At 46.9% G+C, this 502,783-nt stretch overlaps 10 protein-coding genes across 15 annotated transcripts; 5 read left to right on the forward strand and 5 right to left on the reverse strand.

Moving 5' to 3' along the window:
* Positions 1 to 528: 528 nt before the first annotated feature.
* LOC135982958 (olfactory receptor 5J3-like) lies at positions 529 to 1,606 on the reverse strand. The gene has a single exon (XM_065591899.1). The coding sequence runs from the start codon at positions 1,483 to 1,485 to the stop codon at positions 529 to 531; it is 957 nt and encodes a 318-aa protein (XP_065447971.1). The 5' UTR covers positions 1,486 to 1,606.
* An 8,870-nt stretch (positions 1,607 to 10,476) lies between these two features.
* On the forward strand, positions 10,477 to 18,760 carry LOC135982959 (maestro heat-like repeat-containing protein family member 7). Its single transcript, XM_065591907.1, has 10 exons — positions 10,477 to 10,597; positions 10,982 to 11,061; positions 11,351 to 11,456; positions 11,957 to 12,052; positions 12,761 to 12,865; positions 13,217 to 13,352; positions 14,121 to 14,215; positions 14,691 to 14,843; positions 15,307 to 15,458; positions 15,969 to 18,760. The coding sequence occupies exons 2-9, from the start codon at positions 11,039 to 11,041 to the stop codon at positions 15,406 to 15,408; spliced, it is 816 nt and encodes a 271-aa protein (XP_065447979.1). The 5' UTR covers positions 10,477 to 10,597; positions 10,982 to 11,038; the 3' UTR covers positions 15,409 to 15,458; positions 15,969 to 18,760.
* A 1,902-nt stretch (positions 18,761 to 20,662) lies between these two features.
* Positions 20,663 to 21,755, reverse strand: LOC135982957 (olfactory receptor 5J3-like). Its single transcript, XM_065591898.1, has one exon. The coding sequence runs from the start codon at positions 21,740 to 21,742 to the stop codon at positions 20,756 to 20,758; it is 987 nt and encodes a 328-aa protein (XP_065447970.1). The 5' UTR covers positions 21,743 to 21,755; the 3' UTR covers positions 20,663 to 20,755.
* A 12,864-nt stretch (positions 21,756 to 34,619) lies between these two features.
* Positions 34,620 to 37,511, forward strand: LOC103307257 (olfactory receptor 5AP2-like). The gene has a single exon (XM_008177844.3). It carries the CDS (start codon positions 36,362 to 36,364, stop codon positions 37,298 to 37,300), a length of 939 nt encoding a protein of 312 aa, XP_008176066.2. The 5' UTR covers positions 34,620 to 36,361; the 3' UTR covers positions 37,301 to 37,511.
* Positions 37,512 to 48,875: 11,364 nt separating this feature from the next.
* On the reverse strand, positions 48,876 to 57,926 carry LOC135982954 (uncharacterized). Its single transcript, XM_065591895.1, has 2 exons — positions 56,461 to 57,926; positions 48,876 to 54,245 (listed from the first exon to the last, which is right to left on the reverse strand). The coding sequence occupies exon 2, from the start codon at positions 52,234 to 52,236 to the stop codon at positions 50,512 to 50,514; it is 1,725 nt and encodes a 574-aa protein (XP_065447967.1). The 5' UTR covers positions 52,237 to 54,245; positions 56,461 to 57,926; the 3' UTR covers positions 48,876 to 50,511.
* Positions 57,927 to 64,462: 6,536 nt separating this feature from the next.
* LOC112060899 (ribonuclease inhibitor-like) lies at positions 64,463 to 76,359 on the forward strand. The gene is made up of 4 exons (XM_065591025.1): positions 64,463 to 64,479; positions 65,008 to 65,178; positions 67,508 to 67,640; positions 74,844 to 76,359. The coding sequence occupies exons 1-4, from the start codon at positions 64,463 to 64,465 to the stop codon at positions 75,261 to 75,263; spliced, it is 741 nt and encodes a 246-aa protein (XP_065447097.1). The 3' UTR covers positions 75,264 to 76,359.
* A 30,114-nt stretch (positions 76,360 to 106,473) lies between these two features.
* Positions 106,474 to 111,400, forward strand: LOC135982955 (uncharacterized). Its single transcript, XM_065591896.1, has 2 exons — positions 106,474 to 109,601; positions 110,808 to 111,400. The coding sequence occupies exons 1-2, from the start codon at positions 109,055 to 109,057 to the stop codon at positions 111,398 to 111,400; spliced, it is 1,140 nt and encodes a 379-aa protein (XP_065447968.1). The 5' UTR covers positions 106,474 to 109,054.
* Positions 111,401 to 150,404: 39,004 nt separating this feature from the next.
* Positions 150,405 to 189,671, reverse strand: LOC135982953 (NACHT, LRR and PYD domains-containing protein 3-like). 2 transcript variants are annotated; one of them, XM_065591893.1, is made up of 13 exons: positions 189,410 to 189,671; positions 185,460 to 185,557; positions 184,594 to 184,893; positions 183,405 to 183,600; positions 180,384 to 180,524; positions 177,291 to 179,016; positions 172,468 to 172,557; positions 166,482 to 166,655; positions 164,056 to 164,226; positions 163,539 to 163,709; positions 158,499 to 158,611; positions 153,226 to 153,326; positions 150,405 to 152,622 (listed from the first exon to the last, which is right to left on the reverse strand). In XM_065591893.1, exons 4-12 carry the CDS (start codon positions 183,481 to 183,483, stop codon positions 153,244 to 153,246), a joined length of 2,748 nt encoding a protein of 915 aa, XP_065447965.1. In that variant the 5' UTR covers positions 183,484 to 183,600; positions 184,594 to 184,893; positions 185,460 to 185,557; positions 189,410 to 189,671; the 3' UTR covers positions 150,405 to 152,622; positions 153,226 to 153,243. The 2 variants fall into 2 exon arrangements, with proteins under 2 accessions (XP_065447965.1, XP_065447966.1); XM_065591894.1 differs by lacking the exons at positions 183,405 to 183,600; positions 184,594 to 184,893; positions 185,460 to 185,557; positions 189,410 to 189,671 and having other exon boundaries at positions 150,406 to 152,622; positions 180,384 to 180,789.
* Positions 189,672 to 226,815: 37,144 nt separating this feature from the next.
* On the forward strand, positions 226,816 to 462,456 carry LOC101941460 (NACHT, LRR and PYD domains-containing protein 3-like). Of its 5 annotated transcripts, XM_065591885.1 has the most exons (14): positions 226,816 to 226,958; positions 229,157 to 233,631; positions 260,228 to 260,539; positions 271,373 to 271,411; positions 272,204 to 273,923; positions 298,355 to 298,444; positions 329,867 to 330,037; positions 335,343 to 335,510; positions 343,134 to 343,322; positions 361,504 to 361,674; positions 386,880 to 387,050; positions 418,362 to 418,532; positions 453,767 to 453,952; positions 461,495 to 462,456. In XM_065591885.1, the coding sequence occupies exons 3-14, from the start codon at positions 260,248 to 260,250 to the stop codon at positions 461,589 to 461,591; spliced, it is 3,465 nt and encodes a 1,154-aa protein (XP_065447957.1). In that variant the 5' UTR covers positions 226,816 to 226,958; positions 229,157 to 233,631; positions 260,228 to 260,247; the 3' UTR covers positions 461,592 to 462,456. The 5 variants fall into 5 exon arrangements, with proteins under 5 accessions (XP_065447957.1, XP_065447956.1, XP_065447959.1 ...); XM_065591884.1 differs by lacking the exon at positions 229,157 to 233,631; XM_065591887.1 differs by lacking the exons at positions 229,157 to 233,631; positions 386,880 to 387,050 and having other exon boundaries at positions 461,495 to 462,455.
* On the reverse strand, positions 431,389 to 437,760 carry LOC135982952 (uncharacterized). The gene is made up of 4 exons (XM_065591883.1): positions 437,516 to 437,760; positions 437,321 to 437,386; positions 436,716 to 436,835; positions 431,389 to 436,589 (listed from the first exon to the last, which is right to left on the reverse strand). Exon 4 carries the CDS (start codon positions 435,982 to 435,984, stop codon positions 431,968 to 431,970), a length of 4,017 nt encoding a protein of 1,338 aa, XP_065447955.1. The 5' UTR covers positions 435,985 to 436,589; positions 436,716 to 436,835; positions 437,321 to 437,386; positions 437,516 to 437,760; the 3' UTR covers positions 431,389 to 431,967.
* Positions 462,457 to 502,783: the final 40,327 nt, after the last annotated feature.

Consider the following 502,783-nt stretch of genomic DNA (forward strand, 5'->3'; position numbering starts at 1 on the left):
CACACATAACCATCTCTCTATCTATCCCCATATACAAACATCTGTCTCTGTCTAGTGTCTAGCTATTTGTCCCCGAACATAACCATCTGTCTGACTATCTATCTATAAAAAACATCTCTCCGTGTACAGCTCCCTTTATTTAATTGTACAGTGATTTTAGGTGGGGGCTGTGGGAACTAAGCTAATAGCAGTGGCAAACAAAAACAATTACAGTATCCGAGTATCTCCTCTTTATATCATCTGCTGAACTAACCAATATAGTTCAAAGGTAGTGGAACAAGCAGGGGGAGATGCCTATATTGCAGAAATCACATGTCAGTGCATAAAGGAGAAGCTGTACCACTGTTACTGGACACTGTTTTTCAAGGGAAATGGCGCCTTTCTTCATTATCTGGCTCAAGTTTGATTTCCGTATTGTTTCCTCCTGTAAGTCACATGATGACAGAAATTTCTGCATAATGATTGAATGAGTGAGAACTAGCTCATATCTGCTCTGCAATACTGATCAGTAAAAAACAGTCCCCATAGTTACATACAGTGAGGAATAATTTTCTGGTGTATTGTCCTCCTCAGGGCGTCCTTCACCTCCTTGTTCCTCAGGCTGTAGATCAGGGGGTTCAGCAGGGGGATCACAAGGGTATAGAACACAGCCACCATTTTCTCCCATTCCACTGAGCTGCCAGACGAGGGTCGTAAATATGTAAAGATCAGGGTCCCATATAAGATGGAAACGACAGTCAGGTGGGAGGCACAGGTGGAGAAGGCTTTGTGCCTTCCTGCAGTGGAGTGGATCCTCAGGATGGCAAAGATGATGTAAGTGTAGGAGATGAGGATGATGAGAATGGTGCCTATTGTTTCTATGGCTGCAAAGATGAAATGCACTTGCTTATTGATACGAAAGTCAGAGCAGGAGATTTCTTGGAGTGGGCGAATATCGCAGAAGAAATGATTGAGGACATTGGTGTGGCCGAAGGACAGACTGAATACAGTACACGTATGCACAATGGCATTGATACAGGCGCATAGGTAAGAGCCAGCCACCAGCTGGAAGCAGACTCTCTTGGACATGATGACACTATAAAGCAATGGATTGCAGATGGCCACAAAGCGATCGTAGGCCATCACAGCCAGGAGGCAAAGCTCATTGTTGGCACAGAAGGAGAAGAGGAAAAACTGAACCACACACCCAGGGAAAGAAATGTCTTTACTCGTCACTAGGGAAATGACCATCGCCTTCGGGGCAATCACAGAGGAGTAGATAACATCTAAGAGTGACAAATTGCTGAGGAAAAAGTACATGGGGCTGTGGAGTTGGGAGTCAACCCTAATCAGCACAATCATCCCGACATTCCCCGCCAGGGTGCAGAAATAAATGGCAAAGAAGAACACAAAGAGGATGTTTTGCAGCTTTGGATTGTCAGTTATTCCCCGGAAAATGAAGCCAGTCACTGTGGTGCAGTTCCCTGGAGCCATTTCTCCTGTCATGCGCTCTGTGTCAAAGAAGAGATAGGGGAGGGGATAGAAGCAATGGATACCACAACAATAAATCTGTTGTACAGTGGAGACTCGTGTTATCTCTTTAAAGATGCCTAAACAACGGAAATTTAATTTAGTCATAGATTCCAAAGCCCAAAGGTACCATTTTGATTATCTAGACCAGTGGGTTTTTTTTCATTTGCGGACTAATCAAAAATTTTGAACGGAGATGGAAATCTTAGATATAATCTGTGGACCCCTAGGAATCCACAGACCACAGGTCAAAAACCAGTGTTCTATGGTAACAACAACCTTTTGAGAACCCCTTAGATGTAGTCTGTGGACCCAAAGGTGTTCACAGATGACAAATCCAAAACCCCTGATCTAGTGTAATTGCTTGTATAACACAGGTCATAATTGTTTTCCAATATTTTTCATTGTAAACTAGAGCATATCTTTAAAAAAATCATCCAATCTTGAATTAAAAATTGTCCATAAACTAAGTATTCACCATGACCCTTGGTAAATCGTTCCAATGGTTTTAATTACCATCACTGTTAATAGAGGCCTTTTATGTAGAGCTGGTCAAAATTCCCTCCTACACCTTTGGAAATTTTTGAGCTTTCAGGAACAAAACCTCAAATCCCCCCCCCCAAAATTTGGCGCTAGTTTATTTTGGCTGAAATCTGAAGTATTTTGGTTTTGCAAAGGAGCAACTGGGAGATATAGTCAAACCAACAAGACTGGCCTATAAAGGAGAATGGGACCATGAGGAACTTAAGCTAGACAGTTCAACATGTGGAATGCTCAGCATTGAAGGTGTTTGAGAATAGGTCGGAGAAACATCTATTGGGATGTTTACTTGGTGTTACTTGGTCTTGCCCCAGTACAGGGAGCCTGACTTGACTACATGAGGTCCCTTCCACCCTACCTTGCTAGGATTCCCGAATAACAATATTTGTATTTATTATTATTATTATTTTATTTTATTTTTTGTAAAAATGTTGACATTTCCATGGAAAAGTTAGATGAAAACTGCCCTCCTCCCGCAAACACAAACAAATCTCTTTTTCATTGATTTCCTAGGAATGTAGTGTTCCCACTCACTGTAGGAGGGTCTGATCCAAAACAGATTGACGCCAAGTGACGTTTTTCCATTTATTTCAGTGCACTTTGTATCAGGCTGTTTGGGAAGATGATGAAATCTGATATTAACAGCTCTCAGAGTGAGAAGCAAGGAAAGGTAGCATGCAGTGTATTTGAACCTTCTGCATTTCCTAATAGAGGATATCTTCCAGGAAAATGGATTAGTAAAGTTCACAAAGAATTATAAATGTATATGAACTCAAAGGGGAAAAAACACTACCTCTTTTATTTAACTATTAAATATGAGATTTCAAATGCATCAAAGTCAGGAAATTGAAAGCAGGGTCTAAAATCCCAAGATGTTTGTGACAGCTTTACCTGCCTATAACTGATGAGTAGAAACAACATCCATAACAAAATGGCCAACTCAGCCAATGCAAAATACAGCCAGACCCACCCAAACATATCTGTACTTGGGGTACTACCGGAAATCTCTTTAAAGATAAAGTTATGGAGACAGATCCTGACCTGGTATAAACTGGAATAGCTGGAGAACTTTTAAATCAAGCACTTTAATACTTTGAGATCATTTTTGTTTAAAGTCTTACAAATAAAAAATAAAAACATGGTGAACAATATAGTTACATGAATATTCAGTCATTTTCGTGAGAAATGCATCTTTTGCACAAACTGGTCTTCTTCGGTTGCTTTTATTACAGTTCCTATTTTTTTTTCCAGATTTGCCCACCCATGGTTATAAACAAGGTCACCAATAACAAAGTTCTTGCATTTCTCCATGAGACAAAGAAACACCAATGATAGGAACCAAAATTTCCATATGGAAATGGAAGCATAAAGTCACACTCATCTGGAAGCCCTCTTTCCTAGTAAGGTGGGTATTTTCGTACTAGATTTCTAGAATTCTTTACCTTGCAATGTGAAAAATTAAAATGTGTGTGCATGCACACACACACACACACAAACAAACAAACACACACACACACAAGTTTCAATTGTCCTGTTTGGACTAATCACATTTCACCATAATTGGAAACCACAAGGAAATGTAAAGGAAAAAAATTATATTAAACAGACCACTGAAAAATAAAGTATTTTTTCCACAAAATGTAATTTTAATGTATTATTATATCCTTTATCATTTCCAGGTTTCAGAACTGATCCTAAAACATCATAAACTCTTACCTTGTTATAACAACGCAATACCCAGAACACTTTCAAATGCTGTGTTCCCTCTTCACTGTGATGTAATGTGGGATAGAAAATAAAATAATTCAAGAATCATTTTCGGGTAAGAAAGAGCCAAAATTGCTAGTAAAGTAAAAAATTTAAATCTAATTTCTAAGTGAATCTAATAGCTACTAATACTGTAGCTATTTAGAGAAACGGAAGTGAAAGACAATGGCAGAGAAAAAGCATTACTTTAAAACGATGGATGTGAACATTTTGGAATTTCAAAAGTCTGCTTGCTCGGAAGCGATTTTAGAAATCCAAGTCAGCATTTTAGAAATGTCAACCACAAACAATGCAAAGTTGGCAATTGCAAATATAACTTTCTTATTATGAAACTAAAAGGCCAGGTGTCACGACAGCTGCCTGATCTATGGCAAGGAGGTGCTTGGAGTGGTAGATTTAAGCCTCTTATTAGCATTCTAGCACCTTTCCATAATTAAAACAGTTAGGAGCCATGCATTTATAATAAGTCAATTAAAACCACAAACTAGGAATAAACTCCGATTAAGTTCAATAAACAGCATTCTTGTTGAAATCAGTAAGATTATCTTCACAATGGTTCACTGTATATTAACCAAGGAGATATGAATGAACAGCAAAGTTAAGCAGCGGGAGCTGAATTAAAACTATGGATGAGACCCTCATGCCTTCTCTGGCTCCTTGCACAGCCTAAAACTGGAGTTCTGCAGGGGGGTAGCAGAGGCAGCAAGTGAGTTTGAGGAAAAGTTTCCACCTCAAGAGGAAAGGACCCTAATGAATACTAAGTAAAACATCTCTCTCTCTCCCGTACTCACATGCAGTATCTTATCATCCTGTACAATCTACGGCTACAAATCTCTATAATTTAACGTGAGTGAGTGGAGACAGTAGGAGGACCAGCCTGTCCTTCTCAGAAGATATTTCTTTAGCAGAGTCATAAAGCAGCTTCATAGAGAATACCCACTGATCTCCACCTAAAGGGCCACAATGAGACACTTTGGTAGTTGGAATTGCAAGTCAAACAGCATCAAGAAAGATGGTTCCCTTGGAAGCTAGGTGGGTCCAGATGTTCCTGTTCCTTCTTCCGCTTCAAACTAAGAAGAAAATGTAACTATGCAAGAGAGATTTCATTCCATTATCAGTGTGTATCCACCTGGGCCCCATGAGACCTTCCGTGGGGGCAGAGAATGGTGCGTTGGGGAAGCCAGTGCTGCCCATTCCGTACTGTTCTGTCTTTTTTCATAATCTTCTCTCTCCAGGGCTGTCGACTGGGAATATTTCACCAGCACAAAACCCACTCTGGGAAATTTTAAATGAAAATGTTTGATCTTCAAATAAATGAAACACACTTTTAGAGAGAGAAAAAAACCCTCCATTAAACAAGATTCTTTGAAACCAAGGGGTAATTTTAAACAGACTATTCTCATGTTCATTTGCAGTGTATGAAATCATTTAACTCAGTACAGCACAATGGACCAGACACTCAGTTGGTATAAATCACCGTAGCTCTGCTGATGCTGATGGAACCGTGACAACTGACACCAGGTGATGATCTATCCTGATATTCCCAAACACTGACATGCAGCGTTCAGGGTATGTTAGGCAGTTGGTCCCATTTCACTGCAAGTTATTTTGTGAGAGAAAATGAAGACAACATTTTGGGATAAAAAGCATTTTGAGAACAGAAAAACAAACTTCTCTTGGTAGACAGGATGGATTTTGGAGCTTTCCTCGGGTATTAGAACTGAAAGAAAAATAGACCACTCACCTTCGCCTTTGCCCCGTAATGTTAAAACTTGTTGCAAGAGAGAGATCTCTCTTTATTGAATTCAAATGGATTGTGTAGGGGGTAATTGGAGACGGGGTTTATTTGTTCTGCCGACACAAGGGGACAGAATTCCTCAGAGCTCTGAATCTCAGGTCAGGCACAAGTGTGTGTGTGTATGTGTGTGTGGGGGGGTCATTAAAATACCCAGTTACATCTCCCTGCAGCAGGAGATAGACACCACTATATGGTCTTCAAATGTTGTTGAAGTTCCTGGACATGTTGATGCTTCTCTTTATCTTTCCCTCTGTTTTATGCAGTCCATAAATCTGAAACCCCCCCCAGCAAGAAGCATGTCCAATCACAAATAAACGTAGAGGAGCACGGCAAGATTTTGATCACTATGTGCCAGGATTAGAGCTGTGAATACCATTTCTTTCAGAGCAGCAGGACTAGACATCTGTATGTCGCACAGCCAAAAGGCAATCAGCATTCTGCTGCTCAGTGTGGAGAGAGAAGGAAACATTTGAAGCAGCAGCATGAGAGGGTCCAGCACTCCAATAAAAAGTCAAGTATCAGGGGGTAGCTGTGTTAGTTTGTATCCGCAGAAACAACAAGGAGTCCAGTGGCACCTTAAAGACTAACAGATTTATTTGGGCATAAGCTTTGGTGAGTAAAAAACCCCACTTCTTCAGATGCATGGAGTGAAAGTTACAGATGGGCATTAAATAATGACACATGAAGAGAAGGGAGTTACCTCACCAGTGGAGAACCAGTGTTGACAGGGCCAATTCGATCAGGGTGGATGTAATCCACTCCCAATGATAGATGAGGAGGTGTCAATTCCAGAAGAGGAAAAGCTGCTTCTGTAATGAGCCAGCCACTCCCAGCCACTTGTAATGGCTCTTTCAAAACCAAAAATCCCAAAAAGGCATTTTTAAAAATTTAAAGTAGATTTTTAAAACGTACCTTTAAAAACAGTTTTATTTGTTTTAAAAACTAAACCTATCAGGGATAAAATTTGAAACTGTGACAAGCTATGTTAAGGCCTCTATAGTTGCTATAACCTATTAAACTAATTTAAATTAAATAAATATATGAAGTCCATGTTTGCTGCCAAGTTTCAGAGGAAGTCAAACCACTGAACTGTTGGAAGTCATGGCCTAAGCACCTGGGGGTCGAGAAGCTGTTGAAATACTCAGCCAGATTTCGGCAGCAATAACCTCTTCTGTGTGTGCAGAAAGAATATTTTCTGCATTTCAATTGTTGCAGCTACTTCGTTCAAATTTAAGAAATTGACTGGGAGTTGAAAAAGGATGAAGGCTTCTTTTCCTCTTGTAATATATGAATAAACGCTAGAGAGGAGGAGATGTGAGCTACTACTTCTAAAATCTGGAAGGAGGTTTATGACCAGGAACAATCAGTTCAATGCACGAACTAGAGATACTTCTTTACCTCAGTGTGTTTGAAATGAAAACAAAATGTTTCAGTCAACCCTTTTGTTTGTATGTATCCTGCAAAACCAGCAAATCCACATGTTTTAATGGTTATCTATTCATAGAATCATAGAAGACTAGGGCTGGAACAGACCCCTCAGGAGGTATCTAGTTCAACCCCCTGCTCAAAGCAGGGCCAACCCCAATTTAATCATCCCAGCCAGTGCTTTGTCAAGCTGAGCTTTAAAAACTTGTAAGGAAGGAGATTCTACCACCTCCCTAGGTAACCTATTCCTGTGCTTCACCACCCTCCTAGTGAAAAAGTTTTTCCTAATAGCCAACCTAAACCTCCCCCACTGCAACTTGAGACCATTGCTCCTTGTTCTGTCATCGGCCACCACTACAAATACAAAATATTTGGAATGAAATCAATCCACCCTGATCTGTAGTGTCTGGGGGTGTGGGCCTCTGAGGCTAGATGGAGACCCTCATTGGCTAGAACCACCCAGGGAGCCAGTAACAAATTCCAGTCCTGTTAGCATCCAAGCCTCCATAATCCAAGGAACACTTGGGGGCTGCGGGAGACAGAGGGGTGCTGAGAATTTCTAACTCATGATTGCCAACACAGAGATGTGATCTTGGCTTTGGGTAGGAGACAAGTAGCAAATACGTCGGGATTCTTGCCCCAAACAACAATCACCTATTGTCCTTTAGAGCACAAGGGCCCTAACACGCCTGATGTGCTCAAATCTCTCCCCTGCTGGGACTGGGAGAATTTTCTCCATCCCCATGATACAGAGGGAAAGAGAAAGGAAGTGACCTCTCTTTGGTCACACAGCAAAGTCATACCAGAGCTAGAAAGAGAAGCATAAGAAAAAAGTTGTATCAAAATGTTTTGCAATTAAAACTAACTGATTTCTTAAACTAAGGAAATTTGATGTGTGGTTATTGAACTGAAATGATACGTTCTGGTCTCAACGTGTTTCTAGATTTATGAACTAGTAGATCCATAGATTATCCATAGATTGAGGGAGGAAAACAAGTTTGCCTGTTTTGTGAACTCCCAATGGCTTTCTTGAATTTCAACGAACTAGTCGATTGAGCTGAACTATTTGAATAAACTGAAATGAAGACAATACTTTCTGCACCTTTCAAGGAAGTTATTGCTGTCCAAAGCTAGGCTAGCATTTCAGCTAACTTTGCTTCCAGGGCCTTAGCTACCACATCAGTGGTGCAACTGTCTGAAAAACTTGGCAGTGAACATATTCCACTTAATATACGTTTTTCTCTTCTATTTAAATTATTTAAAAGATTGTCATAAATTTCGCCCTTAACAAAAGGTTGTCAATTTCACATTTAATTGTAAGTAGATGATTTTTTTTTTTTGGTCAAGCTGGGCCTTACAAATCTCTAAGGATGAAGATTCCACCAGCTCCATAGGTCACACTCATCCCTGGCTGCTGGCCTGAGTTTATCCATCCCCTGGCAATAAAACATTGTCTTGTTTTCACAGCCACTTTCGATCTCCCCACTTCTACCCCCTGCCCTGCTGGCAGGGGATTCTGCAGCACCCCTTCTAGGCCACCTGGGTACAGAGGATCGAGGAGGAGGGTAAAGGAAGGACCAACAGCAAGCATCTGCCATCCAGCTCCATCCCATCTAGAGTAAGTAAGTGGAGTTCTCCAGAGCCATCCCCAGTGTGGTGGAAATATCCCACCAATAGGGCTCCCAGCCCGTCCCTTGGCAGAGTTTGTTCCCCAGGATGAGGGTTCCTGTGCCCTGGGGTGGGATGTATGGGGAGGAGGAATTGCCTCAGCGGAGGGGAGGTGGGCAGGGGAGCAGGCAGGCCCCATTAATGAGAGGCTGCCTTGAACCCCGACTCACGGCTGCTCCCCACTCAGTTCCAGGATGGAGCGGCTGAGGCAGATGCTCAGGAGGAAGGCCAGGCAGGTGGCTCCAGAGCCAGAGGGAAAGAACATCCGGCTTTCTGAGGAGGAGAGCGGCCCCTCTGGCCCCACGGGCGGGGAAGAGGCTGGTGGCCAGCATAAACAGAGGAGCTGCCTGGCATGCTGCAGGAAGTGGATGACACCAGCTCCCCTAGCTGACCCTGAGGCACCTTCTGGGCCCAAATGGAGGTGGCCCCGGGTACAGCTACGGAGGAGGGAGCCAGGAGAGGGCAGGAGCCGGGCAAGGCAGCTCTGGGGCTTCCTTCACAGGAAGCCAAGGAGCCAGGAGCTGCACCCCAGGGCCCAGCAGGAGCCACCCACCACCCTGGCAACTGTGGAGCCCTGCGCCAGCCCCACCCTGGCCACTGAGGAGCCCCCCGCCAGCCCCATCCTGGCCCCTGAGGAGCCCCGCGCCAGCCCCACCCTGGTCCCTGAGGAGCCCCCCGCCAGCCCCACCCTGGCCCCTGAGGAGCCCCCCGCCAGCCCCACCCTGGCCACTGAGGAGCCCCCTGCCAGCCCCACCCTGGTCCCTGAGGAGCCCTGCGCCAGCCCAGAGCAGGAGCTGAGCGACTCTGGGACAAACACCAGCAGCTTCTCGTACTCCCGAGGGGCCAGCAGCTCCTCTGCATGGTCTGACAGGCGTGCGGATGAATGCTCCCTCTTTGCAGGTGAGGGGAGACCCAGAGGAAAGGGAGGAGGACTGGGGCGGTGGGGGACTAGTAACCCCCTGTGCCCATCGGCTCGCCAAGGTGCCGGGACTGACCCATGTGAGCCCCACAAACACCAGTGGGGGGAGGCACAGCCACACCCCACGGCAGGGGATGCTGGGTGGAGTTGGGGATCTCCAGCCTCCCCTGATCATGTGGGGGGAGGGGGGATTGACTGCCATGGGGCCCTGAGGCTCATGGGGCTGAGGGCGTCTCTCGCAGGGGCAGGGTGGGGCCCGCGCTGCCATGGGGCTCCTTACAGAGAAGGGGGAAACATGGAGCCTTCTCTGTCCACTGCATCCCCCCAGCAGCAGAAGGGATTATACTTTCTCCTTCCCTCCCTGGTGCAGAGACCCCCCAGTGCCCATGAGGACGAGAAAGAGGAAGAGGAGGAGGAGGAAGATGTGTCCCTGGAACAAGACATCATCACAGAAATCCAGCAGTATCTCCAGGGCAGAGATAAGGTACAAAAACCCCCCAGCTGCACTGCCACCGAGTCCGTCCTGCCCCTTGTTCCATCCCCACCCAGGCGGTGGGTCTTGTCCCAGAGAATCCCTCACCCCCAATGGGGGGGCACGTCTCCTCTGTTCTCTGGCACCCCAAAGTGGGGACATTTGTCCCACACAGGCCAAGGTTTCCGCTTCCCGCAGACACTGTCCAAGTTACAACCCCGATCTGTGGCGGGCAACACTGGTTTCAGGAAGGGGCGGCTTTCCCTGTCCAACCCCATGGAGGTCCTGAGCCCTGGCGCTGGTTTGGGTTGGGCGGGGAGGTCCCTATGTAACAGGCTCTCTCTCTCTCCCCCCACCCCACTCCTAGCTGATGGGGAACAGGGCCCATCAGCTCCGCTTCCTCGACGCTGTGCTGAGTCTGTGTGTCTTTGCACAGCAGCAGGGGTGGGACACCCTGGAGCCCTATATTTCCAAAGCGGCCCTTGTGGAGAGCATTGCGGTGAGTGGGACCCCGTGCCCGGCCCCTGGGGCGAGGCAGCCAGACATGGGAGGAAGCGTTAGTTGGGTTGGAGGGGGAAGCAGAGGACAGGGGTTCCTGGGGCTGAGGGCTGGGGAGCAGGGAAGGGGATAATTGTGACACTGATCAGGAGCTGGCAGTGGGGAATTGTAAGCCCGGAGGGGAAAGGAGGGGAGGGGAGGGGGGAATTGGGTGGGAGAGGGGAAAGGAAGTTTGATGGATGGGAGGAATGGGGGGCCCAGCTGGTTGGGGGTAGGGGTGACACTGGCTGTTTCTGCAGAGCACTTTGGCCTCCTCCCTGGGAAGTGCCTGTGGGTCTGCGGGGCCTGGTCTCACACACGGTTTTGTTTCCTTGGGGTCTCCCAGGAGCTGATTGAAAATCTCCCTGTGGTGTCAGAGCCGAGCTCCATCATTTCCAGCTCCATGGACGTGGTTTGCAGCCTCAGGTACCAGGACCCTCCCGTCCAGCTGCCCTAACCCTGGTGCTGATCGGGCCCAGAGCTGGGAGTCACAGATCCTCCTCCGCCTAGGTTACCCCCAGCTGTGGCTGTTCCCATCCCCCAGCAGAGGAGGCGGGAACGTCCCCTCTTTCCTGGCTGGGGGGTGGATTTCACTCCAGGAACGTTACAGTAGCCGTGGGGTGGGGATCACTGTGGGGGAGGGGGTGATGTCCATGCCAGTGCCAGCACCATGCTGGTGCTGCAAAGTGTACGACAGGCTCCTCTCTTCTGCCAGCAAACTGAAGCCACCACTGTCCCTGGAGCTGGAATCTCGCCTCCTGAGCGCGCTTCTGCATCAGATCTTCACCATGGGCACTGGGAACGACACCACCCACTTCCGGGTAGGTCCTGATCCTACTTCTCTGTCCCCGGAGCAGGAGGCTCTGGTCCCTGCTCCCTCACTTTGATAGAGCTGCTGAGAATAGGGGAGGGGTGAGCAGAGCTGGGAACAGGCCCGCAAGAAACTGGCAGTGGGGGCCCCTTCCCTCCAGAGGGGATTGCATTACCCCTCCGTGGCTGATCCCAGCCTTCCCTCCTCTCCTCATTCTGTGCTCTGCTGCCTGGACTCTCCCGGGAATCCTACTTCCCACCCACTGCAGTTTGGCTGTTCCATAGTCTGCTGGGTACCAGGCGCTGTGCAGAGAACTGCTAAGAGCAAGGATTGAAGAGGCAGCAGGCATCCGGCCATGAACTTTTGCTTAGTCTCTCTGGAGTGATGTGAATGGGAGAGCCAGGATTTGCCTTTTGAGTCTTGCCAGGGCTCCTAGAGAATCCTCCTAATTGTCCCCTGACTGGTGTGGCCCCATGTCCCTTGACTGGCGGGTGCTCCCTCCTCTTGCAGGCTCTCCACAAGAGCTATTTGCAGAGCCTGGACAGCATGCTCAGGGGCCTGCTGAGCGAGACCCCCAGCTTGGAGAAGCTGCAGCACCTCTTGGAGGTGAGTAGAATGGGACGGTCTGGGGTGGAATTGCCCCTGAACCCCGTGGGAGGGCAGCAAACGAGAGATTAGAAGAGCCACATTTCCATTGTGTCCTTCCAGCTTGGACCCAGCCGGCCACACTTTCCCAGAGCTGCCAGTGCAGGGGGAAGGAGCTGGGACTGTCAGCCAGCGCTCTGCCCGATTGCATTAAGCACTAACAGTGAGCAGCAGGCCTGGCTGGGGACTGAGAGACTGAAACCCCTGTGAGATGCAGGACATGGGCCTCTGAGAAAAGTCTCTGGCTCCTTTCTAGGGAGACCCTGAGATACAGGAGGAGCCTCAGGGAATCAGCTCTTCTGTCCTAGGGACACTGCAGTTCCCGGAGGGATTGTCCTCACGGCCGTTCCATCCATCCTACCAAGGCCCTTGCAGCTGGGGTCTGGGGTCCAGGGCATGTGCCTTGATCCTGACGTGCTGTTCATGGATCAGGGGTTCAGGGCAAACGGACCAGCCCTAAGACTGACCATTGTCCCAGCCTGGAGAGACGATGAGCTTGTGCTCAGCAAGACGTGGGCAGTGTCATGGACCCCCTTTTCAAGCTCTGCGACCAGGGGTCAGCTGTTCCACCCTGAGTGCAAGGTGTAAGCCCCATGGGGACCGGGAGAGGCTCGTTTGTAGAGCATGTATGCCTGCCCACTGACCCTCCCCTGCCTCCTTCTCCCGCAGCACATCCATGTCTGGATCCAATCAAAAAGGGCCCTGGAGAGAGCTAGGGCCATACAGAGCAGCGCTGCCCTGCTCGAATTCGCCACCTCCCTGCCTGGATTTGACGTAAGTGACCTTTGACCCCAGCATCCTGCAGAGTCAGGGCTTGAGTCAAGTTCCTCATCCCGTGGCTAATTGGTCCCCCCTGGGTCCGCAAGGGACTGCGTTCCATAGGCCACGGGCTGGCAGATTTGTGCCTGGCCTCAGGGCCCTTGTTATTCTGGAGCAGGTAGGCAGTGAGTGCTCATAGAGGGCCTTTGCCCTGGTCCCTTTGCTCCAAGCTCCCTTGGGGGCAGAGAGCTCTCGCTCCTCTCGCCCAGCGCCTCCTACAGAGGGGTGGGAGCAGAGCTCTGGCCCAGGGGCGCTGGAGAGCTGAAGGGAGAAGGTTGATGGATTCCCCTCTCCTCCTTCCACCAGACCACCTCTGACTTCTCCATGGCAGGCGACTTTGTGCTGCAGCTGGGTCTCCATGTATCCCACCCAGCTGAGGACATCAGCCGGCAAGCCAGGGGTGGGATATATTGGCTGCACAGGCTCCTGGTGCAGAAGAGGGGTAAGAACCCAGCTGGGCAATGGGACCCCATGGAAACAAGCCTCTCGGAGACTAGCTCCAGCTGGCCATTGGGACGCCTAGAGGACTAAGGCCTCTCTGTTTAGACCCACTGTAGAAGGGCAGAGGGACCCCAATAGTAACAAGGCCCCTTCTTTGAGACTCCCTCTGCTGGGCAATAGAACCCTACAGAAAGAAGCCCCCTCCTCTGAGACCAATCCCACCTTAGATGATGACTCTTTCTCTTCCCCTCTCTCTGAATTAGGGAGATGAGTATGAAAGTGTCAGGGAAATTGGCTGCTTTATTTCAGAGCCCGGCTCTGTCCCCCAGCCCAGGGAAATAGCCCACCCACAGGGCAGCCAGCTCGTGAGGGGACAGGAACGGAGCTATTGAGAGACATGGAGGGAAAGAGCCCATCATGAGGGCAGGGGCAGGAGCAGGGACCACAGGGGATGGACACAAAGCTTGTAGGATGTCACCAGTTGGTAGTCAGGGACAGATCCTGACTTCAGTGGGTGTGGGGGGTTCTCAGTATTAGACACCACCATTAACAGGCACCCACTCCCAGAGCACAATGACTCTAAGGGTCACATGATTACTGTGATGACTAAAACAAATCCCCCTTCTGGTACTAAACCGCCTGGTATGGACCCTGCGATTCCATCGGGCTGTGGATGCCATGAGGACCCTGGCCAGTGTGCACCCAGACGGAAACCAGCAGTGAAAGCGGAATGCCAAACCTCCCCAATGGGTGTGTCTTTCTCCCCCAGGGCTCAACATCACCGAGGGAAGAGAGCTGTGGTGCCGGGACGGGCTCCAGGATACCGAGAGCATGGGGTACAAAAACCTGGCCAGGGTAGGAGAGGTAAGGACTCTCTGCCGGTGCATTGCAGCAGCTCAGGTGTGGAGCTGTCTCCCCTGCAGTGAGTGTGTCATGGACACAGGGCAAGAGCCTGCTACTTATTTCCAGCAGAGTATGTGAGGCTCCTGGGAATGTCAGTGGGGTGAGGCGTGGGAATGAACCAGATCTAAAAGACCCCTCACCTCTAGCGGGTGAGCTGCAGGAGATATCGCTGCTGGGAGCAGTAGAGTGTCTGGGTGAGCTGGTTTCAAAGTGCAGAGACACATTTCCAGCATCTCATGGCACCTGCGGTGAATCCAGCTCCAGAAAGAGCTATTGGAGGCCTCAGTGCCTGCAGCCTCTTACTGAAGGGGGTTCTTTGGTCCATGGGACCCCAAAGGTTGGCTGCCCCAGGACTCTTCTCCACCTTGTGAGCCACCAGAGGGATTTGGAGCCTGGTTCTGAGCCATTGCAAGGGCTCTGGTTCTGTTGGTTTTAGGTCTTTGGTGAGATATTCACTGAAGATCAGAAAAGAACTTTTCTCCAGGTGGCGCTGCAGGCCATACACCACCCCCTGCTCCATGTCAGCCAGGCTGGGCTGCTGCTCACCTACTCCATCATTGGGGAAGCCGGCCAGCTGCTAGGGGACGAGGTAACCAAAGAGGGATCAACTGGGGAGGGAACCCCAGGGCCTTTCTCCTCCAGGCCATTGACAGTCACTCCCATCCCATCCCCATGCGCTGACCTGGGAGCAAGGAGAGGATGAACCCAGGCAGGTGCCATTGGTAGGTGCCAGCTTGTCCCCTGAGCAGCTCAAAGCAGGGCAGACCCAGCTCTCCAGCAAGGCTATTTCCTTTATCCCCAGCTGGGTTGGGAGGTAGAACAGCTCTTGGGGGGACTGAGAGGAGTGGGGGCAGGAGTTCATTCCTCAATGGTGGGAGAGGGGATGGGAGTCACTGGAGAAGAGACGAGATTTTGTCTCGGGGGTTGGGTGGGGGAATCCGTCCCTCAGACATGGGGGTAGGGAGGAAATTTTGCTGGCTCCCGGTGCCGTGAATCCCCTTTGTTCTCGTGGGTGTCGGAGTCTCTGATTGATCCTTGTTCCCTGGCAACAGGGGGACATTAGAGCAAACGTGATGTACAAGCTCTTTGCTATCAGGAGATCTGGCCTGGTGCCCAAAGGACTGGAGGGGCTGTGCTCCACGTGGCAGACTTGAAGACCCACCCCCCGCTTCACATGACTAGAAGCCCCCAGCCCCTGCCACAGGTACTGCTCTGTCTCACTGTGCCTGGGGGGGAAGGGCTGGGGGAAGCAGCCATAGAGCCCACAGCACTGAGAGAAAGCCAGGCCGAGCACCTCGCTCTCACCACCCTGCCCCACCCCGACCCCTGGAGCTGGGGCCAGGCCAGATACTGTCCCTGCCCCCAGGCCCAGATGCCAGTTTCGGAAGAATCAGGCTGTCAGGGCCGTGGGGCTGGCCCAGAAATGAGAGCATCCTCAGAACCAGGGGTTATCCTCAGTAACCCATTGCAGTCTGGGAGGGGTGGCTCACACAATCCTGGGTGTAGATCTGGGAACTGGACTGGGTCCTAGGCTAATGCCTTTCCCCAGGGGCACCTTCACTTTCTGCCCTTTATTTTCCCCTCCAGCTAGGGGGTCTGTGAGTGTGAAATGAACAGGGAGGGTGATGGGGTCCTGGCACATAGCCTGGGTGGGAGCTCCCCTTGGCCTGGACCCCAGGTCTTTGTCATCCTGCTGTCCTTCTTTTATTCCTAGGAAGGGAGTCACACAATGAGGGGTCTCTAGCGCTCCAGGTGGGCAGTGCCTGGGAGCACCTGTAAGTGATCCAGGTTCCTGCCTGCATGCATCACCCTGCCCTGCCCGCCAGTTCCTCGCTATTGACTCAGGTTTGACTCTTGGCTCCGGTCTCTGGCTATGACTTTGGCATGACCCTTCTTGGCTCCAGATGTTCGTTACCAACCCTGGCTCAGTATTCTCCTTACCCTTCTCTAGCCTTGCTCCAGGCCGTCCACCCACGCGCTCCAGCATTGCCGCCTCCTGATATTCCCCAACCCCTCGGATTTTGACTACCCGGCTTTGTTCTTCAGCCTGTATCAGGACTCTAGCTTGACATGGACTTGGCTGATCTTTGGTCTCTGACCACCCGGCTTCGACCTCTGGCCTGGACTTGAACTCTGGCTCTGGTTCTGCTTTGTCAATGGACTCTGATCTCCGTTTTGATCCTGGTGTGTCCCTGGACCTTGATTCTAGCATCACTCTTAGCCTAGGTGCCATCCTGCACCTCACTGCGACCTACACTCCAACCACTGGACCTAATTATCAGATGCAGCATGTGACATCAGGTTGTGCAACTTTTTGCAGAAAAGCAGGCTCTCCGCAAGTAAGTGGCCAGATCACTCCAGGTGTGAACCATGGCCTCACTACATGAGCCTGGTCCGATTCTGCTCCTATTGGAGTTGTGCAATGGAAATGTAGGGGTTCCTTTAACCAACCTCCGTCCCTGGACCTACTCCACCATTCTTGACTTGGACACCCGGCATTCCTGATAAAAAACAGGATTACATGGATACCTTTGAAAGAAATGTGGACTCGTTGCCTATGCACCGGGACTAAGACTGCCCTAGTCACCTACAACCTTGGTTGAAAGTTGCCTTCGCCTGTATTTACGCGTTGTTGGAACCAGAATTAGTGGCTCTCCCTGCGTACAGTCATGAAAACCAGTCCTAAGAGTTTATGAGCAAATAAGCGTTTCCCACGGGTGACCAGGCCCTTTTTGGGAAGAACAAATGTGGGACTACGCCGCTCTTTAGACTATCGCCTCCTGAAAAAAGTGATAGTTTGGAACCCTTACCCCCTGCTGTGAATCCCCTGACCTTGCAACACTTCATCAGTGATGTATTTGGAGACATCGTGGATCCATACAGTGGCATCTATTCAGGTGACATACTTCTCTTTGTGCAGAACTGTCAGCAGCACGTGCACCACATCCGAACCCGGAGAGGTTTTGGCAGCATGGTCTCAACACAGAATTGGAAAAGCGGAACCTCCAGCCAACTCTCCACAGAGTTTTGGGGGTACATCCTCTCCCCAGGAGGTGTTACAATTGATGCAGATAAGGTGGAAGCCATTCATAAATGGGACAAAATTTGAAGTCCTCAAGAAGAGCAGCACTTCCTAGACTTCACCAGCTTTACTGCTGCGTCGGCCCAGGGTTCTCAGAGCCAATAACCCGCATGAGAGCTCTCCTCCACAAAATGGCCACATTCATTTGGTCATCTAAGTACGAACAAGCCCGCAAACAGCTCAGAATTCTCTTCACCACTGCATCTATTCTGACACACAGCATTTATCACGGAAGTAGACGATCTACTATGACTATCAGGGCCTGCTTTGTTTGGTGGTGCCAGATGTGCACTGAAATTCAGACTTAGCTTGACACACGTGACTTCTGCACTTTCACCAAGGCACCACGCACCTAACTTCTTGGCATCTCAGGCCTCTGAAGACCCTGCTCCGTCCATGGCAGCCATTGCCAAGAATTTCACTCATTCAAATGGCCACATGATGGAACTGACTCTCATAGATCACCTGACCAAGATGGCAAGCTTCATCCCTCTGTGCACGAGTACCTTCGGCTAAGAGGACAGATCAGCTCCAAATTTCCAAAGGCCAATGACACCTTTATTTTGCTAACTATAGGTTTCCCACTGATTTCATGCCACACTACGAATAGTCAGTCCGCACTTCCCAGCTATCGACCTGGGTCAACGAATCCACCACATTCAAAAAGAACGAAGGGAGCCCCTCGAGGACACTACGAAGGAGTCAGATATTATACGGACTGCTGATGACAAGAGGGAAGCCATTTGCTGAAGGGAGGTAGCAAGTCCCTGGCACTGACCGAATCCCTAAGCCCCGTCTGTTGCAGCAGTTCCTGACCCATCCCCCTTGGATGACCTTCTGATCCCATCCTCCTCCCCTGGCTCTAGGGAGCAAACTCTGGGTCCCTTCCCTCACTCTGGCACAATCCGTGCCTAGAGGGACCGAGCCCCTCACAGACAATGGGACTGTCCTACCTTCTCCTCCTTGTGGGGGGACTACTACCCCCATTTTACAGACAGGGAATGAAGGTGATGAAATGACCTCTCCAAAGTCACACCTGGAAATGTGGAGGAGATCTGGGAACTGGACTGGGTTTTACAGGAGTGCCCTCCCCACAGAGGCAGCTTCACTTTCTGCCCTTCGTTCTCTCCTCCCCTCTTGGCCCGTCTTCGATGGGGATCTCTGAACCGGGAATGAGCAGGGGCTTCCTCCTCCTCTGTCTTCCAATGTCTGGGATCTGTCCCCAGCAATGCAGCCTGCAGCTGGCCCAGCTTGGGGAGCCATCGCCTCATCCTGTGAAATCGAGACGTGCTGGCTCTCAGTCATGCTTCGACGGAAAACCACGCACCCCACACAGAGGTAGGAACCGCCCATTCCCAGGTTGTTCTGAGGAGCCAGGATTCCTCCAGGAGCTGGGGAAGGGCACAGTGAGCAGTCTGTCAGAGGTAGGGGAGGATCGTGTGAGGGGAGGGTCTAAGAGAGGAGGAGGGTGAGCTAGGCTCTGTATTTGGGCTTGGCAGGGATCAAGAGAAGGGACAGGGCGATTAGAGGCAATGCGAGGTGCAAGGGGTGTCAGAGATGGGGGCAAGGCCTGAAAAGTTCAGCTACTTTAGATGAGTTGTGCCAGAGAATCACCGGTTGAGGTGACTGAAAGCTCTGAACTGGGGCTGGCCACAAGCATCCTTCTCAGATGGGAACATCCCAAAAGTCTGCAGAAGCTCAGCCTCTGAGGTGAACGTTGTGGCCCAAACGTCTCTCTGCTCTGTACCTCGCAGGATTCCAGCCGGCTGTTCCAATCCAGGAGGAAAACTGTGCCACAGAAGATCAGGGTTATATTAACTTTCCTGCAGTCATCTGGTACAGAGGCTGATTTCAGGGATAGGTTACATACCACAGTTAGTAGTTGTGCAATTTTCATATTTGAGTTCCTTCAGAACTCATGCTTAAATGCCATCTGGTCCTGCAGTAAAAACTGATGCAAAAAATTCATTGAGATTCTTCCCTATGGCCTGATCTTCCTTGAGTGCTCCTTTAGCACCTCAATTATCCAGTGGCCCCATTCGTTGCTTAACAGGCTTCCTGCTGCTGAGGTACTTAAAACAACTTTCTGTTTTTGTGTCTTTTGCTAATAGCTCTTTAAATCCTTTTATGGACGGCCAGACTCTGTTTTTACACTTGGACTTTCTCTTAAGTTTGGTTTTCCTCTGCTAGCCTCAGGACTTGTTCATGCAAAACTCCAGGTGACTATGAAGTGCTACCTCGCTTTGAAAAGGCTGCCCCGGGTCACTGTAAACACTTGCTGGGTTGCATCACTCCATAGGAAGGTAAAATCTCCATGGGAGTCTGAACTAAGGTGGAGTTGCTATAGGAGCTCACAACGGGACACAGGGGGTGCTGGAGCTCCACCAGCCAGTCCCAGAGCAATTGAGGCTGTGTGTTCTGCCCTTGGGAAAAGTGGTGACCCAGAGCGAGGAGGCTCTGTAAGGAAACTTATGATCCGAGTCATTCTACAGAGAGCTAACTTAGAACAAGGTGGGGTGAGTTTTGCCTCTCTCACTTAAGGTATGTCTACACTGCACAGCACTGGTTGTGGTGTGTAGTGTATGTGTAGGTACATTGCAGTGAAAAGCAGATTTTGTCCACACTGTAGTGTGTAGCTAGATGTGGAAGTGAGAGTGGCAGTAACATAGAGTGATGCTATATTGCTAAAAATAGCAGTGTAGATGGAGATGGAGGAGGCAGTGGTTGAGCATGTAGAGAACCACGCAGGGTACATACCTTACGGGTTCAGTTGTGTCTTTACTCATCTAAGCAATGCCTCCTCATCTACACTGCTATTTATACCAGTGCTAGGAGGCAAGCTAGGTGAGGGGCTTTACATGCCACCAGAAGGAGTAGACATAGCCTTAGGGAGCAGCCTGCTTTGTCTCTCTCTGTTTCAAGGTTCTTGTATGTTATTGTTTTGAATTCTAAAGAAATAAAAGTGTTTATTATGTTGCAACCTTCCAAAAGTGTATTTTAGGCTTTCATCTAATGTCTCTATGTGTATGCTGTGAACATAACTCTGATTCCACCCAGTGGGGGTCAGAAGTATTGATACACCATCCAGTTCACCATGAGAGTGGGCTGAGCACTTGGGAAGGTGGGGGTTACATGAAAGGTGTTTTATTTATTTAGATTAAAAATTGAGCAGGCTGATACAATGCTGTTCTACTCAGGATCTGAGATCATAGAACTTTTAAGTGATATAGTGAATTTATATCATGCAATGCACATTGTGTGGTTTTGATAAACACCTTACACATCGGTGACCTGGAAGAGCCTTTACACTGTTTTTGGCAATGCTGCTGGCATGAAATTCTTGATTCCACCCCAGCACAGACCCCTTTTTCCTACCCCCCTTCCCCGTTAGTTACTCTGAAGGATGTTATGCTAGAATTTCACTGAGTAATAATCACTTTTCTACTTAGCACTTTCCTTACAGCACATTTCACATCCCTGTTCCTCAGGCTGTAGATCAGGGGGTTCAACATGGGGATCACTATGGTATAGAACACGGAGGCTATTTGATCTGTATCCAGTGAGTAGCTGGCACTGGGTCGCAAATACATGAAGAAAATGGTCCCATGGAACATAGTAACAGCTGTCAGGTGGGAGGCGCAGGTGGCAAACGCTTTACGCCTGCCCTGGACAGAACGAATCCTCAGCACAGCAATTACAATAAGAATGTACGAGATGATGATGATCAGAAACGTGCTCATTTCAAACAAACTGCCGCAGGTAAAGAGTAGCCTCTCGTTGACAGAGACATCACTGCAGGAGAGTTTCAGGAGAGAGGTGAGATCACAGTAAAAGTTATTGATGACGTTGGAGTCACAAAAGGATAATCTCTGTAAACTGCTTGTGTTTATCAAAGAGTTAATCAAGCCCGAGAAATACGACCCAACCACCAGCGTTATGCAGACCCTCTTGGTCATGGTGACTGTGTAGAGCAGTGGATTACAGATGGCCACATAACGATCATACGCCATCACAGCCAGGAGGAAGATCTCAGCGGTGACAAACACAACAAAGAAGCCATATTGTGTAATGCACCCGCTGTAAGAAATGGCTTTGCTCTCCACTAAGAAATTGACCAGCATATTGGGAGTAATGGTGGAGGAATAGCAGACATCTAGGAAAGACAAGTTGCTGAGGAAGAAGTACATGGGCGTGTGGAGTTGGGGCTCGATCTGAATTACCAAGATCATCCCTATATTCCCCAGCAGGGTGATGAGATAGATGAGAAAAAATGTGACAAAAAGAGGGACCTGCAGCTCCACACAATCTGTTAATCCAACGAGAATGAACTTGGTCACTGTGGTGTGATTGTCTCCAGTCATTCGTGTTAACTTCCTTGTTATCTGCAGGGAAAAATAATTAATCATAATGCTTGTAGCAACTGATTTCCATTTATACAGTGCTCTGTGCAGGCTCTGGGCTTTTGAGTGCCCCATCTCCCTGTGAGTGCGGGCAATAGCTGCAAGAACTTCAGAGAGCAGGCAGTGGACAAATTAAACCAGTCTGGAATGCATAGCGACGTATGACCTTAACGTACATAGTGTATCTGTAACCCACTGGTTAGCATGCGTTATGTGTGTCCCATTCACTGCCTGATGTACAGAGGATGTGTTTCTGTTATAGCCCATTGCTTCAATGGCTGGTTCTTTAGCCAAGCTGTAGACACTCCTGCTTTGCATTCTAGAGAGTTCCAGTTCAGTGCCTCTTGTTGGTTAACATAGTAACTGTCACTCAAATTAATTACTGGAACATCATCAATTGTATGATCATGATGCAGTCCTGAAATGGTATATTCTTATAAATAAATCTAAATCCTTCAATCGACAAGTTGTTAGACTCCATTGTGACTGCACAGTAGTTAATGCATTTACTCTCAAAATAACCCAGTGGTAGAGGGTGCAGAATTTGGCTTAGTGTCCCTTAAAACCATTCACATGAAAATGAGTATGTAGACAACATTCAGCACACAAAATATAACACCACAGAGTACTAATGAAAACGAGCTTGCATGGACAGTGATTTAGAAATAAATTACTATGTGAATTGTTTCAAAGACTATGACACTATCAATAGTGTTTTGTTAATACACTTTACTGCGAAGGGGACATTTTCAGTTAAGTAAAATAAAAAGGAAAAAGACCTAAAAAGTTCTTTTGAGAAACTAACCACTGCCCCAGATCCACCCAAGACTTTGGTAATTTCCATTGAAATAGGGAGGACCTGGGCTGGGTTATTTAGGGAGAAATAAATGGTTTGACACTGTGTTAATTTTTTAAAGGACATATTTTTTAATTAATTTTAACTCAGAAATGTATTAACAGATGCAATAGCAAATTCTCAGAAAATTCATTCTTTAGTTAGAGCATAGTGCTGTAAATACAAGGACGACATGGCTTAAATATGTCAAGAGGCAACAACTGGACAAAGACAGATTAATAGGGGAGTACAAGGAAATAAGGAGTTAATAAGATCAGCATGGAAGGCAGTGATCTCAGCACACCACAGTGAATCTCTGCTTAAGTGGAAGCAAACTCAGCCTTATCTGTGGCACTACCTCCACGCTATACACTGCATACTTTGTACCTGGAGCCACATGGACATTTTTTTCAGTGTTGCAGAAAAGTGAGTTTGTCATTTAGTGCTCCTTTACTGGTTAGAAATATATGATAATTTTCATGTCAGGTGCATATATATATCTATATTTTGTACTAAATCCTGATCTTATTAAAGACAAGTGGCAAAACTTCAATTGACTTAAAACTACCTGAACTCTTATAATGAATCTGCAGAAGGGGAAAGAATTAAGATGGCATCTGTATCTTTAACTTTGGGGTTTCCTAACTCTTCTGTAAAACTGTTTGTCATCTATGTAGCCCTTTGCTTTATTTAGGACCAGAATGTGATATATTGGTACCCATGTTGAGTGGAGGTGGTTGGATTTATTTAAAATGCATTTTTGCAGAAAATTTTCAGTGTAGTCTAACTTCCTCTGATGTGTCAGGGGAAAAAAAAAAGGAAAACAACCCCCAAATATTTGGGGTGGGACATTTTCAATGTGTTGTGAAATTTGGAACCTAAAACCCTACAGATTTTAATAACATTTTTTCAAACCCAAAATATTTACATAGAGAGGAGGGGCGCTGATGTTTTGTTTTTGTTTTTTTGTAAAAACTGCAATGGTGATGGGGAAGCTGCATGAAATTTCCCACAAAATTTAAAATTTAATTAATTATCATTAAAAATTATATAAATTAATTATAATTTAAAATCTCCAACCAGCTCTAATGCTGCCTAATGCTTTATCCCATGACTAACCAATGTAAATGAATGGTGCAATCTGAGGATTAAATTACTTCCCAACAAGAGAGATTTATCAGAATCTTGTCCATCATGAATAATTTCTGCACCATTTGCTTCCTATTATTTCAGCTTTCCGGCCTGCTAGCTACATTTCACTTTGACTAACCAATAAATAAGATAAAATAGGGTTACATTAAAAAGAAGATGCTTCTAGCTCAGGAAAATACAGTGGTTTACTCCATTATTTATCCCCGCTTGGTTCAAATATAGCCCCGTGAAACCTACCTGCTGATGAAAGCTGGCATTTACTGAAAGACTTCGAAGGATTTACATTAGTAAAAGGACGGAGTTTTAAGATGAAGTGTTTATTGCTAGCTTATAAAGCCAAGACAGATTCCCTGGAGTTTTCAGATTTCTTGATGACAGAATCGCACAATTAAGTAACTAGACTCGTGGTGCAGCCAGAGATTTTGGGTACAGAATAATTGCCCTCAGATATATTGTTCTGTTGGGAGCGGGGGTGCGAGAAGAGATTTTTACTCACATGCCCACTATTTCTATTCCTGTTTTCTTGCACAAGGATAATTGATCTTCCGCATTTGGGTGGAAGGAGGCCCAAAATAAAGCTCCAATTTCTGATTCTATTCTGTATAGATCAATATCACCATAATATCTGAGCACCGACCAGCAGTGTATTAAGCTAACATGTTAGCATCACACTGTTATTATGTTTATTATTATTATTATTTTCAGAGCAGCCAGCAATGTGCAAGGTGTTTCAAAACTAAATCAGAATCACATGTTCCCTGCCCCAAGGGGCGTACAATCTCAGTATTAGACAAGAACCAATAAAGGCATGCAACAGATAGTCTGGAAAATATTGCTGTAAAGCATATGATTCTTATCTAACTAGTGAATAAATGGCCAAAAGAAACCCTACATTAACACAGAGTTATGGTTGCCCGATGATGGCTCGTGCCATTCCAGAATGTTGAATTCAGCAAAACTCAAACTTGTGAATACCAGGAATTACAAAGTTCAGGGAAATGCCCACACAACGTAACTCTGCCCACTGGAGCTGGTAATAACCACTGGGAATGATTTGCTTGCACTCCAGCTGCATTGACTGTACTGTATGGTAGATGTACGGAATGGCAGAGGAATAAGTTGGAGCAGCTTGGAAGTGCTGTGATTGTGATATGTGGAGATCTGGGGATTCGTTTGAGAAGCATCCTAGCGCTGTGACTGAGATATGACAAGACATGGATCTCAGTCCTCCAGTGTGTGTGATCGAAGGAAAGGAGTCATATCAATCAATGGTTCTCAACCAGGGGTACGCGCAGCCCTGGGGGTACATCAACTCATCTAGATATTTTCCTAGTCTTACAACAGACTACATGAGAAGTGCTAACGAAGTCAGTACAAACTAAAATTATATACAGACAATGGCTTCTTTATACTGCTCTATGTACTATATCGGTGTTTCTCAATGGGAGGGTTGCAATCTATTTTATAATTATATGATTAAAAAGGAGAAAGTAAGCAATTTTTCAGTACTAGTGTGTTGCGACACTTGTATTTTTATGTCTGATTTTGTAAGCGAGTAGTTTTTAAGTGACATGAAACTTGGGTGTACATAAGACCAAATCCACCTCTGGAAAGGGGTCCAGTAGTCTGGAAAAGTTGAGAACTCCTGATATAAATCATAAAAATATAGCACTGGATAGGACCTCAATAGTTCATCTAGTCCAGTCCCCTTCACTGAGGCAGGACCAAGTATTATCTGGACCATCCCTGACAGGTGCAGGTGTCCCTTAAGGCTACATCATTTCAATACCAAATTGAGTAGGTTATGTCAGTAGCAGGGCAGCGGGTTTTTCTTGTCATGGGTATTGTCAATAGTGAGGCAGGAGACAAGAGCAGTCTGTAGATTTAATGTTGGGTAAGGAGAAGTATAGAATCTGTTAATTTTAAGAAAAGCTCTTTGGGGCTAGGGTATCTCTGGAACTCTGTGATCAAATGGCCCCAAATTTGGGTTTGTAGCAGAGCCCCATACCCCCATGAGGCACACCAAATTGTGAGACAATCTGAGTAACTGTGGTGTAGCTTTTAGAGCACTTAGAACAGTCAAGTTTTAAACAGAAGGCTGGTCTTAACTATAGCTGAGTTCTCATTCTGCTATAGTATTGGGTGTTTCAATTTTTGGGTGCCCAAGCTGAGACCTCTTAGAAAGGTTTTAGAGGGCAGGTGCTCAGTGCTGTCTGATAACCCAGTCCCGGGAAGTGGTCTCAGGTTGGGAACTGAAAAATGGAAGCATCCAAAATCAGTACTCACTTTTCAAATGTAGACCGGTAAGTATACAGCTAGATGGCTACTTTGGTGTAATACGTGATCTTATCTACTCTTATTGCTCCTTCAGTAGCCGCACATCTCACAATCTTCAATGTACTTACTCCCCTGTGAGATAGTCTCTCTGGGCCTGACTTCCCCAGCTGTAAAATGGGAATAAGAGCACGTCCCTAAGGCCTGTTCTACACTAGGAATTTTAATTAGAAAAATCCACTCCCCTGAGGGATATAGCTGTACCGACCCAACCCCCAGTGTAGACAGTGCTTGGTCAAGGAAGAATTCTTCTGTTGACCTAGCTATCGCCTCGCGGGGAGACTGATTATCTGCACCAACGGAAAACCCCTCCCGTAAGCATAGGTAGTGCTTACACTGTAGCACTTCAGGAATACAGCGGTGCCTCCATAGCATTTCACGTGTAGACAAGCCCTGCAACCAAGATTCTTAAAGGAATTTAGGCACCAAACCCACATTGAAAAAAATTGTTTTTCAGTGACCTAAGCAAGGTCACATGGCAGGAACTTGAACTCAGACCTCATTAGTCTTAGGTTGGCCAATGCATCATCCTTCCTCTTGCATGTGTGTGTGTACAATGATGTTTGTCTGTCTGTCTATCCACACATCGATCTGTCTAGCTACCCCATCCAGCCCTGTGCATAACCATCAATCTGTCAGTCTATCTACAAATATACCTCCACATATACACTGTACTTTATTTCCTTGTAAAGTGATGGTTGGTGTGGGATGTGGGTACTGAGGTGATAACATTGAATCTATCTCCCCTTGTAAGTATTCTCACACTTCTTATCAAACTGTCTGTACTGGGCTAGCTTGATTATCACTTCAAAAGTTTTTTTTCTCTTACTTAATTGGCCTCTCAGAGTTGGTAAGACAACTCCCACCTGTTTATGCTCTCTGTATGTGTGTATATATATCTCCTCAATATTTATTCCACTCTATATGCATCCAAAGAAGTGGGCTGTAGTCCACGAAAGCTTATGCTCTAATAAATGTGTTAGTCTCTAAGGTGCCACAAGTACTCCTGTTCTTTTTGCGGATACAGACTAACACGGCTGCTGTTCTGAAACCTGTCAAAAAAATTACATTCTTGATATCATCTCTTTGTGTCTCTTGATACACTAGCTGACACAGTTTGGTAGCAAATGAAACAAATGAGGAAGATACTTATCCTTGCAGACATCACATAACAATGCATAATGGAAAAGCTGTAACACTGTTACTGGACATTGTTATCAAGTGAAATTACGCCTTCCTGCATTATCTGGCTCAAGTTTCCATTTCTTTATTGTCTTCTCCTGTATATCAAATAATGAAGGATATTTCTGCATGTTGACTTAATGACTCAGAACTAGCTCATGCTTGTGCTCCAATACTGATCAGTAAAAAAGTCCCCATAGTTACATACAGCGAGGAATAATTTTCTGATATATTGTTCTCCTCAAGGCGTCCTTCACCTCCTTGTTCCTCAGGCTGTAGATCAGGGGGTTCAGTGTCTTTGGGGCAAACACAGAGGAGTAGCCAATATCTAAGAGAGACAAGCTGCTGAGGAAAAACTAAAATGATGTAAACATGGCACCAAAACACTAATGAATTGGCCCCTAGGTGCTGGACGTAGGGGTGCTGCTGCTGCACCCCCTGGCTTGAAGTGGTTTCCATCATGTACAGGGTTTACAGTTTGGTTCAACGGCTTCCAGCAGCCCCACTATAAAAACTGTTCCAGTGCCCCTGAATTGGCCGTCAGTAGATTGTGTTGAAGTGAGCTGCAGACCTTACAAAATCCTCTAGTGGTCCATATATGGACTGCAGGCCGTAGGCTGAGCACCCCGGGATCCGAACAATGGGAGATACAGTCCTGCCAGACACCCCGGCTCTTTGAGGAGAATTGCCACACGAGACACCCAAACAATAACTCCCCTAAGGCCACAGGACAAAGAGACATTTTTGATTTTCAGCCAAAAGTTTTAGGCTGAACATTTCTGGGTTTAATATTTTCTTTAAAAAAAACACAAATTTGCTGTGTAAAAACTCCCCTGTTTTGTGACAAGCACCAGTATTTCCATTGTTCAGGTCTGAATTTGCCAACTTTCCATTTCCCTGGGGAGAAGTTGTCATTCAGCTCTTCACAGTAACACCAGAGAATGTTTCACTGGCAGTTACTGACCTTAGAACACAGAATCATGCGTGAGCTGTTCAAATCCTTTGTCAACAGTAAATTTCACCTGCCACTGAGCTGCCCATTCCCACAACTTTCAGCTAGGTCCCTCTGAAGTTTTCACTCTCATTCCCCAGCCTGGACTCACCAAAGCAATTCCATGCCATCTGCAAACTTTGCCACCTCCCAGCCCGGTTAGGCAGACTCATTTTAGCTCCTCTAGAGCTAGTGTGCTAAAACTTGCCATTTAGACATTGCGGCACTGGCAGTGGCTCTAGTTAGCCACATGAGCTCAGACTCAGGGGTCGTGGAGGCCTGGAGACAGCCAGCTAGTTTGAGCTGCCACGGGTGCTGCAATGTCCACATGACTACGTGTAGCATGCTAGCTTGAGTGCACGCTCTGAGCGCCCGTACAGACACACCCACAGGTGCTGTAACAACGGGCTGCTTGGAAATTCTCTTGGTTCAACAGAGACCTAGCACTGAAAATATAATCCAGAGACGCAATCCGATGTTTAAGCATATAGAAGAGAGAACCTTTAACCAAAAAGTGCTGCTCAATATTAATTGTAATAATAATGGTCCCTTCTGACCTTAAAATCTGCAAATCTATCTTATCCCTTACGCAGTCTGACATGTTAGTTTTGCTTTCCTGACTAGCGCTGCACATAAGAACATAGGCCGTGATCCTCGATGGTATTTAGGCACCTAACTCCCAAGAATTTGGACCATAAGAAATTGTCTTAATGGACCAGATTACAGTGGTGCCCAACCCTATTATACAGGAGGGCCACAAGAACCAAACATTGGGGGGCAAGCAGATTCTACACATTTTAATAAGATTTAAAGTCACCTGTATTGCTTTATATTTTAAGTTCAGCTTGTTTCATGTGTCTTTGGGTTGTTTCTATTTACAGGATTGTCTATTTACACAGATGTGTAAACTAAAATGATGTAAACATAGCGCCAAAACACTAATGAATTGGCCTATAGGTGCTGGACCTAGGGGATTTCAGCACCCCCACTATAAAAATTGTTCCAGCACCCCTAAATTGGCCGTCAGTAGATTGTGTTGAAGTGGGCTGAAAACCTTAGAAAATGCTCTGGTGGTCCATATATGGACTGCAGGCCATAGGCTGGGCATCCCGGGATCCGAACAATGGGAGATACAGTCCTGCCAGACACCCCAGCTCTTTGAGGAGAATTGCCACATGAGACACCCAAACAATAATTCCCCTAAGACCACAGGGAATCATTTCCAAAAAGACATTTTTGGTTTTCAGACAAAAGTTTTAGGCTGAACTTTTCTGGGGTTTAATATTTTCTTAGAAAACAAAAACAAATTTGCTGTGTAAAACCTCCCCTGTTTTGTGACTAGCACCAGTATTTCCATGGTTCAGGTCTGAATTTGCCAACTTTCCATTTCCCTGGGGAGAAGTTGTCATTCAGCTCTTCACAGTAACACCAGAGAATGTTTCACTGGCAGTTACTGACCTTAGAACACAGAATTTTGCGTGAGCTGTTCAAATTCTTTGTCAACAATTAACTTCACCTGCCACTGAGCTGCCCATTCCCACAACTTTCAGCTAGGTCCCTCTGAAGTTTTCACTCTCATTCCCCTGCCTGGACTCACCAAAGCAATTCCATGCCATCTGCAAACTTTGCCACCTCCCAGCCCGGTTAGGCAGACTCACTTTAGCTCCTCTAGAGCTAATGTGTAAAACTTGCTGTTTAGACATTGCGTCACTGGCAGTGGCTCTAGTTAGCCACATGAGCTCAGACTCAGGGGTCGTGGAGGCCTGGAGACAGCCAGCTAGTTTGAGCTGCCACGGGTGCTGCAATGTCCACATGACTACGTGTAGCATGCTAGCTTGAGTGAACGCTCTGAGCGGCTGTACAGACACACCCACAGGTGCTGTAACAACGGGCTGCTTGGAAATTCTCTTGGTTCAACAGAGACCTAGCACAGAAAATATAATCCAGAGACGCAATCCGATGTTTAAGCATATAGAAGAGAGGACCTTTAAACAAAAAGTGCTGTTCAATATTAATTGTAATAATAATGGCCCCTTCTGGTCTTAAAATTTGCAAATCTATCTTATCCCTTACGCAGTCTGACATGTTAGTTTTGCTTTCCTGACTAGCGCTGCACATAGGAACACAGGCCCCGATCCTCAACAGCATTTAGGCACCTAACTCCCAAGAATTTGGGCCATAAGAAATTGTCTTAATGGATCAGATTACAGTGGTGCCCAACCCTATTACACAGGAGGGCCACATGAACCAAACAGTGGGGGGCAAGCAGATTCTACACATTTTAATAAGATTTAAAGTCACCTGTATTGCTTTATATTTTAAGTTCAGCTTGTTTCATGTGTCTTTGGGTTGTTTCTATGTACAGGATTGTCTATTTACACACTTGTGCAAACTAAAATGATGTAAACATAGCGTCTAAACACTAATGAATTGGCCCCTAGGTGTTGGACCTAGGGATGCTGCTGCTGCACCCCCTGGCTTGAAGTGGTTTCCATCCTGTACAGGGCTTACTGTTTGGTTCAATGGCTTCCAGCAGCCCCACTATAAAAATTGTTCCAGCGCCCCTGAATTGGCTGTCAGTAGATTGTGTTGAAGTGGGCTGCAGACCTTACAAAATGCTCTAGTTGTCCATATATGGACTGCAGGCCATAGGCTGGGCACCCCGGGATCAGAACAATGGGAGATAGAGTCCTGCCAGACACCCCAGCTCTTTGAGGGGAATTGCCATACAAGACACCCAAACAATAACTCCCCTAAGGCCACAGGGCAAAGAGACATTTTTGATTTTCAGCCAAAAGTTTTAGGCTGAAATTTCTGCGGTTTAATATTTTCTTTAAAAAAAACACAAATTTGCTGTGTAAAAACTCCCCTGTTTTGTGACAAGCACCAGTATTTCCATGTTTCAGGTCTGAATTTGCCAACTTTTCATTTCCCTGGGGAGAAGTTGTCATTCAGCTCTTCACAGTAACACCAGAGAATGTTTCACTGGCAGTTACTGACCTTAGAACACAGAATCATGCGTGAGCTGTTCAAATTCTTTGTCAACAATTAACTTCACCTGCCACTGAGCTGCCCATTCCCACAACTTTCAGCTAGGTCCCTCTGAAGTTTTCACTCTCATTCCCCAGCCTGGACTCACCAAAGCAATTCCATGTCATCTGCAAACTTTGCCACCTCCCAGCCCGGTTAGGCAGACTCACTTTAACTCCTCTAGAGCTAATGTGTAAAACTTGCTGTTTAGACATTGCGGCACTAGCAGTGGCTCTGGTTAGCTGCATGAGCTCAGACTCAGGGGTCGTACAGGCCTGGAGACAGCCAGCTAGTTTGAGCTGCCACGGGTGCAGCAATGTCCACATGACTACGTGTAGCATGCTAGCTTGAGTGAACGCTCTGAGCGGCCGTACAGACACACCCACAGGTGCTGTAACAACGGGCTGCTTGGAAATTCTCTTGGTTCAACAGAGACCTAGCACTGAAAATATAATCCAGAGATGCAATCCGATGTTTAAGCATATAGAAGAGAGAACCTTTAACCAAAAAGTGCTGCTCAATATTAATTGTAATAATAATGGTCCCTTCTGACCTTAAAATCTGCAAATCTATCTTATCCCTTACGCAGTCTGACATGTTAGTTTTGCTTTCCTGACTAGCGCTGCACATAGGAACACGGGCCCCGATCCTCAACAGTATTTAATTGTCTTAATGGATCAGATTACAACCCTATTACACAGGAGGGCCACATAAACCAAACAGTGGGGGGCAAGCAGATTCTACACATTTTAATAAGATTTAAAGTCACCTGTATTGCATTATATTTTAAGTTCAGCTTGTTTCATGTGTCTTTGGGTTGTTTCTATGTACAGGATTGTCTATTTACACACATGTGTAAACTAAAATGATGTAAACATAGCGCCTAAACAGTAATGAATTGGCCCCTAGGTTCTGGACCTAGGGGCTTTCAGCACCCCCACTATAAAAATTGTTCCAGCGCCCCTGAATTGGCCGTCAGTAGATTGTGTTGAAGTGGGCTTCAAACCTTAGAAAATGCTCTGGTGATCCATATATGGACTGCAGGCCATAGTCTGGGCACCCCAGGATCCGAACAATGGGAGATACAGTCCTGCCAGACACCCCAGCTCTTTAAGGAGAATTGCCACATGAGACACCCAAACAATAATTCCCCTAAGGCCACAGGGAATCATTTCCAAAGAGACATTTCTGGTTTTCAGCCAAAAGTTTTAGGCTGAACTTTTCTGGGGTTTAATATTTTCTTAGAAAACAAAAACAAATTTGCTGTGTAAAAACTCCCCTGTTTTGTGACTAACACCAGTATTTCCATGGTTCAGGTCTGAATTTGCCAACTTTCCATTTCCCTGGGGAGAAGATGTCATTCAGCTCTTCACAGTAACACCAGAGAATGTTTCACTGGCAGTTACTGACCTTAGAACACAGAATTTTGCGTGAGCTGTTCAAATTCTTTGTCAACAATTAACTTCACCTGCCACTGAGCTGCCCATTCCCACAACTTTCAGCTAGGTCCCTCTGAAGTTTTCACTCTCATTTCCCAGCCTGGACTCACCAAAACAATTCCATGCCATCTGCAAATGTTGCCACCTCACTGCTCGCTCCCCGTACCAGATCATTAATAAATATTTGACTGTTTATTCTACTCTTTGGCCCAGATGCTCAAAGGTAGGTAGACTCCTAACTTCGTTGAAATCAACGGATGTTAGGGGTCTAGACATCTCTGAGGATCTGGGCACTTGTTTTCTGTGGCGTAACCTGTTTCTCATTTATGGCAGCATTTTGCCTCATATTCCATGACTACCTAACTTCCTTAATAGCCTCATGTGAGGGGCTTTGTCAAAGAAAGTCCAAGTATACTATGTCAGATGGTTCCCCCCATATTCACTCTTTTGTCAACAAAATGAAAGAATTATAGTAGATAAATGAGGAATGATTTTCCATAGTAGAATCACAAGTCGTTAGTCCCTGTCATGACATGCTCATCCTGGTATTTTTTAATTCCATTTCATCATCACTACTAGAGAGACACACGCATTATCGCTTATATAGGGTGAGATATGCCCCAGCCATGCCCTTCATCCCATTACTCTATGCATCACTCTATGCTATTTCAGCCCTTTCTGAACCCTTGAGTCTGCCAGTGCCCCTTACCCTGATCTTCAGCCATTTTTTGCCACTCCAATCCCAGGTTTTTAGACATCTCTGAAGAAAAGAAAAAAGCATCTTAATCCCAATCCATTGCATTCTATCTGGAAACTGCTTATAAATTTCTATCTCTGGGCTCTCAAAAAACCAGTGTTAGGAATGACTCAATTCTAATTTTCTCTGCAACTACAAAATAATTAAATAACTGTAACAGAAAATGCATTTTCAATAAACTTTTCCACATTTACTCCTGACTGGAAGTAATTATTGCTAGGGGGAGGTTCAGATTTATGGAATGCATAAAACAGGGGAAAGGGATGGAGAGCAGCATCAACGCTTCAAAAAACTTGAACAAAGTTAGAAGCCGACAGATTGGCATCCCACTATCTATTGCTCCCATGTGACCTAAAGGGCATTTTAATGATGCCCTTTGTGCCAGACGTGAGATTGACAGCTCTAAGGGATTCTGTCTCCAAATGCCTGCAGACCAAATAAATACGCCCTGCCTCTAATTACACTTTTTGACTCAGAGAAAGAGAGATGTCTCTCTTGCAACAGGCAGCTTTAATATTACAGGACAAAGACTAATGTGAGTAAACAAAATGTTTTATTTTCTTCAGCTACCTGGTAAATACACCCAGATCCATTCTTTTCACTGAGAAACAGGGTGGTTGTTTTTTCTCTTCTGAAAATGGTGACTCTTTTACCACCAAAATGTTGTCTTGATTATCTCTCATTGTATTATGTGCAGTAAAATGGGATAAAAAGCCTAAACTACCCTGAATGCGGCATGTGATTTTTTTGGGGGGGAGTGTCATATATGGGGCTAGAGACCCTCAGCTGTTGTCGATTCTCATAGCACCATCGACCGCAATAGAGCTGTGATGATTTATACCAACTAAGGATCTGGCCCAATGTGCTTCAGTGAACTAAGTTATTGTATACGCTCCTCAAATGAAAAAAAAAAAAGGAAAAGGTAAGATAAAAATACCCCTTGTTTGCCAGGAATCAAGTTGCAAGGGATTTTTTTTTTTTTTTTTTGTAAATGCAGTTCATGCTTTTGAACAACAAATGTTTTCATTTTAAACTTCTTTGAGCAGGTTTTCTGCTAGTGAAATATTCTAGATTGGCAGCCCTAGAGAGAGATGGTGTCTCTCTGTAGAAAGAACGTTCTGTACAGAACGGGCAGCACTGGCTTCCCCCAACGCACTAGTCTCTGTTAGGGTTCAGGGTGGATACACAGAGATAACGGAACGAAAATAAAAAGCTCGTGTATATTTCAGATTTTCTCATTAGCTTGAAGTGGAAGAACAAGCACATTTGGACCCACTTGGATTCCAAGTAACCGTCTCCCTGGACTCTGTCTGACCAACACTCCCTGCTACTGGGGCATCTCATTGTGGAGTTCTAGGTGGCTATCGGGTGTGTATTCACTATGAAGCTGCTTAATGTTTCTGCTTTCAAAATATCTTCTGAGAAAGAAAGCACTGTTTCCACGCACTCTGGGTACACGAGCGAGATTAACAGAGCTTCAAAGTATGTCTACACTGCAGAAAGGAAAAATAACCCGTGGCAGAGAGTCTTAGAGGCCAGGTCAATTGATTCTGCCTTGTGTGGCTTGCGCTACAGGGCCAAAAACAGGTGAGGTGGGAGGGTGATATTGCCATAGTGAACGTGAGAGAGAGGAGAGAGAGAGAGATGTTTTAGTCGTATCACTGTTCAGTAGACTGGTTTTCTCTTGAATGGTGATCTTTGCCAAACCCACTTGTGTTGCTTCTGATTCCTCGCTGAGTTATGCCAGTTCCATGCTAGTGCCAGGGGCCAGAACGGGTGTGAGGGCTTCTTTCAACCATGGTTTAACTACAGCCTCCCTTTGTTGAACTCTGCAGTTCATTCATACCTCCTTTAGTTATGTGAACACCCCCTTTGTGAATATTAACTTGGTTATCTCCAAAAGAATTGTCTTTGTTGAATTTACTCTGGGACTTTATTCCAAAAGTGAGGTTTTGGCTGACTTGTCATAAATATATCCTGGTTCCTAACTGATGATTTAATTATGGAAGGGTGCTAGTGCTGTAATATAAGGCTGGTTTTCAAACACCTCATCCACCTTTCTGCTCTATATCAGGTTGTTGCAGAGTTCAGAGAATCATAGAACCATAGGGTTAGAAGGGACCACATGGGTCATGTTCTAGTCTAACCCCCAGCCAAGATGCAGTGTTTGTTGTGTCTGACCCACCCAAGATCGATGGCTATCCAGCTTCCTTTTGAAAACCTCCAGTGAAGGACCTTCCACAACCTCCCTTGGCAGGTCTGTTCCATTGCCCAAGTGTTCTGACAGTTAGGAAGCTTTTCCTGGGGTTTAATCTAAATCGGCTGTGCTGTAGTTTGAACCCACTGCTACTTGTCCTGCCCTCTGTGGCAAGAGAGAAAAACTTTTCTCCAATTTTTTTATGGCAGTGTTTCAAGTAGTTGAAGATGGCTATCATGTCCCTCCTTAATCTCCTCTTTTCCAAACTAAACATACCCAGTTCCTTCAGCCTTTGCTCGCATTCCATCCCTTTGATCACCTTTGTCACTCCTCTCCGGATCCTTCCTAGTGTCTCTACTTCCTTTCAAATGATGCCTAGCCATATAATACCATGAAGCTATATTTGCCAATGCCAGGGATGCAGACTTTGAAAATTCTGAAGCGATCTTTCTATTTTATTTTATAATCTCTTTTCTTTAAAAGGAGTAAAAATCTTGGCAATTATACAGACTCACATGACATGAGTTTAAGTTTGCAAATGTCACACAGCCGGACCAGCATAACGTGGCTTTTGTATCTTGGCTTTCTACTGTATTTCACAATGGTGGTATCCACCTCTCAGCCCCATGCAGTTCATCTTGAATCATACGCTTTACCTTGGCTGTGTTTCTTTCTTCTACCCAACAGCATCGATCGCACCTGGAATATATGGCGCATGGCAATCATACTGGAGTGTCCATGTTCATCCTTCTCGGATTCAAAGGCAGTCGATCGCTGCAAGCTGTCCTCTTTGGGATGTTTTTGCTTATCTACAGCATGAGCCTAGCGGGGAATCTCAGCATGATCTCTTTGATCAGGATCGAGACGCGGCTACACACCCCCATGTATTTTTTCCTCAGCAACTTGTCCCTTGTAGACCTCACTTACTCTTCCATTATTGCCCCTAAGGCACTGGTGAACTTCTTAGCAGAGAGTAAAGTCATTTCCTTTGCTGGGTGTGCCACGCAATTTTTTTTCCACTCCTTCTCTGTGAACTCTGAGGGTTTACTTCTGGCTGTGATGGCATATGATCGCTTCATAACTATATGCAAGCCGCTGATGTACACGCTCATTATGTCCAGGAAAGTCTGTGTCCAGTTAGTAGTGGCATCATACATTTATGCCTCCATTAATGCCATTGTGCATACAGGCTCTTTGTTCAGCCTGTCCTTCTGTGGCCCCAATATCATTGATCACTTTTTCTGTGACATCCCCCCACTCCAGAAACTCTCCTGCTCTGACACTCGCGTGGGTGACACAGTGCATTTCCTCTTTGCTGCTGTAGCTGCACTAAGTACTATCCTGGTCATCCTCATTTCCTATGTTTCTATCATGGTGGCCATCTTGCGGATCCGCTCCAACGAGGGCAGACGCAAAGCCTTCTCCACCTGCACCTCCCACCTGATGGCTGTGTCCATACTGTATGGGGCTCTGTTCTTTATGTACTTACGACCCACATCCAGCAACTCATCAGAGTACGACAAAGTGGTGTCCATGTTCTATACCCTTGTGATCCCCATGTTGAACCCCCTGATCTACAGCCTGAGGAACAAGGAGGTGAAGGACGCCTTGAGGAAGACAATATACCAGAAAATTATTCCTCGCTGAATCTAACTAAGAGGATGAGTTTCATCATTTAATAATAAACAGAAGCGAGAGGAGCTGGCCTGAAAATGGAATTTCTGTCCTATGGAAAATGTTGAGATTTCAAAACAAATAATCATCCTAACTCAGGACAAAAAGTTAAAATCTCAAAATACTTTGTGGGGGGGAAATTCTGAAAAATTCCATTTTGGGAAAACCAAAATGGATTTTTTTGGCTGACTGGCCACCCGCCTAGAAGGCTCTTCCCAATTTCATTTCCTCTCTGTTGGTAGAATATGAGATTGGCACGGACTTTCCAAGAAGGTAGCTGAGTCCTGTCCTTTCGACTTCTCCAATGGAAAAAAAAATCAGCAAAAATAAAAATTTCCTCCCTAAAATTTTGTGAGAAAGGTATGTTCTACCAGAAGATCATCCCAATGGAAAATTCCCAACTGGCTCTAGTGATGAGGGAAAAGTGAGATCTTGCTGCTGTTACCACTGTCACTGGGCCTTGCATGGTGAGAAAGAAGGCAGGAGCAACATAAGAGGGAGATGCCTTTTGGCTCCAACCCAGAGAAGTGCAGCCAATGTCCAGAGAGGGCCGAAGGAAGGTGGAGCAGCAGAGAGGCTTATGTCCTGACGTCTCCTTGCAGAACAGCTGGACCCTAATGGACAGTGAGAAGGGCCAGGGGAGTGAGGGATGCTCCCTGGCAAGGATGTGGGAGTGCCCACTAGGAAGTGGGGGGTTGCACCTGAGAAGGAAGGGTTGGACGGTGGGAGGGGAGGGGACTGTTCTGGCACAGGGAAGGAAGAGGACAGCTAAGGAGCTAAGCTGTGATGGAGGACACTGGGGTATGGGGAGAACAAGGACTGTATGCACAGGGATGATATGGAGTACTTCCCTGGAAGTCAGGGAGATCCCAGATGCTGGGTATTCAGGCAATCACCCCCACACCCACCCCCCGGCAGCACACCTGGCAGACAGCCTGGGGAACTGGCCCCCAGGATGATTACTGTTTGAGTAAGAGCCTGAAATGAAGAGCTTGGAGTTACCCAAAAGGGAAACTGAGACGAGGGGCCACTTGCAGGGCTGCCTCAAAGCCACAAAGAGACATTCGGGAGGAGGCCACACATTTACAGACTGAATTAAAATGCACCATGGGAAGCCTAGTCTTCTTGCCTGGTTTCCTACCAGGCCATGTGCATGCTTGCTGGCTGATGAGTGGGTGGGCAAGCAGCCCTGTTCCTCCAAGCTCTCAGGCTCCCCAGCCTACCTGGTCCCTGGGATCCCCATCTTCCTGGACAGCCAGTTGCCCAGGCTGCCTGCTTGCTGTGCTGATGGACTGGAGAATTTCCTGCATCCCCAGGATCTGAGACTTCCCTGACTTCTAGGATGCCCAGATTGTCCGCTTCCCTAGCCACTGGTTTTTCTATATTCAATCCACTTTATTTAGTTGGCTTTTTAAAATAATTTCTCTCTGAAGGACTTTATATATTTGAAGCTCTTCTTCATGAGGTGAAGACAGGCTGAAATCATTCCGATTCCGTGTTATTTTCCCCCAGAATTAGGTATTTGAGTGAGTATTTGAGGTAGTTGATCCCCACTTTAGTAGTCACTGTGATCAGGTATAAACGATAGCACAAGAAGCAAGGCAGGAGAGAATCAGAGTCAATAACGGCAACTTCCCCCCGCCCCCCCCCCCCCCCCCCCGTGCTGGCTGAGCAGCAGGCAAGGAATATAGCCATCGGAGGCAATGGCATATACCCCCATTCAACATCCTGTCAGCCAAGCACTCCATAAACATTGGTAGAGCTGTGTTAGACATAGACCTGGTCAGAAACCGCTATCCCTCTTCCTCAGAAAATTCCCACCTTTCATTCCAAATTGTAACAGAGAGCCACTATTCTGACATTTCCCACAAAAACCACAATTCGGAACAATTTCACTTTGGGACCATGAAGAAGTTTCATTCTGATAATGTCTACACATTTCATTTTAATAATGTTGAAACTGGTTTTTTGAGAAGGTAAAAATGTATCATTTCAATAAGGAAAAACGTTTTGGTTCAACCTTTTCATTTCTTTTTTTTTAATATATAAAATATAATATATTATACACCTAGAGCATAAAATCTGGCAAGTCAAGTGTAAAAGTCTAATTAGGCAGGTGAAAAAATAATTCGAAGAGCAACTAGCAAAAGACTCCAAAACTAACAGCATTTTTTTTAGGTACATCAGAAGCAGGAAGCCTGACAAAGAATGGGCGGGGGGGTGGACAGGGGCCACTAGATGATCGAGGTGCTAAAGGAGCCCTCAAAGAAGACAAGGCCATTGCAGAGAAGCTAAATGAATTCTTTGCATTGGTCTTGACTGCAGAGGATATGAGGGAGATTCCCACACCTGAACCATTCTTTTTAGGTAACGGATCTGAGGAACTGTCCCAGACTGAGGAGTCATACAACTAGCCACACAAAATGATGGGGTCTAGATTAGCTGTTACCACTCATGAGAGAGATCTTGGAGTCATTGTGAACAGTTCTCTGAAAACATCCAGTCTAGCTGCAGTAGCAGTCAAAAAGCTAACAGAATGATAAGAACCATTAGGAAAAGGATAAATAATAAGACAGTAAATATCATAAGGCCATTATATAAATCCATGGTACACTCACATCTAGAATACTGCATGCAGTTTTGGTCTGCCCATCTCAAAAATATATATTAGCAGTGGAAAAGATACAGGGAAGGGTGACAACAATGATCAGATTATGGAACAGCTTCCATATGAGGAAAGCTTAAAAGGACTGGGACAGTTCAGTTCGGAAAAGAGACAACTATGGGGGAATATGATCGAGGTCAATAAAATCATTAACGATATGGAGAAAGTGAATAAAGCAGTGTTATTTACCCCAAGAAATGCTATTTTCCCCTTCATAAAAAACAAGAATCAGAGATCAGCCAAAGAAATTAATAGGAAGCAGCTAATGACTTTTACCATGTTTACCAGAAGGTTACTTCTACTAGAGATATTTTGTTGCCTTCATGCTAGTTTCCTAATGGTCCAGCTTAATCAATGTATCTATTACATCATCCCAAGAACTCAGTGTAACTAGACTGTATTTAATCTCACTTTCTATGTCATATACAGTAGCCATACATAGTTATGGATCAACCCTCCCATCCTTCACATTGCAACAGGACTAAGAAATGGTGCCCAAATCCTTGCCTCCAGCCCAAACTTATGGTGTGTCTATACTTAAAATATTACCACCGCACAGGGTGCTGCATCTGTAGCACTTCAGTGTAGATGCTCATGACAGGGATAGGAGGGGTACTCCCATCTGTGTAGTTAATCCGCCTTCCCGAGAGGCTGTAGCTAGGTTGACAGAAGGATTCTTCCATGGACCTAGCACTGTGTATGCCATGGGGTTATGTTGGCATAGCTACGTCTCTCAGAGGGTGTGTGTGGATTTTTCACACTCCAGAGAGACGTAGCTATACTGACAGTTTTCAGTGCAGAACAGCCCTTATACAGGTAGGAATGGAATGAACGGATATGAAACAGTTAAAAAGCAAATCTCTAGTGAGGGTGGGGCAGTTGTCAGGTGCTGTTTGTGAGGCTCCGGCTGACATAGCCATGGGCCCGGCAGAAGGGCCTTCCTGATCTCCCCAGGGGTTCTTAAGCCTTAGGTGAGACACTCGTGCACCTAGACTGGTTTACTGTCAGAAAATCCTTTTGCTCCCATGCTGTGCTGTGTTTTTGTTGTTAAGATGAAACACAGGTTTTGGGGTTCTTTTTAAGAAAGCTGGTCACTGTGTTAATTACTCATCACAGCTCCTGAAGGGAAGACTTGCAGGCCCCATGCCCAGATGGACCCGATGAGAAGGCACTGTAGATACACAGGAGCTGATTGCCTGTCCTGGGAAGAAATCCCCGAATTCTCCCACTCTTAGGTTAAGGCAAGAGCCCAAACACGTGAGGGAGTGCACAAAATATTGTGAATACATGGAATAGCCAGTTCCAAAGAACACTGTGATGGCCACCAAGTGGAAGATGCAGGTGGAGAAGGCTTTGCAACAGTCCTCCATGGATTTGGCCAAAGAGGGTTCAAAGAGGCAGCTAGACCTTTAACTCTTGACATGTTTCACGTTGGCTACATTGCATTAGCCCAGAACGGCCTCACCGCAGAGGCAACTGTGATAAAGCAGTGGGGAAAATAATGTTCATAAGACTCCTGTGACATCCTTGGAGATCCTTCAGTGGATGAAATTTGCCAGACAAGTACATGGAAACCATAGCTATCAGTATCAAAATGGATCTTACCTAAGGGACAGATCAGCATTGAAGTGTATCCATCTTCCCATCACATGACATTTTAAAGCATCACTTTGAATAGTTTCCAAGGTATAAACAGAGGAACTATTAATGGCACAGATACCACCCCAAAATGGGACATGTAATGTCATGTTACCGAGAGAGGAAATGTCATTTTGCTGCATTTACTGGCCCAAGCTGAATTTAGCTCTTCAGATATTTGTGCAAGATGGGTAAATAAAAATCATTTGGAAAATGGACAAGCTCAGAGAATTCCCTCGCCTCACCCCCTTTAAAGTCTTGATTTGCACCAGTGAAATCAGTGAGAGTTGTCCATTTGGCTTTTAAGGCACACTGGGTCCAGCCCTAAATCATTACCACATGTTACAGGTTCGACTGAATTCAATAATGCCAAATGGCTAGGCTTAATCAACTTTTATGAATAAAAGATTCTTAGTAACAGATAAATGCAGCATAACAGAGAAAGGAAGACTACATATATTACCAACCCATCTGGATGGTAACAATGCAGAGGTCAGACTGCCTTAAAATCTGAGCTTCACTCTGCCTCTATCTACACTAGAGTTGAGGGGTTTTTTATCTCTTATCTTTGACATGTTTTTGAATGTTTTTGCTGGGCTGGCACAGACTGGAAAGTAAACAGGACAACATGTATAACTAGTTTATTATCTCTGTTTTGACCATTATATTTGAGAAGTTGGCAAAACCTTCGAAGCATCCTCTACCAGTAAAAACTTGTTATAAAGCATATGTTAGTGAGGCGTTAGCAAAATTATTTGTCTTGTCCTTGTTCTCTGAGATTACAATAGTTCACATCGCCTCTTGGTTTAATAGCATAACATAAGTAAAAATAATTTTGGAAGATCTTAAGATGAATACAATTCATACTTGTATAAACATACCTACTATTATAGATAATATTGTATATGAGATTGGCTAACACTATAAAACTTTTAGGTAGGTAGGTAGATAGATAGATAAGACAGAAGGTTGCAGAAGCTAAGCATAGGAGAATACCTAAAGGCTGTCAGGTTGAATGTGTTTCTCTAGCCATGTTGAATTCTCCTGCTGTATACAGAGCAAGTTCATGCACAGGTTACATCATCTACCAACAGTACAGTTTCAGCATGAATATAAAACATTCTAAATACAATGTACTGTATCTATTCACTACTTTCTTATTGTGGTTACATCACATCTCCTTTTTAATTGCACTTATAGCTGCAACAACAAACAAATTCCATGATTTAATTAATGTACGTTGCCTATGTGAGTTGAATGCATCTATTTTCTATTAGTTAGCAAAAGGCAATTTGCATTGCTGGTTCATGAGTCTGTTTGTTTGACAGGTTTTCCTAATATATTTCTGTGTTCTAAGAGCCAGCTGCACAAACCTTGACAAAGTCCCCCATTTCTTCCCTGATAACTATTCCTGATGCATTTAGTGATGTAAGAACTAGGAAAATCTACCTTCCTTTATTCCTTTTCATGGAAGGTGCACACATTGATTATTCACAGAAATCAAGCTAACAATACAGAGAAATCATTCCCCGCCTTTTCTTCCCTCTATTGAATTAAAGCCATACCCAGTTTTTACATTTACAGAGAAAAAACCTTCCTCTCTCTTATCCTCCTAAAGGCCTCTTTGACCTCTTTATTCCTCAGGCTGTAGATCAGGGGGTTCAGCATGGGGATCACAAGGGTATAAAAGACTGAGATGATTTTGTCCTGATCCATGGAAGACTTTGAACTAGGCCGTAAATACATGAAAGAGCCCGTTCCGTAGAAGATGGTGACGGCCATCAGGTGGGAGGCGCAGGTGGAGAAGGCTTTGCGTTGGTCCTTGGCAGAGTTGATCCTTAGGATAGTGACCACGATGTATATATAGGAGACGAGGATAATCAGGATGGTAGTTGTTACTAGCATTGTCGCACAGGTGAAATGAACAATGTCTGTGATGTGGGTGTCGGAGCAGGACAGCTTCACAATGGGGGGCACATCACAGAAGAAATGATTGATATAGGCATCACAGAATGACAAACCCCGATGAAAGACATCTTTCTTTCCTTGTAACAAACCCCGATGCCAACTCTGTTTATGCTCTCACCTGTTTATGCTCTCTGTATGTGTGTATATATATCTCCTCAATATATGTTCCATTCTATATGCATCCAAAGAAGTGGGCTGTAGTCCACGAAAGCTTATGCTCTAATAAATTTGTTAGTCTCTAAGGTGCCACAAGTACTCCTGTTCTTCTTTTTGTCCTCCGACAGTGTCCCTTTGTCCATTCACACCCCCTTTCGGGGGGGTAAACAACAGCCCCACACCAAACAAAGGGGGGGAAAAGGGGGGGGGGACTCAGGCCCACCCACTACTCTGAGTCCCGCTCCAGAGGCCCTCGGGCGACAGTCTTGCTGTCTTCCTTCTCCATGCAGTTACAATACCAGATGTTACTGTGCTGAGTGTGGACAAAATCACTACTGCACATATTCCAGAACAGATAAAGTGCACTGTAAACATTTCTGCCATACCCTCAGGCAAATCACACTCTATTCAGCTAATGTTGGACACTGGCTCAGCAGTATCTATACTACCTGATTCCATCTATTTGGATTCCTTTAAAGATGTGCCTCTTACTAAGCCCAAACTTCAGGTGGTATGCTATTTGAAAAACCATATTCCAGTATATGGCTGCCTGCCAGCAATAGTTACTTTTGGTGATTGCTGTGTAACTGCAGAGTTCTACATTGTCCACAAAGGCACTCCTATCCTTGGCAGAGTTTTATTGGCTGCTTTAAATCTCAGGCTAGTTATTGGACTAAATGATCTTCCTCAGCAAAGCACTCTTGCGGTACACACACCAGTTTAGGCTGGGACCCAACACCGGGTTGAGGAGAAACTCGGCTGTGCTTATGGGTTTCTGCATAAAGTTAAAATGTGGAAGAATGTGATGCCTTTAGGACAGAAATTACAGCGCTTACCATTTTCAGTCAGGGAAGCTGTTTCAGAGGAACTTAGAAAACTTGTTCAAAAGGACATTATTGAAGAGATTAACTCCTCGGAATGGGTTTCACCTATAGTGGTGAGGCAGAAGAAGGGTGGAGGCATTCGCCTTTGTGTGGACTTAAAGGAGCCTAATAAAGCTATTGTGATTAACAGCCATCGTCTTCCTCACATAGAAGAAGTATTTGCAGAACTCTGTGGAGCAAAGATGTTTTCTACTCTTGATTTGCAGAGCACATACCACCAGGTTATGTTGCATGAAGATAGCAGAGACCTCACAACATTTATTACACATGAGGGACTATTTCATTTTAAATGTGTTCCATATGGTCTCGCATCAGCCCCAAGTGACTTCCAAAAAATGTCATTCATTCTGAAGAATCAACATGGAGTTCAGTGCCATTTCGATGATATTATCGTGTTTGGAAATACTACTGAGGAGCATGACAATAACCTGCAGTCTGTACTAAACTGCATCAGCAAAGCAGGCCTCAAGCTCAATAGATCCAAATGCAAATATAGACAAACTGAACTCCCCTTTCTGGGGCATACAATTTCACAGGCTGGACTAAAACCTGATCCAGATCATATCCTGGCATTTTCAAAGGCTCCTCCTCCAACAGATTTGCAAACCTTATGTTCCTTCTTGGGTCTTACCTCCTGGTATGCAAAATTCATTCCCAATTATGCTTCTGTCATTGAATCGTTACAAGAATTACTACGTAGAAGTTCAACCTTAGTGTGGACAACGGATGCACAAGCTAGTTTTGAAACGGTGAAAGACTTGATTGTACATAGTCCAGTACTTGCACTATTCAGTCCCGCATTGTCCAAAATTGTAACTACTGATGCTTCTGATTTTGGACTTGGGGCTGTCCTCACACAACTTCATGAGGACAACACAGAGAGGACTGTTGCATTTGCTTCAAGGACACTAAGTAATGTTGAAAGAAAATATTCTACAGTCGAAAAAGAAGCTCTTGCTTGTGTTTGGGCTACTGAAAAATGGAGAACTTACCTGTGGGGCCGCACGTTCAAGATGCACACAGACCACAGCCCTTTGATGACTTTGCTCACCACGAAAGGACTGGAAAGAGCAGGATATCATATTGCTAGATGGTCTGCAAGACTACTCTATTTCAATTACGAACTGGAATATAAGCCTGGAAACAAAAATGTGGTAGCTGATTGCCTTTCTTGCCTGCCTTTGCCTTCACCAAATGGTCCACCGGAGGATGAGGATGTAGTAGTTGCGCTTATTATAAGCACTCTTACTGCAGTTACAAGAGAACAATTTCAAGCTTCTTGTTCAGCGTGTCCAATTCAACAAAAACTACGGGAATTTCTGACAAAGAGATGGCCCAGTAGCCCTAAAAACCTTGACCCAGTTTTGCTGCCTTATTTTAGAGTTCAGGATGAACTTTCTTTGCTCGATTGCTGTGTGCTATGAGGTACACACCGGCTACTTGTTCCAGAAGAATTACAGTCAAAACTCATACACCTGGCACACAATACTCATCAAGGAATTGTCAGAACCAAACAATAACTACAGGATCTGTATTGGTGGCCAGGGATGGACTCTCAAACTGAAGCACTCATAAGATCCTGTGTCACTTGCCAAATGCATGATAAGACAGCAGAGACATGTACCCCTCCATTACAGCCTGTTCCTCTTCCTGAATCTGCATGGGGAAAAGTGGCGATTGACATTTTAGGACCCTTTGATACTGCTCCAATTGACTGTCATTATGCCATCGCTTTAATAGACTATTTCAGTAAATGGCCTGAGGTAGTGTTTACAACGCAAATCTCTTCTGCTACAGTAATTAAGTTCCTTTCTTCAGTTTTTAGCCGGGAAGGTAACCCCAAAGAACTGGTTTCAGATAATGGTAGTCAATTTACTTCTCTGGAGTTTGAAACCTTTCTAGCAGAGAGGAACATTTTACACAGAAGGTCATCCCTATATTACCCTCAAGCCAATGGGGAAATCAAACGGTTTAACAGAAGTTTGAAAGAGAGTTTGCAAACAGCTAAACTGGAAGGGCAATTGTGGATACCCTTGACTACTGTGGAGGAAAAGACCCCCCTCCCGCCCCCCAATTGCCTAGGCCTTTGTTTGTTGACCTGGGCCTGCCTTGTAACTAACAGGCCCAAAGCGTGAACCAAACTGGCTGTGTCCCATGACTGCGGGGGCAGAGGGGGGGAGGGGGAAGGGAGGAACAATGGAAAGCCCCAGAAGCAGGAACTATTTGCAATATGTTCCTAATGCTTATAAAATGTAATAACTGCTTGTGTGAAATAATATTGTAACCAATAAGCGTGAAGCCTCTATAACTGTAACCCATGCCCTCCCCTACACCTGTTGTGTAACTACCCCCTGATGTTACTGTGCCCTGTGATGGACATTGTGTAATGGCACCCCATAAAAGGTATGGTCGCATGACCCTGGAAAGTACCGAAAAGGACCCTAACTCAAATTGCACCCATACTGGGCAAGGTTGCAGCAAGATGCTGGAAAGCACCGAAAAGACCCTAACCCTTGTCATGTGTTAATTCCAAATAAGGGCAAATATTACTCAAGTGTGTGATGTATTTGTGATTTTAAGCTTTAAATACTCATGTAATGCTTTGCATCGGGGAGCAGTTCCAATACTGCTGCCCCCAATGCATTGGTGTGTGTTCAATAAACGGGCCTTAGGCTTGAGTCTCTGGTCAAATTATTGCCTGGGTGGTTTTTTCCATGACAATTTCGGGGCTCGTCCAGGATACACGTCGCCCCACCAGACCGGAGGACCACGGACCGCTTCCACACCCATCCCAGGCGCCAGGTAAGAGACCGTGTCAAGGCTGCTTCCCCACTTTGAACTTTAGGGTACAAATGTGGGGGCCTGCATGAAAACTTCTAAGCTTAACTACCAGCTTAGATCTGGTCCGCTGCCACCACTCCCAAAGCTAATTCCCTTCCCTGGGTAGCCTTGAGAGACTCTACCAATTCCCTGGTGAATACAGATCCAAACCCCTTGGATCTTAAAAACAAGGAAAAATCAATCAGGTTCTTAAAAAGAAGGCTTTTAATTAAAGAAAAAGGTAAAATCATCTCTGTAAAATCAGGAGGGAAAATAAATTTACAGGGTAATCAAACTTAAAGAGCCCAGAGGAATCCCCTCTAGCCTTAGGTTCAAAGTTACAGCAAACAGAGATAAACACTCTAGCAAAAAGGTACATTTACAAGTTGAGAAAACAAAGATAAAAACTAACACGCCTTGCCTGGCTGTTTACTTACAAATTTGAAATATGAGAGACTTGTTCAGAAAGATTTGGAGAGCCTGGATTGATGTCTGGTCCCTCTCAGTCCCAAGAACGAACAACTCCCAAAACAAAGAGCATAAACAAAAGCCTTCCCCCCACCAAGATTTGAAAGTATCTTGTCCCCTTATTGGTCCTTTGGGTCAGGTGTCAGCCAGGTTACCTGAGCTTCTTAACCCTTTACAGGTAAAAGGATTTTGGAGTCTCTGGCCAGGAGGGATTTTATAGTAGTGTACACAGGAGGGCTGTTACCCTTCCCTTTATAGTTATGACACGCCCCCCAAATCACAGATAGTGTTGGACAGCCGGTTCCACACTGGCTGTGATTTCTTCCTGGAGCTCTAGGAGAAAACAGAGTTAATAAGACACATGCACCTTTAGACATACTACTGATTATATAAAAACTAACAATATGTTCCACATTCCAAGAACAATGTTTAACCAGTTGATTCTGGGAAACTTTCCCAGGAGAGTGCATCAGCCACTTTGTTAGACGCTCCTGAAATGTGTTGTATTTCAAAATCGAAATCTTGCAGAGCTAAACTCCACCGAAGAAGTTTTTTGTTATTCCCCTTGGCGGTATGAAGCCACTGTAGCGCAGCATGGTCTGTTTGTAGTTGGAAACGCCATCCCCAAACGTATGGGCGTAGCTTTTTCAGCACGTACACAATGGCGTAGCATTCCTTTTCGCTGATTGACCAGTGGCTTTCCCTCTCAGACAGTTTCTTGCTGAGAAACACAACAGGATGGAATTCTTGATCCAGTCCTTCCTGCATTAAAACTGCTCCCATGCCCCACTCAGACGCATCTGTGGTTACTAGGAACGGTTTGTCAAAGTCTGGGGCCCTTAGCACAGGGTCAGACATGAGTGTCGCTTTAAGCTGGTTAAAGGCCTTTTGACACTCATCAGTCCACTGAACTGCATTTGGCTGTTTCTTTCTGGTTAGGTCTGTCAGCGGGGTGGCAATTTGGCTGTATTGTGGTACAAATCGCCTATAATATCAGGCCAAACCTAAGAAGGATTGGACCTGTTTCTTTGACTTTGGAACCGGCCACTTTTGGATAGCATCCACTTTGGCCTGTAGGGGATTTATAGTTTCTTGACCCACCTGATGCCCCAGGTAAGTCACTCTGTTTTGGCCTATTTGACACTTTTTAGCCTTAACAGTTAGTCCTGCCTGCCTGATGCGCTCGAAGACTTTTCCCAGGTGCTCCAGGTGTTCTGCCCATGAATCAGAAAAAACGGCCACATCATCGAGGTAGGCAACTGCAGATTCTCCCAAACCTGCTAGGAGACCATCTACAAGTCTTTGGAAGTTGGCGGGTACATTTTGCAGCCCGAAAGGGAGTACATTGAATTCATACACCCCTGCCTGGGTGACGAAGGCTGACCTTTCCTTGGCGGGTTCATCTAGTGGTACTTGCCAGTACCCCTTGGTTAAGTCTAAGGTAGAGATGAATTGGCCATGTCCCAATTTTTCCAATAGCTCATCTGTGCGTGGCATTGGATAGTTGTCAGGACGAGTTACAGCATTTAGCTTATGGTAGTCCACGCAAAAGCATATTTCCCCATCTGCTTTGGGAACTAGAACCACTGGAGATGCCCATGCACTATTAGAGGGGCATATTATACCCATCTGTAGCATGTCCTGGATCTCCCTTTTTATAGCAGTTTGGGCATGAGGTGATTCCCGGTAGGGTGGGGTTCTAATTGGATGAGCATTACCTGTGTCAATGGAGTGGTATGCCCGTTCGGTCTGTCCTGGGGTGGCTGAGAACATTGGTGCAAAGCTAGTGCACAGCTCCTTGATTTCCTGCCGCTGCAGACGTCCAAGGGTCGCGGAGAGGTTCACCTCTTCCACGCCACCATTACTTTTTCCTTCGTAGAAGACACCTTCAGGCCACTCCGCGTCATCTGTTTCCTGGGTTGTAAACTGGGAAATCTTTAATTCTTTGGAATAAAAGGGCTTAAGAGAATTAACATGGTATACCTTAGGCTTTAGGTTGGAGGTGGGGGATGCTATGAGATAGTTAACAGCTCCTAGACGCTCCTGGACCGTGAATGGTCCTTCCCACGACGCTTCCATTTTATGGGCCTGGAGCGCCTTTAAGACCATGACTTGGTCTCCTACTTTGAAGGACCGTTCTCTGGAATGTTCATTATACCAGGCCTTTTGCTCTTCCTGAGCATCCTTTAAGTTTTCTTTAGCAAGGGCTAAAGAGTGTCGGAGGGTGCTTTGTAGGTTGCTTACAAAGTCTAGAATGTTAGTTCCTGGAGAAGGCGTAAACCCCTCCCATTGCTGCTTCACCAACTGTAATGGCCCCTTAACCTCGCGGCCATACACAAGTTCAAATGGTGAAAACCCTAAACTGGGATGTGGCCCTGTAGGCAAAAAGCAACTGCTGCAACACAGTCTTCCTCAAAGCCCACCAGAAAGAGTCTCCTTGTATAAAAGTCCTTGTTCTATCACAAACCGGGATCGGTTAGAAGAGCTGAGAGGCGGTGGGGTGCTCCGTGCCACCGCCCAAGCTTTCTGAAGGCTGTCATCTGCTTCCTGCTCGGGCTGGAACTGTTCCCTTGATGCTGGAGACATCAGTTCCTCCTTGGACTGTAGACTTGGGCTTGGTCCCTCTGGAAGTGATGCAGGTGCTGGGGCTGTTTCCGTTGACTGTGAACCGCTGTCCGCTGGTGCACTATGTTGTATTTCCGGCTCTGGCTGAGCCTCTTGGGTAGGGTTATCTGCTGCTTCTGCCAGTTCAGGCTCGCTAGTGCCCTCTGGCATTGGAGTTGTAGACGGGTTTGCAAGCCTGGACTCAGTGCTGGCACTGGTTCTGGTGCTGGTTGCGTTGCCAGTTCCATTTCTGGGACTGGCTTTGGCTGGGTCTCTGGGATTGGATCCACTATGGCTGTTGCAGTCGTTGGCAGGGGATCCGGTTCCACCACCTTTGTCTGGGTCTCTGGTAACACCGACGGGGCCCTGGGGGACGGCTCAGGAACAGGGATGGGGGTGAAAGCTTGCTTAGCCTGGCTGCGGGTGATTATTCCCACCCTCTTGGCTAGCTTCACATGGTTGGCCAAGTCTTCCCCCAGCAGCATGGGGATGGGATAATTGTCATAGACTGCAAAAGTCCACATTCCTGACCAGCCCTTGTACTGGATATGCAACTTGGCTGTAGGCAAGGTTACAGACTGTGAGATGAAGGACTGAATTGTCACTGGAGCCTCCGGGTTGATGAGTTTGGGGTCCACTAGGGATTGGTGGATAGTTGACACTTGTGCCCCAGTGTCCCTCCAAGCAATAACCTTCTTTCCGCTCACTCTCAAGGTTTCCCTTCGCTCCGAGGGTATGAGAGAGGCATCTGGGTCTGGGGATCTTTGGTGTGATTGTGGTGTAATGAACTGTAATCGGTTGGGGTTCTTGGGGCAGTGAGCCTTTATATGTCCCAGTTCATTACATTTAAAACATCGCCCTGCTAAGGTATCACCGGGGTGATGTTGGTTGGTGAAGACTGGTGTGGTGGGGTGAGAAGGCGTCTGGGGTTTCCCTTGGGATGTGGGTGGGGCCTTGGGTTGTCCCCGGTGGTAAGGTTTTGTTTCGGCTTGCCCCTTCTGATATTTGCTCCAACTGCTACTAGATTTTTTCTTTTCTGCCACCTCCACCCATTTGGCTCCAATCTCCCCCGCCTCGGTTACAGTTTTGGGCTTCCCATCTAGGATGTACCTTTCTATTTCCTCAGGAACACCCTCTAAAAACTGCTCCATTTGCATTAGGAAGGGCAACTCTTCCGTAGATTTAACATTTGCTCCTGATATCCAGGCATCCCAATTTTTCCCAATGTGGTAGGCATGTCGGGTAAATGACACATCGGGTTTCCACCTTAAGGCTCTGAACCGCCGACGGGCATGCTCAGCTGTTAGCCCCATTCTGATTCTGGCCTTGTTTTTAAAAAGTTCATAACTGTTCATGTGTTCCTTAGGCATTTCAGCCGCCACCTCTGCTAAGGGTCCACTGAGCTGCGGCCTCAGCTCTACCATGTACTGGTCTGTAGTGATGCTGTACCCAAGGCAGGCCCTTTCAAAATTTTCTAAGAAGGCCTCAGTATCATCACCTGCCTTGTAGGTGGGGAATTTTCTGGGATGGGAAGTGGTACCTGGAGAGGGGTTGCTAGGATTGGCTGGTATATCCGGCCTAGCCTGTGCTGATTCCAGTTCATGCTTCCTCTCTCTTTCTCTCTCCTCCATCTCTTTTTCTTTTAGCTCCATAGCTTTCTTGTGGGCCTCCTCTTTGGCTTTCTCTTCTCTTTCTCTTTCCTCCATCTCTTTTTTTTTTCAGCTCCATCCCTTTTTTTTTTAATTGGAGCAGTCTCTGATGTTTCCTTTCATTTTCTTCTGCTTCTAGTCTGGCCAGTTCTAGTTTGTTAGCTACGTCCCTGTACTCATTTTCCTGTTTTCTTGTGCTGGGTCACACCCCCTCTGCAGTTCACTGAAACTGGGATGCACTCAGCTCAGGTAACCGAGACTTTCTAACTAGCTATCCCTGAGAGGTAGAAAGAAAACAAAAACAATTCAGCTTGTAAATTCCTTTTGCCAGCTGTTTGCTCACTGCTCTTTGCTGGAAGGGGGATGTGCGGCGACCGCCTCTTCTTCCCTGACCCTTTCTGGTGTGAATGTTGGGATGAGGGCATGCAAGAAGGGCACACGGTAAATGTTGTACGTTCTGTCAACTGCGCTAGCCGATTTGTTAAGTGCTTTGTGCTGGCACACAGTAAATGTTATATGTTTTGTCCACCGTACTAGCCGGTTTGTTAAGTGTTTAGTGTTTAGTCCTTTGTGTATGCCTGTCCACCCGGCTGTGGTTGTCTAAGGTGTCCATAATGGGGGCAGGGGTGTCTGAGCAAATTCCCACGCCAAAGAAGGGCACTCCTGCTGCATACATGTACTCTGCTCCAGCACCGCCTATAGAAGCAGCTGCTGAGGCAGGTTGCCCAGACGAAACTTGGCAGGGAGCTGCTGCCCAGTCCCCACCGGCCCCAAGGGCAAGAAACATCAAGCGCCTTAAGTATCAAAAGCCCTTACATGTATCCCTCAGACAGTGCCAGGACATGCAGAAACCCCACAATAGCCGCCCATTGCGGAGGACAGGGGAAAGGCCAAACCAAGGTCCTCACTGTCCACCTCCCCGGGGATCCAGTAATGGCGCATGTCATTATTGTAAACAGATGGGCCATTGGAAAAGGGAATGTCCCTAAGTTTATTTAATGACCTTCCCGGAAGAAATTTGCTGTGTAAATTAAATTGTATAATCTGCTGTACCCCAAATGGTGTGTATCCGGATGTGTCTAATCCCGCTCACAATAAGGTCCTGGCAGTTTTGCAGAAGGAGACTCTAAAGGAGGAGACCGACCCCAGCCCTTCCTTGTTGCAACAGGAACTGCTGGCAAGGCCCCCACCTCTTATTGTGGGTTGATCATGCCAACCTGGTTGGGCACATTGAGTCTGCCCGACTAGCTGAAATTCACCTAACCCCAGTGAAACCCCTTCCCAAAGTGCAGTAAAACCCTCTCTCAAACTAAACCGAGGAAAAATTTAACCTGTAATTATCTAAAAAATAAGTGTGTGTATGTAGATAGGTGTGTATAAATAAATAAAGGGGGGTTAGTCAAAAGGCCCACCCTCCTTGCTTAATTGATCGTAAAACAATGCCTGTGCCCATGGAAAGAAATAGTTCAGTAAGAAAAAAGAATCGGGCCCAAACAAGCAGGCAACCGCAGTTTGAGGAATTTAAGAGAGAGAAAGTAAAAAGTTAACTCTGTAGTTACTGTTTAAGCAGTGAAATTATGTACAAATGTTAAAAGGTGTTATGAAAAGAAAATTCTTGGTTTCTTTGCAGCCATTCCTTTGGGCATGTCTGTAAATAATCCAGGCAAAAGGTTATTTAAGTAAAATCATTTGACTATAAAAAAGTCAGTCAAATTTGCTAAAGAACACTAGTGGTGTGTACAATCTTTGTTCTATAAGTTTAAAATAAATTGGTGTTGTTTAGGGTTGTAAAACTGAAAAAATACTTTTGCCAAACAAAAGAAACTAGTGTTGTTTGATTTTGGTATTTAGCATTTAATCTTTAAGGTAACGTAATGCTTTACGAAATTGTTTTTTTTTTTTAATAAAAAAAAAACAGAGTTGTGACTGCAGCAGGGCAGCCAAGGCCAGGAAAATGGTGAAGGTTCTTGGACGGGGTTTTACCACAGTTTTGGCAAAAGTGTTTCTTGGTTTGCCGGAGCTGTTGTGAAGCTTTGTTAGGAATTTTGTACCACGATCTGGCGTACCTGTAAGCAGCAACAGTGATTGTAAACCTAATTTTATTGGACAAATTATAACAAGTTATGTGCAGCTTTACAGATCCAACACAATCTCCACTGCCCCACCACCCGCAGTCTGCTGGGACAGTAAAACGTCAAAATGGGATTTTGAAAAATAAACTGGCCAAAGTCTGTGCTAAAACAAATTTAAAGTGGCCAAATGCCCTCCCATTAGCATTAATAAATTTGAAGGCTACTCCCAATCGAAAAACTGAACTCAGCCCTCATAACTTTCTAACAGGGCACCCGATGCAACAACTGGCAGTGCCCTGCTGGCCCTGGCTCAGATGGACACTCAGTTAATAAATAACACAATGCTTAATTATTGCCAGGCACTAATGAAATGTGTTAGGTCCTTTTATATACAACAGCTCTGCCACTCGCTGAAACCAGGAGACTGGGTCTACATGGAGGTCCATCAGCAAGGAACCGCCCTTATCAAGTCCTGTTAATTATCAACACCGCTGTGAAGTGCTAAGAATTGACTACCTGCCCATGTTTCTCACTGTAATGGCTCTCCGACTGATGATCAGTCTATCTTTCCTTCTGGCGTTGTTGCTTCTTCTGAACAGCAGAAGTAAAGAACAAGGTAAAGAGCTGATAACCTCTCCTTTGTCCGCTGATAGACTCACTGTGCCTTTGGATCTTGCTAAGAAAACAACCTCTACCCCTGAGAACATAATAAAGCCTCCAAGCAAGCAAGGTGATTGTGCTAGTAACCTCTCCCTTGCTGCCTCGCTGTCAGACAGCTAAGTGAACTGAGACTATGAAATCTTGAAAAATAGCTTGCAGAGGCTAGCCAAAACTACCTGAAGATAAAACTTTTAATAGTCTTCAGCCTCTCCTCCTTAACGAACTTAGGGTGGGAATGGAAAAGTAATATTTTTCTAAATCTTAGCCAATCAGTAGCCTCTAATTCAGCCTGTACCATCTTGTAATCTTATTACTAAAACACAGTTAACTCAGGTTCAGGCTGGAGTTGGTGAATTGCATGTTATTTCCGCCCTTAGTTCAATAACCCAAAAGTTGCTAACAAAAATGATATTAAATGTCACCGGTGCTGGGAAGGCATTGCAGTGGAACCTGGCATGTTTAAAAGTTCAAAATTTCCTAGATAACCAGCTAATGGCCATTTGAAGTAATCTCAAGCACCAGGCCTGGTCCACTGCCCTTACAGACACCTCGGGAGTACAATCTAATCTGTGGCCATAAAGGCACACGTAAAGGTGTGAACAGTCACAGTGCTCCTTCCAAGCATATAAACCAATTAAAGGGATGTGGGCTCCCAAATACCAAATCCTGCCGGATCCATGGAAAGGATGCATATAAAATTGGGTAATTCACCAAGATATTTGAAAAAAAAAATTACACCACCTGGTAGGCCTAACCAATTTATAGTCAGTGCTCCTAAAATAACACCTAATATCTGGATAAAAATAAAAAATCAGTAAACACTGGCCATTAAAGTCCCCACAGCTTCAGACCCCTTCCCCAGGCCCTACTCCTCCCCATCACCCAGCCCAAAGACAATGTGGCTAAACTCGAAAAAATCAGCACACACTGGAAGGTGAGACAAAGGCTGTAAGCACCCTCAGTGTCAGTACCGCTAGCGTTAATACCTTTGAGCGTGTCAGTACCAACCCCAATACTCCTAAATGGGCTAGCTTGCAGTCCACCTCAGTGTCCAGCAATAATTACTGTCCCATGCACCCCGTAGAAGCTGGCCTTAGTAAAATTGGCCTTAGTGATGGTGGTCTTAGTGATGCCTGAATGGCATCAAATGGGGGGATTGTGGAGGAAAAGACCCCCTCTCCCCCCAATTGCCTAGGCCTTTGTTTGTTGACCTGGGCCTGCCTTGTAACTAACAGGCCCAAATCCTGAACCAAACTGGCTGTGTCCCATGACTGCGGGGGGGGGGGGAGGGGGGGGGGGAAGGGGGGAACAATGGAAAGCCCCAGAAGCAGGAACTATTTGCAATATGTGCCTAATGCTTATAAAATGTAATAACTGCTTGTGTGAAATAATATTGTAACCAATAAGCGTGAAGCCTCTATAACTGTAACCCATGCCCTCCCCTACACCTGTTGTGTAACTACCCCCTGATGTCACTGTGCCCTGTGATGGACATTTGGTAAAGAGGTTTCCACTGTAAAAATAAAGTCCTGTTGAAGTTTGTTAGTACCTTGCCTGGTTGATACAACACACTGGAATGGTTTTACAGCAATCAAACACAGCTTGCACCAGAAAGCCCAAGACCAGACCTTGCTCTCTTCATGCTATGTGGTGGAGGATGCCCACAACCTTCAGAGCCTGGGGGAAACCCTTCACCCTGGGAACTGTTCTCAACTGGCTGTAAGAGATAAACAAACATTAATGATTCCTGCACATTCAGCTCTCATTCACATTTCAGGGGTAGGTTTGGCCTAAAGTTGAAGAGCCAGCAAAGATGCTGAAAACTCAGTTCCCCCCGTGATTGCCTTATGGAGACTGCAGAAGGTGGGGGTAAAGAATAGGCATGCTAGGATCATGATCAGCAGCGCCTAATCTTTCTAGGCATAAAACAAAACATGTTACCAGAAAAATCTCTACCCTGACATTCATACAACTTGACTGCATACGTTTGCTATCCCAGTTGCCATTCTTATAGCTCCAGTCCTGTGCACCTGTCCCCCCTTCTCCCCATCAGTTGTTTTGTAGATGATGCTAAGAACATGATATTGACTGCTGGGTATGAAGGAGGGTTCATCTGATTGCCCTTAGTTCCGATCAATGTATACATCTTGTCCGAGTCGGACCACACTCCCTTGGCTTCCAGACATGCAGGCTGGCATCTGTAGCAAACGCTAGCCTCGCTGGTGCCAACAATAGGAAATCCTCATAAAACCTCAGGGGATGAATCCACCAACTGGGTGTGGAAATTACTGATTATTTAGTTGAGATCTCTTCCTGATATGGTAAGAGGATTTTTGGAGTCCTTGTGTGGAATCAGGCTCAGTGCAAAGTGTGCATACAGGAGTCTGGTGTGTTGAGGATTTGGGTCAGGACTGGTGAATTAATGCGGAGATCATCCATTCCTCTTTGAAGGCCTTTTGTGGGATACAGCACCTCGGACATCAAGCTGTGGAACTACCTTGAAAAGCCATGTCCATTGTGGGGTGAATGACCATGTTTGCATGAGGATGAAATCATTGTCTTAGCCTGTATAAGGGAGGGCACCTCCTGACTTACCTCAGGGCTTGTCTGTATTGTGACTTAGTGCGTGGCAAGCCAGGGTGTGAATGTACAGTGCCCTAGCCTGGTGCATGCTAGCTGGCTGCATGGAACCAGCTGCCACACACTAAAGTTTTGTAGTGGGCTTAGACCGACTGCCGTTTGAATTTAAGAATGAAGTAGGTGAGCTGCTTGCAATAATATCAATTGCCCCAACATTGTTAACACAGAGTTAAGGTTGACTGGCAGCACCTTGTACCCTTCTAGAATGTCAAGTGCATCTGTACTCAACCCCCTGAAAATTGGGAAATGGAGAGAGAAGCTCATTCTTCAACCTTAACTCTGACCACTTTGAGCGCCAATCCACCCCTGAATCAAACATCATAGCATGCTGTCCTTCCAGAAGACATGGACCACAGTGGGGACAGAGAACATCAGTACTAAAGGAGAAACTATTAGCCTGTATTTTCCTCAAGGCAACAGCCAGGTTTAGGTTGGCCTCAGTGAAAAACAGGTAGCTGTGCCTGGCCTGCACTCAACCACTTAGCCTAATTTGCACAAACTACCTTAGTTTCCAGGAATTACCGCCCCTTCACCCTTGACCTAAGGATTCCCTCTGGGACATGACTTTCGCCTACCCCTTAGCAAGCCCTGTGATGTCCTGCCATGTACTGTACCAAATTGCTACAAATCCCCATGCCAAGAATATACCATTGTGGCCCTCTGCTCAAAAAAGCAGCACACCTCAGCACAGAGACGAGATCCCTCATCCTTGTGGCACATTGATACTTTCCTCGTATGACAGTGTGAATTTTGGCACCCAGTGTGCTGCAGCTAATCGCTCCACCATCCAATACAGCTACACGTAACACAGGGATGGGCAGTGCATGCAGGGGAATGAGCGAATACAGTTCTGTTGGACACAACGCACAATGGCAGATTTTGTTCATTATTCTTCAGGTCTGCTTGTTATGGGGCAGCCTTGGCTGCAACCTACTCACAGTATATCCCCAGTGACTATTGCAGCCTCGGGGGGTGCAGAGTTAAGGTTGCAGGGCAGAGCTTTTGTGGGCCTTGCCTCTGTATTTCTGGGATATCAGAGGGTTACGTAAAGGTGCAGTCAGCATTCTGCTATGATCAGTCAAACTTAACTATGTTAATGAAGTTTTTGGACAGTGAATTTCCCTTGTCTTTTGAGGAAGTGCTGGTAGGGAGAATGGCATGATTGTGGGGCACCTGCATGTGTGGGGGGCCTCAAGGAAGCTTCCTGGGAACACATCAGTGCCACTCAGCTACCAGCTTTGGTCTCTTCCTGGTCCCTTCATGCCCCCAATAGGGTTGATGGGGCCATTGTGGGAAGGAAGTTGATACCAATGGGCTGTGAGGAGCATGTCTACATGGCAGAAGGGAGTGAAGGGGAGTCCCAGCCTCCCTACTCCACTTTGCAGGCTATCCTAAGGGGAAGAGGCCCTGCAGCATAGGAAGATTCTTAACCTAGACTAGGGATGCTACTGCCCCACTATAATGCACTCTCTTTAAAAGCAGCTACTAGGCCACAGGACTGGAGATTAGTAAATATTGTACCTATATTTACAGACAATATGGAACAGAGGAATATGTTCAGGGCCAGGAGCCATGAATTCCTGCCATCTATGACCTGTTCTGCCAGTGACTGTCCTTAACAACCCTTTGCACTTTGGCATCACTTTACAAACCTAATTTAGTGCAATCCCCTCACTGCTCCTTTGAGGTTGGTCAGTGTTATTGCCCTCATTCCACTAATAGGAGAAGGTGAGGCACAGAGATTTTAATTGTGTTTCCCAAAATGTCACATTCTGTGGTCCAGACCCAGATTTCTTTCATATGTAGCAATTTAATAATGAGTTGAGTCACGGATGTTAACTACAAACTTCCCATAGTAATTCAATAGTGTGAGGAATACCCTCTCGTCATAGGCATTTTTGATTGTGGAGCCTGGAAAACTGCAATGAAGCGGTCATCATAGGGTTAACTGAGTTACCTAGCATACTAAAGAATGGAGTCCAGCCGTCCCTCACTTCCTGTTTTGGGAGGGAAAGTCCCCCCCCACACACTTAGTTTGCTGATCTGCAATTGGATAAAGTAGCAGGTTCCCCAGCTTGCAGTTCTGTGACTAAAGTGTTATTCTTGTAAGGCTGAATGGTCCCTTTACAAAACAAGTGGCATGCAGTTTATCTGAGGGGATAACTTGGACTCTGAGATCATGGTGTCCCAGCTAAGAAATTTATTAAAAGGAGCACTTGCTTGGATGCACTGTCAATCCCTTCATTTCACAAGCACTGTAAACCCCACCTCTAGCCTCTTGTAAGTGGGTCTGATACAGGGAGGGGAGGAAGGTCATTTCTCCCCCAGACCTAGTTCCTCTTGGAGTACGGAACCCAGTTGTGTTAAACAGATGAGCTAGGGTGGTGGTGGGGGTAGGCTTTCATCTGCAGTATTATGTAGCTGGGAGTCTGGCTGGGAGAGAAATAATGTAACTTGTCATCCAGTTTGGAAGAGTTTGGGCTCCCATAAACATGATTGATTAGTTTTTAGGCATTGAGAAATATTTTGGAGAAGGCAGGGTGTTACCCAGGATTTTCAGAACCCACAGCAGTGATAACGTCACTGTTTCACTCCAGGCGGAGTTCCAAGATCCTTTCACAATTTGGTTAGAATAACCATCCTTCATTCAAATCCTTTACCACCATCACAAAAACTAACTCTGCAACAAACATTAGCTGTCACAGTTCAGGGCTTGTTGCATCTTTGACCCCTCTTTGTCTGTCTGAGTGCACCCTTCCCAGTGAGAGGCCCGGCACGAGCAGGAGAGGAGGGCTCTAAACTAAGTTCACCGCGGAAGGAGACAAAAGCCCTGAGGTAAGTGGGGAAATAGGATACCGGGAGGAAGCCCGAGCAGGAGAGTGCAAGAGGGGAGGACTCCTGTCTCGGGGCTGGTCTTCACTACCCGCCCGGCTCAGCGGTAGAAAATCGATCTCTCGGGGATCGATTTATCCCTTCTCGTCGGGGCGCGATAATCGATTCCTGGATCGACGCGCGTACTCCACCAGCCCAGGTAGGAGTAAGCGCTGTTGACGGGGGAGCCGCGGCGGTCGATTTGCCGCCGTCCTCACAGCGGGGTAAGTCGGATCCGATATGTCGAATTCAGCTACGCTATTTGCGTAGCTGAATTTGCATATCTTAAATCGACCCCCCCCTTAGTGTAGACGTAGCCTCAGACTGAGAAATCGGGACAATCAGCGAGTTATCTTAAGTGCCTATACACAAATGCAAGAAGTCTAGGAAACAAGCAGGGAGAACTGGAAGTCCTGGCACAGTCAAGGAACTATGATGTGACTGGAATAACAGAGACTTGGTGGGAAAACTCACATGACTGGAGTACTGTCATGGATGGATATAAACTGTTCAGGAAGGACAGGCAGGGCAGAAAAGGTGGGGGAGTTGCATTGTGTGTAAGAGAGGAGTATGACTGCTCAGAGCTCCGGTATGAAACTGCAGAAAAACCTGAGTCTCTGGATTAAGTTTAGAAGTGTGAGCAACAAGGGTGATGTCGTGGTGGGAGTCTGCTATAGACCACCAGACCAGGGGGATGAGGTGGACGAGGCTTTCTTCCGGCAACTAGCAGAAGTTACTAGATCACAGGCCCTGGTTCTCATGGGAGACTTTAATCACCCTGATATCTGCTGGGAGAGCAATACAGCGGTGCACAGACAATCCAGGAAGATTTTGGAAAGTGTAGGGGACAATTTCCTGGTGCAAGTGCTGGAGGAACCAACTAGGGGCAGAGCTCTTCTAGACCTGCTGCTCACAAACCGGGAAGAATTAGTAGGGGAAGCAAAAGTGGATGGGAATCTGGGAGGCAGTGACCATGAGATGGTCGAGTTCAGGATCTTGACACAAGGAAGAAAGGAGAGCAGCAGAATACGGACCCTGGACTTCAGAAAAGCAGACTTTGAGTCTCTCAGGGAACTGATGGACAGGATCCCCTGGGAGAATAACATGAGGGGGAAAGGAGTCCAGGAGAGCTGGCTGTATTTTAAAGAATCCTTATTGAGGTTGCAGGAAAAAAAAAACATCCCGATGTGTAGAAAGAATAGTAAATATGGCAGGCGACCAGCTTGGCTTAATAGTGAAATCCTTGCTGATCTTAAACACAAAAAAGAAGCTTACAGGAAATGGAAGATTGGACAAATGACCAGGGAGGAGTATAAAAATACTGCTCAGGCATGCAAGAGTGAAATCAGGAAGGCCAAATCACACTTGGAGTTGCAGCTATCAAGAGACGTTTAGAGTAACAAGCAGGGTTTCTACAGGTATGTCAGCAGCAAGAAGAAAGTCAAGGAAAGTGTGGGACCCTTACTGAATGAGGGAGGCAAGCTAGTGACAGAGGATGTTGAAAAAGCTAATGTACTCAATGATTTTTTTGCCTCTGTCTTCACAAAAAAGGTCAGCTCCCAGACTACTGCACTGAGCTGCACAGTATGGGGAGAAGGTGACCAGTCCTCTGTGGAGAAAGAAGTGGTTCGGGACTATTTAGAAAAACTGGAGGAGCACAAGTCCATAGGGTCGGATGCACTGCATCCGAGGGTGCTAAAAGAGTTGGCGGATGTGATTGCAGAGCCATTGGCCATTATCTTTGAAAACTCATGGCGATTGGGGGAGGTCGCGGATGACTGGGAAAAGGCTAATGTAGTGCCCATCTTTAAAAAAGGGAAGAAGGAGGATCCGGAGAACTACAGGCCAGCCAGCCTCACCTCAGTCCCTGGAAAAATCATGGAGCAGGTCCTCACGGAATTAATTCTGAAGCACTTAGAGGAGAGGAAAGTGATCAGGAACAGTCAGCATGGATTCACCAAGGGCAAGTCATGCCTGACTAACCTAATTGCCTTCTATTAGGAGATAACTGGGTCTGTGGATGATGGGAAAGCAGTAGATGTGTTATTTCTTGACTTTAGCAAAGCTTTTGATATGGTCTCCCACAGTATTCTTGCCAGCAAGTTAAAGACGTATGGGCTGGATGAATGGACTATACGGTGGATAGAAAGCTGGCTAGATCGTTAAACTCAATGGCTATTGATCAACAGCACCATGTCTAGTTGGCAGCCCATTTCAAGCAGAGTGCCCCAAGGGTCAGTCCTGGGGCCGGTTTTGTACAATATCTTCATTAACGATCTGGAGGATGGCGTGGACTGCACTCTCAGCAAGTTTGCAGATGACACCAAACTGGGAGGAGTGGTAGATACGCTGGAGGGTAGGGACAGGATACAGAGGGACCTAGACAAATTGGAGGATTGGGCCAAAAGAAACCTGATGAGGTTCAACAAGGACAAGTGCAGAGTCCTGCACTTAGGATGGAAGAATCCCATTCACTGTTACAGACTAGGGACCGAATGGCTAGGAAGCAGTTCTGCAGAAAAGGACCTAGGGGTTACAGTGGATGAGAAGCTGGATATGAGTCAACAGTGTGCCCTTGTTGCCAAGAAGGCTAACGGCATTTTGGGCTGTATAAGTAGGGGCATTGCCAGCAGATCGAGGGATGTGATCATTCCCCTCTACTCGACATTGGTGAGGCCTCACCTGGAGTACTGTGTCCAGTTTTGGGTCCCACGCTACAAGAAGGATGTGGAAAAATTGGAAAGAGTCCAGCGGAGGGCAACAAAAATGATTAGGGGGCTGGAGCACATGACTTATGAGGAGAGGCTGAGGGAACAGGGATTGTTTAGACTGCAGAAGAGAAGAATGAGAGGGGATTTGATAGCAGCTTTCAACTACGATAGAACTAGACTGTTCTCCGTGGTACCGGATGACAGAACAAGGAGTAATGGTCTCAAGTTGCAGTGGGGGAGGTTTAGGTTGGATATTAGGAAAAACGTTTTCACTAGGAGGGTGGTGAAGCACTGGAATGCGTTACCTAGGAAGGTGGTGGAATCTCCTTCCTTGGAGGTTTTTAAGGTCAGGCGTGACAAAGCCCTGGCTGGGATGATTTAGTTGGGATTTGGTCCTGCTTTGAGCAGGGGGTTGGACTAGATGACCTCCTGAGGTCCCTTTCAACCCTGATATTCTATGATTCTATGATTTCTCTCAGGATGGAACGTTGTGGAGTCTTCCACTTTTAGACTGGGGGTCCAGGCTGCAGCACCCCTGTTTACCATCCATGATAACTTAGTAGATTTACTGTGTTTAGACACCTGTTAGATTTCCCTTCAGGAGCTGTGGCCAATGAGAACACAGTGACTTGTTCAAAACAAAATATTAGTTATTATATTAATATATATTCATCGGGTCTAGTTATTATTTAGTCCTGCCTTGAGTGCTGGGGACTGGACTAGATGACCTATTGAGGTCCCTTCCAGTCCTACACTTGAATGATTCAATGAATATTATAGCAGAGCACCAGCTCCGTTGTAGTTAAGAGTGAGATCTCCTGTCTGTTGAAAGGTCTAAGTGATCTACATGCCACGTGATTATTTGGATTCCCTTGAAATGTGGTGTGCTTCATGGGGACATGGAGTTAGATTAATGATCCAGATCTGGAGTCATTTGAGTGAGGGGTTGAGTAAGAGGCTTCCAGAAAAAAACCCAGTATTCATAAAAGTGAAGAATTCTGCAAACTTTTTTTTGTGCAGTTCTAGGGATCAAACCTTGGCTCTGATCATGGCTACATGATCTGAATACTTTGACCCAGACAGTGTATACGGCACTCATTGGCTCTTTGGAGGATCAGAATGAAAATGCTATTTAAGAAAGTTTAGTTCTCTAGCTAGGGACATTCCAAATATTATCATGTCAAATTGTGCATGTGCAGACACAGAGCCCAAGAGGCATTTTAGGGAGCAACTACATATAGGACATGAATAACTTAACGGCATATATTATGGCCATTGAACTGGAGAAACATCCAGGCGCTATAAGTTCAAATTCATTCTTGGGCAGAAATGGAGGAGGCGGGGAAGTAGGAAGTGGCTTGTCTCTGTGAATTTTTTTTTTAATTTTGAGGAAATGTAATCTGAGTATAGCAGAACATTCCAAAAGTGCTCAAACTCTTTTTGAAAAAGAAAAAATTACATCTGCAAATGCTTCTTGGGAAGGGGGAGTGGAGGAGTGGGGGGAATAGGGAGAGAGAGTTTGGCTGCAGCAAGGGGAAGGAGGATTATGGGGAGGGAGATAAATGTGGATGGGTGGTAGGGGAGGGTAGAAGGGTTGGGAGCTCAGGTCAGGGGAAGGGATTAGACTGGGAGTGGGATGGGAGAGGTGGAATGGGACACTGGGAGGGGTGACATGTCGGGAAGTGGGAAGGGTTAGGGGTGGGGAACATCTGTCAGCCCCACATCCTTCTCTCCCATATATGCTGGGATGGGATCTGGAGGGGCCCAACCCTTCTGAGGGTGTCTGAGACTCTCTCTCTGCCCCCCTATAAACACAGACAATGGGGCATAAATAAATAGTCATTTCCCTCTCTGTATGTTTCTGTCTCCTGCAGGTTGTCTGACTGTGATCTCACAGCTGCTTGTTGTGGGGCTCTCCCCTCTGTTCTCAGCACCAGCCAGACCCTGACAGAGCTGAACCTGTGGAAAAACAAGCTAGGAGATTCAGGCGTGCAGCTGCTGTGTGAGGGACTGAAACATCCAAACTGCAAACTGCAGAAAATACAGTAAGAGCTGATTTCCTTTAGACTGAGCCTGTTAACGTTATACTATTGCGATTTCAGCTCTTCCTCCTGAGATCACAGTACCAGTGTGAATGCACCAACAACCCTTGAAAAGCACCACGGCCCAGATTTTAAAAGGTATTTCGGCATTGTGGCACTCAGTGTTGCAATGTCTAAATGACTGTCAGTGGGATTTAGGCTCTGAAGCTGAAACGTCTAAATACCTTTAAAAATCTGTGTCCCACTGTCTTCCAAAGGAGTGGGAAAGAAGACCCCCTGCCATGTAAATGGATCATATTGTACTAGATAAGAAGTTAGATCACACAGTGGCTCTTCAGATACCGGAAATGCAGTATATGTTAGAGTAGAAACTCAGGTTATTTTACTCACTAAGTGTGAAGGAGAACACAGTTATAGGTGATTTTCACAATTTGATTAAAATAACCCTCTTTCATTCAAATCCTTTACCACCATCACAAGAGCTGATCCTGGGACATATCTAACACAGAGACAAAGAAACAGAAAGAGGGAAAAAAGAAATGGAAAAGGGCAAAAAGAGAGTGATTCAGCAAGGGACTACCTCTGGGGGCAGGTATCTGTTGGTAAGTACTTTGTGCTTCACCCCCTCTTCCTCGGCCTGCCCGTCCCTCCAGGCAGCAGCTCTCACAGGTATTGGCAACACTGGCACGTCCAGTTAGCTCTGCAGGTCTAATTGGCTGGTCAGGAACAATCCCAGGCAGCTGTAAATGATTGTGAAGCTCTTTAGTTGATAAAACCCCTAGAGTATGAGTATGAGTGCTATTTCAGTCCAAAAGACACCTGGCTCAGTGTTTAAATCCACCGCTCGGAGAGAATGGTGTCAAATCTCTGGGTTGCAGCCTGGCTTCCTCATCAATGGAGAATGGAAAGGAAAAGAAACAAAGCATGAGGAGGGAAGATGAGATGGATGCGAGTGAATGGTAGTGAGTTCTGTGGTATTTTGGGCTAGTTTAACAAGGTGGCTTTCCCCTTAAGGACTGGAGACCTGAGCCAGCCAGCCCTTACTAGGCACACCTGAGCAGGGATCACCTGATCACCTTATCAAGGGCAGCAGGAAGTCATAAGTAGGGGTAGGGGAATGTCTCTCCTCGAGCAATCAGTAACAGGGTCCCATACAGGCAGCTTTTCTGTTATTTGGAGTTTAGCACTTTACCATTGTAGGCTCGGAAATCACTTGTTCCTGAATTGTTATAAATGTATTTTCTTTGGTGCTTGACACAAACATGGTGGCCATGTCCCTTCCTTTAGAACTGCAGCATCCCCAGCACTGGAGACTGGCTTCCACTAACCCAAACACGCTGGGAAGAAACTAATAATGTCGTTCAAGAAACTGCTGTAAAAAGCAAATAAAATAAATGTTAGTGTTTCCCCCAGGAAGGACTTGACCTTCTCCCTTGCTCTCCTCCCTTGCTCTCAGATGGTCCTTTGGGCCAAACCTACAGCACCACAATAGCTGAGAAACTCAGACCCTTCAAGCAAGCTGTTACTGGGAGCCTGGTGATGAGGCAGTGTAAAAAACATATGGTAGAACCTTGGTTTTAGCAATGAGAGATACAATCCTGCTACTGCCATGTAGGTATTGTATTCACATAGAGGATATTACAATAGTCCATCTAGGAAAGCCCTAGGGCCTATGGGGCTGTGCTACTCTCAATCAGTCCCTCACACTCAGAATGCACTAGACTAAGGCTCTGTCTGCAGTACAGAATTAAGTTGACCTAACTTACATCTGCATACAGCTGCCACAGTAATCACATCACTTGTGCGTGTCTGCACTTTGCTCCGTGTGTCTGCCATGAGCCTTCTCACCAGGAGCGCTTGTATCGATTGTACTGTCGGTGTGGGGCATTGTGGGAAGGCTTCTGAAAGTCAGGAACAGGTGACATAAGTAAGGCAGCATCTACACTGACATTGCATCGACCTAGCTAACCTTGATTCTACGCTGCTCATGGAGGGGGAGTTAAGTTGGTGTAGCTAGGCAGTTACATCAGTGGGAGTGAAATTTAAGTGTAGACACTTCCATAGTTAGGTTGACCTAAGCTGCCTTACATTGACCTGACTCTAGGATAGACCAGATGTAATTTAGACTCCTCAGCACACATTTTCACTTAGTGCCCAATTGTGTAAGGGAGTCTGAGCTGATTGCTTAAAACCAAGGAGCCAGAAGAAGGTGTAAGAATGTGTAAGTTCAGGTAAAGGGAGGGCTACTTTGACTTACACCATTTTACTTTTCAGAAGAGAATGGGACATAAACAAGTGATCATTTCCCTCTCTATATGTCTGTCTCCTGCAGGTTGTCCGATTGTGCTCTCACAGCTGCTTGTGGTGGGCATCTCTCCTCTGCCCTCAGCATCACCCTGAGCCTGACAGAGCTGATCCTGTGGAAGATCAGCTGGGGGATTCCGGAGGGCAGCTGCTGTGTGAGGGACTGAAACATCCAAATTGCAAACTGGAGAAACTATCATAAGTAACAGTTGGTTCCCTTTAGTCTGTGCCTGTTAACACTGTGGTGTTGTGTGTTGTACTCTACCAGGATCACAATATCCTAGAGTGCATGGAACCTACTCACGGAGCAGCCCCACACTGCTCCTGAGGAAAAGACAGAGATCCACTCATGTGTACATTGGTTTTATTTTATTAATTAACAATTGAATAAACCCTCAACCCTTGGGCCATATTCATCAGAGCAAAGCAGCTAGTGGGCAGCTGCCCTGAAGGGGTAGCCAAGGATCTCCCTGACTTAGCACAGTGTGTATGGAGGGGCATGGAGACATATGTTGGGGCAGGAGGGGGTGGGGCAGAGTTCATGGTGCAGTGTCAGATCCTAGGCTGGCACAGCCACTGGGGTAACAGAAGTCTGAGGACCCTCTAAGGACAGGTTGACACTTAAAATGCTGCAGTGGCACTGCTGTAGCACTTGAGTGGAGACACTATCTATGCTGATGTGAGGGCTTCTCCCATCAACATAGGTACTCCACCTCCCTGAGAGGCAGTTGCTATGTCGACAGGAGAAGGGGGTGGGAGGTCATAGTGGCTCACAAGTTAAATATGAGTCAACAGTGTAACACTGTTACAAGAAAGGTAAACATCATTCTGGGATGTATTAGCAGGAGTGTTGTAAGCAAGACACGAGAAGTAATTCTCCCGCTCTACTCTACCTCATCTGGAGTATTGTGTCCAGTTCTGGGTGCCACATATCATGAAAGATGTGGACAAATTGGAGAAAGTCCAGATGAGAGCAACAAAAATGATTAAAGGTCTAGAAAACATGAGCTATGAGGGAAAATTGAAAAAAACGGGTTTGCTTAGTTTGGAGAAAAGAAGACAGAGAGGCATGATAACAGTTTTCAAGTACATAAAAGGTTGTTACAAGGAGGAGAGAGAAAAATTGTTCTCCTTAGCCTCTGAGGATTGGACAAGAAGCAATGGGCTTAAATTGCAGCAAGAGAGGTTTAGGTTGGACATTAGGAAAAACTCCCTAACTGTCAGAGTGGTTAGGCACTGGAATAAATTGCCGAGGGAGGTTGCGGAATCTCCATCATTGGAGATTTTTAAGAGCAGCTCAGACAAACACCTGTCAAGGATGGTCTAAATAACAGTCCTGCCTTGAGGGCAGGGGACTGGACTAGCTGACCTATTGAGGTCTCTTCCAGTCCTATGATTTGATATCTGACCCAGTATCAGGAGAGTGGAAAGGTGACTTAGAGCCGGTTTCCTCACCTACAAGTCTAGTCAGTTGTGTTGAGGTCAACTGGGTGAAGCTGAGGACACATTCCAGTGGCTTTTAGCAAACCCTAAATGCAGCATATTTTGATGTTAGAAACCCAATAACAACATTCCCCATCCCCCAGCCTGGAGCCATCACTCCAGCTTTCCCAAAAGGTCTGGAAAGAGAAGAAAATTAAACACTTATCTGTTCTCCCAAACTAGCTGTAAACAACGCATAGGAATAAATAACATCAGTATTAATGTGTTACCGCAAAGGGGCTTGGATCCCTGCTCATCACCCGTCATTTCAGGCTAAACCTGCAGTGTCACTCAGCTCCTGATAACACAGCTCAGCCAGCAAGTGTCACTGAGAACCGGCTGTGGGCTGCCCACGGTGCCGTTCCAGCCCATCCTTCTCATGGCAGATAATTAAGGGCTGGTCTGTGGCCCCACTGGCCAGAGCTCAGTCCTGTCATCTCTGATCTCCTCAGGATCCCTCTGCATTTGCCTCCTGTCACCCAGCCTTAACAATTGTCTCTTGCTCCTTGAAGGGTTAAAATCCATGTGCATGTTATATAACAACCTGGTATATATGGATTGTGCCAGCTCTTTTTCAGACCCGAAGTCCAGAGTTTGGTCTGGAGACCAGAGGCCTAACTAATAGTGATCAGCTAAGAGAAAGCTGGGGTAAACAAAATAACATTGCCTTTACTAAGATCTGCTTGGTCAGTAGAAATGCCAGATGTTGAAGCAATAACTGAATAATTATGTTTCATCCAATGTTTCAAATTGAACAAAGGATCCCTGTTCCTATTGTGTTTCTCCTGAAGGGAAAACAGTCTTCCCACAGATCCAACCTTGAGTTTATGAAATATTGGCACATGTCACTATAATGATATGGCACCCTTCCACCTCCCTTCCAAGGGACCAATGCCCTGCCTTAAGACATAAAGGAGACAATCTCTATTTTCATATGCTTTCACTGTTTCTTTGCTTTATCCCCTAGACATGTACCTGTCGGACAATCAAAGGAGTTACTCCATTCCTATGGACCCCAAATCAGAATTCAACATATATATTTTATACTAATAACATTTTATCAAAGTATTAATCAAATGTTAATTTGTTAACTTGAGACCATGGGCGGAGACATTGTGTAACCTTTTAACCATTGGCTATTGTGCTATCTTGTCTTGCTGCAAAACCTATCCCGGGGTGTGGAACTGCCTACCCCGTCACTTTCCCCCGCCCATGGAAAATCTATATATTTCATTGTAATCAATTAATTGACAGTGTCTCTGAGCCTAATAAGCCAGGTGACACTCCACCAGCGCTGTGTGTAATAAACCCCTATGCTTTGACCTCTACACGGTGTGGATTTATGTCCTTCACTCCTGCTTGCAGGTTCCTCCTCATGTGTCCTGCTGCTCCCAGCTCTCCAGCCACAGCCGGCTTCCCTGATCAGCTCTCATCTTTCCGCCTGCCTCTTTCTCCTGGCTCTCAGGATGCTGCTACCCAGCCTTCTCCCCTTGCTGCCTGCAGCCTGCTGCTCACCCTCACACACACTGGCCAGCTCTATCTCTGTCTGATCTGCCCTGTGCCCAGGATGTCACTTCTCTTTCCTTGTCATTCTGGTTAACACAGCGCCCCCTACTGGTGAGATGCTGATCTGGGTCCCTGCCTCTCCCAGGTTAACCTGGGGCTCAATCATAGAATCATAGACTATTAGGGTTGGAAGAGACCTCAGAGAGGTCATCCAGTCCAACCTCCTGCTGAAAGCAGGACCAACCCCAAAGCAGCTTTTTCCTTTCACCCCATTCTAGGTGGTGGAGTGCCCAGAACAGAACCAGTTCTGGCAATTTTTTTTGACAAATAGATTTCTTACCAGGCATATTAATACAGAACTTTGTGAAATTCATTTAAATGACAATACAGAACTGTATTTACTGTATCTGTCAGAAGCAGTGCAAAGGCTTGGGGGAGCCAGGGGTAATGGAGGAGCTGAGGGAGAGGGAAAGAACCTAGGAGTGAACCTGGCAGGTGTTGGGTGTGGCTGGGAGGTTTTCCTCTGGGGGGGGTTGGGGGAATTGTTTGGGTGTTGGAAGTCTCCCCCATGCAGACCCTGGCTGACCCCAAGCCTTTCCCATTCAGTCAGGCACATCTGCCCCTGTCCCCACACCCTTCATCCCCATGGGTCCCTGCAGCCCCCCACCCCTGTCCCCAGGCTCAGCTCTGTCACCCCACTAGATCCTGAGCCCATGTTCCAGTCTGTCCCCCCCCCAGCCATTCTGAAGCCCAATCTGTGACCCCCCCAGCAGCTCTGTGTGCCCCACTCTGTCCTAACCTGGCTCCATGGGCAGTTTGCTGTGATGGACTTGTACTGAGTCCTGGGGGAATTCTGCAGCACCGGGCATAGAATTTTATATTTTCCTGCATAAAAAACATTTTGCCTAAGTGCTGCAGTTCCATCTTCTGCCCACCGATGGCCGCTATCGAGCTAGAACAGCCGGCACGAATGCAGCTGTCTGTTCTGTTGCCAGAGCGGCCTCTGATGGGGAAAAAGTGGAACTGCATCACTTTTTACCCAAAATGTTTTTTATGCTGGAAAATACAAAATTATTCAAGACAAATTAATTCTGAACGACTGCAGACGCACAGAATTTCCCCAGGTGTAACAGTAACTGATACAACAGGTGCACATGGAAAGGAATACCCTCCGGGACCTGTGGTGCCAATTGGAGCGTTGTGATCTATCTGTGCATGTCCAGAGTGAAGAATCTCCTTTTAGACACCACTGACATTAGTGTTTGGGGAAAAAATATTGTGACAAAATTCTTCCTCTATCTTGGTGGGTCTACGCTTATTGACGAATTTTCTTGCCTCAGAGATTCACCATGTGTGTTGGGGAGCAGCCCAGAGACCTTCCCCTCTGGAAGAACCCACAGTCCAGGTCAACTGGGAGGTTTGGGGGGAACCCGGGCCCGCCCTCTACTCCAGGTTCCAGCCCAGGGCCCTGTGGACTGCAGCTGTCTATAGGGCCTCCTGTAACAGATGCATGACAGCTACAACTCCCTGGACTACTTCCCCATGGCCTCCTCCAAACACCTTCCTTATTCTCACCCCAGGACCTTCCTCCTGGTGTCTAATAACACTTGTGCTCCTCAGTCCTCTAGCAACACTCACTCCCAAGTCCTCACACTCACACCACAAACTGAAGTGAGTTCCTTTGTAAAGCCCAGGTGCCCTGATTAGCCTGCCTTAATTGATTCTAGCAGCTTCTTCTTAACTGGCTCCAGGTGTCCTAATTAGCCTGCCTGCCTTAACTGGTTCTAGCAGGTTTCAGATTACTCTAGTGCAGGCCTGCTCTGGTCACTCAGGGAACAGAAACCCTATCTGACCTGGCAATCATAGATCACTCTCCTGTAGCCCTCTGGCCTGGAGGGAGGTAGGGGACTGCTCCTCCTCTTTCTCTGCTACCTGCTTGCTAGCTGCTAGACCCACCCACACCCTTGGGTGCTGCTGTTCCAGCTACAGCCCCTTGGGGGGGGCTACTGGCCCACTCCCCAGAGAAGAGGAGGGAGAGACCCCAACCATTGCTCCTGCTGCTGGGAATGCCACCACCACCTCCACCTGAGAAGGGTCCTTCCTGCTGGCCACCAGACTGCCGCCTGGAGCTGCTACGTTTGCTGCTGGGGAGCCGCTGGAGCCCTGAGGAGAAGAAGAGGACCATCTGCCAGTGGGGGAGCGCGTAGGAATTCTACAGACCACTGTGGAGGGGGCCCTCCCGGACTGAGTAACTTTTGAACTGTGCTCTTGTGGTGGGGATCTAGACTGTGTTTGTGGAGACACAGGGGGTGTGGCATGGAGCCTGCCCCCTGGTCCATCTGTGTCTCCCCCAACCCCCACCACCACCATCATCATCGTTGCCCCCTCCACCACCCCCACTGACTACTCACCATCTGCCTTGGGCTCCTGCCTCTGGGACTCAGCTGCTCCCCAAGGCTTGCCACGCCCTGTTGCCACGATTGGGCCTGATACAGCAGCCAGCTTACAAGGACTTCCTTTTTTGTTGCAAGCGCACGTGGGTGCACGTGCCCCCCCTCCTTTGGACTGACCCCCTACCCCCTACAGCAAGCCCCCAGCTTTGCCCCTGCTACCTACCCATTTGCCCCTTGCAGCCTTTTGCCCCTTTCCCTTGCCCCAGCCCCTTGCCAGCTCCAGTCTCTTTGCCTGCCATGCCCTTTCCCTCTACAACCTTTGTCTGTTTGACCCGCCCCAGCCTCTGAAGCTAGCCTCATGGTTCCTCTGCCCCACTCCCAGCCTGATTGTTCCCCTTCCCCTGCGGTCCCCTTGCATTGATTAGCCTCTCCCTTCATGCGCCCATGTCCCCTCCCTTGCGCTTGTGCCCCTCCCCATTTTAGTTTGACCTTGTTTCACTGCACCCCCCAATGCTGTTATATTCCCCTTCCTTGGTGCGACTAGAGGAGCCGGAAACCCTCCCTGAGTCGGTGACTGACCCCTAGCCTTGACAGCCCCCCCATCAACCCCCCCTTTTTTTCGCGCCCTCCTCCCCTGCCTACAGCCTAGCGGGGAGGAGTGGTCGAACTGCTTCCCCTTTCCCTACCCCACCTCCAGTGTTTGCTCTCCCCCTGTCCTCATTATGACAGGGGATGAAGAGAGTGAGACCCCTCAGGCAGACCCTGCTGCCCCTCCTCCACCCGCCCCACCATCATCCCCCCTAGCCTCTACCTCAACCGCCGCTGCCAAGCCACCTACTACCATCCCTGCTGGAGCGCCGGCAGCGGTGAGTAACGAGGTGACCTCCGCTGCTGCCATGTCCCTTGCCCCCTCTGACTCTGGGGGAGTCCCCCCAGTCGGCAGGAAGGGCCAGGGTACGAAGAAGGGTAAAGGCCCCGCTAAAAAGGCCAGGCCCTCCATGGCAGGGGGTGCCCCCACTGCCGCAGCCCCGCAACAAGCCGCGGCGTCCCTCCCTGCTGTTCCCTCCACCAGCTCTATGGGTGTCCCACCCCCAGCTCCCAAGGCATACGCCCAGGTGGCGGCGACCCCCCCACCTGCCGCTACGTCATCTCCCCCATCCACCGCCTCTGCTACCATCTATAGCAGCCGGGGCCCCTTCCCCACCTTGACCAGGAAGCACGGCGTCCGTTGCCTCCTGGTACCTGCCTCGCCCCACGTGGAGACCTACACCATCTGCAGCCGGTTCTGTTCCGGACCGCGCCAAGGAAACATCTATATACGCTCGTGCTCCATGTTCTTCATGTCCTCACCCTCGCGTCCCGCCCCGATACGAAGTGGCGGGACCTTCTGCCACCTCTGGAGGGTGAGGAGCCCCGGTGGGCCAGCCTTTATTCTGCTCTGATCCCGAAGCCCACCGGGGACATCAGTTGGCGGCTCCTTCACGGAGCCGTGAGCACGGGCGTGTACTTGGCGCGGTTTACCCCTATCCTAGACACCTGCTCTTTTTGCGGCGTGAGGGAGACCCTGGCACATGTTTACCTGGAGTGCGCCAGGCTGCAGCCCCTATCCTGGCTCCTCACGGATATTTTGTTAAGATTTTGGTTGCACTTTTCTCCTCACCTTTTTATTTATGCACTCCCTATCCGTCGCTCCACAAAGTCGCGGGACCTCCTGGTCAACCTCCTTCTGGCCCTAGCGAAACTGGCCATCTATAAAACCAGAGTAAGGAGGTTGGCCGATGGAGTTTCCTGTGACTGTGGGGCGTATTTCAGGTCCTCCGTTCATTCACGTGTCCGGGCAGAGTTCCTCTGGGCGGCGTCCACTGGCTCCCTTGACGCCTTCGAGGAGCAGTGGGCGCTGTCCGGGGTTCTCTGCTCAGTGTCCCCGTCTGGTTTGCTTCGTTTGACCCTTTGACCTCACTCCTGTCCCTGTTCTTTTATTAGTTGTCCCCTGTAATTTTTTGGTCTCCAGGTCCTGTGGACTCCCCCTTAGGCTGGGGGGAGAGGGGGATCCCAATAGGTCTGGTCACTCAGGGAACAGAAAACTACTCATCCAGTGACCAGTATATTTGCCCTCTACCAGACTCCTGTACCCCACTGGTCTGGGTCTGTCACAATATGCATGGTTTCCTCTTTGTATCTCTGGCCTATGCAGATTGGCGGATTGTGATTTTTACAGCTGCTTGTTGCAGGGAGCTCTCCTCTGCTCTCAGCACCAACCAGACCTTGAGGGAGCTGAATCTGCAGGAGAAAAAAATGGGACACTGTGGCATGAAGCTGCTGTGTGAGGGACTGAAACATCCCACCTGCAAACTGCAGAAATTGTGGCAAGTTACAGCTGGGTTCCTTTTAATTATATTGTGATGAAGCTGTTTTCACTAGAATCACAGTGTTATTGTCCAAGCCCCAACCAAGAACTGGCTCTCATTCTTATCCCACTGCTGTGCTGATAGGTTTCATGTTAGAAGTTTAAAACTTGAGTAATGTAGTGCAGTAGTTCTTGACCAGGGATCTGGGGGCCACTTGGGGGCCTCGAGCAGGTTTCAGGAGGGCCTCCAAGCAGAGCCAGCATTAGACTCGCTGGGGCCTAGGGCAGAAAGTCAAACCCCCACTGCATGGGGCTGAAGCCCAGGTCCCTGAGCCCCCCTCCCCTGACCTGGGGGCGGAAGCCTGAGCAATGTAGTTTCATGGGGGGCCCTGTGGTGTGGGGCCCCAGGTAATTGCCCTGCTTGCTCCCCCCAAACGCCAGCCCTGGCTTTTATATGCGGAAAACCAGTTGTTGTGGCCCAGGTGGGCTGTGGAGTTTTTTATACCATGTTGGGGGGGCTCAGAAAGAAAAAGGTTGAGAACCTCTGATGTAGCAGCTTTAGTGCCCTCTGAAGGCAGCTACTTTTATATCAGAACCTCATGTTATTTTATTCAGTAAACAAGACTGAAAGCACAAGTTTAGGATCCTTCCACAATTTAATTAAAGGACCCTTCTTCATTCACATTTACCACCCATGTCATAGGTAATCCTGGGACAAAGACTAACAGACAAATAGAGAAACAGAAAGGTAGAGTGGAAGGGCACACAGAATAGCATTAGGTTAAGTACCATTCATGACCCACACAACCACCCAGCCAAGTGTTTTAAATCTACAGAGAGAAGTGAAGGTGGTAAAGTCACTAGGCCATAAAGCTGAGAGGGAAATGGAAAACTGTTTAAAAATCTTCATAGAGACTGAGAAGGACAAAAGAGAAAAGACTAGGGGAGACGAAAGCCAGATGGGAGGAAATGGAAGCAAGTTCTGTGGAGCTTTGGGATTGTAAATGTATTTAATAAGTGCCCAGTTCTGTGCACAGTCCTAGATAACCCCCAGACAGGGCTTTGGTTCTGGGATGTTACAGTCAGTCTCCTTCAGAGACACAGCAAGGCAGCCTTCTGAATGATTTAGATTTTGAAGCTAACTTTTTTAATGATGACCCAGAAGTAAGTTATTTCCCAAATGTCTGTTCATTCTGGCCTGACATAAATTTGACAAGGCTAGTGTAAAGTTCCCCCACTTCGGAGGGTCATTGGAAGTGGGGATAGAACCTAGAACCTCTGAATCTAAAAGTACAAGTTTGTATTGCATGAGTGTAAGGTTGTCGTTGACTCAAACCTCTGTGGTTGCGCTACTAGAGGGGGGCAAAGAGCCTCATGGGGTAAGGGTGGGTTACACTAGCACATCCCTTTCCTTAGACCGGCACCATGCTCTGAACTGGAGCAATAGCTCCTCCTCTCTCACATTTGATCTAAACACACAAGCCCCATTCTCCTGACCTGGCTGTAAAAATTAAGACAAAGTCAGTGACACAACAATGTCTTCCAGTCAGGGTGGATTTTTGAGCTCGCACCTGCATTTCAGTAGTTTCAGGCTATGTCTGCAGCCCCACAACAGCTGCTGAAAACTCTTCCCCCTTCAAGGACTCTGTTACTGAAGCCTGTTGGGAGGGGGCGTGAGGATCCCGTGCGGCAATGAGAGCTGAGATCTTGCTGCTTCCATGGAGAGATTCTGTGAGCTGGATTTTTCAGCCCCGGCTCCCTGTGAGCACTGAGTAGCTCCAGGGGCACCTACAGAAATGTTTCCATGGTAGGCACTCGGGGAGTGGGGGGGTGTTGGTGCTGCCCCCTAGGGGTGGTAGGCACTGGGGAGCGTTGGGTGCTGCCCTAAGAGAGTGGCAGAGCCCACCCCGCATTCACCCTGCAGTGGTGGCTCCAGCAGCTCTGGTCCCGTGGAGCTGGCTGGGGTTGTCTCCTTTCTCCTGGTGTTGCAACCTCTGGGGTTGCAGCCCCATTCCGGCTTGGCCCAGCCACTCCTCCATCATAATGATGGGCTTGGCCAGGCCAAATTTGTGTGAATGACGGTGTGATTTGGCGCATGGGGTTGCAGCACCACTGACACAAATTTTGCCTGGCTACTGCCTCCCCCACCCCTGGTCAGGGGAGCAGGGCCAAACCTGAGCAGCGCTGAGACCACTGAGGTCACAACGCCTGGATCGGGAGCCGAGCCCAGCCAGCCCCACAGGACCAGAGTCGCAGGAGCTGTTGCTGTGGTGTGCTATGTGTACTGTCCGTGTCAGTAAGCGCTCACTACCCTGAGCAAGGACTGCACAATCCAGCACTTTGTGCAGAAAGGACATTGCTGTCCCTGCCAGAGCTCACAGGGTGAGTGGGGTGTGGGGGGAGCAGGCCAGGCTCCAGACTGCACCAGTGCTTCTCCTCCCCTCCCCCAAGTGAGAGGCACCTGCTGGCAGTGAGCTCAGGGAGGGGTGGGGGCATCGTTGACACAGATCCGGGGGGGCTCTGGCAAGCAGCTGGGACTGTGAGCTCTTTGGGGCAGGGACCGTCTTTGTGTTCTGTGGCTGTGCAGCGCCCAGCACAATGGCATCCTGGCCCATGATGGGGGCTCCTAGACACCATCACCACCACAATACAAGGAATAATAATACTAAACCCAGTGGTGGGCAGCGTGCTGGGCCTCAGAGGGACTGAGGAATCAGACGTTGGGCCTGCAGAGAATTAACATGTTCCCCCCCCCTTGTTTCCCCTGCAGCTTGTCCCAGCACAGTGTTAATGAAGAAACAAGGCCAGAGCTGTATGCGGTGATAAAATCTGATCTGGTCCTAGAGATATGGTAGGGTTTGAGTGGAAGCCAGTGCAACTCTGGCCTGGCTGCCCTGCCACTAGCTGGGACAGCAGTCAGCCAGTGGGGGGACCTGCCCCTTTTTAGAGGGACCCCTGCAACCTCCAGAGTCTCCAGGAGCATATTATAGCATCTATGGCAGGGGGCTGGGTAAAGATTGTCTGGGCCAACCCTCCTGCCCGGGGGCAAGAGACTCAGGAGCAGGAGCTGGGTTTGATCTGTGCTTGGACTGACCTTGGAGGGGGTAATGGGGTGGGGTGGGAGGGAAGGGGGTCAGGGCCTAGGGGAGGGACAGATGTGGGATCGTGAGAGGAGGCGTCTGGTAGCCATCCCCTTCAGTGTCTGTCAGTGCAGGGGAGAGACTCAAGAACCATTCTTAGAACAGAATGAAAATTCCCCTCTGGATCCAACAGTTCATTCATTTGGATATTTACAAGGGTTTTGTAGTTTTACAAAATTCCATAGTTATTAAATTGACATTTTTTGTATATGTTTCCAACACTTGTTTTTCCTGGATGTACATTTCTGTGTCAGTTTTGATGAGTTCAATAAATATCATGAAGCAAGAAATAATGCTGCACTTTAGAGTTTGTTTCTTGTTATAGTTTGTGCTAATGCCCAAGAGTTCTCCCATGCTTCAGGGGCATGAGAGTTCTCTGAGATTGTTCCCAGACATCTTTTCATGGTCCCAGTTTCTTATCCATTATGGTCAACACTTGCAGAAGCTAGAGCAGTCAGAAATGACAGCATTTTTACACTTTTCTGGGCGCTTCTGGCTTTTTCAGAAAGGTGATGTGGGTGAGCACCAATAGGCCCTGAATGTGCAGGTGTAAGAGACGAACAAAGGAGCAGGACAGAGAAATAGTTAATGACATGGCTCATCACCTGGTATTTTCAAAGGCTCTAACAGGAGTCCCATGTGCCCAGAGAGATGCTGCTTCTCTGGTTAAAGCTGTTGCATGACTAACTGAGGAGGCTGGAGAAAACTCACTCTGCTCAGGGCCACTGACTTGCTCACACAGATACGACACACCTGCAGACCCCGTTCAGGGGCGGTTCTATAGAATCATAGAATATCAGAGTTGGAAGGGACCTCAAGAGGTCATCTAGTCCAACCCCCTGCTCAAAGCAGGACCAATTCCCAGCTAAATCATCCCAGCCAGGGCTTTGTCAAGCCGGGCCTTAAAAACCTCCAAGGAAGGAGACTCCACCACCTCCCTAGGTAACGCATTCCAGTGTTTCACCACCCTCCTAGTGAAATAGTTTTTCCTGATATCCAACCTGGACCTCCCCCACCGCAACTTGAGACCATTGCTCCTTGTTCTGTCAAAAAAATAAATAAAAAACTATCTCCTAGAACTGGAAGGGACCTTGAAAGGTCATTGAGTCCAGCCCCCTGCCTTGACTAGGAGGACCAAGTACTGATTTTTGCCCCAGATCCCTAAGTGGCCCCCTCAAGGATTGAACTCACAACCCTGGGTTTAGCAGGCCAATGGTCAAACCACTGAGCTATCCCTCCCCCCTATGTATTTTGCTGCCCCAAGCACGGCAGTCAGGCGCCTTTTGGCGGCGCGCCTGTGGGAGGTCCGCTGGTAACGCGGATTCGGCAGCATGCCTGCGGGAGGTCCGCCAGTCCCGCAGCTTCGGTGGCAGGCGGACCTCCCGCAGGCATGCCGCTGAAGGCAGCCTGACTGCCGCACTGACGGCGACCGGTAGGCCGCCCCCCGTGGCTTGCCGCCCTACGCACGCGCTTGGAGCACTGATGCCTGGAGCTGCCCCTGGCCCCATTACACAACAATTAAAATACCCCAAAACACACAGTGTTTGGGTTTGAGTGAGACAAACGGGGTGTGTATTTGTTTGTGGGCTTGGCCTGGGCAGGAGGAGGACTGGGCTTTCCCTAGCTCTGTGCTAAAAAGTGTTAATTATTGCATTTTAAAAGAAGGTTGTTCATGAGTCCAAATTTAAACCACAAACTCTACCCTGGACCTTCTACTGGTCTAGCAATTTTCAGGCTTTGCTAATTACACAAGTGGATTTTAAAGCACTTTGAAAGCTCAGCTGTTCTGCAACTGCAAGAGAACCCCACCCCATAATTGAAAGGTGGCCTCGGGGAGAGTCCTAAACTAGTTAACGTACTGACTATAGATGAAGATCCATTATACTCTGAGTGGTGGCTTGTACAGTTTTCTCATGCAATACAGTCTTATAAAAAGAGAGGAAATTCCTGAAAATAACACAGGGGGGCAAGATGTTTTAGGGAGAACCCCAGGACTACTGGAAAAGATATTGGACATAAAATTTGAGCTTCCAATGCATGTGGTGGTGGATTTTGATAGGCCCTGTCTGCCTCCAGGTGCTTGGAGTGACTAGTAACACCTGGCTGAGGTGTGACATGGGGCTAGTCTACACTAGAAGTGCTGTAGCTGCCCTGATGCAGCTGCGCGGCTGTAGCCCGGCTAGTGAAGATGCTCTGCGCGGGAGAGAGCTCCCCCATCGGCATAATAAAAACACCTCCATGAGAGGCGGCAGCTATGTCAGCAGGAGAAACTCTCCCGCCAACATAGCACTGTCCACACCAGTGCTTAGGTCGGTGTGACTGGTGTCGTTCGGGGGTGGCTTTTTTTACACCTCTGAGGGACATAAGTTATACTGACATAAATGCTAGTGTGCACAAGCCCTAACAATGAGAATGCAGAGAACGTGTCACCTGCCTGTTTCTAAATGCTCCTCGTCTCTCCGTGCTCTCTGGGGAACGTGACGTGCAACTTACTTTTGAATATAAAATGTTTCTGCTCTCTGAAGAAGCAAATATTTGTTTCCCTCCGTACTCAGGGCTGCTTAGCTCAGGAGATTGAAAAATCCAATTCATATGTGTATGTTTATAGCAATTGGAGCAGGCCATGTGTAGTTTATCCTGCTAACAGTGGATTATTTGATATGGTACATCCCCTCTTACAGAACTAGGATGTACCTAATAGATCGGTGGGTCACAAGAGCCAAATTCTACCCTCAGTTACATCCGTGCAGCTCCATTGACCCATAGAAGTTACATGTGGACAAGACCCAAGATCTTCCTGCCAGCACAGGATGTTTCCTGCAGAAGCCAAAGGGGCTGCACAGGGGGTAACTCAAGGTGGAATTTGACCCTAACAAACTCTGAGTGATTCTCCCCTGCACAGCCCCATGTTCAGACAGCTGCATCTGAGCAAAGCTGAGGAGAAGAGCGTATTAAACCTCATTAGGGAATTTCACCCACTCTAGGCCTAACACTGCTGCCATTGCAGTCACTCCAACACTCCCATTGACTGCAGAGGGGCAGGAATGGGCTGTGATGGGGGGTGGAAACCTCACACTGGCCAGGAAAGGGTAACAAGCTGCTGTGGGCTTGACTAGCCCTGCCTTGCTACACCTGCTGAAGGGGTGCGGCTTGGAGGGAAGGGTTAAAAGGGGATTGCCCAGCTGAGGCATGAGCTGGCTAGGACGGAGTCTAGACCCCCTTGCTCTCAGAGCGAGAGAAGTCTGGCTGGGGCCAGGACCTGACTAGAGACAGCTGTCTGCCAGAGCCTCCCTGTTACCAGTGACTTTCCTGTGGGTGTTGAGCAGGCTGCAGGTGCCCCCCCCCCCATGGGTGTGACAGCTGAACACAGAGCTGACTAGGGACCCAACAGTGCTTTGTAGCAAGACCTGGAGCAACCGGGTCACCCAGGCTTCGTAGGTGTGATCCAAAGTCAAAGGGAGTCTTTCCATTGATGTTAATGGGAGCTGGATTCAGCCATATGTGAAAAAGGTACTTCAGGAGTAACCTCCATGTCATACCAGCATTGGTCTCTTCGTAGGATGTGACTGGGCTGGTTGGGCGCTTATTCTAAAGATGGTGTTTTCCTCAGACTCTAAAGCAGAAGCCAGGGTGAGTCGGGGTGTGATGGTCTCGTTCTCAGGCTGAGTTAGAACATCCCCATCCCCAGGGTGCCCCATGTTCTATGCAGTCTGGCAGGGTGAAGTAGGGTTACCATTCGTCCGGATTTACCCGGACATGTCCTCCTTTTGTGTGCTAAAAATAGCGTCCGGGGGGAATTTGTAAAGCACTCACAATGTCCGTGATTTCCCCCTCCTCCGGCAGGGCAGAGCGAGCGGCTGGGAGGGCTGCAGGAAAGTCCCGGGCTGGACTCCAGAGCAGCTTCCTCCTCCCACCCCCACCCCCCTGCATTCTGAGCCGGCCGGCAGCTCCTCCTCCTGCAGCCCGCTCCGGCAACCCTGTGCAGGGCCAGGGACCGGGTTTTGTGTTGTGCAGGGGAGCTCAGCCATGTGTCCGGCTGGCACAGAGCCCAACACCCTGTTCTGAGCAGCAGGGTAAGGGGGGGCAGGAGAAGGGACAGGGAGGTTCTGGAGGGGGCAGTCAAGAAACGGGGGGGGGCTTTTGGAGGGGAGTGGAGAAAGTTTTGGGCAGTCAGGGTACAGGTAGGGGGTAGGGTCCTGGGGGGCAGTTGGTGGGGGGTCTTAGGAGGGGGCAGTTAGGGGACAAGGAACAGGGAGTCTTAGGTAGGGGGTGGGGTTCTGGAGGGCAGTTAGGAGCAGGGGTCCCAGGAGGGGGCAGTCAGGGGACAAGGAGCGGGGGGTAGGGGGCTGGGAGTTCTGGGGGGGAGCTGTCAGGGGGCAGGAGTGGGGAGAGGGATCGGAGCAGTCAGGGGACAGGGAGCAGAGGGGTTTAGATGGGTTGGGAGTTCTGGGGGGGCTGTCAGGGGGTGGGGAGTGGTTGGATGGGGCGTGGGAGTCCCAGGGGTCTGTCTGGGGGTGGGGGTGTGGATAAGGGTTGGGGCAGTCAGGGGACAAGAGGCAAGGAGGCTTAGATAGGGAGTGGAGTCCCGGGGGGCAGTTAGGGGCAGGGGTCCCAGGAGGGGGCAGTCAGGGGACAAGGAACGGGGGGAGGGTTGGGGGTTCTGGGGGGGCGGGAAGTGGGAGGGGCAGGGGCGGGGCTAGGGCGGGGCTCCTCCCGTCCTCTTTTTTGCTTGTTGAAATATGGTAACCCTAGGTGAAGACTCCTCTTCGAAACTGCCATCAGAGCATCTGGCAACACCAGAAGATGGGAGGCCGAAGCTGCATTTTGGAATGGGTAGAGAGTGCGCCCTGCTCCATCGCGGTCCCTCTCCCTGTGCACCCTGCTGAGTTCTGTGTCCCTTTTCATGCTCTCCCCCTGATCCTCCCCCAGTGGCCTTTTTTTGTGAAAGATTATTGCCTGGCATGTGGTCATGGCAATGGGAACATCCTTGCCATTGTGTGATATGGCAGGTCACCCCGGGATTGTGTTTGATTGCAGTCAGCATGTGACAATCACTGAGTGGTACAGACAGGAGACATGGAGAGAGCAAAGAATGGCTAATGCAGCTGAATGGATTAACTGGTGAAGTGGGAATGAAAAGGGAATGAACAGAGGGGAGTGTGGGGTGTTTGCAGGGCCCATGTCTTTGGCTCTTTCGGTTCCCCAAAGGTGCTTCTGTCTGCACTTGTGCATTTCTGGTGTGTAACCTGCGAGAGAATCAGGATGGCACAATTTAGGGCCTTGTCTCCATGTGATAGTTCTACAAGGTTAATTTAAACCAGATTCCAGAGAGGCTGGAATGCAGGGCAATGGGTAAGTTTGGTGATGAAGGGACTGGACTGAGACTTGAGACTGTTGGGTTCAATTCCCTCCTCTACCAGAGCTACCTTGGTCAAGTCACTTAGGCCCAGATCCACAAAGATATTTAGGATCCAAATTTCTATGGTGATCAATGGATCTGGGTATTAGTCCATCTGTGCTTCAGTTCCCGATTTGTAAAAGGAGGCACCTACTGCACTACCTCACAGGGGTGTTGGATGAGAAACCAATTAAAAAATATTGTGAGTTGCTCAGATACTAGGTGGACCTGCCAACATTTGCAAGCAGAGAGCCAGTAGATTTTATTTATAGATACGTGCTTAAATATGTATCAGTTGTCTCTGTCTGTCTGTCTTACAGCCAGCTGGTGCGTCCATTCCACCTGTCTCACCCAGCATTCATTGCACTCCCACTTTCACGCCATCCTGTTCTGCCCACACGCTCATTCCACACAAACTCTGTCCTTAGTCCCAGCTTTCTGCAGCACCTACCCCTGGATACAGACAGAGCCCCTCACTCTGCACCCCCACCAGTTCTACAGGCAGCCAGGCCCTCTGCACACACCCCTTCTAGATGTAGGTCCCATCCCCCTCTGGGGCAGCTCAGCAAGTGCCTCTACCACACCAGCCCCCAAGCTGCACAAGGGAGGGAAAGCACAGCCACAGGCCCCACCTTTACAGGCAGAGCCCAAGGCAAGGAGGGGGTTCCTATGTGTTATGGGGAAGTCTCAGCCTGCCCAGTGAGCACCCCAGACCCATAGTTTCACCTTTATGTGGGCAAGAAACTGACACTGCCCTAGTCCTCACACTGCCAGCTCCCTCAGTATCTGGTCTCCCAATTTTAATGTCTGGATCCCCTTTCACTGGCAAGAAACCCCCCATCTCCCTACTATATCCCCTAGCCAAGGGGTTGGCTCAGCCTGGATCCCCCCAGGTCCCCAGCACCCACATCCCCCCTCTACCTGAACAGCTCCCTCTCTCAGGCAGCAGCTCCCGTCTCTACCACCTGGAGGGTGCTGAACTTTGCCAAAGAAGCCCCTGGGGCAGGGGTGGGCAAACTTTTTGGCTTGAGGGCCACATCTGGGAATAGAAATTGTATGGTGGGCTGTGAATGCTCACAAAATTGGGGTTGGGGTGTAGGAGGGGGTGAGGGCTCTGGTTGGGGGTGTGGGTTCTGGGGTGGGGCCAGAAATGAGGAGTTCAGGGTGCAGAAGGGGGCTCCAGGCTGGGACGGGGAGGAGGGTGTGGGGGGGGTGAGGGCTCTGGCTGAGGGTGCGGGCTCTGGGGTGGGGCTGGGGGTGAGAGGTGTGGGGTGCAGGAGGGTGCTCCAGGCTGGGATTGAGGGGTCCAGAGGGCAGGAGGGGGATCAGGACTGGGGCAGGTGGTTGGGGCGTGGGGAGAGGTTCAGGAGTGCAAGCTCTGGGCAGCGCTTACCTCAAACGGCTCCCGGAAGCAGCGGCACGTTCCTTCCCCAGCTCCTACATGGAGGCGCAGCCAGGAGGCTCTATACGCTGCCGCACCCACAGGTACCGCCCCTGCAGCTCCCATTGGAGCACCATAGGGGGCCATTGGAGCGCGTAGGAGCCAGATCTGGCCCACTGGTGGTAGTTTGTCCACCCCTGCCCTGGAGTCCTCAACCCCTCCCCAAGGTGACTTCCAGGGCCTCACGACCTGCAGCTCCCGCCGTGTGCCTCTCACCCTTCAGCGGGGCTGGCTCCAATTTTTTGCTGCCCCAAGCAAAACAAATTTTCCCTTCCCCTTTTTTTTCCCCACTGCCCCGCCCCAACTCCACCCCTTCCCTGCCCAATTCCAACCCCTTCCCCAAATCCTCAGCCCCACCTCCTCCCCCGGGCGCGCCGCATTTTCCCTCCTACCCCTCCCTCCCAGGCTTGCATGGGAGGGAGGGGGGAGAAGCGGAGCGGCGGCACGCTCAGGGGAGCAGGCAGCGGTGGAGCAGAGGTGAGCTGGAGCGGAGAGTGGTTCCTGTGCCCCCCCAGCGTTACTTCCTGCACCCCCCCCAGCTCACCTCAGCTCTACCACCGCCTGCTCCCCTGAGCGTGCTGCTGCTCCACTTCTCCCCCCTCCCTGGGGCCAGCTCTAGGCACCAGCATAGGAAGCACATTCCTGGGGTGGCATATTTGAAGGGGTGGCACATTTCAAGGTTTTTTGTTTTTGCTTCAGCGTCACCCACTGGCAGCTCCCCGTGCCCCCCACCCCCACCCCAGCTCACCTCCGCCTCCACTCTGCCTGCTCCCCTGAGCGCGCCACTGACGCTCTGTTTCTCCCCCCTCCCTCCCAGGCTCACTGCAAAACAGTTGATTTGCATGTGAGTTTTCCTCACTCTCTAAGACAGACTGCAGGGTGAGGAGAGAGGGAGCCAGCGCTGCTGGTTCGGAGTCCTGAGATGTGGATCTTTTGCACAAACTGGTCTCTTATGGTTGCTTTTTATTACAGCTCCTAGTTTTTTTTTTTTCAGATTTGCCCACCTGTGGTTATGAACAAGATCACCAATAACAAAGTTCTTGCATTTCTCCATGAGACAAAGAAACACCAAAGATAGGAATCAAATTTTCCAGCTGGAAATGGAAGCATAAAATCACACTCATCGGGAAGCCCTATTTCCTAGTAATGTGACTATTTTGGTTCTAGATTTCTAGAATTCTTTACCTTATCAATGTGAAAAATTAAAACATGCTTGCGCACACACACATTTCAATTGTTCTCTTTGGACTAATCACATTTCACCATAATAGGAAACCACAAGAAAATGTCAAGAGAAAAAATATATATATTAAACAGACCTTTGAAAAATAAAGTATTTTTTCCACAAAATGTAATTTAATGTATTATTATGTCCTTTATCGTTTCCAGGTTTTAGAACTTGATCCTAAAACATCATCAACTCTTACCTTGTTATAACAACGCAATATCCAGAACACTTTCAAATGCTGTGTTCCCTCTTAACTGTGATGTAATGTGAGACAGAAAATAAACTAATTCAAGAATCATTTTCAGGTAGAAAGAGCCAAAATTGCTAGTAAAGTAAAAAAAAAAAATCCAATTTCTAAGTGAATCACACTGATACTGTAGCTATTTAGAGAAACTGAACTGAAAGCCAATGGCAGAGAAAAAGCATTACTTTAAAAAGAAGGAGGTGAGCATTTTGGAATTTCAAAAGTCTGCTTCCTCGGAAGTGATTGACAATTGCAAGTGTTTCCCCCCCCCCCCCCCCCGCCCCAAAGTCAGTATTTTTGAAATGTCAACCACAAACAATGCAAGTAAACTAAGTAAAACATCTCTCTCCCCCGTGCTCACCATGCAGTATCTTATCATGTATAACATAGGGCTACAAATCTCTATAATTTACCGTGAGTGATTGGAGACTGTGGGAGGACCAGCCTGTCCTTCTCAGAAGATATTTCTTTAGCAGAGTCATAAAGCAGCTTCATAGAGAATACCCACCAATCTCCACCTAAAGGGCCACAATGAGACATTCTGGTAGTTGGAATTGCAGGTCAAACAGCATCAAGAAAGATGGGTCCCTTGGAAACTAGGTGGGTACAGATGTCCCTGTTCCTTCTTCCGCTTCAAACTAAGAAGAAAACTGAACTATGCAAGAGATATTTCATTACATTATTAGTGTGTATCCACCCAGAACCCATGAGACCTTCCATGGGGGCAGAGAATGGTGCATTGGGGAAGCCAGTGCTGCCCATTCCATACTGTACTGTCTTTTTTAACAATCTTCTCTCTCCAGGGCTGTCGAGTGGGAATATTTCACCAGCACAAAACCCACTCTGGGAAATTTTAAATGAAAATGTTTGATAGTCAAATAAATGAAGCACATTTTTAGAAAAAAAAAAAAAACAACTTCCATTAAACAAGATTATTTGAAACCAAGGGGTAATTTTAAACAGACTATTTTCATCTTCCTTTGCACAGTGTATGAAAAGCATAGTGTATGAAATGGACTTTTAATGAGGTTAATGTTTTACCTCATTAAAGCACAATGGGCCAGATACTCGGTTGGTATAAATCACCATAGCTCTGATGATGCTGATGGATCCGTGACAACTGACGCCAGGTGATGATTTATCCTGATATTCCCAAACTCTGACATGCAGCGTTCAGGATAGTTCAGGCAGTCAGTCCCATTTCACTGCAAGTTATTTTGTGAGAGAAAATGAAAACAACATTTTGGGGTCCAAAGCATCAGCATGTTGAGTACAGAAAAACAATCTTTTCTCTTGGTCGACAGAATGGATTTTGGAGCTTTCCCCAGGTATTAGAACTGAAAGAAAAAGAGATGACTCACCTTAGTCTTTGTTAAAACTTATTGCAGGAGAGAGATCTCTCTTTCTTGAATTCAAATGGATTGTATAAGGGGTAATTAGAGGCACGGATTATTTGTTCTGCCGACACGAGGGGACAGAATTCCTAAGAGCTCTGAATCTCAGGTCAGGCACAAGTGTGTGTGGGGGGGTCATGAAAATACCAGTTACATCTCCCGGCAGCAGGAGATAGTTAGACACCAATATATGGTCTTCAAATGTTGTTCAAGTTCCTGGACATGTTGATGTTTCTCTTTATCTTTCCCTCTGTTCTATGCAGTCCATAAATCTGAAAATCCCCCCTAGCAAGAAGCACGTCCAATCACAAATACACTTAGAGAATCACAGCAAGATCATAATCAACATCTTCCAGGATTATAGCTGTGAATACAGTTTCTTTCAGAGCAGCAGGACTAGACATCTGTATGTCACACAGCCAAACGGCAATGAGCATTCTTGCGTTCAGCACTGAGAGAGAAGGAAACATTTGAAGCAGCAGCACAAGAGAGTCCAGAACTCCAGTAAAAAGTCAGGAAATGCACCGGCACGTGCCCGTCCGATTCAGATCTAGATTGGGTGCTGCCAAGGGCCCTCAGCAAAGAGCCTGTCATGACACATGCCATTTAGATGAACCCTGGCGGAAGCCTTATCAGGCAGGATAACTAGGGTGATGCTGCAGCTGGGAAGAATGAAGATCCTGCCAACGTCCCTGAAGGCCAGGATGTGACCTTAGATTATATCAGGAGGACCAGTTTGGAGACGATATCAGTGAAAACCCTGGAGAGGGGGATGTGCCTGGCCAGAGACTGGAAGTCCAGGCTGGTTACTGCAAGTCTCCATCGACTCCCTCCCATTGTTTTCTGGATAAATTGTACTTTCAACACTGAGGACTTTGTAAGTTATGGCCAAATAATTTACTGTCCTGGATAATATGCCCTGCATTGCTGTGTGTGTGTCTGTGGTGTAGTGCAGACACCATGACATTTGCACAGCCTCCTCTACCTTCCCCTCCCCTCCACCAGCCTCTTCCGGGCACAACCAAAAGTGGATGCAGTGCACTGGGGGAAAAGGTTTCTGAAAAGCCAACTTTGCTGTTCATCTAAGAGTTCAGAGTATGGGCTGTACGGCTTGTGCTGAAGCCCAGGGTCTCTAGCAAGTTCACAAATAGAACTTCGGTGCCTCTCTGTCCATTTCTCCGCAGGCAGTCAGGTGGGGGTGGAGGGGTTCAAACACCACTTGGATCAATGCTCTCCAGCCTAGCTCAGGCTTTGGTTGGTTTCCTTCATTTCCCCCCAATCCTGGTAGCTTATCCTGGGAAATTTCTCAGGCAGCATGAATTCTCAATGGTCTTTCAGGAGAACTGGGAGTGCAAACCTGCTAGGGCCTCCATAATAGCTAGGGCCCTACCAAATTCATGGCTCACTTTGACTAATTTAAAAACCCTCTGGTCTTGAAATTGACCAATGTCACAATTTCAGATGTTTCCGTCTGAAATTTCATGGTATTGTAGCCATAGGGGCCCCACTCTCACTTCTGTGCTGCCTTCAGATCTTGGCCAATTTGGGGGCATCCAGAAAAATGGACACCTGAGCCCCAGGAGGAACTGCAAGTGAAGCCCTGAGCCCCAGCTGCAGATGCCGGGCAGAAGCCCCAAGCCCGGGCAATGAGAGCACCAGCAGGAATAGGGAGGGGCATGAAAGCCCTGAGCCTAGCACCCCAGCCCTGGCTGCAGCCACAGGGGCCAGAAGCCCTGAGCCCGGGCACCCAGAGACATGGCTGGAGCAGGACCCTTGTCAGAAGCTGCCAGGGCCAAATCCCTGAGCCCAACGCCAGGCTGCTGCAGTGCACTCGCTTCTGCAGTGCCTCTGGAGGTGCATCTGATATCCCCACGGAGAGCAGCCGTGCAGGGGAAGTCCTGTCCCCAGCCCAGTGGACTAACAGCTAGGAGGCCCTGTCAGGGCTGGATCCCCACTTTGAACTTTAGGGTACAAATGTAGGGGCCTGCATGAAAAACTTCTAAGCTTAACTACCAGCTTAGCTCTGGTTCGGCTGCCACCATTTCAATGGATTCCCCTCCTGGGAAGCCTTGAAAAACCTTCACCCATTCCCTGGTGAAAACAAATCCAAACCCCTTGGATCTAAAACAAGGAGAAATTAACCATCCCCCCTCCTTCCTCCCACCAACTCCTGGTGAAACAAGATCCAACCCCCTTGGATCTTAAAACAAGGAGAAATTAACCATCCTCCCTCCTTCCTCCCACCAACTCCTGGTGAAACAAGATCCAAACCCCTTGGATCTTAAAACAAGGAGAAATTAACCATTCCCCTCCTTCCTCTCACCAACTCCTGGTGAATCAAAATCCAAACCCCTTGGATCTTGAACAAGGAAAAATCAATCAGCTTCTTAAAAAGAAGACTTTTAATTAAAGAAAAAGATAAAAATCATCTCTGTAAAATCAGTATGGAAATTAACCTTACAGGGTAATCAAACTTAAAGAGCTCAGAGGACTCCCCTCTAGTCTCAGGTTCAAAGTACAGCAAACAAAGATAAACACTCTAGTAAAAGGTACATTTACAAGTTGAGAAAAACAAAGGAAAACTAATACGCCTTGCCTGGCTATTTACTTACAAGTTTGAAATAGGAGAGACTTGCTTAGAAAGATGTGGAGAACCTGGATTGATGTCTGGTCCCTCTCAGTCCCGAGAACGAACACACTCCCAAACAAAGAACACAAACAACAGCCTTCCCCCCCCAAGATTTGAAAGTATCTTGTCCCCTTATTGGTCCTTTAGGTCAGATGCCAGCCAGGTTACCTGAGCTTCTTAACCCTTTACAGGGAAAAGGATTTTGGAGTCTCTGGCCAGGAGGGGTTTTATAGTACTGTACACAGGACAGCTATTACCCTTCCCTTTATAGTTATGACAGGCCCCTAATGGGGGGCTCCTGGATGGGGGGGTCCCAGCAGGACGGGGAGATCAGATTTCACAGGGCAGGGCTAATTTACAATCTGTGACACGTTGTTCGCTGCTGTGACATTGGTAGGGCCCTAGCTATAGAAGATCGAGAGGTGACATGGTTACAGTGTAGAAGTCACTTCATGAAGAGAAAAACATGAATACCAAAGTGCTCTACAATCTAGCCAAGAAAGACACAACAAGAACCAAAGGCTGTCAGCTGAAGCCAGAGAAATTCAAATGAGAAGTAAGGCACAAATTTTTGACAGTGAGGGAGACTAACCACTGGAACAAATTACCCAGGGAAGAGGCGGATTCTCTGTTTCCTGGTGTCCTCACATCACAACTGGTTGTCATTCTGGAAGGTGCTTTTTAGTGAATTACAAGCTATTGGGCTTAATATGGTGGTAAGTGTGTGAAATTTCATTGCTGGTGAAATAGAGGCCGGATTAGGAGATCGAATTGTTTCACACCCTATGTCTCTATGAAAAACTCAATGTGGGGTGAGGAACAGACTCTGCTGTTTTACTGGGTAGCCTGCTTGCTCCCCAGAACCAATAATGAGCAATTGGAGTGTTGGTGTCACTAGGCATAGCTACCAGGTAACTCGGGGGAGTGGAAGGCCATAAGTGCTGATGAAACTCCCTTGCTCTGGGTCTAAGTGAACCACAGAACTCCATCTTGTGAAATTTCACCTACTTCTATGCTAACTGCTTACATGCTGAAGCAGAAATGTACTGGTCAGCTTTTCTAGCAGACAACTGCAGTTTCGCTCATAAATGCTGTAGTGATAAGAGCGGGGGAAAGAGGGAGGGGGAAGTTCACATGCGTCTAAGGCACAAGGCCACAGATAAACAGATGAACAAGAACTTTTCTCACATACCAATGTAGTGCCTATTGTAACTGTTGTCTGGGAGGGAGGGGTAGGGGGAGAAACAGACAAAGCCTGCACAGAAACAGCTTGGAATATAAAATGGGACACTTGCTTGTATTTGCTGCGCTTGATTTGAGACATGCTGGTCTCCTAGTGCCTATTCAGAGCTCTTGAATAAAGTTGGATTGCTTCTCCACCTCGGTGTGTTCATTAGTACGAAGCACACCGGGGAACGAACCCCGCTGTTGACCCCCTCGGGCCCTTTGGGCCGGCAACAGGAGCAATCCAGGGTGCAGCTCAAAAATCCAACTGGGCTGGCCAGGGGAAGACATCAGGCCTGCAAGGGAAAGGTGAGTGTGGCAGTGACTTCCCAAAGGCCTTTGGCAGGAACTCAGCCTATTGGGCAAAGGCGGTGAGGCGACTGTGACCTCATAGAGCGATCTTGACATCAGCCAGGCAGGACAGTGATGTGGGGCAGGGGGAACCTCAGAGACCCCTGTAGTCTTGCTGCAGCAAGCCTCCATCTTGCGGTCTCTCTGTGAGGCCAAGAGAGGATTGGTGTGGAGGAGAATCTTTGGGAGTTTTCGCATTTCTGTGTGGATTTTGTTGAAAGAAGTCATCATCTGTGTAGAAGGTAAGAAAAATATAGGCTATATATACACAAGTTGGGGGACTCTATCCTGGAAAGCAGTGACCCTGAAAAAGACTTGGGATCATGGGGGATAATCAGCTGACCATGAGCTTCTAGTGGGATGCTATGGCCAAAGGGGCAAATGTGACCCTTGGAGCCATACATAGCAGAATCTCAAGTAAAAGTAGAGAGGTTCTATATTTCTGTACTGGGCACTGGTGCAACCACTCCTGGAAGATTGTGTCCATTTCTGGTGTCTACAATTTGAGACAGATGCTTATAAAATTGGAGAGGGTTCACGGAAGAGTGACATGAATGATGAAAGGATTAGAAAACATGCCTTGTGGTGACAGGCTACAGGAGCTCAAAGAGAAGGTTAAGGGATGAGCCTAAGGGAATAAATACTGTATTTACTAATGGGCTCTCACTTTAGCCGATAAAGGTTATAAGCAGACAATGGCTGTAAATGAAGCTAGACCAATTCACACTGGAAATAAGGCAAGCATTTGTAACAGTCAGGGTTTGGAGCAATTCACCAAGGGTTGTGCTGGCCTTTTTTAAAATCAAGATTCGGTGTTTTTTCTAAAAAAAATCCACTCTAATTCCTATGGGAATTATTCTGAGGGAAGTTCTATGGCCGATGTGAAACAGAAAGTCAGACCAGAGTGGTTCCTTCTGGGCTTGGAATTTATGAATCTGTGACTCGCTGGGGGCATTTGAAACGTGTCCCTTTTTGCTTCCTTCTTCCCTCTTGTCTCTTGTCTCTTCTTCTCTTTTTTCTGCTGCTCTTCTTCCTGAGGAGGGTGGGGCTGTGCTCCAGCTGTCATTGTAGGAGGGCTTCACAAAGAGATGGGGCTGGAATTGTGCGCTGATGGTGATCTCCACTAGAGTGATCTCCTGTGGTGACTAGTGCTGGCTTTTGCCCATCTGTAGAGAATGCTCAGCCTCCAGGCCCTGAGAGTCTCAACACTGATTGGCCAAGTGTGGGGCTATTGCTGAGTCAATAGGGAGGAGGCTCAGGCCCTGTTGGCTGAGTGCAGTGAGGCCTAAGGCTCAATTCAATGGCATTTCTTTGTCTGTCTGTAACACAATAATTTTTGAAGACTGTGTCCAATTGATTCCAAAATTTCAGGGAATTTCTAGGCATCGGTGGGAAGAACCTTGTTGATTTTAGTGATAACTGGAAAACAACACTGCCAGAAAAGCCTGATTTCCACCCTGTGCCCCTTAAATTGGTGCTGTAAGCTGAAGGGCATTGTGACTTGAGAGTGAATTCAGCCAGTCAATGCTAACTCTCCACAGGTGATTTGCATAAGTCAGCAAATGAACCTGTAGGTTTCCGTGGGAGCGATGCCCAAGGCAGGGCGCAGACTTAGGGTTCATGCTCAGGGTTCGTGGAGTGAGTGAGCGACAGGTGGCTGAGTTACCTCTGGTGTCACAGTGTTACTGCTCAGGCTCCTCTGCCTGAAGCACCACTTGGGCAGTGAGTGTCAAGTGGAAGGTTTTGTTGATTTGAAACTTATAAACCAGGAAGCGCAGAAGAGGAATGGCTTAGACGATTTGGCAATCAAAGGTAGGTTTTGTGGCAGCATCCTGTGCAATTGCTACTGGCTCAGGGACAGAAACAGCGTTCCTGCCCTTCCCACCACCTCTTAGCTGGGCCTACATAAACCAACAAGTGTCTGAAACTTTAGTTAGTCTCTTTTTAGACTGAGCAAATAATCCACAATAAATTATTGATATGATGAATTTTGCTGCCTCCTCTCCTTTAATAGAATACGAGCAGTTTATGATTCTCTTGAATGAAGTAGTTCTTCTAAAATCAACTTGAATACAAATTAATGGCTGGTTCAAAACCAAAAATCCCAAAAAGGCATTTTTAAAAATGTAAATTGGATTTTTAAAATGTAAATGTAAAAACAGTTTTATTTGTTTTAAAAACCAAATCTATCAGGGATAAAATTTGAAACTATGACAAGCTATGTTAAGGCCTATAGTTGCTATAACCTATTAAACTAATTTAAATTAAATAAATATATGGAGAAGTCCATGTTTGCTGCCAAGTTTCAGAGGAAGTCAGACCACTGAACTGTTGGAAGTCATTGCCTAAGCACCTGGGTCCAGAGTTTGTTGAAATATTGAGCCAGATTTTGGCAGCAATAACCTCTTCTATGGGTGCAGAAAGAATATTTTCTTCATTTCAGTTGATGGAGCTACTTCATTCAAATTTAAGAAACTGATTGGGAGTTGAAAAAAAGGATGAAAGCTTCTTTTCCTCTTGTAAATATATGAATAAATGCTAGGTAGGAGGAGATGTGAGCTACTACTTCTAAAATCTTGAAGGACATTATAACCAGTTCAGTTCACTAACTAGAGATACTTCTTTACCTCAGTTTGTTTTAAATGAAAAAAGAAAAGTTTCAAGCAACCTTTTTGCTTGTATATATCCTGCAAAACCAGCAAGAAGTTCCTATAACCACTATGGTTAAGAAAGCCTATCACCTTTATTTTGGCTGCAAAATTGGAGATCAGGACAAGAGTTGGGACCCACACATATGCTGCAACACTTGTGCAACAAATCTTCGCCAGTGATTGAACAGGAAAAGGAAATCTATGCCTTTTGCAGTGCCAATGATTTGGAGAGAGCCAACAGATCACACCAGCAATTGTTACTTCTGCATGGTGCCTCCAGTTGGAAAAGGTGTGTCAAAGAAGAAAAAGTGGACTGTGCATTATCCAAACATTCCATCAGCTATACGCCCAATACCCCACGGAGAAGGACTGCCGGTTGCTGATGCACCAGAATCATTCTCACTTGAGTCAGACGAGGAAGAGGATGAAACTTCTGGTCCTGAACCATCAAGGGCACAAGACCCACATTTTCTCCCATCGTCCTCCTCTGAACCACACCTCATAACACAAGGTGAACTGAATGACCTTGTCAGGGATTTGGAACTACCCAAGAGTAAGGCAGAGCTGTTGGGCTCCAGACTACAGCAGTGGAATCTCCTGGCAGGTGATGTTAGGGTTTCCATGTTCCGTGACCGTCAAAGGATCTTGTTCCATTCTTCTTCATGGAAGGTGATCTTGTAGCCTGCAACAACATCGATGGTGTGATGGCAGCCCTCAACATCGTTCACGATCCAGATGAGTGGAGACTGTTCATTGATTCATCGAAGACGAGTCTTAAAGCTGTTTTACTGCATAATGGCAATGTTTTGCCATCAATTCCAATTGGTCATGCAGGCCATATGAAGGAAACCTATGACAACGTGAAACAACTTTTGAGGTGCATAAACTATGACCAACATCAGTGGCAGCTTTGTGGCGATTTGAAGGTTGTTGCTCTCTTGCTTGGTCTGCAGACTGGATATACAAAGTACTGCTGTTTTCTCTGCGAATGGGATAGTCGTGCAAGAGATTCCCACTACATCAAGAAAGATTGGCCACTCTGACAGTCATTGGAGCCTGGGAGGAAAAGTGTTCAGCATCCACCACTTGTTGAATCAAGGAAGATTTTGTTACCACCCTTACAAATCAAGCTGGGTCTGATGAAGAACTTTGTCAAGGCCATTGACAAAACACAAGCAGCTTTCAAGTACCTCCGTGGAAAATTTCCAAGGTTAAGTGAAGCTAAGATAAAGGAAGGTCTCTTTGTTGGTCCTCAGATTCGTGAACTTCTTCGAGATGATGCATTTGACCATGCATTGTGTGGCAAAGAAAAGACGGCATGGAAAGCCTTCCAGATAGTGACAATAAATTTTCTTGGAAACAACAAGGCAGACAACTACAGGTTGTTGGTGGAAAACCTCCTCAAGGCATACAAAAGCCTTGGTTGCAACATGTCACTAAAAGTACATTTTTTGCACTCTCATCTCGATTTTTTTCCACCGAACTGCGGAGCAGTGAGCGACAAGCACGGCGAGCAATTTCACCAGGACATTGCAACAATGGAGAAACGCTATCAGGGCAAATGGAGCCCATCAATGCTTGCAGATTATTGCTGGACAGTGACAAGAGATGCTCCATTTAATGAATACAGGAGACAAGCCAAGAAGCGCTGAGTAGACACTGAATAGGACTAAACTATATACATAATAGTCTTTTGCCTTTTGTTTCATAATAAATTTTATTTATATAACCCTTTTGCTGATTTTTAAAGTGTTACATAAACAGGACAGGTGAAATATTATCATGTAAAGCAACCATAAACACATGAAAAGACCTAGGTTTACAATTTATGATTAAAACTCTACTATCTACACAATATACATAGACATAAATGTAAAAACTTAAATATCTTAGAAACAGTAGCCAATATTTGAATTCAGCACATCAAAATACATAATAAATAGCACATTTTTATCTCTGAAGCAGACGACGTCTCAAAAATTGTAGACCAGTGTTAATTGTGATTCATCGCAGTTTCAATCGCACTGTTAAACAATACACTACCAATTGAAATTTATTAAATATTTTGGGATGTTTTTCTACATTTTCAAATATATTGATTTCAATTACAACAAGAATACCAAGTGTACAGTGCTCACTTTTTATTTTTATTAGAAATATTTGAACTGTAAAAATGTAACTTACAAAGGTAGATTTGTTACATAACTGCACTCAAAAATAAAACAAATGTAAAACTTTAGAGCCTACAAGTCCACTCAGTCCTATTTCTTGTTCAGTCATTCGCTCAGACAAACAAGTTTGTTTATGTTTGCAGGAGATAATGCTGCCTGCTTCTTGTTCACAGTGTCATCTGAAAGTGAGAACAGGCATTCTCATGGCACTGTTGTAGCCGGCGTCACAAGATATTTACATACCGAATGGTGGTCCCTTCATGCTTCAACCACCATTCCAGAGGACATACATCCATGTTGATGACGGGTTCTGCTCAATAACAATCCAAAGCAGTGCGGACCGATGCATGTTCGTTTTCATCCTCTGAGTCAGGTGCCACCAGCAGAACGTTGATTTTCTTTTTTAGTGGTTCGGGTTCTGTTGTTTCCATATCAGAGTATTGCTCTTTTAAGACTTCTGAAAGCATGCTTCACACCTCTTCTCTCTCAGATTTTGGAAGGCACTTCAGATTCTTAAACCTTGGGTAGAGTGCTGTAGCTATCTTTAGAAATCTCACCTTGGTATATTCTTCGCGTTTTGTCAAATCTGCAGTAAAAGTGTTCTTAAAATGAACAACATGCTGAGTCATCATCCGAGACTTCTATAACATGAAATACATGGTGGAATGCAGGTAAAACAGAGCCGGAGACATACAATTCTCCCCCAAGGAGTTCAGTCACAAATTTAATTAACATGTTATTTTTTTTAACAAGTGTAATCAGCATGGAAGTATGTCCTCTGGAATGGTGGCCGAAGCATGAAGGGGCATAGGAATGTATAGCATATCTGGCATGTAAATACCTTGCAATGCCAGCTAAAAAGGTGCCATACGAATGCCTGTTCTCACTTTCTAGTGACGTTGTAAATAAGAAGCGGGCAGCATTATCTCCCATAAATGTAAACAAACTTTGTCTTAGCGATTGGCTGAACAAGAAGTAGGACTGAGTGGTTTTTGTACATCATTCTACATTTGTAAGTTCAACTTTCACAATAAAGAGATTGCACTACAGTATTTGTATGAGGTGAATTGAAAAATACTATTTCTTTTGCTTTTTACAGGGCACATATTTGTAATCAGAAATAAATATAAAGTGAGTACTGTACACTGTGTTCTGTGTTGTAATTGAAATCAATATATTTGAAAATGTAGAAAACATCCAGAAATATTTAATAAATTTTAATTGGTAGTCTAATTTATAGTAGTGCTGTGATCCTAGTAGAAAGAGCTGAAGTCACTATAGTACAATGTTAACAGGCACAGACTGAAGGAAACAAGCTATTACTTACCCTAGTTTCTATAGTTTGCAGGTTGGATATTTCAGTCCCTCACACAGCAGTTGCACTCTAGAATTTCCCAGTTTGTTATACCCCAGGTCCAGCTTTGTCAGGGTCTGGTTGATAAAGAGAACAGAAGAGAGAGCCCAACAACTAGCAGCTGAGAGACCACAATCCCACATCCTACATGAGACAGCAACAGAGAGAGGGAAATGATCACTCGTTTCCTCCCTGTTTGTGGCAATTCTCTCGCTGATGTCAGCACCTGTGTGGAAGGGGATGGTTCATTCAGAAGAGATCAGTCACAGGGCTCTAGCAGGAGGCTGTGGGACTATTGGTACCAAAGGCCCCTGTGTGATTCCTGCCCCTGCTCTGTCAGTCACCCTGTGTTCCACAAGGGAATGTTCAGATAAGCTGAAGGGAGGGAAGCAGAGTGTGTGTGTGTGTGTGTGAGGGGGGGTTGTAATGAACTGGAGAATCCTAACACCAGGCACTGAGGAACAGTGCAAACCCTGTCCCAGTGCTGGTACTCTGCTTCCTTTCTGCTTATGCAAATGAAATCTAAAGCTTCTGTAAAAGCCCCTCTGCCTTCCCCAAACCATTCCCCAGTGTTTAGAACTATCAGCCATGCCTGTGGGAGCCAAACCCCTTCCAAACTGAAAGACCGGTTACATTATGTTTCCCACAGTCTGCAAATGACAGAATAAACACACCCACAGCCCATCTGTTCAGCAGAACTGGGCTCCCTACTCCCAGAGAGACTTTCTAGATGTGTGAGAAATGATCTTCCTCCGCCCCTCCCTGTATTAGACCCATTAACAATGTCTAAGGCGGGGTCTACAATGCTTGTAAAATGAAGGGATTCACAATGAATCCCGCCTAGTGCTCCTTTGTACAGCAACGTGTTTTGTACCTGGGACATGTGATCTCAGCCTTCTCAAGGACCAAGTTATCCCCAGATAAACTGCCTGCTGTTGTACAGGCTCCGCAACAGAAAACGCCTCTGTTTATAAAGCTGCTACACAGGAAGGAAGTCTGGGTGTGGACCACAGAATGTGTTACTGTGACATCTTGGGGACAATCAAAATCTGAGTCTCAACTTCCCTCACCTGTAAAATGAGGTAATAACACTGACCTACTCTGGCTAATATGGAGAACCCTTTAATAGTTTATTAACACTGTATGTTGGCCTTGATAATGTTTTCTGTATTTTGCTTCAAGTATTTCTCAGTAGGGATCTGACTGGCAAGAAACAATTAATGGCTGAAGATGGTCAGCTCTGGAACTCTGGCTTGTCTCCTGCCAGCCTACCAAACTGCCTTGGCCGAGAGGGGCAGAAGCCCATCTACACTGCTGACAAAGACTCCTGGCAGCTTTTAAAAGCACTCTTGCTTGAGGAGAGTAGGTGGAAATAAGACTCTGATACAGGAACCCGCTGATGGTGGTGGAGAAGCTAGACCTACCTACGTCACCATTACAGCCTGGCAGGACATGAAGTAAGATAGACATGGTTGTTTGTTAGTTTCAAAGTTCTTTTACTCTAATGCTTTGTTCCTATTGCTAAAGAAAAATACTTCATTTTACGAAGGCTGTTGGTCACCATCGCTGGTCAGAGGTAGCTGCAGGGAAGCAAAGGAAGTGCCTGAACCCATTTGGGCCTGCAGAATGAAAAGTGTTTGGTACACACAGGGGAGCATCACCACTATTCCAGGGATAGACAGAGATGCTACCTCTCCTTGAGCTAGCATGCTAAAAATAGCAATGTGGCCATGGTGGCACAGGCAGCAGCATTGGCTAGCTGCCAAAGTACAACCCTGCCTGACCCCTGAGAACTGTTCTCAGGCAGCTAATCCAAGCCGCTGCCTGTGCCGCTGCAGCCACACTGCTATTTTAGCATGCTAGCTCAAGGACAGCGAGCATGTGTCTGTCTACCTGCAGTGGCAAGCACTTTTCCAGCAACTGGGTAGACATACCCGGAGTGATCACTTTGCACCACAACCCCTACCTCAAAGGGCTGGTGTGGGGATTACACTGAGTTATGTTTGCAAAGTGTCACCTAAGGGCAAAGCATTGTGAAGGGTATTGGAGTTGCACCAATCACACAAGGAAAATTACTGGAGGTACCCAGTTGTGGTAATTAAGGATCCCATCAAACACTCTTTTTCAAATGCATGTGTCCTGGCCAAACTTATTTGGGTGAGAAGAATGTAACTTCACAAAACTCCCACAACAGTTTCAGTTGCATATGAGAGTCTCCTCCTCTTTGTGCCATTCCCCTATTCCCACCTCCCCATTCTTCTACCCCTTCCCTCTCCCCCGCCCCTCCTTCTTAGCAGGACTAACTATACTGCTGAACACACCCCTAGTCCCACCCCTTACAACTTTTGGTCATGTTCTGTTTTGCGGGGTTGTGAGTCTGGGGTCTACATCCCACCCCTTCTGTATCCCATGGGAGGGGTAAGGAGTGAGGTCGTGTTCTGGCCAAGGCCAGGCTTTCCTTTGGCTTTTAGTGTTTCTTATCCCTGCCCCCCCCCCCCTTGCCCCTCCTAACCAGTTGCTTGACCTTGGCTTGAGAGAGAAGCCAGGCAGCCTTCCAGTGTATGTTCATATATTACACTCCCACCATTCCCTGTAGCACTTTAGGTCTGTCCCTTATCTCTTCCCATTATGCCACCCGTAGGTCTGTCACTGAATGACCAGACAGGTTAAAGTGTTCTCCCACTGGTTTTTGAGTATTTTGATTCCTGATGTCAGATTTGTGTCCATTAATTCTTTTGTCTTACCAACTCTGAGAGGCCAATTAATTAAGAGAAAAAAAACTTTTGAAGTGATAATCAAGCTAGCCCAGTACAGACAGTTTGATAATAAGTGTGAGAGTACTTACAAGGGGAGATAGAGTCAATGTTTGTAATGGCTCAGCCATTCCCAGTCCTTATTCAAACCGGAGTTGATTGTGTCTAGTTTGCATATCAATTCTAGCTCAGCAGTCTCTCTTTGGAGTCTGTTTTTGGAGTTTTTCTGTTGTAATATAGCCACCCGCAGGTCTGTCACTGAATGACCAGACAGGTTAAAGTGTTCTCCCACTGGTTTTTGAGTATTTTGATTCCTGATGTCAGATTTGTGTCCATTAATTCTTTTGCGTAGAGACGGTCCGGTTTGGCCAATGTACATGGCAGAGGGGCATTGCTGGCACATGATGGCATATATCACATTGGTAGATTTGCAGGTGAACGAGACCCTGATGGTATGGCTGATGTGATTAGGTCCTATGATGATGTTACTTGAATAGACATGTGGACAGAGTTGGCATCGGGGTTTGTTACAAGGATAGGTTCCTGGGTTAGTGGTTTTGTTCAGTGATGTGTGGTTGCTGGTGAGTATTTGCTTTAGGTTGGGGGGTTGTCTGTAAGCCACCTGGATTCAGGGGCTGCCCTTTCTACTGTTACCGTCAAGCCAAAGAGAGGAAGCCTCACGGATAAGAGCATTCCGGTAAAGGGTATAGGCGGAAAGCCATTTGATTGTTCTGTATTACAGGAGGCTGCTGTAGAAATCTCTGGTGTCTCCCCCTCCCATGCCTTTCTGCTAGCTCCGGATTCCCCAGTTAACCTCTTAGGCAGAGATCTGTTGTGTAAACTACGTGCTCAGATTTTCTTTTCAGATGACAAAATCATTCTTCGGTTGCCTCAAACCCAACTTCCCCAGCTGTGTGCTGTTCTGACCCAAGTTTCAAAGGACTCGAGCGAAATGCGTCAACAATCCCTTAATAGTCAGACAAACAGGGTTTCACTCCTTTCTCCGTGCACTCATTCCTGGGTTGGGGGTAGCTGAGCTAGAAAAAAGCAGTGGTAAATATTTCTGCAGAACTAGAAAAAACAGCTAATGCATCAATAGACGCTTTCCAGAAGTTGAAACGGGAGATTGATGAGGTGGCAGAAATAGCTTTGCAAAATAGGCGTGTGTTAGATGCCATGAATGCTGAATTAGGGGGGGCTTGTGCTTGCATCGGGGAAAAATGTTGTTTCTTTGTTAATCATTCCAGCTTAATTGAGCAGGATTTACAAGCCATTAAAATGCTGCTGTTGTTTTCCATGCTGTATCTCTTGATCACACCTTCAGTTTTGAGGACCTCCTTCCAGACCTTGGGTCATAGTTTATGGGGCTCTTTTGAACAATTGTTAAATGGATTCTTTTCTTTCTTTTCTTTCTATGTGTTATTTGGATAATGATACAATGTGCCAAATGCCTGTGTAATGCTATGATCAAAAGCTCTGCTGTCCACAAGAAAACCCAGTATCTGTCCCTCCAGCTTGATCGCAAATTGCGTAACGGGCCTGACAATTTTTGAGTTTGTCCGGCCCGAAGGGGGGACTGTGAAAGTTACTAGTGACCCCCCCCTTAACAGCCAGCAGCCTTTATGTCATCCAGTGGCCATTAGGGGGAAGCAGATACCTCACTACACAGTAGCCTGAACTTTTGAACTGTCTTCTCTCCTCTGCCTTGAGGCAGAGGGAACTAGCCCCAAGCTGGTTTTCATTGACCAGATAGCAGAAGCACGGGTCTGGCAACCACCAATCAAGTGTTAACACGGCAAGGGCCTTTGTCTGAATGTGTATAAAGGATCTGTAAAATGTGTGTAAGACAGAGTTTTTGTACCAAGGTGCAAAGCTCTCCTTTCTTCTGCAGAATAAAGCAACTCTTCCTTATCCCTGTCTGGCTGTTATTGGCTCTCAGCTAGGTGGACCCGATATTTTGATGACATAGGAAACAGGTCCTGTTTGAGTGATGATCGTGGCAGGGACCCATTTAGCTCCAGAAGTATAATTCTGAGCTAAAACTGGCTGTCCCGAGCTAAAGGTTTGGTCTTTTGCTTTGGGTGCCCATCTGATGACTTGATATTGCTGCTGACATTGCACAATTTGTCAGGGTTCAGAAGAGGTTTCATCAGATCAAAGCAAGTGCGCAGCTGTCGTCCCATCATTAGAAAGGCCGGGGATGCCTTGGTCATAGCATGAGGTGTGTTTCTGTAGGAAAATAAGAAGGTGTCCAGACGCTTTTGAATGGATAATTGTCCCCTTGCCGATTTCAAACTTGTTTCATTGTCTGCACAAATCTTTCAGCTAATCCATTGGTGGATGGATGATATGGTGCTGAAGTGATGTGGTGTATCCCATTTGCCTTCATAAAATTTTGAAACTCCTGAGAGACGAACTGTGGTCCATTGTTGCTCACAAGTTGTTCTGGCAGACCGAAACAACTAAAGAGTCCCTGTAGTTTTTGGATAGTACTCTCTGCAGTAGTGGACTGCATTATAGAGACTTCTGGCCATTTAGAACGGGCATCTACCACCACCAAGAACATGCTTCCTTCAAGGGGGCCAGCGAAGTCAACGTGAATACATTGCCATGAGTTTTCAGGCCAGTCCCATGGGTGTAGGGGTGCCCACTGGGGTGCATTCCTCACACCCTGACATGACATACAAGCTTTTGCCTTCTCTTCAATAGCACTGTCCAATCCAGGCCACCAAAAGTAGCTTCATGCAATTTCCTTCATGTGCACTATTCCACAGTGACCGGAATGGAGCTGTCCTAACATCTGTGATCTCAGTGGTGGTGGGATAATGACACGTCTCCCCCACAACAAACAACCAGATTGGATTGATAACTCCGTCCTCCTGGACATGTAGGTAACAAGGTCGGGTGAGACCGGAGAGGTTTGTCAAGATTTTCCATGCATCACGAGGTCCATAACTTGGGACAATACTAGGTCAACACGAGTTGCCTTCTTTATCTGAGTAGCAGTGATGGGTGTATTCTCTACCTGTTCAAAGTAGAAGATTTCCTTTTTGGGCAGTATCTTGATGTTTCACCGGCAAAGGCAACCTTGAGAGGCCATCTGCATTGCCCTGCAGAGTTGATTTCCGATATTTGATTTCATATGTGTGCGCTGAAAGTAACAGTGTCCAATGTTGCATACGACTAGCAGCTAATGGGGGAATGCCTGTGTAGGGTCCAAAAATTGACGTCAGAGGTCTATGGTCTGCAAGAAGAGTAAACTTCCGCCCAAACAAGTACTGATGAAACTTCTGAATTCCAAAAACGATTCCCATGCCTCACATTCAATTTGGGCATAGTTAGTTTCTGCTTTGCTTAGAGTGCGTGAAGCAAAAGCAATAGGTCTCTCTTCTCCCGAAGGCATAATGTGTGACACGACTGCTCTCACTCCATAAGGGGAGGCATCGCAGGCCAATTGTAGGGGTAAGGATGGATCAAAATGCGTTAGAACTTCCAAATTTAGCAATGATCCTTAGCTTTGTTAAATGCAACATTACAGGCTTCAGTCCACTTCCAGGTCTTGTTCTGCCCAAGGAGTTCGTGAGGTGGTTTTAACAGTCTGGTTAACTGTGAGATGAACTTTCCATAATAGTTCAATTTAGTCCTAGAAACGAGCGAAGCTTGGCTAACATTTTGAGGTGGGGGAGCCTCCACAATAGCCTTAACTTTTGCAGGGGCCTTATGAAGACCCGCAGCATCAATGATGTGTCCCAAATATTCAACAGAGGACTGGAAGAATTCACACTTGTCTTTGCGGACTCGCAGTCCATACTCTTCCAGTCTTTTGTAGGGTAGCCTCTAAATTCTTTAAGTGATCCTTTTCATTCCTTCCAGTGACCAGGATGTCATCCAGATAGCACTGAATTCCTGGCAAGCTACACAAGATCTGGTCCATAGCCCTCTGGAACAGGGTGGGAGCAGACGTTATTCCGAAGGGTAGGCAACAGTATCGATAAAGCCCCTTATGAGTCACAATAGTCAACAGCTCTTGGGACTTTTCATTGACGTGCATCTGTAAATACGCTTGACTCAGATCAATCTTACTGAACTTTTCTCCCCCAGCCAGGCCTGCGAAGAGGTCATCAATGCGGGGAAGTGGGTATTGCTCTGCACACAACACTGGGTTGACAGTGACTTTAAAATCACCGCAAATCCGGAGGAAGCCATCTTTCTTCACTATTCAAATGATAGGAATGGCCCATGGGCTATGGGTAACTGGTATTAGGACTCCATTGGTGACCAGGCGCTCCAGGTCCGCTTCAACTTTTGGCCTGATGGCATATGGCACAGTTCGGGCTTTCAGATATTTTGGTGGACTGTCAGGTTTAATGTTCAATGTCGCAGTGATTCCCTTCATACTTCCCAGATCCTCTCCAAAAACAGCAGCAGGTTTCCTTAGTATAAGGGTCAGACTGGTTTCTTCTTTAGTCATTCACTTTTGCCCAGTTCAGCTGAATCTTCCCAAGCCAAGACCTACCCATTAAGGCTGGGTAATTACCTCTCACCACAAACAGTGGCAATTTAGCAGCCTATCCATTGAGCTCCACCTTAACATCAATAGTGCCCAACATGGGCACAGCTTCTCCCGTATACGTCTTCAGAACAGTTTTTGTTTGTTTGTTTGTTTGTTTTTTCTTTACCTTGACTTCTACTTCCTTCTTTTGCTGGGGCAGCACAGGAATCCCATCCTCGTCGCTACTTTGTCATATCCTTGGGTGCAGCAGGTTTAGGAAGAAATCACTTGAGACCAGACAGCAGCAAGCTTACAAAGCAACCATTTATTTACAGACACTGAGGTGACCTAACCAGCCAAAACTGGCTGGGCTATCCCCTAATAATCTAACTCAGTTGCCATAGGAACAAAAACCACGACCACCAAATACACAACAATTAGATTAAACAATTAAAAGGTCCATCTAGAGGACAACTCTACCCTAGTGGAGGGGATGGGCTAGATGGCTCAGGAAATCCTCTCCAACCCAAGGGATCTAAGCCAGGCACTGAGGGTTGGCAGAGGGAAATTTTTATTTGGGACAATTATAATCAAGATGGAGGCACTGGGGTGGATTAAGGGGGCCTTTCCCCAATCCCAAACTTGTTATTATATTAAATGTTTATATTATGCTCATTGCCCAGCTCAATTAGATGCTGCTTTACAAAAAACATAGCTGTATGGACAACAAGAATAGTCTGTATAGTGTTTTTGTTACTTTTGCCAAGCATCTGTTAATAACTAAGGGGAATAAAGTACTCTCTCCCCACATCTGAAAGATAAAGACCTACATTTTTCATTGTTTGTGTGCTGGGAGGAGATAGAGCCCCAGCCAGCGATCAGGGCCCCATACTAGTCCCTATACATGTGTATAACAGAAAGACTATCTGCCTGAAAGAGCTCACAGCTTAAAACAAATAAATCCCCCTGCCTTGCTCACTGGAGGCTGCTAAACTCTCTCCTTGGGGGACTGTCCAGGGGAGTGACTTCCAAAGCCTCTAGGGAGAGTCCCACTGCCAGCCCTGGAGCTTCCATCCCAGGAACCCCGGGCAGGGCTAACCCAGCTGAGCTCCACTGTCACTGTGGGGAACAGGGGAGAGGAACAGGAATGACTGTAAAAGGGTTTGAGTTTAGTTCCATTACAGATCACAGGGACTCTAACACTGCCTGACTTGAGTGGCTCCCCATAGGCAGTGGATCTTACACTTTGAGACACTGAAAAGCAACCTGGGGCCTTAGGAACTGCAGCTCTCCGGGTTTGCTGGCTCCTTGGCTGTTTCTTTTGCACTGAATTTGTTTTTTTATCTCCAAAGCTATTTTTAATTAAAGGTCTCATGGGGCCAGTCAGCTGTTTGGGGATAACATCCTGGGCCAGCCTCTCTGCTGTGATCTGCTTTTTGTTATAGATCCTTGATTCTGTCCCAGCCCTGATACAGGCTAGAGCAGCCTGGGGGTTGTTCTAACTTGTGCCAGTTGCCGCTGGCTCCCAAAGAATGGTGCTGCAGCTGGGGATGCACTCCAGTCACTCCTCTTCCTCCCCACCTCTCTCTGTCCATGGCACTCTGCACCACTATGTTGGCTCTACAACCACAGGGGACTCCCCCACACTGGGGATATCCTCAGATGGAGAATTACAGGCTGACTCTGCTCCTCTTGTTCCAGCTGAGTGGTGAAAAGGGAGTGGAGCAAGTGAGAGAATCTGACCCACTCTGGGCATCGCTGCTCTGAGTCCCCCGGGCTTCCTGCTGGGATTCAGAATTTGTCATTCCTGCCATCAGCCTGTTTCTCCTTCTGCTCCTGCGGCTGCTGCCCAGGGGGAGACGCTCAGGTTTTCAGTAACTTTTGGTTTCTTACCTTTTTCTCTGTCTTCTCTGAGTTTAGCAGCAGAATCTCTGAGACTGATCTGAGTGAAAATGTCTATAGTTACATTCACTGCAGTGTCTCTACCATAGAATTTAGTATCTAGCTTGTCTGCATTTTCAAGCAGACCCAGGGGATGTTATATTTCCCCTCAAAGTCAGAGTATGATAGTTTATCTTTAAATCTTTTCAAGTCTTCCTGAGAAAGGTCACTGAGTATCAGGAAACAAAACTAAAATACAAAGTAATTTGCTGTTAATAATTAATATGGAATAATCACAATATAGCAGTGATATCAGCAGGGGGTGGGGCTTCAGTCCCTTTCACTCTGTTTTTTCTGTGAGGGGGGTAGAATCACTGTTTTAATTTAAAAGTAATGAAAAGAGGTTTTTTAAGTAAAGCATGAAGGAAGCAGAAGTGGATTTTCATGGACCAGGAATTTCATAAGCTTTCAAAGTGACCACGAAACAGCTTTACAAGTCTCTTTTACAGTTACTCAGGAGGAAGTTGCTGCTTGATAAGTCGCAGAAGGGAGGAGGCGTTTCTGACACACTCCTGTGAGATTCTTTATTGCCATTGTCTTTCTAGGGCAAGCTCCTTTAGTCCCTTGAAGATTTGCTCCTCTTTGGGTGCAAAGCCCCCAGTGCTGGCTCACACCCTGGCATCATTTGGGGCTTTGTGTTCTCATTTTGGTTTCAGTTACAATAAAAATGTATCACATTTGTTGTCTTCTTCTGCAGCTCTCAGAAACTCCTGTCCCCACTGAGAAGTGGAAATAGGACGTTTGTCATTTGTTTCAGCAGAGAAATAAGAAAAATGGTGATAAGGAATCCATGGGTCCCACTCCGCTTAGGAGGGCCACAGAATGGGGGGTTTCAGCCTGGTTTGACAGCTGGGGTCCAATCCTCCCCTGGGGTAAGTCAGCACAGCTCTGCTGACATCAATGGAGACACCCTCATTTCCACCAGCTGAGGATCTGGCCAAGAGACTGTTTGTGACCTTAAAGGGATGGAGGGGCTGGGAAGAACGCCAGGTGGTTGCCGGTACATGGGTCCCTACATGAGGGGCCTGGATTGATTTGTATCAAACCTCCACTTAGGCCTGGTCTACACTACGACTTTAATTCGGATTTATCAGCTTTAATTCGAATTAACCCTGCAACCGTCCACACAACGACGCCATTTAATTCGATGTAAATGGCCCTTTAAATCGATTTCTGTACTCCACCCCGACGAGCGGAGTAGTGCCAAAATCGATTTTAGCAATTCGAATTAGGGTTAGTGTGGCCGCAATTCGATGGTATTGGCCTCCGGGAGCTATCCCACAGTGCATCATTGTGACCGCTCTGGACAGCAATCTGAACTCGGATGCACTGGCCAGGTAGACAGGAAAAGCCCCGCGAACATTTGAATTTCATTTCCTGTTTGCCCAGCGTGGAGAGCACAGGTGACCACAGATAGCTCATCAGCACAGGTAACCATGCAGGCTGATAATCGAAAAAGAGCACCAGCATGGACCGTGAGGGAGGTACTGGATCTGATCGCTGTATGGGGAGAGGATTCAGTGCTTGCAGAACTTCGTTCTAAAAGACGAAATGCAAAAACTTTTGAAAAAATCTCCAAGGGCATGATGGAGAGAGGCCACAATAGGGACTCTGAGCAGTGCCGCGTGAAATTCAAGGAGCTCAGACAAGCCTATCAAAAAACAAAGGATGCAAACGGTCGCTCCGGGTCAGAGCCGCGGACATGCCGCTTCTACGCCGAGCTGCATGCAATTCTAGGGGGGGCTGCCACCACTACCCCACCTGTGTTCGTGGATTCTGGGTCGGGGATAGTCTCATCAGCGACGCCTGAGGATTCTGCCGATGGGGGAGAGGAGGAGGATGAGGATGAGGATGAGCTTGCAGAGAGCACACAGCACTCCATTCTCCCCAACAGCCAGGATCTTTTTATCACCCTGACTGAAGTACCCTCCCAAGCCTCCCAAGCCAGTACCCAAGACTCTGACCCCATGGAAGGGACCTCAGGTGAGTTTACCTTTTAAAATATAAAACTTGTTTTAAAAGCAAACGGTTTTTAATGATTACTTAAAACTTGTTTTAAAAGCAAACGGTTTTTAATGATTACTTTGCCTGACTTTGCATTCGCGGTCAGTTCAGCTACTGGAAAAGTCTGTAGCTACTGGAAAAGTCTGTTAACGTGTCTGGGGATGGAGCGGAAATCCTCCAGGGACATCTCCATGAAGCTCTCCTGGAGGTACTCCGAAAGCCTTGCCAGAAGGTTTCTGGGCAGTGCATCCTTATTCCCTCCTCCATGGTAGGACACTTGACCACGCCATGCTTGCAGCAAGTAATCTGGTATAATTGCCTGACAAAGCCTGGCAGCGTATGGTCCCGGTGTTTGCTGGCATTCAAGCAACATCCGTTCTTTATCTTGTTGTGTAATCCTCAGGAGAGTGATATCACTCCTGGTAACCTGGTTGAAATACGGGAACTTAATTAAGGGGACAGAGGTGGCCGTTCCTACTGGGCTCTTTGCCTGTGGCGGAAAATAAATCCTTCCCTGCAGTTAGCCAAGCGCAGATGGGAAATTGGCCCTGAGTTTTTCGCGTTTGGCTAGCAGGGATCTTCCCTGTTACCAGCCACGCGGTGGGGGGAGGGGTACCGTGATCATCCCAGAGAATTCATGGCGGGAGGGGGGCGGCGGCGGGGGAGGGGGGTTAGTTTGGTGCCTGCAGGGATCTTCCCTGATACCAGCCATGCGGTGGGGGGGAGGGGTACAGCGATCATCCCAGAGAATTCATGGCGAGGGGGGGGGGGGGTTAGTTTGTTTTCTGCTGCTGCTGCTGAATGTTAACAGAAAAACCGCAGCACTCTACTTGCCTGAAGGGGCCCAGACAAGCCCCCCCACACTGCCCCCCCCCCAACTGGCTGAGATTGGCCAGGCTTCTGCAGCACTCTACAAGCTATGCTTGGTATGTGGGAAAGGAGGGCGCAGAAGCTGTAAAACAATGGCTTACCATGGCCGCATGCAAGCCGAATTCTGTTGCCCAGACCTGTGATCTCTAGCAGCAAAGCCACAGGCACTCAGCATTAAGAGGCAAAATGCGACCTTGCACAGAAATCACATGTGCTATGTAATGTGAACAGTGTTGGTCACCGTGAAAGAGTATAAGCATTGTTCTGCAAAATGTAGCTTTTAAAACAATTCTCTCTTTTTTCCCCTCCCTACAGCAGCTGCAAATTCCTCAAGCCTCCCTCCTCCATCCCGAAGGTTATCACAGATAAGCCGTCGTAAGAAGAGAACGCGAGACGAGATGTTTTCGGAAATTATGGAATCCAGCCGCAGTGACAGAGCTCATGTGAATGAGTGGAAGGAAACAGTTTCAAAGTATAGGAAAGAAGTCAGTGAACGTGAGGACAGGAGGGACCAACGTGAGGAGAGGAGGGACCAACGTGAGGAGAGGAGGGACGCTCGAGATGAGAGGTGGCGGCAGGAAGACCAGAGGATGAAGGATGCAACGCTGGGGCTGCTCCGGCGTCTGGTGGAGGTTCAGGAACGGCTGCTGGAAAACAGACTGCCGCTTCAGCCCCTGTTCCACCCTCCCCCCTCCCCATGTTCCGTATCCTCTTCACCCAGACGTGTAAGAACGCGGGGGGGGGAGGCTCCGTACACCTTCCCATTCCACCCCAGTAGACAGCCCAAGCAAAAGGCTGTCATTTTTTTAACCTTTTCTTTGTGGCTTTTTCCTTCCCAGCAATCCTCCTCCCAAATACCACCCGGGTTCCCTCCCTCTTTTTCTAATCTATTAATAAAAAATAAATGATTTTTAAATGATAGTGACTTTATTTGGTTTGAAAGAAAGCTGGGGGAAGGGGCAGGGTGGGTTCCTTACAGAAAATCAGTCAATAAAGGGGGCGGGTTTTCATGAAGGAGAAACAAACAGATATTTCACACTGTAGCCTGACCAGCCATGAAACTGGTTTTTAAAGCTTCTCTGATGCACAGCGCTTCATGGTGTGCTCTTCTAATCGCCCTGGTGTCTGGCTGCGCGTAATCAGCAGCCAGGCGATTTGCCTCAGCCTCCCACCCCGCCATAAAGGTCTCCCCCTTACTTTCACAGAGATTGTGGAGCACACAGCAAGCAGAAATAACAATGGGGAGATTTCTTTGGCTGAGGTCAGAGCGAGTCAATAATGATCTCCAGCGACCTTTTAAACGGCCAAATGCACATTCTACCACCATTCTGCACTTGCTCAGCCTGTAGTTAAACAGCTCCTGACTCCTGTCCAGGCTGCCTGTGTATGGCTTCATAAGCCATGGCATTAAGGGGTAGGCTGGGTCCCCAAGAATAACTATGGGCATTTCAACATCCCCAACGGTTATTTTCTGGTCCGGAAAGTAAGTCCCTTGCTGCAGCCCTTTAAACAGAGTAGTGTTCCTGAAGACGCGAGCGTCATGAACCCTTCCCGCCCAGCCCGCGTTGATGTTGGTGAAACGTCCCTTGTGATCCACAAGTGCTTGCAGCACCATTGAAAAGTACCCCTTGCGGTTTATGTACTCGGTGGCTTGGTGCTCCGGTGCCAAGATAGGGATATGGGTTCCGTCTATTGCCCCACCACAGTTAGGGAATCCCATTGCAGCAAAACCATCCACTATAGCCTGCACATTTCCCAGAGTCACAAACTTTCGTAGCAGCACCTGAGTGATTGCTTTGGCTACTTGCATCACAGCAGCCCCCACAGTAGATTTGCCCACTCCAAATTGATTCCCGACTGACCGGTAGCTGTCTGGCGTTGCAAGCTTCCACAGGGCTATCGCCACGCGCTTCTCAACTGTGAGGGCTGCTCTCATCTTGGTATTCTGGCGTTTCAGGGCAGGGGACAGCAAGTCACAAAGTTCCATGAAAGTGCCCTTACGCATGCGAAAGTTCTGCAGCCACTGGGAATCGTCCCAGACCTGCAACACTATGCGGTCCCACCAGTCTGTGCTTGTTTCCCTTGCCCAGAATCGGCGTTCCATGGATAGAATCTGCCCCATTAACAACATGATCTCCAAAGCACCGGGGCCCGTGGTTTCTGTATCCGTGTCCGTGTCCATGTCCTCATCATGCTTGTCGCTGCGCTGCCGCCGCCGCTGCCTCCTCGCCTCGTTTTTCTGGTCCTGGCTGAGCATAAACTCCACGAGAACGCGCGAGGTGTTTACAATATTCATGACTGCTGTCTTGAGCTCAGCGGGCTCCATGCTTGCCGTGGTATGGAGTCTGCAGTGTTCACCCACCCAGGAAAAAAGGCGCGAAAATGGTTGTCTGCCGTCCGTTGCTTTCATGCAGGGAGGGAGGGAGGGAGGAGGTGAGGCTGTACCCAGAACCACCTGCGACGATGTTTTTTGTCCCATCAGGCACTGGGATCTTAACCCACAATCCCAATGGGCGCGGGAGACTGCGGGAACTATGGGATAGCTATGGAATTGCTACCCACAGTGCAACAGTGCAGAAATCGACGCTAGCCCCGGTACTTGGACGCACACCACCGAATTAATGTGCTTAGTGTGGCCGCATTCATTTCGACTTTATACAACCTGTTTTTCAAATCCGAATTATCTAAATTCGGATTAATCCCGTAGTGTAGACATACCCATAGAGTGGCTAAGGTAACAGATGAGTTCTCTGCAGCAGTGGTTGAGATTGGTGATGTGGGTGCGATGGCTCCTCTCTCTGCTTGGTATCCTATTGTGTCCATTAGCCTGTGCTCACGCCTCCAGCCCAGACAGACTCCCCAAGACACCTCCTTCAGGAACAGCTCTTATACACATACAGCATACTCTCATTTATCCAAAACCCTGTCGTCTGAACCACCGCATGATCCCAGTCCCTGCCTTATCCCCCAGCTTGAGACACGCCCTCTCTGCAGCATGTATCTCAGGCTAGTGGACAAGGAAGGGAGTCGGATAATGCAGAGGTTCGGGTAACAGAGCAGAGACCTTGCACCTGCAGGGATCCGGTGTCACCAGCCCTGTGGCAGCACAGGGAATGGAGCGACACAGTCACAAGAGTGAGTGAGCGAGGCCACGACAGCGTAGGCCTGCAGAGGGCTCCCGTGCTGCCACAGGGCCATTGACACCTGATCCCTCAAGGTGCAGAAGGGAGGCTGCAGTCCTAGGGGGGCAGCACAGAGACCCCCTGGCCAGGACTCTGCTCTGCCCCGCCAGGACTGCAGCCTTCCCTGCACCTTGTGCCTGCAGGTAGCAGATGTCACTGGGCCTGCTGCAGATCAGGGAACCCTCTGCAGTCCCACTGTCCCGGGAGTGAGTGAGCGGGGTCATGCCCCTGCCTCTCAGTTATCCAAACTCCTGGTGACTCAAATAATATCTGTGTTATCCCCATTCTACAGCGGAGGAACTGAAGCACAGAAATTAAGGCTGAAATTTTCAAAAGTGTCCTCTCATTTTGAGAGCTCAACTTGGGTTACCTGGGGCCTGAATTTCCAGAGTATTTACCATTTTAAAGCACATTATATGTTCAAACTATGGCTCCAATTGACTTCAGTTGCAGTTGTAACACCAACAGATGTTGGCGAGCAGGATCAAACCTGGGACCTTAGTGCATGAGCTTCTACCACATGGCTCTTAGCTAAGGCTGTAGCAGCCTCATTAATCTCTAAGTGCCACTCGAGGGGACAGAGCACCACACCCATGAGGCGTGTGGGTTACATACTTCCCCTAGCTGAGGAAGCATGTCCCAAGTTTCCGAGACTTCCCAGTTGATATCCTAGACAAGCACCCTCTTGTAACGCTGCCAGACTCTAGTCGTCAGCAGGCAGGATTGAACCTGGGACCTTAGTGCCTGAGCCTCTACTGCATGAGCTAAAAGCCACATAGTCCTTAGTTAAGGCTGTAGCAGACTCATTCATCTCTAAGTGATCTTGGTGCCACTCGAGGGGCAAAAACACCATACCCAGGAGGTGTGTGGGTTACACAGTCATGAGCACTCAGCACTTCTGCATGTCTGGCTCCAGGTGTCTCACACATCGGGCACCCAGAAAATGAGGAACACGCAATTAGTGGCCAGTTGTGAACACTTTGGTTTAAGTGATTGTCCAGCATCACATGGATATTCCGTGGCAGAGGCAGGGATAGAATCCAGTTCTCTGGGGCAGCATTCACCTGTCTTTATTGTGAAACCATCCTTTTCTCTTCCTGCAGTCCCCTGTCTCATCCACTACATACCTTTCAGCTTCTGCCACAAACAAGGCAGGGGTTCTATAGGCAACAGCCTCCTTCACTACACAGACCTGATTTGTTCCCAGAGGAGGTCCATGCTATGCACTGAATGAAGTATGGTCTTGTGGCAAAACACAGTATGTAATCATATAATTAACTACAGCATAATAATGCATATTCACAAGGAGGCTGAATTAAGATTGCACAGACAACCTTCATTTTGGCATTTAACTTTTGAGTGCTTGATTTTACAACCTTAATGTTCTTTTAAAATAATTTTTTTTGGATGAATTATATTTATAGGTGTGACAGTTCAGGACCCCTGGGTCGTCACCACTGAGCCCGGCTTCGCTGCCAGCCTGGGCCCCCTTTTACCGGGTCTTGCTGAGCCAGGCACTAAAGCCTCGTCTAGCAAAGCTTACAGACAGGGCCGCCGCCAGCTGCAGATACAGACTCTGAGAACAGCCCTGGGAACACTCAGCTTAAGGGACTTGCTACAGCAGCCAGATGATCACCCACCACCCCTTGGGGTACAAAAGTTATATGAAGTTCGCCTCCTTCCTCAATGTGAAGAAAGGTATGCACAGCCTCTTCCCCCACCCCCCATCCCAAGTTAGAAATTACATAAACTGGGTTACATTATAAACCAGAAATAAGTTTATTAACTAGAAAAAAGGTGTAATGTAAGTGGTCAAAGAAGTAGCAAACAGAACAAAGCAGATTACTAAGAAAATAATACAAAACATGCAATCTAAGCGAGATACACTAAAGAAACTTGTTACATGTAAGTTCTCATCCTAAATGTGGTTCTAATAATCTTCTTCCCAGGCCAGATGCCCTTCCAGCACGGGCCCAGTTCCTTCCCCCAGTTTCGTTGTTTCCAGCAGTCACGTTGGGTGGGGTAGCTGGGGAGAACGGACGACCTGGATTACCTCACTCCCCACCCTTAAATAGGATTTGCATAAGGCAGGAGTCCTTTGTTTCCAGTTTGACACACAAACCCCAGCTTCTCGTGGAAAAGTACAGAATTCAAGATGGGTTCCAGTATCAGGTGGCATGGTCACATGTCTCCGTAGGGCCTCTGTAGCCATTCTTCACAAGCTGACCTACACGTTCACAGGAAGACTAAGCTCCTTTACACCCCATTGTCTCTTGCTGATGGGCCATCAGCATTGTAAGGCTTTTTTCATTGTTTTACCTGAAGGACCAGTAGTAGGCTTCACCCAGCATGAGCACATTGGTAATATAAATCTACAGTCCATATTCCTAACTCTAGATAAAGAAATGATACATGCATACAAATAGGATAATCATATTCAGTAAATCATAACCTTTCCAATGATACCTTACATGAGCCATCTTGCATAAAGTATATCTCAATTATGTCCTATTCATATTATAAGCATATTTCCATAAAGCATATGGAATGCCACATCACAATAGGTTCAGTTCAAATGGGAAGCAATTAACCCCCCACAAAAGAGTGTATCTACATTTCTGGAATGAAAGAGTAATAAGCAACTATCTAGACAGCAATGTTAAATGTCTTAGATTTGGATGTCATGATGCACGAGCAGTAAGATTTTTGTCAGACTTGTGTGACTACAACCAAATTGTTGTACACATTCGGGGCCATATTCTGCCATCTCTTCTCATGTTGATTTCAGTGGGATTACTTGTGGGTAAGGTGACTCCAGGTAAGTAAGGAGTCAGGGGACAGGGGTTGTGGACTCCAGTCCCAACAAATTAAACAATGATTCATCCTCAAACCTCTAAAAACTTCCACTACATGTATAGACAAACGAAAGTAAATAAAGTTGGACAGGTTCCTGAAAAGCCTCTTACAGAAAGTGACAAATGCTCAGCTAAATAAAAAAGATCCCCATGCACCTAATTACATCCATCTACTAGCTACAGACTTAGGGTACAGGGTCAGAAACAGAATCCATTTTTCTACCTGTAATCAGCTGCAGGTGCAATTTTGTGTGGGCAAATCATTGTAGGCACAACAGGTGTCAGGCCTGGAGCCTGCAAAGGGACAGATGGACCCACACTTACTCATGCAGAGAGATTCCTTTGCAGGATTGTGGCCTTAGATGACTGACTAACTGATGGTGCCCCATATCTGAACGACATCTAAATGCCATCACTGGAGCCCAGGATTATTTGCACACCCAAAACTCAGCCCCCTCTGCCTGACACTTGCGTCTCCCACACAGCAGGAGAACACCCTAGTCTATGGGATATTCTGATGTGGGCCTCAGGCTGTGTCTACACTGCCACTTTCAGCGCTAAACTTCAGTCATTCAGGGGTGTGAAAAAACAGCCACTGGAGCAACAAAAGCTTTAACGCTGAAAAGCGCCAGTATAGACAGCGCTCCTGGTGATAAAACTACCATCACTCATTCGGGGTGAGTTTTTTATCGCTTGGAGAGCTCTCCCCCGGCGATAAAGCGTGACTACACTGCCTGTGGCCATGCTGTAATGTGGCCAGTGTAGACAGACCCTCAGTCTCTCCTGTTGAAGCTGTTCTGCTTTGTATAAATAGTCCCTGGGCCAGAGAGTGTAAGTGAGAATGACTTGATAGACTGGTATTTAGGGCACTCACCCGGCAGGACTGGGAAGGGAGAGGATTTATACACAGCACAGAGAGCAGGCTATGCCCCCTGGATGAAAACACATTTGGAGACACTGCACTTAGTTACATGCTGATCTATGTCCATGTATTGATAACACTCTTTGCTTAAACAAAAAGCAGCCAAACCTGAAGAACAGGTCTGTATTTCCTGTAGGAGAGTAAGAAGAGACTATTTAGGCAACACCATTAACTGAATCACAACAGACTTGAGTATCAGGGATATAGACAAACCAGCAGTAAAAATCAGACCACGGCCAAATTGTTCTACACATGAGGGGCCATGTACTGCCTACCCATAATCATGTTGAGTTTAATCAGCTTAAATGGGACTACTTGCAGACTAAGGAGAACTGACTGACTATGAGTAAAGAATGCAGAATGCAGCCCTGACAATTTCTAGTGTACAGTGAAATCCCAAAAGACCTGCTGCTACATGTACAGTCAAAGGAAAGGAAAGCACGACTGAGCACTAAATTATGTCACATGCCTTTCAGAATAAGAATTATCTCCATACACCTGATGACATAAACCAGCTAGATACTCAGGGCCACACTTTTAAAACCAGACCCCAATTTAGTAACTGCAGCCAGTTGCAGATGTAAGTTTGTGACTACACATCACTGCAGGCAAATCTGATGTCATTTGGAGCCCAAGCCTGCACAGGGATCCTTGTGGACAAAACTTTGAGGAATCTGCATAAACAGACAATGTGGGGATGATGCCTCCTAGACCTTTCCCCATTCGGCTTATCCAGAACAGCTTGTCCAGTTCTGGGAGAACACATCATACAGGTCTCTGGGATCCTGAACATGCAGTTTGACTCTGGATTTTCATCACTCAGGTTCCTTTATTTGGCATGCAACCAGGGCCGGCTCTAGGCACCAGCGCGCCAAGCTGGGGCGGCACTTCTCAAGGGGCAGCACTCGGGGCGGCACCTTTGATTTGGCGGTGGCACTCTGGCGTTTTTTTGTTTTTGTTTTGCTTTGGCAGCAGCACTCCGGCTCTTTTTTGCTTGGGGCAGCAAAAAAACAAGAGCCGGCCCTGCATGCAACAAAACTACACTGAGTTGATCAGACTCAAGCAGAGGGGGTAGGGATAGGGCATCCCACACATCCAAACTTACACAGACATCCTCTTCCTTATTATACATTTACACATTGCACTGCATTCGCTATACATTACACCACACATTTTGGATTGGATTGGCTACTTTGCAGGAACCAATCCCTATAAGCATGCTCTGTCCATGTGCTATTCATGTGGAACTTGATCTATACATTCCAGGTTTATCTTGTCCATAGCCCCTAGCATCTAGGTGTTGCTTCTTATCTTAGGCTATGTCTACACTTGCAGAGTTTTCGCACTGTCGGTTTCAAGGGTGATAGTGAACCGGTGAAAGCAAAGCGCTGGTTTGTGTATTCACTTACTTCCACAGGCATCAGAGAGTGGTTACATTTGCAGCACTTCCATCCCCGATGAGAGCAGCACACTGAAGGCAGCTATCCCATAGTGCAGCTCTCTCCATTTTAACAATGGATCTTGTGGGGAGGGTGATCGTGGGGCATCCTGGGTCCCTGCACAGCCTCCTCTCCCCAAACACTGATCAGCTCCAGTAGCTCAGCATTGCTCCAAGCAGGGGATCGTTTGCTCCGTGGAGCAGGCATTATCACCTGGCCAGATGATAAGTGAGCACTTGCCAAGAAAACAGGAAGGGGGGTTTCAAAGTTCACGGGGCTTTACAGGGGGAAGGGTGGATGTCTGTTTATCTGGCGTCAGAGCAGCTGAGCTGCTGGTCAGAGTGGTCACCTAGGCACTGTGGGATATCCTGCGGAGGCTAAAAGCTCTGTAAACAGAAAGAATGTTTCACTTTCTAAGTGTAATCCCTGCCCATCTCTCCGCACTGAATTTACCTCATTTCCCCTCCCCTTGTCCAGTTAAAGAAAATACTGACACACACAAGAAACAGAGTTTTCTTAAACTTAAGAAAAGAAATGCCTAGTAAATGGCCAGGAATACACAGTTTCAGTAGCAATATTGATGAACACACTTTACAGAGATCAACAAGTTCTGTAGTGAGCTATAAAATACTCTGGTCTCGTTTATTTACCATCCTCACATATTTCAACCAAAATGTTCAAACACGGATGCTAAAAAGTTAGGATTTGTCCTATACCCCCTTCTGTAACAAGCCATGAGCACCCAGAGAAAAATAAACACCCTCCTTCAGCTGGCCAACCTGTCATTTTCCCTGCACAAGCTTCTGGAATTGTTGACTAATAGATAAGAAACTGGGAATATGAAAAAATGTCCAGGAAATATCCATCAGGACTCCCCTAGCCCTAGAGAACAGGAGGATTCTTGTGCATTAGCGCAAACCATGGCAAGAAATACAATCTTTAAAGTGCAACATTATTTCTTGATTCTGATCTTTATGGGACTCCAGCAAAACTGATGCAAACGTACATCCAGGATAAACAAATCTTGGAAATAGTTACACAAAATGCAAACGTAACAGCTGTGGATTTGTACAAAACCCTTGTAAATATACAAATGATAGTGACAGCTACTGGAACAGAATGAAAATTCTCTTCTGGATCCAAGGATGGCCTCTTGAGTCTCCCTCCTACACTGACAATGAGGTGACCAGGCCCCTCCCTCCAACCCACATCTCTCCCTCCCTTAGAACCCCAGCCCTCTCTCCCGCCCATAAACTAACGACATCCTCCAAAGTCAGAACAAGAGTGGAGCAAATCCCCCTCCTGCTCTCGAGTCTCTCACTCAAAGTTCATGTCAGGTTATTGAATTGAATGAGCCCTTCTGTCAGTTCAGGCTCACACTTGTACATGATTTTAGGGCTTTTGTTTCCCAGGCCTCCTGAAACAGGTAAAACCAGCCACTGACCCTTTCCCCAGCGAGCGAAGCTTCAGTGTCTGGACACCTGCATAACCAGTCTTGGGATTTTGCTTTATTCACCCCTAGTGACTCCAGATTCTCCGGGAAATCCAGCCAGTGAGCCAGGAACCCACAAATACCCACAAATATAACACGTATTGATACAACAGCCTATGAATAAGCCCATCTCCCCTGGCCCATCTCAGTGTAAATCTTTCAAGTTTTCCAGCTTCCAAGGTCTGGCTCATAAACATGTAGATAATATAAAGTCTCAAAGACATGCCTGTGTTCATCTGTCACAAGGCTCACCAGCCTGTAACTCCCAGGATCACCTCAACACTTAGAGACAGATTCAGTGTTTGCTATGTCCCAGGTCTCAGCTACAGGAGCTGATTTCAATGGTTAGCAGCTTTACTTCATTATTAAATTTCTCCAGCACTCTTCGGTGTAACCATCTGGTTATAACTGGTTTATTCCAACAATTCTACTTTTTGACAGTGACTCATCTCCGCTACCTGAATCCTCACTGCAGAGATTCTGTTTCAGTATTAATAGATTTACATCAGCATAAACCCTCAATGGCTCTGGGGAATTAACCCCTTTGTACTCTGTCTCTCATTGACACCTATGGTGTATCTCAAACTTGCTCTTTAGAAGGGGCTGAATTTCCTTGTTAAATTATGGTCCTTGGGTCAGGAAATAAATGTCAGACTCCACACTCCCCTTGGTCCACAGCAGAGCTCCCACTGATGGCAATGGGAGGTTGGCTCAGAGCTCCAGGGTAGAACGTGGCCTTTACATAGCAATGATACCAACCACTGAAAAGTTCTGTTGTTTATTATTTGATCTGTGTTTTCCTGTCACATTCAGTATCAGTCACTGGGTAAATCTCCTCTCCTTTAGGACTAGTTCTTATTTTTTCCCTTTGTTTATCTCCCCTCTTCACTGTCTGTGTGTCTCTTCTGGTTTTCCTTCCCTGTTAACTCCCATCTTCCCACCCGTATGGACCTGCTTCCCACCCTCTTCCCCATTCCATCCCCTAAACTGATCAGCAATGACATAGTTCATGTTGACATTGAATTGGGGATTTAGAACTAGCACCCTAGGGAGATTACGGAGGGGCAGGGTTTGCATTAGCATTCACACTTCCCAGGGCCTTCAGGCCATCTGCATGCAGACTCAGCCAGACATCGCTGCTTCAGTGACACTCATTTCATATACAGGAAATTTTCTTCACAACTATGAGGCCAAAAAAGTTACTTTTAAAAAGTCAATAAAGAAAAGCTTCTACTCTGCAGAATCTGAGTATGTGATACAGCAACAAAAATACATCACATGGGCCAGGTATTTGACACGCCAGCTTTAAAGGGAAAGCAATTCCCAGTTCAAATCTCTTGTGCTACTGTGATTCCTTAAAGGAAGTCAAAAACTGTCTCAAGATTTGTAAATTCTCTATACAACCTTCCATTTCAGATACTTAAATATACATCAGCCAGAGAAGCCAATATGTAGCAATGCTTAACAGCAGAACGAGTCCAACCTCCCGACAGTGCATCACAAAAATATTCCACATTAGTTCTGCACTCCGAGACATTAGTCTGCAGATGAATGTATGACACTGAGATAAAAGACATTCCATCCTCCTTGTCTTTGTACCTGGGTTCTGATGGCTGGATGCTGCATTATGCACAATTGACAAACCAGGTTTTATCTTCTGCAAAACTTCCAATTCTTTGGTTGTTATTTCATCTATGTTGATTTCTGACAAACTGTGAAAACAAAAATGAACCATGACAAACAACTATCAACCTAAGTTCAAGCTTGTAAATATTTATCAACTTCTTAATGGAAATGAAGCTTAATAGAGCATTGCAATTTTAACCACAGATGCCACAAAAGTCACTCTTAAAGTTACAATAAGACAAGACAGCTTTAGAAAGTATAGAAATGCAGAATTAAGGTCCCCCAACAACACTAACCCTGCCCTCCTAACCCCTGCCATCCTGTGCACCCTCCATGTCAGGCAGATGTGTGTCTAAAAGCATCACAGAGTAATGTGTTAAATCTCAGACAACTTGGCAGTTCTACCAGGAATATCTCAAACCCCACACAGGGCCGGCTCTGGCTTTTTGGCCGCCCCAAGCAAAAAAAACAAACAAACCCGGAGCCAGGGTGCAGGGGGACTCCCTGCGCTTCAGATGTGCCCCGGCTAGTGGGGGGCGGGGGAGGGAGCGGGGGGAAAGAGAGAGAAGGGGTGGCGGCCAGGGCTTCAGCGGGGCGCTGCCTCGCGGCCCGTCCCGCCGCGCCGCCTGCCGGGCCGGCTCTGCGCCGCTCCGGTCGGCTGGGAGGGAAGGACCAGGACTGTCCTGCCGGGCTTGTTGCAGGGCGCTCCTGTCCTCCACGCCGCCGCCCCCTACAGGGCAGCCAGAGCAGAACAACAACAACAAAAAAGCAGCTGTGGAGTTTTGTCTGCAGGCATCTTAAACCCTAGCTAACACACGTCATGAAGAAAAGTTTCAGAGTAGCAGCCGTGTTAGTCTGTATCCGCAAAAAGAAGAACAGGAGGACTTGTGGCACCTTAGAGACTAACAAATTTATTAGAGCATAAGCTTTCGTGGACTACAGCCCACTTCTTCGGATGCATATAGAATGGAACATATATTGAGGAGATATATATACACACATACAGAGAGCATAAACAGGTGGGAGTTGTCTTACCACCTCTGAGAGGCCAATTAATTAAGAGAAAACAAACTTTTGAAGTGATAATGCAAACTATGATATGCAAACTAGACACAATCAACTCCGGTTTAAATAAGGACTGGGAATGGCTGAGCCATTACAAACATTGAATCTATCTCCCCTTGTAAGTATTCTCACACTTGTTATCTAACTGTCTGTACTGAGCTAGCTCGATTATCACTTCAAAAGTTTGTTTTCTCTTAATTAATTGGCCTCTCAGAGGTGGTAAGACAACTCCCACCTGTTTATGCTCTCTGTATGTGTGTATATATATCTCCTCAATATATGTTCCATTCTATATGCATCCGAAGAAGTGGGCTGTAGTCCACGAAAGCTTATGCTCTAATAAATTTGTTAGTCTCTAAGGTGCCACACGTCATGAAGCTGAATGTACCTAACCGACCGGTAAGGGAAGAAGAGATGTAAGATGTTCACTACTGTGAGGAGCTGGATCACTGTGAAGAGTGAATGGTCAAAACAGTTATCAGATATCCAGGGGCTGACAGGAGGAATTTGTATCAGGGAGTGGAGGGACTCGGAGAGACCTTTAGTGGGTATAGGAAGAATCAAGCTACTGCTTCGCTTTTCCATTTAAGGCTCTTGACTTACTCCACAAACATGAATGAATTTAGCCGCCAGCACACCTGTGAGATAATCCCATTTAACAGACAAGGTAACTGAGGCACTAAGAGATGACATTTTCCAAAGCCTGTGCAGCCAAACCTGGCAGGCTGGGCAGATACAAGGGTTTCTTTTTTGCTCCTCTGGAAGCTCAGAGTGTTATGTAAAAGAAGGGGGGGCGTTAGTCATACATCGGGGTCTGGGAGGAGTATGGAACAAAAGGAGAGAACAGGGTGTGGTTAAGGGCACAGCGGCTCATTCTGAATTTTCAAAGCCCTCGCAGGGGTCCCATGTTCTCAGGCAGGCACTGGTCTCATCACAAGATACATGGAACTAGCTCACAAGACGCAAGTTCACACCCTCAGCTCCTGGCCAGGCATTAGTTCTGACAAGATGGTCCACACCCAGAGACCCCCCCCACTGACACTGATGACCCAGGGCCAAAACAAACTTCACAATCACAGCTGCACAAGGAGTCAGGGCACTATGGAGAACAACACAGATAGAGCAGCTCTGGATTCATGGAGGAGCACTGGGGAGAATAGGGGGTGAGGGGCCAGAGAGGAGCGACGCACATCCCTGGGGTTGAAGGGATACAAGGGGAGAGGGAGAGAGAGCGAGGAGGGGCCTTTGAGGAAAGTCTCTTCCCCGGGGGGCTGCTGGAGGGACAAGCAACATTGCGGTGAAGTAACTCATATAGCAACCCCCATGGCTTTAACAAGGCCATGGAGACTGAGAGAGGGAAGGGGAAGTAGAACACAGGACCTGGGCAGATCAAACAGTGGTTCCCAGTCCAGGACCACAAGAGGTTGCTGGGGAATGCAGCTGGGAGCACCATGGGGTGCTGTCTCTGGTCCTGTGTCCAGACGTGGGCCCTGGAGGGTTGCAGATACTGGGAGGAAGATTGGGAAGCAGAGGAGGCCCCTGAAGCAGCCCACCATGCTGCCAGAAGTGACAGGAACAGGAACAAGGGGATCCATCAGCACTAATACCAGAGGTGGAGAGGTGCAGGGGAGAGGTGCAGTGGCAAACACAAGCCAAAGTTTGCCCACAGTAGCAGCAGCAAAGTGGTGCCACATGTTACCAGTGGGTGGGGCAAGCTCACAACGTGGCTCTTGAGTGATTTCTCTCCAACAGCAGAAGTATGATCTGCTGCGTGTCCATCAGGAGGTCCTGGAAGCCCATCAGCAAGTGGAGGCAGATCGGGAGGTGCTGATCAAGGACTTCCAGCAACGAGCTAAGGGCCAGCACTTATTTCAAGACCATTCCCCATAATCAGTATTAAAGGTAGAAATGTAATTGTATGTACCACAGAGACAGCCATGGGCACAAGCCAAAGCCTTCAAATGGCAGCTGGGAACCACCATGCACTCATGTGTTTCTACACAAAATCATTAAAGATATCTGGGAAGCTGAGGAAATTCCTCAGGACTTCAAAGATACCATAGTTACATTTGTACAAAAATGAAGGGAACAAATCTGACAGTGGTAATTATCAGGGTATCTCCCTGCTATCTGTAGGTGGCAAAATCCTAGCCCACATTTTGCTCAATTGGGTTTTCAGAACAGTATCAGAGAAGTTTCTACCAGAGACCCAGTGTGAATTTAGACCAGGTTGGAACACCACAGACATGATTTACTTTTGTGAGACAGATTCCAGAAAAATGCATTCAACAAAACATGGGACTATGTGGTCATCATTGATCTTAAAGTAAGTTTGAAACTGATCAGAAATGGCCTCTGGAAAATTCAAGAAAAAAGTTTGGCTGCTCCACCAAATTAATTATCATCATACGTCAATTCCATGAAGACATGTCTGGTCAAGTACCCTCAGATAGTGGCTTCTCTAAATCACTCCCCATATCTAATGGGGTGAAACAAGGCTGCAAACTGGCACTAGCCCTTTTTGGTTTCTTTTTTTGCAGCCATTCTGATTTATGCAACCTTCAAGAGGGCATATACATAAGGTACAATCTCCAAAGGGTTACTGCAAAGACAAACGTTCTTGAGAAACTCATGCATGAAGCCATTTTTGCAGATGAATGTGCTCTGTTTAATCAGAGTAAAACATGATCTACAACTTATCCCTGATAGGTTCTCAGAGGCCACTGTAGTAGAGAGAGAGAGAGAGCCTGGTGCAAGATCTGAGGCCTGAACCAGAGGCTATGAACCAACGTCAGGCTATGAATTAAAGCAGATGCTTTACAAGCTCACCGTGCAGTACATGAACATGGCAATGTTCCTGCTAGCATTGCTAAAAGTACCAAGCACTAGATATTTATATAAATACATTCCAGAAGGCCAGTATAAATACACCCCAATCTAGCACAAAATAAGATACTTTGACAGAATAATGAATAGGGATGTTTTGTTCAAGATATCAGAAATAAGAACAGCCATACTGGGTCAGACCAAGGTCCATCTAGCCCAGTATCCTGTCTTCTGACAGTGGCCAATGCCAGGTGCCCCAGAGGGAACGAAAAGAACAAGTAATCATCAAGTGATCAATCCCCTGTCACCCATTCCCAGCTTCTGGCAAACAGAGGCTAGGGACACCATCCCTGAATAAGGCACAAGAGGAGGTAACAAACAGATGTCATGAAATACGTAAGGTGGTAGGTAAGTTGTGTATCCCAGTTGTTTGTCTCAGTCTATAAATGTTGGGGTACCTCACCTTAACCCTTTGTGTGGCCAAGGGGACAGCGGAGACTCCCACTCCTGACTGAGCCGCTTCTTGCTGCAGGGCACCCATGTGTTAATGTACTTGTGCAAGTTTTGCGAGTTGTTAGGACTGTGCCTTGAGGGCAATAAACCTGGCCAAGTGCCTTTGTCATTCAACCATGCCTGTGGTCCTTCTCTCTGAGTAACATTGAGGTTTGCTGAATTAGCAAGCTGCACTATCTGCTAGTGCTGATAACATCAGAGTTCCAAGGACTTAAGCACTGAGCAGCTGTAACAGCTTAGCAGCCTTGACAGCATCAGCAACAACACTCCACCCTTCAGCAACTAAACAATTTAGACTCACCATCATCCTGGAAAAAGCTGAAGTCCTCTTTCACACAGTTCCGTCTACTACAACTATTGAGCAAAACATCACCATTGATGATGCAGAACTAACAAGCATCAATCACTTTACATGCTTGAGTAGCACCATCTCAAATTATGGTTCCCTGGATAAAGAAATACCAGAATACAAAAGGCCAGCCAGACCCTCAGAAGACTTTGCCTTTGGATACTCAACCAGCACACCATCAGACAACGGAACTGATTATGGATAATGCAGCAGTGATAGTGTTCCTTTCATATAGATGTGAAACATGGACAGGTTACCACAGATACATTAAGCAACTTTAAAAATTACACTTGCTGTCTCCACTCCATTCAAAAAGTCAACTGGCAAGACAAAGTCTCAAACACTAACGTCCTTGAAAGAGCAAAAAGCAACAGCACTGAGGCAATGATCATCCAAGCTCAGTTTAGATGGCAGGTCCTGTTATCAGAATGGGCAACAACAGACTCCCAAAGAAAATTCCCTATGGTGAGCTGAAACTCAGAAAGCTCCGGAGGGAGAGGCAAAGAAAATGTTTCAAAAACACCCTTAAGCAGAATCTGACCTTATGTGACATAAATATTGATAACTTTGAAAACATAGTCAAGGATAGACATGAAGGGAGAGCTACTGTCAATAATGGTTGTGAACAGTTTGATGAAGACAGACAAGAAAAACAGATTGAAAAAAAGGGCCAAGCATCATACAAAGTCTTCCGTGGGAGCCTGCATGTTTGTGTGTGACTTGTTTGTGGTCTTGCTCCTCATAGGTCAGGCTATACAGCCACATGAGTACACGTGCAATGCTGTGACTTCATAATCAGATATGATGGCTAGCCATGCATGTGTTCCTAAGAGATTTAGCAATGATTGATTGGTTTGGCGTTAGGAAGGAAATAACATTGCTACTATGTGCAGTTCACAATGGGGATTGGGGGAGGATAACCAAATTGCGCCCTTGTATTATGTGGTGAATAGTTCAGAAATCCAGATAAATGTGTTTTTTAATTATTTTGTAAAGGCTTCACTAGCCAAAAATTGACAAATTTGACATATTGGCTGAGAACATTATAACTAGAGCAGAAAATGTTTCCCTCCCTCCATTCCCTCACCCCCAAAATATTCACTTTTTAATGGGGGGGACCCCAAAAAACGTTTTGGTTTTCAGCTGAAAGTTTTTGAGTTTTGAGTGTTCTGTTTTCTAAAGAAAAACTGAGAATTTGAGAGGAAAGCAGATATTTCTAAACTCAATTTTCTGTCAAATGACCATTTTGGGGAAAAATTGTGTGTGTGAATGTGTTTGACTAGTGGAAGTGTTGTGTGTGTTTGTGCTTGGGTACATTGAGAGGGAAAAGGTTGAAAGAAGAGAGTGAGAGAGTTTAAAGATGAAAAAAGAAAGTTTGAATAAGGTTTAGAGAAAAAAAGGAAATTTGAAAGAAGAGAGGTACGTTATTCAAGAAAGGAGAGAGGATGGTAAAGGTTTAGTTTAAAAAAAAAGCTTTTAAAAACATTAATAACTAGGTTTAAAAAGGGCATCTACTAAGGCAAATCCTATTTGGTAAGCACATGGCAAAAAAGTGAATAAAAAAGCATTTAAACTATTCAATAACAGTGTAGGTTAAGAAAAAGGAGAGGTTAAAAGAAAGAACAGTGCAAGAAAAGGGAAAAGAAAGCCCCCTTTGCAAAGGGCAAAGATAGAGATCACATGGTTGAATCAGAGAGCGAGAGAAAGAGAGAATACTTACCTTTCCAGTCTTTCTGTAGAATGAGGCAACTTTCCTGGTTTAGAACCTCTCAGACTTGTTATCACCACCTTTGGATCAGACCAATCAGAGTTTGTTCTACAACAGTGTCCTAGAATTCATTTTCCTGAACCAATCCTAGAGTCCCAAGATTTTAAACAAGAGCCATTTTCCTCCTCTTTCCCACCCTTCCTCCCCCCCCCCCCTTTAACTGTCTTATTCTTATCTAAAGAAACAGACTCCCAGCATATTTCCTGCCATGTAGCCATTTTACATAGGGGTTTTTATAAAAGTTAAAACCATGAGCTTTTAGTAACACACAATTTTAAAAGTTTTTTCGTAGGTTTTAGACTAATGTGTTATTTTTTAGTAAGCACAATATGAAACAACAGGCTTTTGCAGCAAAACTCCTGTTAGCAAAGCAGCCTCTGTGAGTCAGTAGATCACAGAGGAGTTTGCTTCTTTACCTGCTTTTTAACAAACACATGTTAAAGTTACATTAAGTTTTGCAAAGGAATAAAGCTTTGCTTTATAATGACTTGAAAAGACACAGCCCTTTTGTATGTGTTGTAATAAAAAAAAAGCAGGCAAAAGCACCCCAGGGTTAAACCCTGAATAAGAAAAAGTTTTCCCCCAAGGTTTTTAGTGAGAAAAACTTGAAACAGCCTTTTGAAGGTAGTGAATTGGAAAAGAAGAAAACCCCTTTGAAAAACAAGGCTATCTGAAGACACATTCCTTTATTTAACCCCCTTGGTGTAGGTATTTCAATAACATGTGACCTTCAAAAACAACCCAGGGTTATAAAAGTAATGTATACCGATAAAAATGTTTTCCCCCTAAGTTTTAAACTTGCACTGGGCATTTTTTAGTAAGCACAATTTGAAACAATAGGCTTCCACAGCAAAGCCATTGTTAGCAAAAACAGCCTAGGTGATCAGAGATAAGAAGGCCAGAACATAACAAGAAAGCCCTAGGCCTGCTTTTAAAACAAAATGATACCAAAATCTTGTATTAGAAAAAATAATAACTTTAACTGTAAATATGCTTGCTATGTAAAATAAAAACTTTTTACAATGAAAGTTTAAAAAAGCTAAAGTATGTAGTCAGAGACCCTCCCGCCTTTTTCCCCAGAAAAAAAACAAGTAAGGGCCCCCCTGCTCTGCTCTTATCTAAACAACCAGGACCTTCTTGGTTTTTTTCCACTCTGTAACAAAAGCTGGCCAACACATAATATAAACCATTTTAATATGTGTTTTTAAAGTAATAACAATGTAAAATAATAAAAAGATAACCAAAAACAACCCTCATGGCCTGTAAATTGTGCAAAAAGCTTTAAAAGCCAGGGTTCAGTTACAACCCATGCCAACTGTGACTTTTTAAAAAAGGGTTAGAGCATAATATGAAAAAAAAATTAAAACCCACAGTAAAACACAAAACACAGCAACTTTTTTAACAATGTAAAATAAGACTTGTAGGGGTTTTTAGTAATAAGTTTAACAGGGATTATTTTTAAATGAGCAAACTTGTTTTAAAAAGCCAAGGACATAAAATGAATTAAAGAATACAGGTTGCAGCTTTTAAAGACTTCTGGTTACAGAGATGTTAATGGGTATATTACCATTTACAGTGTATTTTTATTAACTGTTTAAACACATTCGCTATAGAAAATAAGAATTTTTTAACCATTAAAGTTTAAAGAAGCTAAAGTATATAGCCACATGCCCCCCTCCCCCAACACACACACCTACCCACCTTTTTTCCTAGAAAAAATGACCTTTACACACCCTGGTTTTTCAAAGAAACTCCTTTTTAAATATTAATTTTTAGGGGGCCCCAAGACCTTTTTTTTCAACAGGTTTAAACCTATAACAAGGGACAGAAAACTGGACAATGCTGTCAAAGAAATATTGCTGATACAAGACTTCTACCATTATGGGGAGCCACGACATGGTAAGAAAAGTTACTTTGGTGTGTATCTGTCTCTGTGTGTGCTACCATGGTGTTATACCTGCCTTGTGCTTAGTTAAAAGGTAATATTTTTTCTTTTAAATAGGATGAGGCCTTTTTTCTTGACCTATCAGATTCTGCACTAGAATGTTTAAATTTTGGTAAGCTAATTAATATGCTACACAATTATGGTTTATTTTTAAAAGAAATGGTTTTAAGGATTTAATTTTTTAAATTTAGAACAAGATGGAAGTCAAAACCAGCAGATAGGTTTTCCAGAGATTACAGAAGATGGTATGAACTGTTTTTTAAATACGTGTTTGAAATAACTGTTATTGGAAATAGTGTACATTTTTTAGGGGTTGTGCATTACTACAGGTATTGGGGTTTATGTTTGTTGTTGTTAGTAAAAGAAAGAGGTTGCCTTTGCCCCAAAGGTTTTACTGTAAAAAAAAAAAAAAAAAGTTTTACTGGACTTGTTGAAAATTTGGTGCTGTAATGCCCCCGTGTGGCGTAAGCGAGAAAAGTGCTTTATTTTTTTACATTGTATTTAAACACAGTTTTTTAGACCCCCTTACAATAAGAACAGTAGTACCGGGTCAGACCAAAGGTCCATCTAGCCCAGTATCCTGTCTACCGACAGTGGCCAATGTCAGGTGCCCCAGAGGGAGTGAACCTAACAGGCAATGATCAAGTGATCTCTCTCCTGCCATCCATCTCCATCCTCTGACAAACAGAGGCTAGGGACACCATTCCTAACCCACCCTGGCTAATATAGCCATTAATGGACTTAACCACCATGAATTTATCCAGTTCTCTTTTAAATGCTGTTATAGTCCTAGCCTTCACAACCTCCTCAGGTAAAGAGTTCCACAAGTTGACTGTGCACTGCGTGAAGAAGAACTTCCTTTAATTTGTTTTAAACCTGCTGCCTATTAAAGAAAGAAGTGTTTTAGCGGGGTTACATGTAAATGTTTTTGAAATATATATATGGGGGACATATTTGTTGTTGTTAGTAAAAAAGAAGCTGCCTTTGCATCAAAGGTTTTATTGTAAAAAAAAAAGTTTTGCTGGCAGTTGTTAAAAATTTTGGAGCTGTACTGCCCCCGTGTGGCGTACGCAAAAATAGCACTTTATTTTTTTACATTGTATTTAAACACAGTTTTTTAGACACCCCCTCCCCTTACAATAAAGAAGTGTTTTAGCGGGGTTATGTGTAAATGTTTTTAAAATATATATATGGGGGATATGGTTGTTGTTGTTAGTAAAAAAGAACATACAGGCTTATGTGCTAAAAACATTTTATGTGTATTGGCAGACTTATCAAGTGTTATCCCTCAAGAAGAAATGTTGAAGGAGAGCTCGCTTAAAGGGGCCAAAAAAATTTCCCTCTGAATTAGCTAAAGTTGGAAACAAGGGAATCAAACCCCTCAATTTTGAACAACCCTGCACAACCAAATCCCTTATTACACAGAGCCAGCTACCTTTAAAGAAGGGCAAAAAATTTCCCTCTGAGGCAGCTGCAGTTGGAAACAAGGGTGTTAGACCCACTGATTTCAAACAGCCCTGCACATCCAAATCCCTCATTACACAGAGCCAGCTGGTCTTAAAAAGGGACAAAAAATCTCCCTCTGAAAGAGCGACAGTTTCCTGGGGTGGGGAAAAGGAGATCAGACCCCCTGATTTTGAACTGTCCTGCACCTCCAAAGCTAAGAAATCTACCTCTACAGCTTCCAGGAACATTGGTAAGTGATGCAAAGGGGTCAAAGCCCCTAGTTCTCAACAACCCTATGCCTTCCCAGCCCAGAAGGAATTAGCTTTTAAAAAGGTAAAGGCAAACAATCCTGTAGCAGCAACCATGTCCATGGGTGGGTTAGGGCAGGGTGAAGGGGTCAGCCCCCCTGCTTCTGGGCCCCGCAGAACCCTTGCTACAAATAACAATCTCCCCGTAGGGCTTGCTGCATCAGTTGTTGTTAGTAATGAGCTGTTTAGTGTTTGTACATCTCTTAAGCATTTAATAGATACAAAGTTTTCGAAGCTAATTCTTGAGGTGTTTCAAAAGCAAAATTTTCCAGAAGAAAGGGTGGTTTTAGACCAAAAAATAACAGAGACCCAGGCACTGATTGAAAAGGTGGAAAGCGTGTTGAAGGGGGAAGGGAAGGGGTGACTAAACATGAAACCTAAAAATGTAAAGAGGGGTTGGGGGAAAAATGGAAAAAAGCTAAAAAATTGAGAAGGCTTTTGGCCAAAAAAATTTTAAAAGCCAGAGCTATTTTTAAAAAAATCAACCCCCCAACCAAGAAAGGGAAATAGACATAGACCCTCCGACCTCCTCTTCGGAAGTCAGATTCTCCCGCTCCTAATACACCTCCTCAGGTATATTTGAAACATTTGAGACACTGGATAAGACCCCAAAGAGAGTTTAATGCTTATGAATATTTTCAAGAATTTTGGTTAACTAATTTGGACAGAGTAACGGGGTTCACAGAGGCCATGGCGGCCATTGACACCGCTATTCAAAATTTGCTGGATGATATTAATAATCAGGTGGGCCCTGAAGATTTTGTACAGCTACGCTTAGATGCCCCGGGGCTAAATCACCAGCTCTTTTCTTTACGGAGGCCCTTGGGAAGATTTAAACACCGTAGATTTTTTAAATAACATCATCACGGTGTTGCAAAGTAACGCAGAGATCGTGGGGTCCGGAACTCTAAGACCGGTTGTTACGATTATTAGAAACAGGGCTGGTGGAGGTGGGTCTGTAAGACCCTTAAAGACTATCACATACAGTAGAATCATTGGAAAAAAAAGAAAACATTTAATTGATTTAAATAACCAGGGTAACAATCTTTGTTTTCCTGGTAGTGTGCTGGGTCTCTTATGAGATGAAAAACTTACAGATGCCCAACTGTTAAAGGGGGCCAGACATCTCCATCAGGAGTTGGGGCTTTCGGACCAAAAAAATGATTAGCTTCACAGACGTGAGCTCTTTTGAACAGCGCTTAAGCGTGGCTATCACCGTCATGTATCATGAAAATGGAAATTGGCGCTTTTTTACAATGGATGGTGTACACCGCCCCAAAACTATTTTTGTTCTGTTACATGACAAACATTATTATGGCATCCTAAATATTAAAGCCTTTATAGGAGCACCGTATTTGTGCAACTACTGTTACACCACGTACAGCCACAAAACACCAGCACGCTTGTATAAAACCACTGCCGTACGTCTAATAGCGCTGAGTACCTTGAAGTGGTCAATGAAAAAAAGAGATGCCCCAGTTGTAAGCTATTTTGCAGGTCCAAGGCCTGTTTAGAAAGGCACAGCGCCCTGGCAAAAGATGGTAAAGTTGATTGTAAAAACAGAAATCTTTGCAATAAGTGCGGCTTTTACGAAGTTAAAAATCACAAGGGGAAAAGCAAAAAATGTCCCCAGTGTTATCAGAAAACCGACACCATAGACGGTCATCAGTGTTATATGTGTAATATCTGGTCTCCAGAAGAGGGGAAGGATTATGTGTTTTATGATTTTGAATGTATGCAAGAAACGGGGGTACACGTGCCAAATTATGTTTATGCCATGCATTTAGATAAAGAAACTAGCTGGGAATTTAAGGGGGACGAATGCATTAGCGAATTTGTTCGAACCTTTGTAGACAAGCGCTTTAAGGGATACACTTTTATTGCTCATAACACTAAAGGTTACAACTGTTATTTTATCCTTAGACAGTTGATTAAAGAAAAAAATGGCTGTTAGCCCCATAACGCAAGGTGGAAAACGTATGTAATGTAATGGTGGTGGACTTAGACATCAGATTTATAGATTCTTTAAATTTTCTTCCCATGTAATTCAGCAAGTTACCCAAAGCTATGGAGTTTGAGGAAGTTAAGGGATACTTTCCCCACTTTATTAACACCATTGAAATCAGAACTATGTGGGGCCTATGCCCGGGATAGAGTACTTTGGAGTAGAATACATGATGCCTGAAGAAAAAAAGGAATTTCTGAACTGGTATCAACACAATCGCCAAAGCGAATTTGATCTCCAGAAAGAACTGCGCTATTATTGTCAAAAAGATGTTGAAATTTTGTGAGAGGCTTGCAACCGGTTCAGAAATGAAGTCATAAAAATGACAGAGAAGCAGATTGTTAAAAACCCAGGACAGGATAATGAGGAGTTGGTTACTAAATGTATAGACCCCTTTCAGTACCTTACATTAGCCTCGATTTGCATGGCCATGTACCGGATTAATTTTTTAAAACTGCAAACCATAGCCCTTCTTCCATTAGACAATTACCACAAGCAGCAGAAGAGATATTCCACCCCGGCCATTCAATGGTCGATGTACGTAGCCCACACTGAGACCATTTACATCCAACACGCTTTGCAGGGTGGGGAGTTTAAAGCAGGGTCCTATTTTTTGGATGGTTATGCCGTCATAGCAGGTAAACCTACGGCCTTTGAATTTAACGGCTGTTTTTTTCATGGCTGCCCCATCTGCTATTGTGAAAATGATTTCAATCCGTTGCTTAATGCGCCCTACGGGCAACTGTACAACCGAACCATGATTAAGGCTGAATTTCTAAAAAGACAGGGCGTTGAGGTAAGGACCATGTGGGAACACGAGTGGCAGGCTATGGTAGCTAACAATAACCGGGTGGGAGATTTTTTACGAGGAAAAAAGCTGCCACAGCCTTTGGTTCCTAGAGACGCCCTTTATGGTGGTAGAACAAACACCATCTGCCTTTATTACAAACCGCAGCCCGGGGAGCAGGTTCATTACTATGATTTTACCAGCCTCTACCCTTTTGTTAACAAAACTAAACAATACCCTATGGGGCACCCCGTTATTGTGTATGAGGGTTTTGAGGATATCAGACAGTACTTTGGCATCGCCAAGGTTAAAATGTACCCTCCGAGAGGTCTGTATTTCCCCGTATTACCATACAGGGTCGATGGTAAACTAATGTTCCCCCTGTGCGCCCTTTGTGCAGAAACAAGACAAAAGGATCCCTGCATGCACGTCAGGAGGAGAGGGCTTTAACAGGGACTTTGTGCACAATAGAGTTGGTGGAGGCTTTAAACAAAGGGTACAGGATCGCTGAAATTTATGAAGTCTGGCATTTTAACCACTCTTCAGATGCCCTGTTTTCAGACTACATTAAAACACACTTGAGACAGAAGCAAGAGGCCTCGGGGTTCCCTCACTGGTGTATGGACAAGTTAAAAAAAAACACAGTACACTATAGAGTACTATGAAAGAGAAGGCGTGTGTCTGTATCTAAACAAGATAAAGATAAACCCCGCAAAAAGGCAATGCCCAGACATGTTTCAATATGTCCAGCCTTGTTTGTCTTGTCGTGAGTTTAAGGAGGTGCATCAATAAAGCACATGTTGAATTTTGTTTACGTCTTTTATTTTACACAGTTAACCATTCGATTTTTCGTTTTTTAACAGGACATTTTTAAAAGGATGATGCTACTTATGGCCTTGACAGGCTCTAGCCCTGTTTTTAGACATTCTAAAAACTGTTTATTGGTAACATCCTACAATGGACGTAGGCACATTCAGCTCCGCCAAGGCTTTCATAAAAACATTCCACCCTTTAGGAGTCCTCTTGTTAGCGAAAGAATAAGAGCTGGTTACCCCTGCCCCTGACTAAATCGAGCATGTGAGACCCCATCAACCGCTTCCCCCCGGTAAACAAAACTGCCATTATTGGCCCAAGAAGAAACATCTTTATGCTGTCTGAGTTTATTTAACAATATTTCAGCTTTTTTTTATAGCGAGGATTTACCCCCTCCAACACCTCCCAAATGACAAAGTCTACCAGGTACTTAGCACTGGTGGTCATTAGAGCTTCAGTGTACCCCAAACGGACCCCCAGGGTCACTTTTACCCATTTTACAAACAGTGACGCTGAAACCAATGTGAACTTTATAATTCTGGTTGGCATTCCCACTCATGAGGCAAAAAACATCTTTGCTACGCGTCAGTTTAATTTTCAAGTCCACGCCGTTCAGCAATAGGTTTTTCTTGAAAAAACAAATCGCTGTGTAGAGGCCCCAACAGATCCAGCTTCCTGCTGCCGGCCGTGGTCTGGCCCTGTGTATAAACCCCTCATTAGCCGTGCGACCAAAAAGGGTGCTTTCATGGGCCCCCGCATGTCTTTATGAAACCCTCCTGTCGAAAACTGCGTAGCAAGGGTGTCATGGCTGTAGTTCAAAATTAGCTCTATCAAGGCTCTGTAAGGGTAACAATTGTTGCTCTGGCTGAAAAGACGGTTGCCTAAAGTGACATCCAGCTGGTTAAAAAGGGTGGTGATGGGGTAGTTTGTTAGAGCCACCCTGGCGTCATCATCAAGGTCTGACCCATCTTCTTTACCACCTTGCAGCACACATATAGCAGCATGTTGTTAAGGTCCAAGTAATGATCCCCATGTCCCGAAATACAAAATTCGAGAGGGGCATTCACCGTTAAAGCGGCCAAAGGCAGCACCTCTACATAAAAGCTATTCTCAATACTGGTTGTGTGGGGGCTATGTGGTGCTATTTACCACGGGTGACGCATCACTTCCTCTTCTTAGGGCGCCTTTTAGGTTTATGGCTAAGGCGTCTTCTGACAGCTTTTTTTTTTAAAAGGCCTAGGAGGGCCCTTTAAACGGCTGGCGCAACGCTGCTCTTTTCTCCTCATCACCACTAAACCGGAACATTCCTGTGGTGTGGCGTGCTCCTATTTTGTTTATAACGGCGCTAGAGACATGGTATACTACGTCTCTGGTTATATTTTTTGCAGGTGTTTTCATATGGGGTTTCATAATTTCAAAACCCCTTCTCAAAAGCGGCACGGCTTTTCTAAAAAGACTGCGAAATATCCCTCCTAAACCAGCCCTGTACATAACGTATGAACGTATCCTTTAAAAGTATACTTGATAAACCCTGTAAGCCATAACCAGCCTGGGCCTTGTAGTAGTTCCTATACAAAAAGGGGTCCCCGTAGTTTTTCATAGTTACCATTCTTCAACTTTTTCTGGGGCACAAACGTAGTTCAACAATCACCTTCCCAAAACTAAATGAAACATGTTCATTCTTATCTGTCTTTATTTCAACAATAATGTTCCCGATATGCTGCTTACTCACGGGGACGTAATGCGGTTTGTCATACGTGATGGTAATAAATTCGTTGTTGCTATCGCAGATGGGAACGCAGCGCAACAGCGGCACGTAGTAGTCCCCCACTAACTGATGTTCCACTTATGTCTGTGTACACATATAAAGAGTTAAATCCGCCCGTAATGTCTGAACGGTACGGCGCTATCCTACACGGATAATCCGGAAGCATTCCAATATTGTTGCCAATTTTCCCCGTTAGGAAAAAAAGTAATTTTCATCGTTTGCTTTTAACCAAACCCTTCTAGTCACTAAGCTGTAACTGACGCTGACCTTTGGTTTTTCAGTATCTTTGTCGATATTCTTGTTGATGTTCTCTATTAAATGGTGAATGCTTGAATAATAGCTGGCGTCTATGTTGTAGGTTCGGATTTCTTTTTTCGACACTAACATAAATGGTATATCGTAAAAGAGTGTGTTCCACGAGTGACAATAATGAATTTCCGATAAAGCGACATCCCACTGACCTATCAAATTTAAAGGCTTGGCTAGTTGTATTGTAAAATTGGAACTAGTATTTTGAGGAAAAGCCCCCACAGAGGAGTTGCTTGGTAAGCTAATGAAAAACTCTGTTCAGTCATTTTTTCCCCGCTTTATTAAAGGTCTTGCACTTGAGACACTTTAACCCAACTGTTAAATTTTTTAGGCCAACCTTTCCATTTCACAAAAAAATATTCGTTCCTTCCCCAGCCTTTTTTCACTAAAATCTTTTCTACCCTGTAAACGCGGCCCTGGTTAGGGTTTACTTTTTGTAATTCTTCAGGGTAAAAAGAGCCTGCGACTTCCTCCTCTCCGTAATCTTGTAATGCGTACACAGGCCTCTGTCCTCGTAATAAAACGCCTGACACGATAAATATTTCATCAGTAAAGCTTTGCTGATATCTCTTTTCAAAAGTACCATTCGTTTTAGATACCCTTACATGATCCCCTTTCTTAAAAATCACACGCGGCACCTTTATTTTAAAACTATCTCCGTATACGGTTTTTCACATGCTCAGCGCATTAATATGTGTCACATCAATCGGGCGTCTTCTAATAGTTCTGTGATAACTTCTGTTGTAGCCATCTATGAAGGCCTGCAGCACATCGATGTAGCGAAAGGTGCTATGGGCAGTAAAATACCTCCACATCTTTGATTTTAAAGTTCTGTTAAACCTCTCCACAACCCCGGCTTTGACTTCATTATTGGTAACAAAATGGTGTACCCCATGTTGCTTAAACAAAGTCTTTAAAGCTTTGTTTAAAAACTCTTTTCCTCGGTCTGTTTGTAATTTTTGAGGCACACGGCCTTGTGTAAAAATAGCTTCAAACGCCTTTGCCACCTCTTCCCCGGTCTTATTCTTTAGGGTTACTGCCCAGGCGTATTTAGACAAAATATCTATCGCCGTCAAAATATATTTACGACCATCGTTGTGGTTAGAATAGGAGGCCATGTCAACCAAATCCGCCTGCCATTGCGCGTCCACATCAGACACAACCATTTTATTTCTTTTAAATTTAAGCCTTGCCAGTTTATGTAAAGTGTCAGCATCTTGATCCGCAAGCCAAGTGGCAACCTGCTTTCTGTTTAAAGTTTTATGGTGTCTTTTAGCGGCCTGAAAGAAGGGTGTTACACCCCCAAAACTCCCAACTTCTCTGGGAGAGTAATAAATTTTCTTTAGCAACCTCACCATGTCTAGCCCGTCTTGCTTTAAAAAACACAAGATCCAGTTTTTGCTTTTGTTTTTATTTAATACAGAAGCGTCTATACACGTCTTACTTTAAAAAAAAAAAAAGACAAGCTTTTAATGCAGCAGCAAAGTAATATACGGTACAACTAAATACATTTATTTAATGCATAAACAAAATAATATAGAAAATAGTAATACACACTTTTTTTATTTTATTTTACAATACATCTTAATCAATATATTTTTTTAAGCCTTTAGGGTAAGAAGATGGCATGTAAAAAGTTTTATAATCCATTTTATGAACCCTGCTACACGATCGGCCAATATTGGCTGCCACCTCGTTTGACAGGTCTCTACAACCTCCCTAAGAATTTTAACAACTTCAGTTATAGTTTCAGTGGTTATGTTAAGCTTTTTCAGTTTGTAGCCTTCGGCTATAATTATATTTAGGAGCTGGGCCATATTCAGTTTAGAAGAAATAAGTCTAATCTGATGAAATACTTCTGAGCGACCCCAAGAGATACAAGGGTGACTAAAAGGGTTGGGATCGTTTACCGTGCAGGCTGCACAGTTTTCCAAAAGTTGTTTTTTCTAACAGTGGTAAATGGCTGTTACTACAACGGCCCTAATAATATCGGCCATAACATCATCTTTGCAGCTCTGTTGGTCACCCTCCTTACTTTTTACAGACTTTTTAAAAAAAATCTTGCTTCATGCAAAAACAACCGGTGCATATCACGGTTATTCTGCTCAAAGGCCGCCTCTCTTTATCCTCTTCATCCTCTGAAGATGTCTGTCAAAAACAAAGTAAAAACATGTTTTAAATTCTTTGTTGCAAACCTTTAAAAATAAAAAAGACCTACACTTTATTCGTGCTACCTCAATCGTACCCTCATCTGATTCTGAATTATCATCATTATCATCCCTGGCTGACGCACCGTCGGGCCCCGTGGCACCTTCCTGTTATTAAACACAAACATATAGCTTTGTTTAACCTCCCTTATATAAGTTTATGTTTATATGTCTTTCAAGATTTTCTAAGTAACTTTTACCTCATCATGTTCTTTTGGTTCTACAGTTGACAACCGCTCGCTGCACACCCTGTTTGTATCATTTGTTTATGAATCACCACTGGTGGGGGCTCCATCGATCATTGTTTCAGCAACCTATTATTAGCACAACCGTATAGTAACGTTTAACCAGTGGCTTACATAGATATATTTCTTTTCTTTCAAATAATTTAAGATGTTTTTACCTCATCATGTGCTTCTGGCTCTGCACTTGTTGACCACTCATCACATACCAGAGCAGTAATCTTGTACGGACCCGGCTTGGTTATCTGTCCAAAAAACAAAAAAATCATTTTTAAGCACGTAAATGTAATAATTTTTTTCACAACTGGTAAAGCTTTTGCTTGCTTTTACCGTAACAATGTCGCCGTCTTTCCATGACTCGGGGTCTATCGGGTGATTCTTGACATCGCTATCCTCCAATGGTCCCTCAGTTGCCATGTCCTCGTATACAGGCTCTTCTTCCATTCCTACCTATTAAAAAAACAAAAAAATATTTAACCATCAATATTTATAAAACGTTTGTAATATTTCATTAATTTGTTATAAAAACAGTCTTACCTTTGCCTTCGAGTCAGCTTTCTCCAAATCCGAAAACAATTTATTTCCGCACTTTATCCTTTTTCTCTTTTACAAATGGCCATGGCTCCATAAAGTCTTCCTCTTTCTTGGGTTCAATTTCATGATGAAACACAGGGTTCGGCAACGAGCCTTTCTCATTAGCAAAATAAGCATAAAGAGGCCTTCTCTTCTGAACACGTACTGGTGCATCCAGGGGCAATTCCGGCTCCTTGGCTTCTGTAGGCGTCTTGTACATGGACATGTCTTTGTGTCTAGGCTCCCAGTTTTAAAACCCCACTCGCAAAAATACGTGTTTTTATATACACTTGGCCAAATGTTCATTGGTTAGAGTTTTTCAAATAACCCACCATGCAGTAGTTCATTTCTAAAAGGCTCTTGTTTAAAATCTTGGTACTACAGGATTGGTTTAACAAGTGCATTCTGTGACCTAGCTGTAAAACAACCACTGATTGGTCCACTGAAAGGAGGGGCTAGCTCGCTAGGCTCACCACCCAGAACAGCTATCATTTCACTACCGACAGTCGCTGGGGTAGGATGTTTCGCTCTGCATGTGTTCAGTAACACAGATTCTCTTACTGCTTTATTTTCTCCTCTCTTTCTATTCTTGAATAACCTGCCTTTACCATCCTCTCTCCTTTCTTGAATAACTTACCTCTCTTCTTTCAAATTTACTTTTTTTCTCTAAACTTTACTCAAACTTTCTTTTTTCATCTTTAAACTCTCTCACTCTCTTCTTTCAACCTTTTTCTCTCACTTTACCCAAGCACAAACACACACAACACTTCCCCTAGTCAAACACACACACACACACATTTTTTTTTCAAAATGCCTGACGGCGCCAAACTTTGGCGCCAACAGAAACGGTGTGGGAAGGCCGGATATAAACCCTAAACGGGGCGTGGAAACCTGTCAAAAAATGCATGGTGATGAATGCTATTGAGTGGCATACTACTGGTACTAGCTCAAGCAAGGCTAGCACATATCTGACTACCCATGTTGGGAATTATACTTCCCAGCTGTAGTATAGACTTGCCCAAAATGTGTTTCTTTTCGGCTAGTTGTACACCTTTGGTCGCTAACTTAAGCTTTTGTGCTTTCAGTTCAGTGACGCGGTGCAGTCAGACAGTGTGAGCTGCTGTGCTAGTGAAAAAGGACCAGGGAGAGTGAAAAAAGAGAAGCGCAAAACTGCAACGGTTGACCCTGACTTGGCCAGGGTATGGTCTTAAATGTGCCAAATGCCTTCAAACACAAACAGGAAGTGGGCCAAGCACCTGCCTGCATCATCTCTCAGACTCATAGACTTTGAGGGCAGAAGGGGCCATTATAATCATCTAGTCTGATCTGCACATCGCAGGCCACAGAACCTCACCCACCCACTCCTATCATAGACCCCTAACCTCTGGCTGAGTTACTGAAGTCCTCAAATCATGATATAAAGACTTCAAGTTAAATAGAACCCACCATTTACATTAGTTTAAACCTGAAAGTGACCTGAAGCAGGAATGAATGTTACAAAGCCATTCAGTGTGGTGTGCACACAATGTTTGCGTGGGGAATGGAGGGAGTAGAAACAGGTTTGAAAAAGTATAGAACATGGCAGCTTGTTATAGTTTGCCATAGACACACAGCAGTGACAAACAGCACTAGAGAGCCAGCATTCCAGATGGAGGCACACTACGGCCCTTGTTCTGAACAGTCTTACTTATAGTTTGAATATAAGCATCAGGTGGAAGCTGAGAGCAGAGCTTATTTAGACACCAATCCTGTAAAGGTTTATGTACATACTTAACTTTATGCTGTGTAAGTAGTGCCATCAATGGGGCTACTGTTGGAATAATTTTTATTTATGCAGGATATTACCACGACACTAATTTAACCATAAATTCCTTTATTAAATACAAAGGTTGAATGGTATTGATACAATTTCTCTCATCATGCCTCAAAAGCCTAAATAATAAGCAATTTATGGCATCCAAACAGTAAACAAAACATTTATAAGCATTTGATCAAGATACTTACAAATGGGCTAAACCCAGAGTGCTTAACCCATATTGGTCTGCTCCAACTTGCTTAGGCAGGTATTAGCAATGAACCCTTTAAGAGTTTAAATTTTTATATCCTTTAACCAGTGATGTCATTGCCTTAGCTAAGGGCAGATGAAGGAATTTCTTATCTAGTCACTTATTTACTGCACCTGTTAATCATGTTTTATTTCTATGGCTTCGTCTCAAACCATAAATAAAGAAAATGCTGGTATTTGAAAAAGTCACTACAAGTTTAACACAACAACTCTTCTTTCTCATGATCCCATTCTTTTTGGTAATATGCTGGGCCTATGGCTATGCTAATATTCCAGCTTAATTTAAAACCATAGTTCACCCTAATCTAACGCTGGCCTATATTCCTACATTTACTTACAATGCCTCAAGTTAAAGCATGCATGTAAGTCTTTGCGGGACTGGGCCTAAGAGAGCTCTGCTTTCAGCTTCCAACAGATAATTGTATTTAAGATTATTTTTTGTTCTAATGGAAATGTCGTTCCACCATATATACACCTTGTATAATATAATAAATACTGTATAGTATCATAATATAATATATTCTTTACAAGTTGCTTGGTTATAGAAATGGAACCAGGTTACCATTCTGTAGACATGGCTGCTCAGTAGAGAATTCTGCCAGCCCCTTATGCTGTATGAAGGTTCTAGGTGAAAGTCTCTGAAAGGCAGGACCCGAAAAAGTTTGATGTTGGCAGCAAGAAAACACTTCACAGTGTGTTACTGGAACATACTCAATAAACATAAAAGATCTCACAGATCATGAGGGAGATGGACAGGTATGGATTTGAAATCCTGGGCATCAGTGAGAGCAGACTGACTGGTTTGGATGAGAAGCACTTCCAGCAAGACAAGAAACATCTAATCTATTCAGGTAGTAGTGACAATGTACACTCAGAGGGACTAGCACTCATTATGACAGATTCTATGGAAAAAGCACTTAAGAACTGGGAACCTGTCAACCAATGTATCATATATGTCAGATTCCAAACCAAATTCCCAAAGATGTCTATCATACAGTGCAATGCTCTGACAGAGGAACCTAGTGACAAAAATAAAGATAAGTTCTACAACTGCCTCCTAAGTTTTTCTTCCAAATCAGGAAGACTAGGTGGAAGAGACATTTATACAATAAATAACAAATAAAAGAAGTATCCAAAACAAAAGGCCTGATAGAAATGGGGGACTTAAATTACCCAGACATCTGTTGGAAAAGTAATATGGTAAAACACAAAATTTCCAGTAATTTCTTGGAATGTATTGGGGACAAGTTTTTGTTTCAGAGAGTGGAGAAAGTAACCAGGAGGGCAGCCATTTGAGACTTGGTTCTGACCAACAGGGTGGAACTGTTAGCGAATCTAAAGGTGGAAAGGGCAATTTTGGTGAAATGATAGATTTCATGTCTGTTAGAAAAGGAAAGGACAACAGCAGCAGAATAAAGAGAATAGACTTTAAAAAAGCAGACTTTAACCAACTCAGAGAACTGGTAGTTAAGGTCTTATGGAGAGACAGTCTAAGGGAAAAGTTTTCCAGGAGAGCTGTCAGTTTCTGAAAGACACATTATTAAAGGCACAACTGCATATTATCCCACTGTAAAGAAAGATAGGTAGAATAGTAGGAGGTCAATATGGCTCCATTAGGAGCTCATTAATGACCTGAAAATCAAAAAAGAATCCTACAAAAAGTGGAAAGATGGACAAATTGCTAAGGAGGAGTACAGAAGAATAGCAGAAGCATGTAGGGACAAAATCTAAGGCTAAAGCATAAAATGAGTGACACCTAGCAAGTGATATAGAAGACAAGAAGAAGTGATTCTATAAATACATTAAGATCAAGAGAAAGATGAAGGAAAGTGCAGGTCCTCTACTTAGCAGGGAAGGACAGCTAATAACTGATGACGTGAAGAAGACTAAGATGTTTAATGCTTATTTTGCTTCAGTCTTCACTAAAAAGGTTAATGGTGAGCAGATACTCAACACAATTAATATTAACAACAAGGAGGAAGGAAAATAAGCCAAAATAGGGAAAGAACAGGTTAAAGGATGTTCAGATCTGTTAGATGTATTCAAGTCAGCAGGGCCTGATGAAATTCATCCTAATGTACTTAACAAACTAGCTGATCCAAACTTGAAACGGTTAGCAATTATCTTCAACTCAAGGAGGACAGTTGAGGTCCTAGCAGGGCCGGCTTCAGGCACCAGCCAAGCAAGCTCGTGCTTGGGGCGGCAGATTGTACGAGGCGGCATTCTGCCCAATCCTAGGGCGGCACGACCGCATTTTTTTGTTGTTGTTCCACTCCGGCTGCCCTGTAGGGGGCGGTGGCACGGAGGACGGGATATCCCTGCAGCAAGCCCGGCAGGGCAGTCCTCGTCCTTCCCTCCCAGCCAACTGGAGCGGCGTGGAGCCCACGCAGCAGGTGGCGCGGCGGGAGGGGCCACGTGGCAGCGCCCCGCTGAAGCCCTGGCCTCCCTCCTTCTCTCTCCTCCCTCCTCCCCCCCAGTAGCCGGGGCACATCTGCAGCACTGCAGGGTTTTTTTTTTTGCTTTGCCGTTCTGGCCGCACCGTTTTTTTGTTTGGCTGGGTTTTTTTTGCTTGGGGCAGCAAAAAAGCCAGAGCCCGCCCTGGGTCCCAGATGACAGGAGAAGGAACACACAGTACCTGTCTTTAAAAGGGGGAACAAAGATGACCCAGGGAATAATAGACCATTCCACCTAACTTCAATACCTGAAAAGATATTAGAACAAATTATGAAAGAATCAATATGTAAGCACCTGAGAGATGATAGGGTTAAAGGTAATACCCAACATGGATTTGTCAAGCAGAAATCATGTCAAACCAATCTAATTTCCTTCTTTGATGGGTTACTGGTCATGGGGATGGGGAGAAGCAGTAGACAGGATATATCTTGATTTTAGTAAGGCTTTTGACTCAGTCCCATATGACATTCTCATAAGCAAATTACAGAAATATGATCTAGATGAAATTACTTACAGGTGGGCGCATAACTGATTGAAAGCCTACATTTAAAGAGTAGTTATCAATGGTTGGCTATCAAATGTGAAGGGCATTCTAGTGGGGTTCCACATAAATAAATCGTGGGTCCAGGACTGTTCAATATTTTCATTATGACTTGGATAATGGAGTGGAGAGTCCCCTTATAAAATGTGCATATGACACCAAGCTGGGTGGGGATGCCAGCACACTGGAGGACAGGATTAGAATTCAAAACTATCTTGACAAATCGGTCTGAATTCATCAAGATGAAATTCAATAAAGATAAATCCAAACTACTTTGTTTTGGAAGGTATCAAATGCACAACTACAAAATGAGGAATAACTGGCTAAGTAGCAGTACTACTGAAAAGGATCTGGTGGTTATAGTGGATCACAAACTGAAAAGCACTGAAAGGAAATCTGAATGCTAAGACCAAGGAAATAGTGGAGAAAAAAAAATAGAACAAGAAGGCAGACAAAGCAGCGAAAAGCAATGCAAGGAAAGATTAATGGAGATGTGCTGCAGACCAGGCAGCTGAAGCTGAAGCTTAAGCTTCTGCTCTTCTAGGAAACCAAAGAGTCAGTAAAGTCAGTAAAATAGTGTGTGGAAATCTCAAAACAGGAAATGGGCCAATAAAAATCCAAGATTGAGAAATGCTTACAACTGAGGTAGGAAAAAAGAAACAGATTGGCATAGCATTTCAAAGACAGACCTACATGCAAATCTGATCAACTTGATATTAACATTGGTCCAATAGAGATGTCAGAAGCACAAGCTGCAATCAAGAAGCTGAAAAACAAAAAGTGGTGGGAGATAATCAAACCACAGCACAAATGCCCATGGGCCATGTCTCCTGGCTGCAGTACAGATGCTCCCCGGGTTACGCAAGACCCGAGTTACACAAATCCGCACTTATGGAAAAAGTTGGAGGGTGGTTGTGGGGTTGGTTTTTTTTTTTTTTTTTTTGCGTAATGGCGGGTATACATTTCCAACTTATGCAAGACGTTCCAGAATGGAACGATTGCATTAGTCGGGGAGTCTCTGTACTCCAACCCCCTCCCCTACCCCCACCGGGAGATATAAAATACTGTTGAGGACCTTCCTTTTGAGGGACCCAAGTCGTTTGCTGGAAGTTAGCTAATGTAACGCCAATATTTAAAAAGGGCTCTAGAGGTGATCCCGGCAATTACAGACCGGTAAGTCTAACGTCGGTACTGGGCAAATTAGTCGAAACAATAGTAAAGAATAAAATTGTCAGACACATAGAAGAACATAAACTGTTGAGCAATAGTCAACATGGTTTCTGTAAAGGGAAATCGTGTCTTACTAATCTATTAGAGTTCTTTGAAGGGGTCAACAAACATGTGGACAAGGGGGATCCAGTGGACATAGTGTACTTAGATTTCCAGAAAGCCTTTGACAAGGTCCCTCACCAAAGGCTCTTACTTAAATTAAGTTGTCAAGGGATAAAAGGGAAGGTCCTTTTATGGATTGAGAACTGGTTAAAAGACCAGGAACCTTTGTAGGAATTAATGGTAAATTCTCAGAATGGAGAGGGGTAACTAGTGGTGTTCCCCAAGGGTCAGTCCTCGGACCAATCCTATTCAACTTATTTATAAATGATCTGTAGAAAGGGGTAAACAGTGAGGTGGCAAAGTTTGCAGATGATACTAAACTGCTCAAGATAGTTAAGACCAAAGCAGACTGTGATGAACTTCAAAAAGATCTCACAAAACTAAGTGATTGGGCAACAAAATGGCAAATGAAATTTAATGTGGATAAATATAAAGTAATGCACATTGGAAAAAATAACCCCAACTATACATACAATATGATGGGGGCTAATTTAGCTACAATGAGTCAGGAAAAAGATCTTGGAGACATCGTGGATAGTTCTCTGATGATGTCCGCGCAGTGTGCAGAGGCAGTCAAAAAAGCAAACAGGATGTTAGGGATCACTAAAAAGGGGATAGAGAATAAGACTGAGAATATATTATTGCCCTTATATAAATCGATGGTACGCCCACATCTCGAATACTGCGTACAGATGTGGTCTCCTCATCTAAAAAAAGATATACTGGCATTAGAAAAGGTTCAGAAAAGGGCAACCAAAATGATTAGGGATTTGGAATGGGTCCCATATGAGGAGAGATTAAAGAGGCTAGGACTCTTCAGCTTGGAAAAGAGGAGACTAAGGGGGGATATGATAGAGGTATATAAAATCATGAGTGATGTGGAGAAAGTGGATAAGGAAAAGTTATTTACTTATTCCCATAATACAAGAACTAGGGGTCACCAAATGAAATTAATAGGCAGCAGGTTTAAAACAAATACAAGGAAGTTCTTCTTCACGCAGCGCACAGTCAACTTGTGGAACTCCTTACCTGAGGAGGTTGTGAAGGCTAGGACTATAACAGCATTTAAAAGAGAACTGGATACATTCATGGTGGTTAAGTCCATTAATGGCTATTAGCCAGGATGGGTAAGGAATGGTGTCCCTAGCCTCTGTCTGTCAGAGGATGGAGATGGATGGCAGGAGAGAGATCACTTGATCATTGCCTGTTGGTACACTCCCTCTGGGACACCTGGCATTGGCCACTGTTGGTAGACAGGATACCGGGCTAGATGGACCTTTGGTCTGACCCGGTATGGCTGTTCTTATGTTCTTATGTTTAGTTCTCTCCAAGACACTACAATCTCTGGGCAGTTATACACCTGAAGCAAAAGGAAAATACAGAAGGTTGCAGATGGCTCAATGATCTCTTCTGGTCCACTACAAGCTGTGCCACCAGGAGAAAACCCAGACTCCCTAAGAAAGGATCCATCTCTTCAGGAACCTCACAACCACCAACAGCCTCAAAATGTCAATTTTGACCCCCTGGTCAAGGGTCACAAACTACCTGCTCCAGATCTTATGTTGTACCAGTGCCCTGCTTTCATCTGTATGAAGATCGTCTTTCCCATTTTCTACCTTCCTAGGAGCCCATCACCTCAGACAGATGGTTCCTGACGCTGTTTTCCACAGGCTATTCCATCCAATTCAGCTCTTACCACCCCCTCAACCTCCTCCCTGTCCCTCTTCAGGGACCCTTCTCACAAGGATCTCTTGAAACAGGAGGTACAATCCCTCCTAACACTGAGGTGATTGAACCCGTTCTACTGGACTTCATCCGAAAAGGGTGCTATTCTTGTTACTTCTTGGTCCCTAAGAAAAATGGGGGGAGAGAAAGAGGGGAAGACCAATTCTGGACCTCAGGACTTTAAACACTTTTGTCCGCTCTCACCAGTTCAGAATGGTCACCCTAGCAACAATAATTCCCTCTCAGATCCAGGAGATTGGTTTGTTTCCCTCGAACTTCAGGATGCTTATTTTCACGTTGCCAATCATTCTCTGGGTCTCCACCTCAGTGTGGGAAAGTCTACCCTAAAACTCTCACAATGTATAGATTTTATCACGGCCACACTAGATTCCTCTTCCATCAGAGTGTACTTACCCAGGGACAGATTTACCACTTTTTACTTATTAATTAACCCAAAGTATGTATTAATACCTGGGGGGGGGGCAAACAGCTGTGCATATCTCTCTATCAGTGTTATAGAGGGCGAACAATTTATGAGTTTATCCTGTATATGCTTTATACAGAGTACAACAGATTTATTTGGGGTTTGGACCCCACTGGGAACTGGGTACCTAGGTGTTGGAGACAGGAACACTTCTTAAGCTGTTTTCAGTTAAGGCTACAGCTTTTAGGGGACATGGTTCAGACCTGGGTCTGTGTTTGCAGCAGGCAAGCGTGTCTGGCTCAAACAAGGCTGTTACCAGCTTTGCCCATTACTTTGGGGTATGCTCATTTATTTGGGTTACTCTTCTGGGGGGAGGCCAGGGTGTTCTGTAATTCTATCAATGTACTGCTTGTGTCACTTGTGTTTTTATGTGGAGCTCTACTTCTCCCTTCTGCAAGTCCCCTCCCAATGGAGCTATCCTGCAGGACCTAGGTTCCCTCGGGCTGGGTTCCTCCAGCCCCAGAACCGGATGAACACAACCACACCCACATACATTAACAGAGCAAGTCTGAGCGGACTGGGTCAATCAGCACTGTCAAGCTGACCCCTTATATGTCTTTGGACTCACTGGGCTGGAGGAAGCAGCACTTTCAAGCTGCCTCTCCTTATATGCCCTTGGGCTCCATGGACTGGGTCAAGCAGCACTTTCAAGCTGTTACCCTTACGCGTCCAAGATTCAGCACGTCCCTATCCCCACTCTCACATCACAATTGTACTGGCAGTAACCTACTTGATGAGCAAACCCCACAGTATTTTGGGCACTGCAGGGATCTTTAGCTTAGGTAAAAGAAGTGTTGCTGTATAGTGAATGGGGGAAGCTAAAAACACAAAAGAATAGAGTTCAGCAAGCGAGAGGGAAGCAACCAACTTAACCATAGAAGTTATTTATTGAATAATAGTGATAACTACACAAGGAGGGCTAAACCAACAAAACATACATTATTAAAGGTTAATACCTAAGGTAGAAAGGAAAACAGAGAGAGAGAGAGAGAGAGAGAGAGAGAAGGGGATCTCACCACTCCCTGAAGCTTGAACTGGTCGGGGTTCCCAGGTTATGGTGGTAGCTGAGGGCAGGAGACAGGCAGAGTCCCCAGCATGATCAATGTCTCCATGTCCCATCTTTCATGCAGATGAGGCTAGGGGAGTTGTCTCTGTTCTTCATTCTGTATGCTAATGGAGATGTCTTAATCTTGTCACGCTTGTCAGGAGGGGTCTAGGTGTGTCTCCCAATGCCCTTCACTGTTCTCTGCAAATTTTTTCCTCTGATGGGTTTTGGTTTAAGCAGAGGCTGGGCGGAGGGGGTCTTTCATGAGTCAGGCTGGTTACTGCACCCTGGTTCCCCAAGAACACAGAGCTGACTGGTATCAAGGCAAGGTACTGGAGTCCCAAGCTGGCAGGGAAAATGGGCTTAGGGGTAGTCTCAGCACATCAGTTGGCAGTCCCAAGGGGGTTTCTGTGATCCAACCCATCACAGCGTGACAAAGCATCACTCTTAATATGAGACATACATGGACCAGGATATAAAAAACAATATTCTGTGGTTAATATTTTCAATTCTTCACGCACAAAATGTAAAAAGGACAATCTCTTCTTCAAATTTATGATTAGAAGGGATGATTGAGGCTGGCTATCCTAGAGGGAAAGAATCAACATTGCCTGGGCCAGCCTGTGCTTTCCCATAATTTCTATTTGATGCTTTTTAAAGTGGAATTTTAACTTTGAATTTTTATGTTGTCAAAAATTTGTCAGGGGGGGTGGCTTCTTTTAAAGAAGAAGTTGCTGGTATATTTGCAGACTCTTAAATATGTCTTACAGATGTCTCTTTCCTTGCAATATGAAGCAATTTTACATAAGATGCACACCAAATATTTTTCTAAATGTTAATTACGTTTTCCAGTATTACAGTACATTTCACCAAGTTGCAGGTGAAGGGTTTGCTTGTGTTCATTTTGGATAAAATGTGGTTTGCAGGGTGCTTATGCATAGGGAAGCATGCTGTGGCTCACCACCCTAGGAACATTCTAGAGAGGTCAGGGGGAGGGGGTGAGCTCAACATGTGGAGTGAAGAAGTATAAGCATGTGATGAACAAATCCATATATAGAAATGTTAAATCTGATTGGTTAGAGGTTTGTGTTATGGAACTTGTTATGTAAGTGCCATGTGCTATAAAATAGCAATGGGAGGGGCTCCTTGCTGGAGGGACTCTGCCTGATTTTTGTACCAGGGGCGCTCTCTTTGTGCACATTGAATAAAGCCTTGTTGAATTGAATCGCATCGCATCGAATCGCATCACATCGAATCGAAGTCCCTTTATTCTGCCCAGCATCTGACTCATTGGGAACCACAAAATCCCAACACAGGACAAAACATAAGATCTTGGTAGACTTTTTGTCTCCAGGATCTCAGCTGGAAATATTTTCCAAGAGAGAGACTGAGATTATAAAAAGGAGGAATAAACACCACAAGCCATGTCCACCCCCTCTCCATGCCCATCACATTCACCGCACCTGAAGCGACAAGACAAAGGAAGCATTTGCTGGATTCTTGGGAGAAGGGGTCCTGACCTAAGAAGTCTGGTCAGTGAGACTGCTGAAGCATGTGGTGAGAGGACTTGACTTTGAATCTAATGTAGCTTCTTAAGTAAGGCAACAGTAAACATTTTATCTCTATTTTTCTTGTAACCATTTCTGACTTTTATGCCTCATTACTCGTAGTCATTTAAAATCTTCTTTTATTGTTCTATCTAATCCAGTGTATTTAAATTGAAGTGTTTGGGAAATTCCACTTGGACTGGCAAGATATGAGCATATTATTAATGATTAAGTATTAATTATTATTATTCTACATAATTATTTCTGTGGGAACTTTAGAATTATTCAACAGCTAAAGTGAATTTTAAGCTACTCCATGAATAGGGAGATTTCCTAGAATGGATGAAGCTGAAAGAAATCTGAGCTAGCTCTATTACTGCCATAATACAATGAACTTGTACAGTTCGGTGACTGCTTTGAGATTCAGAAATGTGCCGATCTGCAGCCTGCCCAGGTGCCCGAAGGATTCATTTCTGTCTTTCAAAAGGAGCAGAGACCTGAAAAGAGAAATGTGTCACTTTTAAGAATAAAGAGTTTCAAATTTGGTGTTCGATTGCCACTGGTCAACAATAATTTGCTAATACTGCAAAACCTGGGTGAAAATCATTGTGCTGTGCTCGTTACACTCCCAATGCCAGTATGGCACAGCGTCAAGAGTGTGCATGGCCCCGTGATATTAGCACTTGTGCAACAAACAGACCCGGGAATTGAAGAGGAATTAGATAACTTCATTTCTGTGAATAAGGTATGTCCCAGTTTCAGAGAAAACTGCAACTTTGATCCCCGTCCTGGTCTTCTTTGAGGGCACCCACTTAAGGTCCAGGCTCCTAGCCATCACCTCCCTCAGGAAGAGACCTGTGTCTCTCTCCCACCAAACTGAGGTTAGGTATTTCAGTGCCACTGCTCTTCACTTGATTTCCCCAGCAGGTCTGCCTGGAATCCAGCACTTGTGGTTAACCTTTTTCGAGGGGCAACTACGATATATACCTGTTACCAACCAGTCTTCCAAAAGCAAAGCACATTTGTTCCTAGGGTGAAAGCATTACAGAGGAAACATATACAAAACAATAACAGTCCCGATACACATGCTAAAAGCTTACCAGAGGTCATCCTCAGTCTTATGGGGTCCTAGTAAGCCCAACTCTTTCCAGCCCTTCTGCAAGGGTCAGTGCCCCCTTGGGCAGAAAGCCCTGTCCATTTGCTGGATCAAAAGAGGACAAAAGAAGGCTGGATTAGTTCAGATTCAGCCTTTTGATGCCAAAAGCCCTTTCCTTGTCTGTTGGTCTCTGGAAAACCCAGTTGGTGACAGCACATTCAGACCTCCCCAGGGGGTGGGACCTCTCTGGATGTTTTTACAGCCTGAGTGATTCACCTCAATGACCCCCAACTGATTATAGTTCCTGGAGCAGCTGAGGTGACCCCTCCCCTCGGAGTTGCAGACAATCCTTGGCCCACAGTGATACATAAACCATTCACAACCTTAATACAATATGGTCCCCAAACATGCTGCATCCATTTGCAATGTCTGTCAAGGTGACGACTGATACTAATAAATGATTTGTTTCCCAACCCTACAAACATTTAGGATTAAGGCCTTAATCCCTCTGCAATGTCTTTGTACTCTTGAATCACTCCCGTTACTCCTGGCAAGTCCAGGGGCTCACTAATTCCAGCGCAGGTGTCCTGCTTTCCCTATACTGAAGGAGCATCTCTCTTTGGCTAACTGCTCTTTAATGTCTCTCGAAACCTTCTAAATGCCTGTTGTTACATTCAGCTGCCATACTTTATGTTCCTTTCCATTGACTTCATTGGAGTTGGAAGTCAGCTTGTTTAGTTTGAAAAACCTCTTGATTCTTGCCATTTAACCCTTCCTACTTCCTTTCTGGTTTAGGGCTATGCACGCCTTCTGCACTCTGTGGTATAGGTGACTAACCTCCATGCTGAATCTAAGGATTGTAATTCCCTCACTTTTGGCTGTAGGGTCTTTACTGTGAGCTTCCCCATTTTTAACAACCTCACTCCCTCCAAATGTCAGTGTCATCAGGATAGTTCTGGCAGAATCTCTTCCCTAAAGATGTTACATGCAGTGTTGTAGTCACTGAACCAACTTCTTTCAGTCAGCTAGGACTAAATTGAGAACAGCCTCTCCACTCATGTCTCCTGGAACTGGCATTTAAGGTTACAGAAATGTCCAATCCCCTTGTGTTGTTTTTATGATTATATTACAATAGCACCTAGAAGCCTCAACCAGGTTGGACCCTCACCATTCTCTCTGGGACTCTAAGCAAGGACTTGCTATAATGAGCTTCGTATCTCTCTGGTCATTTTAAGTTTAGCTGAGCAAAGAAGAAGCTTTCAGCAAGAGTTGCTTTAACTGATAAATAGAGTCCTCAATGTACAGAACAGAGATTCTGTTTCAGCATAGCCCCCCCATGGATTGGGGGAATTAACCCTTCGTCTCTCATTGACACCTATGGTGTGTCTCAAACTCACTCTTTAGAAGGGGCTGAATTTCCTTGTTAAATTATGGTCCTTGGGTCAGGAAATAAATGTCAGACTCCACACTCCCCTCGCTCCACAGCAGAGCTCCCACTGATGGCAATAGGAGGTTGGCACAGAGATCCAGGGTAGATGGTGGCCTTTAAGTAGATACCAACCAATGAAAAGTTCTGTTATTATTTCTTCAGTATCTTCCTGTCACATTCAGTATCACTACTGGGTAAATCTCCTCTCCTTTAGGACTAGTTCTTATTTCTGTCCTTTGTTTAGCTCCCCCCTTCACTGTCTGTGCGTCTCCTCTTTTTTAACTTGTATATTTCTTTCCCTGTATTAACTTCCTGTGACACTCTGTACCTCAAAATAGCACCCTGGAACCCCTGTATGCACAACTGTGATATGATTATGCTATACTTTGTACAAAGTATGCTTTGTGAGGTATCATTTAAAAAGTATTGATCTGTTGAGCATTACTATCCTGTTAAAGGTATGTACTATCATTGCATGCATAGAAAACTCATGCCTCCTGATACTGTGTGGGCACAATGTAAAGGGGAGGACATATGACCACTCTATATGTCTCCTGTGGGAGGACCTTCCAGCCCTCCCTGGGCAATTCCTGGGGTCACAGGAGCAGGGAGCATGTGCCTCTGGCCCCAGCTAGGCAGAAGCCTGGGAACCTGCTTCCAGCACCTTCCCCAGCAACCTCCCAGCATGCGACCAGCCGGGGACTGCTGCTCTCTCCCCACCCCACTAGAGTTACCTACAGGGAGGGGTCTCTGTCCTGCTCCCACTATGCCTCCCCTGAGCACATTTGGCACATTGAATAAAGCCTTGTTGAATTGAATTGCATCAAATTGAATCGCATCACATCGAATCGAAGTCCCTTGATTCTGCCCAGCATCTGACTCATTGGGAACCACAAAATCCCAACACAGGACAAAACATAAGATCTTGGTAGACTTTTTGTCTCCAGGATCTCAGCTGGAAATATTTTCCAAGAGAGAGACTGATATTATAAAAAGGAGGAATAAACACCACAAGCCATGTCCACCCCCTCTCCATGCCCATCACATTCACTGCACCTGAAGCGACAAGACAAAGGAAGCATTTGCTGGATTCTTGGGAGAAGGGGTCCTGACCTAAGAAGTCTGGTCAGTGAGACTGCTGAAGCATGTGGTGAGAAGACTTGACTTTGAATCTAATGTAGCTTCATTTTGCTTGTTCCCAGCAAACAGGCCCAGGCTGGAAGCACAGAGCACTGGAGCGGCTGGCATGAAAAGTGGCTGGTCCTGCCCCTTCTACTCCCTGCCATCCCCACTGCCAGGGGCCAAGCATGCTGGGGGGCAGGCAGAGCCCCTCTCCCTACCTCCCCAGCACACCAAGCAGAAATCTGAGGGGCACTTGACCCTGCATGCCCCTTGTACACATCATCTATGAAATTTGTATGAGAAGTTATGAAGTATTGCTATATGTTTGTTACTGAAATATGTGGTAAGTGGAAAATGCCCACAGCCAGCCTTCCAGTGGCAACAAAGGAGCAACTAACACTGACAAGACAGATTTACATCTAGATTGGCCAGACAGGAGTTGATGGCCCATCAAGAAGAATCCACTCTCCCAGGGACTCCTCAGAGATGGCACGTATGCAATGGGGGCGGCCCAACCTCCATGTCACAGCCAGGATCTTTCTAGCACTTGGAGAGAAAGGCTAAATGAGGGTTGATGACATCACTGCTTGGCCTCTCTCCTCCCCCATGTCAACACCTGGGAGGTTGTTTGGAAGACAAAGACTTTGAACTGGGGAGATTGGTCCCAGGCTGAGAAGGGAATTCAGCCTGTCTGTTAAGAACTGTAAACTGCCTGGAACAGCCAGTGAGGTGAGAAAAGCTGTTTGCTGCAAATCTTGTTTAGTTTAATAAAGTTTAGGATTTAGCCTGCAATTCTATATTTATTTCTTATGTAAGCAACTTTGACCTCTGTGTCTAACACTTAGAAAGATTTGAAGTGTTTATTTCTGTAGCTAAAAAACTTTTTTTTAATGTTTTAACCTTACTAATGAGTTTGTCTAAAGTGCTTGGGGAATCTGTTCAGATTACAAAGACTGGTATGTGTCCACTTTCCTTTAATGAAGTGGTGAACTAATTAATGTGCTTGCACTGTTCAAGAGAAGGTCTTGAGCAGTATAAGATGGTATATCACCAGAGTGCAACGCAGGTGGGGCTGGAGAGATTGGCTGGGATCTCTCTGTGTATAATTCATGAGTGGCTTAGAGAAAATTCATGCAACTCAGCTGGGTGTTGACGTCCACGTGTTGATGGCTGAGTGATCACAGCACTTGGAGGGGTTTGCGGCTTATCACTAGCACAGCATGATAAGAAATAGAGCAGGTTAAAGAGATTAAGGGGACTCAGTGGTCCCACAGTTCCAGATTGTGCCCTGGGGGGATGTCACTCACCCCTGCCACACATATAAGCCTGCTTTCAGTGGTGCAAGTAGGGCGGTCCGGTCAGGTACACCGCATACCAGTAACCTATTTATACCCAGTACGACATACCGGAAAGACACAGGAGGAGCTGCCCATGCTGGCACTCCTCCAGCATGGCTGTACCACCCCCAGCCCTACCACAAAGCTGCGGGCCTGCGCCTTTTGTCTGGGGTCTGTACAGCAGTCCAACCAGAGGACAGGGCTGGGAGGGGCGGAGCTGGGGGTGGTAAAGCCGCACTGGAGCAGCTGCCAGCGTGGAGCTGCCTGGGAACCACAATAGCAAAAAGAGCAGAACCCCACGCCGGCAGCTCCTCCGGCACAGCCATACCAACCCAGCTCCGTCCCCAGCCCTGTCCTCTTGCGGGGCTGCTGTACAGACCCTGGACAGGACTCAGCAGATGCAGCTGTCTGGAAGGGCTGGGGCTGGGGGCGGGGCTGGGGCGCTACAGCCACTCCAGAGAAGCTGCCGGTGTGGGGCTCGGTTGCCAGCATGTCTGAAAAAAATATTCTCTGCTGTCAGAGGGAGCTGGTTTGAAGCTCTTCTGCTGGCAATTCCCAAAGCAGGTGTGACTGTGACCCGGCTATTGTTCAGACAGCAAGCCCTCCTCTCCTCTTACCAGCCCACACAGCAGCTGTGCCATGTCCACCGACTGGGAACGCTCCCCACTCCCCCCAGGGGTCACTTGAGGCAGCCACATACCGCCCCCTCCTTTAGCTGGTGCAGCGTACCAGTAAGAAATAATTTCTACTTGCATCACTGCCTGCTTCCCACCTGTTTCCCCATTTCATCCCCTAAAATGATCAGCAATGAAATAGTTCACGTTGACATTGAATTGGGGATTAAGAACTAACACCCCAGAGAGATTAATGAGGGGGAGGGTTAGCATTAGTATTCACACCTCCCAAGGTCCGACCTCAGGCCATCTGCAGACTTAATCAGACATCACTGCTTCAGTGACACTAGTTTCACATACAGGAAATTCTTGGCCTCACAGTTATGAAGAAAATGTTATTTTTAAAAAGTCAATAAAGAAAAGCTAAGATACCATAGAATCTGAGTATGTGATGCAGCAACAAAAATACATCACATGGGCCAGGAGTTTAACACCCCAGCTTTAAAAGGGAAATCAATTCCCCCTTAAAATCTTTTACACCATTAAGATTCCTTTACGGGAATCAAAAACTGTCTCAAGATTTGTTAATCCTCTATATGGCCTTTTATCAATCACTGAAGCCAATATGTAGCAATGATTAACAGCAGAACAAGTCCAACCTCCTGACAGTGCATCACAAAAATATTCCACATCATTTCTGAACTCAAAGACGTTAGTCTACAGATGAATGTATGACACTGAGATAGAAGACATTGCATCCTCCTTGTCTTTGTACCTGGGTTCTGATGGCTGGATGCTGCATTATGCACAATTGACAAACCAGGTTTTATCTGCAGCAAAACTTCCAATTCTTTGGTTGTTTTTTCATCTATATAGATTTCTGACAAGCTGTGAAAACAAAAATGAACCATGACAAACAACTATCAACCTAAGTTCAAGCTTGTAAATATTTATCAACAACTTAATGGAAATGAAGCTTAATAGAGTATTGCAATTTTAACCACAGATGCCACAAAAGTCAGTGTTAAAGTTACAATAAGACAAGACAGCTTTAGAAAGTATAGAAATGCAGAATTAAGGTCCCCCAACAACACTAACTCTGTCCTCCTAACCCCTGCCATCCTGTGCACCCTCCATGTCAGGGAGATGTGTGTCTAAAAGCATCACAGAGTAATGTGTTAAATCTCAGACAGCTCAGCAGTTCAACCAGAAATATCTCAAACCCCACGTTACTGTGGAGTTTTCTCCGCAGGCATCTTAAAGGAATCTGACTTTATGTGGCATAAATATTGATAACTTTGAAGACATAGCCAAGGATAGACATGAACGGAGAGCTACTGTCAATAACGGTTGTGAACAGTTTAAGGAAGACAGACAAGAAAAACTGATTGAAAAAAGGGCCAAGCATCATGCAAAGTCTTCCATGGGAGCCTGCATGTTTGTGTGTGACGTGTTTGCGGTCTTGCTCCTCATGGGTCATGCTATACAACCACTTGAGTACACGTGCAATGCTGCGACATCATCGGATAGGACAGACAGCCATACATGAGTTCCTAATATATTTAGCAACAATTGACTAGTTTGGCGTTAGGAAGGAGATAACATTGCTACTGGGTGCAGTACTCTTTGGAGGGGTGGGGGAAGGGCAACCCAATTACACCCTTGTATTATTTGGTGAATAGTTTAGAAATCTAGATAAATAGGGTTTTTAATTGTTTTGTAACGGGTTCACTAGCCAAATATTGACCAAAATTCTACAAATTGGCAGAGAATACTTCAACTAGAACTGGTTAGAAAATGTTTCCCTCCATCCATCCCCTCATCCTCCAAATGTTCACCTGTTAAGTTGGGGGAAGAAACCCTGAAAAAAACAAAACAAAAATATTTTGGTTTTCAGCTGAAAGTTCTTGAGTTTTGAGTGTGCTGTTTCCTGAAGGAAGGTTGAGAATTTGATAAGAAAGCAGATACTATATGTGAAAATTTCCATTTAGTTCTAAACTCAATTTTCTGTCAAATGAACTTTTGACAAAAAAATTTCAACCAGCCCTAATTTCAACCAGTTCTGCTGCTGACTTCTACTTGTTAAGCAGGGAACTTGCCCACAGGAGCCGCTGTGTCTCTTGGAAAGCTCCTGCCTCCTTTTGCCCTGCTGGGGTGGGCGCCATGGCCTGACTGTCTCCCATGATGCACCACAGTCTCTTCCTGTGACTGAGCTCTGCAGTGCAGGCCCATCATGGGGGACATCTGCTGGAAGGGAAATGCAGCTGATAAGTGAAAATAGGGGGATGAGGGACCCAAACTACAATTCCCATGGGGCACTACAGCAGTTCAGATAGACACAAAGATTAATGTCGACCTCCCTGAAATGAAATGTTTTTTAACCAAAAAAAAAAAAAAAAAAAAAGTTGAAAATAAGTTGAAAGAGCTTGAAAAAGACCAACATTTTCCCATGGAAAATTTCATTTCTGAAGAAACCAAAATTTTCTGTCGAAAAAATACCTGTGGGAACTTCCAGACCAGCTCTACTAGCTGTTGTACAAACACTTGGGGAGACACTATCCCTACCCTGAAAATCACACACACGGGGGAGAATTCTCCCTCCTTCTACAGCCCCTGCACATTGCTGCAGCAGCATACCGGGCAGTAACTGCCCCTTAGCTGGTGTTCATGTGTATGTGGAGGGGAAATTCCCCCAGTACTAGCACTGTGCCGGACAGTCACAGGCTGCTTTGTGCAAGCCCTGGTGTAGGAGGTTGGAGGATTCAACATCGATTCACCAAGGGCAAGTCATGCCTTATCCAGGGCCGGCTCTAGGTTTTTTGCTGCCCCAAGCAAAAAAATTTTTGGCTGCCCCCCACCCCAGCCATGGGCTCTCCCCCTCCCTCCCACAACTGCACCCTCCTGCGGCCCCAGCCCTGGGTCACTGGTAACTCGCTCCCAGGGCGGGTCATTCAGCAGGAATTTTGGATGTGCACAGAACACAGACAGGATTGGTTCCCATATGATTACAGAACTGCAGTAAAGTGGAACAATTTTCAGCCTGTGTGACTGGAGGATATCTGGATGCATATTATAAGACTGTCCTACATAAATGAGAAAAAGTTGAGGTGCCTTTATTATTCTTTCGTTCCATTCTTTGTTTCTATGGGGAATGCACTATCACGGTCTTCCTTTTAAACAAATAAAACTAAAACTTAAAAAAGCAATGGCTGTTGAAAATAGCAATTCCAGTCCTAATAACCACTGGGAAGCTTTTCTTGCTCAATTTATTCTACGTTTTCTACAGCAAGTTACAGTGGATCAGTATATTTGATTTGGGGGCAATGAAGTAACAGCTGCCCAAATTGAGCTTGAGCACTCCTGAATTTTGAGGGTGTTCAAATCTGGAAGGCAGGTGCTAGATTCCCTTTCTGAATATTAGCTATATCTGGAAAGGAAAAGTCATTTTCTGCTTCCATGGCTCAGAAGTGGAAATCCTCCTAAGTGCCTGGTACTGTATCTAAAGCTGCCCAGGTCCAGAGCCTCCCCTCCCTTACTTTTTATTTTAAATTCTAGTGGGATACACATACCTCCCTTGCTAGGCTTCAGATAGAGAGGTGCACCGTCCATTTAGTCCCCCCCAATTCCTTCTTTGGGGGAGAGCCCAGGGCTGGGGCGGCAGGAGGTGCGGGTGGGGCGGGGGAAGAGCCAAGGGCTGGGGCGGCAGGGGGTGCGGGTGGGGGCCAAAGGCTAAGGTGGCAGGGAGTGCGGGGGTGGGGGGGGGGAGAGCCCAGGACTGGGGCAGCAGGAGGTGCGAGTGGGGGGAGAGCCCAGGGCTGGGGGAGCAGCGGAGTGCAGGTGGGGGCCAGAGCTGGGGCAGCAGGGGGTGCGGGGGGGAAGAGCCCACGGCTGGGGCAGCAGGAGGTGCGGGTGGGAGGAGAGCCCAGGGCTGGGGCAGCAGGAGGGTGCAGGTGGGAGCCAGAGCTGGGGCGGCAGGGGGTGCGGGCGGGGGAGAGTCCAGGGGTGCGGGGGGAGCCCAGGGCGGCAAAAAACCTAGAGCTGGCTCTGTTCCTACCATTCACAGCAAGCTGCAGATTTTACTTCCATACTCCTTCCCCCACCCTTTCCTGTTGCTAGTGGCCAAGGGAATGCTGGGAAATGTAGTTCTTTCCCTGCTCCAGGGCTGGCTCTATAGGCAGGGAGCTAACCAAGGAACTACAGCTCCCAGGGCCCCCTGTTGGTTCTCAGCTCCCATGCTGGATTCTTGTGCCCCTTGCAAATCTGCCGCCCCAAGCAACTGCTTGCTTTGCTGGTGCCTAGAGCCGGCCCTGGCCTGATCAACCTAATTGCCTTCTATGATGAGATAACTGGCCTGTTGATATGGGGAAAGCGGTGGATGTGATATAACTTGATTTTAGCAAAGCTTTTGATATGGTCTCACACAGTATTCTTGCCAGCAAGTTAAAAAAGTATGAATTGGATGAATGGACTATAAGGTGGATAGAAAGCTGGCTAGATTGTCGGGCTCAATGGGTAGTGATCAACGTCTCAATGTCTAGTTGGCAGATGGTATCAAGCAGAGTGTCCCAGGGATCGGTCCTGGGGCCGGTTTTGTTCAACACCTTTATTAATGATTGGGGTGACGGGATTAATTGCACCCTCAGCAAGTTCGCAGATGACACTAAGAAGAGGGGAGAGGCAGATACAATGGAGTGTAGGGATAGGGTCCAGAGTGACCTAGACAAATTGGAGGATTGGGCCAAAAAAAATCTGACAAGGTTCAACAAGGAAAAGTGCAGAGTCCTGCATATAGGACAGAAGAATCCCATGCACCGCTACAGGCTGGGGACCAAATGGCTAAACAGCAGCTCTGCAGAAAAGGATCTGAGGATTACAGTGGATGAGAATCTGGATATGAGTCAGCAGTGTGCCCTTGTTGCCAAGAAGGCCAATGGCATATTGGATTGCGTTAGTAGGAGCGTTGCCAGCAGATCAAGGGAAGTAATTATTCCTCTCTATTCAGCACTGGTGAGGCCACACCTGGAGTACTGCGTCCAGTTTTGGTCCTCCCACTACAGAAGGGATGTGGACAAATTGGATAGAGTCCAGTGGAGGGCAGCAAAAATGATTAGGGGCTGGGGCACATTACTTATGAGGAGAGCCTGAGGGAACTGGGGTTATTTAGTCTGCAGAAGAGAAGAGTGAGGGGGGATTTGATAACAGCCTTCAACTACCTGAAGGGGGATTCCAAAAAGGATGGAGCTCGGCTGTTCTCAGTGGTGGCAGATGACAGAACAAGAAGCAATGGTCTCAAGTTGCAGTGGGGGAGGTCTAGGTTGGATATTCGGAAACACTGTTTCACTAGGAGGGTGGTGAAGCACTGGAATGGGTTACCTAGGGAGGTGGTGGAATCTCCATCCTTAGAGGTTTTTAAGGCCTGGCTCAACATAGCCCTGGCTCGAATGTTTTAGCTGGTGTTGGTCCTGCTTTGAGCAGAGGATTGGACTAGATGACCTCCTGAGGTCTCTTCCAAACCTAATATTCTATGATTCTATGATTCTAGGAGGCAGGTTGCCTAAGTTACATTGTTGGCTGTTTGAGGCCCTGACCAGCCTGGAGTCAGAATGGCACAAAGGAAGGTTAAAGCCACTTTGGGCCGCTCCTCTGTGTTGCACTTGTGTGCGCAGCGCCTCCTGGAGGCACAGAACACACTCAGCCCATACAGATCAGCCCAATTCACCTCATTGGGCCATACAGTCCATACACAGCTAGGTGACTGGAAGCCCAGCACACACTGCAACACGTTCTTTTCATATAGAAAGCAGAAGTCACTTACTCAAGCTTCTCTAACTTGCAGTTTGGATGTTTCAGTCCTTCACACAAAAGCTTCACTCCTGAATAACTCAGCTTATTACCACTCAGGTTCAATTCTCTCAGGGACTGGTTTGAGCTGAGAAGAGAGGAGAGATCTCCACAGCAAGCATCAGTCAGATGGCAATCCCAAACCCTGCAGAGATGGAGATGGGCACAGTGAACAGACAGTAGGCTGATCAGATGTCCTGATTTTATAGGGACAGGCCCAATATTTGAGGCGTGGACCAGTAGAAAATGGATTTTCATGTGGCTATTATGAACGTTTGTGTACAACCAAAAGATGTAATGTACAAAACCCACATTTACCTGCCCAAATGTCTGTGCACACAATTTAGTAATTGTATATCCAGGTGCTCCTGCAAATGCAGGTGATTTCGTAAGTGAAAATAGGACCTCAAAAAATTATCAGTGCAAAATTCAGCACTTTTGCAAAGGCTGGTGTAACAAGGAAAGTATCAAGGAACCGAGCAATGACTTACACTAATTTCTGCAGTTTACAGCTGGGATGTTTCAGTCCTTCACACAGAAGTTTAATTCCTGAATCTCCTAGTTTATTCCCACTCAGCTCCAGCTCGGTCAGGGACTGGTTTGTACTGAGGGCAGCAGAGAGATCCCCACAGCAAGCAGCTGTGAGACGGCACTGCCACAACCTGCAAAGTGAACAGAGAGAACAATAATCATCTCCTTAAATAAAGGGGTCAGTATTTGCTTCTCTTAGTGCAGTGACACTTCCTTCTTTCCAGTAACTTGGTAGTTCCAGTGTCTATAAAGCCTGTATGCATGTCATCCAATGCATTTTAATTATTAAAATTCATTACATGATGAATTCTTGACTCATATTTTATTTGTGCACAATGCAAGAAGATTTTCAGAATATTTCAGATAGCGTCTGGCTCATCATCCGAGACTGCTATAACACCAAATATATGGCAGAATGTGGATAAAACACAGAGCAGGGGACATACAATTCTCCCTCAAGGAGTTCAGTCACAAATTTAATTAACGCATTATTTTTAATGAGCGTCATCAGCATGGAAGCATGTCCTCTGGAATGGTGGCCAAAACATGAAGGGGCATATGAAGGTTTAGCACATCTGGCATGTAAATACCTTGCAATGCCAGCTACAACAGTGCCATGCAAATGTCTGTTCTCACTTTCAGGTGACATTGTAAATAAAACGTGAGCAGCATTATCTCCAGTAAATGTAAACAAACTTGTTTCTCTGAGCGATTGGCTGAATAAGAAGTAGGACTGAGTAGACTTATAGGCTCTAAAGTTTTTCATTGTTACAATGTACATTTGTAAGTTGTGCTTTCACAATAAAGAGATTGCACTATGGTACTTGTATGAGGTGAATTGAAAACTACTATATTTTAATCATTTTTACAGTGCAAATATTTGTAATAATAATAATAATAATAATATAAAGTGAGTATTGTACACTTTGTATTCTGTGTTGTCATTGAAATCAACATATTTGAAAATGTAGAAAAACATCCAAAAATATTTAATAAATGTCAATTGGGATTCTATTGTTTAACAGTTTGATTAAAACTGCGATTAATTTTTTTAAGCGTGATTTTTTTTTGAGTTAATCACGTGAGTTAACTGCGATTAATCGACAGCCTACCATCAAGCACGTTTACACCTGTATGACTGCGTCCACCCTTGGGGGAAATGTGTCTGTCTTGGTAAGGTGGAGAGTGACCTGGGGACAAGCAGGGAGAGGGAGGAGGCAGGTCACACTGGATTTTAAGGAAGGGTGACAAGGCGCCTGAGTTTGTGGTTATGGGATTACATGAGAACGGAGAAGTCGAGCCGCTTGGTTAAGATGATGGCAGAACTGAAGGACGTCAGCACAGTGGCAGGACTCCCACCACAGATGCTCAGTGAAGGATCCATCAACACCACTTCCTGCCCTGCATGTGCTGACACATTCTTCTCCTGCTGAGTTTGCAAGACTGGTTGGATCTCAGCACATGGTATTTATTACTGATTAATAAATATTTGCATTGCAGTAACATGTAGAGCAGGGGCAGGCAAACTTTTTGGCCTGAGGGCCACACCAGGTTTCCAAAATTGTATGGAGGGCCGGTTAGGGGAGGCTGTGCCTCCCCAATCAGTCAGGCTTGGCCCGGCCCCCACCCCCTATCCGACCCCTCCTGCTTCTTGCCCCCTGGGATTCCTGTCCCATCCAACCCCCCCTGTTCCCTGTCCCCTGCAGCCCCCGGAACCCCTCCCCCTGACTGCCCCCTGCTGCCCCATCCAACCTCTCCTCTCCTTCCTGGATGCCCCCTGGAAACCCCTACCCCCATTCAATCCCCCTGTTCCCCACCCTCTGACTGCCCTGAACCCTATCCACACCCCCGCCCCATGACCACCACTCCAAACTCCCCTGCCCTCTATCCAACTCCCCTGCTCCCTGCCCCCTTACCGCGCTGACTGGGGCACCGGTGGCTGGCGGCACTACAGCTACGCTGCCCAGAGCACCAGGACAGGCAGCTGCGCCGCCAGCCACGCCACCGTGCAGTACAGAGCACCGGGTCAGGCCATGGCTCTGCAGCTGTGCTGCCTGGCAAGAGCTCGCAGCCCCACCGCCCAGAGCATTGCGCCGGCAGCGGGACAAGCTGAGGCTGCGGGGGAGGGGGAACAGCAGGGGAGGGACAGAGGCTAGCCTCCCAGGGCAGGCCCTCAGGGGCCAGGCAGGAGGGTCCCGCAGGCCATAGTTTGCCCACCTCTGATGTACAGGCTTCAACCAGGTCTAGGCCCCAGTGTCCCAGGTGCTGTACAAAAATATGACAATCTCTGCCTCAGAGAACTATTAGGACAAAGCAGGTGGGTGAAACAACACAGAGATTAGCGAAAAAGTCATGTACTAACAAAATACAGCACTGGGTCACTTACAGCAGTATCTGCAGTTTACAGTGTGGATGTTTCAGTCCCTCACACAGATGTTTCAGTCCTGAGTCTCCCAGTGTGTTAGCACTCAGATCCAGCTTTTCCAGGGACTGGTTTGTAAAGAGAGTCTTAGGGGAGAGGTCCTCAGGGAAAGCAGATGAGAGTTTGCAGCTGGACAAGCTGAAGGGAAGAAATGAACAGATCAAAGTTACCTCTGCACTGTAGGAAACAGTTACTAACCTTGCATGGTGGGTGAACTCTGCATTCGGAGAGGCTAGCCCTCTGCCCCACCTGAGGCCTGCGCCTACCTCACCCCACCAGAGCCAGAGTAGCCCCGAGCCCCTCATTGCAGCTTGAGCCCCCCCATTCCCCCATTGCAGCCTAAGCCCCTTTCCCCCCCTTCCAAACCGCATCCCCGTCTGCCTGGGTCCCGAGCCGCTGGCCAGCCCAGGCACGAAGCTCTGGGCCACTGGCCCGAGCCAAGCCCACACCGGCTTCAGGGGAGAGGCGGAGCAAGGGCGGGGCCTCAGGGCACAGCGTGGGTGGAGCCACGTCCTGGGTTTAGGGAGGCTTAGCCTCCCCTGGTCTATTATATCTGCCATCCATGTTACTAACGGTTCTGTAACTGTTGTTCTTCAAGGTGTATTGCACATGCCTCTTCCACGTTAGAAACATTTGCAGGCCCAGTGCACAATTGTCAGAGATTTTTCCATCAGCAGGGCCAGTGCATGTGTCCTCCACTGGCACGCGCTGCCATGTGATGGTATAAAGGCTGGAGCTGCCCCCGACCCTTCTGAGTTCCTTCTAACCAAAAAGACTCAATATGGAGAGATAGAAGGGTGGGATGTGGAATAGACACATGCAACACATCTTGCAGAACAGTTACAGAACAGGTTAGTAATTTTTCTTCTTCTTCTTCTTCGAAATAAAGTGGAAACCTAAAGTGGAACGCACATGTGCTGTCGCTTGAAGAAGAAATGCTGGATGATGGATTCCATCATTTCATAGGGTTTAAGGCCAGAAGGGACCACCCGATCATCTACTCTGATCTCCTGTAGATCAGAAACCACTACACAGCACCAGGTCACCCCTATATTAAAACCAAAGACTTTAGTTAGCCCAAAACATTTCAGTCCTCAGGAAACTAAACTGTTGTGCACCAGCAGCAGAGAACAAGAGAGACTGAGGTGCCACCAATGGCTGAGGTCCCTGCAAAGGCAGGGAAGTGATTTGGTGAGATACACACAGATAATATCAGCAGGAGATCTGAGCCCCACACTGCAGAAGATGACAACCTTCCCCCCCCCCCCCCCCCAAGTCCCTGCCAATCTGACATGGGGGAAATTCCTTCCCAACCCCAAATCTGGAGATCAGTGTATGACTGAGCATGTGAGCAAGACACCCCAGCCAGGCATCTTAGACAGATGGGTTATCTGTACCATCTCAGAGCACTGGTCCACTCCATCCAGTGTCCCATCTCCAGCTCTGCCTAATCTGATGCTACAGAGGAAGGCAGAATAACTCCAGACTATGCCAAACCAGTTGTGCATTGAGAAAAAATTCCCTCTTGCCCCCTGCAGCATGAGATTTGATTTGATTATCGTCGATATAAACTGTTCAGGAAGGACAGGCAGGGCAGAAAAGGCGGGGGAGTTGCTTTGTATGTAAGAGAGGAGTATGACTGCTCAGAGCTCCGGTATGAAACTGCAGAAAAACCTGAGACTCTCTGGATAAAGTTGAGAAGTGTGAGCAACAAGGGTGATGTCATGGTCGGAGTCTGCTATAGACCACCAGACCGGGGGGATGAGGTGGACGAGGCTTTCTTCCGGCAACTAACAGAAGTTGCTAGATCGCAGGCCCTGGTTCTCATGGGAGACTTTAATCACCCTGATATCTGCTGGGAGAGCAATACAGCGGTGCACACACAATCCAGGAAGTTTTTGGAAAGTGTAGGGGACAATTTCCTGGTGCAAGTGCTAGAGGAACCAACTAGGGGCAGAGCTTTTCTTGACCTGCTGCTCACAAACAGGGAAGAATTAGTAGGGGAAGCAAAAGTGGATGGGAACCTGGGAGGCAGTGACCATGAGATGGTCGAGTTCAGGATCCTGACACAAGGAAGAAAGGAGAGGAGCAGAATACGGACCCTGGACTTTAGAAAAGCAGACTTTGACTTCCTCAGGGAACAGATGGGCAGGATCCCCTGGGAGAATAACATGAAGGGCAAAGGGGTCCAGGAGAGCTGGCTGTATTTTAAAGAATCCTTATTGCGGTTGCAGGAACAAACCATCCCGATGTGTAGAAAGAATAGTAAATATGGCAGGCGACCAGCTTGGCTAAACAGTGAAATCCTTGCTGATCTTAAACGCAAAAAAGAAGCTTACAAGAAGTGGAAGATTGGATAAATGACCAGGGAGGAGTACAAAAATATTGCTCACGCATGTAGGAGTGAAATCAGGAAGGCCAAATCACACTTGGAGTTGCAGCTAGCAAGAGATGTTAAAAGTAACAAGAAGGGTTTCTTCAGGTATGTTAGCAACAAGAAGAAAGTCAAGGAAAGTGTGGGCCCCTTACTGAATGAGGGAGGCAACCTAGTGACCGAGGATGTGGAAAAAGCTAATGTACTCAATGATTTTTTTGCCTCTGTCTTCATGAACAAGGTCAGCTCCCAGACTGCTGCACTGGGTAGCACAGTATGGGGAGAAGGTGACCAGCCCTCTGTGGAGAAAGAAGTGGTTCGGGACTATTTAGAAAAACTGGACGTGCACAAGTCCATGGGGCCGGATGCGCTGCATCCAAGGGTGCTAAAAGAGTTGGCGGATGAGATTGCAGAGCCATTGGCCATTATTTTTGAAAACTCATGGTGATCAGGGGAGGTCCCGGATGACTGGAAAAAGGCTAATGTAGTGCCCATCTTTAAAAAAGGGAAGAAGGAGGATCCGGGGAACTACAGGCCAGTCAGCCTCACCTCAGTCCCTGGAAAAATCATGGAACAGGTCCGCAAGGAATCAATTATGAAACACTTAGAGGAGAGGAAAGTGATCAGGAACAATCAGCATGGATTCACCAAGGGGAAGTCATGCCTGACTAACCTAATTGCCTTCTATGATGAGATAACTGGCTCTGTGGATGAGGGGAAAGCAGTGGATGTGTTATTCCTTGACTTTAGCAAAGCTTTTGATACGGTTTCCCACAGTATTCTTGCCGCCAAGTTAAAGAAGTATGGCTGGATGAATGGACTGTAAGGTGGATAGAAAGCTGGCTAAATCGTCGGGCTCAACGGGTAGTGATCAATGGCTCCATGTCTAGTTGGCAGCCGGTTTCAAGCGGAGTGCCCCAAGGGTCGGTCCTGGGGCCGGTTTTGTTTAATATCTTTATTAATGATCTGGAGGATAGTGTGGACTGCACTCTCAGCAAGTTTGCAGATGACACTAAACTGGGAGGCATGGTAGATACACTGGAGCGTAGGGATCGGATATAGAGGGACCTAGACAAATTAGAGGATTGGGCCAAAAAAAACTGATGAGGTTCAACAAGGACAAGTGCAGAGTCCTGCACTTAGGACGGAAGAATCCTATGCACTGCTACAGACTAGGGACCGAATGGCTAGGTAGCAGTTCTGCAGAAAAGGACCTAGGGGTCACAGTGGACGAGAAGCTGGATATGAGTCAACAGTGTGCTCTTGTTGCCAAGAAGGCTAACAACATTTTGGGCTGTATAAGTAGGGACATTGCCAGCAGATCGAGGAACGTTATCGTTCCCCTTTATTCAACATTGGTGAGGCCTCATCTGGAGTACAGTGTCCAGTTTTGGGCCCCACACTACAAGAAGGATGTGGAAAAATTGGAAAGAGTCCAGCGGAGGGCAACAAAAATGATTAGGGGTCTGGAGCACATGACTTATGAGGAGAGGCTGAGGGAACTGGGATTGTTTAGTCTCCAGAAGAGAAGAATGAGGGGGGATTTGATAGCTGCTTTCAACTACCTGAAGAGGGGTTCCAAAGAGGATGGAGCTTGGCTGTTCTCAGTGGTGGCAGATGACAGAACAAGGAGCAATGGTCTCACGTTGCAGTGGGGGAAGTCTATGTTGGATATTAGGAAACACTATTTCACTAGGAGGGTGGTGAAGCACTGGAATGCGTTACCTAGGGAGGTGATGGAATCTCCTTCCTTGGAGGTTTTTAAGGCTCGGCTCGACAAAGCCCTGGCTGGGATGATTTAGCTGGGAATTGGTCCTGCTTTGAGCAGGGGGTTGGACTAGATGACCTCCTGAGGTCCCTTACAACCCTGATATTCTATGATTCTATGATATCTGAATGCAGAGCTGCAAGCAGCATTATGGGCATGTTGAGGCAATACAGGCACAGAATCAGTGAAGCATGTGATCTGGTCTGGAGGAGCTCTGACCATCTGGTCAATCCAGAGGTTTACAGCTGAGGCAGCCAGACCCCCCAGAGATTTCTTTTGATGCACCCATCCCAAGCCTATCAGAGAGCAGGAGCCTTCTCCCACTTCTAGGGAGCCTAACATTTAATTCTGGAGGACTAAAAACTATGGATAAAACTTCACAGTACAGTTACACTAGGGAGACAGGACAGTTTAACAACACTTCAGGAAATACAGGCCTGCTAACAGGGGCCTGATCCTGCCTCACACAAATAGCCCTTCCTACTAAATAATTAATTACTAAGTAAAGCTGTGTCCCCTTTACTTCCCGGAGACTAATCACATGACGACAGTATTACAGGATCAGATTCTAGCAGCATTCTCACACCAGAATTCATAAAAGAATAATCTTGATGATTTACAGTGTTTTGCCTAGAAAACAATATACCCTTCCTACAAAATACTTGTCTACCTTACCTTCAGAAACATGAAAAATATGGACATGATTGATTAGTAATTGTGACTGTAATTTATCCTTCTCCTCTCTTTCCCGCCCCCTTCCCTTTCTGTTCCCCTACCCGCGATCTGTTTGTTATGCCCACTTGTAGTGCCTTGTCTTCTCCTAGGTCACTGTTCCCTTGGCACACAGTAGGATGTTCAGGGGAATGGGGCGGAAGGGTGTCAAGTGGCTTAGAAGGACGCACAGCTGGGCTGGTCCTGAGAGAGGACAGAACAGACAGAGGTGGGGATGAAATGAAAAGCAAAAACAGAGCAAGTGTGATTAACTTTTGTTCAGTAAAGGACAAAACACGTATCACATTGGAAAGACATTAAAATAAATAACAGGACAATCTTGAGTGGGAGGGTCAAAGTGTGCTAAGGAAATTTAGTGTGCAGCAGCAGGTCCCACACAGCCAGTTGGGTGCTCGGTTCCCCAACTCACTGTACATTAAGCCCTAAGTAAGAACTGTAGCATTTGTAGTACCTGCACAGAGCCATAGTTTAGACAGGCTACTAGGGGGCCATACGTGAGCTGCATACAAGTTCTCAGCTAGCAGGAAATGAAGGTCACTAGGTCACTTACCCTAGTGTCCCAAGTCTCTGCACATTCAACAATCACCCCACTGTCCCCAGGAGACAATTTAAGGAAGAGAACATTTGGGCAAATCCAGCACCTTTCTCAATGGCCACAGAGCAACCCTTTATTCCTCTGTGCAGGGGTAGTGAGATGTGTGAGATGCTCTGCAGAGGGTGGGTCTCTCTCTCTCTCTCTCTCTCTCTCTCTCTCACCATTAGCATTAGGATGAATTAGTTTCTGTGAAGAAATTCCACCGTCGCTCTCTGCCCTGGGTGAGGAGGAGTCCTCCACCTTGTGCATCAGCCCAGCACCTGGCCTACTTACTGGGTGGGGGCAGAGACAAGGGTTTGCCACACGGTTAGTTTAGTGTTTTCATGGAGTTGATTCTTTAGATGTTTACTATGATTTGCAGCTCAGAGATACATTTCAAACAGAATATAGAGTTTACCAGGCAATGTGCAGAAATGCATTGCTGCCAAACTCCTGGTATAGCAGCAGTAACAAAAGGGCTGTAAGAGAGGAGTTTGCTTACGATATGGTCTTTAGTTTACAGTTTGGATCCTTCAGTCCTTGCAACAATGCGTATGCAGCTGAAGTTCTTGGATCTTTCATCAGTGGGTTCCTAGAAGAGAGAATGCGAGTTTTAAATATCATTTCCTAAATGCAGATTTCCCATCGCTTTTCCCGAAGATGATGGGGTAGGTTTTATTCCACAGCAGACATTTATTATCCTCTTTAAAAAGAAAACAAAGGGAAGCATATGAAGACTCCACAGTCCATTGTTCTGGTGTCATGTTAGTTATTCATGCCTAAGAGTGGCGTAACCCACAATAATCCTGTGTAGCATTTGCTCCATCTAGTGGCCCGACCATATAAAAGAGGGTTATGGGTGAGCTGCTTCTTTCAGTGAAAATCCTGCTATGCCTTTTCAGTTTGGCAAGGGAGAAGGAATATATCCCAGAAGAATGGGAAAGAGGGTTCTTAATCAAACCCCCTTACAAAGAAGATTTGAGTGATTGTGACAAATGGCACAAGAATACACTTCTTTCAGGCCCAGGGAAAGTTTTCTGTGCAATCATCCTAAATCAGAATTAACTAAAAGTGTGAATTTGAAGTGGCTAAATTAAACCACATTAAATCCCTGTGTGGACACTGTTATTCAGAATTTAAATGGCTTTTGGAAGTGAATTAAACTAAACCTAATTAAGGCCACTTTAATTCTGCATAGCAGCATCCCCGCAGGGATTTAACATAGTATAATTAATCCACTTCAAATTTATGTCTTTAGTTCATTCAAATTAACTTTCCTGGATGTCTTCCTGTAGACAAGCTTTAAAAGCCATATATAGCAGATTTAGAGAACGGTAAGCTGGTTTTTGGCCAGGTAGAAATTGTGTAGACCGTAGAACAGGGGTGGCCAACCTGTGGCTCCGGAGCCACATGCGGCTCTTCAGAAGTTAATATGAGGCTCCTTGTATAGGCACCGACTCTGGGGCTGGAGCTTCAGATGCCAACTTTCCAATGTGCAGGGGGGTGCTCACTGCTCAACCCCTGGCTCTGCCACAATCTCTGCCCCCACTCCATCCCTTCCCCTGAGCCTACTGTGACCTCGCTCCTCCCCCTCTGAGCCTCCTGCACGCCACAAAACAGCTGATTGGGAGGTGTGGGGAGGGAGGGGGAGGCGCTAATTGGAGGGGCTGCCAGTGGGCGGGAGGCACTGGGAGCAGGGGGTGAGGGTGATGGAGGGCTGCTGACATATTACTGTAGCTTTTTGGCAATGTACATTGGTAAATTCTGGCCCCTTCTCAGGCTCAGGTTGGCCACCCCTGCTTTAGAACCAAATAATAAATGGCAGTTGCCATTAGGCTTGAGTATTGTTCCCAAAAGACATTTGACAGTGTAAATAGGGAACCCAAGTGGCAGACAAAATCATTCAAATTATTATAAATTTGTGTCAGAATGCTCTGTGCACAATAAAGATAAACCAAGAGTTAGCAGACTGGTTTAATGTTAATTCTGGTGTCAGGCAAGGTTGTATCTTGTGCCTCTTTTTTTTTTTGGAGTTGCTATTGACTTTGACTGACTGTCAGTACGGAAATGGGCAGTGTGTGGATACATGGGGAGCTTGGAGACCTTGACTTTGCAGGTGACATTTTTCTTATAAATAAATGAGTTGAAGATATGCAGTGAAAGACAGGTCTTGCAAATTCTGCCAAGCAATTAGGTCTTATTATTAATCAGTTAAAAACAGAAGTTATCAAAATAAATGTATGTACCAATAGTTTTATCTATTTGAGAAATGAAGCCTTGAAAAACGGAATAAATGTACTTATCTTGGCAGCCTCATTCATGATAATGGTGATTGTGTTTCATGTAAAGCCCAGAATAGGTGAAGCGAGTGCTGTATTTCCATCAATACCAACAATATGGAAGTCCAATGTGATTAGCAAAATTATCAAAACTGAAATCCATCAATATGGAAGTCCATTCAATGGAAATTAAACAGAGTTCATTGCTAGTGTCTGAATAGACTATTCAACATAAAAGAGATGGACAGAATAAGTAGTGAACAGGTCCTAGAATGGGCACAGCTACCTACTGTACAACAATACAATATGGAAAAAGAGACACACTTGGGGCTTCTTTTAAGAATGTTCATAGGAGGCTTCCAAAATAAGCCTCTCTTTGTCGACTCCAGGGCAAGTGACAGAGAGACTGACCTAGAGGCACATTCTGTAGCTCAATAAAGACTGAAGTGGAATTATTACAGCTGAATATAAAAGACATGGAAAAGAAGCCCAGCACAGGGAGGATTGGCATTGTTCAATGTCTGCCTTCTGCCCTGATGGCATGGGAAGAATCATGAAGATGATGCTGATGCTTTCAGGCTAATGGACCTAATTTGGAGTCAAGGGGACTCATCTCTAGTGGCACAGAGATTTTGCAATCCCCTTCCACACACACAGCTGTTACCAGTAGCACTGGATGAAAAAAAAGGGTAGACCTTTCCATGGAAAATTTCACTTTTTCAGACAATTTTTCGCCCCAAATCAGGATAAAACATCAAAACAACAGGCCTGTCCATCCCCCAAAGCTAGGTGAGAGGTGGGGATGCATTGCAGGTCTCTGCCCCAGAGCTAGGGGGTGGCAGAACAACCCTGCACACTGCCAAAGCAGCCCTCTGGGAAAGCTTTTGTTGATTTCACTAACAGAAAATGAAACTCACAAGAGCCTTTCAGGGAGGCAGCCACTTTATATTTCCTCAAAATAAAATCTTTTTTTTTTTTTTTGACAAAACTAAAATCCCCATGGAAAATTTCAGTTTTACAAACAGAGCATTTTTCATCAGAAAAAAAACTTTTCTTCCAGATCTAGTTACCAGGACCCAGTGGGTGGGACACAGATTCCCATATACTACACTGATCCTTGTCTGTAGTTTTGGCCTCTTGGATCCATTAGCAGCTGGAGTGAGTTAATGCGCTATTTGGTGGATCTTTGGATCCTCAGGTCAGAGCAGCACTGGAAAGACCCTAAAGCTTTGTAGTAGTGACAGCAGCCTGTGAATTGCTCATTGCTGCCAGCACCTGCCCTGACTCAGGAGTAGGATCTATGCAGGAGGAGACTATCCCAAATAATGCCCCTTTCCCATTGTCCCATAACTAAGATGAGGGAAGGGAGTGGGCAGGAGACATCTCGCAGTTGCGTGCTGCACACATTACAGAGAAGGAATTAAGGATACTGCCCAGCAGAGCCCATACACAGAGCGATTTCTCTCCTCTCCAGGAGGGAGAATGCAGAAGCACTACTGCCATCAGCAGCAAGGTGGAGCTGTATTGTAAGATGTTGACTAATGGCTGGGGAACACCCGTGACATGGCCAGTAACTGGGCAGTGCAGGAAACAGCATGGCTTGGCTTGTAGCCTTCGGGAAGATGCTAAGGCTAGTGGAGAGGGAACAAGGGTTGATTGCTTAAGGGCTTCAGGGAGCTAGCTTGGTGCCAGTGCAGAGTCCAGGAGCAGCAGGAGCTGAGCTACAGTCAGCTTCCATTTGAGAATCTTCTGAATTGTTTGTGGCTGTGAGGGACTGGGACGTAGGTGGTCTGGCCTAGTGGTCACAGCTGGGCTGAGATCTGCTCTCTAGGGACAGTAGTTGCTAGGCAGGAGTTGGATGAATCACAAGAGCCAGGTTCTGTAGGCAAGGGTCAGGGTCAGAATCAGGCTAGAGTCAGAGGCCAGAGATCAGGAGACCAAGCAAAGTCTGGCACTGCAGCAGGCCAAATTCTGTGTGGCAGCCCAGACAGCTTCCTGGGGCAACCCCTGGGGTTAAATAGTGCACTTGGCCAATCAGAGGGCCACACGGTACCTCACTCTGGATCTCTTGGGCAGTACTTCCTGCAGCACCTATTCTCCATAGAACTGAGCCTCTGCATGGCCTCCTGATGGCACTGTGGGAATATCAGTTGTCCCAGGCTCTGCAGACCCAGCTTCCAGCCCTTATACCTTTTCCTATTCAGGTGCTCAAGGACCTGGGCAGGTCTAACTCATTTGCTACTGTGACTAGGCTGTAGGACAGGACAGGTCACTTATATTGAGCTCTCTGGATCTCTAGGTAAACTGGTCCACACAAACACCATGCCTTTTGACAGGTCAAATGGAAGGAGTAAAGAATATGGGCATACTTATAATATGGAACTGTAGTTTTGAAAGCAGTGACTCTGAAAAGGACTTGGAGTTATGATGGAGAACCAATTGACCATGATCTCCCAGTGCAATGCTGCGGCTGAAAGGGCTAATGGGATCATTGGATGTATAAACAGGAGTATATATAATAGGAACAAGGAGGTTACATTTCTCCTCTATACAGCACTGGTAAAACTGGCAAAGCTAAAATGTTTGCTCCAGTTCTGGTGTCCAGCTCCTTCAATGCAGACAGGTACTTAGCTAAACACTCCAGCCCAGAGCAGCTAACTTCCTCATCCATCTATCTGATCCAAGCTAGTTTCCCAGGAAGCTAATTGGTCCCAGCTGTTTCTGGGTCCTTCTGCTTAACCCTCGCTTCCCTATTCCTGCCTAACCTTCAATCCTGAGGTTTTCTGACTCAGCTACCTCGACCCGACCAGGCCCAGAGGGACAGTTTAACCTCATTTTACAGGAAAAGACCAAGACAAATCTGCAAATATCTTATAATCCATTGAAAAAATGGGGCATTATAATGGTGATACGATGAGATGTCACTCTAAGGATTTACTGATTAATATTAAATAAAGGTGCCACAAATACTCCTGTTCTTTTTGCGGATACAGACTAACACGGCTGCTACTCTGAAACCTGTCATTAAATAAACTGTGATACTTACAGAGGAAATAACCATTTCCGTAGCTTTGCTATCCATCCTTCTTCTCGTTCTCCAATCCCAAGAGTACAATTACACAGGTAAAGTGACTGCTTACTACAACAGTTCTTTACACAAAATGAAAGAGCAATTTCATCCATTGTTGTAAGCCTGATGTGTTCCAATCTAATTTCTTGGAAATTATCCATTGCGCTTTTCACAAACTCTTCTTCCTGACTCTCATACAAACAGTGAAACAACTCAAACTGGTCACGTAGTTCCCCATAGGTCTTGTAAGGCAGAAGGGAGATGTTTTTAGCTTCTGCTTCAAACCACTTCAACAAATCCAGCTTTATTTTAGATGTTTTAAAATTTAACATTTTCTCTATGTCATTTCGTCTCTCTTTATTTAAGAGACCAAACAAGAAACGTACTGTTAACATCAAATAATTATTTTTAGATGGTCCATAAATTTTTAGCAAGTTGTTCACATCTTTCTTAGAAGACAAAGATTGTGTCATTGTCTCTTCATCTTCCTCTAGCACATAGAAGAGAGCTGCAAAAAACTCTTGGAAACTCAAGTGAATGAAGCTGTAGACACTTTCACATTCTGTATCTTTCTGAAAAATATTTTTATTCAGAAAGAGAGACTGAATCTTAGACAAAGATAAATTGTGTTTCTTCAGGTCACCTTCTTCAAACAGTATTTTTCGTTCTAAAATTCCATCTGCAGCCAACGAGCAAAGGTTCCACAGAGTAGTTTTAGGCTGCTGTATTGAGTCAACAAAATGATCAGTTAGCAGAGTGGACAGAAAGAGCAAATATACTGAGGTGGTTGTTTTTGAAGTTTGTGAAAGATCTTCCCTTTTTTCCATCTGTTGCTTCATAACCGTGCAGATGATCCAACACACAATGGGGACAAAGCACATGGTGAAGAGCATTTCATTTTCTTTGACAAAATTAAAGGCTTGTGTTGCTTTCTTTTCATCACAAAAGAATTTATAGAAATATTCTTTCCTTTCTTCTCCAGAAAATCCCATTATCTCTGCATAACATGGAAATTTCAAATTCTCCTTTAGTTTCTCCAGAGCAGTTGGTCTTGTAGTGATCAGTAAGAAGGATTTTTGAAGAACTTTCTTTCTCAATAAGCTGCGCAGTACAGTTTTCACTGGCTTCTTCTCAAATGGGTCAGTGCACAGTCTAACTTCAATGTCTAGCAAAGAACTCAATTCATCAAAACCATCTATTAGAAATAGGAGTTTTTCTGGCTTCTCAAAGATTTCTTTAATTGGTCCTTCTCCATTAGGACAATTGTCTAAAACCAAATCAGCAACACTTTGCTCTTCAGTAACATGATTTATCTTTCTACAATTTATATAGAAAACATAATCAAACTTTTTCTGATAGAGTTTTCCAGCTGCCCAGTCCAACATGATCTTTCTTGCGGTCATTGTTTTCCCAATTCCAGCAGCTCCCTGCAGCACAACAGTTTTTGGGTTTTGTTGATTTCTACTAGGGTCAAATAAAACATTAATCTTAGTGAGACTGGTCTGGTGAGCCATCAGTTCTGTGTGTTTCCTTCCTCTGGTGATTATTTCATGTTCTTTCTCCTCCCGCTGCCGATGTTCCTTTACAATAAGCAGTTCTGTGTATCTTTTGTCTAGACTTACATGTTCACCCATGCGAGCATTCTTATCTTCTATTACTTGGTATTCTTCTTGTATATGTTCTCTATATTTTTTCTGATAATCTAATTCAATGAAAATGGCATGAAGCATTAGACATACTGAGTACAGTTGTTCAAACAAAGGTCATTTGAACTGCCATTCATCGGTTATATCCAAAGGTTGGACAGGACAAGATATTGGTGACATTCTATTCTTTCTGGTCTCCCAGCATTCCCACCATCATGTGACTTGACATTTTGCTTGAATTTTACATATTAAAATTAGTCTCTTGTCTTTTATCGTTTAATTATTTTGTACATGATCATCTCTCACCTTGGTTCTGATTCAGCAATTCCCTTAAGCACAGATTGAAGTCCCCTTACAATAAATGAAATTTGAGCATGCGCTTAAAGTTAAGAATTTGCTCAAGTGCTTTTCTGAATAAGGATAATTTAGCTCATTCTTTTGTTGTTGTTGTTCCTTCTGATTTTTTCTTTTAGTTTTGTCTGATTTTTTCTATTCTCCTCCCTTTCTCCCCAGTAAGTACCGTTTGTCTTCTTTTGTTATTTCTAACTACTTCTCTTCTTGCTTCCTGGTTATGTTTTCTCTTCTCTCCTGTTTGCTAGCTCTTTTAATCCCTTTCTGTTTTTCTCACCTCTAGATACCCTTCTCTGCTTCACCCCCATTCCTTGATACTGCCACTCCAACCACTGAAGGACAGGATTTGGACACTGGTATTTAGTTGGGGCCCCCATCTCTAATCCTGAGTAGTGCAGTATGGGAAGTAGAGTGCCAGTGTTTCAGTGGACAGCTGACTTGCTTATGAAGGCCCTTTCTCCTCTATGGTCCAAGAACCCTAGCTTGACTTCATCATGGGAGATGTAGTCCAGAAAGGGAGCCTGGCCCATAGAGAAGAAAGGGGTCATTAGGCACATGAACTATGACTCAAATAGAGCATTCCAGCAGCATTTCAGAATGCTATGTTAAGAGTGTTAAAACATCCTTTAAAATGTTTTAAACCATGGGCACTATTAAACCAGTTTACAGGCTGCGTGCATAAGGCCAGACCATATGAGCACACTTCAGAAAAACAAAAATGTGTTCGAGCCTGAGTACAAGCAAATAGACCAACCAAAATGCATTAAATGATTTATCAGTGGACCATTTCTACAAATGGTCATCAGACATAATTCTTAATACAGTGCAAATTGACCCAATAAGTGCACAGCAAATGGCTTCTTCATAGGAAGGAGTCCTGCCTGTGTCAGTGTGGGATTTGTCCCTCTTTAATATTTTGGCCATAACAGTTGTGTACTTGTTCTTTCTTTGTAGCTCAGTACAGTCCTTTAATTACATTTATTGTTGTTCTCTGAGTTCCCCTTGTTTGAGATGTATCTTTCTATCATAATTGGACTAAGAGGTGGTTGCAGTATTCTAAGTACAGTCTTACCAAAGCCTTTCAGAGACAAATTATCAACTCCCTGCTCCTTGGCGTGATGTATCTCTGCACAGGGTCCCAGATCCCCTTGTCTGTCATTCCCTCTTGTTTCTTCTTCAATTTTTGATGTTTTCACCTTTTCCTGTGGCGAAACTAACAAAGGAGATTAATTGCAATAATACCATCGCGTTTAAGGCCAGAAGGGAACCACCTGACCTCCATTCAATACCCCCCAGCCCCTGAACACTAAACCCAACAACCAAAATGAGACCAAAGTATTACAGTCCACAGGAGACTAGATTATTATGTGTCCCAGGCAGAGGATAGGAGGGACCGAGATGCACCAGTGCCTGAGCCCCTCCACAATGGCAGGGAAATGATTAAGTGAGATCTACCCAGATAATCCTGGCTAGCAACCTTCACCCACACACTGCAAAGGAAAGGAGAGAAAAAACCCAAGTCACTGCCAATCTGCCCTGCTGCTTTACATGCACAAGTTAGAAAATCCTATCCAGGGGTTTATCGTGGAATTACCACCTCACCCGTAACTACAGTGTCACTTACGCTATTGTTATAACAGGGCTAGATTGTACCTGCTGTTTATGGAGATGTGGAGGGAGAAAACATGGTTCTAATTGCACACCCTTGTAATTCCCACACAAGAATTGGGGATAATTGCAGTATCTGCTCTCAGAGGAGCATGGGAACTGTATCCTTGGGGAAACCCAGCACCCCAAAGGGGCAGTGAGAAGCAGAGAGGAGGTAGAGCCCTGACCCTGTTCCCCTCCACATCAGACTGCTGAGCAGGAGCAGCACACATGGGAGAATATTAGAGCTGGTTAGAAATTCTCCCTCCCCTGGGAAATTGTTGAGTTTTTGGTAGAAAAAACAAAACAAAACAAAACCTTGAAAGCCAAAAAGTTTCGGCTGAAAACCAAAATTTTGATTAAAAAAATGCTGCTGCAATGTGTTATGGGAATTGTGGTTTGTTCCCCCATGCTCCCATTCTCTTCTAGGGGCCAAGATCCCTAGCTTGACTTCATCTTCCATGATGCACCACGGTTTTCTCTCTTGCCGAGCTACCATGGAGCATCATCAGAGATACAGTCCAGAGAGGGAGCCCTGCCCATACAGAAGAAAGGGGTCATGAGACACCTGAACTATGACTCCCATACAGCACTCCAGCAGCATTTCACAACCAATTTTTTTCTGTTTTCATATGAAAAGTTTTTTCCCATAGAAAGCAGATAATTTTCACCAAAAAAAGAAAAAACCCTGTTTGACAAAAACCCAATTTTCTATTGACAATTTGCTGTACTCTGTTGGTCACACTTCCCATGCATGCCAGGGAGCTCATGAAGATTGTGGTTGCTGGGAATAAAGGACTGAATGTCTCTCTGATCATTGCTGGCCAGGAGCAAGGCTGACAAAAGTTTTCTGAGCCTAAAAGCATTTGTTCCAGTCTCTCCAAAGCATTTCTTTGATTCAAGAATTCACAAAACATTGGATATTCAAATGCCATTGTCACCTAATTTATCTATTACGTTTTTTCAATATTTTTGTTGTTACAATGATGTAAAAGGTCAAAGCTTCACAAATGTAAGCAATAGTTAATATTTGTCCCTTAGCAGTTTCCCTCTTCCAGCAAAATCAGAGTTCTCTGCTGCTGCTGCTGTCACCGCAAAGAATTCCTGTATCTCCATTCAAGAGGTGTCATGCTGGCCCAAGGAGGCCCAATGATGATGATGTTGCAAAAATCTCTCTGAGACGTGCCCTGTGCCCTCCCACCCTGTCCTGCCCCCCCATTCCCTGGCAGCACAGCTCCAATGGAGTCACATTGTCCCAGGGTTCCCCCTGCATGGACAGGGCTAGATTGGACCTGGCATTTATGCAGGTGTGGAGGGAGGAGGCAGGGTCCTAATTGCTCTAATAAACAGCCCATACAGCCCCAGGTCAGTTAGTGACGTGTCCAATTGGACTTGGTGGGGAAAACACATTCCCTTCCACATCCCACCCTGGCCTTGCTCTGGCCTTACTCCTACTCCTCAGCTTTCTGCCCTAGCTCATCTCCCCCTCTCCATGGATCCCATGCCCACCACAAATGCAGCAGCATGCACAGAGCTGACCTTCGGGCTATGGGAAGGGTTAGCCTGTAGGTACATCTCAAACAGATCCATGTAATTCTGTTGTTAAAGCACACTGGGTGTATTAAGGTCCCTTCAGCCTCTTGCTACAGAAATGCTGACAGCTGCTTCATCCTTTCACCCCTCGTGATGGGTTTGAGGTTTAAAGGCTGTCCTCACGGGAAAAAGTTTTAGAAACTACAACTAACAGGAACAAAAAGACACGAGATCTCACTTTAGGGGCAGGTGCTTTGCTGTGCATCATATCTGCAGCCATAGCAGTTTCTGGCTGTTCTCCTCTCCCTCCCCTGAGATTGCAGCTCCCTGATTCTGAGGCTGGGGCTAGTTCTCAAATGGTCTGAGCTTGAGGGTTTTTCTAAATTACACCAGCCAGCTGTGATCCCGAGGGGTCAGTAGAGCTGCAGGAATTGTGCTCGTTCCACACCTGCTGTGCTAGGGACTGCACGAGATGGTGACACAGGAGCAGCCTCTGTGCTAGCTGGGGATTCCCCTTCCGCTTTCTGCTACACTTCTTGTGCCATCGCACCAGGCAAAGGAGTAGAACACAGAGGAGTCTGGTCCTGTACTGCCAGTGCCCCAGATCACTTGCTCTCACCCCCATTTCTCATTCTCAGTTTCTCCACTAAGATCCAATCTAAAACCAGTATCCATATAGCAACTTGTATGTTTCCAGAACATCTAATTTCACATGCACACTCGGAAAATCCTGTGGGCCTGCTTTGAATCACTCTGGCTCTCACTGGCTTTCCCTTGTGTCTTGGAACCTACTCGGTACTATTAACCGACTGCAGCTGTTCCTGCTTCTGCTGTATCTTTGTAGGGGGGTTGGTGGGAGGGGGAATACTGAAGAAGAGCTTCCCAGGAGTCATGGCAACTTTAGATTCTTTACCCGTCTTTGTTTCCTCCATGACCTTAGCAGCAGACTGTCTCAGGTCGATCTGATTGAGGATTTCTGGGGTTACATCCATCACATGTTCCTCACAGCATTCTAACAGGTTTGAGGCACATCTAACACATTGTCTTTCTCTAGCTCACCACGGGGGATGTTAGGTTTTCCATCATCATCAGATTGTGAGATTAAAAGACTTAAATACAAACTGAGAGATTGCCCAGTCACTTCACAAGGACGTGCCTTCTTAACAGAGCTCATAGTCAACAACAAATAAATGCTGCCTGCATTGTGCTCTGGGGGATACTAAACTCATACCCTGGGGGACTGTCCAGGGCAGTGAATGCCAAAGGACTCTAGGGAGAGCCCCACTGCCAGCCCTGGAGCGTTCCATCCCAGGGACCCCGGGCAGAACCAACCCAGCTGAGCTCCACTGTCACTGTGGGTGAGAGGAACAGGAGAGCATATGGGGTCTAACTAAAGAATGGATCCCCATAGGCACTGGCTCTTACACTCATGTGGGACACTGAAAAGCAGCTGAGGGACTTTGGAACTGCAGCTCTCCAGGTTTGCTGGTCCTTGGCTGTTTGTATTGCACTGGATTTGTTTTGCTTGTTTTCAGTGAAAAATAACCTCGAAGATAAAGTTCCTGCTTGGAATTCCAGAAGGGTCTCCTGGGGCCAGTCAGCTGTTTGGTGAGAATCTACTGGGCCAGACTCTCTGCTGTGATCAGTTTCCAATTACTCATCCTTGATTCTATGTCCCAGGTGCAGCACAGGTTACAGCAGCCTGGGACCTGTTCTAACTTGCCAGCTCCCAATGGTCCCCAAAGGACAGTCCCCCAGCTGGGGATGCACTCTAGTTACTCCTCCTCCCCACCTCTCTGTCCATGACACTCCCTCTGCACCGCTTTGTTGGATCTACACCCACTGGGGATGCCCCCCAACTGAGGATTTCCTCAGATGGAGAGTTACAGGCTGACTCTGCTCCCCTTGTGCCAGCTGAGTGGTGAAAAGGGAGGGGTTCAGGTCAGAAAATCTGCTGTGGGCATCTCGGCTTTGAGTCCCCCTCATTTCCAGCTGGGATTCACAATTTGTCATTCCTGCCATCATCCTGTTTTTCCTTCTGCTCCCGTTGCTGCTGCCCTGGGGGAGACTCCCAGGTTTTAGAGTAACATTAGATTTCTTACCTTTCTCTCTGTCTTTTTTGAGGTTAGCAGCAGACCCTCTGACATTGATCTTAGCTAAAATTTCTATGGTTACATCAACTGCAGCATCTCCACCATAGACTGCCATCAGAATGTTCTTAGTATCTATCCTGTCAGCCTTCTCCAGCCGACCTCGGGGGATGGTACCTTTTCCCTTAAAGCCAGAATGTGATAGTTTGTCTTTAAATCTTTTGAAGTCTTCCTCAAGAAGATTGTCAAGTGCACTTTGAAGCAGGTCACTGATTCTGCTTTGGTTTTCCATCACCAGTATCAGGGGAAAAACTAAAATACAGTGTAAAGTCTCATTATTAATAGTTAATATGGAATAACAACTCTTATTCCTATCTAGAAGGAAGAAGGGTAGCCTAGTGGTGAGAGCAGGTCACTGGGGCTTATAACTCCTCAGTGCTTTTCCTCACAAGTAACTCACTGGATAGCTCGTTTTGTCTTCCTGTGCCTCAGTTTCCCTATCTGTAAAATGGGGACAATTGTGCTCCTCTAACTCACAGGGGTGTCATGCAGCTTAGTTACCGTTTGTAAAGCCAGCTGGCGTTTTAGGATGAAATGTGCTAGAATAGTATTTATCATCTGAATGGATTTCCAAACACTGGGGTGGGGATACCTAATTCAGAAAATATCCTAGCACAATCTGGAATCTGTGCATCAGAGTCCTGGAGTAAATGTGTCCTGAGAACCAGTGCTAGCTTGAAAAGCCTCAGGGGTATTTTGAACATTTATGACATACTGATCAGCCCCCATAAATCGAATGGATAAACTATAATGACATCAGATTGTAATTAGCCCATCTGAAGGCAAAATGCACAAAATGCAGAGAGTGATGAACTTACCATTAGCCAGAAAGCTACAAAGTAGATCTGGAGGCCTTTGTTTGATTTATTTCTCTCAGTTTTCTCAGTGCTCAAACACAGATGCACAAAACAAAAATCTAAGAGGAAGAACAGAAAAGCTTTGAGCAAATGGCTATTTCCTCAGCAAAGAAACTAAAACATCTCCAATTAAAACTGATCTTCAATGCTTCCTTGATTTTTATAACAGCCCTCATACTACAGCATATTGCCCAGTCACTGCACAAGGACGTCAGTCAGCAACTTCCCTCCACTCATCATGGGATATTAGGAAGGATCTCAAATGGCAAATTAGAGGATTTAAGCTAAGATGGGGATCATTTATTTTATTTTTTCTGTGTTGAAAAATTAATAGCATGCGTAGCCCTGTAGGGCACAGAGAGCAGCCACAGCCCCATGCACCTACTGGTATCATAAAGTTGCAGGAACAGCTATAAGGAAACATCCAGTAATTACACAAACAAATAATATTCTCATGTAACTGGTTAAATGGGGTCTGTTCAGAAGATTGCACAATCTCAGGACTGTAGGCCACAAAGAGGAAGGAGCTGCGGGAACTCTACAAATATTGTAACCAGAGGTGAGGTTTCCAGGGGCCCTCTCCCGTAAAAGTTTGAAATACCATGGGCAAAAGCCTGTGTTTTAGGTGATTTTAAGGCAAGGCCAAGTCTCATGTCACCTCTGGACATGTCTGCCCCACTCACACACTCTCTCTCTCTCTGTCCATCTCTCAGGTGCATTGTGGAGAGATTGGATTTAGAGTAGCAGCCGTGTTAGTCTGTATCCACAAAAAGAACAGGATACAGCATCAGACACCATCAGATCAGGATTAAACAAAGACTGTGAATGGCTAGCTAACTACAAAAGCAGTTTCTCCTCCCTTGGTGTTCATACCTCAACTGCTAGCAGAGGACCTCACCCTCCCTGATTGAACTAACCTCATTACCTCCAGACTGATTCTTGCCTGCATATTTATACCTGCCTCTGGAAATTTCCATTACATGCGTTTGATGAAGTGGGTATTCACCCATGAAAGCTTATGCTCCAATACATCTGTCAGTCTTAAAGGTGCCACAGGACTCTCTGTTGCTTTTTACAGATCCAGACTAACATGGCTACCCCTCTGATAAAAAGAACAGGAGTACTTGTAGCACCTTAAAGACTAACAAATTTATTTGAGCATAAGCTTTCGTGGGCTACAGCCCACTTCATCGGATGCATAGAATGGAACATATATTGAGGAGATATATATACACATACAGAGAACATGAAAAGGTGGGAGTTCCCCTACCAACTCTAAGAGGCTAATTACTTAAGATGAGCTATTGTCAGCAGGAGAAAAAAAAATCTTTTGTAGTGATAATCAAGTTAGCCCATTTAAGACACTTTGACAAGAAGGTGTGAGCTTACTTAATATGGGGAAATAGATTCAATGTGTGTAATGGCTCAGCCATTCCCAGTCTTTATTTAAGCCTAAATTGAAAGTATCTAGTTTGCATATTAATTCACGTTCAACAGTTTCTCATTGGAGTCTGTTTTTGAAGCCTTTCTGTTGCAAAATTGCCACCTTTAAATCTGTTACTGAGTGGCCAGAGAGGTTGAAGTATTCTCCTACTGGTTTTTGAATGTTATGATTCCTGATCTCAGATTTGTGTCCATTTATTCTTTTGCGTAGAGACTGTCTGGTTTGGCCAATGTACATGGCAGAGGGGCATTGCTGGCACATGACGGCATATATCACATTGGTAGATGTGCAGGTGAATGAGCCCCTGATGGCGTGGCTGATGTGATTAGGACCAGATTTAAAGGTGGCAATTTTGCAACAGAAAAGCTTCAAAAACAGACTCCAACGAGAAACTGCTGAACTTTAATTAATATGCAAACTAGATACTGTAAACTTAGGCTTAAATAAAGACTGGGAATGGCTGAGCCATTACACACATTGAATCTATTTCCCCATGTTAAGTATCCTCACACCTTCTTGTCAAACTGTCTTAAATGGGCTATCATGATTATCACTACAAAGGTTTTTTTTCTCCTGCTGACAATAGCTCATCTTAATTAATTAGCCTCTTAGAGTTGGTAGGGGAACTCCCACCTTTTCATGTTCTCTGTATGTATATATATATATATATCCTCACTATATGTTCCATTCTATGCATCCGATGAAGTGGGCTGTAGCCCACAAAAGCTTATGCTCAAATAAATTTGTTAGTCTCTAAGGTGCCACAAGTACTCCTGTTCTTTTTGTGGAGAGATTCTGTCCCCTCTTGCATCCCTGACATGCTGCTCAGACTCTCACCACCACAGAAAAGGAGAGAAAACAAACAAATGGAGTGCTTATACGTAATAAGGAAACTGGCCACATTAGTGGAGGGGAGCAATAGACAAAGGATAGGGAGCAGGGGGAAACTGGGGAGGGAACGGTGCCTGCCTAGGGTTTAAAACAGGGGGAAGGGACTGGCTGAGTGTCTTGAGAGCAGAGCTGGCAGAGAGCAGAGCTAAATAAACCCCAGGGCTGATGAAAATCATCTCAGCGCTGTGTAAATCTTTACACTTCTGGGGGAGAAAGTGTTAACTGACGTCCAGACTTTCTGGGCTGACACGCAAAGCTTTTTAGACAAGTTTTCACATCAAACACCAGCAAGAGGCAGGTTCAGGTTGTGTCCTTTGCACTTTACCCATCAGTGATAATACGGAGCAGCCACATGGGCACCGTCGGTTCCAAATAATGGTTCTGATCCAGGGGCTAACTTGAAAAAAAAAATGTTATTTTTGGAGGAGTGTGTGAAAGAGAGCAGTTTGGTCACTGGCAGGTAGCCCTGTCAGAAATCAAGCAAGCCCCGGCCATTACCGCCTCTGTGGCACTCCACAGTCGCCATTATGAGCACTGGTGCAGTGAAGTGCCTCGGCTGAGTTGGAACAAACCCTTGTATCCCAGAAGGGCGGCTGCTGCTGAGAGGTTATTCACCAGCCTTTGCTGGAACATACATTTTCAGTTATGATCAACAATGGGAAATAAACTTTAAAATGCCTTTTTTAAAACATTGAAATTGACCTAGGTCTGAGAGATTGCTGTAAATGTGTGAGCGAGTTGGGCGTTTGTGGCATCTGCAATTCGTTAGCCAGAGAGGTAAAACAAAAGTTGGGTCAAAACTTCCACAAGAAGCTTTTTAAAATGTTTCCCCTGAACACGTTACTAAAGAGTTTATGGTGCAGAGGGGATTATAGAACACTCCAATTGCTTAGGGAAAGTCACTGAGTTTTGTTTGGAGAGGGAATTCAAACAATAAAGTGCACAGCAAAGGGACTAAAGTCCTCCTTTAAGTGATTTTTCTCAATGCCAACTTCCTCCATCTGAAGAAGTGGTTTTTTTACCCATGAAAGCTTATGCCCAAATAAATCAGTTAGTCTTTAAGGTGCCACTGGACTCCTTGTTGTTTTTGTGGATACAGACTAACACAGCTACCCCCTGATACTTAACTTCCTCCATATGTTTACATTAGAACTACAATGTTCTCTATGTTCTCTTTCCATATGTAGATCTGCAAAGATGTCTGCAAACTACAGCAAAAAATTTCTTCCTTAAAGTTTAACTACAAGACGTACCTGGAGATTAAATAAAGACACAATTATGAGATTACAGCCACTCTATTTCTAGGAGAAAAACAAACAACTCAGACCTCCTCTTCTCTCCTAATAAGAGATTTAGAATCTCTTCATAAAGCTGTATCTAATATGATTTAGTTCAATTGAAATATAACTCAGTCTGTGCTTACCTTGCATTGCTGAAGAGAGCTGGTTTAGGTTGAATTAGGCTTTTAAAATTCACCCCAAAAAAGGAAGCTCACAATTGTTGCAATGGAAACCACATTCACATTTACAAGCTGCCCCTGTTTCCTGTCTGCTCATTCACCTTGAAATAAACTCACCTCATTTTTTATCGATAAGCTGTGAAAGGAGAAAACATCTTACAGTGTTCTGTTCCTCTTCTGTGTTTTCTATAAGGTGCTCCTTCTGCACTGGGGTGAATTTCACTGCCAAGATCCTTTTGGACTGTGCTCGTGGAGGGAAACTAAGGGAGGGTGGGGGTAATTAGCTTGTGATACAGGATGTGTCAACACGGCAGCTGGGGACATGCTTCCCAATGCAGGTAAACAGACAGCACAAGCTCTGCTCAAGCTAGCGTGCTAAAATAGCCATGTGGCCGTGGTAACATAGACAGCAGCTTGGGCTAGTCACACAAATATGTACCCAGGTTCTTGGGCAGGACTGTACTGGGGTACTAGCTCAAGCAGAGCTAGCACATGTCTGAATACCCACGTGGGGAATGACACCTCCCAGCTGCTGTGTAGACATGCCCAAAGTGTGTTTCTTTTGGGCTAGTTATACACGTTGACCCCACTTCCCTCCCAGAGCCGGGATAGAACCCAGGAGTTCTGGCTGTCAGCGCCCACCCCCAGCCATACCTACAACAGTCCCATCCTCCTGGCTCTGTCTGCAGAGCTCCGAGCTCTGGGCAGGAGGAGCTGGACTTGGGATGATAGCGGTGGGAGGGGTTGGGCTGTGATCGGCAATAGGACCCATCACCCAGTGGGCTCCGCCCCCCACCCCAACACAAACAAGGGACCCTGCCTCCCAGGCCAGCCAGCCAATGGGAGCGCTGCTTTCATTTCACCGTATATGGACTGGCACAGCACGTGGTGGGGGAAGGGACAAGGGCCAGAGCAGGATGGTGGAGGGGGTCATGGGGTGCAGGGAGAGTGGGGGAAATGGCGCAGCTGGGGGCAGGGGGTAGGGATGGCTGGGCTAGATTGGAAGAATGAGGGCGCACAGTGGGGATGAGAATACAGGGAGGAAGGGATGTGGGGGTTCACACAGTGGGGATGGGGACACAGGAGTCAGGGGGTGCGCACAGGGAGGATGTGGGGCTGCACACAGTGGAGATGAGGGAAGGGGTGGAGAGTTATGGGCTGCACACAGCAGTCAGCAGGGATAGGAGCATGGGAGATGTGTGTGTGGGGGTGCACACAGCAGGGATGGATCCATAGGGGAGAAGGGATGGGGGGGGATATGTGGGGTGCACACAACGGGAATGGAGGCATGGGGGGGAAGGGTGGAGGGTTGTGCGGGTCACACAGCAGCAATGGGCACACGGGGGGTGTGCACATAGGGAGGAAGGAATGGGGGAGGGGGAGCACACACAGCAGGGATGGGAGCACAGGGGGGAAGGGATGGATGATATGGGGGGGCGTACAAAGCAGGGGTGGAGACATGGGCGTACACAGCAAGGATTGGCCCACAGAGAGGAAGGGATCATAGAAGATTAGGGTTGGAAGAGACCTCAAGAGGTCATCTAGTCCAATCCCCTGCTCAAAGCAGGACCAACACCAACTAAATCATCCCAGCCAGGGCTTTGTCAAGCCGGGCCTTACAAACTTCTAAGGATGGAGATTCCACCACCTCCCTAGGTAACCCATTCCAGTGCTTCACCACCCTCCTAGTGAAACAGTGTTTCCTAATATCCAACCTAGACCTCCCCCAGTGCAACTTGAGACCATTGCTCCTTGTTCTTTCATCTGCCACCACTGAGAACAGCCGAGCTCCATCCTCTTTGGAACCTCCCATCAAGTAGTTGAAGGCTGGTATCAAATCCCTGCTCACTCTTTACTTCTGCAGATTAAATAACCCCAGTTTCCTCAGCCTCTCCTCGTAAGTCATCTGCCTCAGCCCCCTAATCATTTCTGTTGCCCTCCACTGGACTCTCCAATTTATCCACATCCTTTCTGTAGTGGGGGGCCCACAATTGGACGCAATACTCCAGATGTGGCCTCACCAGTGCTGAAGAGAGGGGAATAATCACTTCCCTCAATCTGCTGGTAATGCTCCTACTAATGCAGCTCAATATGCTGTTAGCCTTGTTGGCACTGTTGACTCATATCCAGCTTCTCGTCCACTGTAATCCCCAGGTCCTTTTCTGCAGAACTGCTGCTTAGCCAGTCAGTCCCCAGCCAGTAGCAGTGCATGGGATTCTTCCATCCTAAGTGCAAGACTCTGCACTTGTCCTTGCACTTGTCCTTGTTTAACCTCATCAGATTTCTTTTGGCCCAATCCTCCAATTTCTCTTGCTCACTCTGGACCTTATCCCTACTGTGATGAGTTCAGTCACAGAGATCCCCTTGAGACTGTCACCCGATGAGCTGAAATTACCTCTGAGCCCATTTTCCCTGCCAGCTTGGGCCTCCAGAACCTTGTCTTGTTGAGTCAGACACGCTAGCCTGCTGCAGCACAGACCCAAGGTCTGAGCCATGCCCCCAAAGCTGCAGACTAACTGAAAACAGCTTAGCAGGTTACCTGTCTCCAGCACTCACACACTCAGCTCCCAATGGGATCTAAACCTCAAATGAATCCGTTTTACTCCATATAAAGCTCATACAGGGTAAATTCATAAATTGTCCGCCCTCTATATCACTGATAGATATGCACAGCTGTTTGCCCCCCTTCCCCCAGTGGTAATCACTTACTTTGGGTTTATTAATAAACAAAAGTGAATGTATGAAGCATGAAAAGTAGGATTTAAGCGGTTTCAAGTAATAAAAGACAGAACAAAGTAAATCACAAAGCAAAATTAAACAAAACATGCAAGTCTAAGCCTAATACATTAAGAAACTGATTACAGGAAATATCTCACCCTCAAAGATGTTCCAATAAGCTTCTTTCACAGACTAGACTCCTTCCTAGTTTGGGCCCAATCCTTTCCTCTGGTACAATCCTTGTTAGTTCCAGCAGACATCTCAGGTGGTAAACAGGGGTTCTCTCATGACTGGCCAACTCCTTTGTCCTGCTCCACCCTCTTTTATAGCTTTGGCACAAGGCTGGAGTCTTTTGTCTGTGCTTGGTCCCCACCCCTCCTTCTAAATGGAAAAGTACAAGGATTAAGATGGATTCCAGTATCCTGTGACATGGTCATATGTCACTGTAAAACCCTAGTCTACATTCTTTCTGGGTTGGCCCACACATACACAGGAAGGTTTGCAAGTAAACAGAGCCATTTACAGTTCATTGATTCTGAAGCACCCTTAATGGATTCCACTTAATATAGTTACATCAGTAATACAAGTTTATATCTTATTCTCCTAATGCCAGACATAGAAATAATACATGCAAACAAATAGTATGAACACACTTAGTAGATTATAAGCTAATATGTTACAAGAGATCTTTTGCATAAAGCATATTCCAGTTTCATCATATTCACATTAATAAGCATATTTTCATAAAGCACATGAAGTGCAACGTCACACCTACCCTCCAGCGTATCTACTTCTCCCCCGCTGCTTAATGTCATCTGCAAACTTGCTGAGGGTGAAATCCAACCCATCATCCAGATCATTAATGAAGATGTTGAACGAAACTGGCCCCAGCACTGACCCCTGGGGCACTCCACTTGATACAGTCTGCCAACTAGACATCGAGCCGTTTATCACTACTCGTGTTGAGCCCGATGATCTAGCCAGCTTTCTATCCACCTTATAGTCCATTCATCCAATCCATACTACTTTAACTTGCTGGCAAGAATACTGTGGAAGACCATATCAAAAGCTTTGCTAAAGTCAAGATATATCATGTCCACTGCTTTCCCCATATCCACAGACAGTTATCTCATCATAGAAGGCAATCATGTTGGTCAAGCATGACTTGCCCTTGGTGAATCCATGTTGACTATTCCTGATCACCTTCCTCTCCTCCAAGAGCTTCAAAATAGATTCCTTGAGGACCTGCTCCATGATTTTTCCAGGGACGAGGTGAGTCTGACCAGTCTGTAGTTCCCCGGATTCTCCTTCTTCCTTTTTTTAAAGGTGGGCACTATATTTGCCTTTTTCCAATCATCTGGGACCTCCCCTGATCACCATGAGTTTTCAAAGGTAATGGCCAATGGCTCTGCAATCATATCAGGCAAATTTCTCAGCACCCTCAGATGCATTAGATCTGGCCCCATGGACTTGTGCGTGTCCAGCTTTTCTAAATAGTTCTTAACCTGTTCTTTCACCACTGAGGGGCACTCACCTCATCCCCATACTGTGCTGCCCAGTGCAGCAATCTGGGAGCTGACCTTGTCTGTGAAGACTGAGGCAAAAACAAGCAATTGAGTACTTCAGCTTTTTCCACATCTGTCACTAGGTTGCCTCTCCCATTCAGTAAGGGTCCCCCACTTTCCCTGACCTTCTTATTGTTGCTAATATGCCTGTAGAAACCCTTCTTGTTACCCTTCACATCCCTTTCTAGCTGCAACCCCAATTGTGCTTTAGCCTTCCTGATTACACCCCTGCATGCTCGAGCAATATTTTTATACTCCTCCATAGTCATCTGTCCAAGTTTCCTCTTCTTGTAAGCTTCCTTTTTTATTTAAGCTCACCAAAGATTTCTCTGTTAAGCCAAGCTGGTCACCTGCCATATTTGCTATTCTTTCTGCACATCATGATGGTTTGTTCCTGTGCCCTCAATAAGTCTTCTTTAAAAATACAGCCAGCTCTCCTGAACTACTTTCCCCCTCATATTAGCCTCTCGGAGAATCCTGCCCATCAGTTCCCTAAGGGAGTCTAAGTCTTCTTTTCTGAAGTCCAGGGTCCGTATTTTGCTGCTCTCCTTTCTTCCTTTTGTCAGGATCCTGAATTCAACCATCTCATGGTCACTGCTGTCCAGGTTGCCACCCACTTCTACTTCCACTACCAATTCTTCCCTGTTTGTGAGGAGCAGGTCAAGAGGAGCATGGCCCCTAGTTGGTTCCTCCAACACTTGCACCAAGAAGTTGTCCACAACCCACTCCAAAAACTTCCTGGATTGTCTGCACTGCTGTATTGCTGAGATGTCAGGGTGAGTGAAGTTCTCCATGAGAACCAGGGCCTGTGATCTGGAAAACTTCTGTTAGTTGTCTGAAGAAAGCCTCATCTACCTCATCCTCCTGGTCTGGTGGTGTATAGCACACACCCACCATGACATCATCCTTGTTGCTCTCGCCTCTAATCTTAACCCAAAGACTCTCAACAGGCTTTTCTCCAGGTCTTCCAAATCTTCCTGCTTGTTTCCCAGTTTTCCTGCATTCATGTACAGGCACCTAACATAAATAGCTGATTGCTCTCCTTTCTCAGTATGAATCAGGAGGCCTCCCCTGTTGCACCCTCTTCCTTGTGTTTCCTCCCAGTATCCCACTTACCTCAGGGCTTAGGTTTCCATCCCCCAGCAAACCTAGTTTAAAGCCCTCCTCACTAGCTTTGCAAGCCTGCCTGTGAAGATGCTCTTTCCTCTCTTTGTTAGGTGGATCTTATCTCTTCCTAGCAATCCTTCTTCCTGGAAGAACATCCCATGGTCGAGGAATCAAAAGCCCTCTCTCTGACACCACCTGTGTATCCATGCATTTACCTCCACAATTCGACAGTCCCTTCATTGTCTTTTTCCTTCAATGGGGAAGATGGACAAGAACACAACGTGCACCTCAAACTCCTTATTCCTTCTTCCCAGAGCCATGTAGTCTCGTTTGATCACTAACACAAGCTTTTGTGCTTTCAGTTCAGTGAAGCGTGTCATCTGCTGTGCAAGAGCCAGAGAGGGTGAAAAAAGAGAAGGGCCAAACTTCCATGGTTGCCCCTGACTTGGCCAGGATCTGGTCTTAAATGAGCCAAATATATTCAACCACAAACAGGAAGTCTGCCAAGCCCCTGCCTGCATCATCTTTAAGGCCAGAAGGGACCATCATGATCATCCAGTCTGACCTCCTGCAGATTACAGGCCAGAGAATCTCATCCACCCTCTCCTGTCGAAGACCCCAAACTGAAGTTACTGAAGTCCTCAAATCATCATTTAAAGATGTCAAGTTACAGAGAACCCACCATTTACACTAGTTTAAACCTGCAAGTGCCTGGACACTGGGATGAGTGTTACAAAGCCGTCAGCGTGATGTGCACACAATGTTCGTGTGGGGAACAGGGGGAGTAGAAACAGGTTTGAAAAATTATAGAAAATGGCAGCTTGTCATAATTTGCCATAAACACACAGCACTGACAAGCAGCACTAGAAAGCCACCGTTCCTGACGGAGGCACACTACAGCCCTGGTTCTGCGAAGTCTTATTTATATTTTAAATATAAGCATCAGGTGGAAGCTGAGAGCAGAGCTCATTTAGACCCCAATCCTGCAAAGATTTATGTACATCCTTAACTTTAGGCACTATAAGTAGTGCCAGCAATGGGGCTACTGTTGGAATAATTATTATATATGCAGGGTATTACCATGACACTAATTTAACCATAAATTCCTTTACTGAATCCAAAGGCTGAATTGTATTTATACAATTACTCTAATCATGTCTCAAAAGCTTAAAAAATAAGCAATTTGCTACATCCAAATAGTAAACAAAACATTTATAAGAATTTGATCAAGATACTTACAAACAGGCTAAACCCAGAGTGCTTAACCCACATTTGTCAGCTCCAACTTGCTTAGGCAGGTGTTAGCAAAGAACCCATTCAGAGTTTACTTTTTTATACCCTTTAACCAGTGATGTCATTGCTAATTATTAGACATTAGCTAAGCCCAGATGAAGGAGTTTCTTATCTAGCCAATTATTTCCTGCACCTGGTTCCCAGTTAACCGAGTTTTATTTCTCTGACTTCAGCCCAAACCATAAAGATAACATTTGTATTTCAAAAGGTCACTGCAAGTTTAACACAACAACTCTTCTTTCTCATTATCTTATTCTTTTTGGTCACATGCTTTGGGCCTATGACTCATGCTAATACCCCAGCTCAATTTAAAACCATAGTTCACCCAAATGTAAAGTGGGCCTATATTTTGGCTACTTACAGTGCCTAACGTTAAAGCCTGCCTGTAGGTCTTTGCAGGACTGGGCCTAAGAAAGCTCTGTTTTCAGCTTCCACCAGATAATTGTATTATAAATTATTTTTCGTTCTAATGGAAATATCACTCCATGGCTCTACGTGCTTTTCCAAATGTAAAATATACCATATGAAATAATTTACCCTATACACACCTTGTATAATGTAATAAATATTGTGTAATGTCATAATAGAATGTATTCTTTAAAAGTTCCTTGGCTATAGAAATGGAGCCTGGCTACCGTTCTGGCAGACATTGCTGCTCAGTGGAGAACTCTGCTGACCCCTTATGCTGCATGGAGGTTCTAGGTGAATGCCTCTGGAAGACAGGACCCGAAAAAGCTTGATGTTGGCAGCAAGAAAACACTTCAGAGTCTGTTACTGGAACATAAGCGATAAACATAAAAGATCTCGCAGATGATGAGGGAGATGGACAAGTATGGACTTGAAATCCTGGGCATCGGTGAGAGCAGACTGACTTGTGCGGAATTGCGGATAAGAACAGGTCCACCGAATGGTGGGGAGGGGGACAAAGGAGGCAATTGCCCAGGGGCCCGGGAGATTTCAGAGGGACCAGGGCCTCCAGCCACCGCTGTTGCCATGGTAGTGGTGGCAGCAGCTGGGAACCCTGGGCCCTTTGAAATTGCCCAAGCAGGCTGCAGGGCTCCTAGGCACACACCCTGGATGTGTGGAGTGACAGATTAGGGGAAGGAGAAATCCCGGATGCTGACAGGAGCTGCACTGGGTGGGGTCAGAGGGAAGGAAAAGCTCTGGACCCTGACAGAAACTGAGTTGGGCTGCAGGGGAGCCTTGGACCCTGGCAGGAGCCATACTGGGCAGGAGGAGCCCCAGGCCCCAGCAGAAGATGTGGGGCTGAAGCTCAGACCCTCCTTTGTGCAGAGCTGGCCTGAGTCCTTCTGTCTCCCATGCCCTGTGCATGGAGCTGGCTCTCACTCTCAGGCTATGAAGAAATTCAGCCCAAATCTATCCACCTTGGTAGCTCCATTTCCCACATCATCACACAGCTATGAATGGATTTAGCCTAGGAGGCAGGGTCAGTATTAGCCCCATTTGGCAGGTTGGATCTAGGGCACACAGAGGTGAAGTGACTTTCCCAAGGCTAAGCAAGGAATCTGTGGCAGAGCAGAAAATCAAACCCAGCACATCTGAGCCCCAGACCTGTGTCTTAACCACTAAGCTACCCTCCTATCCGAGGAGGGGGAGCCTCCTCTGCTCCTTTGAGTATGGGGTGGGAGCAGGCACTAGACCGAGCCACCAGGAAGTGGGGAGCAGAGAGAGATGGGGAAAAGGACATGGGTGGGAAACAACAAGAGGGAAACATCAGGAAGGGGAGCAAGGACTTAGAAAAGAAAAGAGAGAGGGAAAGGGGCAGGGAGAATGATAGGAAGTGAGAGGAGAAAGAGGAAGGGACAGGGGAAAGACTCCCCACTGCCTGTCCCTCCCATCCACCTTCTTCCCACAGCCATCAGTGGCCATCAGCTCCCAAACAGGCCCTAAGCAGGGTTGAAGCCAAGGCCGTCCCTAGAGGGGCGTGTGGGGCCTGGGACATAGGTGCAGTTTCTAATCTGCCGGGGGGTGCTCCCCCGGCTCCGCCCGGGCCTTGCCCCCCTGCATCCCTTCCCTCAAAGACCCACCCTCACCCCACATCTTCCCACCCCCCATCCCACCCCTACCCCATCTCTTCCCAGCCCAGTTCTGCCCCCTCTCCTGAGCACACTGCAGCCTCGCTCCTCTCCTCTCCCCCGAGCGCCTCCTGACACTGCAAAACAGCTGATCCGCAGCAAGTGGTAGGTGCTGGGAGGGAGGGGGAGGCACTGATTGGCAGGGCCTGCTGGTGGGCAGGAGGCTTTGGCGGGAGGGGGAGGTTCTGGGAGGGGGGCTGCCGCTGGGTGCTCCAGTCCCAGAGCGTGGGGCCTCCCAAAGCCCGGGGCCCGGGACGGTCACCCTGATTTGCCGTACCCACGGGACAGCTCTGGGTGAAGCACAGTGAACACAATGTCTTTAAACTGGGATGTTAGTGAAGAGAGCTTGTAGTGGAGTGTAATGATTTTAATATACTGTATTTCATGATTATGTAATGATGAAGTTCATTACTATTTTAATAATGATTACATTGTTATGATACCAATGACAGACACACATTCAATAACTAGAATATGAACAAAGTGTATAAATATGCTGAACATTGTCAGTTCTGGAGGGAGGCTGAGCCTTAAGGCAGGAGGATACAGAAAGGAGTGAGCAGTGGGAAGGAGGCACTCAGGGAAGGGGATCTAGGGGGAGGGGGAAGAGCAGGGGCAGGAAGAGGTGGAGTGGGGGCAAAGTGGGGGCTTGGCCTTGGGGAAAGGGGCGGAGCTGGGATGGGGCACCCACTGGCAAAACCAAAGTGAGCACCTATGGCAGTTGGGGTGGTACTAATGACGGCAAAGGCAGCCGGGCAGGCATGTAGAAGCCCTAGCCATGCTGAAAGAGTGCACCCAGCAGCGTAGCCAGCAGTTCACTGGGCATCAGCCAGCACAGGCGCAGCACTGCCCAAATGTCAGGCGGACTGTGTTCGCACGGGTATGGCTTGTGCGTGCGTGCACCACCGGGGCCCACTGCCTGTTCTGCCCTGGGGCCCAGAATTGCTGTTGGTGGGTCTGGATAAGAAGCAATTCCAGCAAGAGAAGAAACATCTAATCTATTCAGGTCATAGTGACAATGTACTCTCAGACGGAGTACTGCCCATTATGATAAATTCTGCAGAAAAAGAACTTATCAGCTGGGAATCTATCGACCAATGTCGATATATGTCAGATTCCAAATCAAATTCCTAAAGATGTCAATCATACAGTGAACTGCTCTGACAGAGGAACATAGTGACAAGGATAAAGATACATTCTACAATTGCCTCCAAAGTTTTTCTTCCAAATCAGGAAGACTAAGTGGAAGAGGCATTTCTACAATAAATAACAAATAAAAGAATTATCCAAAAGAAAAGGCCTGGTAGTAATAGGAGACTTTAACTACCCAGACATCTCTTGGAAAAGTAATATGGTAAAACACAAAATTTCCAGTTAATTTCTTGGAATGTATTGGGGACAACTTTTTATTTCAGAAAGTGGAGAAAGTAACCATGGAGAGAACTATTTTAGACTTGGTTCTGACCAACAGGGAGGAATTGGTAGCGAATCTGAAGGTGGAAGGCAATTTTGGTGAAAGTAAGCATGAAATAATACATTTTCTGTTTCTAAGGAAAGGACAGAATGACAGCAGCAGAATAAGGAGAATAGACTTCAAAAAAGCAGACCTTAACCAACTCAGAGAACTGGTAGCTAAGGTCTTATGGGGAGACAATCTAAGGGGAAAAGATTTTCCAGGACAGCTGTCCGTTTCTCAAAGAGACAATATTAAAGGCACAACTTCATATTATCCCGATGTGAAAGAAAGATAGGAAGAACAGTAACAGGCCAATATGGCTCTATCAGCAGCTCTTTAATGACCTGAAAAATCAAAAAGGAATCCTACAAACAGTGGAAAGATCGACAAATTGCAACGGAGGAGTACAGACGTATAGCACAAGCATATAGGGACAAAATCAGAAAGCCTAAGGCATAAAATGAGTGACACCTAGTAAGGGACATAAAAGACAATAAGAAGTGATTCTATAAAAATATTAGGAGCAAAAGAAAGATGAAGGAAAGGACAGTCCTCTACTTAGTGGGGAAGGAGAGCTAATAATCGGTGACATTAAGAAGGCTTAGATGTTTAATGCCTATTTTGCTTCAGTCTTCACTAAAAAGGTTAACGGGGACCAGGTACTCAACACAATTAATATTTAACAACAAGGAGAAAGGAACATAAGCCAAAATAGAGAAAGAACAGGCTAAATAATGTTTAGACCTGTTAGATGTATCCAAGTGGGCAGGGCTTGATGAAATCCATCATAGGGTACTTAAACTACCTGACCCAATCTCGAAACAGTTAGCAATTCTCTTCAAGAACTCATGGAGGACAGGTGAAGTCCCAGAGGACAGGAGAAGTGAAACACAGTACCTGTCTTTAAAAAGGGAAACAAAGATAACCCATGGAATTATAGACCATTCAGCCTTACTTCAGTACCTCAAAAGATACTGGAACAAATTATTAAATAATCAATAGGTAAGCACCTGAGAGATAATAGGATAATAACTGATAGCAAGTGTCATAAACAGACAGTTAAGGGTTAAGAAGTTCCCATAGCCTAGCTGACACCTGACCAGAGGAACCAATGCGGGGGACAAGATGTTTCAAGAGGAAGGAGGGAAGTTCTTCCTTTGGTTTTGTTTTTTAAGTGTGTGTGCCAGAGTGAAAAGATCCAGGAATCAACCAGGGTAGTGAGTATTAGAGAAGGAATGTACTAGATTATGTTTATTTTCTTTTGTGACTTCGTTTTGCATAAGAGGGCGAATTAAATTGGGGTTTTCTTTTGTGTAACTTTAAGTTTTTGCCCAGGGGGGACTCCTCTGTGTTTTGAATCTGTTCTCTGTGAGATTTCCTTGCATGTTAATCTCACAGAGGTTTTCATTTCACTTTTCTTTTTCTTTAATTAAAAGTCTTTTTTAAAGAACCTGATTGATTTTTTCCTTGTTTTAAGATCCAAGGGGTTTGGATCTAGACCAGGGGTCGGCAACCTCTGGCACGCGGCTCGCCAGGGTAAGCTCCCTGGCGGGCCGGGCCAGTTTATTTACCTGCCGACATGGCAGGTTCAGCCGATCGCAGCCCCCACTGGCCGCGGTTCGCCATCCCAGGCCAATGGGGGCGGCAGGAAGCTGCGGCCAGCACATCCCTCGGCCCGCGCCGCTTCCAGCCGCTCCCATTGGCCTGGGACAGCAAACCGCAGCCAGTGGGGGCCTTGATCGGCCGAACCTGCCACATCAGCAGGTGAATAAACTGGCCCAGCCCACCAGGGTGCTTACCCTGGTGAGCCGCGTGCCAGAGGTTGCCAACCCCTGATCTAGACTCACCAGGAATGGTGGGGGGAGATAAATCAGTCCTAATACTGCCAGGAAAGGGGGGGGGGTAAAGACTGGGGAAATATTTGGGGGAAGACAGAGTTTCCAAATGACTCATAAATGTTTGTTTAAACCATTTGGTGGTGGCAGCAACCAGATCTAAGCTGGTAATTAAGCTTAGGGGTTCTCATGCAGGTCCCCACATCTATATCCTAAAGTTCAGAATGGGGGTGAAACCTATGACTGCAAGCATGGATTTGTCAAGCAAAAATCATGCTAAACCAACCTAATTTCCTTCTTTGACTGCCCTAGGGAATAGGGGAGAAGCAGTGGACATGATATATCTTGATTTTAGTAAGGCTTTTGATTCAGTCCCACATGATACTCTCATAAGCAAACTACAGAACTATGGTCTAGATGAAATCACTAAAAGGTGGGTGTGTAACTGGTTTAAAGAGCATTCAAAGTCTCATTCAAAGAGTAGTTATCAATTGTTGGCTGTCAAATGGGAAGGGCATTCTAGTGGGGTCCCACAGGCATAAGTCCTGCATCTAGTAGTATTCAATATTTTCAGTATGACTTGGATAATGGAATGGAGAGTATGCTTATAAAATGTGCAGATGACACCAAGCTGGGTGGGGCTGCCAGTACACTGGAGGACAAAATTATAATTCAAAACTACCTTGACAAATTGAAGAACTGGTCTGAATTCATCAAGATGAAATTCAGTAAAGATAAGTCCAAAGTACTTTACTTAGGAAGGAAAAAAAATCAAAATGCACAGCTACAAAATGGGGAATAACTGGCTAGGTGGCAGTAGGGTTCTGGTGGTTCTAGTGGATCACAAATTGAATAGGCATCAACAATGGGATGAAGTTGCGGAAAAGGTTAATCTCATTCTGGGGTGCATTAACAGGAATGTCGTATGTAAGATACAGGAGGTGATTGTCTCATTCTACTCAGCACTGGCGAGGCGTCAGCTGGAGCACTGTGTCCCAATCTGGGTGCCATGCTTTAGGAGAGATGTGGACAAATTGGAGAGGGTCCAGGGGAGAGCAACAAAAATGATAAAAGGTTTAGAAAACCTGAGCAATGAAGAAAGGTTAAAAAAAATAACATGTTTAGTCTTGAGAAAAGAAGACTCTGAACTCTGCTCCCTCCCACATCTTGGCCCCCTCTTCTCTGTTCCATGCAGTAAAAATGCCCCTTTCCCATGCCCCCCCAAGGAAAGGGAACCCAGCAGCAACATTTGCCTGACCCCTCACCTGTTCCCAGGACACCATCCTATGGCATAACCTGTGAAAGGAGGTTATCTCCAGCCCAGGGGCACAGACGCCTAGGCTTTCCACAAACCTGACCAAACAATAGCTCTGTTCTCTAGCTACTCCCTCCCCAATGCCTCCTGGGCCAACCTGGAATTTTGGAGGGGAAAGGGAGTGAAAGCCCCCCCCCCTAGTTTGTGGGGGAAAGGAATCTAGCTCAGGGTTTGACCCACCTCAACTCAGCCTCATGTGGAGCCTGTTTCCTACCCTGGATGATTATTAAACCCCACGTAAAAACAGTCACCCAAAACATAAGCAGAGACATGGTGGACCATGTATCCTGGGCTGTTCTGGCAAAGGTGGGCAATCTGCCTACATAGCAGGGATCGGGGTTGATGTTCATTAAAAGGAGGAAGAGAAAGAGAAATGTGTCATACCTGCGATGCAAAGGTCCTCTGAAATTCTTCAAAGAAGGGCTTTGAGACACAGGGCCAGCCATAAGTGAAAGACCAAGAGGAAGCCTGAAAGATTATCTTTTAATCACCATGGCTTTTGTCCATGCAGGTCTGAAGACTGCACCAAATCCGAGCTGGACTTGTTCCAAATAGCCCCTATGCACACCAACATTGAGAAAAGCATCTACATCAAGGTACTGGTTCTATTGACTATTACAGAGGCTGCCCCCAATGACTTTTTTATAGCAGGGAATGACATAGATTATAGGAATTAAAACAACACACTGCTGTACCTGTGTTGGAAGATTGTAAAAGACGACAGAACCTCGCTCAGAGAGTCTAAGGTGGGCCTTGTGAGTTACCCCGTGGTGTCTATTTTCAGTCATTTGGATGTCACTCCGTGAGGCTGCCTCATAATCCAAAGCAACAGCTGTTACTTTTACAAGGCTTTGATAGAATCGGTGCTCAATTACAGCAACCTGCCCTCACCACACAATTTTCTACTGGCCTGTTTTACAGACACTCCCAGACAACACGAAGCAACGGAGCTGTATGGCAATAATCAAGGGTTTGTGAGGTGGGCAAACCTGACGATCCAGAGCAGGACAATAGGGTTGTTGGGTCACCTACACAGGGATCTGTTTTTTCAAGAGAAACTTTTGTTGTGAAAATTAAGCTGACATACCGTAACGACACTTTCTGCTTAATGGGTGATGTGAATGAAGGCTTTAAACTGTGGATTATCTCAGTCCCTTTTTTGTGAAGCAAGTATTAGAGCCCCTACAGACTAAGGTAAATTCTTTCCAAAATTGGCCTGTCCCTAAGTCAAAGAAGGTCCAATCCTTCTTGGGCTTGACCGGGTATTACCAACAATTTGTACCGCACTACAACCAAATTGCCACCCCACTGAGAGACCTAACCAGAAAATAACAGCCAAATGCAGTTCAGTGGACTGAGAAGTGTCAGAAAGCCTTGAACCAATTTAAGCGGCCCTTACATCTGATCCTGTACTAAGGGCCCCAAACTTTGACCAACCTTTCGTCGTAACCACAGATGTGTCCGAGTGTGGTTTAGGAGCAGTTTTAATGCACGAAGGACCAGATCAACTATTCCATCCTGTCGTGTTTCTCAGCAAAAAAACTTTCTGAGAAAGCCACTGATCAGTCTCAGAAAAAAAAATGTTACGCCATTCTGTATGCTCTGGAGAAGCTACGCCCATACATTTGGGGACAGTGTTTCCAACTGCAGACTGACTGTGCCACACTGAAGTGGCTTCACACAGTCAAAGAGACTAACAAAAAACTTCTTCGGTGGAGTTTAGCTCTTCAAGACTTTGACTTTGAGATACAACACATTTCAGACTAACAGACGTATTGGAGCATAAGCTTTCGTGGGTGAATACCCACTTCATCAGACACATTCACCCACGAAAGCTTATGCTCCAATACATCTGTTAGTCTTAAAGGTGCCACAGGACTCTCTGTTGCTTTTTACAGATCCAGACTAACACGGCTACCCCTCTGATACTTAACACATTTCAGGAGCCTCTAACAAAGTGGCTGATGCACTCTCCCAGGAAGGTTTCCCAGAATCAGCTGGGTGAAAATGTCCCTATATTCTAAGTCATTTTAGTCCTTAAAATGTGGAAAATACTGTTTAGTTCTTCATGTAATTAGTAGTAAAATTATAGGTGCATGTATCTTATTAACTCCGTGTTCTTAAACCTCCAGGAAGAAATCCCAGCCAGTGTGGACCCAATCTAAACCAGGCTGGCCAGCACCGGCTGTAATTTGGGGGGCATGTGATAAATGAGGGGGAGGGGGTGGCTCCCTTGTGTAACTCCCCAACCATTCAGTTAGCTGTAGAATCCTCCTTAGCAGCTGTACCTTAACTGCCTTACCTGTAAAGGGTTAAGAGGTAAGTTTAAAATGAGTTGGCACCTGACCTGGGGAAACAATAGGAAGCTGTACCTTTTCAAATTGGGAAAAACTGCTGGGTGTCTGTGTCTGTTCTCTCAGACACAGAGGGACAAGACAGCAAGGTATGTTGTAAAGCTCAAGACAGGTATGAGAAATCAACTATATCATACCTAGAAAATACTCATTTGAAACCCCAGATATGTTAGTAAACTAGGAAATGTTAGAAAAACATGATCAGGGATTTTTTTGTTGTTGTTGGTAGATTCCTCTGTGCTAACCCCAAGTGCTTTTGCTTTGCTTGTAACCTTTAAACTGAACCCCAAGAAAGTTATTTTTGGTGTTTAATCCCTAAAAGCCTGAGTTTTCAGATATTTTCTTTCTTTTTCCAATAAAATTTACCTTTTTTAAGAATCTGATTGGATTTCTGTGCCTTAGGAGGTTTGCGCCCATGTTTTTTAGTTATATGGTGGCAACAGCTGATTTTTTTTTCTTTTCCTTCTCAGCTCTTCCCTGGGGCGGGGTGTGTGTGTGTGTGTGAAAGGGCTTGAGAGTACCCCCACAGGAAGGAATTCCCAAGTGTGCCTTCCTGGGCTCTCAAAGGGGTTCTGCACTTGTGTGGTGGCAGCGTCTACCAATCCAAGGTCAGAGAAAAGCTGAACCTTGGGAGTTTAACACAAGCCTGGAGTGGCCAGTATTAATTTTGAAAGTCCTTGTGGGCCCCCACATTCTGCACTCGGAGTGCCAGAGTGGGGAAATCAGCCTATGACAGAGGGCTTTCAGATTTATGATGCACTGTGTTCAATTCTGTACTGAACTGTACTACAAATCAAAGAAATCCAATTTTTCTTTCCTCGTCTTTCTTTGTGACAAGGATAGGTTCCTGGGTTAGTGGTTTTGTTCAGTGATGTGTGGTTGCTAGTGAGTATTTGCTTTAGGTTGGGGGGTTGTCTGTAAGCGAGGACAGGTCTGTCTCCCAAGATCTGTGAGAGTAAAGGATCATCTTTCAGGATAGGTTGTAGATCTCTGATGATGCGCTGGAGAGGTTTTAGTTGGGGGCTGAAGGTGACAGCTAGTGGTGTTCTGTTATTTTCTTTGTTGGGCCTGTCTTGTAGGAGGTGACTTCTGGGTAAAACCACTAACCCAGGAACCTATCCTTGTAACAAACCCCGATGCCAACTCTGTCCACATATCTATTCAAGTGACATCATCATAGGACCTAATCACATCAGCCATACCATCAGGGGCTCGTTCACCTGCACATCTACCAATGTGATATATGCCATCATGTGCCAGCAATGCCCCTCTGCCATGTACATTGGCCAAACCGGACAGTCTCTACGCAAAAGAATTAATGGACACAAATCTGACATCAGGAATCAAAATACTCAAAAACCAGTGGGAGAACACTTTAATCTGTCTGGTCATTCAGTGACAGACCTGCGGGTGGCTATATTACAACAGAAAAACTTCAAAAACAGACTCCAACGAGAGACTGCTGTGCTAGAATTGATATGCAAACTAGACACAATCAACTCCGGTTTGAATAAGGACTGGGAATGGCTGAGCCATTACAAACATTGATTCTATCTCCCCTTGTAAGTATGCTCACACTTCTTATCAAACTGTCTGTACTGGGCTATCTTGATTATCACTTCAAAAGTTTTTTTTCTCTTAATTAATTGGCCTCTCAGAGTTGGTAAGACAACTCCCACCTGTTTATGCTCTCTGTATGTGTGTATATATATCTCCTCAATATATGTTCCATTCTATATGCATCCAAAGAAGTGGGCTGTAGTCCACGAAAGCTTATGCTCTAATAAATTTGTTAGTCTCTAAGGTGCCACAAGTACTCCTGTTCTTCTTTTTGTGGATACAGACTAACACGGCTGCTACTCTGAAACCTGTTGGAGGACAGTGTTCTAGAAGAGGACGCCGACGTTGGGAGCAACGCAAATCCGTGCACCCCACAAAGGCGAGACGACAGGCGGGACGCCACCCAAAGAGGGCGCTCTACTGGCGGAAACTAATTCCCCGAGACGACCAGGAGGGGGCGCCACAGCGGTGAGCAACCAACCCTGTCACACATGGTGGAGAATGCGGGTATAGCGGTCCGCCCCTGATACGAGGGGCCAGCTCCAAGACTGCGGACTATTGCCCAGAGCAGTGCCTTGCGCAGACAGACGGTCGACCCAGATTGTGGGTGCAGACCCGGACCCACCAAAGGGGTCCAGAGTGTGGGGGTTGAATCGGGAGTAACCCGCTGAACCCCAACATGGAGGCTGAGAAGTTATTAAAATGGATGCTAGAGAAGCAGCAGGAGCAGTCGGCCCAGCAGCACCAGCAGCAGGTGCAAATGCTGCAGCAAATGACCACTCAGCAGCAGCTGCTGATGACCCAGCACCAAGAGAATCAGCAGCAGCTCCTCCGGGAGTTGGCCACCCAGCAGCGGGTGCAGCAGGAACATTTGGTGCAACAGATGGCCGTGCTATTCCGCCCGGCGGGAGGCACCCCTGCCGCCCCCTTGGGGACCGGACTGGGGGATACCCCAGGGGCACTACTGGTACGCCTCCCCAAGATGGGGCCTGAGGACGACCCAGAGGCCTATCTGGTGACGTTTGAACGGGTGGCGACTGCTGCCCGGTGGCCTTCAGAACATTGGGCCACGTTACTAGCCCCTTATTTGACGGGGCAGGCTCAGGCCGCATATCGGAGCCTCGACCCCCGGGAAGCGCTCGAGTACGCCTGAGTGAAGGCGGCCATCCTAGACCATACCGGCATTAGCCCAGAGACCTACCGACAGCGTCTCCGTAAGGAACAATATCCTCCGGGGGCCCAACCCCGCGCTGTGGCCCAACGCATCCGAGACCACTGCTGGAGGTGGTTGAACCCAGAGGGCCTGACGGGACCCCAGGTGGCGTAGATGGTAGCCTTAGAGCAGTTCACCCAGATCCTACCCCCGGGAGGGAGGGCCTGGGTGCGACGGCATCGCCCGGCCACCCTCTCCACAGCAGTGGCCTTAATGGAGGATTACTTATTGGCCGAGGGGGTGGAGGCGCCACCCCAAGCGGCCGGAAGCCTTGGTCGCAAGGGCAGCGCAGAGAAGGGGAACTCTCATGGGGCGGGAGCCTCCGAACCACTGGCAGGCAACCCTGAACCCCGACCCAAGTTACTACCGGTGACGACTCGGAGGGAGCGACAGCCCCCGGAGCGAACAGGCCCCCCCGGAGGAGGCACAAGCCCGGCCGAGACCCGAGAGAGGTGCTGGGGCTGTGGTCAAGAAGGACATTTCCAGCGAGATTGCCCTTTTATGGACTGCAGCTACGGGCAGGCCTGGATGGCCGGACAACGGGCACGGAAGAGAGGGGCAGGAAAGTTGATAGTCCCGGTCCGGGTTGAAGGGAACCCCACCAACGCCCTCGTAGATTCGGGGTGTAGTCAGACCCTCATACGAGAGGGGCTGGTCCCGAATCTCAATCTTTCAGGGCCCCTGATCTACCTACAGTGTGTGCATGGAGACATCCACCAGTATCCCACAGCCTGGGTCAAGATGGGAGTAGGCTGCTGAGAGGAGGGTCTCTGGGTAGGAGTGGCCCCTAGGCTGGCCTACCCGGTGGTGTTGGGACGAGATTGGCCTGGCTTTGGAGAGGTCCTCCTGAGATATCAGCCGCCCAAGCCCCGACCAGACAGGACTATAGCACCGGGAACGGGGCTGCTCGGGCGCAGAACAAGGGGTGACCCCGGCGAGGGGACCTCCTCGACGGCAGAGACCCCCGTGAATTGTCCTGGAGGCAGGCCCCGTTCGGTGGAGGACGCCCAGGTAGAGTTAGAGCGTGACGGGGACTTCTTACGGGAGCAACGGGAAGACCCAACCCTAAGCCGAGCCTGGGAACAAGCTACCAACCCTGCTATTGAGGGGGACGGGACGCTACGGACTCCGCAGGGCCCCCGCTTTGAGGTATGGCAGGATCGCCTGTACCGAATAGCGCAGGAACCCCAGACCCGGGAGACGTTCTGCCAGCTGTTGGTCCCCCGGAGACTGCGAGCCGGCCTCCTCCATTTAGCCCACGCAAACCCTTGGGCTGGACACCTGGGACGCGAGAAGACCCTGCAGAGGGTGGCCCGCCGGTTTTTCTGGCCAGGCATCCACCGGGAAGTGGCAGACTTTTGCGCCTCGTGCCCAGAATGCCAGCGAGCCGGACCGAAAGGGGTAGCCCCTACACCCCTGGTACCCATGCCAGTCGTGGGGGTACCCTTTGAACGGATCGGGATGGACCTCGTCGGCCCCCTTGAGCGAAGTAAGACAGGGAACCGCTTTATACTAGTAGTTGTGGACTACGCAACACGCTATCCCGAAGCCGTTCCCCTAAAGACAGCGACGGCACTGACCATTGCGGGTGAATTGGTAAAGATTTTCGCCCAGTTTGGGATACCCGGGGAAATATTGACGGACCTGGGCACCAATGTGTCCTCCAAGTTAATAGCCGAGCTATGTCGCATCCTCCATATCCGGACCCTCCGGACATCGGTGTACCACCCGCAGACCGATGGCTTGGTAGAGCGGTTCAATGGTACGCTAAAAGCCATGTTGCGGAAGTTTGTGGAGGAGGACCCCTCGCATTGGGACACCTTATTGCCGGCCCTGCTGTTTGCAATAAGAGAGGTACCACAGGCCTCGACGGGGTTCTCACCTTTCGAGCTCTTATATGGCAGGCAGCGCAGGGGAATACTGGATCTCCTGAAGGAGGAGTGAGAAACACAGGAAACACGGGTCCTTGGGACCACACAATACGTGCTACAACTCCGGGAGCGACTCCAAACGTTAGGGGCCTTCGCCCGTGAAAACCTGGAATGGGCCCAGGCATGCCAGGAGCGCCTCTATAATCAAGGGACTAGAGGGAGGAAGTTCACCCCAGGTGATCGGGTGCTGCTTTTACTGCCCTCTGCCGAGTCGAAGCTCCTAGCCAAATGGCAGGGTCCCTATGAAGTGATCCGATGAGTGGGGCCGGTCGATTACGAGGTCAGACTACCTAATCGACGTAAAGAGACGCGCATTTATCACATTAACCTTCTAAAGGCCTGGAAAACCCGGGAAGCCATGTTCATTGGCCCGTCCACCCCAGATTCGGAACTTGGACCCCTAGCAGGGGACCTTCCCGACCCCGGACCGGCCACGCTGGGGTCAGGCCTCAGCCCCAGACAAAGGGGGCAACTACAACGGGTGGTAGAGAAGTTTCCAGACGTTTTATCGGCCCGCCCGGGCCGGACGACTTTAATGAGTCATCATATCGCCACTGACCCCGGGAAGAGGGTGACAGATAACCACCAGCCGTTGCCCAAGAAAATGTGGGATACAGTTCGACGGGAGGTAGAGACGATGTTAGAGATGGGAGTGGTAGAGGAGTCGACGAGCGAGTGGCGGAGCCCTATTGTCCTAGTTCCAAAACCAGACGGGACGACTCGGTTTTGCATCGATTTCAGGAATGTCAACGCTATCTCCCGTTTTGATGCCTATCCAATGCCGAGAGTGGATGAACTGTTAGAGCCCCTTGGGGGAGCCAAGTATCTGTCAACCTTAGATTTGACTAAAGGATATTGGCAGATCCCACTGACGCCAAACTCCCGGGCGAAGACGGCCTTCCCTACGCCTTTCGGCCTCTTCCAGTTCGTAACCATGCCGTTCGGGTTACACGGAGCGGCGGCCACGTTTCAACGCCTGATGAACAAGGTCCTCCAACCCCACGACCACTACGCGGCGGCGTACATAGATGATATCATGGTTTACAGCCTCGACTGGGAGAGCCATTTACACCACCTGGCAGCAGTGTTACAAGCCCTCAGGGCGGCCGGCCTAACAGCTAACCTGGCGAAATGTCACTTAGGCCAAGAAGAAGTGACCTACCTGGGATACACGGTAGGAGGGGGAAAACTAACACCCCTGATTAGCAAAGTACAAGCCCTCAGGGACATACCCACCCCCACGACGAAGAAACAAGTACGTCAGTTTTTAGGACTAGCTGGGTACTATCATCGCTTTGTGCCAGACTTCGCGTCTATAGCCGCCCCCTTGTCAGACCTAACGAAGAACTCCCAACCCCGACAGGTACAGTGGACTACACAATGCGAGCGAGCCTTTAACACGCTCAAGGAACGGCTCACTCAAGAACCAGTACTACGACACCCCGACTTCGCGAAAGAGTTTATACTACAAACAGACGCTTCGGAAGTCGGCCTGGGCGCAGTACTCTCCCAGGAAGTAGATGGGGAGGAACATCCCGTACTGTATCTAAGTCGGAAGCTGTTCCCCCGGGAAAGACATTTCTCAACGATAGAGAAAGAGGCCCTGGCGGTACGGTGGGCTATCGACGCCCTACGTTACTACCTGCTAGGGAACAGTTTTAAGTTAATCACAGATCACGCCCCTTTGCGATGGATCCACAGCATGAAAGACACGAATGCTAGAATTATGCGGTGGTACCTCGCCCTCCAGCCTTACGACTTCCAGGTGCTCCACCGACTGGGTAAGGCCCATACTAACGCCGATTTCTTCTCCAGGCTAGGGGAGGAGGGCGAAGAAACGGATCAAGGAGGGGGATCCTTAGCACAGGGGGTGGTCTGCAAGGGGGCAGCCGAGGCCCTAGACAGTTAGCCCTGACGGCAGAGGATCCATCACGCTCGTACGGGGTGTGTCCCAAATGCACAGAGAGTGCGAGAGGAGGGAGCATACCCCAGCCTAGGCAGACGGTCGTGGGAGAAGAAACCTTGCGGGAAGCCCCGGTGGAGGACCAGCCCACACTCCTGGAACCGCCGAGGACTGTGACTTCTCCAGGTCGAGAGGGAGCCTCACTGTGGGAGGGACCAGCAGAGGCGGTGGACCACGAGACCCGTGGAGAATCAGGGGACCCATGGGACACTCCAGCAGCTGAACGGATAGGAGGCAGTTTAAGGGAATCGGCGGACTGGTACGTCGGACCCGGTAAGCCTCAGCGTGTTTCGGTGGGACCCCCCCCCTGAGACGGTGGATAAGCCGGGTTGCCCAGTGGCAAAGACTAATTTCCAGGACCTTGGGGCCAGTAGGCCATAGGGCCCAGTGACAAGAGCTAAGTTCCTAGACTTCGAGCCGGTAAGCCGAGCCACTGTGGGACGAAGGCTAAGTTCTGAGCTCTTGACCATTAGGCCGATTAGGATACCCCCCCCCCCCCGGGAACGTTCTTAAGGGGGAGGGTGTGTGGTGGGGCGATTGCCCCACGCCCAGAGAGGGTGGGCTGCAGCTGGCCTAGGCGCCTGCGCAGATGCATAGCCAATCAGGAGGCAGATTGGAGCCAGCCAATCAGGGCCCGGCTTAGCCATATAAAAGACTGCCCAGAGCAGGAGCAGTGAGTCTGTCCCAGGCCTTCAGAGGGGAAGGTCTGTCTCCAGAGCTGGGAGGCCAGCACCACGGACAGCGCAGTGCAGGCCAGCCTGAGAGAGTGGGAGAAGGCCCTACTCCATAGCCTGCTAAGCGGCAGGCCTGGGAGGAGGAGGCCTAGCATAGCGAAGGGCTATTGGGGAAGCGGTCCAGAGGGATAGTCAGAGGAGGAAGGAGAAGGAAGACAGCAAGACTGTCGTCCAAGGGCCTCTGGACCGGGACTCAGAGTAGTGGGCGGGCCTGAGTCCCCCCCCCTCTTGTTCCCCCCTTTGTTTGCTGTGCTGCCCTACGCACAGCCACAGGCCGCAGGGAGCAGCTGGCCAGAAGCACACCAGGTCCTGGACTGTGAGGATCGGACTCGAAGGTGTGGGGCTGTTGTTTACCCCCCCCGAAAGGGGGTGTGAATGGACAAAGGGACACTGTCGGAGGACAGTGTTCTAGAAGAGGACGCCGACGTCGGGAGCAACGCAAGTCCGTGCACCCCACAAAGGCGAGACGACAGGTGGGACGCCACCCAAAGAGGGCGCTCTACTGGTGCAAACTAATTCCCCGAGACGACCAGGAGGGGGCGCCACAGTGGTGAGCAACCGACCCTGTCACACAGCCCAAGACCAGCGCACACAAACAAGCTCTCTGCTGTCAAAACAGCCAGGAGCCTGTGTCTCAACCCTGGCCAGCCGTAAGAAAGGAGAACTGAGCCAGACAGAACTGAATGGGTGCAAAACTTGTAAGACTACGAAGGTCAGTGAGTTGAAAAACAACAGTCTCACGACCCTGAGACCGGTGTGTTTTGGGGAAACTAAGGGAGCCACGGAAGGCCAGTTCGGACTGGTACCGAGAGCATGGGGGACAAGGGGTCGCTGGACGAAAACACCCCCGGAAGAACCCAGGGCTTAAAACACTCCCGAGAGCTAAAGCAAGTCAGAGATTTACAGCGGACCCCAGATGACCTGTGCACAGGACAGAACTCTTGCCTACCCTTCCCCCTCTTCTTCTTACGTTACACCCAGGCTTGGCCAGCCTTGGGTTGTGCATTTGTGAGTATGGAAGTGGGTTAGGGCTCAGGCACTAACACTTTATTCCTCCCTCTGAGTGATGTGGGGCATGCCCAGCACTCACTGCTGTTATTTGGTTCATAAAGCTTTAAATTTCCTCACTTGGTGTGCTCCTTCATCTCCTCCCCTAAAGATCCTGTGGCCTCAGCCTGATCACCTGAAGCCCCAGGCAGATTGGTAACATAAATCTGTCACAGGAGGGGGAAGAAACATACAAGGAAGAGTGACTGAGCTATTGGGACTGAATGAAAATTCCCCACTGGATCCAAGCATGGTTCTTGGATCTCCCCCTGCACTGACAGAGACTGAAAGGGAGGTTACCAGACCCCTTCATCCACAGTCACACACCTCTCCCTTCCCTGGGCACTGACCCCCTTCCTCCCTCCTCCTCCACCCTCCTCCCCCAAACCAACCTCACCCTCCAAGGTCAGGCCAAGCATGGAGCAAATCCATGCTCCTACCCCTGAGTCTCTTGCCCTCAGACAGGAGGGTTTGGCCTGACAATATCTACCCAGGCCCCTGCAACAGATGCTGAAATTTGATGTTGAAGTCCCTGGGGAAGGTGGGATCCCTGTTAAGTGAGCCAGGTCCTCAGCTGTCTCTGGCTGCTGACCCAGCTAGTGGCAGGGCAGCCAGGCCAGAGCCATGTTGGTGCAGTGGCTCCCACTCAGTCCTTTATTTCCACAGCATACAGTTCTGCCTGCATTTCTGGAGTTAAGTGGTCATCGCCCAACCTGTGGAGAAAATAAGAGAGAAATGGATGTTAGTTCTCTCTGCAGACATAATGCCTGAACCCACAGTCCCTGTAACTAAGCTGCCTACCACTGGGGTCTTTCCCAGCTGCCTGTCAGAGCCCACAGGATCCATGTCACTGTCACTGCCCTGCCTGCTGATCCCACTGCCAGTTGGTGCCTTTCCCTTGAGGGAAGGGAGGAGAAGCACTGATATAATCTGTAGCCAGGTCTGCTCCCCCCACACCCCACTCACCAAGTGAGCTCTGGGCAGGGACAGCAATGTCCTTTCTGCACGTAAAGGGCTGGATTGTGCCGCCCTTGCTCAGGGCGGGGAGCACTTAGTGACATGGACAGTCCCATTGATCGCTGTGGGGCTACTCAGTGCTCACAGGGAGCAGGGGCTGCAAAATCCCCCTCACAGAATCTCCCCATGGAAGCAACATGATCTCAGCTCTCAGTGCTGCAGTGGCTCCTCTCACCCCCTTCCCACTGGGTTTCAGTAACACAGATTTTGAAGGGGGAGAGTTTTTAGCAGTTGTTGTGGGGCTGCAGACTTGGCCTGACACTGCTGAAATGCAGGTGGGAGCACGAACTCCACCCCAGCTGCAGGAAGACAAGAACATGACACTTACTCTTATATTTACTGTTACAACCAGTTCCGGAGATGGGGTTTGTCTGTCTGCAGTGAGTTCGGTAGAGCAGGAGCCAGTGCTCCAATTCAGAGCATGGTGCATGTGATGCTGATAAACCAAGGGCCAGCTCTGGCCAAGGCCGTAGGCATCAGCTAAGAACTGACAAACTCATAGCTGGAAGCCAGACCAGCTGACTGGTATTTTAGTATCGTTCAAAGGAGATGTTAAATGTATAAGAATGTGTTTAGTGTTTAATATGCATATCTGTAACTCATCAATCCTGAAGCCTAGTATAAGTTCTATGTGCGCATATGAATCATGATTGATTAATTAGGTCAGCGGTTCTCAAACTATTTACAATCCAGTCCTCTTTTATCAAATGATGAAAGAGAGAAAGAAAAGACAGTAATAGGAAAGGGGATAGAAGTGCCTCTATATTACGGGTAGGAGAGATTAAGTGGAGTCTCCCTGTGAGCAGCCAGGGAGTACACATGCATTTTTGTGTTAATTAAATATTGATTTTTCAGCGTGATATTATCTCACACACGTTGGCTAAGGAGTAGAGGGGAGTTTTCAGAAGACAGACTAAGAAAACCCACAATTATATTTTTTTTTAAATTCTCATGATTTAGGGGGTGTCTAACTCATGATTTTTGATCTCTTGATGTTAGCAATACTGGGGGCTTTTATTGTCTTAAGGTAATTGTGTCTGTAACACCAAATTAAGCTGCATCTGGCTTGGGATTTGGTAAAAACTACCAGACTCCATCCTCAGCTGCACCAAGTTCACACTCAGCACTGATGAGGAGACTGAAGAAGCTGGTTATAATCCACCTCTGCACTCCCCTTATCCTGGGCCAGGTGGGGGACAAAATGGCCTCTGGTCTAACACAGAGGAACCTCAGGGCTGCCCTAAGTTACTCCAGATGCTGTGCCAGCCTAGGATAGTTGGAGCACCATGAACTCTGCCCCGACGTACTCCATGCTCCTCCACACCTCCTACATGGAGGCAGGGAGATGCAGGTGATAGGTGTACAGTGTTGGCTATACCTGCTTCTCCCACCCGAGGATTACTCTGTGCCAGGTAGCTAATGTAAAGCTAATTTTTTAAAAGGGCTCTAGAGGCAATCATAGACCAATTTGGTACAAACAATAGTAAAGAATGATTTGCTGGGGAAGAGTCAACATGGCTTTTGTAAATGGAAGTCAGGCCTCACCAATGTATTAGAATTCTCTGAGGAGTCAACAAGCATGTGGATAAGGGTGATCCAGTAGATATTGTGTATTTGGATTTTCAGAAACCCTTTGACAAGGTCCCTCACCAAATGCTCTTAAGGAAACTAAATAGCCCTGGGCTAAGAGTGAAGGTGCTTTCATAGATCAGTAACTGGTTGAAAGATAGGAGACAAAGGGTAGGAATAAATGATCAGTTTTCACAATGGAGACAGGCGAACAGCAGGGTCTCTCAAGGATCTGTACTGAGAATTGTGCTGTTCAACATATTCATTAATAATCTGGAAAAGGAGATGAACAGTAAAGTGGCAAAGTTTCCAGACAATACAAAATTATTCAAGCTAGTTAAGTCAAAAGCAGACTGCCAGGAGTTAAGAGGGATCTCACAAAACTGAGTGACTGGGCAACAAAATGGTAGATGAAATTCAACACTGACAAGTGCAAAGTAATGCACATGGGAAAAATAATCCCAACTATACATATACAATGATGGGTTCTAAATGAGCTCTTACCACCCAAGAAAGATCGTGAAGCCACCGTAGATAGTTCTCTGAAAACTTCCACTCAATGTACATTGGCAGTCATAAGAACATCAATGGCTATTAGCCAGAATGGGCAGGGATGGTGTGCCTAGCCTCTGTTTGTCAGTAGCTGGGAATGGGTGATAGGGGACGGATCACTTAATGATCACCTGTTCTGTTGATTCCCTCTGGGACACCTAGCATTGGTCATTGTCGGAAGACAGGATACTGGACCTTTGCTCTGACCCAGTATAGCCATTCTTATGTACCACCTCCTTGCTGGTCTGGCCTCTTCAGCTCCTCCTCATTCCAATCCTGCTGCATCAGCTCCTCTTCCTGTCTCTGATCCCCTGCCTTCTGGAGCCCACACCCTGCTCCCTGCCCCATGTGCACTGGCTCCCTGGCATCACTTCCCTCTGGGTCTGTATCTATATTCACACACCTGCATGTGCTGCTTGAAACATTTCCCCTTTCCCCCTCCCCTTCTCAGTACTCACTCCATCCCCCTCCCCCATTTCCACTCGCAGCTGCCACTGATTTCCCTTCTCTGTGACATTGTTCAGGAAGGAGTAAATTCAAGTCCCTTGTGGGGTAAGGCTGTGAGTAGTGGCTGAATCCTACTGCCAGCCCTCAACACACAGCAGGTGGGGACTCCAGCACTGAAATTTAATCATGTGCTACTTGTGATGTAATGATGCATGAGAACCCTGTGCACAGGAATGGCCTCTTCCTTATCAGGCAGGGTAAGAACTCGCTCCTGGTACTGAGCAGTGCTGATCTTTCCAGGAAACCCCACCCCTTCTCTTCACTCCTATGGTTTATTATGAACAACTCAGGATGTGGAATTTGATCCTTGTTTGCAAGAGGTGGAACAGAGAGCCCCAGCCCTTTCTCCTGGTCTCCTTGGGACCCAGCTCTTGTTCCCCAGCCTATTTACAGAGCAGGGAGCCCTCCCAGCCTCTATTCTCTAAACCCATCACACCCCTCCACTGCTAGAGACCTCAGGCCCAGATCCTCTGCTCTGGCCAAGCTGCACTTGGTACAGGGACAGAGTGTAGGGGAGAGGGTGGAAGGTTCACACATGGCTGTCAGCTACCTGTATGTTCCCTCACCGTGGGGCCTGGCGTGACTTAGAGAACCTGCAATGTTCCTGGATAGGCACCTTAATGTGATGTGGAGAAGCTCTTCCTTGCCCCACACCTCCTGAAATATGCAGAAAGGAGACAGCTACTATGCATCTCCTCAGGGCTCATGGGCCTGGCCAGTCTCAGCACATTTCCGCTGGCCCTCTTCCAGCCCTGATGGGCTCAGCCTCCTCTCTCTGTTCCCAGTCCAGGAGTCCCCTCCTTCCAGCCACTCATCCTATATCATCTTCACCAACAGCCCCTCCTCCATGCTTTGTCTTTGGTCCCAGGTAAACAGGCCGCCTGAGCCTCTTCTCCTCTCTTCCGTCCTTTGTTCCCCCACCGGCTGGAACCAGCTGGTCAGGTCTCCAGGGTCTTCTCTCCTCAGCCCATTTTTCTCTCACTGGCCAGAACCAGCTGACTTCCAAGCTTGGGGGGCTTCCCGGGCACCAGGTCACCAGTTGCGAAGGGACCCAATTTCCAGGCTATTGTCTGGGGTCCGGACTTCTACGCAAGGTCACCCCTGGTCCTCTGCAACAACAACCCCCCTCTCCCACAACCTCATTAAACACACAGCATACACGAGAAACTGAAACACACTCACACACAGTGTTCATGCAAGACACTAAGAAAATTCCCCACTTCAGTCAGAACAAAGAGGTTGATTAGTCAGCTGGAACACGTGGCAAATTGCCGACACTACTATGATGGGTCTCACGCTTTCTCTTCTTGGGGGGGGGGGTTTCAGGGCACCATTTCTTGCCCCACTAGTGTCCTAGAGGAGGGGAGTGGAGAGTGAGGGACCCGGCCCACCCTCTACTCCGGGTCCCAGCCCAGGAGCCCTAGGGATAGTGGTAAACCACTTGAACTAGCAGTTACTTCCCCTGGGCTACTTCCCTCTCCTGCCCTTCAGCTTGTGGGGGGGCTTCCTGCCCTCCCTCTGCACAAGCCAGGTGTCTCTTTACCTAGGGTCTTGGTCTTCTTAGCTCACCACAGCACTTCTCCAAACTTTCCTCTCCTTCCCTCCAAACTGTTCTCTGCTCCAACAACAGTCCTCTCTGATCCAATACCTTCCCCTGTCTGATTGAAGCAGGGTTTTTTTATCAGGTGACTGGACTTCAGGTGCTCTAATTGGCTTCAGGTGCTCTAATTAATCTATAGCAAACTTTCTTCCCTCTACAAGGAATAAGGCTCCCTTCTAACCCTCTCCTGCTGCCCTCTGGCCATGCTGTATCACACACAGCATAGGAAGTCCTTGGTTAGCACAGAAATGAAGGTTAAAACATTGTCCATTCTGGGTAGCCAGCACCCAGCCCAGCTATAGTGAACCCCACAGGTCAAGCTCTGTCTTCCAGTCTCTGACCAAGGAGGTCAGACTCCTGGGTGTGCCCTTGACTCATTCCAGCAGTCAAGTAATAACTCCTCCACCTCACTCCCCGTCAGTTCTTTGTTTGCCATCTGGGCGAACGCTGCTTGGCTTCCCGCAGAAAAATGGTCGTTGGTTGCTAGGTACCAAAGTACCAAATGGAGTTGCCATTGTCCTCACAGATTCCCCATTGATATGGGGTCTATTTCAGCCAGTCCTCCTCCAATGACTCATTCCAGTTTCAGACAGGTAGGCAGCATTCACACTTATGTCTCTTATCCCACCCTGAGAACAAACTGTCCTTTTTCACCCAGTGGTAAGAATGCAACACACCAGGGAAACTAAGACACACATAAGGGTCATACAAATATTAGAGAAAATCCCACTTTGTCATAGTTGGTTAATATGTTCCCAGTTAATGAGTGATTTTTCCTTGCAGACTCTGTTATAATGCGCACTGCTCTCTCTTGCTTGTCACTATGACCTGAATAAATGCAATATTTCTTCTCTTGCTGGAAGTGCTTCTTTATCTGCACCTGGCAGTCTCCTCTCACTGATGCCCAGAATTCCAAGTCTATAGTTATCGGTCTCCCTAATGATCTGCGAGATTCTCATACTCCAGTAACCAAATGTGAAGTGTTTCCTTACTGTCAGCATCAAACGTCCCAGGGTCCTGGCTTCCAGAGACTGTTTTTTACCAGGAGCCTTCATGCAGCACGAGGGGTCTACAGGGCTCTCTGTTGAGCAGCCATTTTTACAGGACCGGTAGCCTGGTTCCATTTCTGTAACCAGTAGGGTTTTTACAAGGGTGAATGGCTACCCTTGAGCTCAACCCTCCCCATTTTATCCAGGCTTTGGACCAATAGCTACATCAAGGTGCAGCAGATGGGGTTAAGGGTGAACAATCAGACAACAGACTGGTGCAACATGGATTCTCCATACCTCTGAAGAAGTGGGTCATAGCCCACAAAAGCTTATGCTCTAATAAATTTGTTAGTCTTTAAGGTGCCACAAGACTCCTCGTTTTTAAGGATGCTGGTGTGAAACAAGGCTGCATTATATCTCCACTGTTGTTTGGCATTGTCGTAGACTGGATAATTAAGAAGTGTATTCGCAACACAAATACTGGTATGGCATGGGTAGATGGTAAATGCCTAGAAGTTATCCTGGTGACCCCATCTACACAGCCGTGCATGCACATCCAGGATGCATCTGTCTCTACCCTACCCTTTGCCAGAAGGACTAAAGGGAGTACCACCTGTGTCACCAACTCCTTCACTTACTCCCAGAGCCTGGTAGTAACTTCTGATGGGTTCAAGGTCATACCTCGCAGTATCATTAGTGACCACATGGATGAGTAGCATGGGGTAGTAGTCAGAGGGCCGGATGATCCTCAACAATCCCTTCATAACATCTCAGATACAGGTCCCGGCAGGCCTCACGGCTCCTGAAATGCCACATCAGACTGACAGATCGATGCCTCCATCCCTCTCTGAAGGAAGTCACCGACCAGCACTACCTTACATTTCCTATTGGGAGTGGTGGCCATGATCCTCCCAGCCTTGGGGGTACAGATCTTCTCTTCCACCTTTGGGGGTGATTCCTCATCCCTCATTGCCAGAGTTCTTCATCACTATGGAGCAGGGGTGGAGCACTGCCTGCTGCCAAAAGTAACAAGCAGCCAGTGTCCACCCTCTGACTGAGTTGTATCCTCCTCCCCCCATTGTGTGACATCAATCCTTTCTAGGTGGACAGCTTCCTCAGCCTTGGAGGTCTCCTTATGAATACCTTTTGTGTGCATGGATGCTCCTCAGCCTAGCCACCTCCTCCTGTAGCTCTCCCATCTGCTTCCTGAGAGATTTCACCAGCAGCCACATTTCATGCTGGACAGGCTCCCTAGCTTGGCTTTCTATGAAAGGAAAACATTTCACTCTAGTCAGTTTGGTGTTGATGTGTCTTCCTTGATGGGCAGGACACAAACCCTTCTGTTGGAGACCAACCTCCATCTGGCAAGTGGACCTGTAGACATATCGGGAGATGATTTGCCCCTCACACATTGGATTCTTCTCCGACAACTGTCAAGCACCATTGACTGACTGACGTCTCCGTGTTTCCATTCATCTGTTAAGATATTGGATGGCCATAAGAGGTTTACAATGCAAACGTTCAAATATTAACTTACAATATAGGATACAGATGTTATAAGTGAGATTATGTGAGTTGCTGCATGCATTGACATCTAAACCCATGGTTATAATTCTAACAGTTTTAACAATACCAACAGAGAGATGAGCTAGGCAAATATACCTATATATACATGCCTAATAGAGCTTATTTAGGTCTATCTTTGGATAGTGGGGAAGAACAGGTTAAACCAGACCAGGGACCCTTAGATAAAGTCCACGCCTCCTAGCAAGAACACTTGTCATCCCCCATCTCCCAGGGTGCTGGTATCCGAGCCCGTGGCTTAAGGAGCTCCTTTCAGCTGAGGATGACCTCCTTGTTTGGGACAGGTTAAGCACAGTTCTGCTCCCCTTTACTCATACAATAAAGACAACAACACTGGTAACAACATATCACTACTCCTGCATTCAGTACTAAAGTGATTTGTAACCCAACATCAGCCAAAGTTGATCACTTGGAACTACACAGATTAAACGTGTTCATGTAAATAGAGTTTGCTTCTGAAGTTTCTCCCCCTCCCCAACTAACTGTCAGAGGAGAGTTCATTCAGACCCTGCTTACAATAATTTAAATTGAATGAACTCTCTTCAGTGCTGCCTGATGAGTGAAACACAAAATACTGTACTTGGCTAACAGCAGGTCAGATCAGGAATTTTGCTTGTTAAAGGACAGTCATGTCTCAGCTTAGGAGTGAAGGATTTGGGGGAGGCACAGCTCTCTAGTGCTACAGTTTTCGAGCTATGAGGTGGGACTTCCAAGAAAGGTGCAGGAATGTGTCACGGGAGGGGTGAACTACATGTGTGTGTGGGGGTATTTTTATTTTTTAAAAGCTCTGAGCCCTGGGTGACTGGGGCTCGTGCAGAAGGTCTGTGCACACCTGAAAGGTAGGGATAAAGGGGATAGCCTGAACACCCGAGCTTGGACTCTCCTTCCCACATGTCCTCCATCCTCAATCCCTCACCGAGGGGCAGCCCGGGCTCAGGCTCTCCTCCCTGCACCAATTCCTCACCTGTAGGCAAAGGGACTCTGGCTTTCAGCCCTGGGATGGCAGCAGCAGCACAGAAGTAAGGGTGGTGATGGAGCGCTGAGTGTGCTGTGAAAAGTGATATTCACATTGCCTCCCTTACTTCTGTGCTGATGCTGGCATGGCACAGCCTTCAGAGCAGGGTGGTGGTATATGTACTTTTGGAGGGGGAGAGGTAAACGACTACAGACACAATGGAGGGGAGCCTGATCAAATAAGTTTGAGAACCACGGCTCTAGTGAGTTCTCCATTGTCTCCTGAAGCAGAGCAGATCTGAGCCCAGGACTGTATCTGCGGTAATCTGTATCTACATACACAGATATCTAACCTGGAAAGGAGAGGAATGTTCTACCCTTTTCTCTAGTTCCCAGATGTTGCAGCAGCTCTGGGTGTGAGTGAGGGGAGGGAGGAAGAGCGAGCATGAGCCTACATGCAGGAACATTGAGTGCAGGTTGAGTCCACGGTATCGGGGGTTGAATCCTGAGAGCCGTGATTCTGAAATGGATTTTGGAGTCATAGCGAACGAGCAACTAAGCATGAACCCCAACGTGATGCTGTGGCAAAAAGGGCTAAAGCAGGGGTCTCAAACTCCGGGCCCGTGGGCCATCTGCAGCCCGTGAGCCTCCTCAATGCTGGGCTCCAGCAGTTTTGGGGCTGGGTCTCTCCCTTGGCCCCACCTGCCGCCCCCGGATGATCCCCTGCCAGGGACCCTGGCAGCGCAGTGGAGCTGAGTGGCTTCTGCCTGCTCACTCCAGTGGCTGCCGGCCCCTCTCTGCGGCCCTGGGGCAGGGCGGGGCTGCACCTCTGTGTGCTACCCCTGCCCCGAGCACCCCTGTGGCCAATGGGAAGCTGTGGGGGCATAGGATGACCAGACTGCAAATGTGAAAAATCGGGACAGGGTATGGGGGGTAATAGGAGCCTAGATAAGAAAAAGACCCCAAAATCGGGACTGTCTCTATAAAATTGGGACATCTGGTCACCCTACGGGGGCGGTGCCTGAGGGTAGCAGCAAGCGGAGGCCCCCCAGCCTTGGTGCCACAGGTAAGCACCGCACCCCCGACCCCATCCCAGAGCCTGCACCCCCACCCTCTTCCCACATACCCCCTCCCACCCCAAACTCCCTCCCAGAGCCTGCACCCCCTCCCTATATACTCCCATCCCCCAAACTCCCTTCCAGAGCCTGCACCCCTCCCTCCCTCCCAGAGCCTGCAACCCCACCCTCTGTCCCTGCACCCCCACACCCTGCCCCAGCCCAGAGCCTGCACCCAGCACCCATACTCCATCCCAGAGCCTGCACCCCAGATCCCCTCCCCCACCCAAACGCCCTCCCAGAGGCGAGCCTGCACCCCAATCCCCTACCCCAGACCTTCTCCCCCACCCAAACTCCCTCCCAGAGCCTTAGGCAGGTGGGGGCAGAGTTTTGGGGGGGTGGGTTCTGGGCAGTGTGAGTGACGTTATTGGCCCGCTGGGAGGATTTGAGGACTGGCACTGGCCCTAAGGTAAATTGAATTTGAGACCCCTGGGCTAAAGGAATCCTTCTGAAGTGTGAACAGGAGATAGTGAGTAGGGGTAGGGAGATGATTTTATCTCTGTGTACACAGGTGCTGGCTTCTCATTTTCCCCAGGGTGCTCAGCCCCTGCTCAGACACAGGTACCACACTCACTCCACCCCTCCCCCAAGTCCCCAGCCCCACCCCATCTCTTCCCACCCCCACTCCACCCCTTCCCCCAAGTTCTCATCCCTGCCCCACCTCTTTCCACCTTCTCCGCCAAGCGTGCCCTGTCCCTGCTCCTCCTCCTCCCTCCCAGTGCCTCCTGCATGCCATTGAACAGCTGTTTCATGGCACACAGGAGGCACTGGGAGGGAGGGGGAGGAGTTGATCAGCAGGACCGGAGGTGGGTGGGAGTGGGGGTTGGGTGGAGTGAGTGAGTAATTTTTCCCTGTGGGTGCTCCGTGGGAGTTCCCGCCATGGAGTCAGTGCCTAGGTCTGTGTATATGGTATTGGTATTTAGTGAGACCAATACTAGAATACTGAGTTCAGTTCTAGTGTCCACATCTTAACAATGACAATGAAAAATTGGAGAGCCACAGTTCTGTGTGAGGGCTGAAGAAAAATATCTTACAGTGCAATTTAAAGAGCTCAGGGATTACAAGTCCCCCTGCTACTGCAGAGACTGGGAATGAACAGAGGAGGGGGCAGAGAGGGGGCTGCAGGGCCCAGATCTTTGGCTTCACCTGTTCCCCACAGAATCTTCTGTTTGCACTTCTGCATTTCTCGTCTGAAACCTGCTGGAAAATCATGATGGAAGTTGCACAAGTTTAATTTAAATGAGCTTTTACAGAGGAAGGATGGTGCAGGGTCAATGCGCTGGCCTGGGCATTGGGCACTTGGTTTCAATTCTCTTCTCTGCAAGAGACTCCCTGTATGACTTTGGGCAAGTCACTCTGTACCTCAGTTTCCCCATCTGTAAAAAAGGGATATCAGCACCACCCTACCTCAAATGGGGGTTGAGAGGAGAAATACGTTAAAAATATTGAGTTGCTCAGATACTGTGTTGACCTGCCAACATTTGCAAACAAAAATAGATATTTACATAAATCTACATAGATTGACATATTTCCTATTCCATATTTCCATCCATCTCACTGAGCATTCATTGCACACCCACTTTCATTCCGTCCTGTTCTTCCACCCACACACTCATTACACACAAACTCTCCAGACACCACTTACTGCCCCCCCCTTCATTCCACACTGAGTGCACACACACCCTGGACACAGACAGAGCCACTCACTGTGCATACCCACCCCACCTGTTCTATAGCCATCTGTGCCCCCTGCACACACCCATTCATGCTCCATTCAGCGCACACATCGCCCCACTCGTTTCATGCACACGTCACCCAATACACATCACCCCCATTCATTCTGTGCACATGTCCCATCACCTCCAGGTGCCTCCACGGCTCCACCAAACCAACCCCCAAGAGCGGGAGAGCACAGCCAGAGGCCTGGCCCTTTATAAGCAGATCGATGGAGAAGGAGAGGTTTCCATGTGTTCAGTGCAAATCTTATCCTTCCCTGTGAGCACCCCAGCCCCTGACTCCCACCTCTATCCCCGTCTTCCAATTCCCTGGGCAAGAAACTGCCACAGGCCTAGTCCCCCATGCAGGCCATGGGCTCCCCCCCAGTATCTGGCCTCCCAAGTTTAATGCCTGGTTCCCCTGTCTCTGGCCAGAAAATTTCCCACTCCAGTGCCCCTTTATATCCCCCAACTAAGGAGTCACTGAGCCTGTTTTCCCCCCAAACCCCTAGTCCCCACATCCCCACTTTCCCGGAGCTCCTAGCTACCTGCTCCACCCCCTCTGGTGTGAGCTCGACTTTGCCAGTGAGGCCCCCAGAATCCTCAAACCCCCCCACCTGAGGTGACGGCCAGGGGACTCCCAACCCCCGACCCACTCTGTGTGGTGTGCGCCTCTGACCTTTCTGTCTGCCCATCTGCCATCCCATGTGGCTCTGACCAACAGCTCTCATGTACCTGTGACACCTCATGTGTCTCTTCTGCCCCCTCCTCTCCCCCTGTGTCTGCACAGCATTGTGCTGTGGTGTAGAGCAACACTGCCCCAGGACACGGTCAAGGAGCACCGCACCTGCTACCCCCTTCAAGGTGTGTTACATGCCCCCCCGATGTGTGCCAGTCCTGCTCTGCAGGCTGGTGCCTCAGCCCCACCTCTCCTGTTTCCTGCCCCCCATTGGGTGATGTGGAGGGAGCAGTCTCTGCACTGACCTGAGCACAGCTCAGGCAAATCACAGGCTGCTGCTGAGAGCAGGAGTGCCTGCAGTCCTCCTCTCCCCCGTAACCCAAACCACAAACCCCCCTGCACCTAGTGCTATGTGGTGGCTGGGGTAGTGCCATATGGTGGCGGCAGGGGGGCTGAACTGAAAGCAAGGCAGGGAGCCAGCAAGCACCAGGCACACACAGCTGAGTCAAGCCACCCAAAAGGTGAAAGGAAAAATCCATCCCAAAGGCAGCAGCCTTTTAAGCTTTTGGGGGAGGGATAGCTCAGTGGTTTGAGCATTGGCCTCCTAAATCTAGGGTTGTGAGTTCAATCCTCAAGGGGGTCAAAATCAGTACTTGGTCCTGCTAGTGAAAGCAGGGGGCTGGACTCAATGACCTTTCAGGGTCCCTTTCACTTCTATGAGATAGGTATATTGCCATATATTATTATTTTTCTGTGCCCTCACGCAGACAAGAATATTGTGAAACTAAGAGCCAATCAAATGGGGTGGGTAAAAAAAAAGCCCCAAACAACAACAACAAAGCAGAAGCCACCCTCCACCCCTCAAAAAAAAGCCCCCAAACACACAACAGGTTGTGCAAGTTGTGTCCCTCCCCCTCTGTGCTCCGTGTAACAGCCAGGCTCAGCTGAGCCCCAGGAGGACAGGGCAGCTCTGAGGTGAGTGAAGGGTTAACTCTGTGAGTGGGTTGCTCTGAGTTTCACTTTCACAGCTGAGTTTCTTCACTCAGTGCAGACTCTGCACGGTGGGGTGAGAGGGAGCCAGCGCTGCTGGTTCTGGGTCCTTCTTGCCTCTGTATCTGGTGGGTCTAAATAGTGAGAAAACGGAGGCAGAGAAAGGAAGCTGGATACTAAGTTCTGCCTGGACTCTCCCTCTCTCACAGTAAGTGCATCACGCTCTGTGTTCCTGTAACGCAGCTCAATACAGCTTTGTAGGGGTCAGTGGGGAATTAGCTCGTCCTGCCTGGCCTTTGTCATCACAAATGTCTGGCTGCATTAAAGAAGAATCTTTTATCTGAATTCTCTAACATCCTGCATCTTCCTGCTTCCCTGACATCTCTGCATGCGACAGAGATTAGGGAGCCATTAGCCCTGTTCTGAGCACTGCTGCTGTCCTGTGATGTGGCAGCTGGAAGTGAGTTACAGGATGTCTATACAGGAAAAATAAATCAATAAATAATAATTAAAAAAAACCCCACAGGCTGGCCCCAGTCAGCTGAATTTGGCTTGTGGGACTTGGGCTCTAGGGCTGAAAATCTGTTGTATTAGATGTTCAGGCTGGAGCCTGGATGTAGGACCCAGAGCTTTGGCCACAGCCTGAGCCTGAACCTCTATTAACTGCAATTAAACAAGGCCTCATAAGCCTATGTCTACACTGCACGGTTAACCCAGGTGATTGGGACTTCAATAGCTCAGACATAGGCTAGGGGTTTGTTAGAGGAGTGGGTGGGTGAGATTCTGTGGCCTGTGTTGTGCAGGAGGTCAGACTAGATGATCATAATGGTCCCTTCTGACCTTAAAGTCTATGATTCTGTGATTGGCACCCGCATCTGAGTACTTGGGTTAGCCTAGCCTAGCCTGGGTGTGAGTGTCCCCACAATAAAGCCCTACCGGTGTTACTGTGCTCTCACTGTTTCTGCGCTCCCATTCAGGAAGGTTCAATCTGTATTTTCCTACTTAATTTCAGCCCATTACTCCTAGTTGTATTCTTCTCGGCCAGGCTAAACAAACCCTCTCTTTGGAGTGTTCCTTTCTGATACAGTGTTTCCAGAGAGTGATCATGTTCTCCTTTAGTTCAGGTTTAGTCATGCTCCACAGCTGAGCCATATTCTTGTGTCCAGCTGAGTTCCAGTTGTCATAGTATTCAGAGGGGTGCCAAAGAGAGCTGTATGCTGTGTTTCTGTCCCACTTCTAACCAGGGATTATTGGAGCACAACAATGCTCCAGATGCGCCTTCTTTTCCTAGCCATATGTCCTATATCGGGGCTGGGGCGGTGGTAGTGTAGAGCCCTGTCCTGAGAAACCCACCTGGCCAAGGCAATCCTGAGATGGCCACCTGTGCTGGTTTTACAGTGCCCATGGAAATGATGGATTCACCATCTCTTACAGTCTTCAATACTGCGTGCCATTCTGGAAGATCTACTTTAATCAAATGTAAGCTTTGGTCTCAGTACAGGGGAAACTGGGTGAAATTCAATGGTCTGGGCTATACAGGAGATCAGACAAGATGAAGTAATGGTCTTTTCTGGATTGAAAATCTCCGAATCCATGTGTGGTTCAGTTTTCTCGCCACTTTTCTTAACTGTTACTGTCCCTATTGTATCATTTACTTCTTTCTCATTTTGATCCTGGCTTCTTTGTGCTGGTGGTTGAAATATGGATTGTTTTGTAGTTCTGTGCAGAATTCTATTTAAGGGCAAAAATGCCTAAGCTGCCTCTGCCTGCTCTGGGCAGTGCTATTGTTGTGAGGTCTCATCCCCTGTATGGCTGGGTATTCTCAGGGCTGTGTAGCCAGAGGGAGTTTGTGACTCAGGGGAAGCTTGATGTAAAACAGCTTTGTGGGTGTAGGGGGAAGCCAGGCAAAGCCAGAAAACCAGCAAAGGAGGCTGGTTTGGCCCTGTGTGATGTCATCTTGTTAAAATATGACCATGTAGATCATTGTTGCTACCACTGTTATATAATTGCAACAAAGCTTATATGACGTGTGTCAAGTAAGGTGTCTATGGAAAGGTTATGATTTGCTCAATATGATTATGCTATTTGTATGCATGTATCATGTTTGTATCTGAAGTTATGAGTATTGGCTCTATACCTGTATTTCTAATGTGTTTGCTTCTGGGAAGCACCCACAAGTTATTTAGCCTGCAAATCTCAAAGGGACTATTCAAGTTAAATGGCTTATTAAGGAACACTTAACTCACAGTGGACCATGGCAGATGCCTATCTACACTTAATGGAATTTCATGAGAACAACTAGTGTATGGGTAATGGCTTCTGCTGTGACTGAGCAAAATCATGCATGGACATGTGACTTGCCCATGTGACCCCAAACACCATCTTGTTCCTTGTAATTTTCCACAGGGAGAACAATGGGATTCCCTTCACTTGGCAGAGGCTATAAAAGGCGCTGGAAACCTCTCCATCTTTCCTCTTTCCTGCTCAAACCTCTGGACTATGAACTTATACTAATGGGACCATTCTAACCAAGGGACTAAGGACCTTCCAATGATTTGGAAGCAACCAGAGACTTGATTTAAGCCAGAAGTTTATTCCATCACTGCTACAAGCCTGAGCCAAGAACGTTGCCGTTATTGTATGGTAACTTTAGCACCCTCGTGGCCAAGATGGAGTCTGCTCTGCAGACAGCTTTGGCCAAGAGATGGCATACACAGGAATGCAGCAGGAGAAATCCCTTCCACCCCAGGGGCACTTGTTCCAAACCCCCCAGAGTGAATACACCCACCCACAGGAAAAGTACAATGGATATAACAAAGGGAAATATTTATTTACAGAGGGATGAGAGGAGAACTGGCACATGAAATTGCAAGCCCATTAGCAAGAATTTTTAATGAATCAGTAAACTCAGGGGTTGTACTGTATGACTGGAGAATTGTTAACATAGTTCCTATTTTTAAGAAAGGAAAAAAAAGTGATCCGAGTAACTATAGGACGGTTAGTTTGACATCTGTAGTATGCAAGGTCTTGGAAAATTTTTTGAAAGAGAAAGTAGTTAAGGACATTGAGGTCAATGGTAATTGGGACAAAATACAACATGGTTTTACAAAAGGTAGAGCGTGCCAAACCAACCTGATCTCCTTCTTTGAGAAGGTAACAGATTTTTTAGACAAAGGAAATTAGATCCACTGCGTTTATCTCAATTTCAGTAAGGCGTTTGATATGGTTCCACATGGGGAATTATTAGCTAAATTGGAAAAGATGGGGATCAATATAAAAACTGAAAGGTGGATAAGGAACTGGTTAAAGGGGAGACTACAATGGGTCGTACTGAAAGGTGAACTGTCAGGCTGGAAGGAGGTTACTAGTGGAGTTCCTCAGGAATCAGTTTTGGGACCAATCTTATTTAATTTTTTTATTACTGACCTTGGCACAAAAAGTGGGAATGTGCTAATAAAGTTTGCAGATGACACAAAGCTGGGAGGTATTGCTAATACAGAGAAGGACCAGGATATCATACAGGAAGATCTGGATGACCTTGTAAACTGGAGTAATAGTAATAGGATGAAATTTAATACTGAAAAGTGCAAGGTCATGCATTTAGGGATTAATAACAAGAATTTTGGTTATAAATTAGGGATGCATCAGTTGGAAGTAACAGAGGGGTAGAAGGACCTCGGAGTATTGGTTGATCACAGGATGACTATGAGCTGCCAATGTGATATGGCCATTAAAAAAGCTAATGCAGTCTTGGGATGCATCAGGCAAGGTATTTCCAGTAAAGATAAGGAGGTGTTAGTACCATTATACAAGGCACTGGTGAGACCTCATCTGGAATATTGTGTGCAGTTCTGGTCTCCCATGTTTAAGAAGGATGAATTCAAACTGGAACAGGTACAGAGAAGGGCTACTAGGATGATCCGAGGAATGGAAAATCTGTCTTATGAAAGGAGACTCAAAGAGCTTGGCTTGTTTAGCCTAACCAAAAGAAGGCTGAGGGGAGATATGATTGCTCTTTATAAATATATCAGAGGGATAAATATCAGGGAGGGAGAGGAATAATTTAAGCTCAGTACCAATGTGGACACAAGAACAAATGGATATAAACTGGACATTAGGAAGTTTAGACTTGAAATTAGACGAAGGTTTCTAACCAATAGAGGAGTGAAGTTCTGGAACAGCCTTCCAAGGGGAGTAGTGGGGGCAAAAAAGATATCTGGCTTCAAGACTAAGCTTGATAAGTTTATGGAGAGGATGGTATGATGGGATAGCCCAATTTTGGCAATTAGTTGATCTTTGATTATTAGCAGGAAAATATGCCCAATGGTCTGTGATGCGATGTTAGATGGGGTGGGATCTGAGTTACTACAGATAATTCTTTTCTGGGTGCTGGCTGGTGAGTCTTGCCCACATGCTCAGGGTTTAACTGATCGCCATATTTGGGGTCGGGAAGGAATTTTCCTCCAGGGCAGATTGGCAGAGGCCCTGGAAGTTTTTCGCCTTCCTCTGCAACGTGGGGCATGGGTCACTTGCTGGAGGATTCTCTGTACCTTGAGGTCTTTAAACCACGATTTGAGGATTTCAATAACTCAGGCATTTGTTACAGGAGTGGGTGGGTGAGATTCTATGGCCAGCATTGTGCAGGAGGTCAGACTAGATGATCATAATGGTCCCTTCTGACCTTAAAGTCTATGAGAAAAATAATAAGGGGAAATATAGGGGAGCGGTAAAACAGGGTTGCATCCAAACCAGTAGTAGCACAGTCTGGAAGGGCAGATACTGAGCAATGTGTCTGCACAAAGAGTTCAGGAGTCCTGAGCAAAGTTCCAGTCCAGTGGTGAGTCTTGGGTGCTCCTGGTTGTCTTCGGCGCCAGTGAACTCTTCCCAGCAAACCCCTCCGGTGCCCTCTTCTGCCGCTCTCTGCAAAGCCACACAGAGCGACCACCTCCCCACTTAACTAGCTACAGCCTCCCTCCTTGTTCCCAATGCAGAGTCCCAAGCCCCAGTACTCACAGCCCCATGCAGCTCTGCGCAGCTGTGATACTGGGTCCAGATCTGGCCTGTCCTTCTTGGGTAATTCCTCCCTGGCACAGTGCTGCTCCTGTCCTGGGGTGTCCCCTATTGGCCCTATCCTTCCCAGGCTTCCGGCAGGTTCTCTGCTGCTCCCTTTGGGAGCGTCTGCAGGCTGCTCTCCCTTTCCCTCTCAGCTCCAGCGCCACCCCCTGGTGTTTCCCTCCTTTTTTCTTACTCTCCCCCTCCCCCTTAGGAAAAAGATTTAAAGGGGCCATGCTGTCTAAACCCCAAAGGGGTTACATATGCATATTGACCTGGGTATGTAACTGGTCCTTTGGGATCAGAAGAATCCTTTTGTTTGATTAAGTTGGTTTTAAATAACAACTCACCATTAAGTCTAGTGATTTTGGCGGTGATACAAGGACTGGGATCCCTAAGGAGGCTGCTTTTCTGACTTCTTGTTAGCCAGTGTGGTGAAACAGAAGTTTACTTTTGTCGCTGGTTTGGTATATCTTATGGAAGAACACCCCAAAACTGGTGCTTATATCTGTCTTATTTCTCTGCAGTTTGTCCTAAATTTGGTATTCTCAGTTGTGACCCACCGAGGCATGGTGACACCCTGTTCTAAGGGAGAAGCTGGGATTGTGATTGGCTGCAGCTGTCTGAGGACCCCTAGCAGGAGAAGTCTGTGGGAGAAGTTTGAAGTAGCCCTGGGCCCCATAAAGCAGAACATTTGGAGTTTGAGGGTGGGCAGCTGCTGTATAACATGTGGTCCCACAGCTGGAGCCTGCAGCAGAGGGAGGGCTTAGGCACCAACTAGAGGGGCAACCGAGGGCTGAAGAACTTTGCCCTTATGCCCGGGCTCAAGGTACCTCTGCAATCAAGGTGTGTAGGTCTTGGGGAACCCCCAACAGAAAGTGTTAAGGTTTGTGGAAGTTGTGTGTTGAAGGATTGCCCCTCTCATAAGGGGTGTGTGGAAGCCTGAGTGTTTATGGGAACCCATGGAGGGCTTGAGCCTGGAGGGCCTAGTGCCTGGAGCACTGACAGCACTGGCCTGGAGCATGTTTGGTATGAGAGGAGATGGAGCACTTGTAAATCAGGAAGAGAAGGAAGCAACATGCTGGGGAAGGGGCTGCTGCAGGCAGCCATAGGGGGAAGTACTACAGGGGTCTCGGAGCAGGGATGAGAAGGGGAAAGGGGAGGTTCATAGAATCATAGAATAGAATAATAGAATATCAGGCTTGGAAGGGACCTCACGAGGTCATCTAGTCCAACCCCCTGCTCAAAGCAGGACCAATCCCCAACTAAATAAAAAAAATGGAGAGGAAAGCTACAGGGAGGGCTTGTCCGGGATATGAAGCCAGGATCTCTCGCACCCAAAGCGAGAATCCTACCCCAAGACAGCTATAAACACCTTTACACAGATATAAAAACCTTTATAGCTTATTTCAGTAAATTTAGCTAAACCAATAGAATTAAATTGGTATAGACGCTGGGTGTAGATCTGCCCTATACAACAGAAAGAGAAAGTATACAGGTTCCATTTTCAGTGCCAGGATTTGATCCCCAGTGTTTAATGTGGACATTAATTAGGGTTACCATCCGTCCGTATTTCCCCGGACATGTCCAGCTTTTTCGTCTTTAAATAGCCGTCCGGGAGAAATTGGTAACAAGGTTAAAATGTCTGGGATTTTCCCCCCTCCCCCCCATGCAGAGTGCGGCGTGGCTGATTGGGCAGCTGGGCCTGATTGAGCCGCTCCCATTGGCCTCCAGCAGCCAGAGCCCCTCCCCTGCTCCCCCCCGCTGCCTGCAGCCCGGCAGCGTGTTTTGCCTCCACATGGAGCCAGCATCTGACCGGCATGGGCATGGTAAGGGGAGTCCCGGGGGGCAGTCAGGGAGCAGGGGGAGGGTTGGATGGGTCGGGAGTTCTGGGAGTGGGGGTGTGAATATGGGGTGGGGGGCAGTGGGTTATTCTTTTATGGTGCCCGAGCTCCAGCAATATCCAGGGCTGGGGGCCCTGCTCCAGCAATATTTGGAGCTGGGTCTCTCCCCCGGCCCTGCCTGGAATGAGCCCCGGCCTCCACCTGCCACCACCCCCCGCGCGTCCCCCCCGCGGGTTCTCCCCCCGTCTCTGCCAGAAAGAAAGCAGCGCGCCTCTCTGATGCCTGCTTGTGCTGCCGACCGCAACTGCTGTCTGCTGCCCCAGGGTCCTAGTGCCCCACATCCACTAATGGCAAGGCAGACTGCCCTTACCCTGCCCTTCCACCCTAGCCCTGAGCCTCTCCAATGCCCCAAACCCCTCAACCCCAGCCCTCATCCCCCCGCACCCTAATCCTCTGCCCCAGCCCTGAGCCTCCTCCTGCATCATGAACCTCTCATCCTCAGTCAGAGCTGTCATTCCCCGCACCCTAATCCTCTGCCCCAGCCCTGAGCACCCCCTCCTGCATCATGAACCCCTCAGCCCCAACCCTCATCCCCCCGCACCTTAATCCTCTGCTCCATCCCTGAGCCCCCTCCTGCATCATGAACTCCTCATCCTCAGACCCACAGCCCTCACCCCTGCACCCCCTCCTATCCCCAAATGCCCTCCCAACCCCCCTACCCCTTCCCACACATACCCTCCTGCCCTCAAACTCTCTCCCAAAGCCTGCACCCCCTTCCTTTGCACCACCTCCCACCCCCAAAATCCATCCCAGAGCCTGCACCCCTCATCCCCTCCTGCACACCCACCCCCTGCCCCATCCCGGAGCCTGCACCCAGCACCAAACTCCATCTCAGAGCCTGCACCCTGCACCCTAATCCCCAGCCCAGGACCTGCACCCCAGATCTCCTCCCCCCTCCCAACCCCCCTCCCAGAGCCTTAGGCAGGTGTGGGGGGCAGGTTCTGGGCACCACCAAAATTTCTACAAACCTGCCACCCATAAGGGTTGGGGCAGTCAGGGGACAGGTAGTGTCCTAGGGGGTCAGTTAGGGTGGGGGGTTCTCAGGAGGGGGCAATCAGGGGACAAGAAGTGGGGAGTTGGGGGTTCTGAGGGGAGCAGTCAGGGGGTGGGAAATGGGAGGGAGTGGATGGGGGCGGGGCGGGGCTAGAACGAGGCTCCCCCCCCCAGTGTCCTCTTTTTTGATTGTGGAAATATGGTAACCCTACATTAATAAAAGCAGGTGAAGTCACCCAATGTTGTAAACTCTTCCTTGCTTTTTAATTTTTGAAATCTATCTATCAGACTCGCAGGGCCCCCTCTCCCAGTATCTGAGCCACTGAGTCTTTAATGTCATTATCCTCACACCATCCAAGTGAGGTGATTAAGTGCTGTTATCCCCATTGCGGTGATGGGGACCTGAGGCACAGAGACATGATGGGACTTGCCTCACACATAGAGGGGTCTGTAACAGAGGAGAGAATTCAACTCAAATGTCATGAACCTGACCACTGGACTGTGCTTCCTCTCATTTTCAATTGCTATAACAGGCAGGATTTGGGGGTATTCCATGAGGATTTTCTAGCCATGCCAGGGCATTTGCCACAGGTGTAGTGGGAGGAGTGAGAACTTGGAATGTCACCAGGGCCGGTGCAAGGATATTTTGCGCCCTAGACGAAATTTCCACCTTGCACCCCCTCCCTCCCCCCAACATCAAAAACTGACAGTAGATACCTGGGAGTTGGCAAATGCCTGTTAAATGGCTCTTTAACAGTTTCAGTGTTGTGCTAATAGGTCTGGCAGGCTGGAGACTGTTTCTCTTTTAACTACTAGATCCCCTTCCCAGGAAGACTCAGAGCCTGCAGGAAGGGTCAGAACAGGGATAGGAAAACCAGTTGGGTGGACTCTAAGACCCAGTGGTGCCCCAAATTTTCAGGTGCCCTACCCAGCTGCCTATGCCTGAGGACAGCCCAGGGCGCCCCCAACCACTTGCACCCCTAGGCCACTGCCTAGTTCGCCTAGTGGTTGCACGGGCCCTGAATGTCACTGTAGGGTTCTGAGAATATTTTGCATGTGGAACAGTGTCACCTTGAAGAGTTTGTCACTGAAAGTATGTTGGAGGGTTTTGCATCTGAAAAAGGATCAAGATATTCGCTCCTGAGGGGCCCTGGTGCAGGAGGATTAGTAATTCGGAAGGTAGGGAAGGTACATGTCACTTTCAGAGGCTGCAAGGTTTTTGGCAAACAGATGCAGTATCACACCTGCATGTGCCACATTTTATAATGACTATGCTCTAAAGTTGTTGCATACGCAAGTTAAAGTCTGTAAACAGGACATACCTGTTTTGAACAAAAAATAGGATGCAGGGTTTAACTCTCTATCCTGTAGCTTGGTAAAATTGCAGGGTGTGCTTCTGCACATTCTGATGCATCAGAGAAACTCTAGTTCAGTGTGGGTAGCAGAGGCCATAAAAAAGATGTGACATTCCACATACTGAAAATACAGAAACAGGAAATGAAAGAAAAACTATCTTTCACTATGCACATGCACCCACACACCCCCTTACAGATTTTGCCAGTGCTGCAGATAGAGACAGGAAGGGAAAGAGAGAGAAACTAGTCTGAGTGTAGGAGACAGAGAGAGACCTGCAGCTGCTGCTGGGAACAGAAACCTCAGCAGAGTGTTGTTGGTGACCACAATTATTCAGAGATGCACACATAACAGATACAAACACAGGAAGGGAAAGAGAAATTAGCACAGTGTTATAACCAAAACGCCTCAGTTGTCACATTGCAGATACAGACAGGAAAGAGAGACTTGACCATGAACATACTCAACTATATTTCATTTGTGTCAGGTTGGTGGCAGCTGTCCTGCAAATGAGTTAATGTGCGACATTCTGATGCATATGGCAGAGTGTGAGATGGAAGGAAAATGTGTGGTTTCACTCAAGATGGATAATTCTAGGCAGGCAGGTGTAATTAGTAATTGCAGAGAGCCCAGCACAAATGATCCTTCAAAGAAAAATAAAGCATTAGGTATATTCAGATCCATCCAAACAGTAATTTCAGAGTGGGACTGTATGTGATCATCATTGTTTTATTAACAGCAATGGAAGTGTCACCTGACACAGATCCTTGATGACTCCATAGCAAGAATGATCTGGTGCAAAATCATCCCCTGAGGTAGAAATCGGTGTGTGAAGAATAGTTAGTAGAGAATAAAATATTCTGTAACATCCACTCCGTCACCATTTCTTTTGGTTCTAATTTAGCCTAAAAGGTGGGGAAGTAGAACTAATTACACAGCACCATCATTGATTTCTGATTAAACAGATGGTACCATGTGGTGCTTACGCACAACTCTAATTTATAAATTTTGCAGAAGAACTTAGGGTTTATGGACAGTAGGAATATGGATGGAGGGGCTTTACATGTACCAAATATCCCCTGTAACTCTAAACATAATATTTTCTTTTCCTCCTTTAAAAAAATTATTGCCCTGTTTCTAATACTAAAAGGGGAATAAAACGCACAAAATACCATAATCAATATTGCAGCAACTTATATAGAAGCACACAGCCTGCAATACCCAATATAGCATGAAGCACATAGTAAATTCATATAATAGCAGGCCATACACCAGTCTTCACTTTCCAAAACGACATATAAAATGTGTAACTGGGAAACCTTACAAGGATTAGCATCTAAGAATCTGGACGCTTAACCTCCAGAGGCTCCCAATTGGCAGTGTGACCATCTCCATGATGTCCTGTTATCCCCATTACTGGGTGGGATTTTGGGGGTAGGAGAAGTTGTTTGTTACCCACTGTCTTCTCGTTCCCTTAGAAGATAGCGGGCCTATGGCCTCTATTAAAGGTATCTCTTCTCTCATCTATCAATAGGCTCCCTTGGTCATACGCACAGACCAGATGTAATCCACTCTAGGTCCTTCCATTGCCCTACCCCACAGGATCTTCTCTTCCCATCCACAGCCATGTACCTTCCAAACAAAACCTCTTCAGTGGTTCTCTTCCGCTTTCAGGCCTTGACATAATTTAATGATATAACACAACAGATACTGTGCAGGAGTACTATTCAATGTAACCCACCACTAGCAAGCCAGGCAAATTATAAACTCAAACCCCTACCCAGTAATTTCCTATTCTTGCAGTTCCCCTATTCAGATGCCCCAGGCAAAAGCTAAGTTTTGCTATGTACCCTGAAGAACATCAAATTTGGGTTATTTTGAACCAAGGGACGGGGAGAAAATTACAAAGTTGTGAGGCCCTCACAGAGAATGCCCTGCTAGCAGCCCCTTGTTTATACCAGCAGAGCTTCAGCATCTCTGCTGATCTCAGCTGAGGTACTGTGGCATGAGGAGAGATGGGGGTGGAGGTGTCTCATAGATAGGTAGCTCCTAAACCATCTAGGACTAATGTTAAAATTCCCATCCCACTGTTTTAAGGTTCTTTCATGATTTCACCTTGCTGTGAGGCAGATCAGTATTATTGTCTCCACTTCACAGTGAGCCAGTGACAGAGCCAAGAATAGAACCCCGAACTCCGGGCTCACAGGCCTGTGCATTAGTCACAAAATCATCCATCCCCTAATTTATCCCTGCTGGATTTCTTTCCCCCTTTTTCCCTGTCTTGATCCCAGTCTCTGTCTTTCAATCTCATCACAGTATCGCTGTCTTTGACAAGGCTGAAGTTGGTTCCTTATTCCCTGTTCCTTATTTGTGGTTCCCTTATTTAAAAAAAACCAAAATTTCCTAAATATTGAATGTAAAATTAAATTTTAAAAGATGTGAATGAATAATAGATGTGAATGAATTTTATAATAATTGATATTGGTGATTAATAAATTAATAATTTAAATAAAAAACTGGGTTTTGACTGGTTATGACAAAATATTTCTCAGGTCACCGCAAGTGACATGTCGCTACAACCATTAGACTGTTCTGACGTAGCTGAGATATGTCATTTCCCAGCCTGAAGCTTTATTCCTGACCAATATGCTGTCTAGGGCTTCTTTTTTTCAGGGTTTATTAATTTCATTAGGGGCGGGGTATTTTTTAGCAATTTTTGAGTCTTACATAGATGTCAAAAAATCAGAGGGTTCCAGTGTTCATTTGTTTTTAGTATATACAGTAATGAGTCGTGTATATTATATAGTATTATACAGTCGGATATACTGTAATGAGTAATCTCCTTATAATGTTCCCTACTGCATTTTAACAAAGTACTGTTTCAAACCTTTAGCGTCCACCAGCCAGGGCCAGCCCACAACATTTTGACACCTGAGGCGGGGAGCTCAAATGATGCCTCCATGCCCCCTCGCTTGGGCCAAAACTTTGAAAGGCTCACCGTGAACATTTGTGTCTATGTATCTCAGGAGAGCTCCTTCCTGCTTAGATAGAAAAGCTTCCTTTGCTAGCTTTCTTTTTCTGAATGCTGCCCAGAGGGGCGTTTTCTTCTTTCACTCATGACTGCTGTTCTGTGCCAGCTATAGTGGCTCTCAACACTCAATGGAAGGGAACAAACAAGCAGGCTGGTAGCAGGGCCTGAGTGAGGGAAGATGTCAGCATCTTATGGGCCTAACTGGCTCCTATTACTTCAGTTAACTGCCTGTTCTCCTCAAGTGGGTTCAGGGAAGCAGCAGGAAACAAGAAGCTCCCTGAGAACCTGGTGTGAATCAGTCCAGGCTCCTGGGGGTGCTAGAGAGGTACAGAAGAGGCTGCTTACTCCTCTCTCTCCCTGTAGCTCCTGCTGCTTTCTGTTATTCCCTCTCACCTTTTCTCCTGCCTGCCTGTTATGTCTCTTGTGCCCTCCTTCCTCCAGCACAGCACTCTACCATTTCTGTGCATCTAGAGCAGAGAGAATACATATGCACCAGCAGCAGACACAATTTTCTACACTCTGGGTCCTAGTGGTGCCCCCTCCTCCCACCCCCAGTCTGGCACCTTAGGCGGCCACCTCAGTTTGCCTCATGGTAAGGCCAGCCCTGCCACCAGCAGGACCTACACAGACCCTGCTGATGCACAACATCTTGGTGTGCTTTAGAAATTGCACGCCTGTAGTCCGTATTACTGCTCTGTGTACACAAGCCCCTAAATACAAGCAATACTATCCGTTGTTTTGTCTGATGTTTATTGGATAAACATCAGTTTCATTTTTTTGTATTGGGGGTATTATAAATTATGAAGTCTGTAAGAACCCTGGTTTGTTCTTAGATAAATTAAAAACAGGAAAATTGCTAAATTTATCAAAACTTGTTTGTTACAAATATAAAAATATTTGTTATGATTAGTATTGTATCTTTTGTTCATTACACAGCAAACAGAATATGAAGAAACTCCATGGGCTCAGCTGGCTCTCAAAGAACTATGTTTATTAACTATATACAGGCATACAGGGCCAAGGTTAATACACACTGTTCCTCTGACTGGTTACTCATGGCTTCTAAAACAGAACAGTGATCACCACTAGACAGCTTACATTCTACTTAAAGGGGTATTACTCTATTTCTGTATACTACAATTAGCTGAAACATTCGTTAGTGTTGCTGTGAGTCTCATCCAGCAGCAGTGTGGCGTGGAACACTTTCCTTTTCAAGGAATTGAGAGAGCTCTTCACCTGTGGCCGGAATATCTCCACTTTCTTTCCTTTTTAATTCCAAAATTCCATAAAGAAACATCAGCTCTCAGTTTGGCTAAGATTGTGGTGTGATATTGGTAGACCGGTGCCAGCTCGCACTAAGGCTGAAAGTGTCACCTGAGCACTGACAAATTCGTAGCTGGAAACCAGTCCAGCTCTCATGCATGTTAGTATTGTAAAAATAGATCTGAAGATTATATGAATGTGTTCAGCGTTTACACTACCTGAAAAGCTAGTAGGCTGTTGCATGGATTGTTCTCACTCAGTTATACCCTATGTCATAAAGTCTTAGCAAATATTTGCATAGGAAACCTCTGTGACTATGTAACTCATCAAACAAGGAAAAGGCCTGTGTAATGCAAATAACAGGCCATTGTGTGAGATCAAATATCAAAGACATTAAAGTGCATTCTTCTTTCCCCTCCCCCACCAGGATGAGACCAGCCTGTGAACTGTTGCTATCAGCTTGATTTCTGAGAAGTGAAGGTATAAAAATGCCTCACAAAGAAAAGCCAAGGTCTCGCTCTGCTTTTTGGACTCTGACAGGGCCAGATATATTAAGACTGAAGCAGAGGCCCCTAGAGTTATCTCTGGGTTTGCCCTGAAGGACATTTTGAATGAACAAATCTCTACAACTTGGTTAGTCTGGTGGTTAGCTAGTAGTAGTGTATATGCCTGCTTGCTTTAACCTGCAAATAACTCTGTCATTTCTTTTCTGAGTTAATAAATGTGTAGTAATTTTACTATAGAATTGGCTGCCAATGTTGTCTGTGGTGTGCGGTCTAAGGTGTGACTTGCCCTGAGATAAGTGACTGGTCCTTAGGGACTGGAACAACTTGTATATTTTGTGATTTTTTGGAGTAAAGCAGCCATTGATGACATAAGCTGAGTTGACCAGGTTGGCAAGATAGACTGGAAGGACCAAAGAGACTGTGACTTCATGGTAAGTCAGTTATAGTGCTCAGAAGTTCACATTTGTTAAAAGGTTGGTGAAATCTAATCACAGAACACAAGTACCCTAGGAGGTTTCAGAAGCTAGGATTCCCACACTGTGCAGAAGCCATAGATGGCACCCATGTGAGCATAATCTGTCCCAAAGAAGAGCAGATAGGTACACTGGCAGAAAGGGATATTCCCTAGGGTTGCAAGCTTTGGAGGACCATCGAGGAAGATGCATTAACATACATATTGATCAAGTGAATGAAACCAGAGCGTTTAGAAACTTGAGACTCCTTGACAGTGGAGTTTTAGGACATTTCTACAGAATAAGGACATCAAAATAGTCACTGTTTCCGCTATGATTCTGGGGGTCTTGGCCTACTCACTGTTCTCCTAGGTTCTTCTTTGCGTGATGTTCCCATGGGTGCTCCACTGTAGGTGCAGCAGCGCCTTCACCTTTCGAGTCGGAGATCTCAATAGCAGTGCCCGTTGGACTGCACATGCACACCTCCCCTCCCCGCACTATATATAGCGCTGTGCAGTCTGACCAGCCTTGGTTCCTCCTATCCCACCTGCGGTCTGCAATGGAACACTTAGCAGAGCCCAAGTTGCTCTGTAGATAGTAACTTCCCTGTTTTCTTCTCATAGTTGTTAGTTTCCCTTTTCTCTTTCTTCCTCCTAAAACAAAACAACAAAATTAGTTCTCTATAACAGACAGCCATGCAAAGTGTATCCTCTGTCTAGGAGAGGGCTGAGGGTAAGAAGAGGCTGGCTTCTTCCTCAGTTTCTGAGGCACAAACAATAAGAGTGCCATCCCCGACTCGGCTGTGGCTTCAACGGCTTCTGACAAGGGGCACAGATCTGCTTCCAGACTGACTCCCTCAGTCCCTCAGTCTAAGGAAGGAAATAGGGGGAAACAGTATCGGGGTCACTTTATGTTATTGGCAAACAAAGCAGGTTTTTTACTTCTTTGCAGCTCCAGGACCGTTTCTGGCACTGAGAAAGGCACTGGCACTGACACCAGCACCAGCAAAAACAGCCAGCTCCAGAGAAGTCCTTGGCCCCGATGCTGCCCCATGACACCGAAGCCCTACCCAGACAAATCCTCATCACTGAAAAAGCCATTGCACCCTTGCAAATGCCAACTAAATCTGGCTCCAAAAAGCTCTCTTGCGCCATCTGCTGACTGTTGTCCGTATCACACCTCAGCACTGTACTCCACACCTGTATTGATGAGAGCTTACCCACAGGAATTCACACATCTGTCAGACCTCACTATATCTGACACACCAGATTCTCCACTCCTCAGACAGGAGCTATCCCAACTCAGCTATCCACTTCACGATCAAGACACTTTTCACACTCTCCCACAGGGATGGCACCTACTTTCCCTAGTAATGTTGAGGATGACGAGGATGAATATTAAGAATCTCTTGCACCATCAACATATGGGCAATTGACATCAACTTGCAGACTTGCCCTGCTGCAGTTCAGGGCACCCAGCCTTTTCAGGAGCCCCCATGGATGCAACCATATATTCTCTTTGCCCCTAATTGGCCATATTGGGACTCCTGGGCCATGTATAGGGCACAATTTAGTTATTTCCCACCGCTGCAAACACGCCAGCCTCCATCCATCCCCTCAACAATCTCTTGACCTCCAGAACCACAGCCTGTGCAAATACCCACCACTGGAGGAGGAACTGGAAGGAGAGCAGGATGAGGAGGTACCTCTAGTCCTCCATTTTTCTTCATCCTCACCTGATGATGCCATCATTTCACCAACTCCCACAGCGGCTGATGATTTTCGCCACTTTCAGGAGTTATTTCATAGAGTGGCTGACTCCCTAAACAGCCCACTCCCTGTGGTCAAGGAACAACACCACAAACTGATTGACATTCTTCATGCCTGCCCAACAACAAAAATTGCCCTACTTATTAATGGTGCACTACTCGAACCTGCAAACTTTCTTTGGCAGACCACAGCGTCTGTCCCCCCTACATGCAAAGGGGCTGATAGGACATATTATGTAACTGCAAAAAAAAAATGGGGAGTTTTTATTTTCACATCCTGCCTCGAATTTTCTCATAGTGAATGCAGTACAGGTGAAGGGCCGCTAATATCAATCGCGAACTGGCCATCCTGACCAAGACTGGAAATGTTGAATAGGATTTTCTGCCTAGAAGATCTAGTCTGCTACCCTTCAATTTTGAATTTCCAACTGTGAGGCCCTTATAGCCAAATACAATTATAGAAATTATTCTAAGTTGGAGGGACTTTGCCAGGATCTGCCAGAGGAAAAAATGGAACAATTCCTGCCCCTCATTTTGGAAGGTCACTTAATAGCCCACACGGCCCTGCAGGCCTCCCTGAACTCAGTTGACACAGCTGCCTGATCCATTGCTACCACGGAAGTAATGTGACGTGCATGATGGCTGCACCTTTCAGGAATCCCTAAGGAGGTGCAAAATACGGTCAAGGATCTCCCGTTCAAGGGACAAAAACTCTTTTCTGAGTGCGCGGACAACTCCTTACAGTCAAAGAAAGACTCCTGAGCCACTCTAAAATCCTTTGGTATATACACACCACAGCCAAAACGGAGATGGGGAAAATATCAGCTCCCTCCTCAATCTTGACCTCAGCCACACTACCCACAGCAGCAGTTTGACAACCAACGCCGTCATCACTGACCTCTCAAGAGGCGCAGACAATCGCCTGCAGGCTCAGTTTGGGGGGTATAGGCCTGGGTAGACATAAGTAACTTGCCTCATTTCTTAGTGGGTGTAATTGGGAAGGTGAATGGAAGGTTAAGTTGTAAATAGGGGCTTGACAAACACTACACTGGAGTCAAGATATCTGTGCTAGCTAAGATAAGTAGCAACACCTTGATGCTAGGGACTATGGACAAGATAAACCTGGAATGTAAATCACTGGTTCCACATGAGAAGCACGTGGACAGAGCATGCTTTATAGGGATGGGTTTCTGCAAAGTAACCAAGCCAATCCAAAAATGTGTGGTGTAATATATAGCGAATGCAATGCAACGTGTAAATGTATATAAAGGAAGAGGTGGTCTTTGTAACTTTTGGATGTGTGGAATGCCCTACACCCACCCACTACGCTTGAGTCTGATCAACTCAGCATAGCTTTGCTGCATACCAAATAAAGGAACCTGAGTGACAAAATCCAGAGTCAAAGGGAGTGTTCTGGATCCCAGAGAACAGGATGAAGTGTTCTCCCAGGACTGGATAAGCTGTTCTGGATAAGCTAAGTAGAAATAGTCCCACTTAAACTGAAGAAACTCAACTTGTGTATGGTGTGGGCAGCATATGTCCCCTCATGTGTAGAACAATTTGGCTGTGGTCTGATTTTTTTACTCCTGGTTCATCCATATCCCTGATACTCAAATGTGTTGTGATTTAGTTAATGGTGTTGCCTAAATAGTCTGTTCTTACTCTCCTACAGGAAATACAGGGGCATTCTGTTCTTGAGGTTTAGCTGCTTTTTGTTTAAACAGAGAGTGTTGTTAACAATATACGAACACGGAGAACAGCTTCAGCAGGAGAGATTGGGGCCCACATCAGAATAGCCCATAGCCCAGTGGCGAGGGCACTCTCCTTCTGTGAGACACAAGTGCAAATCCCTTCTTGTTAGATAGAGCGGCCCAGTTTTGGGAGTGTAAATTATCCTGGGCTCCAAAGATGGCATTTTAGACTTCTGTCTGATTTGGGGGCACCATCAGTTAGTCAGTCATCTAAGGCCAAATCCTGTGTGTGTGAGTATGGGTGAGCCCATCTGTCCCTTTGCAGGCTCAGGGCCTGACACCTGTTGTGCCTAAAATGATTTGCCCCCACAACATTGCACTTGCTGCTGGTTACAGGGAGAAAAATGGATTCTGTTTCTGACCCTGTGCCCTAAGTCTGTAGCTGGTAGATGGGTGTAATTAGGTGCATGGGATAATTTTTATTTAGCTGAGCAATGGTCACATTTTCTGTGAACGGCTTTTCAGGGATCTGTCCAACTTTATTTACTTTCGTTTGTCTATAAATGTAGTGGAAGTTTTTAGAAGTTTGGGGGAGTATCAACAGAGGGAAAATTATTTTTTGTAGTGACCCAGCCACTCCCAGTCTTTATTCAGGCCTAATTTGATGGTCTCAAGTTTGCAAATTAATTCCAGTTCTGCAGTTTCTCGTTGAAGTCTGTTTTTGAAGTTTTTTTGTTGAAGGATGACCACTTTTAAGTCTGTTATTGAGTGTCCAGGGATATTGAAGTGCACTCCTACTGGTTTTTTAATGTTACAATTCTTGATGTCTGATTTGTGTCCGTGCAGAACTGGAATTAATTTGCAAACTTGACACCTTCTTGTCAACTGTTGGGAATGGGCCACATCCACCTAATTGAATTGGCCTCGTTAGCACTGACCCCCCACTTGGTAAGGCAACTCCCATCTTTTCATGTGCTGTATATGTATACCTGAGACTGTATTTTTCATTCCATGCGTCTGATGAAGTGGGTTTTAGCCCACAAAAGCTTATGCCCAGATAAATCTGTTAGCCTCTAAGGTGTCACAAGGACTCCTCATTGTTTCTCCTTCCTCAGTTTCTGAGGCACAAACAACATGAGTACCATCCACGACTCGGCTGTGGCTTCAACAGATTCTGACAAGGGGCACAGATCTTCAACTAGACTGACTCCCTCAGTCCATCAGTCTAAGGAAGGAAATAGGTGGAAACAGCTATCGGCGTTACCTTCTGTTGTTGGCGACTAAAGCAGGTCCTCTACTTCATTGCAGCTCCAGAATCATTTCTGGCTCCGAGAAAGCCATTGGCACTGGCACCGGCAAAACAGCCGGCTCCAGTGAAGCCCTCGGCCCCGATGCTGACCAAAGCCCTATTCACAAAATCTTCGGTACTGAAAAAGCACTGTTGCAAACGCCAACTAAATCTGGCTCCAAAAAGCTCTCTCGCGCCATCTGCTGACTCTTTTCCATATAACACCTCAGCACTGTACTCCACACCTGTATTGATGAGAGCTTCCCCCAGGAATTCACACATCTGTCTGACATCACTATACCTGACACTCTGGATTCTCCACTCCTCAGACAGGAGCTATCCCAAGTCTGACCCACTTCACGATCAAGACACTATTCACACTCTCCCACAGGAATGGCACCTCTTTTCCTTAGCGATGTCGAAATCAGGGCAATTGACATCGACTTACAGCCTTGCGCTGCTGCAGTTCAGGACACCCAGCCTTTTCAGGGGCCCCAGTGGATGCAACCATATATACTGTTTCCCCCTAATTGGCCATATTGGGACCCCGGGCCATGTATAGGGCACAATTCGGTTATTCCCCACTGCTGCAAACACACCATCCATCCATCCCCTCAACAATCGCTTGACCTCCAGGACCACAGCCTGCGCAAATATCACCACTGGAGGAAGTGGAAGGCAAGCAGGATGAGGAGGTACCTCTGGTCCTCCATTTTTCTTCATCTTCACCTGATGACGCCATTAAGCCATCACCTCCCACAGCAGCTGATGATTTTCACCACTTTCAGGAGTTGTTTTGTAGAGTGTCTGACTCCCTAAACATCCTTACACTCAATGAAAGACTTCTGAGTCACTCTAAAGTCCCTTGGTATATACACACCACAGCCAAAACTGAGATCGGGAAAATACCAGCTCCCTCCATGATCTCGTCCTGAGGAATACCACCCACAGCGGCAGTTTGGCAACCAACATCGTCGTCCCTGACCTTCCAACAGTATCAGACAATTGCCTGTATGAGGGACACCATCTCAAACACCCTCTAATAAGCAGTAAATGTGAAGGTTTGGTCAAGGTCCAGAGAACCTTCTGCCTGCTCCAGTTGCCCCCACTATCTGTAATGCCATCTACACACTGACAGTTTGGCAAACGCCTCGCTCCATTTTTATCATCTTGGATGCTCATTACCTCGGACAGATGGGTCCTGGAAATAGTAAAGGAAGGTTACTCCATCCCCTTCCTAGCTATACCATCCTGCCAATCCCCTCCCTGTTCCTCTTCAGGGATCCCTCTCACAAGCCCATCCTGGAGTGGGAGGTGAGACATCTACAACTGGGAGCTATAGAACTGGTCCCTCCACAGCACAGAGGACACGGTTTCTACTCCTATTACTTCCTGGTACAAAAGAGGTCTGGCAGTTGGCACCACATCCTAGATCTTTGACAAACTTGTTGAGATTGCAAACTACAATGATTCAAGATGGTCACCGTATCCACCATCATCCCAGCACTGGAACAGGGGAATTGGTTCTTAGCCCTTGACCTACAGGATGTACACTTTCATATTCCAGTACACCCTGCTCACAGATATTTCCTGTGCTTCATCATTGGCCACAGTCACTACTTGTACAGAGTACGACCCTTCAGACTATCCACAGCTCCGGGAGTTTTTTCCAAGTTACTTGCAGTGGTCGTGGCCTTCCTCCATAAACAAGGAATCACCATTTCCCCATATATAGATGACTGTCTTCTGAAAACGCGATCCGAGACTGAAGCACTCCGAGCGATCCACATTACAACGACTCTCTTTACAAAACTGGGCCTCTTTATCAATTTCAAAAAGTCCGCACTAACCCCAGTGTGAACACTGGAATTCAGTGGCACTCTACTCGATGCCAAGCAGGCAAGAGTCTTTTTATCACCTCACAGATTCACAGTGATAACAGAACTAGTCTTAAAGGCCTAAGCATGCCCCAAATCCCAGCACATATATGCTCCCAATCTCTGGGACATATGGCTGCGGCTACTTTTGTGGTCTAACATGTGAGGTTGCACATGTGGTATATTCAGGGCTGTCTCTGTACGGTATATCTTCCTCACAAACACAGCATGCAAAAACTGTCCATGCCAACCCAGGTCAAGGACTCACTACTGTGGTGGACGTGCCCCGACAATGTCTGTGCAGGGGTTCCTTTTCTTCAACCTCCACCTACCATGATACTTACCAACAGTGCCTCCCTCCTTGGCTGGGGAGTGCATCTATGCGAGCACACTATACAAGGCAGATGGACACCCACTGAGTCCATGTTACACATCAACCTCCTGGAACTGAGGGTGGTCTGCAATGCCTGCCGACATTTCCTACTAGACTGTACAAGTAATGATGGACAACCTTGCTTACATGTATTACATCAACAGGCAAGGAGGTGCCAGGTCCCATTCCCTATGCTCAGAAGCGATCAAGCTATGGAATTGGTGTGTCCACAATGACATCTCCATCTCTGCTGCATCTCTCCTTAGACATCAGAACACAATGGCAGATATGCTGAGCAGAATCTTGTCACACGAACATGAATGGCAGCTCGACATGAGAACACTGTGACCCATATTCTGTCGATGGGGTCACCCCACCCTAGACCTTTTTGCCACTCACAAGAACATCCACTGTCCTCAGTGTTGCTCCAGAGCAGGCCTGGGAAGGAATTCACAAGGGGATGAATTCCTTATGAACTGGAATGTGCCACTTCTCTATGCCTTCCCTCCCTAATCCCTCCTGTTCCGAGTCATATGCAAGATACAGGAAAATCAAGCTCTGGATATACTAATAGCACCAACATGGCCACGACAAGTCTGGTACATGTGCCTGCTTCGCATGATGCTCTCTCAACCTATAAACCTTCCCCCAGCATTGTGGTTCCTCTCTCAGGACAGGGGATGCATTCATCGTCCCAATCCACAGCTGCTCCATGTGAAAGCTTGGCTCCTTCGTGGATCTGGGATTTGGAAATAACCTAATCAGATTCAGTAAAACACATCTTGATAAATAGCAGGTGTGATTCTGCCAGACACACCTATTCCCACAAGTGGAACTGGTTCCAACTTCGGTGTGCCGACAGACAGTTTGATGCAGCCTGCGCTTCATTACCGCTCACATTGGACTACCTCCTTCAACTCAAACAGCATGGATTGGCTTTTAGTTCTCTTAGATTGCACCTGGCTGCAATTACCACATTCCACTGCCATGTTGAGGGATATTCAGTATTTGCACACCCCCTTGTCAAATGTATTCTTAAGGGTGTTCAAAAGCTATACCCTAATATACATCTCCCCACCCCACCCTGGGACTCCATCCTAATCCTACACTCTCTGGCTAGATCTCCATTTGAGCCAATGGCAACCGGCTCACTCCTTCATTTAGCAATGAAAACGGCCTTCCTCATCACCATTACATCAGCACAACACCTGGGAGAAATATCAGCCCTCATGGCACACCCACCATATACAATGTTTTATAGGGACACAGTGATCCTCCATCCCCACCCAAAGTTCCTGCCGAAGGTTATAACATCCTTCCATCTAAACAAGCCTGTAGACCTCCCTTCCTTCTTTCCCAAACCATGCAACAATTACCAAGAAGCAGCTCTGCACACCTTAGATCTGAGATGCACATTATCCTTCTACTTGGATAGAATCAAACCATTCAGAAAATTGCCATGCTTGTTCATATCCATCACCAAATGTTCTAAAGGCTCCACTATAACTAAACAACGCCTCTCTAAGTGGATTTCACAGTGCATAGGCCTGTCTTATGAACTTTACAATAAGCAACTACCTGCATCTATAAGGAGACATTCCACACAAGCGCTCTCAACCTCCATTGCATTCCTCAATGTTCCCATAATAGATATATGCAGGGCTGCCACATGGGTGTCCTCTGATACATTCACCCAACATTATGCCATCTTGCAGGATTCCTCTGCAGACACCATTCTCAGATGTACAATCCTATCATCTGTGATACCAGCTGCTCCGAAGACCCAACCTTCCAGCTAGGGGCTCTGCTTTATAGTCCCCTACAGTGGAGCATCCATGGAGACATCACTCGAAGAAGAAGAGAGGGTTACTCACCTTGTGCAGTAACTGAGGTTCTTGGAGATGTGTGTGCCCATGGGTGCTCCACTACCTGCCCTCCTCCCCTCTGCTTTGGAGCATAACGTTAGGGCTCTGTGGCAGAGAAGGAACTGAGGGCAGTCAGACCTCACAGCTCTATACTGTATATACAACCTGCACACAGCACAGGGGAGGAAAGGCGCACGTGTGCGGCCCGACAGCAACTGATATTGAAAATCTCTGACTCCAGATGCAAAGGTGCTGCCGCACTTACAGTGGAGGACCATGCGGGGAGGACAACACATCTTGAAGAACCTCAATTACTGCACAAGCTGAGTAACCCTCTTATGAAAGTTTACCCCAATAGAAGGCAGCCAGGCAGAAGATGGTGATTACACCCTCATCAGATGCAGGATGGTGGTGGAGTGTGCCTTTGGAAGGCTGAATGCTAGTTGAGATGCTTGCTCACTCACAATGACTGCTCAGTACCCTCCCCAGTGTTGCTTCTGTCACTGGTACCTGTTGCATTCTCCATAACATTTGTGTAAACAAAGGAGAGAGAATTAATCCTGCCTGGGCAGCGGGGATAGAACCTTTGCAAGGTGCTTTATGCTAGCCTGAAACCAGAGCATGGGGTCCCAGGTCTGGAAATGGGCAAGCACTGCAAATTAAAAATATGCTGGGCTCTCATATGCTGGATTTATATGAGGAGTGATTTGTACACTAATCACTTGCAATGTGGCAGGAGGAGAAGCCTGTGATGGGCCCAGATACCCCACCCAACCAGATATACCCTGCCAGCTGAGGGAAGTACTGGAGGGTTCCTCTGATGCTGCTTTTGCTTTTCTGAGGGGTAGAGGGGATCCCTGAGCAGGGAAAGCAGAGTCCCCTGCTGATACCCCTTCTAGTCATGAGGAGGGAAGCCTAAGCTTGCCATGGAGGACGGGTGACAGCCCCTTCAGCAGATAACTCTAGTGTGGATAGCCCTGGGGGGTCAGGGCCACAGCATATGGATGGAGCCATGGTCCAGGGTTGGGACCAAGGCAGAAAGGGTCAATGTCATGGTGTGCCGACTTCCCTAGATTGCCCTAACCTGGCCTTGTCTGCTGCTTCTGTCAGGAAAATTACCGGACCTTCAGCAGCCTACGCCATACTCAGTATTGACAGCTCTCGCAATTTTTTTTTGTGAATCACAGGGATTTCAGCTGGGGCTGGAGCCCGGCTGGTGATGACAGGAGAAACTCCAGCCCTATAATTAATTTTATTTATTTAATTAATAAATTAATTAATTTGCATTGAGTAGTCTCATTGAAGTCAATGGAAGTACTCACAGTGCATAAGGTTAAGTACAAACATAAATCTTTGCAAGATTAGGGCCTTACAGTGTTTAGATAGTTTTCAGCTACAGAATCTAGTGTTTAATTTAGTGTGTTGTTTTCACTTTGTTCTGTGCATTTGAGGATTACATGCTTTATTTACAAACTTGCTAGATCTTATTTGTTTCATGATTCTAGAAGACTTGTTGCTATTTATATTCCAAAATGCAAAACAGAGAAGGTACTTAAATCTTTTCTAGATAGGCTCGGTCTTGTCTTTCTAAATCTCATAAGAGACTTTTTGTCTGTAGAGGCTTTCAGCACACCAGTAACTCCTGTTAATGCTCGTGGGAACTACATACACACATCCTCTGCATGAATGGAAGAACAGACTGTTGGGTTTTACCTTTAAGTGTAGAAGCTTATAAATAACTGCAGAAATAGTTTGTTGTGGGTTTTTTTAAGTTTACATAAAATGCTTTTGTTTAAGTTATAACTTTAAAATAGATAAAGCCGCAAGATGATACATGGACAATACTTTGGCAAATTTATTCTTGATTGTAGGAAAAATCCAAAGCTTATTTACTAAGTGTGATGGATTTTGATTTACCTGCTTATTTTCCCCCATATTGCTACTCACACCTTCTTGTCAACTGTTGGAAATGGGCCATCCTAATTATCATTACAAAAGGTTTTTTTTCTCCTGCTGATAATACCTCACCTTAATTGATCACTCTCGTTATAGTGTTGTGAATAATGTGCATAAGCCTTGTCAAGTAGTGTCACGCTAAGTACTGTTAGGCCTCAAACTTCTGGAAGTTGTAAGAAGCGAGTACAGTAAAATCCTGCAAGCATAAGTATAATCTATCTAGGAAGCTTTATAGACTAAGAAGAAAACTCTGTAAAGATTGATACAAGCTTGTGGTTACTATGCTCTGCAACCAGACACCTCTTTCAGCTGATTTGAGCATTTTTGAGTCTAGCAAATTAACCACAATTAACTGCATAAAGAAGAAATGAGCTGGGCCTAGGTGTACAGTTAATTAGTTCAAAACAACCGTAAATGCCACCCTGGAATATTTGGCCACCTTAATTGGTTAACTTGTTTTAAAGCACGGCCAGCAAAAACTGTATAAATAAAATGCAAAGGCGCAAGTGTGTGTGTGTGTGTGTGTGTGTGTGTGTGTGTGTTGACCTAAAAAAAATTGCTCTTTGTCAGGCTCACATACACCCCCTAAACCAAAGAAACTTGTGCTTCACTAACTATCTGTGCCTGGCCAGTGCAAAAAATGGTCAACTAAAGGTAATGTATCATCTTTAAACAAAGGCAGGGTAAAATTTTAAAAAGGTCTGGTTATGCTCAAACTGGTTAATCTTAAGTCTGTATTAATACTATAGGTTACGTTTATTAGTAAATTGTTTAAGTTGTTTAAAAATAGTAGTAGTCAATAGTTAATCATTATATAGTAACAGTATATGTTTTGTGCCTTGCTGAAAACAAATACAGTGTTGGTAAAGTTTTATAAATCATAGTAGTTTTGCAAGTCACTGTGTCAGTCTTCAGTATAAGTTACCATCAAGTTATCATAAAGGTCAATACAAATTTATAATTTAATTAAATAAAGTTATAAATAGGTTAAGGTTAGTAAAATATAGTTAATCAATGTATTAGTATTACATGTAAAATTGTATTTTGTTAAAATTGGTTACAGTACATGTAGGATTGTTGGGCAATCAAAATTAACAGCATTGCATGTTCTTGTAACTGTTTTCAATATTAATTGCCTTTTACATATGTACTTATAGAAATAAGTAGTTAATGCATAATATTACTTATACTTGTACTTGCCTCCAGTATAACTTGCCATTTGTATTAATCCTCACTCAGTGCTGGTCTTTAATTCTGTTTCTCTTATTTTGTCTGCGTTGCCTTTATAGTCGTAAGTCATTAAAAGCCTTTCTTAAGAAATAATTAGTTGTTAGTTTCTCTTTTGCGAACACTGCTCAACCTCATTACATCTGTGTTGGGTGGTGAAAAGTAGCAATCACCCAGAGCCCCACTAAGGCCCTAATAGGAGCCCCCCTAGGGCTCTGATGTGTGCCTCCTCCTTCCATTAATCTCCACATGGCGTAGTCGGCAGGATTTCCGGGATATTCCAGGAATTCCAAGAATTTTTAGATTATAGTTTTGGGATGAGGGGACGCAGTCAGACACTTAAATCGTCTGCCCTGAGACCCATGAGCCTCTAAAGCCTCTGCGTTATAGTTTTATAAAGGAGTAAAAGACTCTACTGATACACACTACTTAATAAAGGGATGTGCAATAAACAAAAGTATACATTATGAAAGAACTTAAACTGTGCAATTAATGTTTTCAAACGTATACTCACCTCTGCCAGCGTTCCTTCTTGTTGTTGAATTATCAGTTTTGGATTCTCGGGTCACTGTTAGTGAAATTTTTGTGTCTTTGCCTCCCACTTTCTACCCAATGGTACCTTCTTGCTATAATTTTACTTTTTTGCTAATGTAATCTTACGAGGAATTTTATCCCTTAGTGGCAGCTAGTTTGTCAAATGACTTCATGGTCTGATCCCGGAGTCATTGCTGCCTGGGTTTTCTCTGGGTTTTGTTTCTTGTTTGTCATTGGAGTTTTTTGTTGCCTTCTCAAACATTACGTGTGTCCCTGGGACCAGGCATATTTCCCTAGGCAATTTAATAATCCAGGTACCCCACTGATAGAACTTCCCTCAGAAGCCCCCGTTCCTGTCATAGGAACAACGGCAGTGTAAACGTCGACAGATCATTAACGTCACAGTATATCGTAATACTTATAAGTGATCAAAAGTAGGAAACCACCCTATATTAGAATATATTGAAGGGTATTTCTGGGAACTCCCACCCCCAGGGCCAGACAGGGATCAAATCGTGGACTACATAAATTCCCCTGATCCAGTACCTCTAGTACAGGTTAGGTACCTATTTGCCTACCAACTTGGGTGTTTATTTTCCACCCAAAGGATCCAGTTCTACCGTAAAGATACAATAGTTTTCTTTTCATAGGCGCCTGAAATAATCGGGTTCTTCCATTAATAAAACTGCCATCAGAAGCCCTAATCCCTGTCACTAAAGAAATAACAGTGTAAATGTCGGTAAATCATTGCCTAATAACCTTATTTCGTAATACTGGGAAACGAAAAGCAGGAGACTCCCTCCCCGTACTTGAGTACATCACAGGATACTGCTGGGCACTTCCCCTTCCAGGACCCCAAAGGGAGCTAGCCCCGGATTACATAGAGGCCCCCGGTCCAGTGCCATTATCACGTGTTAGATACATATTTCCTCACCAATTTAAAAGGTTACATTCCATACAAAGGGCCGACTTTAATCATAAAAGTATATTAATTTTTTTTCATTAAAAATGGCTAAATCTGAGGTGCAAGATGTATTGTTGGTCCCAAAAGACCCTAACGGGGAATGCCCGTATATGGAGGTCCGGGCAGGCCCTGCCAGGGAATGCCCCTATAAAAACAGGACTGATATGAATACGACAAACACCCCAATTGGGCACTTAGTGGAACATATTGCGTTCCAACACAATGAAAAGTTTGGGAATATACAAATAAATGTTCAAATTGATTATAATTTTGACCTTCTAGAAGCACCCCCAGAGAAAGTGGCGATGGAGGGTCGAACTTCTCATATGGGGTTTTGTTGATTACATAATACTGGAACCTTGTCTCACCGAGCAGTGAGTGACTTTAATTCCTGGGAGATAAATCGGTCGACCACATCAGTTAATTTTAATAAACAAGGTAAAATCCCTGTTAATAGTCCCTCCCACTTGTTATTGGAGGGACTAGAAAAGGTCTGCAAAGTAAAAACCACTGTCCCTAAAAATTTTCAATGTATGAACCGGCCTATTCAGTCATTGGTCCTAAAAAAGTTGCTGTGGGAAAAAAATAAAATACATAAAAAGGCGTTATGTCAGTCAGTATTGGATTGTTTGGCGTGTCTAAGTTCTACTATACTTAAACAGAGAAAAACAATCCACTTGTTACTTCAGCCACATAGTTCCCCTCCCTCCCTTCCTGACAAAATTGAGGAACAACTACCTCCTCCGTATAATTCACAGGAGGCCGTTCCCTCTGTTCCAACCTTGCCCTTATACCCTATAACTGCTGTAAAATCTAAAAATTATGGTCAACAAACTACTACCATCACAGAATGTAGGAATTTCACCCCTGCTGAGTTCCGAGCTTTGCAACCCAGGGTATCTAGAAAAGACAGTAAACCTGTCTGAAAATGGCTAATGCAATTATATAGGGAACATATTAATAATTTTCTTTCTAGTCTGGATGCACCCCAGTGTTAACCTATCAGGCCACTGGAGGGCTTTCTGGAGGAGACTGGAGAACAAAAATAGGTCAAAAATTTGCCGCAGTTCCCTCCGTAGCCTTGACAATGGCTCAGACTAATACTCATGGGAAAAAAATCAAGCCCACTCCTGATGAAATCCGAGATTGAGAGTCAATGTATGCTTACATTTTTTTAAATACACTTCTTAATGTACCGGACAATGTTGATGGTACCGCCAAATGGCGAAATGATACCATTATACAGACACAAGCCAGGAGAGTAAGTGCAGCTACTGTTTGGCATGTAGCTAACTATCTTTCAGACGACATTAAGCACAAAAATCCGTGGTTGGAATCTATTGTTTTGGGATTGGTGGACTTACATTGGAAGCTCTTTCCACACAAAAAATTCAGTGGGACCAGGAAAATGTAGCTAATGACCCCAAGCCGTTAAAATCAAACCTCTTGGGAAATCCTAGGAAGGAACATTCCGGGGTTGCACGGGCTGCTTTTGCTTTCTTACAAAATCAAAACAAATTACCAGAAGCCCAACTCTCAGATCCTGAGATAGTAAAATTTGCTGAACGCCATGGATTTGTTGCACAAGGAAAAATAAAAAAGAATAGGGAAACGGCGGCTTGAGCAGGGAGATGAGCAAAGTCATTTCCATAAACCTTAACAAAAGTTTCCCTGTTTTACAATTAAATACTCATGAAAAGCAGGAAAATTGGTTACTTGATACAGGTGCGGAAAAGTCAGTTTACTTTGTAAAATCTATTAAAAAGGGAAATCTCCCTGAAGTTTGGTTAAAGGGAATCGGGGGAACGAAAAGGGGATTTGTTTCTAACCTTGCAATAGAAAGCGTTAATTGTTCTGTTATCTTGGTACCTATGGAAGGTAACTCCTTTCATATTTTGGAAAATGATAACATTGAAAAAATTCCCTGTGTCAAATCTTTTTTAACCACCTATATTACCCTCCCTTTGCAGGAGCAGATTCCTTTTATGGTCCAATTAAAACCAAACATACAGGTGGGGCCCCAAAAGCAGTACCCATTATCTTGTGAACAAATTGCCTTGGGAAATGAATTGATTAACCAAGCATTAACTAATGGATGGATTGAGGAAACAGTCTCACCTCATGCATCATCTGTTTGGATTGTAGCCAAAAAGGAACCCGGTAGAGGGCGGCTGGTAATAAACTACAGACGAATTAGTGCTGCAGTCCAAGTAGAAAAGGGGGTTATTGCTAACCAAACCAAAATTCAATTTAATCTTGCTAAATTAAAGGATAATCCTTGAAAAGCAGTTATTGACATTAAAAATATGTTTTTCCAAATTCCAATTTTAGACCCTCAAGGATTGACTGCTTTCCTGTGGAATGGGAAAAAAGTATAAATTCCGAGTTGCCCCTCAGGAATTCTGTAATTCCCCTGCTTGGGCAACACAAATGATGACACAATCAATGGCTTCATTCAATCATAAAAATTGGGTCAGTTACTTAGATAATATTTTAATCTTTGATTCTTCTAAAAAAAATTGTAATACTGTCTTAAATGCCTTGCTTCAGCACCTCACAAACCAGAGTTGGGAAATCAAAAAGGAAAAGGTAAAAGAGCCTGCCCTTAGAGAAACATTTCTGGGGTGGAGATGGGGTGCCATAAATATTACACTAAATTCAGATGTAATAAAAGCAATAAACAAACTTACTTCTATCCGTTCCTTAAAGGATTTCCAAAGGGCTGCAGGATTAGCGGTCCAAACCAGTCTTTGGTCTTCCTCCTGGAATACCTTTTTCAAACAAGCCTACCTTCTCAGTAAAGGAAAAAACCCCAATTGGTTGCTTGTGAAGACAATAGGGCAAAAATGGAAGGCCCACTTCTTTAAGGAACCCTCTCTTACCTACATAGATGTCTCTAAAAGGGTGGATGTGTATGTAAACGCCGGGCATGAGCATTGGTGGGTAGAATTCAAACACAAAAAATCACTCTTCCTTTACCAGTGGGGGCCTCCTGGTATCATTTCTACCGATGGTGGTCCTCCTTGGAATAGCCGTAAGTGGGAACACTGGTGTTCAGTCCAGTTAATAGCTCCCATCCTACATCTGGCATACCACCCACAAAGCAATGGGGTAGTGGGAAAAAAATCCAAAATCTTAAACCTAAACTAAAAAAATGAGCAAGGTGATTGGAAAGGATGGAAAAATAAATTGCCTGCTGTTCTCTGGGGTATAAATTCTAAAAAATGTCAATATGCATATCGCCTAAAGCCATTCGTTGAGGCTGACCCCTGGAAGCCTTTGTATTAAAAAGACCAGTTGGTCTGGCTTGTACTGCCTCAAACGCATGAACTCCTGGAAAAAAAAATAACAAAAATTCTACCCCATCCTTTCACGTACTTAATTTCTACTAACAGTGGTAATATTTGTGCTAACCAAGCCTGGATAACCCCTCGGGCCACTAAAACAGTACAGTAAGCCGCAGTATATTTTTTTTCCTTGTTACAGGAATGTGGCTCTTCTACATTTCCATGTTTGCATGGCGAATTCGGTGGCAGTTAATTTGTGCGTCGGAAATGGCACCCTCTTCTTTCCTGTGAACTCATTCTTTCCTGGATGCACCTTTAACGAAACTGTTTGCAACATCAGCAATCCCTGGTGTCCAGTAAAAGCTGTCAATCTAACTCCTATAAAAAAGCCTTGGCTTAAAAACCGATCTATCTTTACTTATGTTTACTTTCTTCAACCGCCTTTTGAATGTATACTCCCTATAAATAATACACTTTGGTTTTTTGGCTGTGCATACTATAACTCTTCCTGTTTCACATATGGTAAAGGACCTGTGTATGCTTGTCAAACGAAAGTAAAATGGGATGTGGGCGCTTCGGAAAAACTGTTGGGGACTAAACCAATAAGAATATATTATCCCATTGAACCGCAAAGCAGTAATTGGACTTTTGAGCAAGTTCTCCCATATGGTATATCTCTTACCACCTACACCAGCGCAATAAAAACGTTGTTCATGATCGGCACAGTCTCCAGGCAGTAATCCAGCAGCACAACAAGATCAATCGCCAGCAATGGGAAGAGGACTCCCTTCAAAATCAGGCACTCCAGGATAGCCTTCAAGGACAAACTCTTCTTTTTCAAAGTATTGAACTGGTCTTGTCTCTTGCTGTTAATAAATCAAACCCTTGTAAAAATGCTTCTGCTTGGGAGGAGGATTATAAAACGGGGCCTTTATTCGGTACCATTTGTGGCCCCGTAAGTATTAGAAAATATTGTACTGCTCAAGTAAAGTGTATGATGCGTGAGGGGTGGCTTCACCTTAAATAATCCTTAATCAATAACACATACTCTAAAAAAGTGTTAGTGGAAAATAAATGTGTAGGTATACCCCAAAAATTCACAAAGACCTCATTTTTGTTATTATCCCCCACATGTTCCCTGCGTAGTCAGTCGGTGGTATTTCAACCAGCTAAAAGTATAGCTTGCATTACTCGGTCCTACTGTTATCATTAACTGTACTTGGGTTCACGGTGCACTTGATTCTGTTAAACTCCAGGTGCACCTACCCACACCTCTATGGGTGTCAAAATTGAAATAAATTGTCCAAAAATTCTCTAAGATTGACCTAGCAATAATTCGGCTGTGCAATGTTATTTCTGTCCTTCTTAATGTCTCGCAAAATCGCTACCAGAAACTAACCCTGGTAATTCCTCCCTCTTCTCAGTCCGAAAGTGCAGTAATAATCCGCTGGTTAGAGGAAATAGAAAAATTTGTCTGTTCAATCAAACAAAACATAAAAGAAACAACTCATCAGGTAATTAAAATTCCTAAAAGACTGCTACATATAGTAAAAAAGTGGGAACCACACATCCTTCTGGAATTGGTTATCTGCCTTACCATTCTTATAGCTAAAGCTTTGCTGTTTGCATGCATTCGTTATTTGCCCCCTGTTATTGCTAAATATACTCAAATAAATATTGTTGTTGCTAAGTCTGAAGTTTAGGCCTCGGGGGAATGGAATCCTTCCATTAATCTCCACAAGTGTGTATGGCAATACCCATTTTTTCATGTTCTCTGTGTGTATATATATATATCTTCCTACTGTATTTTCCACTGCATTCATCTGATGAAGTGGGTTTTAGCCCACGAAAGCTTGTGCTCAAATAAATTTGTTAATCTCTAAGGTGCCACAAGTAGTCCTCGTTCTTTATTCAGGAGATAGAAATACAGGCTACAGTATAACTTGTGACTTTGTTGTTTCTCTGTGCAGATAGAGAGATTTTTTCCATTTAGGACATTAGTACACCTAAGGTGTGTCTGAACTGAATTGCCATCTCAACAATGCTATGATATTCATAAATAATTGACTTTTAATTCTCCACTTATTTTTCAGATTATTGGTAATATCCTGCAATGACTACAGAGATAAATATGAAAGAAATCCTTCTAGATATACTGGACAATCTCTCAGGGGAAAAGGAAGGCGATCTTGAAAGATTTAAATTCAGCTTAGCAAATGCTAGCTATGGAGAAAAAGCACCGATCCCCAAAGGTCGGCTGCAGAAAGCTGACACTCGGATCAAACTTGTAGACCTCTTGTGTGAATACTACAAGGAACATGGTGCAGTGAATGTAGCTATATTGGTCCTTGAAAGGATCAATCTCAGAGATTCTGCTGATAAACTCAAGGAGGCAACAAAGAAAGGTAAGAAAACCTAATGTTCCTGCAACTTCTGAATCTTATAATCTAAATAACAACATAACAAATGGTGTCTTGTCCTGGTGGTGATAGGAAACAAGGGCTCTAGGGGAGGAAAGGGTTACGGTTAACTAATAAATGCTACAACATTAATAATACAATACATTCCCCGCCTTCTGCCATTCACTACTGCACCACAACCCCCAGCTCCCTCCTGGCTCCCTACCCAGAGATTAGTGTAGTAGTGCTGCAAACATTGACCAGCTTAAAGAAAACAAAAGGGGACCTCTTACAGTGTTTTCACTCCTATGTGGGGCAGGGCCCTCTCCTGGCACCTTGGTTTGGAGTCTGTGGAGGCTTCAGTTGGCCAGCACCAGCTTGGTTCTATGCCTCCACAGGACTGAAACTGTCTGACCATGTGCTGCATTCCATAGCAGTACAGAGACCCGCTTTGTCTGGAGTGGGAGTTAATCAGAGACTCCCTGAGCTGTCCGGCTTCTCCCCCAGCTCCTAACTCAAACAGCCCAAACTTGAAGCTAAAACTAGTCCCTTTGTCTCTGAGTCAGGCTGTCCCTTCCCACTGAGGTACTGAGTAATCCTGGCTCATTACTGGCCCAGGAAATTGCCTCTATAAATCACTCCATACATCTCAGAACAGACCGAAAGGAATTTTACTGGACTATTCAGAAACATTCATCATTGTGGTGAGAATAAAGTGCAGCCTCTAGAATATACATTTTCCTGCAAGTGGCCTGTGGCTGTTCTCGCTTGGCTTGTGGGATCTAGATGCCTTTGCTGCAAGCTCTTGGAGTCTGCAAGAGAGCAGTTTCTGGAGCCACTCACCCCTCTCTCCATGCAGGATTCTCAGAATATTTTGGAAGGGCTGCTTGTATTCCCATAGTTATGGTTAAGTTAGTTTTGTACTTAAAGTAGGGATGCAATCTCTGTTACATATGAAGAATACAGACTGTCCTCCCCAAAATTACAGCATTCACACTTTGACTACAGGATGAATCTTCTGAAAACTTACAAATAAGTCAGTTAATTCATTTGAGGTCAAATTAATTTTCTGAAAACTTACAAATAAGTCAGTTAATTCATTTGAGGTCAAATTAATTTTAAATGAGCTCTTTAATAAATGTAGCACTTGGAGTCACATCATTGGTTTGTACCTAATGTTCTAAATAATGGAATAACACAGATACTTCAAACTACTCATATAGTCAAAACTCAATAAAACCTTGTGTGTAGGCTAGATGTGAGGACTTTTAGGACTAGAGGTATTTTCCCTATTATTCTAAATAACTAGAAATTTCTTCTTTATCTGAGGCTAAATTCTAGGGATCACTGCTTCGTAGCTTGCATGGGCCAAGCTTATTGCACACTCCAGGGGCTCCTTGCATCCCTCCATTCCTCCCACAAGCTTCCTGTGTTCCTCCCTCCCATCCCCCTCTATTTCAGGGACTTCCTGCAACTTCCCCCAATCTCCCACTGTGCCAGGTTTCTGTGTACCCCCATTTCCCCTTCCTCCCATTCCAGGGTCACCCATTCTCCCCCACATGCCAACGACTCTGTGTGCCCCCATTCACACTTCCCCTGATGCCTTCCAGTCCCTGTTTCCCCATGACAGGGGCTCTGTGTGCCCCCACCATTCCCACTTTACTTCTCATGCCAAGGACTCTGTATGTTCCCCTCCTCCATACTAGGGTCCCCCAATCTCCCACTCCTATTGTTCTCCCCCATCTTCTCCCATTCCAGGAGCCATGTTCATGCCCCCTTTGACCCTTCCCCTTACCAGCATTATTATCTATCTGGGGGATAGGTCATTCAGGGTGTAAACAGGTTACACTCAATAGGGAGTATGAGTAGAGAAGAAATAGGGTGTTGCTATGCTGGAAGGCATTAATGGGTGTTATCAACTGATTGTTTGCTCTAGAGACAACTGCAGAGGTTCTTCAAGCTGTTGCTGTGCTAAATAGATGGCAGGAACTTCATGTGTTTCCCCTTCTTGGGTTTCCAGTTTCCCCAGAAATCAATAGGGTTCCTGCCATTGATGCCAAGAGCATTCTCTGAAATTTTGGGATTGGCTGCCATGTTCAAAAATTATCACATTGCATACACATAAACCGACAAACAGAGAAATGCCTTTGAATTGAGTGTAAGGCTTTCGCAAGCTCGACTAATAATATTCTACTACTGAGAAGTCCACTAAGACCTGCTCTTTTTCAAAATGGCTGCCATCTCCATCAGGACTGAAGTCCAAGCCCACGGTCAGGTTGCTATTTTGAGAAGGGCAACTATTTCCCGTTGTTCTCAGTGCGACTGAAACCTCAGGCTGCTTTTAACAAATATGGGTGTTGGCTTCACTCTCATTGGAAAGTGGGTTTTTTGGCAGCGCTGCCACAGCAGCACTTTAATGCCTCAAGTGCAGACAAAGCCATAGAGAAGAACGTTATGCACCAGCCTCTGCTGGCAGAAACTTTCAGTTATGAAAAAAGAAAAAAGGAAAAAAATCCAGATTATTTATTTTAAAATATTACTTATTGCATTAGATTTACTCAACAGAGGAGAGAGTAAGGGGAAAACAGAGCTGTGTGGGGAAGGATACAAGAGGGGAAAGTGAGTGTGTGTGTGTGTGTGAGAGAGAGAGAGAGAGAGAAGGGAACTGTGGGGTGCAGGAGGGAGGGTGAAACTGGAGAAAGTATGTGCAAGGGACTATGGAGGACAGAAAGGAAGAGGGATTTGGAGTATGCGTGAAGTGGATGTAGGGAGGTGAAAGAGGCATTGAACTTTTGACATAGTTTTGTGTGAACCTGGTGATGTAAAGCATCTGCTAACCCAGTCTAACCGGACCATGTGCTCTGAGTTTGGGGTTGAGCAGGCAGAGTATGCCATTGAACCTGGCCTTAAAAATTAAATGAAAAAAGAATGTAAGGTTGATACTTCCTATCTTCAGATTGGAGGGAGAGGCTGGGAGGGATGAAGACACTAGTGCACCATGAGAGCAGAGAGGGTGACAACAGTGGGAGGGAAGGGGAGGCTATTTTTTTTAAAAGAAATTCCATGACATGCCACCCCCAAACTTGGGCCAGTAGCAGGATTTGAACTCTGTCTCTATAAATCCCCAGCTCAGCTCAGACCTCATCATTTGATCTATAGTCAGAAATAGTTGTTAGCTTTTGTCAAGGCTGAATCCCCACTCTGTCACTCAAAGTGCAGAAGGTGGGGTCCCACAAGGATTTTAAAAATTAATACTGGCCACTCCCACATATTAAACTCCCAAGGTTACAGCTTTTCTCTGACCTTCGCTTGGTAAATGCTGCCACTATCCAAATGCAAAAGAAAACAAAACAAAACAAAAGAATCCCTTGGAGCCTGGAAGGAGCACTTGGGAATTCCTCCTTGTGGGCTACCCTCAAGCCCTTTCACACACACCCCCCACCCCCCAGGGAAGAGCTGAGAAAGAAAACAAAGAAAATTAGCTGTTGCCACCAGCTAATCAAATAGCATATGCACAAACCTCTTAGGACACCAAAAATCCAATTCTGTTTTTAAAAAAACAGGTAAATTGTATTAAAAACAAAAAGGAAGAAAATACATCTGGAATTTAGGCTTTTGCTACATTTTAAAAGAGCAATTCCAAAAATTAAGCACCCAAAAGAGCTTTATTGGGGGTTAGCTTAAAGGCTACAAGCAAACAAAAGCATCTGGAGTTAGCACAGAGGAGTCCACAAGCCTTAAAAAATATACAGAAATAAACCTAATCACATCTTCCCAAACATTTCTAATTTACTTACATATCTGGGTTGTTAAAAGTAGTTCTGGATATGATCTTAGAAAAGTTAGATGCCTGCAAGTCACCAGGGCCTGATGAAATGCATCCTAGAATACTCAAGGAGCTAATAGAGGAGGTATCTGAGTCTCTAGCTATTATCTTTGGAAAATCATGGGAGACAGGAGAGATTCCAGAAGACTGGAAAAGGGCAAATATAGTACCCATCTATAAAAAGGGAAATAAAAACAACCCAGGAAACTACAGACCAGTTAGTTTAACTTCTGTGCCAGGGAATATAATGGAGCAAGTAATTAAGGAAATCATCTGCAAACACTTGGAAGGTAGTAAGGTGATAGGGAATAGCCAGCATGGATTTGTAAAGAACAAATCATGTCAAACCAATCTGATAGCTTTCTTTGATAGGATAACGAGTCTTGTGGACAAGGGAGAAGTGGTTGGTGTGGTATACCTAGACTTTAGTAAGGCATTTGATGTGGTCTCGCATGATATTCTTATCGATAAACTAGGCAAATACAACTTAGATGGGGCTACTATAAGGTGGGTGCATAACTGCTGGATAACCCTACTCAGAGAGCAGTTATTAATGGTTCCCAATCCTGCTGGAAAGGTATAACGAGTGGGGTTCCTCAGGGGTCTGTTTTGGGACCGGCTCTGTTCAATATCTTCATCAACAACTTAGATATTGGCATAGAAAGTGTGCTTATTAAGTTTGCAGATGATACCAAACTGGGAGGGATTGCAACAGCTTTGGAGGATAGGGTCATAATTCAAAATGATCTGGACAAATTGGAGAAATGGTCTGAGGTAAACAGGATGATGTTTAACAAAGACAAATGCAAAGTGCTCCACTTAGGAAGGAACAATCAGTTTCACACATACAGAATGGGAAGAGACTGTCTAGGAAGGAGTACGGCAGAAAGGGATCTAGGGGTTATAGTGGACCACAAGCTAAATATGAGTCAAGAGTGTGACGCTGTTGCAAAAAAAGCAAACATGATTCTGGGATGCATTAACAGATGTGTTGTGAGCAAGACATCAGAAGTCATTCTTCTGCTCTACTCTGCGCGGGTTAGGCCTCAACTGGAGTATTGTGTCCAGTTCTGGGCACCGCATTTCAAGAAAGATGTGGAGAAATTGGAGAGGGTCCAGAGAAGAGCAACAGGAATGATTAAAGGTCTTCAGAACATGACCTATGAAGGAAGGTTGAAAGAATTGGGTTTGTTTAGTTTGGAAAAGAGAAGACTGAGAGGGGACATGATAGCAGTTTTCAGGTATCTAAAAGTGTGTCATAAGAAGGAAGGAGAAAACTTGTTCACCTTAGCCTCTAAGGATAGAACAAGAAGCAATGGGCTTAAACTGGAACAAGGGAGGTTTAGGTTGGACATTAGGAAAAAGTTCCTAACTGTCAGGGTGGTTAAACACTGGAATAAATTGCCTAGGGAGGTTGTGGAATCTCCATCTCTGGGGATATTTAAGAGTAGGTTAGATAAATGTTTATCAGGGATGGTCTAGACAGTATTTGGTCCTGCCATGAGGGCAGGGGACTGAACTCGATGGACTCTCGAGGTCCCTTGCAGTCCTAGAATCTATGAATCTGATGGTTTTCATATCTGGTTCAAACTTTACACAGCATTCCTGTTTATAGCATTGCTGCTCTGTGTCTCCTTCTCCAGAGAACAACAGACAAAGGGAAAGTTTATTTCCCAATTTTAAAAAGTTCTACCTTCCCATTGGCTCTTTTGGTCAGGTGCCCACTTCCTTTTCTTTACCTGGGGAACTTTTAACCCTTTACAGGTAAAGCAAGCAAAGAACATCTACCAAGAGGGATTTTACAGCTGTCTGGCTGGGTGTTCATCAAAGGCAGCTAACCCTCCCCCTCCCCCCCCCATACTTCATTTATCACAGCTTTGCTGAGGACCAGCCTGTAGGAGGAGACTTGACACTGTTTCCCACTGTGTTACATGACTATTTCCTGGACGACTGTAGAAAACTTGAGATCAGGAATCCTAGATTCTGTTTCTGGTTTCAGGAGGTAAGTGTGGTGTACTGGCTAGGGATAGGACAACCAAAACAAATATATATGTGAAACAGTTTGTCTGAAAAGAAGTGTGACTGAATGGCTAAGATTTGGGTGTAACATATTAGAGCCTGCGTTCTGAACCCAGCTGTGCCTGCAGTGACTTTGTGTGACCTCTCTGTTCATTTATTTATAAAGCGGGGTTGTGACAGCTCCTATTTAATTTCATTCTAGGGTTGGGGTCAGAGCTGTCATCAGTAAAAAGTGTGGTGAAGTGTATGGAAATACTCTGCAGTAAGTAGAGGTGATATTTGAATATATGGTTTCCTAGGTCCCAGCTAAGGGAACTGTCCCCAGAATTGCAGGAATATTTAGCAGGAGGAAGTCTTGCCCTCTCTCTATCTGAAGCTCTATACATGCCTGAGGCAGTTATTTCCCTTCAACTGAAACCTGATTTGGAAGAGCAAGGTTGTAGTCATTACTAATAATCTGAATCTGAGCCCCAGAGCTGCTCTATGCAATGTAGTTGTAGCCTCGCCCACCTTTTCTCATCCAGAGCTGCTGTTCATTGTGGCAGTTCTGCAATCTTTGTTCAACGGGAACTCTTCAGCCCCCCTTCCTGGGGTTGTACTGCTTGCTAAATGTGCAGAAGTGGGGATATGCAGAGGCACCCTGAAGAAGGAGAAGTTACCTATCGGTAACTGTGGTTCTGCATGAGAGTTCCCTCTACAAAATCTCACTCCCCACCCACCTCGCTTCTTTAGAGTCTTGTATTCCTGAATTAGTGGAAGAAAGGTGGGGGACACTCCCCACTTTATGCCCTGGGAACCCTGCTTGAGGGGAAGGAGGCGAGGAGTGGCCCCAATGAACATTGCTTTTTAGAGGATTTTGGAAGCTCACAGCACAGTTCCTTTGCGAGAATCAAGTTTGAATATGCAGGGGCAACGCTCTTGAACAACCCCGTTACTGTTCAAAACTTCTCTTTTGAACACCTGAAAACAGGGGCTAAGGATGAAAATTCTATCGCATCCAGAAATAACAGTATTGTGTTAGCCACATAACATTCCAGGGTGGTGTGTTGTTAGGAGCACACTAATGGGCCTGATTCTAAATTGCTTTATACTTTGTGTAGCCATTAATCTGTGTAAAATGAGCACTCAGTGGATGTCCAATGCTACATTCAGTATAAGCTGAGTGGAGATTTCTGATTTGGTAGCTTTTTGCAGCCCCTTTGCACTCACTGGGCTCAATCCTTAGCTGTGCGAGACCAGCACCCGGTGCAGCCGATGGCGGGAAGACAAAGGTGGTTTTACAATAGCCCATTCTGGCAGCAGAGCCATAAGGGTCCTTTCAGGCAGCTGGCAAGACACACACTCTTTCCCCAGACATGCCCCCAACACAGCTCCTATGCTGATGTCCACAAGGTGCAGTGGGTACTGCTGGTTACATTGGCTTCCCTGTCCCTCTCCCCAAGGATGGCCCCACACAGTGGAAATCCCCAGGAGGCTGCTTAGGATGGCTATTTGGCCCTCCTGTATCATCAAAGAGGCACAAATGGGCCATACCAAGACTGATGATGTGGTGCGCTTTGCACAGGTGCAAATGGCTACACAAGGTGCAGGGCAGTGGAGAATCAGGCTCCCTGTTTTCAGGTGTTTATAAATTCTATAAAATATTATTTGGGGATTAAATTCCTCATGCCGTGTGACAGCCCAAAATAAGATTTGGGAAGTATCATCATATGTTTACTCTCTTGAGCTGCTTATCTGTGGGGGGGAAATGGTCTGTTTAAAAAAAATTCTGTCTTGCTTTATTATATATAAGGAAGGCTTGAGTGTTTAAAGTGTTTTTTGTTCAACTCAAGCTTTTGATATACAGTTGTGAGAAAAGATATCTTCAAAACATCTGCCCCTTTAATTATAGGGCTGAGAAAGCTTCCACTGGGCTTGCAGTGAGACTCCTGCCACAACCGGGGATGACTAAATGCAGCAGTACTGACATTTCTAGTTTTTGCGGGTTTTTTTTAAGATGAAGAACCCCACTTGGTTAACATTTTTTGTTTTGTTCTTTGGTGGTTTGCTTCCAACCCTTTCAGATTGTTTGTTTGTTTTTTATAATAATACCCAGCTCTAATATAGTGTTTTTCATTAGCATATCTTAGTGCTCACATATCATAAAGAAAGACACTATGGTTATGTCTACACAGAAACATAAGCCTAAGGTTAGAGGGACTTGATGTCAGGGAACCCTGGGTTTGAGCATCTACACTTCATTTTAACCCCATATTAAGGATTTTCTGACCTGTGCTTGAACCTAGGGCTCTAGCCTCCACACTGAGGTGCACAGACCTGAGTCAAAGTGACCCTATCCCAGAGTGTCTAATATCCCTCCATCCCAGTGTCAACACTCTAGTCCTACAACTACATTGCATTGTGGGAAAAATCTAATGTCCACCCTGTTTCTTAACTGTAAGGGTGCTGTTGATGGGATTCAGGTGCCCAAAAAGAGCACATGAGTACAGAAACTGCATAATTAGCTCCTTTGGTGGCTGTCTCAGTAGAATGACTGCAGTTTGTGAAGGCTTTATACTGGACTACCACCTAATCTGAGAGTTGGGCTCTCCATCTCTAGGCTGAGTCACAGTGGCAGGAAAATGCCCATGTGCTCCTATTCGGTGGATAATTAGGACGTCAGTCTCCAGGGCTGTCAAACTATTAAATGAAACTTTGTACTTCTTATTTTTTTTTTTAAATGGGATGTTCAATGAAGCTGTTTTTATTTATTTATTTATTTATTTTTCTGTTTTGAAGTTTGAGATAAAATGACAGTATCAGAGGAAAAACACTCTCCCACCCCAGGCTGGCTGTTGCCTGCACAGAGCATTACAGTGTTTCCCCAGGGCTTGGGGTGCAGTGTGCTCCAGCACCCCCCAAGGATCCCTTATCCTTTCCCCCACCACACCCTGGGAGGCAGAGATAAAGGATCCCTGGAGTCTGTGCAGATGTTTTGGAGCTGCTCCCTCTCATTGCCCTCACAATGCACGCTGCCCAGGCAGCTCTATACACGCAGCCCCAGGGAGGGCAGTAGGGGCCAGAGAGTAGAGTGGGACCAAGTGGCTGCCCTGCAGGGATCAGAGAGCAGCAGAATTCCTGGCTCAGCATGGCCAGAGCAGGGATGACTCTGAACATCCTGGCAGCTGGGAGCCGTCTCCCACCTCTCAGCTTTGCTCCCTGCTCTGGGCAAGCTCTGCACAGCAGCAAGGAGGAGCTGGAGCCAAAGCCACCACCACCATAAGAGTGTGATTGGGTGGACTAGGCCCAGAGGCCCCCTGCTGAAGGCCTCAGTGTTCTGCCACTCTTGTCCCAGGAAAGGAGTAGTAGAGGAGTCCTCCAAGCAGCCTAGAGTGGCTGCAGGGGAAGCAGCCAATCAGGGCCCAGGAAGATCATATAAAAAGGAGCTGCAAAGCCAGTGACAGGCAGTTTCTGGTCGGAGTCAGAGGAATGCAGGTGGTTCTCCTGGCTGGCTAAAGGGAACTGCAGCACCATGGACAGCTCAGTGCCAGCAGGGACTGTGGGAGCGAGAGAGCTCCTGGCTGACTGCTGGGCCTGAACATAGAAGAGCCCTGAGCTAAGGAGGAAGCACTGGTGAAGGCTGGGGCTGTGGGGAAGTGACTTAGGGAACTGAAAGCAGCTTAGTTAGAAGGACATAGCGGTGTGTAGCTGCTATTCTTAAGGTCCCTGGGCTGGGACTTGGAATAGTGAGTGAGGCTAGGTCCCCACATAGGCCACTGGCAAAGTGGCCTACAATTTGGACAGCAATAACTCCCAAGAAGGGGATCTGATCCACTTAGTGGCCCAGCTGGGGCCAGAAGGGCCCAGAGAGGATGTATCTATTGCCGCCAGGGAGGAAGCCCTGGGGCTATGGCCTGATACCAGGGCTAGAGCTATTTAAAGACTGAAGATGCACCTGACCAGAAGGGGCACTAGTGAGAGGTGGATGCCACGCTGTCACAAGGAGGCTGGTTTGTGGCTGGTTCTCACTTGCCACCCTGACAGTGCAGGCAGTCCAGGCACTCCTGCACACGAGGCCTCAGGGGGCCCGAGAGCAAGGGCCAGTGAGCAAAGTGGGGACAAGCAACTGCCATGCAGCAAGGCAGAGCTGGAGTTACGACCACTGAAGGAGGCTGTGGGGGAATTTTTGGGACTCACTCCCTTGACAGTGCATGCAGCCCATGCAGCCCCAGAGGGGGCAAGGACCAGAGATTGGAGTAGGGACCAAGCGGCTGCCCTGCAGGGAGGGAGAGCAGCAGGGCTCCCAACTCAGCATGGCCAGGAGAAGGATGACTCCCAAACTTGCAGTGGCTGTGAGCTGCCTCCAGTTTGGCAGCTTTGCTCCTTGGTTCGGGGAAGCTCTGTGCAGCAGTGAGGAGGAGCCAGAGCAGGAGCTGCTGCCACTGGGAGAGGAGCAGGAACAGGGATCGTGTTTGGCCAGGCAGTAATGGTGCTTCTGGCTGCTGGGCTGGCTGCCTGCAGCACTGCTCCTCTGCCACCTGGATCTCTGGGATACACCCAGAGGGCTTCCAGGACCCAAGTCAAGCCAGGGCTATGTGCACACAGGAAAGCAATAGGGCTTGGATCCTATGTCCCAGCTTAACATGGGCTCAGACCCTCCAGCCCTGCAAGGTCTTGGGACCCTAGATCTGAGCCCTAGGTTAGCAGAATTGATTTGTGGACCCAAAGGGGATTAGACTTGAGCCCAGTCTTGCCTTGTTGTGTAGACATACCGTAAGTGGCTACTCTAGTGGGTTTTTTTTCTTTTTTTAGAGTATTGCTTCTGATGTCCATTTTTAACAGATCACTGAACTAGTGTCTCCAAAGAAATTCTCTCTGCCTGCCTCAGCCGTGGGTTTTCTAGGGAGATTTTTACTGCAGAGAACCCTGAATGAATGACTTGTACCAATGTCCTGAACTGCCCGATACTCTGTGATTTTTGTTGCACTAACATTCATGTGAAATTTCTCTTTCAGCTTTGGGCCCTCAGCAAACACCTGACAGATCAGCAAATGGTATGTGTCACTCCAATAGGGAATTGCTTAATTACCAGTGATTACCAGCATTAGAATAGATCAGCCAGACTTTGGGTTTACTAGTAGAAATAATAAGTAACACCTCAGAGTGCAGTCTCATCAGATCACACAGGTTAAGCAGGGTTGGATGGGAGATCTCCAGGAAAGAATCAGGTGCTGCAGAACATGGTGCTGGAAGTAGGCGGAGCTCTTGTCTCAGGCAGTACTAAACCAGTGCAGCAGCATGATGCTGGAAGACACTGTCCTGCTAGGAACACCATCTTTTAAATGAGGCAAAATAACTAGAGGTCAACATTTGTGGTCACTGATGGTGCTATGGCACTTTTTAAACCTTTGGGCCCTGGACAAATTTTAGGTTATATTTAGTTATATTATTTGCACCTAAATTCCCATTATTGTTTCAGTTATACCTGTCATTCTCCAACACTTCATGCCCTACTTTGTTAGAGTGCCATTGTGCACTGTTAAACACCAAACAGGTTTCACCCTAGAGGTGGCCGCATTTCAGTAACTGATGAAGTGATTCTTTTTTTATTTATTTTTTATAATGCATAAAAATATGCACAGAAGGTCTGAGCCTACACTTTTCTCTCACATCATTGATTTCAATGGGAGCACTCAAAATTAGTAAGTACTAGGAAAATTAGTTAATTTATGTGGTGACACTTTATGATGCAAGGAGCACTATAAACTTACAGTACCAGTATTACTGTTTAAATAGCTTTATTGTAACATTACAATAACATCTAATGCTTCTTGTCACTAACTCAGCTTACAGAGTGAAGTACAGAGAACATATAAAAAACAAATACAGCACAATAAAAGACATGAATGCTCGTCTTGGTGAGAATGTGACGCTAAACAGCAGGTACACAAAGCTGATCATTGTAAATGAACATCGTCACAAAAAGCAGAGAGAACATGAAATAATGGCCCTGGGACGGAGACATGCAGAAATCCTGACTAAGCACGCTAGTCCTATCACCATAGGCGATTTATTTGAATCTGATAGAGATGGACAATTACCACAAATCGTCGTGCTGCAGGGAGCTGCAGGGATTGGAAAAACACTGACAGCAAAAAAGATCATGTTGGACTGGGCAAATGAAGAACTGTATCAGAGCAGGTTTGATTATGTTTTCTACATAAATTGTAGGAAAATTAACTTTGTCAGAGAGCAGAGAAGTGTTGAAGATTTAATTTTAGAAAATTGTCCTGATCAAAATGCACCAACTAAAGAGATTCTGATGAATCCAGAAAAACTCCTGTTCATAATTGATGGTTTTGATGAACTGAGATTTTCCTTTAATCAACCAACAAGTAATCAGTGCTCTGATCCCTGTGAGAAGCAGCCAGTGGAAATCATACTGAGCAGTTTATTTAGGAAAGAAGTGCTTCTCAAATCTTACTTAATAATTACTACAAGACCAATTGCCCTGGAGAAACTTGAGCAGTGTTTGAAAGATGAACGTTATGCAGAGATCCTGGGATTTTCTGAAAATGAGAGAGAAGAATATTTCTACAAGTTCTTTGAGAATGAAGAACAAGCAAGAAAAGCCTTTAACTTTGTAGAAGACAATGAAATGCTCTTCACCATGTGCTTTGTTCCCCTTGTGTGTTGGATCATCTGCACAGTTCTGAAACAACAGATGGAAGCAGGTGAAGATCTTGCACAAACTTCCAGTACAATCACTGGAGTGTACATGAACTATCTCTTCAGCTTATTAAAGGGTCACAGCAGCAATTCAGAGAAACAGGTACAAGGTAACTTAAATGGACTTTGCTCCTTGGCTGCAGATGGAATCTGGAGGAAGAATATACTGTTTGAGGAAGAAGATGTCAAGAAACACGGCTTAGATAAACCTGATTCCCTCTTTCTGAATGAGAACATGTTTCAAAAAGGCATTGACTGTGAGTTTGTTTACAGCTTCATTCACTTGAGTTTTCAAGAGTTTTTTGCAGCTTTGTTTTATGTGTTGGAGAAAGAAGAAACAGTGGAAAATTCAGAAACTGCTATACAAGCTCTGGAAAAATTGTTCGAAGAGTGTGGAAAATCTAGGAATTATTTAATGTTGACAATGCGATTCCTGTTTGGTCTCTTAAATAAAAAGAGAATGGAGGAGATGGAGAAAAAACTTAGCTGCAAAATTTCACCCAAAATTAAAAATCATTTACTAACATGGGTTAAAGAAAAACTCTCTTTGTCATTGCTCAACTATGATGAGTTGTCTTCTTTGGAGATGACGATTTTCTATTTTGAGTATTTTCACTGTTTCTACGAAATTCAAGAAACAGAATTTGTGCAGAGTGCAATGGATCATTTCACTGAGCTAAAATTAAATGGTCGTACCTTTACCAAAATGGATCAAATTGTTCTTCAATTCTGTATAAAGAATTGTTGTAAATTGGAGTCAGTTTATCTAGATACGTGTCTGTCTCTAACTGAAGACCTGAATGAAGATTCCCCAGGACCAAGCAAGCGGCCACGTTGGTGAGTGTTATCTGAGTTCTAAAAATGCCTACATAATTTATTATTTTTTAATCTTTGATTTTTTTTTCCTCCTGGGTTTTCATAGCTCACAAATGGTCAAATGACCCAGCATAAAAGTGACTCAATTTAGTGACAGACATTTAAGCCTGGGAAGAACCATGCCCCATCCACCCCAAACCTTAAAAGCATGGAAATAAGAAGTTATGGGGAAAGAGTTGTGCACTCCTTTCTATCTTCATGTTGCCTAAACATTGTCAGTAACACTGCAGTGTTCCATTTGGCTTTCACTTCCATCTCCAGTAGCTACTAAAAGCAATATGTACCCCAACTTCATCACACTTACACTCCAGTGCAAAACCCTATGAACTGCTAGAGTGTGGAGCTGGGAGGAATGAGATATGAAAAGGTTGTGGGTGGCTGAAATCTTTATAGAGACAGAGTGGGTGTTCTGGAGGCAGCAAGAGAAGTGCGGGGGGAGGGGAGGGAAAGAGAGGGGTGGGCATGAGGTTAGGAAGGATGGCAGCAGAGGGGCCAAGGTGGGGGAGTGAGGGAGGGCGGCAGGGAGGGTGAGGATTGAGGGAGGGCCTAGGTTAGGGCAGATATCATCAGAGGTTAGGAGGCAGTTATGTATATGAGACCTATAGCTATTTGGGCTGGTGGGAGGAATAGGGAGATTGGGATGGAGTCGGTAGAGCAGGTGGGAACTGTAGCCGGGTGAGGGAACATAAGAAAGGAGAAATGAGGCCACTGGAGGGAGAGGAGGACAGCTGCTGTGATGAAGAAATGGGGATGTGATGAGAACCGTGGGTGATTGACAAGATTACAAACAGCAGCAACAACAAAATCTCAGAAGAAATTTAGCTACAAAGCTCTAACAAGTCCCTACAGAGTTTGTGCACATTGAGTTTTTTCAAAGGCTTATAACTTGGCCATAGTTGGATGGATTTTCATGGGAACAGCAAAAGGTATGGCCCTGACACAAACACCACCCCAACCCTTGCCAAATTTCAAGTCCCTGCTCCAAAACATGGGGGAGCTAGAACTTCTGAAAGAAAAGATTGCACGTTTTTTTTTTTTTTTAACATGGATAAAACAACCTAATTCTCAGAAATGGCTGAACCAAATGCTAATAACTTTGCCAAATTAAACCAACTGAAAACAGGGACATGTCCAGGAATCTTAATAACAGGAGTCACTACTAGTTCTGCATATAATAGTTTTTGTATAAGCTCTGTCTGTTATAATGTGTAGAAACGGTGCCTTGCACACTGGGACCCTAATCCTGGCTGGGCCCTCCAGGGGCTATTGTACTACAAATAATAAATGATAGCAACTTTGGTTCTGTGCACTAGATCCCAGCTAGGGGAATCCACTGAACTGTTTTAACTTTACTCCCTTTTGTTGTTTTACTAGAAAGTGGCAAAAAAAAAATACTTTTTGACCTAGGGTGAAGATCTCTATTTTTAGAGTGTCCTAATCCAGGAACCTCTTGGCCAATTCACTTCAAATTTGATAGAAAAATTCAATCTCCACCACAAACCTAACTGGACTACTCATCCAGTGTTTGGCATCCACTTCCCCTTTGGGGAAGGAATATTTAAGTTTGTTCAGGGTAAATGTTGGATCTCCAATGTGCCAGAGAAAGTAATTTGCACATATGCAATTGGTCTGGGGCTCTTTGCAAACCAGAGTGTTTGCAGGCAGCCTGATGTGTAGCTCAATTTTGTATTTCCTAGTTTTCAGATTGTGCTGGGGCATATAGGCCCCATGCTGACAAGGAGGAGATTAATGAGGGCCTGTGGACCCAGTTAGCTCCACCCTATGACAGCTGCGGCAGATGTCAGGTGTGAAGTGGGCAGTTAAAAGGAGACAACCTAGCTCTGTTGGGTGCTGTCCAGAAGGGGTACAAGACAGAGCTGGGCAACCTTAACACAAAGTTTTTGGGCAGCTAATATCAGTTATACATAGGAACTGTTTGTGGAGCATTTCATACCATTTTAATCATAAGAATAAATCTGTGCACCAAGCCAAATGTGCCAATGTATCTGCCACTGCCCAAATGCCAACACTCAGTCTGAGGGATTTTCTTACCAAATGCCATTATAGTATTGGGCAAACATCCTAAGACTGGAAAACAGGATCCCAGGAGTTCAAACCTCACCTCTTCTAAGTGCTGCTTATATTATATTCTCAAGCAATTCATTAGCCTTTTCATTGACTAAGGCCATGATCCCTAACCTTAGAAGGGAGTTCCCAAAGACCTGTTGAACACACCCCATTGTTTGAAGAAACTGGCAGAGAGATTATGCAGGGTCACTACGGGGGCAGACCCCAGCTCTCTAAAGTATCAAACCCCAATTCCATCCACTGAAACATACTGTCTTTCATGTTCGCTACACCAGTTTTGCTTATCCTCTCTCTAACCACTACAAACCACATTCCTCACCCTGAGCGAGGGATAGAATCCAGGATTCCTGAACAACCATATTCTACTGCTGATTAGTAAATACTTGAGTAACCCTCTGTGAAAATGTTTATCAAGATTTCGTCCAGTGGCTGGTCTACAAGATGGCTAGTAGTTACTCCTGCGTAAGGACCTGGTGTGAGCAGTCAGGCCTAGTGGTTGGAGTTAGGAGCCAGGAACTGGAGCCAGGTCTCAGAGCTGGAGTCAGGCGATGAGCCAAGGGTTGAAGCCAGAATCAAGGATATGGCAGAGTAGCAGGGACTTGGAGTGAGGCAGGAAAGTAGGAGCAGGGAGTGGAGGAGGTTCTGGGATAAAGCAGGCAGGAACAGGCTGGGAGGCAGGAACAGGAAGAAAGGTGTGTGGGCATGGTCCAAAGTGGTAGCCAGCCAGGGATCCAGCCAGGGATCCACCCTAGTTGCTCAGACAACTTTCTGTGCCTCCTTCTGGCTTAAGTGATGCATTGGGCCGGATGTGTCCCCCAATCAAGAGGTTCATGGTTGGAATCCTTAGTAAGCTAGAGCTCCTCTAGCTCCCTTCTTCACCAATTCTGGTGATCTGCTGGGTGGTGGTCATGGTCTGAACACTGCTTGGGAATGACAGGCTATGGTTTGGGAATGATGACCCCTCAAATCACCCACTCCCCTAGCATGCCCCACCCCAGGCATTAGTGGTCTGGGTTTTCCAGGGTGGTTTTTGTGGAAGTTGTTTACCAGGTCAATGGTGTGAACATCTTGCACCAGTTCCCAGAAGTATATGGAAAACCAGGTGTATTCAGAATGAAAAGGTTAAGTCAACTTGAAAGATGAATGGGTTTATTTGCCAGGGCCTTTGATGTCCCTGGCAGTCCAATTACGAGTTGGCCTGTCCATGTGTGGGTATTTTGTTGAGAGCCGTAACCTTTGGCCTACCAAAAGGAGGGGCCCCTCCAGTCATTGATGGTCAGCATAATGTTTGTAGCTCTCCTTGGTATTTTCCAGGTGAACTTTAGGTCATCTTGGGTTTGGTGTAGCTGTTGTAGCCAGTCAAGGGCTGCTGGGTTGTGGGAAGCTGTGGATTGCTCAGGAAGAACCCAGGATAGAACCCTGAGTCTGAGAAAAAAGGGGCTTTGCCCCATAGAGGTATGTTCTACATAATTGTAGATGAACTCTGCCTGAGGTAGCAGCAAGGACCAGTCGTTCCGGTAGAATTTTATGTAGCATTGAAGGTACATGTGGTTGGTTCTTCGCATTTGATCTTTTGTCTGGGAGGTGGTAGGTGAAGGAGAGCCAGCAGCAGATGTCCAGAATCCAGAGAGCTCCTCGTTGGAAGTGGGAGATAAATTACACACTGTGGATGGATGATGTGCTCCAGGAGGACATGGTGGTGGACGATTTGATCCACCCAGAGCCAGGCATTTTCCTGGGAGGAGGTTGGGCCAGTGCAGGTGATGAAGAGTGCCACCTTTGTGAGGAGGTCCACTACTGTCAGAATGGTCATGAACCCATTGGACTCAGGTAATCCTACTACAAAATCCAGGACAACTATCCAGAGGCCGGATGAAGTCTCGAGGGATTGCAGGAGTCTGAAGGGTTTATTGTGCAGTACCCTGGAGCGGGCCCATGCATTTCAAGAGACCCATAGGCCTGTGCTCTGGCCTGCTTGCAAGGCTACCAGAAGAGACAAGAGACTGGGCAGAAAATGTCCTGCCAGTGGGGAGTCGTGACATACTTGTAGATTTGTAGTTCTTGGGCGGGGGGAGAGGGGGCAGGGAAGACCCTTTCATGTAGATGCCCTGCCTTATGGCTTCTGCTCATCAGGAGGGATCCCATGGCCTGTATGAGGGTGAGCAGGTCTTGGTGGGAAGCCATGCCCAGAAAGTTATGAGGTTTTGAGGATGCAGGAGAATTTTGGGTTTGAGTCCTTCAGATAAGCATAATATTTTCCTCTTGTGGGACACAGCATCAGCCATGCTATTTTTTGTTCCTGGATGATAAGAGAAATCAAAATCCAAAAAGAATGAGGCCTACCTAAGTTGTCATTGATTGTGGACTTTGGACCTATGCAGATATTCTAGGTTCTAATGATGATGTATGCCTGGATGGGGTATCAGGCCCCTTCTAGATAGTGATGTCACTATAGCGATTCCTATATAAAGAAATACAAACCAATTTAAATCCATATTTTATGTAAATTTAGATAATACAGCAATATATTCCCAATCCCAAACCTTGAGCTATCAGTTATGAAGCTTTGACACAGATATCAGAAGTAGAAGTTAGTGTACAAAGTATCTATCTTTAGTAGAGATAAATAAATTCTGATTACTTTCTCTATTTAACAGACACATTCTGTGTTACTGCCATTATCTACTCTATTTTAGTCAATTGTTTTTCACTCCACTAAGAATGTATTTATTTAGTTTTAACATACATGATTAAACCTTTTTCTCTTTTATTAAGAAGGGGAATTTATTTTTCTAATTATTTTGGCATTTGTTTACCAATCCCAATCATATACATGACTCACTAACATTTGAGTCCATCATTACTATTAGTATCAGATTTGGAACCACATTTATTTTTAAACAGATTAAGTTATTTTACAGATATAACTAAAGATACAATTTGAAAACAAGCGACCTTCATCTGCACAGTGTCTAAAGTTATGTGTATAGCTATTTTTTTAAGTGGCACTGCTAAGGTGAGCCACTCTGCCAGTGCTTAATTTGTGCCAGGGCTGAGCTCTGGCAGCTCTTTCAGTACAAATTAAACACTGGGGGAGGCATTGGGGCCCAGAGATGATGGGGGTGGTTGGGGAGCCTGTGGGGGCCAGGGGTGATGGGTTTTTCCCCCCCCAAAAATACAAGTTTGCCCAGGGCACCATTTTCCCTAAGGCCGACCCTGCTTCCCTGGGGCGCAACTTGGCACTGGGGTACCACTGGACCCCCTGTCTCACCAGCCTGGACTGCCTTTCACGCTGTGCTGCTATGACAAGCTGCAAACCCTTCCAGGTCCTGCACTCACACAGCCTTACACAAATAGGGATACACCCAGCTGCAGTTCCATGAATGCTTCTCCTAGCCACTCATGAACTAACAAGAGAGAGGTTCTAGCCAACTCTCCAGCCTAGGACCCTAAAGCTGAACCATCCAGCCCTGGTTAGATGCCTGACCAGTGTAAGTTGTTATCCAGTCCGCCCCTCTCTCCTTGTGGCGTGGACAATGCACCAGCCCTTGTTCCTGAGCAGATTTCCCTTTGCTCTTCAAATAACACACTGTTTTAACACACTTTAGGTAAAAATATAAAACAGATGTATTAACTACAGAAAGATAGATTTTAAGTGATTATAAGCAATGGCATGCAGATCAAAGTAAATTGCCATATGAAATAAAACAAAAACGCCATCTAAGCTCTATAAACTGGATAGGATTTGTCTCAAGCAGTGTCTCACCCAGGTTACAGCTTTTTCATACAGTGGGTGAAATTCTCCAGTCCCGCCTGGGACCCCCTTCTCCCCATTCAGTCTTTATTCCTGAGGCATTTTGAAGTGTTATGTTGTTGTAGGGGAAGTAAGGCCCAGTGCTGATGTCACTTCCACCTTTAATAGCTTCTTCCATGTGGAGGGAACTTCATTGTTCCAAACAAAGTTAGTGGAAAAATACAGGCACAAAATGGAGTCCAATATCACATGGTTTAGTCACATGCCCCTGCATGGTTTGATGAGTCATGGCAACCATTATCAGTTATATCTGTTATGGCATAACAGTTATATCTGTTATGGCTGAAGCATCCATAGGAAAGCCTATCAGGTGAGACTAAGTTTTTCTCGTGGCCCACTGTTTTACTGATAGGCAATTAGCTTTGATAGCCCTTCACAATGTGCTGGCTAGACTGGATGTAAATTAACTTATGGGACTTACCCAGGAGCAAGCACATTTGAAATACAGATGCATACTCAATATTTATAATTCCAGATACAAAAAATGATACCTGCATATAAGTAGGATAATCATATTCAGCAAACCATAACTTTTTCATTGACACCTCACATGACATATTTTATATAAGATGCATCATAATTATATCATAATCAGATCACTGTGGTGAATATGGGGTGCAGAGTGTTACAACTGGGTACACAGGCCGGGGGAGAGGGACACCCTGACATCAGTCCCCACCTGGCTCTGTGCAACAGATCAGGACACAGGTTCCCAGTCCAGAGCAGTTTGGTCAGTGGCAGCTCCATGGTGGTGGTGTGTGTGGGGGGATGGACAGGGGCAGTGCCATGGCTGCAGACGGCAGGGCAGCTTGGGAGGGGGGAGAAGGGTCAGCATCTTCTCTCCTGCTGCAAACTTCAACCAAATATACAAAACTCAGGGTGGGGGAAGGTGCACCCCCACCCATCCTAAATGGTGCACCATGTCAATGAAGGCCCATTGTGGGGGAGTGGTTGGGGATGCCCTGGGATCTGTAATTCACCTGGCACTTGTAAGTATGGTGCCAGTTAAGTAGAACTGACATGCGTTCCAGTCAGGACCTCAGTTCAGGACTCAGGGAGATGTTTTGTCAAGATGCCCAGGCTAGCCCCCTTCTTTGAGCCTGGGCTGGCTTGTTTCCCAGATTTCTTTGGAATGGGAGCCTCATGGGACAACTGGAGAGAACATAGCCCAGCTCACAGCAGACCAGGTCTACCTGCATTGGCTTAATGGACAGAGAAGAATTTGTTAGTGGGGTCACTGTTGTGATGCCTCTCTTCTTTTTCCCCCCATCATTCACTTAGACTATTGTCAATCCAAATAACAAGATCTGCGAAGGTGTCCAGACCCTTTGGGGTCTCAACTCAGGCCAGTTCATCCTTGACCTTGTCCTGGAAGCCCCATCAAAACTGAAACCACTGGGCTGCCTCATTCCATTCTGTATCCAATATGAGACAATGGAAGGGAGCCGCATAGGATCCTTGTTGGAGTTTCTGCGAGCCATCTTAGTGGAGTGGACATGGTTGGGTCATCCAAAATGGTTGATAATGCCCACTGAAAAGCATCCCAGTTGGATAGCACCCGATTTCAGGGTTCTAACAGGGGAGAGGCCTGTCTGACGCCTGCCCAGTCGTCAGGCTGACTACCAGCCCTACCGTGGCCTGGTCAGAAGAGTTTGTCTGTGGTAGAAGCAAGACCAAGAGGCAGCGCTGATTCATGAAGGCTCAGAACTTGGGCCTGTTCCCATCAAAGTGTCTGGGCAGTGGGATAGCAGGTCCAAGTTCAGGGGACAGTGCAGCTGGACGGGCCCAGAGCACAGCATTTTCTGCGTGAAGTTGATGGGCTTCTCCAGCAACGCCTGATTCTCAGCAGCTGGCTGCACCTTTTGTGCTTGCAATACGCAGTTGTCTGCCTAGAAATGGATCACCTGCTTGTGCAGTGCCGATCCCCCCCTGAGGTACAGGGGACTCTGCTGGGTCCATCCTAGGCTGGGCCCACCCAGAGGAGTTGGAGTGGTGTGAGCAAGCTTTAAGGACTAGGACATGGGTGGCCATGCCTAATGGTTGGAGTCAGGAGCCAGGGGTTGGACATGGAGATGGAGTGAGGATCCAAGCCAAGGGTCAAAGCTGGAGTCAGAATCACAAGTCAAGCCAAGGGTTGAAGCTGGAATCAGAGTGAGGGGATGAGCCAGGGGTGAAACTGGAATCAGAATCAGGCATCAAGCCAAGGATCGAAGCCAGTGTCAGGGATAGAGCAGTGTTACCAGATTTGCCCGTTACTTTGGGGTAAGCTCATTTATTAGGGTTACTCTTCGCGGGGGGGGAAGGGGTGTTCTGTAATTCTATCAATGTACTGCTTGTGTCACTTGTGTTTTTTATATGGAGCTCTACTTCTCCCTTCTGTAAGTCCCCTTCCAATGGAGCTATCCTGCAGGACCTAGTTTCCCCAGGGCTGGGTTCCTCCAGCCCCAGAACCAGATGAAAACACACACACACACACACACACACACACACACACACACAGAGCAAGTCTGAGTGGACGAGGTCAATCAGCACTCTCAAGCTGACCCCTTATATGTCCCTGGACTCAGTGGACTGGGTCAAGCAGGATTTCCAAGCTTCCACCCTTATATGCCCCGGGCTCAATAGGCTGGGCCAAGCAGCATTTCCAAGCTGTCACTCTTATATGCCACAGGTACCGCACCAGAATAGAGTAAGCCTGAGCAGGCTGGGTCAAACAGCAATTCCAGGCTGCCACCCTTATATGCCTCTGGACTCAGTGGACGGGGTCAAGCAGCACTTCCAAGCTGCCACCCTCAATGTCACAGGTTCAGGACGTCCCTATCCCTGCTTTCACATTACAATTGTTCTGGTAGTAACCCACTTGATGAGCAAACCCCACAGTATTTTTGGCTGCTACAGGGATCTTTAGCTTACATAAGAGGAGTGTTGCTGCAGAGTAAATGGGGAAGCCAAAACCACAAAAGAGTGAAGTTCAGAGAGGGAAGGAGGGAAGCAACCAGCTTAACCATAAAAGTTATTTATTGAATAATAGTGATAACCACACAAGGAGAGCCTAAACAAACATAACATACATTATAAAAAATTACAAAAGTCATATATAGAAAACTATACCTGATCAAACAAGTCAGGGTTAAAAAGTTATACCTGAGGTAGAAAAGAAAACAGACAGAGAGAGAGCTGGGGTCTCACCACTCCATGTAGCTTGAACTGGTCGGGGTTCCCAGGCGACGGTGGTAGCTCAGGGGCCTGAGTGCTGGAGACAAGCAGAGCCCCCAGCACGATCAGTCAGGAGAAGATGAAGTCCTAGTGGAACTGATGCAGAGTTTGGATCCAGGCATTAGAGCACTTACTTGAGCGTGGGTAGGGGTTTTTGTAGGGAAACAACAATGGTTCAAGGGAGAACACTAGATTTGTTTATGGGTAAACTGATGACTCAGGGGTTTTCTTTAGGCTAGCCAATAGGAACTGATCATTCCTGGCTATGGGTGGTGTTTCTTCAAGGGAGCTCACAATGCAATTAGGCAGCTTCAGTATTTTGGATATCAATCAAGGATTTATTACTAGAATTGGTCTGATAACTGTTGAGCTGGGTGTGTGCAGGTGTAGGTTCATTAACATCTGGAGAAGAGATCCCCACATCAGGCAGTGCTTCCCTGCTTTTCTGGTTCCAGCGTTCAGTGCGGTTCTTGCCTTGGAATTTCTGTTCTCCATTCCGCTAATAGAGATGCCTCCCTGTCCCATCTTTGATGCAAATGAGGCATGGGGAGTTTCCTTAATCCTATCACCCTTGTCAGGAGGGGTTTAGGTGTGTCTCCCACCGCCTTTTCAATGCTTTCTGTAAGTCTTTCTTCTGACTGGTTTTGGTTCAAGCAGAGGTTGTGGGGGGGGGTCCTTCATGAGTCAGACAGGCTGGATACTGCACCCTGGTTCCCCAAGAACACAGAGCTGACTGGTATCAGCAGAGGATCAGGAACTTAGTGTTGATATTTCAACATGGACAACTGGTCAGGCTAGCCACTCAAGTTCAAGCCTGCCCCAACCCCTGGGTGCAAACACAGGTGGCTACTTCGAGCCACCACCCATGCTGCAATGTCCACATTGCTATTTTTAGCACACTTGTTTGAGCAGAGCTAGTACAAGTCTGTCTTCCCAGGCTCGGAATCACACCTCCCAGTTGCAGTGCAGACATAGCCTTTGGCATTTATAAGCCAAAACTAGCTTCTTAAATTCAAATCAGAAACCATTAGGTAACCAGTGGGGATTGTGGAGCACCAGTGATGTGCTGCCACTAGGAAGCACTACTTAAGAGGCAGACCACTGCATTGTACACTAGCCTAAGTTTCTGGATTGACCTAAGATGTAGCCCATAGGCACCAATTGTGTGGGTGCTCGAGGGCTAGAGCACCCAGGGAAAATAATTAGTGGGTGCTTAGCACCCAACAGCAATATTCTTGTGATGTTATTTCACTAGTTCTCCTATCAGAGGGGTTATTCTGTATCCACAAAAACAACAAGGAGTCTGGTGGCACCTTAAAGACTAACAGATTTATTTGGGCATAAGCTTACTTGCATAAAAAACCCACTTCTTCAGATGCATTGAGTGAAAATTACAGATGCAGGCATAAATATACTGACACATGAAGAGAAGAGAGTTACCTTACAAGTGGAGAACTAGTGTTGACAGGGCCAATTCAATCAGGGTGGATGTGGTCCACTCCGAATAGTTGATGAGGAGGTGTCAATACCAAGAAAGGGAAAATTGCTTTTGTAGTGAGCCAGTCACTCCCAGTCCCTATTCAAACGCAAATTAATGGTGTTAAATTTGCAAATGAATTGTAACTGCAGTTTCTCTTTGAAGTCTGTTTTTGAAGTTTTTTTGTTGAAGTATGGTTACTTTTAAATCTGTTATAGAATGTCCAGAGAGATTGAAGTGTTCTCCTACTGGCTTTTGTATGTTACCATTCCTGATGTCTGATTTGTGTCGATGTATTCTTTTACATAGAGACTGTCCGGTTTGGCCAATGTACATGGCAGAGGGGCATTGCTGGCACATGATGGCATATATCACATTAGTAGATGTGCAGGTGAACGAGTCCCTGATGGCGTGGCTGATGTAATTAGGTCCTAAGATGGTGTCACTTGAATAGATATGTGGACAGAGTAGGCAACAGGGTTTGTTACAGGGATTGGGTTCTGGGTTGGTGTTTCTGTTCTGTGGTGTGTAGTTGCTGGTGAGTATTTGCTTCAGGTTGGGGGGCTGTCTGTAAGCAAGGACTGGCCTGCCTCCCAAGGTCTGTGAGAGTGAGGGATCGTTTTCCAGAATAGGTTGTAGATCGTTGATGATGTGCTGGAGAGGTTTTAGCTGGGGGTTGTACGTTATGGCCAGTGGTGTTCTGTTATTTTCCTTGTTGGGCCTGTCCTGTAGTAGGTGATTTCTGGGTTACTGGGTGACTATTTCACTCTGTCAATTTGTTTCCTCACATCCCCAGGTGGGTATTGTAGTTTTAAGAATGCTTGATAAAGATCTTGTAGGTGTTTGTCTCTGTTTGACGGATTGGAGCAAATTTGGTTGTATCTTAGGGCTTGTAGACAATGGATTGTGTGATGTGGTCTGGATGAAAGCTGGAGGCATGTTGGTAAGTATAGCAGTCAGTAGGTTTCTGATATAGGATGGTGTTTATGTGACCATCACTTATTTGCACTGTAGTGTCCAGGAAGTGGATCTCTCGTGTTGACTGGTCCAGGCTGAGGTTGATGGTGGGGTGGAAATTATTGAAATCTAGGTGGGATTTTTCAAGGGCCTCCTTCCCTTGGGTCCATATGCTGAAGATGTCATCAATGTAGCACAAGTAGAGTAGGGGCGTTAGGGGACGGGAGCTGAGGAAGTGTTGTTCTAAGTCAGCCATAAAAATGTTGGCATACTGTGGTGCCATGCAGGTACCCATAGCAGTGCTGTTGACTTGAAGGATTAAGATATCCCCAAATCTGAAATGGTTGTGGGTGAGGACAAAGTTATAAAGTTCAGCCACCAGGTGTGCCGTGTCCTCATCAGAGATACTGTTCCTGACAGCTTGTAGTCCATCCTCATGTGGAATATTGGTATAAAGAGCTTCTACATCCATAGTGACCAGGATGGTGTTTTCAGGAAGATCACCAATGCATTGTAGTTTCCTCAGGAAGTCAGTGGTGTCTCGAAGATAGCTAAGGGTGCTGGTAGCATAGGGTCTGAGGAGAGAGTTCAAATAGCCAGATAATCCTGCTGTAAGAGTGCCAATGACTGAGATGATGGGGTGTCCAGGATTTCCAGGTTTATGGATCTTGGGTAGCAGATAGAATACCCCTGGTCGGGGTGCTAGGGGTGTGTCTGTGTAGATTTGTTCCCGTGCTATAGCAGGGAGCTCCTTGAGCAGATGGTGTAGTTTTTTTTGGTAATCCTTAGTGGGATCGGAGGAGCGTGGTCTGCAGAATGTGGTGTTGGAGAGTTGCCAGGCAGCCTTCTATTCATAATTTGACCTGTTCATTATGACTACAGCACCTCCTTTGTCAGCCCCTTTGATTATAATGTCAGAGTTGTTTCTGAGGCTTTGGATGGTGTTGCGTTCTGTACGGCTGAGGTTATAGGGCAATTGATGCTGTTTGTTCACAATTTCAGCCTCTGCACAGCTGCGGAAGCACCCTACATAGAAGTCTGGACTAGCATTTTTCCTCCTGTTGTAATTGATTGCCAATTGCTTTTTAAGTGACTGTAAATGCTAATCTAGATGCAAACATTTGAAAAGTATCAGGACATGGTAGCTCAGCCTCAGGCCTGGTCTACCCTGCAGGGTGGATCAATCTAAGTTATGCAACTTAATAACAAGTCGATGTACTTAGATCTACTCACCGGGGTGTCTTCACTGTGGTGAGTCGACTGCTGACGCTCCCCCGTCGAGTCTGCCTGCGCCTCTTGCTCCGGTGGAGTACTGGAGTCTTGACATCTGACAGCCCCCCAACCTGAAGCAAATACTCACCAGCAACTACACACCACACAACAAAAACAATAACCCAGGAACATATCCTTGCAACAAAGCCTGTTGCCAACTCTGTCCACATATCTATTCAGGGGACACCATCATAGGACCTAATCACATCAGCCACACTATCAGATGCTCGTTCACCTGCACATCTACCAATGTGATATATGCCATCATGTGCCAGCAATGCACCTCTGACATGTACGTTGGCCAAACCGGACATTCTCTACGTAAAAGAATAAATGGACACAAATCAGATGTCAAGAATTATAACTTTCAAAAAACAGTTGGAGAACGCTTCAGTCTCCCTGATCACTTGATTACAGACCTAAAAGTCACAATATTACAACAAAAACACTTCAAAAACAGACTCCAACGAGAGACTGCTGAATTGGAATTAATTTGCAAACTGGACACCATTAAATTAGGCTTGAATAAAGACTGGGAGTGGATGGGGCATTACACAAAGTAAAACTATTTCCCCGTGCTTATTCTCCTCCCCTCCCCCCCTCCCGTTACTCAAACGTTCTTGTCAACTGTTGGAAATGGGACAGCCTGATTATCACTACAAAAGTTTTTTTTTTCTCCTACTGATAATAGCTCACCTTAATTGATCACTCTCGTTACAGTGTGTATGGCAACACCCATTTTTCATGTTCTCCGTGTATATATATATTTTCCTACTGTATTTTCCATTGCATGCATCCAATGAAGTGGGATTTAGCCTTCAGGATTCCAACCCTGGTGAAGACCTTCATTAACTTGCCCACTATAGTGGGCACCTTTGTTGCATACAATGGAATGGCCTCAGGATACTGGGTTGCATAGTCTACAATCACCAGTATATACCGGAACCTAGACCCACTTTTCTTCAGGAATCCCACCAGGTCCATTCCTACCCTCTCAAATGGTACTCCCATTATGGGATTTGGGATCAGGGATACCATGGGTATCCCGTTTGGTCCTGTCAGATGGTACCCAGGGCTTGAGGCACAGAAATCACACAGAAACTTGTGGATGCCTAGCCAAAAAAACCTGAGGGCTACCCTTTGCAGTGTCTTCTCTCTCCCTAGATGTCCGGCATATGGCACCGAGTGGGCCAGGCGTAATAGCCCCTGCCAGAACATCTGCGGAACTAACAGCTGCTGCAGCGTCTTCTGGGTTTGGGGGTCTTTTGTTACTGGTACAGTCTCTTGTTGTGGCTTTCAAAATGGGGTCCCTGTGATGTACAAGATCCCCACTCCCCTCCCCATCAGGGGTAACTATCTGGTCCCAGGCATGACTTAAGGTCTGGTCTTCTCTCTGCTCCTGCACAAAGTCTCCGTTGTTCATCAAGCATTCTTGGCCTGTCTCTTCCAATACCTCCACATCTGTGGAGCATGACACTGGTGTCTCTGCCTGGTCTGAGGGACTCTCATCTGACTCCTCCATCTCCTTTCGGCCCATGAACCCCCTCACGTTTGGGACTGGGTTTGTTTCTGTGGGGCAGTTGCTGCTCCATTGCTTCAGGATCGCCATCGCTTCAGGAAACCACCTCTAGTCCCATTCCAAGATTACAGGTTAGGCAAAGGTAGTCACTAGGCTGACCCAGCAGGTTTCCTTATGGCCTTTTACTTTGAGCTGTACCTTGGTTGCCGAGTAGGGCTGTACGTCCCCATGGATGCACTGGAGATAGATGGGGGCCTGCACTGTGACAGGGGATCCCACCAGACTGGTCTGGACAATAGTCTGGTTGCACCCGGAGTCCTCAGGTCAGTTACCTGGGTGTTGTTGACCCACACTGGAGCAGTAAATTGGGTGGGCCCCTCTTCTGAGCTTGGGGGCCTGTGGCCCATGCCTCGACAGAGCTAGAATCCATAAAGGGGCACTCCCACCTGAAATGCCCCTCCTGTCTGCATTCGAAGCATTGGCCCTTCGGGACTCCAGCCAGCATACTCCTTTCTAGGATGATGTGTCCCCTTCTCTCCAGAGTTTTTGGTCTCCCCTGTGTAGCATATCAATGCTCATGTTCTTCCCTCTGGCTGAGGGTACCTTTTGCAGGGTTGGTCAGGTCAGTGGTCCCTGTTCTTCACACCTCACCTGGCCTCTATTCGGGTCCTTACTTTCACAGCTTCCTGGTCTCGGGGCCGAAGGGACCAATTCCTTGGCAGCCATGTAATCTTTGATGAACGGGACCACTTTGGATAGGGTTGATGGCCAGTAGTGCTTCACCCAGTTCCTACTATCAGCTGGGAGAATTTGGGTGAATTGCTCTATCACGATCCTCTCCACTGTCTGCACCCCAGTCTCTCTCTCTGGGTTTAGCCAGCACCAGCAGTAGTTCTGCAGACATTGGGCCACCACATGGGGTCGGACCTCAGTGGGGATTTCTCCTGACGAAACCTCCGTTGGAACATTTCTGGACTAATTCCCAAGTGGTAGGTATGGCTCTCTTTACCTTGGTATAGTCCAGCACTTCTGTAGAGTCTAGGTTCTGATATGTCGCCTGTGTGAGGTCAGTTAAGTAGGGGGCCACCAAGGTAGCCCAGTGTTCTGGTGGCCAGCATGTGGCGGCGGCCACCTATTTGAAGGTGACCAGGAAGGCCTCAGGGTCATCCACAGGGCCCATCTTTGTGCGCTGGTAGGGGCAGCCTGATGGGGGTGTTGTCTCCCACCGGCCCAGGCATGACAGCATTGGGTTCCCCTTGCGGATATAGTAGTGCAGACATCTGTTGGATCAAACATTCTTGCTGCAGCTGGTGCTAGACCGCCAACTCATGCATCAGCTGTTGCTGCTCTTCTTGTTGATGGGCCATCCGTTGGTGCTGTTGGGCCACAATGTGTTCTAGCAGCTGCCCCTGATGCTGTTGGGCCACCCACTGCTGCTGTCTCTCCAACAACCACTTCAACAGCTTTTCTATGTCCATGGTTTCCTTGCCACATAGTCCCCTTAACACTCTTTCTTGGCCTTTCTAACAGGACCTGGTCGTTGCCCAGGTTCTCCACCATGTGCTGGGGCATTGGCTGTGTGTTCTGGGCCAACAGTACTGATAAATGTGATACTCCAAAGTGTAACGCCTAGCTGTGAGAGTCCAAGGGTCAATTTCCTTGGCAGTTACAGTTTGGGGTAGTGTTGCCTACTGGCAAGAGTTCAAAGGCCACCAAGCCTAGCAGCTATAGCTCAGGCTAGTGTCGCTCACTGATGAGAATCCAAAGAATGTTTTGTCTAGCGGCTGTAGTTCAAGGTAGTGTTGTCTACTGGCAAGAGGCGGGTGGTAGGGAACACAGGCCCACCTTACTCCACCAGGTTCTGACCTAGGGCCCTTCAAAATAGTGGTCCTTGCACAGGGCTCAGGGACTGATACCCCTTAATGTGCTCCCTGGGTCACTTCCTACCCTTGTTCCAGTCCTTCCTATGTCATCATGGGTTGGACTTGGGGTCCCTCCTGTGTTTCCCTCTGATCCATCTCTTGAGTCACTTCCACTGGCCTCAGTGAGTCATCACCCTTGGCTCCTGGAGTCAATTGGCTTCCAACAGCTCGGCTATGAGGCTTGGTCCTGGTGGCGCAGAGACCTGGTGGCTTCCCTACAGGAGGCTGCTGCACCTGACTGCTCTCCTCCTCTGTCAGCCCAGACTGAGGTGAGTAACTCCGTTTTAAATGCTTCTTCCACTTGGAGCATACCCAGCAGAGGTGAGGGGTCCAGAGCAGCTCTTTAACCCTTGCTTAACCAGTGCGGTGTTAGTACACCCTGTCACAGGGTCACTGTGGCAGTTGGAGGGGTTTGAGGAGAACAGCAGACAAGAAATTTCTGTGTCAGCTGCTGAGGAGAGGGAGGGAGTGTGGTAGGAGGGCCGTCACGCCGTGTGAGGTGTGGTATCTTGTTAATTATTTATTTGAAGAATTTAGTGACATACTGTGCAAAGGATATTGAGGTTGGAGGAGGGAAGAGGAAGTCAAAGGTGATGAATAAGTGTCTGGGATTCAATTAAGTTGGAGAAGTAGATTTGTTTAGGCAGGAAGATGGCAGAACTGAAAGAGGAGAGAACAAATCTGTAGTGGAGGAAGTCAGGTTGGTCACAGGATTTCCACCAGAGAGACTCAGCTGTGCTAGAGCAGGAGCAGAGTAAGTGGATATTGGGAGTGAGCCAGGAATGGGATGTGTGGACCTTGTGATGGGGGAGAGGAGTAAAGAAGCCAAGGGTGGAGAGTGGAGAGAATAAAGGACCATGTCAGTTGAAGAAAGGGAGCAGAGGGCTGAGAGAAGAGAAGTAATCTACATTGATGGACTCAAAGTCACAGAATGACCGGGTGGCAAGACCTTATGGAGTGACAGATGCGGATGGTGAAAGAGACCAGGGGATGGTCAGGGAGGGGGAACTCAGTAATGGGGAAAGTAGTATTTGGTGAAATGGGCCTTTTGGGGAGTGGAAGTGTTGAGCTGGGTTTGCAGGTTGAATGAAGAAATGAGAGTGAGGAGATGGGTGGCTAAGGGGTCAGATGGATCAATAACATAGAAGTTGAAGTTACTTATGATGAGTGTGGGAGATTGTGAGGAGAGGAAGAAAGAGCCAGGAGTCAAAATCAGAGGAAGACTGACAGGGAGGAGCGGGGTGGGTGATAGATGGCAGCAATGCAGACAGGAAAGAACAGCCAGATACATGGCTCTTCAAAAGAGGAGTGGGAGTGGAAAGGAGCCACATGATGTTTCCAGAAAGAGATTTGCTCCCCAGACTGGCAGCTGCTGAGTGAAATTGACAGTTTTGACATTCCATTTTACTTAACAGTGCCAGGGTTCCCAGGGTCTGGGAGTCTGAGGCAGTCCTGCCATGTAGCCTGTCCCAAGGTCAGGGACACCAGGACTTTGACTCCTGGGCCAGCCTGAAGTCCACAACCCCAGAGCCATGGATCCTGGGGCAGTCTGCATGGCAGGTGTGACCCAGAGCCAGGGGGCAGTGAGCCTACAAGTCCCTTGAGACCTGATGCTAGTCAGCACACCGGGCCTGGCAGGCACCCTACTGAGGAGCTATGGGCCCTGGAACACTGGCAGAAGTTTAGTAGAATCTGTAACACATTCAGGAAAATGTTTTAGTCCAGCAAATCAACATTACTGAAATAACCTAAGTTTCATCAGAAAATTTCTGACCAGCTCTGCTTTCCAGGGCAGCCCTTATAAATGGTCCTTCCTCTCCATTCAAGCAACATCTCTAAGTGGGTCGATATGGATAAATACCAGTCCAGTGAATGTGCCTGGTTGGCTCTTTGCCCCCTGGAATAGAGCCAATCTCTATCTTTTGGGAATATACCTGAGGGTGATAGCCTCTGAAGTTAGCAAAGAGGTAACTGGAGATACTAAATGCATCCCTTTAAGCCATTCTGTCGTATCTGTCCTTGTGGAGTGGTGCCGTATCACTGGAGAATAGCCAACGTTGCACTTATATTTAAGGGAGGCGGGAGACTAGTGATCTGGACAACTACAGGTCCATTAGTCTGACCTCAATAATGTTCAAGGTTTTAGAACAAATTTTGAAAGAAAACAGAGGTAAACATGGAGGTAAACAGAAAGGGGGATGTAATAGAACATGGATTTACTAAAGGTAGATTGTGCCAGACTAAACTGATATTTTTTTTAGCGGATAACTATTTTTTAGATAAGGGAAATGCAGTAGATCTAATATATTTGGACCCCAGTTTAGCATTTGACATGGGAAATTATTAATTACATTAGAGAAGATGGGGATTAGTATAAGAATCGTAAGGTGGGTAAGGAACTGGCTAAAGAGGAGATGACAATGGGTTATGCTGAAAGGTGAACTAGTGGCTGGAGGGAGGTTACTATTGGAGTTCCTCAAGGATCAGTCTTGGGACTGATCTTATTTAATATTTTCATTAATGTCCTTGGCACAAAGGCTGCATCTACACTTGGAGTTAAGGGTGCGATTCCCAGCCCATATAGACATATTCACTCTAGCTCAATGAGAGGTAGTGCGAGTATGTCTATGTGATCTGGGAATCGAACCCCCAGCTCCAAGCATAGATGTAACCCGACTATGCATGTAGAAGCCAGAAAGGAAGATGTAGGTGTCTCATGACCGGGCTTGACACTTCTGGGAGAAGTCTGACTCATGTTATTAGTGCTTATTGAGTTTTGCACAATATATGTGAGAGCAAGGCCAAGAGACTCTCAGATGGGTTGGAGGGAGAGTGGGGAGACTTTTGGCTTGTTATGAACACCCAGAGAGCTTCCTCTAACCAGTGTCTCCATCACCAGGGGACCCAGAGTCAGGGATGCCTTGTGCACATGTTTTGAAAGCAGAGACCTGGGCAGTTAAATGTGGAAGGATTAACAGCATCCCCAAAGCATGTATTTGCAAGCATATGGATTCTGAGGCCATTGCCTCCCATGCTGAGGTCTTGGACTTCCTTTCTGTCTGGAAAGAGGAGCATGTCCAGTTTCATCTCTGTAGTAGTCACCAGGATGCCAAAAGTTACCAGCAGCTAGTGCAGCAAATGTGGGAAAAGGATAATGCTGGGTTGAGTTCCAGTCCCATGACAAAGCCAAAGAGCTGTAGCAGAACCATACAGGTACCAAGAAGAACAAGGGCCAGTGTACCAAGTGCACATACATAGTATGAGAAGCTAGGCAAGATTTTTGCCCACGATGAAGAGCCTGAACAGAAGGAGCACACCCTTGACAGATATGTGCTTTCTGGGGAGATAATCTATGTTCTACACAATAGAGCACATTCACTGCATCCCCCCTGTCATAAATATAAAGGGAAGGGTAACAACCTTTATGTATGCAGTAACATAAAATCCCTCCTGGCCAGAGGTACAGAATCCCTTTACCTGCAAGAGGTTAAGAAGCTCAAATAACCTGGTTGGCACCTGACCAAAAGGACCAATAAGAAAAGAAGATACTTTCAAATCTCGGGGGGGAGGTGTTGTTTGTGCTCTCTTTGTTTGTTTCCTCACTGGGTGGAGAGAGGGACCAGGCAGGAAAAAACATCTCCTAAAAAAATACCTGAAATGAACATCTAAAATTACAGAAATTGCAAGTAAGGCAAGAAAATGTTAGATTATCCTTTTGTTTTAGCTTGTGAATTTTCCCTATGCTAAGCGGGAGTTTTATTCGTGTTTTTTTGTAACTTTGAAGCTAAGCCTAGAGGGGAATCCTCTGTGTTTTAAATCTTTTTATTTACCCTGTAAAGTTACCTTCCATCCTGATTTTGCAGGTGTGATTCTTTTATTTTTTTAAAAAATAAAATTATTCTTTTAAGAACCTGATCAATTATCAGTGTCCTAAAAACCCAGGAATTTGTTCTGTTCTCACTTTGTAACCAATTGGTTAGCATATTATTCTCAAGCCTCCCCAGGAAAGGGGGTGAAGGGGCTTGCGGAAATATTTTGGGGGAAACAGGGACTCCAAGTGGCCCTTTTTCTGGATTTTTGTTGCAATCACTTAGTGGTGGCAGCAATACTGTCGAAGGACAAGGAAAGCATCCTTGGGGAAGTTTTAACCTAAGCTGGTAGAAATAAGTTTAGGGGGTCTTTCATGCAGGTCCCCACATCTGTACCCCAGAGTTCAGAGTGGGGAGAGAACTCTGACACCTCCCAACTCATGTGCTCCCCTGGAAGTAGTGAAAGTACCCAAGTCCCATTGCCAAGGGATTGTGGATGAAAATGGGATGCTTTAAAGTGTTGAGTGCCCACTGATTTTTTTAAAATCATACTCTATGGAAATGTCTTATATAGTTCCATAATAAAGGTTGAGAAAACATATCTGTAATTTAGGGTAAACTACATAACAGGGATGTTGAAATTATGCCCAAAACAAACTTTATCAAACCCAGGAACTTTAGAGTTAAGGTTAAACTTAGCATGTTCGAATTTATTTTAAGACATAGAAAGGCATAGTTAGGGGACCCAGGGAACCTCAACTCTGCCCTGTAGTAACACCATACAATAACCATGTGATTATGACTTAAAGCTCTTGTAATCACAGTGTATGGGGTTCACAGTTTAGGGAGTGCAATCCAGACCAGTGAGGGGTTGTGTCACGTAACAATGCCTTGCTGCTGTAGCTCCCAATCTGGGCTGCTCACAGCCATCATACATGAGCGTGCAGCCTGTCAGCACCACACCAGTCACATTCTGGATTCCATGAGCATTGGTGACAGCCAGCAAGATGACCCTAACACTCTCCCAGTCATGAATAGCCTCAAAACCGCGTGCCCTGTGTCACTGTCTGAGGAGTTGGAGCAAATGTGGTTGTATCTTAGTGCTTGGCTGTAGACAATGGATCGTGTGGTGTGGTCTGGATGAAAGCTGGAGGCATGTAGGTATGTATAGTGGTCAGTAGGTTTCTGGTATAGGGTGGTGTTTATGTGACCATCGTTTATTTGCACTGTAGTGTCCAGGAAGTGGATCTCTCATGTTGGCTGGTCCAGGCTGAGGTTGATGGTGGGGTGGAAATTATTGAAATCTAGGTGGAATTCTTCAAGACCCTCCTTCCCTTGGGTCCATATGCTGAAGATGTCATCAATGTAGCACAAGTAGAGTAGGGGCGTTAGGGGACGGGAGCTGAGGAAGTGTTGTTCTAAGCCAGCCATAAAAATGTTGGCATATTGTGGTGCCATGCAGGTACCCATAGCAGTGCTGCTGACTTGAAGGTATACTTTGTCCCCAAATGTGAAATAGTTGTGGGTGAGGACAAAGTCAAAGTTCAGCCACCAGGTTTGTCGTTTCAGAGTAGCAGCCGTGTTAGACTGTATCCGCAAAAAAAAACCAAAACCAAAAACAAAAAAAACAGGAGTACTTGTGGCACCTTAGAGACTAACAAATGTATCTGAGCATAAGAGACATTATCGGGGATACTGTTCCTGATGGCTTGTAGTCCATCTTTGTGTGGAATGTTGGTGTAGAGAGCTTCTACATCCATAGTGGCCAGGATGGTGTTTTCTGGAAGATCACCAATGGATTGTAGTTTCCTCAGGAAGTCAGTGGTGTCTCGAAGATAGCTGGGAGTACTGGTAGCTTAGGGCCTGAGGAGAGAGTCCACATAGCCGGACAATCCTGCTGTCAGGGTGCCAATGCCTGAGATGATGGGACGTCCAGGTTTCCAAGGTTTATGGATCTTGGGTAGCAGATAGAATACCTCCAGTCGGGGCTCTAGGGGTGTGTGTGTGTGTGTGTGTAGATTTGTTCCTGTGCTGCTTCAGGGGGTTTCCTGAGCAGATTGTGTAGTTTCTTTTAGTAACCCTCAGTGGGATCAGAGGATAATGGCCTGTAGAATGTGGTGTCAGAGTTTTGCCTAGCAGCCTCTCGTTCATATTCCGACATATTGATGTTACAATGTCATTTTAATATCCCATTAAAATTATTTTAGGAATAGTTTTAATTTTAATCCTTTGGCAGTGCTTTGGCAAAAAAAATCAATTTATACTTCTGCATCTGAAGAAGTGAGGTTGCATCTGAAGAAGTGAGGTTCTTACCCACGAAAGCTTATGCTCCCAGTACTTCTGTTAGTCTCAAAGGTGCCACAGGACCCTCTGTTGCTTTTTACAGATTCAGACTAACACGGCTACCCCTCTGATACTTGACAATTTATGCTTGAGGCTCATGACATTCTTTTGTAGAATGGTGTTGGTTTGTTTGTTTTTGCTCATTTCTTTGATGTTGCTGCTGGCCTGTGGATGTGTTAGCTCAAAGGTGTGAGATGCAGTGATGTGGTTGTGAGTGCTGAAGTAAAGAGATGGGAGCTAAGACAGATAGTGGGTGAAATCCTGGCTTCAATGACAATTGCTCCCATTGAGTTCAGTGGGGCCAGAATTTCAACCAGAGTGTCTCCTTTCTGCACGGGGGGGACCCAGCTGGCAAACCCTGGCAGAAATCTGGGGGTGGGATATATAACCCACATGCCCCCTCCCCATGAGTCACCTCTGGAGTTGGCCAGAAGGGATCATTAGCTCATCTAATCTGACCTCCTATATAACATAACCTGTAGAATTTCACTTACCCCTGTGCTGAGTCTAATAGGTTGTATTTGATTAAAGCATTTCTTACAGAAAAGCATCCAGTCTGGATTTGAAACCATCAAGAAATGGAGAATCCACCACTTCCCTTGGTTGTTTGTTCCAATGGTTAACCGCCCTCACTGTTCGTTTGTTTTTTTAAAGCATGCCTTATGTCTAATTTGAATTTGTCTGGCATTAACTTCAAGCCATTGGGTCTTGTTATGCCTTTCTCCACTAGATTAAAGAGCCCATTAGTACTTGCTATTTCCTCCCCATGAAGGTACTTAGACACCGTAATGAAGTCACATCTTGATCTTACTTTCTCTAAACTAAAAAAAAAGCTCCTTCAGTCACTCACTGGCATTTTCTCCAGCCCTCAAATCATTTTTGTGGCTCCTTTCCAATGTTTTCAACAACCTTTTAAAAATGTTGACATCAGAACTGGACACAGCATCCCAGTATCAGTCTAATCAATTTACATTCATAAAAACACCACTGAGGAAGGCTGAAGAGGGGTGGATTGACATTTTTGATTCTTGTTGTCTTTGTCGGTTGCTCCTTATTAAGTGGCAGGACAAGCTCAACGATGGTTTGGTTTCAGCAGCTTTCTTGGCACCAACACATTATTAGGATGGAAGATTTGTGAACTACAAAATGTGTTTACCAAGGAATGCTACTCAATGGTCGGTGGTTACATGGGTGCCAAAAGCTTTGGTGACGCAATGAGAATGCCAGTAATGTACATAGATTGAGAATCCAGCCAGACCATCCTAAAATCCCAGGTAGAGATTGATCTGGGTGGTGCTTGATCTGCCAGGAGGCTATGTCCATTTGGGATTTGCCATGATGCTGATAATCCCAGCACTATTTGTTATACAGATGCTGCCTTTAAATTAATTTGCCCTGTTATGCTCTTTGGTGTCAGGATCTAATAAGCCACCATTTCTGGTTAGTTATGGGGATGTAATTTCAGAAAGTGCAACACCAATTACACATTGCTGAGTGATAGTTGTCATACTTTAAATTGTAAGCAAATACTCATCATTTTGGTTTTTACTTCAGTGGGTAAATTAAAGTCAACTCTCTTGGTCAGAGAAACACAATCATTCCTATTGTATCTCCAGAACTGATTTGAAAAATGACTGAGCAACACAAAAGCATCAAACCACTGGAGACATTCCCATTGGTGTGAGTTCTTAGAACTACATGTGAATGCTCAGAGTACCCACAAGTTCAAAAAATGAATAGGTTACACTTAGCAGAACCTATTCTATTAGACTCTGTGTATTTAAATACATCTTAATGTACTGGATATATTTTTGGTTTGGAGGATTTAGGTATGAATGTAATGCATTGAAACAGCAGAATATCTCATTCATAGTGCATGATCATGCCATATAAGAGCCTATTTTACTGTTCAGGAAATAAATTTAAAATTTGTGTCCAGAGAACAACATAGAACATGTCTATTCTCTCTTTTCAGGGCAGAACATCAGCAAGAGCTGTATCCTTCACCTATTTACTCGCTCTGTGAAGCACTGGAGGATCCAAACTGTAAAATAAAGAAACTAAGGTAAGAAATTGTTCCTTTCTTTTTTTAAATCCCCCTTTTACTGCTGTTATCCCAGAAATTCTAGAGCCGGGCAACTCTTCACCATGGCTGCTCAGGAATTTGTTTAACTGTCCAGTCAATGGAGCAGATACTCAGTTGACATAAACTGTCATGGCTCCATTGACGTTAAGTTTCACCAGCTGAGTATTTGCTGGAATACATGTGGTTTGGCTTATATGGCAGCCTAGCGGTTCAATTACATTTACCCCAGTTCCCATAGCAACAGGTGAGCAGGAGAGACAGACCTAATCAGTGTGACTGTGGGTGATTTAAGGTCAGGAAAGACTCGGGAGGTTGGAGGAAGATTTTAGGTATTTTAATCTTAGGTATTTCTAAGATGCCCGTCACCGTGGTGTCTAAACCCTGTGCAAGTCTGTTTGTTTACCATTCATGTATCCTCGTTTGATCTCATTTCTCCCTGATTCAAAGGTGGAGTTTGGTGGGGAGTAGGGGGTGGTTTCTCTCTCTCTCTCTCTTCCACTGTGATGGTTCTTGGGGCACCCAGGACTGAGAGTCACTTCATTACCTCCCCCCCCCCCGAGTCACTGAAGTTCTCAAATCATGGTTTAAAGACTTCAAGTTACAGAGGATCCACCATTTACACTAGTTTAAACCTGAAAGTGAAAAGATAAATTATTTATTAGACAAAGGAAATGCAGTAGATCTAATCTACCTAGATTTCAGTAAGGCATCTGATACAGTTCCACTTGGGAAATAATTGAATTGGAGAAGATGGGGAATAGTATGAGAATTGAAAGGTGGATAAGGAAGTGGTTAAAGGGGTGACCACAACAGGTCATACTGAAAGGTGAACTGTCAGGCTTGGGGGAGATTACTAATGGAGTTCCTCAAGGATCAGTTTTGGGACCGATCTTATTTAATATTTTTATTACTGACCTTAGCACAAAAAGTGCTAATAAAATTTACGGTGACACAAAGTTGGGAGGTAGTGCCAATATGGAGGAGGACCAGAATATCCTACAAGAAGGTGTGGATGACCTTGTAAACTAGAATAGTAGAAATGGGATGAAATTTAATTATTCAAAATGCAATGTTGGGCATTTAGGGATTAACAACAAGAATTTTTGCTATAAGCTGGGGATTTATCAGTCGGAAGTGACAGAGGAGGAAAAAGACCTGGTGTATTGGTTGATCACAGGATGACTATGAGTCGTCAATGTGATGTGACTGTGAAAAAGGCTAATGCAGTCCTAGGATGCATCCGGTGAGGTATTTCCAGTAGAGATGGACCACCCCAGCTCACCTCCACTCCACCTCCTCGCCTGAGCGGGCTTTTAGGCGCCCCCAACCACTAGGAGCCCTAGGCGGCCACCTAGTTTGCCTAAATGGTTGCACCGGCCCTGTCTGAGGGAATTCTGCGTGACTGCACACCTGCAGAAAACAGGCCCCCTGCAGAATGCCTGTGCTTCCCTGCAGAAAATGGCAGGGAAGCCGCTTGGGAATGAGGGGATGACCATGAGCACAGTTTGGGGGGGATTGCACCTCCAAACAGCAGCAAGGCATGGGGGCACACACGGGGTTACCTGCTACTGCCCCCTCCTCCCCTCATTTCTGCGAGCACAGAGCTTCCCTGTCTCAGCTCTGTTGACTCTGCAGCTGAACACCGCCTCCTGGGTCCAAGTGCCAGTTATGCTCCCCCTCTGTGTGCTGGGAACCTTCCTGTTGTCTGTGCAACAGTGAGTGCCCATGGTAGGGCTGGGTAATGGGAGGCAGGGGAAATGAGGGAAGGGATGAGGGGTTGGGAGAAGAGGCAGTGGGAAAAGAAGGGGTTGAATAGGACAGGGAAATGTGGGAGTGAGAGGGGGGAATGGGGCAGCAGTGGGGGAGGGAGGTGAGATGGGGAAGAAAAAGGGATAGGGGAATCGAGGGGAGAAGCAGGAGCTTGGCAGCAGCTGAGGCTCCCCCATTAAGCAGGCCTATCTAACCCTCACCAGCCCTACCCCGCTACACCTGGATCACTCCGATGAGCCCCACACACCCAGACCCCCACCCCACTCATCCCCAACAGCTGCACCTGGACCCCTATACCATCAATCCCTACTCCCCAGCACCCAGACCCCCCTGCTGAGCCCCAACCACCTTCACCTGGATCCCTTGCAGAGTCCCATTGCTCTGAACCTGGAACCCCCCAATAAGCCACTGTGCATACAGAACTCCCACTGAGCCACCCGCACCCAGATTGCCCCACACAGAAACCTCTCACCCCACACCTGGATCCCCTCCACACTCAGATCCTGCTGGGCTGAGCCTGCCCACCCACACCTGGTGCACCTGGTGCTGAGGGGCAGGGCCTTGGGGTGTTTCTGGGTTAGGCCTGGCCCTTGCACTGTGTCAGGGTCAGGTGCAGCCTCACTGCCGAGTCCCTGACCTGAGGCAGGTGGGAGCTTCAGGGTGATCTCCCATTTCAATTCAGCCAGTGCCTGTGCTCCTCACTGCCATGGCAGAGCCGCATTTATTTATTGACAGACAAAATGTGCAGAATTGTAAAATATTGTGTGCAGAATTTTTAATTTTTTGGCGCAGAATTCTGTCAGGAGTAGAATATGGTGCCTGCTAGTTGAAGTGTTTGGTATGAAAGAGACAAGTTTAAAATATCAAAAGCAATTGCATAAAGCTGTATTTTGAGGTTGTCTTTGGCCAATATACTGAGGCTTAAAAAGGAGAAACATGCATATAGCCTTATTTAGTAAAAATCCATAACATGGTTACTTGAGATTTTATTAACAAGAGGGTACATGCAACAAGATATAGTTCAGTTTCATAAATATACATAAAGAACACAAAGAGAAATACAATCTCTGAAAATAATTCTCTCTGCTTCTTCTTCTCAGTCCTGGTAACCCTAGGACGGGGAGAGTTGGTCTGTGGGGCTGGTCAAGTGCCTGGTAGTGCTTCTCAGTCCTGCAGCTTCTTCAATGTGTTCAGCAACTCTGGGGTCCCACACAGTGACCTCAGTCTTATATACCCTGATTGCAGGGCTCATTGACCAGGACTACTCTCTGATTTTCTATTGAACACTTGACCCGTCAGGGCTCAGAGAGAATGGCAAGTGTGGATCTCCAGTAGGTGGTGTTGATGTACAGCTAATCTCTCCGAAGCTTTTCTTAGTCAGAGGGATCTTATATTTCATTCATTTCACAGATTGTATTTCATTATTAGCCCAGACTCTCAATTGAAATTTCTCCCCTTTAAGGAATTTCTGGTTAGGTGCTTTTCTCCTCCATTTCTACCACTTCTGTAGTATAATAATAGTTTAGAAAGGAAACAACATTCTGTGGTTATATCTAATACCTTTCATGTCACATCTTTCAGGACATACAGTAAAATATGAGGCATGACATGGGAGGAACAAGACAGATTAGTGAGAGATGGACGTATCTGATTCCTAGGGTACATAAATGTTGAGCATCTAATTCAGGGTGAAAGAGACAGTGAAGGAACAAAACAAATTATCTATGGTATGTTTGATTTATATGGGAGATAAATGTGCATCTTATAATTGGGATGAAAATATGTGAATTGGACTTCTTTGAGGAATCAACAGATTTGACCCATATATACATTCATCTGTTTTCTGGGTTCACAGCAGGTTATTTCTATTTAATTTAACCCAGTCGATTCTTGACCATCTCTTGATCTTGATTCACTCTCAGTCTATAATGGACCCATTTCCATTATAGGAAAGCAGGGTGTTACTCTGCATGGCAGCATTTGGGGATTCTTTTTAGCTAGGTTGGGAGGGGGAGAGAAGTTTTATCCATATGTAAATCATGCGAGATTCTTGCGTAGGTGCTTGTAGCAAGTAGGCAGCCCCTTACATGGAATAGGGCCCAGCTCTCCTGTTCCACTCCAGGTGTGCCCTAGTTTGGTGTAATGAGGAGGAGGGGACTACCCCTGGACATTATCAATGAGTTCAGAATCCTGAGAGGGAGGAGTCCAGAACCCAGAGCGGGAGCCCAGAAGCAGAACTGGGGAGAGAGCTCTGTGACGGGTTGGCTCACAGAACCCCGCTTGGGAGCTGCCACCTAATATACCAAGACTACTTCTATCCCTGTTTTCCCTGCCAGCTCAGGACTTCAGCACCCTGTCTTGCTGAGCCAGACACTTCCGTCTGCTCCAACAAAGACCAGGATCCGAATTACTTGCCCCAAAGCTGCAGGTTTGCCTGAAAACAGCTCACAGAAGGGTGCTTGTCTTTAGCACTCAGATGCCCAACTCCCAATGGAGTCTAAACCCAAATAAAATCCATTTTACCCTGTATAAAGCTTATGCAGAGTAAACTCATAAATTGTTCACCCTCTATAACACTGATAGAGAGATATGCACAGTTGTTTGCTCCCCCAGGTATTAATACATACTCTGGGTTAATTAATAAGTAAAAAAGTGATTTTATTAAATACAGAAAGTAGGATTTAAGTGGTTCCAAGTAGTAACAGGCAGAACAAAGTAAGTCACCAAGCAAAATAAAATAAAATGCGCAAATCTATGTTTAATCAAACTGAATACAGATAATCTTACCCTCAGAGATGCTTCAGTAAGTTTTTTTTCTCAGACTGGACACCTTCCAGGCCTGGGCACAATTCTTTCCCCTGGTACAGCTCTTGTTCCAGCTCAGGTGGTAACTAGGGGATTCTTCATGATGGCTCCTCTCTTCTCTCTCTTGTTCTGTTCCACCCCTTTATATATCTTTTGCATAAGGTGTGAATCCTTTGTTCCTCTGGGTTTCCAGCCCCCCCCCCCCCACCTCCCGGAAAAGCACCAGGTTAAAGATGGATTCCAGTTCAGGTGACATGATCACATGTCACTGCAAGACTTTATTACCCAGTTGCCAGCACACAGGTATACAGGAAGACTTACAGGTAAAACACAGCCATTTGCAGACAATGGCCCTAGTTAATGGGAGTCATCAAAATTCCAAACCACCATTAATGGCCCACACTTTACACAATTACAATAGGCCCTCAGAGTTATATTTTATATTTTTAGTTTTAGGTACAAAAGTGGTACATTTATACAAATAGGATGATCACACTCAGTAAATTATAAGCTTTGTAATGATACCTTACAAGAAACCTTTTGCATGAAGCATATTTTAGTTACATTTTTATAAAACCATATAGACTACACAATGTCACAAGCTCCAGAGAGGGGGTGCCCTGGATGGGGGAAATGGGGAAGCATTCCCCAGTGGAGCAGTGGAGCTAGAGCAGGCTGGTGAAAGCTGAAGGCAGTTGGGGATTCACCTGCAAACTTCCCCAGGCCAGAGAGCCATGGCTGGAGAGGGCTGAATGTGGACAGCAGCAGAGGGAGAGATCTGCTGGCTCTCTGAGCTGGAGAACTGCAACCAGAGAGGGTTGAAGGCTGGGGAAGGATGTCGAGGTGAGCCCACTGATGTTGCCAGTCAAGACCAGGAACCACACCTGGGAAAGAAACAGGGCAAAGAACCAACCCACCTAGAGGGCCTGGGATGAGGTGTGGTGAGAGACTCCAGACCTGTACTTGGTGTTCAACTCTTGCGGCAATTGGACTGCTTGGACTGTGCTGGGGGGATTCTGGTTTTTATGGTAGCAGGACCTCTGGTAATAAATCAGTTTTGAGGAAAGACTATTTCCATAGTCTATGAGTTGTACTGAGTTTGTTTGAAGATCTAAGAGAGAAACTGAGGTGTGGGACTGGCCAGACAGGAGGATCTGCTTCTAATCAGAAGAAGGAAGAAGCCTTAATGAATAGCTTCTGAAATAAAAAATATGGATCATTGTTTTAATTATGTGGGTTTTCATTTTTGCTCACTGCATAAGCTGCCCAACTAGTAAACAATTTTCAAGTAGTGACAAAACTTAAATAAACTCCTAGCCCAATTGCAGAAGAAGGAGGCAGCTGGGCTTCAATGTAACTTCACACTTTAAAAAAATGGCTCTTATATGGATTCTAAGCCTTTAAATGCAGGTGATGGCACTTGAAGGGACTCTGCTCTGAGAATCCAAGATCTTCAAAGCTGACAAAGTATTGACCTCTAGTGCAGGGCTGGGTTTCTTTAGAATACAGGGAAGCTTTGGTGTTGACCAAACATGGTCAGTCACGTTTCAGGTCTGTAAAATACAGGAGTGGTTTGAACTTTGGATTCCCGGAGTTTAGGCAAAGAGGCGCATTTTGTGCTCTATTATTCATTGGCTGCCTCTGGCCCAGAGGGGCTCCTTCAGAAGATGGAGAGTGCCAGAGCTTGGGGGTGCTCCAGCTACACCCTATTCCTCTGTCCCCCATTCCTATGGTGGCATGTGGGAGTGGAGGCCTGGTGCAGGAACCACTATTGGGTAGAGCTGCCATCATGTGCCTCTGGACAGAAAGAAGCCTTCTGTGGCCATGGAAGCTCACTTTAGGATTGCTTTGCATTGCTGGTCTATCAAATATTTTTTTTTGTCTACTCAGTTTTGATCTTCTCAGAAAACCTTCCTGACAAGGGGAAGTGTAATAACTTCCATACAAAAAGACATAAGATTTAAAGTCATAAATGCCTCTCAATGAAGTTGTAACACTATTAGAACACTGGTAGTATGTAGTTACGCTGGAAGGTGTTAATGGCTGCCCTCAGTCACAGGACAGGTTAAAGCTGGTGGATCTGCCAACCAGCCTTCATTCAGGCTGAAGAGGAAGACCAGTTAAATGGCCTTTTGTATAGTGATAGCAGAAACAATAGGAACCACCGCCTGAAACAATGGGCCACATGGAAAGGCAAATGGGAAGCTTAGCCATGGAGCGTGAGCAGTTTTTCTCAAGTCTGGTGGAAATGCAGGGGGTAGGAGACTTGTTTGGTGGCAGCTGAGTCTGTATGTGTTAGAACCAGTAAGTGACATAAGCCATGCGAAAGTGATCAGAAGATGAGAGAAGCAGTGGGGAGTTGGGCCCTGAGAAGGAGCCTAGAAACAGAGCTCCTTGAGCACTGCAGTAGCTGGAAAGGCAGGCTTGGGGATTTCTGAGCCCAGAATTTTTTTTAAAAAAGTGTTCAAATATTTCCTTTATAGCTGGAAGACAAATCAAGCTGTCAATATTACAATCTCCACTGAGCCCACTGTTATTCATAACCCAGCTGTTGTGCCCTTTAAGAAAATACAGTGTTCTTCCTCTTTCTTCATTTGGTCTTTAATCTGAAAGGGCATGTATTTAGCGAATATTACAGCCCCTCCTCTTTTTGTTTGTTCTGCTAAAAAAGAAAAAAACTCTGCAGAAACTAATTACCTCACATGCCCATAATTTCACACCCCCCCCTCCGCCCGCCAATCAGTCTCTTGAAGTAGAATGTTCTGGGAGTGGGGGCTTTTTTTTTCTTTTCTTTTTTCTTTGATTTCTGCCAGTTCCTTTGACATTCAAGATGTTGTTTTAAAGGGCAGAACTATTGATAATAATGGTTTAGTTTTTTGAAGATTTTATAAAGTGTGTGTGTGTGTGTGTTTGACATACCATTGTACAATACAGACTAATGAGCAGCTGTGTCACCCCTGAGCTGCAACTTTCAGTGCCTTACAATGCCTTGCTGAAGTAGCTCCCACCTGTGTCCATTACAGTCCGCTTTCCACCATTCAAGCCACATGAGTGTCTGTGTATAACTGCAGCCTGCCAGCCACACCTGCGTTACACTCTGGCTCTCACTAGTCTTGGTTATATTTCAGGGTGACCCCCAAAATACCCCCATTCCCAGATTTTTGCCCCCAAAAATGCATCTTCTGTACTGCCCAACCGTCTTCTGGACAGTACAAATTATATAAAGTGTGTCATTTCCTTAATAGAAGTCATATGCCAGTTTAATATTTCAACTAGTCCTTCAGACACTTCAATATAAACACACTGGATTAGATAAAACAGTAAAACAAGTTTATGAACCTCAAAGAGAGATTTTAAGTGAGTACAAGTAATGAGGCATAAAAGTCAAAAATGGTTACTAGAAAAATAAAGATAAAACATTTACTAATGCCTAACTTAATAAGCTACATTAGACTGAAAGCAAAGTTTTTCCCCACCATATGCTTCAGCAGATGACTGACCAAACTCTTAGGTCAGAAACCCGCCCCCAGTCCAAGGCCTCTTCCTTTGTCTTTCAGGTGCCATGACTGCAGTGAGGTGTCTTCCCCTTCTTTTTATAGTTCGGTCCCCCCCTTTGAGAAGCATTTCCAGCTGGTATTCAGGAGACAAAGTCTATGGGGAAGGATGTGCCCTGCTGCTATTCCCTCACCTGTCTGACCCTCCTTTATCTCCCCTTCCTGCTTGATGACTGTTTCCTGCTTGAATGCAAATTGAGCAGAACACACATTCCTGTGTTTGAGGATGACCTGTCTGCCAACCTCAGATTGGAACATATGTTAGTAACATTACACAGTGGAATCTCGTAATTTCACCACAATGTTGCGACACATTTTCCCAGGATGTTGTGGGTCATGCAAGCCACGTCTCCTTTTGGAACAGGGCACAGGTCATTATGGGCCTGCAGGCAAGTCTGCGCTAACTCCTCTGGGACGTGGAATAATGTGGCCTCACAGCCAAAGTCAATCTGCCTGCCCTCCCTATCAGAGTTGGGCAACCTCGTGGCCAGAGTCCAAAGAGTGGCCCTCGCAAGCAGGGCTGGGCGGCTTCGTGGCCAGGGTCGGTAGGGCTGGTGCAGCGGGCTGCTACTCTAGGGCTGGCGGTGGCCTGGATAGTAGGATCTGGGCTCTCCCTCTCCACCGGATCCCACCTCAGGGCCCTGTTGGTGGCAGGGTTGTCCGCTACCAGCTTGGCCAGGATCCGTCCGAAACACACTGAGCCAGTCTCTGGGTCTCCAACCGGCTCCCTGCAAAGCCTGCCTGGGTTACTTCCTAACCACCTCTCTGCAGCCTGTGGTCTCATGGTTCCCCTGATCTCTCCTCCCTTTGAGGTGTCTGCAGCCTGGGGATCTTGGGTCACTGCTATCTGGCTAGCCTTCGCCCCGTGAAGTGTCAGCGGTCCCTCAGCAGGAGCCTGCAGCTCACCTCCTTCCTCTCTGGCAGTCAGCCCCAACTGAACTGGGTTGCTCTTTTTTATACCTGGCCTCCTGCCAGAGCATGCCCAGCAGGGTCGAGGGGGCATGGCCTCCTCAGCCCAAAGAGAGAAATTAAGCCCTGCAGTCCCAATGCAGGGCATGCATGACCTGTCACACAAGACAGTAATGATCAGCAAATCATGAGTTCTCAAATGATACCCCTCACAAGACATACTTTGGACAAAGATTATTACAATAGAGTGTAATTTGTGGACACATGTGAAGGGGGGGTTGTTTTTGTTTTTCCCCTTTCTTATCACTAAAGATTGCAATCCAGATAGCCTTTTCCTCTCTTTTATGACTGAGGATTGTCTGCAGAGAGGCTGTGTGATGATTTGAACCATTGTGTGGGAAATGTCTTTCCCATTTCTAATTATATTGAATTAAAATGGTGTGCCTAGATATGGCTTGATTTGTGTGTGTAGACTTCCATGGCTATCTCCTTTATTATTTTCCCTACCTGCTCCTGCATTCCCCTTCATTTAAATCCAAAAGTAAAATACCAAAATATCATATAAATCTGTCCCCAAATGACTCTACTTTCCTGAATGCTACACACTGTACTCTCCCAATAATACTTGGACTGAAAAAGAAACAATCCAAGGGGAGTACATTCGCTATATATGAGACCTCAACCCTCACCTCAGGGATAAACTACCATCTGATCATTTGAGTTATGGGTGGGAGGATTTACACAGGATTCCAGAGGGCCTGTCTGATTCCCTCTGTCTTTTCTCCAATCTCCTCCATTTCTGAGACCTCCCTCTTTGCACTCCTCCTTCATATCCTTTATTTTCTCTATTTTTTAACACAGAACACAGCTACCACAGACTTTTGCCCACTTCTATTAAACCAAACTTCAGAGCATTTGGTTTACAGTGTTGAGATTGTTACTGTTCATCTGCTTGTTCTGGACAACTCCCAATAAATCCCTTCTGGTTAATCTTTAGATTACTCCTCAGGTGTCTGGGTTCTCATGTTCTGTTTCACTTCTGCCATTGCCAGTATGTTTTCTGTACCATACATCTCTAATGTCTTTCATCTCTTCTTATTTTCCTTTTCTTGGGTTTCACCATTTGTTAGGATTTTCTTCAGTGGCCTAGTATTAGTTTCTACCTCTGTACTGTCTTGTATTGTCTCAGATTAGAATCATACTACCCAAAGTGACTGGAGTGGCATTTTTCCTTGTTTAAACTCTCTCATTGTGTAATTCTGATTTTAGTAGTAAATCATAGTTTAATTAGGAATTGCCAGTTTGCTCAGAATCTTCACACATTCTGCCTAGATGAGGACCTAGCCATATTGTTCAATCCTTTCCAGCTGAATATAAAAACAATGCCTACATTCCAGATAGTACAAGAGGGACTGTCCACCCCTTCCATGATTTATGCCACTATGACCACATCAAGTCAATACTCCAGTCCCCTCACTGGCTCCCCGTCAGTTTCTGCTGCCAGTTTAATGCCATGGTCTTAATCCTCCATGAAATTCTTGGAAAGAGCCAGGCCTGGGCTCAGAGAGACTCCCTGGCAGTGGGAGCAGACACAGAAGCAGCCTCAGCAGGGAGCCATGGACAGTGATGTCATCAGACTGCCTACTGTCTGTGCTGATTGGCTGTTTGTTGCAACTCCTCCTTCCCCTTCCCTCCCTGTATCTTCACCTCAGTCTCTCTCCATCTGCCCTCCATTCTCCCCTCATTCCTTCCCTCCCTTGTACCCTTTCCCTTCCTCTGACTTTCCATTAAGCTAATCTCCACCTAACAAACCCCAACAAAGAATAAAAAAATGCCCCCAAGCAAAATAATAAACAAAATGAGACTTACAAACAATTCTGCCATTCATTCTGTTTTTGTGTTCTGTCCTTTCCATTTGTCTGTTTTGTCTAATTACATTGTAAACTCCTCGGGGGAGGGACTTGATAGGAAAACGCTGTACAGTACCTACCACAATGGGGCCCTGCTCTTGGTTTCTCTTCAGGCACTACTGTAATGCTGATATAAAAACCTAGTGGCAAGAGCCTTAGCGACATAAGAGATCAAATTTTGATCAATGAACTGTTGAGATTGCTGTGCTGCTCTGGGACAAAGCAGATCACAAAGCCTAGAATGAAACATGTGAGAGCTGGAAGCGAAGCACTCTCAACCTCAGCAGTGCCATTGCCATTCTATTCTGTGTCCTGGCCTAAAACCCAGCTGGTTATTACCAACTGATGGGGTGCGATGGATGATGCAGTTATTCAGTAGCTCTTGAATAGATTGGTCGGAACTGGGAGACAAGATGATACCGGGTGGTGAGTCAGTTGTAACTGGCTGTTACGTTGTGCAGAGGCTCCTGTTAAGCAATGCAGATCAGTTATAATTCAGACAGTGAAAGTAGCAGAGCTCTGTCAGACTGCCTGGCTCTGCGTGATCAGTGAACAGCACAGGAGGTAGCTTGTAGGTCAGGCTACATGAAACAATGGATTCGTAAGTACTGGCCAGTGCTCAATAGTTGGATGGGTTAGATTTCCCTCCTCAAAACCCCATGGTGACAATAGTTGTTAGTAGGTGTTCTAAGTGCTCTTACTCTCTTTCACCAGCCAACAAGATTAAGGATCAGAGTCAGAGTAACCGGGTGGATTGGATTTAAATCTCTAGTCAGGAAGACTCAATTTAATCATGGATTTCTACATAAATGTGTATTCTTGTTGGTTGTTATAACCTTAATTCATATTCTTCACAACTCAGAGATAGATGTAGGTTTCATTTTTAGAAGGTACACACTATACATTTTTTAAATGATTTAGTTTGAAAACTTTTCAGATTATTTTTACGGCTATATCAGAAAATGAATGATTGGTTATTTCATTTACCAAAGGTAATTGAAGCAGATATTTATGAAGTCACTGGGAGGTGAACGATCTCCAATTCAACAGGTTAATCATGAATATTTGGAGGATTTTCTTGCCATGCTGTATTAGGAGGAGAACATCACCTGACAGACAAGACGGTTACTCACCGTTGTAACTGTTGTTCTTCGAGATGTGTTGCTCATATCCATTCCAATTAGGTGTGTGCGCGCCGCGTGCACGATCGTCGGAGAATTTTCTACCCTAGCAACACCCGGTGGGTCGGCTGTGGAGCCCCCTGGAGTGGCACCTTCATGGCACTGGATATATACCCCAGCCGACCCAGCGCCCCCTCAGTTCCTTCTTGCTGGCTACTCCGACAGTGGGGAAGGGGGGCGGGTTTGGAATGGATATGAGCAACACATCTCGAAGAACAACAGTTACAACGGTGAGTAACCGCCTTTTCTTCTTCGAGTGCTTGCTCATATCAATTCCAATTAGGTGACTCCCAAGCCTTACCTAGGTGGTGGGGTCGGAGTGAGACATTGCTGTGTGCAAAACCGCTGACCCGAATGCAGCATCGTCCTTGGACTGCTGCACTAGTGCATAGTGAGCAGCGAAGGTGTGGACTGACGACCAAACTGCAGCTCTACAAATGTCCTGGATCGGGACTTGAGCCAGGAAGGCAGTCGAGGAGGCCTGGGCCCTCGTGGAGTGAGCGGTGAGGCGCGGCGTCGGGACACCGGCCAGGTCGTAGCAAGCACGAATGCAGGACATGATCCAAGAGGACAAGCATTGTGAGGAGACCGGTAAGCCTTTCATCCGGTCGGCCACTGCAACGAAGAGTTGTCGTCTTTCTAAACGGCTTTGTGCAGTCAATATAGAAAGCCAGGGCCCTGCGTACGTCCAAAGAATGCAAACGCTGGTCTTGGCGAGTAGCGTGTGGCTTAGGATGGAAGACCGGGAGAAATATATCCTGGTTCACGTGAAACGGTGAGACCACCTTGGGAAGAAAGGCAGGATGTGGGCAAAGCTGCACCTTGTCCTTACGGAAAACCGTGTATGGGGGCTCGGACGTAAGCGCCCTGAGTTCAGAAACACGCCTTGCTGAGGTGATGGCTACAAGGAAGGCTGTCTTCCAGGATAGGTACAGGAGTGAACAGGTAGCCAATGGCTCGAACGGAGGCCCTGTGAGCTTGGAGAGAACCAGGTTGAGATCCCACATCGGAACGGGCTGGCGTTGCTGTGGGTACATCCGGTCTAAGCCCTTGAGGAATCTAACGACCATCGGGTTAGAGAATACCGAGGAAGCGAGTTCTCCTGGGTGGAAGGCCGAAATAGCAGCGAGGTGAATTCTGATTGAAGATATCACCGAGCCCTGCTGTTTTAGGGATAGGAGATATTCCAGTATGAGAGGAATAGGCGCCTGTAACAGGGATGTGGCTCGCTGCTCGCACCAACAGGAGAACCGCTTCTACTTGGCTAAGTAAATGGTCCATGTCGAGGGCTTCCTACTGCCCAGCAGAATCTGCTGGACAGACTGCGAGCATTGCCGCTCTGCCTGGTTCAGCCATGGAGCAACCACGCCGTGAGGTGGAGCGATTGTAGGTCGGGGTGACATAGTCGGCAGTGGTCCTGAGAGACACAACGGAAGTGGGATCGGTGTTTGAACCGAGAGCTCCAACAGTGTGGTGTACCAGTGCTGCCTCGGCCAAGCTGGAGCGACTAGAATTACTCGTGCCTGGTCTCTGCGCAGTTTGAGCAGTACCTTGTGGACCAGAGGAAATGGAGGGAAAGCGTAAAACAGGTGGTCTTTCCAGGGTAGAAGAAACGCGTCCGACAGAGAGCCCAGAGTTCGCCCTTGTAGGGAGCAGAACGCGTGGCACTTCCTGTTGGCTCGAGATGCAAACAGGTCGACCTGGGGAAATCCCCACCTCAGGAAAACTGAATAGATGATGTCTGGGCGAATTGACCACTCATGCGTCTGGAAGGACCCGCTGAGGCGGTCCGCTAGCGTGTTCTGGACTCCAGGAAGAAACGATGCAGTGAGATGTATCGAGTGGGCGATGCAGAAGTCCCACAGGCGAATGGCCTCTTGGCATAGAAGCGACGAGCGTGCTCCTCCTTGCTTGTTGATGTAAAACATGGCCGTGGTGTTGTCGGTGAGAACTAACACACAACGGCCATGTAGGAGATTGAGAAATGCCTGGCAAGCCAGGCGCACCGCCATCAGCTCTCGAACATTGATGTGCAGGGCTAGTTGGGGTGCGGTCCACGGGCCCTGGGTATGGTGTTCCCCGAGATGGGCACCCCAACCTAGAGATGAAGCGTCTGTGACCAGGTGCAGAGAGGGTTGTGGGGCGTGAAACGGCACTCCCTCGCAAACCACACTGTGATCCAGCCACCAGGTGAGGGAGGTCAAGACCGAGCTCGGAACAGTGACCACCATGTTCAGGTTGTCCTGATAAGGACGGTATACCGATGATACCCAGGCCTGAAGTGGGCGAAGCCTGGCATGCCTGGTTACGTACATGCAAGAGGCCATGTGACCCAACAGGGCGAGGCACGTCCTCATTGTGGTAATCGGGAAGGCCCTGAGCCCTCGAATGAGGCTTGTGACGGTATGAAAGCGATTGTCTGGTAGAATAGCTCGTGCACGTCTGGAGTCTAGGACTGCCCCAATAAATTCTATCCTCTGGGTTGGCTCTAGAGTGGATTTCTCTTTGTTAAGTAGAATGCCCAACTCGTGTGCTATTATGTGGAAGTGAGCTTGAACTTGCTCCCTGGTGCGGCCGCGTACCAGCCAGTCTTCTAAATACGGGAACACCTGTATCCCTTGTCGATGAAGGTATGCTGCCACGACAGCCATACATTTTGTGAACACTCTTGGGGCCGAGGATAAGCCGAAGGGAAGGACTGCAAATTGGTAGTGCACCTTGATTACCACAAATCGCAGGAAGCGCCTGTGAGGCAGGTAGATTGCTACATGAAAATATGCGTCTTTCATGTCGAGGGCAGCGAACCAGTCTCCAGGATCCAGGGAAGGGATAATGGTCCCCAATGATACCATGCGGAACTTCAACTTTACTATGAATTTGTTGAGTCCGCGTAAGTCTAAGATGGGTCGCAGACCCCCTTTGGACTTGGGGATCAGGAAGTAGTGGGAATAAAACCCACTGCCCCGTAATTCTGGTGGAACCTCCTCTATGGCCCCCATAGACAGGAGCGTAAAAACCTCCTGTGTAAGAAGTTGCTCGTGAGAAGGGTCCCTGAAGAGGGACGGGGAGGGGGGCTGGAAGGGAGGGAACGAAGAAAACTGGAGAGCGTATCCCCTCTCCACCGTGCGAAGGACCCAACGGTCCGAGGTTATAAGGGACCAAGCACGGTGGAAATGGGAGAGGCGATCCCGAAAGGAGGGAGCTGGATCCTGGGTGGTGACTGGGGCGCCGTCCTCGACCGCACCTTCAAAAGTTCTGCCTAGGGCCTGAAGGTGGCCTAGGCGGCCCCTGGTTCTGACCGGGTTGAGGGCCGGTCGACCTTCTCCTACCACCTCGTCCCCGCCTTCTGGCGGAGTCCTGTCTCGGACGAGGCAGGGGGGGTAGAGCCTTTGAGGCTGGGGCCTAAAGGGTCTGCGCTGGGGTCCTGGAATATGCATCCCCAGGGAGCGCATGATTGTTCTCGAGTCCTTGAGGCTCTGCAGCCGAGAGTCCGTCTTGTCCGAGAACAACCCGTGTCCCTCAAAGGGTAAATCCTGCAGGGTCTGCTGCAGTTCCGGCGGCAAGCCCGAGACCTGGAGCCAGGAGACTCGCCGCATGGCGATACCTGAGGCCAGCGTCCTCGCAGCCGAGTCTGCTATGTCCAAGGAGGCCTGTAAGGAGGTCCGTGCCACCTTCTTACCCTCCTCCACTAAGGCCCCGAACTCTTCCCTTGAATCTTGGGGGACCAACTTCTTAAACTTCCCCATAGAGTTCCAGGAATTAAAGTTATAGTGGCTCAAGAGCGCCTGCTGGTTAGCCGCTCTAAGTTGCAGCCCTCCGGCTGAATATACCTTACGCCCAAACAAATCGAAGCGCTTAGCGCCCTTCGATTTGTGCGCTGCAGCCTGCTGACCGTGGCGCTCCCTTGCGTTCACCGATGACACCACTAGTGAACACGGTTGGGGATGAGTATATAAGTACTCATAGTCTTTGGAGGGGACGAAGTACTTTCTTTCCACCCCTCTGGCTGTGGGTGGAATAGAGGCAGGAGTTTGCCATATTGCAGTGGCATTAGCCTGAATCGTGCGAATCAAAGGCAATGCCACCCTGGATGGGGCATCCGCGGAGAGGATGCTCACGATCGGGTCCTGTACCTCCACTATCTCCTCTGCCTGGAGGTCCATATTACGTGCCACCCTACGTAATAGGTTCTGGTGTGCCCGAAGATCTATCGGGGGCGGACCTGTGGCTGTTGTGCCCGCCACCGCCTCATCTGGGGAAGATGAGGAGGATGCCTCAGGTGGCAAGGGGTCTAATGGCGGGTCCTGCTCCAAGGGTCCCTGAAGCGGAGTATCGCCTGCCCCTGGGTCCAGGGCCTCAGGTGGTGCAGGCACGGGAACCTCCATGCCCCCTCGGGGAGGGCGGGAGATGGTGGCCTCCGGAGCCCTGTGCTCAGAGCGTGCCGAACGAGAGGCTGATGGTGGACCCCCCTGCGCCTGGTGATACGCCCACAGGGTCCAGAACGACCAGTGCGTAGGTCCCGGTGCGGGGTCCTCCGCCACCTCCTGCCAGTGGCCCAAGTCAGCCTCAGCAGCCTGCCCCTGAGGGGGGTATGCCGATCTCGAGGCCCCATCGGAGGAGCGAGACGCCGATCTCGAGGGCCAAGGCAGTGCTGATTGCACCAAAATCGGTTCCGGATGATACGGTGCCGCTCGGTGCCGGTCCGGAGATGATCGGTCCCTGTGCGGTGCCTGTGAGCGGTATCGGGATCGGTGCCGATGACCACGTCGGTGCTGAGATCCTGATCTGGACTTGGATGAGGATGACCGCGAGTAGACACGGTACCGGGAGCGGCCCCTCGAAGTTGAGCGTCGCTCGTACCGGTGCCGGGAACTACGCCTGGAGTTCAATCGGTACCAATGATCGTAACTGTGCCGAGACGTAGAGCGGTGCCGCGACGAGGAACTTGGCCACGAGTACGACCGGTGCTGAGGTGATAGTCGGCGCCAGGACTGCGAGCGGCGTCAGGACCTGCTCCGAGACCTGGAGCGGTGCCGTGAGTCCACGCCCTGAGATGGCGGATGCACCAGGGCAGGCTTGCCCCTGGATTGTAACGCGTGAGGAGCCAATGGTGCCGGTGGTTGGAGCGGTGCCGGTTCCGTGAGACCAATAAGGTCTCTCGCCGTCGCGAAGGTCTCTGGGGTGGACGGAAGACAAGGCTCCACCACCGACCGAGGTGGTGATCCTGTCCGCACCAGACTCAACGGCCGCGGAGCCGGAGTCGACGGCGTAGCAGGCACTTGCTTTTGGTGGTCCAAAGGTGGACGTGGCTCCACCCCGGGTCCCGGGGGAGCCGGCGTCTTCCGGACAGCAATCTCCTGCGCCTTGCGGGATTTCTTATGTCCCGGAAACAAGGATCGGCACCAAGGCCCCTGTGGCGGGTGCAGTGCCGAAGGCGGCCGGTGCCGTGAGGCCTTGTCCGACTCTGCCCGCGGTGCAGTACCGGTTGGTGCCGCAGGGGCGCTGCGCACCGAGGCACTCGGTGCCGGGGCCGGATGCGCCGATGGAGGGTCCGGGCTAAGTGCCGCCTCCATGAGGAGTTGCCTAAGCCGAAAGTCCCGCTCCTTTTTGGTTCTCGGTCTGAAGGCCTTACAGATTTTACACTTATCTGTCTGATGGGACTCTCCTAGACACTTCAGACACGAGTCGTGCGGATCACTCGTGGGCATAGGCTTAGCGCAGGATGCGCACGGCTTAAAGCCGGGATCCTTGGGCATGAGCCCGGCTATGCGCCGGGGGGGAAAGAGGGGAGAACAACCCCCTTAACCCCCGCTAACTATTTACAACTATTAAAAAGTAAAATGAATAACTATCTAACACTAGACAACAACTATAACTACAACTATCTACAGACTAACAGGATAAGCTAGGGAGAGTGGAGAACAGCTATGCCGCGCTCCACAGTTCCAACGACCATCAGGGGCGGTAAGAAGGAACTGAGGGGGCGCTGGGTCGGCTGGGGTATATATCCAGCGCCATGAAGGCGCCACTCGAGGGGGCTCCACAGCCGACCTACCGGGTGTTGCTAGGGTAGAAAATTCTCCGACGATCGTGCACGCAGCGCGCGCACACCTAATTGGAATCGATATGAGCAAGCACTCGAAGAAGAAATTTAACTTGTTTTATTTAACTAAAACAACAACGTTATGTATTCTGGATTTTTTTTCCTCAACAGCAAACATATAATATTTTAACAAAACAAGCATATGAATTTTTGAATTTAGTTAAACATTCAGGTTTTTTTTAAATCAGGTTTTAAAATTGTTTTTAACTAAAATAGTTAAATGAAATATTTAAAAAAAAAAACAAAAATTAAATCAACTGTGTCAGCCAGGTCAACATGAGAAACTTAAAATATTGGCTTCTGCAGCTAACTCAGTCGTCTTCACCTTCATTTTCCTGTTTATTCATAATCTGGAAAAGAAACAAGCTTTCCTGCTTTTTCAGGTCCCAAACAATTTCTCAATTGGAATGAATTAGTCCAAAGGAAGAAAATATTCTTTCTACACTGGCAGAAGAAGCTACTGCTGTTAAAAGTGAGATTATCACTTCAACAGTCTCTGAATCCAAGTGTCTAAGTGACTTCCACCAGTTCACTGGTGTGACTTTCTTTAAAACATCATCAGCAAACATTTATTTTTTGAATGGTTCACCCTTAGCTCTGAAGTTTATTATAGTTGGCATTATGGAGGGATGATTGCTGGATGTCCATGTCATAGCCAACTCCTCTTCTTCAGCAGCTAAGGTTTGACCCTGGTACCGAGTATTGAGAATATTTGCAAGAAAATGAGCTGGAGATAGTGCTTGTCACATTCGTTTTTTTAATGCTTGTAATTTAACTCAGTGATTGCATATATCTCTTTTTTAAGATCTCACTCAGTTCCTTCCAAATTTCAACAGCATCTGCAATAAAACAGCTATTTCCCTGCATTTTGTTCAAGGCTACAGAAATAGGCTTCAGGGTACTCCGCATATGTTCAACATTTCTCTTAAGTCCAATGTTGGGAACTTTGGCTGTGACAGTGCCATTTATTTTTTCACAACTTTGTTCACAAACTCTCATCAGATTAGGCCAGTTCTTGATAGTGCTCAAAACAGTCCACTACTGAGTTCCATCTCATATCTTGTTGGAGAGTTAGCTTGGTTCCTCCCACTTTTTTCAGAGCAGCTGCTGCAAAGTGGTTGTTACGGAAGTATTTTGCAATTTCAACAATATTAGCCTTTATTTCTGGAACACTGAAGTCTTTGGCTAGGAGGTGCATCAAATAAGCACTGCTACTGTATGTTATTAGTTTGGGACTCTCTTCACTCTCTTCTAAATTTTAGCTTTCTAGCTATGTACTAGACATTTGAATTTTTTCCCCACAGTTTGTTATAGCTTTTACTGCTACTTCTGTAAGTATTCTGCTGTGTGTGCATTTCCTGATATATCGAATGTTTCTGTAAAGAAGGCACTCCCTTCTTCTGTTGTCACACAAGCACCTACAACAGGATCATTGTGGACATTGCTCCATCCATCAAGACTCATGTTAACAATTTCATCCTCTAGACTTTTGCACACTGCTCAATTTTTCTTTCATAATGTAGCAGTGCAACGACTCACCCGGCAGAGCCTCCTGCTGGCCGTCTGGGAATTAGTTCTTTTTCCAGATGAAGCACCCTCTGCAGGCCGGCATCTCACCTTCCATGGCCCCCATGGCCCTCCCGGACCCCGGTGCCACTTATCCAGGGGTGCTTCCCCCTGGCAATACCCCCACACTCTCTCTGTGGGTCTCCCCTCCCCAGGGAACCCCCAACCCACTATCCCCACCTTGCCTCAGTCCGTGGCTACTGCCAGTCAGCATCGAACCCCCACTCCCTGGGGCAGACTGCAGTGTAAAAGCCAGTCATCATAGGCAAGGGGGTTTTGGACCTGCTGCCTTTCCCTGCAGCCCAGTACCCTTTTAGGCCTTCCTAGCAGGCTGCAGCCTGGGAGGTCGCCAGGCCTGAGCTCCCCAGCTCAGCTCAGCTCAGCCTGCCCCTGCCCCTTCCCTAGCACTGCTCCACCCGCCGTACCCTTAGCTCTCAGGCAGCTAGGTCCATCTCCCTCCTTAGCTAGAGGGAGACTGGCCTAGCTCCAAACTAGCAGCCCTTTTATAAGGGCCTGCTGCGGCCTGATTGGGGCATGGCCCACCTGTGGCTGCTTCCCCAATCAGCCCAGACTTGCTGTTTTCCCCAGCCACAGCCCTCTGCAGGGCTGTTTTAACCCCTTCAGGGCTGGAGCGGGTGACCACCCTGCTACATATACACTTTATCCAGCAATTTGTCTGTGACATCTGCTCTGTTGGGTGGACTGTATCCTGTTCTCAATGACTGAATCATGAAGTGTGGGTTCTCAATCATACAGAAAGGAGAGTTTGTTGCATAAACAAATCAGGCAATTTTTTCATCAATTACCTCTTTTTGTAATCTGCTGGTTCTTATCACAAATTTATCTATGTCTGTTTCTGGATGATGGAGATTTTTTTTCTTTTTGCTACAGGTGATATACTGTGGCTATGTGACATGCATGATGTGACTGAAACACTATAATTGGCAGATAACTGAAACTATAGAAAATGATGGTGATCTTGAAGGTGGATAGTCTTCAGAATCCTGTATGTTGAGGATGGATTCTCCTAAACAAAATAAGTCAATGCAGTTATTTAATTATTATTACCATACTGCTCATTTACTATTACTCATTGCATTCACTGACACTCAGTACTACGATGCTGGTTCTGGCGGGACCCAACTGAGTGTGCCAATTCAGGACAAGTTGCTCAAACAGGGCAGTTATAGCCCAATGCTGGGGTTTTTCCACCTCTAAGGCAAACCAAACCAGCCAGACAAAGAAGACGTTGGTCTCACCCCACTGGCTAACCAAAAGTCACACAAGCAATTCCCTTAGACACTCCAGTTTCCCAGTATCACCACCAGTGCCACTCGTCATGCGGATGAATGGTTATGAAAACCAATACCCCAATAAAAGAAAAAGGTTCTCTCGATCCCAAAGAATCAAGCCCCAGACCCAGGTCAATATACAAATCAGATCTTACCCACAAATCACGCTGTTGCCAATCCTTTAGAATCTAAAATCTGAAGGTTTATTCATAAAAGGAAAAAGATATAGAGGCGAGCTAGAATTGGTTAAATGGAATCAATTACATACAGTAATGGCAAAGCTCTTGGTTCAGGCTTGTAGCAGTGATAGAATAAACTGCAGGTTCAAATCAAGTCTCTGGAGAACATCCCCAGCTGGGATGGGTCATTCAGTCCTTTGTTCAGAGCTTCAGTTTGTAGAAAAGTCCCTCCAGAGGTAAGAAGCAGGATTGAAGACAAGATAGAGATGAGGCATCAGCCTTTTGTAGTCTTTTCCAGGTGTAAGAACACCTCTTTGTTCTTACTGTGGAAAATTACAGCAAAATGGAGTCTGGAGTCACATGGGCAAGTTCCTGCAAACTTTGCTGAGTTACAAGGCCTATCTGCCTTCTCTTAATTGGTCAATTGTATAGCTGATGGTCCTTAATGGGCCATCAAGCAGGCTAGGCAAAGCTAACACCAACTTGTCTGGGATGTCACCCAGAAGCACAGCACAAATTTGAAATACAGACAGTACAGAGCCAATATTCATAACTTCAACTACAAAATGATACATACATATAGACAGCATAATCATAACCAGCAACCCATAACCTGGTCTTAGACACCTTATATGACCCCCTTTACATAAGATTTGGTGCCACTACAGGACCTTGGTTGCAACCATGTTCTATATGGTCCCAGATCATATCAATAACGTCACAACTACTTTAAAGGTGAAATTGTAAAAGGAAGATCTGCCTATTTCAGCTATTTATTTTTTATCACAACTGCATCTAAAATGATAGATGACATAGAGTAACAACTATATTTTTTTCCTCAAACATGAGAATTCAAGAATAGTCCAGAAGGAAGACAGGCAGTCCTTAAGAAAGAAGTATGAAATAAAAAAGTTTACCAACCTGAAGATCCTGCATGTGCAGACATGTTCCTTTCATCTTCTTCAATGCAGCTTCCTCCTGAGAAGGAACACTTCTCATGAAGTTGTTTCATCCGGGCAACCAGGCCTTGCATTTCTTTGTTGCACTGTTTGCATTTTGCATGCATGCCTGTCTTACCTACAGGTAGAGGAACTTCATTAAAATATTCCCAAATTGGGTCTCATTTACAGCCTGCTGCCATTCTAGGTTTTCCCTTCTAGTGAGAAAATGGTATAGTAGATATCAAATCAATGAAGGCTACACTCAGAAAGACCTCAAGACTTCTGGAATATGCTGCTCAAACAGTTTCACTTTTGTTTCTACTACCTGTCCCTTCCTTCTCACATTTATATATAATTGATACATGAATATATTGTCTCATACTACAGAATTAGAATTTCTAATCCCTATTCCATGATGAGATATTTGAGCTATAATGTAACTTAATTAAAACTATCCTTAGATAGGTTTTTTCCTCAAAAAGCATTTTATCAACAAATAAAAGAAATCTGATTTATTTATTTATTTATTTATTAAAAAATAATAATTGATTTTTATCTACCCTGCACAGTAATAAGTGGAGGCTTAAATTTCCTCTAGTATTTCTAGGATTCCTCTTTTGTGAATGGGCAGAATTCTGAGAAAAAGGATGTCATGTTATCCCTGATGGCCGCAGAGCTCAACAGGTAATATCAAAAAGCATCATATAAATAGGGGGTAGGCATCTTCTTGTCTGCATATTATCATAAAAAATAGGATACACAAAAACTGTTCTTAAATCAGTCCAGTCTACAAATAATGACTTTTTTTTTTGTATTTCATGGTACAAACAAGTTCACACTGGTCTATGATTACAGACTTTTGCTTTAACCAAAGGTAAAAAAGTGTGGGAAAATGCATACAATATATCATGTGGGTCTAAGTATTTCCCAAACGTTCAAAAACAATACTATTTTGAGTACATAGTTGCATTATCAGTCATATGTAAAAAAATTCTGCTACTTTTGGTGAAAATTAAGCACAGTTTTTTATCAGCCATTTGTGTGATTTTCTAATTTTTTAAAATTTGATGTCCAATAATGTTTAATCATTAGAGAAAAACCGCACCCATTTCCCACATCTATGTCCACCCTGGAAATGACCACTAGCTATGTGGATAACATGGTAGCAATGAAATGAAGCTGATGTTTTATCCCCTAGTGTCCTAAATGGGTCCAGGCTGGTAGACTAGTGAAAATAAAGCGTTTTCAGTCCTGTTTCAAGTGTAAATCTGCATTTAAACTTAAGCATGCAGCTGCTAATGCCCCTGCATACATTCCCATCTCCCCTGAGTTGATACTTACTTTTAGACTGCTTGTTTATGCATCTGCTGGGAAATAATCAAATCTATTTGAGGGTCATGTGGTTTTCATGTATGTACATCTCTTAACAGTACATCATAATATGAGATACTAGCCAGGCATCCTAGTTCAGAATTTCAGATGAAAACCATGAATGCTCTTGTAATTTTGAATAGAATTTTGCTATTGAAATGCATTGCAAATTTCTAAAATACTGGAAATGGCACCAGATATTTCAAAAACATCTGGGTCGGTCCAACCTTCCATCTCCACCCAAACTCTATCCTCCGGTCTAAGGGTATGTCTACACTACGAGAGTAGTTCGATTTTACTTAAATCGAATATGTGGAATCGATATTACAAAGTCGAACGTGTGTGTCCACACTAAGGACAGTAATTTGACTTTGTGAGTCCACACTAACGGGGCAAGCGTCGACATTGGAAGCGGTGCACTGTGGGCAGCTATCCCACAGTTCCCGCAGTCCCCGCTGCCCATTGGAATTCTGGGTCGAGCCCCCAATGCCTGCTGGGGAAAAAAATGTGTCGAGGGTGGTTTTGGGTAACTGTCGTCATCCAACCATCACTCCAGCCCTCCCTCCCTGAAAGCGCCGGCGGGAAATCAGTTCACGCACTTTTCTGGTCAGTGACAGCGTGGACGCCACAGCACTGCGAGCATGGAGCCCGCTGCGACCATCGCTGCAGTTATGGCCGTTATCAACCCCTCGCACCTTATCATCCACCTTTCCCAGAGGCAGATGCTGAGAAATCGGGCGAGGAGGCTATGGCAGCGCGGTGAGGACTTGAAGTCTGAGAGTGGCACAGACCTGTCACAAAGCACAGGACCCCGCGCCGAGGACATCATGGTGGCAATGGGTCATGTTGATGTTGTGGAACGGCGATTCTGGGCCCGGGAAACAAGCACGGATTGGTGGGACCGCATAGTGCTACAGGTCTGGGATGAATCACGGTGGCTGCGAAACTTTCACATGCGGAAGGGGACTTTCCTGGAACTTTGTGAGTTGCTGTCCCCTGCCCTGAAGTGCAAGGACACCTGGATGCGAGCAGCCCTGAGTGTCCAGAAGCGAGTTGCCATAGCCCTCTGGAAGCTTGCAACGCCGGACAGCTACCGGTCAGTTGCGAACCACTTTGGCGTGGGCAAATCTACCGTGGGGGTTGTTGTGATGCAAGTAGCCAAGGCAATCGTTGATGTACTGCTGTCAAAGGTAGTGACCCTGGGAAACGTGGAGGCGATCATAGATGGCTTCGCAGCGATGGGATTCCCAAACTGCAGTGGGGCTATAGATGGAACTCACATCCCTATCCTGGGACCGGACCACCAGGCCAGCCAGTACATTAACCGAAAGGGCTACTTTTCAATGTTGCTGCAAGCACTGGTGGACCATAGGGGACGTTTTACCAACATCAACGTCGGATGGCCGGGCAAGGTTCATGACGCTCGTGTTTTCAGGAACTCTGGTCTGTTTAGACGGCTGCAGGAAGGTATTTACTTCCCGGACCACAAAATAACTGTTGGGGATGTGGAGATGCCTATAGTCATCCTCGGGTACCCAGCCTACCCACTAATGCCCTGACTCATGAAGCCCTATACAGGCGCCCTGGACACTGAAAAAGAACTCTTCAACTACCGGTTGAGCAAGTGAAGAATGGAGGTGGAGTGTGCTTTTGGACGTCTCAAGGGGAGATGGAGAACCTTACTGACTCGCTCTGATCTCAGTGAAACCAATATCCCCATTGTTATTGCAGCTTGCTGTGTGCTCCACAATCTGTGTGAGAGCAAGGGGGAGACCTTTATGGCGGGGTGGGAGGTTGAGGCAAATAGCCTGGCTGCTGATTACGCCCAGCCAGACAGCCAGGCGATTAGAAGAGCCCAGCGGGATGCGCTGTGCATCCGGGAGGCTTTGAAAGCTAGGTTCCTGAGGGCTTGTCTATACTTACGCGCTGGTTCGGCGGCAGGCAATCGAACTTCTGGGTTCGATTTATCGCGTCTAGTCTGGACGCGATAAATCGAACTCAGAAGTGCTCCCCGTCGACTCCGGTAATCCTGCTCGCCGCGAGGAGTACGCGGAGTCGACGGGGGAGCCCTGCCTGCCGGGTGTGGACCGCGGTAAGTTCGAACTAAGGTACGTCGACTTCAGCTACGTTATTCACGTAGCTGAAGTTGCGTACCATAGTTCGATTTGGGGGTTTAGTGTAGACCAAGCCTGAGTGAGCAGGGTAACCTGTGACTATTAAGTTTGTTTACAGAGAAGCTGAACCTGCCCCCGTTTCTTTACCCAGTAAATGTTCACTATCCTCTCCAGTTACATACCCCGTTCACCCCGTTCCCCCCTTCCAACACACATTTAAAAATAAAATCACTTGAAATTTGTTAATGAACACCGTTTTCTTTATTACTGTTTTTGCGGGAAAGTGTTGAACCTGGGACGCAGACTGTGGTGGGGAGCGGGTGTAGTGTAGTGATGCAAAGGACGCTTCTAAACTCCAGGAATGACAGGCTCCGCACTGGTGGACTGGTTGTTTCAACGGAGCCTGACACCCCTCCTGTTCGGGACTCTGTGTGTGGGGGCTATGTGACTTTGTGGCAGGGGGAGGACGGTTACAGATCCCCTGCTGCGTGGCTCTGTGATCCAGGATAAGGACCGCTGCATAAGATCTCTAACCGCCCTCCCCGCCACAAAGTCACATAGCCCCCCCCCCCACACACACACACACAGAACATGAAAACCACCTCCCAGACTGACCAGGGTAACTAGTGAATGCAATGTGTGTGTGCCCTGCTGCTGAACCTGCCCCCGCGTCCGTACCCTGGTAAAGATGACTGTCCTCTCCAATTACCAACCCCTTCCCCCCCTTCAAACAGACTCTCCTGTAAAAGAACATGATGGAAACAGTAATTAACAGAAACGTATTTTTTTATTAACAACTACACATGAAACTGGGGGATGAAACTGGGACGGGGGCTTGGGTGAGGCGGGAAGGAAAGGACTTATCAAATTTTGGGGAATGAGAGCCTTCTGGTACTTGAGCAGTCTGCAGGGGTGGAGTGAGAGTTTTTACGGACTCTGCCGCCCCTCCTTCTTGGGACTTTGGGTGAGGGGGGTATGGGACTTTGTGTCGTGGGAGGGCGGTTAGAGATAGACTGCAGCGGGGCTCTGTCCTCCTGCCTCCGGTCCTGCAGAACATCCACAAGGCGCCGGAGCGTGTCCGTTTGCTCCCTCATTAGTCCAAGCAGCGTTTGAGTCGCCTGCTGGTCTTCCTGCCGCCACCTCTCCTCCCGTTCCATGTGTGATCGGTGCATATGGGACAAGTTCTCCCTCCACTGGGTCTGCTGGGCTGCCTGGGCTCGGGAGCAGCCCATAAGTTCCGAGAACATGTCCTCCCATGTCCTCTTCTTCCTACGCCTAATCTGCGCTAGCCTCTGGGAGTGTGATGCCAGGGTAGTTCGGGAGACAGTCGCAGCTGTGGGATGGGGAAAAGGGAGTGAATTCCTCAGAAAGATAAATTTTTGGGTGAACAAAGAAAATAGTCTTTCTCTGTGAACAAGACCATGCACAGCACCTATCACATGCGCACTCAGGACAAGGTCAAATTTTCGGCCTTCGCATTCAGTGCCTGGGGTCTTGCAGTGCAGATCAGACAAGCGGGACAGGACAGCGGAATTTGGGTAACAGGCTGACATGGTAAGCCGTAGACTTGTGGCTGCTTAAAACTTTAATAATAGCACTGGCCTCCTTTCACGTTCAAAGCAATGCCAGTCCCTGCTGCCAGCAATCCGGCAAGCATGAACTCTGCCCCTGTCCCACCCCCTCGCGGCTGTCCCAGGGAAAGATCCCTGTATGCTGCTCCTCTCCCGCCTCCACCGCGTGGCTCTAAACCGCCGGTTACAGTTCTGTAAAGGAACAGGCAAGCAGTCCCAATACTAACATTCCCCTACCTAATTCAAAGCAGGTCACCATGAGCGACATCACTCTGATGAGGATTTCAGAGACGGAGAAAGAACGGATGCTTCGGGAAAGCCTGCAAAGACCAGGGCCGTATGCCGCCATGCTCTGCAAGGCAATGATACCCGAGTACTTGATTGTCTCCTGGCGCGGAAACGTTTCCTACCACGGAGGACCCAATAAGGCCGCTCTCCCCAGGAACCTGATGCAAAGGCTTTCCAATTACCTCCAGGAGAGCTTCGTGGAGATGTCCCAGGAGGATTTCTGCTCTATCCCCAGACATATAGACCGGATTTTACTGTAGCTGCACTGGCAGGGACTACACAGTAGAGCGCCTAGGGCAAAACAATCATGCTAAACCGGACATTGTTAGATTTTTTTTCAGTAGTTGCACTGCCAAGGACTGAAACGTTAAGCGCCTAGGGCAAAGTAATCATGCAAAACCCATTGTTAATAATGTTAATATACCTATTCTGTTAAAAATAAATGTTTACATGTTTAAAACACTTACTGACTGATCCTTCCCCTGATTCTGTGTCCGGGTTAACGCCTGGGGACGGTTGGTAGGGGATCTCTGTAAGGGTGATGAAGAGATCCTGGCTGTCGGGGAAATCAGCGTTGTAAGCGCTGTCGACTGCCTCGTCCTCCTCATCTCCTTCCTCATCTTCCCCGTCCGCTAACATGTCCGAGGAACCAGCCGTCGACAATATCCAATCCTCAGAGTCCACGGTCAGTGGTGGGGTAGTGGTGGCAGCCGCACCTAGGATGGAATGCAGTGCCTCGTAGAAACGGGATGTCTGGGGCTGGGATCCGGAGCGTCCGTTTGCCTCTTTGGTCTTCTGGTAGCCTTGTCTCAGCTCCTTGATTTTCACGCGGCACTGCGTTGCATCCCGGCTGTATCCTCTCTCTGCCATGGCTTTAGAGATCTTCTCATAGATCTTTGCATTCCGTCTTTTCGATCGCAGCTCGGAAAGCATGGACTCATCGCCCCACACAGCGATCAGATCCAAGACTTCCCGATCAGTCCATGCTGGGGCCCTCTTTCTATTCTGAGATTGCATGGCCATCTCTGCTGGAGAGCTCTGCATCGTTGCCAGTGCTGCTGAGCTCGCCACGATGTCCAAAGAGGAAATGAGATTCAAACTGCCCAGACAGGAAAAGGAATTCAAATTTTCCCAGGGCTTTTCCTGTGTGGCTGGTCAGAGTATCCGAGCTCGGACTGCTGTCCAGAGCATCAACAGAGTGGTGCACTGTGGGATAGCTCCCGGAGCTATTACCGTCGATTTCCATGGCCATGTCGAATTTAGCGCTACTCCCCTCATTGGGGAGGAGTACAGAAGTCGAATTTAAGAGACCTCTATGTCGAACTAAATAGCTTCGTGGTGTGGACGGGTGCAGAGTTAATCCGATGTAACAGTGCTAAATTCGACATAAACTCCTAGTGTAGACCAGGCCTAAGGAACCCTTTTTGAATTTTTGTTTTTCCTTCCAACAGCTCTTCAAATGTTTGCTTGTGTCTGGTCTGGTCAGTAGTTAGATCTTTTTGAATTCTTCTAACACGCTTTAGCAAATCAGTGAGTATCATGGTCAGAAGCCTCATCAGTAACTCAGGCACTAGTGTTCAATACCTGATGGGTGAGTAGCTCTTCCTTCAGAGCCACAAACATGACAAAAAAGTGGGGGAAAGAGTCATGTTGGTTAAAAAAATGGGGCACTTCTGAAACTGAGAAACACGAGGGACTAAGCACAGCTCTATGAAAGGATGGTCGTGTAATTAAATTGCTGGATTAAAACTCAGACTCTCTGTGTAGCCTTGGACAAGTCATTCAGTCTCTTATGGGTCTCAATTCTCTATTTGAAAAATGACATTTCCCTACTTTTTGTCTGTCTGGTGTATTTAGACTGTAAGTTGCTCAGGGCAGGGACTGTCTGTGTGTATTGTTGCTCCTTCTTCTAGCACCAGTGTCCTGTTCTGACACCAGCTTTACCCTCAGCCAAGGGGGCAGGTGTCCTACATGTAGCAGATCGGAGGAGAAATCGGTGACAGGGGGTCTGAGTGCACTCTAAGTGAAACTTGTCATATTTATATTAATTCACCTCTTTTGGAATGAGATGGTCACACAGCTCACAGGGTGGACAACTTGTCCAGATATCTCAGCCCAGCACCAAATTCCCAAGGTGAAACTCTGGCTAACGAATGGGATCTAGTCAGAGCCCCAGGCAGAGAACAAACTCCTACTGTTGGCACAGATACCTCCTTCCCAAAGCTTACCCCCAACACTACTCCTCATCTGGGGGTGTCTTTCCTTTTTATCCCAGTTGCAGTCTTTCTTTCCCGTTATGTGTTCTCTCCCAACTTTGGAGTCTCTTTCTCCTCAACTTCTCACTTGTATTCCCTCCTTTCTTACCTCTAAATCTTGTGGAGCTCTTGTTGTTGCTTCATCAAAAACATCAAGTTAAGGCTCATCTCCCCAGTTTCCTGCATACACCCAGGGTTTTGTGTCTTCCCCTGTTCAACACAAATTTAGAGTCTCTCATCCCACTGGGTGCCTCCCTTACTGCCTTCAAAATATCTCAGGGGCTCTACCAAGCCTCACTGAACCTGGGGGGTCCTCAGGGAGTGCGGGCTTCTCTCCCTCATACAAATTCAGGGCTCTTTTTCTCTCCCAAACATTGGGACTCCCATCCCCATTCGGCAGAGTGACCATATTTTCAAGGCAACTGTAGTGAAGGAGAAGGCCATGAAGGTGACAGTTCTGGTGGGTGGGTTGTCTCTACATGTGTGCAAGATTTAGCAGCTTTTGGGGAGCAGAGGGCTCCCTGTGAGCCATGGAGGGAGGACAGAGTGGCAGTATGTGACAGCCATGCTGGGGACTGGTCACTGAGATGCACATGGTCATAGCCAGGCTGCTGCCATAGTTCCACTCTCCGCTGGTTGGCTGCTCCCCCAGGAGCCCAGACTCTGCAAGGAGGATGCAGAAATGAGCAGAACATTTTGTTGTAATAACCCCACCAGTTTCTGGAACAAGCCCTGCCAAGAGGGACACATGGTCACCCTCCTCTCAGGACTTCCCCCCCCCCAAACTTTGGGGATCCCCCTTGTTGTGGGGCTTTTCTCCTCTTTGTCTTCAAATCCTCCCTCCCCCACCCTTTGGTCCCTGGTCTCAGAGGAAGGTGGGTCTGATGCTGCCAGTGCTGGGCCTTGCAGCTGCCTCCCCTCCCCAGGCCTGATGGTCAGAGTTGGGAGCTGGTGGGCTGGGGGCAGAGACAGAGACATGAGAGGGCTGCTCCCTGCAGGGCAGCAGCAGAGCGAGTGCTGGGGGCGTGGAGGGGCAGGATCTCCCAGCTCCTCCTGCTCTGAGCCTGGCCCAGCTGCCTGGGGAGAGTTTTCCCCCTACAGCCTCCCTGTAGCGATGGGCCTGTTCTGATTGGGTTGCACCATCCCAGGGCTGATCAGTGCCAAGTCCAGCCTGAATGGCTGAGAGTTGAGTAGGTGGGACTTAGGGTGACCAGACGGCTGCCCCTTAAATTCTGGCTGGTCAGTGGAAAGGCTGAGGGGCGGAGCTTAGTGATGAAGTCTTACCCCAAACCTTAATCCTTATTGGTCAATGGCAGAGGTTTAAGGATTGGGGTGTCTGGGCCATTCACAGTGCTCATTGGTCAAGAATGAAGTGCCAGGGCTCGGGTTTAGGCAGGAAGTCCCACCCAACACCAGTTCCTCATTGGGCAAAGGGTAGGGCTTGGGAAAGAGGGTGCAGTGGGGGTCCTGGCTCACTCCGGGTGCTGATTGGTCAGGGAGAGGGACTGGTGGGCAGGGCCGCCTGTCAGAACAACTGTGATGAGCCCTATTCATAGCATGATCCCTCTTCTCTGTGTTTCTCTCCTCTGTAGCTTGAAGTCGTGTGAAATCACAGACGCTGCCTGTGAGAATCTTGCCACCGTTCTCAGAACCAACCAGAGCTTGACAGAGCTGGAAGTGAGGTTTGGAGATTTGGACGATACCATAGTGCAACTGCTGTGCAAGGGGCTGACACACCCGAACTGCAAACTTCAGAGACTGAGGTAAGTAACGTTTGGCCGCCTCTGTGTATTCACAGGTGTCCTCTATGTAAAGCACTTGACAGGTTGAGAGATGGTGGAGGGGACAAAAGGGCTTTTCTCTCTCTCTGCCCCAGTCTGATGGTTCTCAGGGACTGAGAGTCACCTCGCTGCCCCCTGCCTACAGCAAGAGGGAGTCTGACTAGTAGTAGCTGAGCACCAGTTGCCTAACACCACCAACCCCAGCTTTGCCTTACAGGCTGACAAGTGGGCACCCTAATCAGAGTCCCTTTGAATAGTTATCCTGTGATACCCAGCCCCTGACTCTGGCTACTCACAGAAGTACCAGATACTCTGCACTCAAAGGTTGCCGTGTACCCCAGTTTACCAGATTTACATTAAATCACCGCTCTGGTACACCACACAGCACTTGTGAACTTTTGTAATAAAACAAAAGTAGGTTTATTTAAGAAAGAATAAAGATTTATCTAGAAATGAGAGAAAGTGATGGAAACAACTGGTTACAACAGAAAACAAAATCATAAATCCATGAACCCAGGTCTACACCAGTAAGTAGTTACCTTTCCCAGCTAATAAAGTAGGTTTTCCCAAAAAAGTTTAGTGTGTTGCAGAACTAGCTGGTTTCATAAGAACCAGGATCCAAACATTCAGGACACCCTCCACAACTCCTCAAGCGGTTTCCTTAGTGAATGAATACAGAGTGCCTTTCTCCACACTCTGTTATACTGAGAACCGTCATCTGCTGTATTCATAGCCATGGCAATCCCCTGCCTGTTGTAAGGTTCTTTTTCATCTCCAAGCTTTGATCATTTACCATTGTCTTTCGTTGTTTTCTATTGGCTGTTCTGGGATGTGGCAAGGGTAGACAACACAGCTCTCTGTCGAAATGTTACACGTTATACTTGATGGATAAATATCCTATAAGATGTGTTTGGTGTATTATGTTTGTCAGATCTGAGGTGAGAGCTGTTTGCAAAGAACAAGGGACCTTTTGCCAAGGGCTCTCTGTGTCACACCCATCCCATTTTCTTTTCTCTTATTCTTTATCTTTCCTCTTATTACACCAACTCCATCTCATGCTGACCCTCATGTTGTTCTTGGCAAAGGCTTTAGTAAAGAGGTGATCTTGCAGTTTGCTTTGAAGATGGCCAGTCCAAGACTCAGTCTGATCCCCTCTAAGAACAAGTTCTACAGCTGTTGAGTTCTAGCTGTTGAGAACCCACTGTTCCAGTGCTAAAGAGTACGATCCTGGGCTTCTCCAGTGGGATTGTCCCTGAGAAGCACAGTTGTGCGGCAAGGTGCTGGATGGATAAATCAATCCCTGAGACTTTGGCCTGGGCATCAACAGCTCAGCTCCCCACCAGATCTGTAGCACCACACAACCACACACAAACGTCTGTACAGCAGTGCACAAGGGATCCCATCACCTTTGGTGTTTAACCTGCTCAGAGGAAATGCAATCACATATTTTCCACCTCCATGTCCCTCTGCGCTGTTTCAGCACAAGCACTGGCAGAGAAGCTGCTGTCGTGCAATGAGTCTTTTCCCATTGCAGTTCCACATTACCCCTGCCCATCCTTCTGTGGCCACTTTGATAACTCAGAATCACTTGGCTCAACACAGGGGTATGTGGGTGAAATGTAACGGCCTGTGATGTGCAGGAGGGCAGACTAGATGAGCTAATGGTCTCTTCTGGCCGTAAACTCGATGAAGTTGATCCTATCACCTGTCAAGTTGCTCACTGGAGTTAGTTGGAAAATGTCATAATTTTGATGAAAAAAATTGATGGAGTATTAAGCAAAATATTCGAGAGAAATTTGTTTCCATTTTTCAGTGAGCTCTGCCACTTGTATCCCTGCTTCATGCCAGCCCCAGAGCAGCTGATGGGAGAAGGGCTGGTCTCTGCTCGGACCAGCCCACAAACACTCCCCCTTAGAATAACAAAGACAAAATGAACAAGAATTACAACATTATAACATCAGAACTTCAAACACGTGTCAACTTTAAAAAAAAATGTTTGGTCCATTGGGAATTCTTGTGGAAAAACATAATACCATTAAACCACAGGTTAGTGAGCATGGCCATGGTGCATGGGCATGGACACAGACACCCCCCAATGCACAATGGCTCTCTGTTGACAGGCTCAGCAGCAATTTCCGCACTGCTGAGATCAGCTAAAGAGAACACAGAGCATGGTAATACTTAACAAATTAACATCCGCATGAACCCTACCCTCTGCACTCCCACACTTCAACTAAATCCTCTTGCTTTTCCATGGTTCTCCATCACCCTCTGATTGCTCCTATCCTTCCATCCCAAGGGATTCCAGTATAGCAGGTGGGAGAGAAATTCGGTGAGCATGGGGTGCGTGAAGGACTCCAAAGGATATTCTTCCTGTGGGCCCAGAGCACTGTCATCTCCTAAAGGAAAACACAGGATAGAGAGAAACTGAGCTCAGCTACTAAACAAATCATGAAACAGAAAAACTACTGAAAAAATAACAAAATTTAAACAAACTTTGTCTAAGAGACTCACAAACATGATTGAAGAAATGAATTAAAAGAAAAAAAATCCAACTTCTCACCTGCATGAGCACAGGCACCTAAAGCTACTGGTGTCCTTTATGATCCATTGTGGGCCGCCAGGCCCAGAAACTGTATGGGAGTAGGAGAAGTGGCAGTAGGAGCTGCTGACCCTCTGTCATAGCATCTACAAATGTCAGGGTGTTGCTGCTAACAATGCAGGATACAACCATTTAAATCAGGCAATGCAGCAAACCAAAAATAGTGACTAAGTGCACACATATGCTATAATTTGTAGACTCTATGCACCTGCTCCAGAAAGCAGCACTAGGAAATGTAGGGTAGGTACAACAATCCACAGGCCCTGCAACATTTGCTGAGTGTCCTTGTGACGGGTTGGATCACAGAAACCGCCTTGGGAACTGCCAACTGATGTGCCAAGACTACTTCTGCCGCTGCTTTCCTACCCTTTCCAGCTTGGGACTCTAGAGCCCTGCCTGCTTTGAGCGAGACCCACTAGCCTGCACCAAACCCAGACCTAGGTCTGAACCACGTCCCCTAACAGTTGTAGGCTTTCCTGGAAGCAGCTTAAGAAGTGTTCCTGTCTTTAACACTCAGATGCTCAACTCCCAATGGGGTCCAAACCCTAAATAAATCCGTTTTACCCTGTATAAAGCATATACAGGGTAAACTCATAGATTGTTTGCCTTCTATAACACTGAGAGATATGCACAGCTGTTTGCCCCTCCCACCCCCCCCGGTACTAACACGTACTCCAGGTTAATTAATAAGTAAAAAGTGATTTTATTAAGTACAGAAAGTCGATTTAAGTACAGAAAGTGGATTTAAGTGGTTCCAAGTAGTAACAGACAGAACGAAGTGAATTACCAAGTAAAATAAAACAAAACATGCAAAACTATATCTAAGGAGGGGCTAGCTCCCAGGCTCACCGCCCAGAACAGCTATCATTTCACTACCAACAGTCGCGGGGGTAGGATGTTTCGCTCTGCATGTGTTCAGTAACACAGACTCTCTTACTGCTTTATTTTTTCCTCTCTTTCTATTCTTGAATAACCTACCAAACTAGGTCTTTACCATCCTCTTTCCTTACTCAACCTCCCCAAATAATCTTTCTTTCCTTTTTTCTCTAAACCTTACTCAAACTTTCTTTTTTTCATCTTTAAACTCTCTCACTCTATTCTTTAAACCTTTTTCTCTATGTACCCAAGCACAAACACACACAACACTTCCCCTAGTCAAACATAACATTTTTTCAAAATGGCCGACGGTGCCAAACTTCGGTGCCAACGGAAATGGGGTGGGAAGGCGGGATATAAGCCCTAAATGGGGCATGGAAACCTGTCAAAAAATGCATGGTGATGGAATACTATTGAGGGATATACTACTTGAGTTCAAATGTAAACAGTATGTGAGAGTTCATAAGATGTTACAACAACCACGAAAAATAGGCCAAGCTGTTTACGATGTTGAATCTTTCCAGAGTTGCAAGAAAACCAGATAGAGAAAACAGATTAATTTAAACCAAAAAGGCCATGTTGATATAATCCAAGGACTGTTGAAATTATACTTGTGAAAAACAGATGATGTGGGGCCAGAAATTGGTGTGACGGATATTAGCCCTAATTGTTGGACAAAATGATAAGAGAGATGAACTATGATGCCCGCTTTTCCCACTTTTGAGTTCCTTAAAAAGAGACTTTGGGAAAAAATATTCAGATCACTTCAGATAAGCTCCCCCTCTCATCTTCCATCCCACCTTGCATCACAGCTCATCTTCCAAACTGCCAGCACTGCAACTCACCTCGGCTCAGCTAAAGGACTTTCTTCCTGAGAGGAAGGATGGCTGGCCTTAAACTTCTTCGAGGAACTTTGTTTTCACCTGTGAGTGCTGAAGGTCATCGCATTATCATGACATCCAATCCTCAGTCCAGCTGTGGGGTATCAAACTGCCAGCACTGAAGAAGCACATAAGATGCTGCATTGTTTTCCCTTCCCTTGTTGTATTATTTTCTGTCCCCCTTTCCTTTCCTTCTCTTCTCTCTCTTACTTTTTTGGCTTTTCATGAAATCCTGAAGTCAGCTATGCTGTATTCATCCAAGCCTGCCTTGTCTAAGAAGAAAAGATTCACTCAGTTAACATCCCTGACCAGATCGTAAACCAGGGTCCAAGCAGCAGGTGTAGTGGTCGACTTGCCAGCAAAAAAGCATCCACACATAAATAACCGGCAATACAGTGTTCCAAAAACATCAACAAAACCCATCTTTCATCCATCTTTTCTATCCTGTCTCTCTGCCTGGGGAGGGAGCTCCTCCTACAGCCTCCCTGTAGCGATGGGCCTGCTCTGATTGGGCCATACCATCCTGGGGCTGTGGTTGGTTGAGAGCTGAGTGGGCAGGACTTAAGGGATCTAGTTCCCATCCTGAATTCTGGTTGTTCAGTAGAAAGGACTGGACGGCTGCATGGGGAAGAAGCCTTAAAGCAAATCTTATTCCTCATTGGTCAATGGCAGAGTTTTGGGGATTGACATATCTGGGCCATTCTCAATGCTGATTGGTTATCTCTCAAGGGGAAGCAGTGGGGCTTAAACAGGAAGATCCACCCAACACTGGTTACTCATTGGCTAAGGGGTAGAAATTGAGACAGGGCCCAGGGCAGAATTTCTGGCCCATTCTCAATGCTGATTGGGCAGGGCTGCCTGTCAGAACAGCTTTAATGAGCCCTCTTCACTCTGTGATCCCCCTTCTCTGTGTTTCTCTCTCCTGCAGCTTGACTTTTGGTGATCTCACAGACGCTTGCTGTGGGGATCTTGCTGCTTTTCTCAGAACCACCCAGAACCTGACAGAGCTGGAACTGGGTCAACGTAAACTGGGAGATGCCGGTGTGAAGCTGCTATGTGAGGGACTGAAACAAAACCGCACATTACAGAGTCTGAAGTAAGTAATGTTTGGCTTCCTCTGTGTATTTACAGATGTCCTCTATGTAAAGAGCTTGACAGGGTGCGTAGCTGGTGTCTGCTCCCTGCAGCTACATGGAGAAGATGAGAGTTCAGTGTCTCCAGCACGTGTGTCAGTGGCTCACAAAACATGCACCCAGCCTGCCCTGTTTGGAAAATGAAGACTAAGTAAAGCTGAGCCCACACCAAAAAATTAGATCCTCAGCCCCTGGTGTTTGGGGAATATATATGTAAATATATACAACTTTTAATAAAATGTATTTATTAAAAAGGGGTCACTGTTACTCTTCAGCTAACAGCCTATTTTATAGATCATTCTAATAATTTTTGACACCTTGAATGTTCATATATATAACTAATAAAAACAAAAGAGACCCCAAGACTCTGAGGATTCTCAACCTCCCCATCTGAGCAGAAATACTCAATTTGGATTTATGCTTCAGCCCCAGCCATGGTGGCTTCTCACTTTGATGTTCCCAGGGCTGGGGCTGAACGTTCTCCCAGCTGAGAGCTAGCACCAGTTTGAAGAAACACCCTTTGAAGTGCAGCCTGCTGGGGATGGGGATATGTGTTTACAGTTATAAACAGGGCAGGTGAGAGCAGGTGCCAGGTTGGACTCGTTATAAAAAAACCAAACCCTTTGGGGAAAGCTGTGGCTCTTCCGTTTTCAGTACATTTCTGCTCTTTTTTCTCTGCTTTCAAGATAGAAGACTCATCCCAGGTCTCTGAGATTCTGGGGGAAAAAATTGACACCTCATCTTTTTGTCACGCTTTGGGATGAAAAAAAATGTTAAAATAATTGGAATTTCCTTGCTCGATGGAAAATCTGACTTTTGTTCAGCTCTGCTGTTGAATGAGTTTGATCATTGAGTTCTTTACTTTCAAAACACTTTGGATCTGACTCTTAAATGAGGACTCACTTCCTGTGAGTGCAGTGTTCACTTTCAAAAAACATAGAAATCAGCATGAAAGGCTTTTTCTTCTTTTACTTCAAGCTGTGACTAAAGTGACTTTTACTTTAAATGGTCACCGAAGACTCCACTTTGATCCCTGACTAACTTAACAAAACAACTTTTAGCTACATTATTTTTCTTTTAACTTTCTTTCAGGTTTTCTTTTAAACATGTCTCTGGGTTTTAAAACTTGTTTTTGTTATAATAATATGTAGCCCCTCTTCCCTTTTCTCTCCCAGGCGCTTATTTTGGGTATTTTCTTTCCACTCCTCGCACAGGTCAGGTTCTGGGTTCTTTATCTTTTTTGACTCCTGGTGTCTCCACTCAAAGAGACTCTGCACTGTGCCCAATGCACAGGCTGGCTATCCTTTGATAGAGCCATGATAATACTTCAAACTGGAAAGAAGCGTAAAGCCCAGTGTACAGGGGAGAATAGAGTAAATAAAATAAACCTCAGCAAATTAATGACAGACCAAAAATAACACTATAACAGAAAGGTGAACTGTATTGGTCACAGGAAAATAGGATCAGGGGCAGGAAGGGATTAAGATGATCAAATACTTAAGAAACATTATTAACCCAATTTCCTGCATCCTAATGCTCACAAACTCCTCTAAGCCAACCTCCCACCTGGCACCTTCCCAAGGTGGATGGTGCTGCTGAGGTCGCATGTCCTGAGATGGAGTGTTGCAGTGCTATGGTGGTGACTGACTAAAACAAAAGTCACCTTTTAATTGATGCCTCAGTAGGGCAGGCTCCTCTTCTGACTCCATCCAGGTTCATTAGAATTCCTTGGAATCTCAGCTGGCTCTTGGTAACCTATGCCGGGTAAGATCTCTCTCTCTCTCTCTCTCTCTCTCTGGATTCTGATCATTGCAGTGCTGGAGTCACCATATCCCTGAAGCCACAGTCTAAGAGTAATGCAAACTCCTGGACACCCTGGTGCAATGATCTGAGCCCTGGTTTGATCGCTTTCTGTGGGTGTGTCCACACTGCAATTAGAAACTCGCTGCTGACTTGTGTCAGTTGACTTGATCTTGAGAGGGCTGTTTAATTGCACTGTAGATTTCCGGGCTCTGACTGGAGTCCGGGCTCTAGGACTTTCAAGGTCGGAGGATCCCAGAGATCAGGTTGGCAGCCAGAGCCCAGAAGTCTACACTGCAATTAAAGGCCAAATCAGAGCCCGGAGCCCAAACCAGCAGGCACAGGCCAACCTGCAGTGTAGACATACCCTGTGAGCACAAAAAGGCTGCTGAAATCTGCCATCTTTAAGAAAAGCTGTTATTTCCCTTGGGATGGTCAAACATCTAAAAGTTTGGAACACATACAGAATCCCAGGCACTCATGAGACTCACCAACTTTCAAGGCAATCTGAGTAACCCTGTGGATTTTAGAACAGTTAGAAGAATTGAATTTTAAACAGAAACCTGGTCTAAACCTTAACTATAGCATCACCCTGCTATAAGAGACCAGAAAGACGAAGGATGGGGGAAGGAAATATAATTATTCCCATTTTTAGATTGAAAATTGAGACCCATAAGGGTAGAGTGACTTGCCCAAAGTCACATGGGGGAGTCTGTGGTAGAGCCAGGGCTTTAACTACAAGATCCTCCTTTCTCCTGCAGACAGCTGTGCCCATTCTCTTGTGGTTTTTGGCCTCAGAAATGTGCCTTTTGGATTGGACACAGCCTCTCTTTTATATGGTTATGGTTTTTAAACAATAACAAACTTAACAATCAGCATTTAAAAATTAGAACCAGTACTACTGCTGAATTTTTTGACCACGATTTGTTGAAGTGTGTCAGAAAAATTCAAAAAGCTGTGTCTACTGACCAGACCAGACCAAACAAACATCTGAAAGTTATGAAGCAGCAAAACAAAATGCAGGTGGGGTTGCCTGGAGGTGAAGGGTGGCCATCTCCCAAACATTTTTGAAATGTCAGAAGCCATTCGCAGTATATTTGAAAGTCTATGCAATTAGAATAATAAGAGCATTCATGGTGTTCATCTGGAGTTCTGCACTAGGAAAACTTTCTAGTGTCTCAAATTACATATTGTTAATATAGAAGTGCATCAAAACCACAAGACCCTAAATAAATACAATTAATTGCCAACAGATACATACACAACTATATTCTAAAACCCAGCATCAACTTGAGTTGGTTTTTAAGACAGTCACATGATTATGCTCCATTTAAGACACTTTGCAGCCTGACTCGTGATTTTTGAACACTTGGCAACATATAGGGAGCGTGTATCTTAGTGCAATATTTTGGCATCAAACTTACTATAAAATATTTTAAAAAATCAAAGTGCCACTCTGTCTCCCTTTTTAAAAATCTTTTATTTGTTCTGTTGTTTCGCTCTTTGCTCAGATATTAAATTTCAGATATCAAATTTAGCCATTTTCTTTTTCCTGCCATTCTCCCCTCACTCCATCTTCTCTGTTTTCCATCTGCTGCTCCCTAGAGACTCCCTCCATGCTTCATTAATTCTTTCTGTCTTGCTCCCTGTATCCTTATTAATTCTCCTCTGTTCCCCATATTACTTTCTAGGGGATTCCCCTATTTCCTTTACAGTTTTCCCCCTTTCAGTGCTCTTCTTTGGAGGTCTGCCTTCCTCTGCACCGTGGTGGGTATTTCCTTACCCCGCCTTAGCCTTATCTCTTCCATCAAAGATATCAGGGTGTGGGAGTGTGGGGGGGTGTCTTTCCTTACTCCCTTCAGGACTCCCTTCACTACCCTTCACAGGTTGCACCCTGTGGATCCCTTCACACCTCCCCATTGGGCAGAGTAACAATATTTTTAAGGCAAAGGTGGTCTCCTTTTAATACCAAGTGAGGCCCATTCCCCTCACATGTCCTCCCTACACTTTGGGGTTTCTTTCTTCTCACTTTCTCAGGTGTCTTCTGTCTCTATCTCTCTTTTAGCCTTTAAATCTCGCGGTGTTCTTCTCTTCTGCTTCAACTTGAATGCCTTCTTCTCTTCACCGCTTCCCAAATGAGGGTTTATCCCCTCAGATTCCCACATACACCTTTGGGGTTTTTTCTTCCTCTGTTCAACCCAATCTTAGAATCTGTCCTCCCATTGCAGGCTCCTCTTTTCATACCTCCAGAATACCTTGGGGGTTCTACAAACCCTTACAGACTCCAGGGGCTCCCAGAGGCATGGGGGCTTCTCTCCCTTGTACAAATTCAGGGGCTTTTTCCTCTCCCAAATGTTGAGGTTCCCCTCCTGTGACACTCTGCACCCTGGGGTAGCGCCCTGTAACCCCTATATTCATTATGTGTATATAATTGTGATATTACATATAAAGCAGGCCATGAAAGGTATCTTGGGAAAGGTTATGATCTGCTGAAACCCACTGTTCTATCTAAATTTTTATATCATTAATGCATATGAAGTTATAAAAATTGTGTTGTATGGTCACTAAAATATGCTGTGGGTTTGGGAAACGCCCAAATACTAGGTCCCCAAAGACAATAACAATTAACAGACATTATCCAGCAAGGGAGTTACAATTCAATGACTCACTTGCACAAAGCCACATCAGGGGAATTGCTCAACTTTGCCTGGTGACTCAGCAGTGCCCACCAGAGATGCCTGGACTTATGTTTTCCAAGCATATGGACTAAGGGTATAAAACAGAACACAGTGGCCCCATGCTTCACCTTTTCTCCTCCCCCCACCTACGATGCAAGCAACAACGATGCTCAGAAGACTGAAGACTCTAACAGAGGAGACTGGCCCACGTTTCAAGGGTGTAACCCATGTATTATGAACTCTAACATCCAGTGGGGTGAGAAAACTGCTTTCTCTAAATACTGCCTAGTGTTTTAAGGTTAAAGATTTAGATTGTTCTACTAACTCTGACTTTTGGCCTATCACTTATAATCACTTAAAATCTATCTTTTATAATCAATAAACTTAGTTTAATGTTTATCCTTACCAGTGAGCTTGACTGAAGTGCTGGGTAAATCTGCTCAGGTTACAAAGGCTGGTGGATGTCCACATTCCATTGATGAAGTGGTGAATCAGTTAATAAACTTGCATTTCTCAAGAAAGGGTCTTGAGCAGTGCAAGACGGTATATACTAGGGATGTAAAAGATTAACCGGTAAGCATTAGGCTTACCAGTTAACCCACATTAACCATTAATGCCCTAACCCCGACCGGACCCCAGCCCTGACCCCAGCCCCAGACGCACTGGCCGCACCCTGGCCCCAGCCACGTTGGTCCCTGGCTGGCCCCCGGCCCCAGTGCCAGCCGCATTAGACCCCGGACATACCCCAGCCATGCTATGCCAGCCGAACCCTGGCCCCAGCCTCTGCAATGCCTGGCTGGTCAGAGTGATCCCAGCCCCTCTCCATTTAACCAGTTAACCATTTAAATGATATAATTTTTATCGTTTAAATGCTTAACTTTTTAAACAGTATTTACATCCCTAGTATATTCCTATGTACGAGTCTGGGAGCTGGGGGGATTTGGCTGGTGCCTTTCTCTGTGTGATTCATGAGTGGCTCTGGGAGAATTCATGCAATCTAGCTGGCTGGGGGGGGCTCCACATGCGGTTGTCCTGAGTGATAACGGAACCTGGAGGGGTTTGCTACTTGCTACCAGTAAGGCATTGTGAGAAACAACCCAAAATAGTCAGTAAAGGGGACACAGCGGTCCCACACTCATGGGTTGCACCCTGGGGGTCCGGTCACACCTCCTCATTGGGCAGAGTAACAATATTTTAAGGTAAATGAGGTGATGAAGAAGGCTGTGCAGGTGACAGTTCTGCTGGAAGGGGTGTCTCGATATATGTGCACGATTTAGCAGCTATTAGGGCTGAGGGGGCTCATGTAGCATGAGGAGGGCTGAGGGGACCCACTGTGAGGCTTTGGGGGACAAAGACAGTCATACTTGTGGGTGGTCCTTGAAGTACACATGGTCATAACCAGACTGCTGCCATGGTTACCCATTTTCTCCCCCTATTCAACCCAATCTTAAAATCTCTCCTATCACACCCACTGCAGGCTCCTCTCTTCCTACTTCCAAAATATCTTGGGGGCTCTAGAAACCCTTACAGACTCCGTGGGCTCCCCAAGGAGTGTGGGCTTCTCTCCCTTGTACAAATTCAGGGGCTTTTTTTCTCTCCCAAATGTTGGAGTTCCCCTCTCTGTTTGGCAAAGTAGCAATATTTTTAAGAAAAAACAAGGAATCCTGTGGCACCTTAAAGACTAAGAAATGTGTTTGGGCATGAGCTTTTGTGGGCTGGAACCCACTTCGTGAGATGCATGAAGATGCATAAGCCCATGAAAGCTTATGCCCAAGTACATTTGTTAGTCTTTAAGTTGCCACAGGATTCCTTGTTTTTGCTGACTAACACGGCTACACCTCTGAATATTTTAAGGCAAATGAGGTGATGAAGGAGACCATGCAAGTGACAGACACACCCAGTGAGGGGTGTCTCGACATGTGGACAAGATTTAGCAGCTTTTGAGGGTGGGGAGGGCTCATACTTGGGTGTGCAGGGGGCTCCCTGTGAAGCCTTGACAGATGGCAAAGACAGCTATGCTTGTGGGTAGTCCTTCACATGCACATGATTATAACCAGTCTGCTGCCACGGTTACCCACTCAACTGGCTGGCAGCTCCATTAGGAGCCCAGGTTCTGCAGGGAGGGTTACAGAAAACAACAGAACTTCTCCTTTAATAACCCCATCAGAGACTCTGGAACAGGCCCTGCCAACAGGGTCACACAGTCACCATCCTTTCAGGGGCTCTTCCCTCCCCAAACCCTGGGGAAGCCCCTGCCAGGGGGATCTTCTTCCCACTTTGATCCCTGGTCTCAGTGGAAGGTGGGTGTGATGCTGCCAGTGCTGGGCCTCGCAGCTGCCTCCCCTCACCAGGCCTGAGGCTCAGAGCTGGGGGCAGAGACAGGAGATGGCTGTGTCCTGCAAGACAGCAGCAGAGCTAGTGCCAGGGTCGCAGAGGGGCAGGATCTCCCAGCTCCTCCTGCTCTGAGCCTGGCCCAGCTGCCTGGGGAGGGGGATCCCCCTACAGCCTCCCTGTAGCGATGGGGCTGCTCTGATTGGGTCACACCATCCTGGGGCTGATCAGTGTGGAGTGGGCAGGACTTAAAGGGCAACTTTTTACCCTTTCTGAATTCTGGTTGGTCAATGGAAAGGGTGAGGGGGCGGTGCTTAGGAAGGAAGTTTTACCCCCAAACCTTATTCCTCATTGGTCAGTGGCAGAGGTTCGAGGTATCTAGGCCATTCTCCCTGTTGATTGGTGAAGGGCAAAGGGCAAGGGGTGGAGTTTAGACAGGAAGTCCCACACACTACTTGTTTCTCACTGGACAAGGGGTAGGGCTTGGGACAGAATCTGTAGCAGGATTTCTGACTCATTCTGGATGCTGATTAGGGTGACCAGATGTCCCGATTTTATAGGGACAGTCCCGATTTTTGGGTCTTTTTCTTATATAGGTTTCTATTACCCCCCCACACACACACACCACCTGTCCCGATTTTTCACACTTGCTGTCTGGTCACCCTAATGCTGATTGGTCAGTCAGAGGGGCTGGTGGGTGGGGCCACCTGTCAGAACAGCTGTGAAGAGCCTGATTAACACCATGATCCCCTTTGTCTGCCTTTCTCTCTCCTGCAGGTTGTGGCTGTCCTCTAGGTATGGGTGCAGTATCACAGCTACTGGCTGTGGGGATCTCGCCGCTTTTCTCAAAACCAGCCAGAGCCTGACAGAGCTGGACCTGAATTGTAATCAATCTCTGGGAGATGCTGGAGTGCGGCTGCTGTGTGAGGGGCTGACACACCCAAACTGCAAATTAGAGACTCTGGTGTAAGTAACATTTGGCCTTCTTTATGCATTTACGGGTGTCCTTGTTGTAAAGTGCTCGACAGGGTGCGTAGCTGGTCTCTGCTCTGCAGTTACAAGGAGTATCTGAAAATTTAATGTCTCTCCAGCACTCTAGGAAGGACTCACAATATGTACCCAGCCTACCAGGTTTGAAAATGTAAATATAAATGTAAAAATACCCTTTGAAGTGCAGCCTGCTGGGGATGGGATTGTGTGTTTACGGTTACAAACAGGGCAGGTGAGAGCAGATGCCAATGCTGGTCTCATTCTAAAAAACCCCAAAACTCTCTGGGGAAATCTGTTTTTTTTTTCTGTTTCAATGCATTTCTGTGTGTTTCTTCTTCTCTCAAGGCAGAAAGGCCCACCTCCATATGTGTGAGAACCTGGGAAACTCTAGGGACTTGAGGTCAGATATTCAGAGCTCAATACTTAGCAGCCCCCACTATAACACTTTTGCCCAAATTTTCAAAAAACTCCACCCTGGAAGCTGAGTTCTCTTGAAAATCTGCCCCAGAAGCACCAGCAGAATGAACAGCAAAATCAACCTCCTTTTGCAGGAGTTGTTCACCACTGGGATTAATGCCACTAACCTCTAATGTCCACACCCCCCATTCTCTCCCAAGAACATCAGATTTGTTGCCTGGAAGGCTGAGGTGCTTCTGCTGCCATCTATCCCCACCACAAACAAAGCTTCGAAGCTCTGCCTGGCAGCATGTAGATGGATACAATTCATCTCAGGGTTAGTAGTTTTCTTCTTTTATTCCCACCATCAGTGTTGTTTAGCCTCTTCCTTCTCTCTTGGTGATGAGCAGGTGCCACTCCCCATTACACACCCTCCAGAGAAGAGAAGTTCCCAGCAGCACTCAAATACCCCCTGTGTCAATGATTTCCCTTCTCAGAGCAACCACCACCATATCCACTTTCCTTTCCTCCCCCTTGCTCTATGAGTCCCCACTGGACTACACTTCCCCTGCTCAGTGTGACTGTAGCTTCCTATCCCTTCCTGAGGAGTGAGACCTACAGCTCACTGGTTCCTCACTGCAATAGGTGACAGGAGATGTAGCCGTTCCAGGACCCTTCAGTGGCAATCGGTGACTGGTGGTTTCTCTCCCCATCCCACGTTCCTGCAGAAAATCTTATAGTGATGGTGGTTCCTCTCCCTTGTGGTAGCTGCCCCTTCTCTCCCTCATATGTTGTAGGAGGGTGGGGGATAAGTAACTCACTGTTGGTGAGAGGGAAAGGGAAGACACACCACTGAAGAGTGTCTGCTTCACTTCTGTGTTGCTCTGACAGATCTGCTGTGAGATCTAATATCCCATTAAATAGTCTCCACATGAAACTGATGGAATCTTGATCACTTGGGACATCTTCATTCTTCACTAGACAACACACATTGTAGAGAGCAATCCTGCACCTGAAGAGGGAGGTACTAGGTTAACTAATAGGGGTGGCATGTGAGCCTGGTTCAGTGCCCCTTCCTACCCCTCCCCCCTGCATTTTGGCTGTAATGTATGGCAGAGACGGTTGGTCATTGCAGAAAGTGGTAGTGACAGCTCACTCCCCACCATCACTCACCAACCCTTGATTGACAACAGCCACAAAAAGACATATGAGGTCTGCAAATCACCGACCAGGCAAGTTGCTGGTTATGAGAAGCAGGTGATGTACTGTCCTAAGGTTAATTTTAGATTGGAGTTGGCAGACAAAATTGTGTGTGAAGTGGGGGAGGGGAAACTTGATGTACTTACAGAAAGGTCTGTATCCTGTAGCAAGACTGTGGGTGGGGAGAAGAGAATGAGAGGAAGGAAAGAGGGATGGAGAAATGAGGATGTAGTGTGAGGGAAGAGAGAGAGCTCACACACAGATCAGAGACCAGAATGGGTTATGGACAGTTGGACAGCTTTGCCCAGCCAGGAGCGAGAAGACAGAACTTCTTACAGATGTGACATAGACATAATGTATTGTTTTCAAGTTAAACCCTAAAATCCTATGTCCTATGTAACCCAAAGATGTTTAGCTTGGTGAGCTGGGAATTTGCATAGTTCCGGGCCCATCCAATTGATAAAAGATAAGCTGAGTTTGGGGCAGTTGAGATAACACCACATTCCTGAGCTGTCAGAGCATTTGGGATCAGTGCAGCTCCCTACACTGGGCTTGTGAGATCTACTATCCCAGCTCCTACCCCTTCCTTCTTCCTTACACCATAGAGGAAATTCAAGAGGGTATTGTGCTTATCTGCTGTTAAGGTGTCACCCCACTCTGAACTTTAGGGTACAGATGTGGGGACCTGCATGAAATACTCCTTTAAGCTTATTTACCAGTTTAGGTCTAGTTGCTGCCACCACCAAATGATTTAAACAATAAACAGGGAAAGGACCATTTGGAGTTCCTCTTCCCCCAAATATTTCCCCAGTCTTTATCCCCCTTTCCTGGCAGGATTGAGACTGATTCACCTCCCATCAATTTCTGGTGCATCCAGATCCAAACCCCTTGGATCTTAAAACAAGGAAAAATTAATCAGGATTTTAAAAGAAGACTTTTTTAATTAAAGAGAAAGGGTGAAAGGGATACCTCTGTGAGATTAGCATGCAAGATAATCTCACAGACAACAGATTCAAAACACAGAGGATGTCCCTCTGGGCAAAACCTTAATTATCCAAAAGAAACCCAATTTGATTCTCCCTCTTATGCAAAAATAAGTCACAAAAGAAAATAAAAGTAATTTAATACAATCCTTCTCTAATACTTACTACCCTGTTAGGACACAAATCAGGTCCTAACAAATTAGGCTGATTCCTGGATCTTTCACTCCAGCACAAACTTACAGAACAGACAAAGACTGATTTCCCTCCTCCCTCTTTTAAAATATCTTATTTTCTTATTGGTCCTTCTGGTCAGGTGTCAGCTAGGTTATGTGAGCTTCTTAACCCTTTAGAGGTAAAAGAGGAGTTAACCCTTAACTGTCTGTTTATGACACCTGCGTTACAGAATAAATTACAGAAGGCAAAAGATCCCCTGAGGACCGGGTCTGCAACAGCCAATCTCTATGGCATTTTGGAGGGGGTCTAGATTTTGGGGGTCTTATCCTGGAACAATGGGACCAGCACAGTGAGTCTCTCCACAGAACTGGTTTGGAGAAGAACAGGACATGTAGGAACCAGCTGCTTATTCTGCTGCAGCTTGAAGGTTCCCATCTTGGGTTATTCTTACAGAAGCACTTGTGACTCCTGTGCAATGTGCATTTGGGTCCTGTCTCCTTGTGCACTAGCCAGGGAATAGGTCTCAACCCTTTGCACATTATCCTGTCCAAGGGGGAAAAACAAAACAAAACAGGCCTCACTGGTTTATCATTCTCTTCCCCCATGGAAGGAGGCACCCATGGCTTGGACAATTATCCAAATGCTCAATTTACACATCAGAATAGCCCGGTGTGCACAGCTGCCCAAAACACTGATCCTGGGTTCTCCCCTCTCCCCAAATCTGTACCTTTCTGTGAAGCTGTAAAAACACATTTACATCTTCTGATACTTACCAGCAGGGGCATCATTTGCTATGGGGCAGTTGCCTCTGCTCCCTGCCAGACTTTCCATAGGTCTATAGGCTCCATTATGTCATCTACTCCCTGCCTCTGTAGGATACAATATAACCACATATAATGTTGTATATGCTGACACAACTTTGCCCCCCAACCCCTGAATGTTTCTGAGATGAGGCCCCTGCTGACTAGCCCTGCTCTGTAAGTTCCCACAAGGACTATCTCAGACTTTCCACAACACACTAAGGGGTTAGTTATCCTGTTTGATAAAGGGTGGCCTGTGTTTTCAGGGAGTGCCTGATGACAAACTGTTGCATGAACTGGAAAAAATAAGGGAAGAGCAAAGCTGTGAGAATGGCTTTTTTTGATTATGTCCTCCAGACTAATAACCTCTGGACAGTTTAAGAATGTAATTTAAGATCTAATCTGTCAACATACATAGATTCTGCTCTATGTGCACTCATAGACTCATAGACTCATAGACTTTAAGGTCAGAAGGGACCATTATGATCATCTGGTCTGACCCCCTGCATGCTGCAGGCCATAAAACCGTCCTTACCCCTTCCCTGGACTCTGCTGTTGAAGTCCCCAATCCTGTTTTTAGTGACTGCAATCGGCAGAGACCCTCCTGCTAGAGATCCCTGCCCCATGCTGCGGAGGAAGGCGAAAAACCTCCAGAGGCTCAGCCAATCTGCCCTGGAGGAAAATTCCTTCCCGACCCCAAATGTGGCGATCAGTAAGACCCCGAGCATATAGGCAAGAGTCTCCAGCCCGACCCCGTTAGCCATTATACTATTTACCCACCATTGCTTGGCTTTCCTTGACTACTATGTTTTACCATTAAACCATTCCTTCCATAAACTTATCTAACTTTATCTTAAAAGTATCTGGAGTAGGGTAATTTGATTTTAGCTGCAAGAAGTGACTCCACATCCAAATTGGTAATATGCTCATCTAGACTACCATGTGGAACTCCATACCAGCAGTATAGGCTTAACTACACCAATATGTGCTGTTTTCTACTTCTCAACAACACTGGCATAAGTGCCTCTGGAATGACAACCTAGCAGTGAGCAATCGTTATCAACCAAGCATTCTCTGCACCTCTGCCAAGAAAGGTTCACCTGTGGCTTGGGGAATAGCTAAGGCTGCCTAGAAGATGAGCTTCTAGAGTCTACTCTGACTGTTATCTCAGTGCAGTACTTAGGTAAAGCTCATCAAACACACTATGTTTCCTGCTTGCTTTACCCCAGGACAACCTGGACAATGTATCTTCCCCCCTAAGAGACAGCCCTGACTCAAATGCACATTCGCATTGGTGTGCTCCTAAAAGCAAATCCCCCCTCTGGAGCCCTGCTGTCATCAAGAGGCACTCTCTGGATTTAGGATCCAGTAGTTTTAGAAGGGTTCTCTGTGACTAAACCCAATCTCTGCCTGTAGTGGGATTGAAAACATTTGGTCACTACAGACTGTGGATAGAGCCTGGGCTTCCTTCTCAAATGCAGTCCTGATTTGTGTCCATGAGTCACAATTTAAGATCCTAGGATTTTAGGGTTTAACTTGAAAACACCCAACTTCCCTCCCTCCCCTGTCTCTCCCACCCAACACATACTTGCATATTTTATAATTAAGGTTAAACTTTGTAAAATCTGAAGACCTGAGTAAGAAAATTAAATTACTCTAATTTTAAGTAACAAATAATTACAACGTACTGCAAATATGTCTTCTCTGTAATCCACTAGTTTGGAGACTGAGGGATGGGAAGTATCAGGCAGCCTATGCAAAAAAAAAAAAAAAAAAAAAAGCGGGGGGAGGGAAACCCGAATGAAATGAGGAGACAGATCAAGGAAGAACAGCAGACTGAAAGGTCTGGAGACTAAAGACAGCATCTGGTGAAGATGTATCTACTTGTAGTGTCTGGTCATAAGAGACAGAGATTGTCAGGCGCTCACTCTATAGACCTCTTTTATCTGCGGAGATTTAGAGACAGATCTTATTGAACATGTTCTGAGGTTTGACAGCAGTGTCTTTCGAGCCTTCCTGTAGGCTTCTAGATTAGCAAATTTGACCCATCTTTCCTTAGAAGTTTTTTGAGACCTTTATTCTTTCCAACGCAGGAGAGGAACAAGGCGTCAGATTTTGTCCTGCACAGGGAGAATCTGATGGCCCTGTAGGTATGCAGACATATCAGACAGAGCCAGCTGCACTCTGTAGAATGGTAGGGTTAGGAGAGAGGTGTTTTGATAGAAATGACAAGGAGAACTCCATTAGGCAGGAATTCTGGAATAGTTCTGAGTGCCACATTGTCTGGTAAAAGCTGAAGAAAAGCGGATTTATTAGATAACACAGTTAACTCAGTGATCCTTCTGGTGGAATTGATTGGAATTGTCTCAGTTCAGGGAACTGCACTGTTATTTCCCCTCAGTGATCCATCAAGGACACTCCCTCTTAGGCTTCCAACTTCCCTGGCCATTGCCTTTCCTGGGCGGAGACCCATGTCCCTCTCCTTTCTGAGTGGGGTATTTTCAGGCTGCACAGTTCCCTGCCATCACTGTGTTATTCCCAGCAAACAACAGTCTGCCTAAGCAGGTCTGCTTCACTTCTCTCCTCAGAGATGATACACAGCGTAATGGCCCCAGTTATAAGTTACCATGCAGTTCTGTCTGAGCAAGCATATTTTATTCTGAAGTTAAAAGCACTATAGAGAAAACATATTACAAATAATTAAAGAACTTACATGCATGCTAATAAGTGTAAGAGAGATCACCCCCTCCAATATGGGCTCCGGCAGGAGCAGTCCTTCAAAACCCCATCCGGGGTTTTCCTGTGCTCTCAAGTTTACCACTCCCTTTTTGTTCTGAATGAGAACTCAGTCTTTTGGGGCTTCAGTAGGCCAAGTCTTTCCAACCTTCCCTAAGGATTGAGACCCTCCATGGACCAGAGGTCCTATCCATTTGGTGGATCAGAAAGAAGGCCCTGAATCAGTTTAAACACAAATTATGTATCCCAAAATCCTTTCTTTGTCTATGGATCCCTGGAGAATCCAGTTTGAACTAGAAAATGCAAACCTCTGCAGGCTTCAAACAGCTGCTGACCGGAGGAATTATATTAGCATACCCCGTCCTCCTAGCAAAGTTATATGCCATCATCACAGTAACACAAACAATTACACTTTAATACAATGGACCCCAAAGGTATTAAATTTAATTCAGTAAAGTTTATCTTCATTCAGTAAGGTTTGTCCATGGTATTACAGAACTGTCGCTACTGTAAAAAGCAACATATCTTGAATGGAAGTATAGGGATGAGGTAGCCACTGATACAAAGAGCTGTTCCATTAGATGTTGCAGAACCAAGTTAAGTGTCTAGCTGCTGATAGGAGCTTCCAACTGGATAAGAAAGTTTACACAGCCTTTTGAGATCTGGCAATGTGAAGGTGAAATACCAAACTATCTTTACTAGGAGAAACCCTTCAAACTCACAAGGAGCTACTTGTACTCAAAAGGTGCTGAGGCTAAAATCTTGGATGGAAACCACTAAACAAAAGCCTGTGAGAGTTTTTGAAAAGTCCTGATTTGGAATTCTAATAGCGTTGAACTCCTCAGCATCAAAAGACTTTCCACATACAGTAATAGACTCTGCAGGAGGAGTCTTTTCTGGTGTAAGGATGAAAATCCACCTACTGATAAAAGAAGTCAAACTGCTGCTGTTTCACCCTCTCTAACTGCAAACAGACTAGCAAACCAAAGTCTCCATGGTGTCGGAGAAAACCAGAGTTCTCACTCCCTTGGTTGGGTGCAGCAAGTCAGATACTTTATTATCTCTAGCAATTGCATGGAAGGAGAGAGCTAAACAAGTTTCTCCTCTGACAAACAATTACAGCAAGCATGTATACCTTTTGTTACAAACAATAATGGGCAACAGTTGCATTTTGTTTATACATAGGTCATCCTGATATCTAATTTTTCTCACCAATTTAAACTATAGTCTACATTCCATACTTATCTAACTCAAGGTTGCAACAACTTCTCACACAGTTCTTTCCCACTCGCCTCACACAATCCTCGCTTCTACAAATCTTGCATTATTATGGTTACAGCTTAGCCTGACAGTTGCTCACAGAGGGAACTGTTTGCATTGAAATCCCCTTCAGATCCCTGTCAGTTCTTTCTCTACTTCCACATCCCCCCCTCTTTTGTTCTTCTAGCACAACTAACATCCTTAAACCTTGGATTTCAGATTCTACATCAAATGCTTCAACCTTAGGGGTTTTGATTGGCTGCAATGACAATGCATGATTAGCATGGACATGAAAGGTATTACTATTATCATGTCCTTTACAACAACAATAACATAATCCTAAACTAAATAACAACAAGACAAGCAGTAACATTCCCATGGTAATAATATGATGGGGTTGTTGTACAATTGTAGTCACAAAGCACAGTACATCATACTTGATACATAAAGTAGACACTCTATACGCTGTATGAAAGGCATTCTTTTCACCTTGATATATATTTTGAAGCATATGAATTTGCCCTTGTAATTCAGGGATTCTTTGAATCTCTGGTAACAGTGAAAGCAAATTTTGAAATCGATCAGGTACTAAGCTAGTCCAGTTGAAGGGTATCTGAAACCTAAGGGCTACTTGTAAAATTCTATCTGCAGGCCAGTAAATAATATGATTGCCTGCAGCAGTAGTGAGATTAAAATGTATATCACTCAATGTGGTGGCTTCAACATATACACAGCTGTTATTAGCTTGAAAAAGTAAGTGTCCTGTCAGGGTAGTTCCTTGTCCCCTACCCTCCCAGCAAATGTAGTCATGAGCAGTGACAACTTCCCCTGGCTTCAGTTTACATAGACACTGAAGCTGTGGAGGTTCTAACGGCCAAAATGTCCATTGACTCCCTAACCCCATCCAAATGTCAGGTGTTATCCCAGGAGCACTGACTATAAATCAATTAGGCATACCAGGTAGTCTAATTTCCCAAATGTCTCGGTGAATTATCCAATCCCACATGCATCCTCCCCACGGACCTTGCAGGATTCGGTATGTGAGAGCCCAAACCCCTCCAACCTGTCCGTATGCTTGGAAGGAGCACTGTGAATGTGCACATCTCCACCCAGAAAATCTCCAAGTATGTCTCCATGGCCACAGATCAGATGGCACTCCTGAAGTGTCTGTAAGGGCAGTGGGCCATGCCTGGTGCTCGAGATCACCCTGAATGGCCATTAGCTGGTCATTCAGGAAATCCTGGATTTCTGAGTAAGCCAGATCCCACTGCAATGCCTTCCCAGCCTCAGTGATATTCAGTACCATCTCTGTCAACAGCTTCTGGGTCATTTCAGTACAAGTAAAATTTCCAGTGGCAGAACACACTCTCTGAGTATGACTCTGATTATTTACTAATTGGGTAACCAAAACAATAAGGACCCCTTCTCCCTGACATACTACAGACCCCTGGAATGGCCATTATATCAATCCCATTATAAAACCTTAATTTCAAATTCTTGAAGCTCAATTGTAATGATGTCATATACTTCTATCTCCTCTGACCAGTCTTTTCCCACTCAATTGTTCGCTTATATGGAATATCCTGAATCTTAAAAATATTTTTTTCCAAACAATATTTAAATAAATCACTAAAGTGTGAAGGCCTTGGCTATTGGATTTTGTCAGATATATGGCATTGTCTGTATTTGTATGTGTTACAGGGGTAATAGTGTAATGGAGGAAATGGTGGGGCAGTGGCAACAAGGTGCCTTTGGTATTTGTCATTTAAAATCCAGTTAGGGAGGGCAATACATGGTGAAGGTACTCATCCAAAAACACAGGGCACAGCCTGTAGAATAAACCCCAAAATCCAATCAATACCACATTCCCAAGCATGGGTCCCACAAGTTTCTTCCTGCCAGTGTATAATTCTTTGTTTCTTCACCAGGGTCAGTTCTTAATGTCTTTTGTAGTCAGGAATTCCTGGACTTTGGCAATTTCAGCAGAATGAGTATTTTCTTCTTCTTTCCTGAAGCAATCATGGCTCATCATCATACAGGGGAGAGGTTACTAGCATATCACCCTGTAGTGCTTTGGTTTCTGTAGCAAATACTGAATGCAGGTTAGCTCTGTCAGTGGACAAGGGAGAGGTTACGACCATATCACCTTGTCCTTTTCTCCTGCTGTCCAGAAGGAGGAAAAGAAATACCAAAAGAAAAGACAGGCTGATCAACAGTAGGAGTGGAATTATCTCGAGGTGGAGGGGCTTTCTTGCAGTGAGAAGTCTGGGTCCAGGCAGTCAGTCCTTGACACTTTACAGCGGTGTTGGTAGTTAGCAGGACTTAGTAAAGGCCTTTCCTGTGTGGAGTCAGAGCAGTCTTTCGTTGATGGACCTTACGTAGACTCAGTCTCCTGGTTTCAATAAATGTCAGGGCTGCTAGGGTCTTTAGGTAACGTTTCTTTTACCTGTGAGAAAAGAAACCTGACACATTTCATTAATGCCTGGCAGTGTTTGCAGATTTTACAGCTGCTTGGGCACATTCAAGCCCCACCCTCTTTTGTTGGCTCAAGCCAAGTCCCAGTCGTGAGCAATGTCCTTGAACGGGGCCAGCATCTTATCTCTGGACAGTTCTGTTCTTTTTCCTTCTCCCCTTCTTGGCTTCCTTAACCTACAAAGGAAACTTCCACTCTCCACTCACACACCTGTTTCCCACAATGAACACATACATATTGCCATTAAACAGTTTTTTAGTCTTATTATTCAATGTATGCCACATACACCCTTCCAGTAAAATAACTTTATTAAAGAGCTTTGGTGCAACAAGCCATGATAAGCACACCCACTTTTGAGGAGTCCACTCCGTACAACCTCTGGTGTCCAATAGCTTTCCTCCCTCCCCAGCCCTCTGACTGGAAATCTGAGGTAGCTAGAAGGATCCCATGTGCAATATGGAGAGTGGCTTAACCTTTCATGTCCTTGCTTCAAAGACTGTTGGTATGCAAAATTTTAACAACAATTTTTCAATTAAATGATCTGGCCAATGAAGTCTCTTTTCTTACTTAAGCAAATGTATTAGATTTTAGTATATCATATTTTCCTGATATTATCCAAACACTTTGTATTCCACATTGAATAAAACAATTATCTGCATTTTGATTTAACCCTTCTATTTAATTTTGAACTAGACTGTCCTATGAAAATATTAAACACAACAATTCTGGCCACAAGACAAATACCACAAGACAGGACATAGAACACAGAACATAATTCCTATTGTGCCAGTAAATGCATGGTATGTTGATTGCTTTTCAGCTGGCATCAGTTTTCTCTGTTTTTCTGAAAGACAAAAAGAACATAGGTCTACCCCTTCTGGGGCAGTCAGTCATTGCTTAAAATATTTCCTTTTTATACAAATACCCTTATTAATTGCAGGCAAAACAGAGGAATTATCCATATTTCTTGTATTTGTTTCATAGGCAGCCCAGGTTTCAATGGCTTCTCTCTTTATCATTTAGATAATTTGCATTAACACAGACATTCTCGGCTTGCTTTTGGATCAAAGTTATCAGCCGCTTAGAGACTCTGTCTCAAAAGGACACAATTAACTTTTAACTCCTGTTTTCAAAAACACAGAGATCTGAAAAAGACAACACAACCTATTGTGGTTCCCTTTGGAGTTCTAATATGATTTTAATTAAATAGCATGGTAGGTTTGCATTTCTTTTACCCCTGCTACAATATACACTGCACATGTTCTGGGGAAAATGCACATTTCCTCCATAATTCAACTTCCACAACACTAGTCACATTAATTTCTACACAAGGTGTAACTGTTTCTTTTTTGCTTACAAAATCTCCATGCACCCCTAGTAAAGTGACAGCTCGACCACACAGAGCCAGGGGCACTGTCCTTCTCTCTCTTTACCAGATTTTTTATCTGCTATTTTGTTACCCAAAAACAAATTAAAATATTTTATTTTCCTGGCTTTGATTACCCTGCTGCAGCCACTACCTTTGATCTTTATTTAAAACATTTTAAATCTTGTAAAGCATTAAGTCACCTTAAGGATTAAATGCTAAATACCATATTAAACAACACTAGTTTCCTGTGTCTGGCAAAAGTATTCTTGGTTTTGCAAATTAAAACAATACCAATTCATCTCAAACTTATAAAACACAGATTGTACACGGCAGGAGTGTTCTTCAGCAAATTCGACCAACTTATTCATAGTTGAATAATTCCACTTAAATAACCTCTTGCCTGGATTACTTACAGACATTCCTACCAAGTTTCACTGCTTGATTTTCTCCAGCAACTACAGAGTTAACTTCTTTCCCTGTTGCCTGCCTGCTTTCTGGGTCCAGTCCTTTTTTCTTGTTGAACCATTTCTTCCCATGGGCTCAGGCTTGTTTCATTACCAATTTAGCAAGGAGGGTGGGCTTCTAGACTAGCCCCTGCCCTTCCTGGTCTCTTTTCTTAACAATATCACTCACATGGGTCACCCGAATCATTCCCCGTGAGGCTTGGCATCTAGACAGAACGCACAGCCAATTGGCATTTAACTGTTCAATTTTCTCTCTAGCTGTCACGTACACATTTCTTCCCTTATTCCCCAACTCCTCTATTTCCCAATCCTGATACGACTGGGGGTAGATCCACCTGCCACCCTTCCCCGTCAACTGGGGTGGAGAGAGGACTGCTAAACCCCTCTCCGGTTCCTAGACCTACTGCGGCTGAGAGAACACACCTTTAATCATGCAATTCTTAACATATAATACCAACAATACCAAGCAAAGCAAACATAAGATAACAAGGGCAAAACAAATAGATGGTGTGCGTTCTGCAGGGCTCCCCCCTTTCTCAATTTTCCACCAAAACTGTGACAGATTCTGTTACCAATCTATCCCTCATGTCAGGTGAGCAGGCTGACACCGCAGGATCATTGGAGGAAGATGAAGAAAACACACCATATGACTGAATTTTAAAGTTTCATTAATAAAATAATAAAACAACAACAGAGAGTGTTGGGAACTGTCCCACATCACTCAGGGGAAGAAAAATGTTAATGCCCCAAGCCCTAAGCCACGTTCATACTCTCACACGTACGTCCAGACTGGTCACGTCTGTGTATAACATCCAGAGAAGGCGCTGTGCAATCTCCAACTTGCTTCCGCTCTTGGGAGGACTGTTCTTTTATGCCCTGGGGTCTCCTGGGGCGTCTCTTTCAGAGACCCTTAGCTCGGTATTCCAGTCCAGGCTGGCTGACTGTGGCTTCTTCAGCATCCCCAAATGACATCAGCTCCAGGGTCGCAAAGGCAGACTGTTGGGTCTCATTGGGCAGCCAAGCTTTGCAAATGTAATTTCAGTCCTGTAACTTGTATTGCCTTTGGTTTACCTCTGTCTCTATTTTTCTTTGTACTTGGCATGGTCTGTGTTGATTCTTGACCTTGAACGCAGAGCAACTTTCTCTTTCTCTCTGGGCCAAGCTGAATTTTCAAATTAAACCATTCCTTTCCCTCCTCGCTTTCAGCCTTACCTTACTTGGGGATATAAAGAAGCCGAGGGAGTTAATAAAATGGTTTGGGTAGGGAGGCATCCAGATGCTATAGACAAATTGCTCCCACTGTGTGTCAGAGGCTTTTGGCGATGTAAGGGTTCCTCTGAGGTATGTGAATTTATCTAAATCAAAAGTACCCTCTAGTGGGAATTGTTTAGATGGATTATCACACGTGCAAAAATTCCAATTTTCTAAATACCTGCAGGTTCTGGGACCATAATATACATACATGTAATATACTGGGGTACCCTTAGGGGGTGAGAGGGAATGCTTCAACTGTCCCTCACCCATTTTCCAATCACACAGGGAGGGCATCCTGTCTGCTAGCAGCTCATAAACTAAGTGTCTCATCCCACAGGGCACTCACACAGGAAAGATTAATGAGGATGGCCACGACCCTCCTACTCCTTTCAGCAAAGAGCATCGGCTAGTCTCAAAGAGATGGCGCCGCTTACTCTCATTGCTTCCAGTGAGATGGTCAGATCTGTCAGTGGCTCATGCAGAGAGGAAAGGGGGAGGGAAGATGGGTTCACACAATCCTAGACCCAGGCAGGCCCCTCGCCGGACGATGCCAGGCAGAGACAGCCCACCTTGGGTCGGATCTTTTACTGATCTACTAGGTGGAGTCACCGGACTTGCGTTAGAGTATTTCTGGTCACAAGCCTATGACTTCGCAGAATACTCTGGGCGTCTTCCAGTGACTCTCATTCACACTGGTGTACACACACATTCACTAAGGCCTGTGTTTCTAAATACCACGATGCATCTGTACCTTATGTCCGGACTCAATACACTTTTCCCTTATCTGAGGCGGTCAAAACTCCTCTTGAGGTGGTAAAAACTGCTCAGCACCGGTGCATTAACCTAAAGCATTTCCCTTATGCATTAACCCTGTTGGGGGTGGCAAAACTAAGTCCCCAGCGCCACAACAAACTAACCTTACTGGGGGCGGCAAAACAGTTCCCCAGCACAGCTCTGCATCTGATCTTGCTGCACAGTCAATAAGTTCAGATGGCATAAGCCCAACAGGGACAGACGGCCCCACGGACAGTCCTCTTCTGACACCCCAATAGAGATTTCAGAAGGTCTCTTACCTCTATTGTGGCGCCATGGGGTTCGAAGGGGAACAATCTGCAGCAGCTGCCGTTGTCTCAGTAGGCGTTGTCATCCCAGACGAGCCCCCAAATTGTCAGAGAAAAACAGAGCTCTCACTCCTTTGGTTGTGTGCAGCAAGTCAGATACTTTATTATCTCTAGCAATTGCATGGAGGGAGAGAGCTAAACAGGTTTCTCCTCTGACAAACAATTACAGCAAGCACTTATACCTTTTGTCACAAACAATAATGGGCAACAGCTGCATTTTGTTTATACATAGGTCATCCTGATATCTAATTTTTCTCACCAATTTAAACTATAGTCTACATTCCATACTTATCTAACTCAAGGTTGCAACAACTTCTCACACAGTTCTTTCCCACTCGCCTCACACAATCCTCGCTTCTACAAATCTCGCGGTATTATGGTTACAGTTTAACCCAGGGGATGGCAACGTTTGGCACGCGGCTCGCCAGGGTAAGCACCCTGGCGGGCTGGGCCAGTTTTATTTACCTGCTGACGCGGCAGGTTCGGCCAATTGCGGCCCCCACTGGCCGCGGTTCGCCGTCCCGGGCCAATGGGGGCGGCCAGAAGCCACAGCCAGCACATCGCTCACCCGCACCACTTCCCGCCGCCCCTATTGGCCCGGGACGGCGAACCGCGGCCAGTGGGGGCCGCGATCGGCCAAACCTGCCGTGTCAGCAGGTAAATAAAACTGGCCCGGCCCGCCAGGGTGCTTACCCTGGCGAGCCGCGTGCCAAACATTGCCGACCCCTGGTTTAGCCTGACAATTGCTCACAGAGGGGACTGTTTACATTGAAATCCCCTTCAAATCCCTGTCAGTTCTTTCTCTACTTCCACAGTAGCAGCATGCCAGGAAACAACGAGATATCAGAGGAAAGTGCTTCTATTTCTTAAATGCTTATTCCTTTTTAAGGAAAATCTTCTAGTCCTGGGAACCCCTGCAAATTGTCCCCTGGAATCCCAAACTTCCTGTTTAATTTAAAGATGAGGGAGTAAACATCTAAGCCATAATCACTAGACCTGGTGAAAGAAAAAAGAGCCATGAGAGGAATCAGAAGACAAGGAGAACAGTCCCTCATCCTTGGGAAATAAAAAATCAGAAGAGGTTAGTCTCACCTAAGAACATGCACAGTAATACAACACACATCATGTGCTTCACAATCACTATAATGCAATTATTTACTGTGATCTCAGGAATGTGTATCTGCTAGACATCCATGTTCAGGTGAACTACATGCTGTGCTATTTACCCCATGGGGAAGTAAGAGGTCAGAGTTAAGGGTTGCATTATAGCGTGACTAGGAGGAATATGGTGTGAGTGTATTGGGTTATTCATAGTGGTATGAATGACTATTAATTAATGACAGTGAATAGTGAGTGGGCCAGAGGAAGACAGGGAGAATGATTCTACTGCCTAAGGGATGGTTGGGGCACTCAGGATGTAGGGGACATAAGTTCAATTCCCTGCTCCACTAGCTATTTAATTATTTATAAAAAGTGGAACTTCAACAGGAGAGATTGAGAGAGCCCCACACCAGAATATCCCATATTCCCAAATTCAAATCTATTCTCCTTTGTGGGTGAGGAAACTGCATCTGGGGCTTGCAGATCACACTGGACTAGCACTTATCAAAGAGGGCACCATCAGCACTTCTGCCACCATTTTGTGAATCTACTACTCCCCTGCTATTGTTAAAAGTGCCTGGAATCAAAATGAAAAATTTTGAGTCGGGTGAAAATGAAATGTTTCCACCTGAATTTTTTTTCTGACTTTTTAACTCACTGAAAATTTTGAAAAGTTTCATTTTCAACTAACCAAAACTTTATTTTAATTTTTTGAAGTTGCCAGCAAACTGAAAAATCCATTCTTTGCCCTAGCCTGCACAACAGCCTGCATTTACCTGGGGGGATAATTTGGACGCTGAGATCATGTGTCCCAGCTCTGAAACATATTAAAAGGAGCACTCTCTGGGATTCACTGTGAATCCCTTCATTTTACAAGCACTCTAAACCCACCTCTTGCCATGGCAGATGGGTCTGATACAGGGAAGCGAGGAAGATCATTTCACATATCCAGAAAGCCCCTCTGGGAGTGGGTAATCCAGTTGTGCTAAACAGACAGGCTGGGAGGGGCACATTCTATCATCAGCAATACACATAGCTGGGAATTTGACTCCGAGGGTATGTCTGTGCTGTATTTTGGAGTCTGTGCAGACAGCTCTTTGAAGTTGGGACTCGAGCTCTGAAGCCTGGGGTTTTTTACATGCAACACTGGATCCTACTCCCAAAGAGACTGGGAAGAAAAAATAACATCATTCTCCAGAACCAGCTGTAAAAATAAATAATAAATTGGCAAATAGAGAAAATATTAGTGTGTTTCCGACAGGAAGGGCTCGATCTCCTCACCTGCTCACTGATGGACCTTCAGGCAAAACCTGCAGCACCAACACAGCTGAGAAACTCAGTCCTTGCAAGGAATCTGTTATTGAGAGCCAGGCAGTGTTGGAAACGTGGGGTAGAACCTTGGTCCTAGCACTGAGAGATACAATCCTGCTGCTACCTGGGAGATATTCTTCTCATAAAGAAAGGAAATTACTAATCAATGACATGGGTTCAAACTGGTGTGTTCGTGGGGACAGGGGAGGAAATGGCCTGTCCTACTATTTGGGCTTGTGTAATGAAAGAGGCTGTTGTCTGTAGAACCCTGGCTCATTTGTTGAAGAAGTTGGAAGCTGTGTACATATGACTGGGATGAGTGGGCCTAGATCTGCCCAAAACTAAAGTTCCACCCCTTCAATCAAGAGGGAGAGACCACAGAGCCCAAAAGGAAGTGAATACAGGGGACACCGAATGAAAAACAGGGACAGGAGTAAGGGTCATATGGACAAAATGAGGGGTCCAGAAGGGAATACAGCAGAGAAACCGAGACAGTGCTCACCACTCCTCAAAGGAGTCCAAGGAGCCAGTGGATGCTGTTCAGAGGAACTGCCCAGAGATGTGAGGCAACATGGGACCGGAAACAAGCCTCACAGTCTCAGTGCACTTCCTTGTCAAGCTTCCTCCTCCTGGTCTGAGGAGGGCCATCTTAGCCAGTGCCAGGAGAAGGCTAACAAAGAGATCTCCCTTTGTGGCACCATGGATGGGATGTGCAAATACAGGGGGGGAGGGGTCAAAGTGCAGGAGGAGACAGAAGAGAGGCTGCAGCCTGAGGCATTCGGTGTAGATGTGTGCCAGGGTCTCTCTCTTGTGGCAAAAGAGTCAAGTGTCCCCTCTGAACCACGCCAACCACCCACCATGCTCACAGCTCCATGGAGGAGCCACTAACTGAGATCTCTGGTGGGCTGTGGCACTGGGGTGAAGTACAGGCTGGCCCATCGGGGCTCCCTGCCCCCCATAGGTGGCAGCTGGCCCCACCACTTGGTGTCAAGGAGGGACATAAGAGCAAGGTGTGGAGCATGAGCATGTAGAGATGTTCACGGGGCACAGTTCAGAGATGGAGTCACTGGATCGTGTTCAGCCTGCTCAGAAACCATCTGGGGGCAACCGGGGAGGCTCTTGGGGGAGGGGCCTGATGACAAGCTCTGGAGGGGCTGGAGTGGGTTGGGGGTGCCCTCCTGCACTTGAGATACTTGAGAGAATCAGGGGCAAGCAACCCTCACCTCCTGGAGCACACAATGGGGAATGCTCAGGGTGGACAACCCCATGCGCTGGCCAAGCACCACAAGGTCCACCCAGTCTCTTTGACCAGAGTGAAAGAGGTTTATATTAGTATATCGTAAGGGTCTACAACTTTCAGTGGGCCTCTTTTATGATTATTTCAATCAAAATAAATAGATAACATTATTCCTAGCCACTGTCTATATGGAGATACACATGGGTATCAGTGAGGGGAAATGCAGAGAATGGAGCATACACAAGTCATTTTACTCTGTATATATCTGTCTCCTGCAGGCTGACGGGTTGTGGTCTCACGGCTGCATGTTGTGAGGATCTCTCCTCGGTTCTCATCACCAGCCAGACCCTGACATTCCTAAATCTAGGGCTGAACAGTCTGGAGGATTCAGGAGTGCAGCTGCTGTGTGAGGGGCTGAAACATCCAAACTGCAAACTACAGACACTAAAGTAAGTAACAGCTGGCTCCCTTTAGTCAGTGCCTGGAAACACTGTGATGTTGTGAGTTAAGCTCAGTGTACCCAGATCACAATGTCCTACAGTACATGGAACCCAGCCATGGACCAGCCCCACTCTGCTCCTCAGGCAAAGAACAGAGACCCACTGATATGTTCACTGCTTGTATTTTACTGGTTAAACAATTGAACAATGTAGTGGGCTCATGCCTAAGCCTCTGTTGAGCAGCTGGAAAGCAGCTGAGCAACTGCCCTAAAGGGGCAGCCAAGGATCCCCCTGATTCAGGGTAATCCTCAGGTTATAGAAAGCAGGTATTGGAAGTGTGGAGGAGCATGGAGGTGTATGTCGGGGCAGAGTGCCTGGCGCTCAACCTCTCCTAGGCCAGCCCAGCGTCTGGGGTAAGTTAGGGCAGCCCGGAGGTTCCTCTCTGTTAGACCACAGGCCATTTTGTCCCCCACCTGGCCCAGGATCAGGAGAGTGCAGAGGTGGCTTATAACTAGTTTCTTCAGTCTCCTCATCAGCGCTGAATGTGAACTTGGTGCAGTTGAGGACAGTGTCCAGTGGCTTTTAGCAAATCCCGGATGCAGCATATTTTGATGTTACAAACACTATTATTTTAAGACAATAAAAACTACAGCCCAGTATTGCCAACTTTAAGAGAGCAAAAATCATGAGTTAGACCACTGAAAATCATGAGATTACAAAAAAATCTAATTGTGTTTTTTTTAGTGTCTTTTGACTTTTTAACTCCCTTCTACTCCTTTGTCAAATGTAGTCAGATATTTGGCTGTGTGTGTGTTCCCTCTGTGTGCTGTCTCAGCTCTGTGCGGGTAGTTGGCACAGCAGACCTCGATCGAACCGCCCAGTGAGACCACAAGACCAGTTTCAGTTTTGAAGGCACCCAGCCAGGTTTATTGCCAATGAAGCATGGTCCTAGCTCCCCAGATCAATGTCTACAGTTACACTAGCACATGTATGCCTGTGATAATGGATGCAGCTCAGTGAATGGTGGGACTTTCCATTCTCCTCTTGGCGGGCCAACGACACTCCCTCTGAGACTTCATTTTATACATCGATACAAACAAGTTATGTATTGCCCCTCTGACATGTCTAGGTGCCACCCATGACCTTGTACATGTTGGTTCGATCCAAACATCTCTATTCACCATACTGTCATCCTGATCATATCTTTAAGATGGGTCAACATATTCCTGTTATCTTTGGGGAATGTGTTGGTATTGAGGTGTTCTGGTATCACCCTTCTGAAATGTGTTTGTATGTGTGTTTGGTGCCTAGCACTTCTTAGGAATGTGTATTTCTGCAATATCAGCCCTGTTCTTGCCAGATTCTGTGAGCAGGGCCTGCCTCCAATTCACAGCCTCACTTTGCTTTATATTAGCAAAGCTTTGACCACTACTTTAGCCCAAGCCTCAGGCCTCTAATACAAGGGCTTATGTCTCAAGTTTTTTTCCTACTACACCAAAGTGAGTGAAATGACATCAGTTTGAAAAATCAATATTCAGTGTACACAAAAATGCATGCCTCTCCCTGGTTGCTCAGACAGAGCCTGCATTTAATGTCTCCTCACCCATAATACAGAAGAACTTCTATCCCTTTCCTATCACTGCCTTTACTTTCTCTCCTCCAAGTTTATTTTCTTAGATAAAAGAAGGGCTGGATTGTGAATAGTTTGAGAACCACTGACCTAATTAATGAATCATGATTCACACTCGCACATAGAACTTATACTACTTTTTAGGGTTGATGAGTTTCAGATATGCATATTAAAGAACTTGAAACTTATTCAAATAAGGGTATAAGCAACAAAGTCACAGTAAACATACTATGGGATTGGTTTAGCCTTTTCTAAGAAGCAGCACTTCCCTGATCTCCCTGTGATGGGTTGGATCACAGAAAACCCCTTGGGAACTGTCAACTGATGTGCTGAGACTACCTCTGAGCCTCTTTCCCCTGGCAGCTTGGGACTTCAGTGGCCTGCCTGGTTTGAGGCAGACACACTAGCCTGCTGCCAACCCAGACCCAGGTCTGAACCACATCCCCTAACAGCTGCAGGCTTAACTGAAAACAGCTTAAGAAGTGTTCCTGTCTCGAACACTCAGATGCCCAATGTCCAATGGGGTCCAAACCCCAAATAAATCCATTTTACCCTGTATAAAGCTTATGCAGGGTAAACTCATAAATTGTTCGCCCTCTATAGCACTAATAGAGAGAAATGCACAGATGTTTGCCCCTCCCCCCAGTTATCAATACACACTCTGGGTTAATTAATAAGTAAAAAGTGATTTTATTAAATACAAAAAGTAGGATTTAAGTGGTTCCAAGTAATGACAGACAGAATAAAGTAAATTACCAAACAAAATAAAATAAAACACGCAAGTCTATGCCTAATACAGTAAGAAAGTGATTACAGATGAAATCTCAACCTCAGAAATGTTCCAGTAAGCTTCTTTTACAGACTAGCCTCCTTCTAGTCTGGGTCCAGCAATCACTCCCACCCCTGTGGTTACTGTTCTTTGTTCCAGTCTCTTTCAGGTAACCTTTGGGGGTGGAGAGGCTATCTCTTGAGGAAGCTGTAGACAAAATGGAGGGTTTTCCAGGGGCTTAAATAGACTTCCTCTTGTGGGTGGACACCCCTCCCTCTCCCTGTGTAGAATCCCAGCTACAAGATGGAGTTTTGGAGTCACATGGGCAAGTCACATGTCCATGCCTGACATAGTTCTTTACAAGTGGCAGCTATTGTTTACATGGTACCTTGAACATCCACAGGTAGACTTCTCATGTGGATTGAAGTCTTCCAAGATCCATTGTCCTTTAAGTGTTTCTTGATTGGGCACTTAACTTGCAAATTCCTTTCTAAAGGAGCTGACCAAATGCCTTACTAAGGTTACTTAAAATCAAACAAGTACCTAGCCAATAATCATAACTTCGAAAATAAAAATGATACATGCATACAAATAGGATGAATATATTCAGTAGATTATAGCCTTTGCAGAGATATGTTACATGGCATATGTAGCATAAAACATATTCCAGTTATGTCATATTTACATTTAGAAGCATATTTCCATAAAGCATTATGGGGTGCAACATCACATCCCCAACCACCACGTATCTGCCAGAGACTAGATAGCGCCCCCCAAATACTCCTCCTCTTTTTCCAGACACCCCCTGCAATCCGCTCCCTCCTGTCCCCCACATTGCCCTGCAGCCCATTTTCCTTCACCCCTTAAATCTGCCTCCTTCTCCCTCCTCCCATTGCCCTGCTCCCCCTCACTCGCTCCCTCTACTTTTAGCACTGTCATTGGAGATCCTCACAGTCCTTATGTCCTGTCTAGCCCCCTGAACCAGAGTGGCAGCCATTTTGCCTGTGGGCATGGCTTCCATCTCATTGAAAACAGTGGGAGGTGGCAGCCAACTTTATCCATGGCAGCCTCACTTCCACGTGCAGATGGACTGTAGGGAAATGGCAGCCATATTGCTGGCTTCAGCCTCATTGGCAGTAATAGGAGATGGTGGCCATGTTTTATAAGGGAAAAAGCACCACACGGTCAACCCAGTCTCTCTGACCAGAGTCAAGGAAGTTTCCAGTTCTGGTGACACCAGCCTGGACCATCCTCTAGTGCACCAAGGGAGATTCCACTACCTAAGGTTTTCCCCCTCGGTGGCTGCTATGTACCAGGTCGCTGAAAATAACTCCCAGGTCCTGCTTGGACAAGCAACTAGGAGAAGTTTCTAGGGAGACTTCTTGGATGGATATAAAAGAGCTTCCAGTCATATCGGAGCCCTCAGAGGCGGCAAAGGAATGCATGCACCAGCACACTTCATGCCGGACTACAAGCACCATAAAGGAGTCTCTGGAGAGCCTGGAAGTGGAATATGTGGTCCTGCCTGTGGATGAAAACAAGGCCCTGCCTGTCCTCTTCCGGTGGGATGCTCAGACACCCACAGAGACCCAGTGCTTTCCTGGCCAGAAGAACTCCAGGACCGTTGGAAGCTGGCCAGGGCTCTAGGGAAAGGTGCCAGAGCATGGATAGAACTAATTAGTTGGTCAGCAGTGCCTTCTCCTGAAGCGGAAGGCTCTGGAGCAGCCTCATCCATCTCCACAGCTGGTCAGACACCCTGGCCTCCAGATCAATTCAATTCTCCAGTGCAGAGCGATCGGTGTGTCAGGTGGGGGATTCCCAGAGTTGGGAAAGGGGTCCCAGGTCCCAGCCATGTGCCTCTGCACAAATACCATCCTTCCCTCCTAGGGGGTCAGAGTTAGCCCCTGGATCAAGCACCACACTTAAGAATGAAACACCACTTTTATCTTAGTCAGGAAAAGCCAGGAATACACCCTGGTCTGGTTCTGTAGCAGGAGTTACACAGACTCCCTTGCCTTTGGCACAGCATATAACACACAGCCCTCCCTTATGCCTGGCTAGACACACACAGACTCTATCCCGTGCCAATGCAACACCCTCCCCGCTCGGGTCAGTCCAACCTGTCCGTGCACTCTGATGCTGGCATGCACTCTTATCTCATAATGGTGGGTCTTGCTGTGTAAGCTTAGCTGTCCTGTTGGCTCCAAGCTGTGTGTCTGTAAGAGTCCCCTTTTGCAAACACCAGTGCAGCACCTGGCTCTTTTCAAAGCAGCTCCTGGTTCTGACTCTGTATTTCCCCAGCTCAGGGCTGCTGCTTCTGCTGCTGCTCAGGTCTTTCTTTGTTATCTCTCCAAATCTTCCCAGGCTTGTTCCCCATCCTACCCCTTGTGTGTTCATCAGCTCAAGTCCTCCCAGGTGGTCTGTAGTTAATTCTGTGTTCTGGTTTTGGAGTGGCACCCGGTCTCCACCCAATCAAGTTTGCACAGCATAGCAGGGAGTGGCCAGAGGAAGGGGCTCTCTACCCAGTCCCACAAGTGGCAGAGAGGTAAACACAGAGATAGAGCAGCAGACCTGCTCCCCACTGGATGGGATGGAGCCACCTGCCACATCTCCCTATCTGGTCACAGGAGTTGACCTGAGCAGAGGAGGCCTCCTAATACATGGCTTTGCAAGCTTCCTCCTACACCAGGTCTCCCAGCTCCTGGCCACAAGGAGTATGTCATCAGCATATGCCAACAGAACCATCCATGGGCCCAGCTTGTGGAGATGGAGAATGTCCTGGACCAGCTAGATGTTGCTGAGGATGGTCTGGCCCTCGACAATGTAGGTCTGATCAGGGTTGGTCACATTCACCAGCTCAGACTTCAGCTGCAGTGCGATGGCCTTTGCTATGACCTTATATTCCGTGCTGAGCAGGAAAACTGGACGCCAATTCCTCAGATCATGGAGGCCTCCATTCTTCTGCAGCAGAGCGAGCAGGGCCTCCTGCATGCATCCTGGGACTTGGCCCAGATGATAGCAAGGTCCAGGCCAAAGACGTCTCAGAACATTCAGTAGAACTCCAAGGTCAGCCTGTTGATGGCTGGAGATTGGTTGGTCGGCATCAGAGGGAGGGTTTTTGAGCACTTGGCCAGAGTAAGAGAAAGCTCCAGCTGATCCTGGTTGCCCACGCTGACCACTTCAGGGCTGGTTACTGGAATGTGAGAACAATGTTTCATAAATCAAAGATCTTGCAGATCATTAGACCGATGGACAACTGTAGACTTGAAGTCCTGGGCATCGGTGAGAGCAGACTGAGAGATGGGGATAAGAAGTGCTTCAGGCAAGAGAAGAAACATCTGATTTATTCGGGGCATAATGACAACAAGGATTCAGTGGGAGTAGTTCTCATTATGACAGATTCTGCAGAAAAATCACTCATCAATTGGGGAACCTACTAACCAACGCAACATATACGCCAGACTCCAAACCAGATTCCTAAAAATGTCAGTTATACAGTGCTGTGCTCCAATGGAGGAGAGGAACACAGCGATGAGGATAAAGATGAGTTCTACTACTGTAATACAAATAAAAATAAAAATATGAATCTGACCCCAGTAACGTGAAGGACCAAATTATGATCTGTGAACTGCTGAGATTGCTGGGCTCTTCTGGGACACTGCGGTTCACAAAGCCCAGGACCAAGTATGTGAGAGCTGGGAACGAAGCACTCTTGGCCTCATCAGAGCCATCTCTGTTCTGGGTCCAGGCTTAAACCCAGCTGGATATTGCAATGGACAGGTGAAGCTGGATGCAGTTATTCAGTAGTTTCCTGATCAGGCTGCTCAGAAATGGGAAACAAGAGGATGATGTTCTGTGCTGCTGTGTGTCTGTGCTGCTCCTAGGCAGTTTGTGGAGCTCCAGTGTTAACTGCACCAGCATAGTTTGTAGCCTCATGATTCAGCAGATCTCAGTGTTAATCATAAAGAAAGACCATGGGCTCGGTTCTCTGGCGAAGACTCGATCAGGTTCATTGTCAACAAGGCACGGTATCATATTACACCCCAGATGTTGTTAGTTACCATCCTTGTACCGGATAGCTCGAACAAAACATTCTCATCCATTCTCCTGTCATTCTCTCCTTATCTCACGTGGGATCTCTGGGTTCCTGTATCATCCTCGCAGGTCAGGAATAAGCTTACTTAGTTATCTGATACCTAGTGTTACTATTTTGACCTGGCCTTCTTTGGTCCACAGCCTTACTTTGGTTCATACTTTTAGCCATACCTAGAACTCCAGCAAGGCCTCCAGATGATACTGGGTGGTGAGCCAGTTGGAACTGGCTGTTATGATGTGCAGAGGCTCATATTAAGCAATGATGATCAGTTAGAATTCATACACTGAATGAAGCAGACCTCTGTCAGACTGCCTGACTCTGTGTGATCATTGAGCAGCACAGGAGGTTACTTGTAAGGTGAGTTGCATCAATCAGTGGATTCTTAAGTATAGCCAGAGTACTGCATGCTCAAAATTGGGGGATAGATTTCCCTCCTCAAAAGCAGATGTTGCGAATACTAGCTAGTAGCGGTCCTAGATGCTCTTACTGTCTTTTACCAGCCAAGATCAGGAATCAGAATCATTGGTCAAGGATCAGATATTTTCTAGTGAGTCCTTTTTTGTGAATAGTTAGAATTCTGAGAGGGAGGCTGTCATTTTATCCCTGATGGCCACAGCGGCCATCCCGGATGTGGAAGAGCTTCTCTATGAAGTGGGTACCCAGTTCCTTTCAGTGAGAGGTGCTGGGCTCTGGAGATGAGAGGACACAGCTAGATTGATAAAGTTATTAACAGTGAGGTGTAACTTAGTGGTTGCTATGGCAGAGAAATGCAAAAATTCTTTGTACAGATGTTTATTTCTTCTTGGTTTTCCCAACACTGACACTTGGGTTTTCATCGCTCCTTCTTCATCTGGCACATGTGGGAGAAACCACAGAGCTCTGTGAAGGCCAAAGAGGGGAGGAGGTGCTTAGAACCCAGTGTTGAGGGCTCTGGTCAGTTAGTGATTATCATGTCTCACTGGCTCATCTAGTCCTTTTCTGCTGGGCTAGGGTACCAATGTTTTCTAACAGTAACTCGCTCCTTGAGCTCTCTGAGGCAGACCACGAAAGTAAGGTGTAGATCAGGTGGAAAGTCAGAGTTTCCATTTTGCAGCACATTCTGAAAAAAAAATCCATTTTCAGAATGAAAAGTAGGAATTTTGAAGTTTTCCCCTGGAATGGAAAAAAATGAAAGAACCATTTTTTAAATAATGAAAACATTTTGTTTCAACAATATGTAAAAGATATTAAGCCTGGGCGACCAAGCGCCGTGTCTCCCAGCTCAGCCAGGGCTCCCAGGTCTTCTAGGCTCCCAGCTCCCCATCAGTCTGCTAGAAGCCCTGGAGGCAACGACTGACCCAGGAGCCTTGGAACTCGGAAGTCAGAGCTTCAAGGCTCCCAACTCTGTGGCGGGGAGTAAGGAGCTGAAGCCCTGCTCAAATTGCAGTTCTTAGGGCTGGCAGGCTCCCTACATCGGAGCCTGAAGCCAAGCCCCAGCTAGAGCCAGTGTTCCTAGGGCTTCCAGATGCTTAGCCAGTGACTTACACCAATTCAGTGGTTTCACTTTCTGTTAAAACGTCAGCAGCGAACACGGACTGCTTGGATCTTGTCTTTTAATTTATTGTAAATGATGTATGTAGATTATAGTAAATTTAGCCCTTAACATAGGATGTCTTCATTTCAAATTTAATTTTAAATACATTTTTCTTTTTAAATATAAACCTATATAATTTATATACTACTCTGATATAAATGAAAGCTGACTTAAGGAATTTTTTTTAATACAATATTTTTTTCTCCACCCTACTTACTTGCAATGTCAAGTTTGAGGCAAAAGCAGAACATGACAATAAGCTTATTTCACCCACGATCCCTTTGGGGAAAATCAAATTAAAATGTTATTTCAGAAAGAGTTTACGTTGCCGCTTTGAAGTCAAGACTAAAAACAATGTTTTAAGTTTGTGGAAAGGGGGATTTTTTTAGCTTACATTATAAAATATTTTCATTAGTGGATCTTGTTTCACCAACTCTGACTGGAAGCCAAATACTCTGGCCATTGAGCTACCAAATTTGGCCCTTTTACAGAAACTCTTCCACAATTTTAGGCCCACTTTGCCAGTTAATGGGCTCCTTGCATCTCACTGTTCACCACCAGATACAGCATTGATTTGGTCAACAGAACCTCCAAGTGCTTGTTCCTTAATCATGGTTTGTGGCCCAGCAGTTCAATGTGTGGTGGTGAGCTGTCTTGTTTGGGTTCCAGTGTTTCAACCAAAAGTGTCTCCAATGAGCTTCACTTGTCACCAAGTGAACTATCTCCAGTTTATTCTTTCCTGTGCAGACAATGGACCTGAGGTGATAGTCGAATAAATTCCACATTTTGTTTAGGGTTGTTGTATTTTTGATTACAGTAAAGCGACAGCTCTGCTATAGTTAAGGTTCAGACCAGCTTCCTGTTTAAAGCTAGCTAGATGCCTGAGAGGTCTAAAATCTACACGGATAGTCAGAGTGCCTTGAATTTGGCGTGCCTCATGGGTGCAAAGAGTTCTGTTAGTGACCCAACATTGGGGTCATTTGATCAAGGGGTTCCTGCGATACAGCCCTCCCACCCAAAAAAACCCAGTTTTTTTTTAAGTTGACAAATTCCGGCAACCTATTTATGCTCATAGATAAAGATCAATCTAGGGCTCAGCTCATCACAACAGGGTCTCAAATGCTCGAGGGTTCCCCAACAGAGGGCCTGACACCCACAAGCCCTTTGGAGGAAATCAAATTAAAATATTTGTTCAGAAAGTGTTTGCATCTCCAGTTAGGCAGTTCAGAAGTCTTGTGCACCTATTTATGTGCCTAATGGATTAAACTGGGCATGTACAGAGAGAGAGGCTACTATCTGGAAAACCATCTATCCCAGGACCTGGGTGGCTCTGTGGATGTGTTACGGTAATTGCATCAGAGTACCACCCTGGCACTGTGAGTCCAAATCCAATCCGGGTCAGAAATCTGAGGTAAAAAAAGCAGGGATATGGCTCCAATCTGCCTGTATTACAGGGGGCTTTTAATTTGGGGAAAATAGAATCTGAGTATGGCAGAATATGCAGAAGGTGCTGAAACTATTGTTTGAAAAAAACCTACACAAGCCAATGCTCACTGGGAGTGGAGGGTGATTGGGGTGAAAGAGTTGGTGGGAAGAGGGTTAAGGCTCAGGTAATGGGGGTCTAGGGGCACAGGGGGAGAATGGTTTGCGTGTTCCACAATCTGGGTTTCCCCCAATTCATCTACAGGGACGTGACCTCCCCCTTCCCTGCTCCCCTCATGTGAGCCAGGTTCTGCGGGGCTTGCTTTTCAAGGGAGGTCTGAGCCCCTCTCCCTGTTCTCTATGTAACTGGGGATCTGGGGGTTCCTTGTCCCCCTGGTGGTGTCTGAACTCTTCTCCATGCTCCTGTGTGAGTGCGAGGCTCTAGGAGGACCCCGATCACTGCCCCCTCATGTGAGTCAGGTTCTGGAGGGGGCTTGCCTTTCTGGGGTGTCTGAGCCCCTCTCCCTAACCCCTCCATGTAATCTGGAAATCACTTCCAGTTTAGGGGTGTCTTAGCCCCGCTCCATCCCTTGCCTCCCCATGTGTGCTTGTCTCTCAGAGCAGCTGTCAATCTATGGGAGTCTGATGCTCATCCCTTCCCCCCCCTCAAGTGAGGACACTCTTCAAGCTAATCCCTAGATCTCCTCGTATCACAATCACAGCTCTTCCAAGCCGCTTCAACTTATTCCTCCACCATTCAATACAGTTACACTTAACACAGTGAATGCATCTGGAGGGCATGCACTTAATTCCGAGTGGCTATTGCCAGCTTCAGGGGGCAGAGTTAAGGTTGTGTGGGTGTTTACCTTCACTCTCTTTTTCCTGGTTTTCTGAAGTGTGACAAGGGCATAAGCTATCACCGGGCAACTTAACTCTGAATTAAACAAGATTTTTGTCATTTAATTATTAGTGTATTACAGTATTGCGTAGTGCCCCAGCTGCGATCAGGGTCTTAGTGTGTTAAGCACTGGACATATTGTAATGGCAGGTGTCACCAGGCGGTTCTGTTTTAGTCTTCAAAGTTCTTTTTTAGCTCGTAAGGAAGGTTTTAATTTGGGGCGACATGTTAGTTTTATTGAGTTTTGTGAGATTTGGTGGAGATGCAGTTTTGGGAAGGAGGGAGCTGTGCAAGCAGCCAGAGAGTTTGCTGTCTGCCTTGTGCTCTGACTACAGTCTATTCTGGAGGCAGGTTTCTGCTTGGGAATTTCTGCTTGGGAGTTTGGTGTTGGGCTGAGATCCCTGAAAGAGGAGACAGCCCTTTATGCTGTGTGACCGTCTCATTCCAGGACAGACAAAGGGAAGGGGAAGGAAATATTACAATTACCATTTTTCAGATGAAAAAGGTCGCACAAGTGGTTTTTGGTAGAGCCAGTAACTGAACACAGATCTCCCGAGTTCTGATCCAGGGCTTTAACTGCACAACCAGGCTGTCTCATGCAGAGAGCTGTGCTCATTTTTGTGTTTCTCGGTTTCAGAAATGTGCTTTTTTAAAATGGATATCGTCTCTCTGTTCAATGGTTAAGGTTTTTAAGGCAGAGCTACTTAATAATCAGAGCACCTCTTGGGCTTTGCTTTGGACTACAGCCGCCAGAAGCCCTCATTCATGGAAGAAACCAAGACCACAGAGCTGGGCCTGGCAGCTCCTCTGAATGGACAGTGCCCCCTGTGACAGCATGTTAACATGCCTCAGCTAATTCAGCCTTAACTTGTCGCAATTGAGTGTTCTACTCAGAATGCTGCTAGAGGGCACTAGAGGATGTCGCTGGGATGACAGACAAGAGAAAATCTTTAGGGAATTTTAAAAAATGTTGTCATGGGGCATTGGTACTGAATTACTTTGAGATTAACAAAGAGCCTAAAATTGCAGTTGCTTGGTTATGGGTGGGGGTTCTCCTCACGGACATATGCTTCAAAAGCCTGAGTGAAACACGACACAACTCTGCACATTGAGAGACAAATGCTGGCGGTTGTGTCTGGGGTGTATTCTAGCTCTATTAATTTCTGACCATAACATGTTTATGAAATTTAAGAGTTGTAAACCAGATTACAGAATCCACTTTGCAAAGAACCACCTAGCGTTGCTAATTCTTGCCATTTTATTGCGAGGTTTACAGTACTTGGTGGGGTTTTTATTCAGCCTTAGCTTCAGGAGTCATGTGACTATTTGAGAATTTCAGCTTAAATTTTTATTTAGAATTATGTTTCTAGACCCTTGTGATTGTGGAGAACAGATAAAATATGTGACCCATGTGTAACTTACACACTCAGGAACTAGAAGGCTAAGAAAATAAAGCACAAAAGCATTAATTTTAATCATGATTTTGGAGGCCTTTTGAAAATCTGGTTTTTATTAATGTGTAAGAAAGGCCCAGAAAGGAGCTTCTTAAAGCAGCCATGCTTTCAAGAGCATCTATTAGTGAAATCAGTGAATTGCATGAGAAAGAGTTTGGCTCCAATACTACGCATTTCCAAGGCCTTGGCTACACTTACCGGCAAGTTCGACGGCTGGAAATCGAACTTCTGGGTTCGACTTATCGCGTCTAGTCTGGACGCGATAAGTCGAACCCGGAAGTGCTCGCCGTCGACTGCGGTACTCCAGCTCGCCGAGAGGAGTACCGCGGAGTCGACGGGGGAGCCTGCCTGCCGAGTGTGGACCAAGGTAAGTTTGAACTAATTCGAAATAAGGTACTTCGAACTTCAGCTACGTTATTCACGTAGCTGAAGTTGCGTACCTTAGTTCGAATTAGGGGGGGTAGTGTAGACCAAGCCCAAAACCAACTTTTATAAGGTCAGACAAAAAACAAAAAATGACCAACCTTAGACAAAGTAATTGCAGATGGCCGGCCAAAGGAAAAATTCCTGATGTACCGACTATAGAACCATATTGGTACAACATATAGTGAAGCATCAGGGGTATTGGAAAGAATGAGGTGAGACCATGTTATCTAAAATCTAAAAAACTATAATATCCTGAGAGCACTAACACAGCAGTGCCTGCTTCCCCTGGAACGGGTGATGGGCAGCACCACCAACCATGAGCACACTTTGTTTCAATTTACCATTCCCTCAGGCTCTGTCTCTCACCACAAACCCCTGCAGCCCAGGCACTGAGGGAGAAGCTCATTACAATTTAATTAATATTAATAATAGAGATTAAATTGCTGCACGTCATGGGATGCTGTACAAAGTACACTGGCCTAATACCACACACTATGTCATCAGAAGTGCCAAGCATACCCACAGCTGTATATGTAAATGCAGGGCTATTTTATGAATTTCCAGGAGTCCGATTAGATTTTAAATCTGAAATCTAACAAATAGTTTAGCCAATTTGATAAGTGTTGTAGCCAATGTTGGAATGGAATTTAAACAAGAGAACCTCTTTTTTTTTAGTCCAGGGAGCATTAGCAGACTAATTTTAATGCTAGATTCATTTCAGGTCAGCTTTTACCTTGAACAGTATTTCTCAGATCAGGACAGGTGGGGCTCTTAACTGACCAGCAGTTTATTAATACTCCCTGAACCACTTATGTATATACGCAACACTTCATCAATCAGGTATGGATACACAAATACTCTAGGCATGTACTGAACACAAAGAATACATGTAGTCTTGCATGTGGTTAACATAGACCAGGATTGGGGTCCAGCAACTATACCAAGGAAAAAAACAAATCACCAACATTTCTTATTACATCTATTTATAATCATTAGTTATCAATTCTTTATTCCCACTAAAACATTTATCCCACTTTAAGTAATTCTAGTAATTCTCCAAGGAATAAGCATTCAATTGTCTTAAAGCACTTTTACTAATATGGTGCCTGCTAGTGCTATTTAAGTGTATTTAAAGTATGATAGGGACGGGTTTAAAATCTCAAAATCAGTCGCTTAAAGCTATATTTTGAGGTTCTCTTTGGCCAATATACTTGGGCTTAAAAAGGAGAAACATGCAGATAACATTATTTAGTTAAAATCCATAAATTGGTTACTTGAGGTCTTACTAAAAAGAGTGTACATGCAGCACGATAACATTGAGTTTATATATAGAACACAAAGAGAAATAAAAAAGACAGTCTCTGAAATTAAATCTCTCCGCTTCTTCTTCTCAGTCCTGGTAGCCCTAGGACGGGGAGAGTTGGTCTGTGGGGCTGGTCAATTGTCCAGTAGTGCTTCTTAGTCCTGCAGCTTCTTCAATGGATTTAGCAACTCTGGGGTCCCACACAGTGACCTCAGTCATATACCTTGATTGCAGGACACATTGGCCAGGGCTAGCCTCTGATTTTCTATTGGACACTTGACCTGTCCGTGCTCAGAGAGAATGGCAAGTGTGGATCTCCAGTAGGTGGTGTCAATGTACAGCAGATCTCTCAGAAGCTTTTCTTAGTCAGAGGGATCTTATGTTTCTTTCATTTCAAATACTGTATTTCATTATTATCTCAGACTCAACTGAAATTACCCCCTCTTTGAGGAATTTATTTTAATGTTCCAAAGTTATACCCTGATTAGGTACTTATCTCTTTCAATATTCCTTTGTCCCTTGTTCACATCACTTCTATAGTGCAGCAATCATTTAGAAAGGAAACAAAAATCCCTTGTAGTTCCTAGTCTGCACATTCTTTGGTTACATCGAATACCTTCCATTTCACATCTTTCAGGGCTTATAGTAGAACACAAGGCATTACCTGAGAGGAACAACATATACATACACATTGTGACAAAGTTCCTCCTCTATCTTGGTGGGTCCTGCGCTTATTGGCGGATTTTCTTGCCTCAGAGATTCACCATGTGGGTTGGGGAACAGCCCAGAGACCTTCCCCTCTGGAAGAACCCACAGTCCAGGTCAATTGGGAGGTTTGGGGGGAACCCGGGCCCGCCCTCTACTCCGGGTTCCAGTCCAGGGCCCTGTGGACTGCAGCTGTCTATAGTGCCTCCTGTAACAGCTGCATGACAGCTACAACTCCCTGGGCTACTTCCCCATGGCCTCCTCCAAACACCTTCCTTATTCTCACCACAGGACCTTCCTCCTGGTGTCTGATAACGCTTGTGCTCCTCAGTCCTCCAGCAGCACACCCTCTCACTCTCAGCTCCTTGCACCTCTTGCTCCCAGCTCCTCACACTCGCACCACAAACTGAAGTGAGCTCCTTTTAAAACCCAGGTGCCCTGATTAGCCTGCCTTAATTGATTCTAGCAGCTTCTTCTTAATTGGCTCCAGGTGTCCTAATTAGTCTGCCTGCCTTAACTGGTTCTAGCAGGTTCCTGATTACTCTAGTGCAGCCACTGCTCTGGTCACTCAGGGAACAGAAAACTACTCATCCAGTGACCAGTATATTTGCCCTCTACCAGACTCCTGTACCCCACTGGTCTGGGTCTGTCACATGTACAAATGTAGAGCTTCTAATTCAGGGTGAAAGACACATTGAAGGAACAAATTACACTGCTCTACAGCCAAAATGCTTCTGAAATAAATGTAGTCAAACTTTACTAAGTCTGGGTCACTGAGAATAAAAATGACGCTTAAAATTGTTGATTGGCTCTAGTTTTCAAGATATGCTATTGGGTCAGTACATACGACCCTTGACTTGGGAATGGCGGAGGATAAGTGAGTTATAAAGGGAAGGGATCTCAATTTAAACCAGAAATGACTAAAATACATCTTTGACTGGATCTATGAATAAATCTATGACTGGGTTTGGACAGTACTTGCTTTTTAGGCAAAACAATGAATGATGCAATCTGAAGCTGGTATTGCATCATGCATGATATGAATTGCATCATGTTATTCCTAGAAGTCATGGATGATGCAATCATAACGAAGCTTACATCACTCTGCAGAACAAATTGCCCTATATCAGCTCTAGAAATCATACAGTGTGGTGCTCTCTTATTTGTCAGTGTTTGATTTTGCAAAGGGACACATTTCTGTTTAGCCAAAGTGAGCAGAGATGCCTCGTACTTGTGTGAACAGTGCAGATAACTTCTGCTATGTTTGTGGTGAAGTGACTTTTGCATCACAAAAGCTCAGTATAACCACTATGGTTAAGAAAGCCTGTCATCTTTATTTTGGCTGCAAAATTGGAGATCAGGACAAGAGGTGGGCCCCCACATATGCTGCAACACTTGTGCAACAAATCTTCACCAGTGGTTGAACAGGAAAAGGAAATCTATGCCTTTTGCAGTGCCAATGATTTGGAGAGAGCCAACAGATCATACCAGCAATTGTTACTTCTGCATGGTGCCTCCAGTTGGGAAAGGTGTGTCAAAGAAGAAAAAGTGGACTGTGCATTATCCAAACATTCCATCAGCTATACGCCCAGTACCCCACGGAGAAGGACTGCCGTGATGCACCAGAATCATTCTCGCTTGAGTCAGACGATGAAGAGGAAGAGGATGAAACTTCTGGTCCTGAACCATCAATGTCACAGGACCCACATTTTCTCCCATCCTCCTCCTCTGAACCACACCTCATAACACAAGGTGAACTGAATGACCTTGTCAGGGATTTGGAACTACCCAAGAGTAAGGCAGAGCTGTTGGGCTCCAGACTACAGCAGTGGAATCTCCTGGCAGGTGATGTTAGGGTTTCCATGTTCCGTGACAGTCAAAAGGATCTTGTCCCATTCTTCTTCATGGAAGGTGATCTTGTAGCCTGCAACAACATCGATGGTGTGATGGCAGCCCTCAACATCGTTCACGATCCAGATGAGTGGAGACTGTTCATTGATTCATCGAAGACGAGTCTTAAAGCTGTTTTACTGCATAATGGCAATGTTTTGCCATCAATTCCAGTTGGTCATGCAGTCCATATGAAGGAAACCTATGACAACACGAAACAACTTTTGAGGTGCATAAACTATGACCAACAGCAGTGGCAGCTTTGTGGCGATTTGAAGGTTGTTGCTCTCTTGCTTGGTCTGCAGACTGGATACACAAAGTACTGCTGTTTTCTCTGCGAATGGGATAGTCGTGCAAGAGATTCCCACTACATCAAGAAAGATTGGCCACTCCGACAGTCATTGGAGCCTGGGAGGAAAAGTGTTCAGCATCCACCACTTGTTGAATCAAGGAAGATTTTGTTACCACCCTTACACATCAAGCTGGGTCTGATGAAGAACTTTGTCAAGGCCATTGACAAAACACAAGCAGCTTTCAAGTATCTCCGTGGAAAATTTCCAAGGTTAAGTGAAGCTAAGATAAAGGAAGGTGTCTTTGTTGGTCCTCAGATTCGTGAACTTCTTCAAGATGATGCATTTGACCATGCACTGCGTGGCAAGGAAAAGACGGCATGGAAAGCCTTCCAGTTAGTGGCAATAAATTTTCTCGGAAACAACAAGGCAGACAACTACAGGTTGTTGGTGGAAAACCTCCTCAAGGCATACAGAAGCCTTGGTTGCAACATGTCACTAAAGATACATTTTTTGCACTCTCATCTAGATTTTTTTCCACCGAACTGCGGAGCAGTGAGCGACGAGCACGGCGAGCGATTTCACCAGGACATTGCAACAATGGAGAAACGCTATCAGGGCAAATGGAGCCCATCAATGCTTGCAGGCTATTGCTGGACAGTGACAAGAGATGCTCCATTTAATGAATACAAGAGACAAGCCAAGAAGCACTGAGTAGACACTGAATAGGACTAAACTATGTACATAATAGTTTTTTGCCTTTTGTTTCATAATAAATTTTATTTATATAACCCTTTTGCTGATTTTTAAAGTGTTACATAAACAGGACGGGTGAACTATAATCATGTAAAGCAACCATAAACACGTGAAAAGACCTAGGTTTACAATTTATGATTAAAACTCTACTATCTACACAATATACATAGACATAAAATGTAAAAACTTCAATATCTTAGAAACAGTAGCCAATCAGTTGTTTTAATTGTCATGTTTGAATTCAGCACATCAAAATACATAATAAATAGCACATTTTATCTCTGAAGCAGACGACTTCTCAAATATTGTTGACCAGTGTTATTTATGGTATGTTTATACGGGAGAGAAATGTGAAGCTTACAATTTGGGATGAAAATACACCTCTACCCCTATATAACGCTGTCCTCGGGAGCCAAAAAATCTTACCACATTATAGGTGAAACTGCATTATATCGAACTTGCTTTGATTCACTGGAGTGCGCAGCCCCGCCCCCGCAGAGCCCTGCATTACCACGTTATATCCGAATTCGTGTTATATTGGGTCACGTTATATCTGGGTAGAGGTGTATGTAAATTGGACTTCTTTGAGGAATCAAGAGATTTGACCCATGTATACATCCTGAGCTCTGGTGCAGGGCTGGGTTTATTTAGAATACAGGGTACCTTTGGTGTTGAACAAACATGTCAGTCATGTTTCAGGTCTATAAAATACGGGTGTGGGTTGAACTTTGGATTCCTGGCGTTTATGCAGAGAGGCTCAGTTTGTGCTCTATTATTCACTGGCTGCCTCTGGGCCAAAGGGACTCCTCCAGAAGCTGGGGAGTGCCAGAGTTTAGGGATGCTCCAGCTAAACCCCATTCCCCTGGCCACTGTCCCTCTGCTGGTATGTGGGACTCGGGGCATGGTGGAGGAACCACTATTGGGTAGAGCTGCCATCAGAGGCTTCTGTACAGAGAGAATCCTGTGGCCATGGAAGCGTAGTTTAGGATTGCTGTGCACTCTTGGTCCATCACGTATTATTTTCTTTCATCTACTCACTTTTGACCTTCTAAGAAAACCTTCCATACCAGGGGAATTGTAACAACTTCCTTACAAAAAGGCATAATAAGATTTAAAGTTATAAATGCCTCTCAGTGAACTTGTAACACTATTAGAACACTGGTGGAATGTTGTTATGCTGGAAGGTGTTTATGGCTGTGTAGCGGGGTGGATACCCGCTCCTGCCCTGTGGGGCTTGAAACAGCCCAGGAGGGGCTGTGGCTGGGGCAAGAAGCCTGGGCTGATTGGGGAAAGTAGGCTCAGCTGTGCCCATGCCCCAATCAGGCCCAGCTGGCCCCTGTATAAGAGGCTGGGAGCCAGGAGCTCAGCTGGCTGCAGGGAGCTAGAGACAGGGTACCTGAGTGGAGCAGGGCTGGGGGAAGGCCAGAGGAGCTGGGGAGCTCCGGCCTGGAAACCCCCCAGACTGCAGGCCTAGTATAAGGCCAAATAGGTACTGGGGGTTGTAGAGGGCAGCCCAGGGATAGGCAAAGGCAGCAGGTCCAAACCCCTTTGCCAGTGATGAATGGCATACACTGCAGTCTGCCCCAGTGAGCGGGGGCTAGATGGTGACTGGCAGTAGCCATATTCTGAGGCGAAGTGGGGATAGTGGGTGGGGGTTCCCCTGGAAGGGGGAGACCTAGTTAAAGGGGCATCGGGGTCCTGGGAGGATATAACGTGGTAATGCAGGGCTCGGGGGGGGGGGGGGGCTGCGCACTCCAGCGAATCAAAGCAAGTTTGATATAATCAGCAGATTACCCGCCAAATTCATGGGTCAGAACCCCTCCTCCAGTCCAGTGCTGCTTCCTTTGTTTTCCAGCTGCCATGAATTCAATGGGCAGAGAGAGAGAGGTGTATCCCTGGAATGTGTGCCACTTCTTTTATAATCCTGTCCCCCTTTGAGAAACATTTCCAGTTGGGGTTCAGGAGACAAAAAGTCTATGGGGAAGTAGTTTATTATTAGTTTCTACCTCTGCAGTGTCTTCTTTTGTGTCTGAGATTAGGATCATACTATCCCAAGCTATCTGAGTGTCATTTTTTCCTTGCTTAAAGTCTCTCATTGTATAATTCTGATTTTAAAAGTAAATGATAGTTTAATTAGGAATTTCCAGTTTGCTCAGAAACTTCACACATTCTGCCCAAATGAGGACCTAGCCATATGTAAAAGCAAAGCCTACATTCCAGATAGTACAAGAAGAACTGTCCACCCCTTCCATGGTTTATGTCACTATGAAAATATCAAGTCAGTGCTCCAGACCCCCCAACTGGCTCCCCATGAGCTCTAATGCCACTTTAATGCCATGGTCTTAATCCTCCATGAAATTCCCAGGAGGAGCCAGGCCTGGGCTCAGAGAGACTCCCAGCCACTAGGAGCAGACACAGAAGCAGCCTCAGCATGGACCAATGAAAGCTGATGTTATCAGACTGCCTGCTGCATAGGGTTGCCAACTCTCTAGTCACACAAACCCGATCACCCTTCCACTGCACCTGCCTTGCCCCTCCTCTGAGGCCCTGCCCCTTCTCCAAGGCCCCACCCTCGCTCACTCCATCTCCCCTCCCTCTGTTGCTCGATCTCCACACTCTCACTGGCTCATTTTCACCAGTATGGGTCAGGGGTTGGAGTGCGGGAGGATGTGAGGGCTCTGGCAAGAGGTGTGGGCTCTGGGGTGGGGCTGGGGATGAGGGGTTTGGGATACAGGAGGGTGCTGTGGGCTGGGAATGAGGAGTTAGAGGGTGGGAGTGGGATCAGGGCTGGGGCAGGGGGTACAGGCACAGGAGGGGTTCAGGGGTGCAGGCTCCAGGTGGCACTTACCTCAAGCAGTTTCCAGCAGCAGCAGTATGTCCCCCCTGTGGCTCCTATGCGGAGGCATGACCAGGCTGCCCCGTCTGAAGGCACTGGCCTCCTAGTTCCCATTGGACGCGTTCCTGGCCAATGGGAGCTGTGAAGCCAGTGCTTGGGGCAGAAGCAGCGTGCGGAGTCCCATGGCTGCCCTATACCTAGGAGCCAGAGGAGGGACATGCCGCTACTTCTGGGAGCTCTGTGGAGTCACAGCAGGCAGGGAGCCTGCCACAGCCCCACTGTGCTGCTGATCAGACTTTTAATGTCCCGGTCAGCGGTGCTGACTGGAACTGCTAGTGTCCCCTTTTAAAAACTGGACACCTGGCAACCCTACTGCTACACTGTGTTACACTTGACATTCTCACCCTGTGCTGATACAAATGTCCTCTCCCCACTTTGGGGTCTTTTTCTCCTCAATTTCTCATTTGTTTTCCCTCCTTTCTTACCTTTAAATCTTGTGGAGATATTCTCTGTTGCTTCATCAAGAACACCGTATCCTCACATCCCCTGGCTAGGGCTTATCTTCATAGTTTCACACACACACCCATGAGTTTCATCCCTGGTCTCAGAGGAAGGTGGGTGTGATGCTGCCTGTGCTGGGCCTTGCAGCTGCCTCCCGTCCCCAGGCCTGAGGGTCAGAGCTGGGGGCAGACACAGGAAACGGCTGCATCCTGCAGGGGAGCAGCTGAGCTAGTGCTGGGGGTGTGGAGGGGCAGGATCTCCCAGCTCCTACTGCTCTGAGCCTGGCCCAGCTGCCTGAGGTGGAGGCTCCCCCTACAGCCTCCCTGTAGGGGTGGGTCTGCTCTGATTGGGTCGCACCATTCCGGGGCTGATCAGTGGCAAGTCCTATCTTATTGGCTGAGAGCTGGGTAGGTGGGACTTAGGGTGGCCAGACGGTTGCCCCTTAAATTCTGGTTGGTCAGTGGAAAGGGTGAGGGGCGGTGCTTAGTGAGGAAATTTTACCCAGAACCTTAATCCTTATTGGTCAGTGGAAGTGTTCAGCCCAATAGGGGCTTGTGGTTCTTTAAGGGTTCTCGGTGAAGGACTGTGTTGAATGACCCAGGACGAGGAGAAATGGATACAACTCAATTTTATTATATGATGATGATGATTATAATAAGATGTTAATTTTATGAATTCTTAATAGCTTACTACAATACTACGTAACTAATTTTAAGCAACCATAATTACTATGTAACTAAATTTGAAACACTTACAATTATTATGTAACTAACTTTAAAAACACTTACAAGATAAAGGAAAGGAAGCACATTAACAATTAAAGCCTTTTTCCAGTCTAACCACAGTATGGGGTAACAAGCAAAGTAACCACAAGCAAAGCAATGATAGTTAACTAATTATTTACAACCATTCAGATAACAGCCAGATGGGAGAGCATATACATAATGAGTTTGAGTCGGCTACATGACACACGCTGAGGCTGGATTTGGGAGCGGGAGGGTCAAGCCCAAGTTGATCAGACCTGGACTGGTAGTGACGTAGATTCGTTTTCGGGACACCTCTAATTGCTATACAGGGGCGACTAAGTATATAGTTTTTGGAAGTGAATGTGGCACGCGTTGATTGGTTTTTTAGTGCCCCACTGTCTTCCCCTTATTAGGAAGAACAATACAATGCAGAAACTGCAGAAACGGCTTTTTTGTGTGGTAACACTATGGATACATCCCTCATAAGTTTCCTGTGATAAGCACTATGCCCTAATAAGGTCGTGCAGTCTATTGGGCCTCTGTCCTGGCTTTGGGTCCGCTGTGGGATTGCGAAGCGGCCTGGCCAAAACGAATGGTGGGGGGGGGTAGGCTGTATTAACATGCCCCCGTGGCCAGGTCGCTGCCTAAACCTCTGCCTCGGAGTCAAGTCCACCCCTTATTAGGGGCTCCGTCTCGGAGGCTGAGGCCATGAAGGCCGACGTTACCGTCCTGCGAACCAGGGCTTTAAGACATGCACACCCAAGGCACAGCATAACGCAGCCCACCACCAAGGAGATCAGAAAGGACATAATTTGATTCTTATCCGCTCCTAGTCCCAACCAGTTTAGGAATGACCAAAAGGCATACCTTTCCCGACTTTCCCGAATGATAACACTTAAGGATTCTAATTTTTTTGCCGCTGAGCTTAGATTAAGTGAAATTGAATTTACACGTACACAACATTTTCCCTTAAGCATGGGGTACACTTCATCAAACTTAGTGCAAAAATTGCAGTAAATAATCATTAAGCAGTTTTGCGAGATATAGGTGGTTACTTCATCAGATTGAGTAGCTAGAAGCTTAAACCCCTCAGAGGTACGGTTAGCCAATGATTCAAGAGTCAGGGACTGAAACATAACTTGGTCTCGTGGCAGCATGTTACCGATGGGGTTAAAGGTAAGAATAGCTGACCCTAGGTTTGCGCTGGCTGATTTTACACTTTCCCAAAAGGTCCAAAAGGATCGACGTTGGAGGGGATTATAAAAGCGAGGTCTTTGGGTATAATATATTCCTCCTCCATGCAGCCTAAGGCGGCCCACCGTACAGACTCCGTGTGGATTGAGAGGGAGACTGGAATGTGCACGGTCCCCACAAATCCAAAAATGCCCTGGGCGTAACTGTGGAAGGGAGGTGTCTGAGGAGAAATATGCTTCGGGTCCAAATTATTGACAATTCATAGTTATGAAGGCGAACCAGGTGACATACCAACCTGGGTGGTGTGATGTTTCGCTATAAGGGGGCTGTGTGATGGTGTAACTATTTGTATAATTACACCACCCGGTACAGTTATTAGGGACAACATGTATACGACAGCTGGTTTGATTTCCTACGAACACCGGTGGACCTAAACTTGGGGAATGATCGGGTGCATGAAACACATAACAAACACCTTTGGGAACAGAAGCATTTACCACCACAGATACACTTTTAAACATAGGCCCTCGATAAGAGGCATTAAGGGCCCCGAACAGTTCCGGAAAGTCTGTTGAACACTGGTCCCACCAGGTTTGGTTTCCAAGATCGGCATAGAGGTGCGAACAGGTTAGACCAGGAGACATAAACATGTCCTTTACGGCAGAGATGTTATAAAATTCCGGGATGAACAAAAACGGTGAGTTGTTGACATCGGTGACCGGCAGGGAGCAGACGAGACAATGTGGGGGAAGATTGGCGTCGGCTTGCTCCTGGAGCCAATAGGCAGTGAACCAGGCTTCAAAGTCGGATGATTGACCGAGCCGCCCGAGGGCAAGGGACGCCTAAAACGACAAGATAACGACAAAAGATGCTTTGGGGTTGGTTAATACAGTACTAGTTTTTGGGGTGTCCTTTTTTTTTTAGCTGGGACCGTAACTGCCCAAACTGTATTATCTAGTAACCTATAACCGGGAAACCCCCTTGCCCAGCTAGGTGACCGGGCGAGCAATACACCTTCCTTCCGATCTACGAGCTCCTGTCCATGCTCCATAGCTAAGCGCCCTAACCAAACTAGGGGTGGTTCCCCCTCACGCCTTTGTGTATCTTTCATAAAATCCTTCATTTCGGCCTTCGTGCGAGATCGATATTTGGTGACCTGAGTGGTGGCCCCTTGTTGGTCGACCTGGGTCTTGGTGACAGCGCCTGGAAATGCCTCCAAGACTGGATTATTACCTGGAGGGTTAATTACTGGGTCGGGAGGGGCCAATGGCTGCGAAGGCAGATCGGGATAAACCCGGGGCGATGAAACACCAGGTTGCTGAGGCCGTTTTGGTTCCTCATACGGAAGCGGAGTTATTAATACGGGATCCCTCTAGATCTAAGCCTCCAGCGACACCCACCGTCCTCCAATTCCGAGAATCCTGTTCATGACGCCATGTTCAGCCCAATAGGGGCTTGTGGTTCTTTAAGGGTTCTCGGTGAAGGACTGAGTTGAATGACCCAGGACGAGGAGAAATGGATACAACTCAATTTTATTATATGATGATGATGATTATAATAAGATGTTAATTTTATGAATTCTTAATAGCTTACTACAATACTACGTAACTAATTTTAAGCAACCATAATTACTATGTAACTAAATTTGAAACACTTACAATTATTATGTAACTAACTTTAAAAACACTTACAAGATAAAGGAAAGGAAGCACATTAACAATTAAAGCCTTTTTCCAGTCTAACCACAGTATGGGGTAACAAGCAAAGTAACCACAAGCAAAGCAATGATAGTTAACTAATTATTTACAACCATTCAGATAACAGCCAGATGGGAGAGCATATACATAATGAGTTCGAGTCGGCTACACGACACACGCTCAGTCTGGATTCGGGAGCGGGAGGGTCAAGCCCAAGTTGATCAGACCTGGACTGGTAGTGACGTAGATTCATTTTCGGGACACCCCTAATTGCTATACAGGGGCGACTAAGTATATAGTTTTTAGAAGTGAATGTGGCACACATTGATTGGTTTTTTAGTGCCCCACTGTCTTCCCCTTATTAGGAAGAACAATACAATGCAGAAACTGCAGAAACGGCTTTTTTGTGTGGTAACACTATGGATACATCCCTCATAAGTTTCCTGTGATAAGCACTATGCCCTAATAAGGTCGTGCAGTCTATTGGGCCTCTTTCCTGGCTTTGGGTCTGCTGCGGGATTGCGAAGCGGCCTGGCCAAAACAAATGGGGGGGTAGGCTGTATTAACAGGCAAAGGTTTAAGGATTGGGTTGTCTGGGCCATTCACAGTCCTGATTGGTCAAGAGTCATAGAATATCAGGGTTGGAAGGGACCTCAGGAGGTCATCTAGTCCAACCTCCTGCTGAAAGCAGGACCAATCCCCAGACAGATTTTTGCCCCAGATCCCTAAATGGCCCACTCAAAGATTTAACTCTCAACCCTGGACTTAGCAGGCCAATGCTCAAATCACTGAGCTATCCCTTCCCCCAAGTGCAAGGGGTGGGGCTTAGGCAGGAAGTTCCACCCAACACTGCTTCCTCATTGGAATAGGGTGGAGGTTGGGACAGGCAGTGGAGCAGGGCTTGTACTTCATTCTTCACATGGATTGGTCAGGAAGAGGGGCTGGTGGGCGGGGCTGCCTGTCAGAACAGCTGTGATGAGCCTCCTTCACACTGTGATCCCCCTTCTCTGTGTTTCTCTCTCCTGCAGCTTGTGGAAGTGTAATCTCACAGACGCTGTCTGTGGGGATCTTGCCGCTGTTCTCAGAACCAACCAGAGCCTGACAAAGCTGGTCCTGAATCAGAATAAATTGGGAGATGCCAGAGTGCGGCTGCTGTGTGAGGGACTGACACACCCGAACTGCAAAGTGCAGACACTGGAGTAAGTAATATTTGGCCTCCTCTGTGTATTTACAGGTGTCCTCTGTGTAAAGTGCTTGACAAAGTGAGAGATGGTGGCAGGAAGGAGAAGATTTATTTTTTTCTCTGTTCCACTCTGATGGTGTTTGGGGACTGAGAGTCACCTCGTTACCCCCCGGCCTATAGCCAGAGGGAGTCTTACTAGTAGTAGCTGGGTGTCAGCCTCCTGGCACCACCAACCCTTCACTCACTCAAGCACTCTCCTTTGGGCTTATGCCAGCCCCAGCTTTGCCTTCCAGGCTGACATGAGGGGCACCCTAATCACTGAATCCCTGATTCATTCTCCTATGATGTCCAGCCCCTGACTCTGGCTACTAAGAGAAGTACCAGAATCTCTGCACCAAAAGATGTAGTGTACCCCAATTTACCAGAGTTACCTTTAACCACTGCTCCTATAAGCCACACAGCACTTGTGAACACTTACAATAAAAGACAGTGGGTTTATTTAAGAAAGAATAAAGATTTATCCAGGAAAGAGAGAAGGTGATAGGAACAACTGGATGTAATGGAAAACAAAATCCTAAAGTATGAACCTGGGTCTATACTTGTCAATAGTTACCTGTTCTTTATAATGAACTAGGTTTTCTCCACAAAGTTCAGTCAGTTGCAGAACTAGCTGGTTCCATAAGAACCAGGATCCAAATATTCAGGACAGCTCCCTGAACTACTCAAAGGCTTTGCTTAGTAAATACAAAAACAACAAGGAGTCTGGTGGCACCTTAAAGACTAACAGATTTATTTGGGCATAAGCTTTCGTGAGTAAAAACCTCACTTCTTCAGATGCATTAGTAAATACAGGGTGCCTTTGCCTACACTCTCTTATACTGAAAACCACCATTTGTTATATTCATAGCCAGGGTGATCCCCTGCGTGCTGTGATGTTCCTTTTCACCTCCAAGTGGTTTTGATCATTTGCCATCGTCTTTGGTGATTTTCCATTGACTATTCTGGGATGTGGCAAAGGTAAACAACACAGCTTTGTGTAGATAGATTACATGTTATACTTGATGGATAAATACCCTAAAAGATGTGTTTGTTGCACTGAGTTTGTGGGGATCCTTTGCCAAGGGCGCTCTGTGTCCCACCAACACAATTCTCTTTTCTCTTATTACACCAACTCCATCTCATGCTGACCCTGGTGTTCTTTCTGGCAAAGGCTTTAGTAAAGAGGTGATCTTGCATTTTGCTTGGAAGATAGCCAGGCCAGGGCTCAGTCTGATCCCCTCTCAGAAGCACGTCTACAGCTGAGTTGTAGCTGCTGAGAACACTCTGCTCCCATGCCCAAGAGTCTGAACCTGGGCATCTCCAGTGGGATTGTCCCTGTGGAGAACAGTTGAGACTGTCTACTATGGGCCGTTGGCCTTGGCAGCAACAGCACAACTCTGTACCATACTTGTAACACTGCACAGCCGCACACAACCATGCGTACAGCAGTGCACAAAGGATCCCATCACTTCTGGTGTTTAACCTGCTCAGAGGAAATAAAATCACATATTTTTCACAACCACATCCCTCTGCACTGTTTTAGGACAAGGACTGGCAAAGCAGCTACAGTCGTGCAATGAGTTTTCTCCCAGTGAAGTTCAACACTGCCCCTGCCCAGCCTTCCACAAGCCCTTTGATAATTCAGAATCACTGGGCTCAACACAGGAGTCCTTTAGGGGAAATGTAACGGCCTGTGATGTGCAGGAGGGCAGACTAGATGAGCTAATGGGCTCTTGTGGTCTTAAACTCTATGAAGCTGATTCTGTCACCTGACAAGCCGCTCACTGGAGTTAGTTGGAAAAATGCATAATTTTGTTTCAAAAGGGATGAAGTATTAAGCAAAAGTATTCCAAAGAGAATTGTTTCCATTTTTCAGCAAGCTGTGCCACTCGTATTCCTGCTGCATGCCAGCCCCAGAGCAGGTGAGGGAGACTCGTTGGTCTCTTCTCGGCCTGGCCCCAAACACCCACCCCCCATATTAGCAAAGACACAATGAACGAGAAATACAATGTTATAGCATTAGAACTTCAAACAAGTGTCAACTTAAAAAAAAGTGTTTGGTGCATTGGGAATTCTTATGCAAAAACATAAAATGCTACACCATGGCAGTGCTGTCTAACCCCTGATTTATGTGCATGAACACAGACACCCCCAATGAACAACAGCTGCTTGTTGAGAGCATCTGCAGCAATTTCCACACTCCTGAGATGTGCTGAAGAGAACATAGAGCAGGGTAATTAACACCTGGACGAACTCTGCCCTCTGCACTACTCCACCCCAGCTAAGTCCTCTTTTTCATGGTTCTCCATCACCCTCTGATTGCTCCCATCCTTCCAGCCCCAAAGGACTCCACTAAAGCAAGTGGGGAAGAACTTTGGTGAGCATTTTCTGGGCTCCATGGAGGACCTCCAAGGATATTCTTCCTTTGGGCCCAGATAGGGTTACCATACGTCCGGATTTCCCCAGACATGTCCTCCTTTTGTGTGCTAAAAATAGCGTCCGGGGGGAATTTGTAAATCACTCACAATGTCCGGGATTAGCAGAGAGTGGCTGGGAGGGCTGCAGGGAAGTCCCGGGCTGGACTCAGGAGCAGCTGTAGAGGAGCCGGATCCGCCCTGCATTCTGAGCCAGCAGCTCCCTTGCAGTCCAGTCCAGCAACACTGTGCAGGGCCAGACCGGGTTTTGTTGTGCAGGGCCAGACCGGGTTTTGTTGTGCAGGGGAGCTCAGCCATGTGTCCGGCTCGGCTGCACAGAGCCCAACACTCTGTTCTGAGCAGCAGGGTAAGGAGGTCAGGGGGCAGGAAGGTTCTGGAGGTGGAGGTCAAGAAACGGGGGGGGCTTTTTGGGGGGAGTGGAGAAAGTTTTGGGCAGTCAGGGTACAGGTAGGGGGTAGGGTCCTGGGGGGCAGTTGGGGGGGGGGTCTTAGGAGGGGGCAGTTAGGGGACAAGGAGCGGGGGGGGGTAGGGGGCTGGGAGTTCTGGGGGGGAGCTGTCAGGGGGCAGGAGTGGAGAGAGGGATCGGAGCAGTCAGGGGACAGGGAGCAGAGGGGTTTAGATGGGTTGGGAGTTCTGGGGGGGCTGTCAGGGGGCAGGAGTGCGGAGAGGGATCGGAGCAGTCAGGGGACAGGGAGCAGAGGGGTTTAGATGGGTTGGGAGTTCTGGGGGGGGGCTGTCAGTGGGTGGGGAGTGGTTGGATGGGGCGTGGGAGTCCCAGGGGTCTGTCTGGGGGTGGGGGTGTGGATAAAGGTTGGGGCAGTCAGGGGACAAGAGGCAGGGAGGCTTAGATAGTCCTGGGGGGCAGTTAGGGGCAGGGGTCCCAGGAGGGGGTAGTCAGGGGACAAGGAACGGGGGGAGGGTTGGGAGGTCAGGGGGGGGCGGGAAGTGGGAGGGGCAGGGGCGGGGCTAGGGCGGGGCTCCTCCCGTCCTCTTTTTTGCTCGCTGAAATATGGTAACCCTAGGCCCAGAGCACTCTCCTCTCTAGCTTCTAAAGGAAAATACAGGATAGAGAGAAACTGAGTTTAGCTACTAAACAAACAAAACTGCTGAAAAAATAACAAAAATTAAAGAAGCAAACTCTGTCCAAAAAACTAACAAACATGATTGAAGAAATGAATTAAAGAAATACCATTCCAGCACCGACACCCAAAGCTGCTGGTGCTCTTTATGATCCACTCTGGACTTCCAGGCCCAGAAACTGTTGGGGGTGGAGGGAGAGGCAGTAGGAGCTGCTGACTCTCTGTCATGGTGTCTACAAGTGTCAGGGTGTTGCTGCTCACAACACATGTGCAGATCCTTGTGCAGCACACAACCATTTAAAGCAGGCAATGCAGCAAACCAAAAAGAGTCATTAAGTGCACACAAACCCTATAAGCCGTAAACTTTAGCACCTGCTCCAGGAAACAGCGTGAGGAAATGCAGAGTAAGTGTTACAACCCACAGGCCCTGCAACATTTGCAGAGTGCACTCGTAGTGGATGTAGTACATTGTGTGCACCCAAGATAAAATGGCTAGTGTGGATGCACTGCATCATTGCAGCTTCCAGTTAGTCACACTGATGCAAGTTGCAATGTGGAGTTCTCTAGTGTACACATCAGATCATAACCTATTTAGTGCCTTGACAATTAGTACAAGGACTTTGAATTCAGTCTGGAAGGGAAGGGGTTACAATTGAGTTTGTGGAGCATCAGAGAGAGGGGCTCGCATCAGCCACTGTTGCTTAAAAAAGGAGCTGCTGTCATCTGAATGTGTTACTTATCCCCCCCCACAGGCAGAGTGACTTGTGTCAGTCTAACACTATTCACTGAGGTCTAGCCAATTGCTTGGCAACACTTGTGGTTCAATATTAAAAGTATTTAAGAGACCAAATAACCCATCTTAGCTTAGTTTATTAATAAGGGACAAAGCTATATAATATGAAAAGGAGGCGTACATACACTCCTGGGAAGCAACAAGTTCACCTCAAACAGAAGTTGTGCTTCAAAATTTGCACCCAGGATAGCACAGTTATTGACAAGTTAGAAAGCACTGAATATGTCACCCAGGACTTGAATTCACCAGTCAACTCTTTACCTTTTCTTCTTATATCATGGGGTACCTTTCTCTTTCTTTTAAATACTACATTACAAGAGCTACGAAGGCACTATCAAACCTATACTAGGAAGTAAACAGGATTTATTGTGTCTTTGATAGGTTTTATGTTTTTCTTTGTGCAGTACATATATTTTAAGTGAAGCTGCTGGAAGTGCTACCTGCTGTTATAGTAGCCTGACACTTCCAGCAGTAGACCCTGTTTTCTATTGCTTATAACTTTGCCAACCTTAAGCATTTTGACTTAAATTTTCCATGCCGGGTGTCTGCTTCAAGCTGGATATTTTTGTGAAATTTCAGCCTAAATGGTTCATCCATTTTCATCCATAGGCCAGGGAAGCACACTGTTTCCCCCAAGTAATTCTGGTGAACTTTTCAGTGAGAAGTTCTATCCCCGCACCATGCTTCGGAGCAGGAACTTGAAATTCAACAGGGGGGAGCATTTTTGCCAGAGATGTGCCTATTTCTGTTCCTATGAACATCTGCCCCAATTTTCAAAGTTATAAGTGTTTGAAAAATCTCGATGCTGATGCTCAGTGGAGACTTATTTCAACTGCATTCTCCAGAGGTCCCTTCTTCACTGAGAACGCTCTGCCCTGGGGCTCCAGAGGGCTGTGCCGGCCCTGACTGCGCCTGGGAAATCCGGATTGGATCGGGGGATCCTGACTTCCATCTTGAGGGGTGGGGTATGTGGTGGGACAGATTCCCACCCCATCAGGAAGGGGTTAAAGAGCTCCTCCGGGCACATTGAGGCCAAACCTGGCACTCCTGTGAGGTCTATTGCACCTGGAGAGGGGTGGCTTCTTGAAAGGGAGGATTGAAGCCCAGTACAGGGTGGCATTCAAGGAATCAGAACTAGAGCTCTTTAGACCTGCAGAGCAGGGGCTGCTCACCAGGGAAGCTACAGAAGAGATTGTGCTGCCTGAACCCTCTGGAAAGGCAGAGGAACCATCTTTACTCTGCTTTGCTTTTCATTAGAGCCCAGGCGCTCAGTCTGGATCTCTCAGACACTCAGAGTGTTAGGAACCCAGCCCCCTTCTCAGAGACTATTTACTTGTTACCTTGTGAGGAACAGCGGGGTGAGCCCAGACTGTTTTGTGGGTTGCAGGATTATTTTCTTTGCTTTTTTCTGTCTTGGACTGTGGCCATGCCTTAAAGGAGGAGAAGCCGCTTCCCAAAGATTAACAACGAGTCTGGTGGCACCTTAAAGACTAACAGATTTATTGGGGCATAAGCTTTCGTGGGTAAAAATCTCACTTCTTCAGATACACAGAGTGAAAGTTACAGATGCAGGCATTCTATACTGACACATGGAGAGCAGGGAGTTACTTCGCAAATGGAGAACCAGTGTTGACAGGGCCAATTCAATCAGGGTGGATGTAGTCCACTACCAATAATAGATGAGGAGGTGTCAATTCCAGGAGAGGAAAAGCTGCTTCTGTAATGAGCCAGCCACTCCCAGTCCCTATTCAAGCCAAGATTAATGGTGTTAAATTTGCAAATGAATTTTAGTTCTGCTGTTTCTCTTTGAAGTCTGTGTCTGAAGTTTTTTTGTTCAATGATAGTGACTTAAATCTGTAATAGAATGACCAGGGAGATTGAAGTGTTCACTTACTGGCTTTTGTATGTTACCATTCCTGATGTCCGATTTGTGTCCATTTATTCTTTTGCGGAGGGACTGTCCGGTTTGGCCAATGTACATGGCAGAGGGGCATTGCTGGCACATGATGGCATAGATAACATTAGTGGATGTGCAGGTGAATGAGCCCTTGATGGTGTGGCTGATGTGGTTGGGTCCTCTGTTGGTGTCGCCAGAGTAGATATGGGGACAGAGTAGGCAACGAGGTTTGCTACAGGGATTGGTTCCTGGGTTGGTGTTTCTGTGGTGTGGTGTGTAGTTGCTGGTGAGTATTTGCTTCAGGTTGGGGGGTTGTCTGTAAGCGAGGACTGGCCTGCCTCCCAAGGTCTGTGAGAGTGAGGGATCATTTTCCAGGATAGGTTGTAGATCGTGGATAATGCACTGGAGAGGTTTTAGCTGGGGGCTGTATGTGATGGCCAGTGGTGTTCTGTTATTGTCCTTGTTGGGCCTGTCCTGTAGTAGGTGATTTCTGGGTACCCGTCTTGCTCTGTCAATCTGTTTCCTCACTTCCCCAGGTGGGTATTGTAGTTTTACAAATGCTTGATAAAGATCTTGTAGGTGTTTGTCTCTGTCTGAGGGGTTGGAGCAAATTCGGTTGTATCTTAGGACTTGGCTGTAGACAATGGATCGTGTGATGCGTCTTGGATGGAAGCTGGAGGCATGTAAGTACGTATAGCGGTCGGTAGGTTTCCGGTATAGGGTGATGTTTATGTGACCATCACTTATTTGCACTGTAGTGTCCAGGAAGTGGATCTCTTGTGTGGACTGGTCCAGGCTGAGGTTGATGGTGGAGTGGAAATTGTTGAAGTCCCGGTGGAATTCTTCAAAGGCCTCCTTTCCGTGGGTCCATATGATGAAGATGTCATCAATGTAGTGCAAGTAGAGGAGGGGCACTAGGGGACGAGAGCTGAGGAAGCGTTGTTCTAAGTCAGCCATAAAAATGTTGGCATATTGTGGGGCCATGCGGGTATGATTGACAGTCAGGAGACCGCACCCTGCACTCCAAACCTGTACTATATCAACACCTGCAGCCTAAAAGGGACCTTAGGGATGAGAGAGGCACCCACCCTCACCCCACAGGGGTGCCCTAGCGGTACGACCTATGACAGAGTTTTAATAGGATTCACCGGTTTGCTCAGAAACTTTACATTTTCCGCCCAGAGAAGGACTTAGCCAAATAGTTCAATCTACTTCTCATCTCCAGCCTGGATTATTGTAATTCATTGCATCTAACACTCAGTCTAACACTGCATATGTTCCAGTCGCTAGAAGAGAGCTCTCCACCTCTTCCATGGTTTATGCTACTATGACCACATCAAGTCAATGCTCCAATCTCTCCATTGGCTCTCAGTACATTGTGTGCACCCAAGATAAAATTGCTAGTGTGGATTTATCGTGCCTTTGATAGGTTTTATGTTTGGGATGTGCCTATTTCTGTTCCTGTGAACATCTGCCCCAAGTTATAAATGTTTGAAAAATCTCAGTACCGATGCTCAGTGGAGACTTATTTCAACTTTGTAGCTACAATCTCCAAAGGTCCCTTCTTCGCTGAGAATGCTCTGCCCTGGGGCTCCAGAGGACTGAGTCAGCGCTGACTGGGTCTTTTGGGGAAATCAGGATTGGATCGGGAAATCCTGACTGCTATCGTCAGGGCTCCAGAAGGCTGTGGGAAATCAGGTGGGGAAATCAGGATTGGATCAGGGGATTGTGACTTCCGTCTTTAGGGGTGGGGTATGTGGTGGGATAGATTGCCACCCCAGTCAGAAAGGGGTTAAAGAGCTCCTCCGGGCACATTGAGCCCTAACCTGGCACACTTGTAGGGTCTATTGTACCTGGAGAGGGGTGGCTCCTTGAAAGGGAGGATTGAAGCCCAGTGCAGGTTGGCATTCAGAGGGAAGCAGAACTAGAGCTCCTTAGCCCCACAGAGCAGGGGCTTCTCATCAGGGAAGCTGTAGAAGAGATTCTGCTGCCTGGATCCTCTGGAGAGGCAGAGGAACCATCTTTACTATATTTTGCTTTTCAATAGAGCCCAGTTGTTCAGCCTGGATCTCTCAGACACTCAGGGTGTTAGGAACCCAGCTCCCGTCTCAAAGACTATTTACCTGTTACCTTGCGAGGAACAGCAGGGTGAGCTCAGACTGTTGTGTGGGCTGCAGGATTATTTGCTTTGCTTTTTTCTGTCTTGGACTGTGTCCATGCCTTAAAGTAGGAGAAGCCGCCTCCCAAGACTGACAGCCAGGAGACCGCACCCTGCCCTCCAAACCTGTGCGACACCTCTAGGCAGAAAGGGACCTTAGGGATGAGAGAGATGCCCACCCTCACCCCACAGGGGTGATCTAGAGGTACAACCTATGGCAGACTTTTAATAGGAATCACCAGTTTGCTCAAAAACTTCACATTTTCCGCCCAGACAAGGACTTAGCCATATAGTTCAATCTACTTCTCATCTCCAGACTGGATCATTGTAATTCACTGTATCTAACACTCAGTCTAACACTGTATATGTTCCAGTCGCTAGAAGAGAGTTCTCCACCTCTTCCGTGGTTTATGCTACTATGACCATATCAGGTCAGTGCTCCAATCTCTCCATTGGCTCTCAGCTTCTGCTGCCAGTTTAATGACATGATCTTAAATCTCCATTAAACTTCAGAACCAAGCCCAGGACTGGAGATGACTCCCAGCCGGTAGAAGCAGACAGAGCAGACAGAGAAGCAGCCTCAGCAGGGCCGATGGACACTGATGTCATCAGACTGCCTGCTACAAATTGTCACTCTCGACATGCTCTTCCTTGTGCTGATTGGCTGTTTGTTGCAACCCTGTCCTTTCCCCTCCCCTCACAGTTGGTGCGTCTCAGCCTCTTTCCATGCTCCCCTCATTCCATCCTTCCCTCCCCCTCTTCTTGGTCCCCCTCCGTTCCTATTTCTTTCCATTTAGCTAATCCCCGCCTAGCAACTCCCACCCAAAGAATTTATCAAAACCCAAATGCAAAGATTCACCACCTTCCCCCTACAGCAAAATAATAAACAAAAGGTCACCATTGCACTGTTCATTCTACGTGTGTTTTGTCCCTGTCCACTCCCCTTTGTCTGTCTTGTCTAATTACATTATAAACTCTTCAGGGGAGGGACTAGCTACTACTACTGTGTACAGCTCCTAGCACAATGGGGCCCTGATTTTGGGTGAGCCCCAGGCACTGCTGGAATTACTACACTGTGTTATTACATCCTTCTCGGGCCAATGCAGGCACACAGGGTGTAAACCAGTCTCTTCCATTCCTCTCTGTCATTTGCTGCTGCTTCCATTTGCCCAAAGGGGTTGAGATGGACTATTCTGCCCTCCTTGCTATGACTTCTGCTCAAGGTTTCTCTTTGGCACCCTTGTTTGCTCACAGAAATTGATTTCCACTTGATGACTTCATGTGGGAGTCTGTGTTGGCATCTGGAGTACATGCCCTAAATATGTTCAGTGTGCCCTCAGATTGTGTTGGAAATGACTGGCTGGTTGGTGATTTCTCAGATCTTTTTGTTGATGATGACGTCTTTCCAACCAATGCCAGTAATCTTTTGTAGGCACTTATTTTCGAAGGCATCTAGTTTTCTGATTAAAGTTTTGTAGCTCTCCAGCTTTAGCAGCCTTATGTTAACACCTAGGTGAGATTGGGCTACAGCGGGTCAGAGCGGCTGCATGGGCTGGCAGCCCATCAGGGAGGGCCTGTGGGAGAGCCAAGCAGGAAGCAGCCGATCAGGGCCAGGCTAGGCCCCATATAAAGGTTGCCCAGGAGAGAAGCAGGGGAGTCTCTCCCAGACCTTCAAGGGGGAAGGTCTGTGTCCTGAGTGAAGGAGACCAGCACCTCGGACAGTGCAGTGCTGGGCAGGCTTGGGGGAGCAGAGGAGAGCTCCAGGGCAATACCTGTCAGACTGCAGGCCCTGACCAGAGGGGCCTAGAGGGTGCGAGGGGTCAGAGGGGAAGTGACTCAGGGAGGACGGACAGACAAGGGGAGAGAAGGAGGGCAGAGTCGCTGCCACTAGAGGGTCCCTGGGTCGGTACCAAGAGCAGTGGGCGGCCTGGGTTCGCCCCTTCCCCCTTGTGCTGCACCTGGCCGTGAGAGAGCCGCCATATCAGACTGCAACATACCCCTGCCGAGAGGGGTTAGACTTTGAGTTGTGGTTGGCCACTGTGGCAGGAAGACTTCTGTTAACCCCCTTCCCCCCCCAGAAGGGGGCGAGTGTGGAGTAGGGTGCACTGCTGGAGGGCAGTGTCCAGTAGCGTACGTCACAGAGTGGGGAGCAACGCGGGTCCGGAGAACAGCACAAACAGACGGACGGGACACCGCCAGCAGAGGGAGCTCCACAGCTGAAAACAAAGTAATTCCCAGACTAGCCAACAGGAGGCGCCGCAGTAGTGAGTCCCAGCCCCGTCACACTGAGATTATGTTTGAATTGAAAATTCTCAGTTTTGTTCTGGTTCTGAATATCTTTGGTTTCCATACACTGCTGAGTTTAGTAAATGTCTTTCCTATACTTGATGTCACTTCCTTCTTGAGGTATGTGTTGCTCAATATGGTGCTGCTCTTATAAGAAAGTAGAACAAATTGTCTGATATTTTTGCATTCTAATGTGCTGTTACTGCTTGACCTCTAGGTTTCAAGGATGTTTGTTTTAGCATAAATAACTCTGAGCCCTGCTTGGCCTGCTTTTTCCCAAGTTGTCTGACTTTTTATCTTTTTGGGGCTGTTGCTCAGTAGCACAATATCATTAGCTAAGTCTCCGTCTTCTTGGCATTTGCTGTCTACCTATGCTAGACTGGTGTTTGTGTTACTAATACACTTCCGCGTTGCTGAATCTTGTGCCTGTGTCTGTCAGTCCCAAGCCTGGATAAAGTGGGGAGGATTGAGTGCAGGGCTAAACACGTAGTCTTGTAAAAACACCTCACCAGTTATAGAAACAGACCCAGGCTACCATTCTGGTAGAAATGAACACTGCTGCCCCTTTGTGCTTCATGAAGGGTCCTGATGAAAGCTAGTCTCTGGAAACCAAGGCCCTGAAAAGTTTGATGCTGAGCTTGGGCAGAGAGAGAGAGAGAGAGGCTACTATCTGGAAAACCACCTGTCACAGGACCTGGGTGGTTCAGTGGATGTGTTATGGTAATTGCATCGAAGTACCGCCCTGGCACTGAGAGTCCAAATCCAATCTGGGGCAGAAATATAAAGTAAAAGATGCAGGAATATTGCTCCAATCTGCCTCTATTACAGGGGGATTTTAATTTGGGGAAAATAAAATCTGAGTATGGCAGAATATGCAGAAGGTGCTGAAACTATTGTTTGAAAAAAAAAAAAAAAAAAAAACACCTACACAAGGAAATGCTCGCTGGGAGGGGAGGGTGAGTGGGGTGAAAGAGTAGGTGGGAAGAGGGTTAAATCTCGGGTAATGGGAGTCTTGGGGCACAGGGGAAGAATGGTTTAGGTGTTCCACAATCTGGGCTTCCCCCAATCCATGTACAGGGGTGTGACCTCCCCATTCCCTGCTCCCCTCATGTGAGCCAAGTTCTGGGGGGCTTGCTTTTCCAGGAGGGTCTGAGCCCCTCTAACTATTTCTTATGTGACTGGAGATCTGGGTGTTCCTTGTCCCCCTTGTGGTGTCTGAACTCTTCTCCATGCTCCTGTGTGAGTGCAAGGCTCTAGGGCCCCCGATCACCTATGGGGTGTGACCCCCATCGCTGCCACCTCATGTGATCCTGGTTCTGGAGGGGGCTTGTCTTTCTGGGGTGTCTGAGCCCCTCTACCTAACCCCTCCATGTAATCTGAGAGTCACTGCCCCTTTGCAGGTGTCTGAGCCCCACTCCCTGGCCCCCGCCTCCCGGTGTGTGCTTGGCTCTGGGAGCACTTGCCCACCTATGGGAATCTGACCCTCATCCCTTCCCCCTATCAAGTGAGCCAGGTGACAGGGAGCTTGCCTGTTGGGGATGTCTGAGCCCGTTTCCCTACCCCTAATGTGAGCCAGGATTTCAGGGAGCTCTGCCTTCTAGCTTAGAACAGGCATGCTCCAAGAACATACACCTGAGATAGGTATGTTTGACACACATCAGAAACTCTCCAGCACTGAGGTAACACCTACCGAAAAGAATGGAGCAGTTCACATGTCTCAGAGGTATTTTGTCAGGCTGTCTTCATCTCCATGGGGTATTCTCTTAGGGTTAGGGTCAGCTGAGAATATCTCATTGAGATGGATGGGCCACTTACCACCCTTCTGAGCCTTCAACTTTGAGGTGTGAAACCAACCCTGGGTAGAACTCTGAGAATGAACTGTAAATGTCTGTGGAAAAAATTAAATTAAGCTAAACCCCCCCCCCCACAACCTTAACTCTGCCCTCTCTGAGTGATGTCTCCCTTTTCATTGTGATAGACAGGTGCTACCTATACTTGCCCTCCACTCGAACACTGAGCCTACTCCCCTGAGAGAATGTCTCATCTGTAAAATTTAACAGCCACTTCATACCGTTTTACAATCCCTTCAGACTTGCACTCAGGTTACCACCTAAACCTTTACGTTCCCTTACCCATCATTAAATCCACAGACTGCTCTCGTATCCTACCTCACTACTGACAATAGCCATAGCACTCCAGTGCCATGCTACTGACACAACCTCCACAATTCTATACTGGACAGAAGAAAGCTTTCTATGCAGACAGAAACCTCATGGTTCACATGTTCCTCTTTCTTTTGAGAATACACACAGAGGAGACTCTTGCCTACGTTCCCCAGCCACGATCAGGGCCTCAGTATGTTAGGCACTGGACATGTTGTAATGGCAGATGTTACCAGGTGGTTCTGTTTTAGTCTTCAAAGGTCTTTTATAGCATGTAAGCAAGGTTTTAGTCTTGGGGTGACATGTATTGTGGAAGTTTTATTGGGTTTTTCCAAGGTTTGTTGGAGATGCAGTTTTGGGAAGGAGGGAGCTGTGCAAGCAGCCAGAGAGTTTGTTGTCTGCCTTGCACTCTGACTGCAGTCTATTCTGGAGGCAGGTTTCCGCTTGGGAGTTTGGTGTTGGGCTGAGATCCCTGAAAGAGGAGACAGCCCTTTATGCTGTGTGACCATCTCATTCCAGGACAGACAAAGGGAAGGGGAAGAAATATTACAATTTACATTTTTCAGATGAAAAGGGGTGCACAGGTTGTGTATGGTAGAGCCAGTAACTGAACACAGATCTCCCGAGTTCTGATCCAGGGCTCTCTGCACGAGGCAGCTTGGTTGTGCAGTTAACTGTGCTCATTCTTGTGTTTCTCAGTTTCAGAAATGTGTTTTTTTTAAATGGATATCGTCTCTCTTTTCTATGGTTAAGGTTTTTAAGGCAGAGCTACTTAATAATCAGAGCACCTCTTGGGCTTTGCTTTGGACTACAGATGCCAGAAGCCCTCATTCAGGGAAGAAACCAAGACCACAGAGCTGGGCCTGGCAGCTCCTCTGAAGGGCCAGTGCCCCCTGTGACAGCAGGTTAACGTGTCTCAGTAAATTCAGCCTTAACTTGTTGCAATTGAGTGTTCTACTCAGAATGCTGCTTGAGGGCACTAGAGGATGTCACTGGGATGACAGACAAGAGAAAATCTTTAGGGAATTTTAAAAAATGTTGTCATGGGGCATTGGTACTGAATTGCTTTGAGATTAACAAAGAGCCTAAAATTGCAGTTGCTTGGTTATGGGTGTGGGTTCTCCTCATGGACATTTGCTTCGAAAGGACTGAGTAAAACATGACAACTGCTGAGACAAATGCTGGCGGTTGTGTCTGGGGTGTACTCTAGCTCTACTGATTTCTGACCATAAGCCATATTACAGAATACACTGTGTAAGGAATCACCTAGCGTTGCTAATTCTTGCCATTTTATTGCAAGGTTTATAATACTTGGTGAGGGTTTTATTCAGCCTCAGGTCCTGGAGTCATGTGAACATTTGAGAATTTCAGCTTAAATTTTTATTTATAATTATGTTTCTAGACCCTTGTGATTGTGGGCAAAAGATTAAAAATGTGACTCATGTGTAACTTACACACTCAGGAACTAGAAGGCTAAGAAAATGAAACACAAAAGCATTAATTTTAATCATGATTTTGGGGGCCTTTTGAACATCTGGAATTGGCAATACTGCCTATATGTCAGAAAATAACTATGACTTTAATAAAAACTTTTTGCAATGTGAAAGAAAGGCCAAGAAAGGAGCTTCTTAAAGCAGCCATGCTTTCAAGAGCATCTATAATTAGTGAAATCAGGGAACTGCACAAGGAAGAGTTTGGCTCCAATACTACGCATTTCCAAAACAAACTTTGACAAGGTCAGACAAGAAACAAAAAATGACCAACCTTAGAGCATCATGACAAAGTCATTGTAGACGGCCGGCCAAAGGAAAAATCCCTGCTGTCCCCATTATAGAACCATATTGGTACAACATACTGTGTAGCATCAGGGGTATGGGAAAGAATGAGGTGAGACCACGTTATCTAAAATCTAAAAAACTATAATATCACAAGAGGCCTAACACAGCAGTGCCTGCTTCCCCTGGAATGGGTGTTGGGCAGTACCACCAAACATAAGAACACTGTTTCAATTTTCCATTCCCTCAGGCTCAGTCTCTCGCCATAACCCCCTGCAGCCAAGGCACTGGGGGAGAAGAAGCCCATTAAAATTTACTTAATAATAATAATAATAATAATAATAGAGATGAAATTGCTGCATGTGCTGGGATTCTATACAAAGGACACTGGCCTAATACCACACACACTATGTCATCAGAAGTGTCAAGCATACCCACAGCTCTAAGTGTAAATGTGGGGCTATTTTATGAATTTGCCAGGGGTCCAATTAGATTTTAAAGCTGAAATCTAACAAATAGATTAGCCAATTTGATAAGTGTTGTAGCCAATGTTGGAATGGCATTTAAACAGGAGAACCTTCCCCCCCCCCCCCCTTTAGTCTAAGGGAGCGTTAGCAGACTAATTTTAATGCTAGATTCATTTCAGGTCAGCTTTTACCTTGGACAGTATTTCTCAGATCAGGACACATGGGGCTCTTAACTGACCAACAGTTTATTAATTCTCCCTGAACTACTTATGTATATATGCAACTCTTCATCAGTCAGGTATAGATACACAAATACTCTAGGCATGTATTGAACACAAAATACACATGCAGCCTTGCAAGTGGTTAACATCGACCAGCATTTGGGTCCAGCAACTATACCAAGGAAAAAAACAAATCACCAACATTCCTTATTACATCCAGGGGTGGCTCCAGGCTCCAGCACGCCAAGCACGTGCCTGGGGCGGCAAGCTGCGGGGGGCGCCCTGCTGGTTGCCGCGAGGGCAGCAGGCAGGCTGCCTTCGGCGGCATGCCTGCAGGCGGTCCACTGGTCCCGCAGCTTTGGCGACAATTTTGCGGCAGGTATGCCAAAGCTGCGGGACTGGCGGACCTCCCACAGGCATGCCGCCAAAACTGCGGCACCAGTAGACCGCCCGTGCTTGGAGGCAAAAAATGTAGAGCCGCCCCTGATTACATCTACTTATAATCATTTGTTGTCAATTCTTTATTCCCACTAACACATTTATCCCACTTTAAGTAATTCTCCAAGGAATAAGCATTCAGTTGTCTTAAGGCACTTTTACTAATACGGTGCCCGCTAATGCTATTTAAAGTGTATTTACAGTATTATAGGGACAGGTTTAAAATCTCAAAATCAGTCGCTTAAAGCTACATTTTGAGGTTCTCTTTGGCCAATATACTTGGGCTTAAAAAGGAGAAACATGCAGATAACATTATTTAGTTAAAATCCATAATATGGCTACTTGAGGTCTTACTAAAAAGACTGTACATGCAGCATGATAATATTTAGTTTATGTAAGAGAAATACAATTTCTGAAATTAAATCTCACTGATTCTTCTTCTCAGTCCTGGTAACCCTAGGACGGGGAGAGTTGGTCTGTGGGGCTGGTCAAGTGTCCAGTAGTGCTTCTTAGTCCTGTGCTTTTTCAATGGATTTAGCAACTCTGGGGCCCCACACAGTGACCTCAGTCATATACCATGATTGCAGGACACATTGGCTAGGGCTAGCCTCTGATTTTCTATTGGACACTTGACCTGTCAGTGCTCAGAGAGAATGGCAAGTGTGGATCTCCAGTAGGTGGTGTCAATGTACAGGAGATCTCTCAGAAGCTTTTCTTAGTCAGAGGGATCTTATGTTTCATTCATTTCAAATACTGTATTTCATTATCATCTCATACTCTCAACTGAAATTACCCCCTCTTTAAGGAATTTCATAGAATCATAGAATATCAGAGTTGGAAGGGACCTTAGGAGGTCATCTAGTCCAACCCCCTGCTCAAAGCAGGACCAATTCCCAACTACATCATCCCAGCCAGGGCTTTGTCAAGCCTGACCTTAAAAACCTCTAAGGAAGGAGATTCCACCACCTCCCTAGGTAACCCATTCCAGTGCTTCACCACCCTCCTAGAGATAAAGCTTTTCCTAATATCCAACCTAAACCTCCCCCACCGCAACTTGAGACCATTAGTCCTCGTTCTGTCATCTGCTACCACTGAGAACAGTCTAGATCCATCCTCTTTGGAACCCCCTTTCAGGTAATTGAAAGCAGCTATCAAATCCCCCCTCACTCTTCTCTTCTGCAGAGAAAACAATCCCAGTTCCCTCAGCCTCTCCTCATAAGTCATATGCTCCAGCCTGCTAATCATTTTTGTTGCCCTCCGCTGGACTTTTTCCAATTTTTCCACATCCTTCTTGTAGTGTGGGGCCCAAAACTGGACACAGTACTCCAGATAAGGCCTCACCAATGTTGAATAGAGGGGAATGATCACGTCCCTCGATCTGCTGGCAATGCCCCTACTTATACAGCCCAAAATGCCGTTAGCCTTCTTGGCAACAAGGGCACACTGTTGACTCATAGCCAGCTTCCCGTCCACTGTAAACCCTAGGTCTTTTTCTGCAGAACTGCTGCCTAGCCATTCGGTCGGTTACAGACTAACACGGCTGCTACTCTGAAACCGGTCCCTAGTCTGTAACAGTGAATGGGATTCTTCCGTCCTAAGTGCAGGACTCTGCACTTGTCCTTGTTGAACCTCATCAGGTTTCTTTTGGCCCAATCCTCCAATTTGTCTAGGTCCCTCTGTATCCTATCCCTACCCTCCTGCGTTTCAACCACTCCTTACAGTTTAGTGTAATCTGCAAACTTGCTGAGAGTGCAGCCCACGCCATCCTCTAGATCATTAATGAGGATTTTGAACAAAACTGGCCCCAGGATCGACCCTTGGGGCACTCCACTTGAAACCATCTGCTAAACTAGACATGGAGCCATTGGTCACTACCTGTTGAGCCCGACGATCTAGCCAGCTTTCTATCCACCTTATAGTCCATTCATCGAGCCCATACTTCTTTAACTTGCTGGCAACAATACTGTGGGAGACCGTATCAAAAGCTTGCTAAAGTCAAGGAATAACACATCCACTGCTTTCCCCTCATCCACAGACCCAGTTATCTCCTCATATAAGGCAATTAGGTTAGTCAGGCATGACTTGCCCTTGGTGAATCCATGCTGACTGTTCCGGATCACTTTCCTCTCCTCTAAGTGCTTCAGAATTGATTCCTTGAGGACCTGCTCCATGATTTTTCCAGGGACTGAGGTGAGGCTGACTGGCCTGTAGTTCCTCAGATCCTCCTCCTTCCCTTTTTTAAAGATGGGCACTACATTAGCCTTTTTCCAGTCATCCGGGACCCCCCTCCCCGATCGCCATGAGTTTTCAAAGATAATGGCCAATGGCTCTGCAATCACATCCGCTAACTCCTTTAGCACCCTCGGATGCAGTGCATCCGGCCCCATGGATTTGTGCTTGTCCAGCTTTTCTAAATAGTCCCGAACCACTTCTTTCTCCACAGAGGGCTGGTCACCTTCTCCCCATACTGTGCTGCCCAGTGCAGCAGTCTTAGAGCTGACCTTGTTCGTGAAGACAGAGGCAAAAAAAAGCATTGAGTACATTAGCTTTTTCCACATCCTCGGTCACGAGCTTGCCTCCCTCATTCAGTAAGGGGCCCACACTCTCCTTGACTTTCTTCTTTTTGCTAACATACCTGAAGAAACCCTTCATGTTACTCTTAACATCTCTTGCTAGCTGTAACTCCAAGTGTGATTGGGCCTTCCTGATTTCACTCCTGCATGCCTGAGCAATATTTTTATTCTCCTCCCTGGTCATTTGTCCAATCTTCCACTTCTTAAACACAAAAAAGAAGCGTACAAGATCAGCAAGGATTTCACAGTTAAGCCAAGCTGGTCGCCTGCCATATGTACTATTCTTTCTACACATCGGGATGTTTTTTTCCTGCAACCTCAATAAGGATTCTTTAAAATACAGCCAGCTCTCCTGGACTCCTTTCCTCCTCATGTTATTCTCCCAGGTGATCCTGCCCATCAGTTCCCTGAGGGAGTCAGTCTGCTTTTTTGAAGTCCAGGGTCCATATTCTGCTGCTCTCCTTTCTTCCTTGTGTCAGAATCCTGAACTCAACCATCTCATGGTCACTGCCTCCCAGGTTCCCATCCACTTTTGCTTTTCCTACTAATTCTTCCCGGTTTGTGAGCAGCAGTTCTAGAAGAGCTCTGCCCCTAGTTGGTTCCTCCAACACTTCCACCAGGAAATTGTCCCCTACATTTTCCAAAAACTTCCTGGATTGTCTGTGCACTGCTGTATTGCTCTCCCAGCAGATATCAGGGTGATTAAAGTCTCCCATGAGAACCAGGGCCTGCGATCTAGTAACTTCTGCTAGTTGCCAGAAGAAAGCCTCGTCCACCTCATCCCCCTAGTCTGGGGGTCTATAGCAAACTCCCACCATGACATCGCCTTTGTTGCTCACACTTCTAAACTTAATCCACAGACTCTCAGGTTTTTCTGCGGTTTCATACCGGAGCTCTGAGCAGTCATACTCCTCTCTTACATACAATGCAACTCCCCCACCTTTTCTGCCCTGCCTGTCCTTCCTGAACAGTTTATATCCATCCATGACAGTACTCCAGTCATGTAAGTTATCCCACCAAGTCTCTGTTATTCCAATCACATCATAGTTCCTTGACTGTGCCAGGACTTCCAGTTCTCCCTGCTTGTTTCCCAGGCTTCTTGCATTTGTGTATAGGCACTTAAGATAACTCACTGATCGTCCTGCTTTCTCAGTTTGAGACAGGAGTCCTCCCCTCTGGCACTCTCCTGCTCGTCCTCCCTACCGGTATCCCATTTCCCCACTTACCTCAGGGCTTTGGTCTCCTTCCCCCAGTGAACCTAGTTTAAAGCCCTCCTCACTAGGTTAGCCAGCCTGCTTGCAAAGAAGCTCTTCCCTGTCTTTGTTAGGTGGAGCCCGTCTCTGCCTAGCACTCCTCCTTCTTGGAACACCATCCCATGATCAAAGAATCCAAAGCCTTCTCTGACATCACCTGACGGTCTCTACCCAGGCCTTTTCCCTGCACAGTGAGGATAGACAAGAACACCACTTGGGCTTCAAACTCCTTTATCCTTCTTCCCAGAGCCACGTAGTCTGCAGTGATCCGCTCAAGGTCATTATTGGCAGTATCATTGGTGCCCACGTGGAGAAGCAGGAAGGGGTAGCGATCCGAGGCTCTTCCATCATCTCCTTCTGACTAAAACCTACAGAATCTCTGTCAGGGCTGGATCCCCACTTTGAACTTTAGGGTACAAATGTAGGGGCCTGCATGAAAACTTCTAAGCTTAACTACCAGCTTAGCTCTGGTTCGGCTGCCACCATTTCAATGGATTCCCTTCCTGGGAAGCCTTGAAAAACCTTCACCAAATCCCTGGTGAAAACAGATCCAAACCCCTTGGATCTTAAAACAAGGGGAAATTAACCATTCCCCTCCTTCCTCCCACCAACTCCTGGCGAATCAGTTCCAACCCCCCCTGGGATCTAAAACAAGGAGAAATTAACCATTCCCCTCCTTCCTCCCACCAACTCCTGGTGAATCAAGATCCAAACCCCTTGGATCTTGAACAAGGAAAAATCAATCAGGTTCTTAAAAAGAAGGTTTTTAATTAAAGAAAAAGGTAAAAATCATCTCTGTAAAATCAGTATGGAAATTAACCTTACAGGGTAATCAAACTTAAAGAGCTCAGAGGACTCCCCTCTAGTCTCAGGTTCAAAGTACAGCAAACAAAGATAAACACTCTAGTAAAAGGTACATTTACAAGTTGAGAAAAACAAAGGAAAACTAACACGCCTTGCCTGGCTATTTACTTACAAGTTTGAAATAGGAGAGACTTGTTTAGAAAGATGTGGAGAACCTGGATTGATGTCTGGTCCCTCTCAGTCCCGAGAACGAACACACTCCCAAACAAAGAACACAAACAACAGCCTTCCCCCCCCCAAGATTTGAAAGTATCTTGTCCCCTTATTGGTCCTTTAGGTCAGATGCCAGCCAGGTTACCTGAGCTTCTTAACCCTTTACAGGGAAAAGGATTTTGGAGTCTCTGGCCAGGAGGGGTTTTATAGTACTGTACACAGGACAGCTGTTACCCTTCCCTTTATTGTTATGACAATCTCTATCAATAGACTCTCCTCTAAGAGAAGTCTCTGTCTGATTCACATGCTCCAATGGAGCAATCAGCTTTCCCTTAGTTTAAAAACAGCTCTGCAACCTTTTTAATGTTTAGTGCCAGCAGTCTGGATCCATTTTGGTTTAGGTGGAGTCCATCCTTCCTGTATAGGCTCCCCCTATCCCAAAAGTTTCCCTAAATCCTAATAAATCTAAACCCCTCCTCCCTACACCTTCATCTCAAGCACCATGTTGCCAACATACACCCCACCAGAAATCCATCTTTGCCTTGGTTATATGTTTTGTGACAAAGTTCCTCTTCTAACTTGGTGGGTCCTGCACTTATTGGCAGATTTTCTTGCCTCAGAGATTCACCATGTGGGTTGGGGAACAGCCCAGAGACCTTCCCCTCTGGAAGGGCCCACAGTCCAGGTCAATTGGGAGGTTTGGGGGGAACCCAGGCCCGCCCTCTACTCTGGTTTCCAGCCCAGGGCCCTGTGGACTGCAGCTGTCTATAGTACCTCCTTTAACAGCTGCATAACAGCTACAACTCCCTAAGCTACTTCCCCATGGCCTCCTCCAAACATCTTCCTTATTCTCACCACAGGACCTTCCTCCTGGTGTCTGATAACGCTTGTGCTCCTCAGTCCTCCAGCAGCACACCCTCTCACTCTCAGCTCCTTGTGCCTCTTGCTCCCAGCTCCTCACACTCACACCACAAACTGAAGTGAGCTCCTTTTAAAACCCAGGTGCCCTGATTAGCCTGCCTTAATTGATTCTAGCAGCTTCTTCTTAATTGGCTCCAGGTGTCCTAATTAGTCTGCCTGCCTTAACTGGTTCTAGCAGGTTTCTGATTACTCTAGTACAGCCCCTGCTCTGGTCACTCAGGGAACAGAAACCCTGTCTGACCTGGGAATCATAGATCACTCTCCTGTAGCCCTCTGCCCTGGAGGAAGGAAGAAGGCTGCTTCTCCTCCTCCTCCTTCTCTGCTACCTGCTTGCTGGCTGACTAGCTACTAGACCCACCCACACCCTTGGGTACTACTACTCCAGCTACAGCCCCTTGGGGGGGGGGGGCTGCTGGCCCACTCCCCAGAGGAGGGGAGGGAGAGACCCCCCAACCATTGCTCCTGCTGCTGAGGATGCCACCACCATCTCCACCTGAGAAGGGTCCTTCCTGCTGGCCACCAGACTGCTGCCTGGAGCTGCTGCATTTGCTGCTGGGGAGCTGTTGGAACCCTGAGGAGAGGAAGAGGACCATCTGCCAGTGGGGGAGCGCGTAGGAATTCTACAGACCACCATGGAGGGGGCCCTCCCGGACTGAGTAACTTTTGAACTGTGCTCTTGTGGTGGGGATCTAGACTGTGTTTGTGGAGACACAGGGGGTGTGACGTGGAGCCTGCCCCCTGATCCATCTGTGTCCCCCCGCCCTCCTCGTCCCCACCACCACCATCATCGTTGCCCCCTCCACCACTTACCCCCACTGGCTATTCACCATCTGCCTTGGGCTCCTGCCTCTGGGACTCAGCTGCTCCCCAAGGCTTGCCACACCCTGTTGCCACCATTGGGCCTGACGCAGCAGCCAGCTTGCAAGGACTTTCTTTTTTGTTGCAAGCGCACGTGGGTGCACATACCCCCCCTTTTTGATTGACTCCCTCCCCCCTGCAACAAGCCCCCAGCTTTGCCCCTGCTGCCTACCCATTTGCCCCTTGCTGCTTTTTGCCCCTCCCCCTTGCCCCAGCCCCTCGCTAGCTCCAGTTTGTTTGCCTGCCCCGCCCTTTCCCTCTGCAGCCTTTGTTTGACCCGCCCCAGCCTCCGAAGCTAGCCCCGTGGTTCCTCTGCCCCTTTTCCCGCCTGGTTGTTCCCTTCCCCCTGCGGTCCCCTTGCCCTGATTAGCGCCTCCCCTCGTACGCCCATGTCCCCTCCTATGCGCTTGTGCCCCTCTCCGTTTTAGTTTGATCTATCTCACTGCACCCCCTCCCCCCCCCCAATGCTATTATATCCTCTCTTCCTTGGTGCAACAAAAGGAGCCGGAAACCTTCCCTGAGTCGGTGACTGACCCCTAGCCCTTGATAGCCCCCCCCCATCTACCCCTCCACTTTTTTTGGCGCCCTCCTCCCCTGCCTACAGCCTAGCGGGGAGGAGTGGTCGACCTGCTTCCCCTTTCCCTACCCCCCCTCCAGTGTTTACTCTCCCCCAGTCCTCATTATGGCAGGGGATGAGGAGAGTGAGACCCCTCGGGCAGACCCTACTGTCCCTCCTCCACCCGCCCCACCATCATCCCCCCCAGCCTCTACCTCAACCGCCGCTGCTGAGCCACCTACTACCACTCCTGCTGGAGCGCCAGCAGCGGTGGGTACCGAGGTGAACTCCGCTGCTGCCACGTCCCTCGCCCCCTCTGACTCTGGGGGAGTCCCCCCAGTCGGCAGGAAGGGCCAGGGCACGAAGAAGGGTAAAGGCCCCGCTAAAAAAGCCAGGCCCTCCATGGCAGGGGGTGCCCCCACTGCCGCGGCCCCGCAACAAGCCGCGGCTTCCTTCCCTGCTGTTCCCTCCACCAGTTCTATGGGTGTCCCACCCCCAGCTCCCAGGGCATACGCCCAGGTGGCGGCGGCCCCCCCGCCTGCCGCTACATCATCTCCCCCATCCACCGCCTCTGCTACCATCTATAGCGGCCGGGGCCCCTTCCCCACCTTGACCAGGAAGCACGGCGTCCGTTGCCTCCTGGTACCTGCCTCGCCCCACGTGGAGACCTACGTGCGGGCGTTGGCGAGGGTGGTGGGGCCCACGGCCATTGTGGCGGCCTCCAAGATGTACGGAAAGGTCGTCTTCTTCCTAGCATCGGAGGCTGCTGCCCAGGAGGCGGTGGAGAACGGCCTGGCAGTGGGGGGCGTGTATGTCCCCCTGGAGCCGTTAGAAGACCTGGGCGCCCGACTGGTCCTGACTTCTGTCCCTCCCTTCCTTCCAAATGCCGCCCTGTTACCCGCCCTCTCTACCCTGGGGAGGCCGATCTCTGTGGTCAGCCCTCTCCCATTGGGCTGCAAAGACCCCGCCCTCCGTCACGTCCTCTCCTTCCGCCGGCAGGTACAGTTACAACTGCTGCCGGCGGCACGTGACGGTGAGGCACTCGAGGGGTCCTTTTTGGTCCCCTACCAGGGGGCCCGCTACCGGGTACATTATTCAACAGGGGAGGCCCAGTGCTACCTCTGCCGGGCGATGGGACACATCCGGAGGGACTGCCCTTTGGCCCGGCACGGAGGGACATCCGGGACCCCCGAGCCCCGGCAGGGCGCCGGCCCTGTCATCGCTGGCGCCCCTAGCTGCCTGGCGCCCGAAGCCACCCCTCCTCCTTTCCGGTCCACCAATGCTCCCGCTCGGGCCCAAGGGGTATCTCCCCCAGTGCGCCCAGATGAGCGAGAAGGCCCCGCCTCTGCCGCCTGCGATTTGGCGGGGCCTGTGGAGGAGGGTGAGGTAGGGATATCGCCGGGCATAGAAGAGGGCATGTCCCAGAGAGAATCCTCCCTCCTACATGCTGCCCCACCATTGCCTCCCCGAGTCCCTAAGCCTTCGCTCTTGCTCCCTGACCCAACTCCTGTTAGCCAGCCCCCAGATGATGCCATGGAGGGCTGGTCCTTAGTGCAGGGGAAGCGGGGCAAGCGGAAGGCTCGAGCTCCACTCCTTCCATCTGATGCGGTAGCCCCCCGGTAGACCAGGAAGGGGGGAACCGATGCTGAGCCTTCCGCTTTGCCCCCGGGTGGGTTTTGTCCACCATTGCCGGCTAGGGAAGACGTGGCAGCATCGGAGGAAATCACTACCCCTCCTCCGGTGTCCCTTCCTATGGAAACTCCTGATGGAGCCCCTCTCGCCCCCTTACAATCTGAAGCCCCTGCACGCACCAAGGCGAGCGTCACTTCGGGTGCAGGAGGGGAGAGCCCTGGGGTGGTGGAAGGTGATATCCCTTCCATTTATGAGGAGATCGAGGCCCTGGGTCTGACCCCGGTTACCCAGGGGGAGGACGACCCTCTGCCAGCGGGCCTCGATCTGAGCGACCTCGCCTCGGCCCCCCTTTCCCCGTATTCCATCCTCTTACCCACTGCTTCCACTCCCGCCCCCGAGGAGCCCCTGGACTCTTCCACCATCCCAGCTGCAGATGGCACCCCGCTAGTGGCCGCCGAACCTCTTGAGGCGATGGCCAGTGCCACGCAACCAGGACCCGAGTCACCAGGGGACTCCCTCATGGCTGAGGGACAGCCGACCTCCTTTCCGGGTGGGGGCCCCATCGTTGATTCTCCACCTACGGATGCCGTGGCCTTACCATCTGCCTTGGAGCACGAGTCCGGCATCGCCGAGGGCCCACCTCCCTCCCTGCAAATCCCTGAGCCCCTTTGTGGGGTGCCACCCTCCCCACCCAGTGGCCTGGCTGCTGAGGCCCCCGATCCCACTATCGCCCCTTCCCCTGTCCCTATTCCTGACCCCGTCCCTGTCCCCTCCACTTCCCATGATGCTATTGCCGCCCCTGGGGTTGTCTCTTTCCATATCCCAGAGGATGACCCCAAGGAGCGGCCTTTGTTTTTCCCTGTCCCGACCCACCAGGGGCTGCTATTTTCTCTCCGACACCCCCCATTGAGCCAGGGTCTGAGGCGGGCCACGTGGCGCCAGCCCATCGAACGCCACGTCGAGGGTCTGCCCCCTGCTTGCCCGTCTCGGTGGGCCACGGGGCTGTGACAGGGGCCCCGCTGGGGGATAGCCATAGATCAATAACCCCACCCCCCCATACGCTGAGAGAGGAGCTACGGGACTTCCTTGAGGACGTCCGTGGCTCCCGCAACAAGGTACAGCTTGCACTCCAGCGATGGGGGGATTTCCATCAGATCCTCCAGGCCGCGAGGGCCCTCATGGGGGAGGGTAAGAGGACCGGGAGGCAGGCTGCCGCGGCCTACCAACGGGTCCGCCTCTTCCGTGACTCCTTAATCGCTTATGGGGTAGGTCACGGATTGTTGCGCGGCCCGACGGAGGCCGTGGGTGTCTCTGCTAGCGAGGATCCCCCCCAGCCCTCCTCATGGCACCGATCATCTTCGCAACATTAAACACCCGGGGCTGTAGGATGGGTCTCCGCAGGAGCCAGGTGCTCTCCTTCCTTCGGGAGGGGGGGTACTCTGTGATTTTCCTGCAGGAGACCCATACGGATCCGGCCGCTGAAGCTAGCTGGTGGCTGGAGTGGGGGGACAGGGTCTATTTTAGCCACCTCACAGTTCGTACGGCTGGAGTGGCGACCCTGTTCTCCCCCGACCTACGGCCCGAGGTGCTGGGGGTCACCGAGACTGTGCCAGGCCGCCTGCTGCACCTCCGGGTCCGCATGGAGGGGCTTGTAGTTAATCTCATCAACGTTTACGCCCCGACATTGGGCCCGGAGAGGTTGTGTTTTTATCAGCAGGCGTCCGCCTTCCTCGGCACCTTGGATCCTCGCGAGTGCCTGGTCCTGGGCGGGGACTTTAACGCCACCCTTGAGGAACGGGACCCCTCGGGGACCGAGCAGCACCAGGCCGCCGCGGAGGTCCTCCGGGAGATCGTCGAACATCACTCCCTGGTGGACGTCTGGCGCGACCACCACCCGGATGACGTTTCGACATTCACTTTTGTCAGGGTGGAAGTCCATCGGTCGTACCACTCCCGGTTGGACCGCATCTATATGTCATGCTTCCATCTTTCCCGGGCCCACTCCTCCAGCATCCGGCTGGCCCCTTTTTCAGATCACCATCTAGCCACCGTGATAGCCTCTCTCTGTGCGGAGAGGCCGGGGCCGGCCTATTGGCACTTTAATAATAGCTTGTTGGAGGATGTGGGCTTCGTGGCGTCCTTCCGGGAGTTCTGGCTAGCCTGGCGAGGGCAGCGGCGTGCCTTTCCATTGGCGCGACGGTGGTGGGACCTGGGGAAGGTGCGCGCCCGGCTCTTCTGCCGTGACTACACCCGGGGCGCCAGCCGACGGAGGGATGCGGCGATAGGGCAGTTGGAACGGGAGGTCTTAGAGCTGGAGAGGCGTCTGGCTGCCAGCCCCGGTGATCCATCCCTCTGCGGAGCGTGCCGGGAGAAGCGGGAAGAGCTACGGACCCTCGAGGACCATCGGGCCCGAGGTGCCTTTGTTCGATCCCGCATCCGCCTCCTTCGGGAGATGGATCGCGGTTCCTGCTTCTTCTACGCCTTGGAGAAAAAGAGGGGGGCTAAAAAGCACGTCACCTGCCTTCTAGCAGAGGACGGCACCCCCCTCACGGATCCGGCGGAAATGTGCAGGAGGGCCACGGCCTTCTACGCAGGCCTTTTCTCCCCGGATCCGACCGATCCTAACGCTTGCAGAATGCTCTGGGATGAACGCCTGACAGTCAGCGCGGGCGACCGAGACCGGCTGGAGCTGCCTCTCACTCTGGCCGAGTTCTCGGAAGCCCTCCGCCGCGTGCCCACCAATAAATCTCCGGGCATGGACGGGCTGACCGTGGAGTTCTACCGCGTGTTTTGGGACGTCCTCGGCCCGGACCTTGTCACCGTCTGGGCCGAGTCCTTGCACGGCGGGGTCCTCCCTCTTTCGTGCAGGTGAGCCGTGCTGACTTTATTGCCGAAGAAGGGGGACCTCCGCGATTTACGGAATTGGCATCCCATCTCGCTCCTCAGCACGGACTATAAAATCGTAGCAAAGGCCATCTCGCTGCGGCTAGGGTCCGTGTTGGTGGACGTGATCCACCCAGACCAGACCTACACCATCCGGGCCGCACCATCTTCGACAACTTGTATCTGTTCCGGGACCTCTTGGAACTCGGGTGTAGGGATGATCTGTCGTTCGCCCTCGTGTCCCTGGATCAGGAGAAGCGTTCGACAGGGTGGACCACGGGTATCTCCTAGGCACTCCGCGAGCGTTTGGCTTCGGGCCCCAGTTTGTGGGTTTTCTCCAGGTGCTGTACGCCTCCGCAGAGTGTTTGGTCAGGCTCAACTGGACCCTGACCGAACCGGTCAGCTTCGGGCGAGGAGTACGTCAAGGGTGCCCCCTCTCGGGCCAGCTGTATGCTCTGGCGATCGAGCCCTTCCTCTGTCTCCTCCGTAGGAGGTTGGCAGGGTTGGTGCTGCGGGAGCCGGAGCTGCGGCTGGTCCTGTCGGCGTACGCCGACGACGTGCTCCTCGTGGTCCAGGACCCGGGGGACCTGGTGCGGGTGGAGGCTTGCCAGACCATCTATTCAGCGTCCTCCTCCGCCCGGGTTAACTGGGTCAAGAGCTCTGGCCTGGTGGTAGGGGACGGGTGGCAGGCGAGCTCCCTCCCACCCACGCTTCAGGCCATCCGGTGGAGCGCGGGTCCGCTGCTCTATCTCGGCGTTTACCTTTCTGCCACGCATCCGTCTCCGCCGGAGAACTGGCTAGGTTTAGAGGGCAGAGTGTCGGAGCGGCTCCCGAAATGGACAGGACTGCTCCGGTGTCTCTCCCTTCGAGGGAGAGCACTGGTGCTCAATCAACTAGTCCTATCCATGCTCTGGTACCGGCTCAACACCCTGGTCCCGGCCCCGGGCTTCCTGACCACCCTCCGGACGTTGATTCTGGAGTTCTTTTGGTCAGGACTGCACTGGGTCTCTGCGGGGGTTCTCCATCTACCCCTGGAGGAGGGAGGGCAGGGCCTGAAGTGTCTGCAGGCTCAGATCCACGTCTTCCGCCTCCAGGCCCTGCAGAGGCTCCTTTATGGTGCAGGTAGTCCGGCATGGAGCGTATTGGTGCACGCCTTCCTGCGCCGCTTCCGAGGGCTCCGATATGACCGGCAGCTCTTTTATCTCGATCCAAGAGGTCTTCCGCGAAGCCTCTCTGAGCTGCCGGTCTTCTACCAGGACCTCCTCCGGACCTGGAAACTGTTTTCAGTGACCAGGTCCGTGGCGGCCACCGTGGGGGCAGATCTCCTCGCGGAGCCCCTGCTATACAACCCCCAGCTTTGTGTGCAGGTGGCGGAGTCCCCCATGGTGTGCCAGAGGTTGGTCCTAGCAGAAGTCACCAAAGTCGGAGACCTCCTGGACTACGACCGGGGAGACTGGCTGGATCCCCTGACGCTCGCTCAGCGCATGGGGCTCTCCAGACCTCATACTCCCCAGCGCGTACTTCAGGAGGTGAGGGCCGCTTTGCTGCCCGCTGCTCGGGACTATCTCGACCGGGTCCTGCGAGAGGGCACGCCCCGCCCACCCTCCACTCCAAGCCCTCCAGACTTTTTCATCGGGCCCCTGCCCCGTGGACCCAACCAGCCCCCTCCCCGTCCATTCGCCATGAGCCGGCTGCACCACCTGCAGCCGGTTCTGTTCCGGACCGCGCCAAGGAAACTTCTATACACGCTCATGCTCCATGTTCTTCATGTCCTCACCCTCGCGTCCCGCTCCGATACGAAGTGGCGGGACCTTCTGCCACCTCTGGAGGGTGAGGAGCCCCGGTGGGCCAGCCTTTATTCTGCTCTGATCCCGAAGCCCACCGGGGACCTCAGTTGGCGGCTCCTTCACGGAGCCGTGAGCACGGGCGTGTACTTGGCGCGGTTTACCCCTATCCCAGACACCTGCCCCTTTTGCGGCGTGAAGGAGACCCTGGCTCATGTTTACCTGGAGTGCGCCAGGCTGCAGCCCCTATTCCGGCTCCTCATGGATATTTTGTTAAGATTTTGGTTGCACTTTTCTCCTCACCTTTTTATTTATGCACTCCCTATCCGTCGCCCCACAAAGTCACGGGACCTCCTGGTCAACCTCCTTCTGGCCCTAGCGAAACTGGCCATCTATAAAACCAGAGTGAGGAGGTTGGCCGATGGAGTCTCCTGTGACTGTGGGGCCTATTTCAGGTCCTCCGTTCTTTCACGTATCCGGGCAGAGTTCCTCTGCATGGCGTCCGCTGGCTCCCTTGACGCCTTCGAGGAGCAGTGGGCGCTTTAGTTTCTCTGCTCGGTGTCCCCGTCTGGTTCACTTCGTTTGACCCTTTGACCTCACTCCTGTCCCTGTTCTTTTATTAGTTGTCCCTCGTAATTTCTTTGGTCTCCAGGTCTTGTGGACCCCCCCTTAAGCTGGGGCCACATCCTGGATCCCAATAGGACCAGACTCCTGTACCCCACTGGTCTGGGTCTGTCACACTTCCTTTTACCTGTCTGGTCTATTTAGATTGTAGAATCCTCAGGGCAGGGATTCTCTGTGTGTAGTGTTGCTCCTTCTTCTAGCACCAGTGTCCTGTTCTGATACCAGCGTTACCCTCAGCCAAGTGGTGGCAGGTGTCCAGTACATTGCAAATCAGAGGAGAAATTGGTGACAGGCAGTCTAGGTAAACTCTAAGTGAAACTTGTCGTATTTACATTTATTCACCTGTTTTGGACTGAGATGGTCACACAGCAGAGGCTCCTCTTCCAGAGATCTGAGCCCAGCACTAAATTCCCATAGAGAATCTCTGCCTCCAGAATGGAGTCTAATCAGCGCCCAGGACAAAGAATAAACTCCCGTACTGTTGGCATAGCTACCTCCTTCCCAAAGCTTACCCCTAACACTACTCCTCGTTTGGGGAATGTCTCTCCTTTTTTATCCCAGTTTTGTCCTCCTTTCCATTCATGTGTCCTTTCCCCACTTTGGGATCTTTTTCTCCTCTATTTCTCATTTGTCTTCCCTCCTTTCTTACCTTTAAATCTTGTGGCACTCTTCTCTGTTGCTTCATCAAGAACACCCTCTCCCCACCTCCCCTGGCTAGGGCTTATCTCCATAGTTTCACACATACACCCATGAGTTTCATCCCTGGTCTCAGAGGAAGGTGGGTGTGATGCTGCCAGTGCTGGGCCTCACAGCTGCCTCCCCTCCCAGGCCTTAGAGTCAGAGCTGGGGGAAGAGACAGGAGACATCCACGTCCTGCAGGGGAGCAGCCAAGCTAGTGCCGGGGGCGTGGAGGGGCAGGATCTCCCAGGTCCTCCTGCTCTGAGCCTGGCCCAGCTGCCTGGGGAGGGGGCTCCCCCTACAGCCTCCCTGTAGCGATGGGCCTGCTCTGATTGGGTCGCACCATCCCGGGGCTGCTCAGTGGCAAGTCCAATCTGATTGGCTGAGAGCTGGGTAGGTGGGACTTAGGGTGCCCAGATGGCTGCCCCTTAAATTCTGGTTGGTCAGTGGAAAGGCTGAAGGATGGTGCTTAGTGTGGAAGTCTTACTCAGAACCTTAATCCTCATTGGTCAATGGCAGAGATTTAAGGATTGGGGTGTCTGGGCCATTCACAGTGCTGATTGGTCAAGACTGAAGTGCAAGGGGTGGGGCTTAAGCAGGAAGTCCCACCCAAATTGGTTCCTCATTGGAATAGGTGGAATTGGGGGTTAGGACAGGCAGTGGAGCAGGGCTTCTATTTCATTCTTCATGTGGATTGCTCAGGAAGAGGGGCTGGTGGGAGGGGCCTCCTGTCAGAACAGCTGTGACAAGCCCCATTCACACTGTGATCCCCCTTCTCTGTGTTTCTCTCTCCTGCAGCTTGTGGAAGTGTGATCTCACAGACGCTTGCTGTGGGGATCTCGCTGCTGTTCTCAGAACCAACCAGAGTCTGACAGAGCTGATCCTGAGTGAGAATAAACTGGGCGATGCTGGAGTGCGGCTGCTGTGTGAGGGACTGACACACCCGAACTGCAAACTGCAGAGTCTGGGGTAAGTAATGTTTGGCCTTTTAACACAGTGAGAGATGTTGGAGGAAGGAGAAGATTTTTTTCTCTCTGCCCCACTCGGAGGGTTCTTGGGGACTGAGTCACCTCGTTACCCCCTGCCTACAGTCAGAGGGAGTCTTACAAGTAGTAGCTGGGTGTCAGCTCCGTGACATCACCACCCTTTCATTCACTCAAGCACTCTCCTCTGGGCTTATGCCAGCCCCAGCTTTTCTTTCCAGGCTGACATGAGGGGCTCCCTAATCACTGAATCCCTGATTCAGTCTCCTGTGATACGAAGCGCCTAACTCTGGTTACTCACAGAAGTACCAGAATCTCTGCAACCAAAGATGTACTGTTCCCCAGTTTATCAGAGTTACCTTAAACCACTGCTCCTGTAAGCCACAAAAACCTTGTGAACAATTATAAGAAAACAAAAGTAGACTTATATAAAGAATAAAGATTTATCCAGGAGAGAGAGGTGGTGCTGGACACAAATGGTTGTAATACAAAACAAAACTGTAAACCATGAACCTGGATCTACACTTGCCAATAGTTACCTGTCCTATATAATGAACTAGTTTTCCCCACAAAGTTCAGTCAGTTGCAGAACTAGCTGATTTCATAAGAACCAGGATCCAAATATTCAGAACAGCTCCCTGAACTCCTCAAAGACTTTCCTTAGTAAATACAGGGTGCCTTTGCCTATGCTCTGTTATACTGAAAACCATCATTTGTTATATTCATCGCCAGGGCGATCCCATGCCTGCTGTGATGTTCCTTTTTACCTCCAAGTGGTTTTGATCATTTGCTATTGTCTTTGGTGATTTTCCATTGACTATTCTGGGATGTGGCAAGGGTAGACAATACAGCTTTGTGTAGATGGATTACATGTTATACTTGATGGATAAATACCCTAAAAGATGTGTTTGTTGCACTGAGTTTCATCAGTCTGAGATGAGAGCTGTTTGCAAAGAACAGGGACCCTTTGCCAAGGGCGCTCTGTGTCACACCAACCCAATTCTCTTTTCTCTTATTACACCAACTCCATCTCATGCTGACCCTGGTGTTCTTTCTGGCAAAGGCTTTAGCGAAGAGGTGATGTTGCATTTTGCTTGGAAGATGGCCAGGCCAGGGCTCAGTCTGATCCCCTCTCAGAAGCATGTCTACAGCTGAGTTGTAGCTGCTGAGAACACTTTGCTCCAATGCCCAAGAATCTGAACCTGGGCTGCTCCAATGGGATTGTCCTTGTGGAGCACAGCTGAGACTGTCTACTACGGGCCGTTGGCCTTGGCAGCAACAGCACAACTCTGTACCATACTTGTAACACTGCACAGCCGCACACAAACTGTGCGTACAGCAGTGCACAAAGGATCCCATCACTTCTGGTGTTTAACCTGCTCAGAGGAAATAGAATCACATTTTTCACAACCACATCCCTCTGCACTGTTTTAGGACAAGGACTGGCAAAGCAGCTACAGTCGTGCAATGAGTCTTCTCCCATGAAGTTCAACACTGCCCCTGCCCAGCCTTCCACAAGCCCTTTGATAACTCAGAATCACTGGGCTCAACACAGGAGTCCTTTAGCAGAAATGTAATGGCCTGTGATGTGCAGGAGGGCAGACTAGATGAGCTAATGGTCTCTTGTGGTCTTAAACTCTATGAAGCTGATTCTGTCACCTGACAAGTCGCTCACTGCAGTTAGTTGGAAAAATGCATAATTTTGTTTCAAAAGGGATGAAGTATTAAGCAAAAGTATTCCAAAGGGAATTGTTTCCATTGTTCAGCAAGCTGTGCCACTCGTATTCGTGCTGCATGCCAGCCCCAGAGCAGGCGAGGGAGACTCGTTGGTCTCTTCTCGGCCTGGCCCCAAACACCCACCCCCCCATATTAGCAAAGACACAATGAAGGAGAAATACAATGTTATAGCATTAGAACTTCAAACAAGTGTCAACTTAAAAAAATTGTTTGGTGCATTGGGTATTCTTGTGTGAAAACATAAAATGCTACACCATGGCAGTGCTGTCTAACCCCTGATTTATGTGCATGAACACAGACACTCCCAATGAACAACAGCTGCCTCTTGACAGCATCCGCAGCAATTCCCACACTCCTGAGATGTGCTAAACAGAACACAGGGCAGGGTAATTAGTTAGCAAATTAACACCCGGCTGAAACCTACCCTTTGCACGCCCCCACCCCAACTAAATCCTCTTTTCTATGGTTCTCCATCACCCACTGAATGCTCCCATCCTTCCAGCCCCAAGGGACTCCATTATAATAGGTGGGGAAGAACTTTGGTGAGCATTCTCTGGACTGAATGGAGGACCCCAAAGGCTATTCTTCCTTTGGGCCCAGAGCACTCTCCTCTCTAGCTCCTAAAGGAAAATACAGGATAGAAAGAAACTGAGTTTAGCTACTAAACAAACAAAACTGCTAAAAAAATAACAAAATTTAAACAAAGAAGCAAACTCTGTCTAAGAAACTAACAAACATGATTGAAGAAATGAATTAAAAGAAAAACCATTCCAGCACCGACACCCAAAGCTGCTGGTGCTCTTCATGATCCACTCTGGGCTTCCAGGCCCAGAAACTGTTGGGGGTGGAGGGAGAGGCAGTAGGAGCTGCTGACTCTCTGTCATGACGTCTACAAGTGTCCGGGTGTTGCTGCTCACAACACATGTGCAGATCCTTGTGCAGCACACAACCATTTAAAGCAGGCAATGCAGCAAACCAAAAAGAGTCATTAAGTGCACACAAACCCTATAAGCCGTAAACTTTAGCACCTGCTCCAGGAAACAGCGTGAGGAAATGTAGGGTAGATGCAACAACCCACAGGCCCTGCAACATTTGCAGAGTGCACTCATAGTGGATGTAGTACATTGTGTGCACCCAAGATAAAATGGCTAGTGTGGATGCACTGCATCATTGCAGCTTCCAGTTAGTCACACTGATGCAAGTTGCAATGTGGAGTTCTCTAGTGTACACATCAGATCATAACCTATTTAGTGCCTTGACAATTAGTACAAGGACTTTGAATTCAGTCTGGAAGGGAAGGGGTTACAATTGAGTTTGTGGAGCATCAGAGAGGGGCTCGCATCAGCCACTGTTGCTTAAAAAAGGAGCTGCTGTCATCTGAATGTGTTACTTATCCCCCCCCACAGGCAGAGTGACTTGTGTCAGTCTAACACTATTCACTGAGGTCTAGCCAATTGCTTGGCAACACTTGTGGTTCAATATTAAAAGTATTTAAGAGACCAAATAACCCATCTTAGCTTAGTTTATTAATAAGGGACAAAGCTATATAATATGAAAAGGAGGCGTACATACACTCCTGGGAAGCAACAAGTTCACCTCAAACAGAAGTTGTGCTTCAAAATTTGCACCCAGGATAGCACAGTTATTGACAAGTTAGAAAGCACTGAATATGTCACCCAGGACTTGAATTCACCAGTCAACTCTTTACCTTTTCATCTTATATCATGGGGTACCTTTCTCTTTCTTTTAAATACTACATTACAAGAGCTACGAAGGCACTATCAAACCTATACTAGGAAGTAAACAGGATTTATTGTGTCTTTGATAGGTTTTATGTTTTTCTTTGTGCAGTACATATATTTTAAGTGAAGCTGCTGGAAGTGCTACCTGCTGTTATAGTAGCCTGACACTTCCAGCAGTAGACCCTGTTTTCTATTGCTTATAACTTTGCTAACCTTAAGCATTTTGACTTAAATTTTCCATGCCGGGTGTCTGCTTCAAGCTGGATATTTTTGTGAAATTTCAGCCTAAATGGTTCATCCATTTTCATCCATAGGCCAGGGAAGCACACTGTTTCCCCCAAGTAATTCTGGTGAACTTTTCAGTGAGAAGTTCTATCCCCGCACCATGCTTCGGAGCAGGAACTTGAAATTCAACAGGGGGGAGCATTTTTGCCAGAGATGTGCCTATTTCTGTTCCTATGAACATCTGCCCCAATTTTCAAAGTTATAAGTGTTTGAAAAATCTCGATGCTGATGCTCAGTGGAGACTTATTTCAACTGCATTCTCCAGAGGTCCCTTCTTCACTGAGAACGCTCTGCCCTGGGGCTCCAGAGGGCTGTGCCGGCCCTGACTGCGCCTGGGAAATCCGGATTGGATCGGGGGATCCTGACTTCCATCTTGAGGGGTGGGGTATGTGGTGGGACAGATTCCCACCCCATCAGGAAGGGGTTAAAGAGCTCCTCCGGGCACATTGAGGCCAAACCTGGCACTCCTGTGAGGTCTATTGCACCTGGAGAGGGGTGGCTTCTTGAAAGGGAGGATTGAAGCCCAGTACAGGGTGGCATTCAAGGAATCAGAACTAGAGCTCTTTAGACCTGCAGAGCAGGGGCTGCTCACCAGGGAAGCTACAGAAGAGATTGTGCTGCCTGAACCCTCTGGAAAGGCAGAGGAACCATCTTTACTCTGCTTTGCTTTTCATTAGAGCCCAGGCGCTCAGTCTGGATCTCTCAGACACTCAGAGTGTTAGGAACCCAGCCCCCTTCTCAGAGACTATTTACTTGTTACCTTGTGAGGAACAGCGGGGTGAGCCCAGACTGTTTTGTGGGTTGCAGGATTATTTTCTTTGCTTTTTTCTGTCTTGGACTGTGGCCATGCCTTAAAGGAGGAGAAGCCGCTTCCCAAAGATTAACAACGAGTCTGGTGGCACCTTAAAGACTAACAGATTTATTGGGGCATAAGCTTTCGTGGGTAAAAACCTCACTTCTTCAGATGCACAGAGTGAAAGTTACAGATGCAGGCATTCTATACTGACACATGGAGAGCAGGGAGTTACTTCGCAAATGGAGAACCAGTGTTGACAGGGCCAATTCAATCAGGGTGGATGTAGTCCACTACCAATAATAGATGAGGAGGTGTCAATTCCAGGAGAGGAAAAGCTGCTTCTGTAATGAGCCAGCCACTCCCAGTCCCTATTCAAGCCAAGATTAATGGTGTTAAATTTGCAAATGAATTTTAGTTCTGCTGTTTCTCTTTGAAGTCTGTGTCTGAAGTTTTTTTGTTCAATGATAGTGACTTAAATCTGTAATAGAATGACCAGGGAGATTGAAGTGTTCACTTACTGGCTTTTGTATGTTACCATTCCTGATGTCCGATTTGTGTCCATTTATTCTTTTGCGGAGGGACTGTCCGGTTTGGCCAATGTACATGGCAGAGGGGCATTGCTGGCACATGATGGCATAGATAACATTAGTGGATGTGCAGGTGAATGAGCCCTTGATGGTGTGGCTGATGTGGTTGGGTCCTCTGTTGGTGTCGCCAGAGTAGATATGGGGACAGAGTAGGCAACGAGGTTTGCTACAGGGATTGGTTCCTGGGTTGGTGTTTCTGTGGTGTGGTGTGTAGTTGCTGGTGAGTATTTGCTTCAGGTTGGGGGGTTGTCTGTAAGCGAGGACTGGCCTGCCTCCCAAGGTCTGTGAGAGTGAGGGATCATTTTCCAGGATAGGTTGTAGATCGTGGATAATGCACTGGAGAGGTTTTAGCTGGGGGCTGTATGTGATGGCCAGTGGTGTTCTGTTATTGTCCTTGTTGGGCCTGTCCTGTAGTAGGTGATTTCTGGGTACCCGTCTTGCTCTGTCAATCTGTTTCCTCACTTCCCCAGGTGGGTATTGTAGTTTTACGAATGCTTGATAAAGATCTTGTAGGTGTTTGTCTCTGTCTGAGGGGTTGGAGCAAATTCGGTTGTATCTTAGGACTTGGCTGTAGACAATGGATCGTGTGATGCGTCTTGGATGGAAGCTGGAGGCATGTAAGTACGTATAGCGGTCGGTAGGTTTCCGGTATAGGGTGGTGTTTATGTGACCATCACTTATTTGCACTGTAGTGTCCAGGAAGTGGATCTCTTGTGTGGACTGGTCCAGGCTGAGGTTGATGGTGGAGTGGAAATTGATGAAGTCCCGGTGGAATTCTTCAAGGACCTCCTTTCCGTGGGTCCATATGATGAAGATGTCATCAATGTAGTGCAAGTAGAGGAGGGGCACTAGGGGACGAGAGCTGAGGAAGCGTTGTTCTAAGTCAGCCATAAAAATGTTGGCATATTGTGGGGCCATGCAGGTATGATTGACAGGAGACCGCACCCTGCACTCCAAACCTGTACTATAGCAACACCTGCAGCCTGAAAGGGACCTTAGGGATGAGAGAGGCACCCAACCTCACCCCACAGGGGTGCCCTAGCGGTACGACCTATGACAGAGTTTTAATAGGAATCACCGGTTTGCTCAGAAACTTTACATTTTCCGCCCAGAGAAGGACTTAGCCAAATAGTTCAATCTACTTCTCATCTCCAGCCTGGATTATTGTAATTCATTGCATCTAACACTCAGTCTAACACTGCATATGTTCCAGTCGCTAGAAGAGAGCTCTCCACCTCTTCCATGGTTTATGCTACTATGACCACATCAAGTCAATGCTCCAATCTCTCCATTGGCTCTCAGCTTCTGCTGCCAGTTTAATGTCATGATCTTAAATCCCCATTAAACTCCAGAAGGAAGCCCAGGGCTAGAGATGACTCCTAACCAGTAGGAGCAGACAGAGAAGCAGCCTCAGCAGAGACCGATGGACACTGATGTCATCAGACTGCCTGCTACAAGTTGTCACTCTTAACATTCTCTTCCTTGTGCTGATTGGCTGTTTGTTGCAACCCTGTCCTTTCCCCTCCCCTCACAGTCGGTGCATCTTAGCCTCTTTCCATGCTCCCATCATTCCTTCCTTCACCCCTCCCTTCTTTGTCCCCTCTCACTTCCTATTTCCTTCCATTTAGCTAATCCCCACCTACCAACTCCCACCCAAAGTATTAATCAAAACCCAAATGCAAAGACTCACCCACCTTCCCCCATCATGTGCCAGCAATGCCCCTCTGCCAAACAAAAGGTCACTATTGCACTCTTCATTCTGTTTGTGTGTTATGTCCCTACCCCCTCCCTTTTATCTGTCTTGTCTAATTACATCATAAACCCTTCAGGGGAGAGCCTAGCTACTACTCTGTACAGCTCCTAGCACAATGGGGCCCTGTTCTTGGGTGAGCCCCAGGCACTGCTGGAATTATGTTATTACATCCTTCCCATGCCAATATTGGCACATGGGGTGTAATACCAGTCTCTTCCATTCTTCTCTGTCATTTGCTACTGTTTCCATTTGCCCTAAGGGGTTGAGATGGACTATTCTCCCCTTCCTGCCTAAGGCTTCTGCCCAAGGTTTCTCTTGGGCACCCTTGTTTGCTCACAGAATTTGATTTCCACTTGATGACTTTATGTGGGAGTCTGTGTTGGCATCTGGAGCACATGCCCCAAATATGTTCAGTGTGCCCTCAGATTGTGTTGGAAATGACTGGCTGGTTGGTGATTTCTCAGATCTTTTTGTTGATGACGTCTTTCCAACCAATGCCAAGAATCTTTTGTAGGCATTTATTTTCAAAGGCATCTAGTTTTCTGAGTAAAGTTTCCTAGCTTTCTCGCTCCAGCTGCCTTATGTTAACACAGAGATTATTTGAATTGAAGATTCTCAGTTTTGTTCTGGTGCTTTGGTTTCCATACATTGCTGAGTTTAGCAAATGCCTTTCCTATACTTGATGTCACTTCCTTCTTGAGGTATGTGTTTCTCAATATGGTGCTGCTCTTATAAGAAAGTAGAACAATTTGTCTGATATTTTTGCATTCTAATGTGCTGTTACTGCTTGACCTCTGGGTTTCAAGGATGTTTATTTTAGCATAATTAACTCTGAGCCCTGTTTGGCCTGCCGTTTTTCCCAAGTTGTCTGACCTTGTAACTTTTCGGGGCTGTTGCTCAGTAGCACAATTTCATTAGCTAAGTCTCCGTCTTCTTGGCATTTGCTGTCTACCTATGCTAGACTGGTGTTTGTGTTACTAATACATTGCTGCATCTTGTGCCTGTATCTGTCTGTCCCAAGCCTGGATAAAGTGGGGAGAGCTGAGTGCAGGGCTCAACACATAGTCTCGTAAAACCACCTCACCAGTTACAGAAAGAGAACCAGGCTACCATTCCGGTAAAAATGAACACTGCTGCCCTGTTGTGCGTCAGGAAGGCTCCTGGTGAAAGGAAGGCTCTGGAAACCAGGTCTCTGAAAAGTTTGATGCTGACAGCAAGAAAACGCTTCAGTTATACAATGCTGTGCTCCAGCGGAGGAACACAGCAATAAGGATAAAGATGGGTTCTACTACTGTAATACAAATAAGAATAAACATATGAATCTGACCCCAGTAACGTGATGAACCAAATATTGATCTGTGAACTGCTGAGATTGCTGGGCTCCTCTGGGACACTGAGGTTCACAGAGCCAAGGACCAAGTATGTGAGAGCTGGGAACAAAGCATTATCGGCCTCATCAGAGCCATCTCTGTTCTGGGTCCATGGATAATGCAATGGACAGGTGAAGCTGGATGCAGTTATTCAATAGTTTCCTAATCAGGGTGCGAGAAATGGGAGACCAGAGGATGATGTTCTGTGCTGCTGTGGGTCTGTGCTGCTCCTAGGCTGTTTGTGGAGCTCCAGTGGTAACTGTACCAGCATAGCTTGTAGCTTGCTGGTCCAGCAGATTTCAATGTTAATCATAAAGCAAGGCCACGGGTTTGGTTCGCTGGCGTAGGCTTGGTCAGGTACATTGTCAACAAGGCACGGTATCAGAGCCCAGGCTCAGAGGTTACAGGTACACTGACACATGTATGCCCGTGACAAGGTACCAGCTCAATCAGCATAATGTTGTCCCCTAGGCCAATACAAAGGTGCCCCTCTTAAGACTTCGCCTTTTATACATTGATGTAAACAAGTTACCTATTACACCCCAGATGTTGTTAGTTACCATCCTTGTACCTGATAGCTCGGACAAAACATTCTCATCCATTCTCCTGTCATTCTCTCCTTATCTCATAAGGGATCTCTGGGTTCCTGTACCATCTTTGAAGGTCAGGAATGGGCTTACTTGGTTATCTGATAGCTAGCGTTACTATTTTGCCATAGCCTTCTTTGGTCCACAGTCTTACTTTGGTTCATATTTTTAGCTATGCCTAGGCCTCCAGCAAGGCCTACAGATGATACCGGGTGGTGAGTCCATAGGAACTGGCTGTTATGTTGTGCAGAAGCTCATGTTAAGCAATGCTGATCAGTTAGAATTCAGACACTGAATGAAGCAGACCTCTATCCGACTCCCTGGCTCTATCTGATCATTGAGCAGAACAAGAGGTTGCTTGTAAGGTGAGTTGCATCAATCAGTCTCTACATAAAATAACTGGACACAAATCAGACATCAGGAATGGTAACATACAAAAGCCAGTAGGAGAACACTTCACTTCAATCTCCCTGGACATTCAATAACAGATTTAAAAGTAGCCATCCTTCAACAAAAAACCTTCAAAAACAGACTTCAAAGGGAAACTGCAGAGCTGCAATTCATTTGCAAAGTTAACACCATTAATTTGGGGTTGAATATGGATTGGGAGTGGTTAGCTTACTACAAAAGCAGTTTTCCCTCTCTTGGTATTGACACTGCCTCATCAGCTATTGGGAGTGGACTACATCCACCCTGACTAAATTAGTCTTTTCAACACTTTTTCAACACTTGTAAGGTAACTCCCTTATGTTCATGTGCCAGTATATTTATGCCTGTATCTGTAATTTTCACTCCATGAATCCAAAGAAGTGGGGTTTTTTACTAACAAAAGCTTATACCCAAATAAATCTGTTAGTCTTTAATGTGCCACTGGACTCCCTGTTGTTTTTGTGGATACAGACTAACATGGCTACACCCTGATACTTGTCACTACACAAGCAAATGCTCGCTGGGATGAGAGGTTGATTGGGGTGAAAGAGTAGGTGGGATGAGGGCTTAAGGCTCAGGTAATGGGGGTCTAGGGACACAGGGAGAAGGGTTTACATGTTCCACAATCTGGGCTTCCCCCAATCAATCTACGGGGCATGGCCTCCCCCTTCCCTGCTTCCCTCATGTGAGCCAGGTTCTGGGGGGCTTGCTTTTCCAGGGGCATCTGAGCCCCTTTAACTATTCTTTATGTGACTGGGGATCTGGGTGTCCCTTAACCCTCTGGTGGTGTCTGAACTCTTCTCCCTGCTCCTGTGTGAGTGAGAGGCTCTAGGGGGTCCCCAATCATCTATGGGGTGTGACCCCCCATCATGTAAGCCAGGTTCTGGAGGGGGGTTGCCTTTCTGGGGTGTCTGAGTCCCTCTCCCTAACTCGGTGTCAAGTATAAGGGGGTAGCCGTGTTAGTCTGTATCTACAAAAACAACAAGGAGTCTGGTGGCACCTTAAAGACTAACAGATTTATTTGGGCATAAGCTTTCGTGAGTAAAAACCTCACTTCTTCGGATGCATAGAGTGAAAGTTACAGATGCAGGCATTATATACTCATATATATATAATACCTGCATCTGTAACTTTCACTCTATGCATCCGAAGAAGTGAGGTTTTTACTCACGAAAGCTTATGCCCAAATAAATCTGTTAGTCTTTAAGGTGCCACCAGACTCCTTGTTGTCTCCCTAACTCCTCCACGTAATTTAGAAGTCACTGCCCTTTTGCGGGTGTCTGAGCCCAGTTCCCTGTCTCCCGCCTCCCCCTGGGTGCTTGGCTCTGGGAGCACCTGCCCATTTATGGGAGTCTGACTCTCATCCCTTCCCCCATCAAGTGAGCCAGGGAGTCTGCTTGATGGGGGTGTCTGAGCCTGTTTCCCTACTCCTCATGTGAGCCAGGATCTCAGGAAGCCCTGCCCTCTAGCTTAGAACAGGCATGCTCAGAGCATGCACCAAGAACACATGCCTGAGACAGGTATGTTTGACACACATCAGAAACTCTCCAGCACTGAGGGGGGAAGGGAACACCCACAGAAAAGAATGGAACAGTTCACATGTCTCAGAGATATTTTTTCAGGCTGTCTTCATCTCCATGGGGTATTCTCTTAGGGCTAGGGTTGGGGTCAGCTGAGAACATCTAATTGAGATGAATGGGCCACTTACTACCCCCTCTGAATCTTCAACTTTGAGATGTGAAACCCACCCTGGGTAGAACTCTGAGAATGAACTGTAAATATCTGGGAAAAAATTAAATTAAGCTAAACACCCACACAATCTTAATTCTGCTCTCTCTGAGTGATGTCTCAGAATACTCAAAACACTCACACTTGCACTCTGCATTTTCATTGTGATGGACAGGTGCTACCTGTACTTGCCCTCACTCGAACACTGAGCCTACTCCCCTGAGAGAATGTCACATCTGTAAAATTTAACAGTCACTTCATACCCTTTTACATTCCCTTCGCACTTGCATACAGGTTACCACCTCAACCTATACTCTCCCCTACCCATCATTAAATCCACAGACTGCTCTCATATCCCACCTCACTGCTGACAATTATCATAGTACCCCACTGTCCTGCTACTGACACAACCTCCACAATTCTATTTGATGCCGACTGGAACCTCATGGTTCACATGCTCCTCTTTCTTTTGAGAATACAGACAGAGGAGACTCATACCCAAATCTTGTCATGTCACAGTCACAGCTCTATTCTGCTCCTCAGATTAATCCCTAGATTTCCTCATATCACAATCGCAGCTCTTCCAAGCTGCTTCAGATTATTCCTCCCCCATTCAGTACAGTTACTCCTAACACACTGAATGCATCTAGAGGGCATGCACTTAATTCCAAGTGGCTATTGACAGCTCCAGTGGGCAGAGTTAAGGTTTTTGGGTGTTCACCTTCACTCTGTATTTCTTGGTTTTCTGAAGTTTGAGAAGGGCATGAGCTATCACCAGGCAACCTTAACTGTGAATTAAACAAGATTTTTGTCATTTAATTATTAGTGTATTACAGTATTGCTTAAGTGCCCCAGCCGCGATCTGGGCCTGTGATCACCAGGCGGTTCTGTTATAGTCTTCCAAGTTCTTTTTTAAAACATAAGCAAGGTTTTATTCTTTGGGCGACATGTGTTGTGTTAGTTTTATTGGGTTTCACAAGATTTGGTGGAGATGCAGTTTTGGGAAGGAGGGAGCTGTGCAAGCAGCCAGAGAGTTTGCTGTCTGCCTTGTGCTCTGACTACAGTCTATTCTGGAGGCAGGTTTCTCCTTGGGAGTTTGATGTTGGGCTGAGATCCCTGAAAGAGGAGACAGCCCTTTATGCTGTGTGACCGTCTCATTCCAGGACAGACAAAAGGAAGGGGAAGGAAATATTACACTTCCCATTTTTCAGATGAAAAGGGATGCACAGGTAGTGTATGGTAGAGCCAGTAACTGAACACAGATCTCCCGAGTTCTGATCCAGGGCTTTAACTGCACAACCAGGCTGTCTCGTGCAGAGAGCTGTGCTCATTCTTGTGTTTCTCCGTTTCATAAATGTGCTTTTTTTAAAATGGATATCGTCTCTCTGTTCAATGGTTAAGGTTTTTAAGGCAGAGCTACTTAATAATCAGAGCACCTCTTGGGAGTAGTATAAGGGCCCTACCATCAATCAAACCCTAACCCCGTCCCTTGACCCCTTGGCCCCTCCCATCTGTCACCGGAAGTCCCACCCCACGGGGGTATTACTTCCGGGGTCAAGGTGCCACCTGGCCGGAAGCTAGGTGTGTCATGTGACCCCTCTAAGAACTCCTCCCACCACCCTCTACCAATCAGGAGGGGTTTTGTCACGATAGGACCGCCCCGAGAGGAGATTTTGACCAATTAGGGGGACTTCCGGGGCGGGGTGACCCGTCCGGAAGCGGGTCGTGTGACCCCTCTAAGAACTCCTCCCACCAACCTCTACCAATCAGGAGGGGTTTTGTCCCGATAGGACCGCCCCGAGAGGAGATTTTGACCAATCAGGGGGACTTCCGGGGCGGGGTGACCCGTCCGGAAGTGGGTCGTGTGACCCCTCTAAGAACTCCTCCCACTGCCCTCTACCAATTAGGAGGGGTTTTGCATTTGCCGAGCGAGCGTAGCGATTTGTAATTTATCCCTTGGGTTTTTGAACAGAACCATGTACTTTGTGTTTAGGTTAATTGTGCGACTTTTTTTTCCCTGACAAAATAAGTTTTGAACTATATACATAATGCTCAGGTTTCTGTGATGCACGTACTTGGTAAAAGCTTTTTCGATTTCATCACTTTCACAAGCCGAGTTCATCAGATCGTCTATGATAATCATATTTACTTTATTAGTAGGAAACAAACTGTCATCGTCAAAAGCCTCAGGCAGGCCCTCCACAAAATTAATAAAGGGATATTTACAAAGCAGTTCTTTATACAGAGGTTGCCAACAACTGTAACACCACACGATATTCTCAGGCATAACAGAGAGTGTGTGTTTGGCATTATCCAACACGTTTTTTATAAAGTAACTTTTTCCGCAGTTGCTAGGCCCCGCGAGAATTGCAGAAAAGGGGTGTTTCCACCTCGTATCCATTTTTTCTCAAAAGCCGTACGGCAGGGTTTTAAAATCTTCTCCTAGGACCCTTTTGTTGTAAACCACTTTTTGTGTCTTTTTAAGGGTTTTTGTTTCTATTTGCCACTGTTTTTTGTTTCTTACGATAGAGGGCTGCTGCACCTCTATCTTTTTTGAGGTGTTTTCTTGCAGACCCGTGCAATAGTCCAAGACTAGGTCTTTCAAACTGTCGAAGTTGATTTTTTCGCAGTTTGCTACGTTTAGGGTAATACCTTTGACTTTCATACAGGCCTTTCCACCCGATAGCTTATACCCATAGGTTTTTGGACCTGCCGACACAAACTCGGTGATGTGTTGATCTGGCGGAATTTCGCTCGTAAGGTCCCCTAAATAATCCCCCAGAGGGGGATTCCAGTCACCCTCCCTTTTCACAAAGATCACTGAGTCAGTGTCGTGGTACAGGCACCGCTCTTGCAAACCGTCTAGGAAACTGTATAATTCTAAGCGGGCATAAGCAGTGGTGAAACAGGCTATGAAAACATTGGTATTGCCAGAGACAGAGTACCGTTCTTTTGCGTGCTTCCACGACACGCACGCTGTTTCATCATCGATAAACTCGCAGGATGAAACCTCATAATTGGGGGAGAACAGGTACTGCAAAAGTTCGTCAGGGTCTCTCACGATGCTGGTGTTGGGTAGGTTGGATCTTTGGCCGAATTTACCCCACAGAGAATTTAAAAACAGTTTAGCGATTTGGCGTTTAGCAGGGTTTGATCTGATCTCGTGTTGGCGTAAATGCACGCCTTCTTTCTGGTAGAAATCGCTAACGTACTTATTTTGTTTTTCCTCGTCTGTGCACCAACTGGGATACCCTGAAGCCTCTTGTTTCTGACGGAGGTGTAATTTTATGTACTCTGAAAAGAGTTTATCAGATTTTTCATTAAAATGCCAGATTTCATAGATCTTAGCCACCGTGTACCCCTTTGCTATGGCCGCGTTCAATTCCACCGTGCACCAAGTCCCCAGGATGGCCCGCTCCTCGTCAGTATGGGTGCATGTCTCCCGCTGCTCGGTTTCCGCACAGGTTCGGCATAGCGGGAACATAAGCTTGCCACCCACTCTGACGGGTAACAATGGGAAAAAGAGGCCTCGTGGGGGGTACACTTTAACTTTTGCAATTCCAAAATAATTTGCAAGGGGCCCAAATTTGTCATAGACTATATCGGGGTGTCCGATAGGGTATTCTTTGGTTTTGTTTACAAAAGGGTACAGGCTGGTAAAATCATAATAGTGAATTTCTTCCCCGGGGTTAGGCTTGTAATATAGGCGGATAGCATTTGTCCTCCCCCCAAAAAGAGCATCCCTAGGCACGAGAGGCTGGGGTAACCGGGTTCGGTTTAAAAAGTCTGCAAGCTCCCTGTCTGTTTCTTTCATCACCTCCCACTCATGCTCCCAAAGAGTCCTCACTACAAAACCAAGGCGTTTCAAATAGTCGGTCTTGAGCTGCGTCTTGTAATAAAGAAACCCAAAAGATGTCCCCGTCATAGGATTTTGTGCTTTTTCACAATAACAGGTGACACAGCCATGGAAAAAACAACCGTTAAACTCAAAGGCTGTGTGTACCCCATCAACATTGGCATAGCCGTCTAAAAAGTAGGGGCCTACCTGTAGTTCCCCACCCTGTAAATCGTGCCGTATTTGTATATTTTCTTTGTGAGAGATATACAACAGCCACTGAATAGATGGGGTTGAATATCTCTTTTTCTGCCTGTGATAGTTGTCTGGAGGGAGAAGAGCTACCGTGTTAGGCTCCAAAAACATAAACCTGTACATAGCCATGCAGACAGATGCCAGTGTTATGTACCGGAATGGATCTATACACAGTTTTATCTCAGCGAATTTACCAGGTTCTTTCTCTACTACATCTCCCTTTTCCGTCATTTTCATAATCTCTTTTCTGTATAGGATACAGGCCTGTCTCAAAATTTTTACATCCTGCTGACAGTAATACGCGAGCTCTTTTTGCAAGTCAAACACCTCAGAGCTGTGGTCCCGATACCAGTCGAGAAACTCTGCTTTTTCTCTGGGCATCATGCTTTCTACACCATAGTGCTCCATACCGGGCATAGGCCCCACGTAATTTTGATTTTCTAACGTGTTAAAAAAGTGTGGAAAATACCCTTTGCACCCTTCAAACCCCATCGCCTGCGGTAGCTTGCTAAGCTTCATGGGCAAGAAGTTTAAAGAGTCTATAAAACGAATGCCCAGGGCCTTAACTTCCACGCACATTAGTTTACTACCCTGAGTGATCAGTTCTAGGCCCATCTTTTCCTTGAGTAACTGTTTAACAATAAAGTATGCATCATAACCTTTAGAATTGTGTGCTAGGAACGTGTAGTCCCGAAACGCTTTGCCAATAAAGGTCTTCACAAACACAGAAAGACACTCATCACCCTTAAATTCCCAGGATTTTTCTGGCTTTAGGGACATAGCAAAAATGTAATTGGGAGTGTGCACCCCGGTCTCCTGCGTGCATTCAAAATCATAAAAAATATACTTTTCTGAAGATTTAGGCTTTCTAAGGCTGTCCATAAAACAGAGGTGGCCGTCTACATCACCAACGATCAACTCCTGACACTGCTTACAACGTCTCCCTTTACACCTATGCCGCTTGTCCACGTAAGACTGACACTTCTCACACAAAGTTTTAGATAGGCATTCAACTTGGTTTTTTGATGCACAGTCGATATGTCTGTCTAAACACTCTTTGGACCGGCAATACAGTCTACAGCTAGGACACCGCTGCTGCTCGCCCACGCTGTCTGAGCACGTTACGCTTAAGCAGAGGCGGCAATGATACCTGCAAGAGTGGTCGTGGCTGTACACCATGTGGCAAAACTCACAATAATTTTTCGCTCCGAACAACTTTTTTACATCCAAAACCCCATAGTAATGCTCATCGTGCAACAGGATAAAATAAGTCTTGGGCCACACTGTGCCCCCCGTTTTAAAAAACCCCCAGCCGCCTTTCGCCGTATACAACACCACCTGTATGTTAACTCCTAAATGCTGTTCAAACTTTGCTACGTCGTTGAGCATAACCTTTTTTTGATCTGACCACCCCAGTTTCTCATGTAACTTTCTTGCCTCCGCTAACAATTCCGCGTCCGTAGGTTTACGATCGGACATGACGGCCAAGAGCCCACCCGCAAAACACAAATTGGTACCGGTGTAAGTCAGGTCTACTAAACACTGTCTCTTTTTATGAATAATTTGACTATTAAGGATAGTATTTAAAACTCTACGAGCGCCCCCACCCCTGTTTTTTACAACTGTCACAACAAGGCGCAACGTCCCATCGAGATGCAACTCTCTATTGCTCTGTAGCAGTTTTGAGGTCTGATTTAAAAAATCCTCAGCAGACAGCTCATTTCTAGTTCTTTTGACCGAAAACAAAGAATTAGTTAAATTACGGCTCTCTAAACGTAACTGAACATAATCATCAGGGCCTACCCTACCGTTAATGTCATCGAGCACTAACTGTATCCCCCGGTGTATGGCTTCAACAACCTGCTGAGCTGAATTTATTTGCTCAAGATTAACAGAACGAAATTCCTCACAATACACCGTCCCCCCAAATCTGGATACTTCACGTTGCCAACTTCTCACTCTCTCCATATACACCTCGGCATTTTCGGGGTTACTTGGGGGTTCCTCTACGGGATCATTAGCGGCATCTTCTACATCAGATGCTATTTGAGAGTCAAACTCTGAGGCGCCTCCATGAAAGTCATTGGGAGTAGAACGGGCCCCATCTAAAGAGCCCTCTGGGGAATTTGCTAAACCAGAGTCTAATTCCACCTCCCCATTTTCAGACAAGCCAGTTTGAGAGCCTCCAGTAGGGGGCATCTCTTTTTGTTTTTGTTTTTTTTTCCTCATTACCTCTTTAGCCCTTTTTAAAATTTTTACAACAACCCGGGCCTGGAACTTTTTGGCAGCCATCTGTTTATCCCCCAAACGCTGTCCCCCCTTTTGTTTACACATAAACTGATGTGTACCCTGGAGGGTGTCCCTTTTACCCAGGCCCCTTTTTGCGACTAGTCATGCCTGCTCAGAGCCACCCTTTTCAGCCCTTATGTTTTTCAGCATGGCTCTGAACCAAGCATTATATTTTTCCCATTTCTTTCTAGAATCCCGTTCTTTTAGCCTACCTGAGGATATATCCTCCACCACTTTTTTGAGGAAAGCCTCAAGCCCTTCCCAACTACTAAAATATGGGGGAGCTGGGCCAAGCTTATGGTTCTGGGAGAATGGTTTGTCAGTTTTTGGTTTTTTATTCACAACCCCTAGAGTGCGTGCTCTGGGTTTGTGAATGTGTGTGTTTTCGCTCACAGTTTCCTCAGGGCTTGGTGTGGTGCTGGCCACTGAGGAACTGGAGTTGTGGTGGCGTGGTTGTTTTTTACCAGAGTCTTTTGTTTTGTCCTTGGGTTTGACGTATATGAGGTTTGGATCGCCCGGATGTTTCACCTGCGCTCTTGCGCTGTTTTGCGTTGTTAAAGGTCTCAAAGCAGATTTCTGGTTCGTTGGCAGTTCTGGAGGAGATGTCCTTGTATCTCTGACTACAGCATTGTCAGAAAAGTTGCCCAGGCCTATGACAGGGGAAAAACAACATTTTACAAAAACTGAACTTTAGCACCTCTCACCCACACCTATGTATTTACTTAAAATACAAAACCTCATAAAACAGCCAAAACCAATAAGCAAAATACATTTACAGGGCTTCATCCATCCATCCGTCACTGATGCTGGTGAATTTTCCTTTTCAGCGGTCTCTTTCCTTTTTCTTTTCAGCTTGTTTTCCCTCTGGTCTAAGGATCTCTCATGTTTTGACTGTACTGTGGAGCGAGCAAACAACAACATTATTATAAAACACATAAAACCGTCTTGTAAACATACATTACACTTACTTCATTAGGTTGTTTTTCTATTTAAAAAGTCATAGCTTTACAACAAAATAATCTATTGCAGGCTGTACAACAAACAGGTTTTTTAAATACATCTCATTTTGCAAAATAAAAACCAAAACGGCTTTTAAAAACCATTTTGCAAAAAAAAAAAAAAAACCTTGTTAGTTTAAAAGCCACATGGTTTGTTCTAACCCCAGCCATGTGCCTTTGGTTTAGTTAGTAGCATCCACCCCCACAGTGCCTTAAACCCATCACATTATACACAGTAAAAATCCCTGTGCCAAGTACTTTAAAAAACCTCTGCCTTGCACACACACCAGCAGCTTTATAAAACACACCAAACCAAGTTTGCAGCCATACACTTTTCAAAAACCCCACATGCATTTAAAAGCCTGTTGCAAAAAAAAAGTTACCTTTCACTATGGGATAAAGTGTTGCAGGCACATGGTTGTTCTGTTCCCCCTCATGTGTGCTTAAGCCTTCAGGTTCAAAAACAAGCAAAAATGTTAGTATTACCACCAAATCCCTATGCAGCCTGTGTAATACTTTTGTTAATTTAACAGTATTAAGCACAACTATAGTTAAAATGTTTTTTTTTTTTTTTTTACCTTGGCCTGGTGGTAAAATGCAGTTTAAAGTTACTGGTTCCATGCTAACAGATCACACTGCAATAAACATAGGCACCATTATTTACTAAAACAGCATGGGCAAAAAGTGGCCTTATATAATATATAGTTTTAAAGTTAAAGACAGCAAGTCTTACCTCTTTTTGCAGTCCAGCAGCTATCCAAGTTGAAAAAGGACAAACTGCTGCATACCTGAGGTTTTTATACCCTCTTAGCCCATTGTTAAGCAAAAATTCAACATAGTTTGCTAACAGGTTAATTTAATGACCCCTCCCATAGCATTCCCATAGCATTCCCATAGCATTTTTGTAATCTGGAATAGTGAAACCAGTTTGTCTGGGTGGGTGTATGTGTGTATGGTTAAAACCCATTCAGTTTAACAGCCTAAGGATAGCTCAGTGGTTTAAGCATTGGCCTGCTAAGCCCAGGGTTGTGAGTTCAAGCCTTAAGAGGGCCACTTAGGGCTCTGGGGCCAAATCAATATTTGGCCCTGCTAGTAAAGGCTGTTCTATGAGATAAGTATATCTCCATATTAACTCTATTGTACTCAGACACATGTCTGAACTAGCCTTGGTTTTTTTTTTTTATTGTAAGCCCATTTTTAGGATTTTTTCCCCACAACATACATTTCAGCTTTTTGCTACACACACACACAAAACACAAGAGCTAATTCTCACAAACAATTTATTTTTTTTTTATTTAAAAAACATACAGCTTCTTAAAAACAAAATGCTTTATTAAAACTTTTTTAACGCACTTAAAGGCCTTCTAACAAAACACAAATAGTCACAAGCCCCCCCCCTTTAAAACAAATTACAGCTACCAAGTTTTATATCGCATGTTTGTCCCCTCACCATTCTCTAACTTAATCCTTTTAGATTTCTTACAAAGAGTTTTTTTCTTAAGCAGGGTTTTGTAACTCTTTGTGCGAACTAGACGGTCAATATAACGCTCTAAGCAGGCATCTTCCGGTTTGGTCATTTTCCTTAGAACACGGTCAGGGTCTGCACTAAATTGCACAGCATTTATCAAGGTCACCCCTTGCGCTAAATGTTCTTGGGTTAGGCACAAACATTGCATACCATAGCCTATGGCAACAACAGTGTTTAATAAGCTTTCCAAACACAGCTCAGCACACAGGCCCCGGAGCTTGCAGTTTATATCCACTGAAGTCCAAGTCACACAGTCATGGTGCCTTTGGCCTGGCGCATCTATGACACAGCCCTCACAATCTTCAAAAAGCTTTTCCCTAAGGCAGTGTTTAAGGATAGCATAAACAGCAACGCGTACAATAGTCCTCATGACTTTTTTACGCTCACGATGTGGCACTGGCTCAGTTAGTTCTATGCCAAGCCGCCTCCTAAACTCCTCATAGCCATCATCCTCAGAGTCCTCTTCAACAACTCGTATTGGCGTTGAGCAAAAGCATGGTGGGCCCAGTTCATCTTCGCTGCTTGATGCATCGCTGTCCGGGTCCTCTAGAAAGGCATCGTCGAGCTGTTAAAAAATTTCAAAAAAGAAAACGTGTAAGCACCCCCGCTGCTTGTTTTTTAATTTACGCAACCCCGGTTCCTAACCCATTACCCACCCCTCCTCGACCGCCGCTTCTTAAGCATTCATTTACCTGAGCGCCGTCTTTTCCGTTCGCTTTGTGCGCCTGCGACTCCCCCGAGCCGCGATCGCCTTCCACCTCTAAGGGGGTGGACAAAGAGAGGCCGTCACGCTCACCGGTCTGCCTCACAAGGGTTTCGGGGTCGGGTTCCGGCGTATCCATCAACGGCTGGGCCAAAGGGCTCCCCTCGGTCGCTCCCTCCTCCTCGGAACTGTCGCTGATGTAGCGCTTTCTCCGCGGACGGTCAAAGACCCTCGGGGCTAAAACAAAGTCCGAAGTTCTCACGGGTGTGGTAAAGGAGGCCATGTTTCCTCTCCGCAGCCTTTCCGCGCTTTCGAAAGCAGGTGTCCTTGGTAAGAGATGGCCGCCTCCTCTGTCTGGCGCTGGGACTTATGGGGTAATGGTGCTGCACTCTGATTGGCGGAGGACCTTGGGGCGTTCTTAGCGGGGTCACACAACTCCCTTTCGGAGGGGTCACCCCAACCCAAAAGTCTCCCTAATTGGTCAAAATCTCCTCTCGGGGCGGTCCTTTTGGCACAAAACCCCTCCTAATTGGTAGAGGGCAGTGGGAGGAGTTCTTAGAGGGGTCACACGACCCGCTTCCGGACGGGTCACCCCGCCCCGGAAGTCCCCCTAATTGGTCAAAATCTCCTCTCGGGGCGGTCCTATCGGGACAAAATCCCTCCTGATTGGTAGAGGGTGGTGGGAGGAGTTCTTAGAGGGGTTACATGACACACCTAGCTTCCGGCCAGGTGGCACCTTGACCCCGGAAGTAATACCCCCATGGGGTGGGACTTCCGGTGACAGATGGGAGGGGCCAAGGGGTCATGGGGCGGGGTTAGGGTTTGATTGATGGTAGGGCCCTTATACTACTCTTGGGCTTTGCTTTGGACTACAGCCGCCAGAAGCCCTAATTCAGGGAAGAAACCAAGACCACAGCGCTGGGCCTGGCAGCTCCTCTGAAGGGCCAGTGCCCTCTGTGACAGCAGGTTAACGTGTCTCAGCTAATTCAGCCTTAACTTGTCGCAATTGAGTGTTCTACTCAGAATGCTGCTAGAGGGCACTAGAGGATGTCGCTGGGATGACAGACAAGAGAAAATCTTTAGGGAATTTTAAAAAATGTTGTCATGGGGCATTGGTACTGAATTACTTTGAGATTAACAAAGAGCCTAAAATTGCAGTTGCTTGGTTATGGGTGGGGGTTCTCCTCACGGACATATGCTTTGAAAGGACTGAGTAAAACACGACACAACTCTGCCCATTGAGAGACAAATGTTGGCTGTTGTGTCTGGGGTGTATTCTAGCTCTACTCATTTCTGACCATATATGTTCATGAAACGTAAGTGTTGGAAGCCATATTACAGAATCCACTGTGTAAAGAACCACCTAGAGTTGCTAATCCTTGCCACTTTATTGCAAGGTTTAAAACACTTGGTGAGGGTTTTATTTAGCCTCAGCTCCTGGAGTCACGTTATCTAAAATCTAAAAAAACCCTATAATTTCATGAGAGGCCTAACACAGCAGTGCCTGCTTCCCCTGGAGCAGGTAACGAGCAGTACCACCAACCATAAGTACACTTTGTTTCAATTTCCCATTCCCTCAGGCTCTGTCTCTCACCACAACCCCCTTCCGCCCAGCCACTGGGGGAGAAGAAGCTCATTACAATTTAATTAATAATAACAATAGAAATGAAATTGCTGCACATGATGGGATGCTGTACAAAGGACACTGGCCTAATACCACACACTATATCATCAGAAATGCCAAGCATAACCTACAGCTGTACGTGTAAATATGGGGCTATTTTATGAATTTGCCAGGAGTTCGATGAGATTTTAAAATCTCAATCTAACAAATAGATTAGCCAATTTGATAAGTGTTGTAGCCAATGTTGGAATGGAATTTAAATAGGAGAACTTTTTTTTTTAGTCTAGGGAGCATTAGCACACTAATTTTAATGGTAGATTCTTTTCAGGTCAGCTGTTACCATGGACAGTATTTCTCAGATCAGGACATGTGGGGTTCTTAACTGATCAACAGTTTATTAATTCTCCCTGAACTACTTATGTATATACGCAACACTTTGTCAGGTATAGATACACAAATACTCTAGGCATGTACTGAACACATGCGGTCTTGCAAGTGTTTAACATAGACCAGCATTGTGGTCCAGCAACTATACCGAGGAACAAAACAAATTACCAACATTTCTTATTACATCTATTTATAATCATTAGTTATAAATTCTTTATTCCCACTAACATATTTATCCCACTTTAAGTAATTCTAGTTATTCTCCAAAGAATAAGCATTCAGTTGGCTTAAGACATATAATGTATATATATAAAAAAAGAACACAGAGTAGTACAATCTGTGAAATTAAACCTCACAGGATCTTCTCAGTTCTGGTAACCCTATAAGGGAGAGAGTTGGTCTGTGGGGTGGTCAAGTGCCTGGTAGGTCTTTTCAGTTCTGCAGCTTCTTAGTCCTGCAGCTTCTTCAATGAATTCAACAACTCTGGGGTCCCACACAGTGACCTCAGTCTTAATACCCTGATTGCAGGGCTTGTTGGCCAAGGCTACTGTCTGATTTTTCTATTGGACACTTGACCTGTCTGTGCTCAGAGAGAATGGCAAGTGTGGATCTCCAGTTGGTGGTGTGGAAGTACAACAAATCTCTCAGAAGCTTCTTTTAGTCAGAGGGATTTTATATTTCATGCATTTCAAAGAAGCCTTGTGAAATGCTAATTTCAAAGCAAGTGGCCATTGTATATAATGACCGGAGGTCAGAGACTCTAAAGGCATTCCTCACTTACTGTCATCAGAGGAAAAGCCCATGTTGGTAGAAGCTGTCAGCCTATTTTCTGACTGAAGAATCTATAAATGTGGATTCAGGGAATGATCCTTCATCTCTGACTGTTTGGACTCTTACAGGGAAGTGTACCAGATACAAAGCCGAGATCCCCAGAGATAATCTGGGGACCCTGAAAAGACTTTTAGGAAACTGGCAGTTTATTAAATCACAGCCACAATCTGGAATTACAAACTGTGACTCACCTGTTAATATATTCTTCTTTAACCTCTCAATTGCTCTCATTTCCTTTTCTTGGCCAATAAACTAACGCCTAATGCAGGTTCCCCTTTTCTCTCCCAAGAACATCAGATCCATGGCCTGGAGGGCTGAGGTGCTTCTGTCACCGTCTACCCCACCAGGCTCCGTCTGTCAAGGTCTCAGAGCTCTCCCTATCAGTTGGTAGGTGGATAGGATTCATCTCAGCACTGCTTGTTTTATCCTTTTATTCCCACCATCAGTGTTGTTTAGCCTCTTCCTTTTCTTCCCTCTTGATGATCAGGAGGTGCCACGCTCCATTACACGGCCTGCAGGAACTATCAGCTGCAATCAAAGACCCACCCCTACTCACCCACAGGTAGTGAAAAAAGTAATCAATCTGTCAGTGATTTTCCCCTACATCCATTTTCCTTCTCTCCCCCGGCTGTTGGAGTCACTGCTCAGCTACAGATCCCCCTGCTCATTGCATCTGCAGCATCCTGTTCCCTCCTGAGGAGCGAGACCTACAGGTCTGTAGCAGCAACTGAATTTGTTACTTGATCATGTACATTTTATGCTCCAATACTTAAACTAGAAGAATTTGCTCTGGCAGCTAATGACGTGCAGAGACTATTGTCTAGAGATGGTCAAGAACTTACCACTGGAATAATTTCCTGAAGGAAAATGCAGCTTCTACAAAATAGAAACTTTTTGTGAAATATTTTGATTTTGCATAAATATTTTGATTTTTCATCAGAAAAATAAAAATGATATATTTTTTGTTTTGGGTTGGTTCAACCCAAATCAGATTTTGTTGTTGTTGTTGAACTGACCCAAAGCATTTCATTAAACTGTCTGTCCCTATTAGAAAATTGCCTTATGGGAGTTGTACCTGAGGTCATCATTCTCCTATGAGTCAGGCTCCCTGGAGGTCTACATCCCCCATAGTGCAATGTGGGTTCTCCTCTGACCAACACGTGTGATGCATCATGGGTGGATTGAGGCTGCATCATGGGAGACCTTGTCCATGCAGGAACCCTGGGCACAGGGGAGAATAGCTGCCTCAGATTCCAATACTACAATTACAGGAGGTAATGCACAACAATAGGAAAATGCTTCTTAATGCAAAATATTGCATTTGGGTCGAGAGGGCTGGAATAAAACGTTTCTTCATTTCTAAATTGAGATTTTTTAAAATTTCTGTTCCATAAAAATTGACCTCATCTTTTTGCCATGCATTGGGATGAAAACAAATGTTGAAATATCAGAATTTCTTTGCTGGATGGAAAATCTCACTTTTGCTCAGCTCTGCTGTTGAATGAGTTTGATCATTGAGTTCGTTACTTTCAAAATACTTTGGACCTAACTCTTAAATGAGGACTCAGTCCCTGTGAGTGCAGTGTTCACTTTCAAAAAACATAGAAACCAGCATGAAAGGCTTTTACTTCAGGCTGTGACTAAAGTGATTTTTATTTTAAATGGTCACCGAAGACTCCACTTGGATCCCTGACAAACTTAACAAAACAACTTTTAGGTACGTTATTTTTCTTTTAAGTTTCCTTCAGGTTTTCTTTTAAACATGTCTCTGGGTTTTAAAACTTGTTTTTATTATTATAACAGTATGTATACCCTTCTCTCCCAGACGCTTATCACCAATATCTGGGGTATTTTCTCTCCACTTCTTACACAGGTCAGGTTCTGGGTTCTTTTTCTTTTTTGGCTCCTGGTGTCTCCACTCAAAGAGACTCTGCACTGTGCCCAATGCACAGGAGGTCTATCCTTTGATAAATCCATGGTAATACTTCAAACTGGAAAGAAGCGTAAAGCCCAGTACACAGGGGACAATAAAATAGAGTAAACAAAATAAACTTCTGCAAATGAATGACACACCAAAATAACACTATAACAGAAAGATGAACTGTACTGGTCACAAGAAAATAGGATTGGAGCAGGAAGGGTTAAGATGATCTAATAATTAAGAAACATTCTTAACCCAATTTCCTGAATCATAATGCTCACAAACTCCTCTAGCCCCACCTCCCTCCCTGACACCTTCTCAAGGTGGATGGTGCTGCTGAGGTCACATGTCCTGAGATGGAGTGTTGCAGCGCTATGGTGGTGGCTGACTAAAACAAAAGTACCTTTTAATTCATGCCTTGATAGGGCAGGCTCCTCTCCTGACTCCATCCAGGTTCACTAGAATCCCTTGGGATCTCGGCTGGCTCTTGGTAAACTATGCTAGGTAAGATCTCTCTCTCTGGATTCTGGTCACTGCAGTGCTGGAGCTGTCATAACCGCGAAGCCACAGTCTCAGAGTAATACAAGCTCCTTTTTGGAGGAGCGGGAATTTAGCAGGGGCTCTCTGATCTGTGCTGTCTCTCTCCCAGCTTCCACCTTTAAACCCTTTTTATTTGTCAGGCTGCCCCTTTCCCTGTAAACTTGCTGTTGCGGACTGTGCACCAGGACTGGTGGACGGACTGTCCAGATCACCCCATGAAAAAGCTCTCAAACTAGGCCCAGCCAGGGCTCTTGTTTCTTTTGTTCTTAGTCCTGACTCCAAGCATGCTGAGCATGGGGTCCAAGGGCACTGGTAGCCATTTTAGCTGTAGCCCTTTTTGGTAGGGCCCCCTTGAGGTTGAGATTGGAGTTTCATGAGCTGGGATAAAAATAAATATTTAAGTTTGTGTGACAGGAATTTTTTAGTTTACAGTAGAAACAAATGTGCATGAGGAGGTCTTTCACCAAATCTTCGATTGGAAGCCAAACATTCTGGCCACTCAGCTACCAAATTTAGCCCTTTGACAGAACCTCTTCCACAATTTACCCAGCTCTGTGCATCTCCCTGTTGAGCACCAAATACAGTATTGATTTGATAAACAGATGTTCCAGGTGTTTGTTCCTTAGTCATAGTTCGTGACCCACCAGTTTGATAGTCCAGGTGAAGCTCATTAGCCATCATTATGCTGGGGGGTGGTCTCCTGTTTGGGTTCCAATATCTCAATGAAAAGTTGGTCCAATGAACTTCTCTGTTCATCCAGCCAACCGCCGACAACTCAGGTGGTGGCAGAATGAATGCCACATTTTGTTTACGGTAGTTGTAGTATTATTTATTAGTGAATTGCAGTAGTGGTAAAATGCCTTGGCTGAGATCAGGGCCTTACTGTGCTAGGCACTGGACATGTTGTTATGGCAGGTGCCCCCAGGTGGTGCTGTTACAGGTGTCCAAGTTCTTTTTGTTTAAGATGTAAACAAGCTTTTAGTCTTGGGGAGACATTCAGCATTTTGGTTATGCAGGGTTTTGTGTAAAGGCAGCTTTGGGAGAGAAGGAGCTGCGGGAGCAGCAGAAGAGTTACAGGGACACTTAGAGTGTACCCAGACTCCTTGTCACTGATTTCTCCTCTGATCTGCAAGGCCCTGGACACTTACTACCACTCAGTGGAGGGGCAAGACTGAAGTCAGAATTGGACACTGGTATCAGATACACATAGACAGTCTCTTCCCTGAAGATCTTACAGTCTAAATTAAATGGCAAAACACTTCATTAATACAGTTAAGGTTGCCCGGTGATAGCTCATGCCCTTCCAGAATGTCACGTTCAGCAAAAATCAAATTTTTGAAAATAAGGAAATACAGAGTAAGGTAAATGTTCACACATCCTTAACTCTTTCCCCCCACCCCCCACCATCAGAGCTGGCAATACTGACAATGCATTTATGGTGTTAAGTGCAGCTGTATTGAGTGATGGATGAATAAATTGGAGCAGCTTGGGAGAGCTGGGGTTGTCATATGAGGGGGTTTGGGTCTGAGTCACCTTGTGTGTTATCAAAGGAAAGAGATGTATCTGTACCTTGAGGTTCCACTCTGGCATCATTTCAGTACAGAACTGAGTAGGTTATGTCAGTAGCAGGGCACTGGGATCTTCTTTCATGGGTATTGTCAGTAGAGAGGTGGGGAATGTGTGTCCAGTCTGTAGATGGGTAGGGGAAGGTATAGCGTTAGGGTGTATCCTGTGTGCAAGTGTGAAGGGTTGTAAAAGGATATGAAGTGGTTAAACTTTACAAGTGTGGTATTCTGTCAGGACAGTGTTTGAGTGTAAGGCAAGTGCAGGTAGAGTCTCTGCATCATGATGAAAAGGCAGAATGCAAGTATGTGTGTTATGGACATATTGGGCCATCGCTCAGAAGTTTAAGTTTGGCTGAACTCAGCCTTCTGGAGGGGCGCAAGCTATCACCAGGCAGCCTTAACTCTGCGTTATCTAAATTACTTACCACTTGATTTACTAGTTTTTTAAACAGAGAAATGTTTGGTAGGAGTTAGTCATCATTTAGACAGTTGTGGTTGTCACCTAGATTTGAAGCTGCTATGTTACTGTGGTTAGGAAATAATCAAAAGACCTAGCTTTTATATAGTGCTTTTCCTCAGTAGCTCTCAAAGGTCTTTACTTCATTTATCCCCATTTTCACAGATGGAAAATAGAGGCACAGAAAGATGAAATGACTAAGCCAAGCTCGCTCAGTGTCAGCGGCAGAGCTAGGAATAGTCCCAGTCCAGTGGTCTTTCCACAAGGCCACAGTGCTCCTCTGCCTCCTGTACATTTTGTTACAGTGGAAAGAGGATAATGGTCATACTTTGACATGTTTGCAATATGCTGCTAACAGGGCCAGTGAGAGAAATATCATCCCTGGTCCATGTCCCAAAACCTTAAAAGTGTTGTTATATGGCTGTTACATAACTTCAAGCATGTGAGAGAAGAATGTTGTGTCTCTCACCTTCTCACCTTCTCCACACTCTGCAGAACCATTCCCTGCAACATGTAGCCCCTGCACCAATATTCCCAGCTCCCCTTCTCCTTCCCATCCCATTGAGCCATTGGTTGACACTGTAGAAGCCATTAGCGTGTAAGAAGATTCTCCTTGCTGTCTCCTGCCCTATGCTGCTGCATGCACATATCACAGGCAGCAGCTTACTGGAGGGCTGCATGCTGCCTTGGTTAAATCGTCCAAGCTGCACATAGAGCTGGGCCCCTCACTCCCACTACCCAGCTCCAGTTGGGATTCCTGACCCTGCTTCATCTAGGCTAGCTAGGTTTCCCCAGCCAGGTCCCAGGTCCACCCGGTCCACCCAATCCACCCATCCTCCAAACTGGGACACTCCCTCACACACTGTGGCCATCTTCCCCCCTACCTCCACACAGGGGCAATGTGTATCTTAACTATTCCTTGTCTGGATTTCGGATGTTAAATTTGTTCCCTTCATTCCCATCCCAGCTCCCAGGGAGGGGCAGGGAGAGGAGCTCAGATCCCCCAAGAGGAGCAGGATCCCCTAGCTCCCAGAACATACAGTGGCAGGGAGAGGGGCTCAGAGCCCTGCAAAGGGGTAGGGTTCTCCTAGATCTCAGCACACCCACATAAGAGGAGAATGCAGGGCTGACAGGACCCCCACCCCTAAACCCCCATCTTCTTCTGCTACCACTCACATTGTATCTTGAGCTATAGATTATGAATACAAATTTCCAGTTATCACTTTAAGGATAGACAGGTTCTTGTCCCAAGATCAGGCCCAGTATTAAAATTATTATATAGTTGGGAACCCCGATGTGCACAGGTGTGACACTCACAGTATAGGAACTCTTTTTTATATTTACAAATAAATATTAATACATTTAGCAAAGTCGCACTCACTCTAACTCAGTAAGGTAGATAGAGATAATACAGACGGTATGTCTGAACATCCCTACTCACACCATCCTTGCAGAACAACCTGAAATGTTAGCCATTATCTTCCTCATCATGGTCGCCTTCCTCATCTTCACCAGTGGCCATCATTCTGGCCCCTCTTAAGGGCTACATCTCTCTCTCTCTTCCACTTCAGTTTGTTGCCACGGCACTCTTGCAGGCAGATGTTCCATCCAAAACCTTCCAGAAGCTGGTGTTAGTTCATGTTCGGTGGTTGGCTGATGTCATTATGGACAAAAGTCCCCCCTACACTCTACTTCCAGTTTCCCAAAATGTATGAGTTACCTGAGTTTATCTGTGCCAGAGGTCATAGGCCGCAAGCCCCATGCTAACTGCTGAAGCCAGTGTCTTACAGGATACGAGTTTGTAGGTTCCTTGCTCTACTGATGAATATAATAAAGCAGAATATAAAGCAAAGCAGTGAATATAATAGAGGTAAGCTGACCAACTGGGCTACAACATTCTCCAACCTCTCCTACTTCTCCGCTCCCACTCCCCCTAATCCGTACCCCCCTCTCTTACCTGAGCCCACCAAAGCCTCTCTCCCCCCCACTCGTTCCCATGTGTCCACCTCCCCATAATACCACCTTCATTTGCTGCAGATCCAAATCCCCCTTCCAGTATTGCTACCTGCTCTTGCACCCTTAATCACTCCTCTCCCCCATGAGCAGTCACGTGTCATTTGTTTTCTTTTCAACAGTAGTGTCAGCCCCTTCTGAATATTCTGCTCTGCTCAGGTGACATTTCTCCAAAATAACCAGTGAAACCTCAACAGAGGCAGATTTTTCCCAAATGTTTAAATTTCATTCTGAGATTTCTGCCTAGGGGGGGTTTCAGACTTCAGCCTTACAGGCTCAGGCCGTGGCTCCCAGTCAGCAGGTCCCACTCGCCGACCCACAGCTGGTCTCCATCATGTGGGCTGAGCAGGGCTGCTGACCATGGGGCTGGTGGGCAAGGCCGGGCAGGGAGTGCTCGTGAGTGTCATGTCGCAGGGGTCTGCCCCACTCCCCAGTGCAGCTCTGGATCCGAACACTGCTGCCCAGGACATGTGGGGCCCCACCCACCACCCTGGGCCTGAGCCTGAGCCACCTGCAACCGGTGCAGAGGCTGAGTCAGTCTCGGACAGTGTGGGTGAGTAGCACAGGGGGCTCGGCTGGACCCCACCAGGCAAGTGGGTCCTGAGGGAGCCTGGCCTGGGCAGGCCCCGATCCCACTCTGACCTGGCTGATCACACCATCCCTGAGGAGTTGGAGCGATCCCCGCCCCGGGACCAGACCTTAGAAATGCCACCCCTCTAAACCCTGGCTCACATGAAGTGGGTATGGAGGGAAGTCAAACACCCCAGATCCTGGCACACACACAAGGGAAGAATGTGGGGCTGACAGGCACCCCTCCCCCTATTCTCTCCAAGCACCCTTCACTCACCCCTGTGTGTCCTTCCCTCTCACCTGAGTCCTCCAGCCCCCTCACCTCCCCTGCCACCCGTCCCCATTGATCCCACTCCCCTCAATGCAGTCCCAAATCCCTCTCACACTTATTCCCCCCTTCTCCACCCTTAAAATGCCCCTCCCTGCCAGCAAGCATTCATGTAATTTTTTTTTACATAAATACTTTGATTACATTTCCTCAAAGTAACACTCTCCCCAGACACACCTTTTAGCAATCTGCAATCTACCTTTTCCAAATGTCTCCCCAAATGGGGGGTCAAACTGACTTGGGATCAGGATTAATGGACGACTGACTCTTCCTTTTAGCTATCCAGCTACTAACTATCCTGTTAACTATTCTGTCCACACATGATCAGTTTAATCCATTTAAAGTATCATTTGGAAGGGGAGGCTTCTGATACTGTAACATAGGCCTGGTCTACACTACGACTTTAATTCCGATTTATCAGCTTTAATTCGAATTTACCCTGCAACCGTCCACACAACGACGCTATTTATTTCGATGTAAAGGGCCCTTTAAATCGATTTCTGTACTCCACCCCGACGAGCGGAGTAGTGCCAAAATTGATTTTAACATTTCGAATTAGGGATAGTGTGGCCGCAATTCGATGGTATTGGCCTCCGGGAGCTATCCCACAGTGCATCATTGTGACCGCTCTGGACAGCAATCTAAACTCGGATGCACTGGCCAGGTAGATAGGAAAAGCCCCGCGAACATTTGAATTTCATTTCCTATTTGCCCAGCATGGAGAGCACAGGTGACCACAGATAGCTCATCAGCACAGGTAACCATGCAGGCTGATAATCGAAAAAGAGCACCAGCATGGACTGTACGGGAGGTACTGGATCTGATCGCTGTATGGGGAGAGGATTCAGTGCTAGTAGAACTTCGTTCTAAAAGACGAAATGCCAAAACTTTTGAAAAAATCTCCAAGGGCATGATGGAGAGAGGCCACAATAGGGACTCAGATCAGTGCCGCGTGAAAGTCAAGGAGCTCAGACAAGCCTATCAAAAAACAAAGGAGGCAAACGGTCGCTCCGGGTCAGAGCCGCGGACATGCTGCTTCTACGCCGAGCTGCATGCAATTCTAGGGGGGGCTGCCACCACTACCCCACCTGTGATCGTGGATTCCGGGTCGGGGATAGTCTCATCAGTTACACCTGAGGATTCTGCCGATGGGGGAGAGGAGGAGGAGGAGGAGGATGAGCTTGCAGAGAGCACACAGCACTCCGTTCTCCCCAACAGCCAGGATCTTTTTCTCACCCTGACTGAAGTACCCTCCCAACCCTCCCAAGCCAGTACCCAAGACCCTGACCCCATGGAAGGGACCTCAGGTGAGTTTACCTTTTAAAATATAAAACTTGTTTTAAAAGCAAACGGTTTTTAATGATTACTTTGCCCTGAGGATGCATTCGCGGTCAGTTCAGCTACTGGAAAAGTCTGTTAACGTGTCTGGGGATGGAGCGGAAATCCTCCAGGGACATCTCCATGAAGCTCTCCTGGAGGTACTCCAAAAGCCTTGCCAGAAGGTTTCTGGGCAGTGCATCCTTATTCCGTCCTCCATGGTAGGACACTTGACCACGCCATGCTTGCAGCAAGTAATCTGGTATCATTGCCTGACAAAGCCTGGCAGCGTATGGTCCCGGTGTTTGCTGGCATTCAAGCAACATCCGTTCTTTATCTTGTTGTGTAATCCTCAGGAGAGTGATATCACTCATGGTAACCTGGTTGAAATACGGGAACTTAATTAAGGGGACAGAGGTGGCCGTTCCTACTGGGCTGTTTGCCTGTGGCGGAAAATAAATCCTTCCCTGCAGTTAGCCAAGCGCAGATGGGAAATTGGCCCTGAGCTTTTCGCGTTTGGCTAGCAGGGATCTTCCCTGTTACCAGCCACGCGGTGGGGGAAGGGGTACAGCGATCATCCCAGAGAATTCATGGCGGGAGGGGGGGGTGGGGTGGTTAGTTTGTTTTCTGCTGCTGAATGTTAACAGAAAAACCGCAGCACTCTACAGGCTATGCTTGGTATGTGGGAAAAGAGGGCGCAGAAGCTGTAAGACAATGGCTTACCATGGCCGCATGCAAGCCAAATTCTGTTGCCCAGACCTGTGATCTCTAGCAGCAAAGCCACAGGCACTCAGCATTAAGAGGCAAAATGCGACCTTGCACAGAAATCACATGTGCTATGTAATGTGAATAGTGTTGGTCACCGTGAAAGAGTATAAGCATTGTTCTGCAAAATGTAGCTTTTTAAACAATTCTCTCTTTTTTCCCCTCCCTACAGCAGCTGCAAATTCCTCAAGCCTCCCTCCCGAAGGCTATCACAGATAAGGCGTCGTAAGAAGAGAACGCGAGACGAGATGCTATCTGAAATTATGGAATCCAGCCGCAGTGACAGAGCTCATCTGAATGAGTGGAAGGAAACGGTTTCAAAGTATAGGAAAGAAGCCAGTGAACATGAGGAGAGGAGGGACCAACGTGAGGAGAGGAAAGACACTCGAGATGAGAGGTGGCGGCAGGAAGATCAGAGGAGGCAGGATGCAATGCTGCGGCTGCTGCGTGAGCAAACAGACATGCTCCGGCGTCTGGTGGAGCTTCAGGAACGGCTGCAGGAAAACAGACTGCCGCTACAGCCCCTGTTCCACCCTCCCCCCTCCCCATGTTCCGTATCCTCCTCACCCAGATGTGTAAGAACGCGGGGGGGGGGGGGGGGGGGGGGGGGGAGGCTCCGTACACCTTCCCATTCCACCCCAGTAGACAGCCCAAGCAAAAGGCTGTCATTTTTTTAACCTTTTTTTAGTGGCCTTTTCCTTCCCACCGATCCTCCTCCCAAATCCCACCCGGGTTCCCTCCCTCTTTTTCTAATCTATTAATAAAGAATAAATGATTTTTAAATGATAGTGACTTTATTTGGTTTGAAAGAAAGCTGGGGGAAGGGGGAGGGTGGGTTCCTTTCTCAGGTGTCCCTCCTCCCCCGGCTCTTAGTCTTAAATCTTGTGGGGTTCTTCTCTTCTGCTTCAACTTGGATGCCCTTTTCTCTTCACCCCTCCCCAAATTAGGGTTTATCCCCTCAGATTCCCACATCCACCTTTGGGGTTTTTTCTCCCCCTGTTCAACCCAATCTTGGAATCTCTCCTCCCATTCCAGTCTCCTCTTTTCCTGCCTTGAAAATACCTTCAGGTCTCTACAAATCCCTACAGACTCTGGGGGCTCCCAAAGGTATGGGGGGGTCTCTCCCTTTTACAAATTCAGGGGCTTTTTTCTCTCCCAAATATCAGGGTTCCCATCCTGTGACATTCTACACTATGGGGGAGTGTCCTGGAACCCCCATATTCATCATTTGTATATAATTGTGATATTGCATACAAAGCATGCCAACCCAGAATAGAGAGTAAAGGGGGCACAGTGGTCCCACAGTCACAGATTGCACCCCGGGGGTCCTGTCACACCTCCCCATTGGGCAGAGTAACAGTAGTTTAAAGCAAATGGGGTGATGAAGGAGACTGTGCAGATGACAGCTCTGGTGGAAGGGGTTTCTTGAAGTATGTGCAAGATTTAGCAGGTGGGTGTGGGATCACACTTGTGTGTGCAGGGGGCTCATTGTGAGGCCTCAAAGGAGGACAAAGACAGCCATACTTGCGGGTGATCCTTGAAGTTCACATGGTCATAACCAGCCTGCTGCCATGGTTACCCACTCAGCTGGCTGGCAGCTCCATCAGGAGCCCAGGCTCTGCAGGGGGCTTACAGAAACTAGCAGAACTTCTGCTTTTATAGACTCTGGAACAGGCCCTGCCAACAGGGTCACACAGTTGCCCTCCTTTAAGGGGCTCTTCCTTCCCCAAACCCTGGGGAACCCCCTGCCATAGGGATCTTCTTCTCTTTGTCTCCCCCACTTTGGTCCCTGGTCTCAGAGGAAGGTGGGTGTGATGCTGCCAGTGCTGGGCCTCGCAGTTGCCTCCCCTCCCCAGGCCTGAGGCTCAGAGCTGGGGGCAAAGACAGGAGACGTCTGTGTCCTGCAAGGGAGCAGCAGAGCTAGTGCCGGGGGCGCGGAGTGGCAGGATCTGAATTCTGGTTGGTCATTGGACAGGGTGAGGGGGCGGTGCTTAGGAAGGGAGTCTTCCCCAAACCTTATTCCTCATTGGTCAGTGGCAGACATTTGAAGTGTCTAGGCCATTGTCACTTTTGATTGGTGAAGGCCAAAGGGCAAGGGGTGGAGTTTAGACAGGAAGTCCCACCCACTGCTGGTTTCTCATTGGACAAGAGGTGGGACTTGGGACAGAGTCTGTCGCAGGTTTTCTGACTCATTCTTGATGCTGATTGGTTAGGCACACCAGCTGTGATGAACCCCATTCACTCACTGACCCCCCTTCTCTGCCTTTCTCTCTCCTGCAGCTTGCGGAAGGCCTCTACATGGAAGTTCGGTGTCACATCCACCGGCTGTGAGGATCTCGCCGCTGTTCTCAGAACCAGCCAGAGCCTGACAGAGGTGGACCTGTATTCTAATGATCTGGGCAATGCCGGAGTGCAGCTGCTGTGTGAGGGACTGAAACACCCAAACTGCAAACTGCAGAAACTATAGTAAGTAACGACCGGCTCCCTTCAGTCTGTGCCTGGTAACACTGATGTTGTGAGTTAAACTCAGGGTACCAGGAAGGATCAAAACATCCTACAGGGCACATAGTGGGCTCAGGCTACAGTCACTGTTGAGCAGGGACAGCAGCTAGGCAGCTGCCCTAACGGGGCAGCTAAAGATCCCCCTGACTCAGGGTAATCCTCGGGTGGTAGAAAACAGGTACAGCGAATTCTGTATCACCCATTCCCTGCATCGCCCTGCCTCTATGTAGGGGGTGTGGAGGAGCATAGAGCTGTATGTCCAGGGCAGAGTGCATGGTGCTCCACCTATCCTCGGCCGGCACAGCATCTGGGGCAACTTAGGGCAGCCCTGAGGTCCCTCTGTGTTAAACAGGAGGCCATTTTGTCCCCCACCTGGCCCAGGATCAGGGGAGTGCAAAGGTGGCTTATAACCAGTTTCTTCAGTCTCGTCAGTGCTGAGTGTGAAGTTGGTGCAGCTAAGGACAGAATCCAGTAGTTTTTAGCAAATCCCAGATGCAGCATGTTTTGATGTTACAGACACAATTATTTGAAGACCAAAAAAACCCAACAACCCAGTACTGCCAGCATTAAGACATAAAAATAATCAGTTAAACCCCCGAAAATCATGAGACTTAAAAAAATATCTAACTGTGGTGGGTTTTTTTAGTCTACCTTTTGACTTTTAAACTCCGCTCTACTCCTTTGCCGATGTGTGTGAGATGATGATATTTTGAAAAATCAATCTTTAATGTATACAAAAATTCATGCCTCTCTCTGCTTGCTCAGATGGAGACTGCATTTAATTTCTCCTCATCCACTATGTAGAGGAACTTTTATCCCCTTTCCAATCACCGTCTTGACTTTCTTCCCTCCAAATTTGTTTCCTTGGATAAAAGAAAGGCTGGATTGTAAATAGTTCAAGGACCATTGACCTCACACTCACACATACAACTTACACTACTTGTTAGGGTTGATGAGTTATAGATATATGTATTAAAGAACTTGAAACGTATTCATATAAAGAAAAAAGCCAGGGGTGCAGAACCTATGGCTCATGGACCGGATCCAGCCCCTTGCTCATTTTCATTTGGCCCTTGGGCCACACACATTCCACTCGCCTGCCGAGGGGGGGACGACACACCGAGGTTCAGGGCTTCCCCCCGCAGTGGGGCAAGCCAGCGTTCACAGCTCCAGCCCCATGGGGAGCACCGAGGCGCAGGGCTTCCTGCCCGCAGGACTGGAGCTGCAAGCGCTGGCTCATCCCACTGTGTATGTGTGTGGGGGACAACCCTGAATCTCAGCACCCCACCCGGGGCTGGAGCTGTGAGCACTGGCTCATCCCGCTGCAGGGGGAAGCCCCGAGCCTCCGTGCCCCCTCGGGTAGGTGAGTTGAAGGTGTGTGGCCCACCATTAATGTTTTCAGTGGGTCAATGGCCCCGACACAAAAATGGTTCCCCAGCCCTGGTATAAGTGATAAAGTCACAGTAAATATACTATGGGATTGTTTCAGCCTTTTCCAAGAAGCAGCACTTCCCTGATCCCCCAACTACCACATCTCTGCCAGAGACCAGACAGCGCTCCACCCCGCAAATACTCCCCCTCTTCCTCCAGACCCCCCCTTCTATCTGCTCCTTTCTGTCCCCCACATCGCCCTGCAGCTCATTTTCCTGCACCCCTCAATCTGCCTCCTTCACCCCCCATTGCCCTGCTCCCCCTCACTTGCTCCATCTACTTTTAGCACTGTCCTTGGAGCTCCTTACAGTCCCTGTGCCCTGTCTAGCCCCCAGACAAGAGTGGCAGCCATTTTGCCTGTGGGCGTCTCATTGTAAACAGTAGGAGGTGACAGCCAACTTTATCCAAGGGCAGCCTCACTTCCACAAGCAGATGGACTGTAGGGAAATGGCAGCCATATTGCTGGCTTCAGCCTCATTGGCAGTAATAGGAGATGGTGGCCATTTTGAATAAGAGAAAATTTGCAAGTTTTCCCTTTTCATCATGTTTTAAGGTTGGTTTGGGGAACTGTCAGTATTGCAAACTCTAGTGATTTTAGCACAACTCTTTCATGTGGTCCAGTCGCTTGAGGGGGACAGAATCATACTAGATAAGGTGGGTTACACTAGCACATCCCTTTCCTTAGAACAGGACTGTCAAGCTGTCTCGGGGGGACTTAGGAGCGTGGACAGCTCCCAAGAGACACGTCACTTACCAAGGTCAATTTGCATCCTTGATCTCACACCAAAGACACTGGCATCCAATCCTATAGTAAGCTAGTGAGAGATTCATTACTAAGGGTATATCTACACAGGAATGTAAGCCCAGGCTCAAGCCTAACTGCACTTGTGTCCACACATCAATTGTGTTAATCTAGGACACACACTGTCAGTGAGCCTGCAGGGTTTTCAATAGAGAATGATCAGAAGAAGCTTTTTGCAAAGAGAGCTGCTTCCTGGTCCCAAGAGCACAGCCAGATTTTGGTGCACACTGCCTAGGTGCCCTTGCACAAACAGCCCAAGGGAAGGCAGAGTTCCCGGCTCACCCCAGCTGGGGGAGGATAACCCCTAACACCCTGGCTGTTCCCCCTCCCTACAGGGCAGCTGCTTGGACCTCACTCCACTCTCTGGCCCCCCTGCACTCCCTGGGCTGTGTGTGCAGGGTGCCTGGACATCATTCACTGTCAGGGCAGTGAGTGCAAGACAGCCCGAAAGCCTTCCCGTAGCCTCCTGCGGTGGTAACTCTGTCTCTGGCTCCTCCTCACTGCTGTGCAGAGCTTGCCTGAAAAACGGAGCAATGCTGACAGGTGGGAGGCTGCTGCCATCATAGGCGTTGGTTCCATGGGTGCTCCGGGACTCAAAAAATAGGTCAGCACCCACCAGCCATAGCGGTTCCGGGCCCTGGGCTGGCTACTGATTGATCACTTGCCAAGGTGGGCCCCATTGGACGGGGATGGGGAAGCATCCACTGGGAGAAATAAAGTCAGTGCCTCTAGCTGCCAGGATATTGGGGGTCATCCCTCCCCCAGCCATGCTGAGCTTAGAGTCCTGCTGCTCCTTCCCCCTTTGCAAGGCAGCCTTAGGTTCCGCTCTCTGTCCCTTTCTCATGGGCTTCCCCTGCCCTCCCTGGGGCTGTGGGTGCAGAGGTGTCCAGGCAGCGTGCACTGTGAGAGCAGTGAGTGGGAACCAGCCCCAAAACTTCCCAACAGACTCCCAGGGATGGATGGATAAGGAATTGGTTAATGGGGAGAATGCAGCGGGTTGTATTGAAGGGTGAACTGTCAGGTTGGAGGGAGGTTACCAGTGGAGTTCCCCAAGGTTCGGTTTTGGGACCCATTTTATTTAATCTATTTATAACTGACCTCGGAACCGATTGCAGGAGTAGGCTGGTAAAGTTTGCGGATGATACGAAGGTGGGAGGCGTTGTAAATTCGGAAGAGGATAGGGATATCCTGCAGGGAGACTTGAATGAGCTAGTGAATTGGAGTGTCAGAAATAGGATGAAATTTAATAGTGAAAAGTGTAAGGTGATGCATTTGGGGATGACCAATAACAATTTTAGTTACAAGATGGGGACGCATTGGTTAGAAGTAACGGAAGAGGAGAAGGACCTAGGGGTCCTTGTAGACCGCAGGATGACTATGAGTCGACAGTGTGACGTGGCGGTGAAAAAAGCCAATGCTGTCTTGGGATGCATTAGGCGAGGTATATCTAGTAGGGATAAGGAGGTCCTGCTTCCGTTGTACAAGGCGCTGGTGAGACCTCATTTGGAGTACTGTGTGCAGTTCTGGTCTCCCATGTTTAAAAAAGATGAACTTAAACTGGAACGGGTGCAGAGAAGGGCCACTAGGATGATCAGAGGAATGGAAAACCTGTCGTATGAAAGGAGACTAGAGGAGCTTGGGTTGTTTAGTCTGACAAAGCGAAGGCTGAGGGGGGACATGATTGCTATCTTTAAATATATTAGAGGGATTAATACAAGGGAGGGAGATGAATTATTCCAGCTTAGTACTAACGTGGATACGAGAACGAATGGATATAAACTGGCCATGGGGAAGTTCAGGCTTGAAATTAGACGAAGGTTTCTGACCGTCAGAGGGGTGAAATATTGGAACGGCCTTCCGAGGGAAACGGTGGGGGCGAGGGATTTGTCTGGCTTTAAGATTAAGTTAGATAAGTTTATGGAGGGAATGGTTTAATGGTAAAACATAGTTGTCAAGGAAAACCAAGCAATGGTAGGTAAATAGCATAATGGCTAAAAGGGGTCAGGATGGAGACTCTTGCCTATATGCTCGGGGTCTTACTGATCGCCATATTTGGGGTCGGGAAGGAATTTTCCTCCAGGGCAGATTGGCTGAGCCTCTGGAGGTTTTTCGCCTTCCTCCGCAGCATGGGGCAGGGATCTCTAGCAGGAGGGTCTCTGCCGATTGAGGTCACTAATAACAGGATTGGGGACTTCAGCAGCAGAGTCCAGGGAAGGGGCGGGGACGGTTTTATGGCCTGCAGCGTGCAGGGGGTCAGACCAGATGATCATAATGGTCCCTTCTGACCTTAAAGTCTATGAATCTATTATCCCTGCCTCCTGGGCTGTGGTGGGATGGTGGAGCACACTGCACCCCAAGCCCTGGGGATACACTTCATTGCTCTGCAGCTGGCAGTAGCCCAGCTGGGGTGGGGTGTGTGTTTTTCCTCTGAAACCTAAATTTTATGTCAAACTTCAAAACAAAAGTAAATAAAAAACCAACCATACAAAAACACCTTCATTTAACGGCCCACTTTAAAAATTAAGAATTGCAAAGTTTCATTAGAATAGTTTGATAACCCTGGAGACTGATGTCCTAATTATCCTCAGAACAGGAGCACATGGGCATTTTCCTGCCAGTGTGACTCAGCCTAGAGGTGGAGAGCCCAGTTCTCAGATTGGATGGCAGTTCAGTATCTTCATAAGCTGCAGTCGTTCTACTGAGACAGCCACCAAAGGAGCTAATGATGCAGTTTCTGTACTCGTGTGCTCCTTACGGGCACCTGAATCCCATCAATAGCACCATCACCGTTAGGAAATTGGGTGGGCAGTAAGTAGAGTGCAGTACATTCGTGGGGCTGGAGTGTTGACACTGGAGGGGAGTGGGCACTAGGCACTATGGGATTGGGTTACTTTGACTGGGGTCTGTGCACTGCAGTGTGGGTGCCAGAGTCCTAGGTTCAAGCACAGGTCAGAAAATTCGTAACCTAGGGTTAAACTGCAGAGTAGATGCTCAAGCTCAGCGTTTCCAGACACAGGTCAGGTGACTCCAGTCCCACTAACCCTAGGCTTACATTCCTGTGTAGACATACCCCCAGAAAAAGAAATGAGAGTTATAAACAGGTTAAGGCAGGTAAAGATACATGTACAGGTGAGTTACATTCTATAATTTCAAAAGGTAGCAGAGATGGAGGTCATCAAACCACAGAACAGGAAACCAGATGGATCACGTTACAATTCAGCACAAATGGAGCAGAACTTTAGAAGATGTACATAGCAGGAGTGAGGCACGTGTGGGAGTGGACCACACTTACTAGTGGTAACTAAAATGAGAATAAAAATAAGAATTCAAACAGTCAAAAGATGAAGAATTTGTCCTTGTCTCCATATTTATAGCTTCTGCTCACAGAAACCAAGTGGTCATGATGGCCCATACATGGGTTCTTTCTTCATGGCGGGAAAAGAGGAGACTGATCTTTGATCTCACGCACAGTGACCATTTGCTTTCAATGCACAGGGATTAACACCTTTCTGTCAATTGGGCCGGATTTCCAATTAGGCACAGTAGGCACATGCCTCGTGGCGCTGTCATTCTAGGGGCACCTAAAAATTCAAGGTTTGCCACTCCCAGCAGGGGAGGCTGAGGGGGAGATGGCCCCACGCAGCTTGGCTGAAGCACTTCTGCCAACCCGGAAGGCAAATCAGCCCCCTGTGGCAGGGGAAGAGCTCAGCAGACCAACACAGGGGGCAGTGCCAGGCAAGTGGGTCTTGAGGGAGCCCGGCCTGGGTAGGCCCCGCTCCTGTTCCTGCTCCAGCCTGGCTGATCGCTGTTCCCGAGGGGCCAGAGCGATCCCCGACCGGCCCTGGCCGTGCTGCCAGCTCAGCCCGGCAGATAGTCACCTCCCAGCAGGGCTGGTGAGTGTGGCTGGGGGGAAGGCCACAGGAGAGTGGGTCTCTGAGGGGGCTTATGGGGAAGGGGCATTGAGGGAGCTGGGGGGGTGCTGAGCAGTGGGAGGCTTGTTGGGGGTGCTGGGCACTGGGGGTGTTGTGGGAGGTGAGGGAGGTCTGTGTGTCAGTAAGTGCTCAATAGTCAGTATGCAGGTGGAAATCTGTAGGAGGCACTGGGCAATTGTGGTGGTGGGGTTGTGCAGGGGGCGCTGGGCAGTGGGGAGGGGGTGTGCAGGGTGCTGTACAGTTGTGGCGGGGGGGGCTGTAGAGAGGGTATCTGGGGGGGGGCGCTGAAGATGCTGTGCCTAGGGGCGCGTAAGGTGTAAATCTGGCCCTGTCTATTAGTGTTCTTAATTTGCATTACTGACAGCTTCTTTCTTGTTTGATGAGTTACTTCCTTACAGAGGCATATACACTGCAAATGCTTGTTATTACATTAGAACAGAGCATGCTACATCCCACCAGATTTTCATGAAGTTTAGTATTTAAATACATTCTTATATGTTTAACATCTCCTTTGAACGATACTAAAATACCAGTCAGCTGGTCTGACTTCCAGCTATGAGTTTGTCAGTTCTTAGCTGATGCCTACGGTCTTGACCAGAGCTGGTCCTTGGTTTATCAGCTCACAGGCACCATACCTGCTGCCTCCCTGTTTCAGGCTTCCCGCGAACATTTGATTCGCGGGAAGCAGGGGAGGGGGAGGAGCAGGGGGCGGAGTGTTCAGGGGAGGGGGCGGAGTTGGGACGGGGTTAGGGGCGGGGAAGGGGAGGAGTTGGGGCGGGGGCGGGGCCCCGTGGAGCGTCCTCCTTTTTTAAAATTAAAATATGCTAACCCTACCACAAGAGCTGCTAAAAACTCTCCCCCTTCAAGGGCTGTGTTACTGAAGCCTGTGGGGAGGGGGCGTGAGGATCCCCTGCAGCAATGAGAGCTGAGATCACTCTGCTTCCATGGAGAGATTCTGTGAGCTGGATTTTGCAGCCCCTGCTCCCTGTGAGCACTGAGTACCCCACAGAGATCAATGGGACTGTCCGTGTCAGTAAGTGCTCCCCGCCCTGAGCAAGGGCTGCACAATCCAGCCCTTTACATGCAGAAAGAACATTACTGTCCCTGCCCAGAGCTCACAGTGTCAGTGGGGTGTATGTTGGGGGGGGGAGGTGGACTGCACCAGTGCTTCTCCTTCCCTCCCCCAAGGGAAAGGCACCTGCTGGCAGTGAGCTCAGCAGGCAGGGGAGTGACATTGACACAGATTCTGTGGGTGCAGCGCATGGTGTTTCAGGGTGGGCTCAGGTGTTGTGTCTGCAGAGAGAGTTAACACGTCCTTTTCCTTCCCTGTTTTCCCCACAGCTTGGGCTATCAGAGTGTAACTGAAGAAACACTGGCAGAGCTGGATGCTGTGAAAGACACAAAACCTGATCTGGTCATACAGATATGGAACCACTGAACCAGTGAGGCTCTGACCTGGCTGCCCTGCCACTAGCTGAGGGAGCAGCTGGGCAGTGGGAGAACACCTGCCCCTGTTAAAATTAAACTGAACAAGGAGCAATGGTCTCAAGTTGCAGTGGGGGAGGTCCAGGTTGGATATCAGGAAAAACTATTTCACTAGGAGGGTGGTGAAACACTGGAATGCGTTACCTAGGGAGGTGGTGGAGTCTCCTTCCTTGGAGATTTTTAAGGCCCGGCTTGACAAAGCCCTGGCTGGGATGATTTAGCTGGGAATTGGTCCTGCTTTGAGCAGGGGGTTGGACTAGATGACCTCTTGAGGTCCCTTCCAACCCTGATATTCTATGATTCTATGATTCTAAACTCTGCCAGCCCCAGGGACTCTAGCAGCACATGTCAACATAGATGGCAGAGGGCTGAGTAAAGATTGTCTGGGCCAACCCTCCTGGCATGAAGGCAGGAGGCTTAGGAGTAGGAGCTGGGTTTGCTTTATTCTCACTGTGCAATGGGGTAGTTGTTTTTGGGGAGGAGGGGGGAGGGCAGGAAGGAGAAAGGGGATCAGGACCTAGGGGAGGGAGAGATGTGGGATTATGAAATGGAGGGGTTTGGTAACCTCATTTTTTAGCCTCTCAGTGGAGAGGGGAGACTCAAGAACCATCCCTAGATCTGAAGGGGAACTGTCCTGCTACAGTGGTTCATACTATTACGTGTATATTTACAAGGGGTTTGTAATTTTACACAACTCCACAGCTATTAAGTCGGCATTTTCTGTATCCATCTCCAAGAGCGGTTTATCCTCGATGTGTGTTTGTGTCAGTTTTCCTGGAGTTCAATAAAGATCATGTATCAAGAAATAATGCTGCACTTTTAGAATTTGTGCTAATACCCCCAAATTTTCCCATTCTCCAGAGATGGGGGGAGGGGCGGGTAGTCCTCATGGATGTTTGACAGAGATTTTGTCATGGTCCCAGTTTCTTATCCATTCCAGTCAACACATTCAGACTCTTGTGCTTGCAAAATGACAGTTTGGCTGGGAAAAGAGGGAGGGGGTTGTTTTTTCCCCATTCTCTGGGTGCTCCTGGCTTTTTCTGAAAAGTGGTGAGGGTGACAACAAAGGACCCGGAATATCCAGTTGGGAGGGGAGAACAAAAGAGCAGGACAGGGAGAAGGACATGGCTGATCACCTGGTATTTTCAAAAGCCCGAACAGGTGCCCCATGTGCCCAGAGAGATGCTGCTTCTCTAGTTAAGCCTGGTGCATGACAGAGGCGGGACAAGTGAACACACTCACTTCACATCCATTCCCTGGCTCATATGGATACAACACACATGCAGGCCCAATTACACAACAATTAAGATACCCCCAAACACACAGAGTGTGTATTTGTGGGTTTGACCAGGCAGGAGGAGGACTGAACTTTCCTTAGCTCTGTGCTAAGAAGTGTTAGAAGACTATTGTGTTTTAAAAGTAAGTTGTTCATGTGGTGGACGAGGAATGATGTAATGTGGGAACCCCTTGACCAAATGAGTCTAAATTTGAACCACAAAATCTACCCTGGACCTTCTACTGTCCTGGCAATTTCCAGGCATAGCTAATTACACAAGTGGATTTCAAAGCACTTTGAAAACTCAGCTGTTCATGACAACTGCAATAGAACCCCTCCCCCCTACCGCCGTAATTGAAAAGTGGCCTCAGGGAGAGTCCTAAGCTAGTTCACACACTGTGAGTGTGGATGAAGATCCATTACACGCTCAGTGGCACCTCTGCAGCTTTCTCCTACAGTGCAGTCTTATAAAAAGAGTTCAAAACAACGCAGAAGGGTGAGATGTTTTAGGGAGAGTCCCAGGACTACTGGTGAAGTTATTGAACATAAAATCGGAGCCTCCAGTGCATGTGGAGGTCGATTTTCACAGGCTCTGTCTGCCTCCAGGTGCTTGGAATGATAATAATGCCTGGCTGAGGTGTGACTAGTAATGAGAGTGCAGAAAATGTGTCACTCGCCTGTTTTCAAATGCTCCTCATCTCTCATCGTTCTCTGGGGAATGTGTAGAGCATCTTATGTCTGCTTTTAACATGTTTCTGCTCTCTGAAGAAGTGTATATTGTTTCCGTCCATACCAAAGGCAACTTATCTCAGCAGCCATCAACTGGATTTTTCAGTGTGTGAATTTCTAGCAATTCGAGCAGGCCGTGCAGCAGTTTATCCTGTTAAACCTGGACTGGTTCATATGGTAATTCCTCTCTTACAGGACTGGGATGGAGCCAATATGTTGCTGGGTCACAAGGGCCAAATTCTGCCCTCAGTTACATCCGTGCAGCTCTACTGACCATAGAAGTTACACATGGACAAGACCCATGATCTTCCTGCCAGCCCAGGGTTGTTCCTGCAGAAGCCAAAGGGGCTGCACAGGGGTAATTCAAAGTGGAATTTAGCCCTAACACACTCTGGGTGATTCTCCCCTGCACAGCCCCATGTCCAGACAGCTGCATCTGAGCAAGGCTGGTGTGAAGATGGGTGTCCAGATCCCATCCCAGACATGAAGGGGTTAGGGATCTGCCATGGATTTGAGTAGACCTGCGCTGCCGCACCTGCCAGGCATGTCAGTACTGGAGGAACGCTCAAAGGGGAGAAGCCCGGCTCTGCAGGAGGTGGCTCTGGGAGAAGCACAAACCTCTAGTCCCCAGCTCCCAGGGTGAGGCCTGGCCAAGGACAGAGCCTGCTCGCATGACTGCGGATGGTCCAGGCACCCTGAGAGGAAGGTGAGTTGGGCTAGAGACAGTCATCTCAGGAAAATTTCTGGGGGCGCCCAGAGGACATTGAGCTGGGCTGCTGCTGGCCAGAGGCTCCCTAAAGGAGTCACAGACATGTTGTTGTTGTTGTCATCGTCGATCCTTCGAGGACGAGGATGACTCTTCCACAGGTTTTATAAAAGTTGTTCCTGTGAAAGATGCCTGCGCGTGAGTAGTTTAATGTGGAGGAACCGTTGCACACCCGCAGCCACACAAATCTTGGTGGAAGAGGCACATGTGTCTAGTGGTAAGGAAGTCCAAGACAACCAGGGGTTTCTCCTCCACTGCAGACTTCATCTGCCTATTCAGCCGTTGAGATCCTGCTTCATCCTCCTGCTTTGTCATTGGGTCTTTGTGGGGCTGAAGGGACATCAAGAGGTCATCTAGTCCTCTCCCGCACTGGGGCAAGGTTAAGAAGGGGAAGGCCCATGGCACATTTGGCACCAGCTGCTTGCTTTTCTTGGGGTTTTACCCTTCTCTGGGCCTGGAAGGGGTTAGCTCCAGTGGAACCAGCCAGAGAGGTGAGTTTCTGTCTCTCAGCCTGTACTGATGACAGCCTGGTGACAGCTGACGAAGGGCTGGGTGAGTACAAAACACCCTTGTATCCCAAAGGAGGTGCTGTGGAAGGACTATGCCTTGCACAGACAGGTTCATTTCCTGGTTTTTGGTGCTGTCACACTTTGCTCCTTCTTTGGTCTGAGCAGACAGAGTCCTCTTTGTCCAGCTGGGGTGACACTCTGGGAGTAGGAAATGGAAATGGTCACACTGCCTGGTGAGTTATGGGTGTTTGATGCCATCTCCCATAATTCCCCATGGCTCCCAAAATGCCTTGCCTGATTTCTCACAAGCCATTGCTGAGCCAAGAATTGTGGTATAAGTACCCAGAGGGCATCGAAACTGCAAAGATAGACCCAGTGCTGTGTGTGGATACAGGGTAAAACTGCCTGTAGTCAGATAGCTAGTGTAGAAGCACCGCACTATGGCACCCTGCCCTGGCACCGTCACTGCAGCACTTCTGGGTACTGCAAACCCTTTGGAGTTACAAAGCAGCAGCTCTTCCCTCTCTGCCTGCCCCTGTCATCCAGTGCTCTGTGTGGTCAACTGGGTGCCCCCTAACCAGAGAACAGCTGCTGAACATCCTCCTGGGCTCCAGCAAGGACTCCCCATTGGGTTTGCCTGCCACATGCCTTATCACACCTGCCCAATTCCCTCTGGTGTCTCCCTACCACTCCCTTGCTGTCCTGGCCTCTTCAGCTCCTCCTCATTCTCCTCATTCCTATTCTGCTGCATAAGCTCCTCTTCCTGCCTCTGCTCTCCTGCCTTCTGGAGCCCACACCCTGCTCCCTGCCCCATGTGCACTGGCTCCCTGGCATCACTTCCCTCTGGGTCTGTATCTATATCTACACACCTGCATGTGCTGCTTGAAACATTTCCCCTTCCCTTCTCAGTACTCACTTCATCCTCCTCTCCCAGTTGCACTGGCAACTGCCACTGATTTCCCCCACATTTTTCAGGAAGGAGTAAATGTCCCTTGTGGGGTAAGGCTGTGAGCAGAGGCTGATTCCTACTGCCAGCTCTTAACAGGCAGCAGGTGGGGACTCCAGCACTGAAGTTTAATCACATGCTGTTTGGGATGTAATTGGCACTGCATGAGAACCCTGTACACAGAAACGGCCTCTTCCTTATCAGGCAGAGTAAGAACTCACTCCTGGTACTGAGCAGTGCTGATCTTTCCAGGAAACCCCACCCCTTCTCTTCACAACTTGGGTTTATTACAAACAACTCAGGATGTGGAATTTGATCCTTGTTTGGAAGAGGTGGAACAGAGAGACCCAGCCCTTTCTCCTGGTCTCCATGGGACCCAGCTCTTGTTCCCCAGCCTATTTGCAGAGCAGGGAGCCCTCCCAGCCTCTATTCTCTAAACCCATCACACCCCTCCACTGCTACAGACCTCAAGCCCAGAACCTCTGCTCTGGCCAAGCTGCACTTGGTGCAGGACGGAGTTTAGGGGAGAGGGTGGAAGGCTCACACATGGCTGTCAGCTACCTTTGTGTTCCCCTCACCCTCGGGCCTGGTGTGACTTAGAGAACCTGCAGCGCTGCTCTAAGTTATGCCCGGCTGCCTGTGACCCCAGTGGGATGTTCCAGCAGCCAGGGATTGCCAGAGTCAGCTGAACTCCAGCCTCCCCTCCTTTCCCCTGCTCTCAGCCCCTGCACTGGGGACAGCAGTGGGGTGGAACAGGAGCCACGGTGCCAGCTCTCAGGCACCTGGGGATTCTCCAGTGCAGGGGAATCCTCAGGAAGTTGGCTGAGCAGCTCTATAGCCTCTTTGCATTAGTGGAGCAGCATAAAGGGGCCACAGCTGGATGGAGAATCTGGGCCTTGCTCTTTATTAAGAACTGTGTTGTTTTCCCATCCATCACACATGGAGAGCCAGAGACAGCTCACCCCTGCAGTCCCATCTACGCTAGACAATTGCATCACTGCCATTTGCAGCAGTGGGATTCAGTTGGTGTAAGCTGCAGCCATGCAATGCATCGGCATGAGCCATCCCGGTTCTGGTGCAGCAGGGCAGTGTGTCCGCACCGCATTCCCTGCTGCAGCTGGGCCATGTGATTGCTGGGTCTTTCACTCCTTAGACAACAAACATAATAGGAAGCAGGGCCAGCTCCAGGCACCAGCGAACAAAGCAGGTGATTGGGGCGGCCAATGGGAAGGAGCAGCACGTCTGGGTCTTCAGCGGTTATTCGGTGGCAGGTCTCTCAGTCCCTCTAGGACCAAAGGACCCGCTGCCGATTTGCCGCCTAGGAATGAAGTGCCGCCGATCGCGGCTTTTTTTTTTTTTGCTCAGGGCGGCAAAAAAGCCTGAGCCAGCCCTGGCTGTGTCTTTCACTCCTTAGACAACAAATATAATGGGCAGGAACCACAGTGGCACAGTGGGCTCCAAATAATCATGTTTGCTAACTGTATATAACAGGTTTCAGAGTAGCAGCCGTGTTAGTCTGTATCTGCAAAAAAAAACAGGAGTTCTTGTAGCACCTTAGAGACTAACAAATTTATTTGAGCATAAACTTTCATGGGCTACAGCAGGGATACTGCCCAGTTCCCACACACTACAGTTACACTTTGGGTGACTATCCTAGAGTTCCCAACACAGCTCCTGGAAGGCCCGCTGGAGAGGCGCTTTAATGAGATGTGGAGAAGCTCTGCCTTCCCCCACACCTCCTGAAATGCGCAGAAAGGAGACTGCTACTGTGTAACTCCTCAAGTTCCTAGGGCCTTGGGCCTGGCCAGTCTCAGCACAGTTCAACTGGCCCTCTTCCGGCCCCCATGGGTTCAACCTGCTCTCTCTGTTCCCAGTCCAGGAGCCCCCCCTTCCAGCCGCTCATCCTATATCATCTTCCCCAACGGCCCCTCCTCCATCCTTTGTCTTCAGTCCCAGTAAACAGGTTGCCTGGACTTCTTCTCTTCTCTTCCGTCCTTTGTTCCCCCACTGGCTGGAACTGGCTGGTCAGGTTGCTGGGGTCCTCTTTCCTCTGCTCACTGTCCTCCCACTGGCCAGAACCGGCTGACTTCCAAGCTGGGAGGGCCTCCCAGGCACAAGGTCACCAGTTGCTAGGGTACCCAATCTCCAGGCCGTAGTCCAAGGTCCTGACTTCTAGGCAATGTCACCCTTGGTCCTCTACAACAACCCCCCTCTCCCACCACCTCGTTAAACACACACGACACAGGGGAAACTGTCATGCAAGACACTAAGGCCTTGGCTACACTTGGCAATTCGCAGCAGCGCTGTGAAGCGCGAGTGTAGTCGCGCCGCCAGTGCGGCGAGAGCTCTCTCGCAGCGCTGTAAGTACTCCACCTCTCCGAGGGGAATAGCTTGCAGCGCTGTGAGTGAGCGTGCAGCGCTGCAGGCGCTGATTACACTGGCACTTTACAGCGCTGCACTCGCTGCACTCGGGGGGGGGGGGGCACACCCCTGAGCGCAGCAAGTTGCAGCGCTATACAGCACCAGTGTAACCAAGGCCTAAGAAAATTTCCCGCTTCATCACAGATGCTCAGCCAGTGCTGTCAGAACAAAAAGGTTTATTAGTCAGTTGTAACAAAGCATAGGAAGTCCTTGGTTAGCACAGAGAAATGAAGGTTAAATCACTGTTGATTCTGGGTAGCCAGCATCCAGCCCAGCTGTAGTGAACCCCACAGGTCAAGCTTTGTCTCCCAGTCTCTGACCAAGGAGGTCAGACTCTCAGCAGCCCCCTGACTCATTCCCGCAGCCAAGTCATAACTCCTCCACCTCACTCCCCACCAGTTCTTTGTTCGCCAGCTGGGAAAACACTGTTTGATTTCCTGCACAGAGGTGGTCGTTAGTTGCTAGGTACCAAAGTCTTGCTGATTGGGGTTGCCATTGTCCTCACAGATTCGCCATTGGTATGGAGTCTACTTCAGCCAGTCCTCTTCCAATGACTCATTCTAGTTTCGGATAGGTAGGCAGCATTCATGCCTGTGTCTCTTAGCCCATTTTGAGAGAAAATGGCCCTTTTTCACCCACTGGTAAGAATGCAACACACAGGGGAAACTGAGGCACACAGAAGGGTCATAAAAATTTTACAGAAAATCAAATCTCACTTTGTCACAGTTAGTTAATTGGTTCCCAGTTGATGAGTGATTTTTCCTCACAGACTCTGTCATAATGAACACTTGTCACTATGACCTGAATAAATGCAATGTTTCTTCTCTTGCTGGAAGTGCTTCTTTATCTGCACCTGGCAGTCTCTTCTCACTGATGCCCAGAATTTCACATCTACACTTGTCCATCTCCCACATGATCTGCGAGATCTTTGATGTTTGGTACATTGTTCTCATGCTCCACTAACCAAATGTGAAGTGTTTCCTAATTGCCAGTTTCAAACATCCCAAGGTCCTGGCTTCCAGAGACTGGCTTTTACCGGGAGCCTTCATGCAGCACGAGGGGTCAGCAGTCAGCTCTCTGCTGAGCAACAATTTTTACTGGAGTGGTAGCCGCCTTCCATTTCTGTAACCAGTAGGGTTTTTACAAGTGTGAGTGGCTACCCTTGAGCTCAACCCTCTCCAGTTTATCAATTCTTTGGACCAATAGCTACATCAAGGTGCAGCAGATGGGGTTAAGGGTGAACAATCAGACAACAGAGTGGTGCAACATGGATGCTAGTGTGAAACAAGGCTGCATTTTATCTCCACTGTTGTTTGGCATTGCCATAGACTTGATAATTAAGAAGTGTATTAGCAACACAAACCCTGGTATAGCAAGGGTAGGTGGCAAATGCCTAGAAGACTTAGATTCTGCTGCTGCTATTGCACTACTGAGTGACACCACCGAAAAGTTACAAAGACAAGCAACCTGGCAAAAATAGCAGGCCAAGCAGGACTCAAAATTAGTCCCAACAAATCAAACATCCTTGAAACTCAGACATCAACCAGTAACATCACATTAGAAAGTAGAACAGTTCATCTACCTGGGCAGTGCAATATTGGCCAATGGAGACCTGAAGAAGGAAAGAGATCCACAGCATTTACTAAGCTCAACAACTTCTGGAAATCAAAGCTATACAGCACCAGAACAAAGCTGAGAATCTTCAACTCCAACATAATCTCAGTGTGAAAGCTGGAGATTTACTAACATGCTAGACAGAAAACTAGATGTTTTCAAAAATAAGTGTCTATGAAAGATTCTTGGTGTTGGTTTGAAAGACGTCATCACCAGGTAAAAGAGCTGTGACATCACCAACCAGATGCTTGTTTTTACCAGCATCAAAAAAAAGTGCTGGACATACTTGGGATGCTTACTCGGATGCCAACACTCAGACTCTCCAATGAAGCTGTACAGTGGAAAACAACTGATGTGAGGAAAGGAGGACACCCAAGAAAAACCTCAAGAAGAAGCCTTAGCTGGGAGGACACAACAGTCTGCCTCAACACCTTAGAGCAGAGAGAAGCAGCATAAGAACGTAGGATTGGCTATACCTGGTCAGAGCAAAGCTCCATCTAGCCCAGTATCCTGTCTTCTGACAGTGACCAATGCCAGGTGCCCCAGAGGGAATTAACAGAACAGGTAATCATCAAGTGATCTGTTGCCCATTCCCAGTTTCTGGCAATCAGAGGCTAGGGACACCATCCCTGCCCATCTGGCCAATAGCCGTTGATGGACCTATCCTCCATGAATTTATCTAGTTCTTTTTTTAACCCTGTTAAAAAGTCTTGGCCTTCACAACATCCTCTGGTAAGGAATTCTACATGTTGACTGTGCATTGTGTGAAGAAATACTTCCTTTAATTTGTTTTAAACTTGCTGCCTATTAATTTTATTTGGTGACTCCTAGTTCTTGTGTTATGGGAAGGAGTAAATAACTCTTCCTTATTTACCCTCTATATACCAGTTATGATTTTATAGACCCCTATCATATTTGCCCAGAGTCATCTCTTTTCCAAGCTGAAAAGTCCCAATTTTATTAATCTCTCCTCATATGGCAGCAGTTCCATACCCCTAATAATTTCTGTTGCCCTTTTCTCAACCTTTTCCAATTCCAATATATCTTTTTTGAGATGAGGAGACCACATCTGCACACAAATGACAGAGAAGAATCATAGAATGGTAGGACTGGAAGGAACCTCAAGCATAGGTGTGGGAACTAGAGGTGTGAGGGGTGCTGCAGCACCCCCAGGTTTTATCTGGGGCTCCACTGCCGGCCTCGTGCTCAGGTCTCAGCTGCTGCACCCCCATGGGGTTCCAGCTGCCAGCCCCGCACCCGGATCCTGACTGTTCCCCCCTCCTCCCGGTCCTGTCTGCTAGCCCACCCCTTGCTGGGTGGGGGACAGACAGGGGTAAGAGGGCTGGTTTTCAGCACCCCCACTATTAAAAGTGTTCCCATGCCACTGATCTTGAGAGGTCATCTAGTCCAGTCCCCTGCACTGAAGACAGAACTAAGTATTATGTAGACCAGGGGTCTCAAACACGCAGCCCGCCAAGCTCCCCATGTCCCCCGTCCACATACCCCCCACCCCTCTGCCTATCCTGTGCCACTGCAAGCCCTGCGCCACTCCCTGAAGCGGCTGGAACTACTGTATGTCCCTGCAGCCCAGGGCAGGGGAGTGGGGGGCAAGTAGAGGGCTCCGTGCTCTCGCAGCTCCCATTGGCCGGGAGCTTTGGGGGAGGTACCTGGAGGAGCAGCAAGAGCAGCACATGGCGCCGTTTCCACTCTCACTCCCAGGGACTCTGGTTGCTTCCTGGAGCGGAGCAGAGCGAAGTGGGGCCAGAGGCCAGGGGCCAGGGAGTCTCAAACTCAAATGACCATGGTGTGTGGCGCTGCCACCCCGGATCCGCTCTAGGTACGCAGCGCCAGGCCAGAGCCCACACCCCGCATCCCTCCTGCACCTCAACCCCCTGCCTGGAGCCCCCTGCCACATCCCACACTTTTCGCACACCCCAACTCCCTGCCCTGAACCCCCGCCACACCCTGCACCCCAACCCCCTGCTGCACCTCTCATCCCTCCTGCACACCAACCCCCTGCCCAGAGCCCCCTGCCACACCCTGCACCCCAACCCCTGCTGCACCCCTCATCCCTCCTGCACCCCAACCCCCTGGCTGGAGCCCCCTGCCACACCCTGCACCCCAACCCCCTGCTGCACCCCTCACCCCAACTCCCTGCCCTGAGCCCCCTGCCACACACTGCACACCTCCTGCACTCCCTGCCATGAGCACCCTGCTGCACCCCTCACCCCTTCTGCACCCAACACCCCAATTCCCTGCCCTGCCGTACCCTGCACACCTCCTGCACCTCAATGCCCTGCCCTGAGCCCCTGCCACACCCCTCACCCCTCCTGCTCCCCCTGGGGGCAGGGAGGGGGCAAAGTTGGGGTGAGGACTTTGGGGAAGGATTTGGAATGGGGGCAGGGAAGGGGTGGGAAGAGGTGGGACAGGGCCTCATGGAAGGGGTGGAGTGGGGGCAGGGTCAGGGGCAGCGAGGGGGGCGGCGTGTCAGTGATGCGGCCCTCGGGCCAATGCACTAATCCTCAATCGGCCCTCATGATCATTTGAGTTTGAGACCCCTGGCTTAGAATAAGGATTATAAGGGCAGGGGCCACTCTAGCTGTAGATAAATGAGGCAGCTGCCTACGGTGGCAGATTCTGCCTGGGGTGGCCGGACCAAACCTCAGTGACTCTGCAAACCTGTGTGGCAGGTTGCAAGGCTGCTCTCTTAAATGTGGCCAGGCTACCCTCTATCATGGCCACACCTGAGTGAGTGGTCCTGCGACCTGGTGTTTGCCCCCCTCCCTGCCTTCTACTATAACCACTGAGCCATCAGAAGGCTCACCACACCCCCTTGCCTGGTTGAGAACGTCTGTTCTAGGGTGCAGGATGGGGGCAGCACACTGAAGTTTTGCTAGGGTGGCAGAGTGTCCAAGCGACCTTTGTATTGAGGGTGTAGAAATACTAGCAGTAAGTGAAAGAGCTGGGAGTGGAACTCATGGTATTTGGTTTTGCAGTTCAGTGTACTTTCCATGCGGCTACAGAACATTTGATGGGAAAAGGGTCTCTCATTTTGCTTCCCAAAACTGTGAGAAGGCTGCAGCTTTTCACAACAACACAATATGGACTAAAGCTGGGGCCAACATCACACAACTCACAATAAATTAATGAGTTAGCAATTTTGTAGTTGTTTTCTCCCTTCCAGCCCTTTACTGTAAAGTGCTAGTTTTTCATTCTGAAAGAGGCCATGGTGGGCAGAAAGTTTCTGTTTTTCTTACCACTTCGCCAGAAAAAGTGTTCCCTGTGACACCCCTGACAAAGGGCCTCTCAGGTTTTCACTTTTAAAAATAAAACCAAACAGAACAGAAGGCAGGGTGCGCATGGGAAGCGGTACTTGGCTATTTGCAGGCCCACCAGTTATTTTGGACACCAGCTGTCACTGCATATTTAAATTTTAGCTTCAATTTAAGAGCATTTTTCCTCATCTGGGATGGAGCAAGGCTAGTTCTAATAATAACTGATTTCAAAATGTCAGGAAGTGTAGGGGCAGCTTGCAAAAGTGTGACTATGCTCTGATCACAGCAGTTTGCAGAGAATAGCTGTCCTCCATTTCTGGATGGAAAAAAACATCTCAAATTCAGTCTAAGCAAGCTCTCTCCAGTGCCTCAAGGTGAGTCCACAATACATGATATTTTTAGTGAGCTAAGATCCTATTAAAGTCAATTGAGTTCTGTGGAGAAAGCCAAAATCTTCAGTGCAGCTAGACAAGGAATATACTGGTGTGGCAAACTCTCCACTTCCTCCTGGAAATGGAGGGTGTATGTTTGCAGGTTCATATATTTGTATAGTTATTTATATATTTGTATTAAAACCAAAAGGGAGAATAACGGATTCCATTTGCTTTGGTTCCAAAATTTCTTGAAAGATCTTTGGACCTTTGTTAGAAGAAGTAAAATGAACTAACTGGGGTGGGGCAGTGGGTGTAGGAGCTGTAACAGCATGAAGGGTGAAATGTTCCTCTCTGCTTCCCCAAGTGAAGGGACGACTGAACAAGACAACCCAACCCTAGGAATGAAGAAGGGAAGAGCGCTTGCACATTCCATTTTCCTCTTAATTCCCTGCACCTCCTGAAAGCCCTTCTGTGCAGTTCTGGCTCCAATGAGCTGGAGTGGGAGCAGTCATGATTGACGAGAGAAATAGCCCATCTCTGTGATATTCTCCAGACCTACCAGGCAGCTTGTAACTCCTCCCTTTTGAAGGAATGTTTGGGGGGCCTGAGGGTGGCAATGGAATGTACACATAAATTTTGTCTTAGTAAGGACTGCAGGATTGGGCCCCTAGTTTGTTCCTTTAGCTTTGTGTTTTGTAGATGAAGTAGTTTATGTTTAGGGTGGCCTGATTTGCAAGATTATCTCTACAGCTCTCTCGTAGCATCTGTGCTGGAGCAGTTGGCTCCACATTCCACTGTGTTAAACATTGTGCATTTGAGAATTGGTAGGGTTAGTAAAATGGCCCCTATAATGCTTACAAGATGGACTCTGCAATCACAAAATAAACCCTGTCAGAATTTGCTTCCGTACAGTGGGGGGGGGGAGGGGGGAGGGAGGAAACATTCTTCCTATAATTTAAGCTTTCTCATCAATAAATGTTACCAAAAGGAAAAGAAGTAGAATGTGTCTATTTTATTTTTACTAGAAGTACAAAATTCTGAAAGCTCCCTAGGAGATATTTCCTTCATCTTCTTCACTAGTGCAGCAGGTACTATGGCAAACACTGATGACTGTTTATAACAACAGACTATTCTGTCCTTACTACTTCCCTTGTTTTGTACAGTTATACTGCAAATTCTCCCAGGGAATATTTTAAGGCTTTTACATAGTAAATAAAAAATAAAAACAAACTATGCAGATGCACAAATTACTACAAATCTAAGATTTTGGAAGAAACGAAATTCTGTGGAAATTCATATTGTCCCAGAAGTTTACTGTGGATGAATGAGCTCCACTCAATTTTCAACATTTATCTGTGTTCATTAAATCCTAAAAGCACTTCTCTCTGAAGACTTTTCCACAGTATAATATGGGTAGTTCTCATATTCAAGAGGGTTTTTCTGGGGTTCAGTCTATATTTTCCTTCTTAATTTCAGCCCATGACTCCTGGCTCTATTCTGCTGGACCAGCCTAAATAAACCCTCTCCTTTGGATTATGCCTTTCTGATACAGTATTTCTAGAGAGTGGTCATGTTCTTGTTTAGCTCAGGTTTATTCATGCTCTTCAGCTGAGCCCTATTCTTGTGTCCAGATCAGCTCCACTTGTCACAGTACTCCAGGGGGTGTCAAAGGCAGCTGTAGGCCATGTTTATGTCCCACTTCTAGCTATGGATTATTGGAGCACAACAATGTTCCAGTTGTGCCCTCTTTTCCTGGCCATATGTGTTGTATCAGGGGCTGGGATGGTGGTGGTATACAGAGTCCCAAGCTGGGGAGTCCACCTGGCTGGGGCAATCCTGAAATGGCCATCTAGGATAGCTTTACAATGCCTTTGCTTTACCAAAAAGAACAGGAGTACTTGTGGCACCTTAGAGACTAACAAATTAATTTGAACACAATCCATAGTCTGTTCTAATCCAGACAAAAACTTGTTTTGCTGGAAATTTGTGTTGTGTTTGGACATAACTGAAAATGAAAAAACAGAAGGAATAATAATAAGGTAACAATTACATGAACTATGCAACACAGATCACATTTATACCACATTATGTACATTTAAATAATATCAGCAGTTACTGAACAAAATACACAAATCATTTTACATCATTCAGCCTTAACTGTGTTTCATCCCTTTTGCTGTTCACATTGATTGGAATGTATGTAAAAATTCAAGACAAGGTAAAAAAAATAGTTTTAAAGCAATTTGAGGCAGAGGCCATGTTTTCAGCTACATTTTTGAGTTATCAGGCATGTTTGGGGAACTACATAAATAACACAATGCTGGATTATTTTTCAGATAAATCCCATATCAAGAGAAATTATTTTGTTTATTTAATTAGATTATTTAGGAAAGATTGTTAGGAAGCCTACAAAATGTGGAATCATGGACAAATTGCTAAGTGCTAAGGAGGAGTACAAAAGAATAGCACAAGCATGCAGGGATAAAATCAGAGAGGCTAAGGCATAAAATGAATTGCACTTAGCAAGGGACATAAAAGGCAATAAGTAGAGATTCTTTAAGTACATTAGGAGCAAGAGAAGGATGAAGGAAACAAGTCCTCTATTTAGTGGAGAAAGAGCTAATAACTAAAGACATCAAGAAGATGAGATGTTTAATGCCTGTTTTGCTTCAGTCTTCATTAAAAAGGTTAATGGTGACCAAATACTCCACACAATTAGTAACAAGAACAAGGGGAAAGGAGTGCAGTCCTAGCTAGGGAAAGAATATCTAGATAGGTTAGATGTATTCAAGACGGTGGGGCCTGATGAAATTCATCCGAGGGTATGTAAGGAATTAACTGATGCAATCTAGGAACCATTAGCAATTATCTATGAATACTCCTGGTGGACAGATGAGGTCCCAGAGGACAGAGGAGGTCAACCAGAGTACCTATCTTTAAAAAGAGGAGCAAAGAGGACCCAGGCACTTATAGACCAGGCATCCTAACTTCAATATCTGGAAAGATGCTGGAACAAATGATTAAAAAATCAATTTATAAGCACCCAGAGTATATTGTGGTCATAAGGAACAGCCAGCATGGCGTTGTCAAGAATAAACCAACCTAATTTCCTTCTTTACTGGCCTAATGGATGGGGGAAGCAGTAGACTTGATATATCTCCCATGACATTCTCATGTGCAAATGAGGGAAATGTGGTCTAGATGAAATTAGTATCAGGTGGATGCACAACTGGTTGAAAGACTACACTCAAAGAGTAGTTATCAATGGTATGCTTCAAGCTGGGAGGGTGTATATAGTGGGGTCCTGCAGGGGTCAGTCCTGGCTTTGGTACTGTTCAACAGTTTTATTAATAACTTGGATAGTGGAGTACAGAGTATGCTCATAAAATGTGTGGATGGCACCGAGCTGAGAGAATTTGCAAGCACTTTAGAGGACAGAATTGGAATTAAAGATGATCTTGCCCAATTGGAGAATTGGTCTGAAATCAACAAGATGAAATTCAATAAAGACAAATGCAAAGTCCTTTACTTAGGAAGCAAAAATCAAATGCCCAACTACAAAATGGAGAATAACTGGCTAGGCGGTAGTACTGCTGAAAAGGATCTGGGAGTTATAATGGATCACAAATTGAATATGAATCAACAATATGATGCAATTGTGAAACAGGCTACTGTCATTCTGGGGTGTATTAACAGGAGTGTTGCATGAAATACCTGTGAAGTAATTGTCCTGGTCTAGTTGGCACTGATGAGGTCTCAGCTAGAGTGCTGTGAGTACCACACTACGAGAAAGATGTGAATATATTGAAGAGAATCCAGAGGAGATCAACAAAAATGATAAAAGAAAAGAGAAAACCTGAGCTATGAGGAAAAGTTTAAAAAAACTGGGCATGTTTAGTCTTGAGAAAAGAAAACTGGGGGGCGGGGGGATGGACCTGAGAAGAGACTTCAGATATGTTAAGGGCTGTGTGATGGGGTGTTCACCCCACACCAGAAAGGAAGGGGTTAAAAACAACTGGTGGGGGAGGGGGACTGCCCAGGGAGCAGCCAATAGGAGAGAGGCTGCAAGGAGCAGCCAATCAGGGCCCAGGAGGCTCACATAAAAGGAGCTGCAGGGAAGAACAGGGTCAGTGGCTTTAGGGAGCTCCAGGAAAGAGGACTGTCTTCCTAGTGGGCTGCAGGAAGGAAGCACCTTGGACAGAGCCATTGCTGGCAGACACTGGGGGAGCAAGAGGGAGCTCCTAACATGCTGCGGGGACTTGTGGGCTGGAGGCCCTGATGCTGGGGCTGTAGGGTGGAGTTAAAGAGGTGCAGCAGTAGGCTGCTACCTACATGGTCCCTGGGTCAGGACCTGGAGTAGTGGGTAGGCCTGGGCCCCGACTCACCACTGGGGAAGTGGCTGGACTATAGAACTGGGAGATTCTTAACCCACCCACACCCTCCCCACCCCCAGAAGGGGAAAAACAGATGGTGGCACAACCTGAGACCCGAGTCATGAAAGGGACACTGCGGTTCCTGGGCTGAGATGGGTCTGCAGGAGTAGAAGGTGTCGGGACAGGCACCACCAGGAGAGGGTGTGCTGGCTGAAAGAGCTAATCTCCAAGATGACCAGCAGGAAGTGCTGCTCTGCTGAGTGAAACCCACCGCAGGCTGTTATAAAAGGGATGATGATCAATTGTTCTCCATGTCCACAGATGGTAGAACAAGAAGTAATGGGTTTAATATGCAGCAAACGAGATTTAGATTAGATATTAGGAGAGTCTTTCTACTGTAACCATACAGTTCTGGAACAGGCTTCCAAGGGAGTTGCAGTCATTGGAGGCTTTTAAGAACAGGTTGAACAAACACCTGTCAGGGATGGTCTGGCTTTACTTGGTTCTTCCTTCATGCAGGGGGCTGGTCTTGACGTCCTCTCGAGGTCCCTTTCAGCCGTACATTTCTATGATTCTGTGACTGAGCTGCATGGAGCTTGTTATACAATACAAGGGCTTAGAAATAAACTAGAGATACAGGGCCCCATCCTTTTCTGTCTAATGGCTGGAGTGTGCATGAAAGGGAACAAGAAACACCCACTCCTCTCAAACAGAAAGTGAATTACAGCAAACTGAATTCAGCCCTTTCTTCTTGTCATGAGAGAGGAGCTGGAGACAATACAGAGTATGGGTATTATTCATGTCTCTGATGCTCTATAAAAAGAAGTGTGGGCCTGATTACCCTGGAGCTGCTGTGTGTGCACAGTATCAGAGGGGTAGCCATGTTAGTCTGAATCTGTAAAAAGCAACAGAGGGTCCCGTGGCACCTTTAAGACTAACAGAAGTATTGGGAGCATAAGCTTTTGTGGGTAAGAACCTCAATTCTTCTTCTTGCATCTGAAGAAGTGAGGTTCTTACCCACGAAAGCTCATGCTCCCAATACTTCTGTTAGTCTTAAAGGTGCCACAGGACCCTCTGTTGCTTGTGTGTGCACAGTAATCAGTCAATGGAAACTGAGTTGTGACAGTGGAACAGCAACAGGGTTGAGAGTGTGGGTTTCCAAAAAAACTAGACATGGTCAGAGTCAAATCCCTGTACTGATTATGGAATCCACAGGCACTGAGATGTACAGTTAATGTTCAGCTTTAGATCTCTGATGGGACATGGGGTGGGGGCGATGACCATGACAGATCTGGTTCCAATCCTCTGGTATGAATATGCTCTGTTTCTTTAATGGTGTTGCTGATCTTGCATTACATTTGCCTGCACATGGCATTTCCTTTACCATGGGCATCAGTGAGAACAAAGCTGAGGGCCATATACAAACACAGCAGACTAGTGGTTTAAAATGCTATTTGAGGAGTCTTTATAAGTTGTTATCTGTGAACATTCAGATAAGTGCCAGATTATTCAGGAAAATAATTCAATAATGTGAAATTCAATAATCTGAAATTACAAATGTCTAGATAAATAATTATTCACTTGCAAATCTGTGTGGAAGCTCCTTAGTCGTCATGTGATCTGTGTCCTGTTTAAAAAAATATATATCCTTTCATGGAGCATGAACAGTGCTGCACAATATAGGTGACAAATAACACACTGTAAATATCTATGCTAAACATTTGTGAATAACCCAGAGTCTGAAAATTGTTCAGACTCTTTGGTGAATAGTTAGAAAAACTGAATCTATCAATAGAAATCAGGGAAGAGTTAAGATTATTTGTTACCCCAAACAAGGGCTGCAATGTTGTCTTTTCTGATTCATTTTGACCTCCTCTGAATTCATTAAACAGTAGGTGAACATTAAAGATGTGAAGTCAGATGCTGCTCACTTTCCTCTCACAGCTAGTACCATTGGCTTCAACAAAATTATTCTTATTAAAATAGCAAAGAGGATTTGATCCCTGACTGGTAATTCAGTGATTGTGGAGGAAGCCCCTTTGATTTCTTATATAGACCCTGGCTGCCGGTTAGAAAGGACAGTCCTCCTGTGCTGCTGATGCCATAGAAGAACTTCCTGCCATTGCTGCCTACGCAGGAACCTTTTGTATTTGCTTTGACCAAGAACATCTGCACTTTTGTCAGTGGATGTTTGTCCTTCAGACCCATCTCAACAAAGCACCTTGAGTTTAGAAGACTTGCATCTTATGCCCTGGGCATTGGAAGACTGACTGCAGGTTTCTTCAATGTGTTGAGACATTTTTATTCAGGACCTCATCCATGCTCTGGACTGAATCTCTGGGGAATGGAGTGCTCTCCCTTTCAGGCAGCAGGCAGTGCTTGCTCTGGTGCACAAGAAGGGGGATCTCTGTGATCTGAGGAATTGTCACTGGCATCACTCCTCTATATGGACTAAAGGTTGTAGTGAAGGCCATCTTGCTGCAACTGCAGTCTGTGTTGGTGGTAGTGAGCCACCCTGACCAGACCTATGCCCTCCAGACCAGACTGTATTCAGCAATCGGTTTCTGGGCAGGGACTTGGTTTGTCATGCACTTCCTTGACTCTTAACCTGGAAAAGGCACTTGACAGAGTGGATCACGAATATATCCTAGCAACTCTATGTGGGTTCAGATTTGGGCCTGCTCTGTGTGGTTCGTCTGGGTGCTGTGCACCTCTGTGCAGTGCTTGCTGAAGCTCCATTGGGCCCTGACTGAGCCCATCACCATCAGATGAGGTGTGTGTATAAGGGAGGCCTTCTGTCCAGCCAGCTCTACTCTGTAGACATTGAGCCCTCCTCCGATGGGTTGGTGCTCAGAAACAGAGCTGTGGGCAGAGCTTTGCCTTTGTGTGGTGTTTCAGAAAGTGCCAACAGGTATCTTGTTTCCACTGTGGCACCAGCTAAGCAGGCAGCTAGACATCTTCTGTCCTGCTTTTTCCTTGTCTGGGCCCAGGATAGGAAGGAGAGAGGGAGGTGGGAGCAGAACAATGTGGGAGGCCCAGTATTGGTGCCAAGCCTCCACCAACCTCTGCACCAGGCTCCCCACAAGTGTACACTCTCCCAACCCACCAGCAGCCATTCTCGCACAGTCATTGTCACTGGAACCACCCCCTCCCTTCAGCAGCTGCCACCTTCATCCCAGCACCACCCCAGTAGCCAGAAAACAACTCCAGGCACCCCAACACCTCAGGCACCCAGTAAATGCCCATACCCAGTAACCTGAATACTCATCCACCCCACACCTCCAGCTACCCTAAGGTGCCCTAGCACCCACCTAGAGAGCCACCAGCTTCCCCCAGGCACAGCTGCCAAGTTTTGTACAGCAGTGTGATACTCCTGCCAGTGCTTGGGCCAGGATGTGATCCCCACTAGCCAAAGCTTGTTATGTTCAAACTTATAAATATACAAATTATCTCAGTAAGTAACTTGGATAAAATGGGAGAGACGGAATTGCACAAAGTGTGGTAGTTGTGGGTACATGGAAAGGTGTTTTTGTGCAGTCACTGGGTGCACTTAATTATTGAGATCACAGCTTTATGATGTCCACAGTTTAGCGTTAATCCTCTAATGTGCTTGTTTCCATTTTAGATAGTTCTTAATATCCTCATGATGAGCAGAAAGACACCGACCGACGTCCTTCTGCAGGCACTGGAAGATCTTGGAAAGAACGACATTAAAAAATTTAGACACAAATTATCTGAGTTTGCCTTTGATGACAAACCTTCAATTCCCTGGTGTAAACTGGAGAAGGCTGAGACGATAGATATTGCGAGACTCCTGAAAGAATGCTATGGCCAGAAAAGTGTAGTGGATGTAGCTATCAAAATCTTCACTAGCCTCAATCTCAACAACTCTGCCAGGAAACTCAAACAGGAAAAAGCTACAGGTAAAAAGATCCAAAGTGACTCTGACTCCTGGGAGTCATTTCTTTGTGAATATCTCCCAGAGCATTTGTAGCAGGAGTAGCAGCAAAGTAATGACACCTCAGAGATTCCACAACCTGTGGGGAGTCAGAGTGAATCAAGGGAAACTGCAGAGCAGTTAAGGCCTGACCTGCCAGATGTCACATGCATTTTAGGAACATGGAAACTACCACGCTAACACTAGTCCATCAAGTCCAGTATTCTGTCTCTGACAGTGGCCCCTGCCAGATACTTCAGAGGTGCTAAAACCCCTACAATAAGCAGTTATGGGATAATCTGCCCATAGAGTGAGTTGGCAGGTGTGAGGGGAGTTGGGGGAGGGATCAGGTCTTACACCCTGAAGCACAAGTTTATATACTTTCCAGAACTCTTGTTGGTTTTTAAAATATTTATTATTATAACTAGATAGGCCTGTTATCCTTATAAATAATAACTCTTTGTTTAATTCTGCTAAACTTTCAGCCTCAATACACTCTGGCAATAAGTTCCACAGGCTAATTAAGCATTGTATGGAAAATGTGCCGACTTTCAAGTGAGAAGGCAATCACGAGTGCTGTAAAGAAAAGATGCATGAAAGGAACAGGGATTGGGAATGCTTCTCGGTGACGGACACAGAAGAAAAACTCAGTGTATGTGACAGGAGCAGCCAGTTCCAAAATAAAAGGAAGCAGCCACTCACACAAGCGGCTGCTCCTTGACCTGCTCAGTAGCCTGGATACGTGACTGCAGGCGGACACACCAGATCTACCACGCTTCGACTTCTCGGCCTCCATGCTGTCTCCATACTGTCTCCGGTAACTCTCCGCCTGTGTAAGTGTGTGGGTGCATGAGGGTATGAATGCAGTGAATGTGTGCGTGTATGAATAAGCTCCATCTCTTTTCTATCTGACCTAACAGTGGCATTGTAATAAAACTAATACAAGTATGACCCTGGATTGGTTTTTAGGGGAACAGAGGTAACAGGAAGTATGCCTTCCCTCCAGCACGTTGCTTTCATATGCTACAGAGGAGATTTTGCCTGAGATGAGATAAGGCCTTTTCCAACTAGGATGGAACTTTTTGATCCTTCTCTTCTTTTTGGTATAGTCAAACTAAAATACCCTGTCGCAGAATGACATTCCCTCAGAAAAGTTTCTATCATAAAGTGGGATCCTCTGTCTGAGTTTCTGCCAAGGGGCAGACGCCATCTACTGAAAACATGATGTAGTGGTAGTGTGGCTGTTGTATGAACTGTATCACTGGCATCTGCCTGTGCCGAGGGACACCTTCCCACCCTGTAAAGCTGATGGAAATGCACATAAGGGAACATTAGTACATACTTATGGGGATGTGTAGCTTTGGGAGGGTTTTGTTCCCTTGTAGCGGAAGGACATTAGCTGTTCGTTCAGGAGACATTGCACACATTAAAGACAATTATAATAGGGCACCTCCCTTGGATGATCACACTGGAGTTGGGTTTGTGCTGTTGAGGATCCCAGCTGAGTTTTTATGCAGTCATTGTTCAATGTTTTTGTCTTCACTATTCACACTTTTTAGACCACTCTTGTGATCTTAGGATGGTATACTTTGGGTGGGGAGCACTGCAGCCATTGTGGTTTTTTTTTTAAATTTATTGTCAAAACTGCAAAGTGTAATTAACAGCTGTTAACCCTAATCCTGATACAGCTGATATTGCTAAAGGTTTTGGGAGGGGGCAGAGTGGGTACTGATAGATGCTATTTGTGCCAATGTATTCCTTCTTTCTTTGTTATTGTTCTTGGGGTTTGATTTTCAACATGTGTAATAAAGTCCTTAAGACACTGATCGACCCCTTTTGTGTGTTTTAGACATCTGCTCTGTAGAGAAATAGTAATGCTTTTTAAACCACATGACGCCAGACACTGCACTTTCCCCATCCCATCTGTGTGTCTGTATGACTTAAGCTGTTTCTGAACCACCTGGGGAACACTGAAAAGATTTGCACTATGATGGCACCAGAATTTTAAACACTATTCCATTATGTGCAGTAGGACGCTTGCGACCCCTTCAAAAATGAAAAACCATATTCAGTTCATAATTAGGATGGAGGACCAACACTTAGTTAAAGCATAACATTTATTTTAAATATTTGATAGAAGGTTTAATGGAAAGATTGTGAAATCTTGAGAACTGGGGATGGCCCGTGTGAGAGGTTTCAGGGTCCGGAACATGGTGGTGTTCCAGGTTTCCTGCAGGCTCAGTTCTCCTCCTGATCAGTCGTGGGGGGCATCACTGCCTCTGGGTTGGCAGCACCCGGATCGGCAACTGGAGGAGGATCATGGAGTGGTTCTGGGGTCTTGGCAGCAGGTGGATGCCACACACTTTTGACCAACAGGTCAATGAGCCTCTCCACTAGGGAATACTCCCATTGCCTATGGCATGTCTCCGTGTCCATGAAATGGTTTATAAGTGTCTCCTCCTGCTGAAGTGCCCACTCCTGCTGTGTCCTGAGGAACTCAAGTTGCTCAATGTCCCTTCTCTCCCTTCCCATAAGCAGCTCCTCCAGGGTCCATCTCTGTCTACCTCTGCTGTCTCTGGGGTGCTGCTCCTGCCCGCCTGGTGGCATCGTTTCACTCTCGGGAGCCGAAAGTTCTGCCAATTGAAAGAGAAGGAGAGCCTGAGATTTTTGGCCTTTGAAACATGCTGAGAAATCCTCCACATTACATGACTTTGCTGTAGAGGCCACAATTTTGATACTTTTCAGCATTGCAGGAATGTCACTCTCTCACAATCCTGGGTTCTCAGAAACCTTTTTGCAGCCCATGAGGAAGGAGCAGAGGCTAGTCATGGTAAGAAAACTGTACTAGTCTTTTTAACCATTTAAAATGTTCATAGTGTTTCAACAAGGGTGGTAGGAGGTGGGGGTCATTTCTTCCTGGGGCTAAGTTACCAGTTTACAATTTCTTCCCTTAAAGCTGGCCAACATTTGGAGAACATAGCAGTTTTCATAGTATGAAATGGAGAAGAGATGTGGCTTTCCAGGCCTGTGGAAGAGATCTAGCAATCTATGCCAGAGAGATGCTTCCACTAATGGTCAACCCCTCTGCATACTGCTGAATGGAGGAATTTGGACATCTATTAAGGTGGACCAAGCAGATTTGCACTGCCGGTGAACCTGAAGAACCAGCTGGAGTTTTTGCTGCAACAGAAATTGGCTGAAATATGCTTACAGGGAGGAAAAGTCAGTGCACAGAACTTTAAATACCCTTGATCTTAAAACTGAGAACTAAGCACCAGAGCAAGAAGGGATATTAGTGAGGAGAGTGAGGGGGCATTGTAACCTACAAGCCTCAGGTTCTGGTTCCTAACACAGCTCGGGGTCTTCCTCAGTTTGTCATGGGGGTACAGGTGTAGAATCACATGCTCCTTGTCCTCCAAGTCTTCTGGGGTGTCCTCCACAGTCCCTGCTGCCTCCTCACCCTGGGCCTCATCAGTATCCTCTTGGAGAATGAGGCCAGCATGGTTGAGCAGGGGATCATGAGCCCTGGACAGCACCTGACCCAGCTTCTTATAGAAGGGGTATGTACGACGAGCCCTCCTGGAGGAACTGCTTAAGTCTTTGGCAGCCTGTACAGGAGCTTCAAGTGCTTCATGCATTCACGGCCTGGGGACGGAATTTGCTGAATGCCTCCTGCTCCATCCTCCATGAAATTTCCCGCAACAGGGAAATGTTCTTGCTGCTCTGGGCAAATTCATGGAGCACAGTGTACTGCGCCCATGCATTGATCAGCACCTGGGTAAGCTTGGTGGGCCAATCCGCTGCTCTCAGAGCAGAATCCATTTTCACCTATAAGGCGTGCAGTGGAAAGCCAGTGTCATAACTATAAAGGGAAGGGTAACAGCTGTCCTGTGTACAGTACTATAAAATCCCTCCTGGCCAGAGACTCCAAAATCCTTTTCCCTGTAAAGGGTTAAGAAGCTCAGGTAACCTGGCTGGCATCTGACCTAAAGGACCAATAAGGGGACAAGATACTTTCAAATCTTGGGGGGGGGGGGGAAGGCTTTTGTTTGTGTTCTTTGTTGGAGAGTGTGTTCGCTCTCGGGACTGAGAGGGACCAGACATCAATCCAGGTTCTCCATATCTTTCTAAACAAGTCTCTCCTATTTCAAACTTGTAAGTAAATAGCCAGGCAAGGCATCTTAGTTTTCCTTTGTTTTCTCAACTTGTAAATGTACCTTTTACTAGAGTGTTTATCTTTGTTTGCTGTACTTTTAACCTAAGACTAGAGGGGAGTCCTCTGAGCTCTTTAAGTTTGATTACCCTGTAAGGTTAATTTCCATACTGATTTTACAGAGATGATTTTTACCTTTTTCTTTAATTAAAAGCCTTCTTTTTAAGAACCTGATTGATTTTTCCTTGTTTTTAGATCCAAGGGGGTTGGATCTGTATTCACCAGGAGTTGGTGAAAGGAAGGAGGGGGAAAGGTTAATTTCTCCTTATTTTAGATCCAAGGGGATTGGATCTGTGTTCACCAGGAGTTGGTGGGAGGAAGGAGGGGGGATGGTTAATTTCTCCTTGTTTTAAGATCCAAGGGGTTTGGATCTGTATTCACCAGGGAATTGGTGAAAGGTTTCTCAGGGCTTCCCAGGGAGGGAATCTAATTGGGAAATGGTGGCAGCGAACCAGAGCTAAGCTGGTAGTTAAGCTTAGAAGTTTTCATGCAGGCCCCTACATTTGTACCCTAAAGTTCAAAGTGGGGATACAGCCTTGACAGCCAGTCTGCTTTCTATGGCCAGTCAGTGCCACACGCTACCACCAGTGCTCAGGGGCAGGGACCTAGACTGGGAACGGTCAGGAAGATAAGAGTTATTGTGGGAATGGGGGTGGAAGACTAATGAATCTCAAGAGCTGGTACATTCCCCCTGTTCACACTGCAAACTGGCCCATGGATCTGGCCCCACAGTTAAGGCACGTGCTTACCCATGCCCCCCACACTTGCTAGCTCACTCGCCCTCTGCTTGCCTTGAGACAGGTGCTGCTGGAGTTTAAGTGTGGACAGTAGGGGTTTATAGCACAAGCCCGAGCATATACACATGTGGAGTCACTAGTGTAGCTGTCCCCTAAAGCAGATGTCAGGGTGAGTTGGGGGATGACAGTCTCATTCTCTGGCTGTGTTAGAACATCCCCATTGCCAGGGTGTCCCGTGTTCTATGCAGTCTGGCAGGGTGAGGGCGCCTCTTCCACACTGCAGCCACAGAGCATCTGGTGGCACCTGAAGAGGGGCGATCCAAGCTGCATTTTGCAAAGGATAGAGAGTGTGCCCTGCTCCACGGCCATCCTTCTCCCTGTGCCCCTGCTGTGACCTGTGTCCCTTTTCATGCTCCCCTCCCTCCCTGCCTTTTCTGTATACGATTATTGCCTGGCACATAGTCCATGGAAATGCCAATCTCTTTGCTTTGTGCAATATAGAGGATCATCCCCACAGACCGTGTTTGATTGGAGATGAGGGAGAGAGCAAAAAGTGTCAAAACATCTGAGTAGTTGATCAGCTGCTAAAGTGAGGCCCCCTGAGATCACAGCCAGTGCTTGTTAGGAGGGAGGGGGCGAGATCTTTGCATGCTAAAATGTGGGTTCTGTGCTGGGGCAGATCCAGGGGAGTACCGTGCTCCATGCACCCGTTCATTTTCTACCCACTCATTCAGTTCACACATCAGCCCTCCACATCATACCCTGTCATTCTGTGCACATATCCCAGCACCTCAAACAGCAGCCTCCACTGAGCCAGCCTGCAAGCTACACAAGGGAGGGAAATCACAGTCACAGGCCTGATTCTTCATAGGTAGAGACCAGGGCAAGGACAGGGTTTCCGTGTGTTCAGGGGAAGTCCCATCCTTCCCAATAAGCTCCCTGGGCCCATGGCTCCCTGCCCCAGCTCTGTCTCCCATTTCCCTGGGAAAGAAACTGCCCCAACCTTAGTCCCCAAGGGCACTGGCTTTCCCCAATATCTGGTTTTGCAATTCACAGACGTAAGGCAGAAAGGGCTGTGGTGATAATCTAGTCTTACCTCATGCAGAAGGCAACACAATGTCTCTGAATTAATTCCTGCTTTGAGTCCAACAGTTGTGCTTCATCTAGAGCAAGAATGTAGAAAAATATCCACTCCTGATTTTAAAAGTGCCAGTGATGGAGAATCCAGTGCAATCCTTGGTCAGTTGTTCCAATGGTTAATTACCATCCCTGTTAAAACTGTGTGCCTTACTGTGTGTGTCCCTGTTAAAACTGTATGCATCCAAGGGTGCTAAAGGAGTTGGCGGATGTGATTGCGGAGCCATTGGCCATTATCTTTGAAAACTGATGGTGATCGCGGGAGGTCCCGGACGACTGGAAAAAGGCTAATGTAGTGCCCATCTTTAAAAAAAGGAAGAAGGAGGATCCGGGGAAATACAGCCCAGTCACCCTCACCTCAGTCCCTTGAAAAATCATGGAGCAGGTTCTCAAGGAATCAATTCTGAAGCACTTAGAGGGGAGGTAAGTGATCAGGAACAGTCAGCATGGATTCACCAAGGGCAAGTCATGCCTGACTAACCTAATTGCCTTCTATGACGAAATAACTGGCTCTGTGGATGAGGGGAAAGCAGTGGATGTGTTATTCCTTGACTTTAGCAAAGCTTTTGATATGGTCTCCCACAGTATTCTTGCCAGGAAGTTAAAGAAGTATGGGCTGGATGAATGGACTATAAGGTGGATAGAAAGCCGGCTAGATCATCAGGCTCAACAGGTAGTGATCAATGGCTCCATGTCTAGTTGGCAGCCGGTATCAAGCATAGTACCCCAAGGGTCGGTCCTGGGGCCAGTTTTGTTCAATATCTTCATTCATAATCTGGAGGATGTTGTGGATTGCACCCTCAGCAAGTTTGCAGATGACACTAAACTGGGAGTAGTAGTAGATATGCCGGAGGGTAGGGACAGGATACAGAGGGACCTAGACAAATTAGAGGATTGGGCCAAAAGAAATCTGATGAGGTTCAACAAGGACAAGTGCAGAGTCCTGCACTTAGGATGGAAGAATCGGATGCACTGCTACAAACTAGGGACTGAATGTCTAGGAAGCAGTTCTGCAGAAAAGGACCTAGGGGTTACAGTGGATGAGAAACTGGATATGAGTCAACAGTGTGCCCTTGTTGCCAAGAAGGCTAACGGCATTTTGGGCTGTATAAGTAGGGGAATTGCCAGCAGATCGAGGGACGTGATCATTCCCCTCTATTTGACATTGGTGAGGCCTCATCTGGAGTACTGTGTCCAGTTTTGGGCCCCACACAACAAGAAGGATGTGGAAAAATTGGAAAGAGTGCAGCGGAGGGCAACAAAAATGATTAGGGGGCTGGAGCACATGACTTATGAGGAGAGGCTGAGGGAACTGGGAATGTTTAGTCTGCAGAAGAGAAGAATGAGGGGGGATTTGATAGCTGCTTTCAACTACCTGAAAGGGGGTTCCAAAGAGGATGGATCTAGACTGTTCTCAGTGTTACCAAATGACAGAACAAGGAGTAATGGTCCCATGTTGCAGTGGGGGAGGTTTAGTTTGGATATTAGGAAAAACATTTTCACTAGGAGGGTGGTGAAGCAGTGGAATGGGTTACTTAGGGAGGTGGTGGAATCTCCTTCCTTAGAGGTTTTTAAGGTCAGGCTTGACAAAGCCCTGGCTGGGATGATTTAGTTGGGGATTGGTCCTGCTTTGAACAGGGGGTTGGACTAGATGACCTCCTGAAGTCCCTTCCAACCCTGATATTCTATGATTCTACTTCCAGTGAGAATTTATCTAGCCTCAACTTCCAACCATTAGAGCTTCTTACACATTTGTCTGCTAGATTGAAGACACCTCTGTTATCAAACTTCTGTTCCCCATGTAGGTACCTATAAACTGATCAAGCCGCCCATTAACCGTCTCTATGATGGTATGTTTTCCACTCCATTCATTCTCCTGGCTCTTCTCTGACCCGTCTCCACATTTTTCAATATCCTTTTTGAATTGTGGACACCAGAACTGGACACAGTTTTCCAGTGCCAAATACAGAGGACTATATAACTCTGTGCCTGGATTAGTTCTGCTTTGCACACTGCTGCTCTGTACAAAGTCATTAAAGGGTTCTTGCAGACTGACTGGTTAAACATGAACACCTGTGACTTTGACAGTAAAATGTCCGATCACCAATGATTTGGGAATTTTCACTATAAACAATAAATAGGTTTGTAACCCTGTGGTGTGAAGATGTCTTCAAAGGCTAAACCAATCACTAGAGCTGTGAGCTTGTGCTTTCTGCTAAAATCATTGGTTGATATTTTCAGAGCAGTCTAGGGGATTCGAGAGCTGTATCTAAGGGCCCATCTCCATTAAGACATTGACTCTGAGATCATCTACATTAGTAACACCAGGGTGAATCTCCAGAGCACACCCTGCCACAGTGCAAAGTGAGGTTCACATTGGGACAGCACAATCCATAACTCCTGGTGCGGGGAGAGGAAATTTAGACTTCTGGGAAGCTCAGGGGAGAGATAACTGCAGGGGTAGAGTTTCTGGGGGCTGCTTAGAGAAGAAGGGTGGAAAATCTTTGTAGGGACCTGCAGGAAGGAAGATGAGGGACTGTCAACTTGTGATGACAAAGGAGGAAATGCTGCAGCAAATTAATAAATTGAAGAGTAGCAAGCCCCAAGACCAGGTGCTAAACCGGAGAGTGTGAGTGGGAGATGAGGAGCAGAGCTGCTAACAGTATACGTGTGTAAGCAGGGTCTGAATGAATGCTACCCTGCCAGCTAACTGGGAGGGGGGGAGATACCCTGGGTGTGTTTATGTAAATAGTTTGCTCCTGCTTTGCTTAGATTTGCAAGATATTCAGCTGATGGAACGGTGTTTTGCTCATTGTAATCAACTTGGCTGGTGTTGGGTCACAAATTATGTTAGTACTGAATGCAGGAGTAGTGAAATATGGTTCTTCTTCGAGTGATTGCTCATGTGTATTCCACTATAGTTGTGCATGCTCGCCACATGCACCGGTGCCAGAAGTTTTTCCCTTAGCAGTACCCATAGTGGGGGAGCACTGCTGCGACCCCTGGAGTGGCGCCGATATATCGCGCCATAAAGGGGGCTGCGTGCTCCCCCCACACTCAGTTCCTTCTTGCCACCAGTGAAGGTAGTTGGAACTTTGTGCTCCAGCCTTGGCTACAGCGCTTCTAACCTTAGTGGTATCCAGTTTCACTGAACTTTTCCTTGCTGAACTTTCTTTCATTAGTGCCTGGCTCGGGGCATGCTCCGTGGCCCAGGCTTCAAGTCGTGTGACTCCTGTCGCAACTCCATGCCCAGAAGCGATCCACACTCTCAGTGTCTTCGCTCACATCAGTGAGCGCTGTAAGATTTGCCGTTCGTTCAAACCCTGGACGAAGCGGGAGCGTGAGATCCGACTCCGCGCCTTACTAATGGAGTTGGCATTGGCCCCGGCACCGGCGTATCAACCCGACACCGTGCCTGGCACCGCGTCTTCGGTGCGCAGCGAGGCACAGTCGTTGACTCGGCACTGCTCTCCCAGTAAAAAGCAAGGGAAGAGTCAGCAGCGCCGAGAGAAGGAGAGGGGTAAGGCCAGACCCGAGTTGGGCAGCCCACGATCCCCGTCGGGACAGAGACCTCCAACTCGCGCTGAGCGGAGTAGTCCGGTCCCATCCATGCGAGCCTCACCTGAAGTGTGCATGCCTTCGACGCCAGAGGCAGCTCAGGCCGCACGTGATATCCTAGCCCTTCTGGTCAGGGCCAGCTTCAGGCACCAGGCACCCAAGCACATGCTTGGGGCAGCACCTGGTAAGGGGCGGTGGGGGGAGCGCAGCGTGGCATTCCGCGGGGGGAGGGGGCGCTCCGGCGGCGCAGCCCGGCGCTCGGCGGGGGTGGGGACAGGCTCCGGGGGCCCGGAGCTCGGCGGGGGGGCGGCGCTCCAGGGGGGGGTTCCGGCGGCGCTCGGCGGGCTCCGGCGGCGCGGAGCTCGGCGGGGCGCGGGGCAGCACAGGGCTCAGCGCTCGGGGTGGGTTCCGGCGGCGCGGAGCTCGGCGGGTGGGGGGGCAGCACGGTGCTCGGCGCTGGGGGAGGGTTCCGGCGCTCAGCGGGGGGGGCAGTGCGGGAGGGCGGTGCTCTCGGGGGGGGTTCCGGCGGTGCTCGGTGGGGGGCGGCGCGGTGCTCGGCGGGGGGCCTCGGGGGGCGGTGCTTTTTTTTGCTGCTTGGGGCAGCAAAAAAGCTAGAGCCGGCCCTGCTTCTGGTACCAGGAGCGCCACCTCAGTCAGGCCCTCGGTCCCGTGGAAAGCCGCCTTTGGGCGCCCATCAACCCTCCCCGGAGGTATCAGAGGTCGAGGTACCTTCCAGGGTCGAGGTGCCGAGGAGAGGCCCGCGTTGTACGTCAACTCCGCGTGCCGGCTCTTCTGCGAACAAGTCCCACTCCTCCGGTCTTGAGCGCTGTAGAGGAGGTGACAAAAGGTGACGCCGTTCCTCCTCGAGTCAGTCCGAGAGGAACAGGTCCCAAAGCTCGGCGGGGCGCGGGGCAGCACACGGCTCAGCGCTCGGGGTGGGTTCCGGCGGCGCGGAGCTCGGCGGGTGGGGGGGCAGCACGGTGCTCGGCGCTGGGGGAGGGTTCCGGCGCTCAGCGGGGGGGGCAGTGCGGGAGGGCGGTGCTCTCGGGGGGGGGGTTCCGGCGGTGCTCGGTGGGGGGCGGCGCGGTGCTCGGCGGGGGGCCTCGGGGGGCGGTGCTTTTTTTTGCTGCTTGGGGCAGCAAAAAAGCTAGAGCCGGCCCTGCTTCTGGTACCAGGAGCGCCACCTCAGTCAGGCCCTCGGTCCCGTGGAAAGCCGCCTTTGGGCGCCCATCAACCCTCCCCGGAGGTATCAGAGGTCGAGGTACCTTCCAGGGTCGAGGTGCCGAGGAGAGGCCCGCGTTGTACGTCAACTCCGCGTGCCGGCTCTTCTGCGAACAAGTCCCACTCCTCCGGTCTTGAGCGCTGTAGAGGAGGTGACAAAAGGTGACGCCGTTCCTCCTCGAGTCAGTCCGAGAGGAACAGGTCCCAAAGCCGTCAGCACTGGCGCTCCTATTCTAGCACCTGCCGTCACAGAGGCCGTGCTCCGAGTCCGTCCCAAGAGTCCCCGGCACCCAGGCGCTGTGGCCACAGGCGCCGTAGGGTATCCAGAGACAGCTCCTCGGACATCTATTTCTCGACTTCGTCCAGGTCGAAGTCTCGGGGCAGGAGCCGTCACGACAGAGACCGCTCCAGTCGTTCCTATGGCACCGTGCGCTCCTCCAGGACTTCGGCGTCGGTGCGCAACCATCTCTCCCCGGGCCACACCGCACCGCAGGAGCAGCCAGCTCTGCCTGCGCCCCACGCGTCCCAGTTCCAGCCCGTGCCCTGGCAAGGACAATGGTGCCAATGGGCACCGTGGCCTCAGGCACCCTCACAGCCGGGACCTCGCTCCGTGGCGGGAGCCTCTCAGGGCCACCCTGCGTCGCCTCCCCGGGACCGGGATGGGGCCGCGGGCGCCAAACAACCGGCACCGACCCCGGGACACGACCCGGACGTCGAGCCTACGATGCCGTCAGTGGCTGAGGGCACCGCACCATCTACCTCTTCGGCACCGGGCGATTCAGTTGCGGTACCGCCTCCCTCTTCTCAAGAGGACTTCAAGGTGCACCAAGAGCTGCTTAGGAGGGTGGCAGCAAATCTCGAGCTCTGGGCCGAGGAGATGGAGGAGCCCTCCGACAGGCTGTTTAATGTCCTCACCTCCTCGGTACCAGGACCGTACCGGCCCGTATTCACCCCACATTAAAGTGCTTTAATGTCCCTGCCCCTTTTGCCTCCCCTGTCGGGGGCCCTGCTGGTGCAGACACTACCAGCAGGGCTGCCGACTGGGTGGGAGAAGGGCAGCAACATTAAAATGCTTTAACATCCCTTACCCTTTTGCCTCTTTCCCCCCGCCCCCGCCCAGGAGAGCGGGACAAAGGGAACAGCTACAGGAACTTACCGATATGGGGCAGGCCGGGGCTGGCTCTGACCCCCCCAGCCCCACCCCTTCCACCTGAGGCCCTGCCCTTTCCAGGGGCCAGAGCAGGCCCCGGCCAAGCTCCATACCGGTAAGTCCCTCTAGCTACTTTCACCCCTGGATGGGACCCCCCAGCAAATAAGCTTAACTTACAATAGGAGCTTGACATAGCATGGGACTGCACAACCTTTTCCAATGCTTGCTCCAGTGCTTTTGCCCAATCATTGGAGTACATAGGAGCTGGAAGGGGGCCACGCTGCTGCTTCCGGGAGTCGCATGGCGTGGCCCCCAACCCTACACCCTGGCTGGAGTGGGGCCATGTGGCTGCTTCTGAGAGCTGTTTGGAGTGGCGCCTGACCCTGATCCCCTGGCTGGAGTGCCGGAGTGGGGCAAGCTACAGGCCTGCTCCCCAGTGGGAGCTCAAGGGCCGGCTTAAAATGGCTCATGGGTTGGATCTGGCCCATGGGCCATAGTTTGCCCAACCCTGTTGCAGATCCATGTTGCTTATTGAAAGAAATGTTGTTTGGTATCAGTTTTATAAATTGTATTAAAACTATTACACCAACAAACTTTATCACCAAAGCGAAGCTACTAATCGTACTACGAAACTAAATGAAGCATAGAGCAATGCAACTACCCAATCAAAATCAAACCCTGATTAAATTAGTCTCAATGTTGGATCAAAATTATGTCACCAAATTAGTTACTTCATCAGATTAATAAGAACTGATTATTTGTTCTATTAATCCTAAAAAGGGATCTAAGAAGGTGACTGTTTTGGTTATGAATCCCAACTAAAGAATTTTACCCAATCAATCAAATCTGTAACTTGGTGCTGGGTAACGATCTTAATACTGTAAGCAGTTTATTATTTAATATTTGAACCACAAACTCAGAGCCAATTACAAAGCTTCCGCCTGACATTTCAGAGTGTGGTGGTGAACACTTTCCTCCCCTTAACCAGAGCTATTACCGTGCAGGCTTTTAAAAAATACACTCTTCTAACCAGATGTTTGACAGTTCTTATTTAACAATTTACAGCTGACAGCTTTGTTTCTCAGGCCTCAAACACACACAGACAGAACATACTTCAGTGAATATCTTTGAGACTGTTTTAGGGCTTCTTCTATCTGGGGAATTTTAAGGCACCTTCCCGGTGTGGATTCTACTGGCGCTCATACGCACACGCTGCATGCATGTACAAAACCAGGCTCTCACACCATTGGATTAGAGAATAAAAAGGACTGGGACATCTCCAAATTAACAAAACCAAGACAAAAATAGAAAAAAGGGTAAAATAAGATGATGGGGGGTGTGATTGTGAACACTTCAGTGCTCGCAATTGTCTGGTTTCTCATCACTTAAAAGCTGAAACTGCTGTCAAGAAGCCTGATGGTGATGTTGGTGGCACAGCATTTCTCCTAGAGTGATGTTACTGGGTGCAGAGAGACTGGTGAAAGGCTGGCATAGCCAGTTTGTTGATGTCTTGACTTCCTATCCCCAAGATGAGGGATCCCAGGTGTTTTGCAAGGCCCATCTTCCCTCAAGTAGTTTGAACAGAATAGGAGAAATCAATCTAGGAAGGACCCTAGAGAGCATATAGGTTCTTAGCTGGTATTCCTATCCCCCTCTCTCTTAGTTTCACAGGGCTCAGACATTCGAGCTCTTGTCTTACCAAGGTTCTTTAAAGTGAAAGTGACTCTCTCCTTTGAGACAAGTTAAGCACAGTCCTTCTTTTCTGTATTCCCACAATAATTACAAACATTAGTAAAGGACAGTTACCTCTTCCGTAACTGGCGTTCTTCGAGATGTGTTGCTCAGGTATATTCCACTATAGGTGTGCGTGCTCGCCACGTGCACCGGTGCCGGAAGTTTTTCACTTAGCAGTACCCGTAGTGGGGGAGCACCGCTGGGACCCCTTGAGTGGCGCCGATATATCGTGCCATAAAGGGGGCTGCGCGCTACCCCCACCCTCAGTTCCTTCTTGCCAGACAACTCCGACAGAGGGGAAGGAGGGCAGGACATGGAATACACCTGAGCAACACATCGCGAAGAATGCCAGTTACGGAACAGGTAACTGTCCTTTCTTCTTCGAGTGATTGCTCATGTGTATTCCACTATAGGTGACCCCAAGTTATACCTGATGGAGGCGGGTAGGAGTTCAAGCGTAAAGTTTGAAGGGTTACCTGGGCGGAGCACCGCCCTATGAAACCCGGCGTCATCCCTCTTTTGAGAGACGATAGCATAGTGCGATGAAAAAGTGTGGACAGAGGACCATGTAGCAGCCCTACAGATGTCCTGAATAGGGACATGAGCCACATAGGCCGCTGACGAGGCCTGGACTCTCGTCAAATAAGCCTTCACAGTAGGAGGCGGGGGAACCCCTGCCAGGTCATAACAGGTGCGAATGCACGAGGTGATCCAGCGAGAGATCCACTGGGTGGAAACTGGTCATCCTCTCATGTGCTCGGCCGAAGCAATAAAAAGCTGGGGGGAATTCCTAAATGGCCTGGTTCTGTCCAGATAAAAGGCCAGCGCTCTGCGCACATCTAACATGTGCAGGCAGCGTTCCTCATTGGAGGAATGGGGCTTAGGACAGAGGATCGGTAGGAAAATATCCTGATCCATGTGAAAAGCTGAGACTACCTTCGGCAAAAAGGCGGGGTGAGGGCGGAGCTGAACCTTGTCCTTATGGAAGACCGGTCCGGGCGGAGCGGCAGTCTGCAAGGGGGGGCCGCTAAGAGTTGCAGTAGGGTCCCATACCGATATTGATGGGCCCAATCCGGGGCTATGAGGATAACCCTCGCCCCGTCTGACTTCACCTTCTATAGGACCCTGCCTATTAGGGGGAAGGGCGGGAAGGCATAAAACAGGGGCCCATACCAGCCCACTTTCGGGTTCTTACTGGAACACAGTGCCGGCCCATACCAGCCCACTTTCACCCCTGGTCCTGTCCCAATACCTGGGGAAGAGGAGTGTGAACCCTGGTTGGAACATACCACTGAAATGCTGCAGAAGAGACACAGAAGAGCGAAGATGTCCAGTAGAGAGCCTCAGGGGCCCAGCATTAGACATGATTCACACCCTGAAGCTCACTAACCCTGGGGTTGGTGTGAAGGACTGCATAGAGCAGGGTTGGGCAAACTACAACCCGCGGGCTGGATCTGGAGCACCAGCCATTTTCGTCTGGCCCTCGAGTTCCCTCTGCAAATATTTTCATCCTGAAACTGCATTTTTCTGCAAATTTACTATTTGAGCACAAAATGTCAGCCAGCTCTACTATTATCACAGCAGTGGGTCTCTCTTCCTTTCTCTGGGGGAGGAGACTAGGTCCCAGCTCTTGGGTGCATGGAAAACAACACCGTGACCCCAGGAGAAAGAGTGTAAATCACACCACTATGTGCCAGATTTTCCAAGGAACTCAGCACCCACAACTGGGGCTGGATGTTCAAGGGGACTGAAAGTCCCATTTACCCAGGGTGCTGAGCTCTTCTGAAAATCTGACCATAGAAGTCACAAGCTACGGCATGCTGAGCACTTTAGAAAGCCTGGCCCCATGTGAAAGGACACCTGTGAAAGGAGCCCACTTGTAACTTACCCCAGTTTCTGCAGTTTGGGTGTTTCAGTCCTTCACGCAACCGTTTCACACCTGAATTGTCCATTGTTTTTTCTCCCAGGATCAACTGTCAGCGTCTGGTTGGTGCTGAGAGCAGAGGCAAGATCCCCACAACAAGCAGCTGTGAAATGGCAACCACTCAGTCTGCAGGAGCCAGAGATATACAAAGATTTGTGACTGCTTATTTTTGCCCCATTCGCTGGCATCAGCAGTCTTCATTCTGGGCATGAATGTTGTGCCTGGCTGCCTGTGACCCCAGTGGGATGTTCCAGCAGCCAGGGATAAACCACTGTGCTCTGAGAGGAGCCTTTGGGATTATTCATAAATTCCAAGGCCAGAAGGGGCCACTGTGATCATCTGCTCTGACCTGCAGTATAGGACTTCCCCCAAACAATTCCTGTTTGAACTAGAGCAGAGCTTTTAGACAAAAATATTCAATCTTGATTTTAAAATTGGCAGTGACAGAGAATCCACCACAACCCTTGGTAAATTGTTCCAGTGGTTAGCTATTCTCACTAAACCTTATTTCCAGTCTGAATTTGTCTAGCTTCAACTTCCAGCATTTGAACCTGTTGTACTTTCCTCTGCCAGACTGAAGAGCCCATTATCAAATATTTGTTCCCCATGAGGTACTTGGACACTGTGATCATGTCTCCCCTTATCCTTCTCTTTCCCAAGCTAAGCGGATTGAACTCTGTCACTATCAGGCAGGTTTTCCAATCCTTGCATTATTCTCATGGCTCTTCTCAGGACCCTCTCCAATTTATCAACATCCTTCTTGGACTGTGGGCATGAGAACTAGACACAATATTCCAGCAGCTGTCACACCAGAGCCAAATACAGAGGTAAAATAACCTCGACTCCTACTCGAGATTCTTCTGTTTATACATCCATTAGCGCTTTTGGCCACAGCATCGCCCTGGAGCTCATGCTTAGCTGATTATCCACTGTACCCCCTCAAGTCTTTTTCAGAGTCACTGCTTCCCAGGATAGGGTTCCCCACCCTGTAAGTGTGCCCTACATTCTTTGTTCCTAGAGGTACACGTTTCTATTGGTCTGTACTAAAATGCACATATTGTTCACTTGCGCCCAATTTCCCAAGCAAGACAGATCCCTCTGTAGCAGTGACTTGTGCTCTAAATCTCTACATTATTTCCCATTTTGCTATTTTTGTGTTATCTGTAAACTTTATCAGTGATACTATGTTGTCTGCCAGGTCATTGATAAAAATGTTACAAAGCATAGGGCCAAGAACTGTGGGACCCCAATAGAAACACACCCTCACGACTTAAACACTACAAGCCCTGGAGGGAATACTTTACCATGTGCAGGTATTGTGTCAGTTACTATGTGTTCTATATGCGATTGTTCAGATGAGTTGAAGGGAAAGGTAGATTGAGGGGCTATTTCTAGTAGGTGGGGTAATCCTAACAATAGCCTGTAATGACCTGCTGGTTCCCTACTGGATACTGCCCCCTCTAGAATGGTATGAAGAGAAAAGACGAAATCCTAGGCTATTCTGATAGAGGACGGACCTAGATTAGCCTCTCACCAGTAGGGGGCGCTGTGTTAAACAGAATGACAAGGAAAGAGATGTGACATCCTGTGGACAGAAGGGATCAGGCCGGGAGAGAGAGATGGCCAGTGTGGGTGAGAGGGAGCAGCAGGCTGCAGGCAGCGAGGACAAAAAGCCGGGCAGTGGTATCCTGAGAGCCAGGGCAAGGAGGCAGGTGGGAAGGTGAGAGCTGATCAGGGAAGCAGGCTGTGGCTGGCGGGCTGGGAGCAGCAGCACCAGGACATGTGGGGTGGAGCAGCCTGCAAGCAGGAGGTGAGAGGCAATTGCTAAGGCTGGGTGACAGGAGGACACCAGAGATGACAGGGCTGAGCTCTGGCCAGTGGGATTACGGACAAGCCCTAAATTGTCTGCCATGAAAAGGATGAGCCAGAAAGGCCAATGGAAAGGGGTGGCACATCTGGGTCTTCGGCGGCAATTTGGCAGCGGGTCCCTCACTCCCTCTTCGCCGCTTGGGGCAGTAAAAAAGCTGGAGCCAGCCCTACATAGAGGCTATAGAGCTGCTCAGCTGACTTCCTGAGGATTCCCCTGCACTGGAGAATCCCCAGGTGCCTGAGAGCTGGCACCGTGGCTCCTATTCACCCCACTGCTGTCCCCAGTGCAGGGGCTGAGAGCAAGGGAAAGGAGGGGAGGCAGGAGTTCAGCTGACCCTGGCGATCCCTGGTTGCTGGAACATCCCACTGGAGTCACAGGCAGCCGGGCACTACTTAGAGCAGCGCTGCAGGTTCTCTAAGTCACGCCAGGCCCCACGGTGAGGGGAACACACAGGTAGCTGACAGCCATGTGTGAACCTTCCACCCTCTTCCCTTAACTCTGTCTCTGAGCCAATTACATCACAAACAGCATGTGATTAAACTTCAGCGCTGGAGTCCCCACCTGCTGTGTGTTAAGGGCTGGCAGTAGGAATCAGCCACTGCTCACAGCCTTGCCCCACAGGGACTTGAATTTACTCCTTCCTGAACAATGTCACAGAGAATGGAAATCAGTGGCAGCTGGGAGTGGAAGTGGGGGAGGGGGATGGAGTCAATACTGAGAAGGGAAAGGGAAATGTTTCAAGCAGCACATGCAGGTGTGTGGATATAGATACTGACCAAGAGGGAGGTGATGCCAGGGAGCCAGTGCACATGGGGCAGGGAGCAGGGTGTGGGCTCCAGGAGGCAGGGGAGCAGAGGCAGGAAGAGGAGCTGATGCAGCAGGATGAGAATGAGGAGGAGCTGAAGAGGCCAGACCAGCAAGGGAGTGGTAGGGAGATACAAGAGGGAATTGAGCAGGTGTGATCAGGCATGGGGCAGACAAGCCCAATGGGGAGTCCTTTCTGGAGCCCAGGAGGACGTACAGCAGCTGTTTGCTGGTTCATGGGCACCCAGTTGGCCACATGGAGCACTGGATGACAGGGACAGGCAGAGAGGGAAGAGCTGCTGCTTTGTAACTCCAAAGGGTTTGTAGTACCCAGAAGTGCTGCAATGATGGTGCCAGGGCAGGGTGCCATGGCACGTTGCTTCCACACTAGCTGTCTGACTACAGGGCAGTTTTACCCTGTATCGAGTTTTACCCTGTATCCACAGAACTGGGTCTATCTTTGCAGTTTCGATGCCCTCTGGGTACTTATACCACAATTCTTGGCACAGCAATGGATTGTGAGAAATCAGGCAACGCATTCTGGGAGCCATAGGCAGTTATGGGAGATGGGGTCAAACACCCATAACTCGCCAGGCAGTGTGACCATTTCCATTTCCTACTCCCATAGAGTCACCCCAGCTGGACGAAGAGGACTCACTGTCTGCTCAGAGCAAAGCAGGAGCAAAGTGTGACAGCACCAAAAACCAGGAAATGAATGTCTGTCCAGAGCATGGTCCCTCCACAGCGCCCCCTTGGGATACAAGGGTGTTTTATACTCACCCAGCCCCTTGTCAGCCAGCACCAGGCTGTCAGCAGTACAGGCTGAGACAGAAACTCGCCTCTCTGACTGGTTCCACGGAAGCTAACCCCTTCTAGGCCCAGAGAAGGATAAAACTCCAAGAAAAGCAAACAGCTGGTCCCAAATGTGTCATGGGCCTTCCCCCCATTAACCCTGACCCAGTGCGGGAGAGGACTGGATGACCTCTTGAGGTCCCTTCAGCCCTACAAAGACCTTAACAGCAGAACCGGCAGATGAAGCTGGATCATCCCTCAACAGCAAGGTAGGCAGATGAAGGATGCAATGGAGGAGAAACCCCTGGTTGTCTTGGACTTCCTTGCCACCGGACACAGGTGCCTCTTCCGCCAAGATTTGTGTGGTTGCCGGTGTGCAATGGCTCCCCTACATTAAACTACTTACGCGCGGGCTTCTTTCACAGGAACAACTTTTATAAAACCCGTGGAAGAGTCATCCTCGACCTCCAGGGATTGAGGATGACAATAACAACAACATGTCTGTGACTCCTTCAGGGAGCCTCTGGCCAGCCACAGCCAAGCTCAGTGTCCTCTAGGCACCCCCAGAAAGAGTCCTGAGACAACTGTTTCTAGCCCAACTCACCTTCCTCTCAGGATGCCTGAACCATCCGCAGTCATGGGAGCAGGCTCTGTCCTCGGCCAGGCCTCACCCGAGGAGTTGGGGACTAGAGGTTTGTGCTCCTCCCAGAGCCACCTCCTGCAGAGCCAGGCTTCCCCCCTTTGAACCGTCCCTCCAGTCCTGACATGCTTGGCAGGTGCGGCAGCACAGGGCTACTTGAACCCATGGCAGCTCCCTAACCCCTTCATGTCTGGGGCGGGATCTGGACACCCATCTTCACACCAGCCTTGCTCAGATGCAGCTGTATGGACGTGGGGCCGTGCAGGGGAGAATCACCTAGAGTGTGTTAGGGCTAAATTCCATTTTGAATTACCCCTGTGCAGCCCCTTTGGCTTCTGCAGGAACAACCCTGCGCTGGCAGGAAGATCCTGGGTCTTGTCCACGTGTAATCTCTATGGTCAGTGGAGCTGCACGGATGTAACTCAGGGCAGAATTTGGCCCTTGTGACCCAGCAACATATTGGCTCCATCCCAGTCCTGTAAGAGAGGAGTTACCATATCAACCAGTCCAGGTTTAACAGGATAAGCTTCTGCATGTCCTGCTCAAATTGCTACAAATTCACATACTGAAAAATCCAATTGATGGCCGCTGAGCTAAGTTGCCTTTGGTATAGAGGGAAACAAATATACACTTCTTCAGAGAGCAGAAATATGTTAAAAAGCAGACATAAGATGCTCTACACATTCCCCAGAGAAGGATGAGAGATGAGGAGCATTTGAAAACAGGTGAGTGACACCTTCTCTGCACTCTCATTGCTAGTCACACCTCAGCCAGGCATTACTGTCCCTCCAAGCACCTGGAGGCAGACAGAGCCTACGAAAATCCACCTCCACATGCACTGGAGGCTCAGATTTTGTGTCCAATAACTTCACCAGGAGTCCTGGGACTCTCCCTAAAATATCTCACCCTTCTGCGTTGTTTTCAACTCTTTTTATAAGACTGCACTGTATGAGAAAGCTGCAGAGGTGCCACTGAGCATGTAATGGATCTTCATCCACACTCACAGTTTGTGAACTAGCTTAGGACTCTCCCTGAGGCCACTTTTCAATTACGGCGGGGGGGGAGGGGAGGGGAGGGGGGAGTGGTTCTATTGCAGTTGTCATGAACAGCTGAGCTTTGAAAGTGCTTTAAAATCCACTTGTGTA

This window comes from Chrysemys picta, chromosome 4, assembly GCF_011386835.1.
Source record: "Chrysemys picta bellii isolate R12L10 chromosome 4, ASM1138683v2, whole genome shotgun sequence".
NCBI classification, from domain to species: domain Eukaryota; kingdom Metazoa; phylum Chordata; order Testudines; family Emydidae; genus Chrysemys; species Chrysemys picta.

Bases quoted from the DNA above. Each gene is read 5' to 3' on its own strand.
- LOC135982959 (XM_065591907.1), top strand. From the start codon at position 11,039: ATGGACGTGGTTTGCAGCCTCAG. The intron at 11,062-11,350 runs GTACCAGGACCC...CTCTTCTGCCAG, and splicing joins GACGTGGTTTGCAGCCTCAG to CAAACTGAAGCCACCACTGT. The intron at 14,844-15,306 runs GTAACCAAAGAG...CCCTGGCAACAG, and splicing joins GCCAGCTGCTAGGGGACGAG to GGGGACATTAGAGCAAACGT.
- LOC135982953 (XM_065591893.1), bottom strand. From the start codon at position 183,483: ATGGATGTAACCCCAGAAATCCTCAATCAGATCGACCTGAGACAGTCT. The intron at 163,710-164,055 runs GTAAGTCATTGC...CCATCTCTGCAG, and splicing joins TGTAAACTGCAGAAATTAGT to GGTTTGGGATTGCCATCTGA. The intron at 158,612-163,538 runs GTAAGTGACTTC...TTGTTTTCACAG, and splicing joins TGCAAGTTAGAGAAGCTTGA to CTTGTCAGAAATCTATATAG.
- LOC135982957 (XM_065591898.1), bottom strand. From the start codon at position 21,742: ATGATTAATTATTTTTCCCTGCAGATAACAAGGAAGTTAACACGAATG.
- LOC101941460 (XM_065591885.1), top strand. From the start codon at position 260,248: ATGACTACAGAGATAAATATGAAAGAAATCCTTCTAGATATACTGGAC. The intron at 343,323-361,503 runs GTAAGTAACATT...TGTCTCCTGCAG, and splicing joins TGCAAATTAGAGACTCTGGT to GCTGACGGGTTGTGGTCTCA. The intron at 387,051-418,361 runs GTAAGTAATATT...TCTCTCCTGCAG, and splicing joins TGCAAAGTGCAGACACTGGA to CTTGTGGAAGTGTGATCTCA.
- LOC135982954 (XM_065591895.1), bottom strand. From the start codon at position 52,236: ATGGAGGAAAGAGAAAGAGAAGAGAAAGCCAAAGAGGAGGCCCACAAG.
- LOC135982955 (XM_065591896.1), top strand. From the start codon at position 109,055: ATGCAGGCTGATAATCGAAAAAGAGCACCAGCATGGACCGTGAGGGAG. The intron at 109,602-110,807 runs GTGAGTTTACCT...CCCTCCCTACAG, and splicing joins CCCCATGGAAGGGACCTCAG to CAGCTGCAAATTCCTCAAGC.
- LOC135982952 (XM_065591883.1), bottom strand. From the start codon at position 435,984: ATGTGTAAACAAAAGGGGGGACAGCGTTTGGGGGATAAACAGATGGCT.
- LOC135982958 (XM_065591899.1), bottom strand. From the start codon at position 1,485: ATGACAGGAGAAATGGCTCCAGGGAACTGCACCACAGTGACTGGCTTC.
- LOC112060899 (XM_065591025.1), top strand. The intron at 65,179-67,507 runs GTAAGAGCTGAT...TGTCTCCTGCAG, and splicing joins TGCAAACTGCAGAAAATACA to GTTGTCCGATTGTGCTCTCA. The intron at 67,641-74,843 runs GACTGAAACATC...TTCTTTTATTAG, and splicing joins AGGGCAGCTGCTGTGTGAGG to TTGTCCCCTGTAATTTTTTG.
- LOC103307257 (XM_008177844.3), top strand. From the start codon at position 36,362: ATGGCGCATGGCAATCATACTGGAGTGTCCATGTTCATCCTTCTCGGA.